The following is a 404,796-nucleotide window of genomic DNA, read 5'->3' as shown; positions in this document are numbered from 1 at the left end:
GGTGGATCACATTGATTGATTTACGTATATTAAACCAACCTTGCATGCCTGGGATAAACCCCACTTGGTCATGATGAACAATCTTTTTGATATACTGCTGTATCCAGTTGGCTAGAATTTTGTTCAATATTTTCGCATCTATGTTTATCAGAGATATTGGTCTGTAGTTTTCTTTTTTGGTTGTGTCCCTGTCTGCTTTTGGTATCAGAGTGATATTGGCTTCATAGAAGCTGGCAGGGAGTATTCCAGTGTCTTCAATCTTCTGGAAGACTTTTAAAAGTAGAGGTATTAGTTCTTCTTTGAAGGTTTTGTAAAATTCATTTGTAAAACCATCTGGTCCAGGACTTTTATTTTTGGGGAGATTTTTGATAACTGTTTCAATTTCATTAGCTGTGATGAACCTGTTCATGTTATCCACTTCCTCTTTACTTAGTTTAGGAAGTTGGTAGTATCTAGGAAATCGTCCATTTCTTCCAGGTTCTCTAGCTTGGTGGCATATAGTTGTTCATAGAAGGCTCGAATGATATGTTGAATTTCTGTGGTGTCTGTTGTGATATCTCCTCTTTCATTTAGTATCCGATTTATTTGGGTCTTCTCCCTTTTTTGTTTTGTGAGTCTGGCTAAAGGTCTGTTGATTTTGTTTACTCTTTCAAAGAACCAACATTTACTTTTGTTTGAAGACAATTTGGCTACCTATGTACTATGGCCTTCTCTTCTGCTTGTGAAGAGATCTCCAAAGGCCTCTGCTCTTTCTTTATGAGACTGTTTTGCTGTTTCTGGAACATTTATCTCTGGACCATTCTGTGGTTTCCACGCACTCGGGCGCACTCAAAACAGCCAGATGAGTCGGGAAGAGCCAGCGGGCAAGAGGCAAGGCGCGGAGCTGCCTTTTCCACCTGGTGGAACAGCCAGCCAGCCGGCTGCACCCAGACAACCCCACGCACCACGCCAGCAGCCCCGCAGTCCCGCAGCCCGCAGGAGGCTGACGCCAGCACACAAGAGCTCGATGCCACCGCACAGGAGCCCGACACCAACACGCAGGAGCCCGATGCCAACACGCAGGAGCCCGATGCCACCACGCAGGAGCCCAATGCCAGCATGCAGACCAGCCCACAGGAGCCGGCTCTCCACCGCGTGGTGCAGGGCACTGGACGCGTGATCCCTCCACGCTGCTCGGCCACTACGAACAGGGCAGCAGACATGGCAGGGCCATGGGGCAGGGCGGCGGCAGCCTATCATGGCCGCCACCCCTGGGCACCTAGGCCTGCGCCTTCTACAAGGCTGGCCTGCCCGCCCTCATGCTATGAATTCTGGAACAATCCCGGACCTCCTGGACCCCTGGGCTCCCTGCTGAAACTGGACATCCTGGCAGAGATCCTCAGCTCCGGTCTGAAGATAGACAAGCTGGAGTACGCAGAGATTCGTGCAGAGATCACAACTTGCAATTCCTAGAAGTGAAGCTGCCCAAGAGACCAGCACTGGACAACGCACCCCCCCAACAACTAAGACAGTACATATCTAAATTCGTGTTTGAAATGACATGTCTTCGTAACAAAGGTTTCTCTCCTTGTGCATTAATGACCATGTTTATGTGTATGTTTAAAGTTTGGTAAACAGTAACTTTAAGGCTAAATTCTTACTAGTCAAAGTTAAATGAAAAAGGTTTTCAATGTAATTCTCATAAAGATAAAATTAACTTACATTTAAAGTCTGAGGTAAAAATTAGTTAACAATCAATATATTTTAACTAAGTAAGTTGGTCTAAAGACCTGCGCACACCTAGGGTGTGCCTCCATCTTGAATGGGTATAACAAAAGGTTAAATAGACTTGTTGATATGTAAAACTCTCAATCACCTTCTCTATTAGAAATGGTAGATTACACAATGGCTATGCTAATTATTCTCATGCCTGAGGTTTCCTTTCCTGCACACACCTAGGTTACATCTCCATCTTAAATGGGTGTAACAAAAGTTAAAAAGACGTTGTTGATATGTAAAAGTCTCAAATTCCTTCTCTATTAGTAACGTTAGATTGCGCTATGGTTATGCTAATAAGTTTTGTTTCATAGTAAGTATTGCAGCCAGCTGCCTTTGGGACTCTAGGTCATTCCCCACCCCCATGCAAATGCCTGTCGAGGCAAGTATGCCCCCCGGAGGCAAGAAATGTTTTTTTTAAGCTGATAAAGTTTTGCCCACAGAGACAAAACATGGCCCCCTCAGGCCTTCCCTTGGCAGCACACTGGTTCTTGTTACTTGCTTACATGTTTCTCCATGTTTATGCCAGTTTCTTTTTTAAAAATGCCTGTATGATAGAGGTTTCTGTTCACCCCACACCCCTGATACTGTGGTCATTTAGTTAAAAAGAAAAGGGGGAATTGTTGTATGCTTTACATTGGGTTGCTCTAGCTCTCCCCCGCCAAGAAAATTGGATCAGTCCTGCTAGTTTCACGGGCCCGCTTGGCCCCGCCCCAAGGAACCCCGAGAGGGTTCCAGAGTTCCAGAGTTCGAGAGTGCTTGTTGCCGCAGCGGGGGAAAGAGGCAGCAGAGTTCTGTTTGGTGATTAGTTTGGTTTAGTTTATGAATCGTTGTTCCTGAATAAAGAAATACAGCTTCCTTGCCCAGCCGTATGTCTTTGGTCATGTCTGTTACCCGCCTGTGAAGCTAGCCCGGCCAGCTGGAGCCACCAAATTTTAACAACAGATCTTTTGTATGGTTTTCTTATTCTCAATGTTATTGATTTCTGCCCTAACTTCAGTGATTTCTGTCCTTCTGGTTGCTTTAAGGTTCCTTTGTTCTTCTTCTAGGTCTTTAAGATGTGCAATCAGGCTGTTTATTTGTGCTTTTTCTTGTTTCCTAATGTGTGCTTGTATGAACTTCGCTCTTAGTACTGCTTTAGCTGTGTCCCAAATATTTTGATAGCTGTGTCTTCATTTTCATTGAAGTCTTGAAACATTTTGATTTCTTCCTTGATTTCCTCTTTGACCCAGAAGTTGTTAAGAAGTGTACTGTTGAGCTTCCACATTTTGGGACTGTTAGTAATCTTTTGTTGATTGTTAAGTGTTAGTTTAATTCCACTGTGGTCTGAGAAGATGCCTGGGATGATTTCAGTGCTCTTGAATTGGTTGATGCTATCTTTGTGGCCTAATATATGGTCTATCCTTGAGAATGACCCATGTGGATTTGAGTAAAATGTGTATTCCAGTTTCTTGGGATGAATGACTCTGAAAATGTCCAATAGTTCTAGTTTATCTATCTCTTCATTTAGCTCCCTTATGTCTTTATTGATTTTCTGCCTGGATGATCTGTCAAGTTGAGAGAGTGGGGTGTTGAAGTCCCCTACTATGATTGTGTTGCTATTAATATATTGCGGTAGCTCTTTCAGTAGAAGTTTGATGTATTTAGATGGGTTCTCATTGGGTGCATAGATGTTAATACTTGTTAAGTCCTCTTGATTGACTGATCCTCTGAGCACTAACTAGTTTCCATTCCTATCTTTTTTTATTTTATGTATTTTAAAGTCTGTCGTGTCAGATATGAGAATAGCTGCTCCTGCCCTTTTTTGTGGGCCATTGGCTTGTATGATAGTTTTCCATCCTTTCACTTTAAGTCTGTGTTTGTCTTGTTGAGTTAGGTGGGTTTCCTGTAGACAGCATGTTGTTGGGTTGTGTTTTCTGATCCATCTTCCTACTCTGTGTCTTTTAATAGGTGAATTCAGGCCATTGACATTTATTGATATTAAAGATTGAAGATAATTTAACGCCATTCTTGTAGAGTTTTAGAGTGTTTTGATATATGTCCTATTTGTGGTGGTCTGGTTGTTTATAGGAGATCTTTCAGAACTTCTTTCAGGGCAGGCTTGGTGATAGTTGATTCCTTCAACTGTTGCTTGTCTGAGAAGGTTTTGATGCCTCCATCTAGTCTGAATGACAGTCTAGCAGGTTATAGTATTCTTGGTTGAAAGCCTTTCTCATTGAGCACTCGATAGATATCTTGCCATTCTCTCCTGGCCTGTAGTGTTTGTATGGAGAAGTCTGCTGCTAATCTTATGGGTTTTCCTTTGTAGGTGACTCTTTGTTTTTCTCTTGCAGCCTTCAGAATCCTTTCTTTATCCTTATTCCTTTCCATTCTAAGTATGATATGTCTTGGTGTCTTTAGGTCTGGGTTAATTCTGTTTGGGACTCTCTGGGCTTCTTGAATCTTTATGTCTTTAATGTTGTGTAGACTAGAGAAATTTTCAGCTATTATGGCCTGGAAAATGCTTTCTTCCTCTCCTTCTCTTTCTTCCTCTGGTATGCCAATAATGTGTATATTGTTTCTTTTGAAGTCATCCCATAGGACTCTGTTGTTGTTTTCAGCATCTCTTAATCTCTTTTTGAGATCTCTTACTTCTTTTTTAGTTGTCTCTAATTCATCCTCAATCTTGCTAATTCTGTCTTCAGCCTCATTGATTCTATTCTCTCTGCCCTCTACTGTTTTCTGGAGTTCATCTATTTTGTTGCCCTGTTCTGAAACTGTTTTAGCTTGTTCAGCTATTTGCATTCTCAGCTCAGCGATTTCAGCTTTCAGCTCTCTAATAACCATGAGATAATTAGTATTTTCTTCCATAGTCTCATTTACTGTTCCTGTATTTCTGATTACAATTTTTTCAAATTCTTTACTCACTCCTGTTATTATTTCCTTAGCTAATGTTTGGATGTTGAACTCGTTATTTTGTGCTTCACCCTCTGGAGGACTTTTAGCTGGACTCTTGTCTTGGTTCGATTCTCCAATATTTTTTCTTGTTGTTTTAACCATTTTATATAATATGTTATGAGTTCCCTTTATCAGTACTTTTCAAATTACTGATCACTATTGCCTGGATTGACTTGTGTCTAAGTAAGTTAATTAAAGGGTTCACAGTGGTGCAAGTTAACAGCTGTTTCAATAGTATTTTAATCCCTGAGTTGGAGCTCAGTGGTTTAAAAGCCTCTTTTTTTTTTTCTTCCCTGTAGGCTATGGGAGCCTGAGGGCTTTTAAACTATCAATAGGCTTCTCAGCTTAATCACTGACTCCTGACCAAGAGATAAAGCAGGGTGTGGCAGAGATAATCCAGTGATTATGCAAAGAGACTTTCACAGCCCTTCAGCTATGCCACCGAGGTACAGGTCTTCTGAGTTTCCTGGTTAAATCTCTGTCCCCTGGTGTCCCTCCCTATCGCTGCTCCAGATTCTGAGGGCAGTAGCAATGGAGACTCAGAGTTGCACTTGGTGAGTCTCTGGGGAGTCCTTTCCTCACTTCAGCTGTCCCCTTGTTGGTGGAGCAGACTGGAGGTGGTGTCTCAACTGATAAACTGCTGAACTGTTAGCAGTCACTTAATCTCTCCTTAGGCCCCTCTCTCCTCTCTGTCACCAGCCACACATGTTTGTACTCACCGGTGATTTACTGGGTTCCTGTGGTCATTCTAGTCCTGTCTTGTTTCGGTCCCGGGTTGTCTCCTTTGGTATTCCTAGTTGATCCGGGAGAGGAGAGGAGAGGAGAGAAAGCGATCTGCTGTTGCTCGTAGCTCTGCTTCCAGACTGATAAGTCCTAGATTTTATTTTAATTAGAGAGATTCAGAGAGAGACATCAGAGCACTGCCGAGCTCTGGCTGATGGTGATGCTGGGGATTGAACCTGGGACCTCAGAGCTTCAGGCATGAAAGTCTCTTTGTCTCATGCCTGAGGCTCCAAAGTCCCAGGTTCAATCCACTGCATCACCATCAGCCAGAGCTGAGCAGTGCTCTGGTAAAAAAAAAAAAAGAAATAAAGAAAAGAAAGTCTCTTTGTATAGCCATTATTATGCTGTCTCCCCTGTCCAGACCCCAATTTCTCTTCCTCCAATGAGGAAAGCAGGAGAGTTTAAAGACATTCTGTTTAATAATAATTTTTTTTCTTCTTTTAAAAAATATTTATTTTTCCCTTTTGTTGACCTTATTATTTTTTATTGCTGTTATTATTGATGTCATCATTGTTAGATAGGACAGAGAGAAATGGAGAGAGGAGGGGAAGACAAAGAGGAGAGAAAGACAGACACCTACAGACCTGCTTCACCGCCTGTGAAGTGACTCCCCTGCAGGTGGGGAGCCGGGGGCTCAAACCGGGATCCTCAAACCAGTCCTTGTGCTTTGCGCCACCTGCACTTAACCTGCTGTGCTACCGCCAGACTCCCGTAATAAGAATAATTTTTTAAATTATTTTTAAATTATTTTTAAATAAGAAAGTAGAAGTACACTAGAGTTTGCAGTGAGTACCTCCCTAATACTTCTCTCCACTTTTCCAAGCTTTGGGTCCATGATTGCTCAACAATTTGTTTGGCTTTGTATGTTAACTCTCTTTTCAGTCACCAGGTTCCAGGTGTCATCAGGATGCCGGCCAGACTTCCCTGGATTGAAGACACCACCAATGTGTCCTGGAGCTCAGCTTCCCCAGAGACCCATCCTACTAGGGAAAGAGAGAGGCAGACTGGGAGTATGGACCGACCAGTCAACGCCCATGTTTAGCGAGGAAGCAATTACAGAAGCCAGACCTTCTACCTTCTGCAACCCACAATGACCCTGGGTCCATGCTCCCAGAGGGATAGAGAATGGGAAAGCTATCGGGGGAGGGGGTGGGATATGGAGATTGGGCGGTGGGAATTGTGTGGAGTTGTACCCCTCCTACCCTATGGTTTTGTTAATTAATCCTTTCTTAAATTAAAAAAATAATAATAATAAATAAATAAAAATAAAAAAAATAAAAAAAAATATTTTATTTATTTATTCATGAGAAATTATAGGAGAGAGAGAAAGAACCAGACATCATTCTGGTTCATGTGCTGCCAGGGATTGAACTCAGGACCTCATGCTTGAGAGTCCAATGCCTCATCCACTGCGCTACCTCCCGGACCACATAAGAATAATTTTCTAAAAATCAAAGAAACAGCAAGACAGTAATATGTGCAAAATGTTGAATCTTTGTTCAATCTTGTGATGAAAAAGAAAGTAAACCTTACATAGTTCTGCCTGTTTTCTTTTTTTTTTTTTATTGATTTTTAAGACATCAATTCATTGATTTATAAACGATACAGAGAGGAGGAGGAGGTGTAGAGGAGAGAGAGAGAGAGAAAGAAAGAGAGAGAACACCACAACATCACTCTGGCACAGGGGATGTCAGAGTTTGAACTCAGGACCTCATGCTTGCAAGTCCAACACTCCATCTACTGTGCCACCTCCTGGGCTAAATAACTAATTTTTCACCAGAATCAGAGCACAGAGCACTTCTCCAGCAATCATGGGGGCTCTGCTCTAATGACCCCCCCTCAAGTAGTCTAAATGGTCATATTCTCTGTGCGGCTCCATTTGCTCTCGCCTTGCTGTGGATAAGAGCGGATCTTTCTGGGAGGAAGGCACATGGCTGCAGCGTGGGTCTTCTGACTGTCTCACCATTTATTTCCCTTTGCTAAACCAAAATGAGATGGAATAAATTGCATTTGACATGTTCCATTGGACTCCTCGGGCTACCCATTGCTCTCACTCCTTCCTTGCCTCGGTGCAGAGGGAGATTTCTACAAATGGTGGCCATTTGTTAATGCGGGGGATCCCGAGAGAGATTTGTTTTCCTTTGATCTGCTCCTCCTTTTCTTTACTCCCTTTCTTCTTTCTGCTCTACCACAGTTTGGATTCTTTCAGGCCAGTGTCAAGCATGCAGACTATAAAAGTGCAAGGACAGGGGCAGGCAGTGGCACACATGGTTGAGTGCACACATTACTATGTGCAAGGACGCAGGTTCAATCCCCCAGTCCCCACCTGCAGTGGGGAAGCTTCACAAGTGGTGAGGTAGGTCTGCACATATCTTTCTTTCTGTCTCCCTCTCTATGTCCCCCCTCTCCTCTCAGTTTGTCTCCATCTTACTAATTAAAAATGGGGTGCGGAGGGGGAAATGGCCGCTTGGAGTGGTGGATTTGTAGTCCCGGCACTGAGCCCCTCAGTGCAATAACCCTGGTGGCAATAGAAGTGAAGTGCAGGTACAGAGTTCTAAATCCCATTTGCTGGGGGTGGGGTTCTGCAGAGACCCAGTCAAGGCAAGGCAGCAGGTGAGAGCCCCATACAGGAGGGGTGGGGCAGAGGGGCAGTGAGGGTGCTGAGTGTGGTGTAAACAAGGTACTTGGCTTGTCCCCACTGCCCCCTCTTGGCCAGAGAGAGGGAGAGAGAGGCACCATGCTGCAGCTCCATTGGCCAGCTAATGGCTCTGTGAAGCAGGAATTCTCGGAAGCATTGGAGGCTGCTGGGAGCTGAGTAACAGGGGCTCCACAGTGTGTGAGTTCTGGGTGGGAGCTGCACTGGGCCCGGGGACCTCGGGGCCTGGGGCAGCCCTGCCCTCCGCAGCTGTCCACCACCCTTCCCTTCCTGCTTTCCCAGCTGGGGTCCAGGGGTGTTAACCCAGGACCTGAACCCTTGGCCCATCGCACCCCCCTTGACACCCCTCCCCCCCACACACACACTGTCCTGGCCTGGTGTTGCTGCTCACAGCTGGAAACAGGTCCTCAGATGATAAAGGAACCAGAGGAGACCCCAGGACAAAGATGTGTATTCTAGGGGTGACAGCAAGGGCAGTAGAGGGTTGTGGGGTTGATATCGGGGGCGGCAGAGGTGTCCATAGACCGTTTCTGCCTGTTGTAGCCATCAGGACCCAGAAGAGGGGTGCATGAAGGAGGCCCCCTTTTCCCAAATCAGAAGGCATAAAAGAGTCACTAGTGGGGGGGAGGGGGTCAGAAAAGGCCTGGTGCAGGCTGAAGATGGAGTTCACCAGCCCCTGCACCCCTTTGCTCTTATTGGGGACTGCAAAACCCCAGTGGCGGAAGTGACACAGTGCTGCGGCTGGGGGGCAGGTGGGATGTGGGGGTGTGGCTCTCTCCATGGTCCCTTCCTGCCCCCACCCGGTCGCTCAGCTGAGCCTGGGGTGCGGATGAGTCACGCTGTCAGCCTGACAATGAATCGGGCTCTGGGCTGGTGGCAGCCGTGACAGAGCCGCCTGCCCACCTGCGGGCACATCCGATGCCTCTGCGGAAATGAATTGCGGGGAAATAAATCCTGCGCGTGACTCACCCGGCGGGCGGGGGGAGGAGCAGCCGCCAGCTAGAGCCGCTGAGGACCAGAGAGACGCGGGCACCCAGCCAGCGGAGCCCAGCCCCCTCCTAGAGGGGCTCTAGGGACAGGCAGCCACCCAACCCAGCCGCGGCCCTGGGGGGCTCAGCCCACCCCCAGCTTGTGCCTCATCACTGGAGGGGGATGGGGGACCCCAACCGGGGCGGAGGAGGGAACTATCTCCTGGAGCCTGTAAGCTGGGGGCAGACAAGCAATGGAGAGATTCTAACAAGGGCCCAGGAGGTGGTTCAGCAGATAAAGTGTTGGACCCTCAAGCACCAGGCCCTGGGTTCCATTCCCAGCATGCACATACCCCAGAGTAATATTGTTCTGGTCCTCTCTCCTTCTTTCTCATAAAATAAATAAATAAATAAAGTAAAAAAAATTTTAAAGTAAATCTTCAGGGCCAGGTAGTGACATCCCTGGTAAAGTGCATAGGGGTACAATGTGTAAGGGCGGGGGTTCAAGCCCTTGGTCCCTAACTGCAGGGAGAAAACTTCACAAGCAGTGAAGCATTGCAGCCAGTGTGTGTTTGTGTCTCTCTGTCTCCCTCTCTATCTTCCCCTTCTCTCTCAATTTTTCTGTCTCTATCCCATAAATAAAATATTTAAAAAATTAAGTCTTCAGAACTGGAACGACAATAATAAGATTAATCATATAATGCAAGTACTTTCTTTTCCCTCAAGATTTATTTAATCCCCAGCATCGCAAGTGCCAGAGTCATGCTCTGATTCTCCCTCACATTCATAGACAAATAAATATTTTAAAAGCATAAATAAAATAGGAGGTTTATCTGTTTATTCACTGTTGCCAGGGCCTCGTGCATGCATGATTCTACTGCTCCCAAGCAGATTGCCTTTTTCATTAAAAAAAAAAAAAAAAAAAAGTCCAGGTAGAAGAATGGAGAAACAGATCAAAAGAGAAGAGACTCCACAGCACCACCCACCTTCTGTGGACCTTCCCCTGGTGCTATCCATGGTGTTCCCATGTGTTGATGTGTTGTTGGGGAATGAACTTGCTCTTTGAAGTGTTAAGACAGGAACTCTGGGGAGACCTACCTCTTGGCTCCAACAGATTTATTTTAAAATACTCATTTATTAATGAGAGAGGAGAAAGAGAGAGAGAGAGAGAGAGAGAGAGAGAGAGAGAGATGCCTAGAGCATCACTTGGGCACACATAATGCCAGGGCTTGAACTCAGGACCTCCTGCGTGAGAATCTAACACTTTATCCACCGTGCCCCCACCTGGGTCACCAGACTGATCTGTTAACAACCGAGAGAAAATCCTACCATAACTCAGGCATGTGTGGTGTTGGGGGTCAGTCTCAAGCCCTCACACCTGCAAGTCTTGTGCTCTACCTCTGAGCCATTATCCTAGTTGTCTTTTAGTTATTATTGTTCAAATATTAGTTTATTATTTTTTATTTGATAGGACAGAGAGAAACTGAAAGAAGAAGGGGGAGTAAAGAGGAAGAGAGACAGAAAGACACCTGCAGCCCTGCTTCAGCACTCATGAAGCTTCCTCCCACCAGGTGCTTGTACCTGAGTCCTTGTGCATAGTGACGTGTGTGTTCAACCCGCCTCTGTTTTGTTTTTTTATTGCTACCCTGGGGAAGGGCCAGAGAATGAACTAAGGCCCCTGGCTTATGCCTGTTACCAAAGCCTGCTGCTGGGAAGCCACTGAATCCAAGCGCAGGTGACAAATAGCCAAATGCTTCTTGGCGCCCTCTGCTGGGGAAGTTGAAGAGCAACAGCTTGTCCACTGGGGCGCAAAGGGTCAAGCCCCACCAGGGCTACCAGCAGGATCTGCTCAAACAGCTGCCAAGTCATAGCAAGCAGGCTCTAGAACACTCTAGAAAGTTGTTACTAGAGTGACTGGTGCACTTGGCCCCACTAGAGCATATGTCCGAAGACACACACATATGGCCATGTGACTGCAGCATCAGGGCAAAGATCAGTAGCCTAAGTTGTCAACAGGACAGGGCTAGATGGAGTCCAGGAGAGGCCAGGAAGTAAAGCACATGACTGGGATGTTTGGGATCCTGGGTGCCATCCCAGAACTTCAGAAAAGTTTCTAAGTGGTACTTCAGTCACTCAATAAAAGTAAATACATATAGAAAAGACAGACTCAAACAGCACGGCCTCATGGTGGAATAGTACATAGTTGTTAAAAGGGAATACAGAGGGGGCTGGGCAGTAGTGCAACAGGTTAAGCACACATGCCACAAAGCACAAGGACTGGTGTAAGGATCCCGGTTCAAGCCCCCAGCTCTCCACCTGTAAGGGAGTCACTTCATGGGTGGTGAAGCAGGCCTGCAGGTGTCTTTCCCTCCCCCTCTCTGTCTTCCCCTCCTCTCTCCATTTCTCTCTGTCCTATCCAATGTCGACGACAACAATAACATTAACAACAACGATAGACAACAAGGGCAACAAAGGGAAAAAATGGCCTCCAGGAGCAGTGGATTCGTAGTGCTGGCACCAAGCCCCAGTGATAACCCTGGAGGCAAAAAAAAAAAACATAAAAAATTCAGAACCTATCATGTAGGAAGAAAGGAAAAAGAAAAAGAAAAAGGGTGGAGTGCTCGCTTCGGCAGCACATATACTAAAAGTTGGAATGACACAGAAAAGATTAGCATGGCCCCTGCGCAAGGATGACACACAAATTTGTGAAACGTTCCATATTTTAAAAAAAAGAGGGTGAGGGAGTCGGGCTGTAGCGCAGCGGGTTAAGCGCAGGTGGCGCAAAGCACAAGGACTGGCATAAGGATCCCGGTTCGAACCCCGGCTCCCCACCTGCAGGGGAGTCGCTTCACAGGCGGTGAAGCAGGTCTGCAGGTGTCTATCTTTCTCTCCTCCTCTCTGTCTTCCCCTCCTCTCTCCATTTCTCTCTGTCCTATCCAACAACGACGACAACAACAACAATAACTACAACAATAAAACAACAAGGGCAACAAAAGGGAATAAATAAATAAAATAAAATATAAAAAAAAAAGAGGGTGGACTTAGAATAATGGTTATGCAAAGAGACTCTCATGTCTGAGGCTCCAAAGTCTCAGGTTCAACCCCCCGCACCACTATAAACCAGAGCTGAGCACTGCTCTGGTAAAAAGAAAAAAAAAAAAGATAAAGAGTCAATGAAAAAGAGAAAGTGGAACCAAAAATACAAAAGAAAAAAAAGCACACATGGTATGTTTTGTACAAAAAAATAAGTCTGAAAAAGAAAAGCACTATATTTTTTCCTGATAGAAACAGAAATAGAGGTTGGAGGGGGGCGGGGAAGCAGAGAGAAAGCTAGACACCAGCAGCCGTGTGTGTGTGTGTGTGTGTGTGTGTGTGTGTGTGTGTGTGTGTGTGTGTGTGTGTGTGTGTGTGTGTGTGTGTGTGCGCGCGCGCGCGCGCGCGCTGACCTGGGACTGCGTGAGCTGGTCTTGGGCCAGAACAGCCGGCCACCTGCATCCAGAAGAGACCCTTCCCACACCCTGGGACGGGGGTGCGGTGGGAAGGAGGTCGGAGGTAGGCAGAGAGCGGGCAGCTGGCCTAGGGCGCCCTCTGGTGGCGATCAGTGAATCTGGGAAATCCTAGAAGAGGAGCGGGTGGGGGGGGGGCGGGAACAGATGGAGCAAAGGATCTGAACCTGGGAGACTGGGGCAGATTGGGGCTGGGGAGGGCTCCAGCGGACAGAGAATCCCTGCAGCACCCCCTCCCCAATCGGTTCCCTTAGCCAAATAGAAGGATACTGCCCACTGGGACAAGTCTGGGGGGTCCCACAGACCCCCATGGCGGGGACTGGGCCAATGGGGGAGTCTGGCTGTGGTTCCCCAAGAAGTTAAGATGCGGAGGGCTTTACTGGGTGTTTTACGTGCCGCAGCTGGCGCACCAGCTCTGCTAAGCCTGGCGCCCACTCTGCAGATGGAGAAGCTGAGGCATGGAGGTGCGGAAGGATTCCCCAGGAGAGCTAGGAGCCCCAGGTCTGGGCACCAGCCACAGAGGAGGACTCTGGAGGAACTAAAGGAAACGCAAGGGACTTTTTCTAGGGGTTAGCTTTCTTTTTATATACATATATTTTATTTATTTACTTATTCCCTTTTGTTGTTGCTCTTGTCTTATTGTTGTAGTTATTGTTGTTGTTATTGATGCCATCATTGTTGGATAGGAGAGAGAGAAATGGAGAGGAGAGGAGGGGAAGACAGAGGGGGAGAGAAAGAGAGACACCTGCAGACTTGCTTCACCACTTGTGAAGCGACTCCCCTGCAGGTGGGGACTCGGGGGCTCCAACCGGGATCCTCACGCCAGTCCTTGCGCTTTGTGCCACGTGTGCTTAACCCGGTACCATCCGACTCCTGGGGTTACCTTTCTTAATGCAGTTCTGGGACTCTGGCCCAATTTTACTTCTCTATATTTAGAGACAGAGGGGAAAGACACCACAGCAATGCTCCACCATCCATGGAGCTCCCCCTAGTGCTGTCTATGGTGCTCCTATGTGGTACCAGGGCTCACACCAGGGGCCTGACACCGAAGGCAGTTCCTCTCCCATTGAGTCATACCTCTGCCTCCTCTGTCCCCTTGGTGACACCCGTGGGCAGACCTGGGGAATGGCTCTAGGTGTCTGTGGCTGCTAGCTGGCTCTAGGCCCCTTTCAGTCTGGGGCCAGGGATTCCTTCCAGAAGTTTTTGCTACAGTGGCTAGAATCACCCCACTTTAAATAGGGGGACCAAGTGAGGACACATGGAGTCCTCCTGGCCCAGGAGGCCCAGAAGCAAGCAGAGGGACACCAAAGTCAAGGACAGTTCCTGGGAGAGTGAACCCCGCCCTTCGGTGTGAGGGCTTTGGTGGCCTGGGGGAGGGGCTTCTCCTTTTCTCTTACCTTCACTTGTCTCTGCCTGTCTGCTTCTCTCACCTCTGTCCTTTCTCTCAGTCATCCTCCCTCCCCCCTTCCTGTCTCTCAGCCAAGGTGTATCTGTTTGTCTGACTCCCCAGCTTCTGTCTCTCTGCTTTGTCTGTGTTTCGGGGTGTCTCTGGAGCCTGCCCATCTGTCTCTCCTTTCTCTGTACCCTCCCTTCCCTAGCCCCTCCTCTCCCTGCGGGGCCTAATATCTTAATGTAAGGCCATCACTCAAGGTGCAGGCAGACTGCCTCACCCTTCCTCGTTTGTCATCCTGAGTGAAGCCTCCCGGGTGCCTGAGGGATCAGATTAGGGCCCTGACAAGCTGCCTGAACACATGAGCTCCCAGCCCTCCTCTTCCTGCCCCCACCTGCCCAGCCTGGGAAGGGGAGGTCTGAGGCCTTGGAGAGTCAGGGTTCCAGGTTCTGCATCCCCTCAAAGTGCCCAGAAGGGGGAGAGGTGGTGGAAGAGGGAGAGAGAGAAAAGGGAGTTGGGGCTGGGTGGGTGGGTGGGCTGCTTCCCCACCCCATATTGTATGAGAGGAATAGGAGAGCCCAGGCTCTGAATCCTTATTTATTTATTTGTTTACTTTTCCAAAGTCCTGCTCAGTTCTGGCTTATGATGGTGCTGGGGATTGAGCCTGCAGCCTTTGGTGCTTCAGTCAGGAAAAAATCTTTTTGCAGAACCACCGTGCTATCTTCTCGATCCTGCTTATTTATTTATGGGGGGGCAGGAGAGAGAGAACCAGAGCATCACTCTCACACATGAGATGCCAGGGATCAAACTCAGGACCTCAGGCTTGAGAGTCCAGTGGCTTTATCCACTGCACCACAGGGCTACACCCTCATTTAATTCATACAATGAGCCTATAAGGCAGGTGCTATAGTTATCTCCATTAAAGATTTTAAAATTAATTTCTTTAAAAAATTATTATCTTTACTTATTAGAGACAGCCAGAAATCTAGATGGAAGGGGGAGGTAGAGAGGGAAAGAGACAGAGAGATACCTGCAGTACTGCTTCACCACTCGCAAAGCTTTCCTCTGCAGATGGAGGCAGGGGGCTCAAACCTGGGTCCTTGCACATTATAACATGTGCACTCAACCATATGTGCCGCCACCCAGCCCTCACTCCAACTTTTTTTTTTTCTAATGTGACACTGGGGACTGAACCCAGGGCATTGCTCATATGTGATACCACAGCTGACTGACCTCCTAGGCCCAGTTTTTTGTTTTGTTTTGTTTTGTTTTTTAGGGAGAGAAGAGAAGAGAGACATGACAGCACCCCTCCACCACCCATGGAGCCTCCCTGGTGCTGTCAGTGATGCTCCCATGTGACACCAGGGCTAGAAGCCAGGCCTTTAAGCACCATGAGGGGGAGGGCCAGGCAGTGCTGGATGGGTTAAACACACATAGTAAGAATGGTGAGGGGTGCACTCTACCAGATGAGCTATCTCCCTGGACATTATTTCCATTTTACAGAGGCTCAGAGGAGCCAAGCCACTGGCCCAAGATCACACAGCTAGTGAAGTCTAAGTGTCTGGCACATTGCTTGTATCTCTGAGTTTTCTCAAAAGATATCTGGGAATGGAGCACTAATACAGATGTCCTCCACTACTGAAATGTAGGTTCTTTTTTGGTATTGTTTGGTAAGCTATTTGGTGGTCTGGGACATAAATGTGCGTGTGTGTTTTAAGTATTCCCATACCACAAAATAACCTACCAAATAACACCAAAAGGAACCTTCTACTTTTCAGTAGTGAAGGATGCCTGTATTGTCCCGGTTTTCCCTAGAGATTTATTTATTTATTATTTACCTCATGTGAGAGTGGGAAAGCGAATTTCACATGAGACAGAGACAGAGAGAAGCAAATCAAATGGGTGGGAGAGACAGCATAATGGTTATGCAAAGAGACTCTACTCTCATGCTTGAGCCTCCAAAATCAATGGTTCAATCCCCAGCACCATCATAAGCCAGAGCTGAGCAGTGAGTGCTCTGGGAATCATCACCATCAGAGCACCCCTCGGGCATGTGCCATGTGAGGACTGAACTGGGAATGTCAGGCCTGCCAGTCAGGTGCTTTGCCAGTTCAGCTACACTGTCCCCTTTGACAGAGAAAACTGAGGGTCTCCGCATCCTAGAGCCCCTGCCCTGCCCCTGTGCCCATGTGCCACTGCCCCCTTCCCACCTACCTGCGCTGCCCCCTGTTGAGCCAGCAGCCCACAGCCAGTCTGGGAGAACACGTGCCCCACCCACTTCTCTTAGCTTTGTCACTGAGCTCGTCACTTCAAACTTGGGACCCAGAACCTAGACTCCATAGCTGAAGACTAAGAGCCCCCTCTGTGAGAGGGGCGGTGGAGCCCACCTACATCCCCCCCACAGACACACCACACACTCCTGCTTGGGCACTAACTCTTGCCACTTTCCAAGGCTGCCCAGTTCCCATAGCAACCACTGGCTTTCTGTCTCCTAGCAATAAAGTGGCCCCAGGATGGGGAGGCACAGCTGTGCAGAGTGGCTGACATCTGAGGTCAGAGAACTGGGTTCAAACCCTGCCTCTGTCCTGCTGATGCTGGGAGGTTTGTGATAAATCACCCCACCTCTCTGAAACTCTGTTTTTCCATCTGTGAAATGGGGGTGAGACCTGTAGGGCTAAGCATTTAGGGTTCAGTGGACAATCTGTGGACCTTTGAAGGTTATTGGGGGTTAGTGGGACCTGGACAGGATCAGTGGCAGGTGGAGTTGCAGTTATGGGAAGGGGACCCCATGTGAGTGGGCCTCCTGGTCATGACAGATCCCACCCAGCCTGGCACACCCAGCAGCCCAATGCTGACAAACACCTAGGCCCTCCAGACCACCACAGTCCATAACAAACAAACAAAATCCAACAACAACAACAAAAATAGCATCATGGTTTTTTCTTTGTCATTTTATAAAATGTGGAATTAGGGCATCATGCCTCACACTACTCACTACTGAGTGGCCTTTTCAGGTCAAGTTTTTCACATATTTTTGACACAGAGACAGCCCAAAGTACTGCGCCGCCATCCACGGAGTTCCCTTTGGTGCTGCCCAGTTTCTTAGGAACAGCAAGGTATGCACTCTTTGGGTGAACTGTCTCCCAGCCCCCTCTCTTATCATTTAAGTGCCCATGGAACCTTCTAGAGGCACCACACCCCCTTGACAGTTCTGCCACCCTGAAACTCCCACTTCCCATTGGCTAACCAGAATCAGACAAATCCAAAGTCCTGTCTGTTTATCATTCCAGTTCACCCAGAGAAATGGCTGGTTGTCAGCTATTGTTCCCAGTATTTGTTGGGGAAACCAGTTCTGGGAGGTCAAGTCATAAGCCACCCTATGTCACAGCCCACAAGAGCTGGGACAAGAACTCAGCTCTCTCCCAGACTGGCTTGGGGACACATCTTTCCTCTAAGTCAAGAAGGAAAGAGGACGTTGACAGGTCGATCCATACTCCCATCCTCTCTCTCTCTTTCCCTAGTAGGGAAGGGCTCTGGGGAAGCGGAGCTCCAAGGCACATTGGTGGGGTTGTCTGTCCAGGGAAGTCTGGTATAAATAAAAAATTAAAAAAAAAAAAGTAAAGAGGAGAGCAGGGAGGGTGGTCTGAGAGTAGAAGTGCAGGAGAAGGAGGGAAACCATGGGGGGTGGGGGACGCATGGCTCCTGTCCCAGGGTTTCTGAGGTGAAGGACACGGGTACAGGGGACAGGACAGCGCTGTGCTGGAGCGCTGGAGCGGGAGAGCTCCCAGGCGCTTAAATGGTTGTGACAAATTGCCTGGCGGTGTTCCTCATGGGGTGCCCAGGGGACGCGCTGTGAACGAGTGGGGGAGTCGGGAGGGGGCCCTATGGAATCAGCGGCTGTTCTCGCATCAGTGGTGGAGGTCAGGGTAGAAAGAAGGGGACACGTGAGGCAGGTGTCCGGAGACAGGTGTGCGCCCCCCACTTCAGACCTGGTCCCTAGCCGCCACCAACCCCCCTGCCTCCCACCCCCGCCCACCAGCAGGAGCCAGAGCCTCTGTCTTCCAGGTTCTGCCAGATCAGGGGCACTGAGAGGACACTGACTAATGGCCCCCCACCTAAGCGGACCCCCATCCTCTCAGTCCCCTTTGTGAGCTGGACCCCGAGTCTTCCTCCCGGGTGGGGGGCGCTAGGATGGACAATGGCCAGTGCTCCTAAGGGGGTGCCCCCCCTCCACTATCTGCTTGAGCAACTCCCCCAGCCCCCGCCCCCCGCTCGCCCAACCCCCTTCAAGGCAGCCGCTGCAGCCCGGGGAATCAATTAACTAATTTCCCACGAGGCAGCTCGCGTTAGGGGGAGACGCGCGCCCGGTGGGCGGGGTGGTGACGTCACGCGGGATGCTGACGTCAGGGGCGCGGGAGTCCCGCCGCGACCCGAGTGTGCGCGTGTCCGCCCGGGTGTGCTCGTGCACGCCTGTGTCCCCCCTCCCCGCACCCGCCCGCTGGGGGGCGCCCCAGGCCTCGAGCCCGCGTTTTGACGGGCGCCGGCTGGCTTCTGAGGGCGCCCCCTCCTACTCCCCCTCTTTGGCCCGCGGCCTCTGACCTTGATCGCGGTGTGCGGGTTCGAGCACCCGAGGAGCAGACACGTGTGCACACGGGCCCTACCAGGCGGCAGGTGTGCACCTCTGGGTCACGCACGGTTCCAGGGGTGCGCGGTCTGTGGGCGGGCCCCCACATGTGCAGGACCCCACCCCAGCCCTGGGCCTCCCCGGCCTCTTGGGCCTGGGGGGAAGGGCGACCGAGGGTGGGGGAGGGGAGGCCTTGCCAAGGACAGCAGCCAGGAAACGGGAGGAGGGAAAAAAATGAAGTGGGAGAAATAAAATGAAAAGGCTTTTAAGGCTGCTCGCCCCCAGTTGCTGTTCTTGGCCGCCGTTGCCGGCAATGAAATATTGCGCGGGCCGATGGCTTAATGCACCCGCCCGCACCCCTCCCCGTCCCCCGACACACCCCTTCTGCGGCGGAGGGGCTCTTCAGCCGGCCTGCAGAGTGTGGGGTAGAGGGCACAGCCGCTGCCCCACTGCGACTGGCACACGCCCTCGGAGGAGCTTCTGAAGCTGCACCTTGCATAGGACCCCCAGTCTGGGCGGGTCGCTCACAACTCTCTCTGTAGAAGGGGGGGTAGGGGGTGGCTGGAGCTGGTGGTGGGGGTCCCTGAGCTAGGAGGGGATCAGGACATTAGGGCCCAGTGGGCCTAGTTAGGACCCCAGAGGGGCGTGTGTGTAGCGTCAGGGTGCCTGCATAGGGGTGGGGTGGCTGGGGGCAGGAGTGCACTGGCTGAATTCCCATCCGCCCCTGGGCTTCCCAGCAGCGGTGGGAGAGCTGGCAGCCTTGCTGCTGCTAGTTGGCTGCGTGACCTTGGGCAGGCTCGGGCCTCCCAGTGCCCAGCTTCCACACTGCGTGGATGGAGCAAATAATAGAGTTGGCCTCCGGGGTTACTGGAGGATTAAAGGAGAAAATGTATGCAAAGTGTTCCGCAGGGGAGGGTTCGGAGGGGGCTATTCATCCCTGAGAACTCCGAGCCCTTCACCCTCAGGCCCAGCGCGCCAGGGTCACACCGGCTCTGCCCCAGCCTTCCACCGCCACGCCCAGCTCTCCCCTCCCCGCCCCCAACTTCCTGCTCCTTTTGCATCTCCCCACATACACCTCACCCCTGTCACTCTTCACTCTGCCTTTCTGTCAGAACCACCAAATTGGCCGAATCTCCGTAATGCTAAAAAATTGGCCCATTAGCCTGCAAGGAACATTGCAGGAGGGGGAGAGTGCATGGTGGGGGTGGGGCACGGAATGGGGGCTCTCAGGATCCTCAGGAATAGACAGCCGCCAGGGTGTGTGTGTGTGTGTGTGTGTGTGTGTGTACTTTGCACTGTGTGCCACACTGCTGGTGGAACACACACACACACACACACACACACACTGGCCCTCCAGCAGGCCCTGCCATCATCCCCATCTCGCAGGTGGGGAAACTGAGGGGCGGGGAATAAGGAGGGCTCGAGCTGGGCTGCTCAGCTGAGTCCACTGGCTTCTGTGCAGCCTTCTACCCCCAGGAGGTTCAGACACACTCAAACATCCTAGGAGCCTTGCTCTGGATCTCTGAACCTCTGCACCCCCATTTCTGGTCCTGCTCAGCATGCAGAAGCCCAGAGCAGTGCCTCTGGAGGAGATCCTCTGGGGCATGGGGCTCCTGGGTGCAGAGAAGTGACAGGTACCTGGAGGAGGGAGAGAGGACTCCGGCCTTCTGGCTTCCCCAGCCTGCCTTCCTGAGCTGCTGAGGTTAGACTCCCTCCTGGAGCACCATCTAAGGCTACCCTCATGAACCCGTTTAGGGACAGGAACCTGAGACCTGAAAAGGCAGAGCCACCTGTGGGTGATTAGGAAATGATGGTGTGGGGAGTCAGTCCAGACCCTCCCCCCACCCCCACCTGCCTGAAGTCTGGGTCCTTCTGCTCCAGTCATGGGGAGCCCCCCTCCCCCTGCTCCTGTGGCTGCCTTGTCCTATTAGGGAACCATTTTAATCCTGCAAATGTTTTCATTCATTCTTTCATGACATGAATAGTAAGTATCTCCCAGTGCCAGCACTGAGCTCTGGTGACACTCAGGAATGAGACCCTCTTATGCCCCCAGGCCAGGCCACTCACAGAGATGTCCCTGACTCAGTCCTGCAGACTTAGAGCATCCTGGTCACCTGGACACCTGGACAAGGGACAGTTCTTACCTCTTCCCTCTCTCCTCCTCTCTTTTCTGGAGCCACTGACACGCTGATGCCAGGCCATTCAGCCAAATGGGCAAAGCTCTCCAGACATGCCCTTGAGAAGTACAGGCACCTGCCAAGAGCCACCAGTACCTCTGGCCCCTCCCTCACAGTCCCAGAGCCACCCACCTCAGTACATCAGACCCTTTAATGTCCAGGGCTGACAGGAGGGGGCTGGCAGGCTGCAGTAGGTGGGCTCCTCCTTGGCCACAGTACCATGTAGCTGCATGCCCTCCCCTCCTTGGCATGCCAATACCCTGCCCACTGTGCCCTCCACCCTCAGTTTGGCCACTGCCAAGGAGACCCCAATGCCAGCATGACCCAGGAAGTGAGGGGAGGTGGAGGGAGATGGGCATTCTGCCACCAAGCTGGTGACAACACTAGAAGGTTCTAGAATCACAATGGCTGCCTTGACTCTCCTCTCACCCTCAGGCCAAGCAAAGCTCAGCACTGGGACAAGAGGGACAAGTCCCAGAAGGACAATGAGGCTGCTGCATGTTTCTCTCTCACCCTCTTGCCTGGTCCCCTGGGGAGGCAGAGCTGTGTGGCGGTGCAGACATGAGCTTAGGTATCTGGTGGCAGCTTCAAGCTTTGTCACCACTCCCTGGCTCTGTGCTCCTGGTCTTCCTAATTGTCACATGGGAGAGGAATACCAGCACCTTTGTCTTGGGAAGCGTGAGGGTTCAATGAGAATTGAGTGTGCAAGGTCCGAGAACACTGCTGCTGTGATACAAATGGCAATGAAGGTAGTGGCGGTGATTTTGGTGAAAATGGTGTTGGCAGTTGAGCAAATGGTGGCGGTGATGGTGGCAAAATCTCCAAAGATGATGGGATTGTGGTGGAGGTGGTGACAATCACATGAAAGGCAGTGATGACAGTGACAGCTTTTCTGGTGAGAACCAGCACAATAGCCTTGATGGTGGTGGGAGACTTGGGGAAATCAGAGTGAGAGAGGGTAGTGGAGTAGGAGGGGGTGGAAGTGAAAGGGAGGAGCAATTCCAGACCAAAATGAAGGGGGGAAGTGGGAGAGAGCCTCCCCCAGCCCACTTCTGCCCCCAGGCAGACCAGGACCGTGCCTATCCAGCTCCACTCCGGTGTGGCTGATGGCCCAGGCTCTGGGGTAACCACGGCTCCTTGGTTCCTGAGATCTCTAGAAAGAACACTCAGGACCAGATGTGCAGGGCCACCCTAGGTGAGCCTTCTTTCCAGAGTGACATGGTTGTGACCTGGGGTAGGAATGCCAGGGCTGTCACCGAGGATGGCTAGGGTTGGGCCCAGCGGGCTCTGTGGGAGGTTACAGTCGTGTGGGCTAGTTAAAAAAATGTTTTAAATTTGAACTTAAGAAACCATGGCAAAAAAGGAAAACACAAGGGGAAACCTGGTCTGGTTTTGGTATAATGTGCCGAAGCAAAGGGCTCTGTGGAAGGAGGGCAGGAAGAGGACTTGAGTGGAGAACTTTGGGGTTCTGGTGCCTGATGGCAGAAGAGGACCTAGGCTGGGAGTGAGTGTTTTGCAGACACCTGTCACAGGGAGCTGAGAAATTGTACTCATGTGTCAACAGTTGTACTATAAACCATTAGCCCACCCCAGTAAAATGATAAACTAAAATGATTACTTAGTAACATGAGCAAGGAGAAAGAACCACAGCATGGCTCTAGTATGTGCCATTCCTGGGATTGAACTCAGGTCCTTGTGCTTTGATGTTCAGTGCTATGGCCACTGTGCCATTTCCAGTTTCTGGACCAGGTTTGTTTAATGCAGTGTCGAGCAGGGGATGAGCCCAGGGCTTCCAGCTTGCGTGACATTGCTGAGAGGGCTCCCCAGGCCAATGTTTCTACTATCTTGTTTTGAGAAAGGGAATGAGAGGGCTGAGTGGTGGCACACCTGATTTGAGCACACACATTACTGTGTGTAAGGATCCTAGGTTCAAGCCCCTGGTCTCCACCTGCAGGGGGGAAGCTTCAGAGGGGTGAAGCAGTGCTGCAGGTCTCTCTCTCTCTCTGCCCTCTCTCTGTCTCTCCCTTCCCTCTCAATTTCTCTCTGTCACTATCCAAAATAAATAATGTTTTAAAAAAAGTTGGGTTGAGCATGTGGCGTGAAGTGCAAGGACCAGTGTAAGGATCCCAGTTCGAGCCCCCGGCTCTCCACCTACAGAGGAGTCATTTAACAGGTGGTGAAGCAGGTCTGCAGGTGTCCGTCTTTCTCTCCCCATCTCTGTCTTCCCCTCCTCTCTCCATTTCTCTCTGTCCTATCCAACAACAACAACATCATCAACAACAAGAATAATAACTACAACAACAATAAAACAGCAAGGGCAACAAAAGGGAAAAAAAATTTTAAAAAGAAGGAAAGAAAGAAAAGGAACGAGAAAGGAGAGATAGCACAACACCGCTCCACTATTCAAAGAACCCTCTCGGTTTGCTTTGCTGCCATCCAGGGTGCTCCTATGTGGAGTAGGGGCTCAAACCCAAGTCTCAAGGCACAGTGAGCGATGTGTTTTAAGCGCTGAGCTCTCTCCCTGTTTCTGGGGCTGTGCTTTCTCCCTGTCCTGATGCAGGGGCTGACAGTTGTGTCTGCCTGGTGGCTGTCACTTTGGCAGCCCCTCCTGTGAATGGTGGCTCAGCAAAACACCCGCATCCAGGAGCTCCCAGAGGCGCTGGCTCCCTTATCCTATACCCCCTTGGCTGGGCTGGGCCTGGCTCTGTCGCCTGAGGCCTCCTGGCAGATTGGCTGGACTCAGAACACCCCCACCCCTCCATGTGCCAGTCCCCCCCCTCGTCACCTCCCCCTGCGCCCTCTCCACAGACTGGCGAGGGCTCTGACGTGTGAAATAAAAAGGGATTTTAATTACCTCTCAGCAAAACAGCAATTAGAGAGAACCACAGCACAACAGCGTCGTCCCCCTCCTCCTCTCCCCCTCCCATCTGGCTACCCGTCTTCTTTCTCAGGCCTGGGGCCCACTTCTGGGGCTGGCTGTAGGGAGCGGGGTGACCTCCAATTCAGGGCAGGCCCCCCTAAGCCAGGGGCCTGGGCTAGGGGAGCCGAGGCTGCCAAGGGGTGAGGTCTGTTAAAATGCACGGGATGTAAAAACAAAGACAAATGGGCTAGGGCCCAGCAGGGACCCTATGGGTGTTCTCGGGGCCCCTGCGAGTTCGGCCCCACCGGGACAGTGTGGCCAGCACGTGTGGACGCCGTGTAGGCAGCGTGTCCGCCGCCAGGGGCTGCACAAGCCTCCCTCTGGAGCCCCGCCCGCAGCGCCCAGAAAGCTGCACATTTTCCCCGCAGGCTTTTAAGATAATTGCCTCTGACCCTGAGCTCCAGCTCTGGCCGCCCGCCCCCGCCCCCACAGCCGGGGTCAAGCGCTGTGTCCCCGCAGCCAGGGGGAGGGGGAGGAGGGCGGGGCGGTGTCCCCACAGGTGGCCGAAGCTGGGGGCTGTGAGGTGGGTGGGTGGCTGATTGAAGCGGTAATTGCAGGCAGCGGGCCTCGGCTAATGCGTGGTCTGATTAAGTCCCATTATCCAGGCAGGCCGCTCAGGCGTGGGGGCGGGGGCGGGGGGAGGGGGAGGCGCTGGGGCTGATTGACAGCTTTTCTCCTGGGGAGGAGGGAGCGGCCGCTGCCGCCTGGGGGGTGGGGGTGGGGTGCGGCTCCCCCTCCAGAGCTGTAGCAATTTCCTGGGCTTTATTCTTGGGGTTCCTGTGGCTGTGTCACGCCACTTCCCCCATCCCCAACTATACGCCTGCCAGTCTTGATACAGGGACACGGTGTCGTTGGGCTGCCGAAGCCAGAATGACTTCAATTGGACAGCTGCTCTGAGGGACCTGAAACCCAGCACATCTCCCAGAACTTGCTCAGGGGACTCCTCTTAACTGTGGATGTCCTTCACCTACACCCAGGACAGCACTGTAACTGAGGATGGGGGGCGGTGGGGGGACCCCATTGAGGCTGGGGTGCCCACTCCACTACTTGGAAGCTGTGTGCCTCTGGAAGTGACTTAGCCCTCAGGATGCTGCCTCTGTGAAACGGGGCAGGAGGGCAGATGAGAAATCACTTAGTACAGAAAGCCCAGAAAGTCAGCGACTGGTCTGTCGGCTCAGAGAAAGAAGAGAAAGGGAGAGAGACACCAGGTCTCCACCATCGTGCAGGGCCGGCAGGTGGTGCTCCCATGTGGTGCCAGGGCTGCAGGCAGTAAGCCGTAAGTTTTGCACTTTGTCCACTGTACCATCTCCCAGTCTGGGCTACCAGTATTCTTAGTTGTGCACTGGCCCTTTGATGTCTCTGGCAGGCAGAATTCTAAGGCTCCCCCTATGCCCTCTTCCTCAGTCAGACTCTAATCTGGGTTGCAGATCAGCTGATTCGAAGGGTGGGAGACAGTAGTCCTCAGGCTCCCCCTATGCCCTCTTCCTCAGTCAGACTCTAATCTGGGTTGCAGATCAGCTGATTCGAAGGGTGGGAGACAGTAGTCCTCAGGCTTCCCCTTGGAGGGAAGGCAGACCCCAAACTCACAGGCTCAGTGGGGGACATGTCCCACAATGGGTCTCAGGGTTCAGAGCCACCAGCAAGAAGAGGACAGGGGACTGTGCAGCAGCCCAGGAGAGGAGCTAGGTTTAGGGTGGGAGTGAGGCTTTGGGGGTATCAAGTCACTTGATGCCAGCCCAGCCCTGCCCAGACCGCAGACCCCAGAGGCTGAGAGAATACACCTGCAGAGAGGGGGAAGAACACTGCTGTTTCTGAGCTCTGTGCTCTGTGCCCCAAGTCCCTGAGTCCTCGGAAGTGTGGCCCTGGTGTGTGTGCCTGGCTGGCTCCTCAGAGGGGCCAGAGTGTCTGCCAGGTTCTTAAGGAACACAGGGGTGGGCATACACTTGGCTTCCTGATTGAGTAGGGGTGGGGGGCTCGGGCCCCTGCCTGCCTTCAAGTTTGAGTTGTCCCCAAATCCAGAGGCAGCATACGGGAGCCCTGTGCCACCCCCTCCCCTGCCTCCAGGGTGGTGGGCATAGGTGGGCACAGGAGGTCTCTCTGGAGCTCTGATTCCTCGCCCTGAGGCATGGCAGTGGGTGGTGGCTCAGCGTTTGTGGGGAGCTCCATCCAGCACTTGTCCTCTGCCCCCCACTTCCACTTATGCCTGTTACAACAGCCACCTCCAACACACACAGGAGGGAGGAACCCTGGGGAGGGGGCCGTTCCTTCTGAGTCCTTCTGTCCCTTTCCCTCCCTCATGTCCAGTTTTCACTTGAGGAACAATTAGTGGCTTTAATTAGCTAAACATCGATAGCCTCCAGTGCCTATGGCTTGAAATGATGGGGGAGGGGCAGGGATGGAGGGAGAGTACCTGGCCAGGACCCTCCAGTCTATCTAGCTTCGTTGTCTTCTGTCTCTCACAGCTGCCACTCCAGAGCTGCAGTGACCCTGACAGAATGGGGTGTCCCAACCTCTGGGGTCCTCCTGCTTCCACCTGCAACCTTGTGACCACATTGAAGCAGGGCCTGGAGCATCTATGAGTGAGCCCAGGGCCCCAATTGTCACAGCCCTTGGTCCAAAATGCTTGACTCTTGGTCCCCCTCCTCCCTATCATCAGCCACCTATCCACCAACCCCACCCCCTGACTCTCGCTTAAAAAACATTTTTTTATTATCTTTATTTATTTATTGGATAGAGACAGTCAAAAATCAAGAGGGAAGGGGGGATAGAGAGGGAGAGAGACAGAGAGACACCTGCAGCCCTGCTTCACCACTCGTGAAGCTTTCCCCCTGCAGGTGGAGACCAGGGACTCGAACCTGGGTCTTTGCGCATTGTAACATGTGTGCTCAAGCAGGTCCACCACCACCTGCCCCCCCTCTGACTCTGTCACTTTTTGTGAGTGAAGGAAAATCTGGGGTCTGGGGGAGCTGAGGAAGAGACTCAGGAATTTAGCAGGGTGCAAGATCACTTCAGGACACACGAGGGTCATGCTATGTCCAGCGCCACAGTAGGAAGTCACAGGCCACAGCTAGAGAAGGCACTTCAGGGTGGGGGACAACTGGAGGGGGTCGCAGGCCCTGAGGCACCACCTGGGCCCCAGGGCAAAGCCAACCTTAGCTTCCACCTCCCCTACCCAGCACCCCAGCATAGAGGGGATCCTGGCTACACGCTGCCTTCTGAGCACTGACTGTTCCCTGCGGCTGTCCTGGCTTCTCCTGCCTCCACAATGTGCTTGTCTCTCAGACCCTGGCTGTAGCAGACACAGGTTTGAATCTCAGCGCTAGTCCTTGGAGCTGGGTGAATGTTTTTCCTCCTCTCCTTCTCTGAGCCTGTTTCCCTCCCTCCCCATTTAAGCTGCCTGTGCACAGATGTATGTGTGCTGTGTGGGATAAAATGCTGGTAAGTGTGGGGGCACTCTGAGAGGGGACCTCAGAGAAGAGTCAGGGTGCAGTGAGGGAAGGAAGGCTCCAGTGGGCAGGGAGGTGAAGTACGGGGACCCAGGGTTGGGGGAGGGGGCTCTGGTCCTCTGCTGGGTCCCCAAGTCAAGGATAAATCAAGTTGAATGGAGAGGGGGTTTTGCCTGGTATAAGGCCTGGCTCTGGGGGGCCCTTCACACAGGGGTTCCAGGGTGCCATTCACAGCTGCTTGAGAAGGCTCCACACCCACTAGAGGCATCATCATGCTGGGCTCTGGGCTCCACAGCTGTGTGATATGGTGTGTGTGTGTGTGTGTGTGTGTGTGTGTGTGTGTGTGTAAGGACCCAGGCAGCAAGACTCCAAATGTACTTGATCAAGAGGAGAGGCAAACACCCCAAGAAGGACTGGTGGCAGTGGGCCACTGGAAGAGGGGATGGGGAAAGGGACTTCCAGGCAGGCAGAACAGACAGCATTAAGGCCCAGAGGTGTGTGAGTATTGGCTCAGTTCTGGGAAGGAGAGGAGAGGAGAGAAGTGGGGGTGGTAGAGGTTGGGGAGACTCACAGCCTGGGGGTGAGGGGCACTATGTGTGAGAAAGGGGCCCTGGGGAAGTAATCAGGCTGAGACACTTCAACTAGGGGTCTGCCCAGGGATGATTCTTGTGTCCTGTCTAGGAAGGGCCTGGAAGTCAGGTGAGGGGCCAGGACTGCCCTGGAAGTCCTGGAATCTGAAAGCAGGTGCAGAGCAGGGCCCAGACCCAACCACCCCTCCATGCACAACCCTTCTTGGCCATGCACGGACCCCATTAGGAGCCCCTGACTTCATTCGGTCTGAGCAAGAGAAAGAATAAAGGCTGGGCTGGTGGAGCTCAGGGGTCTTGGGGAAGGGTGTCCCTTAGCTGTCTGGGGGCACCCAGTTTTCCAATGAGAGTTAATTCAGCAGTGCAAGGGTGGCCGCTTGGTTCTGTCCCCCCCCCCCCATACACTGCCCCTCCCAACCACTGCGGCCACATGGGAGAGTCATTTCATTTCTCAAATTAAAAATCCATTCTTCCCTGTGAATAATAGATAGGATGGGTCCTGGGAGGCTGGAGAAGGGCAGGAAGCTGGGGGGTGTTTCCAGGGCTGTGTGTGTCTTCTTGGGAGGGGGCTGGTGCCACAGGAGAATAGGCAAACTGGGGGTCACCTCCCCTTTACCTGCAACTGAGGCAGGTTAGCCTGAGGGTGCTGCAAGGCTGGCGGGTTGGAGCATGGGTAGAGGGGTCTTGTGTTCCTGTGCACACGGCCAGAGGGGCATGGTGTGGTTTCACCCCTTGTCCACAGCCCCATCCCCCCTCCATTCTCCCCAGCTCCCCAATTTGAAGCTGAGTGTTTACACCTTACTGGTGAGCTGGACGGATGTGACTCATGACTGTGATGACTGTCATGTGTCCTGGGGACTAAAGGCTGTTCTGAGCTCTATCTAGAACCTAGATTTGGCGCCCCCCCCCACCCCCCCAGATGGCCAGGCTGGGGGGGGGGCACTGAGGGCTAGTAAGGGAAGCGGCCCAGAGGCCACTCTAAACCCCTTCCCCCCTTGAAGCCCCCCTTTTCTCTCTAAGGTTGTTCAGTTCATAGCTTCTCCACTGCCCCCCCACCTGTCCCCCACAGTATCCCAGCTGCCTTGCTCAGACTGAGCTGGGCCTCATGCACTCTTACTCTGTTAGGGGTCACCTTGACCAGAGGAGGGGTGGTGCTGAGAGCCCCAAAAGGAGGATGAGGGAGCTGGAGCTTACCTGGGTGCAGCTTCTCTTTCTGAGAAGGGCTCAAGGTGTGTGTGGAGGCTGCTCTCTTTCCTGGGGGGCGGTGTGTATGGGTGCTAGCAGATTGACCTCCAGACCCTGTCTCCAGTCACCTCCCTGGATCCTCATGCCCAGGCCTCAACCAGTCTGGGGGAGCTCAAGTGTGTGTGTATGTGGGGGATCCTGGTCTGAACTTGGGGGGCAGGGGAACAGACTGACAGCAGCTGAAGAGTCAGGGAGAGGGGCTGGCCCAGGTCTCTGGCCCAGGAGAGGGGAGGAGGGAGAGTTGGGGCTGAGGACCCCCCCCAAGCCACTGGACAGCAGGTCCCTAGTGATGCCTGTTTGCCTTGATGCCTTTCTATGGGGAGAGAGTCAGCTCCCTGAGACAATATCCATTTTTATATTTCTTGGAAATTTCACGGCATTCATTTCAGGGAATATAAAAGCTGTCATTGCGGGAGAAATGATACCAATCAGGGCCTGAAAAGGCTGGGAAATTATCCTCCTGGAGATGGGACTGAGGGGAAATGCAGATTAAAAGCACAAAGAGCCACTTTGCCACCGCCCTGGCCTCCCCTCCCCCTCTCACAGAATCTCCGCACTTTACATAATTCCACCTGTCCTTAGGGACTGGGGACTCACTGGGCTGGGGAGAAGGCAGCGGTCCAGGAGGACCCTAGGGTGACCATAGAGGAGGAAGAGGAACCCTGGGTCATTGGATACGACAGGACAGATGGACGGGGACACACACACACACACACACACACACACACACACACACAGAATGGGGACAGAGGTGGCGGCTCAGGGCCAGGAGTGAGCAGCCCTAGCCCCAGCCTCAGCCCCAGGGAAGGGACTGGGTGTCAGCCCTTCAGTCCCCTCCTGGTGCTGGCTTTACCAGATGTGGCTGTCTCAGCAGGAACTAGCGGACTAGTATGTGTGCTGCTGTTATGTAGGGTTCATTGCAAAGAAGCAGGGTGGGGAGGGGGTTAGGGCAGGACTGAGAAACAGTGTCCTTCAGCCAAAGAACCCTGAGTTCTCAGTATCCCACCCTCCCAAACACACACACACACACACACACACACACACACACACACACACACACACCAGGCCTGGAGATACAGTAGATCGAGAGCCAGGCAGAAGTGAACCGCCTCAGAACCAGAGGCTGGGAGTCTGAGAGGAAGGTCCCATATTGAAAAAGCAAGTGGAGCCAGGAGGGGGTGGCTGGATAAAAGTGGGGACTTGGGGTGGGGACCTGACCAGGATGGGGCACTGGGCAGGGGCCCCCACCCCTGACCCTCCAGTCTCTCATTTCTCCCCCTGCAGATGGGGTCTTCCTGGAGCCCCGATGCCAATGTCAGAGCGGGCTGGGGGAGGGGGCAGCAGCCTCAGTAACTGTCCTTCCGCCAGCAGCTGGGTTGGTGCTCCACCAGGGAGCACAGGGCACCTAGCCAACACCTTAGGGGAAGACTGGGCAGGAGCTACACAAAAGGGGTACCCCCTTGTGAAGCCGGCTTTGCTCCAGACTCTACCAAGTGGGTACAGGCACTACCTCAGTGCACCCCAGCCCCTACCCCCACCCCCACTCCCGGACGCGGTGCTCCAGTCCTGCTGGTTCAGCTGAACAGACCCGCGCGCCTTCTCCCCTCCAGCCCGAGCCCGGTTCTGGCCGGTGACCCCAGTGGGAGCTTGGACCCCTTCCTCCTCCTGCTGCTCTTGGGACGCGCTTGCCCTGGTCTCCCCGCACCCAGAGCCAGAGTCCGTCAGCCGCGCCCCCGCCCCCGGCGGCCACGAGCTGACAGGTAGCTGGGATGCAGGAGGGAGGAAAGAGGGGGCTCTGGGGGTGGACCGAGGAGGGTGGAGCCGCTGGCGCGCCCCCTCCCTCGGGGCCGGCGGGCAGCAGAGGCGGCGGCAGAGGCGGCGGCGGGCGCACGGGGAGAGAGAGCGGCTGCCCACCCCGCTTCCGCCCGGGTTCGGCTGCCGCGTCCCTGCCCGGCCCGGCACACACCTGCCCGGTAAGCGCCCCCTCCAACCTCCGGCTGACCCCCTCCCCGCCTGCCCCTTCCCGCGCCGGGCCTCCGGGCTTTGTCTGCGTCCTCGCTGATCCGGTGGCGGCGGCGCTCGGGGCTCGGCTCCCTGGTCCCTGGTTCCCGGTGAGCTGTTCTCGGTTCCCGGCTCCCTGGCTGCTTCCCTGGATCAGTGGGTGGGTTGCGCCCGCCGGGGGAGGGGACACTTTACGCAAGTTTGGGTGCTGCAGAGAGAGAACCTGTTGGAATCTGCGGCGCCTGGCGTGTGGGGGTGGGGGTGGGGGTGGCAGCCCAACCGATTCGGGTTCCCAGGGCCGTCGGGGGCGGGGTGCTCTCCTGGATCCTCGGCCCAGCGGCGTGCTCCCTGGCAGGAGCCCCCTGGGAGCCCGGCTGGTGGGCACTCAGGCCCTGGAACGCAAGGACATGGGGCTGAAGGCGGGGGAGCCTGCAGACACCCGTGGGGACAAAGTTTGCTCCTCTCACTGCTTTGCCAGAGCATCTGGCGGCAGCGCAGGAAGCCTAGGGTCTGCATAGACGCGTCCCTGGCGCCCCCCCTTCCTCCAGCTCCCTTCCCCCACGGGCCCTGGCTAGAAAAGGTGGAGAGAAGACAAAGCGCTTTTCCCTGAGGGCATACTGTGCGCTGGGCCCTGCGCACCCCTGCTTTGTTTGAGGGGCGTCCCAAGCCACAGAGGCACATCTGCACAGGGAGTGGTGGGGCAGGTTAACTGGGATGGAGGCCCAGTAGGGGGCGCCCAGGCCTGAGCCCCGCGCTCGGGGGGAAGGAGGGAGGTGGGGGGGGGGGGGAAGGAGTTTCTTGTAGCCCCAGAATCTGCACCGAAGCCTGGTGCCCCTCCTCGACGTGCGTGCGAACCTGAGCCCAGCCCTCCTCCCCGCAGCTTCGGCCCGCGGGACCATGCGGGGGAGACCGGCCGGCAGCCCCGAGGCCCCTCACCTCCCGTAGCCCAGATCACCAAGGCTCAGTAGCCGTGGCCGGGGCGCCATGGAGACCCCGTATTCCATGACGGCGCACTACGATGAGTTCCAGGAGGTCAAGTACGTGAGCCGCTGTGGCCCGGGGGGCGCCCGGGGGTCCTCCCTGCCCCCCGGATTTCCACTGGGCGCGGGGCGCAGCACCCCTGGGGCTCGGACCAGCCTGCCGCGCTGGAACCGACGCGAGGTGTGCCTGCTGTCGGGGCTGGTATTCGCCGCCGGTCTATGCGCCATCCTGGCGGCTATGCTGGCGCTCAAGTACCTGGGCCCGGGCGCGGGGGGCGGCGGCGGGGACCCCGAGAGCTGCCCAGAGCGCAAGGCCTTCGCGCGCGCCGCCCGCCTGCTGGCCGCCAACCTGGACGCCAGCATCGACCCGTGCCAGGACTTCTACTCGTTCGCGTGCGGCGGCTGGCTGCGGCGCCACGCCATCCCCGACGATCGGCTGACCTACGGCACCATCGCGGCCATCGGCGAGCAGAACGAGGAGCGGCTGCGGCGGCTGCTGGCGCGGCCCGCGGGAGGCCCGGGGGGCGCAGCGCAGCGCAAGGTGCGCGCCTTCTTCCGCTCATGCCTGGACATGCGGGAGATCGAGCGGCTCGGGCCGCGGCCCATGCTCGAGGTCATCGCCGACTGCGGCGGCTGGGACCGGGGCGGCGCCGCCGAGCGCTGGGACCTCAACAGCCTGCTGTTCAAGGCGCAGGGCGTGTACAGCGCGGCCGCGCTCTTCTCGCTCACTGTCGGCCTGGACGACAGGAATTCCTCGCGCTACGTCATCCGCGTGAGTGGGGGGCCGGGGCGTACCCCAGACTGCGTGCCCCCGCCCCGCGAGCAGCTGCAAGGAGGGGGCCTCGGGGACAGCTCCACCCCTTGCAATCGGGGTACGGAGCTCACCGCCCACGGGAGAGGCCCGGGCCCCAGGGAGGGAGTCCCCACGGGGGTCTGGGGGCAGCCCTCTGGGCCGCCCGGAGCGCCCCTCATAGAGGGGGTGTCGTGGGGGTCCCCAGGCTGGACCGGGCAGGGTTGTGGTCGGGGATGGAGGTCGAGGCCAGTGTCTTTGAGCGTCTGCAGCCTTCTGCAGGGGGGTGTGGGGCCTTTTGATGACTGCTGTTACCCCCTGCCCCCCCCCCATCGTTGTCCCTCCAGATCGATCAGGACGGGCTTACCCTGCCCGAAAGGACCCTGTACTTGGCTCAGGATGAGGAGAGTGAGAAGGTGCTGGGCACCGGGACCAGGGGAACCGGGGCCCCAGAGGAAGGGGCGGGGCCTGGCACCCACTTGTCTACTCCCACCCCCCACCCACAGGTGCTGGCCGCCTACCGTGTGTTCATGGAGCGGCTTCTCAGCCTGCTGGGCGCCGATGCTGTGGAGCAGAAGGCTCGGGAGATTCTGCAGCTGGAGCAGCAGCTGGCCAATGTGAAGGGGCTGGCCTTCAGGCAGGGGGGGCTGGGGTCGCCAGGGGGCAGGGGCAGTCAGCTCCCACCTGCTCCTCCTCCAGATCACCCTCTCTGAGTACGATGACCTCCGTCGAGATGTCAGCTCTGTGTACAACAAGGTGACACTGGGGCAGCTGCAGAAGATCACGCCCCATGTGAGTAGGGGTTCCCATGCTGGAGCGAGCACCTGTCCTGGGACTCAGGGCCCCCCTCCCATCCCGGTACTGGCCAACAAGGCCTTCCATGGCCCCTGACCCCTGCCCAGTCTCTGTGTTCCCTGCCCCCTGGCCCCACTGTCCCCATCCATGGCCCCACAGCTGCGGTGGAAGTGGCTGCTGGACCAGATCTTCCAGGAGGACTTCTCAGAGGAAGAGGAGGTGGTGCTGCTGGCCACAGACTACATGCAGCAGGTGTCCCAGCTCATCCGTTCCACTCCCCGCAGGTACGGCTGCCAGCCCCCCCTGCACTCCTTGACACCAACCCCTGCCTTCCACCCTGACCTATCTGCTCAGTAAGCTGTGAACTCCCACCTCCACCTCTGTTCTTCCAGTAGTCACACTGGGGGGGGGGCAGGGGAAGAGTACTGGAGCAGGAGTCTAGGTTCCCAAGTGCTGATCTGGCCCTCCCCCCCCCATCCTCCCCGGGGGAGGGGGGATGCAGCTTCCTTATCTGGGAACAGCAAGGCTGGAGTGAGTCTGCATGTCAGGCAGGGGGAGTGTGTGTGGCAGGACTCTGCCACCTGGGGACACCTTGGGGACAGCTCCCTGGGTCCCTGCACTCTGAGGAGGAACAGAGGCTTATTAGGGCCAGCTGCAATGCAGGCAGTCACCCCCAGTGCCCCCTCACTACCCCAAAGCCAGACAGAGATGACGCGGCTTGTGACCTCACACTTAGTGCTTTGCCTGGTAGCAGGTGCTTTACTTGGTACCCAGAGGCATGTGCTGCTGGGTGTCCCTAGTCCAAGGCTCTGGCCACTCTAGTCTCTGCCCCATGGCACCTGGAATGGCTGTCGCTCCTGAGGAGGCCAGGTCCAGGGAGGCCCGTGCACGTGGGGACTGGCCACTCATCCACTGCTCCACCCTCAGGATCCTTCACAACTACCTGGTGTGGCGAGTGGTGGTGGTGCTGAGTGAGCACCTGTCCCTGCCCTTCCGGGAGGCGCTGCACGAGCTGGCCCGCGAGATGGAGGGTGGTGACAAGCCTCAGGAGCTGACCCGCATCTGCCTGGGTCAGGCCAACCGCCACTTTGGCATGGCACTTGGCGCCCTCTTCGTCCATGAGCACTTCTCTGCTGCCAGCAAAGCCAAGGTCGGGCTGCCCCGGCCTGGAGGAGGGTGCGGGAGTGGAGCTGGGCTTGACTTCTTGTGGCCTTGACTAGAGAATGGGGACCCTCACAACCCCTCCGCAACCCTGAGCTCAGCCTTCTTGGAGGGACCCAGCTCCTCCTCCTCCAGGAAGCCTCTCCAGCTTGCTATTCCTAGGAGGCTCCCCACCTCTGTGGTCTCTGCGTGGCACTCAGCACCCCACACTGTGAACTTAGGGACTGGTGCTTAATGATTAGGAAGCACTCCCAAGCCCACCTCCTTGGTGCTGGGGTCCCAGACCTAAGGACCCCTGGGCTGACCCTTGACCCCTGACCTGCAGGTGCAGCAACTGGTAGAAGACATCAAATACATCCTGGGTCAGCGGCTGGAGGAGCTGGACTGGATGGACGCTGAGACCAAGGCGGCAGCCAGGGCCAAGGTCAGTACATGCTGGCTGCTTCCTGTAGAGTGGAGCTCCTCAGCCATCTCCCCTCAGCTGGCCTACAGCTTTGGGAGATGTTCTTTTTTATATTTTATTAAATATTTTTTAATATTTATTTTCCCTTTTGTTGCCCTTGTTTTATTTCTTTATTGTTGTAGTTATTGGTGACATTGCTGTCGGATAGGACAGAGAGAAATGGAGAGGGGAGGAGAAGACAGAGAGGGGGAGAGAAAGATAGACACCTGCAGACCTGCTTCATAGCTTGTGAAGCAACTCCCCTGCAGGTGGGGAGCCGGGGGCACAAACCGGTCCTTGTGCTTTGTGCCACATGTGCTTAACCCGCTGTGCTACCGCCCGACTCCCAGGATGTTCTTTAAGACCCCAAATTCCACTTGCCTGCAGCTCCAATACATGATGGTGATGGTGGGGTACCCTGACATCCTGTTGAAGCCTGAGGCTGTGGACAAAGAGTATGAGGTAGGTGTCCCATGCCCCCTAGGTGCCTAGTCAAGAGCCCAGCAAGACCCTGCCTGGCAGGTGGAGGGTGTGTGTCCTGCCCCCAGCACTGCCCCTACTCCACTGCAGTTCGAGGTCCACGAGAAGACCTACTTCAAGAACATCCTGAACAGCATCCGCTTCAGCATCCAGCTGTCAGTCAAGAAGATTCGGCGCGAGGTGGACAAGTCCACGTGGGTGCTGGGTGCAAGTGGAGTAGGGAGCCTGGGGGGCGTGGAGAGGGGGACATGCAGGCATTCGGGGTGCCGACCATGCACAAGTGGTGTGCTGTGTGTTCCTAGTGGGGAGGGTATGGAACATGGCCATAGGCTGGGTCGCCAGGGCAGCCTCCATGGAGGAGGAGGATAGAACTGGGCTGGGGGAATGTGGACCCCTCCAGCCCCCCCACTCCAGCCTCCTTCTGCAGGTGGCTGCTCCCTCCACAGGCGCTCAATGCCTACTATCTACCCAACAAGAACCAAATGGGTAAGGGGGTACACGACAGGGGCGGGGCTTGTCAGTGGGTGGGGCCTCAAAGTAGGTGGAACCTGAATATGGGCAGGTCCAGGAAGTGGGTGGGATCTGAAAGGAAAGGATCTGAGTTTAGTGGAGCAGGCAGTGGGCGGGGTTTTCACAGGGCAGGTCAAAGGGCGTGGCTCAAGAGTGGGAGGGGCCCGTGGGCGGGCCTCCTTCTAACCACGCCCTCCCTGCAGTCTTTCCCGCGGGCATCTTGCAGCCCACACTGTACGACCCCGACTTTCCGCAGTGAGTGGGGGGCCTGGCTGAGCCACGTCTGCGGGGAAGGGTGGGGGGCTGAGCTCGGGAGCCATAACTTCGGACCCAGGGCCACATGAGCCCACTCATGGCTGTTTAGGAAGCTGCCCGGTTGTCTTTATCCTTTATATGTCCCCCTATTGGAGGCTGCTTCTGGTGTCAAAAGTAGATAGACGCTAGTGAGGAGGCAAAAGGCCGAACCCTCCTGTCCCCTCCTGTCTGTCCCCCTGCCCTGCTGTCACCTGTCGCTCCCCCAAAGGCAGTCTGCTTGACCCCTTCTGCATGTCCCGAGAGGATGCTGGGCCTAGTGGGCTGGTATCTGCAGACTTCCCTCTGGCTCCTGGGGCCTGGGCACTGACACTGCTACTGTGTCCAGGTCTCTGAACTTTGGAGGCATTGGCACCATCATCGGGCATGAGCTGACCCATGGCTACGACGACTGGGGTGAGGCCCATGGTGGCCTGCAGGCAGAGGGAGACTCCAGGGCTCTCACTGACTTTTTGGACTCTCCCCACCTGCAGGCCTTACCGACTTCCTGGACGCTCCTACTTGCATGCTCCACCCACTTCCAATACATGCCCGTCTAAGACCCCACCCATGTTCAGGCCAGGCCCTGCGGGTTCATCCCACCTACTTTCAGACCCCATTGGCGGGTGGGCAAGGCGCTGTAGCTCAAGGCATGGAGCCAGGCTTAACTGCCCTGCCCCTGCCGGCAGGGGGCCAGTACGATCGCTCAGGCAACCTGCTGCACTGGTGGACTGAGGCCTCCTACAGCCGCTTCCTGCGCAAGGCCGAGTGCATTGTCCACCTCTATGACAACTTCACTGTCTACAACCAGCGGGTGAGGCCCCCAGACCGGAGGCTTGGGATGAGCAGTCTGGGGTCTCCCAAGAAGTGGAGGGAGCATGGCAGGAGGGGGTGTGCAGCGGGAGACCTGGGCGCCCAGGACCTGCCCTCAGACAGGATGCTGCCCACAGCCCTGGGTTACACAGACTCATGAGGTGCAGGGGTACAAAGGGGCAGGACCCCCCAAGAAGCAGAAGGTGGGTCACACTGGGGCTCAGACTCCCACACACACAGCCCTGCTTCTTCCTTCTCGCTAGGTGAACGGGAAGCACACGCTGGGTGAGAACATCGCAGACATGGGTGGTCTCAAGCTGGCATACTACGTGAGCTGGACTCTCATCCCTGTGGTGGAGGGGGTGAAGTGGGGGTGCAGACAGCCACAGGACCATAGACATAGTCAACCCCACTGTCCCCATCTTGTGAACTCTGACCTGGGCTGAACACAGAACCACTGGCAATAGAGGGACTCCCAGGCCCTCACCTTCAGGGAGAGTAGGGAGGGCTGCCTGGAGGGGGTGGCACCTGCCTGGGGCCAGGCTTCCTCAGTGAGGGAGCACCAGTAAGGAGGAGAAGTGGGAGATCAGCACCATGGGTGGCATGCAGAGGTGGGGCTAGTTGGGTGACCTGGGGTGAGGGGTGAGTCTGCCCCTCCCCACAGTGTGGCTGTCATAGCGTCACTCTGTCCCTAGGCCTATCAGAAGTGGGTGCGGGAGCACGGCCCGGAGCACCCCCTGCACCGGCTCAAGTACACACACAACCAGCTCTTCTTCATCGCCTTTGCCCAGGTGGGTGTTCTGGGCCACCCCAGAGGGTGTGGCGCCCCTCGTGGAGGGACGCGGCATTGCAGGCTCATCTCAGCTCTCTGGGGCAGAACTGGTGCATCAAGCGGCGCTCCCAGTCCATCTACCTGCAGGTGCTGACTGACAAGCACGCGCCCGAGCACTACAGGTGCGCCCTCTGCCGGCCGGCCGGGGGGGGGGGCAACGGGGCTGCCAAGGCGGAGATCTCACTCTCTATCCTCTCTCCTACCCCCACCCCAGGGTGCTGGGCAGTGTGTCTCAGTTTGAGGAGTTCAGCCGGGCCTTCCACTGCCCCAAGGACTCGCCAATGAACCCTACCCACAAGTGCTCCGTGTGGTGAGCACGACTGTCTGCCCACTCTCACCCCTGCACGAATGGCCTGGCCGGGGCAGGCATGGACCCGGCTCTGGCCCTCTTGGGAGCACCCCCTGCGGCCCCCACCTCCAGAGGAGCCAGAGCAGGGATGCATGGGGACTCTCCCTGGGAGCCTGGTGGGGACCCCATGCCCTCCAGCTCCCCTGGCTGTATTCTTGCTGCTAAGTCTGGCCAATAAAGCTGCTTTACTGTTCTCTTTGGGGGACTTCTTTTGGGGAGACTCAGAGCAGGTGAGGAGGTGGGCTCTAGGGGTGGGGGGGGACTCAAGATCTTTGTCTTTATTTTTGCGTAGCTGGGATCTCACACATGTATTATTAAATTGCTCCCAGGCCAATGTTTTCATTGAGATAGAGAGCAAGAGACTATAGCACTGGCATTTCTCCTGGTTCCATGGCACCTCCCATATGGTGCTAGGGTTCGAATGTAGGTCTCACGCATGGCAAACACTCACCCCACCAGGTGAGCTACTTTGTCAGCCCTGTAAGACATCTAAAAATATTGAGGGAGAGAGCATAATGTGTTGTTGGGGTGGTCTGGTGTCGGGCTGCACCACGGAGAAGAGAGCGGACGTCCAGAGCAAAGGGGTACACAAATCATTATAATATGATGGGGGGGGAGGTTTGGTTTAGACCACGTGGAGCCAGCCAGCAATGGCCGACCACGGGGGGGGGGGGGGGAGCAGGGAGCGAGACCTCAGAGAGGGAGAGCCGAGAGCCCAGAGAGAGAGAGGGGAGGGGTGAGGGGGCTTTTTATTGGGCAACAACCAGGGCTGACGTGTAGGGCCAGGATTGGTTGAAAGGGGGCACTCTAGGATTTAGCGGGGCATAGAAAAACCTGGGGGCGGAGACTGCATCAGAATAACTCCTCTGCAACATCTCCTCCTATCCCTTTATATCTAAATGGACACAGTAAAGAAAAATGGAATGGAGCAGGCTTAAATGTTTTAGAGGAATGCCATGCTCAGGTGGGAAGATGTAGGACTTTCTGTGGAGGAGGGAAGGCTTAAATGGCTGCCAACCTTGTGAGATTTATGCGTCCTCCTGTGCTCAACCCCTCTTTAGAGAGAGAGACTTACCTGGAGAGACTCATCTCATAGGTTTAAGCGCAGCCTGCTCAACCATCTCTTCACAATATCTCTACATCTTTTCTATCTTTCTATCTAGTAATTGCATAAGATGTACAAAGTCTATAAAAGACTATCATGGGGCAGAAACCTTTTGGGCATAACAAAATAGGAAGGGACAAGTAGGGGAGAAGTAAAAGCCAGTGTGGTGTGAAGGGAAGGATGCTGTTTCCAAAGAAGTGACTCGAAAACTCTCTGAAGCCGATAACAGAAAGATGTCTCGGAAGGAAAAGGATGAAAGGATCTTGTGGAAGAAGAATGAAGTTGCTGATTATGAAGCAACTACATTTTCCATCTTCTATAACAACACTCTCTTCCTGGTCCTGGTCATCGTTGCTTCCTTCTTTATATTGAAGAACTTCAACCCTACAGTGAATTACATTTTGTCTATAAGTGCTTCATCAGGCCTCATCGCCCTCCTGTCCACTGGTTCCAAGTAGGCCGTGGTGGCCTCTACTCCCCCCCCCCCCCGCCCCGGCCCTGTGTCTCTGGCTGGGCTGTGATACAGGAAGGAGGGCGGGGTGGGAGACACAGAAGATGTTTCGAAGTCTGCAGTTGGAAGGTTTTGAAAAACCCCAGCAAAATGTAATTCAATATTTGTTTGTTGGCTTTTTTTGACAGGGTGTTGAAATTAAATGAATCAGATGGGAAACTCAAAGTACCAGGACATTTATTAAAAGGCAGAGTGCCAGAGTTCGAGAGTGACAGAGTTCCTGAGTGCCAGAGTTCGAGAGTGCCAGAGTTCCTGAGTTCGAGAGTACGAGAGTTCCTGAGTTCGAGAGGAAGAGAGAGAGGGCCAGAGGGTTCCTGAGTTCGAGAGTTTCAGGGTTTCAGAGTAAGAGAGAGTGCCAGAGAGACAGAGTTCCTGGGTTCCTGAGTTCCAGAGTAAGAGACGGTTCCTGAGTTCGAGAGTAAGGGAGAGTGCTTGTGCCGCCGCAAAGAGACAGCAGAGTTCTGTTTGGTGATTAGTTTGTCTTAGTTTATGAATCGTTGTTCCTGAATAAAAAAATACAGCTTCCCTGCCCAGCCGTTGTCTCCGCGTCTCTGTTACCCGCCCGTGAAGCTAGCCAGGCCGGCAAGAGCCTTCCGAAATATTAACAACAATAATGGTTATGCAGACTTTCATGGGGGTCTGGCGGTGGCGCACTGGGTTAAGTGCACATAGTACATGGCTCAAGGACCCCTGCAAGAATCCCGGTTCCAGCAACCCACCTGCAGGAGGGTTGCTTCACATATGGTGAAGTAGGTCTGTAGGTGTCTATATGGCTCTCATCCTCTCCATCCTATCCAGTGGGGGCATAAATGGCCTCCAGGAGCAGTGGATTCATTGTGCCAGCAGCAAGCCCCAGCGATAACCCTGGATGCAAAAAAAAAAAACAAAAAAAAAAAACAAGGAATAAAAACAAAGAGAATTTCATGCCCAAGGCTCCAAAGTCCCAGGTTCATTCAGCCCCCCACACCACTATAAGCCAGAGCTGAGTAGTGCTCTCATAAAAAGTAAAAAATTATATATATATGGAGTGGGGTAAAAAAGGAAGGACAGGAGAGAGGAGGGAGAGGCAGAGGCTGGATGAATGCAAAGCTGGGGATCAAATCTGGGACCTCAGACAGGCAAAGCACGCACTCTGCCCACTGAGTCACTGAGTTATTTCTATGGCTGTAGGAAGATCCTTCCTTCCTTCCTTTTTTATTGCTTTCTGACAGAGAGAGGGAGGGAGATGTCACAGCACTGAAGCTTCCTTCCATGTGGTGGGGACTGGACTCAAGCCTCGAACAAGCAAGCTATTCACCGGCCCACAAGAAGATAGTTTTCTCCTCCTGGGCCTTGGCTGGGAGCCTCTGAGCTCTTCTGTCAACTCCTCCACCCCATCTGCATCCCCCACCCAAGTCCTGCATGGTTTCTTGCCCTGCTGTGAGGGTGCTCCAGAGCAGTTTGTGGGTCTTAGAACCCTAAGCCTAGTGGCCTTCACCCCAGCCCTGAACTTGGCAGTGTCCCGAGCCCATCAGCCTTGAGCTCAGCTTCTCCAACAAAGGGGCACAGTGACACACTCCTGCATAGATCTGGTGGCCAGCCCTTGTGACACTGAGGTGCCCCCTTCATGCTGGAGTGGGGTATCCTGGGATTAGAGAGAAATGTGGGGCAACTAGGCACGGCCCATGGCTGGAGGGGGAGGCCAGGGGATGGAGGACCCTCATGGGGAGGGGACCCATGGATCACCAGCTCTTCCTCTTGGGGTCTCTTTGTCTTGTTTCTGGAGCTCCCTTGAGTGCCCCCTATTCCCGTGGTGAATGTCTTTCATCTCAGCTCCTGTGGTTTTGTGCAGTGTCTCCTCAGCCTTGAGTGATGTTATTTATTTAGAGGGAGATACACCTGTGGCACTGCTTCTCTGCTCATGAAGCTTCCCCCCTGCTTGTGGAGACCAGGGGTTTGAACCTGTGCACAGTAATGTGCACTCACTGGGTGTGCCACCATCCTATCCCCTTGAATGACATTTTAAAAGGCCCTGTTGTCTGAGCCCTGGGCATCCAACCATGGGGGTGAGAGGCAGACTGAGCCAGAGTGGAGGGTGGTGTCAGGGCTTAGTTGAAGAGGTTGTGTACAGAACTAACATGAGAGACCCCATGTCCAACCCCTGGCACTACCAACAGCCAGAACCAACAGAGCTCTGTTTAAAAACAGAGTGAACAGTTTCCCCACCTGCAGAGGAGTCACTTCACAAGTGCTGAAGTAAGTCTGCAGGTATCTCTCTTTCTCTCCCCCTCTCTGTTTTCCCCTCCTCTCTCCATTTCTCTCTGTCCTATCAAACAACATCAATAACAACAACAATAATAACTACAACAATGAAACAACAAGGACAACAAAAGGGAATAAATAAATATTAAAAAATTAGAGTGAAAATCAATAAGGCTGATCTGAAAAACTGATAAATATAGGAACTGGGAGACGGTTCACGCAATAGAAGATGCACCTTATCATGTGGACGGCCCAGGGTTCAAGCCAGCTCCAGCACCATGGACAACACAGGCAGAATCCCATGGACACTGGTACAGCAGTGGGATGTCTCTCCTTGCTCTCTGTCTCTCCCTTTCTAAGAATGAACATGTTGCCTAGACTTCTCAGCAGCACTGTTCCTAAGGATAAAATAAATACAAATAACGTACCTTCAAAAGCAATCCAGCTGCTGGGGAGACAACATAATGGTTCTGCAAAAGACTGTCATGCCTGAGTCGTTGAGGTCCCAAGTTCAATCCCCAGTACTTCCAGAAGCCAGAGCTGGTCAGTGCTCTGGTTTGTGTGCAACTTCCATTAAAGTGAAATAATAGCAATCATCATCATCATCAGTCTCTTGTGGAGGGCTGTGTCTGTGGGCTTCCCTAGGTCTCCTGGGCACATGTACACTTGCCACCTGTCCAGGACTGTCCACCCCCAACCCCTAGCCCCAGCCACCCCATCCCACTGGGCTGGAATCACTGGAACTCTGTGCCCAGCCCCCACCACTGGGGGACCTCAGCTAGTGGCTCCCCTTCTCTGGGCCCCAGGAGCATCACTAGAAGATCTGGGGTGTGTGAAGGGAGCACCCGTCTGCAGTGGATATATGAGCCCCCCCCCCCCCCCCGCAGGACTCCAGAGCTGCTGTGAGCCAGACCTTCAAGGCCTCAGGGCCAGGGATGCCAGGTACCCTCAGCCTGAAGCTCTGCGGGTGCCCCTTCTGCAGATTCGGGAAGAAGGGAGTCGGGTGGTAGCGCAGTGGGTTAAGCGCACTTGGTGCCAAGATCAAGGACAGGCATAAGGATCCCGGTTCGAGCCCCCAGCTCCCCACCTGCAGGGGAGTCGCTTCACAGGCGGTGAAGCAGGTCTTCAGGTGTCTATCTTTCTCTCCCCCTCTGTCTTCCCCTCCCCTCTCCATTTCTCTCTGTGCTATCTAACAATGACATCAATAACAACAATAATAACTACAACAATAAAAAGGGCAACAATAAGGAAAATAAATAAATAAATAATTTTAAAAAGTTTCTGGAAGGATGGAGGCCCGCTGCAATGGGGGGCTGGCACCCTAACTCCCCAAGTTAGAAGGATAAGGATCCCTGAGACCCCCACAGGGAAGGGTACAGGGTGTCAAGTGCCACCAGTCTTTATCTTAAGGTTTGTTTACTGAGCTGGTTGGTGTTGCACTGGGTTGAGCACATACATTTGTAAGTGCAAGGAACCAGGTTCAAGCCCCTCAGTCCTCACCTGCAGGAGGGCTAGACACTTCATGAGCAATGGAGCAGGTCTGCAGGTGTCTCTCTTTCTCCCTTGCTATCTCCCCTTCTATCTTAATTCTTCTCTGTTTTATCAAAATAAAATTCATATATATCTATATTTAAGATTTATTAATGAGAGAGAATTAACACATCTCTGGTATATCCAGAGCCAGGAACCAAATTCAGGACCTTGTGTTTCCAAGTTGGGTGTTCTAACCGCCAAGCTGCCTCCTAGGTTGTGATTTGCAAAAGCATTTAGTCTCTCCTTCATTTAATTATGAGAGAGGGAGAGAGAAGCAGAGCGTGACTTGGCTGTCATGTGATCCCAGGGGATCAACCTTGATCCCAGTGAGTCACGTCACATCCAGCATGTGCTCAGTGGGGAGCACAGAGGGTGTGGATTTGTGGGCCCGCAGGGAGGTCAAGTCCCCCAGTCTCCTCCAGAACCCCCCTTCCTGCAGGGGATATAGTGGACCAGGACAGCTTTCCCATGATAGGGAGCCTAGGCTGGGCTAAGTGGGGTGCTTGTGAAATTGGTAAGCAATCAGAGAAAGGGCTACCAGGGCCACCATGTTCCCTCTTCTGTGAGGATGGCTGCTTCCTCCCTGTGGGCACTGCGGAGGCGGTCAACTGACTCCCACACTGTGTGCCAAGCGCTGGCATCCCCACTGGCAAGGCCATACCCAGATGAGCTGCTGAGTGACCTCACATGCATACTTGGGAGGCAGAGCTGGGGGTGAGGGGGGTGGGGGTGCTCTGTCACTGTGTCACTGGAGTGGGCAGAGGCTGTCAGGGGCATTCTGGAAGGGACGAGGGGCTGCCACGCAGAAGCTGAGCAGGTAGGGGGCCTTGTTTCTGGGCCAGAGTAGGGGCACCATTACCCCCAAGGTCAGGAAGAAGTGACACCCAGCGGTGGGCCCCGTCTGAAGGTGCAAGGCTGTGCCACCGGCCCCTGGGAGGCAGCCCTCTGAACCCTGTGGAACTCCTGGGTGGAAAAAGGAGCTCAAAGGGCACCTAAGAGGCAGGAGGGTGTTTGTGGGGAGGGAGGGAGGGAGGGGGTCTCTGGCTGGGTGCAAGCCACTGGCGCTCTCTAGTCTGGGGTCTGCAGTCAGCACATGTCCCCTGTCCAGGTCACAGGGAGTTTGGCCACAGCCTCCCCAGTCATTCCTATTCTCCTCCCTGGAACTCAGGGGGCTGCTTCAAAAGGACCTCAGATTTTCTGCGCCTATGAATGTGTGTGTGTGTCAGGAACTAGGACTGATCACTTTGGGTGTCTAGCTACTGGGTGACACCTTCATGTCACCAGGCAGGGCCCACCACTCTCTACATGGCTCCTGGGGTGCTGGAGAGGATGCAGAGTATTCCCCCTTTGTAGTGGATTCTGACAGGGGCTAAGTTCAGGGGTTCTGGCTAAGTGGATTTATGGATTATCTGATCAAGTTGTTAAACCCACTAATCCTCCCAAGTTGTTAAACCCACTAATCCCTCCCAGGAAAGGATTCCTGGGAAGAAAGGGCAGAAGGTGCTAGTACTCAACACGGGTGAGTGTGTGTGTTCTGTCCTGATGGGGGAAGGCAGACCACATCTGACACGACTCAGAGACAAAGGAGTAAACAGAACTTGCTAGAAGCCCCTGCTGGCAGCAAGGTCTCTCCAGCGCCTTATCGCTCCACGCCGCCTCGCCCCCCCCCCCCCCCCCACATAGGCTTGGCCTTTTAAAACACCCGCAGTTTCTTTCCCCAGTGACGTTTAAAGCTATGTGCCATTCATCACAGTGCCTTTCGTAACTTCCCTAAGCAACTGTAAATATTTAGGTTTTTTTTTTTTTGCCTAATAGCATAAAACAAAAAAAAAATGCCTAGAACTAGGCAAACATTCATTCTTTCTGCTGCAGGGAGAAAGAGAGGGAGAGAGAGAGAGAGAGGGAGGGAGAGGGAGAGAGAGAGAGAAACTATGAACAGAAAATGATCTGTTGACACACCGAAAGGCATGTCACTGTCAGCAAATATGAGAAGTGGAGAAAACACGGCAGCAGACGGGGGCAGGAGGCTGGGGAGTTATCAGAGGAATTGCTCAGTGTAGGAGGCTTCTGCCCACTCAGCTTGACGTACTCACTGGGTGTGATGAAATACATAGCTCCTTTGTGTGCCTGAGTGAGAGAGAGAGAGAGAAAGAGAGAGGAAGAGAAACTATAAAGATAGCATCATAATTATGCACAAAGACTCATGCCTGAAGTTCCAAAGTCCCAGGTTCAATCCCCAGCACTCCAGAGCTGAGTTGGGCTCTGACTACAAAAAAAAATATATATATATGGCAAAGAAAAGATATATATATATATATATATATATATATTTTTTTTTTTTAAGCAGTAGACAGATGCCTTGTTTAATGAACACAGTGTCATTTGGGGAAGACAGTGGAACTGTGCCTATTGGAGGAAGGGGCAGTTATCTGCACAGTATTATTTTAAGGATTTGGGATAAAGAAAAAGTGCAACGGTGGCAGCAGTCATGAAACTCCATTTAAAAAATGTACTAAAAAAAAAAATGTACTGAGGGGGGTCGGGCAGTAGCACAGCGGGTTAAGCACGCATGGCGCAAAGCACAAAGACTGGCGTAAGGATCCCGGTTCCAGCCCCCAGCTCTCTACTTGCAGGGGCGTCGCTTCACAGGCGGTGAAGTAGGTCTGCAGGTGTCTGTCTTTCTCTTCCTCTCTCTGTCTTCCCCTCCTCTCCATTTCTCTTTGTCCTATCCAACAACGAATGACATCAACAATAACAATAATAACCACAATAAGGCTACAACAACAAGGTTAACAAAAGGGGGAAAAATGGCCTCCAGGAGCAGTGGATTCATAGTGTAGGCACTGAGCTCCAGCAATAACCCTGGAGGCAAAAAAAAAAAAAAAAAGAAAAAGAAAAAAAATGTATTGAGGAGACATAAAGACTTTCATGCTTGATGTGCTGAGGTCCCAGATTCAGTCCCTAGCACCACTATCAGCGAGAGCTAGGCAGCATTTTGGTGTCTCTCTTACTCTGAATATATTTCATTAAGATAAATACATAAATAAAATATTTAAAATATATGCTGATTATGAATGTGGCAAGATGGAAGTTAATTCATTTGGATAGTGCACTGCTTTGCAATGTGTGTGACCCAGGTTGAGCCCAGCCCCCAACATGTTAAAGCAAGTTTCAGTGCTATGGTCTCCTTTACTTGCACTTTCCCTCTGTTTCTATAATGAAGAAGGAAAAGGAGAAGAAGGGAGAAGGGAGAAGGGAGAAGGGAGAAGGAAGAAGGAAAAAAAAATTACCAAGGGAGAGAAGATACTCTGACACATGAGATGTTGGGGATTGAACTCAGGACCTCATGCTTCCAAGTCTAACACTCCAACAACCATGCTACTTTCAGGGCCACAAAACCACTCATTACCCAGTGTCGGGTAATTGTGAGGAGCCTCACAAAGCACCCTGCATTCCTGATACTATGGCTTATCTACATAATCATTGTTTTGCCTGAGATATCCCACCCATTCCATTATTCTGATCTATTTTCTTTCTACCTCGAGACCCTCCCTGCCTACAGGGTAATATTAATTCTACCCGTTAAAACCCTCGAAACAGTTGCTAAGGAAGTTCCTACCTTTCCAGTCCACTTTTGCCTTTCTCCACCCCCTTCCTAGCCATTTCCATTTCCAACTTGCCACTTCTGGGTCTACCATTTAAAAGCGTTGGCTCTCTGAGCAATAAAGACATGGCATTGCCACTCTGCCACGAGTGAGTCATCTCTCCCATGCCGCTGAGTGAGTAGCAGCCCAGGCTGGCTCCAGTCGAGTTCTCTCCAACCCAGAGAGAACACGCCCGGGAAGAGGCACCCCCATGCTAGCCCAGCAACCCAGTCTATAATCAAACCATAGCAGGAGTGGCCAGGGAGATGCACAGCCTAGGACTTCCAAACATAAGGTTTCAAGTTCAATCCCAGAATGGTGCTCTGGTTCATCTATTCTGCCTCTCATTCACTCGTAAACATTTTGAAGTCTTACAGAAAACTTTGGAGTACCATCACTGGTCACTTCCATCAGGAACATCATCATAAGCCCTCCTGTGGGCCTCTACAGGACCTTGCCCTCCATGGAGAACAGCCATGGTAGGGACTGTCCCACTCTCCGAAGGCAGGCTGGGTCAGCTTACTCTGCCACTCGAGGAAGACGGGTCCTGATATGAGTGCAGCCTAGCATGTTCCCAGCTGTGACCATGAACTGTGGGCTCAGCCGGACAAGGACTCAGAGGTTATACAGTCTAGACATATACAGAATAGACATATGCCTTCTTGAGTCAGGTTGATGGGGTAAAAAGTTGATTTTATTCATAGATTTATTTTTCAAGTTTGGGAGCTGCTCTCTGCCTTAATCCAACTTTCTAGACCTATTCTCAACTCTGACACCATCTTCCCAGACAATATTTTTATCCATCTCCATGTTAGCTATCAAACTCAAGCAAAAACTACCAAAGTACCCGACTCTCATCTGCTCTATTCTTACTTTTTGGTTCCTGCTCATTAATCCTTTTTTCCTGCTTTACATCTTACCAAGTTGCAGACACTATCATGATTCCATCCTGACTTCCCTGGGCGGATGACCTTATCAGTGTATTCTGGAGCCTCACCTCTCCAGGGCCCTGCCCCACTAGGGAAAGATAAAAACAGGCTGGGGATATGGATCCACCTGCCAGTGCCCATGTCCAGTGGAGAAGCAATTACAAAAACCAGAACTCCCACTTTCTGCACCCCAAAAGAATTTCCTTTACCTTCTCGGGGGACAGACCTGCAGAGTGAGGGACATGGGTGACAATGACCTCAGGTATCTTCCCAGGTCTCCCCTCCCCCCATGCCCCAGTCTCCACGGGAGGTCACAAGGTAGTGGTCGCCCTGAGGAGAGACCTCCCTCACACCACCAAAGATGGATGCCCATGGTGAAGACGTGGAAGTGGTTGGTGGTGACGAGGGTCAGCGTGTCCTTGTTGGTGAGCTGGCCCGTTTGCTCAATGGCTGAGTCAAATGTGACAGCTTCAGTCAGTGACAGGTGGGCTTTGCCATTGTGGTGGGCTTGGTTGATGCGGCCCCCTGAGGGAGGACATGGGGTGGGAGTCAGGGCCTGCCCTGGACACTGTCCTCTGCTCAATGAGCGGCCAGGCTGGCCATGTGCTCACATTCCCCCACTTCCTGCCCAGCATCCTACTTCCTGTTCTAGCCCCCAACTCTCTACCCAGCACCCCCACTCACCCTTCACAACGAGGTAGAAGCCCCAGGGTTCCTGCCGAGTAGGTGCAGGGCGGCCTCCACCATCTTCTGTAGGGATGGGTCCTGGGCCTGGTCTCTGTACATCTCATACTTCATTTCCCATGACTCAAAGAGGCCTGTAGACTCGGGAGGGGAGGGGACAGGAGAAGGGGGCAGATGGGACAGGCTGTGCATGTGCTTGGCCCAGTGAGACCCAGAAACCAGGGCCAAGGGGCTAAGCGTGGAGCGGGGGCTCACCCATCAGATGCATCACACTGGGGTCCTCCATGGCCTCCAGCAGCCCCTGGTGGTTCCACACATACTGGCTTCCCTAGGGTTCAGGTTGGGGGGGGGCGGTAGAGCCAGGCGGTAGAGTCCACAGTCACAGCTCCTGACACACCCTGGGTGTCCCCCAGCCTCAAGAAGCCCTTCACCTGTTGCTTGTCCAGCCACTCTTTCACCAGGTCACATCTGTCATTCCTGACCCCTGCCTTAGGGTCATCAGGGTACTCGAGGTCCGGGATCCCCCGGGGAACATGCACTTGCAGCCTCCATCCAGATTAAGGATGACAGCTGGGACCTGGCTCAGACACTCCCGGGCTGTGACTCTGCCATGCACGGCCCACCCCAGGGTACACGCACGTCGATGTCCATATTGGTGACCAGCTGGGAGGCGATGTCCAGGGCCTCCTGGGGCATGTCGGCGCCGGTGAACCAGTCTCGGTTCACAGTGTGTGTGTAGGCGCTTGCAGGAGGGGCTTTCTGCACGCAGGTGGTGGTCATCACCCCAATGGACTTCCCTAGGGGATGGGGACAGTCAGGGTGGGTCCCTGGAGGGCTAGACCCCAGCCCCTGCTGCCCTCACTCCCTGTTTTATCTGAGTTTAACTAATTACACCCGAGACAGAATTTCCCATGAGACACAGACAAGCCAGAGCAGCCTTGCAGAGACGCAGCAACAGCCATGGAACCAGGCCCCAGGTGTGCAATGCCTGTTCTCTACCTTCCAACCCAACCTTCCGTCTCTGCTTGTGCTTTTTTAAAATGATTTTAAAAATCTACTTTGGGTAGAGACAGAAAAATAGAAGGGAGAGTAAAAGAGATACACCTTCAGACCTGCTTCATTGCTTATGAAATTTCCCCCTGCAGGTGTGTGTGGGGGCTTGAACCCAGGTCCTTGTGCATGATAATATCTGTGCTTGACTGAGTGCACCACCACTCACTGTTTTTAGGCCAGGTGGGCGGTGTGTCAGGTCACGCACAGGAGAACCCTGGCTCAAGTCCCCGGTTGCCATCTGCAGGGAGGAAGCTTCACAAGTAGTGAAGGAGTACTGCAGTTATTTCTTTTTCTATCTCCTCATACCCCCTCCATTTCTTTCTGTCTCTATTAAATAATATGAAGATTTAGGTCTTTCTGTATCTCTCCTGTTAAAAATAAAAAGTTTGAAATGAGAAAGTGAGGAAGCCAGAGCATCACTCTCCTATGAGCAATGCCAGGGCTCAAACTCAGGGCCTCATGCAGTAGGAACTCAGGTCTCCAAGGCAATACATACTCCCTGCACTACTTCCCGGGACACACAGCTGCCTGCTTGGCCCGGAACATCACAGAGTTGACCTCGTTGCCCCACGTCAAGTTGTACTGGTCAAACACGGCCGCTGCGCTCAGGCTGATGGTCTTGTACCTGCCCTTAACCCCACACAAGTATGTGGTGGCCGTGTCCACGCTGTCAGGCACCTGTCTGTCCATGTGGATGGGCTGCAGCTTCTGGGCGGTGTCCAGGGCCTGGGAGACCGTTTTGCTTCAGAAGGCTGGGCTCTCCTCTGGGGCTCATGTCTCTCCATGGGCAGCTTCGCGGGCACCCCAAGGGTGTCTGGGGTGCCTGTGGACAGCTCCATTCCCTGCTGGGAGGCTGAGGCCCAGCTGCATTTGTGGCAGAGGCTGGGCCCACATGGCTGGGTGTCCAGGGGTCCTGAGGTCGTGTCTGAGAGGTGGGGCCTGGCGAGGAAGTAGTGGAAGCAATCTAGAGCTCAGTGAAGACAGTGCAGCCTGGTGAGGAGTTTACGTGGGGAGTGTTCTTGCCCGTGGCGCTGAAGGATCTGGAGCTGGCCCTAAAACCAGGAAACACCTTGTCCCTGCCCAGGCTTGAGTGCCAGCTGGTGGGTGGGGGGTGTGGCAGGTGTGGGGGCACGCCTCAGGCAGGTGCTACCCTAGGGGGTTCCAGCTGTGCCCCAGGGCAGGAAGGGGGTTTGAAGCTTGAGGGTCTCCCACCCTCTGCCTCCCAGGTTTCTATGCCAGCTGCCACTCTGTCCTTCATCTTTTTTTCTTTTCTTTCTTTCTTTCTTTCTTTCTTTCTTTCTTTCTTTCTTTCTTTTTTTTTTTTTTACCAGAGCACTGCTCAGCTCTGGCTTATGGCAGTGTGGGGGATTGAACCTGGGACTTGAGAACCTCAGGCATGAAAGTCTCTTTGCATAACCATTATGCTATACCCCCACCCTGTCCTTCATCTTTTTACTCTAATATCTCCTCCTCTTCCTCTTCTACTTTCTTTTATATTTATTTATTTATTGCTACCACGGTTATTGCTAGGGCTCAGTGACATCACTATGAATATGCTGTTCCTAATGTCCATTTTTTTCTCTTTTTTTTTGTCCTCTATTTTATTTGATAGGACAGAGAGAAATTGAGAGGGGAAAGGGAGATAGAGTTAGATACAGAGAGAGAGAGAGGCCAGGCGGTGGTGCACCTGGTTAAGTGAACACATTACAATGTGCAAGGACCCAAGTTCAAGGCCCTGGTCCCCACCTGCAGGGGGAAAGCTTCACAAATGGTGAAGTAGGGCTGCAGGAGTCTCTCTGTCTCTCTCCCTCTCTATTTCTCCTCCCTTCTCAATTTCTTTCTGTCTCTATCCAATAATGAATAAATAAATAATATTTAGTATTTATTTATTAAAAAATTTATTTATTCCCTTTTGTTGCCCTTGTTTTATTGTTGTAGTTTAATAACTACATTATTGTTGTCATCGTTGTTGGATAGGACAGAGAGAAATGGAGAGAGGAGGGGAAGACAGAGAGGGGGAGAGAAAGATAGACACCTGCAGACTTACTTCAGCACTTGTGAAGTGACTCCCCTGCAGGTGGGGAGCCGGGGGTGGAGGGGCGCTCAGACTGGGATTCTTACACTGGTGCTTGCACTTCGCATCACATGTGCTTAACCTGATGCACTACCGCCTGATTCCTGATAAAAAAATTTAAAAAAAAACGTAAAGAGACACCTGCAGACCTATTTCTGCACTTGTGAAGTGTCTCCCCTGTAGATGGGGAGCAGGGAAGTATTTCTTCTTAAGATGTATTTCTTCATTTATTTATTTATTTTTATTAGCGAGAGAGAGAGAAAAAGAGAGGAAGGAAGGGAAGGAAGGAGAGAGAGAGAGAGAGAGAGAGAGAGAGAGAGAGAGAGAGAGAGAGAGAGAGAGAGAGATGGAGACTAGAGCATCACTGTGGCATTTGTAGCACCAGGGACTGAAGTCTAAGCCTCAGGCTTCCAGGTCAAGCCCACTCTCCACTGAACCAGGACTCCTTCTGGGCCCCTTTTCATCTGGGACATCAGGGCAAAGCCTCCTTTTGCAGGCCACATCAGCTACTCACACTGAGGATTCAGCCAGCAGGACTGAAAGTGGGGTCTCCGGACCTCCTCATACCCCGCACTCAAGGCAGCCTGACTCAACAGGCAAAGAATGCCAGTAACTGGGTGCCCACTCATGGCTGTGTGGATGGTCAAAGTGAGGTTCACTAAACAGGGGGTACATTATCCCTTCCCAGGGACTTCCTGTCTCTTGGGACCCCTGGACCCAAGGCTCTGTCAGCAGCCAGCTCCAGAGAGAAACAATGCTGTGACTTCCCCTCCAGGAAGGAATGATGGAGCTGGCAGCAGGAGAGGCTGGGGCTGGACTCTGTGTCCTGTCCTGGCCACTGGGCTGACAGATTTTCATGAGAGAGGAGAGAGCTCTGCCCTTAGAACATGCCGGGAGTCCTCCTGCCACTCTGCTCTGAGCCTGCTCCCAGCCCCGGGCAGCAGCCCAGCAGGCCAGCCTCAGCCAGGCTCAGGTCTGGGTGCAGGGGGAGGCATGGAGAGGGGGCAGCCCTGGGCAGGGCTGCTTTCCTGTGTGCTGAGGCCTGGAATGAGGGCAGGGGCACTGGGTGGCCTCTGCTCCCCTCAGCCCTGGACTTCCTGTGTCCAAAGGAGGCCTGGCTGCTGGGCCCAGGGGCATTTCTGTGCCCTCTTTGTCCCCAGGCCTGAGCCAGGACAGCCCACAGGGGCCGATGGCAGCCATGGGCTGGGCCCATGCCCTCTGCTTAGCTGACCTCTGCCCATAAATAGGGAGCTGGGGCCTGCTCTCTGCCACCTCACTCACCCACAGCTGCCACCTGATAAGGGGTGGCACTGGACCCCTGGCTGGGCAGGTGGGAATCCAAAGGCTTCCTCTCTGCCGGGGAGACAGTTCAGCAGGGGAGTGCAGGCCGTGCCTGCCCCAGGTTCAGGGTTGATTGTCCTCCCTGCTCAGTGTGTGAACCGACAAAAGGGCCTGGTTCTACTGCACGGAAGGAAGCTTCCATGCTGTGACCCCTTCACTTTCTCTCTGCCTCTCTGTCTCTATCTCAGCAACAGTAACAGCAGCAACAGAAGCAAACAAATGCACAGATAGATATATAAATACATAAAAGAATTAACAGGTGCAAGTGACTCCCACCTGCCTGCAGGTGCAGGAGGACCAGCTTCCCTCCTCCACAATAGACTTGGTGTCCCCACCCCCTCCTGCAGAGGACAGCACCCTCTCCCTGGGTTGCCACAAGGGGATCTCGGGGACCTCCCTTGCCCTTGAAATTTCTGTCTCTATCCAATAAAATAAATTAATAATAAAAACATTAAATTAAAAATAAGATAAATCCAAAAAGAGAGAGGGAGGGTGAATCCGGAGCACCACTCTGATTCACGTGGCACTGGTCTTGAACCGTGGTTCTCAGACATGAGAGTCCCACAGGCCACCGGTTGAGCTCTCTGGTCTGTCTTTCCCTATTTACTTTTCGCCTGCTATGGGCAGGCCCACCATGAGTCATCTGGGTTTTTTTGCAGTTTGTCCTTCCCAGTCAGGCTTCAGCCCCACGAATTCCTGGAAACCTGTGACAGGAGCCTCAGGCACCGTGCGGTGGAGGAAGTGTGACGGCCTCTGTACTTTGCCCCCATCCCCTGCCACAAGCTTTCAGTCTGGTCTTTTCAATCTCACATCTGTAAGCTCTTGTCAGCTGTGCATGGAGGGTCTGTGTCTTCTGACCACACGGGGGTTACATGTGAACTCCCCCAGTGTCGAGGCAGAGCTCAGCCTGCATCCAGCACCCCCACAGTGGCACATCTGCTCCCCACAGCACCTGCTGTCCCCAAGCCCACTGCTTCTCAATGGCTCTCCTCTTCACGGTTGCACCAGCAGACTCAGACATGCTCAGGGGCTTGACTGACCCCGCCTAGCATGGGGACAAGGTGGCAGCTCAGTGGGTAGCACACAGGACTAGCATGCACCAGGTCCCAGCGGGGCACACTGGCCTCTCTGTCTCAATAAATATTTGGTTTGAAAAAAAAATGTATTGCAACCCAGAGTGGTAGAACTGGAGAAGCTTTGTGCTCAAAACATGAGGTTCCGAGTTTGACCCCCAATACTGTGTGCCAGAGTGATGCTCTGGTTCTCTTTCCCTTTTATTTTCTTTCTTTTTTTTTTTTTGTCCTAAAAATGTCTTCTTCCCTCCTTTTATTTTATTTTACTTATTATTGGGTAGACACAGAGAGAAATTGAGAGGGAAGGTGGAGAAAGAAAAGCAGAGAGCCAGAGAGACACCTGCAGCTCTGCTTCACCACGTGTGAAGCGTTTCCCCTGCAGATGGGGACCGGAGGCTTGAACCCGGGTCCTTGTGCACTGTAGTGTGTGTGTTTAACCGGGAGGCCACTGCCTGGCCCCCTTTCTTCCCACCGGGCCTTTCTGCTAGAGTTTTATTCACGGTGGGCTCTGTTTCTTTCTTTTCTTCCCTCTTTTCTTCTTTTTGACATAGAGCTGGGAGGTGAGAAAGTAAGCACAACACTGTAGCTTCCTTCAAGATGGCGGGAGCTGTGCTCAGATCTGGGTCACATGTGTGACCAGACAGCATACTTTCCAAATGAGCTTGATTTCTGTTATTTCTCTAGGCAACCAGAGGCAGAGAGTAAGAGAGCGGTAAGACACCACAGCACTATTCTGCCACTTGTAGGCCTAGGCATGGAGGCTCAGGCTTGGCCTTTGTACCTAGTAAAGGGTGCTCTCTACCAGATGGGCTAACTCCCAGGCCCCTTTTTTTCTTTAAGATTTATTTTACTGGGGGCCAGGCAGTGGTGCACCCTGTTGAGTGCACATGTTGTGAGCAAAGGACCCAGGTTCAAGCCCCCAGTCCCCACCTGCAGGGGAACAGCAGGGCTGCAGGTGTCTATCTCTCTCCCTCTCTATCTCCCTCTTCCCTCTCAATCCAAAAATAAATCAATTAAATATTAAAAGATATTTATTTGATTTTGATTCTCTTGTGCAGGAGAGAAGCCAGAGCACCACTCTGGTACATGTGGTGTTGCGGGCTGAACCAGGAGCCTCAGGCATGCAAGGCCTATGCTCTACCAGCTGAGCTGTGTCCCAGATAAATAAGGAAACTCCATAAAAGAAAAAAGGCATCTGATGAAGGCTTTGCAGAGTGACTGTGCCACGGGGGTCTCCCTGGTGGGCAGGGGGCCTTGTGACCTACTCAGGAAAGAGTCCTGGGGTGGGGGTGGGGGCAGAGGGACAGCAGCAAGGAGAGTGCTGAGAGGATAGAGAGTTGAGGCAAAAAGAGCTCAGGCACAAACCTGGTTAGACAAGGAGAAGATGTTCAAGACACTTTAAAGCCTGTGAAGAGAGCGACTGAAGAGAAGTTTAGGAAATCAGGTTCCCACAGAGAGGGAGGGGCAGTCTCAAGGTGCTTCTCCTGGCACTGGCTCCCCTCCCCCTTCTCAGAGCATGACTGGACCACCCAGCTGAGCAGGGCTTCACGGCTGTTCCGGTCTCTGCCGGGTGGGGTTGCCAGGCTCCCTGGGTGCTCTGCCAAGGTCATCTGATGGTCTAGGGGGCCAGGGCTTAGCATGGCCAATGGCAGGGGACCGCTAGACTGTGGGCTTTGGGCTGAGCTGTCCTCTGGGCAACTGCTACTGTTTATCCTTGCTTATTGATTTATTTATTGTCAGATTACTTCTAAGGTCTGGCTTATTATGGTGCTGGAGATTGAACCTTTGACCTTTACTGCCTTAAGGCATGACAGACTTTTCATAAACCATTCCTCTTCTATTTTATTTTTGATTAATTGATTACTATTAGTTTTTGTTGTTGTCACTAGGATTTAATCACTCTGTGCTGAGTTTTTTCAGTTGGAAAAAGACAGACAGACAGAGGGAAAGGCCCAGCTTCCTGAACCCAGAGTCTTGCATAGCAGGGAGCTATCTTGCCAGCCCTATTGAGTCTTCTTCTCCACTTTCTTAAGTTAATATTTATTTATGTTCCCTGAGAACTGCTCAGCTCTAGTTTATGGCAGTGCTAGGAATTGAACCTGGGATCTCAGAGCCTCAGATATGAAAGTCATTTGCAAAACCATTGTGCTCTCTCCCCAGATAAAAGTAAATCTGAGTACACAGGCCCCTGAGAGCTGAGAAAGGCAAATTATGCACATGACTTTGGTCCAGAGATTTAGTGGCCCCTTCCTGAGGGTGGGGACAAGGGACAGGAATGCCGGTGGCCATGGCAGCCCTTGGTGATCTGACAATAAATTAAATAATAAGCAATAAACAATATAAACAATAACAATAACAGTTGGTGGGAGAACATGTTCCCTGGAGGAGGGGCACAGATGGGGTCCACTGTGGTCCCCTAGGATGGGCGCAGCTGGGGGGAAGGTTGTGCTCTTTCTAAAACCCCTAACAGGCTGGCTCAAAGCCCACCACACTGCTAAGTTACCTCCTGAGTTTTCCTTAGTGATGCCTGGATAGAAGCTTGGGGCCGCAACCCACAATGACCCTGGGTCCATGCTCCCAGAGGGATAGAGAATGGGAAAGCTATCGGGGGAGAGGGTGGGATATGGAGATTGGGTGGTGGGAATTGTGTGTAGTTGTACCCCTCCTACCCTATGGTTTGTTAATTAATCCTTTCTTAAATAAAATTAAAGAAAAAAAGAAGACGCTTGGGACCTGCAGGGCCCTGTGCTCTCCCAGCTAAGCTTGTCCCTGGCCTGACTTCCTGTGTCCAGCCCATATGTGAGGAGGACAGTCATGTTGCTGGACAGCAGATCTCCAGAACCTTCTCCCCTTTCAAAGGACGCTGGGTCATCTGCAGATAAGCCACCATCCCTTCTTCTAGTCCTGGGCCTCGTCTCCTGGGGCTTTGGGGCTTCAGAGGGTAGAGTCAGCTGTGTCACACAGGTGGCAGCCTGCTGGGTGGCAGAGCTGGGAAATGTGGACCTGAGGCTCCCGGCTCTGTCTCTAGCCCCAGGAAGGCCAGAGTGCCTGCTCCCTTCCCCCTGCCCCCACTCTTGCTTTCTCTCCTTTGAAATAAAGAATGATGTTAAGTGGAATCATGCAGCAGAGGTCTCTCTGTGACTAGCATGTGTCAAGGAGCCTCAGGTCCACCAGGTCCCCTTGTGGCAACCCAGGGAGAGGGTGCTGTCCTCTGCAGGAGGGGGTGGGGACACCAAGTCTATTGTGGAGGAGGGAAGCTGGTCCTCCTGCACCTGCAGGCAGGTGGGAGTCACTTGCACCTGTTAATTCTTTTATGTATTTATATATCTATCTGTGCATTTGTTTGCTTCTGTTGCTGCTGTTACTGTTGCTGAGATAGAGACAGAGAGGCAGAGAGAAAGTGAAGGGGTCACAGCATGGAAGCTTCCTTCCGTGCAGTAGAACCAGGCCCTTTTGTCGGTTCACACACTGAGCAGGGAGGACAATCAACCCTGAACCTGGGGCAGGCACGGCCTGCACTCCCCTGCTGAACTGTCTCCCCGGCAGAGAGGAAGCCTTTGGATTCCCACCTGCCCAGCCAGGGGTCCAGTGCCACCCCTTATCAGGTGGCAGCTGTGGGTGAGTGAGGTGGCAGAGAGCAGGCCCCAGCTCCCTATTTATGGGCAGAGGTCAGCTAAGCAGAGGGCATGGGCCCAGCCCATGGCTGCCATCGGCCCCTGTGGGCTGTCCTGGCTCAGGCCTGGGGACAAAGAGGGCACAGAAATGCCCCTGGGCCCAGCAGCCAGGCCTCCTTTGGACACAGGAAGTCCAGGGCTGAGGGGAGCAGAGGCCACCCAGTGCCCCTGCCCTCATTCCAGGCCTCAGCACACAGGAAAGCAGCCCTGCCCAGGGCTGCCCCCTCTCCATGCCTCCCCCTGCACCCAGACCTGAGCCTGGCTGAGGCTGGCCTGCTGGGCTGCTGCCCGGGGCTGGGAGCAGGCTCAGAGCAGAGTGGCAGGAGGACTCCCGGCATGTTCTAAGGGCAGAGCTCTCTCCTCTCTCATGAAAATCTGTCAGCCCAGTGGCCAGGACAGGACACAGCATGGGAACACTGGGCTCTCAGGCTTGGGCTCCCGAGTTCTCTCCCTCACTGCATGTGCTGGAGCGATGCCCTGCTGTTCCTTTCCTCTCTCTCTCTCATGAATAAATATTTTGGAAAAAAAAATGAAGTAGATAGGCCGATAGACAGTGGACTGATACCAGTGCCTGAGGCCCACTTTGCTCCCCTGAAGGCGTGGCTTGGTAAAGAGCTCACTGGGCTGGTGCGCTGCTTTGCCAGAGAAGCCACCCCCTGATTGGAGCCTGCCCCCCAACCCCCCTCCCATTGGACAAAGCTTTGGTCCCCGGGTCTCTCTCTCTCTCTCTGTGTCTGTCTCAAGAAGAGCACTCTGGAGCTGTGAAGACTCAGTGACCTATAAAATAAACATTACAGATGAGACTGTGCCCTTTAGGACAGATGGCTAGAGCATCCCAAAGGGGCGTGGTCACATCTGTGTGAATTATATAAATGACACACATTTAGCAAACCAGGTGCCTGAGGGAGGGAGGGAGGCCAGAAGGGAAGGGCTGATAGAAAATGGATGTGTGGTTAATCTGGGAGGTGGTGCAGTGGATAAGCAAGTAGGCTCTCAAGGATGAGGGTCTGAGTTCAATCCCTGGCAGCACATGTACCAGAGTTAATGTCTGGTTCTTTCTCTCCTCCTGTTTTTCTCATGAATAAATAAAATGTTAAAAAAAGGGGGGGGTGATGTGTGGGTTGGAGACTCTATCTCACAGTTTGATTACTTTCTTACCTACTTACTTACTCTGTGGCTTTCTGCTCTGTGTGACTCTTTCAGACTGAGGAAGAGAGAGACCCCAGCAATGAAGTTTCCCTCATGAAGTGAGGTGGGGCCAGGCTGAAACCTGGCTCACACACATGACAAAGCAGCCTGCTAACCAATGAACTATTTGTCCTCCAATGGACTATTAATCCAGCCCTTGATACCTTCTTTTAAAAAATAGATTTATTTGTATGAGAGGGAAAGAGAGAGAGAACCCAAAGCCTCACTCACCCAGGCACTGAGCCTGTTACTTATTTTACTTGTTACCTGTGACAGAGTTTTACATGACACACACATAATCATCCTCTTTTATTTATTTATATTTATTTACGACACCACTGCCCAGCTCTGGCATATGGTAGTGTTGGGGACTAAACCAGGGAGCTGAGAGCCTCAGACAGGAGAGCCCTTTCACAGAGCCATTATGCTGTCTCCCTGCCCTCTCTATTGAATTATCAGTTGGCTCTCCCAGAATTGCTCCTAATGTGTGACCCTCTCTCCTGAGGTGTCCATCGTGAGCTCTCCAGGCCCCTGGGCCTGTGACCTGTCATTTTGCTGGGTGGCTTTCCATCCACACATGTGGTTTAGGCTGATGTCCCTGCTCCTCCCAGACCCTGAGAGGAAGCCCCTCACAGCTGCCTGCTGTGACCCCTCCCCACCCAGCAGGAGTGAGTAAGCCACAAGTTCTGAGTCTGCCAGCATTTGTCTTGATTGACATTTTATTGTTAGATTTTGATCCCCTAGGAGACTGGGAGTGAACGTGGGCTTAAAGGACAGGCTCAGGGCTGGGCAGGCAGTCAGGATATCAAAATCTGCTCCTGTTGGGGGTGGGGCAGGCAGGGGCTCCCTAAGTTCCAGGTCACCGACATTGGGGGCAAGAGCCCTGCAGCCCAGTGGACGGAGCTGGCAGGGGAGTCTGAGTCTGCCCTCCAGTGCCTCCTGCTGTTGGTCCCAGGATGAGCCTGGCTCTGTCACCAGGAGGTGACAGTCAGTGAAGTAGATGAGGTGTGCACGGTGGGGGCTGGAGATAGCCATGGGGTGGGGGTCAGGGCCCTGAATTGGGGGTGGCTGGTCAGACCAAGGATGATGCCAGCAGTAGCAGCAGCAAGGACCCCACCAGCAGTGTCAGGGATGGGGGGCCGGCGAGGGGCCCCCTGGTGGCAGAGTCTGTGGGGTCCCTGAGGTTGCAGTGGGTGTAGGGCTCCAGGCAGGCGGCAAAGGCCATGACATGTGCCACGTAGTTCTGCTCCTGCACACCGTGCACTAGGTGGGCCTGTGGGCCCCGAGCAAACACGGCCACGTCCTCCCCACCGTGGGTCTCACTCCCCAGGGGCACAGCCGCCTGCTGCTGGTACTCAGGGTCACCTGGCCAGAAGAGGGGGATCAGGGCAGGCTGACAGATGACACCCCCCACCCTGAGTCCCCCACAAGGCTTGTGACTCACTGCTTATGGTCTCATTGACGTCGGGTCTGGAGGTCTCCGAGAGCAGGTAGCCGGGCCCATTGCCATAGAGGATGGAGGTGTAGGCCTTGCCGTCCAGAGCTTTGGATGGGGCAAGCCCTGCAGAGAGGTGGATGCCGTGGTGGCCCTCACTTGGTCTGGGGCCTATCCTCCCAGTCCCCACCTCAGTCCCCTCAGGAGGTCCACAGAACAGGAGCCGCTGGGAGCCCTCATGACAAGTGGGGAAACAGAGGCTCAGGGGAGTGGTTGCCCTGAGGAGAGACTCCCCTCACACCCACCGAAGATAGATGCCCCACGGTACGTGTAGCCACCAAACGTGAAGACGTGGGAGTGGTCAGCGGTGACGAGGGTCAGTGTGTCCTTCTCACTGGTGAGCTGGCCCGCTCGCTCAATGGCCGAGTCAAACATGACAGCCTCGGTCAGTGACAGGTGGGCTTTGCCACTGTGGTGGGCTTGGTCGATGCGGCCCCCTGAAGGAGGACATGAGGTGGGAGACAAGACCTGCCCTGAACACTGTTCTCTGCTCAGTGAGGAGCCAGGCTGGCTACCTACTCACCTTTCCCCACTCCCTGCCCAGCACCCCACTCAGTATCCAGCATCCTGCCCAAGTACCTCCCTGCCCAACACCCCCACTCCCTGCCCTGCACACCTACTCCCTGTCCCAGCCCCCCATTCAGCACCCCTGCTCACCCTCCACAAAGAGGTAGAAGCCCCGGGGGTTCCGGCTGAGCAAGCGCAGGGCAGCCTCCACCATCTCCCGCAGGGACGGGTCCGTGATATTATCTCGGTAGGTATCATATTTAGTGTCCCCTGGGTCAAAGAGGCCTGGGGGTGGGGCGGAGCTGACAGTCAGGCTGGGCCACTGAGAGCTGGCTCTGACATGGAGTGCCTGCTGGGGGTACTGGAGGGGGTGGGGCGGAGCTGACAGTCAGGCTGGGCCACTGAGAGCTTGGCTCTGACATGGAGTGCCTGCTGGGGGGTGCTGGAGGCTCACCCATGATGTGGGTCACATCGGGGTCCTGGGAGGCCTCCAGCAGCGCCGTTCGGTTCCACACATACTGACTCCGCTGGGAGTTTGAGGGGGCAGAGATGGGCCTCAGCCCAGGGCTGTGCTGTCACCAGTGTGTCCCGGCCTCCCAGGAGCCCCCTCACCTTGTACTTGGCCAGCCACTCTACCACCAGATTCCGTCCGTCATTCCTGGTTCCACTGTTGCGGGGGTCGTTCGGGTACTCGGGATCTGGGGTCCCCTTGGGGAACATGTATTTGCGCCCTCCACCCAGGATCACCTGTGGAGTCGGGGTGGGGGTAAGGGACCCAGCCCGTGCCTGGTCACACCCCAGCCCTCAGTTCCTGTCCCCACCCTGGGGCACACGCACATCGATGTCCATGTTGGTGACCAGCTGAGCGGCGATGTCCTTGCAGCCGGCATGCAGGGCCTCCTGGGGCATGTCAGCATCTCCGTACCAGTCGCGGTTCACGGTGTGTGCATAGGTGCCGGCGGGCGAGGCGTGCTGCACACGGGTGGTAGTCACCACACCCACGGACTTCCCTGGGGGACAAAGGTGGTCAGGGTGGGTTCCTGGGGAGAGCACCCCTGGCCACCCACTGGCTCCAGCCACCCACCTGCCTGCTTGGCCCGGAACATCACGGAGTTGACCTCGTTGCCCCACGTTGAGTTGCACTGGTTAAACACGGCCGCTGCGCTCAGGCCGATGGTCTTGTACCTGCCCTTGACCCCACACAGGTAGGCAGTGGCTGTGCCTGCACTGTCAGGCACCTGTCTGTCCACGTTGTACGTCTGTGGACAGAGATGCCCTCAGTCCCCACACCAGGCCACTGGAACCCCAGCCCCAGAGGAGCGTCCGTCACCAGAACCTCACCTTGGACAGAGCCAGGTATGGGAACTTGTCCATGGCCAGCACGTACTCAGGCCCCAGTTGGTTGCTCAACTGTCCCTTAAGGATCCGGGCAGCTGTCACTGTGGTCACCCCCATCCCTTAGGACAGAACTCCATCAGGCCTGGGTCCCCAGGGTCGCAGGGACAGGGGCCGGGGGATGGGTGCCGTGGTCACTCACCATCCCCCAGGAAGAGGATCAGGTTCTTGGCGGCCGTATGGATGGGCTGCAGCTTCTGGGCGGCGTCCAGGGCCTGAGTGGCTTTTTTGTTCCAGAAGGCCGGGCTCTCCTCCTCCGGGGGCCACATTTCACTAGGACCAGCCCTGGGGGCGCCCCCTGTGTGCTGGGGGTCCCTGTGGTACGACTCATCATCTGGGAGGAGGCCCAGGGCCAGTGAGTTCAGTCCCAGCAGCCCCAGCAACAAGCAGTACAGCAGACCCTCCATGGCTGGGGTTTTGGGGTGCAGCAAGGCTGGACCCTTGTGGGGGGGACAGGGACTCAGACCCTGCTGAGGTCAAAATTGGGCACTGCTGGACACCGGGTAGCCAGTAGCCAGCCAGCAGCTGGGCGAGGGCGAGGAAGGACTTTATCCTGGGCTATAAAGGGCGGTGGTGCCCGTCCCTCCCTGCACCCCTTGGCCCCCTAGACCCGCCCCTGCCCTGTCACTTGATGGGCCACCACTGGGCGTGACAAGCAGGCTTCCTGGCAGGTGACAGAGGGGAGCAGTGTCACCCCACACAGCTGGTCTTAGAGTAGAGTGGGAACTAAGAGGCAATTCTTTTGGGTGAGTAGTGTCATGTCTGGGGGTGCGGTTCACCCCAACTCTGCTCCCCAATTCTTGTGGGAGAGCTGCCTTCTTTCCCCTCATCTGTGCTGTGTTTCCCAAAGGTCAGCCTGCACCTGGCTCTTTGTGGGTGCTGACGGAGGCAGGATACAATGCCAGGGCTCCCAGAGGCCCCCTGGTCTGGACACATGGGAGCTGGCACATGGGCCTGGCCTGGGTGTTGGAACAGACATCCACACCTGACCACAGACCTCTCATGCCTTGGAAAAGCACAGGGGGTTCTGGGGGGCTCAGGGTGGAGGGCTTGTGAGTGCCCACTTCCTCAGGGTGTTCTGGACCAGCTGTGTCAATGTGGGGTGAGGGAATGCAGGGTCAGGGTGTAGCCCAGGTTCCTGCACTTTGGGCTGACCTCTGCTCTTGTGGACAGCTGGAGCAGAGGGCTGAGTCTCCTGTCCCTACTGGCCCTCCACACCCACAGACTAACCCTGATAACAGCTGCAGGCTCCAGGCGTCCCGATCTGGGTTCAAAGGCAGTGCTCGGACCCAGAATGTACAAGGCTGATACTCCTGGAGGTCCAGCCCAAAGGATCGAAAGCAGAGTCCCTGGTAGGTCTTTGCACCCTCCACGATCATGGCAGCATTATTCAATACAGCTCAAATGTGCAAGAAATACAGGTGTTAGCCAACAAGAAGTGTAGCTTCACGATGGTGTGCACTGAGCTGGGTAGATGGAAGCGGTCTTAGTGGGGCTGGGCAGTGGCACACTTGGCAGAGATGTCTCTCATGCTACCATGTATGAAGACCAGGGTTCAAGCCCCCTGTCCCCACCTGCAGGAGGAAACTTCAGATTAGTGAAGCAGCACGGCAGGTGTGTCTCTCTCTCTCTCAGTCTCTGTCTCCTCTTTCCATCTTGATTTCCCTCTCTATCCTGAAAATACATAAAATATTACAAAACCAAAAACAAAGAAGAAAGCAGCTTTAGGTTCACCACTGTGATTCCAGGGACAAGATGCTAAGTGAAATAAAGTGAGTTAGAAACGTTTGGGGTCCAGGTGGCAGCACACCTGGTTGAGCACACACACTACAGTGCACAAGGACCTGGGTCCACGAGTGCTGAAGCAGGGTGTAGGTGTCTCTCTGTCTCTCTCTCTCTCTATCTCCCCCTCCATTCTGTTTCACACACACACACACACACACACACACACACACACACACTCTCTCTCTCTCTCTCTCTCTCTCTCTCTCTCTACATTTTTAAAAAAGAAAAACTTCTGGAAACTTCTTTTGTTTGTTTTTGCCTCCAGGGTTATTGCTGGGGCTCGGTGCCTGCACCATGAATCCACTGCTCCCAGAGGCCATTTTTTCCCCTTTTGTTGCCCTTGTTGTGGTTATTATTGTTATTGTTGATGTCATTTGTTGTTGGATAGGACAGAGAGAAATGGAGAGAGGAGGGGAAGACAGAGAGGGGGAGAGAAAGACAGACACCTGCAGACCTGCTTCACCGATTATGAAGCGACTCCCCTCCATGTGGGGAGCCGGGGGCTCGAACCAGGATCCTTGTGCTTTGTGCCACGTGCGCTTAACCCACTGCGCTACTACCAGACCCTCCCGGAAACTTCTTAATTACATATTGTCCTCTGTACTGCAAGTTTAGTGATTCTTAAAGGTAAACACATCCTCCCAGCTCACTCATGCCAAGAGACCACAGTGGGCTTCTCTGTGTTCTGCCTCTGAAGCTGACCCCCCCACATGGTCCCTAACCAGGGCCTGCTCTGTCCCCCCTCCCCACCCTCAGGGAGGGTGGCTGGTCACCCTCTATGTCTTCCAGGAGAGGTGACCTGGAGGCATCCTTCTGGAACTTTCTTAACTGCCCCCCACCCACACTGAGCTCTGAGAATTCTCCACTGAAGGTTGGAGGCTAGCTCCCAGGCAAGTGCCTAATCAGTGAATTAACTCTGTGCCTTCAAGTTTCATTCTCCCAAGATCAAATTCCAGCCCCATGAGTCCCCAGGAATCTCTTCCTGGGAATTTCAGACATAACTAAGAACACACAATTTTAAGAGATGAAGATGCCTTCTTGTACAGTTTGCCCAACGAGTCCCAATTGTACCTTCCACAGATGGTCCAGAAATGGGTCTGCCAGACCCAGTGTGGGTCAGATGTCCTCACCTCGTGGCACTCCTGTGCAGTGTGGGCTGCCGTGTCATTTTCTTTACAGGGGAGGATTGTTGACGCATTGAGTGTTCAGCCTGCCACCTTCCTCCCACACTGGCCCTCTGTCCCTAGCCCCCTTCCCATTCTTCCAAATGTTTAAGTCACAAAATGTTGTCACACTGCCTTGGTAGATTGGCTTTTCTTGCTTTAATTAAAATAATTTCTTATTCAGGATTATCACTGAGGTTCAGTGCCTGCATAATGAATTCACCGCTCTTGGTAGCCCCTTGCCTGCCTTTCTTTCTTTCTTTCTTTCTTTCCTTCCTTCCTTCCTTCCTTCCTTCCTTCCTTCCTTCCTTCCTCTCTTTATCTCTCTCTCTCTCTCTTTCTTTCATACGACAGAGAGATAGTGAAAGGGAAGGGGAGACAGACAGAGAGGAAGAGAGGGGCCTAAATGGTGGTGCACCTAGTTAAGTACACATATTACAGTGCTCAAGGATCCAGGTTCAAATCCCCAGTTCCCACCTGCAGAGGGGGAAAGTTTCATGAGTGGTGAAACAGGGCTGCAGGTGTCTGTATTTTTCCCTCTCTCTGTCTCCCTCCCCCTCTCTCAATTTCTTTCTGTCCATTTCTATCCAATAGTAAATAAATAAATAAAAATTAATTAAAAAAATAAAAAAGAGTGAGGAAGAGAGACACCCGAGGACTTGCTTCAACTCTCATGAAACATCCCCTGCAGGTTGGGAGCAGGGGTTTGAACCCTCTTCCTTGTGCTTGGCGATGTATGTGCTCAACCGGGGGCACTGCTGCCCACCTTCCTGCCCTGGACGTTTGTTTGTTTTTCCATTTAGCACAATTCACTGGAAATGGCAAATGGCAACAGAGCACACCTTCCTAAGAGGGGGGCTGAGGTTTGAGCCCTGGCACCAAGGGAGCTCCATGGATGGTGGAGCAGTGCTGTTGGGGGTTTTCTCTCTAAAACTACAGAATAAAAAGGTGGGGTCAGGAAGAAGCTCTGTGTTTTTCTGCCTCTGTGAGGCTCTGGGTTTATTTTCTGCCACTGCATGAGAGAGAGAGAGAGAGAGAGAGAGGAGAGACTCCTTTGTCTAACAGGGCAGACCTCCTGGGCTGGGAGGCCCCAGTGCCTTTATCTGCCCACCTGCCTGGCAGAGTCCCGTTCGGGCAACAGCAAATAAAGCTGCCAGGATCAGCCAGCCAGGGGCCTTTCTACAAACACAGCTTCCCAGCTCTCTGGATTCAGTGCCCGGGACGGCAATCGCTAGGTCAGGCGGGGAGTGCTTTCTGAGGAAACTGCAGGCGGTGATGCACCTGGCCGCATGCAAATGTTACAAAGCACAAGAATTAAGGTTCAAGCCCCTGTCTCCACCTGCAGGGGGGAAAGCTTCATGAGCAGTGAAGTGAGTAGGTCTGCAGGTGTTTCTCCCTCTCTATCTTCCCCTCTTTCCTCTCAGTTTCCCTCTTCCCTGCCGCCCTCCTCACACAAAAAAAAAGTCACTGGGAGTGGTGGATTTGTGGTGCAGGCATTTGGGCCTCAGGGAAAAACCCTGGTGACAAAGAAAGAAAAAGAAACTGCCAAAGATTAGCAAATACAAAGGCACTGCCTAAGAATGTCTGCCCCGTGTTAACTTCCCCCCAACAAAGCAGGAGGACCCTCTGTCTGTGTGTGCCACCCCGAGGGCCACTGTAATCTTAGACAAGGGGAATCACTGCCCTCTGCCAGCAGCAGTCTGCCTGGGGCTCAGGGTGGGAGAAGCATCCTGGGGAAAGCCCACAGCGCTCAGGGTTTGGCCTGGGCCGACTAGGGCCTCGACCTCCATCGCCCCCTGCTGGTGGTCCCTGGAGGGCCTGCAGACAGGCTCAGATACTGTAGGGCCTGGACCCCGGCACCTGGGGGCGGGCTTTGGGCTGGGGTTGGGGGAGACAGTTTTCAGGTCCTGTTACAAGTTGGTGAAGGAGGACCTAGGCTGGGGGTGAGAGTGCTTTGCAGAAGGCTGAGACATTTTACACATGTACAAGCTCTTTATCTACTATAAACCATTAATCTCCCAATTAAAAAAAAAAAAAGAGTTCAGCTAAGAGGTTTGAAGCTGGGCTGGGGAAGTCCGAGCTGGCAGTCCGAGCCAGTCTTAACTCTTCTGTGTCCAGCCCAAAGAACTGGAAGCAGGGTCCCCCTAGGTCTCTGCACCCCTGCTTATGGCAGCCTTACTCACAACAGCAAAACTGAGGCCACTCTGGAGCTCTCATCACAGGACTGGACTCTTCAAAAAATTGTTTCTGTATTACTGGATAGAAACGGAGAAATTGAGGGGGGAGAGGGAGAGAGAGAGTTACCTGCAGACCTGCTTCACTGCTCATGAAGCTTCTGCCCTGAAGGTGGGCAGCAGGGGTTCGAACCCGGGTCCTTGCACACTGTAATGTGTTCACTCAACTGGGTGTGCCACTATAAGGCCCCATAGGATGGGTGGTAGTTTTCATGCCAAGTTTTGGATGATAGTTCTAACAGTTTTGGAAAGAAGGCTTCCTCTCAGCTTTGCCCTTCCACCCTTCTGTGCCCCCACCTCCTCCCCAGCTGAGCCCCCAGAGTCCCCAAACCAGAAGCTGCACTGGTCACCAGCATCTCCCTGACTCCCAGCCCTTGAAGGAGATCCAGGTCATGCCTGCTTCTCAGGGAAAGGTCAGGTGAGCCCTCGGATTCCCAGAGGAATGTGACCCCTGGGGACATCCTTCCCTAGCCCTGTGACCTGCACCCCAGTGCTCTTTCTCCCCCAGCTTCAATGCACTGAGCTGGGGTCAAGGCTGGGGAGACAGGCCACTGGGCCACTCCTTCCTGAGGCCACAGGCTCAGTGTCTGTTGCTCCAAGTTCAGGCTCAGTCCTTCGACAGCCTGGTCTGGCCTGGAACACTGGCCATCACCTCCATGTGCAGCCAGAGAATCAAAAGCAACTTTATCTACCACCCCCCCGCCCTCCGCACCCCCCCAACCTCTTAGGGTTTTCAGATTCTTGGGATCCACCCCCTCCCCGAACCCCCCTGCAAGCATGCCTTTGTCACGTGTGGATATCATGTGTCATTTATCACTTGGGAGGGTCATGTAAATGCCACCAGCCTGGCTAGCAAGTGGCTCCAAGGCCAGGCTCAGACTTTCCAATCAGCTCCCTGCCCCCATCATGTCCCTCACCCCCTCCTGATTTTCTGATAATTCCATAAATGGAAATGAGCATTTTGGGGGAGAGGGGACTGATTTTTTTCCCCTTCACTCTGCACAAGTCCCTGTACATCACTAACTCTGCAGAATAACTGAGCAGGATGGGTGGGGTCCCTAGTCATCTGCCTGCCCAAGGACTGCATGGACCCATCAGATCAAAGTGACCTGCGGGGTCCTGTCCCCCAGCTATACCACATCACACCCTGCAGTGTGGGACCAGCAGGGCGTGTCCCTGAGTTTTGCATTTTAGCCACTCCAGTGGGTGAAGACATCTCTCTCCATGCTCCTCTGGTGAGGGGTGAAGCCTCAGCCTCATCACCAACCCCCTTCTCCCTGATGCATTCCTCCCTGTACCTGAGCAGGGAACAGAAATGGGGGTCATAGTCTCAGCTGCTGGTACAATCACACAGGCCATCTGGCATCTCTCAACATGATTCTAGGCCCCCCATATCTGTCCTCTCCTTGACCCCTGCCCTCCTAGCTGCCTCCCTCCCACTGGAACCCCTTTAAACACCCTATCTCTAAATTTCTCTCTTAAAGCTATCTTTCTGTCTGAGAGTCTTCCCCTTCTGCTGGACAGACACTCCCCCAGGACAGACACTGGGGTCTGGGTGTGGGGAAAGCTGCTCAACCAGCTCTGTGGGCACCTGGTTCAACACACATGTCACCATATGCAAGGACCTAAGTTCAGATCCTTAGTTCCCACCTTCAGGGGGGCACTTCATGAGCAGTGAAACAGGTCTGCTGATGTCTCTCTTTCCTTCTCCCTCTCTCTCTCCTCTCTCCCTCACAGTTTCTCTCTGTTTCTATCAATAAAAAGAAAAACAAAACAAAACGGCCACCAAGAGCCATGGATTCATTGTGCAGACACCACCCCCAGCAATAACCCTGGTGTCAATAATAAAAAAAATAATAATAATGAGAAACAAAAGCAGTAGAAAATGCTCTAGCAGCCACCTGTGGTTCCCCTCAGTGGGGAAAGGCTGGACAGAGGGCCCCACCATGTGCATGGCGGCGAGCTCATGCTCGGTGCTGCAGGAGGACAGGCACTCAGCCTCTGCTTCCATGTTGCTCTTCCCGCTTGTTTCTGGTGTTTCAGCAGGACAGGAGGGGCCTTGAAATGCCACTCAGATCAGACACGTTTTCACTCCTTCCACTGGCATTTTTCCAAAATGCAAGCTACACGGACTTTCCTCTCGATTATTCTAGGGAGCTGGTGGATGGCCTAGCGGGGGAGCACGCAAAGCTGTGGGTGGCGATGAACTTGAGGAGTTCAACTCTCGGCTTCTCGCCCATCCTTCCTGATAGTATCAAGGAGAGCAGCCTCACTGGTTCTAGAATGTCTTTGACACTCATCTATCTCCCTTTAACAAGGACAACGAGGGCACCAGGAGTAGGGAGAACTAAGCGACATTGGTTTATTTTCTTTGTCACCAGGGTTATCGCTAGGGCTTGGTGTCATCACAACCAATCCATGGCTCCTGGTGACCATTTATTCTCTCCTTTTTCTTTCAATAGGAACAGTGAGAAATTGAGAGAGAAGGGTGGGGGGAGGGAGAGAGAGAGAGAGAGAGAGAGAGAGAGAGAGAGAGAGCCGCAGCACTGATCCACTGCTTTTAAAGCTTCCCCCCTGCAGGCGGGGGCAGGCGGCTTGGACCTAGTTTCCTGTTTATGGTAATGTGCGCATTACCATAATGTGGTGTGGACACACCACTCTACCCAGCCCCACCAACACAGGCTCTTGTTGGAGGGATTACAGTTGCCTCAGATGGTCATCTTCACCCATTCTCCTCTAGTGCAGACCCCAGAAAAGGCAGGGCTCGCTGGAAGAGAAACATTACGTCAGTGTGAAGTTCCCAACTGACCCAAACCCCAGTGCAGGTGACCTGTGGCTGGGGACACCCTCCTCCTGAGGGGGGAGCATGAAGAGCTGCTTTCAGAACTGCTGAAATAGGCTGAAATAGACTGGGCCTGGGTTCCAATTCGGGCTCCTCCATTGACCGGGTCCTCTGAGGCTTACCCTCCCTCTCTCCCAGCCCAAGTTACTTGCAAAACCACAAAGAACTGGCACTGACGCCCCTCCACTGTTTGTCATGGGGTCAGTCAGTGCAGGGACTGGCACAGAAGCAACTGGGGTTTAGGGAATCGTGGAGGCTTCTTCAGCACCAAGCCACAGCCCCAAGGCTGTGGTGTCCTTGTGGGTGGGACAGAGCCCCGGGGCTGCAAGAAGTGAGAGGCTGTGAGCCCATGTGGACACCAGGGAGCGCAGAGCTGTGCTCAGTCATGGAATTTTCAGGTCTGCGGTACCTGGAGCACCTCTATTGCAATGGCACCTAGCTTTGTTTGAAGACCACTATGTATTTATTTTTTTAATAGCTAAGTTAAAAAAAACTTTACTCACATTCCCATGCACAAGGACCCAGTTGAAGCCCCTGCTCCTACATTCTGGGGAAAGTTTCACGAGTGATGAAGCAGGGCTGCAGGTGTCTCCCTCCCTCTCCTCAATTTCTACATGATATAAATATTACAGAAAGAAAGGAAAAATAAAAAGGAGTGATGGATTTGTGGTGCCAGCAGAGAACCCAAGGCATAACCATGGTGGCAATAAAACAAATTCCTTATTCCTGAGAGAGAAGAGGAAAAATATTTATTTATTTAAGAAGAGAGAGAGGCAGGGGAGGGGGAGAGGGAGAGAGAGAGGAGGAGGAGGAGGATGGAGAGAGGACAACCAGAGGTCACTGGGGATCAAACTCATGACCTTCTGCCTGAGAGCTCAGTGCTCTATCCTCTGCCCCACCACTAGGGCCACAGTGTGGAGTAAGTTCAGGCTTGGGGGGGGGGGGGGCTTGCCTACTTCATCTGCCTGCAGTCCCTGCTGCTTTTACAACATTTGCCTCACTACTGGAAAGCAACAGTGTGCAATTTGCAAACAAGAACATAATGAGATTCCTGAACCTGGCTGAGTCAAACCACTTCCGCCCCCTAAGTAAGATAAGTGCTCTAAATGGGTTTCTCCCCTAAATGGCTTTTTATGTGTCATAAACAAAACAGGCAGCCCTCCACCAGAAACAGCCACAAAGAGACAGCTCAGGCTGAGAGAGATTAACTGTGAGGTGCGGTCTCAGCTGCAAACTCATCATTCCTAATCCTGACTACACCCTGCACCCTCCATTGCTTGCTTGCTGTATTTATTTATTGGATAAAGACGGGGAGAAAATGGGAGGAGATGGGGAGATAGAGCAAGCGAGAGAGAGCAAGCGAGAGAGAGAGAGAGAGAGAGAGAGAGAGAGAGAGAGCCAGAGAGCGAGCGAGTGAGTGAGTGAGAGAAAGAGGCTTCACCTGTCCTGAAGCTTCCCCGGTGCAGGTGGGGACAGAATCGTCACCCAATTCGCCCCAAACTTGTGGTTTGACCCTTAAGCCCTCTGTTTGGTGCCCAGCTGAGGCCCTTCTGCAGAGCCACACAGCTGGGCACAGCTGAGCATAAGGGGGGGCCGGGGGTTAGGCAGCCACAGCTGCTTCCTGCGTCCTTGTTGGCTGCCCTGGGTGGAGCCCCTGTTCCTGCCATGGCTCGGTCACCTTGGACACTGGGGTGGCTCTTGTCAGGACCCTGTGCGGCCTCTTGGTGGGAGGTCTGAAGCAGCATTTTTAGGGAGTGGGGGCCACGGTGCCGAATTTCTGAGGCTGAAATAACGGGCATTTTAATGCACTTGCTGCGGATTGCACAAGAAGCCTTTTATTTACTTAGTGTTATTTTCCTTTTACAATGAGCACTTTAAACCACTTGGCAGGACACTTTTGCTAAGGGGAAAAAAAGATTAAAAAATATTTAAATCTTTATTTACTGGATAGACAACTAGAAATTGAGAGGAAGGGGGAGATAGAGAGGGAGAGAGACAGACACCTGGAGCCTTGCTTCACCACTTGAACCCAGGTTCTTGCACATTGTAACATGTGCACTCAACCAGGTGTGCCACCACTCGGCCCTCGAAAGAGTTGTTTATGTTCATATGAGTGAGACAGACCAGCTCAGCTCAGCTCTGCCATAAGGTGGTGTTGGAAATTGAACCTGGGGCCTCTGAGCCCTCAGGTCTGAAAGGCTGGTACAGGATCACTGTGCTATCTCTCCAGCCCACGACTGTTTATTTAGGGGCTTTATTTATTTATTTATTTATTTATTGTTTGCAGGGGCTGGGTGGTGGCTAAGTCAGTTGAGCACACACACTATCATGTACTACTAGGACTCGGGTTCAAGCCTCTGTTCCCCAGCTGCAGGTAGTGAAGCAGGGCTGTGGGTCTCTCTCTCTCCCTCCCCCTCCCCTATCCAATAAAATAGAAATAAAAATAAAGCAATACATTTTTATTCAAGTGAGATGTGAAAGTGGCTTAAGATACCAATTAGACCTATGGCTTCCATATGACCAAGCAGGGGTGGGCCACATGCACACAGTAAACAAAGATCCCCATTCCCTGGGGACCCCCACACGCTCCTGACTCCTGTACTCTGTGCCTCCCTCAGTCACCCGTCGCCAGCCTGAGGGAGATGAGCTTTCCAGGAAGCCCCTTCCCCAAAGGGTCGGTGGTTCATCGTGAACATGCTCTCCTGCCCCTCTGACCATCAGCGCTGGTGCACAGGGTGCTGGGAGCCTCGAGCATGCAGGTCCTGTGCCCCACTGCTGAGTACCTCCCAGCTAGGGTCTTTACCAGGGCCTCGCACATGCGGGGCTTCACGTCCCCAGGCTGCAGATACACATACACACACACAGAGACAGAGACAGAGAGACAGAGAGACAGAAAACACAGCACTGAAGCTTCCTTCAATGAGGTGAGGGCCAGGCTCAGACCTGGATCACATGGCGAAACAGTGCAGTCCAAATGAGCTGTCTGGCCACCCCCCTGCCCCCAGGCCGCTTTTGCATTCAGAGAGAGAGACACCACAGCACAGGAGCTTTCCAGGTGGTGCTGGGGTTTGAAGCTGGGCTGTGTGCATGGTGAGGCCCGAGCCCTACCCGGTGAGCTGGCTGTCTGGTTTCCGACAGTAACATGCCCCCTCCGCCCTCCTCAGAGAGCCACTGCTTCCTTCTTGGAGTTTTTCATTTCTAAATTGTTTATCTCCACCAGGGTTATCACAAGGGTTTAGAGTTGGCATAATGAATTCATGGCTCCCAGCAGCCCCCTTTTCCTTTCTTTTTTGACAGAGGAAGAGAGAAACTGAGAGAGGCGATAGGGAAGGAGGGGGAGAGGGAGAGAGGAGAGAGACACAGCAGCCCTGCTTCACCACTTGTGAAGCTTCTCCCCTGCAGGTGGGGAGCCGGGGGCTTGAACCCGGGATTTGGTGCACTGTAATATATGTGCTCATTAATTCTTGTTTTTTTGGGAGTGGGGGCCTGGTCCCCGTGCAGTTTCAATGCTCCCAGACCAGCCTTTCCATTCAGATCAGGAGACAGGGGGAGACACCAAAGCACTGGAGCCTCCTCCGTCCCCACAGTACTCCGGTGTGGCGCTGGGACTTGAACCGTGGCCAGCCACCCCTCTCCCCCCAGGGAACTTTGTTAACTGGAGTTGCTGAGCACATCATTTCCTCTCTCTTTTAAATTGCTCTTTCTTATCTCTTCTCATCTGTGCTCTAGGCTGATGGCCAGGTGGGTGGTTTCCAGCCTCCCCCACATCCTCTGGGGTCTCAGCTAAGCCCCAGCCTCCAGCGGTGGGATTCTCTGCCCGGATGTCTCTCTTCCTAGAGAGGCCCAACCCCTGGCTATTGCCCTCTCCTGCCCCTTCCAGCACCTGCTGTGGCCAGGCCCACCTAGCCACCTCCCCCCACCCTGTCTCCTTTCCCCTCACAATCAGTCCTCACCTCTTCCTGTCCCCCCACTGGTTTATCTCCCTGGGCCAGCCGCTCCCCCCAATTCTAGGCCGTCCTTCCTCCCTGCCCCCTCACCCCCAGGAGTGGTCGCTTTGTACCCAGTCTGAATGGGCTTTCTCCTGAGCTGCGTGGTTCCTGCATCCCCTCTGGGTGAGCCCCAGGGGAGGACTCGATATAGGAGGGCAGGCTGCATGGTCCCCAACTGGAGTCCTTCCAGAGACAATCTCCTCAGAGACAGAGAGAGGTGGTGGGAGTCCTGTCTCCCTGCCTGGCCCAGTCACTCCAGGCCCCAAAGGCCCTTCAGTCAGTTCTTGAATTGACTGATCTGGACCAGAGCTAGTGACTGAGAGTCCTGGGTTTCTCTGCAGCTCCCAACATAGGACCCTCTCAGAAGCTGGCAGAGTCCACTCTTCCTGGGTTCCCCATGGCCTGCCAGCTGTCTAGCCCTGGGAGGCCTCTTAGGTCCCTCTATGATGGCCCCCTGACAGCAAGGGGGAGAATGAGGGCTCTTGTCTCCCCCTACTCCCATTTTGCCAGAAGCGCCCCAGGAGGGCTGTCCGTGTCTCTGCATCCAGGGACACATGAGCACAGCCAAGGCCGCGGTGGGTGGGGGAGGTGGTGGTGGAGATGAGGTCCTGGGAAGATACACTGGGGACCACTGGTCTGAGCTTGGGCTGTGGGGCTGCAGAGGGGTGTGCTGACTGAGCCCTGGGGCCTGGGCTGTGGTCCCACTGTCTTCCTGGGGCAGCTTCTGTTGCTTTGGGGGTGGTTATGACCCCCAAGATCTGGGAATACATGAAGGTGAGACAGGCCTCTGCTCCACCGTCTGGGCTCTGCAAGCACAGAGCCCCGCTCCCCAGCCCACTGGGGCCTGGGGGCAGGGGTCCCCAAGTCCACCTCACCCATGGGGGGTGGTGGTGGTGGCTCTATCTGGTTGCCTAACTGGACAGTATCCAGAAACTTCCTCCTTCTGCCAACATCAAAATTTGTGTGTTTACTGAGCTTCCCTTCCTGACACTTGGTCCAGGAGGCCCTGGGGACGGAATGGCCAGGACTGTGTGTTCCTCAGCGACTCCCGGGTGGAGTAGAAGTGTTGGAGTGAGGGCAGCCGGCTTGCACACTACGCCAACTTCTAATCAGCCAGGAGGAGGCCGGGCTCCATGGTGCACCCATAGACAGCTGGAAGGTTCTGTCAGGATGGAATCCGTGCAGGGTCCTCACCAGCCCAGTCCCAAACACACCAGAAAGCACCGTGCACCTGATTTATTCCATGACAATGATTGTTGCCCTCCCCTTTCCTGGGCAGGGGCAGGGCCTGGCAGAAACGGGGAGGCCCTCCAGGGGAGCCCCCCAACTCTGCTCTGGTATGGGCTGGCCAGGCCTCAGCCCCCTGCCCAGCCCCCCTCCCAACTCCCACCCCCCATCCAATCCATTTAAAAAACCAAGCTGCAGAAAGTAAAGTAGAATAAAAAAAATTAAAACAAAACCCTGAGATGTTAAATAAAAAAAACAAAACCCTTTGGTTGGTGTCACGAGGTCCTAAAAGCAGGGAGGGGCGGGGGGCCCCGGCAGGCGGTGGTCTCAGTCCTGCGGGGCGTCGTCCTGGTCGCTGTCACTCTGGCAGCCCAGGAAACCCTCGCTGCCCGGCCGCTGCAGGATGGCGCTGAACTTGAGAGCGGCCGACTCAGCGCGCAGCACCACCTCCACTAGGCTGAACACTGTGATCACCTGCAAGGATGTGGCAGTGAGGGCCACATCCCCTGGGGCCAGGTCGTGGGAGAGATGGCGGCTGCCCCAGGATTCTGCTCTGGAGACCGGCCCAGCCCGTGGGTGTCCCTGGGGAGGGCCTCTCTCCGCACCCTATCCCTCCCGCCCCTCCCCTTTCCCCTCTTCCTGCTCTGACCTGCTGCAGGGGTTCCTGCTGCTTGTCCTGGGGCTCCCACTCCAGTGTGAGCTCCGGCTTCTTGCCCACCCGCTGGAAGCGGTGGGATCGCAGGGGCAGGGCCTGGAGACACAGGGAGCCTCAGTTTGGGGGCTGGTGGTGTGTGCTCCACTCCAGGGCCAGGAGCTGACTGGAGGCACTGGGGGTGGGGTGGGGGACAGGGACTGGAGTGTTGGTGCCCCCTGCTGTGAAGCTTCTGTTTGAGGGCTGGGCTGTGCAGAGGGGACCTGGCTCTGGACTTCAGCGCCCCCCCTCCCCCCGGATTTGGGGACCTCTCTTCCCCGTCCTTCCTCAGTAGCAAAGAGCTTTGGGCAACTGAATGACTTCAGGTCTGGCCATGCCATCTCAGGCAGCCAGGCCCCTCACTCTGAGGGCACTGGGACTGGTGCCAAGTGAGGACCTTGGAGAGAAACCTGCAGTGTCTGGGGAGATAGCTCAGTAGGTGGAGTGCAGGAGTTGCAAACATGAGGTGCAAGTTCAGCTCCCAGTACGGCAGAGTGATGCTTGGGATCTCTCTCTTGCTCATCTGTCTGACTAATGATGAAGAGCATCATTTGTTTGAGGGGCTGGGGCTTCCCTCATGCGTGACTTCACTGCTCTGGGCTTTTTTTTTTAAACTTAGGTAGAAAGGCACATAAGAGAGTTTCCTCTGGTACCACAGCACCTCCCATGCAGTGCCAAGGCTCAAATATGGGGCATGCACATGGCAAGCCCTTCCAGATGGGCTACCCTGCCCTAGACACACACACACACACACACACACACAAACACACACACACACACACACACACACACACACACACACACACACACACACACACACACACACTATAAGCAGCAACTCTGAGCAGGACCCAAGGCAAGGTGCTTGTCTCTTCCTCCCCTCCTGAGGAATCCAGCTCCAGGGGTCCCAGTTCCAGGAAGCACAGCCCACCGAGGCCTCAAGTCATTTCCCTGGCTCCCCCTTCCCTAACATCCTGAATATCCCTGCCCGCCAGCCCCCAGCCTCAGCCTTGCATGCTGGTTGGGCAGGTCCTGGGATCGAGGTCTTGGGGTGACTCGTTGGATGGGCTGAGAGCAAGGCCAGGGTCCCGTCCCCTCTTCATGTGTCACCACCATGAGTCAGTTTCCATAGGGGCCCGAGGCTGGCAAGAACCTCAGCCCTGCCCTCCCTGTTCGCATGTCTTCTGGGGGCCAGGCGTCAGGAGACAGGTGCCAGGGCTGGGGCCAGGGGCCAGGGGCCAGGGTCTGTCTGCACTCACGTTACAGTAGATGCGCTTCTGCACACCGTAGCGTAGCACCAGCACGTCGAAGGCCTGGTTTAGCACGCCCAGCACCATGGCTTCTGACTGCAAGGGCCCACTCTCCTGTGGGCAGGAGGGAAGGGGGCTGCTCAGGCCGGGCCTCGCAGGGTACCCTGGGACCTGCCTTGGCGTGCGGCAGGGGTGGATCCTTACCTTCACCAGGACGGCAAAGAAGAGGTTGGCACTGAGCTCCTGCACACGCTTGGAGGCCATACGTCGGTCGTTGCAGTGGTCCGCCTGCTTCTGCATCACGTCGGGCTCCAGGGCTGGCAGCCCCCTGTAACCTGTGCAAGGGGTGGGTACAGGGTGTGGTGTGGGTGCCCCTGCTGGGTGAAGGGTGGGGGCAGCCGCGGTGAGCACCCTGCAGCTGTGTGTGTGTGTGTGTGTGTGGGGTGTGTGTGTGTGGGGGTGTGTGTGTGGGGGGGTGTGTGTGTGTGTGTGGGGGGGAGGTGTCTAGTCAATTTCTTTTGCATGGTTCCATTGCTCCCAGAGGATGCTTTTTTCTTCCTCCATTTTTTCACTTTATTTGACAGAGAGACATTGAGGGGGACGGGGGAGATAGGGAGAATGACAGAGACACCTGCACCATGCAGCTTCCTCCTGCAGGTTGGGAGCGGGCTTGCGCAGTGGAACATGTGCAGTGTTCCACAACAGGCTTGACACCAATCGGCTCCACTTTTCCTTTTCAATCACAGACAGAAACAGAGGGGAAGTGACAAAGAGACAGACAGACAGACAGGGTCTATGGGGTGGGGGCACCACAGCACCAAAGCTCCCCCCCTAGTGGTGGTTGGGCCAAGCAGACGCACTATCCGGTGAGCTGTCTTACGGTTCTCGCTTTACTTTAAGTGTTGATTTTTTTATTTCATCTTTTGTATTTGTTTATTTATTATGAGAGAAACAGAGAGAATGAAAGGGGAGAGAGAGAGAGAGAGAGAGAGAGAGAGAGAGAGATAGGGAGATAGGAGCAGAACACAGCTCAGCTCTGGCTTAAGTGGTGCTGGGAATTGAACACAGGACTTCTGTTCTCACACTGGTATGTTCTCAGATATACCAGTTGGTGTTCTAACAGGCTCAGCTATTTCCTCAGCCCCATAATGGTAATAATAATAATTAAAAACCACTGTGTGTGTGAGGCGGGGGGGGGGGGGGGGGGGGTGGGGGCGGGGTGGGGGTGGGGGTGGGGAGAAACCAGAGCAAGGCCCTGCCATTTCCGATGCTCTACTTGTGAGCCTTCGCTGTCCTCCCCCCAGTGCTGCGGATGGAACCCAGGGCCGCCTCTCAGGCCCCTGACGCAGAGCCCGCGGGGGAGGGGCAGCAGCCTGCAGCACCCCCTTACCGAGCGCGGCCGCCAGGAGGCGGTGCACCAGCACGTCGGGGAAGCGGCGGATGGGCGAGGTGAAGTGCGTGTAGAGTGGCACGTTGAGCGCGTAGTGGTGGAACTGCGCCTGGTCCCGCAGCACGCCTGCGCAGAAGTACAGGGCCATCTGGGGGCAGAGGGCGGGGTGTGGGCCAGGAGGTCTGGGCCAGGCCATCCCAGGGAGGCTCCCGGCACTGGGGACAGGCCTGACAGCCCAGCAGGGACCGGGGACGGGGTGCTGGGGACTCTTCTTGTGGGCCCCATGCCAGGTCAGAGGCAGCTGGGCAGAGGGTGACCCCCTCCCTCCATCCAGTGCAGCTAGGGTCTGGGGGTCCTCCCAGGTGCAAGGAGGCGCCTGCAGTTTCTGGTGTCCCTCCCCGGGCGGGACTGGGGGTGACTGGCGCGTGGAGGACGGGCGGCTCTCACCTCACTGGCTGCAGGGGCACTAAGTCCAGGGCCACCAGGACACTAAGTCCTGCCAGGCGCAGCAGGAGAAAAGGCCCTGCTGGTGGCCCCGGTCCTGGCCTGTGAGAGGAGGCACCCGGCACCCAGCACCCAGGGAGGGGGCACCCCAGCCCCCAGCAGGCCCCTTACCTGCATGGGCCGGGAGCACATGTTGGTAAGCACCTCCTTCCGGGCCAGCGAGTACTTGTCATCCCCGAATGTCTCCGTGAGACTTTTCTAGAAGCAAAGCAGAGAGCTCTGAGGGAGAGCCTGCCTGGGGAGTACTAGGCCCTGGGAACCTGTGTGGGGAGCCCTGCGCAGGCAGGTGGGCTGCAGGGAAGGCTGACACCCTGCCTTTGGGTCACCCCAGGGGGACTCAGAGGCACCTCCCAGCCCCCCACCCCGCGCTCACGTTGAGGGCCCCCGCGGAGCTGAAGTCCATGTGCAGCCCCAGCTGGTCGCAGAACTCCAGCAGGTCGGCCATCATCTTGGTCTGCGGTGGCGGGTGGCGGCGCAGCAGTGCGCGCTCGGGGAAGGTGCGGAAGATCTTGCGGGCCACCGCCATGTTGGCCAGGAGCATGAACTCCTCCACCAGCCTGTGTGTGGGGTGGTGTGAGGGGCGGGTCAGGGGCCAGAGCCAGGTGCCCAGCTCCAGGGGCCTCACTCGGCCCTTTCCAGGTCCCTGCGTCTGGGGGCGCTTATACCCCCACCCGAGGGGGGCTCTCATCTGTTGGGTCCCCCTGCTGCTGCCCCCTCCGCAGAGCTTGGCACCCTCCTGACCTAGAGAAGGTGCTCCCCGGAAGATCTCTGTCGAGTGGCTCCCCCAGATCAGGGGGCACCCCAGAGCAAATACTGCCTGAAATGCTTTGAGAACTGGGGGGGGGGGGTTCTCTGGAGAAGAGGCCTTGGGGCTCCTTCTGCTGGAGGGACAGGAGGCTGAGGGTCAGGAAGGTCACAGAGGGCTTGAGGGAAGCCGCATAGGGGACCTAGTCAGTCTCCATACATGGAACATGCTGGAAAGAGGAATCAATCAGCCTGAGTGAATGAGTGAATGCATTTGGGTCTCTCCACACTACTCACTGGAGTGTGATCAGGATGACAATGGGGTCCTCCAATGAGGAGATAAAAGATGGGGCCTGGTGGTGGCACACCAGGTTGAGAGCACAGATCACCAGGTGTGAAGACCTGGGTTTGAGACCCCACTCCCCACCTGCAGAAGGGAAGCCTCATCAGCAGTGAAGCAGGTCTGCAAGTGTCTTTATTTTATCTACTCCATCCCTCCCAATTTCTCTCTGTCCTGTCAAACAGAATAGAAAGAAAAGAAAAATGGCCACTGAGAGTGGTGGATTTGTAGTGCTAGTACCAAGCCCTAGAAATAGCCCTGGTGACAAAATAATAATAATAATAATAATAATAAAGCCTGCTGCCGCCCTCCCCCAAAGGACTCAGGAGGAGTGGAGGGGGGTGAAGGAGGACATGCACCCAAGAGGGGAGCAGGTGGCGTGGGAGCTGCACCTCAGGCCCCCAGCCCAACTCTGCCAGGAGGCTCCAGGGCCACACTTCATCCTTTGGGGTTCCTACTGGGGGATGGGGTCACACATGGGCTGGCACAAGAGCCAGAGCATCAGCGACTGGGGTGAACTGCGGTGCTGTCGGAGCCGGGGACTCCAAGACAGGAGGAGGCTCCCCTGGCTTCAGTCTGAACCCCACGGAGGAAGCCGCTAACAGGAGCAGCTTCCAGTGTGGTGGGGAGTGGGGGCGGTGTGAGCTTCTCCACTGGCTGAACCCAACTTCCAGTGCTCACAAGATGGGGTCTCTACCACATTCCAGTTGTAGTCCAACTCTCTTTCTGAGTTGTTTGTATTATTTATTTTAGATAAAGACCGAGAGAAGTGGGGTGGGGAGACCTGCAGCGCTGCTTATGGCTTGTGAAGCTTCCCCCTGCAAGTGGGGAGCAAGAGTTTGAATCCGGGTCCTTGTCCACTGTAATATGTGTGCTACCACCTAGCCTGTAATCAATTCTCTTTCTAAGATTTATTTATCTTGTCAAATGAGAGAGAGAGAGGGAGAGGGAGAGGGAGAGTGAGCAGAGCATCACTCCGGCACATGTGGCAGTGGGGATGGGGTCTACGAGGCCCACCTCCAAACCACTGGAGGAGGAGGAGGAGGGTCATTAATCTGATTACTGTGGTATTTTGACTTGCTGGAGTCTCACACATGCATGTTGCATTGCTTCTGGAGAAGTTTTCAAAAAATATTTGTATTGGGGGGTGGGGGGCAGATGCATAGAGACCACAGCACTGGAGATTCCCTGGTGCAGGGGCACACCCATGGGGTATACCAGGGTTTGAACTCAGACCATACATATGGAGGCCTGTGGCCCCTATGGGGTGGTTCCTCTCCTCTCTTTTCTCACATGATTCATGTCCCTCCCTCCCTCCATCTGTTTATCCATTCAGCCACCCACCTGGCAATCTATTCACCCACCATCCATCCATTTGTTTCATTCATTCATTCTCCATCCACCCACTCACCTGCCCACTCTCCCAATGAGCTATTTCACTGCCCTGTGCTGAGGGTTCTAGACTCAATCGCTGCAGCTGGGCACCGGGCCCTGTCACCTGGAACCGCACAAAGGGGCAGAGGGGGCAGCCTGCACGCTGGGTGGACTCTGTGCTGTGCTCACCAGTGTGGCCAGCAGGGGGCAGTATGGCACCACAGTCCGGTGGCCCAAGAGGGAGCAGGGCTGTGTGTGTGTGTGTGTGTGTGTGTGTGTGTGTGTGTGTATGTGGGGGTGTCCAGCCTGTCCCTGACACCACCCACATCCATTGCCCAGGGGTTAGAGGGATGGAGGGTTGGGAAGCCTCCCAGGCAAGGCTCTGGGTCTCTCTAGGTCAAGAACAGGGGGGAGTGCAGCCAGCAGGCAATGACCCCACTATGTTCCCCGTGTGGCCAGCACATGATGCAGGAGTGCACAGGGGACCTCCAGGATGCAGGCCAGGGGCTCGGGGTGCGGAGCTGAGTTGGACAGGAGCCTTATGTCCCTTGGGACTCCCTGCCCTGGCATCTTGACCACCCTCATAGCAGAAGGCCAGAGCTCCCGTCGGGTGGCCTTGGGGACATGCAACTTCCAGCCCAGAGCACCAGAGCCACTTTTTTCATTCAGATAGAGACACCACAGCACCAGATCTTCCTCTGCTGTGGTAGCACCTCCCATGTGGTGCTGGGGTTCAAACCTGGGTGACATGCATGGTGATGCAGGTGCCCTACCCAGTGAACTATCTCTCCAGCCCCCACATCCCTGACTGGAACAACAAGTGCCTGTATCTTGCCTCTTTGTGAGTGCATGTGAGGTTGGGGCTGTCTCTCTCAGCTGTGACTTCTGAAGCTTCCTCCCCATGTCCCCAGGACCCCTCCAGCTCTGGCACATGGTGGTGACAGGGATCAAACCTGTGGCCTCAGGGGTCTCTGGCATGGTAGTCCCATGCTCAACCAGCTGGCCTTATGATGTTTACTTGAGAGAGAGAGAGAGGAGAAGAGAGATGGAGAGGAGAGACACCAAAGCACCATTCCGTCATCCACGGAGCTCCAGCCGGAACCCAGGGCTGCAGGCACGGCAAGGTGTGTGCTCCAGTGGGTGAGCTTTCTCCTTCCTCCCTCCCTCCCTCCCTCCCTCCCTTCCTTCCTTCCTTCCTTCCTTCCTTCCTTGTAACTGTGTCTGTCAGCAGTCTGCACTCACAGAAAGCCAGTTTTCAAATAAGGGTGCCAGGTCTCTCGGGCCCCCCCAAGACTCTCCAGCTCTGAGGTTCACAAGAACCTGTGAAGCAGAGCCCCGCCAGATGGCACTGTACCCCAAAGCCAAGGTCCGTGGGGAGTCAATCAGCATGCGCACATGGGGAGTGTCATGCAGGGAGTGGGGACCCTGAACAGGCAGGACCACCCAGGAGTGGCCTCCCAACCCCTCACAATTGCTCTGAAGCACGTTCTTTGAGCCCCACACTTTAGGGATTCGACACCAGGAGTCTCTTGTAGCCAGTGGCTTCCCGGGACAATTGCAGGAATGTGACCCTTTCCTGGCACATCTGTGGCAGGGGAGCCAGGGGAGCTGGGGTAACAGCCTGCAGGTCCCCCACCCACCCCGGGAACTCACCGGTTGCTGTCTCGGTACTCGTACACGTGGCATCCTTGCGGCAGGCCCGTCTCGTGGTCCAGAGTGAAGGCCAGCTTCAGCTGCGTGGGGGGTGGGGGGGGTGTTGGGTGTTGGCTCTCTGTGCCCCAAGGGTGGGTGTGGGAACAAGCTCAGCCCTGCCACTAGCGGCCACACCCTGGACCCATCTGTCCTGTGTGAAGGGGACATGTGCCCCCTCCCTGTCACTCTGTCAGCCATGGGCTTCTGGGAATGGTCTCCATATCCTGAAGAGCACCAGCAGGAGCCACTCACTCATTGCCAGGCTGAGACAGGAGGCCTGCACCCCAAGTCACCAGTCCCCTGGCCTCTCTGGGCTTTCTCACTGGGCATGTGTTGGAATTATAATTCTACTTACTTCCATTTTTTTTTTTTTTGCCATTCCATTTCCTCAATTACTGAGAAGAAGCTGTGCATAGAGCATAGGGATGCAGGGGTCATGTGGGCACACCCAGTCAAACACACACATCATACACAAGGACTCAGGTTCGAGCCCCCGTTCCCTGCCTTGGGGGGGGGAGGTGCCTCACAAATGGTGAAGCAATTTTGCAGGTGTCTCTATTTCTCTCCCTCTCGTTCCCATCCCCCCTCAATTTCTCTCTGTCCTATCAATTATAAAAAGAGAGAGAAAAAAATGGCCGCTGAGAGCAGTGGATTCATAGTGCCAGCACCAAGCCCCAGCAATCACCCTAGTGGCAAAAAGAAAAAAAAAGAAAGAAAGAAAGAAAGAAAGAAAAAAAGAAAGAAAAAAAAAGGAAGAAATGAATGCCAGCCAACTGCAGTCGCTCATGTTCCCCTCTGGTTACAGTTCCTGTTCTCTGAGGGGCCTCTGGTGGATGGCATATGTTTAGGAGCACTGGATCAACAAGCCCCCAAGCAAAGAGGTCTTGCGCTGCCTCTGAGACAAACTGCCGCCCCTCACAGACCACGGACGCACGACGTGGACGTGGTGTGCACCAGCTGCGTAGCCAGAGGCCTAGTGAGTGTGCACTGGTGGTCTAGCAGCCGCTGTCATAGTCTGTGTCCCCTGCAGAAAAGCTTTGGGTGTCTCTCACTCTACGCTCTGATGGAACGCAGGCTTTTGTGTATAAGTATCGCGAGAGACGTCTGCTCAGGGTCACCATCAGCAAACATGCTGGTGTGTCCTCTCTCCTGAACACTCACACTTGATAAGGGACAGATTAGTTTTTTCCCATCCTGGATGCATCTGAACCCAGGGTCCCAGCAGTGCTGAGCCTACTACAGCGCAAAGCCTACCACGTTCATGCAGATGCAGGCCCTTTCCCATCTCTGAACTGCAGGGACCAGGAAGCAGCCTCCGGTCCCTTTGGGTCCCAAAGTGCAGGTGCTTAGGCTGTGAGCAGAGCAGAACTCCAGTCACCATTCAGGGGGCTTCTGCCACCTGCCACAGCCAGCTAGTGACACGACAGCTCTGACTTTTCCAAACGCAGAACCAAGCTAGACTCAAAGATCCACAGGGCTTATCAACCCTCAGGGACGTCTCCGCTGAAATGAACTGCACAACAGGAGAAAACTGCACTTTCGCTTTTGAAATGGTATGATTGTTAGCACAGCTAATGAGCTGCCTCACAAGATGCTCGACAATTCCTGGTCCCCACGGGGAACAGGCTCACAGGAAAGCCTTGTCCTCTCCTCAGCCACAGGGCAACTCAGCAGAGACACACCCTTTTGCCAGCACGATGCCAGGAATGCCAAGTCAAGCGCAAGCTCTCTACAGACCACTAGCGTCTCCCTAGCCCTCTTTCAGCAAAACAGAAAATAATCACGATAAAAATAAACTGTGTGGGGGCCAGGCAGTGGCGCACCTGGTTAAGCGCACACATTACAGACATTACAGTGCGCAAGGACCTGGGTTCAAGCCTGCAGGGGGAAGCTTTACGAGTGGTGAAGCAGAGCTGCAGGTGTCTGTCTGTCTCTTTTCCTCTCTGTCTCCCCCTCCCTTCTCAATTTCTCTCTGTCTCTACCCAATAATAAATAAATATAAATAAAATAATAAATATAAATAAAATATAAATAAATATAAATAAAAATAATTAAAAAAATAAATTGTGATTAACTGCAGGGAATATAGCATAATGTTTCTGTAAAAAAGATTCTCGTGCCTGAGGCTCTGAGGTTCCAGGTTTAATCCCTTGCACCACCATTATCGTTAGCCAGAACTGAGCAGTGCTCTGGGAAAAAGAAAAAAGAAGCAGTAGTCCAAATTAATTGCAGTCCTCTCTCTTTCACCCCTCTGCAGTGAAGTCAGGCCTATTATTGCAGTGTCTGTTTCCAAGATTTCACTGCTTGGATGTTTATAAATCCTTTGAATTGATGATTCACCCTAAGAATTAATGAAGTATCATAAATGGAGGAGCAAATGTAGGCTTTGCAAAAGTGTTTGCCCCAGTTAGTGTTTACTGAGAAGGCTCAGCAGAGAGGTAGTTGAGTGTGGTAGGACGAACTCTAACATCACCAGGTGCAAAACAAGCAGTGGTTCAACTATTTCCTTTTGTTTCTGTTTCTCCTAGAGCCCTGCTCAGCTCTGGCTTATGGTGGTACTGGGGATTGAACCTGGGATCTTTGGAGCCTCAGGCCTGAAGTACAGGACCCAGCACAGGGGATGGAGAATGGCTGTGGTCTGAAATGTCCCCACCTGCTTTCTGTTCTCTTCTGTTCTGGTCAAATTATCTGCAAGGGATGGAGGGCACGGGGAGGGAGGGGCTGAGAGGAAGACTGGTCATGGCTGTTCGGGAGAATCGGGAAAACAGTTGACAGGGAGAGCCAAGTGCCAGGCCACACTCGTCCCACTGAGGCCACTGGCTCTGTAATGCCACAGTGACCAGCTGCCCAGCTGCCACCTTTTTATTTATTTTAGTTTTTAAAATTAATTTATTATTGGATAAAGACAGAAATTGAGGAGGGGGAGAGAAGGAAAGAGACAGAGAGACACCAACAGCCCTGTTTCACCATTCCTGAAGCATCCCCCCTGCAGGTGGGGACCAGGGGCCCTTGCGCACTGTTATGTGTGCACTTAACCAGGTGCACCACCACTGCCTGGCCCCTCCTTTTTTAAAGTGACGGAGTGAGGGCAGAGTGGGAGAAGATGGGGACTTGCAGGGACACACCTTCGTCCTGTGTGTCTGTCTCATGGGACTTGCCTGCAGCCTCACCCGGGCACCGTGAGGCCAGTTCCCAGCCAGGTGCGGTAGAGGAGCTGAACTAGGGAACCTAAATCTGGGAGTCGGCAGGTGGCAGAAGTGGGGTGCAGGCTGCGCTGCTCACTGCTGGGCTCTGAGGGTCTCCTGGGGAGGCCACACGGTCAAGGGTTGGGAGCTATGGGGTTCCTGGGAGGCCGGGAGGGACTGGAGGCAGGACAGTCCTGAGAGGCCAGGAGCAGTGTGTGGGGGGGGGGGGTCAGGGGGGAGGAGTGTCTTCTGGGAGGTGGGAAATTCACCCAGAAGGGCATCATGTGGTTTCCCAGGTGCAGTAGCCCCAGTTCTTAGTGATGGTCCACCTCAGTCAGCTGAGATGGCTTCCCCACCTCAGGAACTCACACTGCAGGTAGCTGAGTTATTTTTCTAGAACATGGGGCTGGCGCTACTTCTCACTTGGCACTGACAGCTTCCTGCTGTCTGTCCAAGACAGCACTGGGGGGGCACAGATGGCCAGTGACCAGGTTGCAGGTACTTGTGCTCAGTACCCTTTCTGCTGCCCTAGAGCCCTTCCTGCTCCTGTGTGAGTGACCCCTGTGTGATGCTCCTGTCTCTGGTACCAAGGCAGGGCTTCCCCTTCCTGAGTCTAAGGGCTGAGATAGGGGGAGCTTTTCCAGGTGCCCAGGGCTGAGGCCGCAAAGACACAGAGATATAGAGATGCACAGAGCCTTCCGCTGACCAGTGAACACCTGACTGGGGCAGTCCTTCAGCTTATGGGCACAGAGTCATGCCCCCTGCAGCGGACTGTGCCCCTCAGAAGGACAGAGCTTTGGTCACTCAGTTTCCTTCTTATACTTGGCTCTTACTTAAAAAACAAACTATTTATTACTTATTAATGAGAGGTAGAGAAATGGACTGACTCTGGCACATGTGGTGCCAAGGGTCAAACTCAGGAACGTAGGCCTGAAAATCCTCTGCTTTAGGGGCTGGGTGGCAGCCCACCTGATTGAGCACACATGTCACCATTCACAAGGACCCGGGTTCAAGCCTCTGGTCCCCATCTGTGAGGGGGTGGAGCATCATGAACAGTGAAGCAGGTCTACAGGTGTCTCTCTTTCTCTCTCTCCCTAACTCTCCATTCTCTCTCAGCTTCTGTCTCTATGCAATAAATGAATAAATGAGTAAGATATAAACAGAAAGCCCTATGCTTTACCACCAAGCCACCTCCTTGGCTGCCAAAATTACTATGACTTCTTTCTTTTTCAGATAGAAAGAATAAGATGGAGACAGAGAGGGAAAGAAATGACAGCACCCTGATCCCCACCTGCAGGGGGAAAGCTTCATGAGTGGTGAAGCAGGGCTGCAGGTGTCTCCCTGTCTCCCTTTCTATCTCCCCTGCCCTCTCAGTTTCTCTCTGTCTCTATCTAATAAATAAATAAATAAATAAAAAATAAAAAAAAAAGAAATGACAGCACCAAAGCTTTCTCCAGTGCCGTGGGCGCCAGGCTCAAATCTGGGCTGCTCACATGGCAAAGCAGCACACCACTCACATGAGCTATCTTGCCAGCCCCCCAAATTCACATTATATTGCTCTTTATATACGGATGTAATGGCCACAATGTAAAGCTGGCTTAAAAACTCTTTAAAAAAAATTTTTTTTTTACTCACTGCAAGTTTCTTTCAAAACACTTTCAGCAAATTCAACGCTTGAATAAAGGCCACCATGAGCATGTGCCCTACATATCAAAGCTACTTTAGCAACATGAAGAAGCATCTAAGAAGCAAAGCAGATGACACTGCAGTGCGCGTCCTCAAGGGACTACAATCCATTGCAGCAGACCTCAGGCTCTCAGAAGGGGGAGACAGAGCCAGCGCAATAGCTCACCTGGACAGTGCGCGGCTCCACCATGGGCAGAACCCAGGTTCCGGCCCAGCCCCCATCACACTGGATGGATATGCTGTGGACTCAGTTTCTCTCTCTCTGACTCTTTAGTTTGGTTCTTTCTCTCTCACATTCTCTCTCATAAGTAAATACATCTAACAAAGGAAAACAAATCAGCATTTTTCTCAGTGAAGTGGTATAGGAGTTCAAATATATCTTTTAAATGCAGTGGGCTAAAAGGTTACTTGGCCAGCCTCAAAAGCATATTTAAAAAAAAAGCTATTGACTCAAGTGTGTAAACAACACACACACACACACACACACACACGCACACACACACACACACACACACCATGGCTCAGCACGCCAGGCATCTGCAGACTGTTGGGGGGCCCAGCTGTTGAGATGCAGGGTCCGTGTTCAGATGAAGCTGTATTTGAACCCAGGGTCCTGGCTTCCTAGGATTCTTGAGGTCAAATCCGGATGTTCAGTCTCCTCACCTGCGACCCAGGGATGGTATCACAGGGCTGCCCGCAATGGGAAGGGACACGATGCCCGTGAACACAGCACTTAAGACAGCAAATCCTTCAAAGAAAAGGGACAGGCTGCTCTCCTGTGGGTAGGATCCTGGGGTCAGGTCCCATGGAGGGCAGGTTGGGGGCCACGGGGAGATAGGCCCCTGCTGGGACCCCTTCTCTAGCTTTTTTTTTTAAAACCGTTCCACCACCTGTGAAGCTTTCCCCCTGCAGGGGGCTTGAACCTAGGGCCTTGCACATTGTAACATGTATGCTCAACCAGCTCCCTCCCCTTTTTAGCTTTAAAGATGGATATATTCGTGAGGGAGAGTGAGAACCAGAGCATCATGCTGACACATGCAATGCCAGGGATCGAACACTGGACCACATTCCTGCAAGTCCTGTGCTTTGTCGTTACACCAGCTCCCTGGCTGCTGGGACTTCTTCTGGCCACTGCCTTCCAGGTGACCCCAGGCAACCAGCAGTGTGGCCGAGTCTGAGGGGCTGGGTGAGACAGGGACAAACGCATGCTGTGCAGTGGGAATGCAGGGCTGGTGTGGTTAGGACTCAGCGGGCCCTCCTCCAGTGCCTCTGGGCTTTGTTGGCAGGGAAGGGACAAGACCGCAGAGCCACACTCCCAGCAGGTGGCGACAGAGCTAACGGCTCTGGGTTGAGCAAGGCTCCCAGGGTTAGCAGACACTGGCTGGGAACATCAGGGCTGGGGGCTAAGGTGATGGGACTATATTTTGCACACCAGCCCAGGGGAGCCAGTGGCCAGGCCATCGCTACAAGGGTGACTGAGGAGGAAAATGCCGACGGGACAGGGAAGGTGTGCAGCATTCCCCAGTCTTGCATTACACCTGGCCACGATCCTGGGGGAACAATCCTTGCAGGAGTCACCTGTCATGAGCCCTGTGAGCCAAGGGAGGGCCCAGCTCCAGCAAGAGGGGCCACCAGCATCCCTGGGTGACCTCAGGTGAGCACAGGGTCCCCTTGTGGCCTACATGGCAGCCCCTGCAGGCTGTTCCATGTGGCTGGCTGGCTGTGAGGCCCCCTCCTGAGGGCGCAGAGGGTGCTGAGAGGGTGAGCTCCCGGGCCAGGGCTGCTTATTCCAGCCAGCGGGCTGCTTCAATCTGCTAGCTATTAGGGCCAGGGTTCAAATGCAGGTCAAGGGTCAGCCAGGGAAGCTTCCAGATATGCTACGGTTGACTCCTCAGTCTACTGGGCTCTTGGGGTGTCCAGCTCTTCCTGGAGCTCAAAGGGGGCAGATCCCACTGTTGTTGCCCCCACATCTTGGTGGGGCCACTTCTGACCTCTTTAAAAAAAATAAAAAGAAAGACCCAAGAGGTGCCTCTTGACTTCTACCTGGGCCCAGCGGGGGCGCAGGAGCCTCATTAGAAGGAAGCCCTCCTGCCCTTCCCTTCGAGGGGCTCTTTCATTTTTCTTCTTTGGTCTTCGCTGTTTGCTTTGGATCCCGGATGTGCGACTGCTTTTTTTCCATCTCCTTCTTGCTTTCTTTTATAAGACAAAGATGCTGTGGACTTGGCCCTCGCGAGTTCACAACCCGTCTATGGCAGCGGCTCAGGTTTCTCGCTCCCGAGTCCACTCAGAGTCGTCTTGGACTTGGAGGGAGCTTTTTAAGAAAGAACTTGCTCGTTCAGCAGGATTTGCTCCCCGCCCTGAGCTCGGCTTCTGACCTGGAAAAACTCAGTGAGAAAAGAGCAAGGCAGCCCCGCCGGCCTGACGCTCGACTCCGCAAACCGCAAGAGGAGGACTCCGCTCCAGTAACGTAATCACGGCGAGTTCTGGCACCTCGGGCTTTCAAGAAAAATACAGCCCTCTGCTGGCTTGGGGGGCCGCCCTGCCGAACCCCGCTCCTTAGTGCTGGCCGGCCTCTGGTGGGGCGCCAGCCAGCAGCGTCCACAGCCCCACAGCTGGCTTTTCGTTTAGGGCTGCCTCCCTCCTGGGCAGCTTCGCGCCTTATTCTAGAATCTTCCATGCTCGTGGGGGGCTCTCTAGTGACAGGCCTGGAGGCAGAGGCTGACTGAGGCTGCCTGGTCTGAGAGCTCTGGATGGTGCTGGGGGCATGGGGTCTGGGAATCCAGGGCTGGGGGGGGCATCCTGGGTGGGGCCAGGGCAGTTCTGGGGTTGCCTCTGCCCAGTGTGGCACTGGGTGAAGCCAGCACAGAAGAGCTAGTGGTTCGTGTTTCTGTCTCTGAGGGTGGAATGGGCATTCTCATAGAAAGACAGAGAAATACATCGTGACTTTTTTTTTGACAGCCCAATCAAACCACACTTCAAAGTTATCCTTAGACTAGAACTTAATCTACCTTCAGATTGTAGAAGGACACAAAAACAACAACAGCAGCAAGAACCAGCAAGTGGGTGGGGAGACAGCAGGCAGCAGAATGCAGGACTTGTGTATACAGGGCCTGCATTCAACCCCTGGCACCTCTGGTGCTGGAGCGATGCTTTGGCTTCTCTCTCATAAAATGCATAAACACACAAGCAAGCCCCAAACCAACAACCACCACCAAGAAACACCTGAGAAAATTAGTGGGCAGACAGAGAGAGAGCTCAGGGGGTAGGGTGCCGTCTCACTGCCATGCAGGCAAGCTAGTTTCTGGGCCCGGTGCCACATGGGAGATGCTACAGCAGTGGAGGAAGCTTTGCTACTGAGGTGTCTCCCCCTCCATCTATCTGTCTGTCTCAATGAGAAAGTGGCAGCACCGAGAAATCATAACTGTGCGAGGAGGACCCAGTGGTGGAGCCAGGAGTGCGCCCACCCCTAGTCCTGCCCCTCCCAGCCACGGTGCTCTGGACATGCTATGGAGCCAAGGACCTGGTGGGGCCTGTATGCAGGTTACAAGGTGGAGCTCTGTTAGTTCTAGTGCTTATTGTTGTTAATCAGGAATTGGGGTGGGGAAGGAAGCCTTGAAGGATCATAGATGGCAGAGGACAGAGGAAATGGCCAAGGCAGGCTCTCAGATAATCCCAGCTCTCCCTGCCCTTTTGTCCCCAGGCGAGCACACATGGGACTGACACAAGGGGCTCCCCCTGCGCCTCCACATGAGAGAATGGTCGGGGCAGGGTTGGGGTCTCATGACCTCAGTCCAAGCAGTTCCTCAGGGCCAGCTCTGCAGCAGGGCCTAGAGTCCAGGGCAGCCGGGGGTAAAGGGGTATATGTGAGGTTCCCACCGGCACGCTGAACTCAGAGGAGGGAACTGAGATCAAGGGGGCTCCAGACCAGACAAGGGACTGTGTGGGCACCCCACCCAACTCAGCGTGGCTCAGCAGTTGAATGTGTGAAGGGTGACAGGGCTCCCCACCACCCATGAGGTCACCCTAACTGACCAGCTATGGAAATACAACCCCCCCAAAAAAATCCCATTTTCAAAGTCTCCATGTGGAGGTGGGGTAGGCGAGGGCTGGGAACCCACACTCTGCAGCCCATCCGAGGCCACATGCCCCAAGCCATTGAAAACACACAACAACGGGCATTCAGGGGCCTCAGTGATTTACTGAAAGTGCCATTGTCTCTGCCTCTGCATGGCATCAGCAGGGTGGGCTCCAGGGCACCCCTCCCGATGGTGGGGTCACCTCATGCGCCCCCCGTTCCCTTGGACCTTTTGGTTCCCCCGGCTGGCATTCGCCCGCTTACTTCTCCTCTTTGAAGTGGAAGAATACAGCCTCATCGATCACTGACATGTTTGCTTTCAAAAGGACTTGGGAGTGAAGTCAGTCTTTTAAAGAAAAAGCCAATCAGCTGGGGTTCGCTGAGAAAGCAGGGGGGTGTGTGTTGGATGGCTGTCCCTGGGCTCACAGCGGGGGACAGGCTTCCATGCTGGCTACTCAGTGCCCCTGAAAGCTGACCCTCACACATGGAATTCTGACTCAAGTGTGTGAGCACCCAGTTTACTGCTCTCCACCTCCAGGAACACTTGACCTTGAGCAGATGAAGTGTTTCTCCCCAGCAGCCCCAAGGCACTGCAGGCTCAGGGCGCCCCTGGCTGATACCTGCTCTGCTTCCCAGAGCAACAGGGACTGTGTCAGGAGGCACCATGACCAGGGCTACCCAGCTGTATCCACCAGGAATATCCACCATGCCCCACTCCCCACCCTTTCCAGGTCTAACCCCACCATCCCCTCCCCTCCTCTCTCACTGAATCACAGTGACTTCAGATTAGGGCCCGGGTAGGACCCTCTGACCAACACTGCAGCCTTCTAACCAGAGCAAGGGCTGTCTCTCAGCCTTGTGGTGCTTGGCTGACAGCTACTCAATGACCAGTGACTGGAGCTGTACAGTGTGCAAGGGAGTCTGGGTGGGACAGTCACCAGCAGACAAGCATGTCCCCAAAGTGAGTTCAGAGCCAGGCCTCGGGGCAGGGACAGGGACAGATATGCTGGGACCAGCAAGTCCTCAGTAGTCAGGAGGCAGGGGAGTAGGCAAGCTGGCTGGCAGTTGGAAGAGCTAAGCCCCAGGGGAGGCAGCAGGTGGAGGGGTGCTTGCTGGGATTCCGGCACAAAGCTGACTGTGGCAACACAGTCCTGGTTTGGGTCCCAGACCCAGGGTCAGATTAACGCCCCTGCCAGCTTCCCGTCACAGTCACCAGGAACTGCTGGGAACCCCTCCCTCCCACTGTGGCCTTTCCTGTGCATTCATCTTCCTTCTAGTCTGGCCTCTTCCAGCACTCTGACACATGTGGGGCCGGGGATTAGACCCTGTGCTTACAAGTCCCATGCTCTACCACTGAGCCACCTGCCCAGCTGCGGGCTCTTCAGTATTTTCATGCAAGCGTGTTTTCATTGATAAGCTACATAGACAGTGATAGCAGCTGGCCTGTTGAAGGAAAGGGCCTTGCTGAGCAGGACAGACACCCAGCAACCCCATCTTATCCTGCAGTGCTTGTGTTTATGTAGCGCTGGGGAATGAACTAGGCCTTCACTCACTGACAGTCACACTCAGTGGCCTCCCTGGCCCAAGTGGGTTTTTTTGGTGTAATTACTCAGAGAAAAAGAGAGAGAAGGTGAGACATCAAAGCACTGCTCCGCCACCCAGGGTGCTCCCATGTGATTCCAGAGCTTGAGCCCAGGCCTCCCTGCCCCATGCCCCTTTAAGAAGCCAAAGGCTCTCAAGAGGCAATGGAAGTGGCAATGGGGGAGAGAGCTTGGCAGGGTAGTTGAGGACAGACAGATGGACATTACTGGGGCAGCATCCAGCTGCTTGAACTCAGCCCCCGCCTGGGCTGTCACGGTGGGAATTGGAGGCTCAGCTGCGAGGACTCTGTCCTGCCGCCCCACTAACCCACCCCTCCTGCCGCCTCCTGCGCGCAGGATTCTCTGCCGTCAGAGGCCAGACGCAGCTGTTGGGCCCGGCTCAGCTGTGTGGAGTGTGACACAGTGAGGGTGTGCAGGGTCCTGAGAGAGGACACTGTGGGGCCAGGGTCCTTCAGGCCCTGGCGACAGTTACCAGCAAGTCCTTGGCCCAAGAAGCCAGGGTCTGGGAGGGGTCCCTAGCACCCTCATCCAAATCTATGGGTACACCAGCAAGAGAGCTGTCTCCAGCTGTCCCCAGGCCATGCTGGAGACTAGAGCCAGAGTCCTCCAGGCACGCTCTCAGATGTGACATGAGCAGTGACGCAGAAGCCACCTTGTGGAGAGCTTTCTCATCCCAAGTGAAACCAGGCTCCACCTCAGTGCCTGGGGGTGGGGGCATCAGGCGGGGGGCCCCAGCACACCACACAAACCATTTCTACCTCATTTTGGGGGGGGGGGTTAGAAACTGGCATTTCGGGGCTGGTAGGTGGCTCACTGGGCAGAGCACACACCCTATCATGCACAAGGACATAGGTTCGTGCCCTGGGCTGGCCACTGCATGGAAGTGCCTGAGGGGAGAAGCTTTGAGTGGTGGACAATGCTGTACTGTCTCCCTCTATATCTCTGTGTCTCTCTATCTGGAGTAAAGAAAAAGGGAAAAGAGTAGACACTGGGAGTGGTGGAGTTGTACAGGCACCGAGGCCCAGCAATAACCCAACTGGCAAAGAAGAAAGAGAGATGGAGAGATAGAAAGAAAGACACAGAGAAAGTCCTCTTCCCTAAGGGAATCTCCCCAAGAGACAGGAAAGGCCTGAACATCTAAGGTCTGAGGAGGCAGGCTGGGGGTGTCCCTGTCTGCCTCCAGGAGCTTTTCCTGCCAGGCCCCCTGAGGGGGCATTGCTGAGTTTGAGGAAGTGACCCCACGAGTGTTTGAGAGCCTCTGAAGTGCTGCCATCTCCCCGTGTGCCTGGGGGGCTGAGACTTCCTGGCTCCTCTTGTCTGGGCAGCTCCCCCCAGAAGGGCCTTGTTCTGCCTGGGCCACAGCTGCCCGCTGGCAGGCAACTAAAGCCCCAGCTCCCAAGGGAGGGCGCATGCCTGCTTAACTGCACACCTGGGGGTGAACCCTGGCACCACATAGGCATGCCATGGCACCAGGGGAAGCTAGTCTTGTGCCTCCTCCTCTACTCCCACCCTCCAATTTCTTTCTAGCTGAGGCCAGAAGAATAAAATACTCGGTCCAGGAGTGATGAAGTCACATATGTATAAGACCTCAAGGTCACGAAAAAGGAGGGGGACTCCTGGTCTCAGAGAAGCCAGTGGAAAAGGACCAGGTGACATGGCCATAGGACAGTGTGGCTAGGCTGATGATAGTCATGCAGAAAGTGCAGGGGTGGGCTGTGAGTAAACACAGGCAGGAGCTGGCATTGCCCTCTTCCGGTTTCTCGAAGCTCAGGAAGGGCTGGAGGTGGAGGAGGCTGGGAGCAGGCCTTCCCCATCAGTTAGGAAGGTGCCAGGTGCAGGCAGGCAGGAGTCAGAAAGTGAGCGAGGGTTCTGACAGAAAGCAGTGTGGTGAGAGCAGAAGCCTCAGGCAGGAGCCACTTGCAGCCACCACACGGGGGCTTGAGGGCACATGAGAGCATGGGGTTCAGGGGTGCAGGGCAAAGGGGAATAGGGCATAAGGGTGTGGGGCACACAGGGGTTCAGGGCACAGGGGGACATAATACCCGGTGGCTAGGGGGGCCTGGTCTGCCTAGAGCTCACTTCTCTGTAGCTACTTCCTGCTTCCTCTAATCTCACCCCTTACCCCTTCTCTCCCTGAGTGTGATAAACAGAGATGAGGAGGCAGAGGGAGAGACACACAGCACCAGAGCAGCCTCAGGGGCTCTGGCACTTTCCTGTGGTGCTGGAAGCTAAGTCTGAGCACACACAGCAAGATAGGTGCCCTCCCTGGGAGATGTTGCTCAGGCCTTTTCTTCCTTTTTTAAAATTCTAGATTGGATAAGCAGAGAGAGAGAGAGAGAGAGAGAGAGAGAGAGAGAGAGAGAGAGAGAGAGAGCGCGCAGCACAAGAGTTTCCCCCATTGCTGAGGCCCTCCCATGTGATATCAAGGCTTGAACCTGGGCTGCGTACAGGCAAGGTACATGCCCGTCCCAATGAGCTCCCTCCAGGCCCCTCCTGTGTTTATCTGATGAGGCTGTCTCATAGGCACACAGAATCCTTTTCAAATGTACTGAGTTGACTCAGGGGGGAAGTTTCTTCTTCTTTTAAAATTGCTTTTAGTTTAATGAGAGATTCAGAGGAAAAGACAGACTAGAGCATAGCTCCAGCTTATGGTGGTGCTGGGGATTAAACCTGGGACATTGGAGCCTCAAGCCTGAAAGTCTTTCTGCATAATTATTATGCTGTGTCTGCAGCCCTCAGGTGGCAAGTTTCTCTTCTGACAACTAAGGCTCTGTCACAGAACTCTTTTCTTTTCTTTCTCTCTTTCTCTCTTTCTTCCTTCCTTCCTTCCTTCCTTTTTTTTTTTTTTTTTTTTTGCCTCCAGAGTTATCACTGGGTCCTAGTGCCTGCACTACGAACCCACTGCTCCTGGAGGCTTTTTTCCATTGTTGTTGTTGCTGTTGCTGCTTCTCAAAATTTTTTTAAATTTATTTATTAATGAGAGGGATAGGAGAGAGAGAAAGAACCAGACATCACTCTGGTACATGTGATGCCTGGGACTGAACTCAGGACCTCATGCTTGAAAGTCCAACCTTTTTTATTCCACTGCACCACCTCCCGGACCACCTGTTGTTGCTTTTATTGTTGGACAGGACAAAGAGAAATTGAGAGAGGAGGCAATGATAGAGAGGGGGAGAGAAAGACAGACATCTGCAGACCTGTCTTACCACCTGTGAAACACCCCCCCCCCCCCGTCCTTGTGCAGGTCCTTGCGTTTTGCATTATGTGCGCTTAGCCCAGTATACTACTGCCTGGCGCCCACAGAACTCTTTTTAAAAGGCATTCTTAAAAAACAAGTTATTAATGTCTGTAGTTCTGTCAATATTTTCATTTTATAAATAAAAAATTAAAAAATGTTATTTATTTTGGGTAGAGACAGAAATTAAGGGAAATTGAGGGGGAGATGATGCTTCACCACTCATGAAACATCCCCCCTGTGTCGGGTAATTGTGAGAAGCCTCACAAAGCAGCCTGCATTCCTGATAATATGGCCTATCTACATAATCACTGTTTTGCCTGAGAGATCCCCACCCATTCCATTCCTTTGATCTATCTTCTTTCTACCTAGAGACCCTCTCTGCCTGCAGTGTAATATTAATCCTACCAGTTAAAACCCTCGAAACAGTTGCTAAGGAAGTTCCTACCTTTCCAGCCCACTTTTGCCTTTCTCCGCCCCCTTCCTAGCCATTTCCGTTTCCGACTTGCCACTTCTGGGTCTACCATTTAAAAGCGCTGGCTCTCTGAGCAATAAAGACATGGCATTGCCACTCTGCCACGAGTGAGTCATCTCTCCCGTGTTGCTGAGTGAGTAGCAGCCCAGGCTGGCTCCAGTTGAGTTCTCTCCAACCCAGACAGTACATGCCCAGGAAGAGGCAACCCCCCCCCCCCCGCTAGCCTGGCACCCCTGCAGGTGGGGAGCAGGGGCTTGAACACAGCTCCTTGCACAATGTGATGTGTGTGCTCAACCAGGTGTGCCACAGCCTGGCTCCCCATCACAGATCTCTGAGCATGCCAGGGACACATTGGGGATTTGAGAAAGATCTGACTGAAGCATGCTGGCCATCAAGCCTGAGTCTGCATCTCTGACAAGTTCCTGCCCACTGCCCCTCTCCTTTCTGAGAAATGTGAGATGAGATGCAGCCACCTCTAGGCAGAGTTGTAATCACGGACACCCAGGGGGACATCCCCAATGACAAGTGTGGGCTCCCACACCTGTGTGAACAGGCTGCAAGTGCTGACCAGCTCGCTTAAGAGGTGGCAGTGAGGGCGACTTCCAGACAACTAGGCCGTGCTTCTGATCCCCAGTGGTTTGCGCCTTGGGGTTCCCTGAATCCAGAGGAGACTAAAGTGAAAAATACAGAGTCCATCTCTTTCCCCCAAAAGGGGGTGTTCCAGCATTTGGGGGACGAGAATCTTATGCTCCCCCCACCCCAGAGAGCCTGGGTGCCCATGGAGGGAGTCTCAGCTGGGAAGTCCTATCTATTCTTTGCTACCAGGGTTTCATGCCTGCAAAGTTCCACCACTCCTGGAAAAGACTCTCCATTTCCTTTTTCCAGACAGAAGGTGACAAGGAGAGACAGAGAAAGGAGAGACACCACAACATCCCTCCACTGCTTGTGAAGCTTCCCCTTTGTATGAGGCTCCTATGTGGTGGCCAGGGGTGGGGGGCTCGAACCTAGGTCTTTATAGATGACAGTGTTTTGCAAATATGATTACTAAGGTACAGGATGATTAATATTCACTGACCCTCACTGATTCTAGAACTCTCTCCCTGATATGCTGTCCACAGTTAAACCCTGCGCACTTACACCCAGGGGACCAGCAGACAAGAAGGCTGTCAAGTTACAACTGTCCTGGGGGACGGGGTGTTTTTGGTGCCTTGCCCCAGGATGGTTTGGGAGGAGGCAGGAGAGTTTGGCTGGGGGCAGGAGTCCACGAGCTGCTCTAGCCCTGCCCCTGGGGACCTCTTCTACTCCGGTCACACCTGTGAGCAGGCCGCCGCAGTTTCTAGATCCTTACAGGGCTCCCTGAGTCACCCCTGCAGACCCAGGCTTGGCCCTGCCCCTTGCCTTGGGCATGCTGAGCACAGAACCCAGACCCTCTGCTCTGGCCTGTCTGTTACCAGCAGTTGGCTTGACATGCCCTTCCCGGTCTTCAGTGCCCAGTGAGCCCTGGGGCCACGCTGTCCCTGCCCAACCTGGTGCGTCTTTACATGCTGGGCATTCCCAGGGGCCTGGCTGTGCCGCACACCAGGAGCCGGGGCTATTCTGGAGCCTTCCCATCGTTACCAGCACTGCCTGCATCTGGGCACCCAGTAACACTGCTGACAGACAGAAAGCTCGGGGCACTGCTCAGGCTCATGTGGTGCCAGGGACTCAGATTAGTCCTCATACCCACAAGTACTGGGCTCTACCACTGAGCCATCCCAGAGCCCAGGTGCTTTCTGAGGACTCGCCAGGTCAGGGCAAGGGACCAGCTCTGCCCATACACATGGGCATCTACCATGAGCTCATGGCTCAGATGGTTAGGCCTGCAGGAATCCTGGGGCAGAAGGCCCTGGGGCCTGGGCACCTCTTGCCTCTCCCTGGCACCCTGTGTGGACCATCTTTAGCAGAATAGGGCGCTTACTTCTGGAACACAACTACACAGGAGAGAAGGAGCTGGGACATTCTTATGAGCTTAAAATGCATGGACACCTGCAGACAGATTGGTCACACAGAGTGGAGAGGCCCCAGATAGTGGGTTTGGCTGTGGGCTGGGCAGGATCAGGCTGAGCAGAAGCTTCAGAACTCCAGTCCTGTGGGTTGGGGTCACTTCTAGCTGCCCATGAGAGGGGACAACGGAGCCTGGTTGAACCGACTTGCTCATGGCCTCTACCCCCACTAAGCGCAGCACTGATCAAGAATTGGCTGCTTAACTGCAGGAAGCACTGGTCTCCTACCCCCCCCCCCCCCGCCCCAAGCCCACCCACTCTGCTGTGAGGAGACAGGAGTGCTCCCAGCCAGCTGCCTCTGCCAACCTAGGCCATGCAGACCAAGAACAGCTTCTCTAAAGCGGCTTGTGCTACTCTGTGCTTTCTGTTTTTTGTCTTGTTTTTCTATTTTCTTTGATAGGACAGAGAGAAATTGAGAAGAGGGAGATAGGAAGAGATAGACACCTGCAGCCCTGCTTCCCTTCTCATGAGGTTTCCCCCCTGAAGGTAGGGAGTGAGGGCTCGAACCTAGGTCCTAGTGCGGGGTAATAATGTGTGCACTCAGCCAGACATCTTTGTATTTCAGGCGTGCCACTTCATCATGGGGTAGGAAGGCTGGGGTGTGTGTACGGGCACCGGTGGGTCATGGACAGGGGCTGAGAGTAGGGCTCCGGCACGGGGTTGTGTGGCTGGTCCCCCAGGCCACACTCACACACTTATCTTCCACGGAACAGGCTGCTCTTTCACTGGCTGGAGCCTGATCAGGACTCCCCAGGTCCCCTGACTTCTCTGAGCAGTCTGTGGGGGTTTTTGGAACACATTCCACTGTCAGACCCATGGACATGCAGCTGAGTGTGGACAGGCAGGTGGGGAAATGCGCAGGGAGGGGGCTGACTGCTTCTAGAAGCCCACTTCAGATGAACCACATGCGTGAGCAAGTGTTTGATACAACACTCACAAATGGATACTCCCTCACTGCGCATTCCAATGCAAAGCTTTTGCAAAAAGATCAGCCAGGAGTCTTGGTCACAGACTTGCCTGATGGGGACAGTGGGGAGTGGGGGGTTGGACAGAGGATGGGGTTTCCATGGAGGGAGAGGGGAAGGTGGGAGAGGGGGCCCACCTGGTCGAGGCGCAAGGCTCCATCGGCGAAGCGCTGCCGGCGCAAGTGCTGGGCGATGCCGTGTAGGTGGGTGACGGCCTGGTGCACGTCCTCGGCGCTGTGCTCTGGGGCGATGGGGGGCAGCTGCTCCTCGGGCAGCCTCTTGCCAGGGCTCTCGATCATGCTCTGCGCGTGGTCATAGCTCAGCTTGGTGCAGGAGCGGATGACGGTGCGGCCAAACCACTCACTCAGAATCTGAAAGGACAGGTTTCGGGGGGCGTGAGAAGGGCTCTCTACAGCACCCCTTTTCCCCACTACGTGCCCAGCCACTGTAAGGCCTGGTGGGGGGGGGGATGCTGCCCTCAGAGGCCTGGCCTAAATCAGGGCAGAGGAGGCTGGCAGCTTTTCTGAGGGCAAGTGGGGTTGGGTGGGTGGAGCAGGCAGGAAACTGGAGAGGAGGCCTATGGAGGGGTCTGCCACCAGTACATAATGGGAAGGGCTGGGAAGTGTCTTCTCATATATAGGGCATGCCTGATCATGAGTGAGGCCCTGGGTTTGAGCCAAATAAATAAAAGAAGGAATTCCAGTCAGAGCAGTGAATCAGTGGTAGAGTATCGGACTTTACTGAGGTCCTGGATTTAACCCTGGCATTGAACGAGCTGGAGTGATGTGCTGGTTCCCTTTTGCACACACACACTCTGTAGTCAACAGATAAGCACACCTTTTAAAATTGACAGAATGAAAATGGGGCCTGGTCTGGAGGAGCAGGGGGCCATAAGGATTGAGGGGCTGGCTCTGAGAAAGAAAGGCAGGCCAGAGTGTATGGACTGCATCCTCTGACACCTCTCCACATCAGGGAGCCAGAAACAGATGCAGAAGGGTCTGAGCAAAGAGGAAATTAGAAGGCTGGGAGATAGCTGAGGGGAATGTGTACACCTGACCTTGTGTGAAGCCCTTGGTTTGAGCCCCAGCCCTACCTGAGAGTGCCATGGATGCCGCCACGGGTGCTCAGGGATGGTGGGGCAATGCTAGGAAGTCTCTCTTTCCTGTTGGTCATCCCTCCTTCCTCTCTGCCTGTGAGGACATAGATAAAATGGGGGACAGGAGGCTGGGAACCGCAGGAGTGTGGGGTTGTCAATTCACCCTCCCCCCATGCTGCATGAGAGAGAACTAGTGGGTACAAAGGGTGGGAGCAAACTCAGGGCCACCCCTGCTCAGGAGAAGCCAGAGGGGCTTGGGACAGGGCCTCTCAGAATTCACAAGTGGCTCTGAATGGGCACTGGGGACATGGACATGCTCCCTCTGCCATGCCTTCCTAGACAGACAAGACAAGAGACATCACAGCACCAAAGCTTCCCCCATGTAGTATGCCAGGGGCTTGAACCTGGGCTGTGCACATGGCAAGGCAGGTCTCCTCATAGGCCCCACCATCAATATGTCTTGAGCACAGTTCCAGCTGCATTCACTCCAGCCCCTTCTAGTGTCTTGCACCAGCCGTGGGAGACGTGTCTAGAACCTGACCTCTCATGTCAGGGCTGTAAAAGACCCTCATCCTCACCCACCCCTTTCTGCTGGCTCTGACCAGGCTTCACCCCACATGGCCTCCTGGGCTGGGCAGGGTGTCTGGATGGCCACAGTCCCAGCAGGGTGCCTCCCACTTGGTGTGGCTCTCACGTGGAATCTGGTCAGAAAAATCTGTTCACAGGACGCCACCTCCAACAGCCACCCCCAAAAGCTGCTGAGTTTCAGGGGTTGCCTCCGTTCTGCCCCTCAGAGTTTCCAAGTTCACGAGGCCAGGCAGCCTGTTCATTCTTGGGTCGAACCCTGGCTGGCAGCACATAGACTGCAAGTTGCTTTCTGTGAACTCAAATGCGCCTTTCTTCGAGGGGCTACTATTTTCTGTTCAGTTGAATGGTCGCAAAAACAAGTATTTGTGGACCTATAAAAGTAACCCATGTTTTCAAAAAGCATTAGGAAATACCGAGGAGTAGAAGTAATTACTCACAGTCTCACTGCCCAAACACAACCACTGTCGGCATTCTGTGTGAGTTCCTCCTGGTCTTTTTCCATTCATTTTTCCCTGTGCATGTTCCCACCCCCACCAAGACATTATGGCTAGAGCACTGGCCTCACAGTTTTTTTTTTTTTTTTCTTTGTATTTCAGGCCGTGTCTGCCCTTGAACTCTGGGGAAAAAAAAAACAAAACACAATTTAGTGTCAGATACAGGAGTCATAAAAATCACTTAACTCCAAGGTGGACAAATCAACAGAAGACATCTGGGAAATGTAGCTCAGGACTGGGTTGTGATGTTAACTGTTAGCTGTTCCATGGGCGGTGTGGCCAGCTAAGAACCTGCCTACATTCTTTTGAGTCATATATTGAAATGTGTGCGTGAAATGACAATGATGCATGTGACTTGTTAGAAAGTATCTTAGAAAAGGGGAAAATTGATAGTAGTTGAATTTGGGAGTCAGTGAGGGTGGGTTTCTGGGGCTATTTACTTTTGTGGATGTTTGGAAAATTTCAAAATAACACATTTTCAATGAGTGTAGAAAAGATAGCTCAGTGGCTAGTGCTCCTGCTTTTGTCATGACCCAGAGTCAAGTCTGAACCCCACAGCACCAGGGGAGCTATGATGCTGTGGCATCTTTCCCTCTCTCCCTCTGTCTCTGTCTTGCTCTTTATTCATGACAAAATTACATTGAAGCAGTGAAGTCCTAGTAATAGAAAAAAAATTTTTTTCACTTTTTTTTTTTAAATGAAAGAATCTATTAAGATCCTGTGAAAAGCTTGTTGGAATAGACATCACCCTGTGTCCTTCTTCCCCCTGAAGCCTCTGCAAAGGGGCCACTTGGGAATTCTGTTTACTTTTTTTTTTTTTTTTTTTTTGCCTCGAGGGTTATTGCTGGGGCCGGGAGCTTGCACTTGAATCCACTGCTCCTGGAGGCCATTTTTCCTTTTTTGTTACCCTTGTTTATCGTTGTTGTTGTTATTATTATTGTTATTGCTGTTGTTGTTAGATAGGACAGAGAGAAAAGGAGAGAGGAGGGGAAGACAAAGGGGGAGAGAAAGACAGACACCTGCAGACCTGCTTCACTGCCTGTGAAGTGACTCCCCTGCAGGTGGCGAGCCGGGGGCTCGAACCAGAATCCTTATGCCGGTCCTTGCACTTTGCGCTACAGCCCGACCCCCTCTGTTTACATTTTTATACTGCCCACTTAAATGCTACTTTGCTACTGTTCAACTTCAGCCACTGCTCATACACTTTTTGCTTTAGAAGGGCTTTTTTTCCCCCTTCCCCAAGCAAACCCACAAAATGGTTTTTGGCCCCTGACCTCTGAGCAGAGTGAACTCCTAGAATCCTGAAAATCCACTACTTCCACTGGGTCCAGTCTGAGTCAGTTTGAGTCAGTCTGCTTTTTTCCTTTTATGCCTTGTGCATTCATCTGTTGTTTTGCACGGGCTATGTTGTTTTCGCCGGGCTGGCTTCACGGGTGGGTAACAGACGACCAGGGACTCATGGTTGAGCTGTAGGCAGTATCTCTTTATTCATGCTGGACGCAGCACAATCTAAGACGAGCTAAGCTAAACTCAAGGTACCCTAAAACTCACAATGCAGTCTTTATATATACTTGCCAAGTAGGGTGGAAACAGGATGTGACATAGAGAGGGTGGAGAGAAAAGTGACTGGTGAAAATCAGAGTGTGACAAGGAGGGGGCAGAGCAGGCGAGAATCCTATCACTGAACCACCAATGCCCTGGAGTGCTTTATGTAAATGTAAAAGTGATTTATGTAAATAGACCAAAGCTTTGAATGGGATTAAATCTATCCCTATATAGGCATATGGTTAAGCAGAAGCCAGGGGGAGCTGGCATACTATCCAACATTCATCCACCCCAAACTTTGCAGCAGCTGTCCACAGTAGGGCTTCTCAAAGTCAGCTGTGTGTCCTACTGGGGGTTCCTGTGTCCCTGTGTACACACCAAGGTCCCCAAGGTCAGATGTGTTTTCCAGATCATTGAAGGCCTTAATACTGACCTTGATACTGACACGGCAGGTGGGGACCTGCTGTGGCCCTGACCAGAGTTCCACAGTGGAAAATATCATTAGTTTGCTTCTAGAATCCTCCTCTATGCTCCTCTTTCTTGACATACTTTTTCTGATAGCTTCCGGAGAAAGGGTGCATGAAAAGCCCATACTTTTAAGGTTTTGCTTCGTGGAAAATTGCCTTTTCTGACACTCACTCTGTATTAGCAGCTTAGCCAGGGACAGAAGTCTGGTGTAGAAATCACAGTCCTTCAGAAACTTGAATCGTTGCCCTCTACTTTCATGGGTCATGGGAGAAGAGTCTTAAGTTATTCCGAGTTCTGATCATGTAGATATGACTCTTCTTCTTATTATTATTTCCTTCTTAAGAGCCATTGTGTAGGACCTTTTCTTTGTCCTTGGTATTCTGCAATCTCATGGCAATGGACTTGGAGGTGCTGGGTTCCCACATCTGGGCTGGGCAGTAGACTTTAAATTTGGAGACCCACCCCCTTGAGTTATTCTGATGGTCATTTGGACTCTTCTGCTTCCTTTGTTCTCTCTTTCTGGACCACTCACTGATGTGATGTTGGATATCTTGGCCCCTAATTTCCTTGTCTTTTCTATATCTTTGTGGTCCAACTCCCCAGCTTTATCTTCCAAGCAGAATCTGAGTTTTACTCACTCTTTCTATGGTTTTTTTTTTTTTTTAATTTCCATGAACTTCTATTTCCCCTCTGAATGCTTCTTTAAATTACTTAGATCTTTTGATATGGATACCACTTTGTATTCAAGAAAAAAATTAAAAACTTCTTGGAGGCTATAACGACTGTTTCTCTTTCCCTCTGTGTAGCCTGTTTTAGTTTTCAAGTTCATATGAGATGCTTTTCTCTTGACTGTCTCTTCTTATATTAAGGTGAAAGACTGGAAGAGTGATCTTAATGAAGTTCTAAAATCCTCTGATGGTGAGGGTAGACTCACTGGCTGTCAGCTTTACAGCTCAGCCATTCACTGGGAAACCCTTGAGGTTATTTGATTATCTGCAAGGCTATCCTTCACTGCTCAGATTTCTCCAACAGATATTTTCCCATCCCCTGACTCAAGTGTATAGGCTTGGTTCCTGGGAATCTGGGGCTGGTTGGGGAGGAAGCTGGGACTCAACATTTCATATGCCAACATCCATTCACTCTTCCCCAGGGCACCTCTACCATCGCTGTGTTCAGAGCCTCCTAGCTCTGACATCCTTTCCTGTTCCCGTCCAAAGAATACATTTCTGATCTTCTCAATTACAGGAGGGGCCATCTTTTCAGTTCAACATTCAACCAGTTCTATTCATTTTTCCCACCTCTCTCCCATATTACAGTGCTACCTGGTGCTGTCAATTTCTAGATTTTTTGTTTTTATGGGGAGGGGGGAGGTCCTGCCGTGTCAACGGAGTTGCTTCTTGGCGTCTTCCTCTGTTGGCCTGGGCCTCAGCTTTCTCGGCACTGTTAAGTCAGTTACCACTCATCCATCTGCCTCCCAGCTTCCAAACTTTTGTTGCTGTTGTCTCCTCTCCCATTCTCTTTGTCCTTGTGGGTTTAGGTCTTTAAAAGAAATCTCTTCGTTGTTGTTTTAGTGAGGTTTTGGGAGGGAATGAAAGCAAATGTGAGTATTTGATCCCCCATCTTGACTTGAAACCTCTTTATAATTAAGTATCACTTTGTTAAACTCCCATTTAGTATTACAGCAGAAACATTCGCCCTGTGCTTACAATGTCTCTGCGAGAGCGTTAGGAATTGCACAACACTCTACGGGGTGGGGGGACCACAGCTCGTTTACTTGGGGCCCTATTTTCCAACGCTTAAGAGTTTGGGAGGGGACGGGTCTTTTTCCTGGACTCAGGGCTGCCTGATATCTGATCCATCTATTTCCTCCATTTCAGGAGTGTCTGCTCCAAGTCCTCAGCCCATGGTTATTACCCAGATTACAGCACCCTCTCGTTAAGGTGACTCGCCTCCAGAGACCTTCCACCCTGAGGTCATCCTTGCAGCACTGAACTCTCCCAGTTCCTCCCTCTCTCTTCACTTCAGAGGAGCCCCAGTGCCAATCATCTGTGACTGGCATTCAAGGCACCCATGGCTGACCCCACCCCAGCTGTCTGCAGCTCCCCATTCTTCCCATCCTTTAGTCCCCCTCCACACAGCGTTCAGGCTGCTCCCCTGCCTCCGCCAGTTTATTTGCATGTTCTCTCCTGCACAACATGACTCTGCAGCCACCCGTCACCCAGCACATTGGAAGTATGTCATCTGCTTTTAGTTGCTTTGGGGGAAAACTCTTTTTTTTTATTTTATTTAAATTTTTAAAAAAGATTTATTAACAAGAGACAGGGTGGGAGAGATAGCATAATGGTTATGTGCCTTAGGCTCCAAACTTCTAGGTTCAATCCCCTACACCACCATAAACCAGAGCTGAGCAGTGCTTTGGTTAAAAAAACAAACAAGCAAATAAAAAGAATAAGAAAAAGAGAGACAACCAGAGTATCACTCTGGTACATGTAACACCAGGGGAATTAAAGAAAAAAAAAACAAATGGACACATACAACTAAAAAAGCTTCTACACATTGAAAGAAACCTCCACAAAGAGAAGGCAGTCAAGCAGCTGAGAGAAGATATTTTCACATCACACATCTTATAAGGGGTCAATATAGAAAATTCATAAAGAAGCCATCTAGCCCAGCAATAAAACAACAAACAACCCAGAATAATAATAATAAAAAAACAAGCAGGAAAAAGATCTGAACAGACAGTTGTCTAAGCAAGACATCCAGATGGCCCACAGACATACGAAAAAAATGTTTCACGTTACTTATCACCAGGGAAATGCAGATTAAGGCCACAAGGAGATGCCACTTCATGCCTACCCATGAGAATGGCTCACATCAACAAACCCGGAGATGACAGAGGGATAAGTGACAGTGTGGAGAGAAAGGAAGCCTGGTACACTGCTGGGGAAAACGCAAACTGGGGCAGTCTCTATGGAAAACAGTATGTGGAGTCCTCAGACAAATAAAAATGGAAAAGCCTTATGATCTAGCAATACCGCTCCTTAGGCATATACCCAAAGACTTGAAAACACGATCTGAAAACATATGCACCGTGTTTAGAACAGCACTATTCACAACAGCCCCAAATATGAAGGCAACACAAGTGCTCAAGGACAGATATCTGGATAAAGAAGTTAAGGGACTGGGGGCAGGGGAAAAAAAGAAGTTAAAGGATATATATTCAATGGAACACTACTCTGCAATCAAAAAAGTTGAGATTGTATCATTTTGGATAAAATGGATGGAACTGGAGGAACCATCCATACTAAGTGTCATAAATAAAGAGGTGAAGGACAGCCACACAGTGCTTTTGCTCATATATGGAACATAAATGACTAAACCAAAATAACTTGGAAAAAAAAAGAAAATGGCCATCACTCAGACTTTGTGAGGACTACGGTGGCTGTGGGGTGGGGTGGGGTTGTAGGACTTTGGGGGAGGGTGTGGTGACTCACATACATCATGCTGGGTGTGAAATTATACCCCTGAGAACTTATGGTTTTATAAATACTGCTAACCCATTAGAAAAAAGATCTGTTAGAGAGAGAGAGAATCAGAGCATCAGTCTGGCACATGTAGCAGCAGGGACTGAATTCAGGACCTCATGCTTACAAGCCCTGTGTCGCACCACTGAACAAGCTCTGGGGCCTAGCAGCAGCTGGGGAACTCATGGGTGTCTTTCTCTTGGGTGCTGCCCCTGTCCCACCCATCCTGTCACCTGGGGCTCCAGTCCAGCCTTAGGAATCATAGCGGGAATCCAGAGAACGGGCTGTTACCTTGCCCTCCGGAGTGAGTGTCCAGATGACGGAGAAGGTCAGCTTGTCGGTCATGGGGTTGAGGCTGCACAGCTCCTCGCACAAGAGCCTGGGAAGCATGGGGATGACCTGCAAGCAGAAGAGGACCGTCTGTGAGCACCTGTGCAGGGGTGTCTCCAGGCCTAGGAGTGGCCCAGGAGCAGGGCTGTGGTCACAGGCCTGAGCTCCCAGAGTACCCCAAGCATGAAAGACTTGCTTTCCCACAAGTCTCAAGAGTCTGAGGAAGTGAGACAAATGGGTAACAGAAGGCAAAACAAACAAACAAACCAACAACAAAAACACATCCTAGAAGGTCAGTGGAAGAGTCTATGGTCTTTAAAAAAATTTTTTTTTAATTTATTATTTATTCCCTCTTGTTGCTCTTGTTGTTTTATTATTGTAGTTATGAATGATGTCGTTGTTGTGGATAGGACAGAGAGAAATGGAGAGAGGAGGGGAAGACAGAGAGGGGGAGAGAAAGATAGACACCTGCAGACCTGCTTCACCGCTTGTGAAGCGACTCCCCTGCAGGTGGGGAGCCGGGGGCTTGAACTGGGATCCTTATGCCGGTCCTGTGCTTAATCCTCTGCGCTACCGCCCGAGATTTGATCCCCACCACCACCTCAGGTGGCAGAGCAGTGTTCTCTCAATAATAACACACATTTTAGTAATGGAAAATCATGATATTTTACCATATACTGAAACCAGAGCTTTAAACTCAAGAATACCTTGTGCTTTAGGACACAGCTACTTCAGCTGAGTTCTTCTATACCTAAGAGTATATGGCCTTATGCTTTGGTTTTCATGCACTGAGTTGATTCATGTGTGTGGTGTGAGATAGGGTTCTGTTTTTTTTTTTTTTTTGCCTCCAGGGTTACTATTGGGGCTCGGTGCCTGCACCATGAATCCACTGCTCCTGGAGGCTAATTTTTTCCCTTTTGTTGCCCTTGTTTTTTTTTAATCATTGTTGTGGTTATATTATTACTGTTATTGATGTCATTGTTGTTGTATAGGACAGAGAGAAATCAAGAGAGGAGAGGAAGACAGAGAGGGGGAGAGAAAGATAGACACCAGTGGTGGTACCCCCTGGTTAAGTACACATGTTACAATGCACAAGGACCCAGGTTCAAGCCCCCAGTCCCCACCTGCAGGGGGAAAGCTTTGTGAGTGGCGAAGCCGTGTTGCAGGTGTCTCTCTGTCTCTCTCCCTATCACCCCCTTCCCTCTCACTTTCTGGCTGTTACTATCCAATAAATAAAGATAATTTAAAAAAAAAAAAGAAAGAAAGACTCCTACAGGCTTGCTTCACCATTTGTGAAGTGACCCCTCACCCCTGCAGGTGGGAAACCAGGAGCTTGAACTGGGATTCTTACATTGGTGTTTGCACTTCGTGCCGTGTGCGCTTAACCTGCTGTGCTACCGCCTGCCTCCCAGGGTTCTGGTTTTATACTTTGGCGTGTGGACATAATTCAGTTTCCCCAACACCACCTATTAAAGAAACCATCCTTTCTTCATGGTACATTCTTGGCACACGTGTGTATGGCTGACCATACACAGTATCATAAACTTATGTCACAACAATTAAAGAAAAAAGAGAAACTGCCCATATACACGTGGGGCATTTGATCTGTTTGTTCTTCTCCATTGGTCTGTGTTTACACCACTACCTGGGTCCTTCACACTGTAATGTGTGCACTCAACCAGGTATGCCACCAGCTGGCCCCCGATTTTTTTCATGAATATGAAAATGTGAACTGAAAGTTAGCCTTTGCCTGCAAGGTCAAGTGTGTCACATGACAAAACATAGTCAGCTACAAGAGGACACTGTCAAAAGGGAGAGCTGGGTGCCGTCTTGCTTCATGATGGAATGATAAAGATTCCTCATCTGTTCAAGCTAAGGCTCTATGTACCCACCCCGTCTCAGTGGGAACCTTAGTTCTCAACAAGTCTATGGCACACCTGGTTACATGCACTTGGGAATGTACCAAATGTACCAAGGGTCTCAGGTATGTGGGGTACAGATGAGTGGGCCAAGGTTTCTACTCCATGTCCTTGTGGGGGCGAGGGGGGAAAGGAAAGACCAAAACAGAGGAGGGGAAGAAGGGTAGACACCAAACTACTCCTCTCCCATTCACCATGCACCCTTGGTGCTGTCCATGGTGCTCCAAAGTGGTTCTGGGGCTCAGACGCAGGGCCTCGGGTATAACAAGGCATGTACTCTCCCTGCTGAGCTAGCCCCAGTCCTGGCCTCATTCTCTGTCAGCCACACGGTGGTCTTCCATTTAAGTCAAAGGGGGCCACATCAGTCCCCTCCACACCCTCCAGATGAGAGTGCCTCTCCAGGCCTCTCTCTGACTTCCCCTGCAAGGGTCAGTCAGTGACTCCAAACCCCAGGCTTCTCCCTGAGTGTTCCAGGCCTTCTCTAGCCTCTTGCTGGAAGGCCCCCCTCCCCCACAATCCCCTCTGCAAACAAACACCTTTGTCTGCCTCCAAGTGAACTATTCACACCTGGACATGCCGTTCAAAGCCCAGCTGCCTTGTGAAGACTTCTGGGCCTCTCAGGAGGGCATGAGCTGACAATGGCTCAGGCCCATGCAACTTCTCTAGATCCTGGCACAGAGAGCCCAGGATGATTCCACTGTCTGCCACTGGTCTGTTCCGGTGACCTACTTGAGCAGGCTTGGTGTCCTGTGTGTCTCAGGGAGATGGCACTGGGCACACAGCCATCCTTAGTCACTACCCACTGAACAGGCCTCTGGCAGAGAAGGGGGCACTGGAAGGAGACTGAGTGGAGGCCAGGACCCAAGCTGGCTTACGCCAGAGCTTAAAAGCTGGTTGCAGGAGTCGGGTGGTAGCACAGCAGGTTAAGTGCATACGGTGCAAAGCACAATAACTGGCGTAAGGATCCCAGTTCGAGCCCCCAGCTCCCCACCTGCAGGTGAGTCACTTCACAAGTGCTGAAGCAGGTCTGCAGGTGTCTATCTTTCTCTCCCCCTCTCTGTCTTCCCCTCCTCTCTCCATTTCTCCCTGTCCTATCTAACAACAATAACACCAATAATAACTACGACAATAAAACAAGGGCAATAAAAGGGAATACAAAAAAAAGCTGGTCACAGGAGTGGGGGCAGGGGTTGGTGAGGAGAGGTCACTGGCTTTCGAAGCATTCTGGACCAGGGCTTGGGGCTGCTGAGAGAAATGGAGCGTTCTGGTAAATACGTGGCTGCCCAAGGCCGCTGGGTGGGGGCAGTGACCACACCGTAAAAGCTTAGATTAACCCGGAGAGAAGAAACAGCTGCTCAAGCTACAGTGGGCGGAGGCCCCAGGTCAGCTGTGGGTGAGCCAGGACAGCCCTGTGACCATCGGAAAGGGCCACAGGAGGGGAGAAGAGGTCATGTGGGTGGGGAGGGGCAGGGGGCTTTGACAGCCACCTCCGTGGGGGTCCACCAGTGCAGGCAGGGCTGTGAGGGTCACTCTATACCATGTGCCCAGGCCACTGCAGACCCCACACACCCTATGCACCCACCGGCTGCAGAGCCTGGAAACCTCTCTCTGCAGACTTCGAGGTTTTCCCCACTCACACACTCAGGCTTAAAGACATCATCCTCCATCTGCCAGCCAAGCTCTCTGTTTGCAGAGTTTTCTTTTTCATCTCAACACTTCCATGAATTCTGACCTCGACCGAGGCTTGGAATCACGGTTGGCCACTAGCAAAACACCACCACGCTCGACAAGAGCCGGGGTCAGAGAGGAACATCTCAGAACTCCTTGGCCTCCGATCGGGGCGGGCTTCCAACTCCAATCTTTGATCTTGATTATAAAGCAGGACCCAGAAGGAGCCTTGGGATTTATGGGAGAGCTCTCACTTGAGTTGTTTTACACCTAAAATAACACCAGTGCTGGGGCCAATAAGGCCGAGGATTTAGGCTCAGGTTTCAACTGTTTAGGTTCCCTTTTGCTTTGAAGACTCGGTGCACTTGTTTTTTAAAAGGCACTTATTACCGCGTCAAGTTAGAGTGTGTTTCCCTACAGAGAGGGCAGAGGGGAGCACTCAGCTGTAGGCATGTTGCCTCTTATGAGAAGCACAGGGCTAAATTCTCTAGACATTTGTCCCCTATCCTAACAGGTGCCCATCTTTTGTATTTTATTTTTCCCAGAACACTGCTCACCTCTGGCTTAAGGTGGTACAGGGGACTGAACGTGGGATCTCGGAACTGCAGGCATGAGAGTGTGTTTGCATTACAGTCTCCCCTGGCTACCTGTCTTTTGTCATAAAGAAAGAGTGGTGTTTCACAGGATTTAAGTAGGAAACTCTTAAATTTATCATTCCTCCTGGGTCTACCCTCTTGCTAAGTAAAGTAAGCAAAGACTTACTACTGTGGATGAGATCCCAAAGAAGAAGAACCCCACAGGGATAGCAAGGAGAACCTGGACCCCAGGTCTGGGTCACTGCAGGCTGTTCTGGTCTGGAAGCTAATTCCCTGAGTCAAGCAAGCTTACTGCTGACTTAACATCAGTTAAGTTACTTAACATCAGTGACTCAGATGAAATCAGGGGCGGGTTCCCTGTAGAGGTGCAATCGGCAAGGCCCCCCCCCCCCACCTTGATCTGATGAACAGGGAGAGATGGTTTGGCCAAAAGAAAACAGAGAACCTGGGGGTGGGGTGGCATGTGTGTGTGTGCGGGGGGGCAGCCTTTCCAGCTCTGCAGAAGCTGTTTGTGGGCAGAGTAAGTGGAAACAGAAACAGCAGCCTTGCTCCTGGCCACAGTCCTTTAAGAAACAAAGACTCGGAGGAGGGCAGGTCAGAGCAGCGGTTTGAGGGAAGCAGGAGGCGCAGGGGGTTGCTGTCCAGGGAGTGGGCCTGGTCCTGCACCCCTGCCAGACTGGGCAGAGCAGGTGGCAGGAGCCCAATGCCTCTCCCAGGCTAGAAGACCAGCCTCTGTCCACTTCCAGAACCTCAGAGCTGAGTCCCAACGAAAATTCTAGAACAGTGACAATCCTGAGACCATAGTAAAGACAACAGGAAAGGAAACAGGCTTAGTGACTTAATCCAGGTTTTATTTTTCATTTTCTGGCACTGCAATGCAGTTCCTAGTTATGAAGGGGGCAGATGGCTGAAGTTCCTTCACTTTTAGGATTGATCTGGCTATTACAATCACGAGAGAGAGAGAGAGAGAGAGAGAGAGAGAGAGAGAGACGGAGAGAGAGAGTTTCATATGAGAGGGAAAGAGAAGCCAGAGTGCCACTCTGACACATGCAATAGTGGGGATCAAACTGGGAGCCTCAGGCCTTCAGGTCCTGAGCTCCACTTGCTGAGATGCTCCCCAGAAGCAGGACTGAGTCTTCAGTGTGCAAATCTGAAGCACTTTTCTCAACTCCTCTAACAGGAGAGAGCTTTTGCATGGATTCACTTTGGTCTTTAGAAATGAAGAGATGGCTACTTTTTTTTTTCTCCTTCCAACACACTGGGGGTTTTGGAGGTCTGTCTCCTTCCCCTAAGAGGTTCAGTCAACTGCACTTCAGGGAGGCATGGATGGGATGTCTTGAACCCAAGGCCACATGAAGTGGATCAGTTACCAGAGTTGTGTTTGCAGGTGGAGTGGTCTAGGTGAGATCTTAATGAGGCTCCGTTGTCTGAGCAGATTGGGTATTCTTACTAAGAGACCAAGTGCTGTAGAAGTCACTCCCATGAAAAGCCCTGAAAACTACTTACATCTATCACTTATATACATACCACCAAACTCTTAGACTCTCAAAAGTAAGGTGGTTTTGAGAGGGGTGGGGCGAGAGATGTTCCCATGCATGGCCTGGTGTTTGAACTTAGACCCTACAAGGTGGTGAGAATGCTCCCTGGACTCCTTTAATGGCACACTAAATCCTCACAGTCTAATCACACACGCTTCCCCCACAAAAAAAGGCCTAACTCCTAAGACCACTATGCCAGGGTGTGTATTTTACCATCTGGATCTGGGGGGCCAGGGGAGGTACAGACCAGACTTTTAAGCCTGAGACCTCAAGATTCCAGTCAGTTAATCTGTGGTGTCACCATCTTCTAGAGATGAGCAGTGCTCTGGTGTTTCTCTTGTTAAAATAAATTAGGGACAGGGAAAATATCATAATGATTCTGTGAAAGACTCTCATGCTCAGGGTTCTAAGATCTCAGGTTCAATCCCCAGCACCACCATAAACCAGAACTAAGCAGTGCTTTTTGGTTTCTCTCTGTACCTTTCTCTTAGTATCTCTTTCATTAAAATAAAAATACATGGGTGGGGGGCTAAATAGCATAATAGTTATGCAAATAGACTCTCATGCCTGAGGCTTTGAAGTCCCAGGTTCAATCCCCCACACCACAATAGCCAGAGGTAAGCAGTGGTATAGTAAAAAAAAAAAAAAAAAAAAAAAAAAAAGTAACAATAATAAAAATAAAACTACATAAAAATAAAAAAAACTCTCTCTTTTTATTTAGATAGTGAGGCAAAGAGACAGCGAGAGAAAGAGAACCCTAAAACTTCCCTCAGTACAGTGGGGGCTGGGTTCAAACCTGAATTGTCCACATGGCAAAACAATGTATTACCCAAGGGAATTGTTTTGCCAGTGTGAATCAATCTTTTTAAAATTTATTTATTTTTAACACCACCTGAGTTATTACTGGGACTTGGTGTTGGCAGTACAAATCCACTGCTGCTATAAGCTACAGCCATTTTTCCTTTCTTTTCTTTCTTTCCTCCTTTCTTTCTTTCTCTCTCTCTCTCTCTCTCTCTCTCTATTTCTTTCTTTTATTTATTTGATAGGACAGATAGAAATTGAAAGGGAAGGGGAGGTAGAGAGGGAGAGAGGTGGGGGAGAGAGAGAGAAAAACCTGCAGGCCTGTTTTACAGCTCATGAAGCTTCCTCCTTCCAGGTGGAGAGCAGGGACTTGAACCTGGGTCCTTGTGCATGGTAATGTGTGTGCTTAACTGGATTTACCACCACCTGGCCATCACCAAATCAGTCCTTTTTTTTTAAAATTTATTTTTATTGTTGTTATTGATGCCATTGTTGTTGGATAGGACAGAGAAATGGAGAGAGGAGGGGAAGACAGAGAGGGGGAGAGAAAGACAGACACCTGCAGACCTGCTTCACCGCCTGTGAAGCGACTGCCCTGCAGGTGGGGAGCCGGGGGCTCGAACCGGGATCTTTACGCCAGTCCTTGCACTTCACGCTATATGTGCTTAACCCGCTGTGCTACCGCCTAACTCCCAAATCAGTGCTTTTTAAAAATGTTGAACAAGTCTTCTAAGAATCTGTTCGCAGATGGATGCCTCCCAACCCCCAGCACTGTGCTCCGGAAATGCCAGCCATGCAGACAAGGGGCTGTGGGGGTTGGCAACACAGCCCAGGGAGGGAAGGCATCAGGGAGAGCTCCTGAACTGCTGGGCTGAGGCAGCCATGGGTCATGTGCTTCATCCACTTAGGGCCACCTAGATCTGTCCCCCCTTTACATACAGGCGTCAGAGATATTGTGAGGCATAGAGCTCACACGGCCATTCCAGAACACTGAGCTGCGGTTTGAACAGGCCCCAGGGCCTATGCAGGGATATGGCTGTTCTGTCATGAGCCCCGTCACTGGTCACTGGTAGAGAATGTCCCCTACTCGGATAAAGACATGGCCAGCCCTTCCAGCCATGCAGTCCTGGAGGGGGCTGATTGCAGCTGTGCATTTCTGAGTCCCAAGCCCTGTGTACCCCATCTCCCTCTGCCTTGGTGTTCTTGCTCTGGGACATCAGAAGATGCCCCACACAGAGCTTATGGCGGGAGGATCTGAGTCCAGTCCTCCAGTGACTGACTAAGCTCTGGGCCTCACTCAAATATTCTAGGATGTGGTGAGACAGAGAATATGGTCAAGGGCCAGGGGGGAGGGAGGTAGGACTCCCCTGGGACCACACATAGTTGTGCTGGCTCTCTTTGGAGCAGAGACAGAAGGTGATACATAGGGCCACTTCCACTATGGAACTGAAGACTGCCAACAGCTGGGTGGAGCCATGGTAGATGGAGGAGCTAAGGCTGGGTCCACGGCAGTGGGACTGCCAGCCCCTAAAGGACACAGTGGCAGTCAAGGCCAAGGAGGGCCCCTTCTTTCATTTGCCTCTTTCAAAACAAATTCTATTCATCCATTTATCTATGAAGCACCAGGGAAGGAGCTAAGGAGCCTCTGTGTGTGCAAACAACTTCCACAGCCCACTTCCATCATCCTATATACCTAGAAGGAAAGAGAAGGAGAGACAAGGACAAGACACCAAAGCACTGCTCCACCATCCATGGGGTCCCGTGGTGCTGTCCATGGTGCTTCCATACAGTGCTGGGGATCAAATGCAGGACCTCAAGCTCAGCGAACCATGGAGCTGTTTCCTTACTCCTTAAAAACACTTTTTAAAAAAAATAAACTTTACATCAAGCAGTTTTAGGTTCACAGAAAAACTGGGTAGAAGATAAAGAGATTTCTCCTCCAACACTCCTCACTTGACACGTGCACAGTAGTCCCACCAGCAGCGTGAGTCTGCTGTCACTGTCATTAACACACAGAGCACAGGGCTCATCCATTCGTGTCTCATGGTTCCCGGGTGCGTGTGTGTGTGTGTGTGTGTGTGTGTGTGTGTGTGTGTGTGTGTGTGTGTGTGTGCCCGCGCGCGGTGCAATCCGTGCATCTGGCAAATGTCTGATGACCTGCAGCACCATACAGGGTGGTTTCAGTGCTGCAAATCTTCTGTGATCCTACCTACTCATCCTCTCTCCCTGATAATCTCTAGTAAATGCTGACTCCCCCCACCCCTTTTGTCTCTGTAGTTGGCCCTTTCTAGAAGGTCATATATCTGGAATCAGACAGCATATAGCTTTTTAACAGAGGCTCCTTTTACTTCGTGACATGCACTATAGTTTCTGTTACTTCATTTCATGGAAATGAAAGTTTAGTTTATTTCTTGTTAGTGCCAACTAACATTCCATTGTTTAGATGTATCATGCTTTATCCATTTACTTACTGAAGGACATCTAGGTTGGCTCCAAGTTTTAGCAAATATGAAGAAAGTTGCTATAAAAGCTCATGAGCAGATTATCATGTGAATGTATGTCTTCAACTTCTGAGGGGTAAACGCCAAGGAATGTGACTGCTGGCTCATATGGCTAAGAACACATTTTGACTTAGAGAAACAACTGACATGTCTTCCACCTGGCCTTTGCACTGTTGTGTAGTCTCATGAGAGTTCCTGTTGCTACACAACCTCACCAGCATTTGTTGATGTCAGTGCTGTGGGTTTCGGCAAGACCAGCCCATGTCTACTGGTATCTCACTGTTGTTTTAGATGTAAACTTTTCTAGTGACTTCTCAGTGAAGTGCCTGTTAACATCTCTGGCCTTTCTGCATTGGGGTTTTCACTATGTTCCCTGTTTTATTACTGAAGTTTAAGAGCTCTTTGTAGATTTTGGATAACAGTCTTTGATTAGATATGTCTTTTGCAAATCATTCTCCCCAGTCTGTGGATGGTCTGTCTTTTCTTTCTCCTGAAAATGTCTTTTTCCCAGCAGAAAATTCTGACTCTAATGAAGTCCAGCTTGCCAGTTTCCTTTCACTGAAGTTCACTGGGATTGCATCAAAAAGGTGTTCATCAAACCAAGGCCATCCAGATTTTCTTCGACATTATCTTCCAGGTTTTTCAAGTTCTGTGCTTTACAAAACACTTAGGTGGAGGGTCCATTTTGAGGAGATTTCTCTTGCTCTTCCTTTGAGAAGTTAGGGATTGGGATGGGCAGTTTGGAAATCTGAGAGAAACTCTCAGTAATTCTTGGTAAGTAGCAGAAATGACTTCTGCTCTAGGACTGCCAACACCTTTGTGAATCTCATGCAGGTGCGCTGGTAGAACTAGAGTCCAGGGATTCTAGCACATACCCTGCTTGGCGTTGGCATGAAGCCTGCTGTTCTAAGTGGTCAGCATCATGTGTGTGAGGTTGGGGAGTGCTGGCTCTGCACAAGACTTGGTTGGGGAAATGAATGATGAGTCTGTTGTGTGGCAACATTTCTTTTCAGTCAAGCTTCTGTGCTTTTATTGCTAGCAGATGGCAGGGCACTCAAAGGCCAAGTGACACTGTGGCTTATTGAACCTGGCAGAGGACAGTCTGGAAGTCCTACAGAAGAACTTGGGCTTCCAAAGGTCTCAGGGGGAGCTTGCCAAGGGCAGGGCAGGATCTGACTAGCCCATTCTCAAATGGCAGTGTGATGATGTCAGAGGCATGACAAGAATGAATGGCCATGAGTATGGCACAGCATGGCTCCACACAGACTTGCTGTTGCAGGCTGGCTCTGCTGAGCTCTGCCTCAGGATGACCATCTGAAGGCGATCACCTTTCATTGTTTCCTTAGGACACTGGAAACAGCTATGAGTGGTCATGTGGCAGGGCCTAGAGCCTGAGGTCTTGGCATTACTTTTGCTTGGTTCCTCTTTCTCCTGTGCTTTGTTTTTAAAAATGTGGTGCAGTCTGGCACCCTGTATTATAATAATATATAATAATGTGGAGTGGCCTTTCCAGCTTGATTTTTAAATCTTTACCTTTTTTTTTTTCTTTTTTTTTTTGAGAGCAAGTGAGGAGAGGAGAGATGATAGCATAGCACCACTAGACTCATTATAGCATGTGAAGTACTGGGGACCCACACTGGGACCTCATGCCTACAAGTCTTACACTCCATCAATGAGCCTCCTCCCCCCAGCTGTAATAAATCTTTCTGGAGGTGTCAGGTGTCAGTCAACCCAGAGCTTCCCACTCCGCTGAAGAGCAGCCTCTTAGGCCTGGTCCCTCCATTATACAAGGGCTGTCACCAAAGCATGCAGTTATAAGAGCAGGCACTTATCCAGGGAAGACTTTTATTTCATCATATTAATTTTTCTTGTTTTTGTTTTTTATTTTTATACCAGAGAACTACACAGCTCTGGCTTATGGTGGTGCTGGGGACTGAACCTAGAACCTGGGACCTTTGGCGCCTCAGGTATGAAAGGCTTTTTGCATAACCTTTATACTATCTCCTCAGCCCGAGAACCTTTATTTTACTTTTATTTTTTAATATTTTTAAATATTTATTTATTCCCTTTTGTTGCCATTGTTGTTTCATTGTTGTAGTTACTATTATTGTTATTGATGGCATCGTTGTTGGATAGGACAGAGATAAATGGAGAGAGGAGGGGAAGACAGAGAGGGAGAGAGAAAGATAGACACCTGCAGACCTGCTTCACCACCTGTGAAACGACCCCCCTGCAGGTGGGGAGCTGAAGACTTGAACTGGGATCCTTACACTGGTCCCTGTGCTTTGCAACATGTGCACTTAACCCACTGCACTACTGCCTGACTCCTGAGAGCCTTTATTTTAAAGACCTTCTTAAATGTGAGAAAAGATCTTCAAATTGCAGTTGCTCATGACTTTTTTCTTTTAAAAGAAACAGAAATACACATGGCCCAAAGTCACATGAAGAAATATTCCACTTCACTTATCATTAGAGAAGTGCAAATTAAAATTGCACTGAAATTCCATCTCAAACCTAAGAATGGCCTACATAAACAAAACAGGAAATGACAGGTGTTGGCGAGGTTGTGGAGAAAAAGAAACTCTTGCTTCATTGCTGGTAGAAATGCAAACTGGCACAGCCCCTGTAGAAGACTGTATGGACAGTCCTTAAACAGATAAGAATGGAATCACCTTACGATCCACTGATACCACTCTTAGGCATTTATCCAAAGGACACTCAAGCACTGATTCGAAGGGACATATGCAGCCCTGTGTTCATAGCTGCATTACTCACAATGGCCAAAGAGTGGAAGCAGCCTAAATGCCCATCAACAGGTGACTGGCTACAGAAGTTATGGGATATATACCCCATGGAATATTACCCTGCAATCAAAAAAGATGATGTTGCATCCTTTGAGACAGAAATGGATGGAACTAGAGGTGTTTATGTTTAGCAAAATAAGTAGAGATGAAAGACAACTAGCAGACAGTTTCACTCATATGTGGAATCTACAGAACTGACACACATGAACTTGGAAAAAGGCGACCAGAAGCAAACACCGTTTCTAAAACTTGTGAGAACTCTAGTGGCTTTCTTTGGGAGGTGGGAGGGTGGGGGACACAGAACTTTCATGGTGGTGTGGTGTGGAACTATATAACCCGGAATCTTGCAACTTTGTAAGCCACTATTCACTACACATTTTAAAAACTGTGAAAAAAAGAGAGAAGCAGAGGAAATAATAAGTACAAAGAAAGAGAGGAAGGAAGGAAGAAAGAGGAAGACAAAACAGATGCGTTTTTCAATCCACCAGCTGCCTTACCTTCTGGACCAGGTAGACGCTGGTGGCTCGTGCCGCCGCCACTCGATCCAGCTCAGAGCCCTCAGGGACAAAGTAGCTCACATCGGCAATGTGGACTCCCACTTCGAAGGTGCCTGTGAAGGAGGAGAAGAGGCATCAGCCTGGCCTGAGAGGCCAGGACGGCTCTCCCTGTAGTCCTGGCCCAGAGGGTGAGTGGCCTCCCCATCCCCAAGCACTGGCTGCCATCCCACCCCTGTGGGCTCACCACTGTCCCCGTGCCCGGCCCACTGTCCCTCAGCTCCTGTCAGCAGCAAGTGAGGAGGTGGTGGCTCTGGATACACAGTGCTTTACATGCCTCAGCTGACTGGAAGAAGGGGGGCTCATTTTTGGCAGGGGAACAAATGCCTACAGGTCACCAGGCACAGGGTTTCCCCAAATCCTGCGAGTGCCATCTCATCCTGCCCTTCTGGCCCCTTCTGGCCATGCTTGGGAGCCCCAGAGTTGAGCCCTGCCTGCTCTCTACCAGCCTTCCACACTGTCACAGGGACCCTTCTTGTCTGTGAGGCTGTTAAGGCCATTCCTAGCCCATTGTGCATGTCCCTGACCCACATGGGCAAGTCATGTACTCTACCCTCTAGCTGTCTCCCAGGTTACAAGACAAAGGTTGAGTTTGAAGGGGACAGAAGTACTTGGAAGGTGCAGGCCTGAGGCTAAGAGAAATGTCTGCTGGATGGCCTTCTGCTATGGCCCTTCCCTGTCCCCAGCGCTGGGGTAGGTATGGTGACATATGTGACCCAGTGGAGGCTTTACTTGGGAGTTTGCCTCCTGGCCTGGTATGGACCTCAGTAAAGAGGCTGTTTGTCCTGGGACCCTGGGCAGCGAGGACCACAGCAGGCCTGCAGAAGACTTGGGAACTTAAAGGTTAGGCTGCGCAGTGTCCCCTGTACTGCATTGGCACTCACACCCAACACCTCCTCTGCTTCTGGACTCACCGGGAGTATTTGGACTGACTGACAGGCCCAAACAGATGCAGAAGAGTTTACCAACACTCCTATTCTCACCCCTCTGCCTAACAGGACCAGCAGCCCCGGCCGAGCTAAGCTTGTGTTTTCTCCTTCCATTTGAGCCCAAGCAATGCTGAGTGATTGGTGGCACCAGGGATTGAACCTGGGACTCTCAGATACAGGTTTTGTGCATCACCGTTCTATCACCTCAGTCTTGAGCTATGAACATTTCATTTGTGAGCTTTAAAAAAGATTTATTTCAATGACAATGATAGAGAGCCAGAGCGTAGCTCAGGTATGTGGTGCTAGGGACGGAATTGGGGGCCCATGCATTCAAGTCTTGCACCCTCCCTGCTGAGCCACCTCTATGGCTGCATGTTCTGTAGCTACTAACTACTTCCTCATTCCTTCCACACTGGGGAGCGACTCTTCCCTCGGGTTTTAAAATGGGTAGTTAAGACAAGGGCTCTAAAAACCTAGAAGCAACCCAGGTGTCCAACAACAGGTGAGTGGCTGAGTAAGTTGTGGTCTATATACATAATGGAATACTACTCAGGCATTAAAAATGGTGATTTTTACCTTCTTCACCCCATCTTGGATGGAGCTTGAAGAAATCATGTTAAGTGAGATAATTCAGAAATAGGATGAATATGGGATGATCTCAAAGACAGAAGTTGAAAAACAAGATCAGAAGGGAAAACACTAAGCAGAACTTGGACTGGAGTTGGTGTGTTGCACCAAAGTAAAAGACTCTGGGGTGGGGGTGGGGGGGTTTAGGGCCTGGAACATGATGGCAGAGGAGGACCTAGTGGGGGTTGTATTGTTATGTGGAAAAGTGGGAAATGTTATGCATGTACAAACAATTGTATTTTACTGTCAACTGTAAACCATTAATCCCCCAGTAAAGAAATAAAAAAAAAAAGCATTCTAACAACAAATGTTGGAGAGGTGGCATGGGTAAAGGAACCCTCCCACACTGCTAGTAGGAATGTAAATTGGTCTAGCCACTGTGGAGAGCAGTTTGGAGAGTTCTTGAAGACTAAAAATGGACCTACCCTAAGGTAGGTCCTGGGGATATATACTAAGGAAACAAACACACCCATCTGAAGAGACAGATATCTGTATACTTATGTTTATAGTAGTTCAATGTGCAGTAGCCCAAACCTGGAAGTAGCCCAAGTGTTCAGCAACAGATGAATGGCTGAGAAAGTTATGTTATATATACACAATATGGAATACTACTCAGCGGTTAAGAATGATGAAGGCACCTTCTTCACTTCATCTTAGATGGAGCTTGAAGAAATCATGTTAAGTGAGATCAGCCGGAAAAAGAAAGATGAATATGGGATGACACCACTCATGGGCAGTATTGAAGAAACAAGGGCAGAAAGAGAAACGCAAATTAAAGCTTGGACTGGGTATGGTATATTGCATCAAAGCAGAGGAAGGAGGGCAGGTAGTGGGTTGAAGACAGGGGGGGGTTTGGGGGTCCTGGTTCATGATGGTGGAAAGGACCTAAGTTGGGAGTAGGAGTGTTTTGCAGACATCTATCATGGTGAGATGAGAAATTGTACCCAAGTGCCAGCAACATGTAAATCACCCCTCAATAAAATGATGGTCAAATATAAGGGCTCAGAGGAGGCAGGGGACAGAAGCCCTACCTATGCCCCACTTTTCACCCACCTCATGTGCAGAGCCCTCCTAGGGGACACCCACTGTGTCTTCTCATACAGAACTGTAACACTAAGACGTCGGGGAAGCCCAGCGCAATCTGAGAGCCCCAGCAGTGCTGGGATCACACGACGGACCTCATTCCCACAGAGGACAGGCCGTCTGTATGCAGGGGAGCCAGCAAGGCCCAGAGTTCATTCCCAGAGCCCTGCGGCTACACAGCTGGGTCACCGGGGCAGTGGGTCCTGCCCGGAGAATGGAGGGACTCAAGCCCAGAAAGCAGAGCAGGGCCAAGGGCCTCCACAGGCAGCTCATCTCCCTCCTGGACTCTGGTGCTACAAGGAGCTCAAACCAGCACAAGCCAGGCTTCCCGTAGCAGGGCCACTGAGTCAATATTGACAAAAAGGAGAGAGCGAGGCCCAGACATCGCGCCTGCTGGAGCTGCTCACTGAGAACGCGGTCTGTGCTGGTCCCGCACATGAACTTTCGGTCCTTAGTCAAAATTGACAAACTGACAAAGGGTTCATTACAAGAGATCTAACACACAGGAGGCCAAGGCAAACACATTCAAGGGGCTTGGGTTTCACTCAGGGTTCCCAGAGGAGTCTCTGACACCGGCAGGGAGATGAGCTCTCTTTTTCCCTCCTCCACCCCATTTTATGGAAACCCTAAGTAAATATTTTAGTACATATATTTACATAATGTGAACTTGCAGGACTCTGGAGGTAGCGGCGTTAAGGTTTTTATTCCATGAAAGAGAAAACACCAACCCAAGAGGTTCTGTGGCTGCCACTGCCAAGACAATTAGGCCCTTCCACATCAAGGTTCTCAGTAAACCTCCTCTTCACATGACAGTGTCTGCACCCACGGGGATCAGGTGATTCTGCAGGCCTCATGGATTCTGCAGGGGCCATGGGATGAAGTGTCACCAAGGCTGTCCGTTTGGCCCACTGACTTAAGGGAGCAAAAATATGCCTTAAAATGAGAACACATGGGAAGTGCTACATCTAATTAAAACATGGAGCTTCCACAATGCCAACCATGGTGTCCCCATGTGGTGCCAGGGCTCCAACCCAGAACCTCATGCACAGATAGGCATGCGCTCTAACTGCTGAGACATCTGGCCCTGCTGCATTCACTCACTCATTCTGTCACCACCCTTGTCTTCAAGTGCCTGAAGTCTCCCTGACCTGGAAATGATGACTCCAAGCCCTTAGTCTAGAGCTGGGCTGGTGCTGACAGGCAAACGGAGAAAGCCGTGTGACAGAGGCAGGGCCGTCTCACAACGTGGCCATCTCACACCCTGCCTGGGACACTGAGCTCCTGCCTGGGTCACCCTCATAAGCCCAGGACCAATCTTCACACAGCACCACTCTGACAGGAGATGGAGAACAGTGTTCCGGAAGCTCAGTGAGGACTAAGAGGGAGGGGGTGTCCGTCAGAGGCCCCAGCATGAAGTGTCCCCCTTTAGGGCCATGTGTGCCACCTGGGTGTGGGCCTGGCCTTGGTTTGGCCCTTGTGTGTTATGTTTTTTTATGCCAAGCCAGGAAATGAGCTCAGGGCCAAGAACACGAACGAAAGCATGGAGCAGCCTTGTGGACCTGATTCCTCATTCTTTCTATGTAGAGACACACAGAAGGGAGGTACCACAGCATCGTGACACCATCCATGGGGCTCCCACACGGCAGTGGGAATTGAACCCAGGGCTTCACATCTCTCTCCTGGCCTCCAGGGAATAGTTGAGACAGACTCAGCTGAGCATCCCCACTCCCCCTGGGGGGTTGGGAGCAGCTGGTGGTCGCACTGCCCCCATACTGTCACCAGGGGTAGGCAAACGCCTGCCATGGCACAAGTTCCACCTGGGCAGTTAGTCTGAGGGGCAGCTCAGTCTGGGGTTACCCTGGTCTGTGTGGTTCCTGAGCCACCACTGCAGGGCTCCATGGCTGTGATGTGCTGGCAGTATGAGGAGGCAGCACAGACAGAGAAGGGTTCAGGGTCAGAAGCACCAGGGGCTCAGGAGGGGCTGGGAGAGCTGAGCTGTGAGGCAAGTGTTTGAGCATGTGTTAGATGGTTCTTTGATACTTTCTCTAAAGATTTATTTAGAGTGGTGGTGGTGGGCAGGAACCACAGCACTGCTCAGCTCTGCATATGGTGGTGTTGAACTGAACCTGTGGCCTCAGGGATATCAAGCATGCAAGGCCAGTGCATTTCTTTGTGTTACCTCCCTGGCCCTGGAAGGTCTTTTTTACTTCTCTTTCTTCTCCTCCTCTCCTTTCTCTTCCTCCTCCTCTTTTGTCATTCAGAAAAGGGTTAATGAGGACCTTCAGCTGCAAACTCCGTAGCTGGTGAGCTCACCCTCTGGAACCAAGCAGCTTTGAGAACCTTTTTCCCCTCTTCTTATTACAAAGGGCTCTATCAATCTGCAAGTACTCAGCAAAACTGCCCACACAGCGATTTTTGTCATGTTCAATCTAATTCTCAGGAATCCGGGTTGAAATTTATATGAACAGCATGGAAGAGGAACACCCAGGTAGTAAATTCCACTTCTCCCCTTCCAAGCGATTTGAGCAACAGCCTCCTTCACTAGCAGGCAGGAGAATGAGCAACTACATGGGGGCTGGCATGCCCACTGTCTGGGAATTTCCAGGCGTTTCTGCAGTGAGTGGGGGAAGCCTGGGTCAGCCGGTCAGGCCTAGGACAGAGGGTGCGCCCAGCATGGGCTCAGGAGCAGAGGCAGGGCAGGCACGAGGTCTTCCCTGGGGGCCAGAGGGACCCTCAAGGCAGCTCCAAAGTGAGCTGGTCCCAGAGGAAGGAGGGGTGTGGGGTGTGACTGCCCGCGGCTCCAGGGTTGCTGGTGCTGGTGATGGGAACAACAGGTTTCATTATATGATTCTGCCTACTTTTGGGCATGTTCAAATTTCTCTATCCAATTTTTTTTTTTTTTTTTTTTAAGTTTGAAGGGGTAGAAGCCAAGGAGAGGAAAGGGGAAAAAAAATCTGCAGAGGAAAAATCCAGTTAAGTAAAACTAGCTAAGAGTTCTAGAAGCAAGTCGGGCCAATGGAGGCAGGGAAGCGTGAGGCTTAAAATGTCTCTGAGGAGACCAGGTGGTGGTGGGGAGTGACACTTGACATGCAGCAATCAAGACCCAAAGTATAAAATAAAAACTGCAGCCTAGCTTACAGGGGTCTGTCAGCTGTGCAAACCACATTTCCACACTCGAGTGTGGGTTTCTCAGTTTTTAAAAAAGTATATTTATTTATTTATTCCCTTTTGTTGGCCTTGTTGCTTTATTGTTGCAGTTATTATTGTTGTTGTTATTGATGTTGTTGTTGGACAGGACAGAAAGAAATGGAGAGAGGGGAGGAAGACAGAGATAGACAGACACCTGCAGACCTGCTTCACCGCCTGTGAAGTGACTCCCTTGCAGGTGGGGAGCCGGGGGCTTGAACAGGGATTCTTATGCCGGTCCTTGTGCTTTGTGCCATGTGTGTTTAACCTGCTGCACTACCGCCTGACTCCCTGTTTTTCTCAGTTTTTAAAGTCTGTTTCACGAAACAAAATTATGGGTCTTTAGTAGCCAGACATAGAAGAGATGTAGAACTTTCAACGCCCATCTGTACTTACACGCCTAGTCACACAGAATGCCTGCTCTCATCAATGACAATAATCTCATCCTGGGAGACTCCGCTCTTTCAGCTGGGATTAAAGCATTTCATCAGCACCTCAACTTTGGGGAGGGAATGGCTGGGAAAGCCTTTAGATCTTGGTAACCAAAAGTCCTAATGTCCTTTCCCCCCTCAATCTGGGGAATTGGGTTCTTGTTATTTCCTCATTCCTAATTATATTTTTAGGAATCTAGTGACTCTGTCATTAATTAATCTTTGTATGAAAGAAAAAGCCTTCCCTCTCTCCCTCTGTCTCATGCTCCAGGGCTTTTTCATTCAGATAGAGACACAGAGAGGGAGAGACACCACAGCACAGGAGCTTCTCTCGGTTCCATGGCACTCACATGTGGTGCAGAGACTTGAACTTTGACCTCACACAGAGCAAGACAATTCCCCTGCCTGGGCATAGAGAAAGTGTTTTCTTCTTACCTGCTTCCCTGAGACTGTGTACAGACTGTCCACCCTGAACATGCCCTGACTTGTCTACTTTTCTGAGGCTTCACAAATGCTAACCAGAAGTTAGAGCCATAATTTACTGGCATTTGCCAGCAGCATCCACCTTCGGGTTGTCCCATGAGAGCAGCATGCAAAGGGCTTGCTTCCACCAAAGTCATTTATTTCACCCCCACTGCTAGGAATGGGTGCTCTTTCTACCAGATGAGGAACGAGGCCCAGGGAAGGCAGGCTCCTGCCCCCACAGCCCAACTGCCAAGCCTCAGCCCTAAACTACCACTCACCTCCTGGGGTGCTCCCTCTGTACCAGCCACTTGACTAGTTTAAATGGTTTCTTCCTCAACTCTTGCAGCTTCCAAGAGTGAGCTCTCACCGTCATCATTTAAAAAAAGGCATTTCCTTTGCAGAGCACACACTTAGAGCTCACTAAATAGAACAGAACATGATTCTAACTATGATCTCAAATGACTTCTTTATGGGGACAATAAATACTCATTGAAGTACAAATCTCTTTCATGCACTTCTGTAATCAATGGCTGCCTTCTGCCTTTGAATCACCCATAGACCAATTACAGTTATACTTAGTCATCCAGTTATAAAATAAATTCACTTTTCATGTAAAGTATTCCGAACGACCCAGTTTTCTAGGTGACTGCAGACCAGCTCTCTAATCAGCAACCTTTTACGGTTTACTACTTGTGGTAAAAAATCCTCTATAAATATGTTGTATGCTTCCTTTTCTTAATAATGGAATATAATTCAATCTTAATAACTTAAGGTCTTAAAGTTTATCCATGGTGTGTTTTTAATTTACTCTATACCACTATTCAGAATTATCAATTATAAGAGTATACTATGGTTTGTCCACTTAATGGTTGGTAGACATATGGGCTGTTTTATGTTTTATGCTACTGTGAATAATGCTGCTCTGGGCATTCTTGTACATACATATGCCTCTGTTGGGTATATATGTCTGATGTATATCGTATAGCATATCTATATCTATATCTATCTATCTATCTATATATATACACACAGTTTTCCAAAGTGGTTGCACCAGCTTACATTCTTAATTAGTGTCAGAGTTTTCATTATACTGTATGTCCACTAACATTTGATATTGTTAGCTATACATTATTTGAACTATTCCAGTAGGCACATGGCAGTATTAAAACAGGGTTTAATTTCCTTTTTTTTTTGTGGGCTAATTATTCATAAGCACTTTTCACAAGTGTTTGACAACTGGTTATCTTCTATCAAGTGCCAATTTAGTTCTTTACAAAGCTTCAGTAAAAGTTACTAGTCACGGAATGAATATATATATTCATTCCACCCTGTGGCTTACCTTTCCATCACCATTATGTGTCTTTCAACGAACAGAAGTTTTGTTTTATTTTTATCACAACACTGCTCAGCTCTGACTGGTGGTGCTAGGAACTGAACCTGGGACCTTTGGTGCCCAGGCATGAAAGCCTGTTTGCATGATCATTATGCTATCTCCTCAGCTGAACAGAAGTTCTTAAATTCAATGAAACTTGCCATTTTTCCCCACTAAGGTTAATTCTTTTCTTTTAAAAACATTTTAATATATATTATATTTTATTTTAACAAGAGAGAGGGAGAAAGAAAGTGAGGAAGAGAGAGGGAGAGAGAGAGGAAGAGAGAAAAGACCGCTGCTCAAACTGGTTTATGGTGGTGCAGGGAATTGAACTTGGTACTATGGAGCCTCAAGCAAGAAAGCCTTTGTGCATAACCATTATACTATTCCCCCTGCTCAATTAATTCCATTCATGTCCCACTTAAGACATAGCTGTCTATCTCAAAATCAAGAAGTCATGTTATAGCTTAGAAGAATCAACACGATTTAAAGTATTAATGTTTTTACTTAAATCTACGAAGCACATGGAATGGAATCAAAGTTTATTGATTTTATTTTTAAATGTGAATATCTCATTGACCTAGCACCATTTATTGTCTTCTTTCCTCACATTACTGCAGTCAGTGACTTGTGGAAAACCAGGTGCCTACATGTGTTTGGGTCTGTTTCTAGATTTCTGATTTGGCTCCTTGACCTTAAACACCAATTGAATACTATTCAGCACAACCTTACTAGCACTCAATGTTAGTTTTAACCTTTCCATATTTATATTATATATAATTTTTATAAGTGTTTTTTTATATTAGTGGGAATTTTTCAGTGAGCGTTTACTTTTTGTCTGGCACAGTTCTGAGTGTCTGAGTGTCTGGATGGTCTCATTTAACCTCAGCAATTTCAAGGGAGGTATTATCATCCCCATCAGATAAAGTGGGAGATGTGAGGCATAGAGAGCTTCATTCATGTTCCGGGAATAAGGGCAATGTCTCTTTTTGGTTTGTTGTCTCACCATCTATGACAGTTTTGTGGCAAAGCATTGAGTGAATGCCACTTTTGTAGTTGCTGCTACTATCTGTAAAACTAAGTTGTGCTTTTGCAGCAAGAGGCACAGATGCAGCTGTGTTCCTTTAGCTTTTCATACACCCAGGATTCTGGAACTGGAAGACATCTGAGGGACTGTCTAGTTCAAACACGGACTTAACAGTCCAGAGGCAGCGCTGAGACAAGAACCCATTTTTCTGCTCCCAGTCCAGTGCTCTGACTGGGCCACCACAATTGCCTCTCCTCATGCACCCAGTCTGCTGGACCACAGAGGCTTCCAGGCTGACCTTGATGCCAAATCCTTGAGGATGCCTAGCTAGTGAGTGCCAGATTATCTTGGCTTTAATGAGCAAGGGAACTGGAACCAATCAGCAGAGCTGAAAGCAGATGAGCAGGCTGCAGGCCAAATTTGGTTTAACAAGGTGCACCGAGACATCCACGAAAAAAGAGACTTTCCAAAGCCCAGACCCCACAGAAATCAGGCTAGTGAGATGTGAATGGAACATAGGAATAAGACTTAGAGGGGTGGAGCAGTCTCTCCACTTAATCTTTCCATTTAGATTCTGTGTCCTCAAAACAGGAACACATTGGCAAGCATCCCAGAAGCCCACTTCATGCCAGAGGCCTTGCATGACTGTTCAGTTACTTAGACTTTTTGAGTCAAGGTAGGATTCAGGAAAAGAAAAAAAAAGACAGAATGATACAACAAGGACAGTGAAAAGTGTTCGCTCACCAACGGTCTGGGTGTGGGTGAATGGAGAAGAAGACATGCATTCAGCTCTACAGAATTTTCCATTTCTCTTCCCAGGTTCATTATCTCCTCACAAGGGCCATGTGAGGAGAAAGGCTTGTCTGAAATCAAGTATTTAGGCAGCCTGGGTCAGAATGCCCCTCTGACAGAAAAGACTGCAAGAAGGAAATTTGGTGTTTCAAACCCAGGGTTAGAAATGAGTTCACACAGAGGAGGAGTGCTGGCGGAACAGCATTTGAAGCACTGGCATCGTGAAGACTTCAGAGGCAATGCCCAAACTGGATAACGGCCCTGGGGTGGAAATTTGCTTTCCTAAAACTGATGGGAGAGTGCTCAGGGCTTCTGTTCTAGAACACTAGGAAGAGATTTTAAACTTGGGGAGGAAGAACGAAATGATACACTGCATGCAGGTTTTATTTTGAAGCTCCAGATGGCACATGGTTCCAAAAGCTAATTAAGTCTGAGTTGCCACTGACAGGGTGGAATTCAATAATTAATTCAATAAGGAGAGTCACCCCTTAGAGACATGGTGCTTCTTGGTCCAGCTCAGTGAAGAAGACAAGCCAGGGAGAAGCCTCACCAATGGCCTAAGAGAGATGGAGGGCTGGACCTGGGGTATAAGCAGAGAGACTCTGCCCAAGCTGCTGTCAGATTCCAGGACGTTAGGGAAGGCCTGCAGCAAGTGAGAGCCCAAGAGGTGTTGGGAAAATGGCTCCATGGAACAACAGCTACCTCTCATGTAGGAAGAAGCTCAGGTTCGATTCCCGCCATGAGATGGGGGCAGTGAAGAGAGCTCCATGTATGTTGGAGCAGCACACTGTATGCTTCCTCTCTCTACTTCTCACTCTAAAAACTGGAAAAAAAAATTGGTCCCGGAGGTGGCTCAGTGGGAATGTGGCCTGTGAGACCCTGAACTTGATCACCAGCACCACGATGAAAAGAGAATTATAGGAAGTCACCAGAAAGCCAAGGAAGACAATTTAGGGTGGAACTGAGGGATGCTGGAGGCAGTGGACCAGAGCTAAGTGGGCAGGCCTATGCCAGGTGCCCTCTGGCAGGTGTCTCTGCTTACTACCCATCATCCCCTGCCCTCTGTCACAGTCAATGGTTTTAGTATCAAAAATCTTTGTGGATGTGATTCTAACATTTGATTTGCCTGCTGACTGACATCAATAGCAATTTATTTCCTTTCATGTTTCATGACTTCCTTTGTTGAAGTTAATTTTAACTTACTTATTTGTTTTTAATTATTTTATTTATTTATTTATTTCACACCAGGGCTATTGCTGGGGTTCAGTGCCTGAACTATGAATATTCATTTATTTCTCCCCTCTTTTCTTTATTTTATAAATATTTTATTTATTTTTAATGAGAGAGAGCAAGAGAACAAGCTACAGAGAGAAAGAAAGAGAGAGAGAATAGAGTACTGCTAAGCTCTGGCTTATGGTGGTGCTGGGGATTGAATCTGGGACCTCAGAACCTTGGGCATGAAAGTCTTTTTTGTATAACCATTATGCTGTCTCCCCAGCCCTAATTTTAACTTTTAAAATAAATAAACATATTTTCAAGGTAGGAAGATCAGAAGATAGAGACATAAGATATGGTCTTATCTATATCCTTCCAGATTTTTTTTATTCCTTTAGCAACACATGGAGGTTCATTTACAATAACTCCCACCCCTCCAAACAACCTTCAAAAACAGCACAAATCACACAGTAAAAACACAGGTGAATCAATCTTAACTTACCACAGGTGCTAACTTGGATACATGTAAAACCACGTGCATCCACTGTAATTTTAGCCTTTTTGAATCTCAATTGATAGTACTAAAAACATTAAAAGATTCCACTTTAAGCAATAGCATCCTCAGAATAATTCTACACCATCAGGCAAGAGACTGACATAGAGCTAAGTATTGTTATTATTATTATTATTTTAATGAAAACAGGCACCTTTTTACTAGTATATTCTTCCAAGAGTACTGGGTTGTCGGAAAAGTCACATTTTTTTTCTCTGCAAAAATATGTCATGACTTTCCTGATGACCTAGTAGAAAGTTCTGATGATTCAGAAACAGCCCTTCACATACAATCACTTCTAGTATACTCTTCGTGCATTCTGGCGCTCCTGAATATTCCAGGAACATAAAAGACTCCTCTCCTTCCTGTTCTTCTGGTTCTTTGAATTCTGAGTCCTCCCCAGACCGAATGGCAAAATCAGTATGTTGCGACTCGGTGCTCACACTTTCCTCACCTGACTGACCATATGGCAAGAATCGAAGCTCCCTGCAGTGAGCACTCACAGGGCAAGGGTCAGTTTCCTGAAATCACGTGGGGAATCATGAGTCAGAGAATACACGTCTGGATCTAGAAATGTCAGTTTCCTTTTTAGCTTTCTTACTCAGCAGATCCATTCCTGTCATGATGTTCACTTGTGAAATTTCTAGAGATATCACAGCACTCAGGGCTGCCAAGTGCCAGGAATAAACTTGAAAGACACCACCATGAAGGGAGAAAAACACACACTCAGAACCCCCATTGCTCCAGCTGCTGGGCCTGTTTCATCACGGGAGGTGAGTGCATAGCTCTGATCTGGGAGGCCAAAAAAGATGCAGTGTGTGTGTGTGGGGCAGATGGCAGTGCACTTGTTACAGTAGACAGGTTACCATGCATGAGGACTCACGTTCAAGCTCCATCCACACTTGTGGGGACAGGGGGTGGGGGGAGCTTCACAAGTGGTGAAGCAGTGCTGCAGGCCTCTCTCTCTCTCTCTCTCTCTCCCTCTCTATCGCCATCTTCTCTCAATTTCTGTCTCTATCCAATAAATATGAAATAAAAAAGATTCATCAGTCATCCTCATCCTCCACATGGTCAAGAAAGTTCTCTAGCCAGTCAAAGTGACTGGCAAAGTTCTTCATGCAGAACACCAAGCCTCCACTGAGACTGAACAGCAGATATTAGCCCTCCACTACCTCACCCCCCTCAGTCAGTTCTCGGATGTCAACCATCACAGTGCAGCTGATATGTCCCACAGCCTCTGGGTTCAATACTTGGGCAGATGGGTCAAGGGCTTCACCCCACAGGCTGCTGCACTGTGATGGTAGGCAAGTGGTCTTCCCGCTGCCTGTGGGATCAGCTGTGTGAGCACTGAGGTGTGGCGACCCTCAGGATGCCCTGAATCACCAGCCCTGCAGAACCTGGGGTCTCATGGTCACCATGCCTACCAGCTTCTGGGAAGAAGATGTCTAAACCAATCGGAATCCACTTTCCTTCTGCTCAAGATTCATGACTTTTATGTGCAACCATTTTTTAAAAAACTTTTTCTACAACCTTATTCTTGGCAAGTCTTTAAAGCTTCAGTTGGAAGTTGGGCAGTAGTGCAGAGGGTTAAACGCACATGGTGCAAAGTGCAAGGACCGGCATAAGGATCCTGGTTTGAGGCCCTGCCTCCCCACCTGCAGGGGAGTCGCTTCATAGGTGGTGAAGCAGGTCTGCAGGTGTCTATCTTTCTCTCCCCTTCTTTGTTTTCCCCTCATCTCTCCATTTCTCTGTCCTATCTAACAATGATGACATCAATAACAACAACAACAAAAAAAAAAAACAAGGGCAACAAAAGGGAAAATAAATAAATATAAAAAAATTTTAGAAAAAAAAGCTTCAGTTGAGGGTTAATTCCCCAGGAAAGGATATCTTGTGGCCAGGAGATAAGGCAGAGGGTAAAATGCAGGGCCTTACTATATGCATGGCAACCTGAGCTCAACCCCTGGCATCTTATGGGGCATCGTGGGCAGCACCATGGACATCATGGATGGTAGAAAAGTGACTTGGTGTTCCTCCTCTTTCTTCTCTCTCAAAAACTACAGAATAAAAAAAAAAGGGTCAGGGAAGCTGTTCTGTGATATATATTGTATTGTTGGAGGTCCTGGATTCATCCCCTGCACTACGTTAAGAGGGGAGGGGCAGGAAGCTAGCTCAGCCTGTTAGAGCACCAACCTGTGTGCCTAATGTCCCAGAGACCACAGGTTCAATTCCTGGCCCTACCTTATGCCAAAGCTGAGTGGTCTCTGGTCTCTCTCCCCCATTCTCTCATAATAAATACATCTTAAAACAAAACAGAAATGCTATGATTCTGTCAACTTGCTGCCCCTTTGCACTAAGTAAACACTTGGCGTGCAGTTCTAAGGAGCATGCAGGTGGCGTGAATTCAGGTCCTGGGCAAGCAGCCTGGGTCAGCAGCCTCACCCCACCACTCTCCTTTGTCGTCTGCTCTTGTTTCACTCCCAGCTTCTGGGGAAACTGCTAATTCACCCTTACTTTAAGGTAGCATCATTTTAAAGAGTTTTCTAGGACAAAGGGGCTTAAGGATATTCATTCTAAGATGTTGCTGGAATATCAGCCCTATGTAAAATACTGTGCATATCTACTTCTTTTTTTTTTTTGAGGAGGGGAACCATCCAAATTTATTCTCCAACAGACAGCATCAGCAGGTAAAACTACAGGGGTTTCTCTGTAGACCATACATTCACAAGCCATTAATTGCTTAAAGTATCAAGTTTAACAGTGAGAAAGCCTCTTGTGTGATCTTGGTAACAATAACCATTTCACATTGTAAACAGGTATTATACCGTCGTGTTATTCACTTACAATCCCAGAAGGCACAACTTGGCAAAGAAAAAAAATTAGATGAATTAGGTGCAATAACCAAGAGAAAAACTTTTTGTAAGTCTTGATCCACAAGGAAGCATTCTTCACCCAAAGTCAGGCTCTTCCTTTCCCCTTGGTCAAGCCATGCAGAGTGATGTCTTATTTGCTTCACGTCACATATATAAAAAGGTTAAGAAAACAAAAAAACCTACTAGAACATCTTGAACATCCAGCTGTTTCCACCAATACATGAACTTAGGCTCTAGACACGGTCTATGAACACTTCATCGGTCACAAAATGAGAAAAATAAAGACTATGACTACAAAAGAAAGATAATAATAATAATAAATGAGGTAGATAAATTAAAGCTTTCAGACCCAGGACGTTGCCTGCTCCAACCTTGCAGCCTTCTTGCAATACTTGGGGGAGGGTATCTTCATAATAACTCGTCATTAAGTCACACCATGGAGATTTACTTAAGTTACGTGAATTATTTTGTGAACCTATAATAAACATACCCTTATGTGTTTCTTCAAGAACAAAAAAACAAAACACCACAGTTCAACAGAGTAGGCACGGGCAAACTAAAAGTCACCTCAACTCTCCTGTCCAGGTGTCCCTCTCTTCTGGTGTTCAGAAAGAAAGGCACCTAGAAAATAGAGGTCCATTGGCACTCTTGTGGGGGTTCCAGTTAAACTGTATTTAAATAAGCAGCAACACACAATGGGCTCTCTAAGGACCAACATCAGTCCATTTGAGGGCATTTTACTTAAGGTTCTAAGGCTGAAGAGATTTTGTAATTCTATCAATACAACCTTAGTTTTTAAAAAAAAAAGTAAGTAAGAGAAAATGGCTGTGTGTTGGGGGTGGGGACAACACACATTCAAACCAGGTCCCTAATCAGCTGGTCTGTCCACTTACCCGCATTCAGTTACCACAAACATGTACAGCCCCTCTTCTCCCTAGTGAGGCTAAGCAGTTCTTTTCCATTGTGGTTAAATTCGAACTTGAAACATACATCATCCATCTTTGGAAATAATACAAAGCCCTTTGTGCATATGTACTTCTACACTTAGGCATTTCCCAAGGGAAATGAGAGCTGACAGCTGTTGTGAGGTTGGAACGGTAATTTGGCCCTAGCCAGCCTCAAAGCATCACCATGTGTTCTGCTTCAACCCTACAAACTCAGGGGCTGGGTGGTGGCGCACCTGGTTGAGCGCATATGCTACAATTCGCAAAGACCCAGTCCCCACCTGCAAGGAGAAAGCTTTGCAAGTGGCGAAACAGTGCTGCAGGTGTCTCTCTGTCCCTCTCCCTTTCTATCACCCCTTCCCTCTCAATTTCTGGCTGTCTCTAGCCAACAAATAAATAAATAAAGATTAAAAAAGAACACTGAATACTCAAGTCACAGACTTTACCTGACATTTTACAGCTCTCTAGGCAAGAGGGATCATGTCAAGTTGATTTTTAGATTCAAAAAATATCATCTGAGTTCTGGGATCAACTTGGCATTATGCCTATATATCAAACCCAACCTCCCAGCAGTTCCAACAGTAGGGAATTAAACAGAGATGGCTTTCTGTTTTCAGGGTCTCAACACATCATTAACAGGGATATTCTACTGCTCTGATACAAACTCTCAAATTTCCTGTTTCTCTGAACCGACAGGCAAACTCTTGCCACTGCAGCTGTACATGTATTTTAGAAGGTTGCTTCTTAACTGGTCAACCGGTTTACCAGTATCACGAATAGGGGAAAAAATTCTGACTTTTGTGTCACGAGCTGCTTTGTCCTGCCCTGTCATCATGCTAAGGGTCATTCAAGGAGGCAATTTTAACTGCAGGTCAGCACTCACTAGACTTTGAACTGTCAAGGATACAGAGGAAGGCAGAGAAAAATAACAGAATGAAACCAGGAAACAAGTTGTGGTGGGAACTTGCAGGACAGAATGGGGAGACACACAAGAAAATCCTGGGGGAGCAGGGAGACTCCCACATGCTGAGTCCCAGAGCTGGAGGCAAAGCCTCCTGGATGGAGATACTGGGCCTCCTGCCTCTGGTTCTTATTCTTTAGCTTCTGGAGAAGGGGGTAGCAGATACACAGAGAGGAGAGACATCAAGGAACAGCTCCACCATCCATAAAGCTCCCAAGTGGTGCGGGGGTTTGAACCCAGGTCCTTGTGTAAGGTGTGATGTCTTCCAGGTGAGCTGACACAAGATAAAACTGAGATCTCTATGCTTCAATGCGACATGATGAGATAAACAGAGAGAGCTCCCTCCTCCTATCTCTCCCTTCAGCCCATGCGGCGCCCCAGTCCCCCTGCCAGACACTCTCAGCCTGTACGTCAGAGCCTGGAGCTGCTGGCTGAATGCTCTGCTTTCTGCTCTCAGGCCACCTCACGTAGCCCACGGGTCTGAGCAAGCCCATCTTGCAGGGCTCAGCCGTGGAACACAGCTACTCTCCATGCTTCCACATACTTCCTTGGCCAGGAATGTTCTTTCTTCTCACTCTTTGGCTGGCTCACGTCAGGGTTATAGTATCTGCCCCTGGCCAGAAAGGGAGCTCACGCAGACAGAGCACCTGCTTTGCCCACATTTGAATCTGGCCTCCACCATGCTGGGGGTAGCTGCAGGGCTGTGGTGTCTCTCCCTCTGTCTCGGCCTCTCTGTCTCTATCTGAAAAAGTCAGCCCAGAGTGGTGAGGCTCCCAGAGATGACCAATAAATAAATAAATAAAGTGCTTGTCCCCCGCCCACTCCCACACTAAACTCAGGGTCATCCTCGCTGTGACTTGGCTGATGTTTCTTCATGCTACCCCAGGGGGTGTGTCTGAGGGAGAGACGGAAGTCTGTCAGCAAACCCAGCACAAGGCACAGTGCTTGGCTTTACAAAACTTTTAATTATTCCTTAGATCTTTCTATGAGACAGAGACCAAGTGAAAGAGAGAGAGGGGGGAAAGGGAGAGACTAAAGCCAGCTCTGGATTATGGTGCTGGGGATCGAGGCTGGGCCTTCTGGAGTCTAGAGGATGAAAGTCTTTGCTCCAGAGCTGAGCTGTCTCCGAGCATGGATGCTTGCCTTCCAAATCCCATCCCCAGAAACAGTGCAGCTGTTCTCCCTGTCAGAGCACTGTCCTCTCCATGAGATCTGGATCTAGTAGGGCCTACAGAGGAGTCTAGGTCTTTGTCCCTGCTTTTTTTTTTAACCAGAGCACTGCTCAGTTCTTGTTTATGGTGGTGCAGGAGATTGAACCTAGGACTTTGGAGCCTCATGCATGAAAGTCTCTTTGCATAACCATTATGCTATCTACCCTTGCCCAGCTTTATCCCTGCTTTAGTTACTGCACCTCACCCCCAATACTCCGGACACACCAAGTACTGTGTAGCTCCTGCCAAAGCCCTCTGCACTGCCCTCACCCTGGAGCGCCCCTCTGCCTGGGAAGCAGACCCTGGGAAGAGCTGGCTGTGCAGTGTCCCGGCCACCACTTCAAGGTAGTGGGTGGGACAAGAAGGAAGAAAGTAGAAGCAACCAGGCGAGGAGTGGTGAGGGCAGCAGTGCGCCCAGGGCAGCCCTCACAAGCAGATGGCCCAGTGCCTGAGTGTCAACTTCCTCCCATTAGGCTAAGGACACCAAGAGCACTGGGTGGACGGGGACAAGGCTGGTGTTCTGCAGACCCCCAAGACCCACGGGGCATAAGAAGCAGAGTTAGAGGTGGCAGCTGGAGAAAGTGGCTCAGAAATGAGGACTGAGACAGGGAATGCCCTGAGCCCAGGAGCAGGGCTTCCAGAAGGAAGAGCAGATGGGAAGGCAGATGCCACACAGGTGTTTGGGGCACTGAGCTCAGAGACTATCTGTGGCATTGAACTTGCAGGAGCTCTGCTGCAGCGAGAGTGAGGCAGGAGCAGCATGAAGGACAGAAGACTCTCTCAAGGTGTCTGGAAGGACAAGGGACAGTGATGGTTCCTGGGGCCGGGCCTGAGGAAGTGGCTTAGAGGCTTATAGGATGAAGGTGACTTCAATGTGTGTGGTGAAAGGAGGAACGTAGGGAGCTGAAGGGACAGGTGCTGGGTATGTGAGCCTTCCCCAGAGGGGAGCCCAGGAGGATGCTGGGATGCAGCCACACTGTCAGAGACTGCTATCACTCATGTTAAAAAAGGCTTCTTATGAGACAGAGAGAGAAGCCAGAGCATTGCTCAGCTCTGACATACGGTGAACCTGGGTAGTTACCACTCCTGTGTGCCCCATTCTCTCCCTAGCCTCACTCCTCATTCCCAACACCTGTCTAGGATAATCCAGTAGAGTCCACATTCAAGACCAGCACATCAGAGAAAAGGGAGCCTGAAGCAGTGGCTGGTACTAACGTCCTATTCTCACGAGAGTGGAGAGCAAGCTGAGAGCTTTAGAGACGAGAGCAGAGCAGTAGTTTTTCTGAGCAGAACAGGTGCTATAACTCTGACTTGGTGCTGCCCAATGAGGAGGGCTGAGATGGGCTGGGCAGGGGCTGAGTTCCTATTCCCTTGCAGCTGGGGGGAGACCTTGGGGTGTGGGCAGTCACGTGCCAGGGCCTCCTGAAGGTGGAGGCACCTGCTCGCACAGAAAATGGTTCAAACTCTAGAACTGCTGGACATGGGAGAATAAGCAGAAGTCGTGAACCAAAGAGTCTCATGCTGACTGCTAGTTAGTGGCTGGATGGCCCAGTGAGAGATGAGACTGTTCTGGAAGGACTCAAGGGGCTTAAGAGGGAGCAGTGGGTGGAGAGCTCACAAGGCAGCTGCAGGGCAGGCATTTTGGGCAGCCGTGCCATCTCGAGGCTGCACGGGCTGTTGGGAAGGGAGAGCTCGGATGCAGTCTGGGTATTCCTTAAGTGGAAGAGGTGACCGCAAAAGCAGAGGGTGACGTGCCGACTGTGGCATTCCCCCACTGGAGGGTGAGGTCAGCCGTGAGGCGTCGCAAGTTATCTGTCCCGGCAATAAGCCACCGCAGTGCGTGATTTACTGCCTTTCGATTCAGAGCTGTCGAATACCAGGTACGGCTCTTGCTTTTAAATACTCTTGAGGCTTCTGGGAGTGGTCTGTCAAGGCTGCTTAGAGGCTCTTGGAGGTCAAGGATCACCTGGTCAGAAGTAGAAGAATCCCCTTCCAAAGCTGAGCTTCTTGGGGGTTGGGGTGGGGTTGGAGCACTCCTTCCTCCACCGCCTCCCCCAATCCCGACCTGCTGAAGTACAGGTGTCTCCACGCTTCTACAGAATTTACCTGCAGATGGCGACCTTGAAGTCCTGTGCTAATAGACATACTGCTGACAAGTCCCTGGGGTTCACCCAACTTTCCAAAAAGGGAGGCTGAGGACTGGGAGTTACACCCAGCCACATGTCTTATTTTCAGAGAACAGTCATTCGGGTGTTTTCAACAGAAACCCACGTGAGCTTGCCCTCTGCTTTGCCCAAGACAAGTGTGCTTCCAGATGATGCAAATGTGTTCAGAGAACAATAAGCCCCCCCCCATTTTTTTCACTTAAGCACAAGGTGACACATACTGGTAACCAAGGGAACCTAAACTCAACCCCTCACCCGCTCCCAAGCTGGAGCTGCCTTTCACTCTGCACCTCCCTGGATAAATGGCCTTGGCAGAACCTGCTGTCGCGAAGGCCAGGAGTGGGAGTGCCGCCATCAAAACGCTGGCGTCTCAGGCTCTGCCCGACTTCTTTTCCATGTCCTTCTTCCCGCTGTGCTGCCAAGCAGCCAGATGTTAATTCTTCTCTGGAAGGCAAGAAGACCCGAGCAGATGGAAGGTATCACCTGGTGTGGTGAGCTACTGGGCAGCCTGCGACTTCTGGCACCTCATAATTTCTTTTTATTACAATCTTTTTCATTATAAAATGATTATTAACACATTAGAAAAAAATTAGAAACTGGAAGAAAAAAAAACTGATCACGCAGGATCCTAGCATCCTGGGAAAGTCCCTGTCTGCATCTAGCCACACTGTGCGGGACTCTCAGGCTGGATTAAAGACTCGGCGTCCGGCTGGGTGACGTGGGGCCCGGCTCCCCTGGGCAGGACCCATAGCAGCTCCAGTGGACACCAGGCACCTGCATGCCGGCATCTTCTCCCAAGTCAGGTTGTCCTGTCTCCCTTGGTGCCAAGCTTGCGGATTATGCACCTCCTGGTCCCCCAGGTGGAAACTTCTGCCTTTTCCCAGGACCCCATCTTTCAAGTCCAGTGTCCACTTCCGAGGGCTCTCTAGTCTCCCCCCACCTCATGTCGGTCCCTGTCACCGTCATGGGCCTGCCACCATCCTGTTTCTGATGGCCCACACCCCAAACCCTGGTACAGTCTCTCTGCCTCAACCTTCTCTCCTCCTTCTTGCACTGCTCAATTATTTTTCTGGGTTTGACAGCTTTCCTATGGTAATACGCTGGATGAGTCTCTGATTGTCTAACAAAGAATGTCCATTGGTTACAACTTTACAAACGTGTGTTAACTAGCCCCCCGTCTACCTTTCCTGCTTTGTCTTTCCCCATCTCCCTGTCAGGAAGCTCTGCTGAGCTGCCTGGCTGAGCAAGTTGTGGTCTTTCTACCCAGTGGAATACTGCTCAGCTGTTAAGAGATGACGGAATCTCTTGCTACCACGTGGACGGAAGCAGAAACAATCAGGTTGAGGGAGATAACCCAGGGAAAGATGAATGCCAGCTGGTCTCATTCATCAGTGGGACTTAAACAAAGCAAAGGAAGCCCAGGGTGAAGCATGAATCAGCTGGGGTCTGTTGCAGCTGATCTGAGGACTCAAAAGTGGAAGGGGACTATCACACAGGTCAGCAGAGATGGAGGAAGCGTGACCAGACCCATCTTCTGCCACTGACAACTAAAAAAGTGGACAAAATAGAACTTTCCAGCAGCAGGCTGTGGACAGAGCAGGGCAATGAGTTGAGGGAGAAGAAATACAGAGATGGGCCCACTGTCACCTGGCGGGCTTCCCAGGACCACTTGTCACACTGGCACCCAGGGAAGTGGCAAATGGCCTGCACTGTTCCCCAGGCCAGACACACATAGCACAGATGGCTTAGGACCGAAGACCCCAGTTCGGAACAACATTTTAAAGGTTAGATTTCAAAAAACAGAACTCCTCTCGAATTTCCACAGAAACTCATATCTTCCTTTGCATCTATCTTTCTGGAAAAGCCTGGGCTCATCAAGGAGGGGGTTGCCTTGCCATGTACAAAGCTCAGGTTCACGTCCAGGCAGCACGTGGGCATATGTCACAGCCCTGGGGGGGTGTCCAGTGCTCAGTGGTGACTCCCCTCCTTCTCTGTCTGAATAAATCAGTGGTACAGGAATGGTGAGACTGCACATGTGTGAGGCCCCAGCTTCTCTCTCTCTCTCGCTCTCTCTCCCTCTCTCTCTCTCACACACACACATACACGAACCAAAAAAGAAAAAAAAGTGAGAAGAGGATAAAGAAAAAAGAATAGCCTGAGCAATCTGCTCCCAATACCAGGGAGGACCCCACTGAAAGATGCTAGAAGCAGTTTGGGGGGTGGCTATGGCGGACGAGGTTGCATGCTGAGCCCTGGGGGTTGGCGCCCCTGGGATACGTAACCCTGTGACAAGTGATGGGACATAGCCACTGGGTCACCAGCACTTGGTCACAGCCTGAATCCACAGGGGAGGCACTTGTCATAGTCAGATCCACTAAGCAACCTCTGAGAGTGACTAACGCCAACCAGTCTTGCTCACAGGCTCCCCCCATGGAGGGACTGGAAGCACCTGATGCCTGGGGGCGGTGGACAGCAGGAAGGGGTCTGGCAGTCCTCAAAGACCACTGGCTTCCACTCGTGCTCCTGGCTTAGCACCACCCCAAAGGCATGCTGAGAGAACCCCTGTTCTGAGCCTACCTGCAAGGCCTCCAGGGCCTTTCTGCAGCCTGGAGGCTGAAGTCCCCTTCATCAATCATCAAGTATCGCCAACCAGACCCTCACATGCCCTCCAAGGAGTTTGTCTTCTTTTTTTAAATTATTTATGTATGTATTTTAGATATAGACAGAGAGAAATTGAGAGGGGAAGGAAGGGGAGGGGAGGGGAGAGAGAGACAGACAGACAGACAGAGAGAGAACGAGAGAGAGGCATGCAGCACTGCTACACCACTCATGAAACTTCCCTCCTGCAGGTGGGGATCAGGACCTTGAACCCAGATCCTTGCACACCATAAGATGTGTGTTCAACCAGGTGTGCCACCATCCAGCCCCTTGGAATTCTGTTTTCTAATGGCTTATATAGGCACTGATCAATCTTATAGACTCCATGGCTTAGTGTCATCATCAGTCTCCACTGTATCTGAGGGGTCTGGGAGATGGCACAGAGGCAGGGCACCTTCAGAGTACCACACAGGAGCACCAGAGACAGTACCCAGGACGGAGTGCTGGGTAGCAGGGCAGGCTCCTCTAGCTCTGGCCTCAGAGGGGAGGTTACTCCTTAGGGAAGGGGCTCCTGCTACCAGAATAGTGGCCTGGTTTTGAGAGCACCCCTTGACCCACCCCAGTCTGTTGTGACGTTTGGGAAAGCCCTGCGCTGAGTGCCTAGTGGATTTTGCTCCTTGGAACCTCACACCCCAATCTACAACTCCCAGGAGCGAGTCCCTCTGCCCCCCGTGTCACCTCTACTAAAAGGCTTCCATGGGAAGACACTTGCTGTTGCCCTCTCAGTTCTGTGTCTTGTGTCCCTGGTGGCTCAGGGTGGATGACACATTTGGGGACACAGTCAACCCACCCTCACAGTGCACAGCCTGAGGGCATCCCACACACACCACTCCTCCCCACACAGCATAGACATGTGGCTCCTACCGTCAGGAAGTGGCTTGCAGGAGAGAGCATCGTCGAGGTCCCGGGCAGTGGATGGGTCAATGGTGAAGATACAGTCTTTTCTAGGAAAGAAGGAAGAAAGAGGTGTAAGGGTCCCTGGTCAGAGAACCCTCACTCCCCCCACCCCCCATGTTGGGAAAGTAGAGTTCTTTCTCACAAATGTGCTTTGTTAAGTGAAGAGAAGGGAGGGCCCCTGTGGAGTCTCTGAGAGGCTGGGGACACACTGTGGGGGTGGTAGCCAGGCCCCCAGCTATCTGAGAGGCCCTCCCTCCCTTCCTGTCAAGAGGTACCTCCTTCTCTAAGCCCCAAGAGTGGGTATGAGCAGGATGAGACCGAGAGCGGATTTTGCAAATAACCTGTAAGTCAGTCACATAGTGAGCTGAAATGCACGTCTGCTGGGAAGTGTGCCAGTTTGCCTCAATGGAGTCATTTCGACAGTCACCCAAGTTCCCATCAGCAGGGGACCCAATATCTACCTGTCCTGACGAGTCTCTTTGGGTGCAGGTCCCACTACATCTGGGAAGCCTCCCGCGTGTTCTCACTTTGCTTTAGCTTCCCAAGAACACCCCACCCACCCACCTGCCCTGCTGTGTAGATGCCTGAAGATCCGGGTGATTCTGTCCTCTGTTCTTGACGCCCTCTGCCCTCTGCGCCCTAGGAGCTGGGCTGCAGTTTGGGGTGTTCTGCAGAGTGAAGCAGGCTGTCTCTTCCAACAGGCTCTCTCAAGCAACCCCTCTTGCTGTCCCCCGTCACCTCATTACTGACGGTGGCCCTCCCAGGCTTGCTACCACCCACAGGCTGGATTCTTCCCGACATCTTTCCTTGTGCCACCCGCAGGGGGAAAGCTTTGCAAGTGGTGGAGCAGCGCTGCAGGTGTCTCTCTGTCTCTCTCCCTCTCTATCATCCCCTTCCCTCTCAATTTCTGGCTGTCTCTATCCAATAAATAAATAAAGATCACAAAAAATTAAAAACCTTTAAAATGTGTTTTTTAAAAACATTTTAAATGGCAAATGAGTAGTCATTTTACATCACATCTACACAGTGGAATGCTTTCCAAGAAAAAGGGAATAATGATAGTCACCAGTTTAGATTTCTTTCAAAAGCATCATGCAGGGTCAACGAGAGAATATTAAAAACAGCTAGAAAAAAAAAAACCAAAAACAGTGAATCTCCTATAAGGAAAAACCCATTAGACAATCAGCAGCTGTCATAACAGAAGCTCTAAAGGACTAGTTTTTTGGGGGGGAGTGATGCACCCAATTAAGTGCACATAGTACTAAGCACAAGGACATCTGTTCGAGCTCCCTGCTCCCCACTTGCAGGGGGTCACCTCACAAGTGGAGAAGCAGGCTTGCAGGTGTCTCTCTTTTTCTCTCCCTCTCCAGCTCTCCTTCCCTTCTCAATTTCTCTCTGTCCTACCCAATAAAATGGAAAAATGGCCGCTGTACTGAGCACCAGCAATAAGCCTGGAGGCAAAAAAAAAAAAAAAAAAAAAGGCCTAGTAGAACTGAAGTTTTAAGTGGAAAAAACTTCTACCTAAGAGTAGTCTATTCAGCTAGTTTATTATCAGGTTTTGAGAAAAGGTGAAGAGCTTTTTCAGACAAGCAACATGTAAAGGAATTTATTACAAGAAATACTCAAGGGACCTGTATAAATTCATTATACTGAATGCTTTGGAGCCTCTGGCATGAAACCCAAACTTGCATAACCACTGTGCCATCTCTCTAGCTTACCTACAACACTCTTTCAACAAACAAAGACAAAAAACTGTCCTTAAGCCAGGACCAAAAATATCTAAATCAACCAGGTCTGAGGAGAAGTCTTGGAGGCCTACCAGAAAGAGTATTCCTGGGTCAGGAGCCGACAAACCACAGTTCACAGACTGAATCAGAACCACCACTTGCTATTGAGTAGGCCTTTGAGCTAGTTAAGAAGGGTTTTTGCAATTTTTGATGGTTGCAAAAAAAAAAAAAAAATCCAAAGAAGACTATCACTCTGTGACATGTGACAGTTCAATGAGACTCAGTCAGTGCCCACAAATGAAACTGCGCCGAAACAGAACTACGTCTATGGGGGCAATGATGGAGTTGACAATCACTTTTTCTGTTTCCTGAGCAAGATCCTTGCATGTTTGTGATTCCACTCCTCCTGATCCACCTTTTCATTCAGAGACAGACAGAAAGAGAGAGAGAGGGAGGGAGGGAGAGAGAGAGACGCCATGGTGCTAAAACATCCTTCTGTGTCATGGCACCCCCCCCCCATGTGGTGCAGGACTTGAACTCAGGGGAATGCATATGGTAAGGCATGCGCCCTACCAGGCGAGCTATCTCTCTGACTCCAATCCACCACCAGCTGGCTCCTTACAGAGTGTTTACTGACCCATTTTAGATCAGTGTCCCCCCTTAGCATGCTGTGTGCATATGTTAATGACTTAAAGAGCTTTGAGTTTCCTGGGGAAAGGCTGGGCCAGCAATTGCACTGCCCCACTCTGCACCTGTGGGGCACAGCCTCTTCCAGACACCGGGTTCAGGGACAGGATGCACGGGGAAGGCGTGGGCTGCACTGAAGCACCCTGCCCAGCCCCCACGGAGCACTTGCCACCAAGCCCACCCCAAAGGACACTACAGGAAGCCAACCCTGTGACTATGACAATCATGGAAAGCCCCTTTCAGGAGCATTGGGGGGGGGGTGTTTATGCTGTCAAGGACTCCCTCTTCTCTCCAGGTGACAGTCTGTACCTCAGTGAGTTTCACCCAAGCTTCCCTCTTTGCTTTGGCTGCTAGAACACATCTGGGTTTTGTGGAATGACCTTTGTCCTGGCCAGGGTTAATTTGGTTTTCTTTTCTTTTCTTTTTTTTTCAGATGTGAAGCATAAAGGTCTGCCTACAACCTCCTTTCAAAGCAGGCTGCAGAAGACCACTCAAGGCATTTCAGTCTACGGTGCTGAGGGGGTGCTAGCAGCAAGAGATGCTCAACATGGGGTGAAAAGGAAGAAGGCTTCCAGCCCTGTCTTCACTGCATCTGCAGCCTCCAGACTTGCTCTCCACGATGCAAAGTTGGGAAGAAGCAAGGGAACAATGAGTGAGCTGACAAAGCCCAGGCCTCGGCTCTGAGAGTCAGTGGATTAAACTCTTGTCATCGCCACAGTTACAGCCCACTGCCCTGCCTTCAGCCTCCTCGTTGTGGGCTGTGGGGTCTGGGAGCTGCTGTCACTAGGGCACCTGAGCCCACAGGAACAGTCCCCAGGAAGCTGCACTAGGTGACATGGTGACATGCTTGAGATTTAGTTGCCACCTCTTCTGGAAGGTTCTGCTCTCCCACACTGCAGGAAGCAGCCTGTTCTGCCAGCTCTGAGGATCTGTGGGATCAAGGATGTCAGGACTTGTGCAGCAGTAGTTGAGAGACTGAGCCCTGCCCCACATGGCAAGGGAGGTGCCAGGCAGGAGAGAAAGTGGGGAAGCCAGGGAGGAGGGAGGCTATGGTTCATGGGGCTGCAGGATCCCAATCAGTACAGCTGCTTATGTAACCAGATGTTGTGGAGGCATGTGACTGAAGGGCTGAGCAGGGTGTTTTAAAGTGACAAAACTCCTGTAACTGTTAAACTTGGAGCATCAAAGCCACTGGGCCTAGGAAAGAGGCAAGAAGGAGGACTAGAAGTCTTGAGAGTCCCCTGAGAGCAGCCTAGGAAATTAGCACAGCGCAGTGCAGCTCTGGCCTGCTGCCCCCACATGCTCTTCCTGTGACCCTGTGTCCTCTTCCTCCTCCAGGTGCCCATATCTGTGCCTCTCTGCAGCTGGATCTGGCTGTCCAGCCCCCGCCCCCATCCTGTCTGGCTGGATGGTGGTCTCAGCTGCTGCCACATTACTGAAATCAGTCTCCCCAGGGTGGCTGCCAGCTTAGTCACCCAGAGGCAAGCTTCCGGTTAAAACCCTCAGTCCACAAAACTGATCTTCAGCAAATGATTCTGGAGCTTTCTGAGCAAATGACTGTCATCTGTGTGTTTCTGGGGGGACCGCACCCCCCACACACACACACTTGTCTTGTGTGCTAAGCTCTCCTCTATCCCTTGGTCTTTGGGATTCCCATTCCATTCCTGACACTGGGACAGTGATGTGCCTCCAGCCTATGGCTTCATTGTCATCTTTTTTCACAGAGACATTCCCAGTGTCCCCAGCACACATGGGTTACTTCATGACAGGCCGGGCTGCTGTGACAAGGCTAGGTGGGAGGTGCCGCAAAGTCAGGCTTGAATCACTCCCACAGAGCTGGGGATCAAACTCACGAACTGTGCTCTTACATGCAGCCACCTCCCAGCTCACGGAAGCTGACGGGGGTGGGGGTGGGGACAGAAAGACCACTGAAGGGAGAACTACAGTGGTTATCTATGGGAGAGGGGATGGAGACACACAGCTTGGTGATGGGAATGGTGAGGAAATAAAACTATACTGTAAACCATTAACCCCTCAATAAAAAATAGGCAAAAAATAAAAGAAAAAGAAAGAAGAAAGAAAGAAAGAAAGAAAGAGAGAGAGAAAGAAAGAAAGGAAGGAAGGAAGGAAGGAAGGAAGGAAGGAAGGAAGGAAGGAAGAAAAAGCCACCAGAGGTTCTTGAGCACGTACCCATCCAGCTTTGCTGCTACATCTTGGGAAAATCCACAGAGGAGGATGAGAATTCGTGGCCTCCTGGCCTGAACTCAAGACATTTAAATAGTAACTTACACCTCAGCATTACTGTTTCCAGGGGTGTCCTTTCCTGTCTGCATCCCATCTTCTCTGCTCATAAAACTATTTTATAAACTGCGGTCCAGGGACCACTTCCAGACTAACTAAATTTATAGAGGCCTAGTTCTCTGTCCATGACTCCGGGGTATCTCCTAGCTCAGGAGCAGTTGTGGGGGATCCAGTTTAGAGTGGTGGATGGGTAAACAGGACTGGGACACACTGACGGAGTCCCATCAGACAGGACAGCCCAAGAGGAGGCCAAGATGGCTGGGGTGCAGTGAGCCCCAGGAGATGTGTCATCAGAGCATGCCTGGCAGCGTTGGACCATGGAGGGCTACTAAGCTTTTGGGTTTTGTTTTCAGCACAACAGGCACTGCACTGGCTGTAGGCAGAGAACATCGTCAGAGGTAGAAAGGGCCAAGTTGTTTTTGTCATTCACACATGCTCTCAGGTGAGATGGCAAGTGTTTCAACAGAGCCCAGAATTTTAGGAGTGGGCTGCAGGAGAAACAGCTCTGCAGTTGGGATGTCTGACCAGAACGGGCAGCATGTGAGAGTCCAGCCACACATGTGAGGCCTCAGGGATGCTCAGTCCACTTGAGCTTGCGTTTCACCTTGACTTTGCTGGGCTCAATTATCCTTCCTCCTCCAGACCATGCTGACGTGTGTCCCCTGGGTGTCTAGGGGGACCGACCTCTGATTCTGCCTGATGGCCACCGTGGCTGCATTAATCCTCTGTCCCCTGTTCCATTTCACACCAGATGCTAAGTCCGGTACACATCACAGCTTCTTCCAAACAGAAAAAGGCAGGTCTATGTAAAACAGAGAGGCTGTGGTCCATCTGTCCACCTCTTCACCACTGGTGACAAAGAGGCACATGGGGCCTGGGGGAGGGCAGAGGGATGGGGCAGAGGCTGCCGTTGCCCATCTGGCTGGTCTGTGAGCCAGAAGCCTATCTCCCGCTGTAGACCAAGGGACCTAAGGTCCTGGTCGCTTCCTTCTCTTTCTTCCTCCCTCCCTCCCTCCCTCCCTCCCTTCCTTCCTTCCTTCCCTCCCTCCCTCCTTCCTTTCTTTCTATTTAGAGGCAGAGACACAGAGAGGGTGAAAGTGTTGATATCCCTGAAGCTTCCTTCAATACCGTGGAGACTGGGTTTGAACCTGCGCACAGCCCAAGTGAGCTATTTCGCCAGTGTCCTGGGTCACTTGTTAAAGAGTGGGAGTGAAAATGAATCAGGACCCAGTGAAATTCACACTTGCTGACTCACGGAGCCCTCTTTTTAGACTTCAGCAAACAGGGACAGCAGGGGCTGGGAGGTGGCTCAGTAGATAGAGTGCAGGCCTTGCACACTTGAAGTCCCAGGTTCTAACTCTGGCCCCATGCATACCAGAGGAGAGTGGTGCTCTGGCCTCTCTCACTCAAAATAAATAAATCTTCATGTGCAAATGGGCAGGGGTCTGAAGATGAGATTGGTCTGTGTGAGGTAGAAATGACAGGTGGCATGGGTCAAGGAAGCCATGGTTAAATGCAAATAAACAGGGGGAGATAGCATAGTGGTTATGCAAAGAGACTCTTATGCCTGAGGCTCCAAGAACCACCATAACTCAGAGTTGAGCAGTGCTCTGCTTAAAAAAAAAATCTAATAAACACAAAGAATATGCTAAAATTAATCTTTTCCCCATCAATTTTCATTTGAAAGTGTTTTGACTTATTAGCAACTTACTTGATTTATTAGTTTATGATCAAGAAGATTAATAATGCCCTACATCTGACTTATTGATATTCAAATATTTAAGTGTCTCTAGTTGTCCCCCGAAGTACTGTAGCTCTTATTTTTTCTTCCTTATCTAATTGGATCAGAGATCTAATCAGGCATGCACACTGTACTTATAGCTAAGTCTTCAGTTTATGTAGTATATAACAGTACATCCATCTTTTTAAAATTTTTCAAATATAACACTGTTTTCTTTCGTCCTTTTTTTCTAAGAGTCAGGTCAGCTGTAGGATGTCTCATCTTCTGAATTTATTGGCTTGATTCTTCATGGAAGGAGGAGGAGGAAAGGAAGGGACAAAATTAAATCTATACAGCAAAAATCATTTTCTTTGAATTCCTAAACCAGAATTCAGAATCCCCCAGGTTGATGTAGTACTGGGGTTTGAACCCAGGACCTCATGAATGTAAGGCGACCTGCTCTTTTGATGAGCCACCTCTGTGGCCCTGAAAGTTTTGAGAAGTCGTGGCCAGATACAAGGGGAACATTCTGGCATGCCCTTTGGTGGTGAAGCGTGTGCTGCAGAGAACTTCCCCTCAGAAAACACACTCTCTGGCTGCCAGGCTGCGCTATCTGGCTAAGGCTCTAACAAGAGGTTGTTCTGCCATAAAGTGGCCATTTCCTTCTTGTAACTTACGATGACCAATGGAGTAAGAGTTGAAGGTCTTGTTCTCAGGAAGTCTTTCACAGGCTGGCATCCACTCACAATGTCTGCCTGCACCAGTCATGAGACTGCCAATTGAAACGGTACTTTCTGTCCCCACAGCACCTGCCATCTTTATTTCCTGGCTTGCTCTCATCTGTCAGGAGTTTATCCTGCTCTGTACCCATTACAGACTCACTGACTTCTTTTTTTTATGCAATGTAGATCAATCCATCACTGTCACTATTCTTTCGGATATTCACCTTGTCCCCAGCCAGGCTGCTTTCAGTGACTCCTAAAACCTTGTGCTGTGTTGGTATCTGCCTTCGAGACCATCTACTCCCTGGGGCAGTAAATGTTTCAGGATCACCAGGACTGCTTCCTGCCCCAGACCCCCCTAGGGAGCTCAGATTCCTTCTGGTGGGAGATGAATGATACTTAGAAACCACGAGGAACACTAGGTGGGTAAACTTAATATTACCAGGTGACTGCTTCTAGGTTTTCTAGGGAGTAGGATTAGAAAACATGAGGTTAAATCTTCGGGAATTACTGCCATCAGATTATCTATGGCCTGAAAATCGGCGATTTCATGTGGTTTGGTGTAAGTTACTATTTAAATGTCTTGAGTTCAGGCTGACTCCTTGAGTCCAGGACTACAGAGTTCTCCCTTATCTTCCTCCACTCCACAGTTACGTCTTCATTTCCCCCATGAGAACCCTAGCTCCCAATGGCATCAGTATTTGAAACAGCTTCAGAGTTACAGTTCCGAGACGACTCACAATGAAGAATCTGCTAAGCAGAAGCTGTCTTGGAGTGCCAGCTCTGAACAATGACTCATCAAAGACACAGAGGCAGAGAGCTCCAGGAAGGGGAGATAGCATAATGGCTATACAAAAAGCCTTCCATGCCTGAGGATCTGAGCTTCCAGGTTCAGTCTCCAGCACCATTAGCCAGAGCTGAGCAGTGCTCTGGTTAGAAAAGGAAAGGGGAAAAAAAAGAAAAGAAACGAATAAAAAAAAAAACAATGCTCATAGCACACTGCTCAAAATCTACTTTAATTACTGTTTTTCTGATGATAGGCATTTGATAAACATCAGCCCCGTCTGTTTTTGTTTGATGTGAGCTGTAGAGATTTGGCTTTTACCTCTTTAAAATTCTAATTAAATTTCACTGTGACTACTTAAAACATTTCTTTATTTCTGCAGCACCAACATGCCTGATTCCAGATATCTTTTTCTTTTCATTCTATTTGTTTCAGGTAGAGATAAGAGAAATGAAGGGAAACAGACAGAGATTCCACAGGACCACTCCACCATCCATGGAGTTGGTGCTATGGCACTGCCACATGGTGCTGGGGCTCGAGTCTGGAATGTCACACCTGGCCAGACATGTGTTATGCCACGTGAGCGAGCTCCTGACTCCCTCAAACAGTGTATGAAGCCTGAAAGGTGCTCAGAGAAATTTCACTCTTACTTCGATTCTACCCAGCCTCCACTCACTCCTATAGGGAACTACTTTCTTTCTTTTTTTAATATTTTATTTATTTATTAATAAGAATGATAAGAGAAGAGAGAGAAAGAACCAGACATCACACCGGTACATGTGCTGCCGGGGGTTGAACTCGGGACTTCATGCTTGAGAGTTCAGTGCTTTATCCATTGTGCCACCTCCCGGATCACGGGAACTATTTTCATATTCATTCTTTCTGTTTTTTCCTGTTTTTTCTTTGATATATGTATACGTTTTCTTATTTTTCTCCTTTCTTACACAACTACTATAAACACTGTTTCTGCCCTTTTCTCCTCTAGCTAATGATAAATCCTGGCAACGTCTGCATTATCAGCTCTAAAACCAGAATCACAGAGACATTGTCAGAGTTAGAAAGCCCCAAGAGACCACCCTAATCCAAGTCTCAATCCTCCAGTGCCTCCAACCCCAAATCATCAAGCAGAGACACTGGACACAGCAAGCTAAGGTTTGGACACTTGAGGTGGTGGAGGGGTGGGTGGGTAGAGGCTGTGGGGGTTAAATGCCTCATTAGAGAGGTAATTCCATTCGAGAGGGTTCTCACTATTAGAAAGTACATTCCCATGCCAAATAGGAATCAAGTTCTGAGAAGCTTCATAAAATAGCTCTTTGCAGCCATAAGGAATGAGCTGACTCCTTGGTTTACCACACAGCCTTCTGACAAACTCTCCCCAAGAAATGGGACCTCCCCTTTTCTTCCTAAGTGGTTTATATCTGTGTGTAGCTGTAGCTCTGGTCAAAAGTTTCCACTTCTTCTGTGTCAAGAACAAGTTAAATCTGTAGCACTCAGAGTGAAGATGGTATCAGAGGCAGAAACCCTCCGTCAGCATTCACTGCATACTTGGGGCACATTCGAGCACGATGGTTCTACCCACTGACTTTCTGATGGGAAGGAGAGAGACAAGTGGCAGCACTGCGATTTGGTGTAGTGGAGATAAACAAGAGAGAAATGTTACACTAGAGCAGTGGGGGATGGAAGTGCTGGTGAAGGACGTGAGGACAGCACGCTCGTGAGAAGATGCCATCGAAAGATAACTTGAAGGGGCCATAGAAGGAAGGAGGTGAGGGTTGCTGTGGTGTGTGGGGGTGGGGTGGGGGGGCAGTGTGGGAGAAGAAGGAACTAGTGCCAGGGCCCCAAATCCACCAAATATCCAAGTCTCTGAAAACAGAACATTAGTAGTGTCAGCAACAGCAAGCTCTTTACCATGTACAAACATGGGGGGAGGGTCCAAGACACAGGCAACTTGCTGGCATCAAAAGCACTTCTTCCCTTTCTCCTAGAAATCACCTTGAGAGCATGGGATTATAATCATGGTAGGAATTCCTTTTACTTATTTTGTGAGTGAGCAAACTGAGGCTCAAGATCTGAAAAGTACACGGCTCTGCTTTCACGGGACAGAATCAGAATCCAAGGAGTGGAGTCAATTACGCCTAGAAGTTTTATTTCAATGGAGGCTGACATCCCCTCTGGCGACCTTTGGTGCAGTATACTTTTGCTCAAGATTTAAACACCTCAGAAGCATTTGGCTTCTGTAATCATTACCTCAAATATCTTTTGAAACAAACAAACAAAAAAACCTTTCTGGTTGACTAAGTTGACAACAACTTCATTTTTCAGTGCCAAACTCATATCTGACAACTGTCATCTTCAGCCTGAAAATGCCCAGAGTTCTGCTATGAAGTCTATGCACAGAGGATGTTCTATAGCATGTCTGAGAAAGTGAAGTCCCAAGTATTTTCTTTTGCTGAGGGTTTGCCAAAAATAGGAAGAAGTATCCATAGACACAGGTATGTTTTCATTTAAACATACAACACATTAAAATTTGTTTTGAAACTCCCAGAAGAGGCATAGAGTATACACACACACACACACACACACACACACACACACACACACACACACATATATGATTCCAACCAACTTGTAATATGATTTTATCAGAGACAAAGCACAATGAGGAGGGAAGGCCAGTGTTAGAGGGATTTGCATTCGAGTGGCTAGAATTAAGAATAGCTATTAAGTCAAGAATTAGCTGTGTCTAGACAAGCCTCCTCCATTTCTATTTGAGAAACAGTATTTTCTCTTCCCCTCATCCTCTGAATTCCCAAGCTAGAAATTTAGAACCTGCTGCTGAAAGGATCATCATCCTTAATTCTCAATCCATTTATTAGGCGAAAATGTCAATGTTAGCAATGAATACACTTCAATAGCCTCCGGAGCTCGCTCGCAGGACCCTTCTCAGGGGCCATGCTGAGCTAAGTGGGGAAGGGTTAAGCCAGCCCTATTTTTCAGATCTGCAAACAGTTGTTCTGATATGAGAAGACACATGGCAATGGTGCCAGCTCCTTTCTATAAAAGCCATACACATGTTTTTGTACAACTGTATGATTGTTATGGCAACCATTTAAAAATGGAACGATCATTCTTCAAAGGACACTGCCCACACTGGAGTACCTACACACGCCTGCCCTCCAGAGTCCAGAGAGCCTTTTCAGAAGGCACTCTTGTCTGCCTATAGATGCTAGGGAGCAAGATAAAGTGATCTCTTTCAGAGGCAGAAGCCACAACAATGCATCTTTCAGAGAGGCCTGGCTCTTCAAGCATTCTAGGGCTCCCCTGTCAAGTCTTTTGATCCTCTGGTCACTGGAGGGCCTCAAAATATTCCCCCTGGGAGGCAGGGCAACTGTCTGGAAAATGGATTCCCCCAATGACTGCTTTTGATTAAGAGAATGATGAAAGTTCCATGAATGGGGAGGAGCAGACTTTGCAGAGTTCTGCAGAAGACAGAGAGCATTTACTGGAGTCTCCATCTAGTGAGGGCAGAGTTTCACTTAATGGGTGCCGGCAAGCAACTTAATTGCACTCACTGCTGAAGGTACTAACAATGCCCATCTATCAAACAGAGTCCAAAACTCAATTTCAGCAACATTCAGGATGACCGGGGGCTCTTATTACTGTGGCCAACAAGAGCAGGACTCTGTAACTTTCACCAGAAAAAAAGAAAGTTTGAATTCTTATTTCTCATGAATGGGCAAAGTCAGGTCTAGTCTGCATGTCTTTAAATATTCATTTAGGGCCAAAATTCTGTTGCAGTGTTCAGAGTTGGTTCTATAGCTGCTGGGTTTTGCTCAATCCTTCCCTCCCTCCCTTGCTCTCTTATTATCTCTCTCTGTCTCTCAGCAATCTGGTAATGCCTACCTGGCTAATTTCAATACAAAATATTTAGATTTTGAGATGAAAAGGTTTTCATAATTACTGTATGCTCTGGAGTTTCCAGTGAGTGCTAAAATTCATTGTGTTCTTTTGAAGGGAGCAGAGTAAGGCAGGGGCTAGGACGACATGCCTAGCTCCTATAATCACTTCCTAACTACAGGATGCAGAGAATCCCAGTGCCCCACCCTATCTGCAGGAGAGGACGAAACCCAAATGACCCCAGGTGACCCCACCCACAGTCTGCTTCCTACCCTGCCAGAGTTCAAGTCCCAGCATACTCCTCCATCTCGGCACACCACTCACAGGCCTGTCCAAACCAGGCCCTGGATAGTGCCTTGACTGCAGAATTTCTGTTCTGTTATCCTAGGTGCCTCTTGTAGGTTTTTGCAAAGCCACTGTCTCACACATGTGTGATTTCACTGTTCTGGGCTGTTTTTTATATTTAGGTAGAAAGACTAATAAAGAGATATGGAAAGGAGAGACATCACAACACCTTCAGTGCCAGGCAACCTCCCATGTGGCTCTGGGGTCTGAGCGTGGCCCACATATAAGGCACACACTTTACTTGGTGAGCTATTCCTCTAGTTTTATTTTGTAGGGTTCTTGTAAGTGTTGAAAACTTGAAGGCTGAATGAAAGATGCCTTAGAAAGAGACGTTTATGTGTAAGCCTCTCCTTTTAGAGTGTCTCCCCGAAAGAGCTAACCAATGGCAAGACAGAACTTGGCTCTGCAGACACCTGTTTTATTGGGCCTGCCTGCTAGCCTCCAACTGACCTTCCCCTCTGCATCAGCCAAGCTTTTAAAAGGTGGCGTCTCAGTCCATGTGGTGAGTTACACACCTTCTTGGAGCCTCTACCATGTGCACAGGAGGTAGAGGTTTTGCTAATACATTTCTTTTAATTTTTTTCTCTTACCAGTCTGCCCTCTACCTATTTATCTTTCTAGTTGCTGAAAAACTCAGAGGGGTACAGATGGTTTCTTTCTACCTCCACAACAGTAGAAACTGGCTTCAAAAGTTGACTCTAAACTGACTTATATATCTTTCTGGTAGGGTAGTATGCTTGCATGGTGAGAAAGAGGGGTGGCGTGGTCCAGGAGGTGGCGCACTGGATGGAGTGTTGGACTCTCGGGCCTGAGGTCCTGGGTTCAATCCCTGGCAGCACATGTGCCAGAGGGATGTCTGGTTCTTTCTCTCTCTCCTCCTATCTTTCTCATTGATAAATGAATAAAGTGTTAAAAAAAAAAAAAGAACGGGGTGAGAGAGAGAAGAGAAAAACAGAAAGAAGGGAGAAAGGAAGAAAAGAAGGAAGGAAGTTACTTATGGAGGGACAAGCAATACTTTGTCACACACAATGTGTGCTAGACCCTCGTCTGGTAAGTTTTCTTCATGCTATTAATTACTGCTACAGCCTCATGAGAAAGCTCATTCCTATACATCCCTTTCACCTTGTAAATAAAGTAAGACTCTAGAGAGTTGAGTAGCTGGCCCAAGAAATCTAGTAAGTGGTATATACCAGCTATAAAAAAGGGGCTAATTCGTTCAAGGTTCAATTATTGCCTCATCTGTTGCAGTGATGAAAGAAGGTAATACATGTGTATAGATAATTAAACAGTACCAGGTTATCGTTCACATGGTAGAGCATTTAGCTTACCCTGTGCAAAGACCTAGCTTTCACCCTAGGCACAGGGGGAAGCTCCATGGAAGAGGAATGGTGCTGTGGTGTCTCTTCTCTCCTCTGTCTCTATCTGAACTAAAGTGAAATAAGAGTCCACAGGGATGATAATATTCCCAGTGGAGGTCCTGGCAAGTGTGTTTGTGTGTGTGTGTGTGTGTGTGTGTGCGTGTGCGCGTGTGCATGTGCATGTGCGTGTAAGAAGCCTCAAAGCCTCAAGTGCATTAATATATCGTAGTGTATGTGTATTTGCTACACTAACGACAAAGCTAGGCAGAAACTTCACACTCTCCCATATGTGGGTGTTTCCTCTTTTTCTGGATGCCTTTTGCTAGGCGGAGGGAGGATGGGTGTTGAATGGAGGGAGCCGACTTCTAACCAGCAAGTGCCCTCACTCTGTTGTCTCTGAGTCCAGAGCAGGAAAACTCAGTCAGTGCCTCTTCAGTGCCCAGTGCTGTCCCCATTCTGCCCTTCCAGATGATGGCAGGGATTTAATATTTGAAAAATAACTCCATCTCAAGAAGCAACAATTAACTGTGACTATAGAAAGGAGGATAATTGAACCCACATTGAGAGTATTGTTATGGTTGTGGGAGCACTCCTTGCCTAAGAATTCTAATTGCATCTGTAAGACCACAGGAGAACTGTTCAAACAATCACCTCGACTCTCCCTCCCATGGGCAGACTTGGGGGCAATTCTACTAGGTCACCTTGCAAGCCCAAGGGTCACAGGGCAAGCTCAACTCGGAGCAGGAACTGTGAACGTAATGGAACGATCTCTTCACCCACAGAACAAAGGGTGTCTGCACAGCAGCGTCCTACTCAGAATGCCACACTTCTTCCCACAATAGCACAACTGCTCCAGAGGGTTTTGGAATTCTTTAAGAATGGTTGGTTTTCTAAGCCAATTCATGAGCTTCACAAGAACATCAGTTTTACTACTTCATAATTATACTTTTTTTTTTTCTTCTTCAGTTGTATTAGCCAGCTTGATCACCCACCTGATTTACCACTCTTGGCTCTGGATCGACGTGGCTCTTTCCAAAAACTCCAAATCTGCTCTCAAAAGAAGAAGATTTGCCATTGTTGAAAATCTGCCTTAGGCTCTGAAGGCAATTTCCGAAGACGAGTCCAAAAATGTGTACGTCCTCCCTGGCAGCTCCACCTCAAAACATCTGCCTGCTTCTGTCAGGTTCCCTCTCACCCCCTCCAATCCCCCCCCCTGCAGGCCTCCTCATAAAAGGGGCCTATGCTTGGCGCCCCAACTTCTTCACCTCCCTTCTTCACCTCCCTTCCACTTCACTACAGACCACAGCCCACTCAGGCTCTCTCACACCCCTGCCCTGAAGCAGCTGGCGAGCATCCAGAGGACACAAGAACAGAACTCAGTGGCTAAAGGCAGGGCCTCACCCCAGCAGGGCAGCTGGGCTCCCCTACTTGGGACTGGCTGCCAACTCTGCCTTCTCTTCTGCAGTCTCCTTTCTGGTGCTAACCCCACCAGCCTTTTGCGGAGAAGTTTCCAGCCTACATAGTGGAGCTCTTCAGAGTCAGTCCTGGTTCTCAGTCCTTGTCAGTCTGTGTGCTTAGTAGGTCTGATCACTCTCTTCCACAGCTCTGATTACTCTGAGGCTAAAAGAAACTGCAGTCTAGACTTCTTTCCCGAAGGCTAAGGTCTGTTTTACTATCTGCTTCTCTCTCTCTGTCTCTGTGTCTCTCCAGCTCTTGTTGGTAGCCAGACACTTTGGCATACACCACCCCCCACCCAAACATTTGAAGTCAGGATCTGATTTTCCAGAATTTCACTGTGAGCTGAGCTTACTGATATAGGTCAAGGCCTTTCAGGCATATCCTAGGCTGGGACTACTTCCCAGAGGATGTCAGTTACACTGTCCACTGCTTTCTCTTCTTTTTCAGAACAGTAATAAGATAAAAGCCTATGGAAATCCTCTGCATCTTTCACAGCCAATTTAAAGATTACCTGGCTTTAAAGCTTCTCTGGGAAAAGGGAACTCCTTTCTCATCAGATTTCATTTAGTGGTTTCTTTCTTTCTTTCTTCTAAAAATCTGAACCTTTTAGTTTGGGATAATAGCAGATTAACATGTAGCCTAAAGAAATTATAGAAATGCTGTCTATTTTACTCAATTCCCAATGGCCAATCTTAAAAAAATATAATGCTGTTATCAAAACCCAGATGGTGACATTGATGTCATGTGTCAGTCTTTTTGGAAAAGCTTTGTTTAGGCTGAGAAGATAGCCTAATGGCTCTGCAAAAGGCAGTAGTGCCTAAGGCTCTGAGGTCCCAGATTCAATCTCTAGCATCACTATAAGCTACAGCTGAGCAGGGCTCTCTGTCTTCTCTCTCCTTTCCTCTATCTTTTTAAAAAAATTAATTATCTTTATTTACTGGATAGAGACTGGCAGAAATTGAGATAGCGAGAGAGACAGAGAGAAACTTGCAGCCCTGCTTCACCACTCACAAAGCTTTCCCCCTGCAGGTGGGGACCAGGGTCTTGATCCTGGGTCCTTGTGCACTGTAACATGTGCACTCAACCAGGTGCACCACCACCCGGCCCCTTTTCCTTTCCTCTCTGTACTTTCATTAAAATAAGTAAGATATTTCTTTTTAAAAGCTTTTTAAAAATATAGAAAACAGAACAAATACAAATGTTTATCTAAAACTAGAAAATACCTAGAATCACCAGTTACCTTGAGAAAAAAGAACAGAACTGAAGGCACCACGCTCCTAGACCTCAAACTATATTGTAGGGCCATTATAATCAAAACTGCCTGGTACTGGAACAGAAACACTGACCAGTGGAGTAGACTTGAGAGCCCAGAAATAAGCCCTATCACCTATGATCATTTAATTTTTAACAAGGGGGGGGGAAACTATTAAATGGAGTAAGGAAAGTCTCTTCAACAAATGGTGTTGGGAAAATTGGGTTGACACATGCAGAGAATGAAACTGAACTACTACATTTCACCACACACAAAAGTAAACTTCAAATGAATCAAGGACTTGGATCTTAGACCGGAAAGTATCAAATACTTAAAGGAAAATATTGGCTGAACTTTTTTTCATCTAACTATTACAGGCATCTTCAATGACACAAGTCCCACTGAAAGAAGACAAAAACAAAAATAAACCAATGAGACTACATCAACTTGAAAAGCTTCTTTACAGCAAAATAAAGCATCACCCAAACAAAGAGACTCCTCACAGAATGGGAGATCTTTACAAGCCATACACCAAACAAATCTTTTTGGATGGGTGTATTTGACTCCTTAGAATATATCCCTAGGAGAGAAATTACTGGGTCTAAAGGAAGGTCTATTTCTAGGCTTGTGAGCATTCTCCTGACTGTTCTCCATAGAAGCTGGACCAATTGACATTCCCAGTGTAGGAGAGTTCCTTTGTCCCCACAACCTCTCCAACATCTGTTGTTGCTGTTGTTTCTGATGTATGACAATCTCATGGGGCGGGTAGTGGTATCTCATTGTTGTCTTTATTTGCATTTGACAATCAGTGATGTGGAAGCCTTGTTTCATATGTCTGTTGGCTTTTTTTTTTTTAAATATATATATCTCTTTGGTAGTGAATGTTCTATTCATATCTTCTCCTCACTTTCAAACTGGGTCATTTGCTTTTTTGTTGCTAAATTTATTCCAAATCTGATTTTTGTTTTGTCTGCCAAATAAACTTATCTACACTAGAAACACACTCTTCTGAATAGAAAAAAAAATTATATATGTAAGACCTACTTTAAAACTGTTTGATTGAATAAAAAAATTAACTGGCTAGTACTATGGCCTAATTCACCATGATTGGTTGGGAATCCACATACTTGTATCAAAGATACAGACAAGTTTAATGTGCTCCCAAGGGTCATGCTCTAGCAAACTTTCTATTTCTAGACAGCTGCCTACCACTGGGGATGCTTTGTAGGTTGTCTGGAAGACAAGTGTAGGGCAAATTTGAACCATATATTTTCTTTCTCTTCCTTAACAGTAGAAGCAGTTTAAAAAGATCAGCTTGGTGTCATGACTTTCTTCTTCTTCTTCTTCTTCTTCTTCTTCTTCTTCTTCTAATTTTTATCCACAAAACCTAATATGCCACATATACAAGTAAGACTTAAGGTTAAAAAGTTACATTTTAAAATTTAAAGTGCTCAAATATAAAGTATGCATATATGAAAATTTATTTTTATACTGATTTTTTTAACCTATAGAACTTTAGAGTAAAAATATGGATGACTGCTGTTCTTATTCCTCTAGAAAAAAAAAAAAGAAGGAGAAGAAGGAGAAGAAGAAGAAGAGGAAGGAGAAGAAGAAGAAGAAGAAGAAGAAGAAGAAGAAGAAGAAGAAGAAGAAGAAGAAGAAGAAGAAGAAGAAGAAGAAGAAGAAGAAGAAGAAGAAGGAGAAGAAGAAGAAGAAGAAGGAGACTACACTATGACCTGGCAATCCCTCTCCTGGGGATATATCCTAAGGAACCAAACACACCCATTCAAAAAGATCTGTGTATACCTATCTTCATAGCAGCGTAATTTGTAATAGCCCAAACCTAGAAGCAACCTAGGTGCCCAACAACAGATGAGTGGCTGAGAAAACTATGTTCTACATACACAGTGGCATACTACTCAGCTGTAAAGAATGATAAAGTCAACTTCTTCACTGCCATCTTGAATGGCATTTGAAGGAATCATGTTAAGTGAGATAAACTAGAAAGAGAAGGATGAAGATGGGATGATTTCACTCATGGGCAGAACTTGAGAAACAAGGACAGAGAGGGGGAACACTTGGGCTGGATTTGGTGTATTGCACCAAAGTAAAGGACTCTGGGTAGTGTGTGGGATGATGGCTTCCAGGTTCTGGAACATAATGTCAGAGGAGGGCCGAGGCTGCGGATCAGAGTGTTTTGCAGAAAACTGAGAAATTTTACACATTACCAACATAAGGATTTCCTGTAAACCATTAATCCCCCCAATAAAAATATTTTTTAAAAAGAGTTGATGAGAAATACAAAAAGCTTTGTTTAACTATTGATTAAAGATGAGAGAAAGAGAAAGAAACCAGAGCATTCTGCTAGCATCTGCAGTGCCAAGAACGGAACTCAGACCCCACACTTAAACGTCCTGTGCTCTACCACTTCTCAGGCCTCGTGATACCCCAGTCTTCTTTAGATTGCCCCTTCTTACTCCGACTCAGGGAGTTCTAGGTCACTTTCTCACATGTGCAGGTTTACATAAGCACCACCTCAATTGTGACACCGACATGCCAGCATTACCTCAGGGGTCCCTATTGTCTTTTATTTAATAACAATCACACACAACTCCCTCCTGTCCATCTCCCTCAATCCCTGACAAATACAAATTTATCTTTGATTTCTAAAACTCTCTTCTCACTTGCCAAGTAAGTAGACTCAGATGTAGCTTCTCAAATCATCTCCCCCACCCCAATATAATTTTCTGGAGTTTGGTGCAAGCTGCCACATGTCTCAGTAGTTCCCTCCTTCGCATCTCTGAGTCTCAGGCCAGGGAGGGTATGCAGCCTGTGTAACAAGTCACCTGTGGAAGCAGACCTGGGTGGTTTCCAGCTGGGAGCTGCCAGGAATAACACTGCTATGAAAATCTGTGTATGAGCTTTTGAGTGACACAAGGTTTCACCTCAAACACAAGGTTTCATCTGTAAATGTACAGATACAACTACCAAGGTGCATGGCAACTGCGTTTCATTCTTAAAGAAAATGCCAAAGTGTTTTGAGAGTGGCCGTGCCCTCTGACATGTGTCTCTGGCACCTCCACCACAGTTTGGGAAGGAGGCTGCCCTGGGACTTCTCACCACCTCTGGTCGTCTTCTCTGAGCCCTCCTGATCAGAGCGGGCTGGTGTTTCACTGGAAACTCCATTTGCACATCTTTTTTTGATCTCACTTGTCATCTGGAAGCCCTTTTCTGTGTGTGGTTTCTGCCCATTCCCTCACTGGATTGCTTTTATAGTGTTGTTTTTTTTAAGGTTCTTTACACAGTGCAGGCACTCACTCTTTGTTGGATGTGTGGTTTGCAAATATTCACTCCCAGTCTAGCTTGTCTTTTCGCTCATTTAAGTCTTTCACAGACTAAAGTTTTCTCATTTTGATGAGAGCTGACTTATCAGTCTTCCTTTAAATGACCTGTGGTGTATGTGTGTGTGTGTGCGTGTGTGTGTGTGTGTGTGTGTGTGTGTGTGTAAGCTAAGAACTCTTTATATATCTGTAGCTTCACATCACAAAGTCTTCTATACTCTTTCCTATATATCTTACTGCTTTACTTTTTTCCCCCACTAGGATTATCACTGTGCCTATAAGATGAATCCACCACTCCCAGTGGCCATTTTTTCCATTTTCACTTTATTTTAGTTTATTTATACTTTTAAATTTGATTAGAGAGAAACTGAGAGTGGAGGGGTAGATTGAGAGGAAGAGAAAAAGAGAGATACCTGTACCCCTGTTTCACTGTAGGTCCCTTCAGATGGAGATTTAGGGCTTGAACCTCTGAACATGTTCATGGTAACATGTTAGCTCAACCGGGTATACCACTGTTCAGCCTCTAGTTTTAAATTTCCTATTTAAGGTGGCAGTTCATTATGAGTTGATTTTTGCATAAGGTATGAGGTTAATTGCCGGGCTGGCTAGCTTCACCGGCCAGAGACAGACGACCAGGGACTCATGGCTGAGCTGGGAAGCAGTATCTCATTTATTAATCAGATACATCGCCTTTTATGCATCTCTTCATGGGAAGTGACAAGGGAAAGGAAATGACTAGGAGAGGGGGCGGAGCAAAAAAAGACCATGAACAGAACATAGAAAGCTTCCATCTACCCAGTGGGGATTAAACCAATACCCTGCAGGCAGGGCGGGACCCAGGTAAAACAGTGATTATGTAAATAGACCACATCTGTAAGTAATACAAGCGAACCTAATGTGATGATCAAAACAGAAGGTCTTATAAGCAGAACTTAGGAGCATACCAACAGTTAATGTCAAGGCTCATTTACTTGCCTGTGTGTGATCAGTTTCCCCACACCATTTGTTGAAAATGTTGCCCTTTCTCCACTGACTTACTCTTGTCTTTGTGCAAAATATATATGGACATATTTGTGCAGATCTAATTCTGGGTTTTCTTTTTCTGTTCTATTAATCTATGTGCTTATTTCTCACTGGTTTTTTTTTTTTTTTTTTTGCAAAACCACTGTCTCACACTCGTGTGTGATTTTACTGCTCTGGGTTGTTTTTTTACATTCAGAAAGGAAGACTAGAAAAGGGAGACAGAAAAAGGGAGACACATCACAGCAGCTTTAGTGCCAGGCAGCCTCCTATGTGGCTCTGGGGTTTGAGCATGCCTACATGCAGGGCACACACACTTTACTTGGTGAGCTATTCCTCCAGTCCTATGCTGTACTGCTTTTGTGAATGTTCTTTACCAAGTTGAGGACTTCCCCTTGGTCCCTACTTTGCTGAGAGCATTTAGTAGTTAGACTTTTTCCAAATGTCTTTTCTCTAATAATAGGATTATAGGATTGTTAAGTTTTCTATTTTATTGATAGGGTAGATAATATTGATTAAAAAAACAGTTTTAATGAGATATAATTCATATGTCAAAAATTATAGGATTGCTAAAATTTCTATAAAGTTGATAGGGTAGAATACAGGTATGAATTTTGATAATAGTTTTGCTGAGATATAATTCATATACTGTAAATTATAGTTAATTTTTCTACTCCATTGAGAGGGCAGAGTACAGATATATAATTCATATATCATAAATTCACTCTTTTATAATTCACAGTTTGTTTTGTAAGTGCAAGGAGTTGTGTTGTCTCCAATATTTAATTTTATATTTTCATCAATCAAAAAAAAAATCCCACACCCCTCACCACCATGAACTGACTCTGTTATCATACACATTGCCTTTCTGTCCAGCTTCTTTCACCCAGCAGAATGTTTTCATGGGCCATCCACCACCTGTAGCAATGCTTCATTCCTTTTTTATGGTCAACCAACAGTCCATGGATATTCAACATATTGTTCATGCACTTAACAGTTAGTAGACGTCTAGATTTATCCAGGTTTTTTTTTTTTCTTTGCCATTATGGCATATAGTACTGTGCATATTTGTGCACAAGTTTCTGTGTGGGTATGTCTTCACTCTGTTTACTCCTTTGAGGAGCTGTGACACTATTTCCCAAAGTGACTGTATCACTGTCCCTTCTCACCAGCAGTGTCTGAAGGCTTCAGTACCCCACCTGCAATCTGTAATCTTACTACAGCCAACACTTTCTCACAGTGCTCTGCCCTTCCCAGTGACCTGTGGAACTTTTTTTTCCCAAGTACTTACTGGGCATATATTTAGCAAATTCTCTGCCCATTTTTAAGTTGGATTATATTCTAACTACAAGTCCATTTGAAGGCATAACATCTTCAGATTTCCCCCTACCCTATTGGTTTAATTTTTCACTTAAAAATATTTTATTTATTTGAATGAGATAAATACAACGGGAAAGATACAGAGAGGCAAGAGCACTGCTCATCTCTCTTTTATGGCGGCCCTGGAGAACTGAACCTAAAACCTGGGAATTTTTTTCATTTTCTTGATGGTGTTTCATAATGCAGCAAAGTTGTTAATTTTGGCAAAGTCCAACCGATCACATTTTCTTGTCACTTGTACCTGGGGCATATGCATGTCCTTTTCCTATTTCAGTCACAAAGACTTGACCTCATTTGTTTTCTTTAAAGCCTTATAGTTCTAATTCTTACATTTAGCTCTGTGATTTATATACTTTTTGTGTATGGTACATAGGTTCCTGAATGGCAAAATCAGCCTTGTAATGTGTAAAAAAAAAAAAAAAACACAAGTCTTGACTTATAATTGTTTTAATGCACTGATAGACTTAATTTGCTAATATTTTGTTGAGTGCATTTACATCTGGGTTCAGGAGGGGTATTGGATCACAGCTGTCTTTTAAAAATATTTATTTATTCCCTTTTGTTGCCCTTGTTGCTTTATGTTGTAGTTATTTTTATTATTGTTGTTGTTGTTGGATAGGACACAGAAAAATGGAGAGAGGAGGGGAAGACAGAGAGGGGGAGAGAAAGACACCTACAGACCTGCTTCACCGCCTGTGAAGCAACTCCCCTGCAGGTGGGGAGCCAGGGGTTCGAACCGGGGTCCTTACGCCAAAAGTGCAAGGACCCCTATTCTTACACCAGTCCTTGCGCTTTGTGCCACCTGTACTTAACCCGCTGCGCTACTGCTCGACTCCTGACAGTTGTCTTTTTTATACAATACTTGTTTTGCTTTAGCTTTGGAAAAATAAGTAAATTATTTCCTCCACTTCTATTTTCTGGGGAAAGGCTGTAAAAGGTCTACTTTTATGTTTTTTAAAGTTCTTCAGCAAAATCACCTGTACGTGGGAATTTTTGTTTAGGGGGCTTTTAACTGACCAATTCAACTTTCTTAGATGTTATAGGACTAGTCAGATAATCTGTCCCAACTTACTTACATTCTGATTGTTTCCAATCTTTGCAATAGACTCTGAAGTCTGGTTGGCAGATGGGAGGTATTACCAAAATCAACTGTCTGCTGATAGACCATCCATATTCTGGTCTTTCTCTTGGGACATTATTTTTCTTTTCTTTTTTTAATTTTATTCATTTGTTAATGAGAAAGATAGCAGAAGAGAGAGAAAGAACCAGACGTCACTCTGTACATGTGCTGCTGGGGATTGAACTCAGGACCTCACGCTTGAGAGTACAATGCTTTATCCACTGCACCACCTCCCGGGCCACTGGGACATTATTTTTCCTGTGCCTTTTGGCTACTCCTTTAGCAGCCTGCTGCCTTTGTTTTTGCCTCCTTCCAGAATCTTCCTGTCTGCTTGCTGGCTGATGCCCACGTTCTCAGTTGTAAGAAAGAGGTTCTTAGGAGGAATGTTAACCTCTGTATTTTTCAGAAACAGAAGTTGCACCTCATTTCATTGGTGTTGTTTAAAAATTTATTCCTTAAGATGTCTTCCTAATTGAGATTACACAACAACACTTTTGAAGGCAATGGGTTGTGCTTCATCAATAATTACTTTGTATAGAAATAACAACAATGACAAAACAAACAAGCAAGCAAAAAACCAGAAATCAATCCCACTGTTTGCTTTAAAATGTTACATTGCATGAATTAATATATACTCTACAAATTCCTAAACAAACCATCTTTTTCCCCTTCTTCTACCACGTATACATCTACTAACATGTGTGATTCACTATCCACCAGGCACTGAGTTAGTGTCTAGAAACAGATCAGCCTTTCTTCCTGAGGACTTTGAAGTCATCAGAAAGACAGAGTCACACACAGGCAAATGAGAGTAGAATGTGACAAGAATCATCAAATCAGCAAGAGCAAACTCATGAAAAGGAAAGGAAAATTATTCATTCTTCCAGAGTGGAATGGCAAGTACTTCCCACAAGCTAAGAGGGGTCCTGGAAAATGAATGAAACAGAGAGCTAGGCAGAAGGGGAAACACAGACTATGATAGAGTGAAGGTTCAGGCAAAGATAAAGGGCTGAGTGCAGAATAGGCTGTAGCACCGGGGGCTAAGAATCTGTTTTCCTCTTTCCCTTTCACTTTTTCACTTGCACTGTTGTGAGTCTGAAGCGATAGCCAGCATGTCTTAATCTTACAATTTATTTGCCCATATGATCATTTACTTCCTTTTAAATAAAAAGTCCTTAGAGATTGAACAGTAGTTTACAAGGCCAGAAGATAGTTCCACACATGCCCATCACCAAAGTTCTGTGCCCTTTGCCTCCTCCCAGTGAGAACCACCATTGTTCCCACAAAGTCTTAGAGACATGTTGGCTTTTTTTCCTTTGAAAAATTTATGTGTTCCAATTCTCTAGATTCCACATAAAAGTAAAACTATCTGATAACTGACTTTCTTCTCTTTACTTACTTCACTAAGCATAACCACCTCTAGTTTCATTTCTTTTGTCCTGAGGGAAATTATATCATCTTTTGTTTTTTAATCTGTAGAGTCATATTATACAGAATATATATCTCATAACTTCTTTTTTAAAAATTATTATTATTATTTTAACTTTTATTTATTTATTTTTGCCTCCAGGGTTATTGCTGGGGCTCAGTGCCTGCACTAGGAATCCACTGCTCCTGGCGACCATCTTTTTTCCATTGTTGTTGTTGCTGTTATTATTGCTATTATTGTTGGATAGGACAGAGAGAAATTGTGAGAGAAGGGAAAGACAGGGGGGGAAAGAGAGATACCTGCAGACGTGCTCACCATTGCGAAGAGACCCCCCCTACAGGTGGGGACTGGGGGCTCAGACCAAGATCCTTCAGCCAGTCCTTGCGATTCGCAAGGATCCTTGCACAGGTCCCCACACTTAGCACTATGTGCGCTTAACCTGGTGCACTACCACCCAGCCCCCTTATCTCCTAACTTCTTTCTCCCATCATTTGTCAATGAACATTTAAGTTGCTTCCACATTTTGGCTATTGTGAATATTGCAGCTATGAACGTGGGAGTGCATATGTCCCTTTAAGTTAGTGTTTTCTTGTCCTTTGGATAGATGCCTAGGAGTGAGATAGTTGATTTAAGGACTCTTCATACTGAACATGTCTCTCATGGTGATATCTGTGAAATCCTTTCACTTGCTGTTATCTTCAGTGAGAGGTAGGTTTCTTTCCCAAAACTTCTTATTGGAAATTATCTTGTTTTATTTCTATTCCAGGTACAGTGAAGAGACCTGAAAAGGACACCACTGAGTTTCTCAGAAGCCACTGCTCTGAGTAAACATCACTGACAGTAGCATAACTATCCAAATCAATCTTATCTTCAAACCTGGGAACTAGTCAGAACCAGAAGAATTCACCAATGTAGTGGGAATGAATCAAAAAAAAAAAAAAAAAAGGCTGGATTTCAATAAAACAAGGAGCTTTCAGGGCTGTACTTGCTCATTCCCATGTTCCTCTACCCAGCTCCACAGCAGCCATGAGCACCAAGTCCCTCTCTCTCTCTCTCTCTCTCTCTCTCTCAATACAAGTTAATAGGAGTGTACATAAACACCATTACCACCACCAAAAGACTGTGTCCCACCCCATCTCCCCCCCACCAGTGAAACCAAACATCCACCCTCACCCTCAACCCAGAGAACAGTGTTTCAACTACGGTGAAAATGAGTGGCCTGTTTGTCACTGGAGGGGACACAATCCCATCCAGTTAGAAGATCTCCAGACAGTGTGCCCAGGAATTGTCACCATCTGACATGTCTGGCAGTTGCCTTAAAGCCTCCACTCACATTAACTTAACCTGATTTAGACCACACTCAATGCAAATGGTTTGATAAACCCACAGGTGTTTGTCAACAACAATCAGCAGCAATTATTTAACATTGCGAATGGCTGAGGTGCTGATAATAAGCAAGAAGCTGACCAAAAAGTTAAAATAAGAAGCCCACACACAAGCTGAAAAGACCTGACACATTCCTAAGGATCTGGATACACACACACACACACACACACACACACACACACACACACACACACACACAACTATACACAAATCCAAGAAATCCTGATAAAGTCCTAAGAATTCACCTCTGGCTGACCTTGAAGTTATGTATAGGCAGGAAATGGAGACTAAGGCAGAGCTGTAAAGCAGAGGGCTGCACACTGAATGGGTTCCAACACATGCACAAAGTTACTTGCTAAAGGCCAGGAGACCACTGTTACCAAGTGCTTAATAAAGTCTCTATCCGTCATATCTCTAATAGTTGATCACCAAGCTAGCCAAGCAGAAAAGACAGTGTCTTCATACGATAAAGAATACAGTTATCACAAGAAAACTACAGACATCAACTGTTAGAAATACAGATGCAAAATCCCTCATTAGAACACCTGGGAGCCAAATCCAGCAAAAATAACAATCACTGCACACTATAATAAGGGCAGTTTAACTCAGATTGATGCAATATATGTCAATAAAATGTACCCAGTTTATAGATAGCAATAAATTACAGAGATACAGAAAAGCCTTTTGACAAAACCTACAGCTGTTCATGAGAAAAACACTCAAAAACTAGATGTGAAATATAATCTCAGCTCTGATAACAGACTGTTTTGCTTCTTCTGTTCCATTATGACTGCCTTTTCTTGCTTTTTCTTTCTTTTTTTTTTTTGATGGCTCAAAATTATTTTTTAAATTTTTATTTATAAAAAGGAAACACTGACAAAAACCATAGGATAAGAGGGGTACAACTCTACACAATTCCCACCACCAGAACTCAGTATCCCATCCTCTCCCCTGATAGCTTTCCTGTTTTTTATCCCTCTGGGAGTATGGACCCAGTGTCATTAGGGGTGCAGAAGGTGGAAGGTCTGGCTTCTGGAATTGCTTCCCCACTGAATATGGGCATTGACAGGTCGATCCATACTCCCAGCCTGTCTCTCTATTTCCCTAGTGGGGCAGGGCTCTGGGCACCTACTGCTCTGGCTAGACTTCTAGCACTAGTTGAGAAGTGGAGACAGTGAATTCTCTTATTCTTGATCTTACAGGGGAAGCTTAAGATCATTTGGTCTTTTAATGTTGATTATAATGTATGAGGTTTTTGTTTGTTTCTTTGTTTTTGTGGAGATCAACAGGTGAAGGCAATTACTTCTGTTTTAGTTTCTGAGCAATTCATCACACTTAGAAACCCTTTACTGTGAAGAGCAACATCAAAAAAATATCTGCAAATCACACCCTTAATAACTGGAACCTAGACTGCATAAGCTACTCAGAATCCAATAATATAGTGGCAATTTATATTATAAAGTGTACAAAGGATCTTTCTGTTTTAAAATGTGCCTCTTTGATTACTTAATTTTAAGGGACAAAATATTTGAATACAGATTGCCAGGTGGTGGCGCATCTGGATAAGCACACATTACTGTTACTATGCACATGGACCCAGGTCCACCTGTCTCTTTCCTTCTCTACCTCTTCCTCCCCTCTCAATTTCTCTCCATCCTATCAAATAAAGAAAAAAAAAAAAGGTCAACGAACACACATAAATATGTTCAATATCATCAACCATTAGGAAAATGCAAATCAAAACCAGAATTAACAAATGAAGAAATAAAGTGTGGTTTCTCCTTGCAATAGAATACCACTTAGGCTGAAGTCCTGATACTCGCCATGACATGGATGAGCCTTATACTAGGTAACTCACACCTAAGGCCAGTGAGTTTATGAATCCATTTATATGAAATGGCCAGAATAGGGAAATGCCTAGCTACACAAAGGAGATCCATCGATCTTAGCAGAGTTGGGGGGGGGTATGAGATTTTCTCGGGTGACAAAAATGCCCTGAAATTAGTGGTGACAGGTGCATAATGTTGAGAATATGTAATCATCTACTTGACTGTGCACTTAAACAAGATGAAGCTTAAGGCATCTGAGGATTTATATATAAGGAAATAGGAAGTGGAGAGACATTCAGCTATTCCTATACCCCAAGTAATTTACTCCAAATCCTAGCCCACCCATTAAAAAAATGCTCCATATTATTTACAGTATAATATCAAACATATTTAATAGAAAAAAATTTAATTGGTTATCCTTTCTGTGTATCCCTATTTTCACAATACTATGAAATCATCTTGGGTGTAAATCCAAATAACGTCTCCTCTGCCAACAGGCACCTGCCACCTGTTGCACTGGTGTTTGACTGGCTGTCTAAACCTAAGAGTAGCACTATTTCTCAACCTGAATTATGGGGTGACAAACTACTCAAGTGCCCACAATGAAGACTGCCCTGCCGCAGGCCTTTTAGGACAAGTGATCATTGTGACTTGCAGTTTTTTTGAACAAGGAGCTGGGCTTCCCAAGAGGTGGAGAGTGATGGCTGCCAGTAATTTCAAATGACAATGACAGCCTCCCCAGGGCAACTGAATCATGCCTCCCTCCAGGTAAGGAAAGAAGGAGATCTTTTGGCAATGGGAGAGCTGAGATCCAAAGCACCATCACTGGCATTTCCTCCTCATATTTCTTGCATTGCCTACAGGGGAGCATAGTCAATATTTACCTGTCAGATAAGTGGAGCAAAGAGTCATCAGAGAGACACATCCCCGACTCTTCCAGAGCCCAAATGCAAAAGTGAGATGGCTCTGAATAACTCAGGAAAGACCAGCCTAGCAGAGTCACACATCTTTACAGCTCATATCTGTTGAGATTTATTTTGTTTCACAATTTCAAAGTATATTTCAAGGAGCACTAATTCTATGAGGTATCCATGAGAAAGGGTTCTATGAAATATATTACCTCACTGTTTTCAAGAAATACTCGGTGGACTAGGACACAGACAGACAGAGTTTGCAGGTTCAAAACCTGTACTTCCCAGAAGATGGTCATTCGCTACGGTTAAAAAAAAAAAAAAAGAAATACTCGGGGCCCATTTTTGTCCCTGGCACTTATAAAAATCTCAGGAAAGATGGGATCTATTTTGGAGATTTTTTTTTTTTTTGGGAAGTCTTATCCTGGTAAAATCATCTATTTTTACAAAAGATGGAACTGCTCTCTCCTCTCCCACTCCTCAAAATTAACTGATCTTCTCGGTCTACCAGCCAGTCCCTGGGACGGACAGGGCTAACTTCTGGTGCTCCATCTTCATGTCCCATGAGCCCCTTACCAGAGGGAGCTTTTCTCAACGACAATGTAATCATACTGGACTTCCTGGTCAACAGCCAGCTCATTAGTCACTTGATGTTAGTTATGTTTGAGAGCTTGCCCACAAAAAGGGTGACCTGAAAGAGGTTAGCATTGGATGTCTCTCCTTTCAGGTTGCTATTTCAAGGTTGGGTTTACCTGAAGTGAGAGGAAATTTCTGTCTCTTTGGAACAGTTCCATCATGAAGAGATTTCCATATTTCTTACCACAACACCCTTTCTGTGCTCAGTATTTTTAGCTCATTGTTTTCTATTTTGGCAGCTGAGAAACTGCAGTTTGTAATTTTACCTCCAGCTTCATATTTCTTTTTAAAAGTGAATACAATGTCCTGTTTATAATAATAAAAATCACTAGTTGGCAGAACGACATTAAATGGAAAAAAGAGAGAGAGAAAGCAATTGGAAAATTTAGAGCAAGCAATTTTAAGTGCCAAGTTTCACATTTGTAATGGTCCGGTGGAGGTCACTGGGCTTCCTTTTTTATTGAGGGAATAGTAAAGAAATAGATATCTACAAGTTCTCCTGTGAAAAAGAGACAGAAGTCTAGAAACCGCCTCCCCTTCAATGGAACTGGGCCTTCCCTTCAAGAATCATGTGCTCCAAACCACCTCAGTGTCACTCACTATAGGAAAAATAGAAAAATCAGTTTAGTGTGGTATTTTTCCCCTCCAATGTTTAGGTTTTCATTTTCCACTTTAATTGAGCTTTTAAGCTTTGGTTTCCTATTTGAGTTTAGCAACAAAGGAAACAAAACAACATGAATGAAATTAGGAATAATTGGAGCCAGTCTCAGAAACAACCTTGGGGTTTCTTGAGCTGCTGGTGCAACCCCCTTTAAGCAGTTTCCTTGGATGGGTTTTCTCCCTGATACCCAGAGGATTCCAGGGTTGGGGCTGATTTTTTTTTTTTCAAATGCCCTATTACAGAGAGTTGCTGTGGGCCTGGGGCATGTAAAGAGGGATTCTCTAGAGACTGAGCTGAAGGCCAGAAGAAAGGCAGCTCCCTATCAGAAGGGCCAGATTGCCCCTACGAGTTCACACCAACCTTGCTTCTTAAAAATTGCTAACCAACCATTTTTCCTTTCAAAATAAACACTATTTCTCTCAACTTCGGTTCACAAAATATTACCCCAATTCCACTGTACTACAAAACTGGAATTTTACTGACATAATTGGATTATGAGGTTTAAAGATTGATGGAACTTTCCTGTTCCAAATATAATTGTTCAAATACCAAAGCTAAATGGGTATGGAGAAGCCCTTAGGTAGTGAGAGCCAGAGGGACACAGCAGGGTCGCCCGACCCATGGGGTCCAGATGCTGTCACATCCATAGGAGCTGTGAGCCCTGTGGTAGAAGGATCTGGAATCCTAGGGGTCATGTCACCTTTTCTGCAGACATCACTACAATGAAGTCTACTTTAGCCATGGGTTCCTCTGCATCTGTCCACATCTCAGACCTCAGCTCAAGCAAACCAATGACCTTGGCAGTCTATGCGTATGCTATTAGACCTCTGATGTGATTTATTTGAGCATAGTTACATCCTGAGAAACAGGGACTGGACCTTACTTGTCTTTATTTCTGGTGGCTAAATAGTAACTGATATGGATCATGCATATATTGCTTATGCATGTGTGTGCTAGTATGTATATGCACACACATATAACATGCACATATATTTAAACAACATATGCAAATAAGCCTATGTAGAAGAAATGATAAGAAAAGAGGAAAAGACAGGTCTTATCCTGTCTTTACAGAATGTGTGGTCATTTACATTCCTAGCATTTGTTTACAGAATGTGTGGTCATTTACATTTACAGAATGTGTGGTCATTTACATTCCTAGCATTTGTTCCTAGCATTTGTGTGGTCATTTACATTCCTAGCATTTGTTTTTCAACATGTGTAGAGGTTCATTCCTAGTTCTTTTGACCTCTCTAGCAACATTAATATTGATAAGACCTCCTTGAGGACACTAGACATCTGAGCAGAAGACATCACACTACCACTAATACTTATATTGAGTACCATGACAATCCCATAGTTCATGCTGCATGTGACCGAGAGAGAGAGGGCTCTGTAACAGACCACATTCCTTCCTGCTGGCTAGCGAGTTCCCACCACCATGAATGGTGTTCCAGAAACAGCTGTTGATTGAAAAGCTGGATAAATCAAACACACTACCAGTCAGAAAAGAAGGCTATCAGATGCAAATGTGTGGGCATATAATGGATTGTCTGTTTATTTTATGTAAATGACCGAAATTCGCAACAACTACATAAATACACGACCAAACACTAATACCTAGTGGAGAAGTGTGGTACAGGTGGGAAGTGGGGTGCACAGGTGAAGAGAGGTGGAGTTTGAGAACACAGAGACAATGAGACTGGCACGTCTGTTCTACTTCCGGTCAGTTGTACTCAGTGAGAATTACACATGCCCCATTACATGCAGGTATGGAACTTACCTGTTTTGTGCTCAAATAATCTTTACAGAATAGACAAGAAGTTAGATCCTGGGTCCATACTCCCAGAGGGATAAAGAATAGGGAAGCTATCAAGGGAGGGGATTGGATATGGAGTTCTGAGGGTGGGAACTGTGCGGAATGTACCCCTCTTATCCTATAGTCTTGTCAATATTTCTAGTTTATAAATAAAAATTAAAAAAGGAAGAAATTAGACTGCAAAGATCAAGAGGTTGAAGATTCCACTAAGTTAATAATGCCAGTGCCGTTAACAGCAGGAGGAGAAGCAGTCATTATTCCCACCTGAACAAGAAAGCGCCTATGTTGAGCAGTCACGCCATGGTTTCACAACAGTGGCTGCAGTCACATGCCACCTAGCAGATGTCCAGAGAAAATAAACACAATCTATCCCTTCAAGAAAAAGGTGGCAGGGAGTCAGGCGGTAGCACAGTGGGTTAAGCGCACGTAGTGTAAAGCGCAAGGACCGGCATAAGGATCCCGGTTCCAGCCCCCAGCTCCCCACCTGCAGGGGAGTCACTTCACAAGCGGTGAAACAGTTCTGCAGGTGTCTATCTTTCTCTCCCCCTCTGGCTTCCTCTCCTCTCTCCATTTCTCTCTGTCCTATCTAACAATGATGCCATCAACAACAATAAAAAAGAAAAAAAGAAGAAAGAAAAAGGTGGCAGTCTAACCAAGAGGGGGAGAAAGTTATTATTTCATGAAAACAAGATAAACTCAAACCTTAAAGAATGGGTATTTTAGGATGCTTCTTCCATTGTTACACAATTAAGATGTCTAGAATGATTTCAGTGTGTAAATCACAAAACCATTCATAGCATGTAAACTTTCTAACACATATCTAGCTACTTTTTAAAAGATGCCAACTAAAGAATAACATAGGCTCATAAACTTATTTTAAACAAACAAAAAAAGGAGCACATTTCAACAAGTCTACAAGAACTGACAACATCGTGAATGATGGAAAGTTATTAACTATATTTCAAAATGAATCTAAATATACTCCACAAACTGAACTGAAAAATAAAGTTTCTGATTTAGAAAGCTCAGTTCATTTCTTCCCAAAATCTGAGGCATCTTCTCAGTTAAAACAGCCATAACCAAAACCAAGTATCAAAATGCAGAGGTTATAACCTTTGAGTTTCTATAATACAAACACAATTTTAAAATAAGCAATTAATAATGTTTTAACTGTTTTCGTCAAAAGTAAAATCAGTAATATGAACAGAGCTTGCTAGCCCTTTTTAAGCAAAACAAAAACATTTACAAATCTATTTTATGTTCATTTCTCCCACTTTTATGGATATGTGTAATATATAGAATCAATTAGTAAGGTAGTGAACACTTGTCATTTTAAGATGAAGACACATAAATGCACATTCAGCAGTCTCTACTCTACAGGGCTCCTGTTGCTGTTGTATTCCAGCACTCAGAGCCTTGTGAAGCTTGTGCTCTACTAAACTAACTATATCTCAGTCCAGAGACAACTACAATATGCATCAGAAAGCAGCTGAAAGGTCTTAAACCCAAGAATAAAAAATAATTTAGAAAGTACATATTTGGATTTGAGAAACATAAGCCCAGAGATGGTAGACTGGGGGAAAGTGTTTGGAGGTTAATGTGGGTTTAAGGGGAAAATAATTCCTGTTACTACAGTATTAGCAGAGCACATGCCATAGCTGTCTCTCCCTGGATCCTGTCATGGAATCATGTGTTCACAGGGGCCTTCTGCAGAGCCAGGTGCCCCACACTGTGGGCCAACTCAGGAGGCAGCAGGGACCAATGAGAAAGGCAGATGGAGGCAGGTGAGGGAGCCAAGAGCAGCTGGGGCTTTGGGATGGGGAGGGGCCTTATGATTTCTTTGCTGGCTTGGCACCTCTCCTTTCTGAAACTCCCACTCATAAATTTTAATGGTTCTTTTAAAAATTAGTTTGATGAAGTCACCTTCTTCACCTCATCTTTGATGGAGCCTAAGGAAACATGTTAAGTGAGATATGTTAAAAAGAGGAGGATGGGGGGTCGGATGGTAGCACAGTGCAGGTTAAGTGCACATGGCACAAAGCCCAAGGACCAGTGTAAGGATCCCAGTTCAAGCCCTGGCTCCCCACCTGCAGGGGAGTCGCTTCACAGGCGGTGAAGCAGGTCTGCAGGTGTCTGTCTTTCTCTCCCCTTCTCTGTCTTCCCCTCCTCTCTCCATTTCTCTCTGTCCTATCTAACAATGACAACATCAACAACAATAATAATAGCAACAATAATAACAAGGGCAACAAAAGGGACAATAAATAAATAATCAATCAATAAATAAAAATTAAAAGAAAAGAGAAGGATGAATATAGGATGATCTCATTCGAAGATGACATTAAGATGCACGAACCGGGAGTCTGGTGGTAGCGCAGCAGGTTAAGCGCAAGTGGCGCAAAGCCCAAGGACCAGCGTAAGGATCCCGGTTCAAGCCCCTGGCTCCCCATCTGCAGGGGAGTTGCTTCACAGGCGGTGAAGCAGGTCTGCAGGTGCCTATCTTTCTCTCCCCCTCTCTGTCTTCCCCTCCTCTCTCCATTTCTCTCTGTCCTATCCAATGACTACGACATCAATAACAACAACAATAATAACTACAACAATAAAACAACAAGGGCAACAAAAGGGAAAATAAATAAAACATTTAAAAAAACTAAAAAAAAAAAAAAAAAAGGATGCATGAACAGAAAGGGACAACACAGAGTAAAACTTGGATTGGGTTTGGTGGTGTAGGGGACCAAAGTATCAGGTGGGGCCGGGTAGGGGCAGGTGTGAGGTCACAGTGTGTGATGGTAGAAAAGGACCTAAGGTGGGGGTGAGAGAGTTCTGCTGACACCTATCGTGTTGAGATGAGAGACTGTACTCATGTACTGTCGACAACTGTACTGTAATCCATTAACTCCCCAATAAAATGATAATGTCAAAGGTTTGACTGACACAGCAATTTATGGGCGTGAAAACAGAAGATGGCTTCCTGCCCTAACTTCTCCATGGAGCTCAGACATGGTAATGGCTGTCTACAGCTTGATCTGCTTGCCCCCAGCCACGTGCTCTGACATGTGTATGTGCACACGCGCATTTACACAGGTCATCTTACTTTATAAACAAAATGGGCTCAGATTCCTATTGCTCAGAAACTTCTGTCACTTCACACAGTGGCCATCTTAGGTTACCTGGCCCACTACTGCAGCTTTCACTGAGGGTGCTATCATATTGAAAAGCATTACTTATGTTATTTATTTATTTACTTTTAAATATGTTTTATTATATACAACAGACAGAAATTGAAAGGGGAAGGAGATAGGAAAATATAGAGATATCTGCAGCACTACTTCAATACTTGTGAAGCTTCCCTCCTGCCAGTAGGGGCTGAGGGCTTGAACCCAGATCCTTGTACATGGTAATGTATGTGCTCAACCAGGTGTGCCACCACCTGGCCCTTGGGTTATCTACCGATTCCTTTACTGGTGGGCATGGATGATGACATGTTGACAATAAAAAGCTGTTCCTACACATATATTTTTATGCCCTTCTTTCTGTAGAACCAATGTTGGGAAGCAGAATGAAAGGTAAAGCCATTTAAGCTGCTGATTGGCACTGAGGAACAGCTGTACTGATTTACACTTCAAGTAATAATCTCTGGCCATTCACCCTGATGTCTTTTGTTATTAAATTTTTACAGGTCCCTAAGTTTAGGAAGAGATCTTAAAAAGCAAAGCCCTTGGAGACTGGATGGTAGCGCAGCGGGTTAAGCGCACAAGGCGCAAAGCACAAGGACCAGTGTAAGGATCCTGGTTCGAGCCCCTGGCTCCCCACCTGAAGAGGGGTCACTTCACAAGTGGTGAAGTGGGGTGTCTATCTCTCTCTCCCCCTCTCTGTCTTCCCCTTCTCTCTAGATTTCTGTCTGTCCTATCCAACAATGACAGGAATAACAACAACCATAAAAACAATAACAATAAACAACAAGGGCAACAAAAGGAGAAAAATAGCCCCTAGGAGCAGTGGATTCATAGTGCAGGCACTGAACCCTAGCAATAACCCTGGAGGGAAAAAAAAGTAAAGCCCTCAACTTAGGAGAAAGTCACAGTTTAGAAGATGGTAAGGCCCATTAGCTCATGCCTTTGCTAAAATAAATCAAAATAGGAGTCCTATAATGGGTGGTAGCTGCCCCCCCCAAAGGTAGGATGGTACTTTGGTTTTGGTTTCTTTCTTTGCCTGCCTGCCTTCTTCCTTCCTTCCTTCCTTCCTTCCTTCCTTCCTTCCTTCCTTCCTTCCTTCCTCTCAAGACAACACAGATTTACATTTAACAGCTTAGGTCAGAAGTCTTGCCAGGTTGATTCACGGTATTGGTGGGGCCATGTTCCTTTCTGGAGGCTTCATGGGACAGCCTGTATCTTCATCTCTTCTAGTTTCTAGACACTGCCCACATGCCCTGGCGCGTGGCCCCCTTCTCCATTCTCAAATTAGCTTTGCTTTGAACGACATGTGGTCCGTCAGAGCTACTAACAAGCAGGAAAGGTGGCTGTCATCTCCTCTTCCTTGCCTAATCCCTTGGCAAGGAAAAAATAAAACCAGTAAATCCCTAAAAAATTCACTAGTAGAGAGAGCAGAGGAGGACTCTCAGACAAGGGAGAATAAAGGACACCAAGAGCTGAAGGTATCATAAGTTCAGCTGCATGAAGTGGGTGAGCGTGGTGGAAAGACTGTGACATGGGATGACCTTAGCAAAAAACCTTCTACTGCCTCCGTAGGCTGCATGAAAAGTTTCTTGGTTCTAAATATCTCCATGTGGCATCCAAAATGAGTGCCAGTACTGAAACCAAATTCTGAAGAGAAATATCAGAAAAGAACTAACATCCCACAATGAAGAAACATCTTCAAAGAAGATGTTGTTATAAAAATACCACAAAAGTACTTTCCAGCAAATTCCAGACCTAAAAGTAAAGCTTTAAAATGAAGCTCCAAGCACAGAGGTCTTGAGTCCTTTGTTTTGTGCCTGGAGAGGCCCATTTAAAGGCAGGCCCTTAGACCAGGTAACATTGTCTTTATTCAACTAGACCCAGGGCATGGTGCTGAGCACAGAAGGTGGTCTCTGAGCCCTTTGAACTTTAAAATGATCTAGAATAGGGGTCAGCAGAGTTGGTCTATAAAAAGCCAGAGGGTAAATATCGTGGGTTTTTGCAGGTCACATGGTCTCTGTAGTAACCACTCAACTGGGCCATCATAGTGGGAAAAACCATTCACAGACAACACGTAACCAAGTAAGAGTGGCTATTTTCCAGAGCAACTTTCTGAAGGGTGAAACTAGAATCTCACATAAGTTTTATGAAAGATAACTTTCATTTTGACTGTCTTCAACTATTCCACTATGTAAAAACCACCCATGGGCTGTGCATACACAAGAGGAGGGCTGGGATGAGTGAGTGAGCCATGAGTTGAACAGAACGTGGATGTGCTGCTGGAAAGATGGACACATCACAGCCCAGTTCCCAGGAAAATGACCTTAGGAGACAGAAAGGGTGGGAAGGTTATTGTTCTTGATGAATTTCAGGTATTTACCTTAAATCTCTTCTCTTGGTGATCTCCTCTGGGGGGATTGTCCAGGGCCGGGCTTGAGGGAGACAGTCTAGAACTTCTGGAGGGAAATCAGAGAAGTCCACACCATACTCGGTGAGAATGCCTTCAGTCTCTGGCTCAATTTCTCCAGCCTGTCCCAGACTCTTTGCCAACTGCCTGTGGATAGGACAGAGAGCAACTGAGTTAATGAATAAATAGAAGGAGGCACTGCTCGCTCTCTCCCTAAAAGTCAAGGTATTAGCAAAGTCTTCAAAGAGTCCCCAAGAGCTCATGCCCTTTCCTGGCAGGAAAACCACCACTGAGCCAGACAGAGACAGTAATAGCCTTGTCCTGCTAAAGCCCATGAGGGCAATGCCGTTTCTTCCAAAAATTCTGACCTGGAGAGTTGGGGAAGATGGCTTTTCTTAAGACTCTTGATCATGTTAAGGGCTTTCAAACATTCTGGATGCATATATCTTTAGAGATATCCTGATCAGCTCAGTCTCTTGTGAAATCATTAGTTCCTTCACCTTAAGTCAGGCTTACTAGATGAGATCTGGTATTTCACAATTCCACTGAGTTTTATCTCAGTATTTTCAAGTATTTTATCTGAACACAAAAATACCACATGTATTTATAAATATCCATTGCAGAAGTGTTAAAAATATATACAGAAATGGGTCAAGAACACAAGTTAAATCATCTGTGACCCAATTTCCAGTCACCTGGAAAATTATCCTCCATGCTCTCAGAGACAGGGACATTCTAAGTGAGACTGCCTTCAACAGGCCATGCAGCCATTGTGAGGGCAGTTCCACCTTCAGTGAGAAGATCTCACTCTTTATCTGCAAGTTATCTACACATCTATCAAGCTTGAGAATTTTCCATTCTTAGAGCCACCATCTGTCTGAACCCAGTCAATAGAGATGAGCTATGCACTTCACATGCTGCATCTGTAGAGGGTGATGGAAGATCAAAGATGGTCAACTCCTTTGTTGACCAGGTCTGCTGGTCTACCAGGGCCTTCTAGAAATCCACTCTATGCTCTTCCTGCCAGGAGTTTAGCTTCAGTGTTAGGGAGCCACTGCAGTGCTTTAGAGAAGTCTGTTTCTGACATAAGGGCAAATAAATGCCTTTAAAGGTAGAACCTGCCAGAGTTCTTAGGGGCACAGAGGTGACTTGGGGTATGGCTACTTCACTTGAAAACTTTTAACAAATCCCCATATCCATCCATCCTTGCCACTGACATGCAACAGTGGTGGAGCTGGGTCAGCCTCATTTCTCACACAAAAGCCAAAAGAGACCAGTCAGTCTACAGTCCACACATCTACCTGCCACAGCACAGGCATCAGGTGCTACCTTCTAGGTATGGGCTCCTCCCAGCCAATGTGGGCTTATCTCAGGGCCTTCTCCTCACATTTAGGTGATAATAGATCAATAATATAAAGCAAAAATAACAGACAACCGGCTGGAAAATACTCAGGTATTTGGAAATTAAAGAATCTTTGGGCTGCAAAAGGGGAGAAAAGTGAATCATAAAATAGTTTAAACTAATGATATACATCAATTTTGGTAAGAAGCTGTTAAAGAAGTGCTTTGAGGGACATTTAAAGCACTAAATGCCTATATTAAAAAAGAATAAATGTGGTAAATCAATGATCTATATTTCTACTTCAAGCTAAAGGGATTTTAAAAAATTAATTTAACTTTAAAACCTAAAAAAATAGTCAATTTAGATCCCAGCTGAGCAAAAGGAATGAAATAATAAAGTAACAAGTCAATGGATATAAAATAAATAATAAAGAAAATGAACAAAACAAAAACTAATTTTTGAAAAGAGGATAAATACTTTAAACAGCTAGTCATACTGAGCAGGCAAAATAAAGAGAAAAAGACACAATTTATCAATATAAAGAGTGAAAGAATGAACATCATTCTATATTCCACTATTAAAAGGATAATAAGGGATTTATGCATGACTTTCATCTGATAAATTCAACACCTTGGAGTGTATGTATGTATGTGTGTATATATATATTACGTTTTCATATATATATATATATATATATATATATAATGTCCTTAAATGACACAAATTGCAAGATTATCCATGCAGAAACCACTAGCTAAATATTCCTGGATCAGTTAAAGAAATTGAATTCATGGTTTAAAGTCTTCCTATAGAATAACCCCAAGTCCAGTGAGCTTTACTAGTGAAGGCTGTCAGGTATTTAAGAAAGAATTAATATTAAGTCATACAAACTCTTTGACAATATGGGAACCTTTTCTAACTAGTTTCATGAAACCAGTATTATCCTGATGCCCAAGCCTAAAAACTTATGAGCTCAGTATTGCACATGAATATAGACTTAAAATTTATTTAAAAATTCATGTGAAATATTAGAAAACCAAATTTAACTACCTGAAAAAGACAACAGTTAATAAACTAACTGGTTTAAAACTCAGTCAAAATAATTCAACAAATTAACAATGGAAAAACATACTACTCAACCACAGTTGACAAAGTTCAACATCTATTCATTATTTAATAAAGCAAGCAAACAAACAACAACAAAAACCTTCTCTTAGGAAACAAAGGAGTATAATTAAATGATTAATAGTTTCTAGAAAAACCTTAGAGCTAAAACCTAGCTTCCTGGTGAAAGACAAGCTGCTTACCCAGGGATCAGGGAGATAAGTGAGTTCACAGTCAATTGGATTTATACAAGGCTCTGGAAGTTAGATTCATTTTATGAGGGTAGAAAGGTGAAAAGGAAGGAGGATAAAAGAAGCAGGCAATGATGATTTAATATTAATTGTCAGAGTGAGTCTTAGCAGTCACTGAACCTTTACTGAAAGTAAGAGACCAATAGATAGGCTGGGGCTGAGTGGTGATGTGTATGTTTAGCATGCCTGAGGCCTGGGTTCCACTCCTGCCAACATACATACACAAAATAAATGAATAAGAAAGAGAGCAAAAGATGTGTGATTTTTATTTTCATGGTGCTTTGTGTTCTGGAAAACTTTCTCAGCAAGCTATATTAAGAGTCCAAAGAATCTTGACTGGTTTATTGAAATTACAAAATGGCTCATAATGGCAAAATCATATTTTCGTTATGGCTTCCAAGTGTGATCAATGACTCCAAGTTTCTATTAGTAGTAATTAATATTTATTTTACTGTGTGTCAGAGAACATTTCTCAAGCACCTTCTTTAAATAAAGTTATTACAGATTTTCACTTGGAGATCTACCTGATAGCAGCACGGATAGGACAGCTTACAGGAGATAAAAATCTAACAGCTCAGTAAGCTGACAAGGCCCTGGGGCCTTAGATGCCCCCTGAAAGAGCCCAATACTGCCTGTCACTCCAACTCTCTTGGTTCTTACAAACCTTGGACACATTGGAATCTAAAAACAAAGCAGAGTCTATTAGGGAAGTTATACCTGGTATTGTATATGTGTTTCACCATTTGACTTCACATTTGAAGCTCGGGTAAATTTTCTTTTGAATGAACACTAACAGTAACTTTCTCTTCCATGTATTACAGATCAAATGTGACAGCTTTTAGAGTAGTTCCAATATCTTCTAGTCACTGAAAAGATGCCTCAGGACAACTATGATTAAACATTGAATCAGAATGTCTGGAGGAATCTCTTGGTTTTTTTTTTTTTAATTTGATTTTATAATTTACTTTGGAGAGAGATTGAGAGAAATTGAGAGGGAAGGGGTTGTTAGGGAGAGAGGGAGGAGAGAGCTGTAGCACTGCTTTACTATTTATGAAGCTCTCCCCCTGCAGGTGGGGACTGGGGGCTTGAAACTGGATCCTTGTGCATTATAGCATGTGTGCTTTATCAGGTGTGCTATACCACATTGGTGGGATATCTTAAAAATTACATTTCAATCTATTCTGCACATGTCCTTCAAAACTAACTTAGAAATGTACTTGCAATAGTCAAAACTTGGGAGCAATCCAAGCACCCAACAACAGATAGGTGGTTAAGGAAATTGTGAAATAATAATCAGCTGTAAGACATGATGAAATATTTGTTTTTTCCCCTCCCTACAACATGGATGGAATTGGAGGGAATCATGTTAAGCAAAACAAGTTTAAGGAGAAAGAAGGATAATGAATAATCTCACTCACCAGTAGGGCCTGAGAAACAGAGTGAGGAGGACTGGGGAGAGGCATATGGTTCTGCAAAAGACTAGCTGTTTAGGCTCTGAGCTCCCAGGTCCAATTCCCAATACCATCATAAATAGAGAAAGAAAGGAAAGAAGGGAGGGAGGGAGGAGGTCAGGAGAAAGAAAAGAGGAAAGAAAGTGAAAGAGATAGCAAGGGATAATATAGGATGGAATCTTAATGGTCTGTGGTCTTTCTAGGTAGATCCAAAGACTCGGAGGGAATGAGGCAGGGGAGGTGTCAAGAGTTTGGGGATCCAGCACCCAATGGGAGGGATAAGGAAGGTGAGGTTATAATGACAGCTCCCTGTGACAACAACCATGTCAATCAGTATTTTCTCAATAAAGTGATTTAAAAAAAGAAAAGAAATAAAGAAATAAAGAAAGAAAGAAAGAGAAAGAAAGAAAGAAAGAAAAAGAAAAGGAAAAGCTTTCTTTTGATTGGGGAAAATAAAAAGAGGAACCTAGGAGACATGACAACTAAATGTAATGCAGCATGCTTAGGCAGGAAAGAGACATGAGACTTAAAAATTAAGGACTCAGAGGCAGGCTGGGAGTATGAATTAACCTGCCAACGCTCATGGTCAGCAAGGAAGCAATTACAGAAGCCAGACCTCCCACCTTCTGCATCCCATAATGACCTTGGGTCCATACTCCCAGAGGGTTAAAGAATAGGAAAGCTATCAGGGGAGAGGGTAGGATACAGAGTTCTGGTGGTGGGAATTGAGTGGAGTTGTGCTCCTCTTATCCTATGGTTTTTGTCAGTGTTTCCTTTTTATAAATAATTTATTTTTTAAATTAAGGACTCCTGCCTAGGTTTGGAACACCTGGTAGAGAGCGCATGTCACCATGTGCAAGGATCTGGGTTTAAGCCTCCACTACCCATCTGTAGGGGGAAGCTTCATGCATGGTGGGCCAGTGATACAGGTGTGTCTCTCTCTTCCTTCTTAATTTCCCTCACTCCCTCTTCCCACCCCTCCACCCAGAAGTCACTGGGAGTGGCAAATTCATGGTGCAGGCACTGAGCCCTGGAGATAACTCTGGTGGCAAAAAATAAGCAAGTGTGGACTTCAGGTAGTGATATGAATGGTGTGGTTCATTATTGTAACAAATGTGCCACGCCAATATGTCAACGAGAGAGGAAGTGTGTGAAGGGCAAATAAGAACACTCTGTAGTATCAGCAATTTTAAGTAAATCTAAAACAGTTCTTAAAGTTTATTTGGAAAAAGAAAAGAGTTGAAAAGAGAGTAAAGCAGGTGTCAGGAGATAGTGCACTCCATGAAGCAAATGCTTTATCATGCATAGGACCCAGAGTCATGGGAGCCCCATGAGCAGTGCTGGTGGAGCTCTATGGATGGTGAAGCAGTGCTGTGGTGCCTCTCGTGTGTGTGTGCGCGTGTGCGTGTGCGTGTGTGCCCATCAACTGTTTGTTTGAATAAAAGGAATTTAAAAAGTTGGCCCAGGAGCTTCGGAGCCATGCAGGTATGAAGTCCTAGGCACTGTACTAAAAAAGGTAAAGGGGCCGCAATCTAGACTTTCAGTAGTAAATGAGAAAATAAACCATGGCTTCTGTAATTCCTCCCACCTTCCGCACCCCATAATGACCCTGGGTCCATTCTCCAGAGGGTTAAAGAATAGGAAAGCTATCAAGGAAGGAGATGGGATATGGAGTTCTGGTGGTGGGGACTGTGTGGAGCTGCATCCCTCTTATCCTATGGTCTTACCAGTGTTTCCATTTATAAATAAAATTTTTTAAAAAACAAGAAAGAAAATAAACCACAGCATGTTCGCTTAACAGATTACCGTGCATTTTGGGAAAATAAATTTTGAAGATGTGGTAACATAATGTCTATAACATAAAACGAACACGTGTAAAAAATTTAACTTAATGGGAGCCAGGTGATGGTGCACCTGGTTAAGTATTCACATTACTGTGCACAAGGACCCACATTCAAGCCCCTGGTCCCCCACTGGTAGGGGGAGAGCTTCATGAGTGGTGAAACAGGGCTGCAGGTGTCTCTCTCTCTCTCTCCTTCTCTGGCTCTCCCTCCCCTCTCAATTTTTCTGTCTCTATCCAATAACAAATAAATAGATAAAAAAGAAAGTAATTTAACTATGCAAACGCAGTTCTGAAAAGGCTGAGTGGAAATGCCTCAAAATTGTGCTGTGTAGACAGTGAAGAAGAGGACTGACTTCTTTCTCTATTTTCTAGAATTCCTTTACTAACGTAATATTTTAATGTGAAAATTACAGGAATGGGCCAGCAAAACAGCTCACTTGCACAGTGTGCCTGACTCAGGTTTGAGCCTGGTCCCTACCACATGGGAGAAAGCACTGGTGATATGCTGTGGTATCTTTCCTTCTCTCTCTCTGTCCATCTTAAAAAGACAGCCTAGAACAGTGAAGTCCTGGTGCTGACAGATGTACCAAAATAAACCAATAATACACATCACATGGGTCTTTATGATAACCTAATAAAAGCTCATGCCCAGTCTTGACCTCTACCAGCATCTTCTCTCCTCTCCCCCCTTCTCCTAGAAACCCAATCTTCCTCACACAAGGAACTCATCTCATCTCCAGAGACAGAGAGAGCTTCAGTACTGCAGCTTTGCTAAAACTCTTGCCCACTTGGGAGAGTACATGCTTTACCATGTGCAAGGACTTGGTTTTAAAATCCTGGCACTACATGGGAGCACCGTGCACACAGCACCAGGGGAAGCTTTGTGAACTGTGGCACAGTGCTGTGTTGTCGCTCCTCTCTGCCTATTTCTTGCCCCTCTCTGAATGTTTTTAAGTCAACCAGGTGTGGTGGATTCAACACATGTATGAAACCCCAGTGTAAAAAAAAAAAAAAGGTAAAGGTTCTAATAATTTGAAGTGTTGGTAAGAATATGAAGCAATGGAAACTCATATATAGCACTAGAATACTAAAAATAGAAAAATGGTTTGGCTATGAAGCTATAAAGCCAAATATGTACATGAGTAGGAGAGTCATTTTACCCTTTAAAAATCAGTGAAACTTTAGATAGAGAGTGCTGAAGTGTTCAAAGGAACATTATTTATAATAAAATGACAGTCCAATCCAAATATTTCAGGCCAGATAATTCAATTACAGTATGTCAAGAAATAGAAATATTAGTAATTAAAATGAATGATATACATTAACATGTCTTTAAAAATGTTAAATGAAAAAATACAAGTCACAGAAGAATCTGTTTAGTAAGTTACTCTTACAAGGTTAAACGCCAAGCAAAACTGATTACTATCATAGGGCTAAAAATACAGGTAAAAAGTAAGAAAAGCAACTTTTGAATCCATGTTCCCTCGAGGAGAAGGGAGGTGGAGTTTGAAGTTGCAGTACAGAGGAGTTCACGCTGAGAAGCAATGCCACACTCCTTAATGTGCATGGTTGGCGAGCCAATGGAGGAGTTTCCATATCAGTCTTTTAGAAATCACATAAGCATTATATATATTCATTTAACTGTGCAATGTGCTAAATATTTTAAAGACAATTTATTTTAGGGTTGAAAAGATTGTTCATTTGTTAGGAAATATGCTTTGCCATGCGCACAATCCAGGATTGAACCCCAGCACCACATGGGAGTGTCACAACACGGGGGGAAGCTCCAGTGCTGTCACATCTCTCCCTCTGCCTGATCACCACACCCCCAACAAAAAGTTGACCTGAGAGCAGTGAAACCACGCATGTTTGAAGCCCCAGCTCCATAAATAAGTAAAATAATTAAAATATCTTAGTGGTGATTATTTCTAGAGGATACGATTCTAGAAGAACTTCACTTTCTTTTTTATTTATTTTCTTTTAAAATTTATATGACTACAAATTAATAGGAGTGTACATAAACACCATTCCCACCACCAGAAGACTGTGTCCCATCCCATCCCCCCTCCCCTCCCCATGAAACAAACATCCACCCTCATCCAGGGTTTTTACTTTGGAGCCCTACTCCAAATTTAGTCAAATCCTGCTTGTAGTTTCCCTTTCTAAAACTTCACTTTCTATAGTATATATCTTAAATAAATCTAACAGAAAGTATGTGACATATTTTTTAAAACAGGTTTACTTCACTTTGATTATACAAAGATAAACTATTGTGAACCAGAAATCTTCCCTTATTCAAGCAATTTACATTGAATGAGGGGAGGGTCTTCTCAGGCATCAGTGCTTTGCTACAAAGGTTGTTCCCATTCACAATGACATTACAGTGGGTCACACCTCCAAGTTAATGAAGACAGCCCTGAAGCAAGCAGCGTATCCAACTGACAGGTGAGGCTGTGTGTGCAACTCACGTTCTACATTAAATGAGCAGTAGTTCCATGCTTCTGGGTGATGGGTACGTGAAAAAACCACTGAGAGCAGGAACCAGCTACAAATATCAAAAAGGTCAGTGGGGAAGCAATTACAGAAGCCAGACCTTCCACCTTCTGCAACCCACATCGACCCTAGGTCCATGCTCCCAGAAGGATAGAGAATGGGAAAGCTATCAGGGGAGGGGATGGGATATGGAGATTGGGTGGTGGGAATTGTGTGGAGTTGTACCCTTCCTATCCTATGGTCTTGTTAATGTCTCCTTTCTAAACAAAAAATAAATTTAAAAAATATATATCAGAAAGGAAGACAAGAAAGTTAATCAAATCAGCCTTTCTGTCTTCTAGGAACTAGGAATGCTTAGCAGTCAACACTGGTGTGCTGAGTCATTCTCTACCAATTATCCTTTTAAAGTCTCAGCGTTTGAGTTAATCTTATACACAGGACAGTCGTGCATCCTCGGGGTACCAACCCATCAATGCTGCCCTAGAAGAAATGCTCTCATGGATATGGGTTGATATGGGGCACTCCAGACTAACAAGCAGTGACATCACATTTCTGAGAACCTCAATCTGGGCACAAAGATCAGCTACGAGGAGGGAGGGGCCAGAACTTCAGTGATCATACACACACACACACACACACACACACACACACACACACCAACACACACAGGCAGAAACAAAGTGTCACTCAGGTGGTATAGTTCAGCTCTATTTCCTGTAGTGGGGAGGAGAGAACAAGTGAGTTCTGCTTCTTCTGGCTCTGTATTAAGATGCAGCAGGAGCCAGCAAGGCTTGGCCAGGGCCTTTGGGAGAAGGATGCAAAGTTCAATGAAACGGAATGACTTTAGGAAAGGCCCCAAGGCTTGACAGCTGAAGAGTTTACTTGTCGCAATAAAGGAAGCTGAATGCATTTAAGGAATCTGAGAGGTTAGTGGCACCTAAAAGTTTTCAAATACATTAAGACAAGATTTCCAGGAAGGTGAACTTGAAATAGTGGGTGGGAGTGCCACCACAGTTCCAGAGGCCACTCACAGCTCTGCAATGGTCCTGAGCACCCTGGGTGTGAGGACAACAGTGTGGTGATGGAACCCTGGACCAACACCCTTCTCATCCATGCCTTTTAGTTTTCTCTGCTTTGACAAGGAAAACTCAGTGTTGAAGACACAGCTTTTCCCAAAACTGATCCCTGCAGGCCACCAGGTGGAGCTCAACAGTCACCAAACCAGAGCCCCCTCCTCAGCCTGAGTAGTTTGTACACCCCCAGAAAAGGACTCAAAAAGTTACAATTGGGTGATTCAGGTTTTATGGGGTTATGTAAATCGACTTCTGGATCAGAAGGGTCCTCAGAGATGGGACAGACACTAGAGAAGGCAAGACGCTCCTTTGTCACAGGGAAAGGTGGCTTGCAGCTTTTTTTGCTTTACTGACCCCTTACTGGAGTGAGTTTCTCCTGGTTGTTTTTTCAACCAGCCTTGTGACTGCTTCATTCTCCTACTACACCCAGTCTCATGAAATGCAACAACTATCTCAACTCACACACAGAGCCTAACGAAGTTGCCTCTGGCTCCCATAACCTTGCCTTGATTATCTGATAACCGACAGCTTGTGTGTGGAAAACTGGAAAGTGAGGAAGATTCTAGAAGTCAGTAGGCCTTCCTTTCCTTCCACCTTGCCCAGTTACTCCACCCCCTCCCCACACACACACATGGAAATTGCTGTCCTCCATTCATGAAAATGAGCAGAACATGACATTTTCATTGAGGGTGACATTTCAACAACTGTCTACTCATACTTGACAGCACTCTGTTCTGTCCAAAACTTCTCACCCCTTCCAGATCTGCACCGTCTCTCCTCCTGGCCAGCCCTTGAGCCAGGAAATGGTGCAGGGAAGTATGTCAGCTTGCTCTAGGGCAATCCACATCGCTCATCTTCAGAAAGCTGCCAAGAAACATTATCATGTTCTCCCCTGGAGCTACTGAGAAACTTGTCCATTTCCTCCGGTTTATACTGATGTGTTCAAGAAGAGACCATGGCCAATCTGGGTAGATGGGCCTTGATATCTCTATGCCCAGGATATATATCTGCAGACTCTAGACCTGGGGAAATGGATTTCACAAAGGCCTGAGGGCACAGAGGCGTGAATTCCAAGGCAAGAGTTTCTAAGGGGAAAGAAGATTTAAGAGGGCTGGGAAGCTCTTAAAACTGTAAAACTGATTATGTAATTGCAAATCCTTCCAGCAAGCAAGCCAATGTGACTTTTTAAGTATCCTGGACTCAAGTTTAGTACGAAGCATTAGAAGCACTAAGTATGTTGTGATGCATTGCAAAAAAGCAGTGAATCCAAAAGCCAGCAATGGTTCACTAAGAACTGATGACCTCAGTGCTTCTGACAGCACCAGGGGGCTAAGATTCGTGGCACTGCCAGTGTTACACCCCACAGAGGCAAGTAAGGCTTGGTAAGTCTCGGGATAATTCTCAAGGAAAGTAACTTTGCCACAACTAGAGTCTCCTGTAGACAGCAATGTTCTTGCAGTTCCCTTAACTGGGGATGCAAAATAGCTAATGGTGGTGCCTGAGAAGCAGAATCTTCAAGAAAGGTAAGATCAGCGCCCTTTTGAGCCCCCTTCCAAAAGTGCTGGCATTACATAGCCCCATATGCACACACACTAGTGCACTTTGCAGTCTGAATTTGGGACTCTCTACCTGATCTAACCTAATGGATTCACGTTGCTGTCAAGTTATTTATTTCCAACAACAGAACCTTGGTGCTCATGCTTTGCTAGTTGAAATCCCTTCTCCTGGGGTTTCTAGCCTGAGGGACAGCTTCTGAGGTGGCTGGGTGAAGACGTTGGGGTCAACCAGTCACATTCCTCTACCCACTGCCCTTGTCCTAAAGGAGCTCACGGCCAAGTAAGCAACTCATAGGAGCAAGGACACTGCAGGCAGGTGAGGGCTGGAATCACATTGCACTTCGTAGCCTCCAGGGGAGCACCCAGGAGGGAGGACTGATGCCCAGGGGCTTCTTGTGAGTGAACATCTGGGCTGGAGAGTTGAGTGTTTTGGGGAGCCAGCTCCAAGAGAGGGAGAGCAGCAACTGGGAAGGGAGGGGCAGCAGGCACAAGGCTGGCAGGCTGGCCGGGAAAATATGTAAGGAAGGGGTTCTTGGTGAATGGGGGGCAGATGCCATCATACACCATCACCCAAGTCAGGAGCCTGGGAGCTCATCCAAGAGTCTGTCCTCACGTGCCCCGTTTCTAACTGGTCACCAAGTAGACTGAAGTCCCCACCTTGAGCTAAGTTAGCTTAAGGGGGGATTTTAAGAGCCAATTTAATCTAAGACTTTATTATTATTATTGTTTGAAATTGCCTCCAGCATTACCTCTGGGGCATGAAGACTCCACTATTCCCAATGGTCATCTACTTCTTTCTTTCTTTCTTTCTTTCTTTCTTTCTTTTTCCTTTCTGAGAGGGAAAAGGGAGAGAAGGGGGAGACAGTAAGACACCTGTAGCAATGTCTCACCACTGGTGAAGCTTCCCCCCTACAGGTGGAAATGGGGGCTTAAACCTGTCCTTGCTTATGGTAATATGTGCACTCTAGTGGGTATAGCACTGCCCAGCTGCTCCCCTCCCACCTGCTACATATCCATGCAACAGGCTATCATTGCTGTGAAGAAGATTTGCTTCCCTTGATAGTGGTCACAGAAGAGGGCCTGGTGGCTCCCAGACATGATCAATACCTGTCTCATGCGTGGAATTTAACTTCAGAAGAAGCAACTGGCCTTGGACTTGAGTAGCTAGTAGCAATGATACAGGCAGCAAGAGCCTAGTTCTTGCAAGGGGCGAGTGCAGCAGAGAGAGAGCCAGAAAGGAGATGCTAGCCAGACTCAGTGTTTAGGCCAAGTTTCTCTGGAAGCTGACCACATCACTCCCACCCACAGCAAGTGCTACCTTCCCACTCCTGGTCCCCACCTGGCAGGGTGGGCAGAGCAAAGCCAGGCCTCTGGGGCACAGTGTGTTCTGATGGGGAAGCAGTGACCTCAGCTCCTAGAGATCAGTAACTGATAGCCGGAACAAAGTGGCCAGCCGACCACCAACGTGCTCGACAGCTGCAGCCTGCGCCCCTCAGAAGATGGACGTCATCCGGGACAGGCGTCAGGGTAGCCTGCCACATTTTACTGCTGAAGATAAGCTTGTGCTTTTCCACGGAGATTCTAGCAGGCCTGCTTCCATGAGAGAGTCACTTACGTGAAGACGGCTGAGAAAAGGTTAGCATGGGTTTCCAGCTAAAGGTGAGAATCAGCCAATGCTGTTTATCAGGGAAAGTGGCTATTACTTCCTAATGGGCTTTCTTGACACTTCAAAGGCCTGTCTCACTTTTAAATTATTGTTCTTTATCCAGAAGGAAGGAGCCGGGGATGAAGTCATGGTACAAAAGGACCCTGAGAGGCCATCTGAGCACCAAGAGAAGCTCACACCATGAAGATTTCCAGACCACGCCCTCTGGACTGGAATATGGAGGAAGTGGTCCAATCAAGGCTGCACAATGGGGCGTGACAGCATGGCAGATAGCAGGCCAGGCTGGATTTCCTGCTCCCGTGTGAAAGTCCTCTCCTCTCCCTGCCCAGCAGAGGGTGATGGGCACGGTCAGCAGGGGCCAGGTGTGGGCTGTGCTCAGGCCTTTGAATCGATGGTGAGGATAATGAGCTTAGAGAGTGATGACACTACTTGAGAACAAAAGAGAAAGTGCAATCATGCCTGTGTGGCCCTGAGATCACAAGCACCACCCTGAGCCACCCATCCCTGAAAATGTGGCCAGGACACTGCTTATTAAATCACAGTAGGTGTGACCTCCAGACTCAATCTGGCTCACTGCACAGGGCAGAAAGGGCTCAGCACAGGCTAACCCCAATCAAAGCAGTCATGGGGGCTGCCTGCTCAGGACTGGTACTCGTAACCACAGAGCACACCCAAGATGGGTTGCCTGGCAAGGCAGAGGACTAAGAGGACCAACGGTCACCCCATGGGCCAGTGTCACAGCAAACATGGTTAAGTTTGTGCATTTTTCAAATTCTGCAAATCCGTTGCCAGATGGTAAGCATGGCAAAGGGCTGAAAAGACACCTAAAAGTTAATGTTTTTATTTTCAAATAAATACCAACTGTGAGAAGACAGGCACAGGGCTGGGGAGCTAGCTCACCTGCTTCACTGGGCACATGGTCAGGGCCAGAGACCTCACAGAGTACCTGGCAGTGCCATGGCTCAAGGGGGAAGCTTGGTGCTATGGGGTCGCTTCTGTTCTGTGTCTGTCTCTCTCTTTCTGAAAAAGTCAGGCTAGAGCATAGAAATTATGTATACACAAGGCTCCAGCAATACAAGAAGGAAAAGGCAGAAGGAAGGGAGGAGGGAGGGGGAGAAATAGGAACAGCATTTGATCGAACAGCTAGGCCCAGCAGTTTCTTCAAGTCAAAATAAAGCTCATTTGGATAATGTGCTGCTTTGCCATGAGCTCAAGACAGGTTAGAACCTGGACCCCAACACACTGAAGGAAGCTTCAATGCTAGAGTCTCTCATTCTCTCTCTCTTCCTCCCTCCCCTCCCCTCATTTTCCCTCTGCCTCTCTTCTTTATCTGGGAAACACACACACACACACATTTATCTGGGAAACACACACACACACACACACACACACACACACACACACACACACACACACGCCATGATGTTCTGTGACCACATCACTTAGATCTCAGCAAGACCGAGGGATGACATCTTCCATAAACACAAGGGATACTGTTCCTGCTTACTGCGGCTTTCAGTGCCATAGGTGAGACTTTCGGAGATCAGGGCCAAAAGGAAAGAGCACACAAGCACACCTTCCATTATTCCTGACCTACAGCATGGGTGGCTGGGGTCCCATGAGCATGCCCCCACTTTGGTATATTTCAACACCAGCCTCTGAGAAGAGATCGTTTGACCATCTAATGTAACAAAGTCTTCGCAGTTCACAAGCACCAACAGAATCCGTGACAGCAGGAAATAGTCACGGACACGGGCTGGGCTTATTGCTCGTGACCTCCCCACTCCACACCCCCCCCCCCCAAAGAAGGTGCTAGGGAATCTATAAGGGACTCATTAAGGTGGTAGGAGGGGAATATCCCTTTTGTTTGTTTACTTCTTTTTATTATCTTTATTTATTTGATAGAAACAGCCAGAAATTGAGAGGAAGGTAGAGACAGAGAGAGAGAGAGACACCTAAAGCACAGCTTCACCACTTGCAAAGCTTTTCCCTTTCAGGTGGGGACTGGGGGCTTGAACCAGGGTCTTGCACATTGCAACATGTGTGTGCAATGAGGTGCACCACCAACTGGCCCCGGGGAATTTCTAAAGAACAGAGGCCCAAAGATGTCAAGTACCCATGCTTTCATAAAGAAATAATCACTAGAAGCTTGGAGATGGTTTACCCAGTAGACCACACACTGTACCGCGTGCAAGGCAACCTGGGTCTGAGACTTCGCCACCACGTGGGTGTCCCATGCAAAGCGGAAGCTTCATGAGGGTGGAGTGGGGCTGTGCTGCCTCTCATCTTCTTCTTTTTGGTCTCTCTGTCTCTTACCTTCTATCTAGAAAAAAAATGTCTGCAGGAAGTACTGAAATCACACAGGAACCAAGCCCTGGTAGAAAGGAGAGGTAAGAAGGAAGGAAAAAGGGAAGGAAGAGAGGAAGGAGGAAAGGGGGAAAGAAAGATTAAAAGGAAAAAAAGAGGAGGAAGGGAAGCCAGAGGACTGTGCACAAACAGCTTACATAACGGCCTCCTGCCTGCACGCTGCCAGCCCGTCTCCCCACCACAAAGCACCTACCCCAGGGCGAAATTACAGTCCTCCTTCCAGTCCACAATGCGGCAGATGAAGAGTGTGTTGGCATAATCTTTTGGCCGGGTCACAAAGTCCTGGGGACAGTCCTTGAGGGGCACATAGATGCGAGGCACTCGGTGGTCCGAGGGAGAGAAGAGGGCATATTTCCGAAACAGCTCGCTATTCTTGTCCGCCAAGAGTTTGAGGAGACCAGTGGCAGCTCGAGAGTGTTTCTTCTCCAAGATGTAAACCACCTGTAAACGCCAAAGACAGGCTCAAGGCGGCCCCTCTGCAGAACTGGGTGGTGGAGGGACAGGCCGGGGGGGGGGTGCCACTGAAATAAGAGCTGGGCTGGTAGTTTGTACGGCTTCCACATGACACTCTGGGACTAAGTGATCGAGAGGTTAACTGCAAGGACTTCAGATTCCTGTGCGCAACAATCTCTAAGAGAAAGCCATGCAGTAATGGGGGGGGGGGCTAGGTGATGGTGCCTTTACTTATAATCGACTTATTTACTAATGAGAAGGGGGGAAGGGAGGAGGGAGAGGGAGAGCGCAAGCCACAGAACCACCTCTTACTGCCTTGTTTTTTGTTTCTCCACTATTAACTACCAAGTCAAAGCTTTAAATGTTGACGAGCTGAAGTTGAAATTTCCTTAATACTTTATTTATTTTGGATAGAGACAAACAGAAATTGAGAAGGAAGGGGGAAAGAGGGACAGAGACACTTACAACACTACTTCACTGCTCATGAAGCTTCCCTGCCTACTGGTGGGGAGTGGAGGCTCAAACCCAGGTCCTTATACACTGTAATATGTGTGCTCAACTAGGTACACCACTACCCAGGCCCAAAATTTCAATGCAATGTGTGACAGGTCAAGTGGGACACAAGTCTGTGAACGTGGTTGATACACAGGCTTATCATAAATTCCACTTGCCGGAAGTCTCCAGCACACCACCTGGAATGTGGTCAGTATTCAATAGATGCTGCTGAACTCAGCAGGCAGGTAATGGGACGGGTAGGTAATGGGACGGGCAGTCAGGAGCAGCACACATGCCACAGAAATCCTGTCCATATGGAAGATCGTCTCCTGGCCACTCGTGGCACTGAGTGACAGCCCTGGATTCCCCAGTGACAGAAGAAACCCCGCCCCCAGAAGGCCACTCTGGTCTCTTCCTGGAACTACTCCTTCCACACTGGGTGTTGGCATTGCTGGGGGTGAACATAGGCCAACAGCATAGATGACTTAAAATAAAATTCAACTGTGCAAAACAGAATGCAGAAGCAACTGTTTCTTTGCTCCTGTGATAACTAAACTAAATACTTCAGAGAATGAAGGAAAGATGTATTAAAGACTTGACTTTTGAATTAAAAATAGACATGACAAAAACTAAAAGTACTGGAGCAAAACAAACAAACAAAAGCTATAAAAATCTAAAAGGTATCTATCTACATTTGTGTTGCTTCACCAGTGTGTCGATCTTATTCCACTGTAATTAACCACAAGTCAGCATCACAACAGGAGGAGATAATGCAGAACTTCAATCAACAAACCCCACACTCAGAGGGAAGGTCTGAGTCCTCCAGCCAAGGACAGGCAAATGAAAATACAATTATATGTTTAAAGTTATATTTGGTGGGCTAGGTGGAGGTTAAGCTTACACCTTATATGCACAGACCCAAGTTCGAACCTCCACTCCCCATCTGCAAGGGGAAAGCTTCATGAGTGGTAAAGAAAGTCTGCAGGTGTCTTTCTTCCTCCATCTGTATCTCCCCCTTGCCTCTCAATTTCTCTGTCCTATCTAATTCCTAAAGAAAATTACAAAGAAAAAAAAAAAGGAAAAAATGGCCACTGGGAGTGGTGGATTCATAATGTGAGCACCAAGTCCTAGCAATAACCCTGGTGGCAATTTTAAAAAAGGTTACACTTTGAAAGTTACTGTTATGAGTTCCTGTCCCCAGTGCTTTCTATTTTTATTCGTATTATTAACTGGCCAACTACAGTCCTGAGTGGCACAGAGGAAGCTCAGGAGACAACCACCTGGGCAATGGAGAAAACCTGTAGGCAGTGACCTTAGCAGATTTCTGCAGCGACTTCTCTGGTGAGGAGCGTGTATCCTGTGACACCGAGGTTCTCTGGTCTTTTGTAACAGATGTGTCTGCATTCTCTTTGCCTAAATTAAAGAGAGGAAGAGAAGAGGAGGAGTCAGTTGCATATCCAAGCGGCTATGTGGGGTTTTTTAATTCAGAGCAGGAAGACGCCTCGGATGCCATTTATTTAGCTCAAATGAAGTCAAGGTGACTGGCTAAGGTCAGTCACTTAATAGACATGAACTCACATTCAGCAGATTCCATCTTATCTACTTAACTAGTGACACAAGTGGAGGGTGTCAAACTTAAATTGCCCATCTGTTCAATGCCCAAAAAACTAGATGTTAAACTGACTGCCCAGTCCACAGTGAAGACTTGATAGGTTAATTTATTATGCACATCTGCTGAAATAAAACAAAATCAAAATAAATGTTAACTTTCAAAAGGGCATTGGTACCAGCCATAGCAAGCAAAATGGTGGAAAAGAGGTTATATTAATGAAATACATAAAGAAAAAAGCCAATCCTGATTTTCCTGACTTTTCTTAGTGATATTATATAAAGGGTCAAGCACTTAAAGTCTTTTAATGTTTGATTTCCTTTCTTAAAAATCTTATAAAGTACACATTCACCCAAGAAACTGAAACTACATCTCCCCAATAAACTGGGAGCTCGGCTCTGTACCAGAGGTATTAAAACCGCTCATGACCAAAAGCAGCGAGGCACACACTTCTGAACATGTTTGTCTGTTCGTGGGTTGTGCTGGCTTTCCCTCACAAAGTAGTCTTCTCCGGCTCTGCTGGGCTTCTGGATGTTAGGGGTGTCCATGGGAGCCAGTCCAGGTAGCCAGCTGAGAGCAAGTTGGACTGATCGCCATCATTTAGACATTCCCAAAACCAAAATAAATAAATAAATCCTTTTCGGGACTGGCCACCTCAGAGCACAGGCTCAGCTGAAGCCAACTCTGCCCATCCTGTGTCCTCTGGAAGCACTGGAGTCATCTCACCTGGTGGGGCTCAAGAAGGTTGGCTGATGGCTTTTCCTTCTACACTGAAGCTTTCCTACCTTGGTGTCCACTCAACATCTCACTGCTTCTTTCTCAAAAAGGAAAAGAAGATCCCGTTGTTGCTCACAGTCCATCAGTAAGAGAGAGGCATGATCCAAGAGCATCTTCTATTTCACACCAGATTTCAGGATCCCCGAGTCATCAGCCTTCTAGAACGTCACTTGTCCTCTTGGGGAGAATGAACGACCACACATGTTACTGCTCTGTTCTGAAGTGCGTCTGCTAACATGCTCTTCAGCACAGGGAAGCTCAGGGAATGGCTGTGAATGAGCAGGCTCTACTTTGCCATCTCACAGTTGAGGATGTGGTCTCAGGGGCTAGTAATCCAGGCAGCTTGCTGAGAGTGTTTCCAAGGCCAGCCAAATCCTGAGGATGGAACATTCTCTGGTGGTCACTGGTGACTCCTTCTAGAAGATGGTTCTTGTTTCGGATGCTATCACAACAAGCAAGTCTTCTGTTCCCAAGGTCATACCAGGAGGTATCCAAAGAAAGAGGGCACACTGTGGGAATGAGCCCAAGCATAATTATCGAGTCAAATATCTAGGCGTGAGTGGTTCAGGTGTTGAGTTCATAGGGACAGACTGGCAGAGCCCAGGATTTGTTGAGACACAGATGTATCCCATATAATGAATGAAGGTCACAGGTGAGCAATGGAGCCTAGAAATGTAGTGCCAGGCTAGAAAGCGAGTCACCTTAGTAGGTCCCCAACCTCTGCCACTGGCCACACTGAGTAACAAAGCCATCAGCTTAGTGGGAGGACCTGCCTCATGTGGTAGTCACAAGACCATTTTTCTTCTTCATTAATCTTCTACTGCATTTACTCAGTACTGGGCAATGAAGAGTCAGTGATGATTAAAAGAAATTAGAAATTATTTTGTGTTTTTCCTTTCTGTCTATGTTAAGTTTTGCGCGTAAGTGAGATCATCCCATATTCATCCTTCTCTTCCTGGCTCACCCTATTCAACATGACTCCTTCAAGCTCCATCCAAGATGAGGTGAAAGATATGACCTCATCATTTTTAACAGCTGAGTAGTACTCCCTGTGTATATAACCCACAACTTAGCCCACTCATCTGTCACTGGGCATCTGGGTTGTTTCCAAGTTTGAGCTATTATACATTGTGCTGCTATGAACATAGGTGGGCAAAGGTCTCCCCACTTGGGTTCAGAGATTCACAGGAGAGGAATGAGTGGGGAAGATGGGAGCAGTCAGGTGGGCCTGATAGGATTTGGAATCTGAAGTTAAGCCTGAAGGCAACAGGAAGCTGGCTAAGGATTTTGTAAAGTGGTATTGCCCAGGGTGAGATGGGAACCAGCTATGGGCAGCCTGGGAGGCCAATGGAGAATGACTGCAGTGACCTACATGTGAATGGCAGTGTGATGAGGTAAGTGCTGGGGTGGATTCAAAGGGTCATCAACACCTTGGGGACTGAGCTTGCTGGCCTTGGTGGTGATGATAGATGGACTGACAGATTATGGGATCTGAGAAGCAGGGATGCCTTCTTACACCTTCTTCATAGCTGATGGAGGCATTCCTGGCACAGGAACAACCAGGACAGGTGGTGAAAACCTAGAGTTTGATTTAATAGACTCCTGAGAGTGTACGCCTTGCTGTACTCAGCACGTCAGTAAAAACTCCAGCACCACATGGAAGCATGATGAGTAGAAATGGAAGAATTCCAAGGACCGAGGCACAGTACTATGGTGTCTCTCTTCTCTCCTCTCACTCAATAAAAAGAATGAAAAACTGGGCCAAAAAGGTTACTCTGTGGTATCTTTGTGAATGAGGTCCCGCACTGATTCCCCAGCAGGCTGTGGAAAGAAGTAAGCATGGAGCCCAGCCTTCCCCCCTTCTTCCTCCCAACTTCTTCTTGCTGGAATGCAGGTGTGAGAGTCGGCACCTGAACACTCATCTGGGCCCTGGAGACCATGGGTCAAGGTGCCTCAGCCTACACACTGCAGCATAACAGTATGAGCTGAGGACCATGGGACTCGCCCACAGGATCGAATTCACCCAGCACTGGTCTTTTATGTGAGACCAAGATGGGGCCGGGTGGTGGCATACCTGGCTGAGCGTACATGTTACAGTGTGCAAGGACCCAAGTTCAAGCCTCTGGTCCCCACTTGCAAGGAGGAAGCTTCACAAGTGGTGAAGCAGGGCTGCAGGTGTCTCTCTATCTCTTTCCCTCCCTAACTCCCCCATTCCTCTTGATTTCTGGCTGTCTCTATCAAATAAATAAATATAATTTTTTTAAAAAGAGACCAACATAACTAAATGGCTTCCTTGATGAAGCCATTGATTTTACATTTGGAGATGCTGGGTAAGTTACAGGTGCAGACAGTGAGGCAGGCACTCATGCACACTGCTCCATGTAGGCCAGAGGCACTAAGTCACAGCACTCTAGGCTGGAGAGACAAAGGCAGGAGAGATGACATAAAGCTGGGGTTGCATCTCAGAGGTGACACTACCAAGAAAGAAACTGGAGGCAGTGAGTGAACAGAGGCAAGACAGGAGATGCCCCACCCCTCACCTTCCAGGCAAATGTTGCCAAGCTGGTCACCATCCCAGGCCTGGTGTGGCTTAAGAAACATAGGCTTAGAGTATGAGTTTCTGGGTGTCAGGAGGAGCGCTTTGATAGGCCAATCAAATGTCATAACGAGGTACTAGAACAGGGCAGAGGTGCTAGTGAAATCTACTAGCAATCACTGGCCTTCTTAAGTGCATGGAGTAGAATTCTCTAGAAAAACCTTAACCATTATCTTCAATTTCACCTTTACTTATATTTTTTCATCTTCTTCTAAATATACTAACTTTCTTTAGCTCTTCTCACTCCACTCTGTGTCTCCTGCACTTTCTAGCTATCTCTCTGTGTTATACTCTGGATGACTTTTCCTTCCATCGTGTTAATTTTCCCTTCAGCTTTCCCCAATTTTCTGCTAAATTCACTTACTGAGGTGTTTTTTTTTATTTGATCAAATGTATACTTTTCTTCCTCCATTGAGTTTTTAACGATATTACTCAGATGTTTATTTCTAGAAGTTTCACCTGGCTCCTTTTCCACTTTGCTATGTCATGTTTCATAGTTTCCTATCCCTACAGATATCTTTAACTTATCTTTTAGTTCTTTAAACATGGAAGCTTTTTATAGACTGTGATAATTCCAATATCTGATTTTTTTTTTTCACAGACTATTTCCATTGTTTGTGGTTGCTGATGGCTCTCGTCCTTGGAATATGGTTTAGTTGGTGCCTGGTTATACTTACGTGTTGGTCACTGACTAATTTGAGACCTAGGCTGAAGAAACCCTCCTCTGGAAAGAATTTCCAGCTGATCTTGCCAGATAGCTGGAGGCACCACCACCCTCAAACCAATTTAAGACCTGATATTTCTTTGTTGGCTCACTCAGCTTGAGGCTGGGCTGCAAACCCAAGGTCTACACAAACTCTCTTGGGGTAGCCCTTTGGGGGTCCCCTCTTCTTGTAAGGAGTGCAAACTTCATTCTTTTCCCCCACTACCACTGGTGAACTCTACGATGTGGTCTGGGTTTTCCATCCTGGTTCTTAGTTGGCAATGCCTGCCAGCTCTTCGGTGTTTCAAGAAACACCTTTTTATATTGTATCCAAATAGTTTTAGTTGGGGAGGTGGGTCTGCATCAAGGCCCCTCGGATCTGAACTTTGGAGATGTGTCCCAGATGGCTGTGTAGTGCTGGAGAACAGTGGTGGTGTGTCAGGAGTGGGGGGCACAGCGGTGAATTGTGCAGGAAAACATATCAGAGAGACAGGTGGGGCAGCTCATGTTAGGCCTGAGGTTCCATCAAGGCAGAGGACAAGTGCTAGAGAGAAGCTGGTATTCTTATAGCTCGGTGTCTCTACAGCCCAGGATCGAAGTGTGACTGTTGTGAGACTCAGAAAGAGCACTAAGGAGCCCATGCAGGAAAGGAACCTACACCAGGAGCCACTAGGGAAGTAGTTGGTGGAGGAGACTCAGAATGAGACTGGGAAGCAAGACAGATGTGTGGGGTGAAGACCAAGGAGGCTGGGAGGATTGAGGAACAATTTACGATCCAGTTATAAGCAGGCTGTGGAGAGTTTTAAGATTTCAGAAGGTGTGAAATGACAGGCAGCGATCTTCCTAACACTTCACTACTCCTACAGGAGAGAGAACAGTTTAAAAACAAGAATTTTAGTCCAGGGATGTATTTCAGTGGTGTAGAACTCGCCTTACATGTGAAGGCTCTGGGTTTGATTCCTGACCACAGCACACAAACTAAAGAAGAAGTAGAGGAGGAGGAGGAGGAAGAAAAAGGAGGAGAAGAAGAAGGAGAAGAAGGAGATACTTTGTGGATGGAGAGGGTGGTGCAGTGTAAAATCTTGTGGTAAAAAAATGTGAGTTCCTGGAAGTCGAGCAGTAGCGTGTCAGGTTAAGTGCATGTGGCACAAAGCGCAAGGACTGGCATAAGGATCCTGGTTCAAGCCCCACCCCCCCACAGGGGAGTCGCTTCACAGGTGGTGAAGCAGGTCTGCAGGTGTCTTTCTCTCCCCCTCTGTCTTCCTCTCCTCTCTCCATTTCTCTCTGTCCTATCCAGCAACGATGACATCAATAACAACAATAATAACTACAATGAAAAACAACAAGGGTGACAAAAGGGAATAAATAAATATTTTTTAAAAATTTTTTAAAGTGAGGTCCTGGCGCAGTGGGTTAAGCGCACGTGGTGCAAAGCGCAAGGACCAGTGTAAGGTGCCCCGTTTGAGCCCCCGGCTCCCCACCTGCAGGGGAGTCACCTCACAGGCGGTAAAGCAGGTCTGCAGGTGTCCCCCTCTTATCTCCATTTCTCTCTGTCCTATACAACAACAACAATAATAATAACTACAACAATAAAGCAACAAGGGCAACAAAAGGAAGTAAATAAATAAAAATTTTAAAAACAGGTTTAAAAAAATGTGAGGTCCTGGGAGTCAGGCGGTAGCACAACAGGTTAAGCACGTGTGGCATGAAGTGCAAGAACCTGCGTAAGGATCCTGGTTTGAGCCCCCGGCTCCCCACCTGCAGGGGAGTCACTTCACAGGCGGTGAAGCAGGTCTGCAGGTGTCTGTCTTTCTCTCCCCCTCTTTGTCTTCCCATCCCCTCTCCATTTCTCTCTGTCCTATCCAACAATGACGACATCAATAGCAACAATAATAACTACAACAACAATGACAACAAAGGGGAAAATAAGTAAGTAAATAAAAAGTGAGGTCCTAAGTTTGATCCCCACAATACATGTGCCAGAGTGATGCTTGCCTTCTCTCTTTCTTTTCTCTTGTTAATAAGCTACTTTGGGGTGGGGGGTTGGGCGTGAGGAGTTTAAGTTTTGGAACCTAGTGTGAATTTCTGTGATCTTGGAATTGCATGGCTCTCAAGGGTTAACTGTAATGAATCATTTCAAAGAAGGCCCTCTGGCACAGCTGAGGAAGGCCACACACTTCACAGTCTGTCTTCACCTTTTCAGGTCTTGTTTTCACCATCTTCAACATTTTCCAGTATGTGCTCCTTTTCTGTCTTCCATTCTCATGTCCTGTTTTCACAATGAATGTCTAACCAAGTAGAACACCAAGGACAAAGAAGTGGACCCCTAATTGTGTGACAGAAGACTTGCAAAACAACCAGAAGCAAACAAGTGTGATGAGAGGACATACAGAATACCCCCAGGAACCCAGGCATGAGCTTTCCCATAGAAGCACCACTTTTTCTCGACCTCTTGATATCTGGCTGCCCTCTCTCTGCCTTCTATCCACTGCCCCTCTCTGGTCAGTGTATTTCCCATAAGCTCCACCTTTGCCCTTTTCTACATTTAGTGAGTTTGTTCAAAGACCCACCAGACTGGCCAGACACAGATGAATCTCAGTTGCTTTGAGCAAATTACACCTCTCCAAATTTCCTTTTAAAAATCAGGAAGAGTTTACATGAACTATGTCTACTTGTACACTATGTCTACTGGCACAGAGCATGTGAACTGCTCAGTATCACCAGCACATTGTCACTGTACTTTCTCAGTGCTTGCAGTGAGGGTTTTTTTGTTTGTTTGTTTTGGTCTCCAGGACTTGGCGCCTACACCGCAAATCCACTGCTCCTGGAGGCCATTTTTCCCATTTTGTTGCTCTTGTTATTGTTGGCTAGGACAGAGAGAAGTCAAGAGAGGAGGGGAAGACAGAGGGCGAGAGAAAGACAGACACCTGCAGACCTGCCTGACCTCCTGTGAAGTGATGATGCCCTTGCAGGTGGGGAGCCGGGGGCTCGAACTGGGATCCTTACACTGGTTCTTGAGCTTCACAGCATGTGTGCTTAACTCACTGCACTACCACCTGGCCCCCAGCAGTGAGTTTTAAGTGAATCTAACCTTATTGTTCTGGGCACACTAGCAGGATGAGACAAGGCAAGGGCATTGTTATAAAGTGGGCCATATCTCTTCACCACTGAGTCAGAACCCATCTTCCTAGGCTAACGGAAAGATAAGATAAAGTTAGTATGTGGAAACATGCTTCATTGGCTCCTGCTATAACCCAATGAGTTGTGTTATATGTTTAATGTGCTTCACTGTGCAAAGGAGGGACTAGTGATGGGGTCATCACGGCATTCAGCTGGACAGAGTCAACGCAAAGAAGGCAGACTTCATCCCAAAGATGGAGTCTGACTGGTACATGAAAATGGAGAGAAACGGGTGATAGCAGCCATAGGACGAACACAATTTGTGCTTCCAGAACCCCACCAGGGTGGCTCTGTGGGGAGCAGACTGTGGAGAAGGGAGACTGTGGGCAGACAGCAATTAGCAGGTCACTCCCCATGGTGGCAGGAGGTGAAGGTTCTAGGTGGAGAGGTCTTCAGAAGGCAGATAGCTGGAGAGATGATTTTGATGCTTGTGGGGAGGTGGTGGTGGAGAAAGGACTGAGGGGAACAGCCTCAATTCCTTGAGACAGAAGCAACCAACACTGCCTCCCCTGGGAACTCTTGACATGCCAGCTCTCAGGCCCTGCCACCCTCTGCCCAGAAACTCTTGGGTGGAGCCCAGCAGCCAGTCTGAATGAGCCCTGAGCAGGCCCTGGTGGCTGGAAAGCGTGCAAAGTCACAGCCACAGACCAGTGAGCAGAGTGCCAGCACAGAAGAGCAGCTTCTGGGCAGAGGAGTGAAAGTGAGCTCACTGTGGTCCTAGGGGGGAGGCAGAAATGAAGGCAGTGCCTGGGTGCTTTGCACAGTGGTATGACCTTATGTAATTCTTTTTAAAAAATTATTTATTTATTTTCCCTTTTGTTGCCCTTGTTGTTTTATTGTTGTTGTAGCTATTATTGTTGTCGTCATTGTTAGATAGGACAGAGAGAAGAGGGGAAGACAGAGAGGGGGAGAGAGAGACACCTGCAGACCTGCTTCACTGCTTGTGAAGCGACACCCCTGCAGGTGGGGAGCCGAGGGCTCAAACCAGGATCCTTACACTGGTCCTTGTGCTTTGCGTCACATGCGCTTAACCCGCTGCTGCACTACTGCCCAACTCCCGACCTTATGTAATTCTTACACTCAAGGTTAAATTCAAATTTTGAGTATTCACAACTTGAAAATAAAAAAGTTCAGTTTGGTCCAGAGGACCAAGGAAGAAGTGGGCTGGCTCCAGCAACAGGGGTCAGGACTAGAAGAGCAGTGGGCTGAGGGGAAACACAGGAGAGAGAGAGAGAGATCAGCACAGGGAGGGGTGGGTGGAGGCTAAGGGGGCAGGTGGGGTGGTTTAAAGTGGTCAGAGGAGCCAAAGAAAGCAGGCGCCAAGGTCAACCTGGTGACAAAGGCTAGAGAGGACACGGGTGAAGTCAGTTCCAGAAGTGACGTCTGGCTGCCAAGGGCTGGCCCCCACAGGGTGGATCAGTAAGGGGAAGGGCTGACAAGCCCTCTGCCCCTAGGGGTGGGTCAGCAGGGGGAAGGGCTGGTCCCCACAGGTTAGGCACTGGAGGGGAAGTGAGAAGGCAGTGGAAGAACCACTCAAGGAGGGGTGGTTGAAAAGGGCACCTTCAGGAAAGGGAGGGGTTCCTGAGCAGGAAAGGAGAGTAGGGGGAGCTCCAGAACCCAGGGAGATGGGTCAGCCTCATGCGGGAGGCAGAGAGGCCCTGGTCACAGGGTCCCAAAATCTACCCATTATTTCAAAGTCCAGCAGCTGAAAGGCAAGGGGCTCTTGCTGTATTTTCTCTGAAATACAGAAGCCAAACTCTAGCCCTGCACAGTGCTAGAGGAGGTGGAGGAATGTCACACCAATCAGAGCTTGGGCCCCCCATGCCAGGGGAGGAACAGATGGGACTCCAAAAGCAGTAGCCCCAAACATGCCAGGAACTGGGCTCTTTGAGTTCGAATCAGAGCAACTACTTACTAAGCACCACCTTGCAATGCCCAGTCCCACCCGCCAGTCAGCACACAGCACCAGGCTCAATCCTTTGAGCCAACCAGGCACTACTATGCCACATGAGGGGGCATGAGGCACACAGAGACCACACAAACTGAGGGCCCCGGCATCACCCACTGGCACCTCACAAATGCCGCCACCTCAGGCTCCACCCTGCCTGCAGATGCAAGCAGAAGTCAGAATGACAAGAAAGCAGGATTCTTGAATGAATGAATGAATGAATGAATGAATAAATACCTAATACTCAAGTGTTAAGAGGAAAAAGCCTTCCTCCATGACTCCCCATCCCCACATAGTCCTAATTCCTAAGACCTCCTTCATGGTGAGACATGACGGAGGAAGTACTCATTGTGGCAGAGCTTAGTCACCCCCTCATCAGGTTGGCCGGCCGCAGAGCTCCACCTGGGAGAGGGTGGGTTTCCCCCCAAGCCTGACCCTCCCTTCCACCCATCATCTTCTCAGCATCTGCCTGATTCCTGGCCCCAGCTGCCAAATGCATTAATTATATCACCAACACTCGCCTGCTTTCTTCTCCCACTGCCTGCTCCAGATCTTTCTTCTGCCCAGCAGAAACCACTTTCCAACTTTCTCTCCACTGAAGCTTTAATTGGCTTTTAGCTGCATGGCTCCCCGAAGACCCAAAATGTAGGCACAGGCACTTCTGTACTCCAGCTATAGCTGGCTGCAGCTCACTAACCACAGCTCCCCGGGCAGAGGACTGTCCTCTGAGTTTACGCTGACTTCTATCAAAGTGCTTCTTAAAGGGGCCAAACTCACAACTCATTTGTGGTATTTCTTCTCCTGTCTTCTGGACCTAGCTCTTCACCAAAACTTAAAAAGAGATGGAAACCAACACGCTAAACTATGGTAGAGGGTTATGGAGACAGTGGCTTCCAAGTCTGGGGAGCTAGATTGATGAGTTCTGCCGTATTTTGAGCCTGCAGTTCCACATATATCTTTCTGATGTTCCACAGCTCTTTACGCACATGTACTAGTTGATCCTACTGACCGCCTCCATGGGAACACCAAGGTCTACCCAGGATTTGGGCAAAAGGCAAAGAAAGGCTGCTTCTACAACAGCTACTTTTCTTTATCAATTCCATTTGCTGTGACCCAAAAACATCAGGGCTGAAAGCTATGCATCCAAAGCAGGAAAGAATGGACTGTCTTACAGACTATATCATTTCTAAGATCTATCAGCCCCTCAGGAAACAGAACAGGGCACTCTGCAAAAGCAACTAGTCTGCAGCATCCCTGATGGAAATTTGCTTCTCTTTAATAAAGAGCTCTAAATGCAAATCAGATGAATTCGAATCACTCAGGCCAGATTACACTGACATGGGTGAGTCATTGCTTTTGGTGCCAAACTGGCAAATAAGAAGGTTTGAGAATGGATCCTGTGTGGCTGCCATGGAGAAAAAGAACTCAGGTGTTAAACTAGACAGAAGTTGGTTTGGTCTCACGGTTTCAAAGAAGGGAAAGTGGGGAAGTTTTCTGCAGAACATTCTCTAGATATAAAGCTCTAATCTGAAAATGGCAAGTAATGAGAAATGAGTACAGTTACCAGAGGGAAATAAAGAAAATAGTCGACCACAGTAACTTCAACCACAGAGGGGAAAAAGTTGTTCTAAAGAAGAACACAGGAGGGGATAGTCACATAGTTGGGAGAAATAAATTAAAAACTCACGGGGAAAGCAAATATAAGGCAACCCTCAGGGACCTCTTACCACCCTGATCTTTATGACCTTGAATGATCCTTTCCCTTTGAATGTGGACAGTAGCTGTGACCTGCTTTTTTTTTTTTTTTTTTGCCTCCAGGATTATTGCTGGGGCTCAGTGCCTGCATATGAATCCACTGCTCCTGGAGGCTATTTTTTCCCATTTTGTTGCCCTTGTTGTCATTATTGTTATTGTTGCTAATGCTGTTGTTGTTGTTGGATAAGACAGAGAGAAACCAAGAAAGGAGGGGAGATAGAGAGGGGAGGGGAAGATAGACACCTGCAGACCTACTTCATCTCTTGTGAAGCAACCCCCCAGCAGGTGGGGAGCCAGGGGCTGGAATTGGGATCCTTGTGCTTAGCACCAAATGCAATTAACTCGCTGCACTACCACCCGACCCCCTGTGACCTGCTTCTAACCAACACAACTGGTCAAAGATGATGGATGTCACTTCAAAACTTGTGTCACACAGTACTATAACCCCTATCTTGAAAGCAGATTGTCTCACTGGATCTGAGGAGCCAGCTTCCACAAAGAGAGAGAGGCCCAGGCAGTAGGGAGCTGGGGGCAACCTCCTGCCAGTAGCCAGGAAAGAAGTGAGTATCTCTCCTCATCACCTGGGGCCCTAGTCGGGGAGTCCTGGGATTCCCACACAAACAGGATGAGCCTAGATCTCGAATAGATCCCTCTCCCCACTATCACTGGTCATCTCTATCAGAAATAACATAATGGACCCCTCTGGGAGTCCCCATAGGACCTTGCCCTCAATGTGGATCAACAATGTTAGAGAATGTTCCATCCTCTGAAGGGGGGTTGGAGAACATACTCTATTTACCACCTGAAGAAGATGGGTCCTGAAATCCGTGCAACTCAGAATGTTCCTACTGATGGCCACAGAACACAAGTTTGGACCTACAGGGATATAGATGTTATATAGGCTCCTGTGCTGAATATAGGCCCCAGATCAAATCAGTGGGGTTTATAGTCAACAATATTTATACACTTTTCCCATATTTGGGAGCTACTCTCTTCCCTGATCCAGCTTTCTGGCCCTTTTTCCAGCCATGACACCATCTCCCCAGATAATAACCTGGGTCCACCTACATAACAGATGTCAAGCTCAGGCAAAAACTAATAAAGTCATGGGCCCTTTGGAATATACTTAAAATAGACCTACTAGCTATTTCCAAAATGGAGACCCCAAATCTTTATCTGCAGTATTCCAGCCTTTAGGTTCATGATTAATCAACAATTTGTATGGCTTTATATGTTAACTCTTGTTCAGCCACCAGGTTCCAGATGCTGATGACGACCGGATTTCCCTGGACAGATGGCCTCACCAATGTGTCCTGGAGCTCCACTTCCTCAGAGTCCTGCCCCACTAGGGAAAGAGAGAGACAGGCTGGGAGTATGGACTGACCTATCAATGCCCATGTTCAATGGGGAAGCAACCAGAAGCCAGACCTTCCACCTTTTGCACCCCATGGTGACCCTGGGTCCATACTCCCACGCATAGGGTTAAAGAATAGGAAAGCTATCAGGGGAGGGGATGGGATGCAGAGCCCTGGTGGTGGGAATTATACCCCTCTTATCCTATGGTCTTGTCAGTGTTTCCATTTTATAAATAAATTAATTAAAAAATAACTGGGAAAAAAGAATTAAAAAGGTGAGTGTCTCAGTTCAAGAGCCACAGGAACTAGATCTGGACAGGAGACACATGGTTTGGAAGTAGATCCTTCCCCAGTTAAGTTTTCAGATGATGACACCTTTTTTAAAATTTTTTTTTTATTACCAGAGGCTCAGCTTTGGTTTACGGTGGTGCAGGGGATTAAACCGGGGACTTCGGAGCCTCAGGCATGAAAGTCTATTTGCATAACCATTATGCTATCTACCCCTGCCCCTGATGACACCTTTGAGAAAAGCTGAAGCAAGGGACTGATTGGGATTGCTGACTAAAGGGAAACTTCTTTTCCTCTATTTACAACACTTCTCACACCAGAGGGATGAGCTTTCCATGCCAAGCAATTCTCTAGCTCTCTGGGGACACCACCTGGATGTCTTCTTACACTTCAGTTCCATTCTGGCAACAGTTACCCCAAATCAGTACAGACCTCACAGGTTATGGGCTACACACACACACACACACACACACACACACACTTCAGATACCAAACTGACCACAAATTAAAGGTACTGGACTCTGATGACTATCCCACACCCGGGTTGGATCTGACAATTTGCCTAGATGGCTCAAAGAACTCTGGGTGACATTTCACATCTACTAGCCTGGTGTTGGGACATAAGAAAGAACACAGATGAACAACAGAAGAGGTATATAGGGTAAGGTTTGGGAGGACCCCAAGCACAAGATAGAGATGGTGCACCACCCTCCTAGCACATGAGTGGATTTACCAACCCAGAAGGTCCCCAAAACCCACAGTTCAGAAATATTTCCTTGCAGGCAGGATCAATTATTAACCCAATCCCCAGTCCCTCTAGCAGTCCAGGAAGACAGGCAATGAGAGCTGAAAGTGTCAAGCTCCCAGTCATGGCTTGGTCTGTGGGAATCCAGCCTTCATCTTGAAGGTGCCAGGAGTCCACCAAGAGTGTCCTCCTTGTGAAACAATAGGTGATCCTATCAGTCAGGATAGTCCAGGGATTTAGAAGCTCAGAGTTAAACACTCCTGTTGCCCTCTACACTCAGGAAATTACAGGGCTCTTAGGAGCACTGTGTCAGGAACTGGGGTCAAAGTCCAAATACCAGAACAAAAGATGCTCCTATCATCCCTTTTACTCAGGAAATTCTAAAGAGCTCTGTGTCAGGGACCAGGGGCAGAGAATAAATACTTGTCTCTTATCATGTGACACTGACACACAGAAAACGTGAGCTAATACATGTGCTGTTTAAGTCACTAAGTTTGAGGTAATTTATTACACAGAGAAAGATAATATACATCTGATGTAATGGTTGCCACCTGAAGATTAGAGGAACTTTAACAAGAGATGGGGAACTGACAACATCCATGGCAAAAAAAAAAAAAAAAGAGGAAGCCCAAAGACTTGAACATGGAGGAAAGAAGGGATGTTAAGAGGAGCTGGTTTAGCTGGCCCTGAGCTCTGGGTAGACAAATGCAAGAAGGAAAGCTGGAGAGGCAAGCAGAAGACCCCCAGGGTGGGGTGGAGGGGGCAGCCAGCAAGATAGATAGAATGTGGTCCCCGGACCCCTCCAGGAACAGTCATCTGACACTTATCACTTTAAGAGGCAACGGGCTTCAAAAGACCATGTGCTGACCATGAGCTATAAGCTCAGAGCAGTAGGGACTTAGAGGTCACACAGGCTCTGGTGCTAAATATATATGGGCCCTGGAGCAGGGGGTGGAGGTGAATAGTTAATTTTAGCCACAGAATTAAAAAAAAAAAAAAAAAAAGAACGGGAGCTACTTCTTGCCTTAATTCAACTTTCTAGCCCATTTGTCTACTCTGACACCATTCTCTCAGATAATATTCTTATCCAACCTCAGGCTAGCTACCAAACTTAAGCAAAACTACCATAATTGTAGGCCCCTAGGAGCCTATAATGGACTTCCCAGCTTTCTCCTACCCTAAAATCCCTAATCTCATTTGCTCTAATCCTACTTTTTGGTTCCTGTTCATTAACCATCTTGTCTCAATTTAGGTCATGCCACCTTTCAGACACCAAGTTATAGATGCTACCATGACTCCACCCCGACTTCTTTGGGCAGACGACCTCACCAATGTGTCCTGGACCCTCACATTTCCAGTGCTCTGGTCCACTAGGGAGAGATAGAAACAGGCTGGGGGCATGGATTGACCTGTCAATGCCCACGTTCAGTGGAGAAGCAGCAACAGAAGCCAGAACTCCTACCTTCTGCTCCCCATAAACAATCTTGATCCAGACTCCCAGTGGAGGAGAAGTGATAGGATGAAGATAAGAGGACTCTGCACTCCAGCTCCATCAGCACCAGAGAGAGAGAAGGAAAAGGAGAGGGACCTATGAAAGCGGCTATGATGTTAGGAGTGGCTTAGAGGGGAAGAGAGGATCAGATCAGAAAAAGAAGAAACAACTATGTATAAATGTGGACAAATAGTTGTGGAGAAGATGGTTGGCCCATGTCTACAACCCTAGGGGAACTGTGGGGAGAGTGAAGATTCAGAACTCTGGTGGTGGGAATGGTGTGGATTCAAAGCCCTGTCGACATGTAATTCTGTAATATAGAAATAAAATAAAATAAAAAAAAGACCATGTGCAAGGAGCCAGGTTCAAGTCCATGCACAAAAGGGGTTATGGTATCTCTTCTCTTCTCCTTCTTCACCTTCTTTTTCTTTCTCTCTCTCTCACCCTGTCTTAGACTGAAAGTGGGTACCCAACCCCCAGGAGTGGAGGAATCACTGCACTATGACAAACCTGAGTGGAAAATACCCATAATGGAATGCTATGCACTAATTTTTAAAGGTGGTTTCCCTTCCATTACCTCACTGACATATGCAAGAGCCTGCGAAGAAGTCAGGGCAGGTATTCATTATTTTTTACAAAAGGAGGAGGATGGAGCAGTAGGAGACAAGAATGGCTGGCAAAGTTCTCCTTATTTACTGGGTTTCTCTCCTACTAGAAGTGTTGCCACATTCTGCTGGATGCCCTTCCCCGGGATGGATGCAGACTGGGGTCCTGACCCCAGGCACCACTGTGGGCCCCAGGAGCCCATGCACCACAGAAGGTGGGTTCAGTGCGTCCAGGGGAGCCGCAAGGCCAAGGTGCAGCCACCCACACTGCAGCAGCGGGTATCAAAGGGACTCTGCATTAAGGAGGGTGAAGGAGGGCCCGAGCCAAAGGCAAGCTTATCGGGTTCAGACTTGATCGCTGCTTCCACTCAAGCAGATGACTCAGAGGTGAAGCGCCTGGCCAGGTGGGGGTCAGCTGGCGGGGAGCCGAGGAGAAACTGCATGCAGCTGAGCCCCAGCTCAAGGGGCTGGACAGGGCTGGGTCCACAGAAAGGCATGGGAAGAGAGGCACAGGGCTCATTTTGTAATTGTTGGGTGTTTCTACAACAGGACATGGGAGGGGGGGTAGAGGAGAAAAGCAATCTCTGAAAACAGGGAGCAATTTTCTACTGCAAACTGTTAGAGATTTATTTCTTGAGAGAAAGAACCAGAGCACCACAGTGCCATATGCAATCTCAGGGTGCGAACTTAGGACCTCATGCTCGCAAGTACAATGCTTTACCCACTGTGCCACCTCCTAGGCCAGTAGTGAGGCTGGTCTAGCCCTGAGCAGGCTGGCTGTTGGTGCCCTCTCTCCATCCAGAGCTAGGGAAGCTCTCTCCAACAGGCTTAGTTGCTTAGCTGGCATCAGCAGCCGTCTATAACTCTACAGATTGCCTCTGGCATGTTACTGCTGGCCTGAGAACCTTTGGGGACTTCTCAGGGGAGAAAGGGCAAAAACATACAGTGCCGTCTGGAATGGTGGAGCTCTGAGTAAATGCAAAGGCTTCATCACGTGATTGTGGCCTGGCACTCGCTGACCAGGGGTCTGAGCTGACTGTCCCCATTTGAAGCTGGTTCTGCTTCCCAGTTCCATGAACAACAAACCACACTGTCCTCCTTCAGCCTGTTCTCCCACAATAATGGCGCCACACAAAAGAACAGCCCTCCCTGAAAAATGCTGACTCCACACAGTGGCCAGGAGATGGTTTGCCAATGAAGATAATCAATCACGGAGCAATGGAAGAAAACACCACTTCCTGTGGCTCCCTGCCCTCTCCCGTGAGGCCTCCGAAGCTTCACCGGCATTATTTCCCACCGAGTTTTCCAAATCCACCAGCTTGTGCCGTAGAATTATAGGACACTGGCTGCTCAGGTGACTCTACTCATAATCATCTATTCAATCATCTCATCAGTTTCCAGAGCTTCAGTTGATAACATTCAGACCATCAACTCTCTCTCCACTCCCAGGTCTGTTCTATCTCCCAAACACCTACTAAACATTCCCCATGTCTCTAAATTCAACTATGGTCAGAACTCTAATTCGTAGGCCTTCTCACCCAGCCTTGTTTTTCTCATCTAAGCATGCTGGCAACCAGGAAGTGCTAATCTCATTCTTTCTTTTCTTTTTTTTAATGTAATGAGAGTGATAGGAGGAGCGAGAGAAAGAGAACCCAGAGCATCATTCAGGACTTATGCTTGAGAGTCCAATTATTTATCCACTGTGCTACCTCTCAGACCACAAATTGGATGTTTCTAAGAGTGTAGATCTTAAAAATTTTCATCACAAAAAAATTACATACTTTGCCACTAGGGTTATCGATGCAGCTTCGTTAATCTCACTCTTGACTGGCTCTGCCTTAAATTCCATATCTGATCTGCTCTTAAACTCCACCAACCTGTGTCCTGAAATAGCTCACGTGCCAGCTGCCATTGATCTCCTCAGGGCTCCTTGCACCTCCAGTCAAAGCTGGTCCCATGCCATACCCCCATCTCTCCTCTCTAGTCTCCTTTCCTTAAGAGCCCTGGCAGAATCCCCACTACCAAGCTCTCTCAACAGCTGCAGAAACTGGGGCAAACCTCAACATGGCTTCAGGGTCCAGTGCCCCCTTCCACTTCCACACTCTGCAGCCTGCATCCACCTCATGGTGAGGCCACTCTCTGCCACCCCTGAGGACAGCCTTCCGCCCTCCTCACCTGTCAAACCCCCATTCTTCATGGCGCAGAAAATGAGCTGCCTTTCATCCTCTTTTCCTCTCCCTCTCTCCTTTCTCTCTGATATGTTCACTTCCTCCCTGTCCCCCTCTGCAAAGCTGTTTCTCTTCTCTTTGAGCACTGACTGTGGCCATTGACAGCTTATGTTCCCAAACCACTACCTCTACCCTCACTCCATAAGCGAACACACAAGAAAGGAAGGAGAGAAGGAGAGTTCAAGGCATGGTGGGATGATCCACTGGCCAGTCTGTGTGTGGACACCCTGCACCAGGGGTCACCCAAGGCCCTGGATGCAAAGGCAGACTGCACGGACCACTATAGTGAGGAACACCAAGCGGATCACGTGTCTGGGACTGTGTCCCTTCCTGTAGAATAGTGTCACGTCAGGCCCAGATTTTACTCTCCATTCATCCTACAGGACCCAGCTAGAGCACACATGCCTGATGACAGTCCCTCTCTACCTGCTTGATGTTCATATCTGAAATGACAAGTCATTCCACACAAAGGGGACATGCTGGCTCATGCAATTGGCAGACCAGGAGGAAGGCGGGCTGCAGTGTCAGCAGATCCAGGACCTTTGAATGGTGGTAGGACCCAGGTTTGATTCCCAGTTCTCCACTGTCCCACCCACAGTCATGAGCAAGTCACAGCATAGCTGCCAGTAGCAATGAGGGGCAAATGTTCCCATCAGGAAGCTATTTCTGTCCCAGAATCCAAGCAGGAATTGCCCAGGTTAGCCTGCATAGGAACTGGGGCAAAGCCACAGCGTCTGCTAGGTGGCCACAGGTCCCATGCAGCTCTCTATGGACAAATCAGAGTGACAATGAAACACAGTTCAAAGTCCAGTGTCCCTGTCACACTGCAAGTGCCCAACAGCTGCATGTGGCCAGTGACAGCCTAGGGTGGAACATTACTACTTCTGTAGAGAGTACTACCAGAAGAGGCAGCTGAGGTCCACTGCACCCCAAGTACATGGGGAAGGAAATGCTGTCCTAGTGGAAATCTTGTTATAGTGGAAGTGGGGGGAAAGATACTTGTTGGGCAATCAGCCTGCCCACCATATTCTGACAGAAAGAAAAGACTGATCTGGCAGGGTTTGCTCTCCATATCATACAGCCCATTTGTAGAAACGGTGTGTTGTCACATGGCGTTTTTCTTTTATGAACTCACTACCTTCTAGCGGGACACCAGACAAGCCAAGTAACTGCTCAGTTTCCTGGTCTGTGGAACAAAAGGGGTGTGCACTGCATCAGCTGTTTCTTTCTTTTTTATTTACTGTTAAGAAATGTAAGTGATGCCATGTGCCCAGCTAATATAAGGCAGACTGTCACTGACAAGAGGATGAGGTCTTACAGGACTCGTACAAGTCTAGAACTGTAGTATTCCACAGCCAGGTAACATAACTGCAACAGACAGAACCCTCGTCACCAGCATGCCCTGGTCTGACAGCGAGGGAAGAAAGATTCCGGGGTGCCCGGCATCTAGTGAGCAAGAGACAGGCAGCAAGAAGGAAATGAAATCATCAGACAGAAAGCATTGGTCTCCCCATCTTTCATCCCCAGTAGACCCAAGAAAAGTGGGTGACTAGCAAATCCAGGAAGTCAAGGGCAAAACTGAAAGAGACATTGAGCAAGGGAGTCAGAGAGGGACAGACAGGGAAACCCAGAGTCCATCAGGTCACTCTGCCCAGCAACGGCAGGCACAGAGTGACTGCATCTTAGAGTCCTGATCGCTCCTTTCCAGAGATGGCACGGACGTTTATTACAGACTACTAACCTCTCTGCTGTACGTTTCCATTCCACCTTGCGCTAGAAGTGCGGGCAGGAAACCTGCCAGGCTATATATCCCTTCCTGGGTGGGGCAAAGGCTAGTCTGTTAATCACTCATAATGTTAGGAACAGCTTCTGGAATTCATGGCCCTTTGTCTGCTAATGTGTCACTGAGGAACTGGGAAAGAAAGTAGAAGAGATTCCAAGGTAAGCCATGGGGGGTGGGGTAGGGTGAGGGGGTGGGGAGAAGTTAAAAGGACAAGCCAGAGAAAGAAAGAAATGGGCAAGCTCCAGTTGTATTTCTTTTTTTGATTGTTTGTTTTTAATTTTTTATATTTATTTATTTATTTATTTATTCCCTTTTGTTGTCCTTGTTTTATTGTTGTAGTTATTATTGATGTCATTGTTGTTAGATAGGACAGAGAGAAATGGAAAGAGGAGAGGAAGACAGAGAGGGGAAGAAAAACATAGACACCTGCAGACCTGCTTCACTGCCTGTGAAGAGACTCCCCTGCAGGTGGGGAGCCAGGGGCTCGAACCAGGATCCTTATGGCAGTCCTTGCACTTTGCGCCACCTGCGCTTAACCCGCTGAGCTACCGCCCGACTCCCTCCAGTTGTATTTCAATACAGGACGTGACTATAATTCTTTCAAGATATCATATGATCCATCATAATTTTCTATTTCTGTTAGCCCTCCTAATAAACTTGCAACTATGAGGCCAGGAGATAGCTCACCTGGAAGAGTGCAGACTTTATCACTCTGGAACACCACACACCTCAGGAAGGAAGCTCCATGAATGGTGGAGCACTGTGGTGTCTCTCCTACTCTTTCTCTGTCGAAAATTGAAAGGAGAATAATAAGTCTGCCAGAAGCAGTGGAACTGCACAGGAGCAAGACCCTAGCAAACAAAAATAAACAAAACTGTGCTTAATAACAAAACTTTCCTATAAAAAAAATCCTTTGTTGTTGAAACAGCTAAATAAAAAACTGCCAAGTGACCAAGCGAGTATCTACTCCAAGGTATGTGCTCAGATGACTGAAGACAGACACCTGCACACCAGTGTTCATTTTGACCTTGTTTATTATACAACAGCCACAAAAAGATGGAACCAATGCAAGTGTCCATCAATGCAGACAGACCAAGAAAATGTGGTCTATACACAACAATGGGATATTATTCAGTCATGACAGACATTCTGATATGTGCTGCCACCCAAAAGAAGCTTGAAAACATCACACCAAGTAAGATAAGCCAGACATGAAAGGGAAAACAGTGCATGAGAGTGTGTGATTCCACTTTATGAAATTCTGAGACCTGACACCTGTACAGAGAGGGAGGAAATCAGTAGTTACAGGCAGGAGGGAGAACTAGTTACCACATTTCTGTTCAGGGTGATGAAAGGTTCGGTAAAAAACAGTAACAATTCCACTGAACTGTATACATTGAAAAGGTAAAGTGGAGGCTGGGCGATGGCGCACCTGGTTGAGGGTACATGTTACCATGTGCAAGGACCCAGGTTCAAGCCCCTGGCCCCCATCTGCAGAGAGGAAGCTTCACAAGCAGTGAGATAGTGCTGCAGGTGTCTCTCTTCCTCTCTATCTACCCTTCCCTCTCATTTCTCTGTGTCCTAGCAATGAAAAAATGGGGGTGGGGAGCAAAAAAAGAAAAGAAGAAAGAAAAAGATCTCTGGGAGCAGTGAATTCATTGTACAGGAGGCCCTGAGCCTCAATAATCCTGGTGGCAAAAAAAAAATGTTTATAATGACAAAATTTATCCCATATATATCTTACCACCAAAAAAAAAAAAAAAAAGGCTTAGGCCACAAGAGTGTTTATTTATAAAGACTCCAGGACAGGGGACAGTTTGATAAGCATTTTTATGTCATAAATGATTTGATTGGTTACCAGGGGAGCCAGGAGGCAGGAGAGACCATGCAGGCCCCTGTCCTCAGCCAGTTCCTCACAGGAACCCTTAGAAGAGACAGCTTCCCAAGGAAGTCACCAGATGCTAATGACTCCTTTTTTATTTTTCTCTAAGAATTTAGTAAATAAGTTTTGTTTGGAAAGGAAGTACCACTGATGGTTCTGGCCTTAAGTCCAGAGACCTAGCCATCATTTAAAAAATTTTTTTATTAGTGATTTAATATTTACAAAATTATGAGGTAATAGGTATAATTCTATACCAGAGCTCTGCGTCCCCGTTCCCCTCATTGGAAACTGCAGTGGTTCTCCCAAGGTCACAGATATGGGTTGACTGTTATTTCTGTAACTACCTATATTTTTAACACTCTTCCAACTGAGCTATTTCGGTGATAACTATATTTTTATACATTCGCCCATTTATTCTGTGGTCCTGCCTTCTCTTCTTTTCTAAAGTCACAACTGCACCTATTACTACTTCCAAATGTCTTTCCTTTTTTCCTCTTCTCTATCCAGGTTCTGATGGAATTAAGAGTTCAGAGTCCTCTGGTCATCTTCCCCTAACAGTTCTCCTCCTCTGAGACTTTATGGGATACAGATGGCGGGAGTGCTGGCTTCTGTAATTGCTTCTCCACTGGACACGAACGTTACACCATCAAATTCTAAGCACAGCCTTGCCATCTGGGGTCTTCAGAGAGAGAGCAACAGGTCACTCTCTTCTCCAAACATAAATTATCAATATTAACACAATAAAAGGAAAAAGGAAAGGAAACCAACAATCTTGCTCATATTTCTAGTCTGAGAGCTCCAACCATCGTCCCCACCGGCATCTGAGCTGCTCCAAAGCACTGAGACAAAAGAATGTTCTCTAGTCCTTCCTACAGAGTTCCTGAAGCCTGATCCTCAAACACACTGAAGACAGCACAAGGGAAAAATGGCACTCTAGGATGGCCACAGAGATCATGTGGAGAGAGTGGCTGCTTTGCATGAGATCATGGCCCAGGTTCAAGACCAGCCCCCACCACATCAGATGATGCTTTGATGCTGTAGCATCTAGTGTCTGTCCCACTTTCTGTCTTTCCATTAAAAAAAAAAAAAAAATCACATCTATGTCAATCTCACACTTTTTACGATAAATTTCAAATTTCTAAGTAAATGATTAGTAATGGGAAGAAGATCACATGCTAGAACCTGCTCCACTCTGTGACTGCACAAGGGCCGCAGTCACAGGAGAGTCACTCAGATTATACATCTTCAAGCAACTAGCCAGAGAAAGACAGCAGCCTGGAAGCTCAGAAAGTCCTGGGGGCTGGGGAAGGGATCAGAATCTCTTCTCAAGAGAGACCTGAATAAAGAAGAAAGAGGATTTGGTTTAGCTGGTTTCAAGCCAACAGCCAGCACTGTACTTCATGCTGGAAGCATTCCCACAAAAGTCTGGAAGGAAGCCATCACCGCTGTCATGTAATGCAGTTCATGCAGCAATGGGCAGCGAGGTGAGGTCATGGAGAAGACACGCAAAATTAGAAAGGGAAGTGCCACGGTGACCACCTGCAAATAAAACTACTTGACACCTAGAAAAATCCAAACAAACAATCACAGTATTTGCTGAAATAGTAAGGGCACTCATTAAGGTATTCAGTTTCAAGAGACCAAATATATATATATATATCTTTCTTCCAGACTTTTGTGGGAATGCTACAATAACCTATAACAATAACAATAACCTGTGGGAAAATGGTAGAAAATTTTCCCACCAAACTACACTAAAAAACATAAAAAATCAAGGTTTTCTAATAAGAAATATGCATGGTAATATTATGTAGAAGTTATTAGGCACAGTAAGAGGACCTAAGTTTTCACAATTCACAACAACATGAATGTTAAGATGTACACAGATCAAACTATGTTCAAACAGCAAAGTAAGGCACAAACAGTCCTCCAAAGAGTTCATGACTGAACAAAGGATTGAGACAATTGAGTTTAACCTGAATTGTTGTGGTTAGTATTCCACAGAAGAAAAATGGGAAAGGCAATCTAATCAAGGAATTAAGGAACCAAGTATATACTGAATTGAGTATTAATAAAGCTTAATTGGGAGGTTTGCTAAGGTTTTATTACTATGTATTACTGTCAATTTCAGCAGTATAAGTCAGTAGCTCTTCAAGTGAATGAAATCTCTGTCCAAGGATGGACAAGGAGAAGACTCTTATCATCTGAATGAAACATGATAAAATAATAAATAGCTTGGGCAGGGGTAGATAGCATAATGGTTATGCAAAGAGACTTTCATGCCTAAGGCTCCAAAGTCCCAAGTTCAATCCCACACACCACCATAAGCCAGACCTGATCAGTGCTCTGGTAAAAATAAATAAATAAAATAAACAAATAATAATAATAAATAGTTTATAAAGAGAAGATTGATAGCATCACATATTAAGTTTTGGATACATATATATATATATATATATATATATATATATATATATATATATATATATGTGTATGTGTATGTGTGTGTGTGTGTGTATCTTTCAAAGGATACAAACAATACTTAGAAAGATCACACAATAGACTATAAGGGGACTGGAGTCCAAGGCATGTTCTCTGATCATAATAAAAAAAAAACCTGATATAAATAACAAAAAAGGGATAAAGAAAGAAAAGAGAAAAATTAAATAATCTTAATAAATAACCAACTGGAGGGGGGCAGGTAATAGCTTAGCCTGTACAGTACACACATTCTCATGTGAAAGAACCTTCTGTCGAGCTCCCAACCACATGGGAGCACCATATAAAAGCAAGACTTGCTCACTCTCTGCCTGTATCTCTGCGTGTCTTTCACCTCTGGTGGGGAAAAAGAAGAGTCCACCAGGAGCAGTAGAATCATGCAGGCAGAGCCCCTGCAAAGCACTGGTGGTGAATAAATAAATAAACGAACAAATAACCAATCTGCTACAGAAGAAAGCATCAAAGAAATTAAACACTTAGAACTAACAAATAATAAAAATACTGCATGTCAAAAATATGTGGAATACAACTAAAGAATATCAGAAAGAGTATCTGTTGCTTTAAAAACATTTTAGAGGAAATAAAAAGGGTTAAAATAATAGGCTAAATATTCAACTCAACTACTTGGAAAGGAACAAAAAAGAAAAATCACAGGAAAAGGGATTAAGCAATGACAGGATGAAAGATCTATTATACAGAGATACTCAGGATCAGCAATAAGTAGAGAAAAATAACAAAGAATTTGTTCCTTGAAGAGATCAATAAAGAGAATTTTAGAAATAAAAATATTATTAAAGCCAGGCCTTTCACCTTCCGCACCCTATAAAGAATTTTGGTCCATACTCCCAGAGAGGGATAAAGAATAGGGAAGCTCCCAATAGAGGGGACGGGACAGAGAACTCTAACGTTGAGAACTTTGTGGAATTGTAGCTCTGTTGTCTTACAATCTTGTTAATTATTATTAAATCACTAATTAAAAAATTAAAAATATAGTATTAAGAAAAGAGAGTAGGGGGTCGGGCGGTGGCGCAGTGGGTTAAGCGCATGTGGCGCAAAGCGCAGGGACCGGCGTAAGGATCCCGGTTCGAGCCCCCGGCTCCCCACCTGCAGGGGAGTCCCTTTACAGGCGGTGAAGCAGGTCTGCAGGTGTCTATCTTTCTCTCCCCTTCTCTGTCTTCCCCTCCTCTCTCCATTTCTCTCTGTCCTATCCAACAACGAATTGCGTCAACAAGGGCAATAATAATAGCCACAACGAAGCTGCAACAAAAGGGGGAAAAATGGCCTCCAGGAGCGGTGGATTCATGGTGCAGACACCGAGCCCAGCAATAACCCTGGAGGAGGGAAAAAAAAAAAAAAAAAAAGAAAGAAAGAAAAGAGAGTAAACACACGTGGCGCAAAGCGCAACAAGGGCTGGCGTAAGGATCCCGGTTCGAGCCCCCGGCTCCCCACCTGCAGGGGAGTCGCTTCATAAGCAGTGAAGCAGGTCTGCAGGTGTCTGTCTTTCTCGCCCCCCTCTCTGTCTTTCCCTCCTCTCTCCATGTCTCTCTCTCCTATCCAACGACGACAACAACAATGATAACTACAACAATAAAACAACAAGGGCAACAAAAGGGAATAAATAAATAAATAATTAAAAAACCTTTAAAAAAGAAAAGATTCTAATAATAAAATAGAGTGAAAACAGAGGTAACATTTCAATAATAAAAGAATATTCAAGAAAACTCGGAATACGCTAATAAATCTGAATGAACAAAGTCCTATTTAAATTATAGAATAAGAAGAAATAAGAACTTGAGCAGATGAATTAACATGAAAGAGATGAAAAGAGACAGAGAAGAGAGCAGCAGCAGGTGCGGATGCCCGCGCTCTAAGGAGCAGGCAATCCTGTTTACACACTGCCCTGGAAAAGCTCTCAAAACTGACCAGAACACTTCATGAAGGCAATATGATCATAATTCTAAGATTCAATACTCACCTGGCAGGGGAGATACCATGATCACGAAGGTGGTTTGCCCAGGGCGAGGCTTATCCATTGCACTCTGGATGTGCTGACCCCCGCGATTTCCCCAAATGTGGGAAACTCAACTGCATAATTTGTGGTAGTGGGGGACTGCAGGTGTCTGTCTTTCTCTCCCCCTCTCTGTCTCCTCCTCCTCTCTCCGTTTCTCTCTGTTCTATCTGACAATGACAGCATCAATAACAACAACTATAATAACTACAACAATTAAAAACAAGGGCAACAAAAGGGAAAATAAATATTTAAAAAAAATTTAAGTAAAAAAAAAATTCTAAAATTCACAAAATAACAAGGAAGCAGTAGATTTATTTGATACCAAAAAAAACAAACAAACAAAAAAACGGGGGCCAGGCGGTATCGCAGCAGGTTAAGCACACATGGTGCAAAACTTAAGCACCAGTGTAAGGATCCTGGTTCGAGCCTCCAGTTCCCCACCTGTAGGGGGGTCACTTCACAGGCAGTGAAGCAGGTCTGCAGGTACCTATCTTCCTCTTACCCTCTGTCTTCCCCATCTCTCTCAATTTCTCTCTGTCCTATCCAACAACAACAGCAATGGCAACAATAAAAATAACAACAACAACAAGGGCAACAACAACAAAAAATGGGAAAATGGCCTCCAGGAGCAGTGAATTCATAGTATAAGCACCAAGCCCCAACAATAACCCTGGAGGCAAAAAGAAAAAACATACACTAAAATAGTAGCCAAGTAAATTCAATAATTTTTTAGATTAATTTATGATACACACACACATATTTAGAGAGAGAGAAACAGAAACACAGAGAGTGAAAAATCCGTCTCTCTCTTACACATAGTGCCGTCAATCAAGAAAATCAAGAGTGCACTCCACTCATTGCACAATCCCAAACAACTCAAAAATGTATTCTAAAAAATAATGACCAAGACAAGACCTCACTGGATTTATCCTAGGAATTCACACATGGGTCAATGCCAGAAGTAAATTTAGAGACAAGTACCCAGGCGATAATTTCAATATTAGTAAAAGAATCTGGCTTTCTCCTCTCTTCCCCTCCCCTCCCCTCTTCTTTTCTCTCTCTCTCATGAAACTTTCTCTATCTGATATGAAATAGAATAAATCTTTAGAAATAAATAAATTAAATTAAGGGAGTTTAGTTCAATGATAGACACTACAAAGTTAGTAGACAAATGACTGAATGAAAGAATGGGAAAATAAATTTATAATATCTAAAATGGTAAAAAAAAAAAAAAAAACTATTTACAGAGAATAGAGAAGAAATTCCATATCCTTATGAAACAATGGACGATTGACAACTTAATCTAGACTAAACTCTAGACTCTAACAATTTAATCTAGACTAGACTAACAAAATTAGAAAACTGGACAGTTCTTTTTTAAAATAAACATGTATGTCTGTCTGTTTAAAGATACCAGAACACTGCTCAACTCTGACATAAAGAGGTGCCAGGAATTGAACCTGTGACCTGTGGGGACTCAATCTGTGAGTTCTGTGCTCCACTGGGCTGAGTTATCTCCTTGGCTGAGACATGCAGGGAAGATGACTGACTAGTTCAAACTGTTGGCAGGAGTGAGAAGTTCTAAGAAGCTCAAGATGTGGCTAGAGGAGGCAGTGGCTGGTGTGACTGTTAACATTTAGGGTGTAGTCTCAGTTTGTAAGTACAGTATTTCTTATGGGGACTTCACAGGTTGGAATAACGGGTCCCACCCATTCATCTCAACCTGAATCATACCTAACACAATGCAGCCTAAAAGACAGAGCAGACAGATGTCAGGCTCAGGGGAAAAAAAAAAACAAAAAAACTAGTACAGTCATGGGCTCTTTGGAATATAACTAAAATAGGCCTATCTACAAAATGGAGACCCCTCAACTCTTCATATGAACTTTTCCAGCCTTTAGGTTCATGATTAGTCAACAATTTTTTTTTTTGCTCTATATGTTAACTCTTTTTTTCAGCCACCAGGTTCCAGATGTTAACATGATGCCAACTGGACTTCCCTGGGCAGATGACCCTACCAATATGTCCTGGAGCCCCGCTTCCCCAGAACCTCGCCCCACTAGGGAACGAGAGAGACAGGCTGGGAGTATGGATTTACCTGCCAACATCCATGTTCAGTGTGGAAGCAATTACAGAAGCCAGACCTTCCACCTTCTGCACCCCATAATGACCCTGGGTCCATACTCCCAGAGGGATAAAGAATAGGAAAGCTATCAGGGGAGGGGTATGGGATATAGAGTTCTGGTGGTGGGAATTGTGTGGAGTTGTCCCCCTCTTATCCTATGGTTTTTGTCAGTGTTTCCTTTTTATAAATAAAAATTAAAAAAAAAAGACAGGAAGGAAAACACTCCTGCTATATTCTTCTGTTTAACATAGGCCTGGTAGACTTGACTTGAGAAATTGCTATACATAATGCTTTTGATTGATTTTTGAAACCACATGACTCTCTCCTAGTTGTAGTAATCATCACTATCCTTGATAGAGAACTGAACAAACAAACAAACAAAAAAAAGTGGGAAAGATCTGATCTCAGAATCTGAAAACATCAGTGACAAGGTAAAGATGTTTGTTTTATTTTGATAGGACAGAGAGACATTAAGAGGGAAGAAGCGTAGAGAGGGAGAGATACCTGTAGCGGTGTTTCACCACCTGTGAAATTTCCCTCTTGCAGGTGGGACCTGGGTCCTATTGTGTGGTAATGTGTGCACTTAACTGGGTACACCACCACCCAGTCCCAAGAAGTTTAACTCCTGAAATTCACACCATCAGGAGAAAAGGTTCTTGGGATTTTGGCAGTCCCAAAATATCTCAGGAGGGTCCTGTTTTTGTTTTGTTGTTTTTTTCTGGGCCAGAAATAGAAGATATGGTCACATTTTAGCTACAGAAAGAGAATTTGGCCTGGACACTGAAGGAGGTTTATCCTTGAACGGAGACAGATCTTAAGTAGATGAAGAGGGCTCCTTCTGACTGCAGAAGATGACTTGGGCTGGGCCCAGAAGTGGGATCAATAGTCTGGTGCATACCTCAAGAGGATGAACCTGTGCAAGATTCTGCCTTCAGAAGCCAGCTGGAGTTGGCCAGGAGAGAGAAGAGAGAAGTGAAAGGATCATTGATTCTTCATTCAAACCCTCATTCAGCTATCAAGGTAACTAGCTCAGGCTTGTCTCCTGAGGAGAAAACTGCACAAGGTCTCTGGCAGACCCTGTTGGGAGAGAGGGCTGGAAACATACCTCCCAGCCTGATTAGGTCATGAGCACCCAGACTCGAAGGGGAGGCCAGGACGGTTCTTCAAGTTCTCTGTGATGATGAAAGATAAAGAAGAGCTGCTGTACCACCTGGCCCTGGTGATTGCTACCCTTTGGTGTTTGTTAACCAGGCAACTGTTACCCAAACACTTGACATCAAGGAAATTTTATTTGGGTTGTTCACACTCCACAAAGATCTCTGTGCTGGCAACACCTCATAACTGCCTGGAAAGAGGGAGAAGTTCAGCCTCGGGAGTGTGGGAAGGGACCTTCCTAGGAGCCCAGGTCTTCAGCCCACTCTCAACCTCAGAGCCTGAGGGTGATGCAGAACCCAACCGTCTTCCAGAAGAATCACTGTGTAGGTGTGGGATGCCCAAACTTTTCTCTTGGTTTCATTCCATTTTGAGACTTGTTGCAGACAATGGAGATTATATGACTATTTACCGAAGAGCTAATGATTGGTCATCACAAAAGGAAGAACATGGCCTGGGCTGGAAAGGATATATGTTCTTAGACATGCAATATATAAGATTTTTCTCTGGGTGAAAAAAATGATATTGAGACCAAAAATATGTGACAAAATACATTCTTTTTGAAGACAGGTCTGACCCCAGAATAATAGGCCACTTGCAATGACAATACCAAGCACAGAACCTTTCTAGAAGTCATAGGAAAAGTTTATGGTGTTCTTAAGGTTATGGTTTGTTACAATAATTTTCAAAACCTTAAATGGTGCAAAAAAAAAAAAAAAATACCACCGTCCTAATTGTAACCAGATTTTATATTATCCAGAGAAGAGGAGCTGGTTAAAATATCCTTAAAAAACACCGTGATTTTTTCAAAAGAGCAAATTGCAATTTTCCTAAATATCAAGAGGGCAAAAAATGAGAACCAGCCATGTGGTTTCACAAACTCTCTATTTAGAAGCTAGGAGGAAAGAGAAATTTGTACCAGATACTCAGGGAAGAATGAAAGCTCTTCCCTTAGCTGAGGTTAGGAAGGAAGCAATATAAAAAGGGTAGGCTAGGAGGACCTTAAAAAAGAATTAGGTAAAACCTGGAAGGAACCCAGGTGCCCAACAACAGATGAGTGGCTGACAAAGCTGGGGTATATATACACAATGGAATACTATGCAGCTGTTAAGAACAATGAATCCACCTTATCTGACCCATCTTGGACAGAGCTGGAAGGAATTATGTTAAGTGAGCTAAGTCAGAAAGATAAAGATGAGTATGGGATGATCCCATCATCAACAGAAGCTGAGAAAGAACAGAAAGGGAAACTAAAAGCAGGATCTGATTAAATCGAGAGCAGGGCACCAAAGTAAAAACCCTGTGGTGAGGGGGAGGGTGGACATTCGGCTTCCCGGGGCGGTGGGGGGGTGGGGTGGGGGGGTGGGATGGGTCACAGTCTTTTGGTGGTGGGAATGGTGTTTATGTACGCTCCTATTAAAATGTAGACATATAAACCACTATTTAATTAATATGAGAGGGGAAAAATTGATGGTATGTCTCGAACTTTTTAAAACACAGACTGGAGTCTTTTTAATACATAGGCTGAGTCTTTGATATGTGGACTCCCTCAAAAGCCTAGACCAGGTAGAACAGAAGCAACCAGTGGCACAGCTATATACAAGATGCTGGGTATTATACAACAAACCCTAACAAAGGGACTTTTCAAAGTTAACCCAATTACCAAATAATGTGATGATAACAATAACTATCCATTGTCTTCTTGAACCCTAAGACAGCAGGAACCTCACATTTCCACTATAGAGCCTAAACTTCCCCCAATCCTGGAAGCTTAGGGTGGGGCCCACTTTCCTGAATGCTTCTCTCAATCCATATCAAATAATATTGCATTAGCTGATCGCAAGCTAATCAACGCAACAAGTGCCACCCCGGCATGCTTCACTTCAGACTGTGTCCAGAGACTTCAGGTGTGGAATGACAACCCTTCAGCTTCATCACTCGGGTGAGACCTGTCCTTTCATAGCATTCTCTAATTCCATTCCAGGTGGTCCACTACCCAATAAAGTCTCCAAACCTAGATATAGACCAGGTCCCCCGAGATATGTTCACATGTGTCCATAAACCAGGGCAAAATATATACCTGAAAGCAGAAGTACACAAGAGTCTGCAGTGAGTACCCCCCAACACTTCATCTGCACTATTCCAGCCTTTAAGTCCATGATTGTTCAACAATTTGTTTGGCTTTGTATGTTAACTCTCTTTTCAGCCACCAGGTTCCAGATGCCAGCATGATGCCGACCAGACTTCCCTGGACTGACGACCCCATCAATGTGTCCTGGAGCCCTGATTCCCCAGAGACCCACCCTACTATAGAAAGAGAGGCAGACTGGGAATATGGATCAACCAGTCAACGCCCATGTTCAGCAGGGAAGCAATTACAGAAGCCAGACCTTCCACCTTCTGCATACTCCCAGAGGGATAGAGAATGGGAAAGCTATCAGGGGAGGGGATGGGACAGGGAGATCGCGTGGTGGGAATTGTGCAGAGTTGTAAGCCTCCTATCCCATGGTTTTGTTAATGTCTCCTTTCATAAATAAATAAATAAATGAATAAATAAATAAATAAATAATTAGGAAAAAGCCCTCGATTACATTGACTTAGAAGGGCAAAGGACAAGAAATCATGACAGAGGGCAAATGAAGAGCAGGTCTGGCATGAGAGTTCCCCAAAGGATAAAGTGAATTCCTAGCATCCACCTCAGTCACCAATTCTGCCATCACTTCTATCCATCAGTATTTCCTTGCCCTTGTAGTGGTCCCAACCACTAATGAGAAACCAAGGCAGCTTATCCCTTCAACTTGGAGCCTAGGGGAAAAGAAAGAGGCTCCTGAGACCTGCCAAGTCCAATCCCCAGAGCTCAGTTTCCACGGAGCAGTTTAAGGCCAAAAACACAGGAGTTTCAAAGTACTCCTTGGCCTGGCTGTGCCAGACAAACATCTTTCTCCCTTAGTGAGCTTGTTGGTGATGGACCTGGCTCTTTAAGGTCCTGGTTATTCCTCTCTCTTCTAGAAAAGACATGATTCAGAGGACTGATGTCATTACAAGAGTATGCACACTTGCCAGAAGAGGGTCACAGCAACTGACTGTTCTGAAACGAAGAAAGAAGAAATAGAAGAAGAATTTCTAGAACATCAATGTGGAACGTCCAAATGAAACTATCTGGGCCCTAAGCAATGAATCCACTAGTTGTCTGCTCAGGCCACAAGACAGGAGGGTTCTGGGGACCCTCAGTCAGCACACCTGGGTTGGAGGGGGAGAGGGTGAGGATCTCCTCATTCAAAAGGAATTTCCAAGTTGAAAAGCCCATCTGAGTGGTCCTTGGCACCAACAAGCAACACATGTGTTCAGAAACGCACGCTGCCCCAGGTCACTTCCGGAAACCAGCTACAGCTGTCTTCAGGATGCCAGTGAGTGGTCCACACACCTCTTCCCCAGGGGTCTGCTGAGCATCCTCCTCTCAGGATTTCCTGGCACTTGTTCTAGATTTTGAGGAGCACCATGCCAGAAACTTCTTTCTGATCAGGCTAGCTTAACCTTTTCCATTTCAGAACACATGCATACAGCAAGGTTGGCTGGAGAACTACTGTGTCCACTTAAGATCTTGGAAATCTACAGTGATCACTGCTACCTTCCAGTAAGCCCCCCACAGTGTAGCCAGGCAGGGCCCTTGATCACAGCAGACACACTTCTGCACCTCAAGGACCCAATGGCTTAGGCTTAGGAAGGAAACAAGACTGGCATTTTTATAAGGTGCAGAATCTATTGATTAACACAACGAAGTTAAGGTGAGCCATTCCCACCACCAATAATAGGGGGGTAAAAAAGAAAATCTTTTTGAAATGAACCAAGTTAAAAAGAAGTACTAAGTTAAAGCAAAATCCAGGGTGGGATGAAGTGCTTGTGAGAACTTTAAAGACCAGTTGAATTCTGCTCATATCGACCACAGGTGGATGGAACTCGTCACAGAACATGTAAAGGCCCACCAGCCACATGGCTACCAGGAAACCCGCAATGGCAGCCACTGTCCACATAACTCCCGGGCAGCATTTCTGTCCTGTCCTCAGAACCAGCAGCTAGCCTGCCAAAGTGCTCCCGCCCCTCAAAGTGGCCACAGGTCAGAAACAAGGAGGTTACTGAGTGTGTGGTGTGATTACTTTCAGGTGCAGAGAGAATTCCAATCCAGGATGTCAGGCCCCCGTCCAGTGCTCACCTTTGTCGTGGGTACAAACTGAGAGTCTCTTGACGCCATCAACCAAAACATTCTGTGGGTGGCCATGTCTGTCTTCTGAGTCACTGTCATCCAACTGAGCCTCGATAATGACGTCAGGGCTGTTGGGGCAGTCCTTTGGGGACAGGAGGGGGATCTGGCTTCCACACACATCCTCAGGGAGATCAGACTCATAGGTGCCCTCTGTGTCTTTGTCATTGCTCTCTGGTTTAATCACCTGAAGGAAACAGACACAAACATTCTGCTAAATCACTGGATGGGGAAAGAAAGAGCCAGCGTTTTTCTTAGGGGAAAATCCACACAATAGAAAGTGACAGCAATGGACACTTGCCATGTGGTTTGAAACGGACCTTTTCTTTGCAGATGCACAGAATACCACAAGGAGGTGACCGTTCCAACCACACCAAGCTACCACACAGCTCTTCGGGCTGCCCTGGACAAATGCCATGCCCATGCTCCTGCTGCTGATGCCTGTTCTCTTCTCTCCCCCAAATGCCTGGTCACTGGATAAACTGATCAATTCACATGTTAGGAAACAGTACTAGAACCCAGTCATATGTCACTGCATTGTGTCACAAGCGAAGCCACATGGATAAAAGATGAAATGGAAAAAACAAAAGAAAGTATGAACTAGAGTTTTATAAAAAAAATGTTCTCATAAAATATAAATGTGGAGCTTGAAAAGTGCTCACCTAGTAGAGCACAGGCCTTACCATGTGCAAGGTCCTGGGTTTGAGCCCCAGCACTCCATGGGCATACATGGCACCAGGGGAACTTCATAGAAGGAAGTTAGGAAGGAAGGAAGGAAGGAAAGAAGGAAGGAAGGAAGGAAGGAAGGAAGGAAGGAAGGAAGGGATGGAGGGAGGAAGGGAGGGAGGGAAGGAGGTAGGGAGGGGACACCACGCACCTACCCCAGGTTTGAGCCCCCTGTGCACTATATGGACTAAAGCATTGAGGGAAACTTCAGTGCTGGTGTCTTTCTTTCTTTCTCTCTCTCTCTCAGGATAAAACCACAGCAGAAATAAAAATGATGGGTCTATTGGACAAAGGCAAAACTATATCTTTATGAAGGTCCTGAGTTCATTCCCAGGTGTCACAAAACATTATAAATATGATGCATTATACAATATTACACGTCAAACAGAATTAAAGAAAAAGTCATTATTGAGTTTGCCACATGACAGTCCTGAAACAGTATTCTGGTTTCTAGAGATACTATTAAAATACATAAAATATTGTTTCATCAATTTTTTTTTTTTCCTCCTCCAGGGTTATTGCTGGGCTCGGTGCCTGCACCATGAATCCACCGCTCCTGGAGGCCATTTTGTTTTTTCCCCCTTTTGTTGCCCTTGTTGTAGCTTCGTTGTGGTTATTATTATTGCCCTTGTTGATGCAATTTGTTGTTGGATAGGACAGAGAGAAATGGAGAGAGGAGGGGAAGACAGAGAAGGGGAGAGAAAGATAGACACCTGCAGACCTGCTTCACCGCCTGTGAAGCGACTCCCCTGCAGGTGGGGAGCCGGGAGCTCGAACCGGGATCTTTACGCCGGTCCATGCGCTTTGCGCCACATGCGCTTTGCGCCACATGCGCTTTACCCACTGCGCCACCACCCGACCCCCTCATCAATTTTTTTAAAGGTAACCTACATGTAAATCTGCCCATCCACATTAGAAAAAAAAAGTCAATAGATTTTGTGGGTTCTAGATGCTCATTAGAACATCATATCCTTCTTAAGAATTGATTTCTGGAAGAGAAATCTACAACAATTTAAACAAATAATTAAATTGTGATACCAGATGCAAATGTCAAAACAGCACAAATTATCACGCAATCAACAGCCATGCATTTCCTTCTTTCAGACAAATGCTGAGAGGCCAAGATCATGCTGGGGTTCCCCCAAGAGGCCTGAGCTCCAGCGGGGAGACAGAGTGGACACTTCATTGAGCCAACAAATCACTCCCGGGTGCCCTTCAGTGCCATGTGCTGGTCTAGGAGGCAGAGACACAGCAGTGTCCACACTCAAAGTCTACTAGAAAAGAGCTGGGGGAACTGAAGTGTGAGCAAACAGGTCAGTTTTCCACATAACAATACAACCCCCACTAGGTCCCCTGTCATCCTTTTCCAGGACCTGTATTCTCCCCAGAGTCTTTTACTTTGGAGCAATATTTCCAACACATTTTAATTGACTTCATAAAATTCTAAGAACAGAAAAATTTGTAACACTGATTAATTTCCATGAGTTCATACCTTTGAATATATATATTTTAATTTTTTAAAATATTTTATTTTATTTATTTATTCCCTTTTGTTGCCCTTGTTGTTTTATTGTTGTAGTTATTATTGTTGTTGTCGTCGTTGTTGGATAGGACAGAGAGAAATGGAGAGAGGAAGGGAAGACGACAGAGAGGGGGAGAGAAAGATAGACACCTGCAGACCTGCTTCACCGCCTGTGAAGCGACTCCCCTGCAGGTGGGGAGCTGGGGTTCGAACCGGGATCCTTATGCCGGTCCTTGTGCTTTGCGCCACCTGCACTTAACCCGCTGCGCTACAGCCCGACTCCCCCTTTGAATATATTTTTTAAAAACCTTGATTCCTAGGGCCAAGGACTAGCTCAGTTTGTTAAAGCACAGACTTGTATGCTTGAATAAATAGCAGATTTAATCCCACTTCACACTTAATGCTAGGGCTGTTATTTTCTCTCTCTCTCTCTCTAGATAACTTTTTAAATATGCTTTTCAGTTTCTGAATACATTTAATGAAATTACCTTTCATGCTATATTTTAACTCTTCTCAACTTCACTCTTAATTTCCATAAGGAGTTAGGACAAGCAATGTTCCTTTTCTTTGATATATATATATATATATATATATATATATACACACACACACATATATGTACACATGTATACATATATTTTTAATTGCATACACCAGAAATCTCTACAAAGGTTCCTTCAGACCCCTTCCTACATAAGAACATAGGAGGGAAACACAACTAAGCTTTAAATCAATTTATATCTAGGTAGATTAAAGACAACTACCAGATGGTTTCACTCATACTTGGAATCTAGAGAACTGAAGCAAAGACTGGGCAGACAGACTAATGGTTCAGCAAAAGATTCTTATGCCTGAGGCTCTGAGATCCCAGGTTCAGTCCTTACCACCACTATAAGCCAGAGCTGAGTGAGTAGTACTCTGGGCACATAACACCTTGCCACATAAGTCAATTCTGTATTTTACCCAAAATAAATACAGGGGGAAAACCAGAGAATTAACAGACAAGGAATAAAAGAGAATTTGACATCATCCGTATCAGTGAAACTGCTCAATTTCTTTAAGACTTGTGCTTTGGCTCATGCATACAAGGCCCAAGGAAAAGTCGTGGGAAGAGGAGAACCATGCAGAGTGCATCAAGTGCAATTATACTGCACATTTTAAACCCAACTTGGTTCTGATATCAGGAGCTTCTCCACAGCCTAAATGAGCTATAAGCAAGAAACAGCGTTTTCAGCAAAGAAATGCTGTAAGGTAGCAGGACCTAGTGAACAAACAACTGGTGATCATGGAAAGCAGTGCACTGCATCTAGAATGCATTTTCACTCTATTTTGCTATCTCATTACACACAAATGTTCGGGGGACGGATCATCATAAAAATGAGAGAATACAAATGTTAGGCTGTGGTCATGGTACATGGGATGCTGGTTAGACATGAAGGCTGTGGTACTCTTTAAGAGAAATGGATATTAAGTCCAGGACAGGAACTAGACAAACTCTGCAGGGACTTACATACAGGAAAAAAAAAAGTGTCAAAGAACTCCAGAGTCTTATCAAAAATCACCATGAAAAGGTGACATCTGGTCAACTTTATGAATATTCTAAGCATTTATCTGCCTTTCTGTACAAGTTATACCTCTAGCTAAGCAAGTAGTTGAGGTAAATGGCTTCTTTATGGAACAGTTTTTGCTAATTAAGAAGGAAGCAAAGACTTTCATTATTATCACACTGCCATCCCTGTTGGAATAATGGGTCAGGGAATGATCATCAGTGGTCACAGAAACCACTTAAGTCATGAGCTTGGAGGTGTAGTTTGATGGTAGATGGGGCTGAGTGGCAACAGCTAAGCCCAGTGATCGTATCTTCAAGAAAGAAAGAACCACAGTGTTTCCTGATGGCCTACAGGAGGAAGTATACACCACCCTCCATACCACACCTCTCTACCCAGGACCAGATGCAGGAGACAGAGAACACAGTCAAACACTAGGGAGAGGATTTCTCTAGACTCACTCCTTACATGGTTTCATTCAGTTCATGACTTTCAATCTCTCTATACACTATTATCTCCCCCAAATTAAGTGTCTTGACCTTTCCTCTGAACTTGAGGCTGTTAACCAGCTGTGCCTATTTGACAGTCTCATTTGGATGTCAGCTTGCACCTAAGATAGATAGATAGGTAAGTAAGTAGGTAGGCAGATAGATAGATAGATAGAAAGGTAGGTAGGTAGATAGGTATAGATAGACAGCATAACCCTCAAGTTCCCACCAACAGTGGCACTGTCCTTGACTCTCTCCCTCTCATACCCCATGCCCGATCCAGCAGAAGAGCCCACTGGCCCTTCCTTGAAATTGCATCTAGTTGCTGTGTCATTACACGAATCTCAGCAACGTTTATCTCCTTGCTGAACTACTGCAAAAGCTGAGCTCCTAATTTCCATTCTGGACCAAAGCAGCTATAGTGATCCTTATAAAAACATGTCACACTCTCAACTTTTCCCAACAACCTTCCATCATCATGCCACAAGACCTTGTTAAATCTGGCCCACATCTATGTTTTCCATTCTCATTTTCTACAACTTCTTTCCTTTGTAAATTATACACCAATCCTAGAGATCTCCTTGCTATTCCTAGAATACTAAAACCTTCCATCTTGAGGTTTTTGTATTTGTTATTCCCTCTATCTGGAAAACTCATTGCCCAACTATTCACAGGCCTTGCTCTCCCCTTGTGTCCAGGTCTAAGTGCAAATACCCTCCTCTCAGGAGAAGCCTTCCTTGACCACCATAGCTTCAGAGCCCTGCCTCATGGTCACCTCTACCCTCTTAGCCTGATGGAGTTTTCATCACTGCACTCTGCTACCTCACAAGAGAGTATCTGCTTGCTTACTTTCTGTCCTTGAACTAGAATGTAGGCTTCACGAGCACCGAGGCTCTATTATTCACTGTGGAATTCCAAGAGGCGAGACTCACATTTAGTAGGCCTTGTGTCGAAGCTGAGTGAATCAACAAGAGTAATGAATGGAGAACAGGCTTGTTCAAAGTCTAGTTTCCTAAAAAACTGAAAATTCCTTGGAGTGTCATTTGAAAGAACAAAGAACAGAGATGGCATTCTGCATTCAACCCTCTAGCTCTCTGCATATCTCAAATCAACCCATTTCTCAAGATCTAAGCAATAGCTTAGATCTTCTCTATCCCAGAGTCTTCCTTCCACACAGTCATCTCCACCACCAGTCACCATCAAGAGCAGCTTTTCCCTTTCCTAAAATGACTCAAAGCAATTTATCTGCACTTCATGTCTTCTCAATCCCTCCACTGTTAGTGCTACCCATACGTGTGATCTGCCTCACCTGCTGGCTTGTGCTCTGTATACACATCTTTGCCGACTCTATAGACAGAAACTTGTAGAATCAATCTTGATGCTCAATACTTGACAAATAGAGAGCTACATGAGTAGAAATATGAAAAATGAATATGAAAGGCTCTCAGGATACAAGAGGGCTTCAGAACGGTTTCCAGATAAAAGAGTATGTGGTTTAAAAACTCGGAACCCAATTTTCCTTGGATCTGCAAAGGGAAAGGCCTCCTTCTGTGGGATTGGCCTGGAAAGAGCTGAAAAGTCAAGTCTAGGGTTTCTCAACTTTGAAGTTTAGCAGCTCCCTCTGGGAAAAGGATGAAAGTCATAGCCCTTCCTCCATGGAAAAGAGCACATCTACACACGGAAAACATTCCACAGAGAGGACAGGTGAAGAGAACAAGGGTCTGGGGCTGAGCTGCCAGTTCAGGTTGACTGAGATGTGGGGGAACTCAGGGCTCAGCGTGAATAGAGGGGCTTCCTGAGGAAAACAGCTAGGCTGCTGACCTGGTTAACTGAGGGCTTGAGGATTCTCTAAAACTGAGAGAAATGGGGGTAGAGGCTGGCAGCAGGGGGAGGGCTGACTGCACTCACCATTTACTCTGAGTGTACATGGCAGTTACAATGATCTCTCCTGTGGAGGAGAGTCTCACCTCTGGACTGTAAGGCCGACATCAACTAGCAAGAGAAGCAAACTGCTGGGTCATGTAGTAATTTCTTACTCTCTCAGTCTTGTTCCCTGAATAAGGGAGGGTACACATCATACATACCCTGCTAGTGGAAATAGAGAGTGAAGATACAAGGCCAGAGATATCTCACCCAGGTATCTGGCACAACCCTTACCAGAGAGGAAGTTCCACAGATGGTGAATCAGTACTGTGGTGTCTCTCTTTCCCCCCACCCTCTCTGTATGTGTAAAACGAATGAAAGTTTTTGGCTTAGGATCAGTGGAATCTACATGTGAGATGTCCTGGCATCATTCCAGACAACAAAAATGAACATATAGGCAGCTATCAATCTGGAAAGTCTATATGGAGAGACAAAGGAGAATGGGGCAGCAGACAGGGGTGCCCGGATGCTGATTCAGTGAGCCCTGAGCTGCTCTCTCCTGGACCATTAGGGGAGTCTGTAAGAGGGGAGAGGAAGGCTGCTCAGAGCAGGGCATGTGGTCAGCACAGCTGCGCTTGTGTTGCACTCCATCAGCAGCTATCCCACCTTGGGAGTCATTTAATCTCTTCAAATCCCAGTTTCATCACTTTGTAAATGGGGCAAGATATCCATTGTCCTAAGAGGACTGTGAGAGATGACCTGATATGCACAAAGCTCTTAGCACATATGGCTGCAGCACAACAGAAGCTGAGTAGGGGGATGCTGTCACAATAATAATAGTAATAGTAATAATGACACTCCTGGGTGGAGCCTTCAACTCTAAAGAACAACATGAAGGAAGCAAGGAGGAGATGCGGGAAGGTCGGAGGTCAATTCAGGGTCCTGACCTCAGAAGAAAACAAGAACAGTAAGTCAGCAACAGTTGTATAGGGCAACTAATGTATAGGCTTTCAGCCCAGCAAGGTAAAGGTGACGAGAAAGACCCAGGTGGCAGCTGGCGATGTAGGTCTGGGGATGGAGAGCGGGGACTGGAGGACAGAAGTCCAGAGGAGTGGTCACAGACAGGCAGGTAAGAAAGGTGTCCCTGAGTCAAGTGGCAACTGAAAAGAGAAGCTGAGGACAGAGCCCTGAGCTCAGACTCAAGTAAAGGGGCTTCAGCCAACAGGAACAGGAGCCAAGGAAGTCAAGCGTTCAAACAGTACTTAGGGGTGGCTGATCACCAAAGTCCCACTGCACAGGGCTCCCTGCACTTTGTGCACCCTGATTTGACCCACACGAAGGCCCTGGGGAAGACACAGGGGGGCGATGACCTCTCTGTCACAGAAGAGAAAACAGCTCCAGACAACCCAAGCCCACAGCCAAGTAGTAGTGGCGGTGACTTACAGGAAAATGGAGTCCAGTGCTCTCTGCCCCAGGCACTCCTGCGAGAGATGTCCAACTGGCAGACTCAGGAGGAGCTCTGTGCAAGCACTCCCCACCCCACCTGATAACATTCACACATGAAATACTGCATCTCCCATTTGCCTGCTCATAATTCAAATCCAAGTTCAAGGTCCAGATCTTCTATGAGGACTCCTCCCACCTGCTTCCTTCCCTGAGGCACTGCTAGTCCTTGACCAGTCTGTTCTAATAAAGCTTCTTGAGGCTCTGCTCCAAGCCGCTGTGTGTTTCTCTCTGTCACAAGACAGCAAATGTTCCAGACTTTTATTTTATATTCATCCGAAACTTCCAAAACGCTCAACTTAGAACATGCTCGATTAATGCTTTTCTCTTGTTCTCATTAGAAGAGAATTCAGAAGGGGCCAGGCACTGATGCACCGAGTTGAACAGGCATATTACAATTCACAAGGACCTGGGTTCAAGTCCCCAGTCCCCACTTGCAGGGGGGTAAGCTTCAGGAGCAGTGAAGCAGTGCTGCAGGTGTCTCTCTCTCCCTCTCTATCTCCTTCTTCTCTTTCTATTTTGCACTGTCTCTATCCAAAAATATATTTTTAAAAAAATAAGAGAATTCAGAGAGGCTTGAATCAGCTGCAAAAAAAAGCATGCTTTTTTTGTCCACCGTGTGGCAAAGGGTGGAGTTGGACATTCAGTGGTGAACTTAATTGGTACAGACACTTTGATTTTTGAATGATGCACAATTTGAAATTTAAACAATATTATGATACAGTGTTACTTCAATTTAAAAAAAAAAAAAAAAAAAGGACCACTGGTTTAAAATCACAAGAAAGCAGTAAGGTCACTACCAAGCACTCCAGCCAGCTAAACTCAGACACCTGTGTAGGTGCCTGAATTGATGCCAAACATCTGGAAACCAGGAAGGAGTTGCCAATTCTTCACAGCTGAATCTTATCATCATAAAAAGCAAACTCATATAAAATGCAAATAAATGAGGTGGCTGGGCAATGGTGCACCAGGTTAAGTGCACACAGTACGAAGCTTAAGGATCCCAGTTCAAGCCCCCAGCTCCCCATATGCAGGGCAGGGGTCACTTCACAAGTGGTGAAGCAGGTCTGCAGGTGTCTGTCTTTCTCTCTCCCACTCTATCTTCCCCTCCTCTCTCAATTTCTCTCTTTCATTAAAAAAAAAAATGGCCACAGGAACAGTGAATTCATAGTGCAGGTATTGAGCCCCAATGAAAACCCTGGAGGAAAAATAAATAAATACATAAATAAAGTGCAAATAAATGAAACTGGGGGTTACTGAAATGAATGCATTTTCCTAAACTGACTCAGGAGAAAGGCTTCCTCTCTAAGTCGTGACTCCAGTTATAATACAAATGTGAGTGAAACCGTAACATTCACTGCTCCTGGGGGCCAGGTGGTGGTGCACCCAGTTGAACACACTTGTTACAATGCGCAAGGACCCAGGATCGAGCCCCCATTCCCCACCTGCAGGGGGAAAGCTTTGTGAGTGGTGAAGCAAGGCTGCAGGTATCTGTCTCTCTCCCCCTTCCCACTTGATTTATGGCCGTCTCTATCCAATAAATAAATAAAGATAATAAAAATTTTTAAATAAAAAGTCAACTTTCAAAAAAAAACATTTACTGCTCCCCAATTCAACAATGGAAGCCACAAGGCTGCAGGGAATCTCAGCAGGTAAGAATCAAGACTGGTGCTGCAGATGCCAGAGCCCTCTCCCTCTCTCCCTCTCTCTGTCTGTGTGTGTGTCCTCTGTGTCTCTCTCCCTCTCTCTCTCTGTGTGTGTCCTCTGTGTCTCTCTCCCTCTGTCTCTCTGTGTGTCTGTCCTCTCTGTCTCTCCCTCTCTCTGTCTCTCTGTATGTGTGTCCTGTCTCTCCCTCTCTCTGTCTGTGTGTGTGTGTCCTGTCTCGCTCCCTCTCTATCTCTGTGTGTGTCCTGTCTCTCCCTCTCTCTGTCTGTGTGTCCTCTCTGTCTCTCCCTCTCTCTCTATCTCTGTGTGTGTGTCCTCTCTGCCTCTCTCCCTCTGTCTCTGTGTGTGTGACCTCTCTGTCTCTCCCTCTGTGTGTGTGTGTGTGTGTGTGTGTGTGTGTGTGTGTGTGTGACCTCTCTGTCTCTCCCTCTGTGTGTGTGTGTGTGTGTGTGTGTGTGTGTGTGTGACCTCTCTGTCTCTCCCTCTGTGTGTGTGTGTGTGTGTGTGTGTGTGTGTGTGTGACCTCTCTGTCTCTCCCTCTGTGTGTGTGTGTGTGTGTGTGTGTCCTCTCTGTCGCTCTCTCTCTCTCTCTCTCTATTTTGTTATCTTCATTTACTGAATACAGACATCAAGAAACCGAGAGGGTAAGGAGAAAGAGAGATACCTGCAGACCTGCTTCACCACTCACAAAGCTTTCCCCCTGCCAAGTGTGGACTAGAGGCTCGAACCTGGGTTCTTGCACATCATTAACGTGTGTGATCAGACAGGTGTAACACTGCTCAGGCCTGGCTCTCTCCAATTAAAGCTTTTTCTAAAGAGGGGGAAGGAGAATGGGGAGTGGGGGAAGAGCTGGAGGAGGAGGAGGAAGCGAAAAGGGAAGAAGATGATAAAGAACAGAAAGAAGATAGAGACAACATTCAGAGCTAATAAGCATAGTTGATTCTATCATTTGCCCCTGGGGCAGGGGGTGGCTGTCAACTTGTTGGGGAGAGCTCCTTCAGAAGACTAGTAGACACCTCGTGCACAGGCCCTTTGTGCTGAAAAGCCTGTGAAAAGCACATCAGCAGAGGGCTTTGAGCCTCAGGGCTGCCACACTGCCTACATCACTACCTGGGCCACCTCCAGGCAGTCCCCTCTCCCAGCCCACCTAGTGGATGCGTGCCCGTCCTCGGCTGCTCTGGTCAGCCTGAAGTGACAGCATGGACTTGCCACACATTTTAACAAACTTTCAAATCCCTTAATGGCACACTCGGGACACAGTATAATCCACTGTTCAGGAAATGCTCTGAAGCCAAAAAAAGCAACTGATATTTCCACAGGGAGTTCCTGATGAGGCTTGCCAACGGACCTCTTTCATTCTAGGGCATGGCCATGAGCACTGTCACAGCAGACAGACTATAGGCACTTTTCTGATTAATGTACTGACGAGAGAGAGAGATTAGAGTATCACTCAGCTCTGCACATGCAGTGCCAGGGATTGAACCTGGAACTTCAAGCATGCAAGTCCTGTGTGCCACCTGCTACACTATTCCCCCCAGCTCATATTTTAAGGTTTATTTACTTCCAAGCAAGAGAGAAACTGCTCTAGCGCTCTGGTACATGTGGTACTGGGGAGAGAACTCCAGGACACCATGCCTAAAGTTCTGTGCATCACCTCTCTGGCCAGGCAAAAGTATCTGCTGTTTATAGTTAGTGGGAGAGAAGAAACTCTCCCCACTCTTGTGCTTCCTCAGGTCAAAACCCTGCTACCTTCTTGGGGGAGTAGCTTCTCTCTCTCCATCATACCCAGCAGCCCCAGCTGGCCACACACCGGACCAGTCTTCAAGCTCTCCCTCTGGAGACAGGCGCTAGCTACACCAGCCTCTCATGCCTCTGCTCTCCTTTCAGTCTGTTTCCAGCACAGCAGTCAGAGTAGGACGAGGGAGTGCCAGTCTCAGCCTGAAACCTCACAAGGCACTCACCCCCAAGGAGCTTGAACCCACCCTGACAGGTGCCCCGCACTGGTTCTCACCCCTCTCCACCTCCGTCTATTGCTGACCACAGAAGAGACGAACCTGCTGATTTCTGAGGATCTCCCTAGAAAGACCTTTGTCCCTCCAGTTCTCATTCAGAGTCTGAGATGAGGTCTTCTTTCATTGTCTTTTTTTTTTTTTTTTTTTTTTTTGTCTCCAGGGTTATCGCTGGGGCTCAGTGCTTGAATTATGAATCCACTGCTCCTGGAGGCCATTTTTTTCCCTTTTGTTGCCCTTGTTGTTTATTGTTATTATTGCTGCTGTTGTTTTCACTGCCTGTGAAGCAGGCCCCTGCAGGTGGGGAGTTGGGGGCTCGAACTGGGATCCTTACGCCGTCTGTGCACTTTACGCCATGTGCACTTAACCCAATGAGCTACCACCTGGCCCCTGCTATTTTTTTTATCTCTACCACCTCATGCCCCAAACTCACCTATTATTTATTTGTTTGTTTGTTTATTTATTATCTTTATTTATTGCATAGAGACAGCAAGGAAATGAGCAGGAAGGAAGAGGGAGACAGACAGACAGACACCTGTAGCACATCTTCACTACAAGCTACTGGGGCCTTGCTTGTGCCTGATGCCACTGCTCCTGGGGTGGCTGTTCACATCTTTCAGATAAGCGAGTGAGACAGAGAAAGAGAGACACCACCACACCGGAGCTTCCTCCAGTGCCAGGGCACTTCCGTTTGGTTTCAGGGCCCCAAACTGGGCTGAGAACTCATATGGCAAGGTATGCACGTTACCAGGTGAGCTGTCACCTAGCCTGGTATTTTCCCTAGTGAAACGCAACCAGAGCTCGCTGAGTTCTTCTCTCCTGTCTGCCTATTGCTGTTGACCCAACTCTTATTACAGTGCCCAACACATAACAGTGCTCTGCAGGTTTGCTGGACGCATGGATATAGGTCACACCATGGGGTCAAAATCTTACTGGAAGAGTGAAGACATTTCTAACTCTGCCCACCCTGCCCTGCCCCCCAGAAGACATCCCCCTGGAGCAGATACATCTTAAAAAAATAGTATAATCGTGAGCCGGGTGATGGCGCAGCAGGTTAAGCGCACGTGGTGCAACGTGCAAGAACCAGTGTAAGGATCCCAGTTCGAGCCCCCTGCTCCCCACCTGCAGGGGAGTCACTTCACAGGCAGTGAAGCAGGTCTGCAGGTGTCTTTCTCTCCCTATCTGTCTTCCCCTCCTCTCTCCATTTCTCTTTGTCCTATCCAACAACAACGACAGCAGTAACAACAATAAACAAGGGCAACAAAAGGGAATGAATGAATAAATAAATAAATATAATAGTATAATATATTTTTTTAATTCTAAGATCTTTGAATAAATGTTGATTCTCAAAAAGCATTTTGTCTAAGGAAGCCATTCTCTTCAACCAAAAAAGCTCAGAGGATTTTTGCTGTCATCTTAGAGCAGGCAGATGGCTGAAGAAAGTGTGTGTGTGTGTGTGTGTGTGTGTGTACACCCTCTCTCTCCTCTGCACTGCATGTGCCAGAGCAATGCCCTGGTTCTCTATTGCTCATTCTCTTTCGCATTAATAAATTAATAAGTAAGTCTTTGAAAAAAAAATGAAGGGTTTTTGCTGTTGTTGCTGCTATTTCCCTCTCTACCCTCAAGTGTGGTTCCAGCATCACTATTTTTAGAGTCTAGAAGGGAGGAAGGAAAGCAGGCTTGCACTGAGACTGTTTCCAAACAGCTGTATATCACCCAAGCCCATTTCCCATTCATGTTTCACATGAAGTCACGTTTCAGCTGAAACCCACGAGACCTCAAACGCTCCCTATGCCTTCTTGCACATGAACTGCTCCCAGGGCTGCCTCAACAGAGGAAGCTATTGTGTGAACCCCAGGGCCAGCCTGGCTACCTTGTCTGCAATGATCCCTGGAGGTAATCTGCTTATGTGGTTTCACTTTGATGAAGGAGAAAAGAATTTACAAAAGAAACCTGGCCACAAGCTGTGAAGTGTGGCAGAACAGCGTGTGCATGTGTGTTCATAATAGCACAAAAGCAAGGAGCTTATCTCCACTGTGGCTGATCTTGTCAAGCGAAGACCTGTCCAAAGCTGGGGGGGGGGGGCAGTTACATTAACAAGCAGCTCTCCAGCTTGTCTAGGTAAGAATCCAATCGTGCAAGAAACACGCCTTGGCTTTCCCCTCTAAGTCCAGGTACCAAAGAGAAAGCAACTTTTCAACAGCTGGGACCCCAAAGGCTCGTTCTCTCCCTCTCCCTGTCTCCCTCTCTCTCGTTGGAAAGCAGCCCCAGATACTGCATTCTAAATCTGCTGCAGAAATTTGGTCTTTGAAGAGTTATTTGAAGGCATGGAGACTTAGGTTGATGCCGGCTCTGGTCGGGGCTATTATTTTTTTACATTTCAACATGGTGAATCTTCTCATGAGGAGGATTTTTTCCCCCACCATCTTCCCAAGAGCAAAGGCTAGAAACACAAGTTTTCATATTGTTTTATTTGAATCATTTAAAAAGCTGTCATCTTTCTCTACTTTGATAGAAACATAAAAAATGAGTTCAATGTAAGTTGTTCTGCCATATAACCTCACAGTTTATGCCATTGTAAAAATCCTTCTGAAAATGATCCTGGGCAGAGGTTTCTGTATACAAAGTATCAGCCAAGGACAAATTTTTACAGCTGACTTGTAAACCCTTTAAAATTGCATTTTATAATGGAAATACTGACAGATGCCTTACCCTAGAAGAACAATTTTCATATTTCTAGCTTTTTAAAAATATAATACTATGAACTTAGGTTAAGAGATATAAAAAAGAACAAAAGTCCTAAGTTACAAAATTGGGGTCTTTATTTATTTTTCTATTTCTTGTGTCAGCCTCAGTTTGTCTCAGTTTGCTTTATTTATTTTTTTTCTGATTTTTTTATTGGGGAATTAATGTTTTACATTCAACAGTAAGTACAATAGTTTGTACATGCATAACATTCCCCAGTTTCCCATATAACAATACAACCCCCACTAGGTCCTCTGAATCCTTCTTGGACCTGTATTCTCCCCACCCACCCACCCCAGAGTCTTTTACTTTGGTGCAACATGCCAATTCCATTTCAGGTTCTACTTGTGTTTAATTTATTTCTTTATTGGGGAATTAATGTTTTACATTCAACAGTAAATACAATAGTTTGTACATGCATAGCATTCCCCAGTTTCCCATTTAACAATACAACCCCCGCTATGTCATTTATCACCCTTCATGGACCTGTATTCTCCCCACCCACCCACCCCAGAGTCTTTTACTTTGGTGCGATATGCCATTTCCAGTTCAGGTTCTACTTGTGTTTTCTTTTCTGATCTTGTTTTTCAACTTCGGCCTGAGAATGAGATCATCCCATATTCATCCTTCTGTTTCTGACTTATTTCACTCAACATGATTTTTTTCAAGGTCCATCCAAGATGGGCTGAAAACGGTGAAGTCACCATTTTTTATAGCTGAGTAGTATTCCATTGTGTATATATACCACAACTTGCTCAGCCACTCATCTGTTGTTGGACACCTGGGTTGCTTCCAGGTTTTGGCTATTACAAATTGTGCTGCCAAGAACATATGTGTACACAGATCTTTTTGGATGGATATGTTGGGTTCTTTAGGATATATCCCCAGAAGAGGAATTGCAGGATCATAGGGTAGGTCCATTTCTAGCCTTCTGAGAGTTCTCCAGACTGTTCTCCACAGAGGTTGGACCAATTTATATTCCCACCAGCAGTGTAAGAGGGTTCCTTTGACCCCACACCTTCTCCAGCATTTGCTGCTGTTACCTTTTCTGATGTAAGACATTCTCACAGGAGTGAAGTGATATCTCATTGTTGTCTTGATTTGCATTTCTTGGAGACTTGGAGCATTTTTTCATGTGTTTCTCAGCCTTTTGGATCTCTTCTGTGGTGAATATTCTGTCCATGTCCTCCCCCCATTTTTGGATGGGGTTATTTGTTGTCTTGTTGTTGAGTCTGGCAAACTCTTTATATATGTTGGTTATTAACATCTTGTCTGATGTATGGCATGTAAAGATCTTCTCCCAATCTGTGAGGGGTCTCTTGGTTTGGGTAGTGGTTTCTTTTGCTGTGAAGAAGCTTTTTAATTTGATGTAGTCCCATAGGTTTATACTTGCCTTAGTCTTCTTTGTAATTGGATTCGTTTCATTGAAGATATCTTTAAAATTTATGTGGAAAAGAGTTCTGCCAATATTTTCTTCTAAGTATCTGATAGTTTGTGGTCTAACATCCAAGTCCTTGATCCACTTGGAATTTACTTTTGTATTTGGTGAAATATAATGGTTCAGTTTCATTCTTCCGCATGTTTCAACCCATTGTTTCCAACACCATTTGTTGAAGAGACTCTGCTTTCCCCATGTAATAGTCTGGGCCCCTTTGTCAAAGATTAGATGTCCATAGGTGTGGGGGCTCACTTCTGGGCTCTCAATCCTATTCCACTGGTCAGTGTGTCTATTCATGTTCCAGTACCAAGCAGTTTTGATGACAACGGCCCTATAATACAATTTGAGATCTGGGAGTGTGATGCCTCCGGTTCTGTTCTTTTTTTCTCAAGATTGTTTTGGCAATTCTAGGTCTTTTCTGGTTCCAGACAAACATTTGTAGCATTTGTTCTATTCTCCTAAAAAATGTGCTTGGTATCTTGATGGGGATAGCATTAAATTTGTAGATGGCTCTGGGTAGTATATTCAACAAAATTGGGGTCTTTTAAGGCAGGAACTAAAATGCATGTTATGAATCAGACATGTTTACATGCAAGGACCTGGCTCACTGCTATGTTTAACTTTACAAATGCTGGGGACAGGTGGTGGTGCACCTGGTTAAGCACACACATTACAGTGCGCAAGGACCCAGTTTCATGCCCCTGGTCCCCACCTGCAGGGGGAAAGCTTCACGAGTGGCGAAGGGCTGCAGGTGTCTCTCTGTCTCTTTACCTCCTCATCCCCTCTCAGTTTCTCTCTGCCTCTACCCAGTAATATATAAATATCTAAAAGAAAACAATAAAAAACTTTACAAATATTTCTTTTAAAAAAAAATTTTATTTTATTTTATTTATTTATTCCCTTTTGTTGCCCTTGTTGTTTTATTGTTGTAGTTATTATTGTTGTTGTCGTTGTTGGATAGGACAGAGAGAAATGGAGAGAGGAGGGGAAGACAGAGAGGAAGAGAGAAAGATAGACACCTGCAGACCTGCTTCACCGCCTGTGAAGCAAATCCCCTGCAGGTGGGGAGCCGGGGTTCGAACTGGGATCCTTATGCTGGTCCTTGTGCTTTGCGCCACCTGCGCTTAACCCGCTGCGCTACAGCCGGACTCCCACAAATATTTCTTAACTGTTTAGTTAAGTCAGTATTTCATCGTGAGGAGCTTTCTTTTTAAGGTTTATTTATTCATTTTTAGGAGTAAGCAAGAGCAAAAGATTGCAAGGGAGAGAGAGACCAGAGCACTGCTCCAGTGAAAGTGAGTCCAGGAGTCCGACTCAGGCCCTTGTGCATCCCGAGCCCTGCCGGCTGCGTATTTCTGCCTGTGCCAGCCTTCCACCAGAGACTCCTTGTGCTCAGTGAGTGACCTCAACCAGGCTCTGCACCCATTCACCCACAAGATGACAGGAAGCCTGGAGGAGCAGGAAGGCATTTCTGGGGAGAAGGTACCCACAACAGAATCCACAAAAACGGCATCCCAGGGCACAGCACCAAGAGGTGCAGTAGACATGTATGGTGATGTCAACATGCTCTCCCATGCTCTCCCATGGGTCCAGGAACTTCAAAATCATTTTTTTTGCATCTAATTAAGAGCAGCAAATATTACCCACTCTTGATGGCCTCCATCCTGAGATAAACTGCATCCACAGCCAAATGAGGTGGCATACAGTCTTGAGGGTGATAGGAGGAAACACACAGAGCTGAGGAAGTGGCTTTGCCATTTAGTAGCTAACTTGAGGAAGGCCCAATTTTATCACCTTCAGAATCAGGAAACTAGGGAAGCTAGGGAGGTGGCTGATTAGGAGACAGACTTGTATATGGCTGGACATGGGAGCAGCAAGAACTCCAGGGTGATGAAATTGTCTCTCTCTCTCTCTCTCTCTCTCTCTCTCTCACACACACACACACACACACACACACACACACACACATCAGGAAAGAGTTGAATAGGGAAGGGGCTCAGTGGTAAGGTGCATGTGTGATATCCTGGGCTCCATCTCCATTACTGATGAAGTCAAGAAGAGGAGAGTTAGGGGAGTTGGGTGGTAGTGCATTGAGTTAAGCTCACGTGGTGCAAAATACAATGGCTGGCGTTAAGGATCCCAGTTCGAGCCCCCAGCTCCCCACCTGCAGGGGAGTCACTTCATAGGAGGTGAAGCAGGTCTGCAGGTGTCTATCTTTCTCTCCCCCTCTGTCTTCCCCTCCTCTCTCTATTTCTTTCTGTCCTATCCAACAACAATGACAGCAATAACAACAACAATAACTACAACAACAATAAAAAACAACAAGGGCAACAAGAGGGAAATAAGTAAATTAGATAGATTAGATAGATGGATAGATAGGTAGATAGATAGGTAGATAGGTAGATAGGTAGGTATAGTAGAGAATCAGCATATCTCCACCTTGCAGACTCTGTGACCCTCAGCGAAAATGCTGGGGGTGGGGGACGGGGGATGACTTTTCAAAAAGAGAGTGTGTATGGAAGGCAAGTACATTTGTGGAAAGAAATGTTCAAGTTTAGTTTATGACAACCTTATGTTCATAGCTGCTTTATTCACAACAATGGAGAGGAGAAGCAGTCTGAATACCCATCAACAGATGACACACCATGGAATACTACTCTTCATACATAAAAAAGACTCTATTGTGTCTGTCCTTCTGGACAAAATGGATGGATCTGGAGGTGACTATGCTTAGCAAAATAAGAGATAAAAAAAGAAAAAGAAAAGATGAAAACAACCTGTTTCTAAGACTTGTGAGAATCCTAGTGGTTATCTTTGGGAGGTGGGAGTGTGGGGACACAGAACTTTGGTGGTGGGTGTGGTGTTGAGCTATATCCTGTATTATTATAATCTTTCAACCCACCATTAATCACAAATGAAAAATGGAGCAAGGGAGTTTAGCTTATGATCTCATAAACTTCTCTATAAAGTTTTTCTATTTGGAGTCGGGTGGTAGTGCAGTGGGTTAAGCACTGTGGTGCAGAGCGCAAGGACTGGCGTAAGGATTCCAGTTGGAGCCCCCGGCTGCCCACCTGCAGGGGAGTCTCTTCACAAGCAGTGAAGCAGGTCTACAGGTGTCTGTCTTTCTCTACCCCTCTCTGCCTTCCCTTCCTCTCTCCATTTCTCTCTGTCCTATCCAACAACAATGATATCAATAACAACAACAATAACTACAACAATAAAACAACAATGGCAACAAAAGGGAATAAATACATATTTAAAAAAAAACTTTTCTATCAGCTAGTGGTGTTCAACCTGAACAGCACAATCACAACATAATGACTCAATTATATTTATGAGCTGCTCAAAAGTAACAGAGAAGTGCTACTGTTTCTTCTGTTTTAAACTGAATACTTTTATTCAATATAATTTGTTCTTACAGTAAGGTAGAGAAGGGCCAGTAGAGTACATACTTTACTATGCGCGATAACCCAGGTTTGAACTTCAGCACCACGTGGGAGCACCATGAATGGTGCAGCAGTTCCGTGGTACTCTTCGCTTGCCTGGTCTCTATCTAAAAACATTTTCTTTTAATTTTAAGGATAAGAAAAGACCACCAGAAACAGTAGAATCATACAAAAGCAAGGCCCAGCAGGCAGGCAGGCAAGAAAGGGGGTAGGATTACAAATCATCAAAGTAAATGATTAATTTTACAAGTAAGTACATGACCTTGGAGGTGACTCTGGATATAATCCTCATGGTTTTTTGTTTTTTTTTTTTGATTTTCCATCCAAGCTGAATGATAACAGTGACTTGTCTTAATTTCCTAACTCTTATACTGCAGGTCCTCAGGTACTATGCTTCCTTTCAATCTTGTTTCATTATTAAATTTGAAGAGGTGAAAAAGAGAAGCCCACCTGACTGTGAAGGAAAAAACTTTTTACAAGGGCCTGGTTTCATTACAAGCCTACACTGGAAGGCATGGGCAATGTCAAGTCAGAGTCACTATAACTTTCCCTCAGATTTTATTGCTGAGACGGTGCCCTCTGGTACAATATGGAACAGCAGTGGTTGTTGTATGCTTTACATTGGGTTGTTCTAGCTCTCCCCCTGCCAAGAAAATTAGTTCAGTCCTGCTAGTTTCGCGGGCCCGCTTGTCCCCGCCCCAAGGAACCCTGAGAGAGTTTCAGAGTCCCAGAGTTCGAGAGTGCTTGGCGCCGCTGCGGGGGGAAGGAGGCAAGAGAGTTCTGTTTGGTGATTAGTTTGGGTTAGTTTATGAATCGTTGTTCCTGAATAAAGAAATACAGCTTCCCTGCCCAGCCGTGTGTCCTTGAGTCTCTGTTACCCGCCCGTGAAGCTAGCCCGGCCAGCTGGAGCCTCCGAATTTTAACAAGTGGTGATCAAACTCATCTGTTTCATCCCAGGACCAGAAAGAAAGCTTTTACCATTTCATAATTAATTGTAATGTGTATGGTGTGTGTGTGTGTGTGTGTGTGTGTGTGTGTGTGTGTGTATGTACGCGTGTTCACACACACACACACATATATTAGACAAGAAAACTTTATCAAAGGACAGAGGAGATAGAATAACAGTTACTATGAAAAAAAAAGTTTTCATCCTGAAGGCTCTTAAGTACCAGGTTCAATCCCTACCACCACTACCATCACAGGCCAGAGCTGAGTAGTGCTGTATGAAGGAGAAGAAGAAGAAAGAGAAAATGAGAGAGGAGACAGCATAATGGTTATGCAAAAGACTTTTCGTGCCTGAGGCTCTAAAGTTCCAAGTTCAATGCCTTGCACCCTCAGTAAGCCAGACCTGAGCAGTGCTCTAATCTCTCTCCATCTTTCTCTTATCACTCTCATTTAAATAAGTAACTTTTTTTTAAAAAAAAATGCAAGGAAAAAAACTATCAAAATGAAAGGCTTTCTACGAGCAGCAGATGTGTTTCTCTCCTCTCCTCTCCTGGATCAACTAGGAACACCAAAGGAGACCACCTGGGACTGAAACAGGACAGGACTAGAATGACTTCAGAAACCCACCAAATCATTGGTGAGTGCAAACATGTGTGGCTGGTGGACAGAGAGAAGCCATGTGAGAGACTGGGTGTCTGCTAACAGTCCAGCAGTTTATCAGTTGAGGCACCACCTCCAGTCTGTTTCACCAACAAGAGGACGGCTGAGGGGAGGAGAGAACTCCTCAGGACTCACCAAGTGCAGCTCTGAGTCTCCATTGCTACTGCCCTCAGAATCTGGAGCAGCTGCAGGGAGGCCCTGTGCTGACACCAGGGGACAGAGAGCTAACCAGGAAACTCAGGAGAAGATCTGTACCTCTGTGGCATAGCAGTGGGGCTGTGAAAGTCTCTTTGCATAACCACCTAATTATCTCTGCCACACCCTGCTTTATCTCTTGGTCAGGAGTCAGTGATTAAGCTAAGAAGCCTACTTATAGTTTAAAAGACCTCAGGCTCCCATAGCCTACAGGGAAGAAAAAGCACAAAAGAGGCTTTGAAGCCACTGAGCTCCAAATCAGGGATTAAAATACTATTTAAACAACTGTTAACTTCCACAACTGTGAACTCTTTAATTACCTTACTTAGACACAAGTCAATCCAGGCAAGAGTGATCAGTAATTTGAAAAGTACTGAGAGAGGGACCTCATAGCATAATATATAAAATGGTTAAACTAACAAGAAGAAATATTGGAGAAATGAACCAAGACAAGAGTCCAGCTAAAAGCCAAAAGGTGAAGCTCACCCAAAGGGTGAAGCACAAAATAATGAGGTCAACATCCAAACACTAGTTAAGGAAATAATCACAGGAGCAGAGTTTGAAAGAATTGTCAACAGAAATGCAGAAACAACAAATGAGGCTATGGAAGAAAACAATAATTATTTCAAGGTTATTAGAGAACTGAAAGCTGAAATAGCTGAGCTAAGAATACAACTAGCTGAACAAGCTAACAAAATAGATGAACTCCAGAAAACAGTAGAGGGGAAAGAGAATAGAATGAATGGGGCTGAAGACAGAATTAGCAAAATTGAGGACGAATTAGAGAAAACTAAAAAAGAAGTAAGAGATCTCAAAAAAAAAATTAAGAGATACTGAAAACAACAACAGAGACCTATGGGATGATTTCAAAAGAAATGATATACGCATTATTGGCTTGCCAGAAGAAGAAAGAGAGGGAGAGGAAGAAAGCATTCTTCAGGCCATAATAACTGAAAACTTCTCTAGTCTAGACATCAAAGACATAAAGGTTCAAGAAGCCCAGAGTGTCCCAAACAGAATTAATCTAGACTTAAAGACACCAAGACACATCATATTTAGAATGGAAAGGAATAAGGATAAAGAAAGGATCCTAAAGGCTGCAAGAGAAAAACAAAGAGTCACCTATAGAGGAAAACTCATAAGATTAGCAGCAACCTTCTCCATACAAACACTACTGGCCAGAAGAGAATGGCAAGATATCTATCAAGTACTCAATGAGAAAGGCTTTCAACCAGGACTACTGTATCCTGCTAGACTGTCATTCAGACTAGATGGAGGCATAAAAACCTTCCCAGACAAGCAACAGTTGAAGGAATCAACTATCACCAACCCTGTCATGAAAGAAGTTCTGAAAGGTCTCCTATAAACGGTCAGACCACCATAAATAGGCCATATATCAGAACACTCTAAAACTCTACAAGAATGGCATTAAAATATCTTCAATCTTTGATATCAATAAGTATCAATGGCCTGAATTCACCTATTAAAAGACACAGAGTAGAAAAATGGATCAGAAAATACAACCCAACAATATGATGTCTACAGGAAACCTACCTAACTCAACAAGACAAACATAGACTCAAAATGAAAGAATGGAAAACTATCATGAATGGAAAATTATCATACAGGCCAATGGCCCACAAAAAAGGGCCGGAGCAGCTATTCTCATATCTGACACGATAGACTTCAAAATAGATAAAATTAAAAAAGATAGGAATGGACACTACTTAATGCTCAGAGGATCAGTCAATCAAGAGGACTTAGCAATTATTAACATCTATGCATAGATAAAATTTAAAAAGATAGGAATGGACACTACTTAATGCTCAGAGGATCAGTCAATCAAGAGGACTTAGCAATTATTAACATCTATGCACCCAATGAGAAGCCATCTAGCTACATCAAACATCTACTGAAAGAGCTACAGCAATATAGTAACAGCAACACACTCATACTAGGGGACTTCAACACCCTACTCTCTCAACTTGACAGATTGTCCAGGCAGAAAATCAATAAAGACATAAGGGAGCTAAATGAGGAGATAGATAAACTAGAACTATTAAGACATTTTCAGTGCCATTCATCCCAAGAAACTGGAATACACATTTTACTCAAATCCACATGGATCATTCTCAAGGATAAACCATATATTAGGCCACAAAGACAGCATCAGCAAATTCAAGAGCATTGAAATCAGCCCAAGCATCTTCTCAGACCACAGTGGAATTAAACTGACACCTAACAATCAACAAAAGATTAGTAATAGTCCCAAAATGTGGAAGCTCAACAGTACACTTCTTAACAACTGCTGGACCAAAGAGGAAATAAAAGAAGAAATCAAAATGTTTTGAGAGTTCAGTGAAAATGAAGACACAAGCTATCAAAGTATTTGGGACGCAGCTAAGGCATTACTGAGAGGGAAGTTCATAGCCATACAAGCATACATTAGGAAACAAGAAAAAGCACAAATAAACAGCCTGATTGCACATCTTAAAGACCTAGAAGAAGAAGAAGAAGAAGAAGAAGAAGAAGAAGAAGGAGAAGGAGAAGGAGAAGGAGAAGGAGAAGGAGAAGGAGAAGGAGAAGGAGAAGGAGAAGGAGAAGGAGAAGGAGAAGGAGAAGGAGAAGGAGAAGGAGAAGAAGAAGAAGAAGAAGAAGAAGAAGAAGAAGAAGAAGAAGAAGAAGAAGAAGAAGAAAGGAACCCTAAAGCAACCAGAAGGACAGAAATCACTAAACTTAGGGCAGAAATAAATAACACTGAAAATAAGAAAGCCATACAAAAGGTCAACGAAAGTAAATGTTGGTTCTTTGAAAGAGTGAACAAAATCGACAAACCTTTAGCCAGACTCACAAAACAAAAAAGGGATAGTAAATGAAAGAGGAGATATCACAACAGACACCGCAGAAATTCAACATATCATGCAAGATTTCTATGAACAACTATATGCCACCAAGCTAGAGAACCTGGAAGAAAAGGACACTCCAGCCCACAGGCCATGTATGATTCAAGAAGTCATTTGCTCTGGCTCTACCAAGGCAGCCAAAGGGGGGACTTTGTTGTCTTTTTACCATAGCTGATTTTTAAGTTGATAATTTTGTATGGCCTGCAGAGGATGTTATAAATATCCAAATGATCCTTGACAGAAAAAAAGGTTCTCCACTCCTGCTATAGGTAGATACCTGTTCTAGCATATATAGTAAATTTTTTTAATATTTAACAAGTATAAAATTACAGGTGCCCTAAAAGATACTCTATTTTTGCAGAGAAATGTGCCTTTCTTTTATATGTTAGAACATGGAAAGAAGACCACACCCAATTAAAAACTGAGATTATTTGAGGATGGATTTTATGTCTTTTTAAAGTACACACAATCAGCAAACCTTTCTATTATGGGCAAAAAGAAAAATTTAAGGTACAAAATACATACAACAAATAAACCATAATTCAGTAGCAGGTCAAGCGCTCCTGAAACATATAAATGCAAAGCTGAAAGCGTTTTGGGCAGTTACCATAGTAGAGCTGTTCTTCCCTAACTACTGACATGAATTGTATCTTTCCTGGATTTTTTTCCTCACTAATCCTGGGCCTCTACTTACAGGCATCCTCCCAATCCTTGGGAAATCCTTCCTGCACATGTATACACAAGCATGTATGCATTCTGTTTAAGCTCACACTAAAAATTTAAGATAATAACTAATGAACAAGGAAGTAGGATGGGAGCAATTTTTTCCTCCCCCCCCCCTTTTTTTGGTTTTGCTTTCTTTTTTCTTTTTGATAATGACAAAGGGGGGGAGACAGAGAGGGGAAGAGTGCTGCACTGCTTCACTGCTCATGAAGCCCACCCCTCCCCACCCTCACCCCTACCCCACAGGTGAGTACCAGGGCTTGAACCCAGTTTCTTGCACATGGTAATATGTGTGCTCTACTGGATACACTATTCCCTGGTCCCCTGAGAGCAATGCCCTTCTCTCTCTCTCTCTCTCTCTCTCTCTCACTCTCTCTCTCTCTCACACACTCTCTCTCTCTTCTTCTTCTTCTTCTTTCCCAGATAGGACAGAGAGAAATTGAAAAGGGTGGGGGAGATGGAAATAGAGAGTAAAAGAAACACTACTCATGAAGCAGATGGGGACTGGGAGTTTGAACCCGGGTTCTTGGGCATAGCAAAATGTGTGCTTGACCAGGTGCACCATCACCTGACCCCCCACAATTCACTTTCTTTGTACCGTTCCTGGTCAGCAGCAGCTATCAGTAGACACTTCAAGGTAAAATGGGAAGAAAAATAAAATTGTGTTTCACTCTTTATCAATTTTATACCCAAGAAAAGTATCAGATAAACCTAAAATAAATGAGCTAAAGGGAGTCATTTGACTCAAAATTAGAATGAAAATCACATTATTAGCATGATTAGTTTTTTCCTCCAGATGAACTTAACTAGAAAGATTACTTATTGCCTACTGAAAGAACAGAATTTTACTTTCAAATTAGTAAAAGTTAAAAAGCACTTTTTGGCCTTTTAACTTTTACTCATTAAAACAGTTTCCAAATGTTAAGCTATTGGTTTAATTTTCTTCTGCTTCCTAAACATGGAAACAAAGAAGAGTTTTGGAAAATAAGCCTCCATGGGTGCTCTGAGGCCTAGACATTGATAGAAAGTTCTGCACAGTCCACGAAGAAAGCACACTGTCTTCATAGCTGAAGACATAGTCTCTCGTTTGTGAGATAAAATATTCTCTTAGCTTATCTAGATGTCCAAAATAAAATGTTAAATGAACATCACATCAATGAATTATGAGTAGAGACATACTGATTACCCTCCTTGCTTTGTTTTTTTTATTAAAGACACACTTTTAAACTACATTGAAATAACTTATTAACAAAAGTGACACCAAGATATTTTCTAAGTTCTGGATATCCTTAACAGAAATATCTTGAAGATGAAAGTATGCACAAAAAACTCCATTCAAGAATTTGCTGATTTTCTTTTTCTGAATTTCTGGCTTTTCATCTATTGCCAGTCATTGTCCCTTCATGAATTAAAGCAGTATGTTCCTGTCTGCTTAGAAAACAAGTGTGTGCATATGAACAAGAAACACTCTACTTCCTACTATGTCAGCAATATACTATATTTAAAAGGTCCTAATAGAGGCCTGCCACAGAATAGGTACTCAATAAATGGTAGTTCTTAACATCATCACATAGTGAGAGTCATTCACAGGAAGCCAAGCAATTACTCCTCAAAAGAAAACACCAAATCCAGGGGGCCAGGCAGTGGTGCACTGGGTTAACCGCACATAGTACAAAGCACAAGGACCCGCACAAGGATCCAGGTTTGAGCCAACAGCTCCTGGTATGCGGGGGGGGGGGGGGGGGGGGGTCGCTTCACAAGCAATGAAGCAGGTCTGCAGGTGTCTATCTTTCTCTCTCCCTCTTTATCTTCCCCTCGTCTCTCAATTTCTCTCTATCCTATCCAAAAAATAAAATAAAATAAAAATAAATGGCCATAGGAGTGGTGGATTCATAGAGCACTAGCCATAACCCTGGAGAGGGGAAAAAAAAAATCAACTACTGGGCTGGGGAGGTAGCACAGCAATTTGCAACAGAATTGCATGCCTGAGGCCCAGAGTCCCAGCTTCAATCCCCACACCACCATAAGCCAGAGTCGACCAGTACAGTACTGTGGTCAAAATCCTCAATGGATGGTAGTCTACAGCAAACGATTTAGAGACTCAAAAAGGGGGAGGAGGAAGCACTAAGAGGAAGTTGAGGACCTAAATCCCTTCAGTGGGACTGGAAGAAATGGTGGAGGGTGAAATGCACTGATAACTATCTTGGAGGAAATTTGGAAATATGCCCCTGGGACAACAATAACCCCATAAATCAACATTTCCTCTTTAATAAATTGATACTGAAGGTGGAAAAAAATGTCTTATACCACTGGGATGTGAACAGAAAGGACTCTATAATCTGGTGGGTTTTCAATGCAGCAACACATCAACCTTGGGTACCAATTCTGGAGATATCAAGACAGACAATAAGGAAAGAATCTATGATTCAGTTTTGAAAGGGGGCTGGGGACAGCGCAGGTGTACAGCATACAGTGCAGTCAATCCCTGGCACTAAAGGGAGCATCATATATAGCTGGGGAGGAGAGGGTGACGCCATGGGGGACGCAACAGAGCTGTAGTAAACTCCCAGCCTCCTCTCTGCTTCTTCTTCGACCCCTCCTTCCCCTTTTCTCTCACTCTGAATATGTAAAATAAGTAAAAACTGAAAAGAAGCATGAGCATGGAAGAGGAAGAGAGATGCTCTCCTTTCAAAGATTGTGCTAGAATCACGTGGTTGGCCGAGAGGGCAGATGGGAAGCCATGGGAGGCCTCATGTCACAGCAAGGTCTAAGAATCCAATCAGACTGCAAAGGAGCTAAATGACTAGTCTACTCTGGATGCTTTTCACTGACAAAGAGGTGAGCTATAGCACCGGGGACCAACTGGGGAAACAGTTCCAGAGTGACTGAAATTGAACTGGCATACTTACTTCTAAATCAAAGGAAATTAAGATGGAAACAAAACACCTATACGCATGAATAAAGAAACAGAACAGAAGACACAGTCAACAGAGTCCACCTCTGGTATACAAGGGAAACTGTTATATCCTGCTCATACCTGCAAACAGCCAGCTAGATCTGCTTGGTCTTTCTGACTTATAAAACCATTAGATTTAGTAAATTCACCCTGCGGGTGTGTGTGTGTGTGTGTGTGTGTGTGTGTGTGTGTGTGTGTGTGTGTGTGTGTGTGTGTATGTGTATGTGTGTTCAAAGTTTCAACCCCAAAAAAGCAACATCAGTCATTTTTCTTGTGTTGTTTGGAAATACTGACATTACTGGATGTTTACTTCCCACCTACTGTAAACCAAATAGCTGCAAAGGGGAGACAATGAAAGACTTAAATGCACACTTTAAAAAGCCTTCTGAGCTGTGGAGATAGTGTCACTGTAGAGAGCTGAGAAAGAACAACTCACAGAGAGAAACGAAACTGGGCTGTGCAGCTAGTGGAGCACTGAGACAAGATGGAAATCAACCACCTTAAGCCATGTAGGAGGCTCAAGGAAACACTAAGAAAACAAACAACCATGAAAAGGAAAGAGACCAATCGAATGATAGGTTCAAGACTGAACTGCAGAATCCAGACCAACATCAACAAAAAGCGTATTCTTTATAACCATCCACACTAGCGCTTCTTAGATTCCAATGTCCACCCATTTACTTGAGGAGCTGTAAAAATGCACTCTCTCATTCAGTGGGTCTTGGGGTCATAAACCGGGGCAAAGTTCCTGGTATACAGACCACACTTTGAGATGCAAGGATCCAGGTTGCGTCACAAGGAATACCTTAGCTGGCCAGCACCAAGCATGTAGCTGCCAGGGTTCACACGCCTCCCTGTCAAAAGACAAACCAGATCTCACCCCAAAGCATCTATGACATGGTGTTTATGGGTTGAAACACTTCGTCACAGTGCATTCCCGACAGTAAGACCTCTCTCCACAAATGACTCCAGGAAAAGAAATGGTCATGCATGCACCAAGAGTATGGCAGTGGTCAGCACAACTTAGCATTCACACAATAAGATTTGGGTCTCTCAGTCTGCAAATGGCCTCTGCCAGGGCCCAACACTGAGTCCCAAAATGGCTGACAAGGACTTTCTGACCACCGTTTCTCTTCCCCTTACCACCCACCCTACTCCAGCTATATTAAAATTCCTCTAGGATTTAGAGCAGTATAGGCTCTCCTTTCCATCAAGTTTGCTCTTCCTTATTCTTTTTTTTACCACTTGTGGAGTATTCCATATATATGTATGTATATCATGACTTCTATATCCAGTCAGGGAAGACCACATAAGGAATGGAATTTTCCTCAGTTTCATTGTTTTCCTCACATAATGCTTGTACATTTTTGTTAACTCTCTACCGAAGCATTTCATTTGGCTTGTTAACAAAAAAGTAACAAAAAATATCAAATTCCAGTTGTAAGGAGTTATTTTATTGTTTTCTACATAGTCCTATCTTCTGTAAACAAAAAGAATTTTAAATTATTTTTCCTAATATGTACGTCCTTATCTCCTTCCCACTGCTTTCTTCCCCTCCTCCTCCCGCCTTCCCACCCCTGCTACATCTTCTTCCCACCCCTCCTCCTCCTCCTCTTTTAGAGACTAAAAGAATGTAGCACTGAACCTCCTTTCACTTCAGTGGGAGCTGGACTCGAACCTGTGTTAATGTATATGGTAAAGCGGGAGCTGTCCAGGTATGCTATTTTGCTGACTCCTGTTTTTCTTAATTAGGATGGGGTGACAATTTTAATGCTTCTGACAGGCCTAACAACCCTTTAACCTCATATAATTTTTTGGTTTTTTTCCCTTTATTCAGGGATTAATGTTTTATTTTTATTTATTTTAAATATTTTATTTATTTATTAATGAGAAAGATAGGAGGAGAGAGAGAAGGAAGCAGACATCACTCTGGTACATGTGCTGCTGAGGATTGACCTCAGGACCTCATGCTTGAGAGTACAATGCTTTATCCACTGCGCCACCTCCCGGACCACCGGGATTAATGTTTTACAGTCGCCAGTAAATACAACAGTTTGTACATGCATAACATTTCTCTGTTTTTCACATAACAATACAACCCCCACTAGGTCCTCTGTCATCCTTATTCTTCACAGGGTTAGGACTTTGCATCCAAACTTCATTTCTTACAGAAATACCATTCAAAATTAAGCATTCCTTAGTCCTCTGCAACGTAGCAGAGTATCCCTCTTGGACACCCCAGAGCACCCAGGCCTTTCTCACTGTCCTCACACTATGCATGGCTCCACAAGGTTCACTTTATCAACCAGATTCCCCGAGAAAATGAAGCCACTGAACGCTAAGGCACTCAATCTCCATAATGGGTTAGCTTCTCTCCTGTGCACCAAGGGAGGTGGTGGATAAGTACCACCTTTGGGAGAACTGAGAAAATGGTCACTGATGTCACCTTCTACATTCTGGCTTAGGTGTGCAGAAGCAGGACCTGCCAGTCCCACTCCAAACCTCATTCCTCAGTATAATAAGAGCTCTGCCCACAGCAAGCACTCCGTGAGTCTTGTGGAGGAGATGCGTGAGTGGGATACATTCTAAATCACTTCTCTCAAGCATTCCTGTCATGTTCCCTATTGTTAGGAATCCCCTGGGTTCCTGATTATGAACTCGCCTCCTCCTGGTAGCTTATGCTACATGCTGAAATGATCTTTGTCATTTGCCCTGAGCACTGATCAACTACTGTCCCCTAAAAGTCTTTCCAAAGATGCAAACAGGCCTGGTCTGGCACCTAGACAGGACTGGGTGGGAAGATGTCTATCTTCTCTGATCGGTGGGAGCAGAGTGACTCATGCTACTCACTTCTCCAATAAGTGGCAAAAAAGGCCTGAAACACAAGTGCAGAGCCTGGGGACAATGGGTAGAACCCTGAATGAGAGCCAGCAGCAGGAAGGAGAGAGTGTGTGTCAGAATGCTGAGAGAAAGGCCAGTGTGCTCCCATTCACTATCCCAGGCTTCCAACAATACTAGAATCTGATCTGCAGAACCTACTGCTAGCCTAATCAAAAAGGCCCAGGAATGGTGGTAAATCTACCTAGTAATCTTAAGAGGTTCCAAGTGCAGTGTTCTCACATATTATTAAAGAGAAAACTCCACCAAGAAATAACAATAAAATAAAAATAAACAGAATCTAGTATATTAACTTCCCAGGACCCATAGATGGCTTATATGGTTTTCTGATTGAAAGTCAATGAACTCAAAACTATAAGGGCCACTGAAATGGAGTCTTGACAGTAAGAGGTTTCCCTGTGTGGGTGACATGCTACCTAAAGATGACAGCAGATATCATCTTGAAGATAACTTGGTTACTCTGGAGGGCAGAAGAAAAGTCCTTTGGTAAGACAAAATTATGCTTCTGGAACCAGTATTGGCGAACTATAGCTCACGGCTAAATCCAGCTGCTTCTCTAGATTTTCAAATCATAGCTGCTTTGGTGTTATAATGGCAGTGTTGAGAAGTTGCCTAAAATATTTACCATATGGTCTTTGAGAGGGAATAAAAAAAAAATTAAGCTTACTGATTTCCATTCTAGAAGGTCCCCATGCTCCCAAAATTCACCACAGGGACAACTGCCTTCTCCTGGCCAAATGTCCCCTGCTCGGTTGTTCCTAGAGCCTGAGCCGGCTCTCTCTGGAGCCTGGCCCTGTTCCCAGCCTCCATCCTGTGCACTGAGACCATCCTTGGTCAAGTCACTCTTCAGCCACCAGCCCTAGCTCCTAGCACTGATTCTAGTTCTTCCCTGGTACTCTCAAGTTCTGACTTTTGATCTGTGTTGTGATTTCACTAATTAAGTTTCAAATAATTTGGTTTACTCTAGAAAACTTTTTTACCAATATAGACTACTTGAGCAAGAATCTCTATCACACAAGTTCTCCCCAAGATGTAGGCACCCCATGTAAGGCATTACATTTAAGTCAAGTTCCTCTCATACTAAAATAACAACAGCCATCAGCTGTGTCTCTTATTCTTTTATTTCTTTCAACCAGAGGTTTCACTGGAGCTTTGAACCTTCTTGATTCCACTGCTCCTAGTGATTTTTTTTTCACAACAGAAGGTGAGAGACAAACAGTAATATAGATATAGGGAGAGACAGAGACACACACCACAGCACTGCTCCATCACTCATGAAGCTTCCCTAGTGCAGGAGCTCCCATGTGGTGGCCAGGAGCACAAACCCAGGTCCTCATATGTGATAAAGTGTGCACTTCTCACCTCAAGAGTCTCTTATTATTGAATTGTTACCTTTTCTTTATCTCTGCCATGTACTTCTTCACGCTCTGTGATTTGGTTTCTGCCTTTTCCACACATAGAACTGCTCTGATCAGTATCACAGATTACTTGTCAGCCAGGTCTAACATTCTTTTTAATGTAACATTTTGAATATACAAGTGCCACTAAATTGTATGCTTAAAATAGCAAAATCTGCTATGTGTGTTTTACCAGGACAAAAGATAAATAATAAAGGGGACCAGGTAGTAGTGGAGCTGGTTGAGAATACGTGTCACAATGTACAAGGACCTGGGTTTGAGCCCCCAGCCCCCACCTGCAGAGAGAAAGCTTCATGAGTGGTGAAGCAGGGCTGTGGTGTGTGTCTCTGTCTCTCCCTGTATCTATATTACTCTTCCTATCTCTCTGCCTCTCCCTATCTCCCCCTCCTCTCTCAATTTCTCTGTTTCTATCCAATAAACAAATAAAGATAATAAAAAATTTTAATAACAGTAATAAAACAATGGGGAACGGATCTGAAGATAGGAAAACAGAAGAGATACAGAGAATGCCAACAGAAAATGTCCAACAGGTACATAAAGGTGCTCAGCCTCACCAGCTGCCAGGAAAATGCGAAAAAAAAAAAAAAAAAACCAAACAGCAGAGCCCGCTCCATGCTCACCAGGATAGAAATGATCAAGTGGGTATCAGGATAAGCAAGACAGCTCATCAGGAGGGTGCCTGCTTGCCATGTGTGTGACTCAGGTTCAAGCCTGGCCCCCTTGACACCAAGAGAAGCTCTGGTGTTGTGTCGTGTCGTCTCTCTCTCTCTCTGCCTTTGTCTCTCTTTCTATCTGAAAAAGTCAGCACAGATGGGTGAAGCCCCAGTAATGACTTTTGAAAAAGACATCAAACCTAGCCTCCCTGTAAAATTTCTTTCTGGGTCATCTTGACAAATGGGATCATGATCCCCTCCACCACTACCTGAGCCTAAAATGTAGACACATCCAAGCTTCTTCCTTCTCCCTCCCCCGCCCACCTTGAGACACTGTGTTCTAGCTGGTTGAACAATCTGAAATGCATCTCCCTACAGTCCACACAGCCACTCGTTCTCACCACCACTCTCTGGGACTCTCTTGAGTAATGTTCCTGTCTGCCTTTCATCCATCGTGCTCCTTTTCTTGAAGTTCTCCACCCTTTCACTATAAGGATATCTCAATAGGCAAGTATGACTCTGTCCTCCAGATGCTTCACTGGCTCCCAAAGCTTCCAGGATGACAGCCGTCTACAAAGTGTGAAGCACTTTATGATGTCACTCCCTGCACCTGCCATCTATCAGCCTCAATGGTGGCCTTGTCTCCTGACACTTCACACTCCATCTTGCATCTTAAACTCCCAAATACTAAAATATACTGAGTTTCACATATCTGCTATGCACCTCTCCTAGTTGCCAAATTCACAAGATAATAATAGATATACTCTAGATGCTTACTATTAAAAAAAGAGATGAGTCTAAAATTTTAAAATAAAAAAACTGAACATTTTTACAGTAGCAAGCAACAATACAACTATTGGTTTTAAAAACTCTTTTGTATATGCATACTAAGGTGTATTTATTTATTTATCTACTTATTTATGAGAGGAAGAGAGAGAGAACTAGAGCATCAGTCTAGCATATGTGGTGCTGGAGATCAAGTTTACACTTGATAACCCTGTGTTCTACGGCACCACCTCCTAAGATACCATGATGAAACTCTTCATGACTGGCAAATATTACCAAGTGAATGCTAGTGCATTCCTTTAAAACAGAAATTCCTTGCCTTTCACTTAAAGAAAAAAAAAACTTCACTACTGACTTACTTTAAAAATTAACAGATTCACTCTACATCACAGAGTATACTTTAAAAGAAGAATTGCATAGCTGAGGTTGATCATAGAGACTTACTCCTTGTTCATGATTAGGGACGCATTTACACGTGGAAGCTTATGCTTTCCAGATGGCTGGTGAGGAATGCAGAGGGTAATGAATCTAGTTAGTCCAATGTGTGTGGTAAGAGTGTGGGCCACCAAGGAGGTCCCGCTACCTTCCCTATAGACTCTTGGCAGGGCTGCACTTCCTGGCCCTCGTGGGGTTGAACAGGGTCAGGAGGTGACTTGACCAGGCCCATAGGTAGTGAGAGTTGACTGGTGGCATCACTTTGAGACCAATCCATTTTCAATGTGGCCCCTCAGAGCTCCATCTCCTTCTGGCCCAGGGAAGAGGAATAGCCCTGACGACAGCTGGTTCATACGGCCAGGGCTCAGGACTGAAGACAGTGCCAGGCAAAACCTTAATTGAGCTTGATGAGAAGGGAGCATGCATAAGAAGTAGACCATGTTCCTCACAATTTAGCCTGACCTGCCCTGAATTGTCCAGCAAAGCAATGCATGCTGACACCAACATCTGATGTCAATGTTTTACGTCAACGTTTTATGTCTTCTTTGAGCAAATACTATCAGGTAGATTCAAGAGCTGGGAATAGTAAATTTAAGTTATTGCATAATCTTGGCCAGATGACTCTCAGTCCTCACTTTGAAGGAGAATAATAATATCTGCCTTCCACTAGCACTTTTAAGATGTTAGCATTACTGTATTTTCTCTACATTAACTCATTCTTTACAATGAATGTGAATTTCACCAAACCTTTTCTGTGGAGTGAAGGAGGAATGAATTAGCTTTCTACCAAGTCATCCTGAAATATTAATTGGGAGTTTCCCAGCACAAATAAGCTACTCTATGCTTAAATGGTACATTCCTTATTTCAGACATTTCAATTTGAATTACAGAGATCTGAAGGCATGTTTAAAGCAGGCAAGAACCTGAAGTATTTGATCCCAGAGCTGGCAATAATGAAAAAGAAAAGATGATTGTTAAAAATAGGCTTGTGTATATAACAATTTGGGGAAAATCTGATCATGGTAGGAGATATACCTTACCTGCCATACCGCTTTGGGCGGAGGCTCCAAGGGCCTTGTCCTCCATCATCAAGTCCCTTCCAAGTCTTTTTTGGGGCTGGCCAAACAGGCCAAGAACCCAAACAGTTCTAAGAAATCCTAATTCCACTGGAATTGAGAACAATCCAAAATGATAGTGGTTATGTAAGAGATCGGATTAAATGTAATCTAGTATGATGGGTGCATATTTAAAGAAGAACTTGGAAGACAAAACTTTCAAAGAATCACTTGAGGGAAAAGTTAGTTGTCAAAGGAAACAATTTACTGTACAAGACCAATTTCATGTGACCATAAGAAGGTTTGGAACAGCCACTAAAAATTAGGGATTAAATGTGCACTTTGATTTTTGGGGTGTTTGTTTAATTTAGAACAAGAGCAGTGAAGCCTATCAGCACTTCCTTTATTCTTTCAAACTCAAGTTCTTTCTTTCTTTCTGTGCCAACCTCTTCCAAAATGCCTATCCGTGCTGCTATTACTTCCCTGCAAAACTCTCAGCATCTCTGCATAAAAATTAACTTCCTCAGGAACTGCAAAATAGACAGGTCAAATGTGAAACAGTTATCTCTACATCTCCACCCTCTTTAATTCCACTACAGGCTTTGCTCTGTTGTTAAGTTAAGCAAAATAATCCTAGAACCAACAAAGTGCTTGACTGGCGGATTCCTGCTGTATCTTCAGTCCGATGCAGATGCTCAGCAAATGCCGGGGGTGGGGGAACAGCACTGGCCCCAGTGCACAGCAATACACCAGGCCACTGGGAGCCAGTCTCTGTACACTTTTCAACGATCAGACAGGGCGCCAGGAGCTGGCTCGGCAGGTGGAGTGCATGCTCTATCATGCATGAAGCCCTGGGTTCTAACCCCACTACCACTTGGGAGCACCAAGGCTAGCACCTAAAAAGTACCAACAAGTGGCAGAGCAATGTCGTGGTCTCTTCCCCTCCTTTCACTTCCCAGCACTGTACATGTACATACACACACACACACACACACACACACACAGAGAGAGAGAGAGAGAGAGAGAGAGAGACTAACTGTACTTAAAACCCACCCCTGCTGTATCTTCAGTCCGATGCAGACGCTCAGCAAATGCCGGGGATGGGGAACAGCACTGGCCCCCAGCACAGCAATACACCAGGCCACTGGGAGCCAGTCTCTGTACACTTTTCAACGATCAGACAGGGTGCCAGGAGCTGGCTCAGCAGGTGGAGTGCATGCTCTATCATGCATGAAAGACAAAGATGAGTATGGGATGATCTCACTCATAAACAGAAGTTTGAGAAAGAAGAACAGAAAGGGAAAATCAAAGCAGGATCTAGCTGAGTTTGAAGTAGGGCACCAAAGTGAAAATCTCTGGGTGGAGTGTAAGAGTTGATGTAGAGCTTCAATGGGGGGGGGGGGGGAGTTTGGGGACACAGTCCTTTGGTGGTGGGAAGAATAAATAAATAAATAGATGAATAAATAAATAAATAAATAATCAATCCACCCCTGACTCTTCAGTTAGTCAGCACCTGTCTGCCTCTGTTTTGCCTGGCTGAATCTAATTTTTTTTAATTTATTTATTTATGAGAAGAAAGGAGGCAGAGGGAAGGAAAGGGGAGAGAGAGAGAAAGAGAGAGAAGGGACAGCAAAGCATCACTCTGGCACACGTGATGCCAAGGATCAAACCTGGGACCTCATGATGGAGAGCCCCACACTTCACTACTGTGCCACTTCACAGCTCACTGGATCTGCCTCTGATGCTCCTTATTTAATCTGCCTCCTTTACTCTGCTTTTCTGTGAACTACTCACAGGGACGCATCAACTCAACTGCTTTCAATCAAGCAATGGAGGAGATAGCTCATTACTAGCAGCTCTTCTCAGATCCAGGACACCAGAACTAAATTCTGGGCTTCCAAAACTCTTTTGGCACAAACAAAAAGCCCACTTTGGTTCCTCCTTGTGGTTCTTGCCCCCTCCCCTCCAACACCCAGTTCTCCCAGGTCAAAGGTGGAGGAGCTCTGGAATCAGAACAGTGGCCCAGAGCCCCAGGAGGGCCCACCTCCTACCTAACAGCTGCCTCCAGAAGACCTCCCACACACCTATCTGGGAGCTGCTGCTGCAAAAGCCAGCATGACACCTGGGACTCAAGTTGTTCTGACTATACTTTGTCCAGCCATATTGTACATACTGGCTTTTTAAAAAGAAACACTGTTTTATTTTATTTTTTTGATAGAAACAGAGAAATTGAGAGGGAAGAGGAGATAAAAGGGGGAAAGAAAGAGAAACACCTGTCATAGTGCTTCAAGGGTGATGAAGATTCAACATTGGGGGGCCAAGCGGTGTCTTTCTCTCCCCCTCTCTGTCTTCCCCTCCTCTCTCCATTTCTCTCTGTCCTATCCAACAACAATGACATCAGTAACAACAACAAAAATAACTACAGCAACAATAAAAAACGACAAGGGCAACAAAAGGGAAAATAAATATTTTTTTTAAATGAAGCTAATTGGGCAAAGGAAAGAGAAGGAAAAGGAATGAAAGGAAGAAGGTGGGAAAAATGCAAGTGGGTGGCAAGAGGGGAGTCTGCACAGCTAAGGACACTGATTTCCTGCAGAGTGGGCTCTGGGGGAGAGAGGAAGCTTTTTTGATTGTTAGAGAGTCAAGGCAAGTAGGGACAACAGGAATGGCAGGAAGACAGAGCCGGTGGAAGTTTTTGAAATCCACCCTTGCCAAGTCATCTTAGACCAAACCACTCTCATGCAAAACCCAAACCAAGCCCCTGTCCTCCATGCCCACCCTTCAGCCTTGAATTTGGATGTGCACTTGCCAAGTCATCTTAGACCAAACCACTCTCATGAAAAACTCAAACCAAGCCCCTGTCCTCCACGCCCACCCTTCAACCTTGAATTTGGATGTGCCCTCCTCTCTGGAGTCTGCCTCAGCCTGTCCAAGTCTGGTGCTCCTACAATGACATTTGAGTTCCTCTCTACCTGCCACACAGTGCTGCAGTGGCCCTCTCTCCAGTGTCAGAGGTCACCCCTCCAGCAGGCATGGGTGGAGGACAGAAGCCTCTGGTCTCTGCACTTCTCTGAGCAGAATCACCAGAATCAATGGTTCCTCACACTGTGGGGAGTGTGCTCTCATCCACCTGGAGAGTCACAGACCTTCAGTCTAGAAAAATACATATATAAGGGAGTCGGGCAGTAATGCAGCGGGTTAAGCATACGCGGTGCAAAGCACAAGGACTAGTGTAAGGATCCTGCTTCGAGCCCCCGGCTCCCCACCTGCAGGGGAGTCACTTCACAAGTGGTGAAGCAGGTCTGCAGATGTCAATCTTTCTCTCCCCCTCTCTGTCTTCCCCTCCTCTCTCCTTTTCTCACTGTCCTATCCAACAACGACATCAATAACAACAACAATAATAACTACAACAGCAATAAAAAACAAGGGCAACAAAAGGGAAAATAAATATTTTAAACTAATCATATATGTACTCATTTAAAAAATAAAAAGTAAGAAAAGAGCATTAAAGACAGAAGTCAGAAGTCAGGAGCTATGAGTTCAGCTCTCTGGTTCTGCCCCAAACACATCACTCACTCTCCTAACCCCCTTCTGCTCCGCAAGTTAACAAAGCAAAGAAACTATCATTTGTACCTTAACTCTCCATCATTAGATGCCTATAATAAAAAATGTATATGGGTGCTAAAGCTGGGGGGAAATTCTGAAATGAATCTTGTTACATAAGAGAAAATTATTCCTTATCATTGTCTCACAGCTTGATACTTTTATAGCTATCTGTTTTGCTGAAAAACATGCTGTGAAACAAATTGACTATTTACCACTAGGGCTAAAAGAGCTTCTGGTGTTGTTGTAGTTGTTGTTTTTGAAAACCCCAAAGGCCCCTGAGTTTCTGTACCCCAGAGGGGTGAGCACAACAAGCACAGAGAAGAAGAGAGGAACAATCCAATTAACCTGCATTTATTCAGACGGGGGCTACAGATCCCTCAGATGACAACATGCCTTTGTCCCAACAAACCTGTGACAAAATTGTCCAGCATGCTTTGGGACATTGAGCTACATGTTGGAGATTCCTCATGACATTCGGTATATTCTCTTCTCGAGTTTGACCCCATTCCCAGCAATGGGCACAAGTGGGCTACAGCCAACTGCTCCCCTCCTCCGAACTGGAAGCTGTGAAATCGTAACAAATGGACTCCCAGGGGGGCTGAGCGCAAGCAAAAGAAGCTGCCCACCAGCCACTGGGAAGACCCTTAGGAACATCATGAAGATGGAGTAAGGAGACCCCTGGCCCACTCTCTTTATTTCAGGTCTTCTGAGGACTTGGAGATAGTTCACCCAGTAGAACACACCGTACCATGCCCTGGGGTCAAGTTCTGGACCACTTATGAGAACCAAGAATGGCATACAGAAGGGATGGAGGCTAGGGCAGAGTTCCATGGATGGTGAAGTGGTGCTGTATTGTCTCTCTTCCCGCCTCATTCTCTCTGAGTAAAGAAATGGTCCCAGGTATAGTCAATAATATTGCTCAAGTGCGAGGTCCTAAGTTCATTCCCTGGGCAGCACTGAAAACTTATTCTAGAAGCCAAGCTTGACCTGTGCATACATGACAACAGTTCCTCCATCATTTTTCCCACTCTACTCCCACCAGCAAGCCGGACAGTGGGGTGCTCCTCGCCCATCCCTCCTTTCTCAGTATCCACACCCACCTCTGCTCAAGAGAATGCCATCAACCAAGGAACGACTCAGGATCTGGTCCCTTCTCTGACCTGTTATGAAACCAGCTCTGCTAAAGTTCAAGTTCCTAGTTCAACTACCTTCCTGCCATCAGGCCTCAGATCCATCCATCTCTCTCTCTCTCTTTCTCTCTTTCTCTCTCTCTCTCTCTCTCTCACATACATACACACACACACACACACACACACACACACACACACAACACACACACACACACACAAATAAGTAAATGACTCTTTAAAAAATACTGATGAAGGAGCCAGGTGGTGGCGCACCTTGTTAAATGTATACCCTATAGTGTGCAAGAATCTAGGTTCAAGCCCCTGGTCACCACCTGCAGGAGAAAACTTCTCAAGTGGTGAAGCAGGGCTGCATGTGTCTCTCTGTCTCTCTCCCTCTCTGTCTCCCCCTTCCCTCTCAATTTTTGTCTCTATCCAATAATAAATAAATAAATAAGAGAGAGAGAAAGTGACATTAAAATATATATATATATATATATATATATATATATATATATATATATATATATATACTGATGGGGTGGGCCTGGGAAGAAAGCATAATAGTTATGCAAAGAGATTCTCATGCCTGAGGCTCCAAAGTCCCAGGTTCAATCCCCTGCACCACCATAAGCCAGAGCTGAGCACTGTACCTAGGAGAATGCACCATGTGCAATAACCTGGGTTCAAATCTGCAGGGAGGGAAACTTCATGAACAATGGAGCAATGCTACAATATCACTGCTACTTTCTGTGTCTCTCACGCTCTAAAAAAAGAGAGAGAAAATCACTAAGAGCAGAAGAATTGTACAGGTGCAGTGCCCCAGCAATAACCCTGCTGGCAAAAATAAATAAATATTCTGGTCACAATAACAACAAAACACAATACCATATACCAAAATCAAGTCAAAATGGATCAGAATGAATAAAACACCTAGACGTTAGACCAGAAACTCTTAAGATTTATAAAGTCAAACATCAGTGAAACTTTGCAAGATCTTCATATCAAAGATGTACTTGGAAACTCAATCTCATTGGTATGAAAAATAAAAACAAAATTAAATAAATAGGTCTACATCAAACTAAAAAGCTTCTCAACAAAAGCAAACTACACAAGGCTACTCAGGCAACCCAGTATATGAGAAAAGGCATTTTCTCATTTACTGGGTTCACATCATACATCTGACAAGTGACTGATAGCAAACATTTATGACGAACAGGTACAATTCAACAAAAGAAAATATATAACCCAATAAAAAAGTGGGTCAAAGAACTAAATAGGCAATTATCTAATGAAGAGATACACATGATCCAGAGGCATATGAATAAATGTTCCACAGGTGGTGGTGCAACTGGTTGAATGTACAAGTTATAATGTGCAAGGACCCAGGTTCAAGTCCTCAGTCCCCACCTTCAGAGGAAAAACTTTGCCAGTGGTGAAGCAGTGCTGCTAGTGTCTCCCTGCTGCTAGTGTCTCTCTGTCTCTCTTCCTCCCTATCTCCCCCTTCCCTCTCGATTTCTGGATATCTCTACCCAATAAATAAAGGTAATAAAAAATGTTTTTAAAGAAATGCTCCACTTCACTTATCATTAGAAAAATTAAAATCAGGGGTTCGGGCGGTAGCGCAGAGGGTTAAGCGCACATGGCAGGAAGCGTGAGGACCGGTGTAAGGATCCCGGTTCAAGCCCCCAGCTCCCCACTTGCAGGGGGGTCGCTTCACAAGTGGTGAAGCAGATCTGCAGATATCTTTCTCTCCTCCTCTCTGTCTCCCCCTCCTCTCTCCATTTCTCTCTGTCCTATCCAACAACGACAGCAATAACAACAATAATAATAGCCACAACAATAATTAAAACAAACAACAAAAAAAAGGGCAACCAAAAGGGAAAAAAATAGCCTCCAGGAGCAGTGGATTCGTGGTGCTGGCACTGAGTCCCAGCAATAACCCTGGAGGCAAAAAAAATAAAATTCAGATCAAAATTACACCAAGATATCACCTCACACCTGAGAGAATGGCTTACATCAACAAATCAGGAAATGACAGATGCTGGAGAGATTGCGGGGGAAAAAAGGGAATGCAAACTGGTGTAGCCCCTTTGGAAGACTCTATAGAGAGAGTCCTTAAACAAGTAAAAATGGACTTGCCTTATGATCCAGCAATACTATTCTTAGGCATTTATCCACAGGATACTCAAACAGTAGTTCAAAGAGACATATCCACACCTATGTTCATAGCTGCATTATTCACAATAGACAAAGAAGGAAAGCAGCCTAAATGCCTTTTGACAGATGACTGACTAAAGAAGTTATAGGACAAGGATAGGGAGGGAGAACACAAAGTGAAACACAGACTAGGTATGGTGTATTTCATCAAAACAAAGGACCTTGGGGAAGAAGGGGGAGAGAGGGGTGCAAGATAAATTTGGGGTCATGGTACATAATGAAATGGTACCCGTGTGTCAATGACTTCACTATAAACCATTAACCTTTTCAATGTAAATAATCAAAAATAATAGCGGCATCTTCTGACAGTTAAAAAAGAAGTTATGGGATATATACTCCAACGAATACTACTCTGTAATCAAAAGGTGAGATTGTGTTCTTTGACACAAAATAGAACTGGAGGTGATTATGCTTAGCAAAATAATCAACAGAAGCAAGCAAACTGTCTCTAAGACTTTGTGAGAACTCTGGTGGTTATCTTTGCAAGGTGAGAGGGTGAGGACACAAACTTTGGTAGTGAGTGTAGTAGGGAACTATTGCCTGTAATCTTACAATCTTGTAACCCACTGTTAATCACAAATTAAAAAAAAAAATCTGGAGATAGCATAATGGTTCTGAAAAATGACTTTCATGGCTGAGGCACCAAAGTCCCAGGTTCAATTCTCAGCACCGCCATAAGACAGAGCTAAGCAGTGCTCAGATGAGGGGAAAAATTCTTTTTTCTTTTCCTTCTACTGCCAGAACCTCTGTTTTGTAAAAAAAAAAAAAAAAAAACAGTCTGTTTCTGTCTGCCAGTGTAAGCCTGATCACACCACCCTGGGTCTGCAGAACAAGAAGGGCATCAGTTGGCTGCCCAGTTCGGGTGGCAGTGGGAGTGTGAGGACTGCCACCATTCCCTGGACTGTATGTTTGCAAGTCCTCAACCATACTTGTGGGAAAATCATACATATCAAGTTTGAATGTGCCCTGCAAGCTTTACTTCCATACTAAAAAGTACCAGGAAGCAGGAAAGAATCCACCCAGACAGCACACATGTTATCATTCATGAGGCTCTGGGTTCAAATCCTGACACCACGTGGGAATATCAGAGAGAAGTCTAGGAGTGGTGCTTTGGTGTCTCCCTCTCTTGTTCTGTCTCTTCCTCTTTTGTCTAAGGATAAGGAATATAATAGTTGGGCTGGGGAAGACACTTGGCACTTAGCACACATGCAAGAAGCCCTCAGTTCTTTCCCCAGAGCCACACATTAAAAAAAAACAGAAGAAGAAGAAGAAGAAGAAGAAGAAGAAGAAAGAAAAGAGAAATACTGTGAAAGAATGCAAAGTATGTGACAAGAAAGTGAGACAGCAGGAAAAAAAACAAAGAGAAGGACTCAAATCACCAGATCCTGCCCACCAGATGCTCCTGTGCCCCTGGCCTGCTTCCAAAGCAACCTTAGGCACTGGGCATCTGTGGCTGCTTCAGATCACAGTTCCTCATGGATGCTACATGGGACGCAAAAGGCCAAAACTCTTTTCATGTGAAAGGGACATTTCACTCACCTTCCAGTGCTCCTCAGCAAGCAGCTTCACAACCACCAGGTCCCCGTTCAAGGCTCTGTTCCGGGCAACGACCCCATCAATAAAAATGTCCCGGTCACCATCCTAGATGGGATAGAGAAAGGGAAAGATCAGTTTTCCAAGAATGGAAACTGAGAAATCCTTCCTGAGTTCAGAGGGTGCAGAGGTCCTCCTTGACAGCAGCCACAGCTGGACATGCATGCAAAATGAGCTGGGAGGGACTATACACCTCTGTGCTCTTAGAAACTTATAAGCTATCAGTAAATCACTAATGAAAATAAATTTGAAGAAAAGTCAACACTTAGTGAAATTAAAAGGATTCCAATTTTTTAAAGATATATTTATCCTAGATAGAGGTCCACTTGAAGAGAGAGAAGTCAGAGCACCACTCTGGTCCACCTGGCACTGGGGAGAGAGCCAGGAGCCTCGGGCGTGAAGACTCCTCTCGACCAGCAGAGCCGTCTCCCCAGCCACTGAGAGGATTCAACTACTTTGGAATTACATTTTCTGGTCTGGTCACAATGGAATTAGATTTATAATGATGTTTTTAATTATTTTATTTATTATTGGATTGAGACTGAGAGAAATTGAGAGGAGAAGGAGAGAGACAGAGAGACCTGCTTCACCACTCGTGAAGCTTTTCCCCTGCAGGTGGGGACCAGAGCCTTGAACCCAGGTCCTTGTGCACTACACTGTGTGTGCTCAAGCAGGTACACCACTGCCTGGCCCCTGTTTGTTTGTTTGTTTGTTTTTAATTGTCACCAGGGTTATTGCTGGAATTTGGTACCTGTACTATGAATCTACTGCTCCTGGTGAACATTTTTTTGTGTTCTTTCTATTTCATTAGATAAGATAGGGAGAAATTGAGAGGGGGAGGTAGAAAGGGAGAGAAAGACACCTGCAGACCTGCTTTGCTGCTAGTTTTTGCCCTCTGAAGAGGACAAGAAATAAATAAAGTGGGAATTTTCTTCAAAGACAACAACAGCAAACAGGTTTGGCAAGCCACCACACTGAATATCACCTAATGGACACTGAACACAGATGAGAATTAATACTCATCAGGTTAGTGAGAATCAGTACCCCAAAGTCACCAGCAAACACTCCCTCCTGTCCAGTGTTTTAGAAATTCAGCATTATTGTTACTGTTTTCCTATTACAAACGATTAGAGATTATTTAGAACATTCTTCATGTTCAATTTCCAGTCCAGCCATGAACCGGCAGCTGTGTACTCCAGCCTTCGCCAAAGCTGGCCCACCTCAGCCCCTAAGGAACAGCCACAGTGCTAGTGGACAGACAGAGAGACAGGGTGGGTGGGGGGAGAGAGATGGAGGATTGCTGTCCTGGCCCTTGGCAGGAAACTTGCAGCAAAACCAGAGAGAGGCAACCTGCCTTAAACAGTAAGTAGAGCAGAGATGGGGATATGGGAGCCCCAACAGTGCCTACAGCTGCTTACACCACAGGAGCTCGGGCTTCTCTAGAATGAAGAGAGATTCCATGAATTGTGTCTTGCAGGGCAGCCCCATCACCCTTGAACACCACAGATTTAAAAATGAGGTGTTGGCAGATAGGGAAAAGAGCTCTGAATGTGAGAGCATAGGACTTGAATGTGTGGGGCCCCAGATCTGATCCCTAGCACCATATATGCCAGGCTGAGCAGTGCTCTGATCTTTCATTCTCTTCTTTCTTATAAAAAATGGATAAATCTAAAAGAGAGATGTTGGTACTGTCATGTTCCAAGAAAACAAGAAAAGCAGGCTGGGCTGAGATCCGGCCCGCATGCAAACCTACATATGCAGATGCTGCATGGCTACTTAGGTCCTAACTAGCTTCATTCCGAAGCCTGTGTCTATCACAGTCTCTTGTGTTAAGACACTAAATCTAAGAGCAGCTCAGCAGTATAAGTTTCATGGGCCAGGGCAACAGCTCAGAGGTAGAGCACACATGTCCAAGGCCCCAGAAGTACAGGTGCAATCCCAAGTACCACATTATGTAGTGTTCTCTCTCTCTCTCTCCCCCCTCTCGTAAAAAATAAATGAAAGCTTCAGGTATCATTTTTGACATGTTCAGACCTTTATTTGAACGCCAGAGACTTGACTCTACCTGTTTAAAAGAACAGAGAAGAAAGAAAGAGAAAAAGAAAGGAAGGAAGGAAAAAAGGAAGGGAGGGAGGAAGGAAGGAAGGAAGGAAGAAAGGAAGGGAGGAAGGAAGGAAGGAAGGAAGAAAGGAAGGAAGGAGGGAAGGAAGAAAGGAAGGGAGGAAGGAAGGAAGGAAGGAAGGGAGGAAGGAAGAAAGGAAGGAAGGAAGGAAGGGAGGGAGGGAGGGAGGGAGGGAGGGAGGGAGGAAGGGAGGAAGGGAGGGAAGGAGTGAAGAAGGAAAGAAGGAAGGAAAGAAGATGAGGGTAGGGACTTTGGGGTCCTGGTGATGACACTGGAAGAGGACCAATTCTAGGTGTGGGAATGTTTTGTAGACACTTTCATGGTGAGATGAGAAATTTTACCCATGCAACAACAAGTATACTGTAAACCATTAGCCTCCAATACAATGACAGAGATGGAGAGAAGAAGGAAGAGAGAGAGAGAGAAAAACGGAAAAGGGTGAGCGTGAAACAACCCTAGAGGAAACACAGGCATATACAGGAGCACAAATAGAGGAAATACTGGGGGTGGTTTAACAAATGCTGAGGAGAATGGAGGTAAGGAACAGCCCAGGTATAAATCTGCCCATGACAGGCCAAAAATAAATCTTACCAGCAAACAAAGGGCACCTCCCAGGATAAGACCTCTTAAAAGCAAGTTTCTTGGTCTGGGAAGATCTCTCTTTACCCTCTCCCCAGAGAAGATAAAGAGACATCTTGAACATCACTAACTTATCTGGGTTAACTTGAAAGTCACACAATTTGACTGCCTCTCTATCTTTCTTCAACTAAGAACTCTAGGAGGCTGGGGGGAGGGGGGATATTGGTCTTGTCATTAAAAAGTAAAAATTGACTTTTTAAAAATTTTTTTATTTTCCCTTTTGTTGCCCTTGTTGTTTTATTGTTATGGTTATTATTGTTGTTGTCATTCCTGTTGTTGTTGTTGTTGTTGGATAGGACAGAGAGAAATGGAGAGAGGAGGGGAAGACAGAGAGGGGGAGAGAAAGATAAGATACCTGCAGACCTGCTTCACCACTTGTGAGGCGACTCCTCTGCAGGTGGGGAGCCAGGGGCTCAAACCGGGATCTTTACACTGGTCCTTGCACTTTGCGCCATGTGCACTTAACCTGCTACACTACCGCCAACTCCCCCCCTTCTTTTTTTACCCATAGAAACTAAAATTAACCTAAGACAGGTTTCCTCAAAGCTAAGTACCTGTCAATCAATACCTGATGATCAGCTCATTGTTCTTAGTGTATGGGCTTCTGAACATGTTTCACATGGCAAATGACAGTGTCTAAGTTCACTGTGTTTAACATTTGCTTTTTTATTGATTATGTGAGAAAATCGAACATGAGACAGAGAGAAAGAGAAGACAGAGCCCCACTCAGGTGTACAAGGCACCGAGGATTCAGACAAGAACCTCAAGCATGCAAGTCCAGTGTGCTACCAGCTGAGCTATTTCCCCAGTCCACAACTACTTTGAGAGGTAGTAAGAATAAGCCTCAATCAAATCTAGTTTGTCTCCCCCCAAAACGCTAGGATTTTAAAGTTCTCAGGAATGTCTTGACAGTATTTGCTCCAGCTGTCATTTCACAAATAAGGAAGCCTCTTCTATTTCTTCTGGTCCTAAGGGCAGAACTGAGGCTCCCCCATCTCCCTGAACACCAATTCCTTTCTTTGCTCTCGCTGCTAAAGCAGAGGGCAGGTCATGTTCAGGCCCTGACCTTGACATCTGACTTCCTTGTCCACCTGAGGGCATTATTCTAGTTCTTCCAGGTTCACACTTGACATGAGCATGAGCGGCTTACGCTCGGAATTCCAGAGGCAGCTGTGGGATTTCTCTCCAAGTGACTCTTGGTCTCTGCTGTGTTTCCCTCTTCAGTAGCTTTCTACAATGCTTCTAGAAACTGACACTGATGCACACGCACACACACATCTATCAAAAGAGAATGCAAGACTGTTCCACTGTCCCACCACAGAGCACCTACCACTGATGATACATAGGCCTCTCAGAATTTTACAGTCTGTTCTTAATTATTTAAGGGTGACTCATTCAGTATTTTTTTCTCCCTGACAAAACTTAATTACTCAAAAATAAGTAGCCAAAGAAAAGGAGAAGGTGAGTATAGAAATAAATCAAACCTAGCCCAGGAGGTGGCATAGCAGGTAGGGCACTGGATTAGCAAGCACAAGGTCCTAAGTTCAATCCTCACTGCCAAACCTGCTAGTAATGTTCTAGCCTGTCTTGCTTGCTCTAACATAAAATAAACAAACTAATTATAAAAATAATGAAGTCAGTCCTTATTTCACAACTATGTCAAAAATTCTAAACTGGCATGCCAGACATACATTTCTTTAAGTAAAGAAAACAACTCATGCATTTGAAACACCAAGAATTTGGACTTCTAACTTCCTTTAAAGAGCCAGATTCAAAGGTGGAGACTTAAACTTAAGTGGCATGAATCCACCTGGCAGGATCCTAATGAGGCCCCACACTTTATAACACCACTGCTCTGGCTCCCCTCCTGCTACCACCACCCCATCCAGGGCCACATAGGGGAGCACCCTACAGTAATCAGCTCCAAGCACACCCCAGGACATGCTGGGCATCTTCTGCAGGTCACTGGTGGCACACCCTGAACTCAACAGGTAGCTAGAGGCAGGTATTTCTAAAGAGTATGGAGGAGTGAACACGTTTGGGCACTAGGGACCAGATGCCCACAAGGGGTACACGCAAGGGTCCTGGATGAATGGAGGAGGGGGACCTACACGGAGATCCAGGACTAGGAGGGGAAGGGGGGCAAAGAAAGAGCCCCTTTATGCAGCCACATTTCAGCATGGAGCTCCAGAGTCTGAGAACTCTGCATGTGAACTGGGCTCAGAGCACACAGATGTGTCTTTTAGCAGAGGAAATATGCTGTCATGATTGTATTTTACTGGGGTTTGTTAACTGGATTTATAACCTTCCAATCAATAGTCATTCCAATCAATAGACAGGGGGCTGGAGATAGCTCACCCTGTAGAGTACACACCTTTGTCCTCAGGGACCAGGCAAAACAAGCAGACAATTCAATGACAGCAGGTGCAACTCACACAAGAGACAGGAGAGCTGAAGTCTGCTGTTTTGGGGGTGAACTAACTGCCCTGGGCATGATTTTCAGCCTGCAATTCCCCATTTCCATAGAGCAGGGACCCTAACATAGCCAGACTCCTTCAACTGACAAAAAGACAGCCAGTGAAGAGACAGGCAGCCTTCGTAACATGGAGAAACTGGCTACACTGGACTCACCCAGAGATGCTCTCTCCACCTCCAACACAGCGCAGTCCTGAGAGGTTTTTCATGGGTAATATTTACGATCACTGAGTGTGATTTTTACCTTATGAGCACCCATGGAATCTAACACCCATGTAAACTGTGCTTCCACTGCCTGAGGGAACTGTTCCTGGAGCTAAGTGATTACCTCAAAGCTTACCTCAATGGCCCAATTCATGTACCAAGGGTCAGCAAACATAACATGTTGTGTGACAGGAAGAGAAAAAGGATGACTCAGGGAACAATGGGATATGCCAGTTCTGCTTTCTCTCTAATGCAAGATCTAAAGCAGAGCTGATCTGGAGGCCCAAATGGGAACCTGTAGCTTCTGGAAGGCCAGCCCTTCCTAAGAACTAAGTGATGGCTAGGGAGATAGATAGTGGTTATACAAACAGACTTTCATGGCCTAGGCTCCAAGATGCTGGGTTCATTCACAGACACCAGCATAAAGCCAGAGCTGAGCAGTACTTGGTTTAAAAAAAAAAAAAAAAAAAGATTGAGCTTGAGAATAGTCTTCAGGCTATTGTAACAAAACACTACAAACACAACAAAAATATAATACCTACTAAGTACAGGACTGAACTATGTCTCCCTGCCCCCCTTTTTTATTTCAGTTAGAAGGAAACAGAGAGAGAAAGAGGGAAGAGAAACACCATGGGGCACTCGTCAGTCAGAGCTCCCCTTGTTGCTGTGCATGACGCTCCCATTTGGTGAACCCAGGCCCGCACATGATAGTGTGCGCACTACTGGCCTCCACACACTCTACTTCATCTATAAGCAGCTATCCCTAGGGCCTCTTCTACTATGAAAAATCATAATTTTATGGCTACCTCACTTATGACGTCCTGGAAAAATTAGGTCACAGATTGAAGAATAGTGTTCTCACAGCTTTATACAATCAAGGTTTATGCAGACACCTGCTGAGAAGTATGTCAGAGTTAACTTCCTTTTACTGGAAAGAGCCCGCTAACATGAGCCACGGACGTAAGAAAAAGGATTAAGACGCAACAGGAAAGAGTCTCGTAACAAGTGCTATCACCTACCCAGAAGAGAAACTCTGATACGCCACTCCCCCACAAAATAAAGAAGTAAATAAATAAATAAGCATTACACATTATTTTTGGACAAATTTGCAGATTAGCTCATGAAGTAGATTGAAAATAGATAGCATCCTTTTTTAGGAAAGATTAACTAAAATCAGTGGAAACACCCATAAATCCTTTTAAGCTATAAAGCATGAGCATCCAATTACAGGAGCTGGTGGGTGTCTCAGGGCCCAGCTGCTCCCAGCCGCTGCCTCCACTGCCTGCCTCGCAGATGACCCCACCCCGCCCCTTTGAAGTGAGATTCTCCAGCCGAGCAGAAAGGGTTGTTAACCAAAGGCAACTTTTTTTTTTTTTTGCCTGATACCACATTCTGTTTATTTCTTTATTTTCTTTTTCTTTTTTTTTTAATTTTTTATTTGCAACAAACCCTTGCCCACTCTCAATTTTGTCTCACTATGCTGCCCTTGGAGATAGAATATATGATTTCAGTTTGAGCACATGGCAAAATGAGATGTGACAAGACACTAAGTTTGTTAGAGAAACAAGATGTGACACTAAGTTTTGTTAGAAAATTCTGGGACTTACCGGTGATGGAATGAAGGCTTCATGGAACTTCTTTGGATTAATTCTCAACACACCCTTAAAAACAAAGACAAAAGAAAAAACAGAGAGAATCTGTGAAAGTTTTAACTTGTTATATACTGAAGACTTTTCCATGGGTATGTTTTTCCCCAGATTCTTAAGTTAATTAAATAGTTGGAGCTAGGAAACAAATTAGATGTAGGAACACTATTCATTAAATGTGTGAGAAATGATTTGGGGGTGGGGGTCTGTAACACAGGATCCATCAGAAACTGAGACGGGCACCTGGCAGGAGCAGGCAGAAGTAACTTGGCATGGAGTGGGAATGTGGCAAATACTGGGGTTTCATGTCTCTACTGCTAGTCTTAAATTTTAAGCTTTTAAGATCAAGGTTATCTGGGGATGACGCTGCTTCGCATAGTGGCCTTTTTTATTCTCTAAGACTTCTAACACTTTATTCTCTCTAAGCTTCTATGACAATGTTCATAGCGAGACAGGCTGATTTCCAAACAAATTATATCCTTAGCCTCCAGGAACTCAATGCATAAAGATTTTTTTTTTTCTTCAAAATTCTGGTCCCTCTGCAGAGATGAATGAGTCAATAATTCAAAATGGTCCAGAATGAGTTCTTAATGTAAATGGGAATCCTGGCTCCCGCTGCCAGGCCACCCAGTCTGCCTTCACTTCATGTTATTCCAGCACCAAATCAGGGGTTGCTTCTATTCATGCACAGGGGTGCAGGTGGGGCTGTCTTCAATAGCCGTTCAGTACTTCAGGCTCTTGCAGGAAGCTGTAGCCCTCCCCAGCTTCCCAGGTGCACTTGAAGGTCGCTGGAATGCAAGTGAGGAGGAGGCGGTTATTTTCCTAAGAGCCCAACTCCAAGGGCTGTTAAAAAGTGTTTTCAATAACATTTCTCCCCTGAAACGTTGAGAGACTCAAAGATACATAATTGACAAAAGAGGTGGAGGGTAAAATAAAGCAGAAAATAGCTCCCTTTTGCACAGACGGACACACGTGTCTTAAGTTACACTTCACACATTTCCAAGCAACAGGTGGCGCTGTCAGGAGCATCCCAGGTAGGCCGCTACAGATGCTCACTCAGTCCTTGAATTCAGCATTGTTTGTTGGATAGTGACAGTGTGCAAGGCCCTAGGACGGGCGACATGGGAGGGAGAGTGATGACCAAGTTCAGACCTTGGTCATAGGCTCTCAGGACAACTTTGTACAACTCAATACAAACTTTGCAGCCAAATCACAAGGAAATCTATGCAGAGAGTACTGCAAGGTTAAGGGGCAAGTGCTCAGCTCCTGCGACAGCATACCTCTGCTTAAGGGGTCTATTTCTGAGGCTCTACCTTGGGGGGGGGGGGTCTCTCACAGGGGGCCTGCTTCAGGGGAAGTCTATCTTGAGGATGGGAGGAAAGGCTGGAAGAGCTCCCTAGGGCAAGTCCCTTTTTATGACTATTGCCACCCATTTCCATCCAGGACAGCTGTTTCTCATTGCAGAAGGGAGGGGACAGGGTCTGTCACATGTCTCCTAAGCATTCATCCACTCGCTCACTGAGCGCTTCCCACAACTGGCTTGATAGGCACTGTGAGAGGTGCTGAGGAGTAGCAGAGAGTCACTCCCTCCAGGGACTCACAGACTAGGGAAAGGAGGACACCACAAATAAATTAGAGTGGATGAAATTTATGTTCTAACTCCAGGCACTGCACCCCCACCCCCACCCCACCCGGGGCCCAAGGTCTGTTTACAGCTGCTACTCTTCCAGCATGCTTCTAACTTGGCAAAAGGCCAGCACAGGGAGAGGTGTGGGAGGGCTGCCTTCTGCTCTGCAGATGCTGTTGGCTACCAAACACTGGGAGGAGACAGGTTAAGAGCAGAACCTTACTGGGAGCATGGATCAACCTGCCAATGCTCATGTCCAGTGAAGAGGCAATTAAAGAAGCCGGAACTCCCACCTTCTGCACCCCATAAAGAATTTTGGTCCATACCCTCCATATTTCTCAGGGGGAGAAATGTTAGGGGAAGATGACCAGAGGGCTCTGAACTCTAATTCCATCAAGACACAGAGAAGAAAAGAGGAAAAAAGGAAGGACATTCGGAAGTAGTAATAGGTACAGCATGCCTTTGAAAGGAAGAGAAGGCAGGGCCGTAGATAAAAATGGGAAGAAATAGATGATAGATAGATAAGAGGATCGATACAGTTAAAGAAATGAGTCAACCCATATCTGTGACCTTGGGAGAACTACTGCAATTCCCACTGAAGATAGTGGGGACAAAGATCTCTGTCGGTGGGAATGGAGTGAAATTATACCCATTATAATTTTGCAAATCAATATTAAATCACTAGTAAATTTCTTTAAAAATTTAAAAAAGAGTAGAACCTTAAATATTCTGTTCCTCATTGTCTATCTCAAGCATCCTGTTACATAAAGGCTTTAGGGAAGATAAGCTTTGTTTGCTTGCAAGCTCACTGGAGCAGACCTCTTGGGAGCTGGAGCTGAGGAACAGCCTGGCGCAGAGCCTGAGGAGGGAGCAACTGAGGAGCCCCCAAGCAGGAGGGTCAGCCGGAGGCTGGCTGCAGAGCATGCCAAAAGGTGGACTTGTCGCCAGAAGAGACTTGCCACAGCTGCTCAGTCTTACTCACCTACAAGCCAGGACTCCCATGCCTATAGTCTGACCACCTCCTAACCTGCCCCAGTCCCTCCTCAGCCCTTTGTGAAGCCCAGAACTTGATCTGCAGGACTCCTCCATCCTCCACCCCCCAGCACCCCCCAGCTCTGCTTGGGATGCCCGCATCCCCTCCTTGCCTGAGCTGAGCTCTGGTCGTCCCCTGCCTGGTGAGGTGCTCTCAGAGGGGCCTCGCACCTCTCCTGTCCTACCATTTTGCAGGGACCAGAGGGAGAATGTCTCCTCCCTGCTCCCCCACCGGGACTGCAAAATGCCCTATGCTCTCCATTCTCCTTCAAAACCCTCGGATCCTCCAAAGTTCGTGTCGTTGGCTCCTGCTATTCTTCCTCTTTTTTTTTTTATATTTATTTTCCCTTTTGTTGCCCTTGTTGGTTTTTAATTGTTGTTGTAGTTATTATTGTTGTTGTTATGTCATTGTTAGATAGGACAAAGAGAAATGGAGAGAGGAGGGGGAAACAGAGAGGGGAGAGAAAGATAGACACCTGCAGACCTGCTTCATGGCCTGTGAAGCGACTGCCCTGCAGGTGGGGTGCCGGGGGCTCGAACTGGATTCCTTATGGTGGTCCTTGTGCTTTGTGCCATGCGCACTTAACCCACTGCGCTACTGCCCGACTCCCTGCTATTCTTCCTCTTTGCTGCTGTTATCACCCCAGTGTCACCAATGCTTTGACTCACCACTCACTGTCTTCCACTCTTAGTGACACAGAGAGACCATGGCACTGAAGCTTGTTTAAATGCAGTGGTGGCCAGGCTTGAACCTGGGTCTCACACTTGGCAGAGTTGGTAGTGCTCACAGATAAAACTACACCACCTCCAAAAGCAAACACTCAAACACCACTCTCTAATCACAATCATTCACCCTTCCAGCTCACTTAAGATAAAAGCCCTGCTCTGCCAGTGACCCTGCTCTCAGTCTACAAAGTCCTTAGTTCTTCAAAAGGCTGTTGTTCTCCCTCACTCTCCAGATCTCCTTGGGGAAAGCTAAGAATCTCTGGAAATAAGTGCCATGATCATCCTCATGTATCTTTCCCACCTCCTGCTGCTAACACTGACCTCAGGCACCTAGAACATCTTTGTTTTCCAGTCTTTTTGCCTCATTCCCCCAGTGAACTGCCTGTCTTGCTTGCTGACGTATGTCTGGCACCTAATGGGCAGCCAAGAAACATCTGTTGAACTAATTAATTAGTGTCTGCAGAGAAAAATTCTCCCACCCTAGTCCTAGTGTTAGGAATCATATCTGTTCCTTCTAAACCACTAGGCAGCCTCCCACTAGGTCATCTCTATTCTTCTGTTATTCACACCCAAACATTCTCAGCTGACTTCACTCATAGCAAATGGTGAGGATTCTCTATAGAAGCTAACCTGCCCACCCTCCTGGTTAAGCCTTCTTTCTTCTTCTAGCGTTTGCCAAGCCTTCTTTCAAGGCCCAGGAACACTTTGATATCAGTTTCTATTCTGGGGGGAGGAACTTGGACAGCAGGTCTCAGGCAGCTCTGGAAGCTCAACGTAAGCCTTCTTGCACCAAAGCATCATTTGGGATTCTGAAGCCAGCCAATTCTACCATCTTTGTACCCAAGTCAACTTTGGTCATCACCCCAAACCTGAGCCCCTCCACTCTCTCATCTCATCTACAACAGCCTCTCAGTACTAGACTTAAGAGAAAAGACATATGTGGTGTGAGAACTTGTTTATAAGACAAAAATAAAAACCTCTCCAAACTACATGGACAAGATCATGTGTTATTGTAATGTCTTTGATCACTGCAGACACTCTTCCACCACACAGAGGGAAACACCTATGAAATGTCCCCTCATTGGGCAAGGTACTAAAAACAAAAGCAAGATTTATCCTATAACTATTTTAAACTATTTCTTCAATAGCCCTCACTAAAAGCCTTTTGTTCTGGATGGGGAGGGGAAAAAAAGATGTCACAATACACTTCCGTTTGAATGCATTTGTTCACAAATATTGGAAGGGGCATATCTAATAAGTCTAATTCTCTTCAACAGCAGTCAGATCTCTGTTCTTGTTTTAGCTTTTTACCTTCCTCACCAAGGCATGCACACAGAAAGCGTGGCTCAGAAAGCAGATGGACTCTGTTTCCCGGCCTATGAAGATCTTATTTACAGTGTTATATTTTTCACACAGTGACCTCATATCTGGAACCCATTCCTCTCCCCATCTGCAAAGAACAACTGTTCTCATCTGTGGGGAGAGCACTGGCCGTGCAGTGTCCTCGTGTCACAGGCCAGGAGGAATCACTTACAAACTCCTGGGAATCAGGCTGTTCGTATTGATTTGATGTGTGTGTTATTTTATTAGCAGCAAAAAGTTGCTTCAAATGCACCAAGTAGTCAGGGGAAGCAAAAACGAACGCCATCACAGGACCTTTCCCTCACTCTTGTTCTGTGAACTCTCCAAACAAAAAGTGTAAGTGATTTTGTCTTTCAAGTTATCAGGTTGTCTGTTGGGAAAGTCAGGAAAGTTTGCATAGAAAAAAATAGAAAAATACTCCATGGCTTTTCCAGCAACTCAATAGTACAACTGAGATTCCCTCTGCTCATCTTCAGAAGATAGTACCATGCTGGGGAGACAGCATAACGGTTCTGCAAGAGACTCTCATGCATGAGGCTCTGAGTATCCTGGCTCAGTCCCCAGCACCACCATAAGCCAAAGCTGAGCAGGGCTCTGGTCATTCTGTACCCTTCTCTGTCTGTCTCTCCCTCTTTAAAATAAATAAAATATTAAAAAGAAGAAGACAGTACCCTGATCTTTTACTCAGTCAGTAAATATGTACTCAATATAAACTTATTAAGCATCAAATGTCAGGCATTGAGCTAATCTGTGAGGCAGAGACCTGCCCTGGCCCTCAAGGAAATCAACAGTCTATCTGAGGAACCACAAAGGCCACGAAATGGCAATGGGTTCAAGATAAAGGCTAAGAAAGGTACTGGCTTCAGTAAAGCAGGCAGGGCTGAGTCTATTTGGAGAACTGAAATGAGGCTTTTCAAAGTGGGTAACATGGGGGGGGGGGCAGAAAGGTCAAGCACGATTCCTTCCAGACAGTGGTGGAAAGCATTCCAAGTACTGGGAACAATGTGTCCAGAGACACAGAGGGGGCTGGGGAGTGGGCAGAGATTTTATTGGAAAAGTCTTGAAGAGCAGTGTGACTAGAGCTGAGCACCCTGGAGGCAAGTGGCAGGAGAGGAGGCTGGGAAAGGCACAGCAGCTTCTGGGCTGTGAAGCCAGACAGGGCCCAAGAAACATGCAGACAGTGGATTTCAGTACATGGCTCCGTGACAACCAGCAAACAGGAGTAATGGCGAACCATGTCCAGCAGCCACTTCAGCCTCCTAAGTGGCTCAAAGGAGCACAAGGGAAGCTCAAAGATCCCAAGGCCCCTCATAAACCAGAGCTGGACTCATTTATTTAAAACAGTTGCTCAGCAGCTGGGGAGTGGGGGGGGGGGGTCGCAGAGCACAAGACTTGTGCTGAGGCCCCAGGTCCTATCCCCAGCACCACATGGACAGAACTGATGCTCAGAGCCCTCCTCTCTTTCTCCCTCTCCCTCCCTCTCCCTCTCTCAAAATAAGTAAATAATCTTAAAAACTGTTTCCCATTCATGACTCAAAGTGCACTTGGCCACAGATAAATACAAAAGGTGATAAAAGGAGGAGAAGATGAGGCTAAGTGCTCATCGGCTGGGCGTTCAGTCAGAAAGCACGAGAGCCCTAAGCTGCCTCGCACCACAGTTTCTTTGTTGCTGTGTTTCCATGAGTACGTTGAACTCTGCACCCTTCCCCCTTATGTGCCATTCTTTTCACAGGTCCAAACTAGCCATCCCCATCCTCCACTGCAGGTGTCTCCTCCTACGGCTTCCCACTTGGCCTCAATATTCCCCCAACCTCAGTTCATGCTTTCATCTGAGTACTTTCGAGGGACCCCCATGTCGTCTGTCCCTCTGGCTGCCAGCCCAGCCCCTGCTGAGCCATCAACACCACCGCCACTGAGAGTTCCACCAGGCATGTTCCCAACCCCGAGGCTCCATCTATGTTTGCCCAGTCAACCCACACAGCAAGCTGGTACAAGTGTTTTATAAACTATAAAGCACCTACTGCTGTTTGCTCCTCTTCACCCAGTTTGCAGGCACTCAGCATCCCAGGACCCCGGGCACAGTGAATGAGTGACACTCTGTTTTCCTAATCTGCCCTGGTCTCTGCGTTTGTAAGCTCTCTCTCTGTCTCTGATCATCTCCTGTTCTGAGCACACCCATCTGTTGCCAGGCTCAACTCTCTCCCTCCCAGAAAAGCATTCCTAGATAGCCCTGACCTGCAGGAAGGGCTCCCAACTGTTGCCTGGCTGGGAGGTGGGAAGCCCCATGCCTGTTACACTGTCACGTCTCTCAAAGCACACAGCCTGGAACTACACACAATGGAGGGAGTGACCACTTCTGATTACACACAGTCAAGGACTAGCCTTCGAGTAGGTTTTAAGCACCTGGATCAGTGTTCCTCTCTTCAAGCCTTCTGAAACATCATCCTTGGACATGTAGGTTTCAAATATGCTCTTTTTCTTCCCTCGTAGGGACTTGTTCTTTGACTTTTTGTCACCTGGCGAAGCACCAACACCATGTGGGCCAACCACAGAGGACACACCTAGAAACATGAGGCAGCAATCAACTCTTTCCTCAGTCACTTTCTTTTTTTATTTAGAAAGACCAAGAATGGATCACACCAATGATGATTTCAAACAGTCACCAAAAAAAATGATAAAATAAAATAAGAGGGAGAGGAGGGGGCTGGGTAAAGGGAACATGAATAAATGTACACAGATGAGAGTGGGGATGCAGATCAGCACCACAATATGCACAGAATATCATCTGGATTATGGGTTCAGGATGCTTTGCTGTTTAGAGACACAGACTTTGTGAAAAATACGAGTTATTGAAAGAGCATCACTTTTCTGCAGGAAGCTAAACACCTATACTCAATATAATGATAAATTATGACAATGAGAAATGACACTTATTTTCTAGAAAAAGTCACACGGGAACATATTTAACAGGTCACCAAAAGAAACTTTGGTTCCCCAAGTCCTTAGACCCGCCCCGTGCCTCTGATCCACATGTTTCGAGGCTCCAGTTGCTAGGGCTGACTGCAGTTTCCTTTTGCTACCTCTGGGGGTGCCCAGGGGCCGGGGGTTCGGCTGGGGGTCCGGATGGCTCATTGCTGGTCCCCAGGTCAGATCTTCTCTCCAGATCCAGGAGGCCTCCACTGATCAGCTCGGAGTTCTTTCTGCTTGAGCAGTTCTGATGTCACCAGCTGAAAACCAAGAGAGACGAGTGAGTAGAGCAGTCACGCAGTCACCTCCTCTGGGTGCTGGGAAACGCGGGCACAGATGGACGGGAGTGGGCCCTGGGGTCACCTTCACCTGAGGTCAAGCACGCCACCTGTGCTAAGGTTTCTTTTTCAATGTCTTCACCCTCATAGGAACCATCTGCCTCCAACTAAAAAGCTTCACAGAGCAAGGAGACAGAAAGAAGTCAAGCAATTCTGTAGCACTGCTTAGCTCAGGATCTGAACAAGAGCAGGAGGTAAAGAGGCACTGGAGAAATGGAATCCAAAGGACAATGGGATCTAAAGGGCATTGTGAAATCAGTACTACACTGGGGCTCAAGTGTCAGGGTGTGGAATGAGCCAAAACCTAAAGCCTCAGAGAAACAACGATCTTCTATGAGATTAAGAAAATCTCAGCAGCAAAACCTAAATTCACTGCCACAGCCTGAGCTCCACAACTAAGGAGAGAACCCTTGCTGATTCTCTGGCTTTCTAAGTAAAAAATAAAAACAAAAACAAAACAGACAAACAAAAAGCCCGTAACCACTGCGGTTCAACAGCCACGTCCCTGCTGTTACCTGCCATCTCCTCAAACCCGGCATCAGGCAGCTGCTTCCAGAGAATACGAAGCAGCTGTGGGATCAGCGGACTGGAACGTGGGGCCCTGCAGCTGGCCCCCCCGGCCCCCCACCTGGATACTGAGCATGTTGTCACAGCTTCAGCTTTCTACTCTCTGCTGGCCAGCGGCCCAGGACTCAAGCCTATATTTGCACATTTCCAGAAACCCTGGTGGGCAGCCTGCTTTCCCATAAAATGGATCAAGATGTCATTCGGAGCTCTCGCTTCCATTTCCTCCCCGTTTCCCACATGCATCCTTCTCCAAGCTGACATCATCTTCCTTTAAGGGGAAGTGCACACAAACTAACGCACAAAATGAGAAGCATCAGAGGCTGAAGGGAAGAGGCTGCTCAGTGACAAGCACAGATAAAGGCCAAGTCATGCAAGGAGGGAGAGGGACAGAGGGTCTAGGCTAAGCAAGGTGGGGAAGGCACTGGGAGTCTCAGCAGAAATGCACTAAGCCACTCGCTGAATCACCAAGCGCTTCCAGCAAGGCCCTGGGCTAGGCACATGAGACCAGACAGAAATTAACTCTAAAAACATTTAAAAGCGTAGGGGTAGATAGCATAATGGTTATGCAAAGAGACTCTCATGCCTGAGGCTCCAAAGTCCCAGGTTCTATCCTCTGCATCACCATAAGCCAGAGCTGAACAGTGCTCTGGTAATTAAAAAAAAAAAAAAGGTAATAAAAAAAATTTTAAAAGAAAAGGAAAAAACTCTCTAAGTAAAAACTCGTGCAAGCTGATAAGCACTATGTTTTTATGTGTGTGAGAGACACAGAGAAGGGCCAGAGTGCCTGCCATTCAACTCTGGTATAAGATGGTGTCAGAGATGGAACCTGGGGCTTTGGGCTTGCAAGTCCTGTGCTCTATCTAACACTGAGTGTCTCTCCAGCTATATACCTTTTTTTTTTAACTTTTATTTTTTTTTTCCCTTTTGTTGCCCTTGTTTTTTATTGTTGCTGTTATTAATGTCGTCGTTGTTGGATAGGACAGAGAAAAATGTAGAGATGAGGGGAAGACAGAGAGGGGGAGAGAAAGATAGACACCTGCAGACCTGTTTCACCGCCTGTGAAGCGATTCCTCTGCAGGTGGGGAGCCGGGGGCTCGAACCGGGATCCTTACATCAGTCCTTGCGCTTTGCGCCACCTGCGCTTATCCCGCTGCGCTACCACTGATAAAGAAAACAAAAGCCAAAACACAAACAGGTAAACATAGGTGGGTTCTTGCAATATTAATTCCCCTCAGCTGGGGTCTAGCCTGTATGAAGGGAGGCAGTGGCAAGAAAATAAAAGCAAATTGGAAGGTCTTAAAAAATCAACCCGGGCTTTCACAGAAGAGGGGCGTTTCTGCAACCTGAATGAGCAAGAGAGAGGAACAACACGTTGGAGTTGTGCTTCAGGAAGAAACTAACCTGGCACCGGACTCAGTCATCTGGAGTTGAGGAAGGCCGGCAGCTGCTGCACTTTAAGAAAGAGCCAGAACCAGCAGGGTGAAAGAAGAGGAAGGACTGCACCAGAGTCTGACACACAGACACTGACAAGGAGAAAACCTATGCGTGCCAGCACATCAGACGCGGCGGAAGCAGGAGGATCCAGGGCCTGGACAATGTGAGATTTCAGGTTGGGGGGGGGGCGGGTCAGAAGATGATGGTGCACTGAGATGCTTAATTTTCCTCGAGGAATCACATCACTACACGGAAATGCAGCCCTGTCCCTACAGTTGTTCTACACAGGAAATGCAGACCTCCAAAGGAAACACTTCAGAGCTAGAGCAGAGGCAGATGAGGCAGTCACCATTCACTGTCAAAGATTTCTAGAATGAACAAAACTGTCAAGCAAAGATCAAACGGCACAGAAGAGGGCCTGGAGCAAAACGTGAACTGGGTTACAACTTAGAGAAGGAAGGAATAGTAGAAAACAACCAGAAAGCTAGCGGGGGCATAACAGAATAACCATCCATGCTGAATATGACAAAAAAGGGAGAAAGTAGCTTCCAAAGGAAGACTTGCACTGCTGAGTAACGATGCTAAAGACAGCCTTGGGTGGGAGACAGGCAAACTATAGGCAGGAAAAAGATCCTTGAAAATGAAGAGGCCAAGCAGGACCCAGGTTCAAGCCCCAGTTCCACACCTGCAGGAGGGAAACTTCACAAGCAGTGAAGCAGGTCTACAGGTCTCTCTCTCTCTCTCTCCTTCTCACCCTAGCTCCCTTTTCCCTCTCAAGTTTTCTGTCTCTATCAGAAAGAAAAAAGAGCCATGAGGAGCCACTCATCATTCAGGTACCAAGTCCCAGCAATAACCTTGGTGCCAATTCAGAAAAGATGGAGGAGGTACAGGTGGAGAGAAGGGGAGAGCCAGAAGTCAAAGTGAGGCCCTTCAGCACTTCATATCAAGTCCTGACGCAGAGAAGATCTCAAAATTCAGTGAGATTTCAGATGAAGAGACAGGGAGGTGATCATGGCACTGAGTCAGGTAAGATGCTGAATTCTTCTCAGAGCATTCCACACCTCCAGTAACGTGAGCTAGAGATCTCCACTCAGCAGCCTCTGTGACAGACAGAGAGAATGGGGAATATGAGCAACAAAGTCATAGCTAGGCCAAGGTGCCATGACACAGACAGTGAGATCTGAACTCACTTAGTAAGAAAGCTTCTGCCAGGGAGTCGGGCGGTAGCACAGCAGGTTAAGCGCATATGGCGCAAAGTGTAAGGACGGGGTAAGGATCCCGGTTCGAGCCTCCAGCTCCCCACCTGCAGGGGAGTCGCTTCGCAAGCAGTGAAGCAGGTCTACAGATCACTATGTTTCTCTCCCTGCCTGTCTTCCCCTCCTCTCTCCATTTCTCTCTGTCCTATCCAATAACGAGGACATCAATAACTACAATAAAACAAAAGAGAATGAATAAATAAATAAATAAATAAATAAATATGCCTCTGTCCCTCTGTCTCAGTTCCTGGCCCCCTCCCCAGCAATTTTCCTGTCATCCTTCATCAATTCTGAGCAATATGGAAAGGGGCTGGGAGGCATCTGCTGCCCTCTCCTATTTATTTCAGGAAAGGGCTTCGAAGTCTGTGCCAGACTGTGTGATGCCCTCCTGTGCTTCATTCAAGAGTGATGGGGGCCCCACCTTCGGGGGAAAGCTTTACAAGTGGTGAAGCAGTGATGCAGGTGCCTCTCTTCCTCTTTCACTCTATCTCCCTCTCCCCACTCAATTTCTCTCTGTATCAAATGAAATATGTAAACATTAAATTTAAGAAAAAAAAAAGAATGATGGGGTAAGGGGGCAGGTGGTGGTGAACCCAGTTGAATACACACACCACCACCATGTGCACGAACCCGTTGGAGCCCCTGCACCCACTGCAAGAGGGAAGCTTCACGAGCATGAAGCAGTGCTGCAGGCATCCACTTTCCCTCTCCCTCTACCTCCTCCTCCCTTCTTATTTTCTCTCTGTCCTATCAAATAAAATAGAACAAAGAGAAAGAATAATAGAGGTAGATAGATAGATAGATAGATAGATAGATTGATTGATTGATTGATTGATTTTTAAAAGAAAAGAAAAAATGGTCACTGGGAGAGGTGATTCATAGTGCCAGCAACAAGCCCCCATAACCTTGGGAGCAATAATTTTTTTTTAATTTTAAATTAGTTTTTAGAAAATTAAAAAGAGGGGCCTGGGCAGTGGTGAGCCTGGCTAAGTGCACATAGTACTAAGCACAAGGGCCTGAGCAAGAATCCAAGTTCATGCCCGGCTCCCTGCCTGCAGGGGGGACGCCTCACAAGCAGTGAAGCAGGTCTGCAGGTGTCTCTTTCTCTCTCCTCCCCCCCGCCCCCGCCTAAGATTTTACTTGTTTATTAATGAGAAAGGAGAGTCTCTCTCCCTCTCTACCTCCCCCTCCTCTCTCAATTTCTCTCAGTCCTACCCAATAAAATGGGGAAAATGGCCTCCAGAAGCAGTAGATTTATAGTGCAGGCACCAAGCCCAGCAAAAACCCTGGAGGGAAAGGAAAAAAAAAAAGACTTCCATGCCTGAGGCACCAAAAGCTACAGATTTAACCCCCAGCAGCACCAAGAGCAGTGGTCTGGTTTAAAAGAAAAAAAGTGCAGGGGCCAGGTAGTGGTGCACCTGCTTGAGCACACATGTTACAGTGCACAAGAAGCAGGGTTCAAGCCCCCAGCCCCCACCTGCAGGGGGAAGCTTCACAAGTGGTGAAGCAGTGCTACAGGTGTCTCTCTTTCTCTCTCCCTCTCTATCTCCCCCATCCTCTCAACTTCTGGCTATTTCTACTCAATAAGTAAAGATAATTTTAAAAAAATAAAGACTCTAGTAAATATAAAATAAATAAAATGAAGCGAACATTTCAGACATGAAATGTGCAGAGATCTGGGTGACAAATAACAAGTTGAATGTTTAAAGATAAGAAGAAACAGATACAAAAAGAAAGCAATGAGCTGAATGAAGAGAAGTCTCGCAAATATTCTCCCCAATGATAAAATGGACAAAATCATCACAGCTAACCATGTAAGGATCTAAATACTGACCAAAGGCATACAACAAATTGAGGGTTTTTTTTTTTTTTTTTTTTAAGGCACTTACTGAATTTTGGAGTAGCAGTGGAGTGAATGGTGGTTTAGCCTAGGGTCTAGACCCATGCCCAGTTTCTTAAGAGTGATCTTACTAGTACAGGACAAACTAAAATCCAGTAACTTGACTGCCAAAGGGAGTTAAATTTATCTGGAGCAGAGCAAGGAGAATTCCAAGCCTGTGGCATTTTCAAAAACAACAGTGATGGGAAGGGGAGGTTATCAAGGAAGGTCAGGGTAGCCTGAGTTTGCAATACCAGTCTGGGCAAGCAAAAGATCAGCAGACCAGCCAGAAATCTAACGGGATGAATCAGGGAATGAGACAGCAATGTAAACTTGATAAGAATCTCCTTTCTCCTGCTGTGTAATTGCACAAGACTATAAGCAGGCAGCAGAGAGGGAAGCAGGCCTGGAGAGCAACTCCCAAGAGTCAGAGGTTCTATTTAAACTCACTGTTTCAGGAGTTTAAATACAGCCTCTGGCCAATCACAGGTGGCCAGTAAGATATGCAAAGCCCAGGGCAAATACTTAGAAGTCAGGCTTAAGTATAAAAAGAGAACAACTGAGGCTTTTTTTTTTTTCCCCTCCAGGGTTACTGCTGGGCTGGGTGCCTGCACCATGAATCCACCGCTCCTGGAGGCCATTTGTCCCCCCTTTTGTTGCCCTTGTTGTAGCCTCGTTGTGGTTATTATTATTGCCACTGTTGGTGTTGTTCATTGTTGGATAGGACAGAGAGAAATGGAGAGAAAAGGGGAAGACAGAGAGGGGGAGAGAAAGACAGACACCTGCAGACCTGCTTCACCACCTGTGAAGCGACTCCCCTGCAGGTGGGGAGCCGGGGACTCAAACCAGGATCCTTACCCCGGTCCTTGCACTTTGCGCCACACGCGCTTAACCCATTGCGCCACCGCCCGACCCCCCAACTGAGGCTTTTTAATACATAGGCTGTTGACTCTCTCAAAAGTCTAGACCAGGTAGAACAGAAGCAACCAGTGGCACAGCTATATACAAGATGCTGGGTATTATACCCCAAACCCTAACAAAGGGACTTTTCAAAGTTAACCCAATTACCAAATAATGTGATGATAACAATAACTATTCATTGTCTTCTTGAACCCTAAGACAGCAGGAACCTCACATTTCCACTATAGAGCCTAAACTTCCCCCAATCCTGGAAGCTTAGGGTGGGGCCCACTTTCCTGAATGCTTCTCTCAATCCATATCAAATAATATTGCATTAGCTGATCGCAAGCTAATCAACGCAACAAGTGCCACCCCAGCATGCTTCACTTCAGACTGTGTCCAGAGACTTCAGGTGTGGAATGACAACCCTTCAGCTTCATCACTCAGGTAAGACCTTTCCTTTCATAGCATTCTCTAATTCCATTCCAGGTGGTCCACTACCCAATAAAGTCTCCAAACCTAGATATAGACCAGGTCCCCTGAGATATGTTCACATGTGTCCATAAACCAGGGCAAAATATATACCTGAAAGCAGAAGTACACAAGAGTCTGCAGTGAGTACCCCCCAACACTTCATCTGCACTATTCCAGCCTTTAAGTCCATGATTGTTCAACAATTTGTTTGGCTTTGTATGTTAACTCTCTTTTCAGCCACCAGGTTCCAGATGCCAGCATAATGCCGACCAGACTTCCCTGGACTGACAACCCCATCAATGTGTCCTGGAGCCCTGATTCCCCAGAGAGAAGCAGACTGGGAATATGGATCGACCAGTCAACGCCCATGTTCAGCGGGGAAGCAATTACAGAAGCCAGACCTTCCACCTTCTGCAACCCACAATGACCCTGGATCCATACTCCCAGAGGGATAGAGAATGGGAAAGCTATCTGGGGAGGGGGTGGGCTATGGAGAGCGGGTGGTGGGAATTGTGTGGAGTTGTACCCCTCCTATCCTACAATTTTGTTTATGTCTCCTTTCTTAAATAAAAAAAAAAAAAAAAAAAGAACAACTGAGCAGATGGGCAATTCCACACTGCAGGAGGAATGGCATCTTCAGCATTAGTCCCCACAAGTAACTAAACTCACAATTCTTGATGGGAAAGAATCAGACTCAGAATATATATATGTCTCCAGGCTTTGGGGCCAGGCAATGCCTTACCCATTAGTACACACATGTTACCAAGCACATGGACCTGGGTTTTAGCCCAGGTCCTCACCTGTAAGGGAAGAGACATAAAAAGCTGCAGAGCAGTGCTGCAGATGTCTCTTTCTCTCTCCTATCTCTCACCCTCTACAAAAAAAAGGAAAGATGGCTGCTGAGAACAGTCACCACCCCAGTGATAATCTTGATTGGGGAAGAAAAAAAATATATAGATCTCAACAAAAATACATATATAATTTTTTAAATCAAAAAAGTATGACACTAGGTAGAGGGAGGTTTGCAAACCATTTCAATAAGAATGGTTTCTTACGTGGCGTAAAGCACAAAGACTGGCATAAGGATCCCGGTTCAAGCCCCCGGCTCCCCACCTGCAGGGGAGTCGCTTCACAGGCAGTGAAGCAGGTCTGCAGGTGTCTATCTTTCTCCCCCCATCTTCCCCTCCGCTCTCCATTTCTCTCTGTCCTATCCAACGACAACATCAATAGTAACTACAACAATAAAACAACAAGGACAACAAAAGGGGATGGATAAATATTTTAAAAAATTTTTTAAAAGAATGGTTTCTTAAATGGGTGGGGGTATAGCATAATGGTTATGCAAAGAGGCTTTCATGCCTGAGGCTCTCAAGTCCCAGTTTCAATCCCCCACACCGCCATAAACCAGAGCTAAGCAGTGCTCTGGTAAAAAATAAAAAAAAAATTGGTTTCTTAAAAAAGAAAAAACTGGAGTGAGTCTAGATTTTGGACTTCAAAACAGCTATTTTCAACATATTCAAAGAGTTCAAATAAGTAAATGAAAGTATGGTGACAATCACTCATCAAATACAAAATATCAATAAAGAGATGGAATGTATATATATGTATATATACATACACATGTATATAATGGATATTCCAAATACATTGCTAGAGTAACAAAAAAGAAAATTTCACTCAAGGGATTCAACAGCAGACTTGAGCCAAGAAGATAAGAACTTTTTGTTGTTGTTGTTACTTTTATGTTTATGAGAGTCTGTGAGAATGACCAGAGCACTGCTCAGCTCTGGCTACATAGGGCCAGGATCAAACCTAAGAACACAGATGTGCAAGTTCTATGCTCTACTGCTGAGTATCATTCCCACAGATTTCTTTTTTCAACCCAAATTCAGGACTTGTAATAAAGCTCTACTTTTTATAACTATCTATGTGCATACATCTTTGCGATTTCCTTACTACTTTTAGCAGTGATGGTAAATTTCAATGTCTGTGTTACTCACTGTAGTCAGTAACCACATGTTTTTCAGCATTATAAAGAGTGGTTACTACAAGTGAAAAACTGACAAGACAAAAAAGAAAGCTTAACATTTTATCTTTATTCTTGCAGACTATTTTTGCAAGTTTGAGAATTGTAGATTGTCAGCTTGATTTCCTTAGCCTTCACTGTTTCTGCTCATAGTCAGCTGTGAGTCTAACTGTTGATTCCTTACACTGATACACTTGTCCCTCTTCCCACTTCCAGTGTTTGCTTTTTTGTTTGTTTGTTTGTTTGTTTGTTTGTCTTGTTTTGCTTTGTTTCACCTTCAGGGTTATCGCTGGGAAATGGTGCCTGCACTAGGAATCCATTGCTCCTAGCAGCCATTCTTTCCATTTTATTGCCATTGTTGTTACTGCTGTTGCTGCTGTTGAACAGGACAGAGTGAAACCCAGAGAGGAGGGAAAGACAGAGAGGGGGAAAGATAAGACACCTACAGGCCTGCTTCACCACTTGTGAAGTGACACCCCCCCCTTGCAGGTGGGGAGCCGGGGGCTTGAACCGGAATCCTGACGCCAGTCTTTGCACTTCGTGCCATGTGCACTTAACCCGGTGCACTACCACCTGGCACCCGCTCCGGTGGTTTTTAAATTTTTCTCTCTTTGTCTTTGATTTTCCACAATATACCAAAGTGTGAATTTCTTTTTACTCTGTTCAGTGTCAGTAAAGTTTCTTGAATGTGTTGCTTGAAAACTTTCATCAGCTATTAAGTTTTCAACCAATCTCTTCCAATATCACTTCAGCCTCTGTGGTCCTTTAGGGTTTCAATCAGAAATAAAGGTGTTGGGGTCGAGTGGTGGCACACCTGGTTGAACGCACATGTTACATTGCACAGGACCCAGGTTCTGGTTTAAAACAAAAATTATAAACTCAGTTTATGTCAGGTTGGACATCAAAAATCAACCTGAAGGTTCTAAAGACTAAACAGAAGAGCTAGATAAATAGAAAAAGAAATGTACAGATGTGAATAGCATCAGTGTAAGTCATTCACTGGTTGGCTGGCTGGTTGGCTGGTTGGTTGGTTGGTTGGTTGGTTGGTTGAGTTGGTCTTTGTTCCGAGGCTAGCCCAGTCACAGGAATAGTAGCTAAAACTAAAAAGTAAAAGCAACTAAAGTTTCAAGAGAAATTCACAGGCTGCCGGCCAGAAGAAAGAGGAACAAGCCTAGGCTACTACATCTGTCTGCCAGTACATTCTAAATGAGGACAGAACTGACATGGAACTCCCTTGGTCTTATAAACATTATACAAGTATCAGGCTGATACTTAATAATACAGATGTGAAGAACAGATTCAATGCAGTATAAATACTGGACATATTGAACTGAAAATATTTTAATTGTAAAAATTTAAAAGATTTGGATGTACAGAAGACAAGACTTACAGTTCAAGCCTAATGGAGTCTTAGGCTAATTGCCAGTGAAACAAAGCACATCAACATTCTTCACTGGATTTAACAACATTCAAAGCCTACACAAAATACTATCAACTATATCCAAGACATTTCAAAATTATTTGACATGAACCTGGAAAACAGCACCCATTCTAAAGTGGGAAAGATCAGCACATGCCAACCTCAAAATGACTCAGATTAGAATTATCAGACAAGGATTAAGCCAGTTGAGATAACCATCTCATACAGGTAATGGAAAAAGAAAAGCCTAAATAACCAGAAAAAAAAAATAGGAAATATCAACAGACAAATTAAAATTTATTTTAAAATAGAAATTTTAAAGCTGAATAATATATCTGAAAGGAAATTCAGTGACTTAAGTGTAATAATAAAACAGATAAAAAAAGTCAATGAGCTTATATAGGTTATCAATACAGATTGAAAAATAAAAGAAGCAAAGTGAACAAAGAGAACTAAACTTATGAACTTAAGGGATAATATTAAAAGATCAAACATATAGGTAGTTAAGAGACCCAGAAGACATTATATTCAGTGAAATATACAAATTTCAGATTCAAGAAGATAAGTGAATACCAAAGGTGACAATTTCAAAGAATACTATATCTAGACTTCTGAGAACCAAAGATACAGACAGAATCTGAAACACTGAAAGGAAAATAGTATGCCACAGAGGACAGCATTCTGAATGGTTGCAGGTTTCTTAGCGTGGATCATCTTTTCTCAAGGCCTCTAGAAGACTGTGGAACCATGTCTTTTCTATTTCTTTGATGGAAGTCACACAATAAACAGTATATTTAAAGAGCTGAAAAGAAAAAGCTATCAACTCTGAATTATACACCCAGCAAAAATATCCTCCAGGAAAGGAAGAAATGCAAAGACCTATTTCAGATAGTGGAGACCAAGTAATTCCATGCCCAGCAGACCTATGCTACAACAAGCATCAAAGGAAACTCTTTAGGCTGAAGAGAAATGGTGCCAGAGCAAACACTCATCCAGTCAGTCAGGAATCATCAGGTACCAGAAACATGCAATGTAATATAATATAGCAGTAAAAGAAATATTATTTATTTGGGAAGACAGAAGTTGAGACAGGAAGGGTAGATAGAGAGGGAGAAAGGAAGAGAGGCCCCGGAGCACTGCTTCAACATTTGTGAAACTCGTGGGACCAGGTCTTTGCACACATTCAGTTATGTGCTAAATCGAGTGTACCAGCACCCAGCCCCCAAAAGAAATACTCCTAACCACGAATCCTGGATAAACCTAGACTAATAATCAAGAATGTGGATGGATGGGGCCAGGTGCTGGTGCACCTGATTGAGCGAACACATCACAATGCGCAAGAACCCAGGTTCAAGGCCCCGGTCCCCACCTGCAGGGGAAAAGCTTCACAAGTGGTGAAGCAGGGCTGCAGGTGTCTCTCTGTCTCTCTCCCTCTCTATCTCCCCCTTCCCTCTAGATTTCTGGCTGTCTCTATCCAATAAATAAAGATAATAAAAGTAAATATATATATATGTAAAATGTAGATGGAAATAAGACACTGTAGAAGTGCAGATGTTTGAAAAAAATGTTGCATATTCTGTCTTATCATAGGATTTACTCTACCAAAATGACAAAGAAAGAAAGAATGGAGGAAACAGAGTACAGATGAAATACAAAGGCAATTTCCAGTATGGCTGAGATTGAAACCCCAGGAGGCAACAGTGCCTTAGGTATAAAGAGCAGTCTCTAGACAGCAGAACAACATTCTAGGTTACAGTAGTCTTGCAAGACAGACTGGTATCTACCAAAGCAAGCATTTATCTTTTTAACCCAAAGTAGAATGCCTGAGGAGAGTCTGGTTTGCTTCTTTTTCATGGCTTCATTTGACCATAACCTGCTGGAGTCTCCATGTGCCTCTCATTTCAACCAAGTGTTCTACTTGGACTAACCCCCGGCTTGAGAATCAACTTATTACAGCAGAGGTTATCTAAATTATGCCTCCTATAATGTAGACAGTAACTGGGGAAATGGTTCAGCTGACAAAGTGCAGACTTGCATGCCTGAGCTCCCATCTCAATCACCAGCACTGCGTATACTAGAGTAGTGTTCTGGCTTCTCTCTGTCTCTTTGCTTCTATCTCATATGAAATGAAATTAGTCTTTTGAGAAAATACATGACTGTTAATTATCTGAGTCAATGTTAAAAAAAAACACCAATGACTTATTAGAACCAGATGTACACACACACACACACACACACTTAAGTGAATTTTCATGGGAATGGTACCAGGACCTCTAAGGATACCAAAATCCACAGATGCTCAAATCCTTGTACAGTGGCACAGCAATTGCACAGAGCCTATGTACCTCCCTCACATACCTGAAATAATTTCAAGTTGCTTATAATACCTGATGTTATGTTGTTCAGAAAATAATGACAAGAAAAAAATTGGGGGGGAGGCACCTGGACAATAGCTCACTGGTGGGACACACCTTTTCACAGTGTGCTGCCTGGGTTTGAACCCCAACACTGCATGAGAGTGTGATAGTACTGGCAAGAACTCCAACACTGTGGTATCTTCCCCTCTTCTCTGTGTCTCTATATGTAATCTGATATTTATAAAGAATGAAAAAGTCAGTCATGAGGCAGTGAAATCATTCATGCACTAGCCCCAGCAATGCAAAAGAAGAAAGCCATGCTCGTTCAGTACAGATGCAAACACCCTGGCCTAGCTACATAGTAGGGTTTTTTCATCTGCAGCTGGTTAAGTCTGCATGTACAGAACCTATGAATCAACTGTGTACTTTCTGACTTTATCAGGTTGTCTTTTTATAGTCATATTTTATTACTATAAAATACTATAAAATTATAGAAAAAACACTATCAAAACATCCCATGCCCTCTTCTGAGAGGGCCTAAAATTGATGATAGGGATGAACAATGAGCACATCTAGAGCTCAGATCCCAGTCTAAAACCATGTAACAAAGGCCTACAAAATAGCTCATGTGGCTCGTACGATGCTTTGCCCTGTGCGCAACCTAGGCTCCAGTCTGGCCTCTAGCACTTTGAAGGAAGCTTTGATGCTTTGGTCTCTCTCACTTGCTCTCCCTCTCACTCCACTCTCTCTGCCTATCTACCTATCTCCAACTATAAACAAATAAGTAAATAAATAAAAAAAATATAAGCAGTATAAGGAATCAAAACCCTTTAGAAAAATGGCAAATTCTGGGACTAGAGTGAGGAAATTAGAATTTAATCCTAGAAAAGCACTTGGTAAACTATAGCCCTTGGACCAAACCCAATCAGTTACCTGTCTTTGTAAATAAAGTTTTATTGGAACATATCCGTACTCATTCACCAACAAATTGTCTATGGCTGCTTTCCTGGAGCCAGGGTGGAGTTAAGTGGTTTCATCAGCAACTGTATGGCCCACAAAGCCAAAAATATTTACTATCTGGCCATTTACAGAAATCATTTGCCAAGTCCTGGGCCAAACTATCTTGTTATCCCAGAAAGTAAAGAAATACTCAAGAAATGATGGGGCTATGTCAAAAGTTCACAGTAGCCTGTTGAAAAGGTACCTAGTGGCCAAATACATGCCAATTTAAACAGCAAAACTTTTAAATAATTATAGATTATAACTCACTAAATAAGAATCCATGAGTTCCAACTGATAAAAACTAGTGGGAAAAAATGAAAAGGAGAAATCCATCCTTATATCAAAATCCCAAATAAACATAAAGTGATGGATATGGGAGCCAGGTGGTGGCATGCTCAGTTAAGCATACAAATTACTATCACAAGGGCCAGGTTCAAGGCCCCGGCTCCCCACCTGCGGGGGGGGGGGGGGAGGTCACTTCACAAGCAGTGAAGCAGGTCTGCAGGTTCCTATCTTTCTCTCCCCTCTCTATCTTCTCCCCTTCTTTCAATTTATCTCTCCTATCCTATAAAAAAAATAATTTAAAAAAAAGGAAAAAAAATGGCCACCAGAAGCAGTGGGTTCACAGTGCAGGCACTAAGCCCCAGAGATAACGCTGGAGGCAAAAAGAGAAATGAAAATTACCATTAAGCGGAGTTGTACCCTTGTTGTCTTGTAATTTTACACATCAGTATTAAATTACTAATAAAAAAATAAGGAAAAAAGAAAATCTCCATTAAACATGCATGCGACCCAGGTCTAAGCTCAGTCCTCCCACACACATGGAGGGAGTTCTGGAGCAGTGGTATCTTTCCCTCACTCCTTCTCTTTTTCTCTCTGAAAAAGTCAGCCTGAAGCAGCGAATATCTAGTGACAACAAGAAACAGAAACAAACAAAAAAGAAAAGAAAATTATCATTAGCTTTCATCATAATAATTACTTCAGATCGATCTACCAGTGGATGCTAAAACTAGTGGGTGAACGTGAGAAATAATATAATGTAAAAGCAAATCTCAAAGTGGCCTCAACGACGACATCAATAACAACAACAATAACTACAGCAACAATAAAAAACAACAAGGTCAACAAAAGGGAAAATAAATAAACACATCTTGGCAGTAGGCTACCTTAGCCAAGTGACCCAAGTGAACATCTGCAGCGGGCTAAGTCCACATCACGTGCCTCCTGATACGAGAGAGAGAGAGAGAGAGAGAGAGAGAGAGAGACCTGCCATTTGTGAAATACCAGGCAAATGTCTGCAAACCCAAGGACTCGCTACAAAGCAGCTGGTCAACAAACTGCAGAAAGGCTAGATGCAGGGAAGGAAAACTGTTCCTGATTAAAAAGCAACTTAAGACAGATGACAGCTCCATGCAATCTGAGGCCCAGGTCTTCCTCACTGCAGGAAGGATGCGGTTGGGAAACTTGCAGACCATTGAGTAAGATCTATAGATTAACTGATGGCACTATATCAATGTTAATTTCCTGATTTTGATCACTGCACAATGGTTATAACAGAGAACAGCTTTGCCAGTCTACAGCTTACTCTCAAGAAACAAAGAAGAAAAAATAATCATCATAAAAAAAATAAAGGGGAAAAAAGGCTAGTAGGGAGGGAAGTTATATGAAATGTAAAAAGTAAACTTGGGGGTATCTATTTGCTGGGGAGTGTGGAAGAGTCCACTGTACCAGTCTGAGATATTTTTCCCCTGTTACTTTGAAATGAAATGCTTTCTGTTTATTATGTCACATTTTTAAATCCATGCTAAAGCACACTTAAACAACTGACAATACAACAATTAAAAAACGCCCCCTACTTGGTACAAATGAGGCACCAAATAAAAGAAGTTCAAATAACCAGCTAAAGGATACGTAGGCTACCAGATGATTTCCATCCTGTTTCATTTGGGCCAAAAGAGATTTATTAGCTGCAAGTATGAATAAAGTGACCTCAAATGAGAGCTATGTCAGTAAAAACACTGCCTCTCAAACAGGTCAGAAGTGACTCTACTCACTTATATTTTACAAAACATTTTGAGGATTTAAAAGATTAAATGCCCCAACAGGGACAACAGCCCAGCGCTTTTTGCAAACACAGCTGCTTGTGAAGCCTCTTGAGAAAAGGCAAGTTCTGAAATAGGAATCAGTTGCAGAAAGAAGTAATGGTTAGAAAAGATTAAGAAACACTGGGAATCTTCTCCTATTCGCCTCTCTAGGTGCTGACCTGTTTCTACAGACATGAATTTCGCCCTCCTCACAGGCCTCTTCAGGGCCGGGGCACAGGGGAGACACACAGGGCCCACGCAGGCCTGTCCTCATGGTGCTTACACTCCAGGAGGCAGAGAGACAAAATGAGGAGACATTGGGAAAGGGTCAGTGCTTCGGCTTTGGTGACTGGAAAAAGTCTGGCAAGAAGATAGAATGGAGTTGAGAGCTGAAAGCTGAAAATGTCACTATGGGGGGGCGGGTCTCTTGGTGAAGGACTTGACAAGTGCAAAGACAGCAAAGGATCATCTCAGAATGTTTGAAGACGAACATTGGGGAAAATATAGTCTCATTAACAGTCTCACATAGTAAATGATATGAAAGAACTGTCACTTCTACCAGGGAAAATTCAGTGACAGTGCCTGGGGCCTGCCTGCTGGAAGTTCCAAGGTCCTCCCCCAGCTACAGAGCAGAGCAAAAAGGAGAATCACTGTCTGGTCTGAATCAGGTAAGACTGTGACACTGGGTGACAATGTTCAGTCACACAGGGTACAGGGGTGTGAGTGTGGGAGGTGGGGGGATGTCATTAATTGACCACCAGAGTTTCCTTCAAATATGACAGCAAAGGAAAAAGAAATCAAAATGAAGTGAGTGAGACCGACTTTGAGAATGGATGTGTATAGTTGTTAACTGACTACTCTCTCCCTCTCTAGTTTTCGTATGTCTGCTAGCCGCAACTGTGCTCAACTGGCGAGACCTCACACTTTCTTCCTCTTACTTTAACAGCCTGGCTCACCCAGTCACCTCTTGGGCTCCGCTGTCTGCTCACCTCAGTGGAGCAGCCACAAATGAAAGCTGGAAGGGAAGGTCCTGTCCTGCATGGTGGGGTCCAACTAATTTACCTAAGGCAGGGCTGAATCCACAGAGAATTAAAATAAGAGAGTCTAAGATAAACAGTGCATTCTAGTATAAACAAGTCATTTGTTCTGAGAAAAATGGGAAGAGCCTGGACTCGGGACCATATTCCCAGGGATGAGAAAACACGACGGGCCTCTTCCCTCTCCCTGGAGGCGGCCCTGGCAGAGCGCTGATTGTGAAATCTGCCCTCAGCATCAGCCTGGAGCTGCTCTGACCTTGCAGCATCCCTCCCTCCAGATCTCTGCTAGCCCACTCTCTGCGACTGCTGCCCCAGGTGGCTGGTTCTGAAGGCACCAGGTATGGGTCCCTAGCTCGACTACCGATGCTCTAGAACTCAGGGGTCAGGCATGTCTCTTCTGGGAGCACAGTCCTTGATACTGAGTGAGCACAGCTGCTGAACAAGAGATGACCAGCTTCCCAGGAGTATTCACTTCCCCAAAAGTGAAAAATCAAATGGGAACTGGAAAGCTAAGGCTCTTGTCATCTCACCCCACAAACCACCACCTCTCAGTGGCCATCATGCTGGCTCTGCATATGCCTTCTGGTGACAATCTCTCTGTCCTTGTCTGCACTGGTCCATAGGCCTCTCTGCTAAGCTAAGGGCTGGCTAGCAGCTGCTCCTGCTTCGAGTCCTCCTCATTCCACCAAGTCCTGAACTGCAAACCAGCCCACCCTCCCTGATGTGTGCTTCTGGCCCCACTGCAGGCCTACCTAACACTCATACCGGCAGCCCCAGAGGTGGCACAGCAATAGAGCTCTGGACTGCAAGCATGAGGTTCTGCGTTCAATCCCACGCACTGCCTATGCCACAGTGCTGCTTTGGCTTCTCTATCTCTCATGAAATAGACTAACAAACTTTAGAAAAAGAAAAGGAAAAAAGGGGGTCAGGTGGTAGCGCAGCGGGTTAAGCGCACGTGGGGCAAAGCGCAAGGGCCAGTGTAAGGATCCCGGTTCAAGCTCCTGGCTCCCCACTTGCATGGGAGTCGCTTCACAGGCAGTGAAGCAGGTCTGCAGGTATCTATCTTTCTCTCCCCCTCTCTGTCTTCCCCTCCTCTCTCCATTTCTCTCTCCATTTCTCTATCCAACAATGAACGACATCAACAATAAGAATAATAACCACAAGGCTACAACAACAAGGGCAACAAAAGGGGAAAAAATGACCTCCAGGAGCAGTGGATTCATGGTGCAGACACTGAGCCCCAGCAATAACCCTGGAGGCAAAAAAAAAAAAAAAAAAGGAAAGGAAAGGAAAGGAAAGGAAAGGAAAGGAAAGGAAAGGAAAGGAAAGGAAAGGAAAGGAAAGGAAAGGAAAGGAAAGGAAAGGAAAGGAAAGGAAAAAAAAGCAGCAATTTCATTTGGGGGAAGGGTCAAAGCACAGAACTTGCATGCCTGAGGCCCCAGTTTCGATCCCTAGGTGCTCTGGTCTCAGTCTCTCTTCTCCACTCTCTCAAGTAAAGAAAGTCAAAAGTTAAAAGGCACACTTCATGCTCCTACCGCAGACAGTCCTTTAGTCTCACCTCACACAGCCCTTCATGTCTCATGCTTGTTGATATTTCATTCATGCACTCATTTAAATAACAATGGACTGCGTTCCTACACTGAGCCAGGTGCTATGCTTAAGGGAGAAAGAGGCTGAGTCCTTCCTTTTATGGAGCTTATAGTCTAAAGCAGGAGGCATGAGTTAACTGAGCAACTGTGCAGACCAAGATGTGATTTCAAACTGAACCGTACCCACTGGAGTGGGAGGGTGCAGGACACACATTGGGATGTGGCCAGAGCCGGGAGAACAGAGGAAGCACAGGTCCCATGGGCTGGAAGGGAAGTCAGGCCAATGCCATACCAGAATCCATGGGGTAAAATAATAACTGGGGCTTTTTCATCTTATAGACAATGGGAAGTACTGAACAGTTTTGATCAGAAGCGTGATATGGTCAGATCTGTATTGTGAATGATTCCTGTAGCTTCAGGGTAGGAAATGGAATAGAGAGTTAGAGGTCATGTTGAAGAGGAGCAGGGGAAGAAGGCTGAACAGAGCCCATCTGAGCTCTCCATGTGAAAAAGGATGGTACGCAGATCAAGTGATTTTTCACCAAAGCACACTCAGCTCTGCCTTATAGTGGTGCTGGGGACTGAACCTAAGACTCTGGAATCTCAGGCATGAAAGTTGCATAATCACTATGCTATTTCCCCAGCCCAAATCAAGTGACATTAATCAAGAAATACTGGGACCAGGTGGTGGCACACCTGGTTGAATGTACGTTACAATGTGCAAGGGCTTGGGTTCAAGCCCCCAGTTACCCACCTGCAGGAGAAAGCTTTGCGAGCAGTGAAGCAGTGATGCAGGTGTCTCTCTTCCTCTCTATCTCCCCCTCCCCTCCCCTCCCCTATCAATTTCTGGCTGTCTCTAACAAATAAGTAAAGATTAAAGAGAGAGAGAAAAGAGAGAAATATTTAGGAAGCCTTTGCGAGCAGTGAAGCAGTGCTGCAGGTGTTTCCCTCTCTATCTCCCCCTTCCCTCCCCTTTCCTCTCAATTTCTGGCTGCTCTAACCAATAAGTAAAGATTAAAAAGAGAGAGAGAGAGAGGAAAAATACTTAGGAAGCCAGGGTCAGGGCACAGTTCAACATTACAGCACAAGACTTCCAGACTCGAGGCCTCAGGAGTCCCGGGTTCAACCCTCTGCGCCACCCTGAGCCAGAGCTGAGTAGTGCTCTCCTCCATCCTATTTAGAAATAGCTATCTTATATACTGACAAGGCCAGTTGCTCTGGTCTCCCTGGTCTAATATTATAAGTGATCTAATATTTCAAAGAAAAAGTCATTATTAGAAATGTATTAACAATTTAAGCCCACTGTTAAAATTCAATCAGGTTACTAATTTGAAACATTATGTGCTTAGATTGAAGGAATATATACTCAGAACTGGGGTCTATGCATCAAAAAGTTGAAGACATATAATCTATTTCCCCTCTCTCATAATGATTAGCGATTTATAAAACTATAAGTTAATAGGAGTGTATATTAACACTATTCCCACCACCAAAAGTCTGTGCCCTTACCCCCAAACCCCTACAGTAAAGCCAAAAATCTACCCTCACCCACCACTCAGATTTTTACTTTGGTGCAATACTCCAAACTCAAGTCAATTTCTGCTTTGTGTCTCCCTTTCTGTTCCTCTTTCTCAACTTTTGTTAATGAGTGGGATCATCTCATACTCTTTCTGAATTATCTCACTTAACATAATTTCTTCTAGCTCCACCCAGGATGGGTCAGAGAAAGTGGGTTCATTATTCTTAATAGTAGTATTGCATTATCAGGTTAGGGCACCTGGGTTGTTTCCAGGTTCTGGTTATTACAAATTGTGCTGCTATGAACATAGGTGTACACATACCTTTTTGGATGGGTGTATTTGACTCCTTAGGATATATCTTAGGAGAGGAATTACTGGGTCATAAGGAAGGTCCATGTCTAGCTTTGTGAGGGTTCTCCAGACTGCTTTCCGCAGGGTTGCACCAGTTTACATTCCCACCAGCAGTGCAGGAGGGTTCCTTTGTCCCCAACTACCTCTCCAGCATTTGTTGCTGCTGTTTATGCCATTCTCACAGGGGAGAGGTGGTATCTCACTATTGTCTTTATTTGCATTTCTCTGACAATCAGTGACTTGGAGCAATTTTTCATATGTCTGTTGGCCTTCTGTATCTCTTCTGTAGTGAATATTCTGTTCATATCCTCTCCCCACTTTTGAATTGTGTCATTTGCTTTTTTGTTACTAAAAAACTTGATTTTTTTTTTTCTTTCTAGTCTATTTGACAGGACAGAGAGAAACTGAGAGGGAAGGGGAGATAGAGAGGGGGAGAGAAAGATAAGGTACCTGCAAATGTACTTCACCACTCATGAAGCTTCCCCCCCTGCTAGTGGGGATCATTTTTAAAATATAATCTAAAGAATCCCAGGAAGACACTCACCGGTGTCAGAATTATGCTCAGCTCCAAATAACAAAAGTATCTTAATTTTTAAAGTGAGTTCTCTTTCCATAATTTGAGCAGTCACATTAGAACATCTCTGCCCTGATCAGTTAAACTGGGCAGTAGCAAGGTAAAGTAATATTCTCTCTCCTGAAGTAATTTTAGGGAAGAGCCTCAGCAGAAAAGCAGTCCTAGAAGGTGCTAGAAGTTGTGATATCTGCGTCAGTACTCCTGGTCAGTGCTCTCAAGCAGATGAGTGATATACACTCACCATACAAATTCAACAATTGCCAACTAATAGCCATTGTTATTCTATCTATGCTTCACTCTCCAACATATGTTGAGTGCCTATGCTAAATTTCTTATGCATGCGGAAAGACTTTCAAATCCCCCCCTTTTTAAAAACTCATAAATGACAAATTTCTCTCTCTGAAAACAATTCAGCAGCAACACTATGATCACTTCAGGCCTTTCCTTTCTTAAAGGGTAAATTTTATGGAACAAGGTCACCATACAGCTGTAATCCAAATTCCATGATAAGATAACAGAAGCAGCTTAACAACAGAACTAAAAAAAAAAAAAAACCACCTCATCCACCAGCTACATGCATAATTTAAATGGTAATCAAAGCCAACATCTACCCACATACACTCATCTCTAAATTAATATGACAAAGTCAAGAGTTGCACCGCTTACCCCAATGGCCAATTTCGCTATGGCAATTTTGAAAACTATGTGACTTTCAGAATCTATAATCAACCAAGCATATGACTGAAATAGACAAAAATTGAGAGTACCTCCCTGGGCACATATTATTTCAAATAAAATGTCAGCTTTCATGAAAGCCACTCTTGATTTACACAAAAGATTAATATCAACCTGGCTTCTGTGCTTACTTCTTTTTTTTTAATTGTTCAGTTATATCATCCCTTTATTCTTGGGCAACGCTACAACCCCAAGGCCTTCTCTCAGGGACACAGCTACAAACATCTGGAACTTACTACTACAGACTCGCTCAGCCCCCAGCGAGGAAATGTCTTGCTCAGGACACTGGCCCTATTGATAAACAAGGTCCCCAATGTGAATGGTCAACCACTCCCAGAGGACATGCCAAGTCACAGCAGTGCACTGCCCCCCCCCCCCCAGAGACACACAGGAGAACTCTATGGACACCATCAATCTCGGCATCTGGAGGAAAGCAGGGAGTGACATTCTCGAGAGCATGACGAGCAGGGCTGAATCCAAGCAGAAAGATGGGGAAACATCAGTAGCTGCTGAGTCAACCTGCTAACTTTGGGGTCTGGTTTGTCTACTTTTGGGGGCTGGGGACAGCCTACAAGGACAAGCTTATGCACTCTGCTGTGGATAAGTTCTATGTTCACACCACTCAAGGAGACTGAGTACAAAAATGGTGACTCTAGAGTTTGCTACATTTTTCAGAGAAAAACTTCTACCGTCACCGAGGACTTAATAGCACGTAGCATCAGGTAGGAGAACAAAAAATCACAACCATTCAAGAACAAAAGTAACCAGATTAATGCCAGGTAGTAGCTCACCCAGTATACCATCCACCTTCCCAAGCACAAGGCCCCAGGTTCAGCCCCAGCACAACACAAAAGCTCCATGGAGTGCATCGACAGTGGAATAGTGCTGTGGTGTCTCTCCTCTCTCTTCTGTCTCTTCAATTCTCCTCACACTCAAAAATAAACATAAATACAAAATAGGGTCAAGAATGTCACTCAGCACTCTCCCACTTGATCAAGGTCCTGAGGTTGTGTTTTTCCCCAGTCATATAAAAATTTAAAATACTGTAATGCAACTGAAACAGACCAGTGGTCTATCTTCTTACTGCTTCAAAAAGAATACAAGAATACAAAGCAGCAGCATTCTCAGGAAGACACAGGGTACCCAGACCCCAGGGTGAGGAGAGGAGTGGGACAACTGCATCTTGCTGAGCTCCCGTCCTAGGATCCCTTCCTAAGCTCAGGTGGCAAGGACAACGATGCCACTAAGAGCTTGCTGCCTCTGGACACACAGTAAATATGAGCCCTCTGTTCCTCCCGCACCCTGTGCACAGTGCAATTATCCAGATGTGAGGGCATCCAAAGTTATGAGTCCCACAGCAACTGTAATCTTGGCAAATCCACACACACAGAGTTTGGATGAGTTCAGCTGGTTACTGACCTTAAAAGCGACTTCGAAAGAATAAAGTGCATTTTAATCTCCACATCTAATTACAAAGAAAAACTCCCAGACAGATCGGAGATGAGAAAACTGCCTTCCTTCAGGGAGACTGGAAGTCTTTTTGTTTTTCATCTTCTTCTTCTTTTTGAGAAAATTAATAAACTGGGCCAAGCACTGAGGAATGTGCTGGTAGGAAGCAGCCTTACCTGGCCTGAAGGACATGTGCCAACCACTTAACAGGGTTGCCTTTAAACACTCACTTCTGACTCACTTCTGACCGAGACTCTCTTTCAAATACTGAGTATTTTCAAAGTACACTAAATGCTCATCAGAGGAAGAACGGGCTTGACTTAAGGTCCTAATTGAAGCAACAAATGAAACAATGAAATTGACAACAGCAATCCTGGAAAGGGACACCTCCTCAATAAAGTGATCCTGAAGCTTATTAAGAAATATCTAGGGCTAGGGAGGCAGCATAGTGATTCTGCAAAAACACTCTCATGCCTGAGGCTCTGAGGTCCTCGGTTCAATCCCCAGCACCACTATCAGCTAGAACTGAGCAGTGATCTGGTCTTTTACTCTGTTCCCTTCTCTGTATCCCTGCCTTGTTAAAATTAAATGAATAAATAAATAAGAAACAGCAAAACCATCCCAAGATGGACTATCTCCTATAAAAGGAGCCAGATAGTACTACTTGTAGAGGAAATGGTTCCCTGAGGCTTAGTTCAGGATTAAAAGAACAGTTCATAGAAAGTCAAACACTACTCAAAATAGGCTAAAAGATTAAAAGGCAGAGGTTACTGGTTCAGAGAGTTCTGCAGCCTGAATGCCCAAGTTTGAATCCTGGCTCTAGACCTATGGGCTGTGCCTGAGAGCAAGCTTTGACTCTGCCTGCTTCACTATCTCAAAAAGGCAGTAACAAGACCTACCTAAAACACTGATGTGACACACATGAATAAAAACTGCTGATATCTGATTGAGATGTATATTCACAGGGGCTGTGTGGTGGCACATCCTGTTGAGTGCACACATTACCAGGTTCAAGCCCCTGGTCCCCAACTACAGTAGGGGAACTTTACTTGTTTCATAAGCAGTGAAACAGTGCTGCAGATGTCATTCTCTATCTTCCCCCTCTTCTCTATATTTTTACCTTTATCTAAAAACAAATAAATAAAATGTTTGTTAAAATGTATATCCACCTCAATTTCTTAGTTATACTATCACAGGGGTGTACACAGCATCACTCTGCCATTTCCTGTAGTTGCATGTGACTCAAAAATTATCTCAAAAGCTTAATTTAAAAATAAAGTTGGGCGAGCAAAATAGCTCACTTGAGCTTTTGAGCTATTGCTGCTTTGCTATGTGCGCGATCCACATCTGAGAATGGCCCCCCGGAACAGAATCAAGATTCAGGGACAGAGAGACAGAGACAGAGACAGAGACAGAGACAGAGACAGAGAGAGAGAGAGAGTCTAAAACGTACAAATAAATAAAATGAAAACTACGTTTCCTCTGCCATGTGCACACCCAGCTTCAAGGCCTCTACTTCATTGCAGGGAGCTTCTGTGTTGTGATGTTTTTCCCTCTCTCTGTCTCTATATATCTCGATCTGAAAAAGCTGGGCTGGAGCAGTGAAACCCCAGTGATAATAAAATTTTAACAAATAAGATGTAAAAAGGAAACAAAAGATAGTAACAAAAAATAAGTCATAAAGCAGTAGAAAGTGTCCCATTAACTTAAAGCTTAGGAAAAGCCTGTCAGCTTTACCAGTGTTATTCAACATTGTCCTTAACTGTGGTCCAGGAGGAGGCACAGTAGATAAAGCATTAACTCTCAAGCATGAGGTCCTGAGCTCAATCCCTAGTAGCACATGTACCAGAGTGATGTCTGGTTCTTTCTCTCTCTCTATCTATCCCATTAGTAAATAAATGAGGGGCCTGGGCAGTGGTGCACCCAGTTAAGCACATATAGTACTATGTGCAAGGACCTGGGTTTGAGCTCCCACTCCCTACCTGCAGTGGGGATGCTTCAAATCAGTGAAGCAAGGGAAATTATATATATATATATCCTTAACTTAGAAAAGATGGTGAAACCATAGAAATGAGACATGATTAATCATAAATGAAAACACTGTCTGCCTAGAAAATGCAGCACAACCACTGAAAGGTATCACATATGGCTTCAGTAGTGCCCAAGGATGCTACCTACAAAGCAACAGCCTTCTCATGACATCCAATAATAACCAATTAGAAAATTTGGTATAATAAAGAAATGTGTTCTGCTCACATTTTTATTTCTTACGTTAGTCAGGTACAGTTAATTTTTAAATATCTGCCATTTTCCCCAGGACTAGAATGACTATAATGATCTCTACCACACTTCTCTGAATATACAGGCCCTGGGCCCGGCCCTGTGGAACACCATATTTGCTCTCTAATTTGCTGTTTCTCTGTCTAGTTCACCCTTCACTTGGGAAGTCAAAGATTCTAGAAAGGAGATTTAAAACTGTTTCCAGCCCCTCCAGCCCCCAGCTGCACATGTTTTGACAAAACCTAAGCCAGTTATGAGAGATGAAGATCAGAGGTTTCTTCCAGCCCAGAATCTCCACTGAGTCCGGAGCCAGGAGGCCTGCAGCCGCTCTGGAGAGGAAGGAGGTGTTTGTCCTCAAGAGGAAGCTCTCTCCCATGAACCCCAGAATCTCACTCAGCCAGTGACCCTCACTCTTGAGCAGAACCACGTTACACCCATACGCTCCTAGTCAGTGTGGCACATTCACCTCCACTCTAAACAAGAGCAGCACAGCCCTCATCTCCATCTGGACTTGCTGTGCCAACCATGGCAAACCAAGAAGCTTCCCACTCTGACACGTGTCTGCTACGCTGGGCAAATGGCTCGACTCGGAGAGCAGCTTCCCACTTCCATTCCTGGAACTGCATGTGCAGGAGTGGGGCTCTGACTGACCCTCCTCTCTCTCTCTCCCTCTCCCCACCTCTCATCTCTGACTCATATGAAATTCTTTCCCTCATATATAGTAAATACAGAAATCTTTAATTTAAAAAAGCTCTTAAGACAGAGAGAGAACTGCTAAGTCCCAGGCTTTCCTCAGTTAAGAAACAAACAAACAAAAAAATCATACTTAAAAAGCACAGAACCAACTGCATTACAGAAAAAATAATAATACATACTTTAAGGAAGAATGTCTTTTATCAATATTTTATATTTTAAAAAAGGGGTAGCGGTGAAATAACTCACTTGACTAGTGAGTGCGCTGTGTTGCCTTGGACACAACCCAAGCTCAAGCCCAGTCCCCACCACATTGAAGGAAGCTTCACTGCTGTGGTCTCCTTCACTCTCTTTGATCCTGCATCTGCTGGGCTCAGCTAAATCAATGCAACCAGAAACACCACTGTGTCCAGAGACGCCAGGCGTGCAATGCCAACCCTTCAGCTCTAGTACTCTGGTGAGACCGTTCCTAAGTCATAGGACTCCTCAATTCTATTTCAGGTGGTGCATTTCCTAACAAAGCCACAGAGCCTAGATATGGACCAGGACCTATGAGACAGAGCACCTGTGTCCATAAGTTAGGGGGATATAGACCTTATTGTAAAAGTGCACAATAGTTTGCAGTGACTCAGTAAGTGAAGCAAGCAAGGAGAAAGACCTTTAAAAAAGGTACTTTCTAAATTAAGTACCTTAAAGTACTTAATCAAATAGTTTCTACTTAGACCTAGATACCTTCTTCACGTACTTCTTATTTCACTTCCCTCAAATACTCCAAGGCTAACCTTGTCAGACAAGGTAAGGACTACAAAAGTTGGATAAAGGCAAGAGACCAGCATATATTTTTTTAAATATTTATTTATTTACTCCCTTTTGTTGCCCTTTTTTTTATTGCTGCAGTTATTACTGTTGTTGTTATTGATGTCATCGTTGTTGGATAGGACAGAGAGAAATGGAGAGAGGAGGGGAAGACAGAGAAGGGGAGAGAAAGACACCTGCAGACCTGCTTCACCGCCTATGAAGCAGGTCTGCAGGTGTCTATCTTTCTCTCCCCCTCTGTGAAGCGACTTCCCTGCAAGTGGGGAGCCCGGGGCTCGAACCAGACTTTTTTCTATGGGTGGTCACATAACAAGTGTTACTTCACAGCTGCTAGTCAATAGAGAAGAGCATCTCCAAGAACTTAATATGACTGCAATTTAGGACAGCTTGCTGGGCCACACCCACCACTTTACATGGCCTTTCCCTCAACAAATGACACAGGAAAAAGCCAGTCAGTCAGAGTAAAAAGGTAGTAAGAGGAACACAGGCAGGAGAAGTTGTGTTTCCTGGAGGTTCATCTCCCATCCCCAGGTAGGGCTTCCCAGGCACTAAGAAACCAGGGGATCGTGGGCAGTGCCACTCAGCACAGACCAGCAGCACCAACAATACTGGCAAGGCTGCTGCAAAGGCGACCTCAGGCCTCACTGCAGACTGCTGATTCAGAAGCTACGAGAATGGGCTCCTTGATTCCTATTTCTACAAACCTCCCCAACACACCTGTCACTCACTAAGACGAGCTTCTGGAAGTGGGCTGCACAGATGCATCGCACTAGCACCCTTATAAGCAATGTAAGGCTCAGGAAAGTCCCTGGGGGCCGGGAGGTGGTGCACCTGGTTGAGTACACACATTTCCATGCTTAAGGACCAGAATTTAAGCTCCCACTCCCCACCTGCAGGATGGAAGCTTCATGAGCAACGGAGCAGGGCTGCAGGTGTCTCTTTCCCTCTCTGTCTCCCCCTCCTCTCAATTTCTGGCTGTCCAATCGAATGAAAAGTAAAAGGGAAAACATGCTCATTCTGAGCAGTGGATTCATCACACAAACACCAAACCCCAGCAATAGCCTGGTAGAAACACACAAAGGCTCCCAGTCAACGTGGTGATGACACAAGCTAGTGTGGCAGAGTCTCCCAAAGTAACTATGAACAATCACCACAGGCAATCGCAGCTTCTACAGTGCCACTGCTCCACTAGCCACACACGCCGCACCCGCAGCCCGCAGGTGTAATGGCTCCAGGTGAACAGTGCACAGGTGGGAACCTCAGCTGTCTAGGAGCCCCTTATCCGAATCTCCAATAATGTTTCTCCCAAAACAAAATCTTTCTTCCCTGACCAATCAATCTAAAAGCCAGTGGTTCTCAACTCTAGGCAACTGTGTCCCTCCCCTGCCCCCCGTAACATTTGGTGATATCTGAATATGCTTCCGACTGTCACCACATGGGAGGGCACGGTGGCATCAAAAGGGGAGAGGCCACAGTTGTTCCACATCTTACAGTGCACAGGACTGCCAGCTTCCATAAAGCTCACCCATTCTGGGGGTGGGGGTACATAGCATAATGGTTATACAAGAGATTTTCATGCCTGAGGTTCCAAAGTCCTGGGTTCAATCCCCTGTACTACCATAAGCCAGAGCTGAGCAGTGTGGTAGGGGAAAAAACAAACAAACAAACAAAAAAACCACTTACCCAGTCCAGATGTCAATGGTCCAGGCCCTGAGAAACCCAGCTCTGCACAATCCCACCCCCACTCCCGTCTCCTAACTGAATGTTATTCTTTCATTAATTTATCAGTATCAGTGGCTATTCTCCACACCCTACCACCCTAAACAACCTTGCCATCACAGTCACCATGGGGCCTGGAACAGAGTGGGAAGGGCAGAGCTCAACAGATACTTGGCACATCAAGAGTAAAATCATAAACAAGGAGATAGGTGTCAGCAAAAGACAAAAGGCGTTAACTAGAACTTGGTGAAAAACCTAAGTCAGCAAAAACCACAGCTACTGGCTGATGGCTACTGACTAGGCCGCTCCAGTAATCTCAGATCAGAATCGCTATCTCAATCGCTATCAAACAGGCCATGGCCGGTGCGCCGCTATGTTCCATCGCTGGGGAGCCAGAGACGATCCGAACTGCCCCTGCGGCTCCAGACAGACTATGACCCACATAGTCAACGACTGCCACCTCTCCAGATTCAAAGGAGGTCTCGAAACTTTACATCAGGCTCAACCTGACGCTGTTGACTGGCTATGGAAGAAAGGCAAACGCTAGAAGAAGAAGAAGAATTCCAAAAAGGGCCAGCCAGCCCAAATACACAGAGTGAGAAACCAACATCGGGGCATATTACAAAAACAGATAGAAGTCGGAAGACATTTAAAAACCAGTTGCTTTGGGGGCCAAGTGGTGGCACACCTGGTTGAGTGCACACATTACAGTGTCCAGGGATCAAGCCCCTGGCCCCCAAGAGCAGAGGGAAAGCTTCACAAGTGGTGAATCTGGGCTGCAGGTGTCTCTCTCTCTCTCTCTCTCTCTCTCTCTCCCTCTCTATCACCTCCTTCTCTCTTGATTTCTGGCTCTTTCTATCCAATAAATAAAAGCATATAATAATTTTTTTTAAAAGACAGAGATTTATCAAAAATAAAAATGAAACAGTTGCTTTTCAATAGACAAATGAGTCTGTCAATGATTATTGTTAAAATACGCCTGAAGAAAAAGCTAAGAAACAAAAAAGAGGGGATTGGGTGGTGGAGCACCTGGTTAAGCACATGTATTAACAAGTAGAAGGACCTGGGTTCAAGCCCCCATTCCCTACCTGCAGGGGGATGCTTCCCAAATGGTGAAGCAGGTCTGCAGGTGTCTCTTTCTCTCTCCCTCTCAATCTCCTTTCCCCTCTCAATTTCTCCCTGTGCAGTTAAGAATAACAGAAAGGGAGAGTGGGGATAGCCACCAGGAGTGATGGATTCATAGTGCTGGCACCAAGTCCCAGCCATAACCCTGGTGGCAACAACAACAACAAAAATGAAACAAAACAGGAAAAAATCGGAAAGAAAGATAGAAAGAGGGAGGGAGGGAGGGAGGGAGGAAGAGAGGAAGGGAGGCAGGGAGGAAGGAAGGAAGGAAGGAAGGAAGAAGGAGGAAAAAAAGAAGACAAGTTCCTTATCAAAGGGAGATAAGGAACTGTACTCAAGTATGGACAAGTGTCCTGTGAACCACTACTTCCCCAGTAAAATGGTTTGGAGGAAAAAAAAGCCAAATCTGTAAATCTTTTGTGGTGAAGAGAGGGCAGTTCAAATCAGCAGAGTATCACTTTCTCACTAAATGGGGCAGGTCAGCTCTACAGGGAAAAAGTGAGTAGCTCCTATCCCAAACCTACATTACACCAAATCTTATTAATTTAACAAGTGATGATAAAATATTAAATGATAAAGACAATACTAGAAGCAATTAAAGAAGTAAGATATGCAAGCATCAAATATATACCATGTCAGAAACAAGTAACAGCAAATAACTTGTTCCTCCATGAGGCAAACTGCTCCAAGCACAGCAGATTCTGTCAGAGCACTGAGCTTGCACGGCTGAAGCCCAAGGTCCCTAGCTCCATTGCTAGCACCACCAGACCTAAACAGTGCTCTGGTCTCGCTGTGAGTCTCATAAAAATCAATCAATCGGGGTCTGGCAGTAGCACAGCAGGTTAAGCGCACGTGGAGCAAAGCGCACGGACCTGCAAAAGGATCCCAGTTAGAGCCCATGGCCCCCCACCTGCAGGGGAGTCGCTTCACAGGTGGTGAAGCAGGTCTGCAGGTGTCTTTCTTTCTCTCCCCCTCTCTGTCTTCTCCTCCTCTATTTCTCTCTGTCCTATCCAACAAAAACGACATCAATAACAATGATAATAATAACCACAATAATGGTAAAACAACCAGGGTAACAAAAGGGAAAAAATGGCCTCCAGGAGCAGTGGATTCATGGTGCAGGCACCAAGCCGCAAAAATAACCCTGGAGGCAAAAAACAAAATCAATCAATCACCTCCCTACCTGCTATAAGCGTTCAAGAGTGCAAATTCAAAGAAGGAAAGCACATTTAAAAAACAATAAAGTAAAAGACTCTGGGGTGGGGGGGGGAGAGTACATGTCCTGGAAAAGGATGACAAAAGGACCTAGTGGGGGTTGTATTATTATGTAGAAAATTGAGAAATGTTATGCATGTACAAACTATTATCTTTACTGTCGAATGTAAAACATTAATCTCCCAATAAAGGGGAAAAAATGTTTTTAAAACAATAATGTAGGCAAAAGAGTAGAAGTTCCTACTGACATCTTAACAAATTATATCCAATTATAACAACATAAAGTATCAAGGAAATGCAAATCAAAGCACAATGAGGTGTGGTCACATTCTACAGGATAGCCATGTCAAAAAATACAGAAAATTGCAAATGACAATACATGTAGAAACTGGAACCCACCTACGTGGTGGGGGGAATGTAAAATGACTCAACCACTGAGGAAACGGTCTGGCAGTTTCTCAGGAAGTTAAGCACAGAACTGCAACAGGACCCAGCAATCCCATTTCAACCCATATACCAAGAAGGGTTGAAATTCATTAACCAGTTATATAAGTGTATACAGAAGTTCATGGCAACACTACTAACAAGAGGCGAGAGATGCTTGCAAAGAAAGAGTAGTGAGAAAAGACCTGCTATATCAGACTGACAAAACATACAATGAAGTAACAGCAATTCAAAGAGAATGATATTTAATCGAAATAGACAAAATCATCTCTAGAAGAAAATAACAGCCTAGAAGTAGACCTTTGGAAACTATAAACATAAATGAATAAATAAATAAAAGTGTATCTCAAACAGTAGGAGGGAGCCATTCAAATGAAAGACCATGAGTTGTTTAAAGTCCAGCTAGAGCCTATTCCTGCACATACAAACAAGCCACAGTGGCTTAAGGTCACACATACACTGACTGAAAATGAGAAGGGAATGCTGAAGCTCAAGGAGTAAAGAAAATCTGAGCTAGCGTTCAAAACATAGAAACCATAAAGAGAGAGGCTCAATTTCTTTCTCCCCCCACTCCCTCCAGGGTTATCATCAGGACTCAGTGCCTGCACTATGACATAAATGGAGAGAGGAGGGGAAGACAGAGTGGGAGGGAGACAGACACCTGAAGACCTGCTTCTCCGCTTGTGAGGCGACCCTCTTGCAGGTGAGGAGCCAGGGGCTCGAACCAGGAGCCTTGAGCTGGTCCTTGCACTTCCTGCTATGTGTGCTTAACCCAGTGCACCACCACCCAGCCCCCTCAATTTTTTTCTAAATTAAAAACTTCTGCCAACCAAAAGAAAGTCGTAGATAAAGATGAAGCATGACACTACGAAAAAGAGCCTGCAGCAAACAGGAATCCAAGGATTTATATACAGAAAGTATAAAGGCAAACCAGAGAGTGGCAACCTACTTACATTAAAGGGAAAAAAAAGATGGGGAGCTGAGAGACAGGTCACCCAGCAGAGCTCAGACACAAGGTCCTGGGTCTCCACTTGAAAGCACATGAGGAAAGCTTCACAAGTGGTGAAGCAGTGCTGTGGTGTCTCTCCTTTGCTCGCTCTCTCCCCTCTCCATCCAGCTAGAAAAAAAAAGAAAAGAAAGAGTGCTGGGAGTGGAGGGATCACAGCAGTGTGAAGCCCCAGCATAGCCCTGGTGACAAAAAAATAATAAATAAACCGAATTTGCAATTCTTGCAAATAAGATGTGCAAATTGAAGTGGTCTGTGTTTGGTCCGAGTCTTGGTATTTGTCTGTAGTACCAGAGATGGAATCCAAGCTCTCACATATTCACTTACCACTGAGCTACCTCATTGATCCAACTGTTTCCTATTTTCGCTTCAAGATTGTTTTTCGTTATGACTGAGAGACCAGAGCACTTCTCAGCTCTAACAGACACAGAGCAGTGGATTGAACCTGTGGCCTAAGGAATGCAAATCCTATACGCTCTGCCACTGAACTATCTTCCTAGTTCACTTTTATTTTTCTATTTTTAGAGACAGAGACAGAGCGAGTGAGAGAGCAAGCGCCACACCACCATCCATGTTCTCCTCGATGCTCTCGGACAGTGTCAGGACTTGAACCCATACCCTCACCAAGGCTAGGAGAGCACTCCACTGCTGGAGAATAAGTAAAGCAGCACATACACTGAACTCTTGTCCCCTCACCAAGCAAAAGTCCTGAGTGGTGGGTCCTGGGTGAAGACAGAGAGTAAATGACAATCAAATGCCTTAGAAGAGACAGTATATTATCATCCAATACAGAGGCATTATCTTCTCCTGTTCCCACCAGGCAGAAACTAAACAATCAGCCTTTGTGAGATTAGTGAGGAAATTTTTGAAGAAATAAGTGTATCTCCTAATTACAAGTAGTCCAGTATTTATTATTTTCAAAATATCACCAAAGCTCAAACACAGATGATGCTACTGGAGAAGCAAACCACTGAAAATGTACTGCACTGGGGTGGCATTTTCTAAGTCTCAAAAACATGCAAAGTTACACAGCAATGTAAGAGTATAAACTACTCTTAAACTAGTTCAAGTATAAAGAAAACACAGCATCCAGGTCAGCTCTGAAAGGGGAAGAGGTGGACTAGGAAGAGAAGGGAAATCGCCCATGGCAACAATCCTCACTCTGGTCGGGTTACCTGGGCATGAACCATGGGTCTAGTGACTCAGCTCTGGGGGCTGGGTATGTAAGTACACACTGTTCTGGTGTCCTGTCTTCCTTCCACATTCTGTGTCCACATCATCTTGTAAAGTCTCAGTATTTAATCAAAGACAATCTTTGCAGCCATCGAGTTGGTGTAATAGATAAAGTCTCTGGCTCTCAAGTAAGAGGTCCCAAGTTCAATCCCTACTATGGCATGTGCCAGAGTGACGATTTGGTTCTCTTTTTTTTAATTTTTAGATAAGTTATTTTTTTTTAATATTTATTTATTTATTTATGAGAGGGAAAGGAGGAGAGAGAAAAAGCCAGACATCACTCTGGTACATATGCTGCCGGGGATCGAACCCAGGACTTCATGCTTTAAAGTCCAATGTTTTATCCACTGTGCCACCTCCCAGACCACAATAAATTATCTTTTAAAAATGTATTTACTTATGAGAAAGGGAGTTATAGCCAGGGCATCACTCCAGCACATGCAATGCCAGGAATCAAACTCAGGACCTCATGCTTTGGACTCCAGCACTTTACCCACTGCACCACTTCCTGGGCCGCTCTGATTCTCCCTCATTAAATAAGCAAATAAATAAAATCACAACTTAAAATATATATATATATATATATATATATATATATATATATATATATATGCTACATAATCTCCATTTTCTCTGTCTAAGATTGATTTGATAAGATAAAGAGACAGGGTAAATCACTGTTTTGTCATATCTGGGGCTGGGGACTGAACCCAGGCTGAGCCACCTTTCCAGCCACGGAAGGCCACACTCTGAAAACAGACAAGCAAGACTGTACTGAATGTCTGATACAGTCGTGCACAGTCTTTTCACTGTACACTCAGCCTTCGATGCTGAAAACCTGCTTGGTTCTCTCACATCCTTCAGAGCAGTTGCCCATGAGGAGTTAGCAAGACCCTTCTTGCTTTTCAGCTCCGCTTTGAAGCTGCTTGAGTCAGGACAGAGTCACAGTCAAGGGAGGCGTTCCCTGACCAAACTCACCTCGAGCCACTAGCAGTCACCACAGGGAGCTCCAGCAGAAAGGGCTCCCGAGTGAGAGGTGTGCAGAAGATCCTTTAAAGCATCCCAGGGGAAAGCATTAGCTATTTTTAACTGGTCAAAATCCAATTTGAAACCCTCGGCTCAATCCCATAGAGAGTCAAAGGTGAGCAAACTCTGCATGTGGTGGGCACTAGAGTTCAAGGCCAGTGCCACAGGGATTCCTCCCTGCCAGGAGGGAGTGGCAAATCCCAGAGAAACAAGGCAAGGCCCTGCCCACAACACATCATCTGAGTGTTCCTTTCAAAAGAACAGTCCAACATTGCACTGTGACTCTTAAACTGAAGCCAGATCCTGGGTGCCTGAGGAAGTGGGATCCTCTCTGGGTATAGAGAGACAGTGAGTGACTACTGAGATATCAACAAGTGAATCAGCATCAAGTATGCTGACTTCTTCGGAAAGAATGTTATGAACACAGGACTCAAGACTTCTTATACAATAAACAATGCAACTGTTAGTCTCAATAAGGTAGAACTAAATGCACTCTAGTAAAAACATATTAGTCAAGCAGTAAATCTAGGAATTAATTAGGTGCACAACCATCCAAAGTAATGAAAGGAGATCTTGAAAGACACCTTCACTCTGTCAAAGACATGCAGGAGCTGAAGAGGTAAGTCTACTAAAAAGCTGAGTTAAATCGGGAGTCAGGTGGTAGTGCAGCGGGTTAAGCACAAGTGGTGCAAAGCACAAGGACCAGCGTAAGGATCCCAGTTCGAGCCCCCGGCTCTCCACCTGCAGGGGAGTCGCTTCACAGGCGGTGAAGCAGGTCTGCAGGTGTCTATCTTTCTCTCCCCCTCTCTGTCTTCCCCTCCTCTCTCCATTTCTCTCTGTCCTATCCAACACTGACGACATCAACAACAATAATAACTACAACAAGGGCAACAAAAGGGAATAAACAGATATTTTTTTTAGAAAAGCTAAGTTAAAGCTGGATGTCATAAATACTTCAAAATTCAGTCCAACCTCCTAGTCGTCTGACTCCCTGACTCACACCCAGCTCAACCCCACACACGCCCACTCTGCCAAGCCCACACCGCCCTCAGAGCAATCAGCAAGCTCTCCCCATCCTTCAAGGTTCATCCCAAATGCTTCCTGCATCCCTGGAAGTCTCTCATAGCCCACACACTCCCTAATGTTCTTTCATGATTCCTCTCTCTACAGCCTGGTGCATTCTATTCTTCTGTCTTGGTTCTCCCATCCAAGAACTATTCAGCCCTGACCGTGTGTTAGTTCCCAGATGAGATGAGATGAGATCAGGTGCATTCAAAGTGGTCTGGCCATAGTCCTGATTCAGTTCCATATGTATGTCTTACCCTCCTACAGAAGCAGAAGTGACAGAAAGAGTAGATATTGAGAAACCTAGATTTAAATCTGAATATTAGCTACCTGACACTGACCAAACCAAGCTACCTAACCTCACATCTATTTCCAAAAATACAAAAGAGAAATTACTGCCTATCCATCCTGCCCAGCTTCTTTAGTAAACAGAGCTCTGTGAGACAGAGACAAATGCAAGAAGAATGAGAAACAGAATGCAGAAATGCACAGAAGTAATAAAATGAGGACAGGAAAGTAATGATTGGAATGTACTCCATATGTTCAAAACATAAGAGGAATGGTTGAATAGGTTAACAAACATCAAAGATACAAAGAAATAATCCAAACACATCAGATGAGATTAAGAGCAGATTAAAGACTACTGATGGAAAAAACAGTGAACTTGAAAACACAGGAATAGGAACTATCCAAAATGAACAACAGAAAGAAAAAGAAAAAAAAAGAGGACAAAAAATAAACAGAGAGCATCAGTGAGCTAAGGGGCAACATTAAGCAACCTTAAGGAACAGAAATTTATAAATAAAAAAAAAAGGGGGGGAGGGAAAAGGAGACGAAGGAAAGGGGGAGATAGGGAGAAAGAAAGAAAAGTCATAACTGAACTTTTTTAAAAATTTGTGAAAACTGGGAGTCGGGTGGTGGCATAGAGGGTTCAGCGCAGGTGGTGCAAAGCACAAGGACCGCGTAAGGATCCTGGTTCGAGCCCCTGGTTCGAGCCCCCGGCTCCCCACCTGCAGGGGAGTCACTTCACAAGCGGTGAAGCAGGTCTGCAGGTGTCTATCTTTCTCTCCCCCTCTCTGTCTTACCCTCCTCTCTCCATGTCTCTCTGTCCTATCCAGTAACAGCAACATCAATAACAACAATAATAACTACAACAATAAAACAACTAGGGCAACAAAAAGGAATAAATATTTTAAAAATATGTGAAAACTATAAAACCATAAATCCAAGAAGATCAATGACAAATTATAAGAAACAAAGAAAACTATTTATCAATACATAATATAGTAAGTTGGTATTGAGGGGGCTGGGCAGTAGTGCAGTGGGTTAAACGCACATGGCGCAAAGTGAAAGGGCTGGCGTAAAGATCCCGGTTCGAGCCCCCAGCTCCCCACCTGCAGGGGGTCACTTCGCAAGTGGTGAAGCAGGTCTGCAGGTGTCTATCTTTCTCTCCTCCTTTCTGTCTTCCCATCCTCTCTCTGTCCTATCCAGCAACAACAACAGCTTGACAACAATAACAACAAGTGCAACAACAAGGGCAACAAAATGGGAAAAATAGCCTCTAGGAGCAGTGGATTCATAGTGCAGGCACTAAGCCCCAGCAATAACCCTGGCGGCAAATAATAATAATAATGTTGTTATTGAGTTTTATTTGAAAACTACAGTAACAGAGTCACGTAGCATCAAGAGAGACCCACAGATCAAAGGAACAGAAATGAGAGTCCCAAAATAGAAGCCGAAGTATAAACTGATTTCCAACCTAAGTACAAGGTAATTTTGTAAGGAAATAGTCTTCAGCAAATGATGCTGGAACAACTGGAACCCATATTTTAAAAAAGTGGACTTTGTAACATAACCTGCATCGTATATAACAATTAACTCAAAGTAGATTATAGATCTAAATGAACATCTAAAACCAGAAAACTCCTAAAACAAAGAAAAAATGCCTGGGGGCCAGGTAGTAGCACACCTGGTAGAGTGTACATGTTAAAATGTACAAGGACCCAGGTTCAAGTCCCCAACCCCCACCTATAAGGGGAAAGCTTCACAAGTGGTGAAGTAGTTTTGCAGGTGTGTCTCTGTCTCTCACCCTCTATCACCCACTTCCCTCTCAATTTCTGGTTGTCTCTATCAAATAAATAAAAATAATTTTAAAAAAAAATCCTGTGGCATAACTTAGATAATGCAACAAAAGTGTAAAATCCATAATAGAAAAAAATGTAAATTGAACTTTATCAAAATTAACTCTGCTCATCAAAAAATACAGCAATTAAGACAATAAAAAGAGGCTGAGAGGCTGGGTGGTAGCACACCTGATTAAGCACACACATAACAATGCACAAAGACCCTGGTTCAAACCCTTGGTCCCCAACTGCATGGGGTGGAGGGGAATTTCATGAGTGGTGAAGCAGTGCTGCAGGTCTCTCTCTATTTCTCTTGCTCTCTGACTTTGTCTGAAAAGGACTTACATCCAGAGTATATAAAGAATTTTCAAAACCCAGCAAGAGAAAAACACATGGAACCCAATGAAGACTGGACAGAAGGGCTGAAGAGACACTTTGCCTGCAGAGATACAGGGACAGAAAATAAGTTCGCAGAAGGAAACTCAGCGTCAGTAGTCCGTCCCTAGGGAAATGCAAACTAAAGCCACACAGACACACATCCACTACAGATCCTGAAATGAAAAGGGCTGACCAGGGGCCAGGTGGTGGCTCATCTGGTTGAGCACACGTTACAGTGCACAAGGACCCAGGTTCAATCCCCCGGCCCCCACCTGCAGGGGGAAAGCTTTTCGAGTGGTGAAGCAGGGCTGCAGGTATTTCTCTGTCTATCACCTTCGTCCCTCCCAACTTCTGGCTGTCTCTATCCAATAAATAAATAAAGATATTAAGAAAAAAAAGGGCTGACCATGCCAAGCATTGGCAAGGGTACAGAGAAATCAGGACTTTCAGATAATGCTGGTGGGAATACAAAAACAGAACAGCCACTGAGGAAAACTCCATCAGCTCATTCGTTAAGCCAAGCGCACAATTACCACAAGAGCAATTCAATCTTCCACTACTGTAGGTCCACAGAGGCAGACAGCGGGCCTGTTTGTTAACAGCTAAAACTGGGAATAACCAATACATCCATCATTGTGAATGTATGAGTGTGGAATACATTCACCTGAAGGACAGAAACGCAGCAAAGAGCAGTCGACTACTGACACTAAACAACATGCAAGAATCTCAAAATGATGACACTGTGAGGCAGAAGCAGCGCATAGCATGTGGTCCCACTGAAATCAAAGTCTGAGAAATTGCAGGAAATGAAAAGTAATGTATATTGACAAAAATCAGCGGCTGTGTGGGATGAGGGGGAGGGTCAAGGGATATGGGGAATGCTCTGGAAGAGAGCAGTATGTCCCCCTTCCTGTCTCTGGTGAGTCTCACACATGCCCAGGCTCAGTAAACTGCACGCCTGAATTTGTGCTCACTGAGTACAGCTAACCAAGTTTTAACAGTGCCTTAGCCAATTACTACTAACCCTTCACAAGACAAACCAGGTCCTAATTCATTTACTAAGAAGCATTCCCTGTAGCGGGAGGGGAGTCAAAGACATAGCTCAGCACACTAGAGCACAGGACCTGCATACCTGAGGTACAAGGTTCAATCCTTGGCAATTTCATATGCCAAAGCTGATGGATGCTCTGGTGTCTCTCTTGTTCTATCATAAGAGAGCTCACGCGGTAGAGCGCACTTTCCCAAGCTTAAGCGCCCACAAATTCAAGCCCTTGGCACCATATGAAGGAATCCTAAAAAGGGGTAGTTTCACAGCAGTGGATCAGTACTATGGTGTCTCTCCTTGTCTCTCTGTCTCTCTTTCCCTCTGTTTCTCACTCTCTGTCTGGAAAAAAGAAAAAGAAAAAAAAAGTCCACCAAGAGTAGTGGAGTCATGTAGGCACACAGTCCTAAGTGAAGCCCTGGCAGTAGGAAAAAAAAAAAAAAAGCACAAATAAAATAAATAAATATTATTCCCTGCTAATGTGTACTTCAGTCATAAACGGAAGGGTATCCTTACTTCTAAGCTATTAGACTTATTTGAACTGGCAAAATTCAGTAAATTATAAAACAAATGTCTTACTTGAGCAAAAGCTCTCTGGATAATTTAAACATTTTGCCATTTAAAAAACTTAAAATAACTAAAGAGAATAACAAGTCTTAAAAACTGCTGATTTTATATGGGATTAAACAGAAGGGACAATGTGCTATTATCTCCTCCCTGCAGCTACAGTTTCATACTCAATCCTTCAAGGTCAATTACAGTTGACCGTGGCAATCGAGAAAGAGCAGCTATTTCCCATGTGGAGAAGTACTATCCAAAGAAGGCAAAGTCAGAAATGGCTGGGCCTTAGCACCAGCCTCAGCACCTAGAAAACCACTACAGAGCAATGCTCAGCTCTAGCTTATGGTGGTGCAGGGGTCTGAACCTGGGATAAGAGTCTCAGGCAAGACAGTCTGTTTGCATAACCATTATACTATCTCCCCTAACCTCCCTTGCTCCTCAACGTCATGCAGGAGAGAGAAATGCTCCAGTTCCATTGAGGGAGGCTCTATTTTCTCACTGAGAATAAAAGAGGGTTAATCAGGGAGTCGGGCAGTGGGTTAAGCGCATGTAGCGTGAAGCGCAAGGACCAGCGTAAGGATCCCGGTTCGAGCCCCCAGCTCCCTACCTGCAGGGGCGTCGCTTCACAGGTGGTGAAGCAGGTCTGCAGGTGTCTATCTTTCTCTCCCCTTCTCTGTCTTCCCCTCCTCTCTCCATTTCTCTCTGTCCTAACCAACAATGAACGACATCAACAATAACAATAATAACCACAACAAGGCTACAACAACAAGGGCAACAAAAGGGGGGGGGGGGAAGGCCTCTAGGAGCAGTGGATTCATGGTGCAGGCACTGAGCCCAGCAATAACCCTGGAGGCAAAAAAACAAAACAAAACAAAAAACTGGGAGGATTTGAAGTAACAGAAGAAAAGCTGTTCTAGGAAAGGGGACTGACTGTGAACACAGACACATCGTGCACGACTTCACTTACATGAGCCACCTGGTGAAGTCAAGATCATGGAAACAAGTGGAAGAGTTCTTAGCAGGAACTGGGGGAAAACAGAAACAGAAGTTGTTGAATGAGTACAGTGAGTTTGCAAGGTGAAAAGCCCAAGCAGGCCGTCACACAGCAGTGCTGATAGTAAGTAACATCACTGGACTGTATACCAAAAAAATGGTTCGGGGGGGGGGGGGGGGGCGCACCTGGTTAAGCTTCCTATCACCTTGTGCAACAATTCCAGTTCCAACCCCAGATCCCCATCTACACAGAGGACACCTCATGAGCAGTAAACAGGTCTGCAGGTCTCTGTCTCTCTCTGTCCCTATCTCCCCTTCCCTCTCAATTTCTCTGTCCTGTCAAATGAAAAATACAAAAAAAAAAAAATTTAAAGGAAAATGACCAGGAGCCATGGATTCATAGAGTCGGCACCCAGCCCCAGTGATAACCCTGGAGGCAATGAAATAAATAAATAAACAAACAAACAAATAAATAAATAAAGTTAAGAGTGCAAATTCCATATTATGTGGGGTTCCGTGTGTGTCTCCTTTTTTAATGTGGTGTGAAGATGAGGCTCAGGGTCTCAAGCACACACTAAACTACTGAGCCGACTCCCTGGCCCAGTTTCTTTTGTTTTTTTCTTTTATCTTTTTCTTTTCTTTCTTTAACCAGAGCACTGCTCAGTTCTGGCTTATGATGGTGCAGGGGATTGAATGTGGGACTCGGGCGCGTGAAGTCAGGAAAGAGAGGGCAAAGTACGGTTGCACCATCCATGCCGCCATCCATGCTGTTTCACTAGTTCTTTGGTTCTCTTGTGTGGTGCCAAGGACTGAGCGCAAGAGCTCACGTGCTCTGAAACAAGTACTCTACTTCTGAGTCACTCCCTCCCAGGCCCTCCATGGGTCTTTTACAATGGAAGAGAAAAAAGCCACAGAAATGAGCACCCTAGTGGTTAGACTGATGTGAAAGCAATTTAAATCAACTAACTTCTGACGTCTAATTTTAACCCGTAAAATCTTTGTTCTCTCAATTTAGGAAACAAAAAAGTGCACAGATAGTCAAGCTAGGCCAGACATGAAGGCTCCCCCAACTCAATAAAGCTGACAGAGCATTTGAGGAAATGAGGGAAAAGAGAGAGCAAGCCCAGTTCTAGGCGACAGTAGAAACACAAAGCAGGCTACTCAGGCGCCATCTCACTGTGTCATCCTCACCCACGATCCAGCCCAAAGCTCTAAGTAAAGCTGGATGCAGGTCTCGCTTCACTCCAAGAATAAAGTGAAACTCCCTGGCAAGGCCCAGCTTGCTCTGGATCACCTCACCAGGCCTCTTTTTTTTTTATCTTTTCCAGATAAAGGGTGAGACAAAAGACAGAGAAGAAAGAAAAAAAAAAAAAAAACAAAGAGAAGGAGAGACACCATGGCACCATTCCACTACTCATGAAGCTTTCCCTTGCATATAATATTTCTATGTGATGGCCAGGGGCTCGAACCCAGGTCATTCAGCACAATTAAAGTGTGCACTCTACAAGTGGAGACATCTTCTGGTCGCCCCTTAGGGCCCATTCTTCTGTGTACCTTCTGCTCCAGAGCTGTGCCTGAGTCCCCAGACCTTTCCGTGAACCCTGATCACGGGGTGTGCACTTGCTGTTTATTCTGCTGGGGACACTCTACCTTTCCTGGGAAGCCTTCAGACCGCAGTTCCAATGTCTTCTGTGACTGCTCTAACCAAACACTGGTCACAGCTGCACTTTCACATTCGTGTGGTTATTTGCTATCATGGCTGAGGACAGAGGTTGTGTATGCATTCACTCTCCTCCATTTCCAAGGCCAAACACAGTGCCTGGTACCAAGTAAGCACTCAAAACTCCTGCTATTCGAGCACAAATTGGACTAAAACTGTGAGAAAGCAGTAAGGCATCTCAAGGGGTCCCCTTGAGAGCTTGCACATCTTCCCAAATGAGCTTTTGGAGCATGCCCAAAACATATGGGCCTCAGATTCCTATTCAGCTCTCTGAACAAGAAAAATATAAAGTGCTCCAGATGCCTGTATACATTTCTCTGGCAGTCCATAACTCCAGGTAAATGTTGATAATCATAGGTCTCTCTCTCTCTCTCTCTCTCTCTCCCACACACACACACACACACACACACACACACACACACACACACACACGAGGGGGGGATAAAGCAGAGGGGCTAGTTGCCAAGTAACTACAGTTATTTCCTTGTTATTTTTCTAGCAAGATACCTGCTACATAGTAAGCAAGCCCTCTGGAAACATCCAAATGAATAAAGAGCTGCTCTTCACAAGACTCCCCCACATTCATGAAACAGTAACTGACTCAACTTAAAGTGTGGTGTCTCATAGAAAAGATGAACTCGAGAAACCAAGTGAAGAATCTCAAAGTGCTAAGTCCTCTGCCTGTAGCTTCATTAGTTTAGCCCTCACACAGGAACAGCACCAGACAGGTAGAGGGTCAGAGGAAATAAGGTACTGCAACCAAGTGAGCTTAGAACTTTAAACAAAGGCTACAAAATGCCATGTGTAAGTATTTTCCAAACTATTCAGACTATAAGAAAAGAAACTACTTGCTTCTTCCAGGTTTAAGAAATTTATTTTTTTAAGCTGGCTACCCCTGCAGCAACCTGGTAGATTTCATCTTTTTCTAAGTAGAGCCAACATTTTTTTTTCTCTCCCCCTAACAACATCAGAGTATGAAAATTTAAACTCACATAAGTCATTTGTTTTCTCTTGGTAATGACAATGTTTTTACTGGAGGCTACAGCTGGAGGGTCAGAGGTCAAAATGCCTTAGGAGTCCCTGTCCCCTCTAATACAGCGACAAATAGAAATAAATGCATCTTTTACAATTTTGCACACATTCCTGAAAACTCCAGCCCACAGTGACGGCCCGTCCCTCTCATTTGCATTTAGACAAATGCTATCTGATAGTTGCCCTTGTACATCATGTGTGCTCTCTCTCTGATTTTTTAAATAGCCTCCCTGGTGCATGTTACACTGTCGGTGCTTAACACATACTCACTGAACTGAAGGGACACTGTTCTGAAAAGTGGGTTTGGGTAGATACACTTGTGCACAACATCCCCGTATAATGTCATCCCTGGAATGTTCCCATGTCTTGCTTCCTGTGCATTTAGTCAGCTGTGGATTGAATACAAATCCGAGTGTTCAAACAAGGCTTAGCGTTTCCCCACGCCTGCAGGCTCCACCAAGGGAGGTTTCGGGTGCCCTCGTCTTTTCAAAGGAAACCACTGACACTGACGACCTCCGCCCCTTTCACTTGTCAAGTTCCGCGTTTTCCGAAACCGGTCGGCCCGCGGGGAACTGAAGACCCACCGCCAGAACCCCGAGAACAACACCGGAGCCGCAAAGCCGGATGACAACGTGGGGTCACACGTGCTTCCCGATCAACCCAGCGGCCCCCGCAGGGCTGTGGGGACCCGGGGAGAAGCGTCCACAGGTGCCCCGCGCCGGGGCGGCGTTTCTGGGAGGCGAGAGGCCGCGGGCTCCGTGACCGGCCGGGCTGCACGGGGCTGGTGGGCCGGGGGCGCGGGGCGGCCGGAGCGGGGCAGGGCCTACGCCTGGGCCGGGGAGCGCAGGTGGCAGCGGCAGGGTACGCCCGCCGGGGGTGCAGGTGCTCGCGGGGTCCCCACGGGACCGCCCCCCACCCCGGAACCGGGTGGCGGTAGGTGCGCGGACGGGGGCGAGAAGCCTCACCCTGGCTCCCGGGAGGCCGGCGCCGCCGCTGTCCCGCAGTTGCTAAGGAGGATGCGCTTCCGGGTCACACGAGCTGCGGGAGGGAGGGCGACGGTGGCCGGGCGGGGCCAGAAGGCTACGGGCGCGGCTGGGGCCACGGTTCCAGCTTCCCAGCTAGGCAGGCACCCCATCCCCCAGCTCAGAATCCCGCCAGTCCTGCTCCCCGGGGTGCACCCGGTAGGGACCCCTCCTCCAGCAGTAAGGCCTCGTTCTCTCTCCCAGCCCCTGGCCATGCTGGTGGAGTGCATGTGTTGGTTCAAGTGAAACTGCCTCCCATGTGATAAATAAAATTAATCTTTAAAAATTCATAATAACAATCAAACTGACGCCTAGACTTTGAAGATCTTGGTGATTATCTGAAGAACAGGCAGGAAAAATGCAAGACAAGAAGGGGGTGGCATTGGTGTGATGGCACTGGGACTTTCGTGGTGGGCGTAGTGTGCCATGCAGACATACAGGTGTAAAACTCTACCCCTAAATCTTATAATACTATAAACTAACGTTAAGTCAATTTTTAAAAGATAAAGCCGGGGAAAAACCAATAATAGTGGTGCAGGTACAGAGGAAAGTCACCCACAAGGGAAGCTGGGATCCCAGCACAGCTGAAGAGCTTCTGGAGAGACAAGGGAGATGAGAGCCTCCAGAAGGGGGTGGGCACCTCAGCTCCCAGGCCACATGCGCCCGCGGGCCAGCAGGAACCATAGAAAAGTCAAAATGGGGGTCGCGCTGTAGCGCAGCAGGCTAAGCGCACATGGCATGAAACTCGAGGTCCCGCATAAGGATACGGGTTCGACCCCCCGCCTTCCCATCTGCAGGGGGTCACTTCACAAGCTGTGAAGCAGGTCTGCAGGTGTCTGTCTTTCCCTTCCCATCTCTGTCTTCCCTTCCTTTCTCTATTTCTCTCTGTCCTATCTTGCAACAACAATAATAATAGCCACAACAATGATAAAAACAACAAGGGCAACAAAAAAAGGAAAATAAATAAGTAAATAAAATATTTTTTAAAAGAAGAAAGAAAGAAAAGTCAAAATGCAGGCAGTCCAGGTCAGCAGGCTCACAGTGTATACTAGAGGAGTCTCTACAGGCTGTGTATGGAAACAGGGAACAGAAGGAATATTAAGTGTGCCTGGATGCCTTGAGGTTTCAAAAGCACCCTGGTAGAATTTGCAAAGTTGTGGATTCATCTGCCAATAACTGTGATCTACTACTGGAGGTGATGGTGCTAAGTGAAGTAACAGGCAACTGACAACTAATGGGTGGGTTCACCCACATGTGGAATATAGAGAACTAAAGCAAACAAATTTGCAGTAAAATAAAATGACATATATACCAAGCTCTCTCTTAGACTTTCTCTGAGAACTGTGCTGGTTATCAAAGGGGGTAGCAGGCACGCAGGAACTTTGGTAGTGGATGCAGAGACTTGTACACAAGTGTATAGGTATGAAACTACAACCATGAAAAACACAAGGTGAGACTTGGACTGGGTGTGGTATATTGCCCCAAAGCAAAAGACTCTGGGAAAAGAAGGAAAGAGATGAAATGAAGAGACTTTGAGGTCCTGGTGTATGGTAAGGGAAGAGGCCCTATGTTGAGGGAGCCTGTGTCTCTCAGACATCTAGAACCCTATCACGGGAAGGTGAGGGGCTGTGCCTTTGTCAGTGACTGTAATGTAAACCATTAACCCCCCCCCCAATAAAGTATATAAAAGAAAGAAAAGAAAAACTTCATGGGGCCAGGTAATGGTGCACCTAGTTAAAAGCACACATTAGAGTGTGCACAGACTCGGGTTTAAGCCCCTGGTACCTACCTGCAGGGGGAAGGCTTCACAATTGGTGAAGCAGTGCTGCAGGTATCTCTCTGTCTCTCTCTCCCTCTCTATCTTCCCCCTTCCTTCTCAATGTCTGGCAGTCTATCCAATAAATAAATAAAGATAATTTTAAAATAAACATTAAAAAAGAAGTATAAATAGTGGTCCAGGAGGTGGTGCAGTGATAAAGCTTTGGACTCTCAAGCATGAGGTCCCGAGTTCAATCCCTGGCAGCACATGTGCTGGAGTAATGTCTGGTTCTTTCTCTCTCCTCCTATCTTTCTCATAAACAAATAAAATCTTTTTAAAAAAAGAAAAATAAGAAGTGTAAATAAAGAAGAAAAAGTACTTCACACCCAAAATCTTTTAAATCCATAAGTCTCCTAAATCACTAGTAAAAAAATCATATTTAAAAAATTTAAATAATAGCTCAGAAGTGGACTATACTTGTTATTTAACTTTGAATTCACAGTGTCTGAAACATACACCTCAGTCTGTGTTTACAGTATAAATGTAGCAGGCAGGAGGTGGTTGACCTGATAGAATGCACACTTTGCCATGCACAAGGACCCACAAGGGTTCCAGCAGATCCCACAGCAAAACATATAGCACCAGCCAATGGAGTGGCAATCATGCTGGGGGGACGTAGTCCCCATCCTGTAAGTGGAGGGAGCCCTAAACTTGTATGTGTGGCTGAAGAGTTTAGGAATAGCCAGACTATCAACCACGGACTGACAAGCATGCCAGCTATATGTAACATCAACAAGAACATCGTTATGGTTTGGTAAAGGAAAACTCACTCAACTGTTTTGTCAACACAAAATCCAAAGTTAGCTTGGAAGCTAGAGAAAAGAAGACCCAAGAACATGAGTCTATTGGATTTATCAATTCACCTGGCAGCTGGGAATCAATAGAGGAATCTATTGTAAAGAACTGTGTTCTGTGGAAGGGCCAAGCTGATTCATGAGGTGTAATTTGGCTGGGGTTCTGGAAGATTTCAATGATGATTCAAGAGATAGAAACTTACCAGTGCTAGGAAGGGTATATTCTCAGAGAGCTGCAGGGAATCATGTGTAGATATTCTACTTCCAGGATAGGGTGGGCATGGAAAGTTCCAGGAACTGTGTTTTGACTGACTGGCCACTGGATGCTGGAGAACCAGGCATTGATGCAGACTGCTCTGAGGAAAAGCCAGGTGTTGGTGCAGGAACGCTCAGCATGTAAATAGAGGCCCAGGCTCTCCATCCTCTGGATGATGAAGTAAGCTACCTATTACATTCAGAAGATTCTGTTTGGGCTTTGGAAGTGGGAGGACTTTGACAGTTCTTCCCTGCAGAACCCACTATAGGTCCTATTGGAATGTTCACCTTCTGGGGCCGGGAGATAACGCACCAGGTTAAGTGCACATAGTGCAAAGCTCAGGGATACCGGTTTGAAGTCCTGTCCCCACTGTCAACACCTGCAGGGGGGTTGCCTCACAAGCAGTCTTTCTCTTCCCCCTCTGACTTTCCATCCTCTCTCAATTTCTCTCTGCCCTATCCAGCAACAACAACAATGGAAAAAAGATGGCTTCAATTGTTTTGGCTGTTTAGCTTTATCAAGATTTTATCACCATATTGTTTTTAACTTCCTAACTTTAATGTTTTGTTTTGTTTGTGGAGCCTCCAGAAAAGTCTATTTGGGTTTGGGAGTGAGAAGACTGTCAGCTATGAAACTCAAGACTTCCTGGGAATTCTGCAATTACCAGCAGCTGTAGTAGCCCCAGAAATTCCCAGACCCAGTCTGACCCTTATTCCTAACTGCTGCCACCTTTGATGTAGATCTTCTCCTGCACCAAAAGCTCCCCAAGCTTCAAGGACACACCAGATACCCAGGAATAGTCAGCCATGAATTTCATTTTCCCTCTCACTGTGCCATCACTCTCAGCAGCCCATCCAGAATAAACCCTGGAAATTGTCCCATGTCCCCACCCAGTGGCTCCCCTGCCAGTTACAGTGAAAGGAGCAGATAACATGCAACTCAGGATCCCTAAGATGTGTTGCAATTTCCAAGATGAAGTAAGGCGATAAAGGTGACGTGTGTGTGTGTGTGTGTGTGTGTGTGTGTGTGTGCGCGTGTGTGCGTGTGTGCGTGTGCGTGTGTGTGTGTGCGTGCAGTGTAAAGAACCTCAAAGAGATGAGATGGAATGAATCCATCCAACAGCATGAGCACCCCAGAGAATAAAGGCTGAATGGAAAGGTGATTCAATCCACAAGCTCAGGTAAGTAAACAAAGTCCAAGAACCGAAGGGAACCAGTGTTCACTGCCCTGGGAGTGTGACTTTGGGAGGTCCCAGCTCAACAGAAATGCCCTGAATCTTCTCTGAATCTGGGCTTGTTTCATTGTGTTGCAGGCTGAGGGGACCCCGGGTGAGCAGAAAATGTGTCACGTTGCCACAGAATCAAGGTTCCTCCTCCACAAGGGCTATAAGATCCGCCCAGATCACGGGCTCCATCCAGTTGGCTGTCCTTTTCTCCTTGCCTCACTTTAAACTGAGATTTAAAAAAACCTTTTTCTCCTCTTACCTTAATAGTATTATTCTTACCTCACTTAAAAAAGTGTAAATCCAAAAAAAAGTGAACCACCTAGGATAGCCAGACCTTCCACCTTCTGCAACCCACAACGACCCTGGGTTCATGCTCCCAGAGGGATAGAGAATGGGAAAGCTATCAGGGGAAGGGATGGGATATGGAGATTGGGTGGTGGGAATTGTGTGGAGTTGTACCCCTCCTACCCTAAGGTTTTGTTAGTTTATCCTTTCTTAAATAAAAAATAAATTTAAAAAGTAAAAAAAAAAAGTGTAAATCCCTCTAGAACATTCCCAGGTTTTTGTAATCACCTTCACTTCTGTCTTACCTTTTAGGTCCTATGAGAATGTTCCCCTTTTCAAATAATTTTGGCTGTTAGTTTAACTTTATCAGAATTTTGTCACCCTGTTATTCTTTAGTTCTTAAAGTTAATGTTTTGTTTTGTCTGTGGAGCTGAAGCCTCAAATATACTCAGTTTCACCCCTACGGACCACTTTTATCATTATTATTATTCAAGTAGAGAGACAGAGTATTCCAAAGTGAATTCTCTCGTGTGGCAACTCCACCAGAGCAGCAATGCAGCTCAGAACTTAAAACAAGAGAAGTCAGGCTGCTGAGTTTTAATCCGACTCCCCAATCACTTAGAGTATGGCCTTGGTCTAATCACTCAGCTTCTCTGTGTCTCCACTTTCTTCACCTACGAATACAGATGATTACAGTATCATCTTGTTTAAATGATGTTAACTTACATGAGTCAATCTTTAGAATAGTGCCAGGCGCATACTAAATACATGTGTTCACTAAGATTAGCACTTAGGGGACTCAATTGAGCATGTGTGTTACAATGTGCAAGGACCAGGGTTCAAGCCCCCAGCCCCCACCTGCAGGGGAAACTTCATGAACAGTTAAGCAGTGCTGCATGTGTCTCTCCATCTCTATCTCACTTTCTTTCTCAATTTCTCTCTGTTCAATGAATCAATAAAATGTTTTTAAAAATTATTGCTTAGTGAAAAATTATCCTAAATAATAGCTATTTCTCGACCCCACCAATATGTGCTGGAGCTTCGCTTCCCCAGAGACCCACCCTACTAGGGAAAAAGAGAGGCAGACTGGGAGTATGGACCGACCAGTCAACGCCCATGTTCAGCGGGAAAGCAATTGCAGAAGCCAGAACTTCCACTTTCTGCAACCCACAATGACCCTGGGTCCGTACTCCCAGAGGGATAGAGAATGGGAAGCTATCAGGGGAGGGGATGGGATATGGAGATCCAGTGGTGGGAATTGTGTGGAACTGTACCCCTCTTATCCAATGGTTTTGTTAATGTCTCCTTTCTTAAATAAAAAATAAAAAAATAATAGCTATTTCTGGACTGGGAAGACAGCATAATGGTTATGCCAATGACTTTCATGCCTGAGACTCAGACTCTAGCACCACCATAAGCCAGAGCTGATCAGTGCCCTGATCTCTGTCTCTCTGTATCTTTCTCTGTGTCTTTCATTAAAAATAAACTATATAAGAGTCTGGCAGTATCGCAGCGGATTAAGTGCAGGTGGAGCAAAGCACAAGGACCGGCATAAGGATCCTGGTTTGAGTTTGAGCCACCGGCTCACCACCCGCAGGGGAGTTGCTTCACAAGTGGTGAAGCAGGTCTGCAGGTGTCTATCTTTCTCTCCCCCTCTGTCTTCCCTTCCTCTCTCCATTTCTCTTTGTCCTATACAATGATGACAACAATAAAACAAGGGCAACAAAAGGGAATAAATAAATAATGACTTAATTTTAAAAAGGTGACTTAGTTTTCATTTGTTTTTTAAAATAAACTATATATATGCTACTCCCAGGAATGTTTTAAAAAGTGATTTATAAATAACAATCTTAACACAGCAAATTTGGTTGTTCCTTATGTGGCACTGTAGACTACCCTAACACTCTCTCTCACACTAACTGAACCCCAATTTGTTTTTCAGATATTGGTGTTTCTCCAAGAACATGCACACTGTAGTGGGGTGAGGGGAAGGGTGCTGTTGGGCTTATGTGTAGTGTTAGGAGAGGAATGTGGAACAATTTCAATAAAGGGTGGGTCTGTTTCTTTCTTCCCAGAATCTAAGGCTGGTTGGGTCTCCACAATGTAAAATTCTAGAGAGAGAACATCTGATTTGAATTGAGTCAGAGAAAGAGACTCATCTAGCAGAAGAGTGTGTGTGTGTGTGTGTGTGTGTGTGTGTGTGTGTGTGTGTGTGTGTTGCACATGCATCCAAAAGCTCACCTACCTGCCCTCTTCTTGGACACAATCTCACTGAAGTGTAGACAGGCAGAGAGAGATACTAATCTTTTTTTAAACTTTTGTTTTATTATTGAATAGAAACAGAGAAATTTAGGGGGGTAGAGAGAAAAAGAGACAGAGAGATAGCTTCAGCCCTGCTTCACCACTTGTGAAGCTTTTCCCCTGCAGGTGGGCACCAGGGGCTTGAACCTGGGTCTTTCTGCACTGTAATGTGTGCACTTAACCAGGTATGCCACCGCCTGGCCCCAAGAGAGATAATTTTTTCCAGCACAATTCTATCTCCATGGATGTACAAACCCTCAGCTGAAAAACAGAAGTATAAAGTATAATTGTCATAATGCAATAATCATAGTGAAAGTTCCAAACTAGAGATAAAAACTTCACAGAATGCCAAAACCAAACCCACAGGGTTTGACTGAGAAGGGTTTGAACAAGCTAAGTGAATGATAACAAAAAGATTCTTCCTATTAGAAAGAAAAGCATGTTTGAATTAGAACAAGTATAAAGACATGAACACAGTCTGCTCTGTGTTGGGTAAGTGAAGGCACACAAAAAAATCAAGAAAATCGGGGGCCAGGCGGTAGTGCAGCAGGTTAAGCACACATGGCATGAATCAGAAGGACTGTAGTAAGGATCCCAGTATGAACCCCGGGCTCCCCCACCTGCAGGGGGGGGGGTTGCTTTACAGGTAGTGAAGCAGGCCTGCAGGTGTCTATATTTCTCTCCTATGTCAATTTCTCTCTGTCTTATCCAATAACAACAGAAATAACAATACCTGTTCAACAATTTGTTTGGCTTTGTATGTTAACTCTCTTTTCAGCCACCAGGTTCCAGATGCCAGCATGATGCTGACCAGACTTCCCTGGACTGAAGACCCACCAATGTGTCCTGGAGCTCTGCTTCCCCAGAGACCCACCCTACTAAGGAAAGAGAGGCAGACTGGGGGTATGGATCGACCAGTCAACACCCATGTTCAGCGGGGAAGCAATTACAGAAGCCAGACTCTGCAACCCACAATGACCCTGGGTCCATCCTCCCAGAGGGATAGAGAATGGGAAAGCCATCAGGGGAGGGGATGGGATATGGAGAGTGGGTGGTAGGAATTGTGTGGAGTTGTACCCCTTTTATCCTATGGTTTTGTTAATGTCTCCTTTCTTAAATAAAAAAAGAAAAGAAAAAGAAATAACAATAACAAAAATAACAATAACAGCAAGGGCAACAAAAATGGAGGAAATGGCCCCCAGGAGCAGTGGATTCATAGTGCAGGCACCAAGCCCCAGTGATAACCGTGGAGGCAAAAAAAATCAAGAAAATTGGATCATTCAAAAAAAAAATCACATTTCATCTCACTAAAATTAAGAATAAAAATACAAAATCCAATAGAAATCTCCTATGAAGTTAAAGAAGAAAAAAAAGAATTTCAGTGACAGAAAAATCAAGAAAAACACAATTATAAGGACTGGGGATACAGCATAATGGTTATGCAAAAAGATTATAGGGGGACCAGGCAGTAGCAAGCAGGTTAAGAGCACATGGCACAAAGTGCAAGGACCAGTGTAAATATCTCCGTTCAAGCCCCCGGGTCCCTATCTGCAGGGAGGTCACTTCATAAGCAGTGAAACAAATCTGCAGGTGTCTATCCTTCTCTTCCCCTCTGTCTTCCCATCCTCTCTTGATTTCTCTCTGTCCTATCCAACAACAATAATCGTAATAACAACAACAACGATAAACAACAAGGGCAACAAAAGGGAAAAAATAGCCTCCAGGAACAGTGGATTCGTAGTGCAGGCACTGAAATAACCCTGGAGGCAAAAAAAAAAAGTTGTTAATGTCTGAGGCTCCAATGTCCCTGGTTCAATCCCCAGCACAATCATAAGCTGCTCTGAAAAGAAAGTATGGATGAAAAGAAGGAAAGAGAGAGATGAAAATAAAGAGAAAAATAGAAAGGAAAGAAAAATACAATTATGACAATTATAAGATTATATGTCAATGTTCTAAATTCTCCTACTTAAGAAACAGAACCTAGGCTAAAAAGACAAAATCTACTTCTCTGAAAATTTTTTAATCTAAAGCATTTATAAAGAAAAAGGAAATAGGGGCCAGGTGGTGGTGCACCTGGTTGAGCGCATGTATTACAATGTATAAGAACCCAGGTTCGAGCCCCCATCCCCACCTGCAGGGGGAAGGCTTTGTGAGTGGTGAAGCAATGCTACAGATGTCTCTTGGTCTCTCTCCTTCTCTATCACCCCTTCCCTCTTGATTTCTGGCTGTCTCTATCCAATAAATAAAGATAATTAAAAAGTTTTAAAAAGAAAAAAGAAAAAGGAAATAGAATCACTTAACAGCCTGGCTCAGACAGACCAGGCTTGCACAAAAGCTAACGGGTCCCAGCCTGACAGAGGAAGCTGCCTCCATCCTAGGATTCCTGCAAACCCAGGCATGCTGGTACCACCCTGCAGAACCCACAATGGGTCTATTGCCCTGAGAAGCCCACATCCTAGGAAGGAAGCTCTTCCCCAGGCAAGGTCAAAGAAAAAGCCAGCTGGGAGAGGCAGGGGGCCTGTTGGAGAAGGAGCTTCCACTGAACAAGGCAAGCCTGCCTGCCCTGTAGCTTTTCTGCAGAACAGGACTCCTGCAGGGGGAGGATGCTGTTGGAGCTTGTTGGTGAAACTGCTCCACAATACTCCATTCATCTGTCCCAGCAATGGCTCTGCCCCAGCCCCACTGAGGGCTTCTCAGCAAGCTCTGCACCTCAGGGCCTTCTGTTGCTTCTACTCAAGGAGGTGATGTCAGAAAGGGACCCAAAGAGGAAGAATGGGGAATTGGCAGCTTTGTTAAGTGTGGTCACAAAAATCACTTGCCGTTTTGAAGATAAAGACATTCCCAATCAGCACATGAAGATTTCTCACAAGCTGCATACAATGAAAGGAGAGAAAGCCAAAACATCACAGATATCCACATGACCAGACAAGAGGGAGAGAGACGAATGGAACAACTGAGTTGAAAAAGGCAGCAGCACATACTGGACATTATTTTATAGACAATGTTTTTTTTTTTCCTCCTCCAGGGTTATTGCTGGGCTCTGTGCCTGCACCATGAATCCACCGCTCCTGGAGGCCATTTTCCCCCCCTTTTGTTGCCCTTGTTGTAGCTTCGTTGTGGCTATTATTATTGCCCTTGTTGACGCAATTCGTTGTTGGATAGGACAGAGAGAAATGGAGAGAGGAGGGGAAGACAGAGAAGGGGAGAGAAAGATAGACACCTGCAGACCTGCTTCACCGCCTGTGAAGCGACTCCCCTGCAGGTGGGGAGCCGGGGGCTCGAACCGGGATCCTTACGCCCCCTGCGCTTTGCGCCACATGCGCTTAACCCTCTGCGCCACCACCCGACCCCCAGACAATGTTTTTAAAGACACCAAGTACATGGTGCAAGATGTCTTGGGGGAGTTTATTTGCTTTTGTTTGTTTTGTTTTATCTTCCATGCCAATAGTGACAAGAAGGAAAAAAAGAAAACAACCAAGTTGATGGTTATTTTTCGAGATAACAAATTTAATAGGAAAAGTTAAACCACTATGATACCCAACTAAATGCCCAGGAGAATACTAGGGAAATAAAATGCTGCAGACACGATAGGAACACCAGTAAGGTTCAATGGACAGGAAGTAGCACTCAAAGTGATACAGTAATCAGTTGAGAGCATTACAGGGAAAGAGAAATTCTGCATAAAACTAAGGCAGGAAGGGAAAGAAAACTCAGGGAGAACTTTTTGCTAAGAAACTGTTTCTAGGGGAGTCGGGCTGTAGCGCAGCGAGTTAAGTGCAGGTGACGCAAAGCACAAGGACCGGCATAAGGATCCCGGTTCAAACCCCGGTTCGAACCCAGCTCCCCACCTGCAGGGGAGTCACTTCACAGGCGGTGAAGCAGGTCTGCAGGTGTCTGTCTTTCTCTCCCCCTCTCTGTCTTCCCCTCCTCTCTCCATTTCTCTCTGTCCTATCCAACAACAACAACAATAAAACAACAAGGGCAACAAAAGGGAATAAATTAAAAAAAAAAAAAGAAAGAAACTTTCTAATCCAAGGTCATGAAGATTTATAACCTCTGTTTCCTTCTAAAAGTTTTATAGTTTTAACTCTTACATATAGATTTGATCCATTTCCAGCTACTTTTTTAAAAAAAGATTTTATTAATTGTGAGAGAGAAAGAGAACCAGACCACCACTCTGGGATATGTACTGCTGGAGATCAAACTTGGGACCTCATGCTGGAGAGACCGTAGCTTTAGCCACTGCACCACTTCCCAGATTACTTTTTTAATTTTATTTTATTTTTCAGAGCATTGCTAAGCTCCCCACTTTATGGTGATGCTAGGGATTGAATTTGGAACATTTGGTGCCTCAGATATGAAAAGTCTTCTTCCATAACCACTATGCTATCCCCCCTCAGTGTGTGTGTGTGTGTGTGTGTGTGTGTGTGTGTGTGTGTTGTAAACTAGAGATCTAAGCTTATTCTTTTGCTTGTAATTATCCAGTTGACCCAACCCATTAAAAAAAAAAAAACTATTCCTTTCCCATTGTAGGATCCCAACACATTTTTGAAGTGAGTGGACCACAGACATCTGCTCTATTTCCAGGCTCTAATTCATCCCACTGGTGGACTTGTAGCAGGACACTGAGCCGGTCTCAGATATAACTCTTAAGTTTCCCAGGAACATTTTGGTCATCACAGTGTAGAAACAAAGGGATCTAAAATCTGAAGTCCGCAAGGGAAGGTTTATTAGCAAAATATACACATATATATCTTCTAAAGAAGCAGAAAGGTACTGTTAGCTTTAGGAGCTCTCTTTTTATACTTTTTTGAAGCTATAGGGAGTGCATACCATGAGCAAAGATTATATTACATAAGCAATATAAAGATAACAGGATGAGATAAGATGAACTATTGAATGATGGTTAACTCTAGCAGCGAAGAACCTGACTTTTAGTCTTATATATGGTTATCTGTTGCCCTACTGGGAGGCAAGGTGCCCCAGCACCCGGTAGTGGCCATGGTTATTTTGTCTCTGGAGAAGGATTAACTGCCAAAAGCTGGTGCTCTTGTCCTTGGGGTTTTCTCTGTTTCCACACTCTACATTCCAGTCCTGCTCGCAGACACATTCACCATGTCAGCCTCAGGAAAGGAGGCATCATATTCCCTGGTTCTGTCTCTTTTAATCTGTCCCTTACATGCCAGACCACACTGCCATGATTACTGGAGCTTTGTCGCAAATGCCAAAACAAAAAGTGTGTGCCCTCCAGTGGAATGTTCTCTAACATTTTTAAAAACATTTTATTTATTAATGAAAAAGGAGAGAGAGAAAGAATCAGACATCACTCTAGTACATGTACTGCTAGGGATTGAACTCAGGACCTCATGCTTGAGAGTCCAATGCTTTATCCACTGCACCACCCCCCAAACCATTCTAACATTGTTTATCATTTTTCATTTCAAAAACATGAAAATACATCAGCAAAGATAATTATATGGTACTGAAATGAATGCATGGGCCTCACATTCTGAATTTTGCATTATTTTTTTCTTTTTCTTTTTAAAAATATCTATTTATTTGTTGGATAAAGACAGAAAAATCTAGAGAGAAGAAGGAAATAGAAAGGGAGAGATACAGACACACCTTCAGCACTGTTTCACCACCTGCAAAGCATCCCCCAAGCAGGTGGGGGCTGGGAGCTTGAAAACAGGTCCTTGCACATTATAACACGTGTGCTTAACCAGGTGCAACACCACTCAGCCCTAAATTTTTCATTTTGTAATTATTTATTTATGGGGGGGGGGAAGATGGTGGGAGGGTGAGGACTAAAATGCCACTCTGGCACATGTGATGCCAGGATCAAGCTGGGGACCTCATGCTTGAGAATCCAACACTGAACCACCCCTCAAACCCCAAAATTTCCATTATATAAACACAATTATACAATATTGTTAGATATATAGATTAGTTCCATTTTTAAACTTATAATGTTTAACAAATATCCACACAACTAAATCTCTGCACATGAATTAGATTATTTCCTTTTTAAAAAGTTTTAAACTACTTTCAAGGACTATAATATTCTATGAAGCATTGTATGATTTTACTCAATGTTTAAAAGCTATAAATCATGGTGCACTAACTTTGTGTGTATTTGATAAACTCCTTTTGATAATCTCTTTACACAAAATATAATTCAGATTCATGAATCAAAGCATGTAAACTTTTTATAATAATTGACATGTAACCAATACATATTGCAAGTATGGCTGGTAACTATTTGATGCTGCCTGAAGTAGTGTGTAACAACTTCATACAGTATAGCTTTGTCAGAACTGGATATTGTACTTTAAAAAAAAACTACTCTAGGGCTGGAGAAATAACACAGTGGTTATGCAAACTACTTTCTTTGTTTTTTTATTTCCCCTTGTTGTTTTATTGTTGTTGACAATAATGTTGTTGTTGGATAGGACAGAGAGAAATGGAGAGAGAAGTGGAAAACAGATGGAGGAGAAAAAGATAGACACCTGCAGATCTGCTTCACCGCCTGTGAAGCGACTCCTCTGCAGGTGGAGAGCTGGGGGTCTGAACTAGAATCATTACCCCAGTCCTTGCGCTTTGCTCCATGTGCGCTTAACACTCTGTGCTACTGCCCAGCTCCCAAAAAACTATTTTCATGCATGCGGTCCCAGGTTCAGATCCTGGCACAACCATAAATCAGAGCTGAGTAGTGCTCTGACTGAAAACATCACAAAAAAACTTACTTTAGTGATTGGAAACAGAACTTCACATGTGTTTTAATTACAGTGCTATGGTACTGGAGATATTTTGAATTGTCTTGGAGGCTATGTAATGCATTTTCTTCTGAGTATATTTATTTCCCATGGCTTTACCTAAACCTCTATTAAGATTTTCAGTCCAGCTAGCCTGTCAAGTCTCTTACTAGAGTATAACATGGACATTCCCGGTTCCCTGTTCTGAACTGCAGGTGTCCAGCCAGGGGACCAACATATAGATAAACCATGAGCTCTCCCACCTAGCTCTGGGATCCTCACTTCTGCTCCTCTTGAAGAAAAATAATCACTGACCTTTGAAAACACTTCTGACATCTTGTACCACTAGCTGTCTGCCAGCAGAAAAGAGCAAGCTTTCCACCTGACAAATCCTGCACACAGATATGTACTTGTTTTTTCAACCAAACATCTTCATTGCAAGAAGATAGGATCCCCTATCAAGGTCAAGGCCAAAGGCCTCCCAGGGTCTAAAGTTTTCTCACAAGGAAGATTGAGGCAGAGGTGTGCTAGACAGGGTTTGAGTTCTTGGGGACAAGGGTCAAGGTAGGGGTGCTGGTTGGTAGCTTGAGGTTACTCCTCTCTTTGGCGATCCTTATCACAAGGGAGCTTCTGACAGTCTCTTGTCAAACTCCTGCCTTTACTTTGGGGAGCGCTAACACCTTCCTAGAATCACAGCAGGATTTTTGAGGGAACTTGAGTAAATTATTACAAAGTTCTTCCGAAAAATAAATATGGACGAAGAATAAAGAAAATCCTCTAAAGAAGACGTATTTGGCAAGTGGCATGCCTTATAAGATAGTAAAACAGATTTTAAAACCAGGGTGAGTGAACAAGCAAGGCAATGAGAGAAAGTTATGGACTTTGAGAGTGTTCTTGCAAATTTATCATGGCCAGGGGAGACAGCATAATGATTCTACAAAAGACTTCCATGCTTGAGGCACTGAGTGAGGCCTCAGATTCAACCCCAGTGCCACCGTAAGTCAGAGCTGAACAAAGTTCTGGTTTCTCTGTGTGTGTGTGTGTGTGTGTGTGTGTGTGTGTGTGTGTGTGTGTGTGTGTATCTCTCTTTCATCAAGATAGATAAATCTTGGGTGGGGGAGATAGCATAATAGTTATACAAACAGACTCTACTTCCTGAGGCTCTCAGGTCCCAGATTCAATCCCTTGCACCATCATAACCCAGAGCTAAGCAGTGCTCTGGTCACAAAAAAATAAAGAAATAAATAAATCTTTAAAGAATGAGGAGCAGAAAAAAGGAAATCAGCAGGTGAAAAGCAAAAGTTTAAACTGGTGGATGGCTGTGGAGACAGCATAAAAGTTGTGCTTTCATACCTGCCTAATTCAATCCCTAACACCACTAGAAAACAGAGCTGAGCAGTACTCTGCTGAGAGAGAGAATGGTGGTAGGAAAAAAAAAATCAACAAATATGCTATAACAATTCAATAAATGGTATTAGGGAAAAGTAATTTCATCCTTCACTTGACTTAAGGAAAACTAAATTAATTCCAGAAAGAAGAAAATATTATATATTTTTAATCGCCACCAGAGTTGTCATTAACATTTGGTAGTTTTATTTGTTTAGAGAGAGAGAGACAGAAAGAGAGGCACTACATGAAAGTAGATTTGGTGCTGTGTTCTCTCTCTCTCTCTCTCTCTCTCTCTCTTTCTTTCTTCTCTGCCTCTCTGTCTCTAAAAAGGGAAGAGTCCTGCCTGGTCAAGTGGCGAAAACATTCCAAGTAGTGCAGAAGGCATCACACTTCAAGAACACCTTGTGACTGAGAACACATTCCTTTGTGTGTTTACCTGCATAGAAAATCCAGATGTGAACAGAGCCTGTTTCTAAGAAGTAGATGTGAAAACATTCTTCCTCTGTCTGTGACAGTTTGGCCTCATTGTTGATTTGTCATGGAGCTGGGGCTTCATGAATTCAAGATGTCACTGCTCAGGACCACTTTTTCATTCAGAAAAAGAGAAACCACAGAGCAAGAGCTTCCCCTTGTCCCATAGCACCTCCCAAGTGGTACTGGGGTTTGAGCCTAGGCTGTATATATAGCAAGTCATGAACCCTACCCAGGAAACAATTCCTCCAGGCCTTGTTTGTAGTTATTTGTATTTTGATCTATTTGTCTCATCAGTATTTTTTTTATAGTGAAAGTCTGACACTTTTCCTCTTGAGGGGGATATGACTCAGGAAATGAACAAGAATAATATTTCAAGAATCTTCTGACCAACATTTATTTATTTAACATTTAACCAGAGCACTGCTCAGTTCCTGTCATATAATGGTGCTGAGGATTGAACCTGGGACGTCAGAGCTTCAGGTCGGAGAGTCTTTCACATAAACGCTCTGCTGTCTCCCCCATCTTGATCACCCTTACCTTGACATGGAAATCTTGACGTGGCAAGCTAACATATCGGTTTAGGTGCTGTATTCATCAGGAAAAGTTGTATATACCTTTCTTAAACTGGAATAAGCAGGTCGCTGAAATAGCTCACTTGGACGGATTGTCCACTGCTCTGTCATGTGTATGACCCAGGTTCAAGCCTACCTCCCACCACATTGATGGAAGCTTGTCTTAACTCTCTCTCTCTCTCTCTCTCTCTCTCTCTCTCTCTCTCTTCCTTTATCTTAAAAAAAAACTGTTCCAAAAATTGGGGGATGCACCCCTCCTGTTCCTCTTTTTAGGACCTGCCCAGCACTCTGCAGGGGTGGCCAGGCATTCATTATAACACATAAACCAGATGAGACAAGTAGATCAAAATACAAATAAATGCGAACAAGGTTCCTGAAACCAGCCCAGAAACCAGCCACCGCCAAGAAAAGCCATCCGCCTGGTCATAGCCCTAGGGAATCAGGTCACAATCAGGCTGCTACTCACTGTGGTTTTGTTGGGACCCCTAAGGGTAGCTCTGCTTCTGCTTCTTTCTCGCCCCTAGGAGAAAGCTCCTCTCCCTAGGAGCAGAGTGGTCATCACATAGAGACAGAAGAACCCCAGGGGAGAAGAGAGGGAGAGAGAGAGAGAGAGAGAGAGAGAAACTGCATCTCGAACTCACTCCTGGTGCTTGCTTGGAGCCAGCTATTCCCACCTCACTCCAGGAGCCAGTAAGGAAAACTTAGAGCTTGAGTAAGTTTCTGTCTTTGACTCACTGAGGGGCCTGGGTCACATGCCCATGTCTCTGACCAAAGACGCAGATCACTGAGACACCCCCATCCCACATAAAACCACAGGGCAGGGATAAAGGGAGAGTTCCCCAAAGAAGGAGGTGCTGTGTACAGACCGGCCGTGTCAACAATAATGAAATTGGCATGTGTGAGGCTCCAGCATGACAATATATATACATATACATATTAAATTAAAAGTATTTTTCTTTCCTCTGGCTAGAGGGTGAGAGACAGAGTCTCCATGCATGGCGACATGTGTGCTTTCCTGGGTCAGCCCCTCCCAGCTCTTCAAAGGGCATATTTATAAAAATAACATCTACTCAGGCATAAAACCTCAGTGAAGTTCAAAACCCATAAGCAGCATACGTGTCTATTTTACTGGTCACAATGTGACAAAATCAAAAATCCATCATAACAATTGAAATTAAAACAAAACACATATAGAAGCCAGGCAGGGGCACAACTGGGAGGTTCAAGCCCTTGGTCCCCACTTAAAGGAAAGAGCTTTGCCAATGGTGAAGCAGTGCTGCAAGAGCCTCTCTCTCTTTCTCTCTCCCTCTCTCTCCCTCTCTCCCCCCATCTCTCTCTCCCTCCCTCCCTCCCTTCCTCCTTTCCCTCCTCTCTCCCTCTCTTCCTCTCTCTCTCTCCCTCCCTATCTCCTCTTCCCTCTCAACTTCTCTGTCTCTATCCAATAAATAAAATAAATAAAATATTTTTAAAATAAGAATTAAAAACACAGTTAATGGGAGTCGGGCAGTAGCACAGCAGGTTAAGTGCAGGTGGCGCAAAGCGCAAAGACTGGTGTAAAGATCCTGGTTTGAGCCCCGGCTCCCCACCTGCAGGGGAGTCGCTTCACAGGCAGTGAAGCAGGTCTGCAGGTGTCTATCTTTCTCTCCCCCTCTCTGTCTTCCCCTCCTCTCTCCATTTCTCTCTGTCCTATCCAACAATGATGACATCAATTACAACAATAATAAAAAACAAGAAAGGCAACAAAAGGGAAAATAAATAAATATTTTAAAAGCACAATTAATTATAATATAAATGGATTTTGTAAGAGTTAATTAAGTAATGATAACATTCCTGTGGAAAGACGATCAGTCAGGCAAGTGTCTTCGTTGTAAGGAAAAACCAGAAAAAGGCCCACCAGTCTAGAGAATATTTAAAAGCTGCCAAAGTTCAGTAGAAGAGCAGCTGTGAGCACATTCATTTGAATTTAACATCTAACAAATTAAGTGAAAATAGAATGAGGAAAGAAATCAGTATTGCCACCTTCCTGTGGGAACTGACTGAAACTGAAATGTGAGTAGCAAATCCTAGTCATACCGTTGGCCACAGAACATTCCAGAAGGTAGAAGCTGAATGCACAAGCAGAAGAATATGAAAATGCAGATCTGCCTCATCCCTGAGACCCTGGTGTCAGGATAAAGGGCAGGTTTCGAGCAGGCCAGGTGGAGTCTCGACCCCACCCGAGGGGCTTGCTCTGGCATGTGACACCCTGAGCTCACTCTCTTGGCTCAGGTCCCCAGTCCCCAGGAATGCAGGTTGCATCTTGGGCCACATGCTCAGCCTTTTAGTAATGAAGCTTGTAGGCTGGGTGCTGGTGGGGGAGGCTGGAAGGCTTCTGGGGGGCTGGTGGCCCCTGGGGAAATCGTCACCTGAGTCAAGTTACCACACAAGCATGTAATTAAAGAAAAATCCAGAAGGTTCTGAGATGATTGTGAACAGGGCTTCCATTTCCTTTGTTAGGAAGGAGGGCAGGGAGGGGCTGGGGGAAGGCAGGGGTCCTGGTACACGATGGTAGAAAAGGACCAAATTCAGGGAGATGAGAAATTGTTTCCATGTATCAACAACTGTGTTGTAAACAATTAACCCCCCCAATAAAGTGATAAAAGAAAATGAGCAAATAAATAAAAAATAAAATGGATTAAAAATTGTGATGAGCAGTCCAGGAGGTGAGAAAGAGGGTTGTGCCGGACTTGGAGCAGTGGGTGGGGCAGTGGGTGGGGCACAGGACTTGCAGGCTCGGGGGTCCGAGTTTCATTCCTGGCACGGCATGCGCTGGACTGATGCTCTGGTCCATCTCTGCCTCTGTGTCTCTCATAAAATAAATAAATTCAACTTTTATAAAAGAAAAAAAGCTGGAGGCCAGCTGGGGGCAGACCCAGTTAAGAGCACATATTACCATGCTCAAGGACCCGAGTTTGAGCCTCCACTCCCCATCTGCAGAGGGGGTGCTTCACAAGTGGTGAAATAGGGCCACAGATGTCATCAGTCTTTCTTTTTCCCTCTCTATCTCCCCTCTCCTCTCAATTTCTCTCTTTGTTATCAAGTATAATATTAAGAAGAAAGAAAAAAAGTCCTTGCCAGATAGTAGCACACCTAGTTGAACACACGTTACCATATTCAAGGACCCTTGATCCCCACCTGCAGGGGAAACATTCCAAGTGGTGAAGCAGATCTATAGGTGTCTTTCTTTCTTTCTTTCTTTCTTTCTTTGTTTAACCAGAGCACTTCTCAGCTCTGGCTGATGGTAGTTCGGGGGATTGAACCTGTAACTTTGGAGCCTCAAGCATAAAAGTTCTTTGCATAACCACTATGCTATCTACCCCCACCCAGGTGTATATCTTTCTATCTACCTATCTGTCTATCTCCCCTTTTCCTCTCAATTGTTCTCTGTCCTATCAAATAAATAAATAAATAAATGACCACTGGGACCTGTTGATTTCTAGTGCAGGCGCCAAGCCCCAATGATAATCCCGGTGGCAAAAATTAAAAGTAAAAAGAATGAAAGAAAGATCCCTTAGATTTCAGAAGAGGATAACTTGGAGAGTTGAACAAGAATATACTAAGTCCACACCAGGCAAATCCCATCAGCACAGAGCTGATAAGAGCCCAGCCCATAGAGTATTCACGTCTTCAAACTTTTCTTTTCCTGTGTTTTATAACGTTCATTTATCTGCTTGTTTATTAATGAGAGGGAGAGAGAGAGAGAAAACCAGAGCATCATTCTGGCACATGAGATGCCTGGGATAGAACTTGGGACCTTAAGCTTGAGGGTCTAGTGCTATACCCACTGTGCCACCTCCCAGGGTGCTCCTTCAAACCTTTCCACAAGCAGTACCTCTGGTGAGAGAGAGAGAGCAGAAGAAAGGAAGGGAAAGAGTGAAGGAGGGGGGAGAGGGACAAAGAAAGACAGGGCAGAGAAAAGTCTTTGTGTGGCAGTTTCCTCACCTATGTGACCTGGAAGCACTGACACTCAAAGCAGCTACAGTCCTGACCAGGCCCTGAGGGGTAGGTCAAACAAAAGAATGTCACTTGGAAAAGCTGACCTCAAGGGACACGCACTGCACCTCCAAGTTGCAGGCAAGGATCTGGAAGCCACAGAGGGCAGTGGCTGGAGGAGATGTGTTAGGTGAACATTTCTGGAGAGCCTGCACGGTGACCAGGAGTAAAATTTGCATGAAAGGACGTGCATAATGATGGCACCCACCATCCACCCAAGTCAGGCACACATCATCTGGATGCTGGGTGCCTGGCTCTCAGCAGGAGGCTTCTGAGTGGTGACAAGAGGTTCATGGAGGACTGAGGCCCTGGGGCCACAGCAAGGGGCCCTTTTGTAAGGCAGCTGCCCCCAGGCTCCTGGACAGATACCTTACCCTGTGAGCTCCTGTGAAAGGCCCCAGCCTGTGGGTGTCCTGGGATATTTGTCCTGCCTTTGCTGTCACCACTTGGCCCTGCCCCGTTGTTCATGAGCTCCTGCTGCTGGACACACTGGCCAGTGTATGAGCTCAGCCTCAGTCCCTCCACAGGCTGGCTGCCCAAACACCCCACCTGTAAAAAAAAAAAAAAAAAAAAAAAAGAGCGTAGTTCATGGGATTGCCTCACCACTGTGACCAGTGCCCCCCCCCCCTCCCCGTCTGAGCTGTGTCTCCTTTCTGTCTGTCAGGCACCGAATCCACAACAGCCCTGAGTCCAGCCTCCCAAATGGGGTATCTGTCTGGCAGAGGAGGCAGCAGAAGCTTCCAGAATCCCCACCGGAAAGAAGGCAGCAATGGAGCTGGGGCTCTGCAGGTGGTATGAGCTGGTTCATTCATTCTACCACCCACTACTCTGAGAGCCCACCCTCCCCAGGGGATTCTTTCTCTGTGTGTCCCCTCTCCCACACACACTCAGATACATGCCTGCCGGCCACCTCTGGCCCCAGGCCTCCTCGTTCCTGACAGCCGCCCCACAGGCCAGCTCTCTACCACCAGAGCAGAGTCTCTCAGACCTTCTGGCCCCACTGTCCTCGATCTGGTGGTGGCCTTCCGGACCTCCCAGAAATTCAGCAGGATGGGAATAGGAAGAGGTGACAGTGTGACCCCAGAGAGATGGCCGCTGACAGATATGACAAAGGCCCAGAACACTGAGCCTCCCCCCGGGTGGCCGCGGGCTGTGTCTGACGGGTGCCAAGCCACACACCACATTCCCACGGGGCCCAGGCGGAGACAGCTGTTGCTCTCAGCAGATGTTCTGGGGGTACAGGGCTGCTTGCTCCCCAGCCTGGTCCCCATGACTCACAGCAGCGCAGCCAGCTCTCCGGGGGAGGGGGAGCGTCTGAGGGCACGTGGGGTAGCTGGGCCTGGCCATCCAGGCCCCATCTGCAAAATGGGACAACTGATGGCTTTTTCAGGCCCTTCACTGCATGAGGCCAGAGCCACCTCTGTCTCTGCTGTGTCCCCAAGGCCTAGCCTGGTGCTGGCCTTAAGTTCTTGTGTGTTTCTGGCAGGCAGTGTACCAGAGGTGGGGCCACTGAGGCAGAGTGGGCTGTGGTGAGGGGGCGTGAATGCAGCTGTGCTTAGGGGACTGTCGTGCTCCAACCTGGGAGCCAAGAGTCTGGCAGGACCAGAGAAAGCGCATGGAACCAGCAGGCCCAGGAAGAGTCTTTGTTCAGCCGTCATCATGCCAGGTTCTGGGGCCACAGTATGTCATTTCCAGTCCAGGTCAGGCCACTGGGTCCTGGGGGAGGGAAGGGTCCCACATTATTGTCCATAAGCCTTTCCTCCCCAAGGGATATCACAGCCCTGACTGTGTCCATGCCAGGTGACAACTCCTAGGGTAGAGAGAAGGTAGCATGTCCAGGGGCCAGGCAGGAGCTGGCGTGTCCGGTGTGTGCTGCTAAATCCCTCTGAGATCGAGTTCTCTCAAGGAAAAAGGACAAAGCAGGACCCTGCCATCTGGGCTTCCTGATCTCTGAAGCCACCCCTTCCCCCAAGTCTCCAGAACCCTCTACCCACCCACCCACCCCAACCCCACCCACCTTCTGGAACGTCTCACCACCTGTCACTCATCATGCCCTGTTTCTCTCAAGCCCATTTTGCTGGAGAAACATTTGGATCTAATGGGGTGAGAAGGTGCTGAAGTTAGAAATATTTGCTTCATTTAGTAATCGGGATGGGCCGGTGTCACAGCTATGTCACCAAAGCAGAGCAGACCCCCCGCCCCAACTCCCCAGCCAGGACAGTCTTATTCTAGATTCTGGAGTCTGGAGACTGCATGAGAGACTATTAACAATCCCAGAAAAGCATTCACAATGGGGCTTGCAGGCTTACCTTTAATACAGTGTGAATCTTACCAGCATGAGGTCCTGGATGAATGCCCACACCATATGGGAGCACAGTGGACAGTAGCCAAGGAATCATGTGGATGCTGGGACAGAGAGACAGAGGGTGAGTGGAAGACAGCAGCATCAAGCTCCCCCAGTGCTCCAACCTGCATGACCACATGGTAAAGCAGGCACCTTCCCAGGTGAGCTCTCTGTCTCTCTCTGTCTCTCTCTCTCTCTCTCTCTCTCTCTCATAAAATAACTAAGGTGAAAAAAATGACTAAGGTGAAAATGCTCAGGGCATGAGGGAGAGGAGACTGGAACAACTGGTCTGGGACAGACCCATTTGCAGGATGTGTCCCCTGAGGTCCTTGGCACTGCCCTGGAATTTAGAGAACACAGAACTGGTGACAACTCTGACACAGGACAGTGATGTTAGTGCCACCAGACAGGCTGCCCTGCCCTGCCCTGCCCTGCCCCACCGCGCCCTGCCCTGCCCTGGGAACTGTTCTGACAGCATGGCCAGAGAGTGGGGGTGGGGAGGGGGCATGAGGCTACTTCTCTGAGACACAAGTCCTGAACCTGGGTATACACTTTGCAAAACAGCACTGACATGGTGTGACAGAACAGTGACATTGAATGTGTCCCTTATACCCAGACAGATCCTGGATCAGCTGATGGGGGAAGGACCCTGAATCCCACTGAACACTGCACGGGGGCCTCTTCTCCTAAATAATTTTACTCACTAGGCAAGAGGGGCTACAATCTGGGGGGAGTGGGGTAAAAACTTTTGTCTTTGCTTATCTGTGTGGGGATCCAGGGAAGTGAGGGGGGCTGTTCTGGGGAAAGGTTTACTGTGCAGTGTTACTGCTTACATCCAGAAGCAATACTGGGTGGTTCTCAAATAATCTACAGTGGGTTGGTTTGTTTGTCTATTTATTTGTTTGTTGGGGGCTTCAGTATTTAGAAGTATTTCCCAAGCCCATGGACTTCAGATTGCAAAAAATGTGTGTCCTCACCCTCCTAGGTGTCTGACCAGTTTCCTTTTAGCCGTTGACTGCTCATAGCCAGGGTGGAGACTCAACAGGCAGAGCACAGGACTTCCATGCAGGAGGCCCCAGGTTCAAAGCCCTACTGAGTATGCCAGCATGGTGCTCTGCACTCTCACTGAGTAAAATAAGTACATCAAGCTTTAGAAAGAGATGAAATCCATCTGGGGGTGGCACACCCGTTTGAGCACACATGTTATCATGTGCAAGGACGCAGGTTCAAGTCTTCAGTCCCCACCTACAGCAGCAAAGCACAAGTGGTGAAGCAGGGCTGCAAGTGTCTCTCTTTCTCTATCTTCCCCTTCCCTCTGGATTTCTCTCTGTCTATAGCCAGTAAATAAATAAAATATTTTTTAAAAGAAAGAGGAAATCTATTGTTGTACAGAGCACAGCTGGCAGCCACACCCTGTCTGAGCAGAAATCAATCATCTGAGGGGTCTCTATGACTCCTTCTCCAGATGTGGCCTTGGGTCCTGACTGGCCATCTCTAGTGTCTCCTGCTCACAAAAGCCAAGCTCAAGGGTATTTGGGGTTGGGGTTGCTGGAAGGCAGTAATCTCCCACAGATCTGTCCCCAAGAACAGACAGCTGCCAGCCTGCTCCAGTACGCCCCAAGAAAGTGATTTCCCAGAGGGGAAGTGCTGGTGCAGCAAGGGACAGCTCCCTGCCACGACAAATTCATGTGACCCACAGTGCCCAGAGCCCAGCCTGGGTGAGTCCTGCTGGTGTGAGCACCCCAGCCCTCTGCGAACTTCTGGTGCCCAAGCCCCAAGGAGGCCATGTTCTTGGGATTCAGTCCTCAGTCTTAGTTCCCTCACCTGCCCAACAACAATCACATGGGGGCAGTCAGCCCCCACCTCCAGGAAGCAGAGCCTGTGGGTGAAGGATTTTTTATTCTTTTAAAAAATTTTTTAAAAATATTTATTTATTTATTCCCTTTTGTTGTCATTGTTTTATTGTTGTAGTTATTATTGATGTCATTGTTGTTGGATAGGACAGAGAGAAATGGAGAGAAGAGGAGAAGACAGAGAAGGGGAGAGAAAGATAGACACCTGCAGACCTGCTTCACCGCCTGTGAAGCGACTCCCCTGCAGAAGGGGAGTTGGGGGCTCAAACCGGGATCCTTATGCCGGTCCTTGCGCTTTGCCTGCTGCACTACTGGATTTTTTATTCTGAAAGGGACGGAGAAGTAGCAGGAATCTTCTCTGATACAGGAGGATGGGTGGGAGGCCATCTGAAGCAGGGTCCCTGGGAGAGGGGGTGGGAACAGTTGGCTCATCAGGTGATGGTGGTGGGGAAATCTCTGAGGTCAGAGAAAGACCTCCTTGCACAGTGAGGTCTGGAGGAAGCTAGCTCAGCAGGTAGGGAGCACAGCTTGCCATGTGTGCCACCCAGGTTCTAGTCACAGTGCCACAGAGGAAGGTCCATGGATCAGAGGAGGCTCCAGTCATGCGGTTTCTCTCCCTTCCTTCCTGTCTCTCTATACATCTCTGAATCAAAAATAAATAAATAAATAAATAAATAAATAAATAAATAAATAAATAAAATAAGTCATCCCGGGAGTAGTAGAATCGAGAGAGAGGTTGAGAGAAGCTTTTCAGAAACTTCTGGCTCCAGAAGGACAAAGGAGACCTCCTCAGCCTCCAGACCCTCTTCTAAGCCAGGCCTCCTAGCTGCTGGTCTCTGAAGAGGTACTGAGCTCAAGCAGACCTGGGCTTCATTTTCAGGGAAGCTGGGGGCTTGGTGGGGGGACTGTTGGAGCAATAACATTCAAAGCCTCTTGGTCCTCAGCTGTTCCCTCCTGCCTTGGCCAGGGGTCAGCAGCCCCTCCCTACTCGCTGCCCCCGCCTGTGGGGGTGGGGGGATGAGGCCAGCTCGTCCCCATTACAAGTGGTGAAGCCGACCCCAGCGGCTTGGCCGGGCTCCAGTCAGTTCCCCGCCGCCTGCTCTGCTCGATCCTCTCTGGGAAGCGATGCAGCTGGAAGGGGCCCCAAGACGGAATGATGGCAGAAAGAACAGATGGTCACCCTCCCTGCTTCCCCCAGATGCCTGCTGTTTCATCCGTGGCCAGCAGGGGGCGCTGCCCCACAGGAGAACTGGTTCCCCAGACCACGCTGGCTTCAAAGCACACTCCCATCCACCCACCCCTGCAGGGCCCACACCTTGCTGGCCCAGGGCGCCCCACTCTCCTCTGCAACTGGGTGCTGGCGTGCAGGGTGACGTGGTAGTCCCACAGCACCAGCCAGAGTCTCCCTTTGCCTTTGGCAACAAGGAGACAGAGGGAGGAGGGGCTCAGCACTGTGGGGTCAGTTCTTTCTCCACACCACCCCTTCTAGATCCAACTTGGAGAAGAGGAGTCCAGTCACGGGGGCCCCCTGATGCTGGGGATTGTACTCAGTCTGGCTCTGAGCCTCATCTGTGTCTGCTCCTGGCCCCCCAACCCCCCCACACACACACACACATAGACCCCTCAGCAGCACCTGTGGGTGCAGGTGACAGAAGGAGGTGACTGTTTTGTTTCATTTCGTCTCAAAACTCAGAAAGAAAGGAGACATAGAATTACCTGCTTGTCCCCAAGTACAAACAGAAGACACAGATGGAAGACAGGAAGAGCCAACCACAAACTTGACCTGCAAGCCCCAGGAGCCTCCAGCCTGCCCTTAACTAGGGGCTTCAGAGGACAGACCTGCTGCCCCCTTAGGAACCAGTCAGTGCCCAGCTCACAGCTCCCTGAAGAGGTCAGTCTCAGAGAGGCTGCAGAGGGGCAGTGAGGGCATTCTCACAGCCCACCCAGAGACTCTACACTATCCCTTTCTTGGCCTCTTCCTTTCTCTTCAAATGAAAGAATGCTGCCACTCAGTGGGTGTTAGCCAAGAAAGACAATCAGGGAGGACTGCATGGAGGTGGTGAATGAGCTCACCAGAATAAGATACCCTTTGGGACTGACTCCTCTTCCAAACTGGGAGTCTGCTATTCCACCCGCAGGTATAGTCATTTCCTAAATAAAGGTAAGGCAGATCCAAGGTTTCAGGGTGTGGCCTCAGGGTGGCCAAGGTGGGAATTCGGGAAGGAGCAAGGAGCTGACTGCATTGCTTTTTCCATGTGCCTCTAAGCCTCCAGGCTCTAATAGGGGTAGCCACCACAGGGCACCCCAAAGCCTCCACTCCTCCAGCTCTTTCAGAGTCTGCACCCTGTGAGGTCATCTTCCTGTTCTGACCCCCATCACACCCCTATCACTGCACTTACCTGTCACCTCCCGGGCTCAGCGGGCCAGTTTTTGCATCTCACCAATTCTTGGGTGTCCGGCTCTGTACCTCCAGGGGCCACCCAAGGGGTCACTTTCTATTGGGGCAGTGGGGATAGAATGACACCCAGGCACTCTGCCCTAAAGAAGAGAGAAGCAGGGAGCCTGGCCCCCGTGTCCCCACAGCTTCTGTGCTGGGACCTCTCTAAGGGGGTTGGGGAGGGCAACCTAGGTGGCCCCCTGTCACAGCGCAGAGTGGTCGGGAGGGGCTGCAGGCAGGTGCACAGGACACGCCACCCATACCCCGCGCTGCGGACCCTCGTGTGTATGTGTCTGTGTGTGCGCGCGCCTGTGTGTGTTGGGGTTGCCTGTCGGGGTTGGGAGCCACCCGCTGAGGTCGCTCTGTGGAGCCGGTGGGTGCCCCCCGCGCTCCCCTGAGCGCGCACTTGGCCCCCAGTGAGCACACGCGCAGAGCGAGCCACGCGCCCGCTGAGGACCGGCGCTCCCGTGCCCTCCCCAGCCCTGCGGCCCCGCCGCGGCCTCTCGGACCCAGGGCGTCGGGGGAGCGGGCCCGAAGCTTAGGCCCGCGCCCGCCAGGTACCTGGAAAACGCCAGGCACTGAGGCGGACCTGCGCGGGATTCGGGCTGTTCCAACTTTCCGGCTGTGCGACTTTGGGAAGCGGCTCCACGCCCTCCCCAACCCCCCAGCCCGCCTTTGCACCTGCTGGGGCGACCCCTCCCGGGGCGGCGGGCTGTGTGCACTGCATCCGGCACCAGGCTGGACCAGGGTGGGGTTGCCCGGTGCGCGCCTGCCTGGGCAGCCCGCAGGGGGCGGGGGCGGGGGGGGGCAGAGGGGGCGCCGGGTCCCCTCCTGCCCGGGAGAGCGTGCCATTGGCCAGGCGGCGCGGGGGGCGGGCGCATGACATCAGCGCAGGTTGGGCTATAAAGGCGCGAGCGCCACGGGCTCAGAGCGCACCCCGGGCTCAGAGCGCACCCCGGACTGGCGCCCGCGGCCACCATGCACCTCTCCCAGCTGCTGGCCTGCGCCCTGCTGCTCACGCTGCTCTCGCCGCGGCCCTGCGAAGCCAAGCCTGGGGCGCCCCCGAAGGTGGGAGCTGTCGGGGGTAGGGGGCGTCGGGTCTGGGGGAGAGCCTGCGGGAGTGGGGGCGCCCTCCTCGGAGTCAGAATTTTGGGCTCGACGTCCCAACCCCGGACGCCATGGACAGACGTACAGCCCCTGCCCCCGGGGTGGCCGGTGCGGCGAAAGGAGCGTGGTGGGGCTCAGGGGACTCCCCCGATGGAGCCGGGCGCGGCAGCCGCGTGGCAGGTGGATACGGAGTCATGCGACCGGTGTCTGTGTGGGGGACCCGTGGTGACCCGGAGTAGCCCTCGGGAGGGACGCCCCGTGCAGGCACCGGGACCCGCGCAGAGTCCCCCGCGCAGCCGCCGGGCGCCCCTCACCTGTCCTCTCTTCCCCCCGACAGGCGCCGCGCACCCCGCCCGGGGAGGAGCTAGCGGAGCCCCAGGCTGCAGGCGGGGGTCCCAAGAAGGGCGACAAGGCGCCCGGGGGCGGCGGCGCCAACGCCAAGGGCGACCGGTCGCGACTGCTGAGGGACCTGCGCGTGGACACCAAGTCGCGAGCCGCCTGGGCCCGCCTGCTGCACGAGCACCCAGGCGCGCGCAAGTACAAAGGCGGCAACAAGAAGGGCTTGTCCAAGGGCTGCTTCGGCCTCAAGCTGGACCGGATCGGCTCCATGAGCGGCCTGGGATGTTAGTGCGGTGCCCCCTGGCGGCGGTGAGTGCCACCCGCGCGCCCCGAGCCCGGGCTCCCCTCTGACCCACACCCGCGAGCCAGGACCCGGCAGCAAGCAGGTGGCTGTGCGTGTGCCCCCTGTGTCATTCCATTTTCCAGAGGAGAAGAGGAGGGGTCTGGTGGTCAGGAAGCCCCCTTCCTGTGGCCATAGGCGAGCCAGAAGCAACACCCCCACATAGGAAATTGGAGGGGTGGGTCCTGAGGGGTTATGGGAACAGAGGAGGAATGGTAAGAGACAATCAGAGTGTGCAGTTATACCCCTGCACTTTCTCTGGGTGCAGGCAGCAGAATTGCCTCCTGGGCCACGTGTCCCTGACAGGGGTCAGACCTAGAGAAGCACCTGCCGTCTGAGTGGACACACAGCCAGACCGCTGCTTCACCCCGGATCACTCTGAGTCTTGTTCCTTCTCTAAAGCGTGGCTGTGGACAGACTGGTCTGTCCAGGGTGCTGATGCTGGCCTAGCCGGTATGGCTGGGGGTAGGCCTCCGTGCAAGGCCAAGAGAGAAGCCTTATTTATTTCTCAGCCCCAGCCGTGACCCCTGCAAGTCCCAAACTGACCTCCCTCCCCAGCTTCCCCGCCCCTGCCAGCCCAGGCTCCGTGTTTCCACTAAGGCAGGAGACCCCAGTGCCACCTCCAGTGCCTGCCAGGCCTGCCTCCTCACCTTTCCACCCATCTGCCCTTGGAATAGCAATGTCCCAACTTCTGAACTTGGCCTCCAAGTGCTTTAGTGTCCGAGCCCTGCTGCCATCCCCCACCACAGCCTTCCTTCCCTATGCCAGGACATGGGGACAGTGTTCTTTCACCCCTAAAGTTGTCAGTGCCCACCCTTTCTCCCCCAGAAGGCACCAAGAGCCCCCCCTCCCACATAGAGGCCACGTCTCTTCCGCAGCAGAGAACACCCTTTCCCCTGGCCAGAGCATGTCATGAGCAGCTCAAGGACAGGACGCCCACCACTGGGTGATCTGGACTGAGCAATTCTGAAGGGGCTTTGAAAATATGTTTCCAAGACCTGAGAGAACCCCACTCTGTCCTGGGGTTTCATAGGCACCTGCCTCCTCCCTCTGCAGCCAGAACTGAGCAAGCTGCATAATGCCTCACCTACTTCTGGGCATGGTGGGTAGGGGCTTATTCTGAGTTCACACCTCACCCCCTGTTCCGGTACAGCAGGAATTCTGATCAGAAAAACTCAACTCCCGGACCAGGGAGACTTACCAACCTCCTGGAAGTTTCCTTGCTTAACAGAAAATCCTCCACCTCACCGCTAACACAGTCCCCTTCTCCACAGCCCCCGACCTCCCCCCCCCCAGCCTCTAGCTTGCAGGCTTCTACAAGGGGGATGTGGGGGTGTTTCCCTGGGCTCACAGAGAAAAAGCTTTGAATTTTCAAAGTTCCCCCTCTGTCAGAGAGAGAGAACCCAGAGTACTACTCAGCAGGTGCAGTGCCAGGGATTGGACCCGGGGCCTCACACATGCAGGGCCTTCGCTCAACCTGCTGTGCCACCTCCCAGAGCCAAACAGCTTCCCTTTTCCACATCCACCAACTGTGGCCATCTCTGCACTTGGCAGTTGGCAGTGGCTCTGGACAGCCCCCATAATGACCGTCGCTGGGTTGTAAGTCTTGGCTATAAAATGCAAATGACAGAGGTGGCTTCGGCCATGTCTGGATGAATGCCCAGGGACATCACAGGCACCTGTCATTTGTTAAAGCCTCAGGGTGGCCAGAGCAGGAAGTTGGGGGACTGTACCAGTGAGGTTGTAATAGCACCTGGGCACTGCCCTGCACACATGGTCCTGACAGCTCTCTACCCAGATAAGGCAGCATCACCACAAATGTCCCTGGTGCATGAGATGCCATCCTCTCCGCTTCTGCTCCACCACCACCCTTCCACAGGGGACCCTTCCCAAGGAGAAGCCAACAGAAGGGACTGTCATGTCACTTGCTTGCATTGTCATGTGCTTGCTGTGACCCTGTTAAATCCCAACCCAATCCTGGAGGTGTCTATTGTCCCACTTTGTGGCTGTCCCAAAGCTCACAGATGCCAAGGGCAAGGTTAGACCCAGGGCAGAGATGCTGGTTGGCATTCTGGTTCCACCAATGCAGGACCAAAAGTACCCAGGGCATAGCAGGGACCAAGCTAGGGTCCTGAGAACTATCCTCTCCCTCTGAAGAGAGGCTATGTTGGCACCTAGACCACAGAGGTAGAGAGACAGTGCTCCCAGTGGCTGCAGCTGTGGACGGGAAGGGGAGGAAGGTTCTAGAACAGACTGGTGGACTGGGCTTTCTTGGTCAGGGAGGTGGGGAAGAACTGAGTGTCCGTCCCCTGTCCCCTCTGTTTCAGGATTGGCAACTTGCTTCGTTTTGCTGAGGTCACCCCCGGTCATCAGCTGTGACCTTCCCGGCTCCTTGGAAGCAGCGTGAACTGCAATGTGGCTTTTACATCCCCCCTTCCCATGTGTCCTTGCCCTCGTTCTGGGAGTCACACCAGCTCTCCTGTTACTCTTGGGGGAAGCAGGGGTATGATCTTCTTTTTTTTTTGGAAAATGAAAAATAAAAAATGATATATTATATATATTATATATATACACCAAACGCCCACACCTGCACCAGCACGATGACAAGGGGCAGTTTCTCAGAGACTGAGAGCCAGCTGTCACACGCCGCTATTTGTCAAGCCGTGCCGTGCATAAATGTATTTATGTTGTAAAGCTATTTATATTGTGTATAAAGAGATATTTATAAAAATTTTATTTATGTAACGAAACCAGAGAAGTCCATCATTGTAATGTTTCTTGTCTTAACTAGTTGGAAAATGTAAAACAAACAAACAAAAAAATGTCCTGCCGTGAACATCTTGGAAACTGTCTTTATTGCTCGTTGGCGTTTGCTTTGGAAAAAATTGTCCCAGGGAGGAGAAGAAAGTGAAGACCAGGTTGATCCATATCAGGATCTCCTGGGGGAATCTCATTGAAAGTCTAGATTCCTGGTACCTATCAGTGCCACACCTGGCAGAGCACATCAATTACCGTGTGCAAGGACCTGGGTTCAAGCCCCCACCCTCCCCCACCCCCTGCAAGGAGAGGCGATGCTGCAATCGTCTCCCATTCTCTCCCTGTCTCTCTGTCTCCCCCTTCCCTCTCAAGTTCTCCCTGAATCCACTCCCCCCCAAAAAAAATTAAATAAAACATAAACACAACTTTTAAAAAAAATCTAGATTCCTGAGACTGGAAGATGGTTCACTTTAACCACACGTGGCGTCTGGGTTCCAGTCCTAAGACTTCACGGGAAACCCATGGATGGGAAGGTGTTGCGGTGTCTCTCTTCCACCTGTCTGCTTCGCTTCCTCTCTGTCTCTAAAATTACATAAATAAATAAATAAATAAGCAAACAAATAAACAAAAATGGGATCCCAAGAGGTGGTTCAGCAACACACATAGGCACGAGCCACAGGTTCATTCCCCAGCTCCACATGAGAAAATACACACCCTTGCTCCCCACTTCTTCCCACCCAGATATACTGGGTCCCCTCAGCTGGGGGTTCTGGATGCACCTGCCAGCTGGAAATTCACTGTCAGATGAAGCCAGAGCTGGGTCTACCAGAGTGGCCTCCCTGACTCCACATGGGAAAGAAGTGGTGACAAACTTCCCCTTTTGTTTGGGGAGATTTGGGACAGGTTTCTGTCCCTGGCACAGAATTGCACAGGTCACCTTATGCCTCTAAGAAGTGTGCTAGATAGACTTGCCTGGAGAGGTCATTTCATCCTCAGAATCAGCATCCTGTGGAGGCATGGGGTGAGGTAAGAGAAAGAGGCATCATCATCATGGTACAGAGAGGCAAGCTTTGGGGTTGGGGGGGACTGGCCTGTGATGCCTCTTGTCCCCTGAAGCCACCAGCCCCCCACCCCCACCCCCAGACTTGGCCAAGAAAGGCTGCTCATCTAGGATCAGAAAGCCAGCAGGGGACTTCTGGGCTGCTCCTAGTACTCTCGCTGCCTCCTGAGGAGTTTTTCCAAGGCTGATGAAATCAGGAGTGTGGTTGCCAGTGTGACCCTATTAGCAGATCCAGGACACTTGTTCCCTCCAGTCATAGGCTCACAGGTAGGTGGGCAACCAGCACAGGGCGTCCCTTCCAGTCACCCAAGATGGTGTGCCCTGCTTCCCCCCGCACCAGGAGACTTCAGATCTTCCTGAGGTCTCATTCACTGGAGCGCCCTCTCTCCAACTGTCTCTCCTCTCTCTCCAGCTCTGACCCCAGGTGCAGTGCTACTGTAGATGTGCAAGGCCAGGGCTTCATTTCCTCCCCCCACTACATGTTAAAATAATTTCATAAATAGGGCCAGCGAAATAACTCACTTAGTGTGCCGCTTTGCCAGGTTAGACCCTGGCCCCCACTGCACTGAAGGAATCCTTGGTGCTGTGGTATCTCTCTCTTTCCCTTCTCTGCCTTTGTCTCTCAGTCTCTCTCAAAATCATGACCACCACCACCATCATCATGGGTCCTGGTGGTGGTGCACCCCGTTGGATGGACAAATTACTATAAGCAAGGACCCTGGTTCAAGCCCCTGGTCCCCATCTGTAGGAGGGAAGTTTCATGAGCAATGATGCAGGGCTGCAGATGTCTTTCTAATATCCTATCTATCTATCTATCTATCTATCTATATATCTATCTATCTATCTCTCCCTCTGCTCATCCTCTCTCCCTTAGTCTCTTTCACACTTACAGGTAGAAATGGACCTTGACTCTGATGGTTTGAATGAAAGGAACAATCACAGAGTGAGGCACATCCACAGAGGAACCCGTGGAAGCCAGCTTCTCACCTGGTGTGAAGGGAGGAAAATGTCCCCAAGGTGGCGCTAGGTGGATGGGGTTTCCTCCAGGTGCTCTGCTTCGTACAGGACTGCAGGAATAAGTCCTAGAGCAGAGCTGAATGAGGGAAAAGCATGCTTCCTCTCCCTCCTCTCCTCTCCTCTCCTCTCCTCTCCTCTCCTCTCCTCTCCTCTCCTCTCCCCTCCCCTCCCCTCCCCTCCCCTCCCCTCCCCTCCCCTCCCCTCCCCTCCCCTCCCCTCCCCTCCCCTCCCCTCCTTTTCTTTTCTCTTTCTTTCTCTCTCTCCCTCTCTCTCTTCCCCCACCCCCTTTCTGATTAGTGAAGCCACTAGAATCCAGACCACCTGATGGTGAGGAGCAGGAACATAACCTACAGTCCAGAGAGGCCTCCTGGTTTTGCAGGCCCACCCCACCTTTCAACCTGAGGCCTTGGAGCTGGGGGGCCAGTTTGAGCATCACTCCATCCTCTGTTGTTTGTTGGAAAGGCCAGAAATGACCATTTTCCCTTCCTGCAAAGACTGAGGTGGCAGTATTTGGCTCACTGTGACAGCGTCTCTCATTCAGTTCCAGTTGCATTTGTTGTCATTTCTCATGCCATTGAACCAAGTTCCTCATCTGAATTGTGACTTATTTAGAGTCTTTTTTTCTCTTTTGTCCTCTCTTTCACTTTTCTCTTCCTCCTGTAGACTGTTGTGCTAGCTTTAATCTTCTGCAGTGATTTGGAAAGTAGACATCCTGTTTTTAATTCCCTGCATGGTTCTGTTGAGTTTTCTCATGAAAATTATTAAATCCACATTTATGTCATTATCAAAATCAGGATCACAGGCAATAACTCCAGCTTCTTCATCAGAAAGACCCAGAATTCCACTTTCTTTTCCCCCATGCTCTCCTGCCCTTTGCTAGGGTCCCTTAGCATAATCTGACACACACTCCTTAAAGGGATCATCAAAACAAAAATTCACTCCCTTCAGCTTTCTTTGTGTTTGTTTTACTATTTTATTTTCCTTACTTTAAAATTTTTATTTATTTATTATTGAATAGAAACAGACATAAATTGAGGAGGGCGGAGATAGAAAGGCAAAGAGACAGAGAGACACCTGCAGCCCTGCTTCACCACTCGTGAAGCTTTCCCCATGCAGGTGGGGACCAGGGGCTTATGAACTGTAATGTGTGCACTTAACTAGGTGTGCCACCACCTGTCCCCTGTTTTATTATTTGTCTAATTATTTTATCATTTCTAACTCTCTCATTATCTTTTTATTCCCTTTAAGATTTGAGAGAGAGAGAACTGGAGCACTACTCTAGCACCTGTGTTGTACTGCATTAAATTTGGGACCCTCTCCCTGGCCCTTCTAGCTTTCATTCATTTTTTTAATGCTTTCTTTTTTTGTTATTTATTTATTTATTCCCTTTTGTTGTTGCCCCTGTTTTTTTATTGTTGTTGTATTTATTGTTATTGATGTCGTTGTTGAATAGGACAGAGATAAATGAAGAGAGGAGGGGAAGACAGAGAGGTGGAGAGAAAGATAGACACCTGCAGACCTGCTTCCCCACCTGTGAAGTGACTCCCCTGCAGGTGGGGATCCAGGGGATCGAACCAGGATCCTTATGTCGGTCCTTGCGCTTTGCGCCACCTGCACTTAACCCGCAGCGCTACCGCCCGACTCCTCCCAGCTTTCATTCTATTGTCCAACTTCCATCAGCTGATTATTCCAAGGACACTAACCCTGCTTCCCAATAGCCTTCTGCACACTGAGCTGTTGCTGTTGTTAGTGGTTTTGTTTTTGAGGTAACTTTGGTTTACAAGATGATGTGTTTCAGAAGGACAATTTCTTACCTCTTCAAAATGTGTCGCCATTCCTAGGTAACCCCCACCAAGCCCATTGCCCCCCCCACCCTCTGCCCTCTGCCCTTTACCCTCTGCCCTCTACTCTGGCAACCAGCTCCCCTCCCCCAGGCCCTACTGATAACCTCTCTTTTGTAGTTCAAGACTGAATGCTTGCCTTTATTTGTCTTTGCTCATTTCCCTGTGTTGTTTCATTATTCCAACCACATAAGGGAGAACACATTCAGTGCCGCCCTTCTGTGTAAGTAGTGGGACTGATCTAGCAGAAGTGGATTCCTTTAGCTGTGCTTGTCTGAGAAGCTCTTCATCAGGCCCTCAAACCTGATTCATGTCCTAACTGGAGACAGTGCTATAGGGTGGAGGTCTTTTCCTTCAGAAGTTGGAATCTACCCTTCTGGTCCTTTCTAGCATTTAGAGTTCCTCTTGAGACACCAGCTGGTGGCCCAGTGGGGCTGTCCCCATAAGTGACTCTGCCTTCCTCTTGGGTGCGCTGAGCTCTGGTGTGGGCCTGCTCCTGTGCCCGTGTCTCTGTTGCATCCTGGGCCCCTGGAGATGCTGGGGTTTGGATGGTGTGATTATGTACATGCAGGTGTGTGTGCACAGCTGTTTGGGTGCAGCACACCCACTGGGCCGCACAGGGGGAGACGCCTGGCCTTTGCTTGGCTGTTATTTCAGGAGTGAGGAGAACCCTGCATTGCATCTCCCTTGGGAAACCACAGATCCAGAGCCAGCAGAGGCACTGTCCTGTCCCGGGACTGGCCGGCTCTCCTGACATCCCTCCCAGGTCTTCACTCCCCACTCTGCCCTCTTCTGTGCTCTACCGCCAAGCCCCCACCCAGGTCACTGGAATTATCTGAGCAGAGAGGTTTCACTCAATGGATGCAAAGTCGAAGCAGTCAACTCTATATTCCAGCTACATTCCCTTCCAAGCCCACCTACACAGGACACCTCTGTTCATGCCTGAGCATCCAGAGAATCATAGTAGTTCTCTGGGCTCCTGGTCCAAGCCCCCACCTCCACTCAGAGGGCCACAGGACAGTTGCTATCCCGGGACCTTTGCACATTCTGTCATCTCTGGCTGGAGCGCCAACTCCCCGGGTACTCTCATGGAGCACTCTCTCTGTCCATTCAGGTCTCCACTCAGGTGCCATCTGCTCAGACAGTCCTTCCCAGGTGTGTGCCCTGGGACTCACTCCCACCCCACCCTCCTCCCTTAGTTTCTTTGTCTGTGTGTCACTTCCTTTGCCCATTAGCATGTAAGTTCACTGGGCAGGTTTTTGTCTTGTTTACACCAAAAAGCCCAACATCCAGACTTCAGTCATGATAAATACTCAATGGGTATTTGTCAGATTAATAAATCATGTTCCCAGGAAAATCGTAGACAAGTGCTCCCCACAAGCAACTCAAAAAGCCACAACGGATTATGTGAACTCACTGAAATGCCATTTAACCAGCTCTGCAAATCTGACAAGTCCCTGGACATGCACATCCTACTGAGACCCCTGCAGAGGGCAGGGAGATGGCTCACACGGTAAAGGGCACACTTCACCATGTGCAGGGACCCAGGTTCAAGCCCCAGCACCACAAGCTGGAGCTGAACAGTGCTCTGGTAAAATAACTAAAGAAATGCCTGGAGATAGCTTACCTGGTGGAGCACACACCTTACTGGGTTTGAGCCCCCTTGCCAGCACATGGGAGCACCATGCACAGCACCAGGGGAAGGTTCACAAGAAGCAGGGCCATGCTGTGATGGCTCTCCTTCTTTCTCCATCTCACTCTCCCTCTCTGTCTCTCACCCTCACAGTAGAGCACAGGATTTACAGTACTATGGTCCAGGACTAGCCCTGCTTCACATGTACGGAATAATTCTCTCTCTCCTCTCTTTCTTTCTCTCTCATGTTTTTTTAACTGTGCCATGGGGCAATACTTAAAGCAAATCACTCACGAAGCAGTCACATTTCAATGACCTGAATGCTTGCCCTGTGTGCACCTGTTACATGTAAACTACAGCTCAGCAAGTCAACTGGGGAATAATGAAAAAAAAGGGTGGGGGTTGGGCGGTGGCGCAGTGGGTTAAGCACACGTGGTGCAAAGCGCAAGGACCGGCGACCGGCGTAAGGATGCTGGTTCGAGCCCCGGCTCGCCACCTGCAGAGGAGTCGCTTCACAGGCAGTGAAGCAGGTCTGCAGGTGTCTATCTTTCTCTCCCCTTCTCTGTCTTCCCCTCCTCTCTCCATTTCTCTCTGTCCTATCCAACAATGAACAACATCAACAATGGTAATAATAATTACCACAATGAGGCTATGGCAACAAGGGCAACAAAAGGGGGAAAAAATGGCCTCCAGGAGCAGTGGATTCATGGTGCAGGCACCGAGCCCAGCAATAATCCTGGAGGAAAAAAAATGGGGGGTGACAGGAGTGTTGGGAGGAGGTGAGAAATGGTGACAGCTAGACCCCCAGCCTAGGGGCCCCTCCCGGATCATGTGGTGAGAGTCAGGGGGAGATTAGGAAGGAAGAATGAGCCACAATGGGGCTGTGTCCTGCTTTCTATAGAATATGACAATATGACCTTCCCCCCACACACACACACACACCGCCAGGGTCATTGTTGGGGCTCAGTGCCTATATAATGAATCCAGTGCTCCTGGAAGCCTTTTTTTTCATTTTTCTTTTAATTTTATAGGACAGAAAGAAATGTGAGAGTAGGGAGGCAGAGAAAGAGAGAGAGAGACTCACAGCCCTTCTTCGCCTCTTATGAAGCTTTCTCCCTGCAGGTAAGGAACGGGTTTGAAGCCTCGACCTTGAGCGTAGTGATATGTGCGCTCAGTGGGTATGCCACCGCCTGACCCCCCTGAGAATACCAGTCTTTTATGGCGGCTTCTTAGTTGCTGATGCATCTCTTCATGCTCCAAATCAAGCAAGAGATTTACTGCCACTGAAATACCACGTCTCCACTTAATCAAGGGCCAAAACGACATTATGATTGGGGCCAAATGTGGTGGAATTTAATGTTTTCCAGTAATTTTCAACATGTCATTATTGCCTCTTTATTCAAATAAAATAAAAGTTTAAAAGATTTGAAAGGTCTTAATATCTGTTACAGGTCCTTGGAGAATAAAGAAGCGAGAGCTTGAAGGTGGCATTACAGCCTGCTGGTGCCCTCTAGTGGTTAGATGCAACCCCTGCATGGAACCACGAAGGTTTAAGCTGGTGGGTCTCCAGCTAGCGTTCAGTTCAAATAGCCCTCCCTGATTGGAAGGACAGAGGTGGAGCCTGGCAATGAACATTTGAACATTTCCAGATAAGTTCCTAGATGATACTTTCGCCGCAGTTACTATTAATAGGATTGCGTTTTGCGAATCCTTGGATTCCCACACGAATATGCTGGGTCTAGACCTCTAATGGATCCCTCTCCACCGCCACTGGTCTTTTCCATCATCATAAGCCCTCTCTTGTGGTCCCTCCCAGGATCTTGCCCTCACCATAAAGCAATGATGACAGGGACAGCCCCAGCCTCGGAGGCTGGGGTATCATGCCCTGCCTCTTGAGGAAGACTGGTCCTGAAATGATTGCAGCCTGCAATGGTCCCAGCTGTGACCATGAGCTGTGAGCTCAGACCAACAGTACTCTGGTGCCGAATGAATATATATATATATGCCCTGGGTCAGGTGAATGGAGGTAAACAGTTAATTTTATACACAGAACTTTTTCAATAACAAGAGCTACTTGCTACCCTATTACCACTTTCTAGCCCTCCCCCTTTTTAAATTTTTTGTTTGTAAAATGGAAACACTGACAAGACCATAGGATAAGAGGGGTACAACTCCACACAATTCCCACCACTTTGTATCCCACCCCTTCCCCTGATAGCTTTCCTATTTTTTTAACCCTCTGGGAGTATGGACCCAAGGTCATTGTGGGATGCAGAAAATTGAAGGTCTGGCTTCTGTAATTGCTTCCCTGCTGAACATGGGCGTTGACAGGTCGATCCATATTCCCAGCCTGTCTCTTTCCCTAGTGGGGCAGGGCTCTGGGAAAGCAGGGCTCCGGGACACACTGGTAGGGTAACCTGCCCAGGTCTAGCCCTTTCCTATATTCTGACCGTTTTCTCAGACAATATTTTTATCCAACTTCAGGCTAGTTATCAAACTCAAGCAAAACCATAGCTGTGTACACCTAGAAACTGGCCTAAAATGGATTTCTTAGCTTTCTTCTACCCTAAGATCCCTAATCTCATCTGCTCTGTTCCTATTTTTTGGTTTCTGTTCCTTAACCATTTTGTCTCAAATTTCTGTCCTGCCACCTTCCAGACACCAAGTTGCAGATGCTACCATGATTCCATCCTGACTTCTCTGGGCAGACAACCTCACAATTGTGTCCTGGAACCTTGCCTCTCCAGAGCTCTGGCCCATCAAGGAAAGATAGAAACAGGCTGAGGGTAAGGATCGATCTACCAATGCCCACATCCAGTGGAGAATTAATTACAGAAGCCAGACTCCTCCCTTCTGCATCCCCAAAACAACCTTGATCCATACTTCCAGTGGGGGAGAAATTATAGGACAAAGAAGAAAACTCCAGCTTCATAAGCACCCGGAGAGAGGGAAGGGAGAGGGACATCTGGAGGTAGTAATGGTGTCAAGAGTGGCTTGGAGAGAGGAAGGGACCTGGAAGAAGAAGGGGGCAATTATGTACAAATATAGACAGATAGTTGTAGAGATGATGGTTGGCCCATGTCTACAACCTTAAGGGAATAGCAGTGACTTGCAGTGGGGAGACTGAAGATTCAGAACTCTGGTGGTGGGAATGGTGTGGAATTATACCTTATAAATATGTAATTTTGTAAATCAATATTAAATCACTAATAAAATTAAAAGAGAGAGAGTCCTGGGTGTAGGTTTATCTGTCCCCAAAAGCTGGTTTCTACAAGACTCAAACTGGGAAAGGAATTGAAACAAGTTCTCTCTGAAGTACCTTTGCTGCATTTGGGTCTTCCAAAGTTCGAAATGTGGCTGCAGTATTTTTGCATATTTTATTGGCTATTAAATAACCCACTGCAACCATGGAGGTAGCTTATAGACATAAAGCACAGAACTTCATGCGCTAGGCTCAGAGTTCTCACCCTAGCGCTGCATCAAATGACAGTTATTCTCTGGACTCTGTCTCTCTCTCTGTCTCTGTCTCTGTCTCTGTCTCTCTCTCTCTCTCTCTCTCTCTATATATATATATATATATATATATATCCCTTTCTCTCTCTTCCTCCCTTATACTAAAAAAAGAAATAAAGTAGTAATACATTTGAAAGATGGAAGGAAAGGGTAGGAAGAAAGAAGAAATGAAAAAGAGACAAGAAGAAAAATGAGAAAAATGTCTTAAAGTAGAGGCATAAAGAGTGAAGGAGACCACAGCACTGAAGCTTCTTCAATGTGGAGAGGGTCAGGCTCAAAGCTGGGCTGTGCACATCACAGGGCAAAGTGAGCTATTTCACCTGCCCAGGAAGAAAAGACAGTCTCTGTCTCTGTCTCTGTCTCTGTCTCTCCCTCTCCCTCTCCCTCTCCCTCTTCCTCTCCCTCCCTCTCTCTCCCTCCCTCTCCCCTCACCCTCTCCCTCTCTCTCTTTCCCTCTCTCTCTCCCTCTCCCTCTTCTCTGACCCTTACTGCTTGCGCTTTCTGGCATGTGAATTCCTTCCTCAGTGAATGACAAGTCCTTACTGTCTATTTCCTCTTTGTGTTACCTACAGATGGATTTTTGGAAGCCTTTCATCTACTGATCTTATCGACTCTCCAGCCATTCTGTATGCTGTGATTACTGTCCCCAGGGGATTTGGTTTGCCAAGTGAAGACGTTAGATTTCTATGTAGGTCAAGTATGTCAATCTACGTGGGTTTTTTTTAGTATGGCACCAGGGAATGAATCCAAGATCTCAAACGTGCACTAAACCTTCCTGTGGCTTCTCTAGCCCTGTGAATATCTATTCTTCAAGAGAGAGAGAAGTGCAGAAGGAGAGACAGAGGGAAGAGACACCACACCGCTCCACCAACCACTGGGCTTCTCCTGGTGCTTTTTCTGTTTCTCAAATTCATCAAGCGTTGGCCTATTTATGGAACAATACCCTTTTTACCCCTCTTTATTATATGTTATAATGTGTGCACTGAGTTAAGTGCACACATTATAACACACAACGACCTGGTTCAAGTCCCCAGTCCCCACCTGCAGGGCAAAAGCCTTATGAGTAGTGAAGCAGTGCTGAAGGCGTCGTTCTGTCTCTCTCCCTCTCTATCTTGCCCTTCCCTCTTGATTTTTCTCTGTTTCTGTCCAATAAATAATAAGAAAATCTTTAAAATAAAAAACTAAAATAGGGAGTCGGGTGGTAGCACCCCGCCCCCCGGCTCCCCACCTGCAGGGGAGTCACTTCGCAAGCGGTGAAGCAGGTCTGCAGGTGTCTGTCTTTCTCTCCCCCTCTCTGTCTTCCCCTCCTCTCTCCATTTCTCTCTGTCCTATACAACAACAATGACATCAATAACAACAACAATAATAACTGCAAAAGGCAACAAAAGGGAAAATAAATAAATAAAACTACAAATCAAAAAAAACTAAAAGATTTATCGGTGGAAGCGAGAGAGAGCCTGGGCATCACTCTGGAACATTCAATGCAAGGGATCAAATTCAAGACCTCCTGTTTAATAATCCACTGCTTTATCTACTGTGCTACCCCATGCTATGGTTCTCTTTTTAAAAATTTTTTCCTTTTTTAAATTTTTTAATCTTTTTTAAATTTTTATTTATTCTCTTTTGTTGCCCTTGTTTTATTATTGTAGTTATTATTGCTGTTGTTTTTGATGTTGTTATTGGATAGGACAGAGAGAAATGGAGAGAGGAGGAGAAGACAGAGAGGGGAGAGAAAGATAGACATCTGCCGACCTGCTTCACCACTTGTGAAGCTACTCCCTTGAAGTTGGGGAGCCGGGGACTCGAACTGGGATCCTTACGCCGGTCCTTGTGCTTTGCACCACGTGCACTTGCTATGGTTCTCTATAAAGTTCCAGGATGCCAACCCACATCACACACCTGATGAAGCCCATGCCTACCTTATGAGCTACTGTCTGGGCTCCCAAAGCAAGGCCTTTAATCCAGCTGTTTTGGAAACATCCAGAAACCTTTTGGCAATGTGCATACCATGTCAGAATCTGTGCACTGATGTGTGTGCTCCAGCGGGTGTGCTATGTGTGTGCTCCAGCGGGTGTGCTACCACCCAGCCATGGAATCTACATTCTGTACAAGAGCTTCCGGTGAGGAACTAGCAAGAATTCATGCACCGAATTTTCTGACTTTGACAGCTGTTAGTGTGATAAATTACAAGGCCAGATCTCCCAAGTTTTGAATTATTCTTGCCCTCCTGGAGTGAAACTGTGGCTTGAGACACTGCCCAATCAGGCTGGCTACTCTCCTAGTGATGGTTTTTATATCAATATTCACATGTAAGATCTTGAGTCCTAGAATCTTTTTGTGTGGCTCAAATTTGCCAGGTTCGGGTGAGAAGGGGTCCCTTGAGGGTTATTTCTCCGTGCTTGGGCTCCATTATATGGTCTTTTTCTTTTTCTCAAATTCATCAAGTGTTGACCTTTTCATGGAACAATCTCCTTTCCCCCTCTTTATTATATGTAATACCCTGAAGTCACTTTCTGGAGGAGAGAAAAAAGGCATCTGGAACTGTCTCCTTTTCTTTTTTTTTGTGATTCATTTCACACTGTTTTAATTATTGGAGCCCTTTGAAACATTTCAGGGCCTCTCGCTGGGAGGTTTTGGTAAATCCATGGGCATTCTCAAACTCCCCTTTCTTCCACTCTCCCTTGCTCCTTCCTGGCGCCTGGTAGAATTCATCAGTGACATCATTTCAGAAAGTCTCCACTCTGTGCCCCCCCCCATTTTCTCTCTCTCTCTCTCGTTTTCTCTCTCGGCTGCCAGCCACCAGGTCTGTGGCCCTGCCTGCAATCCATCAGGCCTGAGACATACTTGCCTTAATAAATGTCTTTCCCACATGCCGAGTGGTCCTGACTGGGAACCGGGGCTTTGGGGCTCAGCTGGGCCAAGAACACGCCGTCCCATCCTCTGCCTTCATAACGAACCGCTGGCTGCTCGCTCAGAGATGCGCCATTTATTTCAGAGCGATGAATAGGATGATTGTTCCCAAAGGCTGCAGCTGGTGAAGTGGAGTCTTCTGCAAAAAAAAAAAAAAATTAAAAAAAAATCTCTCCTCCACATGGTCTCTGGCTCCAGGCCCCAAGGCTGTGGGGTCTCTGTCCCAAAGACTGTGGGCTTGTGTACATGGTTCTCGGGGTGGCTTTGATATTTGCTGCCTTCATTTGGGGCGTCAGGAGCTGCTCCATCCTCAGTGTCCTCCAGGATTTCAGCCATGCACTTCTGTACCCTTCTTTCCAGTTAGGAAATGTTTCCAGTCCGTAGGATATTTCAGTGAGTCCCTGGGCAAAACCATGGCAGGTGGTACCTCCTCCCCCCACCTTGACTCCCCTCCTCTGGACTTCCTGCTGGAGGCAGCAGCCCCCAGAATCTTGAAGCTTCCCCTAGTTTCCACTGACGGACTTTCCTGGGTTCCATCAGCGGCCTGTGGATTCAGTTAACAACCTGAGCTGACACTGAAACCACTGTCCTGGGACCAGGAGAAAGCTCCCTGGGTTCAAGACCTGCTACCACTCAGGAGCACCATGGACAGTGTCACAGGAAGTCCAAGGATGGTAGAGCTGTGCTTTGATGTCTCTCTCTCTCTCTATCTGGAGACAGAATAGAAAATCAAAACAAGACGAATTCATTTAGCGTGGGATCCGCCATTCTCCCTGGTGTCAACCTCAGGGCTTAGAGCATCCAACGGGGTCCTGCTGAGCCCTGCTGATTCCTGCTGGGAAAGGCACAGCGGTCCTGCTGTCCTAATGTCCTGCTAGGGAAGGGACAGACTCAGAAGCCTCTGCTGAGTTCTCCCACTCTTAAAAGATGGAGTCTTTAAAGCTGTCATATGTTGGAGAGGTTGTGGAAAAAGGGAACTTTGCTCCTCTGCTGGTGGGAATGCACACTGGGGCAGCCCCTTTGGAAGACTGCATGGAGAGTCCTTAAACAGATAAAAAAATGGGAGTACCTTATTGGCAATACTGCTCTTAGGCATTTATCCAGTGGACACTAATTAGGAGGGACATATGCAGACCTGTGTCCATAGCTGCATTATTCACAATAGCCAAGGAGTGGAAGCAGCCTGAATGCCCGTCAGCAGATGACTGGCTACTTAATTTTTTTTTTTTTTTTACCAGAGCACTGCTCAGCTCTGGTTTATGGTGGTATTGAGGATTGAACCTAGAACCATTGGTGCCTCAAACACAAAAGTCTTTTTTGCAAAACCACTATGCTATCACTCTAGTCCATGACATCCTCCTAAAAAAGAAAAAAAAAATTTGTTTCCTTATTTATCCTTGTGCCATAGAAGTAAATGAGAGCAGTCTGGGAGATGGCACAGTAGATAAGGCATTGGACTCTCAAGCATGAGGTCCCAAGTTCAATCCTTGGTGCATGTAGCAGAGTAATGTCTGCTTCTTTCTCTCCTCCAATCTTCCTAATTCATAAATAAAATCTTTTTTAAAAAATCTATCTACCTGGTTACTGTTAACAGGGTAAAATAAAAGAAGAAGATTTATTAAAAAGAAGCAAACAAGAAACTGAAACACATTAACTTGAAACAAACAAAAAAATAAAAGCAGAAGCTAACAACCTGTGAGACACGTGAGAACTCTGGCAGTTATCTTTGGGAGGCGGGAGGGTGGGGACACAGAGCTGCAGTGGTGGGTGGTATGGAATCTCACATTGTAATCTTACAATGTTGTAACCCACTATTAATCACAAATTTAAGAATGAAGGGGCCAGATGGCAGCACACCAGGTTGAGTGCACATGTTACAAATTTAAAAGTGGAAGAAATAGAAATATATATAATGAGGGGGGAATCAAAGCACTGCTCTTCTCTGTCATGTGTGACGGAACCTGCATGCATCCTGTGCTCTGCTGCTGAGTGGTTGCCCTTGCCCTCAGTTGCCTATTTGAAGAAGGAGCATTCATGTGGGACTCAAGACATCCCGAGTTAGAATCCCTCACCCTGGAGGCCTGGGGTCTTGCCTTGGCCTCCTTGGTGTGAAACAGGTTAGTAGAGTCACCCACTGGCCCTCTCAGAGTCAATAGCAGTGAGACCAGTATGAAGTAGACCTGCGAATGGTAATACCTGCATGGCACGTAGCCACTGCATAGAACAGCAATTATCAGCATTGGGAAGTCAAGCCAGGAGTAACATGACCTCTGGTGGAATAATGAATTCTGGCCATTTCAGAGAAAGACACTATCCACCACAGGGGGACCCTGTGAACCTGCCACCACTGGGAGTGCTTGTTTCACTGACTGTCCACCCATTCTTGTTGGGCAGCTGCCTTTTCAATAATTTTTAGACTTTTTTATTAGTTATTTAATACTGATTTACAGAATTGGGGGCCAGGTGGTGGCACACCTGGTTGAGAGGGAGAGAGACACCAGCAGCCCTGCTTCACCACTTGTGAAGCTTTCCCCCTGCAGGTGGGGACCAGGGGCTCAAACCTGGTTCCTTAAGCATTGTAACCTGTACTCGACCAGGTGCACACCACCACCCAGCCCCCTCAATGCCTTATTCCTTCAAGCACATTTCTGGGACCTTGATATTTCTCTGTGAACTTGGCATTTTCAGCCCCGCTTTTGTGAGTGTGCCCTGGGTCTCCTGTGACCAGCAGAGTGATGTGAACACACATGCAAGTTCCCTCTGCTCACAGGGCTGCTCCTCTCTGCACCCCCTCCCACTGCCCCAGGTAGGGCGTTCCCTCCCTGCCTCTGGACTGACAAGAGTGGCTGGGACCCAGTTCTGGTGGGCACAAGGCAGATGGGAGAGACCAGTGCGGTATCCTGACCTGACCCTGAAGTCCCCCATTTGTGACTTTTTCCTCTCTCCCCATTTTCTGTTTAGCTCTCTGTGGACAGTGGGCCTGGGAGCAAAATGCAGAAGACAGCAGAGTCCCGGGTTTAAGATTCAGTTCTCAGATCAGAAGCTAATTCAACCAGCAGAGTATGCTTTGTTATGAAGGCATCCCAGGGCCTGGATGTGGCACACCTGGTTAAGCATACATGTTACAATGTGCAAGAACCCGGGTTCAAGCCCCCCAGTCCCTATCTGCAGGGGAAAAGCTTCAAAAGTAGTGAAGCAGGTCTGCAACTGTCTCTCTGTCTCTCTTTCTCTCTATCTCTCCCTTTCCTCTTGATATCTAGCTGTCTCTAGCAAATAAATGAAGATTAAAAAGCAATAAATAGAATTCCGGAGGCGGGGCTACAGAGCAGCAGCAGCTGTGTTTCTCTCCTCTCCTCTCCCAGGTCAACTAGGAATACTAAAGGAGATCACCTGGGACCGCAACAAAACAGAACTAGAATGACTTCAGGACCCCACCAAATCACTGGTGAGTGCAAACAGATGTGGCTTGTGAACAGAGAGATGCTTAGAGAGAGATTAAGTGGCTGGTAACAGTCTGGCAGTTTACCAGTTGAGGCAACACTTCCAGTCTGTTTTACCAACAAAAAGACTGCTGAAGGGAGGAGAGAACTATCCTAAGACTCACCAAATGCAACTGTGAGTCTCCATTGCTACTTCCCTCAGAGGCTGGAGCGGGGGTGGGGTGGGGGGGTGGGAGGCCCTGTACTGACATCTGGGAATAGAGAACTGACCAGGAAACTCAGGAGAAGAGCTACACCTCAGTGGCCTAGCAGTGTGGCTGTGTGGTGGAAGCTTTTCCACATTGTTCTCCTGATGAGGTCATAGTGAATAATTGCCTCAGAACCTACAAACTATAAACAGGACTTTTTTAGAAACTCACAGGGCCCAACAGAGCTGCCTGGTTTGGCAGAGAAGCTGAATTGAGTCCAGAGCTTTGAACCCTCAGGGTGTGAGAGTCTCTTTGCATGACCACTGTATTATCTCTCCCCACCCTGATTTATCTCTTGATCAGGAGTGAGTGATTAAGCTAAAAGCCCTCAGGCTCCCATAGCCTACAGGGAAGAAAAAGAACAAAAGAGGCTTTAACAGCTACTGTGCTGCAACTCAGGGATTGAAATAATATTGAAACAACTGTTAATTTCCACAACTGTGAACTCTTTAAGTACCTTACTTAGACACAAGTCAGTCCAGGCAAGAGTGATCAGTAATTTGAAAAGTACTGAGAAAGAGCTCATAACATACTATTTAGAATGGTTAAACCAACAAGAAGAAATATTGGAGACATGAACCAGGAAAAAAGTCCAGCTAAAAGCCGCCCAAAGGTTGAAGCACAAAATAATGAGGTCAGTATTCAAATACTAGTTAAGGAAATAGTCACAGGTATGAATAAAGAGTTTGAAAGAATTGTCATTAGAAATGCAGAAACAACAAAGGAGACTCTGGAAGAAAACACTAATTATCTCAACGTCATTAGAGATCTGAAAGCTGAAATAGCTGAGCCAAGGACACAAATAGCTGGAGGTCAGGTGGTAGCATAGCAGGTTAAGCGCATGTGATGCAAAGTGCAAGGACTGGCGTAATAATCCTGGTTTGAGCCCCTGGCTCCCCACCTGCAGGGGAGTCACTTCACAAGCGGTGAAGCAGGTCTGCAGGTGTCTATTTCTGTCTCCCCCTCTCTGAATTCCCCTCCTCTCTCCATTTATGTCTGTCCTATCCAACAATGACAACATCAATAACAACAATAATAACTAAAACAATAAAACAACAAGGGCAACAAAAGGGAATAAATAAATAAATATTTTTTAAAAGAGAGAATATGAAAAAACACAACTAGCTGAACAAGCTAAAACAGTATCAGAACAGGGTAGCAAAATAGATGAACTACAGAAAACAGTAGAGGGGAGAGAGAGAATAGAATAAATGAGGCTGAAAACAGAATTAGCAAGAAATGTACAATTTCCTAGATACCTATGAACTTCCAAAATTAAATAAACAGGAACTAGATAATATGACTAGGCCCATCACAGCCAACAAAACTGAAACAGTTGTCAAAAATCTTCACAAGAATAAAAGTCTTGGACCATTTTACAAATGAATTCTACAAAACTTCAAGGAAGGGTTAATGCCTCTACTTTTAAAAGTCTTCCAGAAGATTGAAGACACAGGAATACTCCCTTCCAGCTTCTATGAAGCCAACGTCACTCTGATACCAAAAGAAGACAGGGACATATCCAAAAAAGAACACTACAAACCAATATCTCTGATGAACATAGATGTTAAAATATTGAACAAAATTCTAGCTAACCAGATACATCAGTATATTAAAAAGATTGTTCATCATGACCAAGTAGAGTTTATCCCAAGTATGCAAAGTTGGTTTAATATACATAATTCAATCAACGTGATCCACCACATCAATAAAAGCAAGACCAAAAACCACATGGTCATATCAATAGATGCAGAGAAAGCCTTTGACAAAATCCAACATTCCTTTATGATCAAAACACTACAAAAATGGGAATAGATGGGAAATTCCTCAAGATAGTGGAGTCTATATATAGCAAACCTACAGCCAACATCATACTCAGTGGTGAAAAACTGGAAGCATTTCCCCTCAGATCAGGTACTAGACAGGACTGCCCACTATCACCATTCTTATTCAACATAGTATTGGAAGTTCCTGCAGTAGCAACCAGGCAGGAGCAAGGAACTAAAGGGAAACAGATTGGAAGAGAAGAAGTCAAACTCTCCCTATTTGTAGAAGACATGATAGTATACATAGAAAAACCTAAAGAATCCAGCAAGAAGCTTTTAGAAATCATCAGGTGATACAGTAAGGTATTAGACTACAAAATTAACATACAAAAGTCAGTGGCATTCCTCTATGCAAACACTAAGTTAGAAGAAGATGGAATCCAGAAATCAATTCCTTTTACAATAGCAACAAAAACAATAAAACATCTAGGAATCACCCAACCAAAGACTTGAAAGACTAGTATACTGAAAATTATGAGTCACTACTCAAGGAAATATATAAAGACATAAAGAAGTGAAAAGATATTCCATGCTCATGGGTTGGAAGAACTAACATCATTAAAATAAATATACAGTCCAGAGCCATATACAAATTTAATGCTATCCCCATCAAGATCCCAACCACATTTTTAGGAGAATAGAACAAATGCTACAAATGTTTATCTAGAACCAGAAAAGACCTAGAATTGCCAAAAAAATCTTGAGAAGAAAGAACAGAACTGGAGGCATCACACTCCCAGATCTCAAATTGTATTATAGGGCCATTGTCATCAAAACTGCTTGGTACTGGAACATGAATAGACACACTGAAAGTGGAATAGAACTGAGAGCCCAGAAGTAAGCCCCCACACCTATGGACATCTAATCTTTGACAAAGGTGCCAAGACTATTAAATGGGGAAAGCAGAATCTCTTCAACAAATGGTGTTGGAAACAATGGGTTGAAACATGCAGAAGAATGAAACTGAACCACTATATTTCACCAAACACAAAAGTAAATTCCAAGTGGATCAAGGACTTGGATGTTAGACCAGAAACTATCAGATACTTAGAGTAAAATATTGGCAGAACTCTTTTCCACATAAATTTTAAAGACATCTTCAATGAAACAAGTCCAATTACAAAAAAGACTAAGGCAAGTATAAACCTATGGGACTACATCAAATTAAAAAGCTTCTGCACAGAAAAAGAAACCACTACCCAAACCAAGAGACCCCTCACAGAATGGGAGAAGATCTTTACATGCCATACATCAGACAAGAGTCTAATAACCAAAATATATAAAGAGCTTATCAAACTCAACAACAAGAAAACAAATGACCCCATCCAAAAATGGGGAGAGGACATGGACAGAATATTCACCATATAAGAGATCCAAAAAGCTGAGAAACACATGAAAAAATGCTCCAAGTCTTTGATTGTCAGAGAAATGCAAATAAAGACAACAGTAAGATACCACTTCACTCCTGTGAGAATGTCACACATCAGAAAGCGTAGCAGCAACAAATACTGGAGAGGTTGTGGGGTCAAAGGAACCCTCCTGCACTGCTGGTGGAAATGTAAATTGGTCCAACCTCTGTGGAGAGCAGTTTGGAGATCTCTCATAAGGCTAGAAATGGACCTACCCTATGATCCTACAATTCTTCTCCTAGGGATATATCCTAAGGAACCCAAGACACCCATCGAAAGAGATTTGCATATGTATACCTATGTTCATAGAAGCACAATTTGTAATAGCCAAATCTGGAAGCAACCCAGGTGTCCAAAAACAAATGAGTGGCTGAGCAAGTTGTATATACACACAATGGAATACTACTCAGCTATTAAAAGTGGTGATTTCACCATTTTCAGCCCATCTTGGATGGAACTTGAAGAAATCATGTTAAGTGAAATAAGTCAGAAACAGAAGGATGAATATGGGATGATCTCACTCACAGGCAGAAGCTGAAAAACAAGATCAGAAGAGAAACAACAACCAGAACCTGATCAGGAGTTGGTGTATTGCCCCAAAGTAAAAGACTCTCCTCTTGGGGGGGGTGGGGAGTACAGGTCCTGGAAAAGGATGACAGAGGACCTAGTGGGGATTGTATTGTTATGTGGAAAACTGAGAAATGTTATGCATGTACAAATTATTGTATTTACTGTCTACTGTAAAGCATTAATCCCCCAATAAAGAAATTTTTAAAAAAGGAAAAAAAGACTTAGGCAGCTTGGGTTTGAGTCCTGATGCCATGTGAGACTGCCACGGTACCATGGGAAGTTTCAATGGTCTCTCTTCCTCTCTCCATATATATATGCACAGAAAAAGAAACCAATATATGGAATAAAAAAACTATATATATGGAATTAAAAAACTAATGAAAGAATTCTTTTAAGCCAGTATTAAATCACTAATGATCTTTTTTTCAGTGGGCAATGAAATGGCGCACGCGTGAGGCCTTGTCTCCACCTACACACCCTCACAGACTGCTGCTCAGGGCAGAGTCAGCTGGGCACACAGCACCCAGGACTGCTGACCATGTGCTGATTTTGAGGTCTGTCATAGCAGCTGGAATCACCTTCAGTGACACCATCTTACTTTTGAGCATTGAATGAAAAATGTCAGCTTGGAAATATTGACACATGATGTGGTTGTGGCAGTGTGTGTGTGTGTGTGTGTGTGTGTGTGTGTTTTATTGCTGCAGCTCGATGCTTCCACTATGAACCTGCTACTTTGAGCAGCCATTTTTTACATTTTTCTTTCTTCCTATTTTATTTGACAAGACAGAGAAGTTGAGAGGGCAGGGGAGATAGCGAGGAAGAGAGAAAAATAAACACCTACAGAAACTGCTTCACTGCTACTGAACTGTTTCCTCTGCAGGTCAGGGGTGGGGGCTTGAACCCTGGTCCCTGTGTATGGTGATAAGTGCGCTTAACCAGCTGTGTCACTGCAGTGCCACCAACAATGTGTTCCTTAACTGGAAGTCAGTGCTAAGGATTTGTATTCTTCCCTTTTAAAAGATGCATTTCATTTTTTTTCTTTATTGGGGAATTAATGTTTTACATTCAACAGTAAATACAATAGTTTGTACATGCATAACATTTCCCAGTTTTCCATGTAACAATAAAACCCCCACTAGGTCCTCTGTCCTCCTTTTTTGGACCTGTATTCTCCCCCCAACACACCCCTAGAGTCTTTTACTTTGGTGCAATACACCAATTCCAGTTCAGGTTCTACTTCTGTTTTCTCTTCTGATCTTGTTTTTCAACTTCTGCCTGAGAGTGAGATCATCCCATATGCATTTCAATTTTTAAATAATTATAATACTTTATTATTTTTTAACAAAGACAGAGAGAAATTGACAGGGAAGGGGACTAGAAAGGGAGAGAGAAAGGGACACCTGCAGGACTGCTTCACCACTCATGAAGCTTCCCCCTCCACCTGGGGATAGAGTTTGAACCTGGTCTTTGTACATGATAACATGTGCACTCTTTTGGGTGTGCCATTGCCTGGCCCCTAAAAGGTGTATTTCACAGGAGAGAAGCTGACATGAGAAACCAGAACACCACTCCTGTGTGTGGCACCAGGGATGGAACCAGGCGCCCCAGGTATGCAAGTCCTGTGTTCCACCTGCTGAGCTATTCCCCTGCAGCTGAGTTTTTCGGGTTTTTATATGGAGGGAGGGAATGAGATCATCCCATTGCCTTGTACCTGTGTGGAACAACTAAGCAGCTGCCTTGACACGATTTCTTATTTTCAGTTTTTGAGAGGAAGAGAGAGGCACCACAACCCTACTCCACCATCCACGGACCCTTCCGGTTGGAGCGGCTACGTGGTGCTGGGACTGAAATTGGTGCCTCATACACAGTAAGACTTGTGCTCTAATCACTGAGCTATCTTCTTGCCCCAAATATCTATGTCAGTTTTAAAAGCTACCCACGCTGAGTTGGCTTTGCAAAGTGCAGCAGACTAGCATGCAGTGATGAGCGCTTGGAAGGCAGAAGGAGTGGGCCTCACTGGCTCAGCGGCAAACAGGGATTCAGGGCTCTGTGTTGCTTGAGGCGGCGGCGGGATGTGAAGAAGAGAGAATCCAAGCGCAGAGGGAACACAGATCTTTATTGTTGGGTCAGACGGGTGGTTCAGGCCACGTGGAGCCAGCCAGAAAAATGGCTGTGTCCTGCTACCTCACCACCAGGCAAGAGAGCGAGCGAGGGGAGGGGGAGTAGGCGGACTTTTTAGGTCAACATCCGGAGTGACGTGTTGGGACAGGATTGGTTGGGGGAAAGCCCTGAAAGTACCATAATGCTCTGTGTAGGGTGGCAGGGCCAATGGGAGACATCTGCACAGCAGCTCTGGGTTTTCCAACAATTGTCCACAAGCTCTGACAAGAGAGGGAGGTCAACAGCCCATATCAGCAGCCACTAGGTGGCCCATACTGCTCTCCAGCCACATCCCTCAAGGCCTTGTTCCCCGTAAAGTTCAGGGTTTGCTTGGGCCAGAAGTCTGTGAAGCCAAATAACACCCATTGTCAAACACACAGAGAGCCATGCTGTCCCTCCAGCTGCTGCTGCTGCTGCTGCTTCTCTTTCTCCTCCTTCCTCATTATAAAATATTTTATTTTTTTAATTATTTTATTTATTTATTGGACAGAAACAGCCAAAACTCAAGAGGGAAGGAGGTGATAGAGAGGGAAAGAGACAGAGAGACATGCAGCCCTGCTTCACCACTCGTGAAGTTTTCCCCTTGCAGGTGGGGATCAGGGGCTCAAACCCAGATCCTTGCACATTATAACATGTGCACTCAACCGGGTGCACCACCACCCAGGCCATTTATAAAATATAAATTTTTAAATTTATTTTGTTTGATAGAACAGAGATAAATTGGGAGGGAAGGGAGCTAGAGAGGGAGAGAGAGACAGAGAGACAGAGAGAGACTTGTCACATTGCTTCACTGCTTCTGAAGCTTTCCCCCTGCTAGGGGCTTAAACCCACCTCCTTATGCGTGGTAATGCGTGCACTTAGCCAAGTACACCAGCACCTGGCCCCTATTGTCAGCCCAACTTCTGCCAGGGTGGTGTAAGAGGTAAAAACTGTTTCATTTTCAAAGTACAAAGGACCAGAAAAAGATATGTGTTATCTTAGTGTTTCATCTCCTCCAGGGGCCTAAATCAGGAAGTGAGTTCACCAAGCTTACACAAAGAGTTTATCTTATAAGAAAATCTAGTCCCACCCATTGACCCAGGTACCTAACCTCAGGCCAGGAGACAGAGACCCTCCTCGATCAGTAAGTAACTAAGAAATGAGGAGGCATGTGCTAAAAGATTGTTTTTATTTATTTATTCATTCATTCATTTATTCCCTTTTGTTGCCCTTGTTGTCTTATTGTTTTAGTTATTATTGTTGTTAGTTTTGATGTCATCGTTGTTGGATAAGACAGAAAGAAATGGGGAGAGGAGGGGAAGACAGAGAGGGGGAGAGAAAGACACCTGCAGACCTGCGTCACCACTTGTGAGGTGACTCCCCTGCAGGTGCGCCACCTGCGTTTAACCAGCTGTGCTACTGCCCGACTCCCTAAAAGATTGTTTTCCTATGTCCAGGCACACAGGACTAAATTGTAAACTCCAAAAGTACCCAGCCAATGGGGAAACTTGGGGATTTTGCATTTGGGAGTAAATATGTGTGATTATGTCAAGCCAGAGTGCACCAACATGGCTGATCCAGATTGGGCAGGCACTCAATTGTGCAGAATCAAATAAATGCTTTTCTCCGAGCTCCCTAGGTCTGTTCTTGGGATAAACAGGCTACTGTGTTTTTCAAAGCGGAAATCCTGTTTTAAACCTGCAGTAGGAGACTAGAGTATATGCAGTCTACCTCTACCCTCTCCCAAACATCAACCTTTTAAAACAGAGCAAGAGAGAGCTGACAGCAGTGTCAGAAGCTGAACTTGAGGGGGAGAAGAGGGGCAAGATCAGGGAGAGGTGGAAGACCACCAAACTTCCTCTGCTATGCCCACCCATAAACTTTGTCCTAGCAACAAGCCAACAGTGAGCCAGATTGTTCTCTTCTATTCCAAGAAGGTTAGGCCAGCAGAATTTGGGGTCCCCAAGGCTGTTTCCAGCAGATGAACAAGTGAGTTTAGTCCAGCCCTATTCTCAGCCCACAGGGTATCTGCTGGAGGCCATGTCGGAAGGCCAGACCCTTTGAGGTCAGCACCTGGGAGGCCTATTCTCAGCCACCCCACCTGGAAGATGGGGACCCACTCTCTTCCCAGAACAAAGGGGCTACCCTGCAACTGCAGCCCCAAGATGCCCACTCTCATTCAAAGCTGCAGCCCAAGCACTTTCTTCTCTGTAAAGTGAAGATATATTCTGCTGATGGGGGTGGGGACAGAGAGTCAGAGATGAACCCCTGGGAAGAGATTAATTTCTATTTTTTTGCAAAAACCTCCTAGCAGACTGCTGAGAACCAGGGAGGTTCATTTTGCTTGTAAAACATGTTTTGTATTAGTTCATTCCTTTCCCCACATCTATTAATTTGCCTTCACTCCATTTTTGAATTTGACTAATGATGGATTAATGTTTTAAGACTGACTGTAAGAACAATTTCTCTTTAAATAAACATCACATTAAACCCTTCCCCTCAAAAGAAGCTCCAGAAACATTTGCAAGCCAGCAGAGCCCCCCCCTCTCTGTGCCCCCTTGCCCAGCAGCCTGAACCATCTGATAACCTGCCCTGCCACCCAGTGTTCCATCTGAGGGCATGGGACAATACAGGGACTTGCCATTTTCTCCACAGAGGTGAAATTAAACCTTTTTTTCAATTATTTTTTATTAGTGACTTAGTATTGATTTATAAATCAATAATTATAAGATATAAAAGTGTAAGATAATAAGGGTATAATTCCACACTGTTCCCACCACCAGAATTCTGTGTCCCCATTCTCTCCATGGGAAGCTATAGTAGTTCTCCCAAGGTCACAGGTATTGGTTGACTATTGTTTCTATAACTGTCTGTCTATATTTATATGTATTTGGTCACTTTTTTCCCCATGATCCTGTCTTTTCTTCATTTTTAAATTTTTTTATTTTTTAATTAATTATTTATTGCCTCCAGGGTTATTGCTGGGACTCAGTGCCTGCACTACAAATCCACTGCTCCTGGAGGCTATGTTTTCCATTTTGTTGCCCTTGCTGTTCATCATTGCTGTTATTATTATTGTCATTGTTATTGGATAGAACAGAGAGAAATGGAGAGGAGGAGAAGACAGAGGGGGGAGAGAAAGACAGACACCTGCAGACCTGCTTCACCGCTTGTGAGGCAACCCCCCGCCCCTGCAGGTGGGGAGCCAGGGGCTCGAACCAGGATCCTTACGCCGGTCCTTGTACTTTGTACCATGTGCGCTTAACCTGCTGCACTGCTGTCCTACCCCCTTTCTCTTCCTAAGTCACACTTACACCTACTACTACTTCTGAATTTCCTTCCTTTTTTCTTCTTCTCTCTGGTCATCCTCCCCTCATCACTCTCCCCTTCTGGGAGTTTGGACCAAAGATCTCTATGGGGTGCAGAAGGTGGAAAGTCTGGCTTCTGTAATTGTGTCTCTGCTGGACATGGGTGTTGGCAGGTTGTTCCATCCCCAGCCTGTGTCTGTCTTTCCCTAGAGGGGTAGGGCTCTGGAGAGATGAGGTTCTAGGACACTGGTGAGATCCTCTGCCCAAGGAAGTCAGGATATAATCATAGTAGCATTTGAACTCTCTTTTTTTCTCTTAATTAAAATCAGCAGCAGTCCAGGGAAGTAGTGCAGTGGGTAGAGTGCTGGACTTGCAAGCCAAAGATCCCAAGTTCGATCCTCAGTGCTGCATATGCCAGGGGAGGCTCTGGCTCTCCCTCCTCTCTTTAATAAGTACATAAATATTTGCTAGAATTAAGCAAAATGGGGGGAGGGAGGTGCCAGAAGCCAGTAGATCTGAGACCAGATGCCAGGACTAGTTGAGGGCACACAGCACAAAGGGAAGTAGGAAGTGGGAGGTGTCTCAAGCTTTGCAACCCCCCACTCCCTGGAAACAGAGGGAGTCTGCTGGAGGAGGGGTCCTGCTTCTGAGCAGTCTGCACCCCCCCTCTGAAACTTCCAGGGTGTCAAGGGGGTAGGAAGTAAGCATCTGTCTGAAGTCCGTGGCCAGAGGAGTGGCCACAACAGAACCTTGCCCTGTGCCCACCTGGCCCAGGGATCCTCAGCCTGCATCCTGTCCCCCCAAGCCCCACTTCCCACCATGGTCACTTCCTGACACATGTTATTGATCATGGCCGTCAATCCCCTCCTTCCTCCATCTTGTTCATATTTACCACTTCCTCTCTCTCTCTCCTCTCTCAGTCTGTGACCTGCAGGGAAGGAGTCCATTGGGTATTGACTTGATTTATGGTTTCTCTTTCTTTCTTCCTCCCTGAGGTAAGCCGGGAGCTGTAATTCTCCTCTGAGGGCAGTTAAATGTCTGCACTAATCAGAAGTTTCCTTGGGAAAGGGATGAGGATGGAGATAAAGTCATCATTTGCCAATAATGTGACTTTATTCCTGAAATAAGTGAAAACTTGTGAGGATTACCCAGATTTTAGTGAGTGAGAATAAATACCAAATAAACACCTACAAGCCCGTTCCTTTCCTCTATGCCAAGAATTAGGAGATAAAAGGGTTATAAACATATGCATGCACATGCACACACACAGAAACTAGACATGAATACCCCAGAAACATATTTAACAGTGAGCACGCAGGGTCTGTGTGAACACTGAGAGTTATAAAGGACGGTTAAGAACAAAGACATATACTCATGACGAGACTTGGCCCACAGACACATGAACAAATGCTCCACTTCACTTATCATTAGAGAAATGCTAATCAAAACCACACTGAGACTCCATCTCACACTGAGAGAATGGCCTACATCAACAAACCAGGAAATGACAGGTGTTGGAGAAGCTGTGGAGAAGAGGGAACTCTGCTCCTCTGCTGGTGGGAATGCACAGTGGGGCAGCCCCTGTGGAAGACTATATGGACAGTCCTCAAACAGATAAGAATGGATCCACTGATACCATTCACAGGCATTTATCCAAAGGACACTCAAGCACTGATTCAAAGGGACATATGCAGCCCTGTGTTCATAGCTGCATTGTTCACAATGGCCAAAGAGTGGAAGCAGCCTGGATGCCCGTCGACAGATGACTGGCTGAGGAAGCTACAGGATGCAGACTCCATGGAATACTACCCTGCAACCAAAGAAGATCATATTGTGTCCTTTGGGACAAAATGGGTGGAACTGGAGGTGATTATGCTTAGTGAAATAAGAGATGAAAGACAACTACTGGATGCTTCACTCATGTGAATTTGAGATCTGATACACAGAAACTTGCAAAAAAAAAAAAAAAACAGACACAAACAAATTATTTCTAAGACTTTGAGAGAACTTTGGCAGTAGGGGCTGGGTTGTGGCACGCCAGATCATAGACCCGTGCTAGAGTCCCGGTTCGAGCCCCCAGCTCCCTAAGTGCAGGGGGGGTCGCTTCATAAGCAGTAAAGCAGGTCTGCAGGTGTCTATCTTTCTCTCCCCATCTCTGTCTTCACCTCCTCTCTCGCTTTTTCTCTGTGCTATCCAAAAAAAGAAAAAATGCTACAGATATAGTGGATTCATAGTGCAAGCACTTCTTCTTCTAGCGTTTGCCCTTCTTCCGTAGCCAGTCAACAGCATCAGGTTGAGCCTGATGTAAAGTTTCGAGACCTCCTTTGAATCTGGAGAGGTGGCAGTCGTTGACTATGTGGGTCTATGAGGAATATAATTTGGAATCGACCAAGTGGACATGGGGGCTACGGAACCATACTGGGGCACAGTATTCTGCAGTGGAATAGCATAATGCCAGAGATGATGATCGTAGTGTGGAAGCGCTCGCGCCCCATGAGGAGCTGGCCAGTCTTGCAATGATGCTATTCCTCGCGCCCACCTTTGCTGCAGTTTTTATGAGATGTTTGTACTGAGCCCCAGTGATAACCCTAGAGGGAAAAAAAAAAAAAAAAAAGATCTCTGGTGGTTATCATTGGTCTGGAACCATACCAAGTAATCGTAAATAAAAAAATTTAAAAAAAGACTTCATGTTGGAATGGTGGTATACAGATTTAATGCAGTTTGATCAGATTCTCAGAGGAGAGCTAAGAGAGCCATCAGCCAGAAGAGTACACACCTGAGGAGCAGAGGGCCCGGGTTGAACTGGAGTCCCAACACCGCATGGGAGCACCCAGGACTGGGGGTATGCTCCATGGATGGTGAACTAGTGGGATGCTGTCTCTCCTTTCTCTGTTTCTTCTGTATTGAGTTTCTGGGTTCAGTACCTAGAGCCACATTAAAATTAAAAAAAAAAATCTCTGGAAATCTGTAAGAAGTAATACCCTGTGGTTCTGAAGTACACCTAGAAAAATAGATCAGCAGAGCTTTTTCTTCCCCCTTCCTTTCTTCCTTTCTTTCTCTTCTTTCTCGTTTGCTTGCTAGCTTTCTGTTGTTTTATTCTCACTAGGGCTTCACCACTGCAGGTCAACTTGTTCAAATAGAAAGAGACAAGTAGAGAGAGACAGAGAGAGAGGGAAAGACACCACCACACAACGGTGCAACGGGGCTGGGCTCTGTGCATGACCAGGCAAGCGCACTGTTCTGATGAGCTGCTTCAAGGACCCGAGACATGGCTTCTCCCGCCTCTCCTCCTGGGGAGCTGGAGGTCCGGGCTGGGTGTGGGGGAGTAATGAAGGCACAGAGGGTAGGGGACAGAGGACTAGCCACTACTGGGGCCTTGGGACCCCTAAGCTTCTTTTTTTTTTTTTTTTTTTACATTTTCTTCTTTTTTTTCTTTTGCCTCCAGGGCTATTGCTGGGGCTGGGTGCCTGCACTATGAATCCACTGCTCCTGGAGGCTGTTTTTTTTCCCATTTTGTTGCCCTTTTTGTAGTTGTTATTGTTGCTACAGCTGTTGTTGTTGGATAGGACAGAGAGAAATCGAGAGAGGAAGAGAAGACAGAAAGGAGGAGAGAAAGACAGACATCTGCAGACCTGCTTCACTGCTTGCAAGGCAACCCCCCCCACAGGTGGGGAGCTGGGGGCTCGAACTGGGATGCTTACACTGTTCCTTGTGCTTTGTGCCATGTGCACTTAACCCACTGCGCTATCGCTCAGCCCTCTCTTCTTTTTCTTTTCTTTCTTTTTTTTTTTTTGTTTGATAAGACAGAGAAATTGAGAAGGAAGGGAGATGAGGGCGAGGGAGAAGGAGGAGGAAGAGAGGAGGGCAGGGGGAGGGGAGGGGAGGGGAGGAGAGGGGGAGGGAGAGAGACTTGTAGCACTACTTCATTGAATTTGCCCTTGCAGTTGGGGACCTGGGGCTTGAACCTGGGTCCTTCCCAGTGCTAATACGTGCACTTAACCAGGTGCACCACAACCCAGTTCTGAGCTCCCTAAGCTTTCAAAGTGGGTCCAGGACAACTCGCCAACTAGCTAAATGATGTCTCCCTCTCATCTCCCATTGGGTATAAATGTGGGGACCAGGATGAAGCAGTGGACTAGACAAAGACCCTGCTCTGGGAACCAGTGTTCTAGAAGCGGATGGGGTAGCAAGACAGAGCAGCAAGATACAGAAGCAGTACCTTCACACAGAAGATTTGAGCATGCCCTTGGTGGCAGCATTGTACAGGACAGGACCTGTCTGGACCCAAAGAAGACAGGGAGGCAGTAGGCAGGGAAGGCCTGGGTGGGACCCCAACATCCTGCAGTTGCCCTCACTTGTAGATCGTTTGTACACAGAGATGAGAACAAGCAATCTTCTGTCCTGCTGGACCTGTTTATTAGTTCTGATGATTTGCTATGTGGATTCATAACAGTATGTGGAAGTGGGAAGAGAGGCAGCATTGTAAAGTAGGAAGAACCTCCTTCCCTATCTTGTCTTGAAAGTTCAGGAAAATCAGTATTTCATAAATGGGAGGTCTGTGGCCCCGGAGGTTCTGCAGTGATTACTGCACTGCACCAGCATGCCTGAGGTCTTGAGTTGTGTCCCCAGCAACGCATATGCCAGAGTAAACCTCTGGTGTCCTCTCTCTCTCTCTCTCTCTCCCTCTCCCTCTCCCCCCTCTCTCTGTCTCTCTCTTCTACTTATAAACAAAAAATAAATGAATGAGAACCCAAAAGAACAATGGCAAATGCCATCCAACTAGAATAAAAAATAGAATGGAAATAAAATAGAAATAGAATAAGGAGCAGAAAAACAGCTGTACAGACAGTGAGCAAAACGGCACCAACAAACCCAAATCAAGAAGCAAGACTTTATGAAAGACAAAGTTAGAAAGATTCAGCAAGGTGATGACAACACATAGGCCAAATTTAGAAACAGGAAAAAATATATATTTTAGATAAGAAGAGACAGCTGGAAACAAAACAAGACTGAGTCAGATGCTGCTGCCTAAGAAACCAAATGCAAAAGGCAGGAAAGATACAAAATCAAAATAAAAGAATATGGACTAGAGGGATAGCTCACTGGATGGGACACAGGCTCCGGCTCACGGGGCAGGGCAGGGCAGGGCAGGGCATGCCAGTCAAGTTTGAGCCCAGCACTACATGCAAGTGCCACAGTACTGGGAGAAGCTCCAGTGTTACCGTGTCTTTCCCTCTATCTTTCTATCCAGATGAAAAAGCAGCAGTAAAACTGCAGATGTTATGGATAAGCGCACTTAGCACAAAGCGCAAAGACCGGCATAAGGATCCCGGTTCAAGCCCCCAGCTCCCCACCTGCAGGGGAGTCACTTCACAAGTGGTGAAGCAGGTCTGCAGGTGTCTGTCTTTTTCTCCCCCTCTCTGTCTTCCCCTCCTCTCTCCATTTCTCTCTGTCCTATCCAACAATGATGACATCAATAACAACAATAATAACTATAACAATAAAACAAGGGTAAAAAAAAGGGAATAAATAAATATTTTTTTAAAAACTGCAGATGTGAGACCCTGACTCTAAAAATAGCAACACACACACACAAACACACAATATAAAGATTCAATGAGACCAGGTGGTGATGCACCTGGTAAGAACACTCACAGCCACAGCCATGTGTGAGGACCTAGGTTCAAATCCCTGGTTCCCACCTGCAGGGGGGAGGCTTCACAAACAGTGGAGCAGGGCTGCAGGTGTATCCCCCAACCCTTCCCTCCCTGTCTATCTCTCACCTACTATCAAAAAAGAAAGGAAAGTAGACACTAGAAACCAAGATAGCAGAGACCAAGCCCCAGAAATAAAGTTGGTGGGGATGACGGGGGAGATTCAGTAGGAAGTGACAAGTACTAGCTGTGGCAACACCTGAAAATAGGATTCCTAGCAAGGGGACAGAAGGAATAATTCAAGGATTTTCTGAAATTAAAAGGTAAAGAAAAGAGTTGGTTCTACATCGGATTAATCAGGACATATTTAGAAGAGAAGCCATGGTGGGGTTTGAAAGAGGGAAAGGTTACCCCAAAGAAGCACTTACTATGTCAGAGGTTTGCAGTGTCGGGAATGGCCAGTAAGGAGGCAAAGAGTCTGTACAGGGAGAAGCCTCTGTAACACGGGTTGACACAGGGGAGCTAGAGCTGGCCTCCTGTCCCAGGACTGGGGTCAGAGCTTTCTGGAAAGAACACAGTTGTGTGGTCTGCAAGGTGGTGCAGTGGATAAAGCACTGGGCCCTCAAGCATGGGGTCCTAAGTTCTATCCCCAGCAGCACATATACCAGAGTGATGTCTGGTTCTTCCTCTCTCTCTCCTCTGATCTTTCTCATAAATAAAATAGTTTTTTAAAAAAAGGAAATCGGGAGTTGGGCGGTAGCGCAGCAGGCTAAGCGCACATGGGGCAAAGCTCAAGGACCGGCGTAAGGATACCGGTTCGAGCCCCCAGCTCCCCACCTGCAGGGGAGTCGCTTCACAGGTGGTGAAGAAGGTCTGCAGGTGTCTGTCTTTCTCTCCCACTCTCAGTCTTCCCCTCCTCTCTCCATTTCTCTCTATCCTATCCAACAGTGACATCAATAATAATGACAACAATAAAACAGCAAGGGCAACAAAAGGAAACAAATAAATAAAACCTAAAAATTTTTTTAAAAGGAAATCATAAATAAATAAATAAATAAATAATTTAGGGGGGCAGGCAGTGTGTTAAGCACACATAGCGCGAAGCTCAAGGACCGCCATAAGGATCCGGGTTCAAGCCCCCAGCTCCTCACCCGCAGTGAGGGGGTCACTTCACAGGCGGTGAAGCAGGTCTGCAGGTGTCTCTCTTTCTCTCCCCCTCTCTGGCTTCCCCTCCTCTCTCCATTTCTCTCTGTCTTATCCAACAACAATAATAATAACAACAACAAGGGCAACAAAAATGGGGAAAAAAATGGCCTCCAGGAACAGTGGATCCTGTGATAACCAAGTCCCAGTGATAACCCTGGGAGAAAAGAAGAGAAGAGAAGAGAAGAGAAGAGAAGGGAAGGGAAGGGAAGGGAAGGGAAGGGAAGGGAAGGGAAGGGAAGGGAAGGGAAGGGAAGGGAAGGGAAGGGAAGGGAAGGGAAGGGAAGGGAAGGGAAGGGAAGGGAAGGGAAGGGAAGAGAAGGGAAGAGAAGGGAAGAGAAGGGAAGAGAAGGGAAGAGAAGGGAAGAGAACGGACACAGTTGTTAGCCATTGGGTGGTGGGAGAGGCTCTGGAGGAGGTGCCCTGGCTTCTGGCCACCAGGGGGCGCCAGTTCTGAGTGCAGCTTCACAACTCTGAGGAGTTATAAGGTCCCAAGGCAAATGGTGGTACACCTGATTGAGCACACGTTATAATGCACAAGAACTTGGGTTCAAACCCCTGACCCCCACCTATAGGAGGAGACCTCCAAGGTGTCTCTGTCTCCCCCTTCCCTCTCAATTTCTGTTTTTATCCAAAATAAATAAAAATATTTTTTTAAGTTACAAGGTCCAGTTTCATGATGAGTGGGGTTGAGATTTTAGACACAACAGACTTTCAGTAAACATCAATTGATTGATCAATTGGAGAGAGAGAACCAGAACATTATTCTGGCACATGTGATGCTAGGGATCAAACTCAGGACCTCATGCTTGAGAGTCCAGTGCTTTATCCACTGTGCCACCACCCAGTGTGATAACACACAATAGGTTATTAACTTATACAAATATATTTTTTAAATGTAAAATATACTTGAGAAAACTGACATAGATTGAGCAGCCGAGATATATTTTAGGCAGCTGGGGAATTAGTTCAACTGGCAGGGCATTGCACTTGCATGCCTGAGGTTCCTGTTTCAAACCCAGCACTGCTTATATTAGAGTGTTACTCTGACTTTCTCTCTCTCTCTCTTCCCCTCCCTCCCTCCCTCCCTCCGTGTGTGTGTGTGTGTGTGTGTGTGTGTGTGTGTGTGTGTCCTGTGATGACTTGCAGCAATGAAGCCTAAGCAATAACCAAAAATAAACAAATTAACAAAAAAGAATCTGTTACAGAACAAGATTCCAACTACCAATTTTAGTGATAACATCAGCATAAGAACTAGTAGAGAGGGCTAGGGAGATGGTATAATGGTTCTGCAAAAGACTTTCATGCCTGAGGTTCTGAGGTCTCAGGTTAAACCCCCAGCACCACCATAAGTCAGAGCTGAGCAGTGCTCAGAAGGAAGCAAAGGGGCAGAGAAAAGAAGGAAGGAAGAAGAGAGGGAAAGGGGAGAAAGGAAATTAGGCCAGGGAGGTAGGTTAGTGGTGTTACGCATGTGTGAAAGAAAAAGTAAAAGAAATTAACAGCAGTTACTAAAAACAATTACAAGGATAAACTGTCATATAAGTGAGACCAATGCAGTCTCTCTCACAAAATGCCTTCTATGCACTCACCACAGGAAGCTGGGTAGTAGGGCAGGCCAGGTGGACTCTAAGCTCTATCAGTGTACACAGAAAACAACCATGGGGCTGTAGCGCAGCAGGTTAAGTGCACGTGGTGCCAAGCGCAAGGACCGGCATAAGGATGCAGGTTTGAGCCCCTAACTCCCCACCTGCAGGGGAGTCGCTTCACAGGCAGTGAAGCAGGTCTGCAGGTGTCTATCTCCCTCTCTGTCTTCCCCTCCTCTCTCCATTTCTCTCTGTCCTATCCAACAATGACGACATCAATAACAACAACAATAATAACTACAACAATAAAACAACAAGGGCAACAAAAGGAAATAAATAAATATTTTTTTAAAAAAGAAAGAAAACAACCATGAAAATTGGGGTGAGGACTTTTTAAACTGTTTTCAGTTCTCATCCTAGCAGTAGCAACATTCCCTGCAGTGTGTGTAATGAAGCCTGAAACAAATGAGTAATTATAGGATGTTCTAACTATCATCCCCTGTGTCCTAAAAAATCAAGATTCTCAGTGTGGAAGAAAAGAGATACAGCTGAAAAAATTTTTAATGATTAAATAAAAAAAAATCTGTAATCCTGAAATTTAATTGGAAATAACAGTGGAAACTGTTAAGAGATTGCAGCTCAAGCTTCCACTGGTTGCTAATAGGCTCTGGACACTGGACAGGCCCAGGGATGAGGTCCATCCCAGCAGCGGTGAGCATCACTACGCAGAAAGCAATGGTCCACAGTGGAGCCACTGTCCTGCACGGACACTTCCCACCAGAGTCAGCAAAAGTGTGAAGATGGAGTCTGGGAGATACTCACAAACAACAGCACATGAGCCTTCTGAGACAGGCCCTGGTGTTGAAAGAATGCAGGAGTCTCACTGCTGGCCAAGGTCAGTCGCATGAGCTGAGGACTCAGTAATGATTCAAGTGAATCAGAATTCACCACAGTTCTTTAAATCCAAGAGTTCATAAGGCAATTAACTAGCTTCTCAACAGAAAACTCTAGAGGGCAGGAGAGACTGGCAGGATATATTCAGCGTTTCAAAACTGGTCACCTCAGCTGGAGGGACAACAGACTTGCACACCTGAGAACAGAGCTGGTGAAGTAGGTGAAGTAGCTCACGCGGATACTCAGTGCACTGCTTTGCCATGTTGCAAGGCCCAGGTTCAAATCCTGCGCCTGCCCATTGGAGGAAGCTTTGGCACTGTGGTGTGTGTCTCTCTTTCTATGTGTCTCTGTATCTCTGTCTCTCACTTTCTCTGAAAAAGTCATCTTGGAACAGTGAAGCCCTGGTAACAACAAAAACTAAAAATAATAACTAGTTGCACAGAGAGTTCTGCATCTGTTTCCCCTTCTCCCCAAGGTTCATCTAGCTCCCTGAGGTGGGGAGACATGCCCACAGGCCCTCCTCCCCACCTCCATTAAGCTGCTTCAATTTCCCAATGAGACAGAGAACCAGGCAGTGCAGACAGAGAGGGTGAATAGTCCATTCAGCCAGCTTGCTGAGGGTGGGCATTAGTATGTACACACACACACACACACACACACACACACACACACACACACACACACACCTGTGTGATGAAAAGCCGGGGCTCACGCAGAGGCAGCCTCCCCCTAAAGCTCCCAGCAGCTGAGACTGGACAGGATTAGTCACCACTGCCCTATATCTCAACCTCCCAAAATCCTCTTACTCTTAGACTTTCAGAAAAATACGTCCATTGGGAGAGGAAATGTCTATTTTCTCAGTTCCCTGAGTCCACTGATGCCAACACCCCAAGGTCCTAGGGCTCTGCCTTTGTCACAAATACACTGTTGTTTTAGGTTCCAATAGGGTTCGGGCCACCATGATGCACTGCTGCCCTCTGCTGGTAATTGTTAAGTTCTACTTAGAAATCCACAGAAAGAGGTGGCCTCTAGGATTGCCTCTAGGGGTTCAGCGGTAGCACAGTGAGTTAAGCAAAGTGCAAGCACTGCTGTAAAACCAGGTTCGAGCCCCCCGGCTCCCTACCTACAGGGGGGTCGCTTCACAAGTGGTGAAGCAGGTCTGCAGGTGTCTTTCCCCCTCTCTATCTTCCCCTCCTCTCTTGATCTCTATTGTTGTCCTATCCAACAACAGCATCAGCAATAACAACAAGGGCAGCAAAAATGGGGGGGGGGGGAAATGTCCTCCAGGAGCAGTGGATGTGTAATGCAGGCACTGAGCCCCAGCAATAACCCTGGAGGCAAATATATATATAGATATATAGATACAGATATATGATGGACCTAGATCTCTAACAGATCCATCTCTCCACGGTCACTGGTCATCTCCATCAGGAACAACATCATAAACCCTCTTGTGGGCCTCTCCAGGACCTTGCCCTCAATGTAGAACAATAATGGTAGGAACTGCTCCACTCTCCAAAGGAAGATGGGGTCAACATACTCTGCCTCTCAAGGAAGAGGGGTCCTGAAATGAGTGCAGCCTAGAATGTTCCTAACTGTGACCATGGAATGCAGGCTTAGACCTACAGGAATGAAAAGGTCACACAGGCTCCTGTGCTGAATATGAATAGACATGGATCCCAGATCATACCCATATCTTCCCATATCCAGCTTTCTAGTCCCAATTCCAACTCTGACACCATCTCCCCAGACAATACCTTTATCCCACCTGCATGTTAGTTGTTGGGCTCAGGGAAAAATTAGTAAAGTCATGGGCCCCTTGGAAGATACCTAAAATATACCTACTAGCTTTTCCACAATTCTCATCTGCTATATTCTTATCTTTAGGCTCCTGATTATTAAATATTTTGTCCTCTTCTATATCTTAATGCTTTTCAGCCACCAAGTTGCAGTTGCTACCATGATGCCAACCTGACTTCCCTGGGCAGAGGACCTTACCAATGTGTCCTAGAACCCCACCTCACTAGAGCCCTGCCCCACTAGTGAAAAACAGAAACAGGCTGGGAGTATGGATTGACCTGCTAATGCCCATGTCCAACAGAGAAGCAACTACAGAAGCCAGACCTCCCACCTTTTGCACCCCATAAAGATCTTTGGTCCATACTCCCAGAGGGATAAATAGGGAACCTTCCAATGAAGGGGATGAGATATGGAACTCTGGTGGTGGGAATTATATGGAATTGTACCCCTCTTAAGCGACAATCTTGTCAATCATTAAATCAATAAAAAATAAAAATAAAGAGGTGGCCTTGTTGGAGGAAATTCGAAGGGGTTAGGAGTGAAAAAAACCGGGGGCAGGGGAGACTGCATAAGGGTTATGCAAAAATATTTTCATGCCTGAGGCTCCAAGGTCTCGGGTTCAATTCCTGGCACCACTATAAGCCACAGCTGTGCAAGACTCTGGTCTACCTTTCTCTCTGTATCTCATAAAATGAAAAATAAATGAGAAAATTCACCAAAAATCACACAAGAATTTCAGGGCTCACCTGGCAGGGAACCTGCTTTCCCATGGATATGGTCCAGGTTCAAGTCCCCAAACACCACAGGGGAGAACTAAGGATGCTTCAATGCTGTGATGTCTGTCTGTCTGTCTGTCTGTCTATCTATCTCTGACTTCACAGAGCTCTCAGTTGGGAGCTGGAACTAGAGCAGTGAGTGTGGAGGGAAGGAACAGGGAAGGGTTCATCCTTCCTGGGAGGTCATCTCCTCAGGAAGCTGAGGGCTGAGAGTCTTTTGCATAACCATTAAGCTGTCTCCCTAGCTAGTCTTTAGTAGCTTATAAATTCCATGTCCTGATTTTTAGCCATTCCAGCTCTTAATTGCTCACGATCCAATCACAGTCTTTCATATTTTCCACAGAATATAATCTGTATTGATAAATTTCAAGTTAATTGATGGAAACATTTTAAAAATCGTAATTGCTCTAATCTTTTCCTAATTAGATGTACCAGTTACATTTCATTACTTTGTAAGCTTTATGAACGTGCAGGAGACAGAGAGAACCAGAGCAAGTCTGGCATAGTTGGTGCCGGGGATGGAACTCGGGACCACTTGCTTGAGAGTCCAGTGCTTTCTTTACTGGCTGTACCACTTCCTGTCACTAGTTCATTATTTTTCAAAAAGCCCTTAGCTGTGTAACCTTGACTTTGCCAGTAACTTATTTCTGTTTATATATACATTACATCTTCCCGTATTACTTCTCCAGCTTAGATGTTTCACCTTCTGTGGCTGCAGCTGTTGCCTATTTCAGGTTTCCAGGGTGCCCTGAATTACTAATTCTCAGGAGCTGTGAACTCAGAGATGGGAAGACGTGGGTTGATAACTCAAGTAGACTTGTCAGGGATGTAAACCAGCATGGTGCA

At 47.4% G+C, this 404,796-nt stretch overlaps 5 protein-coding genes and 2 non-coding genes across 16 annotated transcripts; 4 read left to right on the top strand and 3 right to left on the bottom strand.

Annotated features, from left to right (window-relative positions):
• The first annotated feature begins 11,716 nt into the window (after positions 1-11,716).
• LOC132539598 (U6 spliceosomal RNA) lies at positions 11,717-11,824 on the top strand. Its single transcript, XR_009550939.1, has one exon. It is a non-coding gene; the product is annotated as a U6 spliceosomal RNA (small nuclear RNA).
• Positions 11,825-30,384: 18,560 nt separating this feature from the next.
• Positions 30,385-38,631, top strand: ECEL1 (endothelin converting enzyme like 1). Of its 4 annotated transcripts, none has more exons than XM_060193777.1 (19): positions 30,385-30,487; positions 30,605-30,754; positions 31,876-32,747; positions 33,113-33,181; positions 33,272-33,382; positions 33,465-33,557; positions 33,720-33,844; positions 34,488-34,710; positions 35,047-35,145; positions 35,551-35,625; positions 35,734-35,837; positions 36,071-36,129; positions 36,357-36,408; positions 36,794-36,861; positions 37,134-37,258; positions 37,521-37,586; positions 37,953-38,048; positions 38,135-38,211; positions 38,304-38,631. In XM_060193777.1, the coding sequence occupies exons 3-19, from the start codon at positions 31,980-31,982 to the stop codon at positions 38,401-38,403; spliced, it is 2,310 nt and encodes a 769-aa protein (XP_060049760.1). In that variant the 5' UTR covers positions 30,385-30,487; positions 30,605-30,754; positions 31,876-31,979; the 3' UTR covers positions 38,404-38,631. The 4 variants fall into 4 exon arrangements, with proteins under 4 accessions (XP_060049760.1, XP_060049758.1, XP_060049761.1 ...); XM_060193778.1 differs by lacking the exons at positions 30,385-30,487; positions 30,605-30,754 and adding an exon at positions 30,804-30,967 and having other exon boundaries at positions 31,876-32,516; positions 32,664-32,747; XM_060193775.1 differs by lacking the exons at positions 30,385-30,487; positions 30,605-30,754 and adding an exon at positions 30,803-30,967 and having other exon boundaries at positions 31,787-32,747.
• A 6,064-nt stretch (positions 38,632-44,695) lies between these two features.
• On the bottom strand, positions 44,696-57,442 carry LOC103111094 (intestinal-type alkaline phosphatase 1-like). The gene is given in 10 exon segments (XM_060193393.1): positions 44,696-44,791; positions 48,611-48,627; positions 48,753-48,926; positions 49,086-49,109; positions 49,112-49,219; positions 49,341-49,413; positions 49,517-49,631; positions 49,702-49,882; positions 50,657-50,902; positions 57,406-57,442. Coding segments are annotated over 10 exon segments (1,071 nt in total).
• A 3,118-nt stretch (positions 57,443-60,560) lies between these two features.
• On the bottom strand, positions 60,561-64,264 carry LOC103111087 (intestinal-type alkaline phosphatase-like). The gene is made up of 12 exons (XM_007520315.1): positions 64,091-64,264; positions 63,220-63,325; positions 63,028-63,144; positions 62,832-62,947; positions 62,575-62,749; positions 62,328-62,500; positions 62,103-62,237; positions 61,945-62,017; positions 61,641-61,775; positions 61,229-61,420; positions 60,933-61,049; positions 60,561-60,853 (listed from the first exon to the last, which is right to left on the bottom strand). Exons 1-12 carry the CDS (start codon positions 64,262-64,264, stop codon positions 60,561-60,563), a joined length of 1,806 nt encoding a protein of 601 aa, XP_007520377.1.
• Positions 64,265-76,119: 11,855 nt separating this feature from the next.
• Positions 76,120-336,118, bottom strand: DIS3L2 (DIS3 like 3'-5' exoribonuclease 2). Of its 7 annotated transcripts, XM_060193788.1 has the most exons (22): positions 335,991-336,037; positions 332,248-332,305; positions 291,676-291,822; positions 290,999-291,156; positions 283,810-283,863; positions 276,709-276,810; positions 233,590-233,824; positions 199,959-200,059; positions 197,892-198,139; positions 182,526-182,699; positions 145,157-145,236; positions 121,744-121,856; positions 109,381-109,488; positions 101,512-101,745; positions 84,072-84,151; positions 80,334-80,517; positions 80,072-80,158; positions 79,457-79,604; positions 78,271-78,401; positions 78,076-78,180; positions 76,775-76,876; positions 76,120-76,599 (listed from the first exon to the last, which is right to left on the bottom strand). In XM_060193788.1, the coding sequence occupies exons 3-22, from the start codon at positions 291,725-291,727 to the stop codon at positions 76,453-76,455; spliced, it is 2,643 nt and encodes an 880-aa protein (XP_060049771.1). In that variant the 5' UTR covers positions 291,728-291,822; positions 332,248-332,305; positions 335,991-336,037; the 3' UTR covers positions 76,120-76,452. The 7 variants fall into 7 exon arrangements, with proteins under 7 accessions (XP_060049771.1, XP_060049768.1, XP_060049769.1 ...); XM_060193785.1 differs by lacking the exon at positions 332,248-332,305 and having other exon boundaries at positions 335,991-336,117; XM_060193786.1 differs by lacking the exon at positions 332,248-332,305 and having other exon boundaries at positions 335,610-336,068.
• Positions 226,059-226,229, top strand: LOC132539548 (U1 spliceosomal RNA). Its single transcript, XR_009550905.1, has one exon. It is a non-coding gene; the product is annotated as a U1 spliceosomal RNA (small nuclear RNA).
• A 27,402-nt stretch (positions 336,119-363,520) lies between the features above and the next one.
• NPPC (natriuretic peptide C) lies at positions 363,521-367,209 on the top strand. Its single transcript, XM_007519506.3, has 3 exons — positions 363,521-363,651; positions 364,028-364,338; positions 366,697-367,209. The coding sequence occupies exons 1-2, from the start codon at positions 363,562-363,564 to the stop codon at positions 364,316-364,318; spliced, it is 381 nt and encodes a 126-aa protein (XP_007519568.1). The 5' UTR covers positions 363,521-363,561; the 3' UTR covers positions 364,319-364,338; positions 366,697-367,209.
• Positions 367,210-404,796: the final 37,587 nt, after the last annotated feature.

The sequence above is a fragment of the Erinaceus europaeus genome, chromosome 7 (genome assembly GCF_950295315.1).
Source record: "Erinaceus europaeus chromosome 7, mEriEur2.1, whole genome shotgun sequence".
Taxonomy (NCBI): Eukaryota; Metazoa; Chordata; class Mammalia; order Eulipotyphla; family Erinaceidae; genus Erinaceus; species Erinaceus europaeus.
Note: the sequence above shows the minus strand (reverse complement) of the source record. Positions and strands in the feature narration are given on the sequence as shown.

Bases quoted from the DNA above. Each gene is read 5' to 3' on its own strand.
- LOC103111087 (XM_007520315.1), bottom strand. From the start codon at position 64,264: ATGATCGTGGAGGGTGCAAAGACCTACCAGGGACTCTGCTTTCGATCC. The intron at 63,145-63,219 runs ATGATGAGTCGT...AAATGTGGCCCC, and splicing joins GGCCCTGGGCCTCCTCCCAG to CGGAGGAGGAGAGCCCGGCC. The intron at 61,421-61,640 runs GTGAGCAGGGGT...GTCCTCCTTCAG, and splicing joins CTTCTACCTCTTTGTGGAGG to GGGGCCGCATCGACCAAGCC.
- NPPC (XM_007519506.3), top strand. From the start codon at position 363,562: ATGCACCTCTCCCAGCTGCTGGCCTGCGCCCTGCTGCTCACGCTGCTC. The intron at 363,652-364,027 runs GTGGGAGCTGTC...TCCCCCCGACAG, and splicing joins AGCCTGGGGCGCCCCCGAAG to GCGCCGCGCACCCCGCCCGG.
- ECEL1 (XM_060193777.1), top strand. From the start codon at position 31,980: ATGGAGACCCCGTATTCCATGACGGCGCACTACGATGAGTTCCAGGAG. The intron at 35,146-35,550 runs GTCAGTACATGC...ACTTGCCTGCAG, and splicing joins AGGCGGCAGCCAGGGCCAAG to CTCCAATACATGATGGTGAT. The intron at 37,259-37,520 runs GTGAGGCCCCCA...CCTTCTCGCTAG, and splicing joins TCACTGTCTACAACCAGCGG to GTGAACGGGAAGCACACGCT.
- DIS3L2 (XM_060193785.1), bottom strand. From the start codon at position 291,727: ATGAGCCATCCGGACCCCCAGCCGAACCCCCGGCCCCTGGGCACCCCC. The intron at 80,518-84,071 runs GTGAGTTCCCGG...CCCCACACACAG, and splicing joins GAGTACCGAGACAGCAACCG to GCTGGTGGAGGAGTTCATGC. The intron at 76,877-78,075 runs GTGAGTGCAGAC...CTGTGTCTCCAG, and splicing joins AGAAGCGCATCTACTGTAAC to GCCCTGCCCCTGCGATCCCA.